Source organism: Pleurodeles waltl, chromosome 5 (genome assembly GCF_031143425.1).
Source record: "Pleurodeles waltl isolate 20211129_DDA chromosome 5, aPleWal1.hap1.20221129, whole genome shotgun sequence".
In the NCBI taxonomy this organism is placed as follows: Eukaryota; Metazoa; Chordata; class Amphibia; order Caudata; family Salamandridae; genus Pleurodeles; species Pleurodeles waltl.
Genome location: NC_090444.1, coordinates 740,838,860 through 741,415,575, shown reverse-complemented (window position 1 = coordinate 741,415,575; position 576,716 = coordinate 740,838,860). Strand labels below are relative to the sequence as shown.

At 45.0% G+C, this 576,716-nt stretch overlaps 3 protein-coding genes across 6 annotated transcripts in view; 2 read left to right on the top strand and 1 right to left on the bottom strand.

Moving 5' to 3' along the window:
• Positions 1-33,601, bottom strand: part of ANAPC1 (anaphase promoting complex subunit 1) — a 614,893-nt gene extending 581,292 nt beyond the window's left edge. The window contains exons 1-2 of one of the 2 annotated variants that reach the window (XM_069234703.1): positions 33,196-33,601; positions 3,859-4,020 (exon numbers count right to left, since the gene is read on the bottom strand). In XM_069234703.1, the coding sequence (XP_069090804.1) occupies positions 3,859-4,020; positions 33,196-33,426 (393 nt within the window). In that variant the 5' untranslated portion in view covers positions 33,427-33,601. The remainder of the gene's footprint in view (positions 1-3,858; positions 4,021-33,195) is intronic. The other variant, XM_069234704.1, reaches the window with a different exon arrangement.
• Positions 33,602-34,038: 437 nt separating this feature from the next.
• SF3B5 (splicing factor 3b subunit 5) lies at positions 34,039-34,547 on the top strand. The gene has a single exon (XM_069234705.1). It carries the CDS (start codon positions 34,154-34,156, stop codon positions 34,412-34,414), a length of 261 nt encoding a protein of 86 aa, XP_069090806.1. The 5' UTR covers positions 34,039-34,153; the 3' UTR covers positions 34,415-34,547.
• Positions 34,548-223,889: 189,342 nt separating this feature from the next.
• On the top strand, positions 223,890-542,091 carry LOC138295999 (zinc finger protein PLAGL1-like). Of its 3 annotated transcripts, none has more exons than XM_069234701.1 (5): positions 223,890-224,103; positions 473,927-474,075; positions 479,684-479,806; positions 520,687-521,171; positions 525,490-542,091. In XM_069234701.1, the coding sequence occupies exons 3-5, from the start codon at positions 479,741-479,743 to the stop codon at positions 526,760-526,762; spliced, it is 1,824 nt and encodes a 607-aa protein (XP_069090802.1). In that variant the 5' UTR covers positions 223,890-224,103; positions 473,927-474,075; positions 479,684-479,740; the 3' UTR covers positions 526,763-542,091. The 3 variants fall into 3 exon arrangements, with proteins under 3 accessions (XP_069090802.1, XP_069090803.1, XP_069090801.1); XM_069234700.1 differs by lacking the exon at positions 223,890-224,103 and adding an exon at positions 419,852-419,985; XM_069234702.1 differs by lacking the exons at positions 473,927-474,075; positions 479,684-479,806; positions 520,687-521,171; positions 525,490-542,091 and adding exons at positions 419,839-419,985; positions 429,715-430,794.
• The last annotated feature ends 34,625 nt before the right edge of the window (positions 542,092-576,716 follow it).

Sequence of the window (576,716 nt, the reverse complement as noted above, 5' to 3'; positions counted from 1 at the left end):
AAAGTCCCAAAAGTGAACTGACTGGTGGGGTTTAGGGTCCAGTACTTATACCCAGTTGAGCCTTTGAAGTGGGGGAGACTTCAAAGAGAGGTCTTTGAAATGCACAAGGTCCCTGCCCTTCCTTTCCTAGCTACAGACACTCTACAGGAGGTTATGCAGCTCTTTGTTTGGAGGCAGGCAGAGCCCTATTTAGGTGTGTCAGTTCCTCCCTCCCATTTAGCCAGGAAGGCACATCAGCCGATTGATGGGCCATCAGAAAGTAAACGCCACACCCCAGCTCGCTTTGTGTGTGACTGTCGAGCAGGAATGCTTGAAGCCTAGCTGTCAGTCACTCCAGAAGTGTATTCAGAGACAGGCAGAGGCACAGAATGGTTGAAGCAGGAATATACCAACTTTCCAAAAGTGGCATTTTCAGACTTACAATTCAAAATCAGACTTCATCATAAGTTGTGATTTTAAACTTTGAGTCCAAAGACACCAAACTCCACATTTCCATCTTTTCCAAATTGGAAATTACACTTAAAGGCTGCTTCGAGGTAACCACAATGTTCATCTAAAGGAGAGGTAGGCCTTGCAGGAGTGAAGTTTTTTTTTTTTTTTTTTTAAACACTAGTATGCCCATGTGCTACCTTTGCAAACTACACCATGTACAGCCATCTAGCAGCCATTTCTACCTCTTGACCACAGGTCTGGCTGGTTTTATGTTACACTACTTCCACTGCATCACTTGCGGTCTGCCAAAACTGCCATTCAACAAGGCAAAATGTTTTCCTTTCGATTAATGACGAGATTTTAATTTTGCATTAGAAATGCCGGCATATCAACTGTAGATACTAGTGTCTGGGACGTGAGGAGTTCATTGTTTTGAGCCCAACAGCTATGAAATGCTGGTCTTACCTGAACTTTCCTCTACAACGCACTGGCCTAGACAGGGTAACCATTGAGTATGGAGGCAGGTCCTTTGAAGCTTCCACTTTTGCACAAGCAAGTTAGCATTAGCAAACAGAATTTGTTGTTTACCAGATCAAAAATGGGACAATTTTAAGTACTTGTCAGTTACATTTCAATCTTCAAGGTGCAGCGTTTTCACTGTGGTACACCTATATGCAATACATCTTCCAGGAGCAGGGTGTTCATTGCACCACACCTGTCTGTCCGAAGGAAGAGACAATTGAGAACACATGCAGAAAGCCTCCAATGCTGAGCACATGCACACATTGCTTGCTTCAGATGGACTTATGAATCATAGACAGCAACAATCAGTACTAACAAGGCACTGAAACATGGTTGTCACCCACATGAAAGCCAGGCGCAGTGTGCTTTTCATTTTGATTCAGGAACCAAGTATATAGCACTGAACACCTTTACAATGCTTATGTGCAGTGATCAACAAAAGAAACAATTGCCTTTGTCAGACCACGCTTACTTGACTGAAGACAGTGAACCAAACCTAGTTTTATTGGTTTATCACCTGTATTTTGTAGAACATCATTTGGAGTCCTGATGCATATTAACAATGCAGAAATAACAGGTTGAAGACTTAGGGCCTCATTTCGACCCTGGTGGTCCAAAGACCGCCAGAGCCGCGGCGGTGGTCGAACCACAGCTCATGTGGCAGTCTGACTGCCACATCACAACTGTGGAGGAGCCAGGGTCGGACCGCCGGCACCGCCAGGTTGCCACCAGCCAACGGCCTGGCTGTGCTGGCGATCTCAATCCACCAGAGCAGCGCTGCAAGCAGCACTGCTACCGAGATTACCAGTCTCCTTTCTGCTAGCCTTTGCATGGCAGTCTCATCGCCATGAAAAAGCTGCCGAAAAGGGGGTATCGGAGGCCCTAGGGGGGCCCTCACTGCCGATGCACTTGGCATGGGCTGTGTAGGGGCCCCCAATGGACAGCCCTGTCGTGCTTTTCACAGCCCAAACTATGGGCAGTGAAAAGTAGGACCACACTGCAACACTGCCGTCCGCTCGATTACGAGCCGGAGTCAATGTTGTCGTGTGTGTCCCACTGAGCCGGCAGGCGTAAACAACGACCTGCAGGCAGAAAACCAGAGTGGCTGTTTTCCAGCTCAATGTGTTTGGCGGGTGGCCTCCGTCATCCGCCAAGCACATTATGAGGCCCTATATGTGAGTGGATGGAAAATAAGAGGGGAATACAAAGGTCTAATGCACTAGTTTGAAATCAACTTCTGCTACAATAAGTATATTTTTTAACTATGTTTCCAGTGTTATGAAATGTCTACACTTGAAAATGAAGAGAAGACTAGCTGGGCTATGAAATAGTTCATTATAGAGCAATTTGGGGGAGTTGGTCTTACTCTAAGTACTGTTTACACATTAGGCTCTCCTCTTCTCACCTCAAAGGATTTTGTGAGGAGATCAACTTACAGCTTGCATTCAGTTATGCGATCCACAGTTAACCTACTATTGTTTATTTTTTTGCAGGTTGTTTACTTGACATTTCAATGCAACTTACTCAATGCCATCTTATTCTTGAATACTGCAACATTATATCAACACAAAAAAAATGCAATTAGGTAGGCAAAGCAAATTGTATTACTATTATTTGATGAATGTGACATAATTTGGGTTTGATGGACCACTTGATTTAGTATATTTCAAAATGTTACCACTTAATTTACTAAAATGCCAGTTCTGTAAAATGTGTGATTAATGAGAGATTTGAATACAAGCTATGCTAGAAGTGACTGATTTCTTCTAAGAGTCTTTTTCTGGACATTAGCACAAAGTAGGATGTGCAAGCGAAGGTCCCAAAGCCCAAGGTTGCCACTCCTCTAATTCTGTGACCAGGCCACAGCTTACGGAGAGCCATGTGGCAGGTGCTAGTCAGAAGTCAACCAGAAGAGGGGTCATGAGCAGAAGTCCCAAAGAGAACGGAAAATATGTTTTTTAAGGAAAGACATGGGAAGAGCATGAGAAGTACAGAAGGTTATGTGCAGAGAAAGATATAGGGGAAGGGGGAAGAATAGCAAAGCAGAAGAGGAAAGAGGGGGTGGTAAAGGAACACACTGACCAGCAGCAACAGAGTAAAGGATGAGCAGAAGATTGACGTGAGAAAAGGAGACAAAAAGAATGCAGTCAAAATGAGAAATGAGAGGAATAGCAATACCGATTATGAATATGGTCAATCTTTAAAAAAAATAGGAGAAAAGAAGATGAAAACCACACAAAGCGTTTGCCTTAACTATTCTTAACTACAAAAAGCTCTTGGGTTTTAGGGTGCAGGAATTACTTCCCTTGCTGAAACATTATGTACAATAACACAACCAACATTGATAGAGGAATTTTACTAGTGTGGCCCCAAATTGTTTCTGCATGAAAACCTGTTGTTACCTTGGAATAACATAATATGTGCCTGGCACACATCATTTTGGTGACTGCAGAGACGGCTGCATGCACATTGTTCTCTGGCTTGGGCCCCTGTGAAGGAAGATCTGACCAAGACAACAAATTTGATAGACAAGTGAAACAGCTTTTTGGAGGGTAAGACATTTAAAATTGTAAATTACAAAGATCTGTTTAAACAGGCGTAGCAGTTGTTGCTTAACCAAGTATGGGGGTCATGGTGTACTTTTTTTTTTTAATAGAGGTAGGTGGAAACAAAGTAGTGCTTTAGGGAGAACCGAGAAGCATTCAGCAACCATGGGAGTAGGGTTTTTACCACTGTCCGTTAAGAGATAACCATAGGGCACACACAGAGCTTTGGCATTTTTGAAATACATAGAGAAATGCTAGTGAACTCAGCAAATCCACTTTTTCTACTAAAAATGACTGTTGTAGTTAACCCCAATTTGTCAATGTGTTTCAGAAAAAGAATCACACAAATAACAAATACCTGTAAAACTGGGCTATCCACTGTGAAAGCTTTATGAACTGCAGCAGCATCGCTTCTACTTCCTTTACTCCAGATCACCATATTCCCGGTGATATAGAGCTCTTCATCATATTCCACTTCTTCTCCAGGGACACCAACACCTTTCCTCAATATCCAGCTCTCCTGTACATGATAACAAGCAAACATTACTTTTAAGAAATTAAGTACCTAAAAACAAAACATTTGGCCCCAGATAAGGATAACTGGGTTCCATCCGGTCTCATAATCCACATGGTCTCAAGCGTTATTATTATTTCCCAATTTCTATCCAGAGTCTTTAAGTATTTTACTGTTTTTGTCTCCAGCACTTCACCTGGATGCTCTCACTGCTTCTTGTGTGAACAAAACATTTTCTAATGTTACTCCTGAGCCTTACCTCCCTGCAATCTCATAACAGGTCTTCCAACCGTAGGAACCCTCTTCTACTAAAAATGCACCTGCTGCTTACAGTGGGTTTGTACCCACCATTACCGTACCCGATTTGTCTCCATAGTACATATAATACATTTCCAGGACCTCTTATAGGAGATCCAGATTGCACCATGCACCATTTTGGTAACTAATCTTTGAGAAATCTACAATTCTGTCTACACTTCTGAAGCTATGATCTTGAGAAATGGACAACGTTCTCATGATGACTAACCACTAAAAACCAAGGACAGTTATCATAACGACCCTTTTTCTGCAGTTAAGTCTCTCCCTATATTATACCCATCTACCATGTCCATTTAACAACTAATGTAACTAACACTAAATATATTAATGGACTACAAAAGAACTTTAAATAACGTGCAAAATGGCATTTAGTACCCCCAAGGGCCTCTGCAAAGTTACATTTTTAAAAAGGCACATAATTAGGGCAGATTTTGAATCCCTGGCCTCTGATGTAATATTTTCTATACGACATATTTGCGAAAGAGAGATCATTTTAGACTCAGACAAAAACTTCCTGGTGTGATACATTTTCTGAATTTCTTTCCAGGTGGAAATAGGTTTCATAGACCTTCTGGCACTAAATACTTATTCAATACAGCAACCTAAGACATAAAACCTTGTGGATTGCAATCCACTGAGCTTTATGTGAGTGATATGCATTCTACGTCATGTTCAGTCCTGTGAAATTTCAGATTTTAATGGAATCCAAACCTTCTTTTATTATGAAGGAGCACACTCAAGAACACCCGAAAACCATTAATATTTTGTCAAGATGTATTAAAATCCTATCTTACTGCACACAATATGAATATTAACTATTATAAAATTAACAGGATAGCAGCAATTACATTTGCCAGGAGTGAGAATAGTAAAAATATTGTAACTTTATGATGGTATTATAAAGTTCCTTTACATCAATATCCTCATCCCCGCTTTTATCTCAGCTGACTAAGCAAAAGAGATCAACTGAGTTTCATAGATGGCTCAGAGAGGCATACTTTTATGAACAACAGAACTTATGTTCAGCAAAGAAACAGCCACTGCTATCATCCGATGCAACAGCAAGCTGACAGATAACCTGTAAAGAGGCTATATGTGCCTTCCTTATAGCCTTCAGCAATGAAGAGGATTAGGGACCCATAGGGTCTCAGTCTCAAGTCATTGGTATGAACTTCCTCTCCATCCCATGAACTATTTTTCTTAGTTTATATATTCTGGATAAACATTGTTAAAAGTTTAATAGTAAGCCGTTCTAATGTTTCACTTCCTTACATTGTAAGAAATCTTGCTCATTCTTTAAAAACAGTGTGAGAAGTAGAGACTTGTTCCTTAATCATGGGGGTGAGTGCAACCAAGTCTCTGGCACTACTTTAAATAGTTCCGGGGATGGGGCCACGGCTATGTCTCTTAACATGGTGGACACTTTTTACTAGAGCTTTGCACCTGTGCAGGCCATCCGACCAGTGCCACCCAGATTGAGGACTTAGGTGGCTCAATCCTTGTATGTGCCCCACACAAAGCCTGAATCGGCCGCCGGGTGCATGGACCCATGTGGCAGCTGGCGGCTGTGACTGCTACCGAGAGACAGGGAGAGAGAGAGAGCGAGAAGTTCTGGAGACTGCCTGCACCCTGGAGCCAGGCGATGCCTCTCCCGTTGGCAGTTGCAGCTCCGGTTGAATACCCGCTGCTGCTTCTCGATGGTTAGGAGGTATGGAGACCATCATTAACACAAAAGGGGGAGAAGAGCAAGTGGTGACCCAGGCCTGAGGCGAGTGAAACCTAAAAGTAAAGTGAGCGTCCCAAAGTCCGTGAGTGGTGCGTGAAGGGGCATGACAGTGTGCTAACCAGAGTGCACACGAGGCTGTGAATCTGGGCAGACTCTACATTGCTGCAACTTGAAAGAGCGGTGCTCTCGGCATGGGAACTGCCCCCATAGACATGTGGCATCCCGGGTCTGTGGCAGGTAAAACCGGCAAGAAGAGTGAGTGTCCACCACTCAGCAGGTACCGTGTGGAGAGGCAATACAGAGTGCTTTCCCGAGTGTCCATGAGGCGGTGAACCTGGGTAGTCTTCATATTGTGCAACGTGTAAGTGGGGTAATCTCGGCCTATGAATTGCCCCTCTCACCCACATAACTGGCTGCAGTGATGATGGTATCCAAAAGGGGCATAGCAGCAATAAGTATGGTGCCAAGTGAGTGATCTTCTTGGGGTCATTTCAACCCTCTCTTCTTTCGTCCCTATTCACCCCTCGCTCTGACAAACACCACTACAGGGGCACGGACCCCAGAAGAGACCTAAAAGACTGGAACGGGAACCCGGCGAGGAACAACAGGGGCCCCTAAATGACGTGAGGGGCGGTGAGTAGTGGGGCGGGGGCTGCTCTTGAGTGGGTTCTGACAGTCTGGGAGGCCGATGTGAGGCTACTGGTCAGTGGATGCATTTACCGTCTTGGTGTCGGAGCCAGAATTCTGAAGTTTGGTGTTTTCCTTGGCACAACGCTGGGCATTGAAAACAACCGCAACACGGTGAGGGACAAATCCTCGTCCACAGCTGAGCAGCAGAAGATCGACAAATATGCCAAGCACAATGCTCCATCGGACGAGGTGGTGCAACTAGGGGTGGGATGGACCCGCAGTGGAAGAGATCGCCCAGACATCGAACAGGCTATTAAAGACCTCAAGGTCACTATAGAGGGCAAGATGGGAGAGCTCACGGTGGATGTGGCATTGATCCACCAAGACCTCCACAACACCACGCATAGTCACAGTAAGGCAGAGTTTCTGAAACAGAGGACATAGTCAAATGGCATGAAGAGTGCTTGGTGAAACTACTACAACTGGTGAGTCAACTTGAGGCCAGGGCTGGCAGAGAACGTGGAAGGGAGGTCCAGAGGTAACAATCTGAAAGAGGTGGGCATCCCCAAGGGAGCAGAGTGGGGCACCCCTACTAAGTTTATGTGGGACTGGTTGGCGAACTGGGTTCCGACGGAGGACATCTCGGCATATTTCACAGTGTAAGGCACACATAGGGCCTCAATGGCAAAGTCACCGGTGAGGGCCCCACCAAGGCCATTCATTGTAAGAGTGCTTATCTACCCTGACAGATGCGATCCTCAGAGTGGCACGATGAACAAAACCCTTGTTATTCCAATCCACACCTGTGATGGTCTTACCAGACTATATGCGAAAGTTCGACAGCAGTGTTGCTTGTTTTTGGAGGCCAAGACCAAATTAAGGACCATGGGCCTTACATAAATGCTCCTGTTTCCGGCCCACCTACAAGTTCTTTTTGAAGGGAAATCGTGATTTTTTGACACACCAGAGGCGGTATGGAACTGGATCGAAGAGCACCTGTCCAGAAATTTTCTTCAACCCTCGGAGGAAGGGGCCACGAACAATGGTAGGCAGAGGGAATGGCGGATGGCGCTGTGCCAAAGGCCCAGGAAAAGGAGGAAACAAGCGCATTCCTAAGGGCCTGAACTCTCTGGACAGAATAAAGATGTGGGGACCTCGCTTTTCGGCCCGGTACCCCGACAGGACGTCATGGAGCAGGGGCTGCTGCTAGCCGCATGGCAGGGAGACTGAATGCAATGGGGGGTATTTGCTACTGTTTACCTGCACGTGTGGGGATGGTTCAGAAGCAATTGCGTCAATAGCCAAGTTCCCAATCATGTTGGGGTTATGTTTAGTTGGTGAGGGAGGGTCAGGTGTAGGGGGTGATATTTGTCACAAGTTATCCCTGTGGGCTGAGTCCCTAGACACATTATGAAAGGTACTTCTAGTTAGCGAAGTGAGAAGGGGGTGAAGGAGGGGAATGGAATGTTGGGGAGATTAGTTGGGGGGGGTCTTTTTTTCCTTTTGTTTAGGTGTGAAAGTTTAGAATAGACAAAGTACATACCTACAAAGGTGGCGGGCGCAATGTTAAGACAAGTATTCTTATGGTAGATCCAATCCTTTCTGGGAATGACAGTCCAGCTTCCACTCGATTGGCCACCCTAAAGGTTTTGTCATGGAATGTGAATGGGTTACTGGAGAAGATTAAGAGGGGGGCAGTACTAAAGCTGGCAAGGAGAACAGAAGCAGATATTATCCTCCAGCAGGAAACCCACTTACTGGGTAACAACTGCCCCTTCCTGGCCCGCAGGGGGTACTCCCAGGACTATCACATAGGCTTTTATAGAGGTTCCAGGAGCACTGCCTTTCTGATTCGGAAGCACACCCTACTGGTGGTCTCCAAGGTGTGGCAAGACAGATTGGGGCGCTAAGTAGCAATCACTGGAACTTTACAGGGCCTGTCTAGATCTGTGCTACGTGTATGCTTCAAGAGTTGAATGGAAAGTGGACAGATGGTACATCCAAGAGGATGATTCTAGGGACATGTGCCAACAACAGAGCACACAATTTGTTACGGACAATCTGGTCTTGGTGCCCTCACCACGGGTACTCTGGGAGGCCCAAAAGGAGAAATTAAGAGGCCACATTTTTCGTTATGCCAAAGGGCATAAAGAGAGGGGTAGGCAGAGGATCCAGGATATGGACGAACTTATCTTTGACCTGGAGGACCAATTTGCTACCTCCAATCGGGAGGATTAATTGCACAACTCATTGGAACCAATGCAAGAAGTGTGAGCAGCTTGGAAAGCCACGCGCAGTACAATCTACCAATGGGGGGGGGGGGAGGGGACAAGGCTAGCAGGACGAAGCATTGGCGTTGCACCCCCAGGACAGTGCGGCCCCTGTGGCATATTTCCAACTACAGGATTGGTTGCAGGTGGTGGGTAGCGAATATATGGCAGGGAACTTTGCTGCCTACTATCAGAACTTATACCATGCGGCCTCATCGAGTTTGTTAGCGGACTTACATCAATTTGTTCCCCAGACTATATGGAATCCTTAGAAGCAGATGTTACCGGTGACGAACTGCAGGTTACTTAGGCTCGACTACAGTCAGGTAGGGTCCCTGGACCAAATGGATTTCCACCTGAATATTTGCGCCTGTTGTGGCCTCAGGCTGGTCAACCAATGCTGGATATGTCCCAGGAAGCACTAGAGAAGGGTATACTATCCCCAGACATTAGGGCGGTGCAAGGATTTCCAGCCTATCTCCCTATTAAATACTGAAGTGAAGGAGTGGGCCAAGGTACTGGCTAATCGCCCGGTGACGGTCATTAAACACTTGGTAGATCCGGATCAGTCCAGGTTTATACCACAACAAGCTACCTGGCATAACCTGAGACAAGTGCATAATGCAATACCTCTTAGCGAATCAGTGGAAGAGCACAGAGCCCTTATGTCAGTCAATATCCAAAAGGCCTTTGACTTGTTAGACTAGGCATACCGGTTCGCCCCACTTGGTTGGATAGGGTGATGCCCTAAATTCATCAGCTACATTAGTATCTTTTATGGAACTTAGGGCCAGGATATGTGTGTGGGGGAGTAGCCTCCAAGCGGTTTCCGGTGACAATGGGAGCATGTTAGGGGTGTCCCTTGTACCTGATGCTTTTCACGGTTGTAATTGACCTGCTGGGAAACTGGTTTCGAATTGATGCTTTGTTTCAGAGCTTTCAATGGGGGGAGGGGGGGGGGGGGGCGAGGTATAGGGTGTGTGGATGAAGTGAGTGACAGGATCTCCCTGTATGCGGACGACATGCTTCTGTACTTTAGGGGTCCAGCCTCGACCAGTCCTAGGGCGCTACAAATGCTAGAAGTGTTCGGTATGTACTCGGGCTCCGGGTTAACCACGCAATACAGTGATCTATCCCATAACCTCATGCTTGGTTAATATGCCATGGGCTTCAGGACTGAAGATACTTTCTTTGCAGCTGAAAAACAAACTTCCAGAATTTGTCCAGATCAGCTGTCTCCTTAAGGGCAAACTGGCCTCATTGCAGGATCTTGTGCCGTGGTGAAGGAGGAGTGGCCTTAATAAAGTGTGGTGTGCATTCATTAATGCCGGACAGCAGCATAGTAAATGTCTCCGTTTTATATCCGCAGAGCCTGCAATTTGTTATTTTGGAAAGTGAGTGCCATTTTGGGTTCAGTTCCTTTATCTTCAGGCCAAACAGCCTTATGCTGGCCAAGTATGGCTTAGGTGCCAAGCACTGTGAACCGTTCGTGTAAGATCCCGCCACTGCTTCTTGCACAGGGGTGTTGCTCAGTTTTTTCAGGTCAGTTGCCTGGGAAAATGTTTTTATCTGTCTTTTCATCACAGACTTGATAGAAATATGGGACTGTGCCAATTTAATTAGTTCTGCTTGATCTAGTCGATGGGCAGTTTATGCTGTAATTAAGTACTGTGACCAGGGATTCATTCTTGCTTAAAAATAGGGCGGAGAGCTGATTTCAGAGCGTTAGGTGGGGCCATGATTATCCTATGGCAGAATTTCAGGAAGATGCCCATGTGGGCCCAGTTCTGGCCTTCTAGGCCAAATTCTAGCCTTACCAGATGGCCCTTTATATACTGCAGTAACTTAAACACTCTTTTATAAGATTTGACTTGGAGCTTATCCGCCAGGTGAATTGACCTAGATAGGCTTCGTAGCCATAGTTTAGGGCTGGAAGAAGAGAGGTTCTGAGTACTTGGACAATTAGCCTTGGAGAAGGACATATGAGATTATTTAGCTGGCATAATCTGGTTATTTTGAATTCTGCCTTTACTTTCAGATGGTGTAGATGAACTTTGGGCTTTCCCTTCACCGATAGCCTCACGCCCAGATAGCTGTGCGTGTCTGTGCTGCATATAGTAAATGAACCCTTTGACAGGTATTAATGGATAACAGAAGGCATAACAGGCTGTTGTATGTGGTCTTTTATTTTATTTCTTCCATGCTTTTTTTCTAGATTATGTCTCAGTTTGTCTCTCTTTTCTCAGGTATTGTCTTTGTTGATTTGTGGTTTTTGTCTTATTTCTTCAGGTTCTTCCTTACTGGGTCTTCTTTCCTTCAGGTACTCATCTCGGAATTCCACCAATGACGAAACCGGAAGGGAGTGAAAGAAGAAGCCGGGCTTTAGAAGGCATGTTGGTTGGTAACTGACACCCCTATTCTCTTGTTTTCTTTCTTTTCTTTTTCTGTCTTTTTATTCTCCTTATTTCCCCTGTTTCTCTCCCAGTGTTGTTAGTGCAGCTTTTTTTATTTTCTCTCTCACAATAATCGAATCTTCTCTTTTCCAAAATCTCATGCCTCAATACTGTCCTCATCTGTTAGATCTCTCTTTTCCAAAATCTCATGCCTCAATACTGTCCGTATCTGTTAAACCTCTTTTTGTTCCTTTCTGGGGTTAGTAAAGTGCTGCCCTTTTCACCACGTGTCTTCTTTGGTTTTGGTTCTTACGGATTGTGTGTCTTTTACTGTGTTCTTTTCCCCCTTTTCAGAGTTATTTATCCTATGCAGTCAGGCTTGGTAAGTGGGTTTCTCCACCCTTCCACCCCATTCCCCAGTACACACCCTGTACCTGCTCTGGCCACATGGCCGGCCCCAGCGCGTCCTCTCCCTCCATCGTCTCTTCGGGCTGCTGCGTCTCACTGTGGCCAAGATGAAGCTCTCTCCTTCGACCCAGCGTCTCTGCGTCTCCTGGAAGCGCCTCTTCTGCTTGTCCCCGCGTTCCTCCGTCTCCTGGCTGTGCTTTTGTCTCCTGTTCGTTGCTTCCATCTCGTCTCACGTTACCGTCCTTCTTTCTTGTTCCGATGCTTCCCTCGTCTTCCCGGCATGGGGTGTTTGAAACCCGCCCGCCCTTTCCTCCACAGACTCTGGCCTTTGCGCAGTGCCCCCGGGGCCCTTCTTTCTCAGCCCGGCCCCCGGCGTCCTATCACAAACCTATTTTCCAACGGGAATGCTGATATTTAAGTGGCCCTCCAAAGATGGTTACTTTAGTCTTGGAAGCATTCGCCTTCATTTTGTTTGCCAGGTTATAACCATGCATGGCAGTTAATGCTTTTTGTAGCCCAATTCTTGAATGATCCAGTAACACAATGTCATCTGCATATTGTAGGAGGGTTAATTTAAGGTTCCCAGTTTTTGGTGGAATCAGATTTGCATGTCTTAGCGCCTGGGACATAACTGCTGTATAAAGGTTAAATAGAAGGGGTACTAGCACACATCCTTGATTTAACCTTTTGGTGGTGGGGCTCTCCTTGCTGACGACAGAGCTTGACAGCTTGACCGTTACCCGGGTGTAAAATTATTGTCCTTAATAGGTTGCTGGGGATTCTCCAGCTTTGGAGCTTTTGCCATAGCAGATTCCTGTCCACCTAATCGAAGGCTGCAGAATAATCTACAAAGCAGGCAAATAGTGGAGGTGACTTAGCGGCAGCCTGATGTATTAAGAAGGAGAGGGCCTCGATGTTGTGTGTGGTCACAGAATTCGCCCTGAAAGAAGTTTGGCAAACAGGGACTATTCCCTGAGGCTTCCACCCAGCTTTATAATTCTTTTAGGAGAACTGAGGCGAAGGCCTTTGTTTCTATATCCAATAGGGCAGTCAGTTGGTAATTATCTCGATCTTGCCTATCTCCTTTTCTTGTAGATTTTGTGTAATGTAGAACCCCTCCAGCTGGGTGGTACTTCCTGAGACTCTAGGCAGGAACGATAGGGGACAAAAAGAATTGGTGACTAAAGCTCCAGATCTTTCATGAAAACTTGTGCTGGAATACCATTGGGGCAGAGATCCCCAAACACCCTCATTCTAAGTAGGATGGTGGAGATTTCGCCCAGAGAAGGGGCAAATCCCGGATCCGGGTAAATATCATCATGTGTGCCGGGTTCATTCCTCAGTCGTTCGAAGGGGAATGAGTCGGGTACATACAGTTTTTTTTACGTTTTATCCAGGAGTCTTCATTTATCACATTAGTTCCTAAGTCTCCACGGCCCATCTTGTTTTTAATGAATCTCCATTGGGTGCTGTGATTATATTTCCTTAGCAGTGAGTAAATGTGGACAGACTCCCTTTCTGCCGGTTTGCGTTTTGAGGACCAGATCAGCTGCTTGTGCTGCTTAACATGAGCCCGTAGCTGTAAGGCTAGCTCAGTTTTTGTTGAAGGGTTCCTATTTTGACCGTATAGCCAGCCAAGTCTCCACTTGCTTTCCATTATGGGAGGGTGAGGAAGGCCCTTTCCGTGGCTCTGTTGTGGGGCGTTGGAGGATCCTGCTCATTGTAGAAGGTCCTTGGTGTTTTCTGGCCAATTGGTCCGAAGGGCTTTGAGTGTCATTATCAACAAAGTGGAGCCGTTAGAAGTTTTCCAGGAGTTACATATCTTGGATGCAATCTGTCCCCATTTTATTTGCCTTATTGTCTGTTGGTCTTCATCCCCCGAGAGGTTCCTATTGACTTTTGATATTCGTTTGTAAAATTTCAAAAGGTTACCAGACATTTAATGACTTCCTTTGAGGCAAAAATGTAGTCCAGGGTGCTCTTACCTTGAAAGGTTTTTGGAAACGTCTGTGCAGGGGAGCTTATTTCTAGAATATGCTGGATAGAAAAAAGGCCATGTTTGCTGAACAAATTTTGAAGTTGTTGGGCTGCTGGGCATACCGGCTGGTGAGTGCCTGCACCGGTTCCTAAGGATTTGAGGTCCCCGCAGATAATGGTATTGTAGCCAGCATGATCACAGAGCACTACATCCACGGTTTCGGCTGACATACTTTCTGCCCTAATTTGGCCGAAAGAGTTAAAGTAGAGGTTATTTATTAGAGATTTGAGCGTGGGGCCTTTTCAGCCTTATTGCTTGCAGAATTGGATCTTGGGTAAGAACCTGCCAGGCTTTAAAATCTAGACTTTTAGATATATCGAAAGGCCACTGGAAGGCCGCGCACAGACATTTCTTTTTGTCACGAGTTGTTGTGTTTCAGGACATCCAGGAATTACCAGGAGGAAGTTAGCCATGTTTCTTGAAGACATAATATGTTAGCATTCCTCAAGAGCTGTTGAGCTGCATCAGGTTTCAAAAGTCTCATCAGGCCCGCCACATTCCAGGAGAAAACTGACGTTCCGTCGTCCGCGCCTGGTTGTCCTTGCTAGGAGTATTGATAAGTATTACTGTAGGAAGTAGCTGGCCTTCAAATTGTGCTGTTTTTGTTTCCAGGGTCGAGGGACACCTTTCTAATACAATTTGTTGAAGTCAGGTAAGTACAAGATATGGAAAAATTATTGTTTGACCCCGCTGGCTTGCGATAGTCCACCTCTTTTAAAATACTATAAATGCTGGATTTTTGATGTGAGATTTCACTTCATTTTTTTGAGGGGATGGAATATTTAGGCCGGCCAATCATCTGTCATTATACCCCATTCTTCGAGGGTTCGCTTGTTTGTCAATATCCGATCGGCCAGTGCCGAGAAGCTTAAAGGTCAATATAGTCGATTCACAGTATTTACTGTGTTCGAGTAGCACCTTGAAAGCTACTCTCAAGATGTCATCAGATGTTATACTAGTCGCCTCTGATAATACCTTCAAGAACCGTAGCACGTTTGAGTGATTCAAAACATTATGGCTGCCTTCTGAGCGGTATTGTGATGTGAGGACTAGCTTAGCAGGGGTTGTGTTGTTTTTTGGAACATTCGTTCCTTCCAGGTTATTTACCTCAGTAGCTTTTAATTTTCTCAATTTAAATTCAGCTGTATCCTCAGGTCGTAACATGGTGGGTACTGGGTCGGCTAGCCTTTGGGCTTCGAGTTTGTGGGGCAGGAAGTCAGCGCTGGCTGGAACTGGTGCAGCAGAGTGAGCAGAGGTGACAAATTTGGCATCCAGTGTAGCTTTTATTGAGGTCAGGTGGCCAGGCGGCTCACCGGGCTTCACACATGTGCTGTTGTTATTATGTGCGCAAGCTTGGGCCGGTGGCTGGTTGCTAAGAAAGCTCCACGTAGATTGATTGGCGGACAATTGCAGGGATTTCTGATTTTCCTGTTTTTTGTCCATATTCCTGCACTTAAAGATGGTTATGTGCTGGTTTCTTTAGGGGGACCCCACCCCCCCCGATTTGTTCCATGCTTTGCTGAGCCTACAGTTTTTCCTTTGCTGCTTTATTTTTTTCCTTTAATCTCTTTTTGGCTCTCTTTGATAGCACCTTTGACCGGTGTAAGTCTCTGTTATTTGCAGGTTCAGTGGGAGCAGCTGTATCTCTCTTCAACTCCTGCTGGAGCGGAGAGGAAGATTGTTGTGGAGTAGTATGAAGCCGTGTTTGCACATTCGCTCTAGTGTTTGAGGAGTTGGGCAAGTTGTCCGGCTGAGGCGGAAGGAGTCTGATTCACTAATTCAGTTCGCATTAGGTCAGACACTGATGGCCTAGCAAAGCCTGAGTTTTGCAGGGCTATTTTACATTCTGAAATCACCTTCTGGCAAGGTGGATAATTTGTCTACTATTGGCGTGCCAGCGCATGCAGATGTAATAATGCTGGGTGCTTTAGTGCCAATGCCATGCCCCCTTTATTCCAGGACTGAACTTCACCTCGTGCGTATTGATGGATTTGGCTTGCGTATGCATGAGGTCCAATTGCATCTCTAGTTTGCACGACTGCCAAGTGAGATCTTTTATTGTGGCAGTCAAGGTTGTATTAATCGATGCCAGTAAATCGCTCTGGTCTTCATCCATTTGGAGTACCAGTGAGGATACCCTTTTCTGGGTGCTTGGTAAGTCCATCTGGCTAAGACTGTAGGACGAGCAGTGCTGGATTTCTACAGAGTCACTTTACTTTCCTTCACTGCTAACCCCATGTCTGCCTTCCGGGGTGACATATGGGTCTTTCATGAGAGCCAGCGGCCCTGTTGGTTCCACTGAGGTGAGTGCAAGCTCTCTCTGATGATGGGCTTCTAGTCAGTGGACTGGGTGCTGTGGGGTTTGCTGCTGCAGGGTCCCTGAGATCCCGCTTGTATGAAGCCCACGGGGAGCCGAGGGGTTTAGAAGACTGGTCGTGATGATATTTCTAATACCGTGTTGAATCCATTCATCATAGTTTGTATGATTTGAGTCTGCTGTTATTATGTTGTCTATAATACTATTTGATGATATTTCTATAATTGTGTCGGCCCTCGGCTGGACTGAGCATTTCTATGCCTGATCCAAGGGCTTTGCTGAGTGTTGCCTAGCAGTGTTCTTGGCGCTTGGAGTAACCCCAGGGGGAGCCTGACCTGAGAGTGCTTTCAGTGCATTCTTAAAGAAGTCCAGAACTGTTCTTTGTGCTGGCCAGCTCTGTTTTATTTTTATAGCTTTAGCGCTGTTCCTGTTTGGGTGTCTATCTGTTAGTAAGTCAGAGATTTGCGCTGGACTAAAGAGTGTCGCTTTGGTGAGGTCATTGTCCTGGTGCAGCCTCTGGGTGTTGGTTGGCCGCAGGGGTCTGGGCTTTCAGGGCGGAAACAGAACTGGGCATGAGCCTCCCGCCATTGCTGTCAGTGGATTTTTCTGGAGATTTTTCAGTGATGTTCTCAATGGTCCTGCGTCAAAGGCCCGTCTGGTCATGAGACACCTTGCCACTAGTATAAATTGGCGGCGGAAAGACAGTAAGTACGATAATTTCAAGGCTGGCGGGTGTGGGTTTGATCTGTTTAATAGGGCTGAGCGCTTTCTTATGCGTTTCTCCTTGGCCTTGCATGGTTTAAACGCCGCTTGTGTTGGATCTGAATTTGAGGACGGGTGTCCATGAATGAGAAAGCATTGGAGGACAATGAAGGCAGGAAGGCAGTGTTGGCTGCGTTGAATTGCATTGCAGGCTGTGTTGCAGACATCTGTGTCTGCATCTCTATCACAAAAGTGGGAAGGGATAAACAGGAGTGGATAAAGAGGGACAAAGATGTAATTGTGGTTGAATTAAGGTCTCAGTAATAGCAAGTCGGTGACAGAGCAAGTGGAAAAAGCAGAGCCTGAGTGGGATCTGGGCAGAAACATGCTAAGCACTCAGGAGGGTGAAGGGTTGGAGCAAGGCTCGCCAAAGCCTTGCAGGCCGCACCCAGCACTAGCCGGGCCACAACTGCGAGGCTCTGGGGAACACTCTTGGCAGCGGTTGCCTACAGCCACCGCACTTCGCCCTTCCCTGTCCACCCTTGGCCTCCCTGCTCTCTTTGGTCTCGGCTTGTCTTGGTAGGCAGTCAGCCTTGAATAAAGTAGTTGAGTAAATTGGTTGGTCAGGACCATAGTTTTAAGCCAAGGGGTCCAGTTTTGGCACAGATGTCAGGAGTGGTGTCAGGCGCGCTTGGTCACTCACCGTGTGCCCTCTCCGCTCACCACAGTAAAGTGGACGGGTTCACTTCCCTGCTCCTTACTCAGGTCCAGGTGCCAAGTGCTCCGGACTTCTGATCTTCCCGATTCCCCTTGGATTCCCGCTATTCACAGACCCCTGTCCACAGGCCCCTCACCACTGCAGCATTTCCGATGTCGAGGTCCCCCGGTCACTCTCTCAGAAACTTTACATTATACAATTCTCAGCACGCAGATAGTAAGTAATACACCATTTACCCTAAAAGCGTGCGCAGTAGACTATACTTTGGGGTGACTGTTAAGGGGAATGCACAAGATTCATTTGACAGGAATCTGACACCACAATTGAAGCAGTTAGCGAGAGATGTTAGGTTCTAGACAACTCTTCCGCTGTCCCTGTTAGGATAGTAGGTCATCTTAAAGATGGTTGCTCTGCTGTGGCTACTCTACCAACTGCAGAATCACCCCTTCCCAATCACCAAATCCTTCCTCATGACAGTAAATGTGCATCTATGGGTGCTGCTTGGAGGGGGGCAGGAGGGTGCCACGCATCTCCCTGGAAAAATGCTGCTGGCTGACATTTGAGGGTGGCATAGCTACACCAGATATTCGCCTATCCTACTGGGCAGCCCATCTTTTCATTATCAACGATTAGTGGTTCGGGGTGGTTGCAGATCCGGTTTACACCCTTGAAGTGAGGGCCATGGGACAGCAAGGCCTGCGGCGTCTGTTGTATGGGGGAAGGGAGGGGGGGGAGGACATGCAGGAATATTGACCAGTGGCTACTCGGGTGGTCCTGGAGGTTTGGTTAACAGCCAAAAAAGTCCTCTCTTGTTTGGGTGGGAAAGTGGATGCTGGAGACCCTGCTCAGGAAAGGCACTTACCTCCCAAGTGTGACAGCCATGAAGGGCTTTGCAGCATGGGACAGCATTGGCATAGACCTTAGATGATGTTGTACAAACTGGAATATTGAAATCATTCCAGGAGATGCAGGAGGAGTATGATCTACATTGCACGCAATTCTTCTGGTAACTGCAACTCCAACGTGTGCTGAACCAGGTGCTCAGGGAGAATACAGAGATTCCAAAATTATCTCTATTAGAGGCTAAACTTCTTCTGACAAACGTTAGCGAACATAAACTGTCACAGACATAAAAGATGCTTCTGCGAAACATGCCAGGCCCAATGATTGTGGCACGTAAGGCTTGGGAGACAGAGCTTGAAGAATTTGAGGATGAGGACTGGAGAGAGGCACGGGAGGCACCCAGGGAGGCAGTCACAGCGTCACAATTCAGACATACATAACTTAAAATACTTCACCTAATATTTTATACTAAGGCCCAACTTTATCATATAGAACTGATTTCTAATGATGAGTGCTTGCGGTGCAGGGCTTCACCTGGGAACTTGTCTCACACGTTTTGCCACTGTTCAGCTCTCTCCCATTTTTGGGAGGGGGTTCTGGGGGGAATTGAAGGAAGTGTTAGGATGAAATATACAGAGAGCTAGTGCTAGTGCTGTTGCATGTCACAAATGATTTGGGGACGGCACGTGTTATCAAAAAGCACTCTTATGGTTGGGCCTCGTGGCAGCAAAGAGATACTGCAAAAGCATAGAAGGATGTCGTTGCACCGTCAGTTGAGGAGTGGGCTAGGAGCATGGACTACTGTATGGGTTTGGAGTGCCACATCTACAAGGCACAAGGTTGCCCCTTGGAAACATTCTAAGATATAGGGGGGGTTGCATGGGGAATAAGCTTGGAACCATGCTTCTATGTAATATGGTCACTGCAGAGGTCGAGGGGAGCATCAGAGGTTCCTGATGCCATTAGGAATTAGGGGCATCACAATGCTGAGAGTGGAAGGGGATGGTGATAAGGATTTGACATTTATTCTGAATGTTGTCTGCATGATTCAAATAGATGTAATGTTGATATGTACTGACAATATATGCATTGCCACAGGGTACATCTGTAACAAGAGATACTACCACACCATGGTTGAAAAACTAATAAAAAAAATCATTTAAAACAAAATGGTTACAGCATGATAGGGGCTGTAGTTCCAGACAGTGATATAGTGGACATGTGAAGACAAATGCACAACAGGGAACAAGACTCTTTATCTCATGTGCATAGGTTGGACTCCCATGCTGATTACTTTTTTAGGGGGACTGGAAAGGGTGCCGATATGGAGTATTTTATTTTTCTGACAAAGATTATGTTGACTTCGGCTGGGGACACAGCAGGTAGGGAATGCAACACTGGTGGAAGTGTTCAAGGACCCAGTTCAGAAAGCGGAGATCAGGTGTACTATAATCTCTTCTGAAAGTCAATGACAAAGATCCTAATTACTATCTATGAAGAAGAATGCTCAAAAGGCAAGCATACAGAGTAGCCGTTCAGGAAACTAACTAAGGCAACTGCTGCTGGAACTGGGAACACTACACAAACAATGGTAGTTCTTTAAGATACAACTACCGATTAATAGTCAAAAGACAGATCCACATGCTGCAGACCGATAATGCAGCGCACACACATCTCAGCTTGGTGGAAAACCCTTTATGACGCTCAGGATATATTGTTTGGGGTCAAGGACACATTCAGCTTATTTATTTGTCCACACGACAAGTAGGTTTAATCTCTACCCATGCAAAGTACTCAGGTATGGTAGCTGGAAAGAGGAGCATCTGCCACAAAGACAAGATCTGAATCAACATGTATAAGATGGTCAAAACGGTATTTGTGATTAACACAAATCTTTTATTGTCAGGTTGAGCACTCTAAGCAAATACAGTGACTTTAAGTTCAGCTTTCAATGACAGTGGTTCCAATATAAAAATGTGCACACATTTGTAAAACTGAACAATGTGTCACTATTTACAATCCTCCCGGAGTGTTCCTTCGTTGTATACAGATACATGCCATTGAATGGAAGCACATCTTAATTTTATTTTGAAGTAAACACACCCAAAAAAAAAAAAAAAAAAAAAAAAACTTGTAACTTTCAAAACAAAAAAAACAAAAAATGGACAGAGGTCACAAACAGTCTTACTAAACTACCAACAGAGATAGTCTTATATGCTCCAGGAAATATCTGATCCAGTCAAGGGCTAGGCCACCAACCCCAAGAAATCTATTGCGTTGTAAAAGAAGCACATGTGACACTGTGTCAAACGCAGCAGAAAGATCCAGTTAAATCAACACTAATTTCTCTTCCTGGTCTAGGGCCTTGGTTTCAAGCTTTTGGGCTTTCATCTGTCAAAATGAAATATGAGAAAATGGGGGCTAACTGGTGCATTTTGTAGCACGGTTTCCCTTAGAGGTAGCCACAAAAATAAAAACACACCAATGATATTGTTAGTTCAGAAAATTACATTTTATTTGGTCTAGCTTTCTTCACTTCTATATTTCAATTACTTTCATTTTTCCACTCTCCCACCTCTCATTAAATTCTCATTTATCCATTATGACCAAGAAACCCTGTGGAAATATCAGATGAAGAATAATTTAAAATAAAAAATTTTAAACAAAAAAAAAAAATATATATATATATATATATATATATATATATATATATATATATATATATATATATATATATATATATATTTTAACAATTATACAAATCTAACAATGCCAGTCCAGAGACAAAAGAGGAAATGATTTTAAGGTGTCAAACAGTACTGCTTTTTCTCTAGTTAAGAATAACTAAAGAGCAGACAGTTTGCCAAAATCTTATACTCATGGGACTTGGATTACAGTTGTTATTTTGCTTACATAAGCTTTAACTGACGCGGAAGAAACTTAACCATTCTGTGCAAGCACATCAGCTTGTCAGTTATGAAAATTCACACATTTTGCAATCAATTACAAACTTCTCGCTATGGAAAAATAAACTCAATCCCCAATGATTATTATTATTTATTTTTTATGAAAGAAACCACCAGTGTTAAGATATACCATGCATGTGAACTGACCAGGTGCCATTCGCAATCATATTACATAGAGGCAAGCCATTTCCTTTCATACCTGAGGATTCATCCCTAAAACATAAAATGCACCCCATTTTCTTTTAAAAGAAAGTTCACACTTTTTTCCAAAAACTACACCACCAAAAACCCATTCAAAAATCCTCCTTTTTAAAAGAATGCACACTTTTTCAAATTCTTGGTATTTGCAAAAGGGATAAAATTGTAACATCTGAAACAGCCGCCTTTATTTTTCATCGACTATTATTTCCAAATCTACCTTTGTCCCTGCATTCCTCCTCCTCATTATTCCTTTTATTGTATCACTCATTTCCCTCTGAAATTCTGGATATTTCTCAGCTGAATCTACACACCTGACAATACTTATCCTTGTGGTATGTCATTGTTCTTATCTCAAGCCCCTCTTGAACTTTCTTGGGCTATGGGCCCAAAGTCACAAGTGAATGCCACAATCTTTATTACTGCGATGCATTGCTCTATCAGCACTTCCTCTCTCTGGTTCCTCAAATAAAATGTATAGGGTTCAAGTACAGTATTTACTTTTCTCCCATGTATTCCCTGCAACTGTTTTATAGGTACTTGGTAACATACAAATCCACTTGCCTCCGCCTACTTTTCTCAAACTGAGACAAATGCTTGAGTTCTCTAAAACCTCTTGCTATTAAACAATGTTTTGACATAAACAGTTTCATAGACCCCCACCCCCATTTGTCTAGTGCATCAACAGATGCTTGCAGCAGGACAACTTATATTTTGCAATCACACATATTCCTAAGAACACATATTGCTTACGCCCAGATTATGCTGCTCTATCCGGGCAGGCGCAATCTGATGATCTGTTTTCCTGCCAGCATAAGTGCGGGCAGGGACACAGATCAATAGATTAAAATGTTCCCGCTGGCTGGGACCAAAGTTCCTGCTCACTGGGATCAGACTATGTATTTGCTCCCGCTTGGCAGTATTTTTGAAAATGCACCTGCCAGGCAGGAGCAAACACAAGTTTTCCTGCCCATTCTGTAGCAGGAAGGGTACATGCTGTATCGTGGGAGTGTGCTCCCAGGACACAGCAAGTGAGCCAGCCACAGGGGCCACCTAGGCCATTAACCCCATTGGTGCGGCCAACACCTACACTACCTCCCTGGTGCGGATCACAAGGCTGGCATATTTTTTTAAAAAATTACGTTTACCCATGGGGGGGGAGTGCATCCCCCACAGAGGTTTAAAAATGAAGATAAATATATATTTAAAAAAAAAAAAAATGACAGGGGGTTGCCCGTGGGGGTATTTTTTTTTGTATTTGTGGCCCCCAGGGAAAGCATTCAGCTTTTTAAAAAATATAGATCGATCAGCCCCCAGGAAAACCACACCCACATATAAAAGTGATATATTTACACACACACACACACACACACACACACACACACACACACATATTCGCCACCACTTCTCTTGCAATTGGCAGCTTGTGTCTCCGAAATAATGCACATACTTTAACTAACGTATTTCCACTGCAGCTTTTAGGCAGCAATAAAAAAAGTCAAGTAACTCTTGTGGTTAGGTTTCTGCTACAAAAGGATCTGACTTTTATCTAGTGGCAGTCTTGATGCCATAAAGTAGCGCAGAAGGTTTATATGCCTACTGCAAAGATCAAATCTGTATTGTATGTAAATAGCTGAGTGAATTAGTAAAGCCACCCATTACTTGCGCTATCATACAAATGAAATGTATGTGCGAGGGGGGCTATAGAGAGATGAAGGGCACTTTTGCTGGGTGGTAGTGAGGGAATCCGGGGAGGAGGTCATGGGGGTGGGAGCACCAATAATGATTGTTGGACTGGGCGCCAGAGGCGCTAAAGACTGTGGCCACTGGTATGTGACAAGATGAGCAATAGTGTGTCTTTTTTGTTTTTTTGAGTGTCTTGAGAGAACGTGCTGATTGAGAGAAGAAGCGATGGTAAGGTCACTGACCTTTACTGTTGCACGCATCACACATACACCCACCAGCCATTTTGTGACGGTCTACGTAGGCTAGTGTTTTAGAGCAAACATTTAGCCAATAGCAGAGATGGCGCCTCATTGGATGACTGCTGCTCAAGCCCTAACTCGGGTTATAGAGGACATCTCTGACGTAGGAGAGACTGAGACCAAAGACCACAGCTAGGCATTTGCAAACAACGCAAATTTTCTTTGGGAAAACGTGATGTGTTCACATTGTGTTGTGGGGCATTTCCTATCCCGGGCAGTAGGCCAACCCACACAAGTGAGGTCTCATTTTTAATTGGGGGACTTGGGGAAATACTGGGTGGAAGAAAGTTTGTAGCGCCTCTCAGATTCCAGAATTTTGCAGCACTGAAATCTGAAGGAAAAGTGAAGTTATTTTGCCAAATTTTGAGGTTTGCAAAGGATTCTGGGTAACAGAACCTGGTGAAAGCACCACAGGTGTCTAGTTTTTTTTTTTTTTAAATGCACAGGTTTGGTAGGTTTCCCCAGGTGCCGGCTGAGCTAAAGGCCAAAATCCACAGCTAGGCACTTTCCAAAAAAACAAGTCAGATTTCAACATAAAAATGTAATGTGTCCATGTTGCGATTCCTGTCGCAGGCAATAGGCCTACCCACATAAGTGAGGTACTATTTTTATCAGGAGACTTGGGGAAACACAGAATAGTAGCACAAGTGTTATTGCCCCTTGTCTTTCTCTACATTTTATCCTTCCAAATGTAAGACAGTGTATAAAAAAATACATCTATTTGAGAAATGCCCTGTAATTCACATGCTAGTATGGGGACCCCGGAATTCAGAGATGTGCAAATAACCACTGCTTCTCAACACCTTATCTTGTGCCCGTTTTGGAAATACAAAGGCTTCCTTTATACCTATTTTTCACTCTTTATATTTCACCAAATGAATTGCTGTATACCCAGTATACAATAAAAACCCATTGCAGGGTGCAGCTCATTTATTGGCTCTGGACACCGAGGGTTTTTGATGAATGTACAAGCCCTATATATCTCCCCAAGCAAAAGAGTCCAGCAGACGTAACAGTATATTGCTTTCAAAAATCTGCCATTGCTAGAAAAAGTTATAGAAGAAAATGTGGACAGCAATTACAATGTTAAATTTCAAGATTTTTTTTATTTTATTTATTTTAGCTGTTATTTTCTGTAGGAAAACCTTGAAGGATCTACACACATGACCCCTTGCTGAATTCAGAATTTTGTCAATTTTTCAGAAATGTTTAGCGGTCAGTGATCCAGCATTGATTTCCCACCCATTTCTGTCACTAACTGGATGGAGGCTGAAAGCACAAAAAGTGGCAAAAATGGGGTATGTCTGCCTGTTTTGAAAGCTGAGAAGATGGTGATTTTAGCACCGGAAACCCTTTGTTGATGCCATTTTCAGGGGGAAAAAACACATGCTTTCTTCTGCAGCCCTTTTACCCATTTTTCTCGAAAAAACAAAGGTTTAGCTGTATTTTGACTAATTTCTTGGTTTCCTCCAAGGGAACCCACAAACTCTGGGTACCTTTAGAATCCCTAGGATGCTGTAAAAAAAGGATGCAAATTTATCGTGGCTAGCTTATGTGGACAAAATGTTATGAAGGCCTAAGTACGAACTACCCCTAACAGCCAAAAAAGGGCACGGTGTACCAGCAGCTAAGGGGTTAATGGCTCAGGGAGGGGGGCAGGTGCTCCCCCTTCCTTTTTGTAGACTTAGTGGACCTGGGGGTGGGGTCTTAATGGCCTTTCCAGGTTTGGGGACACCCTCCTCCCCTTTTTTGGTAGATTTCAGTCCCGAGGGTGGGCTCCCCGTGCCTATAATGGCTCGGGAGGGAGGCCAAGTGCCCCCTCCCCTTGTGCCTCTAATGCTATACATGTTTATAAAGCAACATGTGCAAAAGAACTTTGGATTATCTCAGTGATGTCATCGGAGATGTCATGAGTTGTGCCATAGAACATGTCGTGTGATGTAATATGTGATGTCATAAGTATTGCATGGTGGGGCGCAAGTTATAGTAAACTCTGCTAACTACAACTGGGGAATTTCTGTGTTTTTTAAGTTGAAATAGTTAATGTCACTGACATATACACATAACTATAAGCTTTGTTTTTTTCAGTGAACATGCACAAAAAAAAAATGATCATGCCTTTATTTCTTCAAATAGTACCGTAGTACGGGGGGGGTCTGTAAATCTCACTAGGACTGCAACAATTGTCTGCACCCGCAACAGATCAGAAGGTGGTTGCGTGAATAGGACAAAAAGAAAACTGTAACCATCCACAAGGAAAATGGTGCCAGCAGTAACATGATGCAGACCGCACAGTGATAAGTATCTGATCAATGCTCTGAGGAAGAAAGTTTGTTTCAAATTCAAAATGCTATTGTGTGACATATATGTTAGGCTTAGTGAGTGAAAAGTTTATTGTTGCTTCATTAAAAATCAAAGAATGCAAAAAAGAGTCCACAATCAATCTAATGAAATAAGACAATAAAAGGATTTCCTTACTGTAAATATATAAAACCATTTTGATTGACAAACAGCAATGTTTCAGAAGTAAAGCGTTAATTTCATCATATAATTAGTTGGTTGAATAGCTTAAAATTCTTTGTACAATAAGGTAAAACCAACAGGCATGACTGTGAGATACAATTTCTACAAAACCACAGGATTGCCATAGATAGCAAAAACTAATAGCTAGCTTGATTTTCCGAAGTAAAATACAGCTATTTATCTATGATTTTTACATCATTAGCAATCATTATAAGACCAACAGCATTTAAACCAAATCTGTGAGCCTCTTATGTTTGACAGCTTCCCTATATAATGAAGAGGCGCATGAACCTCTTCAGGGTTCAGCTAGTGAAGATGGGCAAACACATAAAATACACATTAGTGACTCAAATACCCATCGCATCAGAACCATGGCTATGGTTGGTTGCTAAACAGTGGGCCTTCTGTGCAAGTTCCATTAGTGGGGTTTATAAAAATTGCTTTCTCATAAAATGACGTCTGGCCACCATTGCCAGATGAACAGATTATTTGCTGGCCTATTCCCAAAATAACTACAAATATTGTCGTTTGAGATGTTGTTTTTGGTGGGCCTCAGTATCCCTAAAGAAAAGACAACCCATGCTATATATGAAGTAAACTCATGCTGCATCACGACATAGCAGGCGCCTTGATTCTCTGTCCGTGACTGTGGCTTTATCAACATTCCAGACAGAATGAGATTAACACAGACCAACTAATATGCATCAAAAATCTATCACCCCATATGTGGCCAACGAGCCAGAGTAACAGGATATGTTGCAACATCACAATGTGGTTCCAATGTTGCGGTTTCTTATACTAAAGTATTGGAGCCTTGCAGCAAAAAGAAGACATGACTTCAGCATCTAGAGGACGTAAAGATTCAGTTTAATAGAGAAATAAGGACCCACAACTGCGCTCATATGGACAGCGATTCTGAGTGAACCAGAAACTATCAATGATAGAACAGCGAGAAAGCTGTAGAATTCCTGACATCCTGGATGAAACAAGAGTAGTACATAGTGTAACACAAAAATGAAAAGCACATTTTACAAACCATGAAAGGCATACACTAAACCGTTGTCACTGTCATGTTGTATTGTGGGACCACTCCAAGGATGGAGGGGCGAAGTCCCACTGAATTAGGTGCCACACTCCCTAGTGGGGACAGCACAATGGTATGCCCCTGACACAAAGGGCTCAGTTAATAAAAGGGCTGGCGACTTGGCGCCAAAGGCCAGTTACAACTACCAACCTGTGTGTGTGTGTATTCATTACTAATGCAGCGCTGCGGGAAGGGCCTAACGTAGGCCGGAACACACAACAAACTGGCGACGAGTGCCACGATGACGACCCACGTCTGCTCTCCTTTGAGTGGAGGCTTGGAGCGTCTGCTCCGGCGACTTTCTCCTCAAGAGAGCTCGGGTTTGCCAGCTCGCTGCTGCACCACCAATCGGGCGCGCTGGCCCCTGCACTCCCAGCAGCCCACGGCCCGGACTGATGGTGTTTTCCACGTCCTGGGTGGCGACGAGAGGCGGTTACAGTGGAGTGCCTGACCACACGCCAGCACATTGCAGGAGATGCTCGGACCGCACGCCTCACGACGAGGCTGTAGCCCCGCCCCCAGCGGGCTAAAAGCATGCAGAGGAGCATCTGCCCATCAAAGCAAATCGCAGCGGTGTAGTGCAGCTCTGAGACTCCTGCTGGCTCATCGCAGCAGCTAATCCTGCATGTTGAGCAGGCCCAGTGTACACGCCCTGCAGAGTACCTAAGCATAGACTGTCTCCAATTACACTACCCATAGTATCCACAAGAAAAGGAGGGGTGCCCTGTGTTACTATGGCCACAAGTGAGCTGGGAAAGCGTACTTTTCACAGAATTAAAAGGAAAAAAGGAGTATAAGCAGCAGCTCTATGCCAGACCTGCACCACCAGGCATCTAGCTCTGCGTGCCATGACGTCCATCCTGGCGCTAAAGCAGTTTGTGGTCGAAGGACCTCCTTCAGCTCAAGCCGCGAGATGAAAACGTGGGTCAAGAGGTTGGAAACTTAATTCGCAGCTGTGGCACTGGACCATGAACAGCGACGACCCATGCTCCTCCATCTCTCAGGCACCGCAATCCACAAAATCAGGAAGGCAGTGGTGGAAGAAGGCCCACCTTACTTCTATCAATCCCTGAAGCGGGCCCTCACTGCCTACTTTGAACCCCTTGCCAACCCAGACTATGAGAGGTTCCTTCTTTGTCAGGCCCGGCAACTCCCGGAGGAGTCCGTGGATACCTTCCATGCCCGCCTCAAGGACCTAGTCAGCACCTGCACTCTGCCCAACACAGATGACGAGGTACAAGCGCAATTTATTCAAGGGTGCCACTCAACCAAGCTGAAAGAACACATCCTGCCGGTCCCGGGCATGTCCATGGCAGACAATCACCATGGGTCGATCGAAGGAGTTGTCCCGGATGCATGTGGCACACACAGAGTCTGCGCTGCAGAAACCGGAGCCGGTGACCGTGGTCGACCCAGGTACTGTGACAAAGAAAAAGGACAGACTCAAACCGAACACTGCCAGCACCTGCTATACATGCGGAGGCCCGTACCCACACCAGGGCAAGTGTCCTGCCCATGGAAAGCAATACATGAATTGCCAAAAGCTCAACCATTTCGCCAAAATATGCCGATCCATGTCGGTGCCAAATCCCAACAAGACTGAAAGAGTACATACTGCTCCACTGCTCCCTCATCAGGAGGAGGAAAGCGACAGGGACGAGGATGATGACATGTAAGGGGCCATTCATGTCATCCATACCACGCAAACTGGTGACCCTCCACGGAAAAGGATTCTGAGATGCAATGTCAGACTCGCGGGTCAGCAGGTCTCGGCCCTTATCAACACAGAGGCCTCCATCAACATTCTGGAACAATCGGTGCTCCAAACGCTGTTCATTTGCCCAACACTTTGCCCCACCACCTTGCAGGTATATGCGTTTGAGTCCTCAACACCGCTCCCATTGGTAGGAGTCTTCACGATGGACATCTCCCACGACACCAAAAGCATCCGGGCCAAGGTCTACGTCACCAAGGCCTGGTCAGGAAAGCTATTCAGCTGCCGTACTACGGAGGAACACAACCTGGTGTCGTTCGCCTTCAGTGTTCACCTAGGGGGTCTCAAAGAACTGGTAAACGAGTACTCATCGCTGTTTGAGGGCACTGGGTGTCTCAAGGGATGGCTGATAAATCTGCACATTGACACCTCCATTCAACCTGTGGCTCTAAAGCATCGGCGCATCGCTTTCCACCTACGGCCTAAGAGGGAGGATGAGCTGCGCAAGCTGGAAGAAGCAGACATAATTGAGCGAGTGTAGGGACCAACACCATGGATCTCACCCACTGTCGAGACTCGTAAGACAAAACAACCCAGCGAGGTGAGAATCTGCGTGGACATGCGTCTGCCCAATCTGGCTATCCGGCGGGAGCGTCACCTCACCCTGACTGTGGATGACATTGTGACAGAGGTTAGTGGGTCCCGCTGGTTCTCTAGGGTGGACCTCTGAGCGGGGTATCACCAGCTGCTTTTAGTTCCAGGAGTCGAGAGCCAGCGTGCTCAAAACACTGGTCACGTACCATTTTGAGAATCTTTTTAGTTGACAAAATGCCCATGGCTGGCATAGAGGAACATGTGCAGTCTAACATAGATGTGCAATTGTAACAGTGTAATAATTATGAATATTCAGCTTCAAAATATCAGTAATAAGACTGTATGATGGCAGTAGGTATACACTTTTCAAGGTTTAACTGTTGATTTTTTTTATTTTCCTACATGAGAATACTCACACACACAGAATGTGGTTGGGAGCTCTGCGGCAAGCATGCATTTGTAACCGTCAGTTGCTTAACTCCTCTTGGACTTGCTGGTTGTGTTCCTGCTCTGGGAGTCTTTTCCCTAGCATAAAGGTCCTTTCCTCCATCAGATACTGTGGCCTATTTTTTATTTAGACACCACAATTTGTCAATGAGGGTCCCTGAATAGTGTCTTCCTTCAGGGAACTCACCGGCACCGATCAGCATATTTACATGAACATCTATCTGTCTTTCTACAAACTGGTTAAAAGGAGGAAAAGGTCCTTCCGTTGCCAAGGAAGTACATGGGGAGCTTCACTGTCAACAGAGAAAATTAACACAGGTAGAGCCTTTACTGCTTTCTCAAGGCGGGCTGAGTGCACTCATCAATGGCTTCAGGAAGTCCCATGACTTGTGTCCTGATCCATGTACCAACTGCTTCTGGTGGCCCCGTACAGTTCATACACTGCACAGCAAGTGACATGACTTCACACGTTTTATAACATCTTGGATTAGCCTGAATTGTGAGGAAGCGCCATGTAGATCGAGAAGCAACTGAGAGGCTCATCGGAGCACTTTGAGACTCAAATTAGAGTTTTTAGCAGCCAGAGGTCATGGATGGTACTGTCTGTGTCTTAGACACATCTACAAAATACTTTATTCTTGCTTGCAAGACATCTCCAACCTAATCTATTGTGCTCTGTACTGGACAGACTCAAAACACATTATTGGCTCCTTGCATTAAGGTCACATTACTATTGGTACACCCAATTTATTTAATCTGCTGAATACATAAAAGAGATACACTTCAACTTTTTTGACATCAACATTGTACAAAAACTGATGGCTTCTAACTATGTGGCTATTATATATTTGGCATGGTATCTACTCAGCATTCTGAAAACTATGTGACAGTTCTCCTATTCAACGTTTAGGCCAAGGGGACCAAAGATTATTTGATAGTTTACCAGAAGTAGGGGAGCCACAACTCAGTTCATAGTATGGGATGAATATACTGAAGCAAAGGAAAGAATGAGAAACAGTATGTCGAAGATCCAAGTATTTTATTGGAACAACACTAGTTCTTTAAATACAAACGGAACAGTGATTAAAGTGTTAAAAATATATAGCTGTGCTTCGTATATTAGCAGCTTCTTGTGGCTTTGAAAATTGTTTAGATGTTTATAAAAACGGCCCTTTTTTTTAAACTCTTTTTCATGTGAAGTACAGGAAAAAGACTATTAACTTACAGAAACCAAGACTGATTACAATTGATATAGTTTAAACGTAATGAGTTGGCTATGCTCCCATCAAAAGCTTTAGAATGCTCTGAAGGGTCTTCTCAGTGAACAGTGCGTTTGAATTGGCACCCATTTGATCCATCTACCCTAAAGATAAAGTTTATAAAAGAAATATGAGATTTGTTCCTAATTTCTACAGATGTGGTTAGAAAAATCACCTAGGCAACAACCCCACTTGTCATGCAATATGTAAAATGTGGTTGCTATTGGATGGTAAAGCAAGAAATGGGAGCTTGAAATTCAGTAGTAAGGATGTTTGGCTCAAGATTGTGAAGAAAGATTTAACAATGTGGGAAACAATAACTATTTTATCAGATAAGAAATGTTACCCATATTAGACAACTAAGAAAGTATTGCCATACACAGGTATTACCCCTAAGGCTTTTGGAGATCATGATATAGATGTGTTAGGCTATTCTGGCAACTCATTGGAATGTTTGGGGAGGAAAACTGAAATGAAAGTATGTGTAGCTGTAAAGGGGTGAGACATTAGGCTGGAGGAATTTAGCTAAAAGTGGTTTGCTTTTAAAGCCTACTTTTGAAAATCCCATTGTTTTAGGGGATAATCGTTTTCTCATTTATGATAAGATGATAGTCAGGTACACTAAAGCATTGAATAATTGTGTTTGCAAAATAAAAGGGTTTGAACACTGCAATAAGTTAAATTATGTTTTTTTAAGTAATGCATGTGTAAGAAATTATTTTTAAAAATTGCTGAATAAGTTTTATTCTGAAGGTATCACAAAGCCCACTGACTCTTCGGAATGGGTTTCTCTAGTAGTTTTGGCAAAAAACTGACTATGGATTTGTGTTTTTGCGTGGATCTTTGTATACTCAAGAAAATAAAATAAGTGGCTGTCATCCTCTGTCTTACATCCAATATATGCTTGCTAACCTTGGTAATGCTAAGTATTTATCCATTACAGCCATGTGTTCTGCATATCAGTAGATTCTACTGTCTCCATCTCAGGATCTCACAACTTTCTTAACATTGTTTAGAATCCATAAGTATTTACACCTGCCTTTGAACTTGCTTTGACAGAGCGCATTTCAAAAAATGATGGATTATTTGTTTGACAATGTTAGTAATATGCATGCCTCCCAAGACAAAATTTTAATTTCTACAGAATATCCCCATGAGCATGTGAAGGTTGTTGAATGTGTTTTAAGATGCTCCCTGAGAGGGACATGACAATCAGCCCGGAGAAATGAAAATGATTCACCCAAGAGTAGGACTACCACGGCCATTTGGGGGGGGGGGTGGGGCACAGCTTGCGTGTGGATAGTTCAAAAGTTTTAAACATATTTATGTGGTTCTATCTATGAAGTTTTTATTAATTACAAATCCATATTTCATCTCCTTAAGTGGTGATGGGTTAACCAAAGAGTCATCTCGTTCAGTGGGCTTACCATGCAAATTACAGTAGTCTAACCGGACTACTAAATATGTTCAAGGTGGTACGAACTATACACAATTGGTAGACTTTGGATAGGGGTTCTACAACTCTTGAGGCTTTTACTTGCTGATGGTGCATCGAATGGGCTCCTTCCAATTTAGAAGGGAACTATAGAGATGAGTGCCTGTGCATAATGCCACTAGACTACTTAGACTCAAATGAACTAAATGATCAGAAGTGCGTTGTAGCAGCAACAGATGCAGTACAAGGGTAATAAGGTGTATTTAGGGTCTGGGTCAATACCTGCAAAGAAGGCTCACTGTTGCATAAGTCACTCTGCATTCACTGCTGTATAGTTACACTCCATTCTGCATGACAACCAGACACATAAACAATAGTACTACTAAACTACTCCAAACACGGGTAACGGACCACTTTGAGGATCTTTCAGTTGCCAAGCTGCCCATGGCTAGCGTAGAGGAATCTGTGAGTCATAAAGTAGTGACGCTATACTGACAGTGTATGAATCACGTGCATTCGACTCCAGGCTATCAAAAACGAGTCTGCGTGATCTTAGGCAAGCAGGACCTCTGTCAGCGCTTTATTTGATCTTGAGCACCATGGAAACCAGTACCTTGCGCTTGTCGTGGATGGTGACTTCCTGCAGGGATCCCACCAGCCCAGCGGCTGCGCCCCCTCCGTCTGAAGATTGGCAAAGCTCAGAGGCTGGCTGAAGGCGGCGCGGCTGCAGAGTCAGAGCATTTGGGTGCTGCCGACTATGCTCTCGACCGGAGGGGAGGAACTCCTGCGGAGCACGCGCTGCGATCATGCTGTCCCTGCCGCACTCATACAGGCTGCTCGACATGGGGCTCCGAGGAGGCGAGACACCGCGCCCCGCAACACACCCGCTACCGCTGCAAGGAACTGTCGCGCAACATTCCTATCCGCGCCAAGCGGGACAGAACAGCCAGGAGGCGCGGAGGCAGTCACGACAGGAGCTGCATCAAGACAGCGACAGCACAGGCAGCCGCGGGAAATACGGATTGCACGAGCAACATAGAAAGCGAAAACAGACTAAAGAGCAGTGCGCACTATTTCACAGTGATCGGACGCGTCTCATCCTAGTCTGATGGATAAGGGTTGATCGCTCGTATGTCTGCACAGTAAAGCGGTTTTCTGGAAAGCGCATTAACAGTTCCATGTGACTAAAAAAAGTATTGCAGCCATAGAAAGTTTTTATACCGTTACAGAACATTAAAAAAGCGACAACTCGTCAACTTTTTTCTAATTACAGAGGAGACATCTGCCGGAATATTTTGTGTACATTAGTTAACTACAGAGGTGTTGCTGTAGTTTAGTGTCCAGTGACACACAAGGCCCTTACTTCCCAATCAAAGATGGCCTCTCATTATGCAGTCGAAGTTCTCGGAGCGGCCCAATCACAGTTTGAGTCACCCGGATGTGCGCGTAGACTCCCGGCAATACCTTTTGTTTTACAAAGCTAACGTGAAATCACGCGTTTTGAACATTTCCGGTTGACAGTGTGTTTGGTGATTCTTGCTGCTGACCGTTTTTCGGCTTCTTTCGCCGCAATGACTGACCGCTACACCATCCACAGCCAGCTGGAGCATCTGCAGTCCAAGTACATCGGCACGGGACATGCCGATACTACCAAGTGGGAATGGTTAGTGAACCAGCACCGGGACTCGTACTGCTCCTACATGGGTCACTTCGACTTGCTCAATTATTTCGCAGTGGCCGAGAACGAGAGCAAGGCTCGAGTACGTTTCAACCTTATGGAGAAGATGCTCCAACCCTGCGGGCCGCCCACTGACAAGCCCGAGGAGGCCTAGAATGAAGGAGCCGCCGGACAGCACGAAGGACCGATAACGGCAGGACTGTTGGGACTAAGGTGGAACCTGTGTGCCCTAAAAAATGGAGAGCCTGGGGGAAATCGCACGAGGTTCTCTGTCCTCTGGGGTGGTAGGACTGGGAGCAGTAAGGGCTTCGACGGACTCTTTCAAAACTGCGACTGGAAAGAGGGCTGTTGTAGTGCCGTCGATGGCGTTTGGTGAATGGACCATCTAAAAAAATCACAATGCCGGGCCCTGACTCCCCCACAGTCTGCCTTCCTTTGAACATCGTCACCGCGTCAAGCTTGTCTGCCCCAAATCACCTAAGAGTTTCCTCCATGGAGTATGATTTTGTTTATCTGACTTTGAGCTCAACTCGCTATATAAAAGTAATAACCAATAAATTCATCTTATATCTAAAGTCCCATGGTGTGTATTCCATCTTTAACGTGGAAACCGAAAGGCTCGGTAAATTCTTTTGACACGATTTACACTAGATAGGCTTTCTCTTAAAATGAAGCGCACTTGTGCATGCATCGCAGGTGTGCTGCTAATTTAATTTGCTAATGATCGCAGACGCTGCTGTGTCTTTTCCTAGCATCTCACTGCAACCACGTATCGTATTTTACGATTGCTTCCGCGTCGGTTCCCCGCTACCCTATCGCATTGACCCTTACTATAAAGTCAATTGAACGGGATGGCAAGGGTAAATGTAATTTTCAAGAACGTTTAGAATAGGACTTATTTTGCACGCCTATGTATATCTATAATTTATGAGCATGATGTGCATACGTGCATCGGTTAGTTCTAGAGGAAGTGCACATTTCGTAATAGTGTTGAAATATTTGAGCAAAGAGGATATTTTTGGCAAAAATGGGTTGGTGGTGTTTGAGTGGTAATATACTTACATGAGAAACACCATATTTCCTTTGAACACTACAGTGCGGTGCCATTGAACTAATTGATAATTAGGTGTGGCCATTTTGAGTTTTCAAATAAATAATTTTTAAGAGCATCATTGGAAGTGAAATAAAACTGTTGTCGCCAACCAAGAGCAACAAAAAATATAATGAGGTACTAATATTTTGAATGTGGAAAAAGTGATCACTTTAGACAAGATTGCATTAGTGGGCACATCACGCATTATGACCTACAGTGATCACCGCAGTACATCAGGCAGAGTTGCCATCGCTAATGTGAAAAAGACTTCATAAATTTGCACTGCCTCTACATGGTTAATGCATGAGAGCCATAGTTGCCTTGGCACCAAAATAATATTAGAAATACGTCTCCCTTCCCAATGGCTTATTACTTAAATATCACCTTTATTTATATTGGTGTATGTTTGACACATAATTTTGGAAACCCAACCATTTTAATTCACACATCAGGTTGTAAGTCATAAAAAAGACACTTACTTTCATCCCAAATACACACATTTAAAATTTTGGGGTCTATATAATAACTCAACCAAGCAGAAGATTTTTATTTAGTAGGTTGAGTTGTGCACAGGAGAATTACTTACAGGTAGCCGGAGAGCTACCAGTTTCCCACAATCTACCCAGAGATGCATGAGAGAGAGCAGAATGCGACTGGGATCTAGTTTCAGTGGTGTGGTCTGAATTGATGGACAGGGAATAGAAGACAGCACTGCATATCGTTGTAATGGCAGTCAAGTTTACTTTAAGTAAAGTGTGTGGAACACTGATCTGGTTAACATTTAGATAAGTTATACAGTGAGGAGTTGCTTATGGCATTGAAAAAACAATTGGTAGTTTGTCGCTCTGCTTTTGCTGACAACCACAATGTTAGGATATGCTTGGGCACTATATAAATGGTGGTTGTGGTAAAATTCAGAACCTTGACTAGTGGTGTAGGAACGAGTAATGAAGGAGGCCCACCAGTCAGCTTTTGCGTCCCTCCAACTTGCTCGAGACAGATGTGGATGGTGATGTTTCCGGTTGTATTTGGGGATGTGTTTTGTATGTTGAACTTGATCTCTAACTCCACTTACAGGATTTTCAAACAGGTGGACATTCAGAATAATGTTTTTGTGAATGTCCAATATTCTCACTGTTGTCGGGGCTATAGCAAATGCCTTTTCCAGATAGTGGTGGTGGGGGACTGCTGTGGTGGTTAGGTACATCTTTATTTTGTGCATGCTGTTGTACTCCGTGTATGCTGTGTGTCCTGCTTGGAAGATTCCATCTCCTGTTGATGCTGATGTGGTCTGTGATACGTGGGTGCCTATATCTGTATCTGTTTCAGTAATTCTTGAGCATTGTACTAGGGCCTATCAATACCTATTTGTGATGAACTAAAGAATAAATGACAAGTCTCTAATTTCACCTACCCCCCAAAAATCACCTCTTCAGTCTTCAGAGGGACTCCTCAGCAGCCCTGGCACATAGAATTAAAGGCACTACTACTGGTCGTACAGGGAGTGAACTGGGCGGTGACAGGCCTTCACACCAGATATATTATTTTCATATGTTGGCTTGTGCATATAGATAAGCTTCACTGTATTGTCTGTTTATGGGCATACCTTTGTTTCAAAATTGGGGGTATTGTGCGCTGATTTTACAGTATTTTGATAGGTTGTTATAATAAACACAAACATGGTATGTAAGTGAGATATACACTGAATACAAATTTAGCACAACAGTCCAAGCAGCATCTGGCAGAGCCAGTATCATGAACACCAATGCCCAGCAGCTTTAACAGTTATTAGAAATGTTGGCCATTCAGTGCACAAGCTTAACACAGTCACCAATAAAATGGAGCTGGAAAGGAAGAAATCATTTGGAAGGAGCTAGGGAGAGATATGACAACTTTGTCTTCAAGACGAGTATGTTATGTGAGTTTGGGAGTGGTTCTAGACACATTTCTATAAGTTCAGCTTTTCATACCAGACTCCTAACTGTCAGGGTTGCTCACTGATGACATAGTGGAAATGGAAATCTGAAGCTATGGACTAGCTACACTTCTGGAGGTCGGGGTCTCAAGCACGCCTCTCTGCCAGGTTAGGCCTTCATATATGGTTTCTTTTGTCTTGAATGCACCAAAATCAAAAGTAGGTCAATCAAGGCCGGGATCCTGAGCCTAACCAAGTGATTGCTATCAGGTCTGTAACTGCAAGACTTGCAATACACCTCCTTATGCTTCATTCCCAGCAAGAAGCTTTGCATCCACTTTTCTTAATGTTCAGAACAGCTATGTTACACCAACAGTATTCTTTACAAACAACCCAATGTTCCATGATGTGTACAAGCGTGCTTCAAGCCATATAGTTGATTGACCGTTTTCCACCTCAACAGAAAATCAGCATTGTTATTTTCCTGCTTTATCGTACACAACAATACCCATTAGAAACTTCCCCTGAAAATTAATGTGCCCGGCACTGCTCCAAGCCAAATAGTCAGTTAATCCTGGTATAGAGGAGGGAAGAATCCAGGACTGTTATTTGGGAGATTCTAGTAGCAAGATGAGTGATGGAGGTGGGAAGAGTCTGTAGAAAGAGATTAGGGAGATCATAGTAGTAAAAGGGGGGGTTTGGATGGGTTAAAGGAGAGCTAAATGAGGGAGAATTTAGTTGGGTTGTTTGGGGGACCATAGTATTAAACAGGTTTGTAGTGAGACACGAGGGAGGAGTCTAAGAAGGGTTATTTTGGAGATCATAGTAGTAGGATGGATTTGGGATGAGTCAGAGTAGATATAGAGATAGAGGTACAGGGTGATGGTTAGACAGTAAAGCTTTTGAAATAGGGTTTTTTTCTTTTCCTTTTGTACAGTAGCACTAAAGTAAGTATATCAATACATGATTACATAGTAAGGGAATATACGTGTGACTAATGTAATCTATTGAGATTTAGGTCCTATACTATGAACCGACTTGTAAGAGTTGCAGTATTTGAAGTTAATTTGTGTACTTCTATAACATTTTCCTTCCTCAGTATTTCAATAGCGAAATGCGTGTAAACAAATAGTTAAGATAACATTTACCTATTGCAGTAGATAAAATAAGAACCGAGACTCTTAAGCATCCAATCAAACGGCTTACATAGAAATTATGCAATTACCTATGAACATGTTAGGCATACAAAATGCACACATATACATATTTACATTACATTATTATATATATATATATACATCTACACATACATAAATACATTTAGCCGTAAGTAAAATATACAGTTTTTAAAACGGACATAAAGATGTGTGTATATATATTTTAAGATAAAACTGTTATTATCCCTATTTCTATAAAGAAGTACACATATCTAGATACATACATATAATGAAATTATAAATGTTTAAATATACATGGGCATGTAGTCCATTGCTGTTTGAGTGTGGTGGTTCTTATATTTGGGGGGGTAATGAACTCCATAGTTTGGCTGCCTGAACAGAGAAAGATGTGCCACCTATTTTCTTTTTCTTGTATAGTGATGTTTTGAGGTGGGTTGCCACTCTTGAGTGGAGGTTTCCTTTTTAAATGTATTGTGTGATTTTATTCAGACTGAAAAGCAGTCATGTTCCATGTACTGCTTTGTGGGTGATACAAAGCCGCTTGAAAGTGGATCTTCTGGCAACCGGTAACCAATGTAGGGCCCTCAAGGCAGGGGAGATGTGGGTTTGTGGTTTACGTGTAGTAGTAGTCTGGCAGCCTAGTTCTGAATGCGTTGTAGTTTTTTCATAGTAGATAGAGATGATCCATGGTAGAGGCAGCTGGCGTAATCCAGTTTAGATAGTACAAGAGAAATAGTAGCCTGCTCCTGCATGTTACATTCATATGGCTTTTTGCCCCTATTTTGCTGTATATCAAGCATACATGTTAGACAATGCCTGGCACTGTCATAGAAACAAATCATGTTACCGTGTTGTGCACAATATGGCTTCAAGCCGTCTTAAGAAGTTAACTTAAACCTAAACTCACATACACAGAACGACATCAAAGCTAGAAGTAGCAAAAGATGCCTCGAAACATAACAACCACATGCAGCTGACAGTGGACAACCGTACATCCCAGCAGAACTAAACAGTATTATTCATTGGCACTCACATCCACACATATAAAACTCAACACAAATCTACAGCAGGCCTAAGATTCTGATCCTTAAGTTCCTTACCTTGATGCCCCATAACTCACTTCACAATAAGCAAACACCTTCTCTGTCAAAAAGACTGCCCGTAAAACACACCTACCAATAGAGAAATATTTGTTACTTGCATTTTTATTTTATGCTATCCTGTTCCCTCCCCCCCCCCCCTTCTTTTTCCATTTACAAATTACTGCCTCTGAGACCACTCATTCTGGTCTTCTGTACCTTTGCTTATTAAGTTTTTCATCGTAGAGCTGCTACTTGTCAGTATATAAGTCTGAGTGCAGGCGCTTGCCATAAGGAGCAAGGGGTGGTGTGTAGGTCTGACCTTGCCTACCTGATTGAATGCTATGGGGGTATAAGTTACACAGGCATTTAGGGTGCAGCCATATGTCCTTGTACAAGGCAAATTATTTTGAATTCGACTCTCTGCTTGGCTAGTAGCCTGCTAAAAGGTTTCAATTCTGGCAGGAAGTATCTTGATCCTTTTAGGCCAAGTGGCCTCATGGCAAGTCCATGTTAGTTTGCCGTGGTTGGAATCCCTAACTCCCTCTGCCTCACCAGAGTGTGAGATTATAGGCTGATACAGGAGAAATAAGGTCTCTTTAGAAGATTATTTCACCTAAAAATGAGCTATAGCGCCGGATCCTCTCACGCTATATTAATACAATACTAAATGACCAGGATTGGAGGTCTATAAGTTATTTCATGGATGTCACTTTATTTCTGACAGATTTCGTAAACGGTCATTTTCCTGTCATAGACGTTTTATTCTCATCACCAATAATTGAGAAAGGAAACAGGCCAGCACATGTTTCATGACTATACAATATTACGTGTAGCTTCATCAAGTCCGGACTATTTTATCATGGTCATAAAATATTCACAGGCCATGTGTCACAACAAATAAACACTAATTAACAATAAAAAGCGTTTTTAGAACAAAGACTAAAATAAATTGAGAAGTGAAATAAAAATATGGATTACTACCAGTTCTCTGTATTTCATTCTGTCAAGATTTTTGCTAAAGGAATAAAATAACATGCAGAAAGAAACAAACATTGGCAAAGTTAATAGGTTCTTAAATTTGTGAGCTATTGTCTTTGGCAAAATTTTATACCAGTGCAGATGCTTTGCCTAGTGTCTAAAACTAATTTAACAAACATTGGCAACGTCAATAAGTTTCCCCCATGCAAGATCTATGGTTTTGCCAATGTTTTTTCCCCCATATTGCACAGCACCCCTCAGGTAGTCTCTCAGAAGAGGCAGTGAGAAGACAGACGAGCAGGTGTGATATCACTTCTGAGACAGTCTCTCTATTTTGTAACCGGCATCAGGTTAGTCTATAGCTCTTGACAGATTGTAGTCCCAGATTGCTTACCCCGGGCAGAAAGGTGGAAAGATTTGACATTAAGATTTTGACTCAAGTCCTAGAGAGTATGCAGAACCAATTGAATAGCACCATAGAAGAGAATAAAGTACACAAGGAGGACATTTAAGAGATCACAACAAGAGACTAGGCCTTATTTTCAACAGAGAGATGAGAGTTGCCGGTGGCTCGCCCTTGCTTAGAGAGCGCAGAGCTTAAAGACAATCTAACACATCAGACATTTCCACTCAAGTAATTCACACAGTTTCCCCCATCATTCCTTTGACCCCCCCCCTCGAAAGATTTAGTGGTGATCCTCACAAGGCACAATTTTATTTTGTTCCGTACATTTTTATTGCAGACCCATAATGTTCTCAGAGAACCAATCCAAGGTATCGTTCATATTATCTTATTTGAGTGGAGATGCAGCAGAAAGAGCTATGCCATTGGTGTCTTGCAATGACTCGATTCTGTATGACTTTTAAAGATTTGAAAATATAATTACTTCATATTTTCCAACAGAAGATTAGTATCTCAAGCAACAGATAATGAACTCTTAAGAGTTGAAAGAAGGCAACAGGGATTTGATGTCGTCTTTAGCAAAAATTTAACAAGTTAATTGTGTAGACTAAATGGCCAGAAGCAAAGAGAGCTGCAGCCTTCTTTAGAGGGTTAAGAGAGGGTTTGAAGGATGCCATGGCGCATATTCCCGAGAGACCCACCAAAATTTCAGGTTTGATTGATTTAGTCCTTCAGATTGACCAGAGATTGATTGAGCAAAGGTCAGAGAAGAGGAGACATTTTTGCCCATTCCCCCCACATTATGCTAAAATTTAGATTCAGACTCACAAGAGCACAGAATAACCTCTACCAAAGAACCCATGAAAATAGGATCCATTAGAGGTCCCTTAAAGCGAAGGCAAGGGAATTTGTGCATGTATTGTGGCAGTGCAGGTCATTTTGTGAAGGATTGTCCATAGAAGCCCAAATCTTAAGAAGGGAAAGAGAAGCCCCATCAGTAAGAGGAGGGTCTCAGATGGGTGACAAGGACAGGACAACCAATGTGCAACAATTTGTAAAACACTTCAATCAGCAACCCCCCACCTAACAGTATAGTTCACTGCAGAATGTAGGGATGCCGTGAGTCCACAAGTTTCAAACATGGTCAATTCGTGAGCCACTGGAAATGATTGAAATATTAAGTAGGCCTGTAAAATTGATCTGGCACCCGGCCCAAATAACTACTCAATATCAATAACTACTGTAAAATAGACAATCTCAAACTGTGAGCCTTCCTCCTAACCACACCACCCTAACACACAAGGTCCCCCACAGAGATGCTTAGTTTAGTTTATAATTAAAGTTTTTTAAAAAACACAAGCAATTGCAGTCCTCTCCCCATAATTGTCACTCGCAAAGGAAGACCTATGGGTTAGACATGTCCGATCCACACAGACCAATAGTGCAGTGGGCAACCAAATCCCCACACATATCCTGCCCTGTTTAGGTAGCCGGAATTAAACCTCACTAACACGAAACTCTACCATTTAACACTTCATATAGCTGACATATTAGAGGATACACATTTTAAGGGGAGACATCTAACGAAGGCACTGCCACAGAAAACTATTTCAGAATGTTATTTGTTCAATACTTGTAATTTAAGCTGTACAAAATGTATCCATGAACAGTAAAGATATCTTTAAAAATAAAAAGGATGCCCCTAAAATTAGATTACCTTTCATCAAAAAGAGTCGACGAAATTGTTTCAGCCGTGGATGAAACAAATCTGTCTTCAGGACCGATCACAGCTGAAACTGAATGTGCTTTTGAAAGGGTTAAATGATCACCAGGAGGTGATAGAATTCAATTTAATCAATGTGCCTCAATTCCAAGTAGTTCTGGGTCTGCCCAGCTTTTACGGAACAATCAAACCATTAATTGGGAAGAAAGAACAGTGAAGGTGAATTCAAGATATTGGGCAGAAAATTTCTTTCAGGTGAATAAGGACATGAGACGAGAAACTTCATCTGCCTCAATGTTAATGCAGCAGTACCAAATGATATGCGCTCTGGAAGCTGTTGAAATTCCAGCTGAATATGAATATTTGTCTGTAGTTTTTGATGAGCAAGATGCAGAAAAGTTACCTCCTCACAGATCCTATGGCTGTGCAATCGAATTTGAACCAGTTTGCCCCGTCATCGTATCTATGTATTAACGGAAGCGGAAAACCTTTATCTCAAGAAATATTTGGATAAGCATTTTGGAAAACAGTTTCCTACGTCCATCTCAATCTGCAGTTTCACAATTTTTTTATTCTAAAGAAAGATGGGGAACTGAGTTACTGTCAAGAATCAATACCCTTACCATTAATTTCCATGCTATTGGATCAAGGAGGATGGGCTAAAATATATAGAAAATTGGATTAGCAGCAAACGTACCATTTGATTTGAGTTGCTGAACGAGATGAGTGAGAAACTGTATTTCGCACCCGATATGAACTTTTTGAGTACCAAGTCACCCCTTATGGCTTGTACAGTGTCCCAGCAGCGTTTCAACATTTTGTGAGAAAATTCTTGGACTGATTGGCAGTAGTGTATATTGTTGATATCTTGATTTTCTCTGATGCAGTGGAAGAACACCTTCAACATGTAAAATCAATCTTGCAAAGATTATCGCATAACCATATATATGTGAAGTTAGAAATTGTGTCCTTTTCCCATGAGGAATATTTATGGATCAGGGCAAGGCAATCTATGATGGCCCAAATCCCAGCTGTGTAAAGGAGGTGCAAATCTTTATTGGATTTGCAAACTTTTATAGACAATTCATAAATGGATTCTTTCAGAAAGTCAGTCAAGTTATATAAATACTAAAGAAAAGAGAGAACTTTCGAAAGGTGTATTAAGGGAAAAGTAAATTGGCAAGTTCCTCAAGGGCAGCTACTTCCGTTTACAACTGCTCCCTGTCCCTGGCACACCAGCACAATGGATCTGATTGTAGATTTGCCACCTGGTCAAAGGAATAACACCATCTTATTTCTTGAAGACACTTTCTTCCAGATGAGTCATTTTGTACCCTTAAAAAACACTCCTCGGGCAAAACGGTTGGTGCAATTATTTATTCAACATGTAGTAAGAGCCCATGGAATTCCAATAATGATAATCTTCGATTGTGGAATCCAGGTTCTGTCTCACTGTTGGAGAGCCTTTTTTAAAGAATTGGGAGTTGATACCACGAATTCCACCAGTCATCTAGAAACGGATGGGCAAACCGAAAGACTAAATGAAGAACTAGAACAGTATTTACTTTTATACTTATTAGATCAAGAAGGAGACTAGCCAGATTTATTATAGACAATAGAATTTGCATATAACAAAGCTGCACATCCTCCACTGAGAATTGCCTTTTTATTCGAATAGTGGAGGCATCCAAATTTATTCTTAGGAGGTAAGGGTGGGTCAGTGCCCACTGCATAATCAGTGCCTACAGGTCTAGTGAAGGCTTATCAGCATGCTAAGGAGAAATTGTCCCTAGCTGAAGGTTTATACAAACGCCATGAAGATAAGAAGAGGAGAAGGAATCCACATAATATGAAAGGAGATAAGGCTTGGCTATCCACACTGCACATTTGTTTATAATTCAGTCAAAAGTACCAACCTAGATATTTGGGCCATTTGAAGTCCTTTACATAATCAATCCAGCGACTGTGAAATTGAGACTGCCCTAACAGTTGACAATCCACCCAGTTTTTTCATGTTTCTCTCACCTAAAAAAAGTGTCCTCCAAAATTGAGAATACATTCACCACCAGCTTCAACCAGAGTAGATTATGTAGGTTTGTTTGAAGTCAGCAGAATACTGGATTAAAAAATAGAGGAAGACAGTATTATTTAGTTAGGGTGAGAGCAGCCGCACTTCCGTTGAGTAACAACACAAGTAAATAAGAGAATCAATGAGAATTAGACATTTGGTGCTCGATGGGTCGGATGCCTAACTCCCCTAGTAGGCACAGAAATGCGTAACAGGTACACAATGGAAATAACAGCAGAATGACCCCGGCACACAGAATCGGTGTAATCACAGTTCAAAATGTAGGACACTTGTCCTACATTTTGAACTGTGATTACACCGATTCTGTGTGCCGGGGTCATTCTGCTAGTATTATTTAGTTGACTGGAAAGGGGTATGGCCTTGAAGAAAGATCCTGGAAGCCAATGTCTAACCTCCATGCCCCTAGATTTATCAATTAATTCCATAAACAATTTTCAAACAAACCTAGATGGTCAGGTGGTGCTTTGGAGGGAGGCACTGTCAGGAACTTTGTAGCCTGCATTAACTATAAAACCAACTTTAAAGAAAGAGGTCAACGCCCTGGGAAGCAAAGAAAAATAATATATGTCCTGTTACCAATAACTCACTGGAGAAAGAACCAAGCTTGTGGACTCCCTATGCTTGAGTGCTTTTTGACGCTACGTTTGCTAAAGGGTGCTCTGCGGTCTAGAGTTTCATCTATCAGCTCAAGCAACTTTGGAAGAGCCATTGCACATACGCAGAGTCCTCACTGCACACATCAACTGTTGTCTGAGAAGACTCAGTGTTCCTTCTGCATGCACGTTGAATAACATAAGTACCATAGCATTTGTAGTTTGGGTTTTGGTGTGAAAACTGAGGCATTACTAATTTTTGTAAGCTTCATTTGTAGTTCTATATCTACAGTCTATTAAATGAGGGACATTTTCTGGTGAACGTTTGTATGAGAGGAAAAGGCAAGCAGATTATTCTAGAGAACTAAATTTGAGTAATATGAAGAGCTATTGAACGAGACAACAAGACTATTGTATTTCAAGTTGTTTACCCATTTCCCAGAACTCTCATACTCCAGTTTTCAGGGAAGATAGTCAAATAAGTAGAAATTCAGATAAATAAAATGTGTCCAGAGCAGCAAGTAAGAACGCTCAACAGTTATAAATATTAGTTCATATTGCATTATGTGAATGCAAAGAAACCCAAGAGATAACTTGAGGAGATAAAAGAATAGTCTTCACACAATCATTAGATGAGAGAAGCTATACCTCATAAGTATATATAAAAGAGAATAGATAATGACCAGAAGGGCATTTACATGAATAGTTGTGCTTTGTTTTTCAGACGTAAAACCACCCATCAGGTAGTCTTTCAGAAGATGCAATGAGAGAAGAACATTCATCAACCAGAGAGAATAAGGTTGACAGACCATAGCAGGTGTGACAACATTATCGGGAGGCAGTCTGTCTTTCCTCCATTTCCCCTTTCGCCTTGCTGGTATACCAGGTCAGAACTGCCATCTTGAGCATGTAGCTTGAGCATGTAGCTTGTGAAATTTGCTTACGCTACTGTGGATTTCGTAACTGGCATCAGGTTAGTCAATAGCTCTTGACACCAACCAGTGCTAACTAATGGGTGAGTTCTAAGTCCATTTTAAGCTCTTTTTTTTGTTTGTTTTTGTTTTTAAACAAGAAATTTCACAAGCGATTTGCATGCAAAACCTAAAAAAAGCGATATTACACAGCCAGGCCCAATGTGCTTTTTTAAAGTGCATTAGGGCTGGATGCATCAAGGTTCTTTATTATTGTTATTTTTAGCCTGCTGCTATACAGCCTGACTACAAATCATTGCCAAATGTGCCATTGCCCATGGTGTACAGCTTGAATAAAAGCAATGGCAGCACCAGCATTCTCAAAGGCGGGACCTATTGGCTTTGCTAATGCTCGTTAGGTCTCGGCACAACACCCCTGTGATTCTGGGCAAATCACTTAGGGCTATAGGTATGAAGGCATTTTGCATCTCCTAATGGAGCGATTCACAATTTTAGGCCATTTAAAAAAAGCAAAATGCCATTTCAGAATATACGAAATGTTTTTTTGGTGGTGCAAAATGCGATTTCTATCCCGGAGATGTCACATTTTGGAAATCGCTAAATAGGAAATTGCAAATAGGGATTTTCCAAATAGTGATTCAATAACAGCATGTACAAAAGATTTCCTAATTGCGAATAGACGTAAAAGGGCCATTTAGTAATTGTATTTACCATTAATCTTGATCAGGTGACCAGGTGAAAACTATAACAAGTATTAGCAAAGCCAATAGGTCCTGCCTGTACAAGAGCTAGTGGCTTGTCAATGTGTTTCTGCCATGTTGTATAGCAGTGCAGCGCCTGTTCAGTATGGCTAAAGGTTAGTGGCATGGAGTGTCATAGAGTGGAGTGGGGGAGTAGTATAAAGTGGATTTGTTGGTGTAGAGTGTCATAGACTTGAGTAAAGGGGAGAAAAGTTCATTCAGTGACAGACGGTTTCGTAGAGTGGTGTTGAGTGGGGTGGAATAGGGCAGAGTAGGTTAGAATGGATTGAGGTAGTCTGGTGGATTGGACTGGAGTAGAGTGGGGTTGATTGGGTGGAGTTGGGTGGATTGGAGTGGGTGGGCTGGATGGGGTGATTGGAAAGGGGTGGATTGAAATGGGGTGAGGTGGATTGGATTTGGGTGGATTGGAGTGGGGTAAATTAGATTAAATCGGAGTTGGTGGATTGAATTAGAATGATAGGATTGGGGTGGGTGGGTGTATTGGATTGGGCGAGGTAGATTGGGGTCAAGTGGGTTAGATTGGACTAGAGTGGATTAGATTGGATTAGAGTGAGGTAGATCTGACAACTGCAGTGAGGTGGATTGGACTGGAGTGGGGTGGATTAGACTGGAGTGGGTGAACTATATTCATTGGATTGGAGCAGGTGGATTGGAGAGGATGGATTGGAGTGGGTTGGACTGGAGCGGGTGATTGGAAAGCGGTGAATTGAAATGGGGTGAGGTGGATTGGATTGGAGCTGAATGGATTGGGTTGCAGTGGATTGGAATGGAGTGTGGTTGATTGGATTTGAGCATGATCGGTTGGGATGGGGTGCATTGGACTGATGTGAGATAGACTGGATTTGAAAGGGTTAGATTAAATTGGGCTGCATTGGATTGGGGTGGGTGAAATGGGATGAGGTGGAGTGGATTGTAGTGGGGCAGATTGTTTTGGATTGAGTGGGCAGATTGGAGTGGGGCAGATTGTTTTAAATTGGAGTGGGGCGGATTGCAGTTGGGCAGATTGGAGTGCAGCAGATTGTTTTGGATCGGAGTGGGGCAGATTGGATTCGAGTGGGGCAGATTGTTTTGGACAGGAGGGGACAGATTTTTGGACTGGAGTGAGGCACAGTGTTTTGGAATAGAGTGGGTCACATTGTTTTGAATAGAGTGGGTCAGATTGTTTTGGATTGGAGTAGATTGGATTGTTTAGGATTGGAAGGGGCATATTTCTTGGGCTGGAGTGGGGTAGATTGTAGTGGAGCAGATTTGAGTAGATCCGATTGTTTTAGATTGCAGTACTGCAGATTGGAGTAGGGCAGATTGTTTTGGATTGGAGCAGGGCATATTGTTTGGCTTTGCGTGGGGCAGATTGTTTTGGAGTGGAATGGGGCAGATTGTTTTGGATTGGAGTGGGGGGAAATTGTTTTGGATTGAAGTGGCGCAGATTGGAGTGGGGCAGATTGTTTTGGACTGGAGTATGGTCAGATTGTTTTGGACTGGAGTGGGGGAGATTTCTTTAGATTGGAGTGAGGCAGATTTTTTTGATTGACCTGGTGAGATTGGAGTGGGGCAGGTTGTTTCAGATTGGAGTATTGCGGATTGGAGTGGGGCACATTGCTTTGGATTGGAGTGGGGCAGGCTGGGGTGTGGCAGATATTTTGGGATTGGTGTGGGGCAGATTGGAGTGGGGTGAATGGAACTGGTATGGATTGGATTGGAGTGGGGTGGATCGGACTGGGGTGGGTGAATTAAGGTGATTTGGGGTGGAGTGGAGTGGATTCAGGAGGAATGAATTGGACTGCAGTGGAGTGGATTAAGGTGAATAGGATTGGAGCGGAATGGATTGGGTTGCAGGGGATTGGAATGGAGTGTGCTGAATTGGATTTGAGCGTGATGGATTGGATTTGAGCGTGATGGATTGGGATGGGGTGCATTGGACTGGTGTGAAGTGGACTGGATTTGAGAGAGTTAGATTAAATTGAGCTGCATTGGATTGGTATGGGGTGGATTAGGGTGGGGTGAAATGGGATAGGATGAGGTGGATTGGAGTGGGGCAGATTGTTTTGGATTGAGTGGGCAGATTGGAGTGGGGCAGATTGTTTTGGATTGGAGTGGGGCAGATTGGAGTGCGGCAGATTGTTTTGGATTGGAGAGGGGCAGATTGCAGTGGTACAGATTGGTTTGGACAGGAGTGGGTTGCATTGTTTTGGATTGGAGGGGACAGATCTTTTGGACTGGAGTGGGGCACATCGTTTTGAAATAGAGTGAGGTAGATTGTTTTGCATTGGAGTGGGCAGATTGTTTTGGATTGGAGTGTATTGGATTGTTTAGGATTGGAAGGGGCAGATTTCTGGGACTGGAGTGGGGCAGATTGTAGTGTAGCAGATTTGAATGGAGCCAATTGTTTTAGATTGCAGTACTGCAGATTGGAGTGGGGCAGATTGTTTTGTACTGGAGTAGGGCATATTGTTTGGATTGGCATGGGGCAGATTGTTTTGGATTGAAATGAGGCAGATTGGAGTGGGGCAGATTGTTTTGGATTGGAGTGGGGAAACTGTTTTGGATTGAAGTGGCGCAGTTGAGAGTAGGCAGATTGTTTTGGACTGGAGAGGGGCAGATTGTTTTGGACTGGAGTGGGGCAGATTGCTTTAGATTGGAGTGGGCCAGATTTTTTGGATTGACCCGGGCAGATTGGAGTGGGGCAGATTGTTTCAGATTAGAGTGTGGAGGATTGGAGTGGGGCAGATTGTTTTGGATTGGAGTGGGGAAAATTGTTTTGGATTGAAGTGGCGCAGTTGAGAGTGGGCAGATTGTTTTGGACTGGAGTGGGGCAGATTGTTTTGGACTGGAGTGGGGCAGATTGCTTTAGATTGGAGTGGGCCAGATGTTTGGATTGACCCGGGCAGATTGGAGTGGGGCAGATTGTTTCAGATTGGAGTGTGGCGGATTGGAGTGGGGCACATTGTTTTGGATTGGAGTGGGGCAGACTGGGGTGTGACAGATATTTTGGGATTGGTGTGGGGCAGATTGTTTTGGATTGGAGTGGGGCAGATTGTTTTGGATTAGTGTGAGGCACATTGTTTTGGATTGGAGTGGGGTTGATTGCAGTGATGCAGATTGACAGACCTGCCGACCTTTGAAACTTTTCTACAGTGTGAGGAGGGGGGGGGTGTTGCCTTGGAGGCACCTGGCTTAGTGCAGAGCACAGCCTAAGGCACTTTTAAATTCACTGCCTTTAAGCACACAACCACTATATGAGCACCTCTAACCCCATTTCGGCCCTGCAACAACAAAAACAGAGCTGTTGAGTCTGCCACCGATGTCCTTGAGAGGTTTCACACAATTTCATGGACATTGGCTATACAGAACCTCAAAACAATTAGATGGAGCCTGCTCTCTGCACCCGGTGACTGTGTGAAGGGATATAGTGAAACACATGGTGGCACCATGTGAGTTAGCAGGTCTGATTTCAAGTGGGGTAGATTGTTTTGTGTTGGAGTGGTGCAGATTTGAATGGGGCAGATTGTTTTGGATTAGAGTGGGGCAGATTGTTTTGGATTGGAGTGGGGCAGATTTTTTTGGAATGGAGTGGGGGATGGGAGTGGGGCAGATTGTTTTAGATTGGGGTGGGGCAGACTAATTCAGATGGGAAAGGCAGATTGTTTTAGATTTGTCTGGGTTCAAGTGGGGTAGATTGTTTTGGGTTAGAGTGGTGCAGATTGGAGTGGGGCAGGTTGTTTTGGATTTGCGTGGGGCATATTGTTTGGGATTGGAGTGTAGCAGAGTGTTTTAGATTGTAGCGGGAAGATTAGAATGAGGCAGATTGTTTTGGATTGGAGTAGGCAGATTGGAGTGGGGAAGATTGTTTTGGATTGGAGTTGGGGGGATTGGAGTTGGGCAGAGTGTTTTAGATTGTAACGGGGCAGATTGGAATGAGGCAGATTGTTTTGGATTGGAGTGAGACAGATTGGAGTGGGGAAGATTGGAGTGGGGCAGATTGTTTTGGATTGAGTGGGGAGGATTGTTATGGATTTTTGTGGGGCAGATTGGAGTTGGGCAGATTGGATTGGGGCAGATTGTTTTGGATTGGAGTGTGGCAGATTACTTTAAATTGGAGTGGGGCAGATTGTTTTAGATTGGAGTGGGGCAGACTGTTTTGGATTGTCGCGGGCAGATTGTTTGGGATTGGAGTGGGGCAGATTGTTTGGGATTGTAGCAATCAGATTGATATGAGACAAATTGTTTTGGATTGGAGAGGGCAGATTGGAGTGGGGAAGATTTTGTTGGATTGGAGTTGGACAGATTGGAGTTGGGCAGAGTGTTTTAGATTGTAGCTGGGCAGATTGTTTTGGATTTGAGTGGGGAAGATTGTTTTGGATTGGAGTGGGGTAAATGGGAGTGTGGCAGATTGAAGTGGGGCAGATTGTTTTAGATTGAGTGGGGAGGATTGTTAAGGATTTTAGTAGGGCAGATTGGAGTGGGCCAGATTGTTTTGGATTGGAGTAAGGCAAATTGTTTTGGATTGGAGTAGGGTAGATTGTTTTAGATTGGAGGGCGCAGATTGTTTTAGACTGGAGTGGGGCAGATTGTTTTGGATTGTTGTGAGGCAGATTGTTTTGGATTGTCCCGAGGCAGATTGTTTGGGATTGGAGTGGGGCATTCTGGAGTGGGGGAGATGAGGCAGATTGACGTGGGCTGGTTTAGGAGGATTGGAGTGTAGTGGATTGGAGTGGATTTAGGTGAATGGTTTGGAGTGGGGTGGATTTAATTGGTCTGGGGTCAACTGGACTGAGTGGGGTGGCTTGGTTTGGACTAGGGTGGGGCAGATTGGACTGGAACAGTGTGGACTCGGGTGTACTGCACAAATATATGTTAAATCGAATTTCAGAAATAACGCATAAGAACGAAAAAATGTTGCCTTGCAATATTCAGATAAACGTCATCTTTTGAGAAGAGCACCCACAAGCAAAAGCAAAACATGAGTACACAGTGAGAATAGAAGATATGGCAAAATAAAAGAGCAAACTATAGAAAATAAAACTTTGCAATTTTGTTTGTCCTGCTGGGCACGGTTTTGCTAGCCACACAACCTCTGTTTGCAGAGCCCTAGGAGTTAAATCAAAGTACCTAAATCATATCGGGAGCAGCAGACAGGCACTGATTAGGGTGAATCAATCAGTGCATGATCTCTGCTCCACAGAGAGGAAGGCAAATGATGCTTGGCCTGCAGTGACCAATTACGAGGCTTAAAAAAGTGTGCTATGCAAGCCAACCAATGGTGAAGAACAGGCGGGCTCTAAGCCCTCTTTAGATAACAACAGAGACTCACTAGCGATATGCATGCGCTAGCGTATGCTCTCACAGGCTTGACCCTAAAAGGGCAACCAAAGTGCATTTGACTCTGTCAGAATGGCAGCCCTGTACGTTTTGGCAAGGAGGATGAGGACTTTGGTTGGCATGCAGAGAAGGAGGAGGAGGAGACAGGAGAGGATATTTGAGGTGAGGGTCACCCTGTTTGCATAGACAGAGGAGATATATAAGAAGCACAGACTCAATAGTGAGGTAATCCTGGAATTAATTGTTGAGTTACAACCTCAGCTTCAGACCCTAACACTCAGAAGAAATACAATCCCACAGCAGATATTGTGTTGTTTGCATCTATTAGCTTCAGGCAGTTACCTGGGGGTCATAACAGTGGAAAGGGGAACAGGTGTCACAAAGTGTTTTTCCAGGTTCTTTCACATGTTTCTGGACATCATGGTTAGCAAAGTTAGCCAATACATATATTTCCCAAATACCTTCCAATATTTGCATCAGACCAAAATATTTTTTTTACCGGGTAGCACAGTTCCCTAATGTAAATGGCTGTGTTGTTGACACACATTTTGCCATATGTCCCCCCTCAGCGATTTAATTTGTCTATAGAACCAGGAAAAGCTCACACTCTGTCAATGTAAAGGAGTGTGTGATGCCGCATGTCTCGAACAGACCTTGTGGCCATATTCCCGGGAGGCACCCATGACTCCTTCATGTTGCTCCATAATGGAATACATATCCAACTATCCCAGGATGAATTTCGCAGTGGTTTTCTACTAGGTAAGAAATTTGCAGAGTCAATTAATATAGTGGCCAAAACTGTTTGTGTAATGTGACCTAATGGTTTATCTTTCTCATGTTCATTAAGGTGACAGTTGATATGCTGTGCGTCCTTGGATACTCACTCCATTCCTGACACCAAGAAAAAGATTTGAAAGGCAGTACAACAGGGCACACAAGACAACATATTCCATCATTTTCATTCTTTTGGTATACTGACGTCCAGGTTCCGCTGCCTTCACAAGACTATTGGAGCACCACTGTACAGACCTGAGACGTGCTGTAAGATCATCACCACATGTGCCATACTACAAAATATCGCCATGAGGAAGGCTCGGCAGAACATCACCATAGAGCACAAATCTTAATCAGATGAAGAATTACCACCATTACAGATGCAGCAGGACCGGGCACGTGCAACAGAGGGTCATGAATGACGCACAGAGATCACTAACAACTATTTTTCAGGGAAGAGTGATTACAAATTCTAAGAAATGGACATCACACATGATGGTAATGTATGGTGTATAACTGAAAGATTACCTTTTGTTCAGGTTGTGACAAATAAGTATCTCCTAAATCAACTGTATCCATTGCGGACATAACATTGCGTCAACAAGGTACGGTATTACAAACAAAAAAAGTAGACTCATGACTGATTTTTCAGAATATTAATTTTTTTCAGCATCTGGGGTTGGGTGCCTTGTCAGATCCGGAAGTGTTTTGACCTGTACGCCTGGTTCAGCATCCCTCTTGCATAGATGTGGCACTGATGCTAGAGTCGTCTTCACTCTCAGGTGGAGGCAGAATGTCAGGGACATAGAGGTTGTATGTTTTCAAGTGCACTGGTCACTTGAACTAGCCTACGTGCAATATCTTGACAACAGTGGCTCATGTCATTTTGTATATTTACAATTCTCCTTGCAAGAGTTATTAGGGCTACTTCTTATTGATTAATGGAACGAGTGAAGACATCAAAGTGTGCCAGGTACTGCCTGCACCTGCATCTTTGCAGACGTTGCTCCTAATCCATGGCAGCAATCCAGTGGTACTGCCCTTTCTGCGATTGCTGCATAGAACTTGACATCCTTTGCAGATGCCTATAACAGTCTTGATTTGTTTAGTCTGCAGACACTATACAGAGATGATGGACTTCTCCAGGCCATCATGCACAGGAGAACTGTCTGTATTGTTGTCTGACACATTATCATTGGAGACTGTTGCTGGTAGGCCTCTTCAGTGTCTGTGTGACCCACCCACAGATGTAGTTGTGTCCCTGCTTTGGGATTGTCACTCATCACTATCCACAAACTCTGGTAGTGGTGCAACAGTTGCTGCCCTAGCACCTGAAGTAATGGGCATAGGAGTTGGTAATGTGCTGTCCTCTATTTCCAAGCTTGTGTCAGTAGCTTCTTCAGCCTTAATTGTTTCTGACACGTCCTGGGTGTGATCTGAGGAAACGCATGTATATAGTTAGTGTAAATAAATGGTTAATCTCTGTTCACAATATTATTGTAACTGAGCTTCTTGTGGTTGTGACATGTTTATGATGTACAGTGTAGTCATCGGCACAATGTACAGCATGCAACTTTGGTGTACTACAACTCTCATGATGCACTGCCAAAGTAGAGCAGGCATCTCAATAGAGTATTTTTTTTTTGCTGTGATGTTTTATTTGAGGAATCATAAACATTACGTTATGTTAAGTAAGTAAAGGTGGGTTGACTTACCCTGGCTGGTGGCTGCAGGATTGGAGGTGTCTGTGTCTGACACTCGCACCACACTTTCTGGTTCAAGTGCCCCCTCGATGAGTGTCTCAATGGGAGTGGGTTGCTTGGAGGGTCCTCCACCTGTTCCATGGCCCTCAGCCATCCTGCTGGCCACCTTTATGTGAGATCTCAGGTCATACAAGCGTTTTCTGACCTTTGGTATGGTCCTCTGTGTGACACCAAGTGAGTTCACCTTCTACAAGATGCTATTCCATTTCGTGATCTTCTGGCTCTCAGGAACAGTATATGAGGCCTTCCCAAAAACTCAGTCCATATCTGTCACACATTCATCTGTGAGAAGCTCCAGCTCCTTTTCAGAAACCTTGACCTTGCGCTCCCTGCTCCCAGAATCCATGGCCCCATTTGCCCTGGGCATGGTGTGGTTCGAGCACAGGTATTCAACAGGCAGTGGTGAGTCAGGTGCCCTCCTTCCTTCCAACACCTTCCTCAGCTTCTGGGCTGTGGTCATACACTGTATTTCTTAACCTCTTGGTCTGACATCATCATTCTGAATCCAAAAGGCAACTTTTGCTATTTTGCGATTTCCTATTAGGAAATCAAAATTTTGCAATTTCCAAAATTGCAATTTCCTAATTGCAATTGCAAATCCGTAGAAATCGCTATCAGTGGAGCCCGTGGTTACATACATCTCATTTTGCAATTCCCTAATAGCATTTTCTACAAATTTGCTATTAAGAAGTTGCAAATCCTAACCTTTATGTATATAAGCCCTTAATTTACTATGCATGATAAAGAAAAAAAAGATGACATTTTGCAAAAAAACTCCTGACACACAAAGAAAACAATGGCACCCATTTCGTAGTGTTGTGATATGCAGATTTGTAGAGCACACTATGACCCTGGAGGGTATCCTAGCACTCAGCAGGTGTGAGTTTAGGCACACCTCGGGCCTAGAACTACTAAAAAAGGCAGGTCTTGTGGAATTCAAGAAGTGAAGAGCAGGCTCTTATGTGTAGCTGCAGTCCATTCCATGCTTTAGGAGCAATGGAGGTGAATGCTCACTTTGCCAGTTCTGTTTTTTCATAAGCGAGTCCAGACAAGCAGAGGTGTCTGGAAGGTTTGTGAAAGCAGATACGATTGTTGAGTTATGCTGAGCCAGTGTTATGTAGTGCCTTCAAAGTGTGAGTGAGGAATATGAGTTGTGGTTGTATGTGAACTGGGAGCCAGTGGAGTGGAGTGAAAAAACATTAAGAAGCAGATAACACATGTTGTCACAATAAACTTCCATTTCAAAGGTGATTAGGGCTTTTTTTATTTGTGTGTGGCATAATAAAACAGCTACAAATGACAAGAGGTTCACCAAGGATGACTGGGAAAAATAAAAAATAAAGGTAGTACCACAATCATGATCGTAGAAGGACAGCAATCAAGCAAAAGCAATCAATACTTGGTCCATGCTTCTGCCAAAGGAAGAAGAAGTTAAGCCAGCATGCGCTGGCCAATTAGAAGGCAACAAAAGAGTGACAACAAAGCCAACACATGGTAGGCATTGGGCAGGCTGCAAGCCCCTTGTTATATACAGTATCTCTCGCAAGTGAAACATAAACATGTGATTTAGACAAAGGAGGTGAAAGGAGAGGCAAAAAGGCCTGTGAGAGGTTAGTTATATCCACCTAGTGACTGAAATCACCTGTATCAAACACCACAAAAGGGCTACATGCTGAATGTTAGATACAATGCTTGAAAGTACAACAGAGTGATAGCCTGACCGATGTGTACTAAATCACCACATGAGCTCGCATAAACAAGAATTCTGAAAGCTAATTTCTCATTTAATTACACCTCGTGAAAAATTCTGATATCTCAGAAGGTTAGATGTGACTTTACTATGATCTTCATATCTATAAGTATAATGTAGTATTTGGCGGCAGGCGTAGCTCACTTGCTCTACCACTAGAGCACTCCGTGCTCCACCCTGCCCCCCAGAAGCACAAGCTGTAGCGTCATGAACGCCAGGCGGAGTAGCAACAGGCATTGATTTAGGCATTTGTGTGGAGCTGTCTGGTGCCAATTGAAATGGAGCAGGGCCGGCAAAATCAAAATGTAGATGGTCCCTTCCCTCAAGACTGCAGCAGTGGATTTTTGGATGGGATGAGAACACGCCCAGCAGCCTCTTAGCAGATGTGGGCTAGCGTAGTTCCTATGGGCAGGAGGTGAGTCAGGTCGGCCAAGAGAAGTCGGGGTGGGTGAGGAATCACTGCCAGGAATTTATTGCAGCTGAAGACAGGAGGCTTTGCCAGGGTTGCGTAACTGGGAAGATCGAGGCGCCAACAGTTAGAGGAGGTTACGGAGTGGCAAGGAAGGCCAGGGAAATGGTCAGACTCAGCCTATGATCAACAGGGGGTCAGTGTCTCCTTTCAGAATGTAGCTGAGGCTGGTTGGGTTCCCCCCTGTGTAGCGGTAGATCTCCTTTCCAGTATTCCCCCAATGACATACTACTGTTCAGCTGTTCTTAGGCCAGAGATTATCTGCAAGTAGTTTTATCTGGTGCAAGCAGCAGGCCTTTTATCGGTGTTTGCAGCTTGCTGGCTCCTTGGCTTGAGGCCTTCCTTCTGTGACTGCTTTTTTGGAAGAATGCTGGTTAGCTAAGGGAGGCTCCTGCATGAATTAAGGGCACTTATAAAGTACGCGTAGAGGAATCAGGTGCAGCAAGAGGACAGCAGGAGAGAAGTGTTGCACTTTCCTCTGCAAGACTGTTATACAGTATGCGAAAACAACATTTGAAAACAGTGAATGCCTCTGGCAATGTAAATATTCAGTCTACTCCAGCCCGGTGTTTGAAGCGTCAGGGGTCCCAGTTAAAGTAGAGGCAGCAGGATGAGTTGCAATGCACAGTTAAGGATGGAGTCTAATACCAGAGAGGTGCTTGATGCTGAGAGGATTGAGAGGTCCAATAGTCAAAGGGAGGGCAAGTAAGGGTCTGAAGGGGAGAACTGGGGACAGTCTTCAGACCCCCCAGTTGATGGAGCCGACTTGGTCTCTTGTCTCTGATAACAGCGGGGAAGCAGTCTCAAGCCTAGCTAAGTCTAAAAAATATCTACTGTTCTCAAAACATTGAAATCTAACTGGGTGATGTCATCAGCATTCAGTGAACTAGGGGCCAAGCCAGCAGGTTCGACAGAGCTTCTAAACCTTCCAGGGTAGCAGGCGGATACACAGGCAAGGCCCCAAGCAGCCGACAGGGATAGACAGCAGCCCCTTTCACAATAGCCGGAAGCCCCACAAGCAACTCCAGAACTGATCACAGAAGCCACAGTAGGAAGGTCTCCCTTCCTGCACAACAACACTCAGCGCTGAAATGCATGCATCCTTGCACCCATGCTGCAAGAAGACCTGCATTGCAAGGATGAGTGTTGGTGTGCAGGAAGGCATGCCTTCCTCTACACACAGATACACAAGAGGAAGTTGATCCTTGCAGTGGTTGGTGCAAGATGCAGACCACATGACTCAAGGTGACAAGGAGGATGCAGGTGGACAGCTCACCCACTTCCATCACTCTTACAGCACATCTGGGCTTGCAGAGGAATCTGACACTTAATCAAGAATCATGAACTGCCAGTGCAACAGATTTGATATGCTCCCATTGCTGTTGCATGGAAAAATCCCAAACAACAGCTATGGCATGCAAAAGGGTACATATGCAGAAGCTTTTGAAAAGTCATGCACGGTGGGTTTAACTGACTGGGTAATGGGACTAGCAGGTTGTGCCAATGGAGCGTTACAAAAACTGACGCTATGGTGGCACAGTGTACCACTAGGGGCCCATAAATGAGGGCCTTTATGTGTGGCTCTGCACCATGTAACTAAGGCACCAGGATCAAGAACCTGATAACTCATGTGAACAGCTACTACAGCCCAACAGTGAATTGTCACTATGCCATTGCAGACAATGATTCCTTACCTCCCGCTGAGCTACCTGCCCTGGATTTCTCTGATGAAGTGAATGACCAGCTCAGGCCGACACTCTACAGGACGTCTTGAGTGCCATCCAGACACCATCTCCAGTCACAGGAAAGACACACAGCATTGTGGTGTTTCCATATGACTCACCCAGTGGGGCAACACACACCACTTGCCAGGCACAGCCCTGGACTCCCAGGACCCATACATTATCTTCCAAAAAAACAGCAGTAGGTGTCCAGTGGTAGCTGACACAGCAGGTTCGGGTAGTGATGGAGACCATGGCGGACATCTTAGCTTGAGTTCATAGGTGCCTCAGTCCAAATAAGGACCACTCTCCAGCTGTCATCAGAGTCACCCATTCTCTGCTACGTGGACTCCAGCAGTCTCAGGCCAGCATAGCTGGTGTCCTGAGGCAGAGGGTCAAACAAATCCCCCCCCAAAGTGGTACCAGCATGATTACCAACAGGCTGGGGGCTATCCAAACTGTCCTGGCGTCCATGTACTGCCTGCCTACCCCTATGACATTGCTGCTGTGTTGCGAAACCAGCAGTACCTCCTTGCTGCAGTGATGCCTTTCATCTTTGAGATGACAGCTGCCAGGACCTTTGAATCCACATCTCTAGCTAGCCCCTGAGTTGTGTGTGTGCTGCCCTCAACTTTAACACCAGCACCACTCATGGCATGGGAGGCACCTTCAGAGGATGAAGGTGTGAAAGGAGAACATCATTCACCTGAAAAAAACACCCCGTAGCTACAGTCTGTGGCACATGGACAGTTTCTCCTTAGTTTTGTGTGTAAGATCGTGCCAGTGTTGTCACAACTGGCAACGTACATTCTTCACTGGCCCACTGTTGACCTATCACACATGGACTGTCACTGTGAATAATCCTACCTAATGGCAATGTGATCACCTCCTCACTGATGTACTCCTCTTCTACACATGTCTCATCGCATGACCCCCTCCCCCCCAACACCACCAGCCTCTGTCTGGACATCCAATGGCTTGGGATCTCTAATGGGGTCAAACTTCTGTACAATGTACATTATCACAAACATAACCTGCACATGTACAAAAACACACTAAATATGTGTTGAATTTGTGCCTGAGGCAGTAACTGTTTTAACTGAATGCATTTTATGAAGCCAGTACTTTGAGTACTTCCCAAAAGGAAATGCGTGGATTTGTGTCAGACTCCAAGCCACACAAAATGACTGAAACATGATTGAGGTGACTGGTTGCTATGTGGACTGGCAAATAGTTCCTGAGTCTCTCAAGCATGTCATGTAACAGGTAGCATGCATCTATTGCAATGGCTGTTGTGAAATACTACACAAGTGGCTGGGTAAAGCAAGGATGGTAGCACCAGTACAACATTGATGTAGCAATCAAATGACGTGTAAGACTGTGAAGGACAGCCATGAGTGTGTCAGTAGCAATTCCAAGATTTAGGGGGAGCGCAATGACAACAACTTCATAACAATGCAATTCCCGTTACATACCAACACAGAGAAATGGTGTAAGATATCCTGTTTTGAGATGTGTATCCATGCACATCCAGAGTGTCACATACATTGCTGAAGAATGTCTTGATTTGCTGATGTGATACCATTGCAAACCTGACAGGTGCTTATCCGTAGGGGATAAACATAATCACACATGTAAACAATTACTGGTTGCAAAGCCAAAGGCATGCGTCTAACCTGGCCTGTGCAGACATACTACCAACCAGACAGTAAATCATGAGAGAGACCATATAGTATTAAATAATTAGATTTAATAATACTATAAATATTAACCTAAAAAACCCTAAACTAACTTACCTACCTTAACCTAACCTACACTATCTTATCATAACTTATCCCTACAGCTAACTTATCTTATCTTAACTCATCCAATACATTTAATGCCACATGATAAACATCAACCACCCAACCCCTTTAAGACACATCTGTATACATGGACAACAGTAACTACAGCTAAACATTGACTAACTAAACATATAGCCTAAACAAAGATATATATTTTGTATTTTTTTAAACATTTTAGTTTTATTGTTTTTTTAACACATATGCCGAAAACATAACCCCCTTCGCCCCCCACAAAACCACCCAAGATTAATAGATAACCAAAAACCCGCTCCTAAGAATAAACACTGTGGCCTATATTATGAGTTTGGCGGTAATTACCGCCGGCAGTTGTGCTGTGCCTGCCAAAAGACCTCTGGTGGCGCCGGTAACTGCCGTATTATGAGTACAAAAACACAACCTGCCAAATAAAACAGCCAATTTCATGAAACCACCAGGGCCAATGACGGCGGAAAGCCGGAGGTCAGCAACCCGCCACGCCAACAACAGACCGCCCACCAAATTATGACCCACAAAGCAGCACCTCTGTCATTCAACGGCGGTCCTCCAATGTCGGTACGGACCGCCACAGTCAATAACGGCACCCACCAACAACAACTGCACACATAGGACATTAAGAAACCCTCACACCTGAGACACATACACACACTCAACACACCCACACACACATTACCATAAAACACACACACATCCCACCATCCTTTGCAACAGCAATTTGACGGCAGCCAACTACCGGACACTCACTACGCCCACAGACCATAAACCCATCACACACAAGTGCATACCAAACACGTATCACACAAGTCTCACACACAAATCAACGCGCACTACACAACAACCAAACACCCACAATCCATAACCACACGTACACACACACACACTGCACAAACTCCACTAAATCCCCTTCACCACACCACTCACATCACACACCATGGCAATCCCTAAGCACCCCCGCTTCACTGACAGGGAGCTGCAGACCATGGTGGACGAAATACTCAGGGTCAAGCCACAGCTGTTTGGAGCACAGGTACAGCAGACGTCCATCACCCAGAAAATGGATCTATGGCAGAGGATTGTCAGTAAGGTCAATGCAGTGGCAAACCATCCACACAAAAGGGACGACATAAGGAAGAGGTGTAACAACTTGCGTTGGAAGGTATGTTCCATGGAATCATGACATCAACTTGCAGTACGGAAGACTGGTGGTGGCCCCCCCTCGTCCACCTGAATACAGCAACTGGGAGGAGAAGGTCTTGGCTATCCTGCACACAGAGGGCCTCACGGGACTCTGGTAAGTCATATATACTCCCCTACCATTTGCTACACCTGTAATGCATGTCTCACCCTACCCCGGTCACTACCACTAAACACCCTATCCTGTACATATCCCCCATACACCCATACCCATTTCCCCTGCATGCCCACACCTTCCCACTAACCCCAAAACCATCCCTGTATGCACAATGAACATCCCCAGCATGTAATGTAGGCCACACTACAATGCACCACCAAACCCTCAACTAACAATGCATGACACCCATCCCTAAGGGCCCCTGCATGCAGAATGTTGGGGATGTAAGGACACCAAACAGGTGGCAAGTGCTAGAAGGGATATGGCAATGACAGGATAGGGTATAGAAGACAAGAGATTTACATGCCATTGGCAATAACCATTACATAAATACATATACCACGTCTATGATACAAAGGGACAATACTATCAATGCCATATCCCGTCTAGCACTACTACAACACTATCATCCACTAGCCACAATGCCCATACATTGCAGGAGTCACAAAACAATATTTTTACTACCACACAGGTACCATTGCCCATGCCACCCGGCCGGAGGTGCCAAGAAGTGCCAATTCACCAGCAGAAGAAGGCCCCAGTGACAACAGTCCAGCTGGATGTCTGGACCAAGATGACTACCCTGGCCCATCCCACAGTCCTGGACAATCACCCTCCAGAAGCCACACCCAGGACACCACTGACACCTGCACGACTCAGCCACCACCATCAGCTGTGGCCCAACACTTCCACACCAGTGTCTCCAGGCCACTGATTGCCCACCTGTACAGGGACCAGATTCACCACCCACCGCCAGGCAGGATGATGAAGGTCTCAGTGCAAGTGGGACTAGGCGACCTGTGCTGGGGACACAGGCACAGAGGGCTAGGGCCACTGGGGGGGTATCAGTGGCCCAGGGGGGTGGTTCAAGGAGGGACTCGGCTGCCCATGAGGCCATCTCAGAGGTCCTGGGGGCATACCACCACCACTCCCAGGACAGAATGAGCCAGATCCTGGTCACATTTCAGGAGAACCAGAGGCTGCAGGTAGCACACCAGCAGGAGGCCATGGAGCAATGGAAACAACTGAATGCCAGCATGGCCTCCATTGCAGGGGTGCTTCTGAGGATGCCCAACATCATGCCTAAGTCCTCCACTCACCAGCAAGCCCCTTCCTCTAGCCAGGATACAGCCCAGCCCTCAACATCAGCAGCAGCTAGTGAAATGGTGGCCCTGCCAGAGGACTCACAGGCTACCAGCACCCCTTCCCCTGTAGCCCAGGAACCCCATTGCAAATGTGGCCAGAGAGCCAGACAGCACAGTGACACTGTAGCCAAGACCAAGCCCACCGCCAGGAAGTGACTTTGCCCTGAACTGTCTCCATTGTGTGCCACTGAGCGACCTTGTTGACTATCCACTGCCATATCTCCATTTTCTTATTCTTATTAAACTGAGTATATCATTCACCATCTGCCCACTCCATTGCACTGTCCCATCCCTTTTGTTTCACTCCTTTAACACTGTTTGATCACACCAACAGATGTCATTTATTCAAATGCATGCAATTGTAAAGTATCATTCTTTAAGAAATATGTACATATGCAGGGAAATGTTGCAGGGATCCAATATTCATAGAGGGGTATGGTAAGTTCTTGTCACAGCTTTGGCCAGGAGTGTCTACACACATCACCTTTTCCTCCATGTTGTAGCCATAGCAAAGGGGTAGGCACCACTGTAACACTTGTCAGCAACAGACATGTAACTCATATTTACTGCACTATACTCATACAACATAAGCCACATATGTAGAACGAAATAAACACATAGCCCATTGTAGCATCTGATGTTAGAAGATATGTTGTAATACTCACAATTGTGCCCTAATCGCTACTCAAACCTGTTACATTACTCTTTGTCCAACATAATCAGGTACAAAGAGCAGTAGAACATGAAACATATGTTTCATTTTCTACTGCCCTTTGTACATGATTAAGTTGGACAAAGAGTAATGTAACAGGTTTCACCACAATACTGTCTAGCCATTCTAGTAAGTGAATATTACTGTTACCCATTGCTCGACCACAAGTATTGTATCCATAGAAACTATATACATAATACCTCCGCGCAAAACCCTTGTCGTAAATACATGGTAAAATAATACATACTGTCTCATGCAGCAATTGGTGGTGTGGAAAACAACAGTAACCAGTCTGAATATCATTCAGCAGATGGCCAACAGTGGGTCCCCACAGAATCTGACATACATACACTCCTGCCCACACACCACAGTGTAGGTACAATGTCCACAAGCAAATGAAATCCTGCCCAGTGTAGTCAGATTCACAGTGCAACATTTACCTGAGACTCATTGGAAGTAAAGCTGAATCAGCCGATTAATGGAGTCCACATCATCCCCCTATCTTTCTCCATCACTCTCCTCCATCCCCTGGGGTCTCACGGATGGCAGTGCTCCATCCGCCACTTCTAGTAGTGGTACATGTCTCCTTAGGGCCAAATTGTGCAGCATACAGCAGGCTACTATGATCTGGCACACCTTGTTTGGGGAGTAGCACAGGGATCCTCCAGACATGTGCAGGCACCTGACTTTGGCCTTCAGGAGCCCAACAGTCCTCTAAATCACTCTTCTAGTATGACCATTGGCATCATTGTACCGGTTTCCCCCGTTCTTTGATGTCTCAAAAGTGACAGCAGCCACTGCATGTTAGGATAGCCAGAATCACCTGGTAAGAGGGGAGAAAGATAGCACATGACACAGTTGTACAATGCCAAACATAAGAAAGTCAGGTATCACTGCAAATCTGTCACATGTACACTCACCTACTAGCCAGGCTCTCTCTCCCTGTAGTTGTGCCATGAGTTGTGGGACACTGCTGTTCCTCAAAATGTAGGTGTCATGGACTGATCCAGGGAATCTTGCTGCCACCTGTGAATTGTATTGATCTGCAAGACACACCACCTGCATGTTTATAGAATGGAAGTTTTTGCATTCTGATACACTTGCTCAGTGGCTCTGGGGGGCATAAGGGGAATATGTGTGCCATCAATGGCACCAATCACATGAGGGATGTTGGCTATAGCATAAAAATCAGACTTAACAGTGGTCAAATCTGCCCTTTGTGGAAATTGTTTGTAACTCTGGAGGTGTTGCAACAAGGCAGTCTGGGCATTTCCCAAGATGTTGCTGGACATTGGTTGAGGCACACCGGATGCAAAGCCCACAGTCACCTGAAAGGACCCAGTAGCCAAAAAATGTAGGACAGATAGTACCTGTACTGTGGGAATTATAGCATAGGGATGTCGTTTGGCAGGCAGTAGATCAGACTCCAATTGGGAACACAGCTCACAAATTGTGGCACGGATAAGCCAATAGCTGATGATAATATAGCGCTCTTCCAGGGTAACCAGGTCAACAAGGGGTCTGTACACTGGTGTAGCCCTCCGTCTCAACATGGGTTGATGGCTATGGAGGAGCAAAACACAATGATGTATAGAGGTCAACTGTCTGAATACATGTATCACATACATTCATGCACAACACTGCACACATATTACTGTTGAATGTTGAGGGCAGCCATTGTCCACATATATGACGTGTAGAGATTGGTGTGCCAGGGACATATACACCTGTAGGCATACATGCTACCATTATATTGGTCATGGCATGTGTAATTTCACCTTTTGGACACGCATAGGTTTTACTGTGCACCCATTAACACTGTCCCTTACTGTATATCCACAAGTTGTCCTCTTAAAATGGCAGCTGCCTGTCCAACATGTGGAGGACAGTTGGAAGTGAAATAATTCCGCTACTGTTAGTCGTCATGGCAGTAGGCGGTCAGAACCGCTGTGCGACTCCTCATTGGTTAACATTGGTGTCTATGGGGAACAAGGGCTAACCATGATCACCGCCGGCGGTGACGGTGCACACCGCTGCGGTCCTCACCGCCATTTTGTGTTGCTCTTACCACTTGACTCCTGCACTTACAGACGGCTACTACTCCTCTGCGTGTGCTGCTGTGTCCTACCTCTGGTTGAAGTAATGGCACGTGCTACAGAGGAACAGGCTCTGGCCTTAAGCTCAGAGGAGTTGGAGAAGCTTGTGGACGGGGTCCTACCCCTGTAGGCCAAGATGTATGGGCAACCAGAGGACCAGGTGAATGGCATTATAGCGTCCTAGGAGTGTGTGCCAATGCAGCAGGTGCACGTGCGTGTGACTGTTGGATGTCCAAATGGGTATGTATAGTGTGACAGGCCATATGTGTGTAGGGGCATGATTGGGAGTCATTGTTTGCGGTACAAATACAAGTTGTGTTGTGTCCCAAGTGTTAATGCGGCAGCTAAACCTACAGGAATTGTCTTCTATGTGTCTCCCATGCAGGTAAGCGCACATCAGAACAGGGGGATGTGGCGAGCCATCTCCAAGAAAGTGCGGACCCTGGGAGTCCACAGCCGGCGGAGCACCCACTGCAGGAAGCGGTGGGAGGACCTGAGACGCTGGGCACGGAAGACCGCAGAGGCCCAGCTGGGGATGGCCTCTGAACGAAGAAGGGATGCACGTCGGACCCTGACTCCCCTAATGGCCCGCATTCTGGCAGTGGCCAGTCCAGAGTTGGATGGGCACTTGTAGGCAGGACAGCAGCGACTAGGGGGTGAGTACCACCACTGTTCTGATTGCTCTTTGTGCACTGTAGCTGGGTGCAGTAGGGTGGGCAGCGGGTAGTTTCAGGGTCATGGACAGGTGTGGGCTTCATGCACGCTGCCAGGATATTTAGCGAGGATATGAAAAATACTAGTGGAACACTCAATATATATATATATATATATATATATATATATATATATATATATATATATATATATATATATATATATATATATAAAATCAAAACAGACTTTATTCGGCTTTCAACCAGCCATAAAAGTATCAAATAATAACACATTTAATAATAAATAAATATGTGTAAAAGAAATAAATAATAAAAGAAGGGGAAGTACAAGCACATTCTAGATTCATTCAATACAGATATATAACCCCCTAATAAATTTACACCAATACCAAGTCAAATATCCATACAATTTTTGTTTTCTCTTTTGTGTTTCCCATAAGGTAGAAAATTCCAAACACTCCAATAAAATTAGTCCAAAACTCCCATAGACTTCCTTACAGTCAATACTGAGCATAAAAAGTTTGCTAAAATTCCACACATTTCAATTGAGGATAAAAGCTGTAAGCTAAAATGCGGCTCCAACGCAAATTAATCGATCTTAAAAGAGGCAGTAAAAACCGTTTTCTTTGTGAGTTATAAAATTTGCAGAAAAGGACCACGTGCATTGTGGATTGGGGGGCCTTCCCGTCACAAGGACAGACTCTTAAAATTGTACTCCAATAGTTCATGGTCGGGAAAGTTACTAGCCGGTGGAAGATGTCTAGACGGAGTCTTGTAAGAACAAAACGATGTCGGGGTTTACCACACTTACTAGGTAAGGCTGAATGGTATCCATAGACAAAATTAGTTGGTTAAACATTACAGTGGATTTTTTTGATTCCTCTTCCCATCTCTGATCTTCCAAATACTTCAGTGACAAGGCCCTCAGTTCTCTCATGGTTATTTTTTCCAGCGATTGTGGTTTTAAGTAATAATCTTTGTAACCCATTTTTTTGAAAAAAGTCATGACATAGTTCAACCAGGGAACTCTGAGCGAGTATGTTAGCCTTGTGCAATCAGATAGAATGGCCTTGTTTAGTCCAGTATGTTCAGTGGTCCACACCTTGTACCATAATAATAATGGCTGGATTTTTATCAAATCGATCACGTGGTGGACCCCAAGTTCTGCATGACCAATGTATGATGATGTGCTATTTGGTATCATTAACAAATGTCTAAGGAAGTCGTTTTCCACTGTCTGAATCGCATTACAGTTAGTATACCCCAAATACATGCTCCGTAAGTGGCCGCCGGGATACACTTGGCCTTGTAGATCTTCACCATGTTTGTCGGGGTAATCCCCCCTATCTTTTTTGGAAAAGATCTTCAAGGCCACCGTTGTTTTAATAAGCTGATCTTTTTTTAACTTCACGCAGTGTACCCAAGTGGCCTGTTTGTCGAGCATTATGCCCAAATATGAAAAGGTAGGGGCTGTCTTCACCTTGTCCTCGTGGATATATGTATCAAAGAAGGAAACACTCCAGGACAGTTCCTAATAGGACCATTTGGGGAAACGTATTTCTAAGAGTCATTGTAAATATGCAGAAAGATGTAAGCACATAGATGAAAGTCATATGGGTGTGTAAATTTTATTCCATCAACCAATGATGGCTTTAATATTGGTATATTAACATAAATACAAGAAAAGACAAAAAATATATTACATATGCAAACCAAAATATATGCATAAACATGGGAAGTGAAAAACACATCCACTCAATCCAAAAACACAGTAAAAAGGTAAATGTCCATTCATATATACAAAATACTATTTGGCTCCATCCAAGAAAAAAATGGGAGGTTGAAGTTCACTCTTATAAATTTTTGTCTTTTCTTGTATTTATGTTAATTTACCAATATTAAAGCCATCATTGTTTGATGGAATAGAATTTACACACCCATATGACTTTCATCTACTTGCTTACATCTTTCTGCATATTTACAATGACTCTTAGAAATACGTTTCCCCAAATGGTTCTATTAGGAACGGTCCTGGAGTGTTTACTTCTTTGATATATATATATATATTGAGTGCTCCACTAGTATTTTTCATTTACTTCAACTGGGTTTTCCAGCTTGCACATGGTGGTAACAGATGTGTTATAGTGTATTAAGCACCCTTAACGATGACATAAAGGATGTGTGGCCATTCTAAAGTCATTGTTGCCTTGCTGTTCCCATTATATTTAGCGAGGATGTTGGTGAACATCCTGCGATGGTCCACAATGGCTTGCACTTTTATGGGGTGTGTGTGCTTCCTGTTCCTATAAAGGTGTTCAGTTGCAACAGGAGGGACAAGTTGGACATGTGTGTAATCCATTGCACCCATCACATGTGGGAACCCAGCAATCTGGTAGAATCCTTGTTTTATCCCCTGCTGTAGTTGCTGGGTTTTGGGGAACAGGATGTGGTGGGAAGTGAGGTGGCTGATGGCGTCCAATACTGTAGGGAAAAAGGCAGAAAAGTATGGTTTAGAGATACCACCCATCCGTGCTGCAGTGGTCTGAAAGGAACCAGAGGCCAGCATGTAAAGCACAGCCAGGAGCTTGGTCATGGGTGGTATGGTTGTTGGACTTTCCACTCTTGCTGTGATGTCAGGAGCAATTTGGTGGAGCAGGCGTGCTAAGGACTCCCCGCTTCAGACGGTAGTGTCTGATGACCTCTTGGTCCCTGAAGCCAAGGATGGATGTCCATTGGCAAAATATTCTGTCTCTCCTTATGTGCTGCCTTTGTGGCTGCTGTTGTGGTGGTTGAGGGTTCTGTGGTGGTGGCATGTGGCGTCATCGGTGTCATCATTTCCGGGTGCCACACTGTAGCAGTAACAGCTCCATGTTCTCCTGTTGTTTGCCAGAGTGCCTCCTGTGCGTGTTCCTTATATACTTATGGCCCTGCATCATTTTAACGCCTGGTCTGACCAGGCATTAAAATTTTGACGCAAATCACAGTTTGCGCCATTTTTCCTAGACGTGTGTCATTTTTCCTGGTATCTCAGGGTGCCCCTTCACAACGTTATATAGTTCCCTGTGGTGTTGGCACATTTTGAAGAGTGGTGCGCTTTCTGTGGTGCCTTTGTGAGGTTCCCATTGCATTTTGCTTAGGATGTGGAGATGCATTGTGGGTGGTGTAGTGCCTTTGTGATTCCTTGCAGGGGCGGGTGGCTGTGCACAGGGGGAGGTATGTGGGCCTGTTAGTGGGTTTGTGGGCATGCAGGGTGACTAGATGTAGTGATTGTGCCCTGTGTAGGGTAGTGATCCTGGTGGATGTTGGAGGGGTGGGGTGGTGCATGCATTACAGGTGTGGTGGATAAGGGGTAATTGTAGACGACCTACCCAAGTCCATTCCTCCAGTGAGTCCAGTGAGGCTCTCATGGTGCAGGATGGACAGTACCTTTTCCTCCCAGTCAGTGTAGTCGGGTGGTGTTGGTGTAGGTTCTCCCCCAGTCTTCTGGACTGCAATGTTGTGCTGGGATGCCATGGACCTCACCTTCCCACGCAGGTCTTTCCATCTCTTGCGGGTGTCATCCCTCATGCGTGGATGGTGTCCCACTGCATTGACCTTGTTGACAATGGTCTGCCATAACTCCATCTTCCTGGCAATGGGTGTGTGCTGGACCTGTGCCCTGAATAATTGTGGCTCGACCTTCAGTATCTCATCCACCAGGGTCCTTAGCTCCCTTTCTGTGAAGCGTGGGTGTTTGTGTGTGTTGTGAGTGGTGTGTTGTGTGGATCTAGGTGAGGGTGCAGTTGTGTGGTTGGAAGTGTGATTCGTCTGCTGTGGCGTTCAATGTCTGCTTGTGGAGTTCTCAATCTTAGTCGTCCTAATGGCGTTGCAAAGGATTGTGAGTGTTTTATAGTGTTGTGGATGTGTGTCAGGTGTGTGGGTTTCAAACTTGCCAATGTGTGCAATTCTTACTATTGGGTCCCATTGCTGGCCGTAGCGGTCTATACCGCCAATGGTCGACGGACTTCCACTGACCGCAGCGGTGATTTGTGCACCATTATTTGGAGGGCGGGGAGTTTGTGCGCTCGGCGGTGGCAGCGGTGGATGTCCTGCATTTTCGCTGACAAGGTCCTGACGGTGACTGGTGGCTGGACCATTTTTGACGGTTTCAGATTTTTGCATGTTTATGTGGCAGGTATCTGTTCACTGCCAATGGTGGGATTCTGTTCCGGGTCACCACGGCAGGAAACTGGGTTTACCGCCATGTCCATAATGACGGCCATAGTGCCTGGGTCTCGAGGCTCATTACTTGCTGATTCCTCACGCGCTCTCGCACCAGGCGAAGATGCCTGGCATGCCCTCGCAGGGTGGCCTTGCAGGCGGCCCATATTGTGCCCGTTGATTGCACGGAACCAATATTATGCGTGAAGTGGTGGGTGAGTTCCTCTCTCAGGGCTTGGACATAGATGGTGTCTTGGAGGTACCAAGCATTCAGCCGCCACAGGGGGTGTTGGGCCTTGCCAGGGTCATCTACCTGCACAAGGAGTGATGCATGATCAGAGATCCCGTAGGGGAGTAATTCTGCGCTTGTGCCCCGAAGGACATCTGGAGCTGGCATGAAAAGGAGGTTTATTCTATTGTGCGTGTGATGCACTCCCGATATGTGTCTGTACTGGCGTGTTATGGGGTGCCAAACCCGGCACACATCACAAAAGCCCTGCGCATCCACCCAGAGGTGTAGCTGCTTGGCTCGGGCATTCCGAACCTCTGATGGCGTGCCAGTGGCATCAGCCTATGGCTTCATGACGGTGTTAAAGTCACCCCCTAGGAGTGTCAAGCCCGGGGGAGTTTCGCTACAACCTTCTGGAGGGTCTCCAGGAATCGTTCAAGTGCACCAGTGGGGGAAGTACACACTCAGGAGGTTAACTGACTGGCCGTTTAGTGTGCCAGACACGGTGACATATCGGCCTTGCAGGTCAAGCTTAGTTGCGGTGATCACTATGGGTAACGAATGGTGCAATAGGATCGCCACTCCCCTAGAGCCTCTAGAGAAGCCCGCGTGGTATACCCTGTTATAGCCACCTCGTGATTCCTAGAGCAACACTATAGAGGGGACAAAGCGACGAACGGCGCCAAAAACCACGGATCGCTTAATCTCGTCTAGGAGTCCATTGACATTCCAAGAAGGGATCTTTTTAAGGAGCTCCAAAGTGTGCGGGGGAACATTGTTTGAGTGCATTTAGGACTTTGTGTGTGTCAATTTTCCCAAGGGAAGAGGTCTGTGGGTAGAAAGCCCCTCCAGGAGGGTTGTGTGTATGATATAGATCTAGGGGTATGATGTGACCACCTGAAAGAAAAGTGTTAATACATATGAAACACACCCGTAACCTGACTTTAAAACTTACTGCAGTTACGTCCCCAAACTCCCAACTGCCTCCTCGCCATACCTCCACCCCTGAAGCATCTGTCACCCAAGAACGCAACTGAAAACCCAAAACCAAGCTGTCTGTAACAGGTGTGGAGTGGTAGACCCCTCCACATAGTCGGAATTCTGCAATAATAAGGCCCCTGTCCTGCCTCCATTGGCGGTCAGGACATCTCCCCTCTGCCACTGTTACATCTGCGGGGAATCAGTGGTGTATCTGTGCCCTATGAAAGGGAGGGAGTCTGGCTAAGGCAATCGTACGCTTGGTCGGACAAGGGGAGCTCCTCTTCCGGGTGGCCGGACGCAGCCTGTCCCCCAAAAGCTTATGGTCCTGCTGAGTCCACCCCAGAAACCGGGATACATCTCTTCGCCTTATGCGGTGGGACCGGGTACGCCCCTGTTTGTGTCTCAGCCCCAGCAAGTCATTTCACCCGGGTCTCGGGGAACCTTCCTAGTGGGATGGGGGGTCCCTTTCAGGCAACACTGTACTCCTCAGTGAGTCAGTCAGTCCTCAGTGAGTCAGTCCCAAGTCAAAAAAGAAGGATTGCCCATCCATTAGGAATTTGAGGCATGCGGGGAACAGCAGCGTATTGGACAGCCGCATCGCCCTAAGTTTTTCCTTAACTCCTTCATAAGAGCAGCGTTTATTTTGCACCTCGCATGTGTAGTCTGGAAAACTGAGGATTTTATGATTGTCCCATCGAAGATCCCATTGCGCTCCCGCTTCCTTGAGGATGGTCTTGATCTTTAAAATTAAGGAATCTAGCTATCATTGGTCTTCTGGGGGCTTGGGCTCCAGTGCTCTGTGAGCCCGATCGATTGTGAACCAGGGGGACAACTTTTGCTCCGGTAACCAGGTTTGGATCCAGTGTTACAAAAACTCGGCAGCTAGGGTCTTCTCTGCTCCTTCTGGAACTCACCCGTACGGGTCAGCAGCTGAGCAACTATGGCCTTAAGGTTTCTGATCTCATCCTCTGCTACTGAAATACGGTCTTCTACCTCTTTAATGTGGCCCACTGCTGCCCGCAGGTCCTGTCGCAGCAGGCCCACGTCTTTGCGCACCTCGCAAATCTTGGTCTCGAAGGCTAGTTGTGAGGATTGAATAGCCTGCAGGATGGTGTTCTACCCCTCTACCACAGGGGTCCCTGGCACCGAGACGCCATCTCCCTTGGGATTCGGCTGGGTAGTGAACTGATCGGTGCGCTGCTGGGATGTGGGCGGTTGCCTGCTGATTTTGCCTTTCCCCAGGATGAGGACGGGGTGCACCACTCCACCAGTGCACAGTGCGCCTTCACCACCTTGAGGATATGGACTGCGTACTTGTCATTGCTTCATTAGGGGAAGTGCCCAGTGGCCTCATCCAGGGTAGCCAGGCTCCAGGGCAGAGGGTCCCGCAGCTGCCAGAGGACAAAAGGAGGGGTGGGGGTGAAGACCTCCCAATCTCCCTAGAATCGCAGTGAGCTCACCGCTGTGCCTGTGTAGTACAACTCTCCGACCTGCTGGCCTAGCTCGCGTCGTCACTCCCCAGCCATCGGCGCATGGCATCAGGTGGGGGTGAGGCACATGGCTTCCCTTCAGGCCCGTCAGGCCACTGCCCCTCAAGTCGCTACGGCCTCCGAGCTGCCTGTTCTCACGTGCTAGCCACTCAACCCTGCACCAGAGCGACGCCACGGCCTGCTGCTCCAGCACGGCTATCCTCTTGGCCCTGCTCGTGCATTTCTGACTTGCCGGGGTCTGGACCTCGACTTGTCAATTGCTGTAGTGCCACTGCCGGCTGAGTCACTCCCCCAGCCTCTTTCCTCTATGAGGTGCACACCGCAGGTGGCAGGACTACCAAGATACTCTATGAGCAGCCAGGCCTCCACCTGCCACCTCACCTGCCACCTCACCTCCCGGCCTGGCCACTCCTACCAGGCCTCAAGTTGGGCCTTTTTATTTCAATGCCCGGAATCCAGGCAGCACAGTCATAGAGCAACACAGCTCTCAATGACAGCCTCATTTGTGCTCCGGTGCTCCTCCAGGCCTCAGCCATGGCCCCACGGCACGGCTCACCTCTATCTTCGGACCAGGGAAGAGCTTTCGGGCCCGGGTCCCTGCATCACCCGATCTCCCTCTGCAGCGGATTCGCTATCGGCTGCCCAGCTGTCTGGCTTCCCCCTCCTCCAGAGTGTTGCGGTCATCCGGCCCAGCCACTACGCAGATGGTCAAAACTTTGACCACTGGGCCTGGCTGCTCCTTGTAGGCCCAATCCCCAGCCGGTCTCCACTGCTCCATCTTTGGACCTTTCCATCTACCCCAGGCCTCCCTCGGGCTGACAGAGGGAGGCCGAGATCGCGGCGGATGAGTTCTAGGTGCGGGACACTGGTGCTTCTAGCGGCAGATGACGGAGGGGCCATGAGCATTCTTAGAGTGCGACCACCATCGTGACGTCCAAAGCCACACTCCCCTGCTAAGTGTTTTAATATGTAATATTATCTGGGTTTTGCTTATAGCACATTGTAACATAATAATATTCACGCTGTTCTAGCTGCTCGCTTTCTACTGCATGTTGCACTTTACTCCATTAGACTTCCAATAGATCGGGTTTGATCTGTCCCTTTAGTAATTCCTGCTAAGTGTTTCAGTACGTAAAATTATTGTGCATACAGCACATCATACCCGAACTTTATTGATTCTGTTTCTAGTTCGGTTTCAATGTACATTGTACTTTATTCCAATAGATTTGAGTGTATTTAGGTGCATATGGCACTTTATTTCATCAGCACTTTAAGCTGTACTTGAAACGCCAACCGCATTCTTTAGCACTATATTGGCTATAAGGTTGTTGCACTTTATTCTAATTAATCACATGCTGCCTGTTCAAAAGTAGGTGTTGAGAGCTATTATTTGCACTTTATCGCAGGGCTTCTGCAGCTCCTCCTTCTGCATTTTATTTGCATTTTATCTCCCCATTTCTGTTTCTGTTTGTCTTCTTTACAAAATTTCGAAATGTGTATCATATTTAATTGCTTGAATTTGTCAAGTACTGTTTTTAGCTCTCGGGTAGGTTTACGCATGTTTCACTTTATGAAATTGATACTAGGCTGTTTTATAAGGAGGGGGTAGAGTTTGGTAGGTTTGGAATGTATATGCATACGTAAGTCCTGCATTATTTTATTTCAATGTATAATCTGTGTATTGATGGTTGTTTAGAAATTCACATCGTGATATTTGATATCGATCTTTATGCTATCCTCCTGCCCTATAATAAGATTTTAAAGTTAGAAATTTGTAATAATGCATAATTATTTTTATTTTCCTGGTTCCATGAGCTCAATAAAAATAATTAAAAAGTACAACGTCAACTTTTGCATCATTTAGAAATTGTTTGAAAAGAAACCAAGCTCTCTCACCAAGAATGGTTGAAGTTTATACAATGTAGATTGCAAGTCATAAAAATACTCCTGATACTTTTTGGATGTACACATAAAGTTTGGTAATTGTGTTGAAACTGAATATACATACCTACCCAACAAAATTATTTAATTGTTAGGGTTTTGAACATTGATGTGTTTTTTGACCCATACTACATACTAAAACCTAAAATAAAAAATATATTGAGTGCAGCAACTTTATTTCGTAACGGTTATTTGAAAAAATCAGTTAGTGTAAAAAAAATTCCAATTACTATGCCCATTACAAAATTAATTTGCATCTTTATTGAAACAGATATTAGCTACAATGCTGACTTGTCTCATCTCAGATTGATTGTTAAAACAAAATATTACTGGCATCCAGTGTAAATATAATAGCTTTATACGAGTGTTAGGCCAAAAAACACTGCCTGTTTTGGGGGTCTAAATACCAATTCATATGGATCAGGGTTAAAAATAAATTCTAGTCACTAAAGTTTACCTAAGGACATGCTTGACTGAAAGTTATTGCTTACAATAATACCAATTCTCATAAGTAAAACATTAATTCAGAATTACAGAGTCTCCTAAATATTGAACATCACGTAATCCAAATGAATTACACCGGCTACAAGGAATTTTACTAAATGAACTATAAATACTAAGAAACTTTTCTACCTTAACAACATGATAAGTGCCAACAATAATTCTGCGTTCGAACAACCTCACTAATCCAGCACCATTTTTTCTTGCTTATAAGAGAGCATTTGTACACAATGATGCTGGCTTCACTCCGGGACTGGGTGGCCAACTGTATCATTAATCTAAAGGCTGGCACACTAACTCAATTCAGTGTCATAAATATAAGTGGTGATGCACTTCCTCATTTTTCTGTTTTAGTTGATGACAATAAGAAAAATGTGCATTGTACCAACAAAGTTTGCCCAGTTCCAAAAAATATCATCCCTTAAACATTCTGAGGTGCACAACAATATACTACATGTGGTGGTATTTCAACAAAAAGGAAAAATCTCCCGGCTATTGGTTGGATGCACATTCGATCATCCAGGGTTATCAAGTTGCAGAAAAAACATACTAAGGATACTTTTCCAGGATGCACTACAATTTACAAATGAAAATGTTCTGATCCCTTAGATCTTATACCCTTTTTAACAAGTCATCTCCACATATTCCTTTTCTCTAGCTAAACAAATTAAAGCGCTCAGCGAAGCAGCACTAAAGGTGATGTAATGTCAGAAAGCAATGGCCAGCTGCACTCCATTATAGTTTAATTAAATAATGTAATTCTTTGTCTTTGTTAAAACCATATTTCAAAGATTCTAGTTTAGAAATCCAGGAACTCTCTTTCTCTTGACTTCTGTTCACAATTACCCCACCCTCTAAGCTTTTGTATGCTTTCTGTTGCTACAAACTTTAGCTCCTTTAGTTTAATTTAACATTCAGAATCCCTGAAATGTAATGCATGGGATAGTTCTTGTTAGAAATGAGGTCTCTAGTTGGAAGTAGGTTTGCACCCTTTCCAAGTAGGGACCCCCACTCTAGTCAGGATAAGGGAGATACCCAGCTCAGATAACCCCTGCTCGCCCCCTTTGTAGCTTGGCACGAACAGTCAGGCTTAACTCAGAAGCAATGTGTAAAGCATTTGCACATAACACACAATAATAAGTTAAAACACTACAAAAGTGCACCACACCGGTTTTAGAAAAGCAGCCAATATTTATCTATATAAAACAAGAAGAAAACAGTAATAAAGATATGAATTTTGCAAGAATTAACTTAAAAATACAGTTCATTGAAGTCTGTAGCTCCGTCTGGGGTTATCACGGCGTTGTGAACAACAAATCCAACAGTTCAGGCCAGCTGCAGCGTCGGGGGTCCAGCTGCTTTGTCGGGAAGACACGCAAACAGTACCATGGAATTGTAGGGCATCGCGATCCTCGCAATGAGATCGAGAGAGCGGTGTTGCTGGCGTTGGTTCTGGAAGTCGGTGTTGGGGTTGTCGGGCCCTCGAAGTCACACGTGTTGCGGATCGAACTCTGGGCTGATGAAGTCGGGAGCGCTGGCGTGGATGCGTCAGGCTGTGGTGTGAAGCAGGATGATGTGACGTGCAGTGGCCACAGGTCACGGTGCAGGCAGGTGCTCGGTAATGGCATCCAGGGCGTCGGTGAGACCAAGGCTGCGGTGTGAAGCGGGGCGGTGCGACGTGTGGTGTCGCCAAGTCACGGTGCAGGCAACGTTGTCGTGGTTGCTCAAGCGCTATCATCAATAGGCCCAAGTCGGCGATGCGGGATGGGCTCCATGCAGCATCCACGGGTCACGGTGCAGACAGGGACTCCTGGTGACAACGCTGGAGTCGATGGTGCTGGCTTTGGTGGACCAGGGCTGGGGTGCGGGACACGACAGTGCTTCGTATATCGGAGATGCCCAGGCTGCGGTGTGAGCAAGGTGATGCCGGAGTGCGGGCCCACAGGTCACGGTGCAAGTAGCGGGTCAGTGGTGGCGCCAGAAGGAGGCGTCAGTGAGACCAGGGTTGCAATGCGAAGCAGGGTGGTGTGTATCCGTGCGGCGTCAGCAGGTCACGGTGCATGCCAGTGGAGTCGTTGGTGGTGGCGGCACAGTGGTTTTTCTTCCTGAACAGCACAAAACACACAGTTCCGAGTGCTGTAGGCAGATGAAACTGAAGTCTTTGCTGTCCCTGAGACTTCCAACAGGAGGCAAGCTCTTCTCCAAGCCCTTGGAGAACTCTCTCAAGTAGGATACACAGCAAAGTTTACCCTTTGCTTGCTTTTAACCCAGCAAAGCAACACAGCAAAGGGGCAGTACTCCTCCTCCAGAACTTCAGCTCTTCTCCCTGGCAGAGGTTCTTCTTGATCCAGAAAGATTCTCAAAGTCTGGGGTTTGGGGTCCACTACTTATGCCCCTTTCTGCCTTTGAAGTAGGCATACTTCAAAGGAAAGTCTCTGTTGTTCACAAGACCCTGCCTTGCCCAGGCCTGGCCCTAGACACACTCCAGGGGTTTGGAGACTTCATTGTGTGAGGGCAGGCACAGCCCTTTCAGGTGTAAGTGACCACTCCTCTCTCCACTCTAGCCCAAATGTCACTGTTAGGACATGTAAAATACATCAGTACATGTCCCACCTTTAACATACACTGCACCCTGCCCTTGGGGCTACCTAGGGCCTAACTTAAGGGGCTTACGTGTGGTAAAAGGGAATGTTTGGGCCTGGCAAGTGGATAAACTTGCCAAGTCGACTTGGAGGTTTAAACTAAACACACAAACACTGCAGTGGCAGGTCTGAAAAATGTTTACAGGGCTACTCATGTGGGTGACACAATCAGTGCTGCAAGCCCACTAGTAGCATTTGATTTACAGGCCCTGGGCACCCCTGGTGCACTTTACTAGAGACTTACCAGTAAATCAAATATGCCAATCATGGATAAATCAATCACCAATACAATTTACATAGGAAGCACTTGCACTTTAGCACTGATCAGCAGTGGTAAAGTCTGCAGAGATAATAAACCAGCGAAAACAAATTATAAATGGAGGTAGAAGTCGAAACGTTTGGGGATAACCCTGAAAAATGGGCCTTTCCAACAGTTTCCATTCAGAGTTTTTCAACACCCTCAACTGTTCTTTCCACCGCTCCTGTATTGGTCTAACTGTGGAGTCAAAATATTTTTCAAACATGCATAAGTAATCATTTATGTACAGAACTTCTGTTACAATTCAATTTTTTTTATGTGATATCTCTTAGTCCTTTCACAGTCCCTGAAAGTTTTTTGGTTTCCTTCAGGATGTATACAACAAATGCAATTTGCACATTAGAAAAAAACAGGTAATCTATTATTCTTCAGTTCCCTGGCACATTTTGCGAAACGTTCACTGTTTCACTGGACAGAGTGTTTCTTTTAAAGACTTTTAACATCTAAACGTAAAATCTGCTTTTGATATGTTTAAATGTTTAACCAAATCATTATCCAAACAAATACAATGACAATGTTTTCCTGACAATTCGATATCTTGGGTACTCATCTAAATTCTTAGAAAACGTTTCATAAGTCTTCAGAACAGGCCAGAAATTCAGAAAGATATTTCTCATCCCACTAGTTTTACTGTGATAATTCGTAATAAACCTTATTGGTTCTCTCTCATCTTACTCTTTCTTCCTAGGTATCAACAAATATTGTCTCTTGACTTGACTAACCTTCAATAAGACCTTATCAGTAGTAGATTTAGAGTAACCCCTCTCCAGAAACCTCTTTGTCATTATTTCAGCTTCTTTTGAATAAGCCATATCTGAGCTGCAATTACGCTGAACTCACAATAATTCTCCAAACGGAATACTCTGTATTAAGTTCTTTGGATGGCTACTCCTGGAATGCAGCAAGCAGTTTCCTGCTGTTGTGGTTCTATACAGAACACTTTTAGGTTTAACATTTTCACTGTAAACTTTAACATCAAGAAATTCAATCATTTTGGAGTCAATCTGACAGGAGAATTTTAAGTTCCATGAATTACCATTCAGGACATTGACAAATGTGTATGCTGATTCAACCTCTCCTTTTCCATTGCAAAAAATGTCAGTATACCTGACCCAGAGGACAAACAAATCGATGTTACCGACCAATTGTTCCTCCCACCATCCAAGGTAAAGACACACATAACTGGGGGTGAAGCAAGTGCCCATCGCGGTCTCCTGAGTCTGCCAATCTATTACTTTTTTAACCCCTTCGCTGCCAGGCCTTTCCCCCCTCCTGTGCCAGGCCTTTTTTGCCTATTTGGGGCAGTTCGCGCTTCGGCCCTCATAACTTTTTGTCCACATAAGCTAACCAAGCCAAATTTGCGTCCTTTTTTCCCAACATCCTAGGGATTCTAGAGGTACCCAGACTTTGTGGGTTCCCCTGAAGGAGGCCAAGAAATTAGCCAAAATACAGTGAAAATTTCGTTTTTTTAAAAAAAAAATTGAAAAAGTGGCTGCAGAAGAAGGCTTGTGGTTTTTCCCCTCAAAATGGCATCAACAAAGCGTTTGCGGTGCTAAACTCAGCAGCTTCCCAGCTTTCAGGAACAGGCAGACTTGAATCAGAAAACCCAATTTTTCAACACAATTTTGGCATTTTACTGGGACATACCCCATTTTTGCAATTTTCTGTGCTTTCAGCCTCCTTCCAGTCAGTGACAGAAATGGGCATGAAACCAATGCTGGATCCCAGAAACCTAAATATTTCTGAAAAGTAGACAACATTCTGAATTCAGCAAGGGGTCATTTGTGTAGATCCTACAAGGGTTTCCTACAGAAAATAACAACTGAAAAAGAAAAATATTGAAATTGAGGTGAAAAAAACATCAATTTTTCTCTATGTTTTACTCTGTAACTTTTCCCTGCAATGTCAGATTATCGAAAGCAATATACCGTTACGTCTGCTGGACTCCTCTGGTTGCGGGGATATATAGGGCTTGTAGATTCATCAAGAACCCGAGGAACCCAGAGCCAATAAATGAGCTGCATCCTGCAGTGCGTTTTCATTCTATACCGGGTATACAGCAATTCATTTGCTGAAATATAAAGAGTAAAAAATTGCTATCAAGACAACCTTTGTATTCCCAAAAAAGGGCACAAGATAAGGTGTTGAGGAGCAGTGGTTATTTGCACATCTCTGAATTCCGGGGGGACCATACATGTGAATTACAGGGAATTTCTCAAATAGATGTCTTTTTTACACACTCTCCTATATTTGGAAGGAAAAAATGTAGAGAAAGACAAGGGGCAATAACACTTGTTTTGCTAATCTATGTTCCCCCAAGTCTCCCGATAAAAATGATACCTCACTTGTGTGGGTAGGCCTAGTGCCCGCAACAGGAAATGCCCCAAAGCGCAACGTGGACACATCCAATTTTTTGAAAGAAAACAGCTGTTTTTTGCAAAGTGCCTACCTGTAGATTTTGGCCTCTAGCTCAGCCGGCACCTAGGGAAACCTGCCAAACCTGTGCATTTTGTAAAACTCGAGACCTAGGGGAATCCAAGATGGGCTGACTTGTGGGGCTCTGCCCAGGTTCTGTTACCCAGAATCCTTTGCAAACCTCAAAATTTGGCTAAAAAAACACATGTTCTTCACATTTCTGTGGCAGAAAGTTCTGGAATCTGAGAGGAGACACAAATTTCCTTCCACCCAGCGTTCCCCCAAGTCTCCCGATAAAAATGATACCTCACTTGTGTGGGTAGGCCTAGCGCCTGCGACAGGAAACGCCCCAAAGCGCAACGTGGACACATCCAATTTTTTGAAAGAAAACAGAGATGTTTTTTGCGAAGTGCCTACCTGTAGATTTTGGCCTCTAGCTCAGCCGGCACCTAGGGAAACCTACCAAACCTGTGCATTTCTGAAAACTAGAGACCTAGGGGAATCCAAGATGGGGTGACTTGTGGGGCTCGGACCAGGTTCTGTTACCCAGAATCCTTTGCAAACCTCAAAATTTGGCTAAAAAAACACATGTTCCTCACATTTCTGTGGCAGAAAGCTTTGGAATCTGGGAGGAGCCACAAATTTCCTTCCACCCAGCGTTCCCCCAAGTCTCCCGATAAAAATGATACCTCACTTGTGTGGGTAGGCCTAGCGCCCGCGACAGGAAACGCCCCAAAGCGCAACTTGGACACATCCAATTTTTTTAAAGAAAACAGAGTTGATTTTTGCGAAGTGCCTACCTGTAGATTTTGGCCTCTAGCTCATCCGGCACCTAGGGAAACCTACCAAACCTGTGCATTTCTGAAAACTAGAGACCTAGGGGAATCCAAGATGGGGTGACTTGTGGGGCTCGGACCAGGTTCTGTTACCCAGAATCCTTTGCAAACCTCAAAATTTGGCTAAAAAAACACATGTTCCTCACATTTCTGTGGCAGAAAGTTCTGGAATCTGAGAGGAGCCACAAATTTCCTTCCACCCAGCGTTCCCCCAAGTCTCCCGATAAAAATGATACCTCACTTGTGTGGGTAGACCTAGCGCCCGCGACAGGAAATGCCCCAAAGTGCAACGTGGACACATCCAATTTTTTTAAAGAAAACAGAGCTGTTTTTTGCAAAGTGCCTACCTGTAGATTTTGGCCTCTAGCTCAGCCGTCACCTAGGGAACCCTGCCAAACCTGTGCATTTTGTAAAACCCGAGACCTAGGGGAATCCAAGATGGGCTGACTTGTGGGGCTCTGACCAGGTTCTGTTACCCAGAATCCTTTGCAAACCTCAAAATTTGGCTAAAAAAACACATGTTCCTCACATTTCTGTGGCAGAAAGTTCTGGAATCTGAGAGGAGACACAAATTTCCTTCCACCCAGCGTTCCCCCAAGTCTCCCGATACAAATGATACCTCACTTGTGTGGGTAGGCCTAGCGCCCGTGACAGGAAACGCCCCAAAGCGCAACGTGGACACATCCAATTTTTTGAAAGAAAACAGAGGTGATTTTTGCAAAGTGCCTACCTGTAGATTTTGGCCTCTAGCTCAGCCGGCACCTAGGGCAACCTACCAAACCTGTGCATTTCTGAAAACTAGAGACCTAGGGGAATCCAAGATGGGGTGACTTGTGGGGCTCGGACCAGGTTCTGTTACCCAGAATCCTTTGCAAACCTCAAAATTTGGCTAATAAAACACATGTTCCTCACATTTCTGTGGCAGAAAGTTCTGGAATCTGAGAGGAGCCACAAATTTCCTTCCACCCAGCGTTCCCCCAAGTCTCCCGATAAAAATGATACCTCACTTGTGTGGGTAGGCCTAGCGCCCGCGACAGGAAATGCCCCAAAGTGCAACGTGGACACATCCAATTTTTTGAAAGAAAACAGAGCTGTTTTTTGCAAAGTGCCTACCTGTAGATTTTGGCCTCTAGCTCAGCCGGCACCTAGGGAAACCTGCCAAACCTGTGCATTTTGTAAAACCCGAGACCTAGGGGAATCCAAGATGGGCTGACTTGTGGGGCTCTGACCAGGTTCTGTTACCCAGAATCCTTTGCAAACCTCAAAATTTGGCTAAAAAAACACATGTTCCTCACATTTCTGTGGCAGAAAGTTCTGGAATCTGAGAGGAGACACAAATTTCCTTCCACCCAGCGTTCCCCCAAGTCTCCCGATACAAATGATACCTCACTTGTGTGGGTAGGCCTAGCGCCCGTGACAGGAAACGCCCCAAAGCGCAACGTGGACACATCCAATTTTTTTAAAGAAAACGGAGGTGATTTTTGCAAAGTGCCTACCTGTAGATTTTGGCCTCTAGCTCAGCCGGCACCTAGGGCAACCTACCAAACCTGTGCATTTCTGAAAACTAGAGACCTAGGGGAATCCAAGATGGGGTGACTTGTGGGGATCGGACCAGGTTCTGTTACCCAGAATCCTTTGCAAGCCTCAAAATTTGGCTAAAAAAACACATGTTCCTCACATTTCTGTGGCAGAAAGTTCTGGAATCTGAGAGGAGCCACAAATTTCCTTCCACCCAGCGTTCCCCCAAGTCTCCCGATAAAAATGATACCTCACTTGTGTGGGTAGGCCTAGCGCCCGCGACAGGAAGTGCCCCAAAGCGCAACGTGGACACATCCAATTTTTTTAAAGAAAACAGAGCTGTTTTTTGCAAAGTGCCTACCTGTAGATTTTGGCCTCTAGCTCAGCCGGCACCTAGGGAAACCTGCCAAACCTGTGGATTTTTTAAAACTCGAGACCTAGGGGAATCCAAGATGGGCTGACTTGTGGGGCTCTGACCAGGTTCTGTTACCCAGAATCCTTTGCACACCTCAAAATTTGGCTAAAAAAACACATGTTCCTCACATTTCTGTGGCAGAAAGTTCTGGAATCTGAGAGGAGAAACAAATTTCCTTCCACCAAGCGTTCCCCCAAGTCTCCCGATAAAAATGATACCTCACTTGTGTGGGTAGAACTAGCGCCCACGAAAGAAAATGGCCCAAAACACAACGTGGACACATCACATTTTTTCATAGAAAACAGTGCCTACCTGTGGATTTTGGCCTGTAGCTCAGCCGGCACCTGGGGAAACCTAGCAAACCAGCGCATTTTTGAAAACTAGAAACCCAGGGGAATCCAAGATGGGGTGACTTGTGGGGCTCTGACCAGGTTATGTTACCCAGAATCCTTTGCAAACATCAAAATTTGGCCAAAAAAACACTTTTTCCTCTCATTTCGGTGACAGAAAGTTCTGGAATCTGAGAGGAGCTACAAATTTCCTTCCACCCAGCGTTCCCCTAAGTCTCTCGATAAAAATGGTACCTCACTTCTGTGGGTAGGCCTAGCGCCCACGAACGGAAATGGCCCAAAACACAACGTGGACACAACATATTTTTTCACAGAAAACAGAGGTGTTTTTTGCAAAGTGCCTACCTGTGGAGTTTGGTCTCTAGCTCAGCCGGCCAAGGGGGGGGGCAGAAATGCCCTAAAATAAATTTGACCCCACCCCCCCAAACCCCCCCTGCCCGGGAGCGACCCTTGCCTACGGGGTCGCTCCCCCTGCGTGACATTGGCGCCAAAAAACAAATCCCCGGTGCCTAGTGGTTTCTGCCCCCTTGGGGGCGGATTGACCTAAAATCGACCAATCTGCCCCCAAGGGGGGGCAGAAATGGTCTAAATACAATTTGCCCCCCAGGGGAGCGACCCTTGTCTGATGGGTCGCTCCCCATCTCTAAAAAAACAAACACAAAAAAAAAATTGTCCTGGCGCCTAGAGGTTTCTGCCCCCCCCCAGGGGGGGCAGAAATGGCCTAAAATAAATTTGCCCCCCCAACCCTCCCCCCCCTCCGGGAGCGACCCTTGCCTACGGGGTCGCTCCCCCTGCGTGACATTGGTGCCAAAAAACAAATCCCCGGTGCCTAGTGGTTTCTGCCACCTTGGGGGCAGATTGACCTAAAATCGGCCAATCTGCCCCCAGGGGGGCAGAAGTGGTCTAAATACAATTTGCCCCCCAGGGGAGCGACCCTTGCCTGATGGGTCGCTCCCCATCTCTAAAAAAACAAACAAACAAAAAAAGAAAAACACCCAAAAAAAAATTGCCCTAGAGCCTAGAGGTTTCTGCCCCCCCTGGGGGCAGATCGGCCTAATAATAGGCTGATCAGAAATGGCCTAAAATAAATTTGCCCCCCCAGGGAGCGACCCTTGCCTAAGGGGTCGCTCCCTTTGCGTGAAATTCACGCAAAGAAAAAACTCCCTGGTGTCTAGTGGTTTCTGCCACCCTTGGGGGCAGATTGGCCTCATCAAAATAGGCCAATCTGCCCCCAAGGGGGGCAGAAATGGCCTAAATATAATTTTCCCCCAAAGGGAGCGACCCTTGCCTAAGGGGTCGCTCCCCACCGAAAAAAATAAAATAAAACATTAAAAAAAATAAAATGATCCCTGGTGCCTAGAGGTTTCTGCCCCCCCTGGGGGCAGAAAAGGCCTTCCCTAAAAAATGCCCCCCCCTGGGAGCGACCCTTGCCCAAGGGGTCGCTCCCTTATGTCAATTTCACACAAAAAAAAAAAATCCCTGGTGTCTAGTGGGGTTTCAAAAGCCGGATTGCAAGCAATCCGGCTTTTGAAACCCTGGGAGAGACTTCAAAGGGAAGGAAATACATTTCCTTCCCTTTGAAGCCCCTCCGGGCCTCCCCCACGTGATTGAAAGAGAAATGCTCAGCATTTCTCTTTCAATCGCGCTGGAAGCTCTGCTTCCAGCGCGATGGGGGAGGCCCCTGTGACTAATCAGCGCGCGCTCGCGCGCTGACGTCACAGGGGGGGTGGGGTCGGGGGTGGAAGGGGAAGGTCTTACCCTTCCATCCCCGCCTTGGGGGGGAGGGGGGTGCACGGGGGGGCGCGCTAGCGTTCCCCCAAGTTCCCCTGTGCCTTGGACGAGGTGACCTCGTCCAAGGCACAGGGGAACTGTAGCCTTGGACGAGGTCACCTCGTCCAAGGCACAGAAGCGGTTAAAGATAAAGACATTGTTGGTAAGACAAGAAGAGATCATCTTTAAATGTGTAAAGGATATTGACATCTAAACCCATAAGTAGCATCATCTGTCCAGGTAGTGTCATTAATCAAACATAGAAAATCACTTGTATCTCTAATATAAGAAGGGAGTGTTTCAACAAAAGGATGCAAAAAGAAGTCCACATATTTGGATGTGTTTTCCAGTAAACTCCCTCTAGACAAAACAATTGGTCTACCAGGGTGATTTTGGGAATTTTTCTGCAGTGTAGGAAAAAATACACAGCAGGTATCTTGGAAAATTCTACCCTTAAAAATTAGTACTCTTCCCATTCCAACAAATCTTTATCCCTCCACTCTTCAAGTTTCACAAGGTATTCACTATTCGTTTGTACCATAACATTCTTATTAGAGATCTCATAACTTACATCATTGTTCAGCTGTCGCAAACCCTCATTTAAATACATATGTAGAGGTAACACCACAGTATTTCAACCCTTGATTTTTTTTTATCACAATCTTATTATTTTGTGATGTTCTGATTGCCTCTCTATGGCGGGGCTCAAGATTGTCCCAGCATCTAAAATCTCTGTGTGTTCACTTACTCATTTCTTTGATTACATCCTTTTCAAATACATTGATTGCATCATTAACCCCAGGGGGGAGAAATACAGATGTAGGCTTAAAGCCACGCAGACAGCTGAGGTCAATATCAATTTCAATATTAGTGTCTAAAAGATTGAAAAGAGGATCAGGTTCTGGGGTCACATTTTTATCCAACTCACAAAAAGTGTGCAGAAATTCAACATCACTAATTAGTAAATTAGATGGTCTGGTCACATTCAATTCATGTATAATACTAGGCTTAGTAGCAAACCACTTCATCAACCTAAGCTTCCAAATAAAGTGAAAAATATCAATCCTGTTTTGAATATAGTAAAATGGGCTGTGGGGCAAAATGATAGTCCTAGGGACAATACCTCAATCTCAGACTGAGTGAGATCAATATCTGAGAGATTGACAACTGTTAATTTGGCATTCATTTTTAAGTTGTCTGCCCCCTAGTTTGCACTCCCACTGGGCCTCTTGTGTTCTCCTTTTTTTCCACCTCTTTTGTAGGCCTTTTTCTCTGCAACCTTCGCGATTTCCTTTTCCTGGCTGTATCGCTAGCCTTTCCTGAGCCATGAGATCGAATTCCTTTATAATTCTCCAGCGCTGGTTTTTATGAAGCCCCTGGGGGGGCCAGGTCCTGGGGGCATATAATAAATAAGGAGTGGGTGCATGGCCTTCCTGGGCTTATTATTGCCCCGGGTATTGCCACCTCCCCAGGGTTTAGGTTTTGAAAGATGCAGGGCCGTGCATCCCGCCCCCCTGGGACCACCACCTTCCCAGAGCGAAGTGTATTTATTAAGTAGGTGAGGGCTCTATGGACGGCCCAGCCCCAGGGACCGTCACCAGAGATACTATACAATTATATGCGGGGGCAGCGGTCCTCTGCTGCAGTCCTGGGAACCGCCACCTCCCTGGTCTTTATTTAAATTGAATGCTGGGGGAAGGCACACAGCCCCCTTCAAAGAGCCTATGATGTCCCTGGGAACTGCCCGCCCACCTGCCCCCCCAGGCCCAGCACCTGCTATGTCCCAGGGTACCCACCCCCGTGACATAGCTGTTTGCTCTGACTTGGCTGCAGCTTTGACAGCTACTGCCCAGTTACAGCAAGCACTCCACTTCCACCAAGTGAGAGCTTTCAAACAGGTCTTGCTTGGTGGGAGCAGAGGTTTGCATGTTTGCGAGCAGGGGAACAGAGGAAACAATTGCTCTTGCACACAGGGAGCTGCATGTTTAGCAGCTCTCTGTGTGTAAAAGCAATGCTGGTTCCCGTAGGAGGCAGGGAGCAGGCTGGGACTGTGGAGGCCTTCAGGCTCCTCTGTGGTCTCCAACGCACACTGAGGGCCTTACAGGGCACCTACGATTGATGGCCAAGCCCCAGGGGATGGGGGACCAGGGGCCAAAATTGGCCTGGGAGAGGGACCGTGCGGCTCCCCTCCCCAAAATAATTATAAAAAATAAAAGGTTGGGGGATGGGGTTCGTTGTGTCAAAATCAGCCCCCTCCCCTAAAAAAAACCCCCAAAAACGATATGGTGAGTCCGGGTCCCAGGGGATGGGGTCCCCTGGGCCGAAATCAGCCAGGGGAGGGGGTGGTTTGCCCCCCCACCCAAAAAAATAAATAAAGTAGAAAATAAAAGGCCGGGCCCCATGGGTTTGGTAAGTGGATATATATAACAATGGTTATAGTGACATTTTAGATGGTGCGGTAAGAAGATCTCAGCTTATATAAAAAATAAAAAATAAAAGAAATTTGCTACAAAAAAGTTGACATTATTGTTAGATGCTGAAACAAGATTAAAAAAATGTTTAAAAACAAAGAGATTTGCAAGTTATAGTTTAGAGAGCTAACTATAACTTATGCTCGAACCAAGAACTGCTTATGACCATGCATAATAAATAAATGGTTATTAAGCTGTGGTAAGTGGACCCAGGAGGTTTGCGACAGCTTAGAAAATTAAATAATATTAGCAGCTTAATAAAGTGTATATAAGCAATAAATCACAGTGTAAAACTAAATATTTTAAAACATATGTAAATGCAAAGGAATTTGAAATTGTACACTAAAAATTAAGTGAGTATCTCAGATTGATTCATGGGAGCAAGGCAAGTTCAAACTGAATATAGTAAGAATGAAAAGTGGCCTCAACTGAATTTAGAAAAGCTCCATTAGTCCCATTAAAATTAAAATTTAGTTTCTTTATATTTGTTCATGAATTCAATAGAATATTTCACAATTTTTGCATCAGTTTGAAGAATGCTTTTTTCCATATTTTATGTCTTTTGTTTTGTGTTTCAAATAATCAAAATTCCTTACACTGGGGTCCCAGTATTCCAATAATGACTGTGTGGGCCCAATATTTCCAATAATGATTTAGTGGGTGTCCCCGGATTCCAGTAACAAATAAGCTGGGGTCTACGTAAGTCAAAAAGTTAAGGACCACGGTATAACATCACTCATGACTTATTACATGACATCATTGATGACATCTCAAAAGACATCATTGATGAAATCACTGATCACATCATCAAACTACTGCTCCTGAAATTACTCTATAAACCGCTAGTCAAAAGGTTAAGAACCACTGTATTCCATCACTCATGACATGTTACATGACATCATTAATGACATTACTTAATCACATTATCAAAACTACTGCTCCTGAAATTACTCTGTAAACCAATAGATCATTTTTTTAAACAAAATAAGTAGTAAAGCCCCCACAAACATAAACAGCTTAGATTTATTATATGTACATGTGTGCACTAGAGACAAGTCTGATTTGCTATGGTAAAGGTTATATGGTGCACAGTTTACCTACCAGTAAAGTTTTTAAGTGTAAACAGTACTTAATTTTGAGAAGATAGGGACTGAGCACAACTAGTGTGATTTGCAGACGTATTGTACACATAGGTTAAGGCTTAAATCGAAATCCTGTTGCAAAAATATGTCTTAATAACTAAAGCTTATTCTTACAATACGTTATTCAACTGTGAATTTTTGTGAATGTGCTGACGTTAAAGAGCTGTCATCTAGTGCTATTAACAATTTTCATACAAACTGGAGATTTACAAGGTGCAGATATTTATTTTCAGAAGGTTGGTGAAAATTCTGAGACATTATACATTGTTGAAGAATGTATAATGTATGGTTGACTCATAAACAGTTCAAGTCGCAGCATAATTAATTTAAGCAATGCTCTAATTGTGTATGCCATTCCGCTAATTTCAGGAATATTTGTACTTTTTTTTACACACTGCAGAGCTGTGCTTAGCACCTGGTTGGGCATTCTGTATCCATGGCTAGTAATGCAGCTGTGAGACCGCTGACCTAAAATTCTATTAGTATTTATCAATTACATCTCATTAAGATAAATAATGACCAAACAATCATTTGAATGGTATCCAGGGATGAATACATTGCTGATCACCTTAGTGTCTACAGAGACATTGTTTCTTATGCACCTACACACCAGTAAAAAAGCATAATATCTACTAAATGTGGAAGATTTGACAGATATGCTTCATGTCCGACATGTATTGAAAGGTTTTGTCCATTAACACTACAGAGGTGATACAAAATTGGGTCTACTTGTAGCTCACTGAATACCCTCTAGTAAGAAATACCTATAGCAAACTGTCACATTAATTGAATGATGTCTTCAATGTCATTTGAGGTGTCATCATGACTGATGTAATATATGATGAGGTCATAAGCAGTGCATGGCGGGGGAGAAAGGTATAGCTAACTGAATGAACTTTAATGGCAAATGTCAGTTTTTTTTTGCTTTTTAGAAATTATTTTTTACCTCATTTCCTCTCCTAACTATAATGTCGCTTTAATCTTTCTGTTTTTGTAATAAATTGCTGTGTTTTTTTGATCACCTTCACAGTGCATGGGCTTCAGCCATGCTCAGCTTGTGTTGACACAAGCCCAACCCCTGGTGGGATCTAGCCCGCTCTACACAGTGCCTTCAGCAGGGATTGTCTGCATGGTCTGGCCTCTGGCCGAGCCCTGCGCCTAACTCTACCATTGGAGCCCAACTTCCCGTTGCACAAAACCTTCACACATGCACAACAGAGGTTTACTGCTGGTCTTGGCCTCTGGCCAGGCCCTGCACCCAACTGTTCACACTGTGCATGGCATTTGGCCATGCGCAGAGAGGGGGGAGGGGAGGTGGCTACAAGCCTGCTCCTAATCACACCATGAGTGGACAGCCTCTCTATACATGGCCTTCAGCAGTGCTCAGCTGCTTGTTGGTCCTGTGCCCAAGAATCTGCACACCGTCTATGTCCTCCACAGTGCGGGTTGGCCACACTGTATGCTGCGCCAGACCCTCCTGCCCATCCTCCATTGGTAATGTGCTGCCCCAGCCCCTCCCACCTACCCTCCTTTGTCGTCTTGATGCCCCCACACCTCCAACCTACCATTAGTTGTTATCTTGCTGCCCCAGCCCCTTCCGTCTCCCCTCTGTTGTAAACTTGCTAGACCATCCCTCCTACCAACTCTCCGTTGCCAGCTTGCTGCACCTGCCATACCTGTCTACCCTCTATTGTCCTTTTGCTGCCCAAGGTGCTCCCACCTAACCTCCGCTCTAAGCTTGCTGCCCCTGCCTCTTCAGCCTTCCTTCCACTGTCAACTTGCTGACCCTCCACACCCCACCTCCCCCCACTGTGAATTTGCTGCCCTTTTCGCTTGCCGTCCATTGTTAACTTTCTGCTCCTGCCCCTTTCATTTACCCTTTGTTGTCAGTGTGCTGCCCAAGCCTCTCCCACCTACCTCCCATTGTCAGCTTGTTGCTGCTGCCCCTTCTGCCTACCCCCTGTTATCGGTGTGCTGCCTCAGCCTCTCCTGCCCACCCTCCATTGTCCGTGGTGCTGCCCACACCCTCCCACCTAATCTCCATTGTGAACTTGTTGCATCAATCCCTCCCGCCTACCCTCCATTGCCAGCTTGCTGCCCCTGTCCCTCTCGCCTACCCTCCATTGTCAGCGTGCTGCCCCTGCCCCTCTCGCCTAGCCTCCATTGTCAGCGTTCTGTCCCTGCCCCTCTCGCCCAGCCTCCATTGTCAGCGTGCTGCCCCTGCCCCTCTCGCCTAGCCTCCATTGCCAGCGTGCTGCCCCTGACCCTCCCGCCTAGCCTCCATTGCCAGCGTGCTGCCCCTGCCCCTCTCGCCTAGCCTCCATTGCCAGCGTGCTGCCCCTGCCCCTCCCGCCTAGCCTCCATTGTCAGCGTGCTGCCCCTGCCCCACCTGCCTACCCTCCATTGTCAGCGTGCTGCCCCTGCCCCTCCAGTCTAGCCTCCATTGTCAGCGTGCTGCCCCTGCCCCTCTCGCCTAGCCTCCATTGCCAGCGTGCTGCCCCTGCCCCTCCCGCCTAGCCTCCATTGTCAGCGTGCTGCCCCTGCCCCACCTGCCTACCCTCCATTGTCAGCGTGCTGCACCTCCCGTCTAGCCTCCATTGTCAGCGTGCTGCCCCTGCCCCTCTCGCCTACCCTCCATTGTCCACGTGGTGCACAAGCCCATCAAAGCTACCATCTCTTGTCAGTTTGCTCCCCTTGCCCCTCCTGCCTACCGTGCATTGTCAGTGTGCTGCTCAAGCCACCCCCCCCCCCCACCTCCACTCATTTATTACTTTAGTGCCCCGGCCGAATTCACGTGCCCTCTGTTGTAAGCTTGCTGCCCCTGCCCGTCCCACCTACCCTTGTATGTCTGTGTTGCTCAAGCCCCTTCAACGCATTCTCTTTTGTCATCCTCCTGCCTTTGCCCCTCCTGTGTATCCCCCTTGTCAGCTTGCTCCCCCTACCCCTCCTGCACCTTATGTTGTCCGCTTGCTGCCACTGCTGTGAGCCCTCCGTTGCCAGCATGCTGCCCCTGCCCCTCCCATCTGCCCTCTATTGCCGATGTGGTTCCCAAGCCCCTTGCAGCTACCCTCCTTTATCAGCCAGCTGCCCATGCCACTCCTGCTGCCCTCTGCTGTGAGCTTGCTGCACCTTTCCTCGTCTGTCTGCTGCCCAAGCTCCTCCCACCTAGCCTCAGTTGTCGGACTGCTGCTGCCTCTGACATTCTCCCCTATCCTCCATTGTCAGCGTGCTGCCCCTAACATTCCCAGCTACCCCCTGTTGTCATCTTACTGTGGTTCGAATTTGTTTTCCTGCAGGGAACTGTCTATATCAGTAGCGAGCGGTTAACTCACTGAGCTGTCCTGTCGGCAAGCTAATGGAAGGAGGGTGTCGGTTCTCTATGACAAGCCCCTAGATTACACAATGTAGAGCTCCGAAACGTTACATGCATATAAAGGAATGCCTCGCATTCTGAATCATGGCCTCTTAGTCTAAATGGGTCTATAAAAGTAAATGGTTTCTCTCCTATTGAATCCAGTATGTTTATGTCGAGTCTCAGTTAGTGCCCCAAACGCTGAATTAACACTGTCGGGACTCTTGCACAGGTGCCATTTCTGTTGAGAAATGCCATGTAACCACCACAGAGCGGAGTTTCAGATACAAGAAATGTGTGGACATTTGATGCCACATGATGTATGTAGGCACTCTAGAATGTCAGCAGCTACAAATTGTACCCTCTAATGTACCTGATGCTCAAGGAAATGCACCTAATTTCCTGGACCAGTGCTAGGGTTGCAAAGGAGCAAATGAAACAGGATTTTACTTGTCTGTCCTTGACACCTATCAATTTTGACTCAATGAAAACGTGATTGCGGTTTCTTTAGACCAATTTGTTTTGCTAATACGGCAGTTCTGAAACTGTGGTACTGAAGGATGGTGGTGGGGGCAGCCCGGTGCCCAGGGAGGAATAGTGAGACTGGGACGAGTCCAAGAGCAGCCAGAGAGATTGGTTCTACAACTAATGAGAGGAAAACTCATTTCCTTGGTGAGTGTCTGTGTGGATTTGTAGAACTTAAAAATGTAATGCAGTATATAGCACTATGTAGGACCTAATTGTAATGTGACAGCGGCACACCCTGTAGTGGAGGGCGCGCTTGGAGTGATGGTCGAGGGGCGGGGCGAGGCGAACCTGCAGGGCCACTTTTAATTTCTAACATGTTTACATGGCTATTGCTATTAATGGTGTAGCGAGTCCAGTGACGCTGGCGATTGCACCCAAATGTTTGCAGCTTTTTACTACAAAACCAGGGTACAGAGGCCGATTTGTCCTTGCTTTCCGTAAGGCACATGGCTCCATTGCTCTGCCATTGAGCAGGTGAATCATATTTTATGGGGACAACATTATTTCAAAATCTGTGCTTCAAAGCAAGGCCTGCTTGTGCGTCTCTGATTAATCTTCATGCTTATATATATAGCAGAGTTAGAGTGTGGATTTATTGTTGCCATCAGACACAAACATGATGCGATGATTGATTAGTGTTAGCAAAGCAAAATGGAAAACTTCAAGCAACACAGAACAAAATAAGCATTTGCATTGCAACAGGTCGCACATTTGTTTGAGGTAGAGCTATTGGCCTTGTAAATGCATAACTGGGCTTTTCTTGCCTCATAAATTGGTCACTCATGCCACTTAATTTGGTCACCTCTGCCACATAATTCCAGTGGCCCTGCCTATAACTACAGCACTTCGATTCACTGCAGTCTTGCCATGATGTCCTTGAGCATTGCTTAGATTGTTTTTAGTACCATTTTCTTTTGATTTATTTTTAATGTGGGTGATGTGTGGGGGAATATTACTGACATTTTCAGAGAAATGTGTTTGTTTCATGCAGCATCCATAAAAAAAAGGATTGAGAGAGTGTAGTTTAAACATTATTCCAACTTTGGAGGAGGTGGTAATCCGTCCCAAATGTGACGGATTTACCACCAGCCGTATTACGAGTTCCATAGGATATAATGGACTCGTAATACGGCTGGTGGTATATCCGTCACTTTACCGTCACTTTTGGGACGGATTACCACTTCCTCCAAAGTTGGAATAACCCCCTATATATTTAGATGTGAAATGCTTACAATTAACAATGCTGCATTAAAAATATTATTCATTGAAACATATTTAAACGTGGAGAATTATCATATGCATAAACTAATGTTGACTGTAAGAAATAATTGCTTGTATTATGATTAATTGAATATGTTAACACGTACGAAGATTTCATTTATTAGAATCCATAAGCCTAAGTTAGCATGAGTCGAAAACTAGCTGTGTAGCTCTCATATTAAAGCGTATTTTTCTGTTTCTTCAGTGTGCTGACTCGCAAAAGGCCATGACCCAGCATTTGTTCTTTTCTCCGCTTATTGTATCATTGACAGTTATATTCCCATCCGCATGCTAGCTGCTTTAGTATAAAAATTATAAGCTTTGCAACAAAATATGGACACTTTCAAGGACACTAAACCACGGAAAAGAGAACTCTTGACCCGAAGAACGTGCCAGAAAATGAAGTAACCCCGGATGTGCCACCTACGAAAAACGTCAATTATGAAGACCAATCAAAATTTTATAAATTATCATAAAATGACAAATGCATTACTTAATGTATAATTTGATAGGTTACAGATAGTGGGGTGTAGTGACTATCCAATAGAATTTTGGGGGAATGTATTATGAAAAAGGGATAAAAAAAAACATGACACAGGAGACTCAAGAGCATTAGGTAGGGAATGATATCGATTGCATCCAGAAACTCTGTCACTTTGTTTGGTGACTTGAGACTTAACCCCTTCGCTGCCAGGCCTTTTCCCCCTCCTGTGCCGAGCCTTTTTTTGGCTATTTGGAGCAGTTCGCGCTTAGGCCCTCATAACTTTTTGTTCACATAAGCTACCCATGCCAAATTTGCGTCCTTTTTTTCCAACATCCTAGGGATTCTAGAGGTACCCAGACTTTGTGGGTTCCCCAGAAGGAGGCCAAGAAATTAGCCAAAAAACAGTGAAAATTTCATTTTTTTAAAAAAAATTGGAAAAATGGGCTGCAGAAGAAGGCTTGTGGTTTTTTCCCTGAAAAGGGCATCAACAAAGGGTTTGCGGTGATAAAATCACCAGCTTCCCAGCTTTCAGGAACAGGCAGACTTGAATCAGAAAACCCAATTTTTCAACCCAATTTTGGCATTTTACTGGGACATACCCCATTTTTACGATTTTTTGTGCTTTCAGCCTCCTTCCAGTCAGTGACAGAAATGGGCATGAAACCAACGCTGGATCCCATAAACCGCAACATTTCTGAAAAGTAGACAAAATTCTGAATTCAGCAAGGGGTAATTTGTGTAGATCCTACAAGGGTTTCCTACAGAAAATAGCAACTGAAAAAGAAAAATATTGAAATTGAGGTGAAAAAAACATCAATTTTTCTCTAAGTTTTACTTTGTAACTTTTTCCTGCAATGTCAGATTTTCGAAAGCAATATACCGTTACGTCTGCTGGACTCTTCTGGTTGCGGGGATATATAGGGCTTGTAGGTTCATCAAGAACTCTAGGTACCCAGAGCCAATAAATGACCTGCACCCTGCAGTGGGTTTTCATTCTATGCCGGGTATACAGCAATTCATTTGCTGAAATATAAAGAGTAAAAAATAGCTATCAAGAAAACCTTTGTATTTCCAAAATGGGCACAAGATAAGGTGTTGAGAAGCAGTGGTTATTTGCACATCTCTGAATTCCGGGCTGCCCATACTAGCATGTGAATTACCGGGCATTTCTCAAATAGACGTCTTTTTTACACACTGTCTTACATTTGGAAGGGAAAAATGTAGAGAAAGACAAGGGGCAATAACACTTGTTTTGCTATTCTATGTTCCCCCAAGTCTCCCGATAAAAATGATACCTCACTTGTGTGGGTAGGCCTAGCGCCCGCGACAGGAAACGCACCAAAGCGCAACGTGGACACATCACAGAAAACAGACCTGTTTTTAGCAAAGTGCCTACCTGTAGATTTTGGCCTCTAGCTCAGCCGCCACCTAGGGAAACCTACCAAACCTGTGCATTTCTGAAAACTAGAGACCTAGGGGAATCCAAGATGGGGTGATTTGTGTGGCTCGGACCAGGTTCTGTTACCCAGAATCCTTTGCAAAGCTCAAAAATTGGCTAAAAAAACACATGTTCCTCACATTTCTGTGGCAGAAAGTTCTGGAATCTGAGAGGAGCCACAAATTTCCTTCCACCCAGCGTTCCCCCACGTCTCCCGATAAAAATGATACCTCACTTGTGTGGGTAGGCCTAGCGCCCGCGACAGGAAACGCCCCAAAGCGCAACGTGGACACATCACAGAAAACAGACCTGTTTTTAGCAAAGTGCCTACCTGTAGATTTTGGCCTGTAGCTCAGCCGCCACCTAGGGAAACCTACCAAACCTGTGCATTTCTGAAAACTAGAGACCTAGGGGAATCCAAGGAGGGGTGACTGGCGGGGCTCGGACCAGGTTCTGTTACCCAGAATCCTTTGCAAAGCTCAAAAATTGGCTAAAAAAACACATGTTCCTCACATTTCTGTGGCAGAAAGTTCTGGAATCTGGGAGGAGCCACAAATTTCCTTCCACCCAGCGTTCCCCCAAGTCTCCCGATAAAAATGATACCTCACTTGCGTGGGTAGGCCTAGCGCCCGCGACAGGAAACGCCCCAAAGCGCAACGTGGACACCACCAAAATTTTGGAAGAAAACAGACCTGTTTTTAGCGAAGTGCCTACCTGTAGATTTTGGCCTGTAGCTCAGCCGCCACCTAGGGAAACCTACCAAACCTGTGCATTTCTGAAAACTAGAGACCTAGGGGAATCCAAGGAGGGGTGACTGGCGGGGCTCGGACCAGGTTCTGTTACCCAGAATCCTTTGCAAAGCTCAAAAATTGGCTAAAAAAACACATGTTCCTCACATTTCTGTGGCAGAAAGTTCTGGAATCTGAGAGGAGCCACAAATTTCCTTCCACCCAGCGTTCCCCCACGTCTCCCGATAAAAATGATACCTCACTTGTGTGGGTAGGCCTAGCGCCCGCGACAGGAAACGCCCCAAAGCGCAACGTGGACACATCACAGAAAACAGACCTGTTTTTAGCAAAGTGCCTACCTGTAGATTTTGGCCTGTAGCTCAGCCGCCACCTAGGGAAACCTACCAAACCTGTGCATTTCTGAAAACTAGAGACCTAGGGGAATCCAAGGAGGGGTGACTGGCGGGGCTCGGACCAGGTTCTGTTACCCAGAATCCTTTGCAAAGCTCAAAAATTGGCTAAAAAAACACATGTTCCTCACATTTCTGTGGCAGAAAGTTCTGGAATCTGGGAGGAGCCACAAATTTCCTTCCACCCAGCGTTCCCCCAAGTCTCCCGATAAAAATGATACCTCACTTGCGTGGGTAGGCCTAGCGCCCGCGACAGGAAACGCCCCAAAGCGCAACGTGGACACCACCAAAATTTTGGAAGAAAACAGACCTGTTTTTAGCGAAGTGCCTACCTGTAGATTTTGGCCTGTAGTTCAGCCGCCACCTAGGGAAACCTACCAAACCTGTGCATTTCTGAAAACTAGAGACCTAGGGGAATCCAAGGAGGGGTGACTGGCGGGGCTCGGACCAGGTTCTGTTACCCAGAATCCTTTGCAAAGCTCAAAAATTGGCTAAAAAAACACATGTTCCTCACATTTCTGTGGCAGAAAGTTCTGGAATCTGAGAGGAGCCACAAATTTCCTTCCACCCAGCGTTCCCCCACGTCTCCCGATAAAAATGATACCTCACTTGTGTAGGTAGGCCTAGCGCCCGCGACAGGAAACGCCCCAAAGCGCAACGTGGACACATCACAGAAAACAGACCTGTTTTTAGCAAAGTGCCTACCTGTAGATTTTGGCCTGTAGCTCAGCCGCCACCTAGGGAAACCTACCAAACCTGTGCATTTCTGAAAACTAGAGACCTAGGGGAATCCAAGGAGGGGTGACTGGCGGGGCTCGGACCAGGTTCTGTTAACCAGAATCCTTTGCAAAGCTCAAAAATTGGCTAAAAAAACACATGTTCCTCACATTTCTGTGGCAGAAAGTTCTGGAATCTGGGAGGAGCCACAAATTTCCTTCCACCCAGCGTTCCCCCAAGTCTCCCGATAAAAATGATACCTCACTTGCGTGGGTAGGCCTAGCGCCCGCGACAGGAAACGCCCCAAAGCGCAACGTGGACACCACCAAAATTTTGGAAGAAAACAGACCTGTTTTTAGCGAAGTGCCTACCTGTAGATTTTGGCCTGTAGCTCAGCCGCCACCTAGGGAAACCTACCAAACCTGTGCATTTCTGAAAACTAGAGACCTAGGGGAATCCAAGGAGGGGTGACTGGCGGGGCTCGGACCAGGTTCTGTTACCCAGAATCCTTTGCAAATCTCAAAAATTGGCTAAAAAAACACATGTTCCTCACATTTCTGTGGCAGAAAGTTCTGGAATCTGAGAGGAGCCACAAATTTCCTTCCACCCAGCGTTCCCCCACGTCTCCCGATAAAAATGATACCTCACTTGTGTGGGTAGGCCTAGCGCCCGCGACAGGAAACGCCCCAAAGCGCAACGTGGACACATCACAGAAAACAGACCTGTTTTTAGCAAAGTGCCTACCTGTAGATTTTGGCCTGTAGCTCAGCCGCCACCTAGGGAAACCTACCAAACCTGTGCATTTCTGAAAACTAGAGACCTAGGGGAATCCAAGGAGGGGTGACTGGCGGGGCTCGGACCAGGTTCTGTTACCCAGAATCCTTTGCAAAGCTCAAAAATTGGCTAAAAAAACACATGTTCCTCACATTTCTGTGGCAGAAAGTTCTGGAATCTGGGAGGAGCCACAAATTTCCTTCCACCCAGCGTTCCCCCAAGTCTCCCGATAAAAATGATACCTCACTTGCGTGGGTAGGCCTAGCGCCCGCGACAGGAAACGCCCCAAAGCGCAACGTGGACACCACCAAAATTTTGGAAGAAAACAGACCTGTTTTTAGCGAAGTGCCTACCTGTAGATTTTGGCCTGTAGCTCAGCCGCCACCTAGGGAAACCTACCAAACCTGTGCATTTCTGAAAACTAGAGACCTAGGGGAATCCAAGGAGGGGTGACTGGCGGGGCTCGGACCAGGTTCTGTTACCCAGAATCCTTGGCAAAGCTCAAAAATTGGCTAAAAAAACACATGTTCCTCACATTTCTGTGGCAGAAAGTTCTGGAATCTGAGAGGAGCCACAAATTTGATTCCACCCAGCGTTCCCCCACGTCTCCCGATAAAAATGATACCTCACTTGTGTGGGTAGGCCTAGCGCCCGCGACAGGAAACGCCCCAAAGCGCAACGTGGACACATCACATTTTTTCATTGAAAACAGTGCCTACCTGTAGTTTTTGGCCTGCAGCTCAGCCAGCACCTAGGGAAACCTACCAAACCTGTGCATTTCTGAAAACTAGAGACCTAGGGGAATCCAAGATGGGGTGACTTGAGGGGCTCTGACCAGGTTCTGTTACCCAGAATCCTTTACAAACCTCAAATATTGGCTAAAAAAACGCATTTTTCACACATTTCGGTGACAGAAAGTTCTGGAATCTGAGTGGAGCCACAAATTTCCTTCCACCCAGCGTTCCCCCAAGTCTCCCGATAAAAATGATACCTCAGTTGTGTGGGTGGGCCAGGTGCCTCCAACAGAATAAGGCCCAAAACTTGTAGAGATACAGGGGATAGTACTGCGAGTTTATAAGGACATATTCTTTTATACATCTTTAGACTGACTCTGCTTTGGGGACCCACATATGTGAGGTGTCATTTTATTTGGGAGACTGAGGGGAACACTGGGGAGTAGGAATTTTGTGCTGGAGTGGTGATCGTACGAAGAAAAGTCAGGAAAATATGCTTTTTTTAAGCACATTTTGAGGTTTACAGAGGAGTCTGGGTAAGAAAATGTTGGGGGATCCACGCAAGCCACTCCTCCCTAGACTCCTTGGGGTGTCTAGTTTTAAAAAATGTCTGGGTTTGGTAGGTTTCCCTAGATGAAGGCCGCACACAGGACCAAAAACATAGGTGCCCTCTCCCCCCCCAAACACAGGTAGTTTTGTAATATATCGTTTTGATGTGCCCACATACGTCCGTGATGTGCCAAACACTAAAATTTTGAAAAGAAACACACTTAGGTTATGTGAAAAAGACCCCTCACCCACCAACCAAGTTGGTGGCATGCTTCATCATCGGGGTCCCACCTGAGGCACCTAGCGTGTCATGGGTGTGCTGCGACGCCTGATTACAGCGGAGCAGGTTTGGTCATTTTTACCACACATACTGGTTGGATTTGGCACGAGGGTGAGTGATGGTTCAGTGGATCAAATTTTACTAACAAGAGCTTTCACAAAAATGAAAAGCACTGTTAGTAACTGAAAGGCAAAAAACTGAACCAATGACTCACAGCTCGTGAGCTGTAAAGCCGCGACAAGGCACCAACCGCTTTACAGTCCATTCACACAACTTTCATACATGACACACACAAGGCCATTCACACCGCCAGCCACGGGCCCAGCACATTACAACACTCACATCGACAGACAGCGCCACTCAAGGGCCCATCACTTACATACGCCCACATGCCTGATACAACAATCACACCAGCTGATGGGAGTGTGTGGACTGGTGTTTGGCTTGCAGTGTGTTGCAGTAGCCAACATCAAGTCAATATGTACAGTCTCAGCCAAGCCCCACTCCACACACAATGGCATCATATATATTTTTTTTTTAACAGAGGAACCCCTAACTAAGTAGAAAGAATTACAAAACAACAAACACAAAAGCTCTAACTAACAACATGACAGAAATGCTAACCATGAAACTAAACACATGAAAATACAAAACAGACATGAGTTTACACTCATGGTTGTTCCCAGAAATTCTTCTGGGTGTGGTAATTCTTAAAACAAGCACCGACACACAGCCCAGGCTTTGAAGGACAATCTGGGCAGTACATTCGAGACTCCCTCCGGATACCTCTTCGAAAACACACTCTACATTTCTTAGCTGGAAAGTCTTTTTTGGGTGTGGGAGGAATGTGCTCAGCAAAGTGGCGATCTTTCAATCTAGCCACATCCTCCACCACTGCTTCTCTAGGAACTCTGGCCTGTTCCACCACAATAAGGCTCTCTATCACTGACTCCTGAAATTTCACAAATGTCATCTTTGAGTCTGGAGACCTATCCCTAAACACAATAAAAGCATTGAAGGTTGCTAAGTGGAAGAGGTGAAGTGCTAACTTCTTATACCAAACATAAGACTTACGAATAGCAGTATAAGGTTCCAACCTCTGGTCAACTCTATCTACACCTCCCATGTGCTTATTATAATCTAAAATGCACACAGGTTTGCGCACTTCAGCAACCTGGCCCCAAACAGTCACAGGGGAAGTACTCTCATCATGGATGGTACTTAGCATGTAGACATCCCTCTTGTCTGAAAATTTCAAAGCTAGCAGCTCCTCGTTCCGCAAGGCACAGCACTGTCCCCTCTCAAGTTTTTTACAGACAAGCTCCCTTGGATAGCCTTTCCGGTTAGAACGGATTGTGCCACAAGCAACTGTGTCCACTCTAAACAATTCCTTGAACAACTGCACACCAGTGTAGAAGTTATCTACATACAAATGGTGACCTTTGTTGAACAGTCGTCTACCAAGATCCCACACTATTTTCTCAGTAACTCCAAAAGTGGGAGGACAACCAGGGGGGTCAATATTGGAATCCCTACCAGTGTACACACGGAAACTATACACATATCCTGTCCTACTTTCAGACAGCATATACAATTTAATTCCATATCGTGCCCTTTTGCTAGGAATGTACTGCCTAAAAACCAAACGACCCTTGAAGAGGACCAAAGACTCGTCCACACTTATCTCTTTGCCTGGAACATAGACCTGCGAAAACCGATCTACAAAATGATCAAGGACAGGCCTAATCTTAAAAAGACGGTCAGAATCTGGGTGATCTCGTGGCAAGGCTAATGCATTGTCAACAAAATGCAGCATCCTAAGAAGAAGCAAATACCGATTACGACTCATGGTAGCTGGAAATATAGCTGTTGCCATCAAGGGACTAGTAGACCAATAAGAAGCCAGTGACGGCTTCCTTATCAACCCCATCAAAAAAGTCAAACCCAAAAACATTTTTAGCTCCTCCAAATTTGTGGGAATCCACTGGGCAGCTCTAGAGTGTGGCCTAAGTCTAGCAGCGTTGTCCCTCAAATGCTGCTCCGCATACAAATTAGTCTGCTCAACAATCTCTTCCAAAAACACATCATCCATGAATAACTCAAAGAAATTGATAGGCATAAAGTTCTCTGTATTGGCGTTACACCCCGGGAGACCAGTAAAGGCAGGCAATTCTGGCTGCTCCATGTTTGGGGCAACCCAGACATCAGGTCTTCTAACGGGAAACCTTTCAGCCCCAGGTTGCTGCACTATTGGCACATCAATGTCCTCCTCTAAAACAGAACCTTCATCTGCACTGAGTGTGGCTTCATCATCAGAAGATTCCCCTCCAACAGAAACATCACTGCCAGAATCTCTGACTTCCTCCTCTGCCTCAGATGCAGAGTCCGTCTCATAGTCATGATCAGACTGTGACTCAAAAAGCATACCAACCACCTGCTGAGCGGTCATCCTGCGGCTAGCCATGATCTCTCCTGCTAAAATTAACTGGACAAATTCACCACCAACAACCAGCACTGTGTAAGACAAGTAACAAAGTGTAGCTTTGTTAGTAAGAGTTACAAACTCAAAAACTATACCGCTCACTTGCCTGAAAAAGCTTGATTCACCAGCAACTACACAGCAATCACCAATGATATCCCACTAAAAAGAAAGAAAGAAAGGCAAATTAGAAATAAGACACAACAAATATCATTGTGCACAAACCTAAGGACAATTTCACACACAATCCTGCATTTAGTACACCCCCTACAAACATGTCATTCATGCATGGCAACAATACTCCTTTGGAGTAAATTGTTTTTACTTACCTAAAACATGCAACTGTGCAAACTGTAGGTCAACCACCGCCAAAACCGCAAGGAGCCACAGCAAATAAAGCAAAAGCTTTGAACTAGAACAAAAAGGAGGAAATTTGTTTTTATCACAAATGCAAAGACTTCTTCAGTTGACAAACACCCCACCATCAAACATTTTAGAAATTGGTGCCTAAGTGGATTCTGTTATAGGGGCAGATGGGCCTACTAAAAAAATAGGCCTGTCTGCCCCAAGGAAGCCAGAAAATACCTTTAGTACTGTGTCCCCATGGAGAGCGACCCTTGCCAAAGGGGACAGCCCTCAAACAAAAAAAAACAAAAAAAACACACACAACACTATCCCTGGTGCCTAAGTGGCTTCTGCCCCCTTGGGGGCAGGTGGGCCTAAGAAAATAGGCCCATCTGCCCCCAGGGGGTGTAGAAATGGCCAACAGGTCAATGCCCCCCTTGGGGGGGCGCCCCGTGACCAAGGGGACGCCCCCCCACAAAAATAAACACATAAAAAAAAATCCCTGGCGTTCTAGTGGTTTCTGCCCCCCTTGGGGGCAGATCAGCCTAAAAATAATAGGCTGATCTGTCTCCAAGGGGTGCAGAAATGGCCTGGGTACATGTGCCCCCAAAGTGGGGGGCGACCCTTGCCCAAGCCCCCCCCCATCCACTAACACACACACACACACACACTATCCCTGGTGTCTACGTGGCTTCTGCCCCCCTTGGGGGCAGGTGGGTCTAGAAAAATAGGCCCATCTGCCCCCAGGGGGGGCAGAAATGGCCAACAGGTCAATGCCCCCCTTGGGGGGGCGCCCCGTGCCCGAGGGGACGCCCCCCCACAAAAATAAACACATAAAAAAAAATCCCTGGCGTTCTAGTGGTTTCTGCCCCCCTTGGGGGCAGATCAGCCTAAAAATAATAGGCTGATCTGTCTCCAAGGGGTGCAGAAATGGCCTGGGTACATGTGCCCCCAAAGTGGGGGGCGACCCTTGCCCAAACCCCCCCCCATCCACTAACACACACACACACACACACTATCCCTGGTGTCTACGTGGCTTCTGCCCCCCTTGGGGGCAGGTGGGTCTAGAAAAATAGGCCCATCTGCCCCCAGGGGGGGCAGAAATGGCCAACAGGTCAATGCCCCCCTTGGGGGGGCGCCCCGTGCCCGAGGGGACGCCCCCCCACAAAAATAAACACATAAAAAAAAATCCCTGGCGTTCTAGTGGTTTCTGCCCCCCTTGGGGGCAGATCAGCCTAAAAATAATAGGCTGATCTGTCTCCAAGGGGTGCAGAAATGGCCTGGGTACATGTGCCCCCAAAGTGGGGGGCGACCCTTGCCCAAGCCCCCCCCCATCCACTAACACACACACACACACACACTATCCCTGGTGTCTACGTGGCTTCTGCCCCCCTTGGGGGCAGGTGGGTCTAGAAAAATAGGCCCATCTGCCCCCAGGGGGGGCAGAAATGGCCAACAGGTCAATGCCCCCCTTGGGGGGGCGCCCCGTGCCCAAGGGGACGCCCCCCCACAAAAATAAACATAAAAAAAAAAAACTGGCGTTCTAGTGGTTTCTGCCCCCCTTGGGGGCAGATCAGCCTAAAAATAATAGGCTGATCTGTCTCCAAGGGGTGCAGAAATGGCCTGGGTACATGTGCCCCCAAAGTGGGGGGCGACCCTTGCCCAAGCCCCCCCCCATCCACTAACACACACACACACACACACACACTATCCCTGGTGTCTACGTGGCTTCTGCCCCCCTTGGGGGCAGGTGGGTCTAGAAAAATAGGCCCATCTGCCCCCAGGGGGGGCAGAAATGGCCAACAGGTCAATGCCCCCCTTGGGGGGGCGCCCCGTGCCCGAGCGGACGCCCCCCCACAAAAATAAACACATAAAAAAAAATCCCTGGCGTTCTAGTGGTTTCTGCCCCCCTTGGGGGCAGATCAGCCTAAAAATAATAGGCTGATCTGTCTCCAAGGGGTGCAGAAATGGCCTGGGTACATGTGCCCCCAAAGTGGGGGGCGACCCTTGCCCAAGCCCCCCCCCATCCACTAACACACACACACACACACACTATCCCTGTTGTCTACGTGGCTTCTGCCCCCCTTGGGGGCAGGTGGGTCTAGAAAAATAGGCCCATCTGCCCCCAGGGGGGGCAGAAATGGCCAACAGGTCAATGCCCCCCTTGGGGGGGCGCCCCGTGCCCAAGGGGACGCCCCCCCACAAAAATAAACACATTAAAAAAAAACCCTGGCGTTCTAGTGGTTTCTGCCCCCCTTGGGGGCAGATCAGCCTAAAAATAATAGGCTGATCTGTCTCCAAGGGGTGCAGAAATGGCCTGGGTACATGTGCCCCCAAAGTGGGGGGCGACCCTTGCCCAAGCCCCCCCCCCATCCACTAACACACACACACACACACACTATCCCTGGTGTCTACGTGGCTTCTGCCCCCCTTGGGGGCAGGTGGGTCTAGAAAAATAGGCCCATCTGCCCCCAGGGGGGGCAGAAATGGCCAACAGGTCAATGCCCCCCTTGGGGGGGCGCCCCGTGCCCAAGGGGACACCCCCCCACAAAAATAAACACATAAAAAAAAATCCCTGGCGTTCTAGTGGTTTCTGCCCCCCTTGGGGGCAGATCAGCCTAAAAATAATAGGCTGATCTGTCTCCAAGGGGTGCAGAAATGGCCTGGGTACATGTGCCCCCAAAGTGGGGGGCGACCCTTGCCCAAGCCCCCCCCATCCACTAACACACACACACACACACACTATCCCTGGTGTCTACGTGGCTTCTGCCCCCCTTGGGGGCAGGTGGGTCTAGAAAAATAGGCCCATCTGCCCCCAGGGGGGGCAGAAATGGCCAACAGGTCAATGCCCCCCTTGGGGGGGCGCCCCGTGCCCATGGGGACGCCCCCCCCCACAAAAATAAACACATAAAAAAACATCCCTGGCGTTCTAGTGGTTTCTGCCCCCCTTGGGGCAGATCAACCTAAAAATAATAGGCTGATCTGCCCTCAAGGGGGGCAGAAATGGCCCTAAAAGACATGCCCCCCAAAGGGGAGCGACCCTTGCCCAAGGGGGCGCCCCCCCATCCACTACACACACAATCCCTGGTGCCTAAGTGGCTTCTGCCCCCCTTGGGGGCAGATGGACCTAAAAAAAAATAGGCCGATCTGCCCCCAAGGGGGGCAGAAATGGCCAACAGTTCTCTGCCCCCTTGGGGGGGGGCGCCCCTTGCCCAAGGGGGCACCCCCTCCCAACATACCTGCACAGAAAATATAATTCCCTGGTGATCCAGTGGTTTCTGCCCCCCTTGGGGGCAGATCCGCCTAAAAAGTAGGCCAATCTGCCCCCAAGGGGGGCAGAAATGGCCGTAACTAATTGCCCCCACAAGGGGAGCGACCCTTGCCCAAGGGGCCGCTCCCCGCCAGCAAGAAACACGAGCAAACAACAAAAAAAAAAAATCCCTGGTGTCTAGTGGGCATTCCTGCTGCCCGATCGCAATGCGATCGGGCAGCAGGAATGCTCAAAGAGACACCGGGGGAAAGGAAAAGCCTTTCCTTTCCCCCGGTGCCTCTTTAGCCCAAACCCCCCACCCACCGGGAAGAGGAACTCACCTCTTTCCTCGTCGCCGCACAGGAAGCAAATGGCTTCCTGTGCGGCGAAATCCCCATAATGAAGTCAGCGCGCGATCGCGCGCTGACGTCATTATGGGGGGGTGGGGGGGTCGGGGGTGGAAGGGGAAGGGCTCCCTCTGGGCTGTGTGCCGAGGACGTAGTGGTTACGTCCTCGGCACAGCAGCACTGTGCCGCGGGACGTAACCACTACGTCCGCGGCACAGAAGGGGTTAATAAAACCATCCTCACCCTTAGTCGCCCCATTACATTTTCCTCCTTATGAGGGAAGTGTCCCCTGCCCTTAGACTAGATAGACTGACGGCGATCTAAGTGATGTCCTGAAGACGGAGACTGATCCTGTATGCTGACCTATTCCGAGGAGGGTAATTATGCTGCTGTTATTAAAATTAATCTCTTTGCCTTTTCTTTCTAGGTACCAACTGCCGTGTATTTTTGATTAGAGACCTTAGTTAGATGTTTTTCCAAATTGATGTTCTAAATTGTTTTGCATGAAGTCCAACATGCTGATGCTAATTAGTGGTTAGATGAGGCATTCACCTTGACTGACGTAACTGACGTGACTGACGTGGTGCTATGCTGAACTAAGACATATATGAGGTTCTATGTATTTTGATTTGTTGACCTTCATATTACTATCTTATGTTTGTGATCTTTGCATTGTTGAAATTTTGTCATAGTCGCCGCATTGTGACTATGCTCTTTGCTTCTTAGTTTGAGAATAATATATCTGCTATTAGATTGTAATCAATAGGGAATAAAAATTCACAAAACTTCAATAAGGTGTGGTTATTCATGACTGAAAGGTCATGGTTGCGCCGAAGGTTTAACAAATGTCTAAAGTGAAATATATTGTGGTGATATATGTTGACAACATTATTGATGTATTGCTTGATATATTGATCAGTTACCTCATCTTACGGTGTCTCACCACTGGGTCCAAAGATTCATCGGCCTAAAACGAGTCCTAATGTGTATAAATTAACATAGAAGGACGCGTTATCAGGATCTGTAAGACCAAAACAGGACCTCACATATGAGAAATGGGAGGATGTCACAGAGAATCTTTACAGTAATTTTAGTGAGCTGCTGCTGTGTTACAAGTATTGAAAATAGACATTACTACCCCTGAATATTAGATGTAAACACATTAAGAATTTGGATGGGTGTGCATGTGCATTGTCAGTGACCTGGCCAAAGAGGGCAAGAAAGATCTGGAACTGGATCATAATTTCAATTCTGTTACACACAGGGGCCCCCAAAATATGTTTTGCCCACGGCCCCCAAAATTCTTAAAGTGCCCCAGGGGAGAAACTAGGGCAAAAGTATGATAAATGTAATCGCACAAGTAGGGAAGTGGATTAGGCTGCAGTTGTCAGTAGCTGGGAGAGTATACGTTATGAAGATAGTTCTTCTCCTGAAAAGCGTTCGCTAAGGAATTTACGACAGATGTGGAGCTTTACATGGAGCAAAATTGAATCATGATGGCTGACATCTTGCTGCTGTTACGAAGAAGAAATAGAACTGGAGGGGTAGCTTTTAATCAATGTGACAAGCGCTAATCTGTGTAAACACACTTTTTCAGAGAGGGGAACACAGCATAGGAGCCAGAGGGGCAGGAGCCCCCACCATACAAAAAAAAAGAAAAGAAAGGGGAACAGGGCAAGAAATCAAAACTGTGCCGAGGACAGAGGGCAGGAGGCCCTAGAAAAAAAAAAAAAAAAAAGGGACACAAATCGTCATACGCAGCTCCTGTAGAGAGAGAAAAAATATATATATAAAAGTGAGAAAACTAACATATAAAGAAATAGTGGCACAAGAAACGAAAGCACACCATGAGTGCCCCACAGCAGAAGAACCCCCAGGCACCTGTGCAAGTAGGCCCCAGTGCCCACCCGTCAGTAACCGCACTGCCACCATTTAACCAACTGATTGACCCGGCCACTGCGTCGCCAAGATGGCGGTTATGGCTGAACCGACTGGAGAATTACTGCGCCACGAGAGAGACAGATGGGGCCGTGCGCAGGTCTCTCATGCTGTTAATGGGAGGGGATGAGCTGCAAGAATTGTTTGATGCGCTCCCCAACACAGGAGATAAGTCAGACTTTAATGCGGCGGTCGAAGCTCTCAACAAGCACTTTGACCCACAACTAAATTCAGACTTTGAGCGTTTTAAACTTCGGCAGGCTCAACAAACTGATGTTGAATCAATGGACATGTTCTATGCCCGATTAAGAAAACTAGCAAGCTCATGCGTAGGCCTGAATCAGCAAGAGGAGATCAGGGCGCAGATCATTCAAGGATGTCGTTCAAATGCACTAAGGAAACTCATCCTGCGCCAGCAGGGTATGCCCCTTGATGACATTCTGGTGTTAGTGCGGTCACAAGAGTTATCAGCAGTGAGAGCAGATGCCATGGCAGCAGTGAGGGGATAGTCCCTGGCAGCTGCGTCGACTGCACTCCTGGTCCCGGTGAAGGAAGAGTAAGTGGAGGCCATCCAAATGCGTCAACCGTCAGGACGAAAGGTGAACGTTGGCGGACAAAATGCTTGCACCTGCCGAAGCTGTGGGTATGATCACAAACCACCCATGGCGTGCCCCGCCAAAGGGAAACAATGTGATAAGTGTGGCAAGGACAACCATTTTACGAGAGTATGCAGGTCTGGAAAAGGCTGGCCAGGGAACCGGAGAGGAAGAGACACCAAAGTCAGAAGTCTAACCACCGAGGCTGATAACCCTAGCGAGACGATGGCTCAGAAAACCCCCGTCTTCGAAGAGGATGAAGATGAAGACATCTTTGTCATCTCGTTCACTGGTGAGAGGCAACTGAAAAAGCGACCTCCACCCATGAGCAAGGTCCACATCAATGGCAAGCCAGCAACAGTGCTCATAGACACAGGCGCATCGGTGAACGTGATGGATGAGACTCTTTTCATACAGCTAACACCCGCACCAGTGCTCTCTCCAACCAACACCGAAATCTACAACTATGGGGCAGAGAACTGCTTCCTCTGAGGGGCACAGTGGAGGTGTCAGTGTCCAGCGAACTTGTGGCAGCACTGGCAAAGTTCTATGTGGTGGCTGGAGACCGAGGTACGCTGTTGGGGTGCCACACCGCAGAGCAGCTTGAACTAGTATTTTTTGCGCGACAAATATATGACTCTCACGCGGAACAGTTAGTTAATGAGTTTCCGCAGCTCTTCGAAGGCCTAGGGCGACTCAAAGGCAAAAGCGTTAAGCTACATATAGATCACAGCGTGACACCTGTTGCTCTCAGGCACAGACGAGTTCCGTTCCACCTACGCCCTGCAGTGGAAAAGGAACTACAATTACTCGAAGATCAAGGAGTGATCGAAAAAGTAGAAGGGCCCACACCGTGGGTGTTGCCGTTGGTAATAGCGCCGAAACCTAAGCAACCGGGTGCTATCCGTCTATGTGTCGACATGCGCCTACCCAACAAGGCGATCAAAAGGGAGCGGCACATAACACCTGCAATGGATGACATCATAGCAGATCTGAATGGTGCACAGTGGTTCTCGAAGCTGGACCTCAATGCTGGGTATCATCAGCTGGAACTGGAGCCAGACAGTAGAAATATCACTACTTTTTCAACGCATGTAGGACTCAGGCGATACAAAAGACTAAGATTTGGGGTATCCTTGGCCGCCGAAGTATTTCAAAACGTGATAAGGGAGACGCTCTCGGGATTGCAAGGAGTAATCAACTTGAGTGATGACATCCTCATATACTCCAAAACCCGAGAAGAACATCATCGACACCTAAGAGCCACACTGCAAAGGTTATCAGAGGCAGGTCTAACACTCCATAAAAAGAAATATGCGTTCTATCAGACGTCAGTAGAGTTTTTCGGCTATGTCTTTTCAAAGAACAGTCTGCAAGTTGACCCCAGTAAAGCAGATGCTATCCGTCAGGCACCGATTCCGAAGAACACAACAGAAGTCAGAAGCTTCCTGGGCATGGCAACATATTGTGGTAGGTTCATCCCGCAGCTGGCGACTATGGCTGAACCCCTCAGACAACTCACAAAGACTGGGCATAGGTGGGAATGGAGTCCAAGGGCAGACAAAGCGTTTGCCGACATCAAGACAGCGCTACTGGACAAGTCAACAATGGTGTACTTTAACCCTCACTGGCGAACGGAGGTAGTCGTAGATGCTAGTCCAGTAGGGCTATGTGCCGTTCTTCTGCAGGAGCAAAACCCACAGGAGTGGGTTCCGGTTGCATATGCCAGCAGAGCTTTGTTGTCTGTAGAAACACGCTATGCCCAAATAGAACGGGAGGCTCTGGCGATCCGGTGGGCGTGTAAACATTTCCATTTATACCTGTATGGCCAAGAGTTCCGGGTGGTGACGGATCACAAGCCCTTGGTCGCATTGTTTGCTGGCTGCCCTCGTCTGGCGCCCCCACGAATAGAACGGTGGACTGTTTTGTTGCAACCCTACAGATTTACAGTCATCTATCGGCCAGGAGTGAATAACCCTGCAGATTATTTGTCTCGTCACCCGTCCCTAGTCACGTCCAGTGATTCTCAGGAGAATAACGAGGAGAACACAGAGATATTCGTCAACATGGTGGTGCAATCGGCGTGCCCTAAGGCCCTGAGCGTAGGAGACATTGTAGACGCCTCCAAGGTGGATGCAACCCTCAACCAGGTTAAAGAAGCGCTTCAACACAAAGAGTGGAAGTTGTTCCTGGAAAGAACCAAAGCAGCCAATCAGGAGTGCAAAGCAGCCATGCAAGGAATGTGGTGGGTGCGAGATGACAAGGACTGGTCCTGAGAGGAAGGAGGATCGTGCTGCCCCAGAGCCTGTGGGCCAAAGTAGTGGAGTTAGCACATCAGGGCCATCAAGGCGCTGCAAAGACTAAGGCAAGATTGCGGGCCAAGGTATGGTTCCCCGGCATGGACAGCCAGGTGGATGAACTAGTAGGAAAGTGCCATTCCTGTATCATCACCTCAGGGGAGCCACCCTGCTGCCCCGTGGTCACTGAGCCGGCGAATGTGAAGCCATGGACAAAAGTGAGTATGGACTTCGGGAGCTTCCCGGATGGGCGGCTGACAGTCGTCATTACTGACTCGTGCACAAAGTTCCCTGTCGTGGACGTTGTGTCTTCCACGGCGTTTGAGAATGTGAGGCCGGTACTGCAGAAAACATTTGCCATGTTTGGCCTCCCCGACGAAGTCAGGACAGACAACGGCCCGCCCTTCCATGGACAAGAATTTCGGTCTTATCTTGAGGGCTTGGCCATACGTCATTGCAAAGTTATGCCCTACTGGCCACAGGCAAATGGGGATGTTGAAAGGTTTATGCGAACTTTAAACCGAGCCCTCAGAATAGGTGTGGAACAAAGAGAAGACAGTGAGAAATGTCTATACGAATTCTTGAGTGCTTATCGCCAGACCCCCCACAGCACGACAGGGTGCGCCCCGGCCACACTGATGTTCAAGGTCCCTCCCAGGGATTGCATTCCGTCTGGTCCCCAGTGGGTCGCACCCGAGCTCGATGTTGAAGCCACGCAACAACACAGGGAGTGTACTAATCGTAAAGCCACCGAGCGAAGGCGAAGTAAGTATCGAGGGTTTCAAAAGGGAGACCACGTAGTGGTGAAGAATTGCCGGCGAAAGGGAAAATTCCAAACTCCGTTTGAGCCCGAACCCTGGCAAGTTGTAAGTGTACGGGGTGCCATGGTGACAGCAGCTCGAGGCAGTAAGAGGGTCACCAGAAATGTATTGTACTTCAGGAGTGCTGGAACTCCAATCATAAATCGGGAGGATGAGGTCGATGACTCCACGTTGGAGTCTATTGCTGAGGAGGCTAGGGATGGGGACGCTCCGGTAGCGACGCCAAGCGCCCGATATCATCCCGGTGAAAACGACACTTCTGAGGGATCTCCAAGTAGGGGCGGACGTTATAATCTACGCCCCAATCCAGCCCCTAACAGTCGGCTCCGAGACTTTGCATGTGCGCTGAGTCCATAGGGAGCTGTGTGAGGTCCTGGCGGTTTTGTAATCAGAAGAGTTTCGTTCTCAGATGCTGCGTGCCTCCTATGGGTGTTTTTGACATTTTGCATGTTCTCATATACCCCTTTGTGTTTTGGATTGTTTTGGATTGTTTTGGATTGTTTTCCCCTTTTTCTGTGTGAAGTAAAACATGGGAGGGATGTAGAGAGCCACCCGGCCTCTTCTATAATTTGTAACTGTTTCCGCGTTCGGACGGAACGCGGAACCGAGGTGGTTCAATAAATGAGGTACTGCGCTGACGCAGTTTCCCTGCTAATCACTTACTGAGTGCACCCGTCTTCTTGGTGCTCCCGGCCGGTCGTGGCCTATACTGCAAACTTACATAAGTGAGACAAAGCGCATTACTTTGTGAAATGACCAACATTTTTTAAAGCTTTCCAAACAGAGAGATGTGCATGTGTTTTTGCCTGTGTGTAAAAATTCCTGGTGGAGTCCGACATACACCCGACTGAGAGCACCTTTCCATGCCACAAAGGATGACAGGGTATACCTTTTAAAGCAAATTTCAGGCTTGGCATCTATGTGAATTCTTGGCGCTGGATGATTTATGGCTTAAAATCCTCTCCAAAATCACTGCAGTTATTTTACAGATTTATATAGCGTGAACTTGACCAGCAGGCATCAAAGCACTTTACAGCAGCACCATTTATATTACACAAGTGCAGATTCATATTTTGGGGGCGCTCAGGGAGATTAAGTGAATTGCCCAGAATCACAAGATGGTGAACCAACACCAATACTCAAACCATGTTCCCCAGTTACAAAGGGAGCAGCTTTGGAGCTACACCACATTTGAGACATCTTTTGATGGAGAGTGTTAATTACAGTGGGAATGCTTTGGGTAGCATGGACCAAAAACAAGATTAAGTAAAGCATGTGGAAACCTAATCAGGAAAAACTTGGTTATGTTAATGCTTTTACACTTATAATATGCTGGCTGAAAAAACCTGTAACATTTACCATTCTACTGTTCTAATGTGCACAAAGCAGGGAAAGGGTGCAGTACCATAGGCTATCCCTAGGTGTCCCTAGGGACCTCTTTTGGCCACATAAGGTACAGCACCTTGCAATGTTGAATTAAACACATCCCCAATGACTCTTTGGTGCTGTGCTGGAAAAGGAAGCACAGCATCCGTTTTGAGAAGTTTTATGATGTACATTCAGGTTATGAGGGAGGAGAGACAAGAGTAATATGCTATTTGAAAATAAAAATAAGTATGAGGTCCGCGCTATATGTAACTTCACATAATGATGTAAAATGCTCTTCCGATTGAGTTCATGCTATATGGGTAGTCACGTAAAGCGATCTTTGGATCGAGTACGTGCTATATGAAATGCCACGTCCTCATGTAAAGCACTCAGACCCCACAAAACAGCGGCATACCCAAAACAGGGAAGAGGAAGAAACAACATATGGCCATGCAGCGCGAAGCAGTGAGGCAAAAGAAAAAAATACTTCACCACACTAAGCTATATGGATGACTGTGCAATCATTCATGTAACAGGGTCAGTCTGCAAGGTGGTAACAAAACAGCCTCAAGGCGGGGCAAATGTGAAGCACTTACCTACGAAATCAAAGGAATTTCAAAAGGCATGCCAAAGAACAGATGAAAGTGATAGACGTGAGATGGGCGTGGTTAAAGCCCACAAATGTAGATTACAACATGTCGAGAGACAGCTCTTGCGCACTGCCTAGGCTCGACCTAAAATGGGAACACTTAAAAAGAGAGTGCTCAGCTTTCTTTTTTTTAGCTTCTTCTGAACATGATCAGACGATTATTCATGTTAAACAGTTACAACATCTGCAATATCTGAGAACTTTAGCAAATTACGAGCCCTTCAAAATCAATGTGACCATCTAACTTTTAACTTCCACTTTTTAGACAAGGAAGCAGCCTGGCACGATGAATGAAAGCAGCAGGGGATGGGGGTAGGGACGGCCGTCCAAACTGTGCAAGTGTATTGCCTGCATCCTGTAGTTTGAGAATGCAAACTACTTAAAATTAATCAAGAACCTTGTTAGGAATGGGCCGCTGGTTACATGTGTTTCATGAGCAATGCAGTTGTGGTAGAGTAAAGTGTGAGATATGGGACTACATTTTCTATCTCTCAAGTAAGTGAGTTTCTAGACAGGACATTTGCTTTGTATCTCCGTTTACTGTTTCAGGAAGGCTGAATGACAGCACACTTCATTTTTCTTATGTTGTGGAGGCTCCATTTTGGACACAGTTCAGTGCTACCTGCCCTGAGAAGCATAATGTTACACAAACTCATCAAAACATATTATGTTCCCCTTTATCCTTCCCTGATCATCAGTGGGAAAGGGGGAACGAGATCTCTAACACAAGCATTTAAAATAAAAAAGTCCTATTTTTGTGTCTTCCTTGTAAGAACATGAACCCATATTTATCCATTAGTGCTGATGGTGTGTGTTTAGGCTTGGGTTCACATGGCGTACTGTGGTATTTTAACACAAGCATGATGTTGCTTTCCTTCTACAGTTTGTATGCTATCTCAATTAGCCTCCATAATATTCCACTAAACTCTATATGAAAACTGACCTTTACTTTCAACTTCTGAGTGTTGACTCAGCTTTTTCGGTCACAGGAATCATTCCTTTCCATTCACTGAATGCCTCCTCTCTATGGGAACTACTTTAATCACTTGCATTTTTGCCTTAACCTCTAGTACTCTATCTTTTCTAATTACCCACACCCCATTACAGAGATGACATTCTTTCCTTTAAAAGTCATACACTTACAACCCAATATACCTTATTTCCTGTAGCTCATCTACTAGTACCATCAGCCAAAGCATAAATTCTCATGCCACTCCAACTAAATATTGCCACTAACTCGTATTAAATTAATCTACCATAGACACTGGAGTAAATGCATGGAATTGTTTTCTTTAGAGTGCAAGACTGGTCCAAATAGGCAACAATAACCAAAATAAAACCCCCAACAACAGGTTCCAAAGGAGCATGCTGCTCAGCGTAAAGCCCAAAAACGCCTCATCAGGAGTAGTAAGTACTATAAAAGTGCAGTTACAATTCAATACATTATATAACTGAAACATAAATGCATGATGTAACACTCAGCAATCAGACGATTGTAGTTCATACTGGCTGCATAATAACCACATAAAACTGCTTGAAACTGCTGCGGGTTATGTCACTCACCCAGTACTGTACTAGTCGACAGCAATAAGCCACCTGTTACCATCGGACTAGACATTGAATAACTGAGGAGATCTACTATATGCCACTTGCCAATGGAGGACTTTAATTTAGATTACCACTGTAGGTCCCTACTAGCTACATGCTATGGACATTTCTGATATGGGAGAACAATAACAAAGTTCATCCCAGCCGATCTCTCCACTAATTCTCCCTTTATCTTATACCTACTCAGGACCAATTTTTTTTTTAACATATCTCTGAATGAGCAACCCAGTGGAGCAACCAGTTAAGTACAGTATGAACATAAGAAATACCACAAAAGGATAAACAGATCTGCTCCATGAATCAATTTAGAAAAATATAGGAACATTTAATACATTATTTGAGACCAAAATAACAAAAATCCAAACAGTTAAACCAGAGACATGTAATGTCAAAGATTTAAGTGAAAATAGTGCATAAAAGCACAAAGCAGCAACTGTGGGTTTCTGGTTGTGCAGGACTGGAACAAAGTCACAAGTTCAGGATCACCAAGATGAAGTGTGGGCCGGATACAGGGACAAGTCAGGCCAGTTGAACAAAGTAACTTAAATACTGGTTGCAAAGCATTGTGAGATCCCACGTTGAGGTGGAGCATCTTAAAGATGCTCCACATAAATCGCTCTTTCAGAGTTCTGAAGTCGCCATGCTCCTGGTGACAGATGACGGAGTGGAATAGGAGAGTGAACATCTCCCTGACTTCCTGTCTGCCAGGAGCATTGTGGGTCAATAGAGAGTGCTACCCGGTGGTTAATTTGAGTTGGTGGTTTCTGGTGCTTTACAACTGCCCTCAACTGTCAATACAGGCTCTTATGAAAATCTGCCACATCATGGCAATGTTTGTATAATTTAGAGATGAGCACAGCAACAGTTGTTTGTTAATTCATTATACCTTAAGATGACTAATATGTGCCTCACAAGCCAGTCTTAAAGCTTTGGGGGTCATGGAATAGTCTGAATTGTCACACTTGGAGAAGTGTGATGCATAGTAGATCTGTTGGGACTTTCATTGGCAGTGCTGGAGGGGCAATGGGTGGTGCAAGCAGCAGTGGCCTCCTAAGAAGGGCCTAAGCACTAATTGTTCACAAATTAAGTACTGATTTTAAACTCTCCCCTTCTCTAATCCTAGAGCAGTTACTGGGGCAGTTTTCCTCTCTGTTCTCCATCAGCCCTGGGCTCACACATTTGTGTACCCATGACATAGATAGTGGAGATAATATGGCTTTTAAAAACAAAATTTACAGGTTGTCTGGCAAGGTGAGAGCCAGTATCAAGAAGGAGGTCTCAAAGTCGCTAGCATTAGGGGTGACTGAGCCCTCCAGCAGTCCCTGCTTCAGCCCCGTTGTGCTGGTACCCAAGGCAACTCCACCAGGTGCCACCCCAGAATTCAGGTTACCCTAACTGAGAGGGCCATCTCCAGTTCACAACGATGCCCTTCAGATTAAAGCATGGCCCTGCTGCCTTCTAGAGATTGATGAACAGAGTTCTGGGTGAGAAGGAGACATTCTGTGCTGCCTACCTAGATGATATAGCTGTCTTCAGGTCCAGCTGGGGGGAACCTCTGTACCACTTCCAGGAGGTACTTCAGGCCCTGCAGCAGGTGGGCCTGACTATCAAGGCCAGAAAGTTCCAGATATGGCTGGGTACCGTGGTATATCTGGGCAACATGGTGGGTGGGGGCAAGGTGCAGCCCTCATGGCCAAGATTGCCATTATTCTGTCCCTCCAGTCTTCCAAAACTCACACTGCCACTTTGACGTGACAATCACAAAGCGTTTGCCAGGCCTAAACCTTTTAATACATATGCCACCCCTGGGGTAGACCCTAAACAACACATAGGGCAGAGTGTGTGCATTTAAAAAATGGGTCATATACTTTACATTTTGCATGCCCTTGCAGTGAAAAACTTACTACTGCAAGACCTACCTCTTCCATAGGATAACATTTGGTTACTTATTACATTTAATAAGTGCTAACCGAGACATATAAAAGTTTAAAGTACATATCCAACATTTTAAATACACTGCACCTTGCCCTATATGTTACTTAGGGCCTAACCTAGGAGTGACTTTATGTATTAAAAAGGAAGGTTTAGGCCTGGCAAAAGGTTTATTTTGCCAGGTCGAAGTGGCACTTTTTAACAGCACACACAGACTGCAATGGCAGGCCTAAGACATGTTTGAAATGGCTATGTAATTGGGTGACATAATCAGAACTGCAGGCCCGCTAATAGTATTCAATTTACAGGCCCTGGTACATGCAGTACCACTTTACCAGGGACTTATAAGTAATTTGGGTGCACCAATTGGGTGTAAGCCAATGTTATCATGTGTTAGGGAATGAGCACACACACTGTAGCACAGGTCAGTAGTGGCAAAGTGCACAGAATTCTAAGGCCAACAAACACGAGATCAGCAATAATGTAGAAGTAAGGTAAAAGGTTTTGGGGAGGCCCATCCTAAAACTGTATCTTACGTTTAAATACAAAACCTCTCTGTGAGATTACCCTGAAACTGGTCCTACAATGCTTGTTTCCCGTCCAGGGAGGACCGGGCCTGGTAGTTTGGGTTGAATGTTCCTCTGGGGAGCAGTGTCAAGACTGACTTGCATATGGATGGTTCCAAACTGGGGTAGCATGGTGACCAAAAGAATGATGGATTAAACCCAGGTCTGTGACTGGTTGTGAGTGTTTGAAAAGTGCAGCACTCCATCCATCATCCTTTTGTGTTGCTGTAATTGTAGTCAGTTGATTATTACTGCACTGCCAACACCATATCTGATCTTCCTTAAGAATTTGACAGGTTTCCTATTAGGAAGACATATTTATTTATTTAGTTTAATCTAATAATAATCTATTTGTCTGGTCTTTTAATGTCAGATGTACAATCTGAGGAAAGACTAGAAGTGAGATTGGAGTAAATGCTGTGTGGAGCAGTAGAGTGGCTGATGGGGTCGTGTATTGATATCTGTATTTGACCACTGACTCCATCTTGTGCTTAACTTAGCCAGTAGCACACTGTCACATTGGCAGCCACCAGCTACAGACTTCATTTTCCGTTCAGCTTAGCCTTAGCTTCGCCGCCACGTTAAGCATGCAAGCATTTTTCGGCGCAAATGGTTATGCAATGTGTTTTTCACTCATGTTTTCACTCTGCCTGTTCTCTTCTCGCCGAAGGCTAGGACATAACATGGGGGAGTTAGAGAGATAAGGATGTACCAGGATGATGTTTATGGTACATCAGGGAACGGTTTGGTTTTGGAGAAGCACCTTGGGATCTTGGCCACTTCCTACGTATTCCTGTGAAAACTGACCTTAAGTAGCAAGCATTTTTTAACAACAACTTACGGAGCAGGAGTTTTTTTTTTAGAATTCTCCTCTCTGGCTTGTTTAAGGTAGAAAAGAGATCGAAACTGGATTGACCAGGAAAGTGAATCAAACCTCTGGCAGTATCAGGATGCTGATGCATGTCATCTTTCCTGTGAGGGTATACCTCTTTTCACGGTCCACGGTCGATAAGGGGTCGACGGCCTGTTGCTGGCAGAAGAGATTATGCAAATTCAACTGTGCCCGATGGTGATTAATTTTTAATTCTTACTATCCGCTTTGCATAGTGCATGTATATATAGCTGTATATTTACATATATATATATATATATATATATATATATATATATATATATATATATATATTTATATATAGATATATATATATATATGGGCTGTTTTAAGATTGAAGCAGAATATTCTTTGTACATGTTCTTATTTCATTGCTGTGACTATTTTTAAACATGCTCTTTCAGTTGTACACTTTTGACCTTTCTTTGCAAGCCTCACAGAGTGGTTCAATAAATGTATTTCTTACACTAAGAGTTGCATACTAGAGATTCTTTTCAGTGTGTGTGTGTGTGTTTCATTTTGGTCCGTAGTGAAGCAAAACAGGTCGCTATCAGACTCCATACTACATAAAATCCCACTACATTAGAAGGAAATTTTTCACAGCCAGCAGAATATTCAGGCTGGGTATGTAAGGTTCAGAGAAAGAGAACCTCAGAGGCCGACGAACGTGGAAAAAATAAAAATAAGAAAGCCAAAATTACAGCAAAGGGTCCGATTAATGAAAGCAATAAAAACATGAGCTGTGTTTCAGGCACTGTGGATGGGCAAAATGAAGGCCTGGATGTTCCGGTATCACAAGACAGTGATGAGGCCTTGGAACAGGAAATTAACCTGTCATTCTTCTGATTTTGATTCAGAACAAGAAGTCATTTAAATAAAGAAACGAGGAACACCAGAGGAGGCAAAAAGGCCTCGAGATCTAAAATGGGCATACTACATCCTTTAGGAGATGAAGGGGGTCATTCCGACCCCGGCAGGCGGCGGGCACCGCCCGCCGGGCGGAAACCGCCAAAAGACCGCACCGCGGTCAAATGACCGTGGCGGTCATTCTAACTTTCCCGCTGGGCCGGCGGGCGATCTCCAAAAGATCGCCCGCCGGCCCAGCGGGAAAGCCCCTGCAAAGAGGAAGCCGGCTCCGAATGGAGCCGGTGGATTTGCAGGGGTGCGACGGGTGCAGTGGCACTCGTCGCGATTTTCAGTGTCTGCAAAGCAGACACTGAAAATCTTTGTGGGGCCCTGTTAGGGGGACCCTGCCAGTGGCATGGGCAGTGCAGGGGCCCCCAGGGGCCCCACGACACCCGTTCCCGCCAGCCTGGTTCTGGCGGTGTAAACCGCCAGAAACAGGCTGGTGGGAAGGGGGTCGGAATCCCCATGGCGGCGCTGCAAACAGCGCCGCCATGGAGGATTCCTTGGGCCAGGGGTAAACCGGCGGGAAACCGCTGGTTCCCCTTTTCTGACCGCGACTTTACCGCAGCGGTCAGAATGGCCCGGGAAGCACCGCCAGCCTGTTGGCGGTGCTTCCTCTGCCCTCCACCATGGCGGTTTCAAACCGTCAGGGTCGGAATGAGGGCCGAAATGTTTAATCCCCTTTTATTGAAAGATTCTTTATCCTCAGACTGGGTGCTGTCTCAGCACATGGCTGAATATATCTCCTTCTAGCTCAGAAAGGAAATACTAAAAGAAGTAAGATCTCGAATGAGATCCAAATGCCCTCGCCCATCTATCTCTGATAAAATAACTATGACCCCAGAATTAGATGCAAAGGTTGTGGCTTTTATCAATAGGAGTGGTAAGGACCCAAGAAAATTGTTAGGATCGCCTCTTGGATATTATCGAGCCTCTTACTGAGGTTTTTGAAATGGCTGAGGAAGCCTATCATAATATGAATCCGATTGATTCTAAAGAATTACGCCAATGGGTACAGAGGGCTATTTGCTTTTTTGGTAATGTCAACACAGTGCTTTCTATTGAGAGGGGTGAGAGTATTTTACAGAAAATCCCCCAAACGTTAATTAACTTGGCAAATAAAGAAGCAGGCGCCTCTTCTCAAGGTCAACTATTTGGTGAGGATTTTATAAAAGACGTGGGGAAATACGTTGGGTTCTTCAATTCTATTCAGAGGTCCCAGAAAGACATCAAAAAAGTCTTTTCAGACAGGGTTTTCAATAGGGCCAGGAGAACGAGGGGTTGGTTCCCCAGTCAAGGATAATATAGATCAAGACCCTTTTGCGGCTCGTGGTGTAAGATCCTCGCAGCAAAGCTTTGGATCCTAGCAATGATTTTATCCTCAGAGACGAGGTTTTGTGGAGTATCCACCACAATTGATAGGAGGAAGAGGCGTATGTCACCAGGTGAGTTTTTACAAGGACCTTTCAGATACCCTAATAAAAGTGAGTGGCAGGTTAGCCCACTTTTGTGGAAAATGAGAATTGGTGACACAAGACTCCAGGGTTTTGGAAACTGTCTAGGGTTACAGACTGGAGTTTACAGAGTCCTCTGTTCAAACAAATATACCTCAAGAAATATATTTCTCAGAGGAGAATATAAAGTTGGTCACCCAAGAGGTACAAGATTTACTGGTCAAGGCAGCAATAGAAGAAATCACAAATGGTGTGATAGGGTTTGTCAGCAAAAATGTTTTGGTCGAGAAAAAAGACAAGGGCATGTGACCAGTAATAAACTTAAAGGAGTTGAACAAGTGGGTGGTAAATCACTACTTCAAAATGGAGGGGATCTACCTATTACAGGATGTGTTAAGGAAGGGGGACTTGTTTACACGGTTAGATCTAAAGGATGCATGTTTACCAATCCCAGTCTGGGAACCTCATTGAAAACTCCGCTAGTTCAGATGGATGGCAAAATGATGGCAATACAAAAGTCTCCCTTTTGGTTTGTCTTCTGCACCCTGGTGCTTTACAAAGGTACTTTGCTCAGTAGCAGCTTGGTTATGGACAAGGGGTGTAAGATTGATTATTTACCTTGACAATATCCTGTTACTGGGTCAGCAGAAGGAAGTCGTTTTGAACCATAGAAAGTTGCCCATAGATTTAATGGAATTCTTAGGTTTTGTGATATTCAAAAATAAATCTTCCTTAATCCCAGGCCAGAAACTCAGTTCCTAGGTTTTATTGTGAACACAGTCCAGGGAGATTTGAAACTTACAAAGTAGAAGTTTAAAAGATTGCTGAAAAAGTTGAGGAAAGCCTTGGGGTTGAAACTGTGCCCCTGAATGTTTTAGCAAGGATTTTAGGCCTGTAATCCTCTTCAATTCAGGCAATTTTTCCATGGCCCCTATACTATTGGGCCTTTCAGAGACTGAAAATGAGGATTTTGCTACCAAGGTGGTCTTATTCTCGGATATTTTTGGATCAGGAATTGAGGAAGGGCATAGAGTGGTGGCTCAGGAATTCGGAAGCTTGGAATGGCAAGGCTATTTTCGGGAAGGACTTCGAAATTGTGATAAAGTTAGGTGTGAGCCTGGAAGACTGGGGTGCGGGTGTGGAGATTTGGCCACAGGTGAGCGTTGGACAACTCAGGAGAAGAGATTGCATATCAATTGCTTAGAGCTGTTAGCTGGTTCTTTCACAGTTTGTTGTTTTACCCAGGGTATGATGTAGTACTGCATGATGCTCCGCATGGACAATGTGTCAGCGGAGAGGTATGGCAACAAGATGGGCACCCCTCAATCGAAGGGTGTAGCACATTAACAAAAGGTTTTTGGAAATACTGTTTGGAGAAAAGATTTTCATTTGTGGCAGAGCATATACCTGGTTTTTCCACTGAAATTGCAGATTGATTCTCAAGGAATTTCAAAGACTCAAGCAATTGGAGACTGAACAGAGATTTATTTCTGGAGATTAAGGAGAAATGTTTTTTTTGGGGGTAGACCTTTTTGCAACAGGTTGAACACTCAATTGAAAAGGTTTTTCAGTTAGAGACGGGACCTATAATTCTTGGGGAATGGATGTCTTCCCGCAAGATTGGAGGTGTCTAACACCTAATGCTTTCTCTCCATTTGTAATGTTTCCAAGATTTCTTCTGCAGGCACGCAGGTCGAAGGAGACAGTGATGGTTGTCACTCCAGTTTGGAGGTCTCAAGCATGGTTCCTGATCATGATGGAAATGGTCATGGACTTACACGTCCTGATCTCAAATTTCAAATGATGAGGCCATCAAGGGGATCCCATCCTTTTATAGATTGATGGCTTGGAGGATTTCAGGAGACAGTAGAAAATGCCTGGAATTTTGGCAAAAGCTTTTAGATTAATTTCAGAGTCTTGGGCATCATGAACTAGAAAGGTATATAGATTGGCTTGGCAGAAGTGGGTTTATTGCTGTTTAGGAAGGGATTATGATACTGTTTCAACAGATATAGATCATATGGTAAACTATGTATCAGAATTGTTCGGATCTGGTTGGTCATATAGAACAGTGAATGTATATCGAGCAGCTATATCAGCGGGTCATTGTCTAGGGAATGGTTTCTCTGTCGATCAGAATGTACTCACACAGAAAGTTATGCATAGTATGTGAGTTTTGAACCCGCTTACAGCGAAATATACTTCTTTAAGGGACAGTGAGCAGGTTTTACAGGTCCTAGTAAATTTGAGCAATAATTCCACCTTGTCATTGGAACAGATCTGTGACAAGTTAACAGTTCTACTTTGCCTGGTGTCTTTTAGACAAGCCTCAGATGTAAGAGCTCTGGATGTTACATGTAGGACCTACCAATTCAAGGGGGTTTGCGTTTACATCAAAAGAACAAAACCTTTATTGAAAAAAAAATTATTTCCATATTTTTAATCAAATGAGAGACTGTGGCCCTCATTATGAGTTTGGCGGTATGTGGGCAAGATCGCTGTGCGAAATGGCGCCATTATACCGGCAGCAGTGGCGGAATAGCAACCACCGTATTACGAGTTATAAAGCATAATCTGCCAAGATACAGACACAAAACCCACACCGCCAGGCCAACCCACGGAGAATAACTGACTGATCAATTGTCGTGCCCGCCATGCTGACACCATTCCGACCGTCATATTATGAATCAACTTCCAGCACACGGACACCGTAGGCGGTTCGCACAGCGGCAGAACAACAAGGCACAGCGGAAAGTATCTAACACCACATCGCTAGTTCAAATATCCCACACCTGATAACCATACACACACCACGCACACCTGACCACACCACCATATAACCCCTCAACAATCAATAGTGACAAACATGAGCACCCACAGTCACACCTGAGACCAAGAAACACATGAAACACAGCAAACAAAGATCACACTGCACACATTGCACAAAGCAACACCGCATTTCACCTGCACACACAGCCATACACCCCCACATCACCACACACCCCGTACTCCACCCGACACACACAACGCATTCCCACCCTACAACATGTCACGCCAGAAGCACCCACGGTTCACTGACAATGAGTTGCAGGTCATGGTGGACGAGATCATCAGAGTAGAGCCATAGCTCATGGGAGTCCAGGTTCAACAGACATCAATAACCAAAAAGACAGAGTTATGGCAGAGGATCGTCGACAGGGTCAACGCAGTCGGCACATACCCACGCATAAGGGAAGACATCAGAAAGAGGTGGAACGACCTCGGGGGGAAGGTCCGGTCCATGGCCTCCAGGCAGAGGATAGCCAGTAACAAGACCGGCGGTGGGTCCTCACCACCTCCCCTCCAGCTGGCAACCTGGGAGGAGAAGGTTCTGGACATCATATATCCCGAGGGCCTGACTGGCATCAGCAGAGGGCTCGACACTGGTAAGTCAGCAATACCCCCCAAGCACCAACAACACATGCCCAGCATGCCACCTCACTACTCACCAACCCACTGTAACCCACCCCACTGACCCTTTCCCAAACACCCCATGCCCCTCCTCTGCATGCCACACCACCCCACTCCCACCATCCCTACTCACACACCTAAATGCATGGATGCCAACCACAATGTGAAGAACCACAGCTCCCACAATCCAATCCAAACCAATATCTGCATTGCAGCAGACGTTATTGCTAACACAGGGAAACATGTTGCGCCACTGCATGCTTACACAACAGGGACACTGTCAGCGAGGCCGGATCCTTGGGGTTTGCGCCTGATCCCAATATGTCCACCTCTTGGCAGCTCCAAACTCTACTAGCTATCATAGCACAGAGTTAAAGAATGGCCAAGTGGGGGATGGGGTTTAGGTTGGGAATAGCGGGGAAGGAGACCTGTGGAAGGAAGAGTTAGGAAGATAATAGCAAGGTCATCCACATTACTGTTCATGAACTTTGTTTTAATTCTTTATGCTATAATAACATGGGAGATCAAGAACTTTTCAATAACATTACCTTTTTATAATCATATACTCTGAACATTGAACCCTCTCAAGTTAATCCTTAGAATAGCAATCACGTCACAACAAGAGTCAATAAGTACATTTGTTCCCAAATAATTAACTGCTATAGGATTCATGAATGATACTGTAAAATTGGCAAACTGACTAAACTTGCTTTGTCTAGAAAGATCACACTCTGTTTGATCTAAGTTTCATGATTCAATTGCCCAGAAGTGATTGCGCACCTTATTGCCAGACTGCGCATCAAGACTCAAATACCTGGAATGATCACGCGCTCTGCCGATCTGAACTGCAAGGGTTAATTGCCAAGAATGAATAGCGATCAGTGTTGCTGATTCAACCATCAAAATTCAAATGCCTTGAAATGATCGTGCAATCTGCGGATCCGAACTGCAAGGGTTAATTGCCGAGAATGAATCGCGCACACTGTTGCAGATTCAGCCATCAAGATTCAAATGCCTTGAAATGATCGCGCACTCTGCCGATCCGAACTGCAAGGGTTTATTGCCAAGAATGAATTGCGCACACTGCTGCCGATTCAACCATCAAGATTCAAATGCCTTGAAATGATTGCGCACTCTGCCGATCCGAACTGCAAGGGTTAATTGCCAAGAATGAATCGCGTTCACTGTTGCCGATTCAACCATCAAGATTCAAATGCCTTGAAATGATTACGCACTCTGCCGATCCGAACTGCAAGGATTAAGTGCCAAGAGTAAATTGCACACACTGTAAATCACAAAGCCAAAAAATCAAATGTTTCTAGAAAACAGAGTCGAGGCCTATCCCAAACTCCGCCTTACTGCCCTGCTTGAAGATCAGCAAGATAATGAGGACAGGGCCAGGAAATGTCCAAGTAGGCATCCGGAACAGGAGCCATGGAAAATGCTGCTGCTCTGCACCGGGACCTCTGAACAGTGAGCATGTGGAGCTGGGCTGGGTTCCTTAAATAGACCCAAGCCCCGCCCACATGCCACACCCAGCCAGGCTGCAGGAAAGGCTTGAAAATGAACAAGCTTGAAAATAAACAATACATTACAAACAGCATTAATGACATTTCAAGATAAATACCTGCAGTGCAAAAAGTTAATATGCAATATCAGCACACAATTCATGAATTATTACATTGCATAAGGCTTGTCATTTTGCATTACGTTGCCCGTAGAGCGCACACTGTCCTGGTGTTGACAGACACAACAACAACAGTTACACAACTAACATCTACCGTATCTATCCACAGGGACCCCTGCCACTGACATCCTGCAGAGGATTTCAGGCTCAGACAGCCATCCCCAGGATGAAGGCCCCATAGAATGTCTGGATGAGGACGACTTGCCTGGGACATCATGGGCCACTGGGCAGTCCACCGATGGCACACCCGCCCTGGACATGCTTGAAGACCCTACCCATGTGGCAACAACACCACAACCAGACCCTGAACCCCAAACCTATGCCCCAGGGACCCAACAATCAGAGGTGTGCCCCGTAGTACAGCAGCCAGAGTCAAGGGCACCCACCCCAGACAATGATGGCCCAGCTGATACTGGTAGTGGGCACACTGTGCCAGGGGCACAAGCACAGGGGGCCAGGGTTAGTGGGAAGGGAACCGTGGCACAAGGGTCGGGACAGCCACACCAACTGACTGCCCAGGAGGGCCCCAACCAAGTCCCGGGTGTGTACCAGCACACCCAGGATACAGTGGCCCAGATCCTTGCCACAGTGCAGGAGACACAGCGGCTGCAGGGGCAATATCATCAGGAGGCCATGCAACAGTGGCAGGCCCACAATGCCACCATGGCCTCCATTGTAGGGGTGCTCAAGGACCTGACCACTGTCATGCATGAGTTAACCACCCATCAGCAGGCCCCTACCTCTGGACACATCCCATCACAGCCCTCCACATCAGCAGCAGCCAGTGGCATGGAGGTCCCGCCACAGGTATCACAGGACACCAGCATACCTACCCTTGTAGATGAGGAACCCCCACGCAAGCGAGGACATCCAAGTAGACAACCAGCCTGACATGATGCCCAGACCAAGACCACTGCCGGAAGTGACCCTCTCTTGAACATTCTCCCTTGTGTGTGACACCCTGTCGACTGTCCACTCCCATATCTCTGTCTACCCATGGTCAGAAGACTGGACCTGGACTAACTATAGCTGGCCGTAACATTCTGATCATCACAGCCACCATGACCGCAATCATCACCCCTTACAATGGTACATCATAAATAAACTACAACTGAGCACAGTCCATGTCTATGTGTTTATTTGCCATGAGTGTGTATGGAACTGCCAATACATGTACAAGTGGCAACCCATCGTCTAGTACATACATGGGAGGGTGACAGCAGGGGCAGCAAAATACTGTGAAGTTGATTGTAGAGCAGGCAGTGGCTGGACATATGTGTCAATGGAGGCTACCGGCCAGGTAGCGAGCACAGAACATCACAGCTTTGTCCTGAAAGGAGAGCAAGACAGGGACAACAATCACTGTAGGAGTCATAGATGCCAACTCCATACAAATGCACTGTAGGAACAGGTATACAGGGCAGATGTGCCTGGCAGGTCTACAACCATATGGCCAGTACCAACACACATACACAACACATACCAACCCAATGGTCCTACCATCACAACGCCCAGCGCCAGACCTGGCCCCGGACCCATTGCAACCAACGACAATGTTGCACTGCCAACCAATGTCGACTCCCAGGATGGATGCTGCACACATGCAACAACCCTGTGTGGCACACACATAGCACCTGCAGTGGGAACTCAGGGAACTTTCCACTTCCACGTTGATGACACTAGTGCACCAGCACAACACCTGTCTGACCGTGGGCCTTACTTGTACACTGTGACTACCTCAATCATTGGCACATGTGACGGCCCCCCCAAACCTACAGAGTGTCTGATCTTTAACCATCACCACCAGTGGTCACAGACAACAGGTGGTATCAGAGAGAAGGCAAACAGTTGTAGAGGACACATACCACACAGATTGCACATACCTGCATCTCAGCCGAAGTAATGTTGAATCAGCTTCGCCATGGAGTCAGCTGCATCCTCATCATCCTTGTAGGAAAGTACCATCTTTCTTTACATGTTACCCCCATTTTTTACCTGTATGTCAGTATGTTTTTGCCTGTCTCATTGGGATCCTCCTGGTCAGGACCCCAGTGCTCATAGTTTGTGGCCTAATGTGTGTGTTGTCAGCAGTGCAAACCAGACTCTGCAAACCAGAACCTAAGTGAGTATGCTCTCTCTACTTTTAAATTTGTCACTATAGGTTAGTGACTTCATTTACCAATTTCAATTGGCACACTGGACCCCCCTTATAAGTCCGTAGGATATAGTACCTAGGTACCCAGGGCACTGGGGTTCCAGGAGATCCTTATGGGCTGCAGCATATCTTTTGCCACCCATAAGGAGCTCAGACAAATCCTTTCACAGGACTGCCACTGCAGCCTGTGTGAAATAGTGCAAACACTATTTCACAGCCATTTTCACTGCACTTAAGTAACTTATAAATCACCTATATGTCTAAACTTCATTTACTGAAGGCTAGGTGCAAAGTTACTAAGTGTGAGGGCACCCTTCCTCTAGCAAAGGTGCCCCCACGCAGTCCAGGGCCAATTCCCCGGACTTTGTGAGTGAGGGGACGCCATTACACGTGTGCACTACATATAGGTCAATACCTATATGTAGCTTCAGAATGGTAACCCCGAATATGGCCATGTAAGGTGTCTAAGATCATGGAATTGTCCCCCCATTCCAAATCTGGTATTGGGGAGCCAGTTCCATGCATCCAGGGGGCTCCACCATGGACCCCCAGTACTGCCAAACCATCTCTCTGAGGCTTGCACTGCAGCTACAGCTGCTTCCACCTCACAGACAGGGTTCTGCCCTCCTGGGGTCTGAGCAGCTCAGTCCCAGGAAGGCAGAACAAAGCATTTCCTTTGGGAGGAGGATGTTACAACCTCTCCCTTTGGAAATAGGTGTTACAGGCTTGGGAGGGGTAGCCTCCCAGAGCCTCTGGAAATGCTTTGAAGGGCACAGATGGTGCCCTCCTTGCATAAGCCAGTCTGCACCAGTTCAGGGACCCCCAGTCCCTGCTCTGGTGTGAAACTAGACAAAGGAAAGGGGAGTGACCACTCCCCTGTCCATCACCACCCCAGGGGTGGTGCCCAGAGCTCCTCCAGTGTGTCCCAGATTTCAGCCATCTTCCAAGGTGTGGGGACACTCTGGAGGCTTCTGAGTGGCCAGTGCCAGCAGGTGACTTCTGAGACCCCTCCTGATAGGTCCATCCATACCTGATAAGGTAGCCAATCCCCCTCTCAGGGCTATTTAGGGTCTCTCCTGTGGGTTTCTCTTCAGATTGTGCTTGCAAGATTCCATCAGGAATCCTCTGCAACCACTGCTTCATCATCTGACCACGGATCAACCGAAGACTGCTCCAGGAACTGCTGTAACTGCAACAAAGTATCCAGAAGGGCTACTTCGACTCTGCAACTTCAGCTCCAGCCAGCAACTGCAACAGTTTCCATGGTGTGCACGCTCTGGGGACTCCCTGTCTTCACCCTGCACCAGAAGGACCGAAGAAATCTCTCATGGCGTGATGGAGTCACTTCCCTACTCCAGCAGACACCTTCAGAGACAATGACCGGTTCTCTTGTACTCTTCTCCTGGCAACGAGTGTGCTCCTTGGAACACAGGTGGTGGAACCCTTCGACACAGACTGTCCTAAGGGGTTGCTGTCCAAATTTGGAGGAGGTAAGAGCTTGCCTTTCCCGTTTGCGACAGTACCCCTCTTCACCTCCGGAGGCCTCTGTGCACTATTTGCAAGAATCATTCGTGCACAGCCTGGCCCAGGTCCCCAGCACTCTATCCTGCAACGCTAATTTCGCTGAGTTGTTGTCCACTGGCGTGGGACCTTCTTTTGTAGTGCTGCAGCAACCATAATTTGCACCTTCTTTGTTCCGGTGCCCTGGGACCTCCATGGGTGCTGCCTGGTCATCTTTGGGTTCCCTCCAGTGTTGGGAGCCCCCTCTGCTTCCTCAATCCGAGTTGAGGCCCCCAGGTGCCTCCTGGGTCCAGGCAGTGCCATTCTGACACAATTTCCGACACTGCTTGAACCAAGGCTTGTTGGATGAATCCAGTGCTGCAACACTCCTGCATCCAACATCTCCATGTGGGACATCCTTTGCATCATGCAGGAACCCACAGCCATCTTCTTTGGTGCCCTTCTGCAGACTTCTTCCAACCGGAGAATCCTCTTTTGCACCATCTTCTATGTTGACAGGGGCTCCTGTCCTCCATGGAATCTTCTGGGACTTCTGGACTTGTTCTCCTCTCTTCACAGGTCTCCAGGTCCAGGAATCCACCATTTGTGGCTTGCAGTCTTGTTTAGTTCTTGCAATGACTCTAATCACGACTTGTAGTGTGTCCTAAGGAAACTTTCAGTACTTTACTCCTACTTTCCTGGGCTCTGGGGTGGGGTATTTTACTCACCTTTGTGGTTTTCCTACTCTCCCAGCAATTCTCTACACACTACACTTGTCTAGGGGGGAATTCGTGATTTGCATTTCACTTTCTTAGTATATGGTTTGTGTTGCCCCTGGACCTATTTTCTCCTATTGCATTTTATAGCATTTCCTATTGTTTGCACTATCCTATGTCTAATTACTTACCTTATTTTGGTGTCTAGTGTATATATTGTGTATAATACTTACCTCCAGAAGTTGTATTGCCTCTAAGATATTTTTGGCCTTGTGTCACCCAAATAAACTACCTTTATTTTTGGTAACACTGAGTATTGTCTTTACTTGTGTATAAGTACTGTGTAACTATAGTGGTATTGCAGGAGCTTTGCATGTCTCTTAGTTTAGCCTAAGCTGCTCTGCTACAGTTACCTCTATCAGCCTAAGCTGCTAGAACACTACTACATTTCACTAATAAGGGATAACTGGACCTGGTATAAGGTGTGAGTACCCAGGGTACCCACTACAAACCAGGCCAGCCTCCTACAATCCTCCTCTTCATCACTCCCCATGTCCCCTTCACCGTTCACTGGTACAGATAACCCCTCCTCTGCATCCAGCAATGGGATGTGACGCCTCAGGGCCAGATTGTGCAGCATGCATCAGACCACAATGATCTGGCACACCTTCAGTGGGTTGTAGAGCAGGGAGGCCCCGGAGACATGCAAACACCAGAACCTGGCCTTCAGCAAACCAAAGCATCTCTCAATGACGCGTCTGGTATGACCGTGGGACTCATTGTAACTGTCCTCTGCAGCTGAGGTTGGACGCCTCACGGGTGTCAAGAACCAGGGCAGGTTGGTACAGCCGGAGTCACCTCTGTGCATAGAGGGAAGATGCATATCAGGACCAGGAGAGCAATAGAGCCGGGACACAAGGGTGCAGTGAGCTGAGAGGCACACACATGCAGGGGTACATACTGAGCCAGGCCCGGTCCTTCTGAAATAGTGCCATCATGTGTGGGACGCTACTGTTCCGCAGGATGTAGGAATCATGCACAGAGCCTGGATATTTGGCCGTCAACTGGGAGATGTACTGGTCCGTGAGACAAACCACCTGCACATTGACCGAATGAAAGTTTTAGCAGTTTCTGTACACCTGTTCATTCCTTGTGGGTGGCACAAGGGCAATATGGTTGCCATCAATTGCCCCAATAACATGAGGGATGTGTGCCACAGCGTAGAATGCAGCCTTGGCAGTGGGCAAATCTGCACGTCGGGGAAACCAGATGTAGTTGCACATATGTTTAATCAGGGCACACAGTGCATCCCTAAGGACGGAGCTGAACATGGGCTGCGACATTCCACTTGCGAGGCCCACTGTGACCTGGAAGGAGCCTGAGCCAAGGTAGTGGAGGACCAACAACACCTGCACTGTGGGAGGGATGGCATTGGGATTGTGTATGGCAGGCACCAGATCTGGCTCCAAGTGGGCCACTAGTTCCATTATGGTCACACGGTTCAGACGATCGGTCTGGATGATGTGTCACTCCTCCAGGGTGGCAAGGTCGACTAGGGGCCTGTACACCAGTGCATTCCTCATCCTCAATCATGCATAGTACCTGGGAGTAGGGGAGCAGTGTGAACATGTTGTGCAGCATAGATGTATAACGCATTACATTTCACACACATCACACATTCTAAATGTGAAATGGTTGCCGCCTGTCTGCATGCATGGGACAGGTGGAAGTGAGATCATTCTGCCGGCGTAACACGTCACAGCAGTAGACGGTTACGACCAGCATGCTACTCACCATTGGCTCACACTGTTGCCAGTGGGAGGGTGGAGCCAATGGTGTTCACCGCCGGCGGTGACAGTAATGTCCGTGGAGGACGTGACCCGCATTTCATGTGCTCATGCTCACTTGACTCCTGAACCTCTTGCACTGAAGACCTCCACCGCGTTTGCTGCTGTGTACTGACTCTGGTAGCCAAGGTGCCGCATCGAGCAGGAGACAGGGCCCCAGCGTTCACCCAGGAGGAGTTGGAGCAGCTTTTGGATGGGGTCCTGCCCCTGTACGGGCAGTTGTATGGGGCACCATAGCAGCAGGTGAGTCCATTGTCATTGTCCTGAGTGGGAGCTGTGTGCATGGGGATGGGGCCCTTGGTAGGTGGCAGTGTGACTGCAGCATGGACATTGGTGAGGGGCTGAGGGCTACGTTGGCTGACAACGTGTGGCTGTGGAAGTGTGATGTGTGCTGTCCACTGCTGTCCCAGGAACGCTACCCTACATGACTGTGTTCTTCTGTCTGTGTCATCCATGTAGGTCAGTGCCCATCAGAAGAAGAGGATTTGGCATGCCATCGCCAAGTGCCAAGTTAAGTGGGGACCCTGGGGGTCCATGCCAGGCAGAGCACCCACTGCAGAAAGCGATGGGAGGACCTGAGACGATGGGCACGGAAGACCGCGAAGGCCCAGCTCGGGACGTTCTCCCAAAGAGGCAGAGGTGCCCGTAGGACCCTGACCCCTCTAAAGGCCCGCATATTGGCGGTGGGCTACCCTGAGGTGGATGAGTGCTTGAGGGCAGCACAGCAGCCACATGGGGGTGAGTACTCACTGTCACACGTAACATGTGTTGACATGGTGGCACTGGGTGAGCACCATTGGTTAGCTGTGGCATGGATGCTAGGTACACTGATGTCCACCATGGGTTGTGTCCATCTGGGCAGTATTTACATCACAGGTGTAAGTGATGCCATGCTGTCAGTGGTAGCGGGCCAGACTGCTTAAATCAAAACTGTGTGGCCATCCACTTGCTCTACCTGCTTACCAGCACATGGCAACTGGATTTTCCAAGCTGGGGTGTCACAGCATTGTGATTGGTCCTGACCAACCACTGTGCCAGTGGTGTTTCCATGTCCACAATTAGCTGGCAGGCACTGCATGTATGGTGGGGTGGGTGCACAAAGTGGTGACAGTGCTTCTTGACATAAGCAAAGGGGGCCTGCCATTTAGCCATGCAGGATCCTCTTGGGTGTCCAGTCCTTTGCGTGCCTGTTTCAATGGCCATGGGTGTGGGCTGGTGCTGGACAGGTGTGGTGCGTATGACATTCCTCTTGTAGAGAATTGACTCAGTCAGACCATTAGCGGTTGACATGTGCATTCTTGCAGTTTCCCCCATTGTGTCACCGAGTAGTAGGATGTTTAGAGGTGGGCATCATGTATGATGTAATGGTATCAAATGCTGATGTTCTACCCTGTGTGGCAGTTGTGCTGCCACTCTTTCTCTCCCTCCCTGTCCTCTTCTGTCTTTGTGTGTATCAGCATCATCTGGCGAAGGAGAAGGGGTGATTGGGGTAGCTGCAGCCCACGGTACCCAGGAGGCTGACACCAGCGGAGCCAAGGGGACCAGTGGGACAGAGGGCGAGGGGAGTGCCACGGGAGAGACAGGATCGACCACTGCATCTTCAGATTCCTCCTCCGATGGCAGCTCCCTAGCAGTGGCGGACCCATCTGGGACCACCCCAGCACCATCCTTGTCTGCCACCCCCCATACCAGCACCGTCCTCCCTGTAGCTCCCGACCCAGTTGCCCATTCCCCCAAGAAGGTGGGTATCTCCTTTGCCACAGGCACCTCTGCCACTGCCCCAGTCAGCCCTGCTGCCCTCAATGAGGAGGCTATTGATCTCCTGAGGTCCATCTCTGTGGGGCAGACAACTATTGTGAATGCCATCCAGGGACTGCTATCCCAGATGCAACAGACAAATGCATTCCTGGAAGGCATTCACGGTGCCTTGTCTGGCCTACAGAGATCGTTTCAGGCTCTGGCCTCCTCATTGACGGCAGCCAGTGTCCCTTCTTCTGTCCTCCCTCCAGCTACCTGTTCCCAATCCCTCTCCCCTCACCCATCACACCTACTGACCCACATGCATCCACATCAACAGACATGGTATACATGGACAAATATAAGCACCACAGACGCCACCACTGCCATGCACACACTCAACATACCCATGCAGACATGCCAACATCCACACCCTGCACCGACTCCCAATCCACCTCCCCCTCACAGTCCCGGCTCACAGGGCCGGCAACTCCACTGCGGCGGTATGCTGACCGCCAAACTCGTAATGAGGGCCTGTGTGTGGTTAAATGTTTGTAGAAATATGAGAAAAGGACGGAAAGTTTGAGAAGTAATGTTGCTCAACTACTGCTGTTATACAGATGGCCTCATAAGGCAGTTTCGCCTCCAACTTTAGCAAGATGGGTAAAGGAGGTGATAAAAGAGGCTTGTTCTCATTCTCTTAGAGGTGGGTCTGCATCAAAAGCTTTTGTGAAGGGTGGTGGCTTGCAGAATATTTTTAGAGCTGCAGATGGGTCCAATGAAAGTATGTTCAGATATTACTATTTTAAGCCTTTTGAGAATGCAATTGATTATGTACTATCTACACTTCAAACTTGCAAAATGTAAGCCTGTGTGTCATGCCATAAAATGTAGATTTTCCATAGCCTGGTGGGCAGAAAATGTGGATTTTATTGAGGACACTATTATTATCCATTATAGAATTATTATCCCACTTCTGTGTAAACCTACCCTGATGATCTACTCTACATTGTGTTTTCTTTCAGAATAAGAAAACCTTGGGAGTTGGGGAGTATACTATGAATTGGGATTTTGCTTCTCCAGTTTATTTTGTGCGCAGCTTTGAACAAGGAAAATGGCTGCGTGAAGCTCAACTTTATAGACCACTGAAATGTCTTTAAAGTTCTAAGTTATTTCTACTGTTGCTGCTGTGAGCGGCAATAAAGGAGATTTGCATACCATTAGCCTCCGTGTGTTTGATAAAATCCAGATTTTCTGCCCACCATGTTGTGGAAAATCTAAATTTTGTAACCCAAAATGTAGTTTGGCTCCTAATATGATTTGTGCTTTTAAAGGCTTTGTTTTGTTTTCAACACTCATGCTCATTTTACACGAAGAGTGACTGCGCTCCTGAATGTGTCATCAGTAAAATGTGATGTCATACATATGCAGACTTGTTATACAAATAACATAGCATTTTAACACTGACACTGCACTTTCTCTCTGTATTTTAAATAGGCTTAATGTGATACCAGACTCCTTCAAACTGTTCACCAAGGATGATTTTCCCTCTACTGACTTTGTGCTTCTAAATTTGATTTTTTTCTACTAATGTTTTACTTGAGTGGTGTGGAAATTACATATTTTTTCATTACATTTTGCAAAATTACCTGAAAGGTTGATGAATTTTGTGTGCACTCATGCTTCCAGAGCGAAATGCGGTATACCAATATCTTGTGTGACTTTTTTTAAGTGACCCCACTCCTTTCGTAAAAATGTCACACACAATACTGATAGGAGAATGGTTTGAGTACACAATGTCTCTCAGTGAAATGCAACACTCACTTTGGAAAAGGACTGTAAAATTGCATAATGCAAAATTTCATGAATTTTGAATAATATAAACATTGGAAATTCTTACAAATTTTATTCCATAAATACATTTCTGTCCCCTATTTTACCCGATTTTACACCAAATGTGTTATACACCTAAATGCGTTAGTCACCTAAAAGTATTTTACACTCCTGTTGACGCAGCACTGAAAGTAATTTTACACCTGATTGTGCTTTTGCACCAAAACTCACCAATGGTGCAAGATCACTAGAAGTAGGAGGACATGTGCAAAACCACATCAAGAAGCAAAAATAACATTTACATGCACACTTATGTTTAGATGCAAAATCTCTTTCTTGGGACAGTTTACCTGTGACCAGTGGCTTCTTAATGGAAGCGAGGGCCACATGTACAAAAATGTTGTGACTCGCAAAACAGTTACAAAGGGGTGTGCGACCGCAAAAATGGCTGTCGGCGATGTACAAACACCATTCGCAAACCCCAAATTGCGATGCAACTGTTTTGCGTGTCTCAAAAATTTGCAAATGCAAATACTGAATTGCAAATAGAAAATCACAATTTGCGTCTCGCAAACAGTATGTTCAATGCATTTGCAAATAGCAAATGGTTGCAAAAATTTTGCACATGCAATTTAGCATGAATTGGGAAAAGGTGGTAAATGGGTGGAGAGTATATACACTGGCCCACAATGCATCAGAGATTACAGCAATGCCTGCTGTTTACCTTATTGAACAGAGGATGCGAATACTGGTTGTTCAGAGGAGGAAGAGGCAGAAACAAGAGTGGATTTTCAGAGTCAGGCCTATCCTCTTTCAACAAACTGAGAAAGAAATATATGAGTAATACAGGCTAAGTAGCACTGTCATATTAGAGATTATTTCACTCTTACACTCACATTTTGGAAGCAGGGGCCTGCACAGTCATGCAATCCCTACTAATAAACAGGTGTTGTGCTCATTGCACCTACTAGCCTCTGGCAGTTATCAGGGTTTGATTGCTGTAAGAGGAGGGCTGTCACAAAATATGGCTTCATGGTTCTTCATGGCATTCCTAGATGCAATGCTGATCGACATTCACCAACACGTATACCTACCCAAGAATGTCCAGGAAATGCATAATACCAATTAAGAGTTTTACAGGATTGCTCATTTTCCCCATGTCCTAGAGTGTATAGCTGGGACACATGTGCCCATATGTACCCCATCTCATCTGGAGTATATTTTTAGAAACAGGAAAAGTACACTTTGCCTGAATATTAAGGTGATATGCAGTGTATCACAACTGATACTGTGTTGCAATATCCAGGTAGAACCCATGAATCCTACATGCTAGACACAGTGGAACAAACAGACGGTTGGAAAGAGGGGAATGATGACACACATATATTGGATACAGAATACAAAGTTAAAAAGAGATATATGTGTACCTAAAAACAAAAAGTTCCAACTGAGGACATCTGGTCGTGCTTGAACGGGGCAAAGTCAAAAGTTGAGGCCGACGACAAAGGAACCCTGCTCGGATACACTGATCGGGAGGCCTCAGTCAAAGTTTTACCTTCATACTTAGAAATTGTTTTCTCTCTACATCATGCGGTCCTCTACAGCAAGCTGATTTCGAAGCAATGTTGTCAGATTGCCTTTCCTTGAGCCCTAGGAGTCTGGAGCTCCGGAGCTTTCAGCTGGATGAACCTGAAAGTCAGGCCGGGTCGTATTTGAAGGTAGCCGGCTTGAATCATGACATTGGATCGGTCCACTTAGGGAGCTTTTTTGCAAAGTTGCTCCAGACTTCTCCAAATTTCTGGATCATCTTCTACAAGTCCTTTTTTGGCTCCTTGAAGTGTCCACAAACTTGCTCCAAGGGTCCAGAAGTTCTGAGGTGCTCCTAAGTCTGGGACTACACGTCCCAGAATGCACCTGATGAGACTCCTCAAATGGACACTGGACACTGGTCAGCTGGGCTCTTCTTGCAGAACTTGATGCAGTGGACTCTGGTCAGCTCCTTTGTACCTGCAGCTTCCAGGGAGACCACTCCCGGAGTTGCAGAAGCAAGGCAAAGTCCTTCTCTTGGTGAATCCCAAAGTGTGCTGCTTGTGCAGTCTCTGTGGGTGCAGTCTTTCATATGCAGACCAGGGGTTCAGCAGGGGAGTCCTTCTTCTTCAATAGCTTCTACCAGCAGGGATCTGAATTGCTGGGCAGCTCTACCATATTTATCCTTGCTCCTGGGTTGGCAAGCAGGGGGGCACCCCTGACCAATGGGATGCAGGATGCCACCCTCTGAAGTGACCACTGTCTGTGAAGTGTGGCAAAAATCAATCCCAGAAAGCAACATTCTTTAAAAATCTAGCCTGGAGAAAATCTCTCCTTCAAGGTTACATCTGGCTAAACCCATCCACTAGTGTGACTACGTTTCCCTAACACATCCCTTCCAGCCCCTTTCATAATCTATTTATTAGGGCTCCCATCTGGCTGGGGGGACAGGAAATGGAGGAGGTCTAGTTTCTGTCCCAGGTGGCTTTCCTTCCATTGAAAAACAGTTAAGCCACTCTACCCCCATCCTGATCTGCCATCTGCCACAGCAGTTCTCCTCCTACCAGATGCTTCCTTTGTTTCAGCCCAGGCCACTTCACACCTCATTAGGGCTGCCTGGCTCAGGCTGCCAGAGACCGACCAATCAGGAAAGGGCACTACAGGGCTGATTTTGGTAACTTTCTGAAAAGTTCTAACACTCTTTCTCTGTACTAGTTATAATAAATCCAACCTTGGCAAGTGGTTAGATTCATTCTAACTTTTATCTGATACCAAACTTGACAGATTTAGATCTTTTCTTGTGGAAACAAAACTTTATTCATTTTAAATAAAGCCTTCCAATGTTTGCCTATGGAGCTAAAGTACTACACCGGGTCAAAACTAATTTAGCTGTTTTTGCCTCACCAGGGTTTTTGTAGAGTCCCTGCTTATATTTTCGTGGCACCCAACCCTTGGGGGGCCCAGGGCAGACCTTAGGGGTGATGTAAAAGTAAATAAAAGGTAGTTTGAGACTTTGAAAGTACTTTTAATTCCAGAGACAAATTTAGGGTTAACTTTAAAAGCTGCCAGCAAGGCAGACCTGCTTTTACAATGGTACCAGAGACCATAGCAGGGCACCTAGGGGTGCCCTAACTGCACTGCGGTCCCTAAACCTACATGCCTTACCATATACTAGGGACTTAAAGGTAGGTTATCAAGGACAATTATAATTATGCCTAATTTGCATATACCATTTTACACACAGCACTGGCCCTGGGACAGCCAGAGTCAGTAATTACCAGTATCAGTCAAAATGTTTGGGGAGGGGATCAAGGCCACAATAATGACTTTACCACACAGATGTTATCTGTTGAGTACTCCTTATGACATCACCACTAAAGTGGTCCATCTCTACCTGTACATTGATAGTCTGTAGGAGGCTGGCCTGGCTTGTAGTGGGTACCAGAGGTACTTACACCTTGTGCCAGGTCCAGTTATCCCTTATTAGTGTAGAAGAGGTGTTTCTAGCAGCTTAGGCTGATAGAAGGTAGCTATGGCAAAGCAGCTTAGGCTGAACTAGGAGACATGTAAAGCTCCTACTATACCATGGGTGTCATATGCACAATATCATAAGAGAACACAATACATAGATATACTAAAAATAAAGGTACTTTATTCTTACGACAATATGCCAAAAGTATCTCAGTGAGTACCCTCAGTATGAGGATGAGAAATATACACAAGATATATGTACACAAACCAAAATTATGCAAGTAATAGCAAAAGGAAGTAATGCAAGCAATGTAAAGTTACAGTAGATTGCAATAGGAGCACATAGGTATAGGGGCAACACAAACCATATATTCCAAAAGTGGAATGCGAAACACGAATGGACCCCAAACCTATGTGAGCTTCTAGAGGGTCGCTAGGACTGTCAGAAAACAGTGAGGGTTAGAAAAATAGCACACCCCAAGACCCTGTAAGGTAGGTGTAAAGTGCACCTACAACCCCCAGAGAGCACAGAAGTCGTGATAGGGGGATTCTGCAAGGAAAACCAACACCAGCAATGCAACAACAGTGGATTTCCGGACCTGAGTACCTGTAAGACAAGGGGACCAAGTCCAAGAGTCGCAACAGTGTCGAGAGTGGGCAGGAGCCCAGGAAATGCCAGCTGAGGGTGCAAGGAAGCTGCCACCGGTTGGAAGAAGCTTGGTGTTTTGCAAGAAGGAAGAGGACTAGGAACTTCCCCTTTGGAGGATGGATGGCCCACGTCGTGAAGAAGCTTGCAGAGGTGTTCCCACACAGAAAGACCACAAACAAGCCTTGCTAGCTGCAAGGGTCGCGGTTTCGGTTTTCGGATGCTGCTGTGGCCCAGGAGGGACCTGGATGTCGCCACTTGGATGAGGAGACAGAGGGGGCACCCAGCAAGTCAGGGAACCCTCACAGAAGCAGGCAGCATCCACAGAAGTACCTAAACAGGCACTTGGAAGAAGAGTGAACCGGAGTCCATGCGAAGTCACAAAAGGGAGTCCCACAACGCCGGAGGACAACTCAGAAGGTTGTGCACTGCAGGTTAGAGTGTCGGGGACCAAGGCTTGGCTGTGCACAAAGGAAATCCTGGAAAAGTGCACAGGAGCCGGAGCAGCTGCAAATCACGCGGTACCCAGCAATGCAGTCTAGCGTGGGGAGGCAAGGACTTACCTCCACCAAACTTGGAGTGAAGAGTCACTGGACTGTGGGAGTCACTTGGACAGAGTTGCTGAGTTCCAGGGACCACGCTCGTCGTGCTGAGAGGGGACCCAGAGGACCGGTGATGCAGTCTTTTGTTGCCTGCGGTTGCAGGGGGAAGATTCCGTCGACCCACGGGAGATTTCTTCAAAGCTCCTGGTGCAAGAAGGAGGCAGGCTACCCCCAGAGCATGCACCACCTGGAAACAGTCGAGAAAGCCGGCAGGATGAAGCGATACAAGGTTGCTAGTAGTCGTCTTGCTACTTTGTTGCGGTTTTGCAGGTGTCCTGAGCAGTCAGCGGTCGATTCTTTGGCAGAAGGTGAAGAGGGAGATGCAGAGGAACTCTGGTGAGCTCTTGCATTCGTTATCTGAAGAATTCCCCAAAGCAGAGACCCTAAATAGCCAGAAAAGGAGGTTTGGCTACCTAGGAAGGAGGATTGGCTACTAAGAGATGTAAGAACCTATCAGAAGGAGTCTCTGACGTCACCTGCTGGCACTGGCCATTCAGAGCAGTCCAGTGTGCCAGCAACACCTCTGTTCCCAAGATGGCAGAGGTCTGGGGCACACTGGAGGAGCTCTGGGCACTTCCCCTGGGAGGTACAGGTCAGGGGAGTGGTCACTCCCCTTTCCTTTGTCCAGTTTCACGCCAGAGCAGGGTTGGGGGATCCCTGAACCGGTGTAGACTGGCTTATGCAGAGATGGGCACCATCTGTGCCCATCAAAGCATTTTCAGAGGCTGGGGGAGGCTACTCCTCCCCAGCCATCACACCTATTTCGAAAGGGAGAGGGTGTTACACCCTCTCTCAGAGGAAATCCTTTGTTCTGCCTTCCTGGGCCAGGGCTGCCTGGACCCCAGGAGGGCAGAAACCTGTCTGAGGGTTTGGCAGGAGCAGCAGCTGGAGTGGAGACCCCGGAAAGGCAGGTTGGTAGTACCCGGGTTCTGTGCTAGAGACCCGGGGGATCATGGAATTGTCTCCCCAATGCTAGAATGGCATTGGGGTGACAATTCCATGATCTTAGACATGTTACGTGGCCATGTTCGGAGTTACCATTGTGACGCTATACATAGGTAGTGACCTATGTATAGTGCACGCGTGTAATGATGTCCCCGCACTCACAAAGTCCGGGGAATTTGCCCTGAACAATGTGGGGGCACCTTGGCTAGTGCCAGGGTGCCCACACACTAAGTAACTTTGCACCCAACCTTCACCAGGTGAAGGTTAGACATATAGGTGACTTATAAGTTACTTAAGTGCAGTGGTAAATGGCTGTGAAATAACGTGGACATTATTTCACTCAGGCTGCACTGGCAGGCCTGTGTAAGAATTGTCAGATCTTCCTATGGGTGGCAAAAGAAATGCTGCAGCCCATAGGGATCTCCTGGAACCCCAATACCCTGGGTACCTCAGTACCATATACTAGGGAATTATATGGGTGTTCCAGTATGCCAATGTGAATTGGTGAAATTGGTCACTAGCCTGTTAGTGACAATTTGGAAAGCAGAGAGAGCATAACCACTGAGGTTCTGGTTAGCAGAGCCTCAGTGAGACAGTTAGTCATCACACAGGGAACACATACAGGGCACATACTTATGAGCACTGGGGCCCAGGCTGGCAGGGTCCCAGTGACACATAGACTAAAACAACATATATACAGTGAAATATGGGGGTAACATGCCAGGCAAGATAGTACTTTCCTACACAACCCCCCCACCCCCAAACGAAGGACAATAAGACTAGCCATGACCCGTTGAGTCTTCATTGTCTAAGTGGAAATATCTGGAGAGTCCATCTGCATTGGAGTGGGTACTCCCAGGTCTATGTTCCACTGTATAGTCCATTCCCTGTAGAGATATGGACCACCTCAACAATTTAGGATTTTCACCTTTCATTTGTTTTAGCCAAAGTAGAGGTTTGTGGTCTGTCTGAACTATGAAGTGAGTGCCAAACAGGTATGGCGTTAACTTCTTCAGTGCCCAGACCACAGCAAAGGCCTCCCTCTCAATGGCAGACCAACGCTTTTCTCTAGGGGTCAACCTTCTGCTGATAAAAGCAACTGGTTGGTCCTGGCCCTCAGAATTAAGTTGTGATAAGACTGCCCCTACCCCTAATTCAGATGCATCAGTTTGAGCAATGAATTTCTTGGAGTAACATGGGCTTTTTAGGACAGGTGCAGTGCACATGGCCTATTTGAGCTCCTCAAAAGCTTTCTGCCAGCTAGATGTCCACAATACCTTTTTAGGCATCTTCTTGCTAGTGAGATCATTAAGTGGGGCTGCAATGGGGCCATAGTTTATAATGAATCTCCTGTAATACCCAGTGAGGCCTAGAAAGGCTCTCACCTGGGTCTGTGTTGTAGGGGGAACCCAATCCATGATTGTCTGGATTTTCCCCTGAAGTGGTGCAATCTGTTCTCCACCTACCAGGTGTCCCAGATAAACCACTTTTCCCTGCCCTATCTGGCACTTTGAAGCCTTGATAGTGAGGCCTGCCTTTTGCAGGGCCTCCAAAACTTTCCACAGGTGGACCAGGTGATCATCCCAGGGGGAGCTAAAGACAGCTATATCATTTAGATATGCTGCACTAAAAGCCTCCAACCTTTGCAGGACTGTATTCACCAACCTCTGAAAAGTGACAGGTGCATTTTTCAACCCAAAGGGCATCACTGTAAATTGGTAGTGCCCTCCTATAGTTGAAAATGCAGTTTTAGCTTTAGCATCCTCTGCCAATTTGATCTGCCAATACCCTGCAGTCAAATCAAAGGTGCTTAGATACTTGGCAGATGCCAGTGTATCTATGAGCTCATCTGCCCTGGGTATAGGGTGAGCATCAGTTTTTGTTACCTGGTTGAGACCTTTGTAATTTACACAGACCCTCATCTCCCTTTTTCCATCTTTTGAGTGAGGCTTTGGTACAAGCACCACAGGAGAGGCCCATGGGCTTTCAGAATGTTCAACCACTCCTAGATTAAGCATTTCCTGAACTTCTTGCTTTATGCAGTCCCTGACATAGCCAGGCTGCCTATAGATTTTACTTTTGACAGGCAAGCTGTCTCCAGTATCAATTCTGTGTTCACGCCAAGATGTGGTGCCTGGCACAGTTGAAAAGAGTTCAGAAAACTGTCCAAGGAGATTTATGCAATTGTCTTTCTGTTTTGCGGTAAGACAGTCTGCCAAAACTACTCCCTCCACTAAAGCATCACCTTCAGTGGGAGAGAAGAGATCAGGGAGAGGGTCACTCTCTTCTTCCTGTCCTTCATCTGTTGCCATGAGCAGGGTGAGATCAGCCCTGTCATAGTAGGGTTTTAGGCGGTTGACATGAATCACCCTAAGGGGACTCCTGGCAGTGCCCAGGTCAACCAAGTAGGTGACCTCGCCCTTCTTTTCAACAATAAGGTGGGGTCCACTCCATTTGTCTTGGAGTGCTCTTGGGGCCACAGGCTCCAATACCCACACCTTCTGTCCTGGTTGGTACTGAATCAGAACAGCCTTCTGGTCATGCCATTGCTTCTGGAGCTCTTCGCTGGCCTGAAGGTTTTTACTGGCCTTTTTCATGTACTCAGCCATTCTGGATCTTAGGCCAAGTACATAGTCCACTATATCCTGTTTGGGAGCTTTTAAAGGTTGTTCCCAGCCCTCCTTCACAAGTGTTAGTGGACCTCTTACAGGGTGCCCAAAGAGGAGTTCAAAGGGGCTGAAGCCCACTCCTTTCTAGGGTACCTCCCTGTAAGCAAAAAGGAGGCAAGGTAACAGGACATCCCATCTCCTCCTGAGTTTTTCAGGGAGTCCCATTATCATTCCTTTGAGAGTTTTATTAAACCTCTCTACCAGTCCATTAGTCTGTGGATGATAAGGTGTGGTGAATTTGTATGTTACACCACATTCCTTCCACATAGCCTTCAAGTATGCAGACATAAAGTTGCTACCCCTGTCTGATACAACCTCTTTTGGAAAACCCACCCTGGAAAAGATTCCCAGGAGGGCTTTTGCCACTGCAGGTGCTGTAGTGGTCCTTAGAGGAATTGCTTCAGGATATCTTGTGGCATGGTCGACAACCACCAAGATAAACCTATTGCCTGAAGCAATAGGAGGGTCAAGGGGGCCAACTATGTCAACCCCTACCCTTTCAAAGGGAACCCCAACCACAGGTTGTGGAATAAGGGGAGCCTTTGGTGTGCCACCAGTCTTGCCACTGGCTTGGCAGGTCACGCAAGACTTACAAAAATCTTTTGTGTCCTCTGACATCCTAGGCCAGTGAAACAGGGGGACAAGCCTTTCCCATGTTTTGATCTGGCCCAAATGCCCAGCCAAATGCTTTTTTACTTGATTTGAAGAGGATTTTGACCCAACACCCCCACCAGAGGATATATGTGGGCCTGATGAAGACTCATTTTTAGATTTGTCCCCACCCTTGTCAGAAGACTTACCATCCTTCTTCTTGCCATTCTTGTCACCCCCTGTATGAACTTTTCTGTTCACTCTTGTTCTGACCCATTTGTCTGCCTTCTTTCCCAATTCTTGGGGAGAGGTCAGATCTGAGTCCACTAAATAATGGTGTAACAAGTCAGACACACAGTTCTTCAGAATATGCTCTCTCAGAATAAGATTAGACAGGCTTTCATAGTCAGAAACTTTACTGCCATGTAACCACCCCTCCAAGGCCTTCACTGAACAGTCAACAAAGTCAACAAAGTCTATAAAGTCTTGTGAGAATTCTTTTCTGGTGTCTCTGAACTTAATCCTGTATTGTTCAGTGGTTAAGCCAAATCCATCCAAGAGTGCATCCTTCAAAACTGCAAAATTGTTAGCATCACTTTCTCTAACAGTAAGGAGCCTATCCCTACCCTTTCCATTGAAAGATAGCCACAATATAGCAGCCCACTGCCTTTGAGGGACCCCCTGTACCATACAGGCCCTCTCAAGTGCAGCAAACCACTTGTTAATGTCATCCCCCTCCTTGTAAGGGGGAACTATCTTATGCAGATTCCTGGAATCATGCTCTCTAACAGGATTACTATCAGGAATACTGCAGCTGCCACCATGGGGTCCAAACCCCAATCTCTGTCTCTCCTTCTCCAGGTCTAGGGATTCCCTGTCTAGAGCCAGCTGTTGCTGTTTAAGCTTCAGTCTGGTCTCTTCCACTCTCAACTTTTTGAGTTCCCTTTCTAACATGTTGTCTTCAGGGTGGGTGGGTTGGGAATGCTTGGACACTGAGGACAAATTGGAAATAACAGAGGGAGATCTGTCCCTAACAGCTTGGACTCTAACAACCTGGCCTCCAGGAACAAAAACATCCCTACTATGATGGGAGCTTCTATTACTACCAGCATTGCTCTGTGGTCTGCTGAGGGGAGGATTTGGAATAGAACCGTCCACACCTCCCTCAAGGGGTTCCCCTGAGTCAGAATGGGAGCTATCTACTAACTTCTCAGTTGAGCATATTATACAGTACAGAAATTCTCTTGAAGGGTTCTTTCCTATCACTAAACCTCTATCAATGCAGAGACTCCTTAGGCTCTTGAAGTTTAAATTGTCATAAGTAGTATTGACCAATTTCATTAAGAGCAGTTCCTACATCAGACATGATAAAAGAAGGTTTAGAGACAGTGAGAAGAGAGAAAAAGTTTCAGGACTTTTTAAAGAACAGAGAAAAAATACTTTTTCAAACTTTTTGGAAACTTTTAGAAGTTTAGGAGTACTTTTCAGCACTTAGTAGAAAGTGTAAGAGAAGAAAATCAAAACTTTTTGGTTAGGTGTACATACACTGAACTTGTTTTGTATATTATTCTCTTATGAAAAGTACACAATGACAAAGTGGTAAGTAGTTACAAGTACTTATCCCACCGCTGCACAACCAATGTAGGAGGCTGGTCTGGCTTGTAGTGGGTACCAGAGGTACTTACACCTTGTGCCAGGTCCAGTTATCCCTTATTAGTGTAGAAGAGGTGTTTCTAGCAGCTTAGGCTTGTAGAAGGTAGCTATGGCAAAGCATCTTAGGCTGAACTAGGAGACATGTAAAGCTTCTACTATACCACTGGTGTCATATGCACAATATCATAAGAAAACACAATACACAGATATACTAAAAATAAAGGTACTTTATTTTTATGACAATATGCCAAAAGTATCTCAGTGAGTACCCTGAGTATGAGGATGAGAAATATACACAAGATATATGTACACAAACAAAAAATATGCAAGTAATAGCAAAACGAAGTAATGCAAGCAATGTAAAGTTACAGTAGATTGCAATAGGAGCACATAGGTATAGGGGCAACACAAACCATATACTCCAAAAGTGGAATGCGAACCACGAATGGACCCCAAACCTATGTGAGCTTGTAGAGGGTCGCTGGGACTGTCAGAAAACAGTGAGGGTTAGAAAAATAGCCCACCCCAAGACCCTGTAAGGTAGGTGTAAAGTGCACCTACAACCGCCAGAGAGCACAGAAGTCGTGATAGGGGGATTCTGCAAGGAAAACCAACACCAGCAATGCAACAACAGTGGATTTCCGGACCTGAGTACCTGTAAGAAAAGGAAACCAAGTCCAAGAATCGCAACAGTGTCGAGAGTGGGCAGGAGCCCAGGAAATGCCAGCTGAGGGTGCCAGGAAGCTGCCACCGGTTGGAAGAAGCTTGGTGTTTTGCAAGAAGGAAGAGGACTAGGAACTTCCCCTTTGGAGGATGGATGTCCCACGTCGTGAAGAAGCTTGCAGAGGTGTTCCCACACAGAAAGACCACAAACAAGCCTTGCTAGCTGCAAGGGTTGCAGTTAGGGTTTTTGGATGCTGCTGTGGCCCAGGAGGGACCAGGATGTCGCCACTTGGATGAGGAGACAGAGGGGGTGTCCAGCAAGTCAGGGAGCCCTCACAGAAGCAGGCAGCACCCAAAGAAGTACCTGAACAGGTACTTGAAAGAAGAGTGAACTGGAGTCCACGCAAAGTCACAAAAGGGAGTCCCACGACGCTGGAGGACAACTCAGAAGGTTGTGCACTGCAGGTTAGAGTGTCGGGGACGCAGGCTTGGCTGTGCACAAAGAAAATCCTGGAAGAGTGCACAGGAGCCGGAGCAGCTGTAAATCACGCGGTACCCAGCAATGCAGTCTAGCGTGGGGAGGCAAGGACTTACCTCCACTAAACTTGGACTGAAGAGTCACTGGACTGTGGGAGTCACTTGGACGGAGTTGCTGAGTTCCACGGACCACGCTTGTCGTGCTGAGAGGGGACCCAGAAGACCGGTGATGCAGTCTTTTGTTGCCTACGGTTGCAGTGGGAAGATTCCGTCGACCCACGGGAGATTTCTTCAGAGCTCCTGGTGCAAGAAGGAGGCTGGCTACCCCCAGAGCATGCACCACCTGGAAACAGTCGAGAAAGCTGGCAGGATGAAGCGATACAAGGTTGCTAGTAGTCGTCTTGCTACTTTGTTGCGGTTTTGCAGGCATCTGGAGCAGTCAGCAGTCGATCCTTTGGCAGATGGTGAAGAGGGAGATGCAGAGGAACTCTGGTGAGCTCTTGCATTCGTTATCTGAAGAATTCCCCAAAGCAGAGACCCTAAATAGCCAGAAAAGGAGGTTTGGCTACCTAGGAAGGAGGATTGGCTACTAAGAGAGGTAAGAGCCTATAAGAAGGAGTCTCTGACGTCACCTGCTGGCACTGGCCACTCAGAGCAGTCCAGTGTGCCAGCAACACCTCTGTTTCCAAGATGGCAGAGGTCTGGGACACACTGGAGGAGCTCTGGGCACCTCCCCTGGGAGGTGCAGGTCAGGGGAGTGGTCACTCCCCTTTCCTTTGTCCAGTTTCGCGCAAGAGCAGGGCTGGGGGATCCCTGAACCGGTGTAGACTGGCTTATGCAGAGATGGGCACCATCTGTGCCCATCAAAGCATTTCCAGAGGCTGGGGGAGGCTACTCCTCCCCAGCCATCACACCTATTTCCAAAGGGAGAGGGTGTTACACCCTCTCCCAGAGGAAATCCTTTGTTCTGCCTTCCTGGGCCAGGGCTGCCTGGACCCCAGGAGGGCAGAAACCTGTCTGAGGGGTTGGCAGCAGCAGCAGCTGCAGTGGAGACCCCGGAAAGGCAGTTTGGCAGTACCCGGGTTCTGTGCTAGTGACCCGGGGGATCATGGAATTGTCTCCCCAATGCAAGGATGGCATTGGGATGACAATTCCATGATTCTAGACATGTTACATGGCCATGTTCGGAGTTACCATTGTGACTCTATACATAGGTAGTGACCTATGTATAGTGCACATGTGTAATGGTGTCCCCGCACTCATAAAGTCCGGGGTACCCACACACTAAGTAACTTTGCACCCAACCTTCACCAGGTGAAGGTTAGACATATAGGTGACTTATAAGTTACTTAAGTGCAGTGGTAAATGGCTGTGAAATAACGTGGACGTTATTTCACTCAGGCTGCACTGGCAGGCCTGTGTAAGAATGTCAGATCTCCCTATGGGTGGCAAAAGAAATGCTGCAGCCCATAGGGATCTCCTGGAACCCCAATACCCTGGGTACCTCAGTACCATATACTAGGGAATTATATGGGTGTTCCAGTATGCCAATGTGAATTGGTGAAATTGGTCACTAGCCTGTTAGTGACAATTTGGAAATCAGAGAGAGCATAAACACTGAGGTTCTGGCTAGCAGAGCCTCAGTGAGACAGTTAGTCATCAAACAGGGAACACATACAGGGCACATACTTATGAGCACTGGGGCCCTGCCTGGCAGGGTCCCAGTGACACATAGATTAAAACAACATATATACAGTGAAATATGGGGGTAACATGCCAGGCAAGATGGTACTTTCCTACATAGTCCTCCTGCACAGGGTTGCTGTACTATGTGCCAGTCGCCAGATTGACCGACTTAGGGTGTCCATCCTGGCTGCATTGTGTCTGTCCCTGCATGTTTGACCATGGTCTGTGTTGGAGAGTTGTAGACTCAGCTTCTCGAGGCAGCTGTCATGCTGTCCATTTTTTTTGGTCCAAGTGGCTTTGGTTCTCTGCTATTTGTCTGGCAACGTTTTGAAACTCCACTGCCATACAGCCATGCATCCTGTGCAACTTTCTGTTTATTAACTTCATCTGTTTATGTTACAGGCTTTGAATTTGCAACATTGACTTTTCCAGCCCTCCATACACCTGTGTGTCATTGGATGCCTGTGGGATTGGCGGAAGTGTTTGCGGCACAGGTTGTACCTTGCGTTGCTGTCAACCATGTCCCAATATAAGCGGCCTGGTCTCACTACAGAAGCCATAGTTTTACTTGTTTGTGGATGGCCCTCATCATCCTCTGGTGAAGCAGGCTGGATTTAAATGAGAGCACTGGTAGGGATGGAATGTGATGTGGTGGGGCCACGTTATGGTTGATTGGTGTTGTGCTCTTTGCCCATGTGAGTTGCCTCACCTGCCTCAGACTCTGCCCCTTCTGTGTGCTGTCCCGATACACCTGTGTTGCTGAAAATAATCCAGTTTTATCTGTTTATGTGACTATTACTCTTACCTTTGTTTTAGTTACCATAAACATTGATTAAGTTCACTGTGTGTCAGGTACTACATGCTCCATGATGCATTGGTATGGCACAGTAAGTGTTGCCTCAACATGTCTCTGTGTATGACCCATTTGCATTAACAGTACAATGCACATGTTGCACTTACTTTGGTTGGGTTCAGGAATTTAGCTGTCCAGTGTCTGAATCCAACAACTGCCTCAGGCTCAATGGTACCGTCCACCATTGTCTCTATGGTTGGAGACGCTGGTACTGTGGAGGGTCCTCCCCCCTGTCGCACGGCTCTCTGCAAGGCATCTGGCAACCTTCTTTGTCCTTGACCTGAGATCATACCACCTCTTGTTTATTTTCTCCACAGAGTGCTGATTGACCCCAAAAGCATTGATTTTTGCCTACATGCCAGTCCAGGTTTTCTTCTTTTGGGCCTCAGAGATGGTCATGGAGGCCTTGTCAAACAACAAATCATGGTGGGTGCCGCATTCATCTGACAGGGTTTCAATCTCCTTCTCACTGAGTTTAAATTTTCTCTTCCTGCCCCTGCCTTCTTCTCTCCTTCCTGGCTTGCAATGCTGTTTGAGTTAGTGACGTTATTTTCAGAGGCTCACAGTTTTAAGCAGTCCTTGTCAATAGAGTTTTAAGCAGTCAGAGCAGCCTGCCACACCTTATCCCTATGTCTCTTCCCCACTCTGGCAGCCACTGACGAGCACTTCCTGGTCCAGGTGATTTGGGTGTAGCCCTTGTTCCAGGAAGTGTTTTTTCTACTTTTTAATGTGCACTCGCAAAATGCAATTCCTAATATTGCGACTCACATGCTTTGTGAGTCGCAAATTTACCACACCAGACCTCCGTACATCCCTAATTGTGATTCCATATTTCTGAGTCTATATTTTTCAAAAATAGGGAATTACAACTTCTAGGCTTTGCACATGTGGTCCCAAGCTATTAAGGGGAATTAGTTGAGAGCTTCAACAGTTATGTCACAGATGCATATCACATGAAGACATGTGGAAAGAGTTCTCCATCCAAAACTCACGGACTTAAAGGGCACTGACAAAGAGTACATACAATCACAAATTAATACTGACACCATTATGTAGTTCCGTATGCAATTACTTTGTCAAAAACAGAATAAATGTGTAACTTGTTGCACTAATCTACAAAAGCCCAGTATCCCAATTACAGCAATATATTGACTATAACCAAAAGGCCACTGACACTCCCTTACAACTGCAGAATTTTCCCAAGCACCATAGATTGCTGGATGCATGAGTCAGAACCTCAGCTAAAGCCTGATAAATGAAGCACTAATCTCATGACAGGTACTGTTTACCACCTGGTAAGACCCTGTGCTATTTAGGATGAGCCTTCAATGGCGAATACGCTGCATGCACTCTCGCTTGTGAGGTGTACATTGTTTACAGTAAATGACCTGGAGCCCTCCCATTGCTCACTATTTTTTGGCTTCAGTCCCACACTTCTTTTCTGACTCCTAATTGGCCGTTGCAGGCCAAGCGTCACTTCCGGTTCTTTCAGTGGTGCACAGAGCAAGCACTGATTGATTTCACTTAATTAGTGCTCGGCCGCTGCTCGTGCTGTAATTGAGGAACTATTTCTTCTTTCTTCTTTTCACAATACTTTGATTGGAATTGTTAAAACTTCTTCACCCATGCTTAGTTTTGCAGAGATTAAGGAAGAGCCTGGAGAGTTTACAGGGTGAAATAGTAATTCAGCTCCAGTGTGCTTAATTCTGTGATCTTTTCCACAAGGCTGTCTTGAGAGGCCATCTGGGTGGGTAAAGCGCTTTCTTAGGTCACAGCCTACGCTAAAGACATCTTGGAAACATTCAGAAAGCAGACACAGGAATACATTCTGCCCATTGCCTGCCATTGGATTTGTGGTTTGTAACTCACATATTCTTGTGTTCCATTTGCTGTTTTCTTTTGTTTTAGGCTATCCAGCTTGAGTTTGCAACATGCCTTGCCAATACCTTTTTTATTCCGAGTGCTGTCTTTCTTCAAACAGGCTTGTAAATCTTGTTTGTATCTTGTCACATTTGCTTTGCATTCAAAAAGCCTAGGGTCAAATGGCAGGTGCTGTCTTCTGTGGGCCTTGTTTACTTTTTTTCTCTGACTTCAAAGTGCTGGACACTGGTGGTTGAAAATGGCTTTTTCTTCTACACAACATTTAAATGAACTGTATAAGTATTTCAGAATATATCAGAATTAGGAACACAAATGAAGCACATGTTTTGTTATTTCTGAAGTGTGTTTGAAACAAATACCTTAATATGATCAAACAAATCATTACACTAGGTATTGCAATTTCCACACATTTTCTTCTGTGCACTGTATAGTTTTATTAGTAAACCTGTATGTCTTTTGAACTGTAATGGTCATTTCAATTGAAAGGGTGTTGTCTGTAATGGCAGTGTGCTACCACTAGATCATCGACAATATCAGGCACTAAAATCCCTGCGGGCAGATAAAAGCATAATAATCAAAAGAGCAGATAAGGAGGGAAATGTGGTAATCCTAAATAGACATGAGTATGAAAACTAAATTTATACGCAATTAAAGAATGAGATGTATTATAAGAAAGTGAAAATGAATCCCATATATTATTTAACTAACTTGATTAATCAGAGACTTCGTGATTTGTTTGAGAACGGTATCATAGATATGGATGAATACAAATACTTACAGCTAAATCGTCTGAGATTCCCATGTATATATACTCTGCCAAAAATACACAAGAATCTTGCTTTTCCACCAGGGAGACCTATTTTATCCGGTATCGGAGGCCCTACTGAAAGACTAGCAGAATTTGTTGATGTATTTTTACAGCCCTTTGTATGTAATATGCCTTTGTTTATTAGAGACACAAAACATTTATTGGGGATGCTGAATGATATACTATGGGAACCTAATACATATATGGTGACTCTGGATGTGGAGGCTCTATATACAAATATTAGACATGATTCTGGATTACAAGCCATAACACATGTATTAAGTAAAAGATTAGCAAGTTTATCAGAACATACAAAGGTGCTAATTGAGGAGATGGATATAATTCTGAAACACAATTTATTTATTTAAAAAAATGAATGGTTTGGGCAAAAACCAGGTGTTGCCATTGGGTCTAAATTTTCCCCATCATATGCAAATTTATTCATGGGGTGGTTTGAGGAAACCTGGCTATGGGGACCTGGAGCAGCAGAATGGCACACACACATCCTCTACTGGGGGAGATATATAGACGATTGTCTTTTACTTTGGCCAGGAACTCTAGCAAGTCTACACTCATTCTGTGACTATTTGAATAGCAATACTGTCAATATGAGATTTACATACCATTATAGTGATATTAACATTGAATTTTTAGATGTAGAGTTATTCATAAAGGAGAATAAAATAGAGTAGACTGTATAGGAAATCGACGTCATGTAATTCATTGTTACACGCCACGAGTGCACACCTAGCAAGTCAAATAAGAGCAATACCATTTGGAGAAATGGTTCGAGCAAGGAGAAACTCTAGTTTGGATGAGCATTTTGAGTCATGCATAGAAGATATAAGAAAAAGGTTTATAAACAGAGGTTATCAAAATAAAATTGTTGATGATTCTGTACGTAGAATTGGGAAAGTAACCTGTGACAGTACACTTAAAGATACAAGGAGAGTAGAGTCCCAGGAACGACAAATACGGATAATTTTGAATTACACGGATAGCTCTACACTATTGCTGAAAAGTATGAAAAAGTATTGACATATCCTAACGCAAGATGCAATTCTCAGGAAATATCTGGACAAAAGGCCTACTGTTGTTTACCGTAAAGGCCAGACTCTCAGCAACATATTATGTCCCAGCTATCCAAGATTGCACACTACTATTAGTTGGTTAGACCAGGAACATAAAGGATTTTTTAAATGCGGTAATTGCAATGTTTGCAGATGGGCATGTCAGGGACAAAAATATTTTGCTGGAATGGGAGGCAATGTACTTTACTCTGTAACACTCAACTCTACATTCCTGCACTCTGTGCCACTTAACTCAACTCTGAAACAATCTACTCTATGCCACTGCAGTCTACACCATTCTACTCTACTCTTTGCCACCCCACTTTATGCCACTGCACTCTACACCACTCTGCTCTTAATCTCTTCACCCCTCACGGGTGAGTAGCCGCACTTTACAAATATTGATTGATTGACTGCACTCTGCACCTCTGCGCCAATGCATTCTACACAACTGCACTCTGTCACTGCACTGTACACCAATGCACTCTACTCTGCATCACTGTACTCTATGCCAGAGCTCTCTATGCCATTCTACTCCACTTTACACCACTGCACTCTGACTCTCTGCTCTGCAACACTCCAGTCTGTGCCACTGCACGCTATGCCACTTCACTCTATGACACTCTCCTGGACTCTGCACCACTCTATGCTACTCTACTCTATGCCACTCTACACTACTGCACTCTATGCCACTCTGTAGTGAATCCTACTTTGTTTTAATGGGATACAGGAGTTAGCTTAGCCTTTGGCTTGCAGACTCGTGCCCCGGTCACCCAGTGACCTTTACCCTACTTAGCTTGCTCTGTTTTAGCGCATTTATTTAATTAAATCTTTTAAAATGGCTGCCTTATTCTTAGTTAGACCCATGTTTTAGTTTGCATTATCAGTGCCACCGTGCTAAGGCGTCAATATCAAGCGACAAAGATAAACAAACTGTAGGTGTGACATATTTTATATCGCTCTTGGCAGCCGTTGTGCATTGCTGCCACGAACATAACGTGTGGCCTGAGAGGTACCTGGGGCCTTTGTATGAGACTCCAACGTGGGTCTACAGCGAGCTGCTGGGGCGGATTGGAGCATATTAAGACTGATGAACTGAACGCAGCCAAGGGATCCCTCATGGAGTTCTGTTGCCTTTTATGGTAGAAGTGATTACCCCACCCAGGGAATCCTCCTAGAGAGTGGGACATTGTAAAGACTGTGGTGACATGACAGGACTGGACAGTTACACACTTGCAGTCACTTGTTGGCCACCCTGCAACATGGACTTGTCTCTGCGGCATTGTGATTGGCATATCTAGGTGGACTGCCGCCTCTCATGCCCCGGGAGCCAGGTGGGACATCTTCAGTAATTTAGCGGAACTGCGAGACAGAGCTAACCCGTTGATGCAGTCACGACGAGCCATTTTGCTGACGACCTAGTATTGCAGGCTCAGACTCGCTCGCCTATTTCCTCCCCATAGAGAAATCACCCCCCCAAAACAGCAGGAGACACCATGCAAACAGGAGACGGCCTCCCATTGGACCCTCCGTCACAGGTGGACCACTTTCGACACCTCGAATCAACGCTTCACAGCCACTCAGAGAAATTTGAGAAGATCCTGCATGCTATACTGGACACCAAAACCTCATTGGAGGTTAAAATTGACTCGGTATCTCTAGAGGTAAACTTACTGAGAAAGGACCATCGCAAGTTGGCAGATAGGGTTACCCAGGCGTAAACTCTGCAGCTGACTCTTCAGGCCATGCAAACCAAAATAACGAACATGTAGGAAGAGATATCTGCTTTGCATCGTAGGGCAGAGGACGCAGAATGGCGATTGCAACGTAACAACATTCACTTCATTGGCTTCCCGGAACGCTCAGAGCTTCCTTGTGCTGAACTGTTCTTAGAGGAGTGGCTTCTGCACGCTGTGTTAAAAGATAAAACACCTCCTATGATCCCCATAGAAAGGGCCCACTGCCTCCCGGGACGACCTCCCAAAGTGGGGGCACAACCGTGTCCTCTCATCCCCCGCTTACTGAACTTTCACAACCATGAATTCATCCTTCAACTGTTCCGGGACCATGGCACTTTGACAACACCACGATCTCTGCCTACCCGGACTACACCATGGAGGTGCAACACAGATGTGGCTCTTACACGAAAGTTAACCAACAGTTACATGAACTACAGATCAAATATGCTCTCCTCTTCCCAACGAAGCTTAAAGCCATGGACAATGGGAAGACGCCCGTTTTTCAAACACCAGAAGATGTGTGGACTTGGCTGCACGCCAAGGGCCTCACTGTGACACTTGGGAAGGAGGAGGAAACGGACACGTGGGTGACCCCTAAACCACGACAACATCGCAGAAAACCCCCAAGGTCCCGTTCCGGTCGTGATCAAGCAGCTGCAGAACAGGATCAGGCAGTTGAAGCAGTGACACAACATCAATCCAACTCATTCACCGCTCTTCGATCAGGCCTTCTGAGAACTTCTGGATCCAAGACTTGTGAATCGGAGGCCTCTTTGGTCTGCAGCAATGGGGCAACCCACGTCACCCCCGGCTCAGTAGACGACATCATTTAATTTTGTGTTTCTAATATAACCTGTACTTATGACCAGCGGCTGTTACTTACAGGTACCTCTTGGCTGCGAATAGGGCTTCTTTGTTGATACTGACTTATTTAAGGATCTTTTCCACACTAAGCTCCGGGCTCTAGCATGGTGCACCAGAATGCACGTGCAAGTCACGCCCCTACGCTATGCCACCTTGGACACGTTATTAATTAAGTTATCATTGCAATTGTTATTTTACGCATGCTTATGTGTATTTGGCAGTATAACGCTTGGTTTCAGCCCTGGGGGGATTCTTGATGCAGTTGGGGTGTTCCTCGAATTACATGCTTGTTTTACAATATTTTGCACCGTATTGTTGTGTACAGAATTGTTGCTCTGCACGTGGGACACTAACTTGTGGATGATTGTGAGAGGTATCTATGATGTGGGATGGGGGACTATGAGTATCAGGGTACGACTGGTAGCCCAGCGGATATTTTCTTTCCCTTACTGCATTGGCTATGTCACCTACCACGCCTTCATTGACACACACACTCCGCAATATAGAGTGTTAACTTGGAATGTGCGGGGCAGGGCATCCCTCACTAAGCGCCATAGGGTGCAATCATATCTTAAGTACCGTCAGGTTCATATTGCCATGCTTCAGGAAACACATCTCACAGCCATAGAGCTGGATCGATTGTGATCTAGGTGGCGTGGACAAACAAATGGCACTATTACATCTGCCTATGCCAGGGGGGTTCTCATATGGGTGGCTCCGGGAGTCCCCTTTGCCCTAACTACTCAAAAAATAGATTCAAAAGGCCGGTATGTCATTCTGGAGGGTGGCTAGATGGGACCCCCATTAATCTAGCTGCAATATATATGCCCCTAATGTGACTTAAACACTCTTCCTAGACTCGCTAACACCTGCACTTTTTCGGTACCTACTAACTCCAGTGATATCGGGCAGAGACTTTAATTGCACCCTACACTTGCATTTAGACCGTTCCCACCCTCCACTTCCCTCTTCTACAAGCAACCGCATCTCCCACCACTTTAGGCGATGGAGCATCCATATGAGTCTTAGCGATGTATGGCGCCTGGGTCACCCGCAAGACTGTGATTACTTGTTCTACTCACCTGTTCATGACCTACACACCTGGATTGACATCCTTTTCAGCACCACTCACACTGGGCCCCTTCTAGACCGGTCGGAATACCTAGCACGGACATACTTGGACCATAATCCATTAGTAGAGGTTCTGTCCTGGGGATCATCACGACCCACCATCCCCAATTGGCACCTCCAAGTGGAGGCTCTTTTGGACCCTCAAATCCATGACGCACTAGCGCATCCAACAATTCTTTTAAATGAATGCTGGTTCAGCCTCTTCTTGTGCCATAGAGTGGGATGCCCACAAGGTGGTGATTCGGGGGCACTGTATGGCAACTACTTGGGGGATCTGACGACAATTGCCACGAGATCTCTGTGTGGTGTAACGACATCTACGTCAGGCATAAGTACAATCTGCAGGTGCTATGTCACCCTCACAGCTCTGACAGTTCTGTATCCACTGTGGTGTGGTGGGATCTGCCCTGAGTTATCGTGACTATCGCACACGTACGGCTCTACAACACGCACAGGGAAATTGCTCGGACAGGTTCCTTGCCTGGCTCCTCCGAGGTGAACACCGCAGTATACCGGCTATGTCGATTAGACTAGCTGATGGTTCAATAGCTACTTCACAATTAGCTATTAATGATGCCTTCTGCGATTATTACCGGAAGCTCTATGAGAAACCGACTGCCCCGAATCTGAGCGATGTGCAAGACTTCATAAGAGGAGTATCCCCACCTAGTCTCACTACTACCCAATGTGATGCTCTAGAGGAACCTATTCAGCTTGATGAGATTAAGGAAGCCATTTTGCAAATTGCTCATAACAAAACACCGGGTGCAGATGGCCTACCAATTGAATATTAAGCCACTTACTCAACTACTACCATGCTACGACTTTTGGAAATCTTTCGGGAGGCATTTCAACAGGGCTGCCTACCAGAATCCTTATGTGAAGCCCGTATAGTGGTGCTACCTAAACCGGAGCACGATCCACTAGACCTTAGGTCATACCGGCCCCTGTCCTTGCTCAATTTGGATTGCAAGATACTGGGAAAGGTATTGGCAAACCAATTACTCCCTATAATGCAAACATTAGTCCACCATAATCAATCAGGCTTCATTCTGGGCCGCACCACTTTTCTCAGTACACAACGCCTTTTGAATATCATTCATGCTACCCCACCTGATGACCCACACCAAGTGGCAGTTTCCTTAGACACAGAAAAAGCCTTTGACACCCTGCGATGGGAGTTCCTCTGTGCGAGTCTTGAGTGCATGGGATTTGGACCGCGACTTATTAGATTAATGAACCTGTTGTACACAGACCGCTGACCAGGGTGAAGACAGGCCAGGTGATTTCTAATTGTTTTGATATACAGAGGGGGGCGCATCAGGGATGCCCGCTCTCGCTGCTCCTCTTTGCCTTGGCCGTGGAACCTCTTGCCTGTTACCTGCAGGGTTTTGCTGAAGCCTGGGGTATACAAGATTAGCAGAGATTTCACACCATTTCTCTCTACGCCGACGACACTCTCATCTACGTTAAAGATGTACGAGCCACACTTCCGGAGCTTGAATAGCTCCTAGAGACCTTCGGTGGGATTTCGGGTCTCCGGGTTAACTGGCCCAAGTCATGCGTGTTCCCACTGGCCCCATGCCCTCCCGCCAACAGAGTGATTGCGGCTGATTCCTATTTGCAGTGGAATTATGACACCTTCAAGTACTTAGGAGTTAACGTTTATCATGAGATGCATGACCTCGTTCATGGTAACTTGCACAAGGCAGTTGCAAATATCTGTAATTCCCCCACTTTCTGGCCATCTTTACCACTATTGCTGATTGGCCATGTGGTGATATCCAAGGTGTGAATCCTACCCAAACTGCTGTATCTATTCTCAGCATTACCTGTAGTGGTACTGTGTGCCTGCTTCAGGACTCTTGATGGCCTGCTCCTGCACCTGATTTGAGGTAGCCTTGTCTAAACTCCAGAGGCCACTGACAGAGGGTGGGTTGGGTGCCCTGAACTTTGAGCTCTATTATGCAGCAGCACAGCTACGATGGCCCATGACCTGGTTGATCTCACCAGCACACCCGGAAACACAAGCTATACAAGCCCAAATAGGGGCTGTAGCATTGTACACTTGGCTAACGGACACTGGTAGCCCTCGCAACACTATGACACAACTAATGAAAGTAGCCCACACATGTTGCCATCGTTTTATACATCTCAAAGGCCTACACATACCTTATTCACCTGAGATCTCGGTTTAAGAGATACCCAGGATAGTACAGAAAACACGTGTCCATGATTGCACCCAATGGACTGAACAAGGTATTACCTGGCTGGTGCATTTTTTCTCAGAAGGTACACTTCGGCCGTCTCAGGACGTCATCACTGTGTACGATATTGCACCAGGACAATTTCTCACTTATTATGTTATACTACAGGTCATGCACAGCCTCTGGGGAGTAGTGGATACTGAACCACCACATCTCATGCATTACATGGTATCTTGTTACCCAGGAGCCTTCAACGCATTATTACCACTTTATATGCCACATTACATACACCTACAGTCAACCTCCTACAGACTGAAATTGAGAGATGGAACGTGGGGTGTTCGCAGCCACTCACTGATGCGGAATGGAATAGGGCTTTACAGACTGTAAAGGGGATATCCCAAAATGCTAGATTCAGACTTGCACAATTTAGTTATATATATCACGCATATTTGGACCCCGATCGCATCCACCACATGTATTCCATACACAACCTGGGTTGCCCCCGATGTGCTTTACCCTTAGCAGGATTTTATTATATGGTGTGGGAATGCCCGGTGTTACAAACCACTTGGCACACGATCACAGTGATAGTAAAGGACCTGACCACCCACCCCCTACCTGTAACACCTACCTCTTGTCTCTTGGGCATTCTTCCCTAGAAGAAAGGGGATAAATACCTTCATAGGTTTATTGATTTAGCCTTTGTACTATTTAAATGCAGGATTGCTATGGCATGGAAATCTGCTACCCTTCCGGCCATATCCGAATGGTTTAAAAGATCTGTTAACTTGGGCCAAAGAGGAAGCACATCATCTTCATTGGCTACGAACTTGAGGTTTCATCTGTACGGGTGGGGAATGTTGGGTTCCAGTAGTACTTAACGTGGAAGCAAAGAATGATTTACATCCGCCTTGAGCTGTGAGTCACACGCCAATATGTGTATTGCTATGTCCCATGTGTATATATCCAGATGTCTAAAATGTAGGTCTCCACTACATACCTCTGTCCCGGGATGATCAGCACTGCAATGAAAACAGCACTCACTCCATCCCAACGCAACATATATAGGCCCTCATTATGACATTGGCGGCAAATGCCGCCTACCGCCATGGCGATGGCCACCAACAAACCATCACCGTGGCTATCAGCCGCCAAACGCGTTATGACCGTCGGCAGAATTTCACCAGAAGGCTGGCGGAATTCCATCGAGGGTCATGGCGGCGGACAGCGGTAAGGTGGCATTGCTGCCAGCAGCAGCGCCATGCCAGCAAAACACCGCCTACCATATCATGAGCCATGATATGGCCTGGCAGTGTTTTTCTTACGGACGCTGCTGCTGGCAGCAGCGCCGCGTCCTGTCTCCTGCCGGAGGACACCCAGCAAGCAGGTAAGTCGGATTCTCCGACAGGAGAGAGGGGTGGGAGGTATTGTGTGCGTGTGTGGGGGTGTTGTGTGTGTGTGTGTCGGGGGCGGTGTCTGTTTTTGTATGCGTGCATGCGGGTGTGAGTCGCGTGGAATGGGTGCATGAAATGACTGAATGTGAGTGTACGTGTCTGTTATATGTTGTGAATGCGTGTGTGTGACAATGTATGTTCCTGTGTGTATGAATGTTTGAATGCGTGGGTGAATGTGTTTATGCTTGTGTGTATGTATGTGCGTGTATGTGTGTAAATGTGCGGAGGTCGTGAGAGGGAGGGGGAGGACTCTGGGGTTGGGGAGGGGGGCGGGGGAGACCCCTATCAGTGCCAGGGAAGGAATTCCCTGGCACTGATAGTGCCTACCGCCCTGGTTTCAGTGGCGGTACCAAAACCATTGAAATCATGGCAGTGGGTGGGGTCATAATGCCATGGTTAGTGATGGCCGCAGGGTTGGAGACTGAAGTCTCCAGCCCGGCGGTCATTACAGCCGTGGCAGTCGGTGTGGTACATTGGTGGTTTGGCTTTGGCCAAACCGCCAATGTCATAATAGTGGAAGTAGGTACCGCCAGCCTGTTGTTAGTAATACCTCCACTATTCCACCGACCGCCAGGGTTGTAATGAGGGCCATAGTCCCACAAATGCATTATTATGTTCTTTTTTCTTTTTTTCCCTTCGCTTAGTAGTTCTGTTGAAGATTGAGAAAAACAAAAAAAAATGTTTGCAAGCTTTTGTACTGAGACAATCTTTGGCGGACTAACCAGTATCTAATTATATGTGAATTGATACTGTCTGTTCAGATGACATTCTGTTCAGTGAAATGAAATATTGTACTGTCTTTCATAACACTGAAAACTAATAAACAAACATGGAAAAACAACATACGAAAATGAGCTCCACACAAAGCCACTCCACTCTAGACTTCATCACTCTACTCTCTGCCAGTCTATTCTATTGTACCTACTCCATGCCTCTTTACTCTGTACCAATCTACCTTACAGCATTCCACTCCACACCACTTTAACCCAGTCTACGCCACTCTACTCAATGCCACTCCACACCACACAATGCCACTTTGCGGCACTGTAGGCCACTCTTCTCAGTGCCACTCCACTCTACACCACTCCATTCCACTCTACATCACTCTAAGCCACTCTAGTCTATGCCACTCTACAGTATGCCACGCCACTCTAAGCACTTCCACTCTATGCCACTGTCCTCTATGCCACACCACTAACTTTTAGCAGTTACACTGCTGTACAATATGTATAAAGTACATTGGCAAAGCCAATAGCTCTAACATAGGTGAGACCTGTTGGCTTTGCCAATGATTGTTGTTTCTGCTGCAGCATATTTGTAATTCTCATGTTATTTGCTGAATTATGTTTAGATGACCAGGGATTGACCCACACAGTGTCCGGTTTTGACTAGAGCCTAGTATATTTCTTGTGGCACATTACTTCAGTTTGCTGTTTGTCACTAAAAAAGGTAGGGGGTAGCATGTTCTGCAAGACTGACGTTGGCAAATTGTATTCTGAGTTCTGTAAAGTATGCAGGTGTATTTCATCGAGCTTTCAAACATTTCACAACATACAGATATAACTGTTTTGCTTGGTATACCTCTATTCTATTCTTTTGATCTGATGTCTGACTCAAAAAACTAAACAAAAATTAATTGTATTGCAGCAATACATTTGAGGGTATATTTAATTAAATGTCTTATAACTCACTGCAGCAACCAAAGTTGTGTTGTGTTGCAGGACAGCAAGAGAGCAGAAAAGCACCATGTCTACAGAAATTCTGCACTGTCCTGCTTTCTCTCCAGTGCTGGTCCACAATCAGACTATCAGCAGCACACACATCCCTTCGCACCATAATGTAGTTGTCTGCATCACTTAGACCAGCTTTTCAAAAAATTCCACTTTGAGTGTATTCTATACAGTGCAGTACACCTGCAAAGTCAAGCAAGCATTGGCAAAGCCAATAGGTCTAGCTTTGACAGGCACGTGCAATAGTTATTTATTTTGTTACCAAAATTAATTCCACAAAGACACATAGAAATAGAAAACATGCAGCCACCTATACATGGCTGCCATATAGTTGCAATAACAACTTTAAAACAAAAAAAAAACACATTCACAGATATGGCCTTATTACTGGTATTTTCAATGTATTCATATTATTATTAGTGAAGTAGGCTAGAATAATTCATCACCTAACCAACCACTTGAACTGCAGGTTGCTACAAAAATGCAATACCACTTAAACAATTCATACTAGCATTTTTTAAAAGGAGACAGATAATCATCATTTAGCACTGCAGCCAAAGAGCACACAAAAATGCACTGTAGTTGTGTTCTATCTTTCAAAATGTGTGTGTTTACTGGTAAACAATAGCTGGTTCCTTTTTCAATATTCTCTATGAAGTGGAAATTAGAAAAGACGTCCTTCCTTAGTAACTGGTTGGGAATCTGCAGTGAAGATGGTTTGCTCAGTGTTCTGCTTTCGTTTAAACCACGAGGGAACCACAATGCTAAGGAATGCCGCACTCTTAGTTTGAGTAATAAATTTATTAAGGCTCTTCCCAGATATTAAATAAAAGCACACGAAACTATGAACATGAGCATTTAACTTGAATGCAGTAAATAGATACCAAAATACTCACAGCAGTTAAACAATGATAGACCAAAAATGTGCTATATATCCACAATGAATATAGGCAGTGATATATATATATACCGTCAATGCCTATATCCATTGTGGATGTATTGCACCTTTTCTTGGGCCAATCAGAAGTTCTTAACTTAGGGCCCGACAGCACCAATGCTTTAGATGGCGCTATCTGCACTTCCTCTGAGTCACAGTCTAATATAACATTAAGGGCCGGATTACAACTTTGGAGGAGGTGTTAATCCGTCCCAAAAGTGACGGTAAAGTGACGGATATACCACCATCCGTATTACGAGTTCCATAGGATATAATGGACTTGTAATGCGGCTGGTGGTATATCCGTCACTTTACCGTCACTTTTGGGACGGATTACACCTCCTCCAAAGTTGTAATCAGGCCCTTAGTCTGCATTTATTACTATGAGCAATACCAACAGTCCTCAAATGTGCACTTGATGTGCGAGGCCATTGCCCCCCCCCCCTTGCAGGAAACTATGACCTTTCAACAGCACAGACTTCTGCTTGCATTACCCCCTTTACACACTCCTCCTTTGTTCTAATGTGCACGCCCCCACCTGACACACCAGTCCTAGCTACTTTCCTAGCCTCAACCAGCCCATTGGAGTCCTTCGTTAATTAATCCTTTGTAGATAAATTTCCGTTATTTAAAGTTCTAAGTTATGTACTCACAATCACTCCTCTCTAGACATGCCAACATCCCTACCCCATTTCTAACCATAATCCTACAACCACTTCCATGCTGCAGTGAACATGCGATCACTGCCACAGCAACCTGACTTGAAGAGTCCATCCTAGGTCTCTTAAGTTCAACCAATGCCTATTCCAGTCCACCTTATCACAACATGTCTTTCCTGCCCTCCATCTACAAAACCCTGAAAGCTTTCATAACTTTACCTGGTCGTTCCATCTCTGCACCATAAAGAAAAACTGGCACTTTCTTCTACCAACAATAATGCCTAGTCACCATGCCCCAAACCTAGGCCTCAGCTCCTCTAGACTGGTCAAAAAACTGCTCTACTCCTTATATATGTGACAACGGCCAACATGGCCATTCCAGCTTCCAACGTGACCTAAAATGTATTCTTAACCCAATCCAAGACTACTCCGACTAATCCGGCAACTCTCACAGTCGAGTGGAGTGTAGACTTGGACAAAAAATCCAGGGGAGATTAGTCTACATCCTCATTGCCCACAGGCTCCAGAGCGTAGTGAGGATGTGGCCAATGAGGTAATGTGGACTACTCAACAGGAACAAGTGCAGTGTCTGAGAGGCACACAGCTCAGAACATGAAGGCGGAGGGTGGGCAACAGCAGCGGCTCCTCCACTATGGTGGAGGAGCGTCAACCCCCACCATTAGCAGCAAAACTTTAAAAAGAAAACAATAATAAACAGTATTGCTTTATTAAATGATGTTAATTATCATTTTATTTTTAAAGGGGCGGGCCATGGGGTGATGACAAACATGGAAGGGAGTGGTGTGCGCCCCCCTCAGTGTGCATGTGTGTTTGGCCGGCCAGCACAGGCCGGCCAAACACACATGGGCACTGAGTTCTCTTCAACCCAGCAATGTGTTGCCGGTTTGGAGAGAGCAGGCATAGGCTCCCAGTCTGCCAGGGAGCACAAAGTCAGGGCTCTTCTGCCAGTCCTAACGCTACTCTCATGCAGTGTTAGGATTGGGCGCAGGGCAGGCCGGGAGCCTCGGCCTGCCTGCAGTGCAGCTGAGCGGAGAAGAGTGGCGGTTTTGTTTTGTTTCACTTGCATTGGTTTTGTTTTGTTCCACGTTCCGCGTCCCCCCTACCACTCCAATTTGCACCGTCGCCAGCCACGATTTTTGGGCAATGAGAACCCTTCACAGTGGGGACCATGGAACCATTGGTAGAATTCAGCAAACTTTTCCACACAACATATAGTACACTCAACAGGGGAGAGCCAGTCACAGGAGGAGTTAGAACACCACTGGAAACAGTCTGGTGAGAGTGGATTAGCCTGACAGGTGCTTGAGTTCTTCTTACTTATGTCTGGTGAGTGATTGGACAAGATGTAATCTTCTTCCTTTCTCCCACTTATCTTTGTGATTGCAGAGAAGGAGAAACAAATGAGTAGCAAAGGTATAGTCAGGGTACAGGAGCAATCACAAGGTCCCTACTGTCTAATATGACAGCCCTCCTAAACAGAACTATAGACATTTGTGGAACTACAAGCCTGGTTAAACCCCCCACCCTTTATACTCCACAATCCCCCTAGGGAATGTGAGCCTTCCAAGTCTTCATAGATTAGACAGGTATATCCGCAATGGTAAGAATGCAGTCTAGATAAACTGGGTAATGGTAAAAAGACAGGTACACAATCCCACCTGAAAACCTGCATGCCCTATGAGCAGAGGAAGTGGTTGTCATGATAACATTAGTTTAATCAATGAGACTTGTTCTTTGGTTTTTATAGCTCGTATGTATAGGGCACAAATTCAACCTCATACAAGGTAGCATGATTCATTATAGAGTCCTCAGCCTGGGAGCAAGATGTGAGCCATACGAACCACAAAATAAGTCTCTTTGAGTGAACTTGTGCATCATCCCAGCTATTCACTCAGTCCTTAAGGTGTGGAGATTGTCAGCTTTGAAAATGTACGAGTAGGGAGGACAGACTTTCACACCTTTAAAACATACTTTGCCTCACTGCTGCCTATTGGTTTATAAAAGAGGCATGTATCTAATGACTATAATTCAGCCCTCTTCAGGCAGTTGACTTGTCATGGCCTTGGCATGGGCATAGTAGTCACCCATTTTAAAAGGAAGTTCACTAGGAGGTGTGGATGACTTGCACCTGGGGTGCAGGTGATCCTCCGAAGCTTATGAACATGGCCTGGTCTCACGCTGGTGGGTTTCCGTTCCCAGGGATCTTCATTGTCAGATCATGGAGGCAGCACCAGAGACGCTAATGCCTTCCTGGATTGAAGTGAGTTGCTTGTTAGACCTGGCAACTTTTTGGTGTGTCTCCCCTGTCTTTTTGCCTTCTGACCTCCTGGTTTTATGGTGTACTGGACTCTGTTTTTGCTGGTTTAATGTCTCTGCTTACTTTACCACTGCTAATCAGTACTAAAGTGTAAGTGCTCCCTATTGAAATTGTAGTGTTGATGGTTTATCCATGATTGTCATATTTGATCTACTGGTAAGTCGCCTGTAAAATGCACTAGAGGTGTCCAGGGCCTGTAAATCAAATGTTACTAGTGGACCTGCAGCACTGGTTGTGCCACCCACATTAGTAGCCCTGTAACCATGGCTCAGACCTGCCACTGCAGTGTCTGTGTGGACAGTTTTAAACTGCCAATCCGACTTGCCAAGTGCACCCACTTGCCAGGCCTAAACCTTCCCTTTTACTACATGTCAGGCACCCCTAAGGTGGGCCCTAGGTAGCCCCAGGGGCAGGATGCAGTGTATATTTAAGGTAGGACATATACTAGTGTGTTTTATATGTCCTAACAGTGAAATAGTGCCAAATTCGGTTTTCACTGTGCAAGGCCTATCTCTCTCATAGGTTAACATGGGGGATGCCTTTAAATATCCTTAAAGCGCAGATTCCCTTTGAGAGCAGATAAACATGTGGAGTTTAGGGTCTCTAAACTCACAATTTGAAAATACGTTTTTTAGTGAAGTTGGTTTTTAAATTGTCTGTTTGAAAATGTCACTTTTAGAAAGTAGGCCTTTTCTTGCTTAAACCATTCTGTGACTCTGCCTGTTTGTGGATTGTCTGTCTGGGTCAGTTTGACAGTTGGGCTGTTTTGCACCTCTCTAAACAGTGACACAAAAGGGGGCAGGGGTGTAGCCTGCATATCCTTATGAGCCATCTAAGCTAGAGGGGAGGGAGGAGTGGTCGTTCACACCTGAAAGGACTGTGCCTGCCCTCACACAATGCAGTCTCCGACCCCCAGGTGTGTGTCTGGGGCCTGGCCTGGACAAGGAAGGATCTGGCAAACACTTGAGACTTTGCTTTGAAGTTTGCCAACTTCAAAGGCAGAAAGGGGTATAAGAAGACCCAAACCCCCAGACTTTTAGAATCTTTTTGGAATCAAGAGGAACCTCTGCCCAGGAGAAGAGCTGAAGAGCTGAATGAGGAGTACTGTCCCTATGCTGTGTTGCTTTGCTGAACTGGCCTGCAGTTGCAGCTTCTGCCTGAAAAGAGTGCATAGGGTGAACTTTGCTGTATGTCCTGCTTGAGAAAGTTCTCCAAGGGCTTGGAGTAGAGCTTGCCTCCTGTTGGAAGCCTCAGGGACACCAAAGACTTCAGTTTCCTCGACCTGCATCACTGGGAATTGTGTGTTTTGTGCTGTTCAAGAGGAGAAACCACTGCAACGCCACCAAACGAAGCCGCTGGCCGCACCGTGTCCTGCTGATGCTGCATGGAGTTGCATTGCTCCGCTTCGCACTGCGACCCTGGTCTGACCGACGCCGTCATCAGACAACTTCACCGAGCCGCTGCTCGACCCGTAACGTGTGTGCCCCGCACTCTAACATCACCTGCTCACACTGCAGCCTGGGCCTCCCCGATGACGCCGCTCTTGCTGACACCGGTGCCCCTGCCTGGACTGTGGCCTGTGGACACCGCTCGTGAGGAGTACGAAGCACCGTCTGGCACCGCAGCCCTGGTCCACCGACTTTTGACTCCAGTGTCTTCACAAGGCATCCCTGCCGCACCGTGGTATGTGAACACTGCTCGTGGGGGTCACAAAGCACTGTCCCATCCTGCACCGCTGTCTTGGGCCTACCAACCACAGCGCATCCACAACGACGATGTTGCTGCCTGCACCGTGACCTATGGACACTGCACGTTGCACCGCCCCGCTTCACACCGCATCCCTGGTCTCACCAACGCCGCTGGATGCCGTCACCGAGCTGCTGCCTGCACCGTGACCTGTGGCCACCGCACGTCGCATCGTCTCGCTTCGCACCACAGCCCCAACGCCATCCACGCCAGCGCTCCTGACTTCATCAGCCGTGAATTCGATCTGCAACGTGTGTGACTTCAAGGGCTCGACGACTCCTGCACCGACTCTGGAACCGACACCGCGACGTCAGCAACACCACTCTCCGAAGCTCACTGCGAGAATCACAACGCCCTACAAATCTATGGTACTGTTTGCGGGCTTCCCGACACCATAGCTGGCCCGTGATGCGGCGGCCAGCCTGAACTATTGGCTTTATTGATCACGATGCTGTGATAGCCCCAGGCGGAGCTATTGACTTCAAGGAACTGTATTTTTGAGTAAATCTTGCATAATTCATATTTTTATTACTGTATGTTGGATTTTTATCGTATTTGGTCTTGTTTTAAATAAATACATATTGGCTATTTTTCTAAAACTGGTGTGGTGTCCTTTTTTAGTGTTTTCACTGTGTTACTCTGTGTTATGTGCAAATGCTTTATACATTGCTTCTGAGATAAGCATGACTGGTCGTGCCAAGCTACCAAGGGAGTGAGCAGGGGTTATCTGAGCAGGTATCTCCCTTATCCTGACTAGAGTGAGGGTCCCTACTTGGGCAGGGTGCAAACCGACTGCCAGCTAGAGACCCCATTTCTAACATTGCTATTCTGGCAGTGACGTACTCGGAGACCTCGCAGTGCATCACATCCAGCTTGGTAGCAGTGACGTCCTTCAGTGAGAGATTAATTATAGTAAGTTGCAGTTTAACAGAGGCTGTGGTGGTGTGAGTTGGCCCTTGGGAGATGATTGGTGCTGTATCATGACAGGAATTGGATCCCTCAAAGCCCAAGGAAGAGCTCGGGTTTTTGATACTCAGATGACCCTGGAGACCAGTAAACAGCAGGACTTTTTTTTTAAAACAGACGATGCAGTGATTTCTGCTTGCTCAGGGCCAGCTACGACAAGAGAGAAGAGCCACCGCATATGCTTTTGGACTCTTTGGAGTTCCCTCAACTCTGCTTATTGTTGCTATGAGGATTTCTTTATGCCAAATGTGAGATTGCATGGCAAAGGGAGGAGTGGCTCACCTGTGGGATCTAGTGAGGCGACGGAGCTAAATGCATGTGAGATAACTCTTTTAGCATTTTATAAAAGCCATGTATAGAAAGCAGAAAACATAGAGAGTACTGTGAAGACATTGAAAGATGAGATGGAGGGACTTGCAATTAGATTGGCGGGAGTGGAGAGGAAGCCTAACTCAGCAACAAAGAACCTTCAAAGTGTTGAGAACCAAGGAAGCACCAAATTCAGGCGACCAGATGACAGACTCATCTGCTGCTGTGCGAGAGATGGAGGCTTTAAACTCCAACCTAATCAAGGGTATTACATTGCTAGAGGTGAGGATCGAATGCCTGGATAACCTTCAGAAGGAAGCCAACAGAGAGTGCTTGGGCCCATTGATCAGGGTATTGATTGCAGGTCAGGTGACCTTTCCCTTGGAGGGGAACAAAGGGTAAGGGGCTGTTTTAGAAGAGAAGACATTTATATTCTGAACTTTTCTTAATACTCTGCTCCACTTCCTTGATACCCGCTTAAGTTGTACAAGTTCTGTTTTCAGACTAGATAGAGCATTGCCCAATTTCTGTTTAGATGGAGGATGGCTCTATGTGGTAGCGTTTTGGTGGCTTCACTGGGTAATTTATGTGTACTGTTATTGTTGACTTATTTGCTATATTTTGCAATGATTGAATGAAAAGATTCAAACCAAAAGGGGGTCCACTTTGGGAAATCACATCTCTAGCAGGGTATGTGTGCAAAAATATGCAAAATAATTTTCTGTGGACTCATGACAAAGGTAATGTTAAAATATGGAGTTGGGTGGCACAGGGCTACTATCTCTGAGTCTTTCAGTCCTGTTGCCAAGCATGAAAATTGTCATTTTGTGGTGCTTACAGGCAAGCAAGCTCAGTGAGTTATGCACTCAGTTCTGGCACAGTTGGGAAACCTGGTGAAACACGTCTGAAGTCGGTCTTTATTCATTCTGAAATGTATAACTTAAGTGAAGTTAAATTGGGTATAAATAACCATGATTGTCATTTATAGCGTTATGCACTGACAAAACTATAAAAGCAAAAGTTTTATTAACACAGTCTGGAATTTATATTACATTGTGTATAATTTAGAAGCCATAAAACTACTCTGAGGGGCAGAACTTTCAAAATGAGATTAAAAGTAACCCTGATCAAACTAAATAGTGCTGTAGAGCTCCATTGGTAGTGGGCTCAGACACAGAAAGCTTATGTGAAAGTGTAGGGTAGGGGTAAGCAGTCATCCATTTTCTGTTACAACAAAGATATACTTAGCCAAGTCTTTATTACTCTACGTAGTGCTCATTTATGAAGGTAAGTAAATTAATGTACAAATAAACTTGAAGTACAGTTATTTACCTTTGAAGGGTATTAGATTTGCTTTCCTTAAAAAAAAAAAAAGAGCATCCAACATGTATCACTTTAAAACTAAATGAATCATTTCCTAACTAAATAATACGTGTTTGGCTGTGGGATCAGTCCCGATGTGCCACTTTTTTTGTGTGCCCTTATCACAACCTAACGACACCATGGTTACGTATTTACAATAAGGTGCACCATAGCGCACGATAGGACAATAGCGTCAAGACTTCTGACACTATTGTGGCACTTTGCTGCACTATCCTCAAAAATGTTGACGCCAGTGCAGTAAAGTCCAAGGAGGCCCATTGATTATAATAGGTGCGTCACTTTAACGCCTGCATTAAGCAGGCATTAAAAATGACGCCAAAAATTGTGCAGAGAAATATTATAGATTTCACTAAGCCATTTTTGCAGGCCTCCTATTGTTGGAACGCCCTGTTGCATACATTATGCTTGACGCAATCATAATGTGGAGCAAGGAGGCACTAGGGCCTTGTAAATCTGGCCCTTAGTATCTTATTCTGACTCTAGCACGGGTGAAGCTGGCAAAATAGTTCAATACTCTGAGCATTACTGTTGAGATTTCTGTGTGATGTGAAAGTCACAAATGTGAATCCAGGCAAAGGCGACTCAATCTTTCATCCCCCTGACAAGGTTTAAAATGAGTACACAATGTAATTGAGTAATAACAATTGCCTAACAATATCAGTGTTCTAAGTAAAGGAATATTTAGATAAATGCTCTATTACATAATAGATTATATATTTCCAATGGGTTGACTAATGTGGCGCATCTCCCGTAAACCTCCTTCTCTTGCCAGCCAGAGGTCAGGCTAAGGTATTTCGCTTTTCTTTTGTCAAGCTGTTCAGCGAGTCTCTGATCAGCACAAAATCACACATTGCCACACAGGTGCTTGGTTCACTGTCAAGTTCAGAATTTCAAGAAGACACCATGAACCCAGCTATCCACCTCAGCTTGGGTAACCATCAACACCGCGGCCATCATCTACTGCTTTCCACAATACCATAGCCACAACACAGATCAAATCAGACGTGCTCATGACTGATCATGTCCCCCAAACACCATGTACTGCCTCACCAACATAAATGTCAGCAGCATCACAAAGAGCAACAGACCCTAAGCGCTCACACAAGGGCAACCTCACAAACTCCACTTCTGATTCTGCCTGAATAAATTAGTAGATCTTCAAATATCATATAACCATAATTATGGGCACACTAGGGGAAGGATATGCCCAGATACTGGTTCCATGCTCACTGTTCCACTAGATTGAAGCTAGCCTGGCTGATGAGGGGTGATACTCCGAAACCGGTCCCAGGATGCTTGTTTCTGGTCCAGGGAGGACCTCACCTGGCAGTTCTGGTTGGACTGTTCCCAAGGGGAGCAGGGTTAAGAATGATTTGCATATGGCTGCGTCCAAACTGGGGTGGCTTGGTGAGCAAAAAAACAAAGGATTAAACCCAGATCTGTGTCTGGGGTGAATGTTTGAATTGTTCAGCATTCCATCCATAATCTGTTCTTTTTGCTTTAGTCGCCCTAAGTAGGAAGGGTATGCCCAGACATGGGTCCTGTGCTCCCTGTTCCACTGGATTCAAGCTCGCCTGGTTGATGAGGGGTGCTACACCAAAACCGGTCCCAGAATGCTTGTTTCTGGCTCAGGGAGGATCTGCCTGGCGGTTCGGGCTGGACTGTTTCCATGGGGAGCAGGGTGTGATGGGATTCTGTTAGGGTACTTATGGAAGACACACAAATATTTTAGTGGTCCTTATTGGATTTTATTGTAAGTTTTGTATGCATCGATAAGTGGTTTTAATCTATTTTGTCCTTATTTCTTTTATAGTACTTATTCCTTTTATTGTTCTTATTGTGACGTGGGTTTTCCCTGTTTGTCGTCTCTGATGTCCTTTCGTAACCTTTTCTTCCTTTAGGTTTTGTCTCTTCCTAAGTCCTCCTCCAACGTCGGTGGGACCATGTGGGGAAAAACAGAACCAAAAACAAAATAAATTACTGGGTAGGGTGAAGCGGGCAAATGGTGTGGGGAATAATTCTGTGTGAGGATTGCTTTATGCTGTAATTCACCTTGTGGTGCGCGTGCACATCACACTCTCTCAAGACATAGCAATGTTATAGTGAACACCCAGGTGTACAGGGATCTATTCCCTCTTTACAAGTGCTTGTTTTTTTGTTTTTCCAAATTTCCCTTCCCGCCTCCCCACTTCCACCAATACCCTGTGGGGTTCTGAAAACGTGTACACACCTGCATGAGCCAGGTCCCTCCAGGGACATTGCTGGGATTTCCCCCTTGTCCCGTGTTGGAGTTTTCGTCACTCTCACTTGTCTCTTTTGGCCCATGGCGTCCTACTGCTCCGTCTCCTCTCTCGGTTCTCCGGCGTCCTCCAGCTCTGTCTCCTCTCTCGTCTCTCCGGCATCCTCCTGCTCCGTCTCCTGTGTCGTCTCTCTGGCGTCCTCCTGCTCCGTCTCCTCTCTCATCTCCTGTCAGGACCCCCGGGGTACAATAATATCGGCCCCATTCTCTTATTCCATAACAGTGTTACAGCAAACCCTGTGACACAAGATCACTACTGATTTTCATATTACTGGGTCCAAACTGGGGTGGCGAGGTGAGCAAAAAAACAATGGATTAAACCCAGATCTGTGTCTGGGGGTGAATGTTTGCATTGTTCACCATTCTGCCTATCATCTGTTCTTTTTGATTTCAGCAACATGAATGTCAGCAGCATCACAGAAACCAATACACCTTAAGTGCTCACACAAGGGCAACCTTACACACTCCACTCCTGATCCTTCCCGAATATATTAATATATCATATACATTATTATAGATATCATATAACCATAACTATGATCACACTAGGGTAAATAATTAGCAGCACTACTTACTTTACTTCCGTCAGTGAGGGTCCTGGGGCAGCAGGTTGTTGGACTTGGCCCTTGGCCTGAGGCTGCGGAGTCCAAACAAGGGAAAGGGGAGTTGGCTAGCAGTGCCAGTAGAACGTGCAACACTGAAAAGAGTTTCAATGACTTGACCTGAGTCCAAACCGGGGGCCCCAATCTCTCAGTCTGGCTAGGCCACCACAACAAAAGTCTGTAACTCCTCATCCGCCACCGACAAGCGTGCACCATTGAGGCTTTAAATTGCGCTGTGGGGTCAGGCCAATAAATTTTGGCAGGGCCGTTAATTGGTAGCACTTTGGCACTACTAGATTGATGGTCTTCAGCCTCAGCACCACTGCCACGCACGGATGGACGCACCGCCACCAACTTAGGGTGTGTGCTTGCATGGTGCACTGGTCCGTTCAACATGATGTCATGTTAGCAGTTCACACACATGCAGTGCTGCTGCTGGCTGCACGTGTTTCTAAAATTTATAATTTGTATCCATTTCATTCAGACTACATTTCATACAGGCAGCCCACACTGTCCAATCAATACTGACCCATTTAGATGAAATTACACCGGGCCATTTGGTTATCTTATCCCTGATGAAAGCTCTGGACCCTATGGCCTTTAATGTTGAGGGCTGAAACATATTGACTTTTGAGTAGGGTTTAGGACCATTATCTGGTAAGCACCTGTTTTTTAGTTTTTAATCATACCAGGAGCACCAAAAATGGGATACCTAGGTGTTCTGCAGTATTTTTATTGCAGGGTCCCGACAGGAAATTATATTAAGTGCTCCCTAGAATATGGTTAAGCCCATCATGGATTTTAGTGCCCAGGATGAGACCAGATGATGAAGTATGATACCAAGACGGTGCATGAGGGTCTACATAATAGACAACTACGATTATGGATTCGTGAAGATTTAGCCTAGAACATTGTAAAAATAGGATATTGTTTGGTGTTGATTGATTTATAGTGAGAGGACATATCTTATGGTTTTTTCTATCTTCCCCTAGATAGCATCTGATGACCCTTTGGTCACTCTTTGCTATTACATGTGATAAACTGGGTGTATGTGTGCTTGTGAATGGTACAATACAGGTATGATGCAGTGCTGGGCAGGGTGTTTGTGTCATATACATGTGCTAATGTATGTGTGCCTGTGAATGATCCAATAAATGGAAGATGTAGTGCTGCACATCGTGTGTATGTTAAAAGCATTTGCTGGGTGTGCAAGTGCCTGTGAATGGTACAATGCATGAAAGATTCTGGGTTCCATTTTGGGAGACACAGGGCTAACTGGAAGAGCATGCGGAGGCAGGGGAATCCCCCCAGACAGGTTTGTTGGTTGCTGCATTTCATTGAGCTATGTGGACCCACTAGAGGAAGGGAGATCCAGGCTCTTCATTGTACTTCAAAGGTTGCTCATTGGTTCACTGAGAGGTCACTGGAAAGAGGCATGGGCACACCTCAGAATGGAGATGGGGCAGATAAGAGAATTAGAGAGTATGGCTGAGACCCTGGGGTAACCTTTTGGTCACATATTATTGTTGGTTATATCTCGAAACTACGAGTGCTTCAAGCACCCATGGCTCAACAACGAATTCGGAACAAACTCGTTGGTATCATTAATGCCTTTACCACGAATGCCTTTACAACGATTTTTCATTGTAAACGTATTCCTGGTAAAGGCATTAGTGATCAGCATGCACGGTTCCAGCATGCTTCCCGCCATCCCCCCACCCCCAAAAATTACCGCGACCTCCCCACCCCCATAACCACCCCAACCCCACCCCCAAAATTACCACAACCCCAACCACCTGCCCTAAAACCTAAACCACCCCAACACCCCAACCCACCCCTTAAACCTAAACCCTCACCCCCTCCCCCTAAACCCTAACGACCCCAAGCCCCCCACTCCACCCCCAAAAACTAAAAATACCCTGAGTCCCCACCCGCCCCTAAAACCTAGGCACCCCAACCCCCAACGCACCCCTAAAACCTAAACCCTGAACCCCCCTACCCCCCAAACCCTAATCACCCCGAGCCCCCATCCCACCGCCAAAAACAAAAAATAACCAGAGTCCCCACCCCTGCCCCTAAAACCTAAACACCCCACCCCCAACCCACCCCTAAAACCTAAACCCTGACCCCCCTCCCCTCCTAAACCCTAATCACCCCGAGCGCCCCACCCAACCCCCCAAAAAAAACCAGCCCCAGTCCCTGCCTAACTTACCTTCTCCTTCACCGCGTCGACTCCGACTCCCTTCTTCTGTTCCTTAACCACGCATGTACGTGGTTCAGACATGCGTGGTTAACGTACGAAAACCAGGAAGTTGTGGAAAATGAAACCGTTGTTTCTCTTTCGTTTTCCACGACTTTGTGGTTTAGGAGTCATTGTTCCGGGTGTTTCCCATTACTGTGGCTCACAGGCTAATGTGAGTCTCTAACCACTCCCATGGTCTTTGTTCTGGGGCTTGGGAGTTTCTCTTGCTCTTACAGACTGCTTACTGAAAGAAGGGCAGGCCAAAGGAGATGGCAATTCAAAAGGAAGCAGACCCTCAACATAAACCTCAAAGACTCAGACACTTAATCAAATTTGGTGCGTGGGAATTGACTATCAGAAGGGGAGCTTGAGGCCCCTTAAAAGTGTCAATTGTCAAGCAGCCAGTCAGGCTGTGTGAGGATGAGAAGCTCTGCAAGACTTGGCCTCTGAAGTACTGCATTTGATAAAATTGAGGAAACCTGGCCATTGCCTCGGCCGGGCTGCATGTGAGGAGCTCACCAGAAACAGCCACTGTAACTTCAGCCCCCGTCAAGGGGTCACTCTTGGAAAACTGCGATCATGCAGGTCCTGCTGATATGAGTAAGACTGATTTACAGGCCAAACAGCCACGGGGAAACTTGCCTGCCATATAGTGCTTTGGCGCTAGAACACTTTTGACTTTAAGAGTTGGGGTGGGACTCCTGAGACTCAGACTACTAGTGGGACTTAAACTGAAATTCGCCTATAGTGAATGGGAATAACCACTAGCAAGAGGATAATGGAAGTCAGGCACCCACCTAGAAAACACTAGAGGGACGACCTTAGGGGATTCTATGTATTGACTGTGAATGCAGTATTTTATTTTGTGGTGAAATATAAAAGCAAGTATTTCACTGGACAATCAATTATTGCTACTGCTGAAATGTATTTTGAGTTGTAAGCCTGTGTTCACTCCGCTGTGTCTAACCCACTGAGAAGGTTTGGACAGCTCGAACTGTGCTACCACTGAGAGTCAAATAGTGAAAGTATACTTAGTCCAATTGTTCGGGATCCATAGTACGTTGTGCCCTGGGACTTGAGGAGTAAAATGCCTCATCCCCCACAATTGGATCCAGTAGCTCCTGATTGCCTAATGGCCCTCTTAACAGGGTTCTGACACCCTCACTTATTCTCACTCACTTGCAGTCACTCTTACTCTCACTCCCTTACTCACTCATACACAATCTGACTCATTCTCTGTATATATCACTGACTTTCTCTCACACAGTTACACATACATACAGACAAGCACACTCACATAAAATATATTCTCACCAGAAAGGAAGCATACAATATACATTTAAAAGAATTGTTTTTACTTAACTAAACTGGTAGAGAACATCCCACTTCAGCTTATTTAGGCTTATTGTGCTCCATTTTTTAAATTAATACTGCATAATAGAATATTATTCACTATTAATATAATAAAAACCAGGACACCCATGAGGGTGAGCCACCACTATGTTCCGCATATTGATTTTACCACCTCTAATACAAGGCGTTGAAAAGGAAGCACCATGGGTCACAACTGGCAAGGCAGAGGTTGCACCCTGGCATGCAATGGAAGTGAGAGAGATCAAGTATTATTAATAAATTAGTGGCCCAGAAGTAGCATATGGCAGCTAATAAATCTGCAGTTTTATACACTTTACAGAAGAAAATAACATAGAAATGAAAATGTTCATGTTCAAATTGTGGTGGAGATTTGTACCTACCAATCATATTTTGATATCACGTTTAACATGAAGACATGCAATTGTATTTTGAGTGAATTATTGATAGACATTAATAATAATGAAAGTATTTTTTTTAATTAGAAACAGTAGAAATAAAATGTATTATGAGTATTAACTGAATATGAATTAAATGCACTTACACTGAATAAATTAGATTTCATAACATGTAGAAATAAAGGTATGTTTAAAATTTGCTTTGACATAACATGAATGATGTTTTAGATAAATAATTGCACATTTGATTTTAATTTAAATTGTGCAATAAGTTTTATTCATGTATTAAATGTATTAATGTGTATTAAGGCTTTCTTAACATGACTAGGCCTGAAAGTTCATTTTGCAAACAGTCATGGAAAAATCCTTGTTTATTCTCTCTTTTCTGACCTGAATTATTTCTCTAGGCAGCAAATGTAATGTTGAATGTTCTATTATATTGCAGGAGAGGAGAATGTTTCACAAAAAGTTGATGTAACAATATTTGCTCTAACCGCTGAAACGCACAGGAAGATTTATGATGCTTCTGTGAAAGAATATTATTTTAGTTTATTGTGAATCGTGTGAAATGAACTGTATGTTACAAATAATTATAAAATGTAATATTTTGGTGGAACTGTATTAATTCCTAGTAGAAACAATGGACTATTGCTGAGAGAATTCCCAAATGTATTAGAAATTGATGATGCCATCTACAGTGAGTGGATGCTGAAATCAATGCCCAGAGTGTGCCCACCCGTGAAGAACTTTGAAGCTGAAGTTATTCTTTGATCAGTATAGGGAAAGGTGCGGAAGACATTGTGACGCAAAGGGTTAATTAGCTTGAGCAGTGTAGATGAGCGTGATGCCTGTTGAAACCCCCCCAAACAATGTGGAAAAGTTCATGATATTATTTTCAAGCTTGTTTGTGTAGAAGACACCGTCTCAACTTTGAGAACGAGAGTACAGGGAGAAGATGGAATGAAAACAAAGGCTGGAGAAGGGCAGAACAGCCAAGTACTGATAACATAGCTAGAAAATGCCAGAATCAGATAGAATCCAAGCTTCAAGTTATTTAAGCACTGAAGTGTGGGTGATGGATTTTGAAGCTCGCAGATAGAGTTGTGAAAGCTGCCATGGCCCAGCCTCCCTGTTCTGCTGACCGTAATGCTTGAGGGGGAGAGAGGTCCAAGCAGGCGGTAGAGGGCTTCCCAGCATTTCGTGGACTAAGTTAAGTTCCACACAGGGATGAAAGGCCTTTGTTTCTCTGCTCTATTATTATGACTGATTATTTATGCTTGCACTGTGTTTATAACCTGAAGTATTCAGCTTGTTTATATTTTGCTTTCTAAACCTCGTAGTGTGAACCTGCTACAGTAACTGAAAAATGCATTTGGGTGTGCAGTAAATCAAAGTTTATCTGAAGTATTCAGTTCATTTATATTTTGCCTTCTGAACATCGTAGTGTGAGCCTGCTGCAGTAATTGAAACATGCATTTTGGTGTGCAGTAAATCAAAGCTTATCTGAAGTATCCAACTCATTTATATTCTGCTTCCTGAACATCGTAGTGTGATACATTTTGGTATACAGTTAATCAAAACTTATATCTGTCAATGAACTCTTTGATTATATATATATGCATAGATGCTCTTTGTAGTGTACTTATATATAAATAAATAGATGCTTTTCATTGCTATTCTTATTCTACTATTGTTAATGTGCTAAATGCCTACATTTACCTGCAATTCTAGTAAGGCTAAATTGTATTTATAATTGGCGTGTGGTCCTTCATTGAGCGTCCTTATTGACTTATACCGAACAGGTGCCAACCAGTCACCTGGATAAGACATTTGGTACCAGAAGTGGGGTATAAGTCAATAATGGCTCTTTGGGGACGTAAGAAAAGTGAGGCAGAGAGCGGAAGGCAGCATGGGCCAGAAGCCAGATCCATTCCCGGGTGGTTAGCAACTGACCCATTCCCTGGTGTGGCAGGACTCCTGAACCGGTGGGCAGCGCCGGTGTTATGGGAGGCATTAGATGAGAAAGTGACTCCTCTCTTAGTGGAAGATGCGGTTGAGAGTGTGAAGCTAAGAGGGGCAAAGCTGGAGCTGAAAGCAGCAGGGCAAGTGGGATGGCTTTTCCTGTCTGCGCTCCATACGGTATACAGGAAAACATTAACACTAGATGCAGAGATAAGAAAACAGCGGGATGACGTTGCAGCCTTGCAGGAAAGGCAGTTACTTATGAAAGAGACCATAGAAAGTGCAGTGACTCAGGGTGATCAAATGAAGGCAAGGTGCACCGCATTTGCAGTACGAGTAGCAAAACAGAAGAGTAGGCAGAAGCCTAAAATGCCCTCAACTGTGCAAGTGAGGGCACTGATACGCATCAGAAGAGTAGGCAGAAGCCTAAAATGCCCTCAACTGTGCAAGTGAGGGCACTGGTACACAAACAGAAGAGTAGGCAGAAGCCTAAAATACCCTCAACTGTGCAAGTGAGGGCACTGGTACGCAAAGAAAATTGGGATCCATATACTTGGGATGGAACAGTTTCAGACAATGATGACTGGAGTTGGGAGGATGAGGTGGAAGTACGTGTAACAGAACTAGGTGGAGTTGAAAGTTAAGAAGGACGTGTAGGTGAAATTGAAGGTGAAAAGGGAGTGAATGGTGGGCAAATACAGAATTCTCTTTTGGTAAGAGATTATATGCAGAGTGAGTTGTTGGAAAGAACCCGTATGTTTAGGCAGATGCCTGCAGAGCCTTTGTTTAAATGGTTGGTGAGATCGTGGGACACTGGAGCAAAAGATGCACTACAGAATCCTTTTACGTTAGGTCCCATCACAGAAGGAGATCCATTTGAACTGGACATGATAGTACAGGATGATATAGATGATGTAGTGATGTGGAGCCTATGGCAGAGGCAGGGAAAAAAGAGGGTGCCACAAGATTGGGCCTTAGTGGAAATAGAACGCATAACTGATGATCGGCCGGTCACCTTAAAAACTTGGGTCCCCTTACTAGGTTGGAAAAGAGAAGGAGGGGTTGGCAATAAAGTAGGCAGAGCGCAGGAGTTTGCCATCGTGAAGTGGAAATGGTATCTGCAGCAGAGGGCAAAACCGGGACCAGCAGGAGTTTCGAAGTTACAAGAAGATAAGCTAAGGGCAGTGGACTTGCAGGCAATGGCCCCTGCGCCAGAGCCCCCTGAACTGGAATCCTCACCATTTAAGACAGCCCCGCCTTTTGAACAACTCACCGAAGAAGAACAGCAAATGCATGGTTCACAGATGGTACCGCCCGGTACTACCAAGGAAAAAGACAATGGCAAACAGTCGTATTCCAGCCTGCTACAGAAACAATGTTGCTGCGAGGAGGGGATAATGAATCAAACCAGCTGGCAGAACTGCAGGGGGTAGCAGCAGTGATTGAATAAGCCCCCATCGGAGAGAAAACATTTGTGTACACTGACAGTCGGGCCACTTACCAAGGACTAGTAAGCTGGGCCCTGACTTGGCGCAAGGATGGATGGAAAATTAACGACACCTCCATCTCGGGAGGCGAGCAGCTATGGGAAGAGATGTGGGAGAAAGGGCAAAAATGTCAAATCTATGTGGGACATGTGGATGCCCATTGCCCATCGGATACCTCACTTGCATCTCTATTCAACAACACCGCAGATCAAATGGCCAAAACATGAACGGTGGTCATCAAGGAGGAAGCTGAAGCTGCTTTAGCAAACAGGGCCCATGCAACATCCGGACATCTAGGAGAGAATGGCACTTATGCATGGGCACAGCAACGACAAATTCCAGTCACTAAAGAACACGTGCAAAAACAGTAAAGGAGTGCCCCACATACAACCAGATTAGACAAATGCCCTTGCAAAAGAAGCCTAGCTGCCATATCAGAAGAGGAACTGCAGCTACTACAGTGTGGCAATTGGACTATATCGGGCCGCTACCAAAAGAAGGAGGAAAAAGCTACGTATTGACCATGGTGGACACCTACTCTGGCCTTATGTTGGGTATGCCCTGTAAGTCTGCAGACCAAAAGTCCACTTTGCGAGGGCTAAACTACCTGATAAAACATTATGGGGCACCTGTTGAGATCCAAACAGATAGGAGCACACACTTTTTAGGGAAAACAGTGCTGGGCTGGGCGCAGGAACAGGGAATTCGGTGGATTGTGCACCTTAGTTATTATCCACAAGCTGTAGGCATGATTGAGAGATATAACGGATTGTTGAAAGAACAGCTAAAAAAGTTATCAGCACATGACAGACTTGCACAAGTGATTTGTGAACAAGCGTACACCCCCCATTGAAGAAAGATCTGCCCCGCCGATAACATCCAGTGAGTTGAGGGAGGATTTGGAAGCACAGGAAGAAAAGTATGGGTGAACCATCCAGGGAAAAAGCCAGAGGCAGGAGAGCTATTGAGTCAAGGGGTGGGTAGTACATATATTGTACTTTTAAAGAACTCTAATGTACCTGTATTTATACCTGCAGTGAGACTTACCCCACGGTCATAAACGATGACATCTGCGTTGATGATAGCAGAGAATGCCGTTACGGACCTTCATGTCACTTGTGCACCTCAAGCCGCTAACGTAACTGATGACCAGGGAAATGTTTCACTTTGCAACGTGGAGGTACCTGGAGGCAAGTGGATGGCTGCCAAAGCTGTGACCTGGAAGGTAACTGGACAGCAAATCCGACATGCCAACGGACTGAACGAGGTGCATGGGACGCCAGAAATAGTACAGGCTATGAGTTATATGCTAAACATGATATGTAAATATTGTGATACCAGGACACATGGTGGTTGTTACAATGACTAATAGTACCAAAGGAGTTCGATACTCCAAACCGCCCGCATTTATGTTTTAGGTAGCCGAAAGACGCATGGTCAGCAATTTAGGCAACGTTTCCATAGTTCGATATAGAATAGGATGTAAGCAAGCTTTGCATGCAAACATAATTAACCATATTGTGTTACAGATAACTATTGCCAAGGGGAATGTTTCAAAGTATGATCCATTATGTGCACCATGGACACCACAGTTATGGCCCTCGCCAAAGTTAGGCAATAGAAGAGATCTAGGGTCCTTGATAGCTGGGGCCACCGGAATCGGGGAGGGGCCCTGAATTCTTTTGATGTTGAAGCCATTCGGAATAAGCTATCTTCTACAGGATATAGTACAGGAGAGGCCATAAAAGTAATTTCTCAATGGGGGTCCACACACTCACATGAAGTATGGAAAGTCCTGCGTAGGTTGTATTGCGATTGGCAATGGCATAATTTCACTTATGAACAATTTAAAAAAAAAAAAAAAATTAAAACCGACAAGCAGTGTCCAAGGGCATCCAGTGCATTCTATGGCAAAGCATTGTTAATCTACAGTATGCTGACTTTAACGCAGAATGGGGACAGCCTCAGGGTGAATATTGGAGACAACAATTGCATTTGCCTGAAGAAATATGGGTAAAGCCCATACAGTTTCACAGTGAGGAAGAAATGTGTTATGCTCTTTTTGATATAGTAAGAAGTGATTTTCCTCCTGACATATGGTGCCCCTTTATATTGCTACCCGTAGTGATAAGTAAAAGAAAGGTGGATACCTCACACTGACAAAAAGTAGATTGATTAAACAAATCACACTGTAGATCCCACTAGATGTGCAGATTGGTCTAAGGGGTGGGTATGTACCCACACTGGACGGGTGCTAGATCCATGTCTTCACACAATACCGGGAGAATGTGAATGGTTACCTTATCCTATTAAATGGCACAGACTTATATCAGATAGGGACAGAGAGTATATGTTATGTCATTAATCATCCCTTACTTATTAACGGATTTATGCAAACCACTGGAAAGCAAGTAATGTGTATGCGCAATATTACCAGCATTATTGACATAAGCACTCACATCCTGTACCGACCGACTAAGTTCACCATAACCACATTACAGACGCAAAAGCGTGCGCAGTTAGAGTGGAACATCTCGTTTGTTGTTAAGCTACCCAGATTAGAGGCAATCAAGCACTACACACAAGTTACCTTTGCTAAATTTGATATGGTAGCTAAATACACCAAAGATACAGCCATACTGATGACCATAAACGCTAAACAGCTTATGCACACTGCTTCATGCATTCAGCAAATAACTGAGCATCATTGGTATGACATCTTCTTAGGCTGGGCACTAGGAGCTATAAAGACGCTAAATATAGTGTTACAACAGCTAATTTGGTTATTGATTGTTTGTGTTACGCTAATGACTCACATTACCGCTTCATACTAAAGATGCAGGCGCTTAGAATAACGCTGACCAGTATTAGTAGCAACCTAGCTAGCGGAATGTCAAAGTAAATGATATCCGTTTCAGCATGCATCACGCTCATCCAAGGCGTGGAGTGATCAGTATAGGGAAAGGTGCGGAAGACATTGTGACGCAAAGGGTTAATTAGCTTGAGCAGTGTAGATGAGTGTGATGCCTGTTAAAACCCCCCCCAAACAACGTAGAAAAGTTCATGATATTATTTTCAAGATTGTTTGTGTAGAAGACTCCGTCTCAACCTTGAGAACGAGAGTACAGGGAGAAGATGGAATGAAAACAAAGGCTGGAGAAGGGCAGAGCAGCTAGTACTGATAACATAGCTATAAAATGCCAGAATGAGATAGAATCCAAGCTTCGAGTTATTTAAGCACTGAAGCGTGGGTGAGGGATTTTGAAGCTCGCAGATGGAGTTGTGAAAGCTGCCATGGCCCAGCGCTGCCTCCCTGTTCTGCTGACCGTGATGCTTGAGGGGGAGAGAGGTCCAAGCAGGCGGTAGAGGGCTTCCCAGCATTTCGTGGACTATGTTAAGTTCCACACAGGGATGAAAGGCCTTTGTTTCTCTGCTCTATTATTATGACTGATTATTTATGCTTGCACTATGTTTATACCCTGAAGTATTCAGCTTGTTTATATTTTGCTTTCTAAACCTCGTAGTGTGAACCTGCTACAGTAACTGAAACATGCATTTTGGTGTGCAGTAAATCAAAGCTTATCTGAAGTATTCAACTCATTTATATTTTGCCTCCTGAACATCGTAGTGAGAGCCTGCTGCAGTAATTGAAACATGCATTTTGGTGTGCAGTAAATCAAAGCTTATCTGAAGTATCCAACTCATTTATATTCTGTTTCCTGAACATCGTATTGTGATGCATTTTGGTATACAGTTAATCAAAACTTATATCTGTCAATGAACTCTTTGCTTATATATATATGCATAGATGCTCTTTGTAGTGTACTTATATATAAATAGATGCTTTTCATTGCTATTCTTATTCTAATATTGTTAATGTGCTAAATGCCTACATTTACCTGCAATTCTAGTAAAGCTAAATTGTATTTATAATTTGCGTGTGGTCCTTCATTGAGCGTCCTTATTGACTTATACCGAACAGGTGTCAACCAGTCACCTGGATAAGACAGTCTTCTTCAGTCTTCTCCCCTACTTGGTACTGTTTAGAACTCTGTTAGAGTTTGTCTATTCTATTTAAGTCTGTTCTCTCACATTTCTACTCTGAGTTTCCTGATGAGTTTTCACATCATAGTCTTAACTGCCCTATTCTGTTATGTGATTCAGTACTAATAAGGCCAACTAATTCTGAACTACTGATCTGTCCTATGTGCAGCTAGTGTTCTACATCATCCTGGCGCTGCTGTCAACCAACGCCGGAACGTAGTGACCGGTGTCTTGATGAATCAACGTTGTTTGCTGTTCCATGAGGAGTGGTATAACTGATTGAAGTTTCTTTTTTCCTTTTTAGCTTAGTAACTTTTACCCACATATTTTTTTAGAGTTAGATATCCTAGTTAGATGTTTTCCAAATTATTCTTGGTTTTGCTCACATGTGTTAGCCCTTTCCCGCACATGCAAGTCCTAATTTTGGTTGGTATTAGGAATTGCCTAGCTCTGAAATCAATTGTTCAAACTGTATTTTGATGATTTTCTGAAGTCACCATCATCTGCTTTGAACTCTAATGATAATGTTCATTTTGTATTGCTGTTAATCTATATTATTCTCTTGGGGTGCTTAACAGTGTTGATGTTTAGTAGGTTAAATCTTTTTCAGACGTTTTGGTCAGCCTATGGTTTTCATGTATGTTTATAACTTAGTTCTGGGCACCATTTACATAACATTGATTTGGGGATTGTAATAAAGCTTTGAAACTTTATTCAATTTGGAGTCTGGTTTAGTGTTGAATTTGTTATGGTGTTTAATATTGTTTATGGTTTCATGTTAATGAACTGGAATTGTATAATTCTGACTACTAACTCTGTCATCAAGTCCAAAGATTCAGTCGACCTAGATCTCAGAGGGTGAGATCGGTGTTGGTGTTGTCTCACCCAAGTGCTTGCCGTTTCTGAACCCAAGGTGGGAAGAAGACTTCTGCTGGCACTCCAGCAGTAGTTATGAATGTAACTCCACAGGGTTTAACTGGGACTGAAAATAGGCCCGGCAACAAAATAAAGTGGCATCCATTAGCGAATCAGATAGAAAAAATGAGTTGCAGATTTGCAAATCGAGGCAGTTTTGAACTTGTAAAGGCACGCTGTACAAGTAGTTTGCAAGGTGTGGGAGACTGGATGTATTTGTGCTTGCTGCAGGCAACATTTATGGCAATAGTAAAAAAAAATCAACAGCAAAAAATGGCCGACGATAAGATAAAAGAGGCTCACAAACAGACGAAAAAAAGTCACACGCTAACCTGTCACATCAGCCTTTCTGTACTGCTAGATTACCATGTAGGCCAGTCAAATCCTTTAACTCCATAGAAATGCCTTGTCTTGAGGATGGCACATTTTCGGCCATGTCTGTGACAAATAATGCTTTTCTCAGACTGAATTCATAAATGTTGTCGAAGGGTGTCATTTATATTCATGAGTGTGAAGATGTATGATCAAAGTTGATTTTCATAAGTAAAATAATAGGACGTATTTGTAAATAACACCTTTGCACTACAGTGAATCAAAGCTGGTGTATTTGGCGCCTGGCTGTATGAGAAGTTTTGCTTAGCTCATGTTAACTCCACATAGATTATATAGAGAAGGGTTATATGACGGAACACCGAATCTTAAACTACTCCTAACCTTAACAACGAGGTCGGAACACCAACCTCGTCTTTACTACTAATGATTTTACCACGAATGCCTTAACAACAATATTTCGTTGTAAAGGCATTCCTGATAAAATCATTAGCAATAGGCACCATTCACCCTATATCCCTCACCCCACCCCCCCAACCCCACCCCAAAACCTAAAACCCCCTGACCCCCCACCCACTCCCCAAAACCAAAAACACCCCACCCCCCAACCCCACCCTAAAACCTAAAACCCCCTGACCCCCCCACCCACTCCCCAAAATCAAAAACGCCCCACCCCCCCAACCCCACCCTAAAACCTAAAATCCCCTGACCCCCCACCCACTCCCCAAAACCAAAAACGCCCCACCCCCCCAACCCCACCCTAAAACCCCCGACCCCCCACCCCCTCCCCAAAACCAAAAACGCCCCACCCCCCCAACCCCACCCCAAAACCTAAAATCCCCGACCCCCCACCCCCTCCCCAAAACCAAAAACGCCCCACCCCCCCAACCCCACCCCAAAACCTAAAACCCCCTGACCCCCACCCCCTCCCCAAAACCTAAAACCCCCCACTTACCTTATTCATCACCTTGTCATCTGCGTCGTCCTCTTCAGCCGACTCCCTTGTTTGTACCTTAACCATGCATGTTCGTTGTTCAGGACATGCGTGGTTAAGGCACAAAATAACGAAGTCGTGGTTAAAGAAAGCGTTGTTCCGCTTTCGTTAACCAGGACTTCGTTATAAAAAATTCGGCATAAAGGTTGTTTACCATAGAGAAGTGCTGAGTTTCCAGATATTGTTGTGAAGTTGTGTTTGTCAAGCTAATTTCTACCTAATGTTATGACTCCTCCCAATAGTACTCAACGTTCCAGCACCACGTAAAAGAGCCATAAGCACATGGAAAAAGAGACATGTCAGAGACATGGAGATCGCTGACAGTGACAACTAGGACTAAGATACATAAATCGGGTTGAATAGTGATAATTGGGGTTAAAATACTGGAATAGGGTCTTTTAGGTGCTAGCGCAGCAGTTTTAACAGAATTATTAATGAATATTCATGTACTCTGAGTAATGGATTTGCGTAGAAAATGTAATAATATAGAGAAAAATAATGCACGCATTTGAAAGTGTGATCATGATGACTGGCCACCAATGTTCATGAAGTGTACTTATTAATGGCTTATTAATATGAAATGTTGAGCATTTGTTTGATTAATGTAGTAATACATCATATTCAAGGTTATGCATTATGTAATTGATTAATTAATTGAAAGTTTTAGCGGAGGTCTTGGCCTAGTTGCACAGCCTCATGTCAGGCTGCATTTCTTAAATGTTTTATAAAATGGCTGTCTTAGGAATTAAGCTGTGATTTTCCACTGCACTGACCAAATGTTCTCGTAGTTAAAAGTCTTTCTCATGAGAACTTCTTACTAGGAGATGCTGTTCTTGCTAAATGTAACAAAATGTATGTTATGTATGTAAGACCGACTTCATCTGGAGAAACACAATAGAGACACAGAGTGGAGGGTAGGCTGCAACAATATTGTTACCTGATGAGCAGGATGATGAGGACATTACAAGAGAAGCCAATCGGCTACATGTGAACTGTGTACTAGTAAAAGTTATAGATTTGATGTTTTACTTTTACTGGACAAAGTGTGAACATGCGATCCGTTGACCAATAGGGACTGGGAAGTCGTTTTAAGAAATCTAACTTAATGGGACTGCACTTAGAGGAGACGTCGTCATTCTACCCATTCTTCTTGAGGGTCTCCCTCTAGACTTTCGAACTGCTTAAAAACTTTGCCCTTTCTGAACATTGATGCTGAATCCTGAATCCTTGCTGACCAGACTGATGTCCTGAGGATGAAGACTGTCACTGCTTGCTGATCCATATTGAGGATAGGTAGTATGAATAAGAATGTCAATTATATTGTCTATTTGCTTTTCTTTCTAGGTACCAACTGCAATATTTTGATAGAGCCATAGTTAGATGTTTTCCAAATTTGTGTTGACTAAACTGATTTGCATGAAGCCCAACATGCTAATTCTAATCAGGTGTTAGTTATGGTTCTCACTAATGAAATTCGATCTAGGGAATAACAACTGATGTTTCTCTTTACTAAAGCTAAATGTATGTAATATTGTTTGTGCAGTTATTCTTGCTATTAATTTGCACTGTGATATTAGAATTGGTAGTAGCTCAAGCCTTGATTAGACTGCATTTCTTTTGCAGATTCGGACAGCCAGTGTTGTTTTTGTATGTTTATCATTTGATTTTGAGATTAACTTACGTGACGTTAGCATTGTTAATATAGGGAAATAAACATTCCAACTTTTACTTAAAGGTGTGGTTATTCATGACTGCGTGGTCATGGTGCGTCAGTTACTGACTCCTATTAATTACTAATGTTATTGATTATTGTTGAAAATTGACAAATTGGTTATTGATCAGTATTAGTATTGGGTCTTTATGGTGGGAACATCACAAACGTTGGTCAATAGGTTCATCGACCTATTTGCGTCCCCTTGTAAGTTTACCTATTAAGGTCTGACGCGCTAACAAATATAATAGCAGACTGATGGTTCATCCCTTTGGGAGCCATCTTAAAGGCCGGTACATGGTGTTGAGAAAACAGTGGATGACCACAGAGATAAGCAGATTGATGGTTTGTCCCCGTGGGACCTCATTGTAGATGTCCGGTATGTGGTATTAAGAAATAACAGATGTTAACAGAGATAGTAGCAGACTGAAGATTTGGGAGGATTTATTTTTTCAATGATACAAATTGGAGAGAAAATGTTCCCTTAAGTCCTAAAATGACTTTCTCAGAATCTTGGAGCCTGCCAATGGCTGTCTGAGGATGTTCTCGGCATTCCAGTGATAGAGTGAATGGAATAGGTTTTGCGCTTGCACAGCTTATACAAATCGCAGGTGAATTTTGATGTTTGTGAGGGTTTAGGGAGTTTGAGTACTCCAAATGAAGTTGTAGAAGGAGTGTGCGTACTCCGCAGTGTGAGAGTAGGGAAGTCGTCGAACTTCACATGTGGTGTGGCGCTTTGTGCTAAAAAATTGTCCACATGGTTGTTGATGATATGGACCCTGCGTGGTCTAAGACTCCGGAGTATATTAAAAAGTGTATGAGACACTGGTTTTTGTTGTAATTTGTCTGGTTTAATAGGTCGATCGGGCGTGTTCGACAAGTCAGAGTATGAGTGAATGAAAATTTCGACTTAGAACTGGCGAGTCCTATGTGCACCAGGAGAGACCCACTGATCAGTTGAGAGTAAAATTTGCAGGTTGAATTTTGCTTGCGAGTCAGGGAAGCTGAGAAAGAGAGAGTAGCTGTAAGAGTGGGAAAAACCATCAGTGAAAAATCCATAAAGCTTCTGAAGCGATTGTGTTACCTTACCTGTAGTAAACCAGCAAATTTGTTTTTTGGTTTTGGTTAGTGCTCGCAATATATTGCATTCGTTTCGTGTGAATCTGAGTTTAGGAGGGCAAGCCTCAAGACTTTGTCAGATGCAGTACATGTAAGTGTGACGTAATTGGAGCCATGCTGTGATAGGTTAGTCAGTGAGAAGGGTCGTGCACGGATTAGCAGCCATCCGTGAAGCGCAATTGGTTGAGAAAGTGGGTGAAGAGAATTCTGGGATTAAAAGCCACTTCCTGATTTGATTTTGAAATAATAAAACGGTCAAAAAGATTACTTTTTTCAAAGCTTTAAAGAGTGCTTTAAGGGGAGATACGTACATTACAATGAGTATAGGGGAAATTACACCGCCAGAAGGTACTCCAACTTACATTGTAATGGAAGAAAAGGGTGTTGCGCTATGTCTTTGGCTAAAGCAATGGTGCAAAACGTCAGAGAAAGATGGGAGTTTAGAGTTTCTTACAAATGGGACATTTAATTTGAGGAGTTTAGAGAATCTGAGGAGGGTGCTGTATGTTCTAAAACCCCCTCCGAGGCCAGCACAGTTTGAGGCATTAGCGATCTGGGAGCTAGTAGCCAGACAGCAGCAGCGACAGATATTTGAGAGGAGAATGAGAAAGGCAGAAAAGACGCTAGCAGAGGCTAGATGGGATCATGAGCAGACATTTTGCAAAACTGATACATTGCAGGAAATTAAGCTATTTCCAGCAATCACCCAAGACAATGACAAAGAAGAAAGGAAAGCTACTAGAAAGACAAACAAAAGCCCTTCTGAGAGAAGAGAGGCTAGAAAATCTTCGAGAGTAGAGGAACAGTCAGATGATGATGAGTTTCTTACGCAGTTATTGAGAAATCGACCACCACCATAGGCAGCTCATGAGAGTGGTCCGAGTACTAGTGCTGATCCTTCAGCTCTGGCACAGATTAATGCGTCAGTGAGTCCGGCACAGGTTAATACTAGCCTGAAACAGAGTTCGATGCAGAGTAGTGTTAACACACCTATTACTCAAGTAGTACAGAGTCAGGTGTCACAGCCACAGGTCCAAGAATTTACCCTGATGTGCCCATTACGAAAACTGCCACAAACTTAATGGTGCCTACGGAACAGGTTTATCCGAGACCGATGTTGGTTCAGACAGAGCCAACTCCACTTTTACTGCCTCAAGTGCAGCCACAGGTGATGCTGAAATACACTCCAGGGACACATTCAAAGATGTCTCCAATGACGAACCAGAACATGAGAGTTACTCTCCCACAGAATTTAAGTACCAGACCAACCCTGGATGCTATATCTCTACCTATTACTGTTGGTCCAGCCGTACCCTTGAGTGGCGGCTGGTAATTTTAGGAGGGAGGTGGGCGGGCAGGACGCACACACATACACACACTCACACTCATTAATTCACACACACACACACACCCACACATATCCATTCACAACATTCATTATCAAACATTCAAACATACATGCACGCCCCATTCATTTAAAAACACACACTTACCTTCAGCTCAGCCTTTAAGGTCCCAGGAGGGTTAGGACTGCTGCCTCAATGAGGGAAGGCAGCAGTCCCAACTTCGTCACAGAGTGGGATGGCATCAGCGAGGCTGCTGGCCCCACCCCACTCTGTGACAAGGTGTCACTGATTGACACTCACCCTGGGCGCTTCAGGTCTTAAACCTGAAGTGCCCAGGACAGAGTCAATGGGTGATGCTTCCCTCATCACCGAGGGAGAGGGCCTCGAGGCACCTTTGCTGAGCTGAGGAGGTCATGCCCATAGGAGCTGTGACCTCTTCAGCCCAGCAAAATTCAGCTCATGCAGTCACAACCCTGAGCAAATCGCGAATGTCAAGCTCCTGGCTGTCTGATCTGAAAATAAAGAGTGTCTGTCAGGCTGACCTTTACTCAGCCTAACAGGCACTCTTCATGAGGGGCAAAAGGTGAGGGGGTGTGGCCCCTCAGCCTCAAAGGACGGGCCACGGATGGTACCCTTGTATGCACAACAGAAACCCAGTGTATGTAAGCAGGGTGTAATGACACGGAATGCAATAGGGAGAGGACATATCCAGAACACTCAAATAGTATCTCCTGTGAGACAGATTTTTGATGGTTCCAGATCACTGCTAGACCTTAGCCCATTCGGAGTTTCTTTGAATGCCATGATAGGGTCAAATGTTAGTCAGAGCTTGAATTTATTGACACCGCAGACCCCAAATACAGTTGTGCAACAGGTGCCACAGGCACAGGCTAATAACATTTCATTGCAAATCCTAGCAGCCCAGCAATTTACTGAATGGTCAGACAAGCTGAATACCACACAGGGGGCTCCTAAGGGAAAGGAGTACTTGAATTATGGTAGACTAAGCATGGAAGCGGGTGAGCTCACTGAAGGAATTATGGGAGTGAACGGGTTAGAATCCTACACAGAAGCAGAATTGAGATATCTGTGCCCGAAAATAACAAGGGAAGTGAGCAATGTGCATCAGAACCTAGCCAACCTGGCAGAGAAGTACGGCACATAAATAGAGAAAATGAAGCATTTGAAAAGGAGTTAAAGATTAGCCTTTGAGACTAAAGATTTTGAACACATGAGATCTGCCGGAATGAAAGCACGCCTTAGGGATTTGCTTCAAAGTGCCTAGCTTTGGGGAGCATTGGATACATTGGAAGGCAGATGGGTCAAGAAAAGAGATAAGAGAAAAAGAGATTCTGTGGAGCAGACTGCAAATGTGCAGCAGAATAGGGACCCAAATTTTTTTTTTAGCAATGAGAGAGACTCTGGGAGGGAATTTTCTTCATGTCCCATGGAGTAGAAGTGACATTCTGCCATTTAAAAATGATTATCCCAAATTGGGAGAGAAGCCAGTAGAATGGTACCAGCAGACAGACAGGTTTGTGACACTTGCAAAGTGCCTTTGGGAAATCTTGAACACTCTGTTAGAGATAGTAGTTCCAGCTGATTTGTGGATGGAGAGTAAAAGAAGTATAGATTGGCCGACGAGAGAGCCAGAGAGTGACAAAATTACAGGCTGTCCATCTCCTGAGGTAATGAAATATTATTACAATGCAATTGAATTGCTGAAGACGAGAATTTCGCCCAAAAACATTAATTGGCAGAGAATTGATAGGACAGCTCAGGAAGCCAAAGAGTCGATACATGCATACTATGAGAGATTGTTACAGGTGTTCAAGCATTACAGTGGTACAGAAACAATTGAGCCAAAAGATATGATTCATTTTGAATACAGATTTGTGGAAGGACTGAGACCTGAAATTAGCCAGATGATTAAGAGTAATTTGGTATGCTGGCAAGCAAAGCCAATTGATGAGGTGTTGCAGTATGCAAAACACTACAGTGATGAGATTGAATTGAAGCAGAGAAAGTTGAAAGAGAAGGCGATGGTGATGCAGATGAAAGCTGCACCAACAGGAATGCAGAGAAATTTTCCACAACAGCTACCGCAGCAACAGCAGGGAAACATGGTATTCCCAAATCAGATGGGAGGCAGATGTCGCAGAGGCAATATGAACCGTGGTCCAGACATGAATACTGTAGTGGTTCAGAATGATATACAGAGAATGAAGAAATTGTTGCCTTGTCATGCTTGCAGAGCCGTGGGAGATTGGAAGCGGGAGTGTCTGATGATGGCGCAGGAGGGTGTTCTCTAGCAAGTAATTACATCAATTTGTTTCAAAACATGAGAGGACTGAGAATGATAGGTCTTAACCTAATTTCCAGAATAATGTGAATCAAATGCAAGGTTTCCAAACCATGCAGCAGGTGCAAATGCCCCATGTACAAGTGTCACAGTTGCAGCCGATGCAGCAGCAAGTTCCCATGGTACCTAGACAGCAAATCCAAAAGCCCTAATGGAACAGCAGCAGGTGATGCTTCCTCAACAGGTCACAGGTCAAAGGCTTAACAAACCTAATAACACAGTACACCAATTCCCGTTACACAGTGAGATTGTAACAAACAATGACTGGGTGAATGAGAGTTCGGAGGAAGAGGAATGTATGCTTGCAGCTTCCTAAGAAGTAGATCAGAAAAGTCCCTATGCAAAGGGGAAGGTCATGGGTCACAGAGTTTCATTCTTGATTGACACAGGAGCTACACGCTCAACAGTGAGAAGTGCAGAAGTTCCAAATCTGCCCCTTTCAGGAGAAACAGTCAACGTTGTAGGGGTAGCAAATACTTTTTTGACCAACCAGATTACAGAACCAGTTCAGGTCGAGATTGGCAACTTCCAGGGAATGCACAAATTCGTAGTCTGCAATTCAAGTTCAGTATCCCTACTGGGAAGAGACTTGCTATGTAAAACAAGGTGCTCCAGTATCTGTTAAAATGGTGGAATCAAGATTCAGACCAATAGCGATGATGAAGAAGACTCGGCACCAGAGACAAAATGTGAGATAGTAGATAAGCAATACCCCCTGATTCATTTCTTTCCAATGTTCACAGTGAAGGAGCTTCACCCTGATTTACAGGGAACATTTAAGGAAAAAGTGTGGGTTCTGACAGGGAAAGAGATAGGTTTGATAAATGGAGGTGAGCCAGTTAGAGTTTCCGTAAAGCCAAATGCAGTTTTTCCTCAGATTCCTCAGTATCATAGGCCACAAGATGTTCTTATAAAGGTCGTCCAAATAATTGCAGACTTTGTGAAGCAAGGGGTTTTGAAAGAAGTGCTGAGCAGCCCATGTAATTCACCGATAATGGGATTGAAAAAGCCCTGTGGGAAAGTCCGGATTGTCCAGGATTTGAGAAAAATAAATGATATTGTGATCAAATGTTGCCCAGTTGTACCCATTTCAGCTGTGATAATGTTCCAGATTCCATGCGATGCTGAGTGGTTCACTGTTATTGACCTGTCACAAGCTTTCTTTTCTGTGCCTCTTCATGAGGACAGCCAATTTCTCTTTTGTTTCAAACTTTTGGACCAAGTTTACTGTTGGTGTCGAATTCCTCAAGGGTTTTCGGAATCACTTTCCATATTCAATCAGATCTTGAAAAATTGTTTGGAGTCGTTGGAAATGCCTTTCCAATCGACCTTGGTGCAGTACATCGACGACTTGCTGATTCCGTCCAAAACAAGGGACGAGTGCAAGTATGACATGATTGACCCGTTAAACCTTGTGGGAAAGAATGGTCATAAAGTGTCATCACTTAAATTGCAATATTGCCAGAAAGAAGTGAAATACTTGGTTCACCAGATTGAGAAGGGGTCGAGAAAGATATTCAGAGAAAGAGTTACAACTGTATTGCAAATTAATCCCCTGACTACACGGAGAGATGTCTGGATGTTTTTGGGGATGGTAGACTACTGTCACTAGTGGATTCTAAATGTTTGAGGAATTTCAAGGCCGTTGCAAAAGCTGACCCACAAAGAAGTCACTGATCCCATAGTGTTAGACCAGGCTGGTATGAAAGCGTTCACTGAATTAAGAGAGATTAGGTGCACAGCTCCAGCTTTGGGTATGCCTGATTACACACAAACCTTTCACATTGTTTTGTCATGAGTGTGATGACTGTTCTTTGTCTGTCTTGACACAGGGCCATGGAGGTGTAAACCGCCCAGCAGCATATTTTTCAGCTACTTTGGACCCAGTCGAAGCAGCCTTATCAGGTTGTTTATGTGCAGTTGCAGCGGTTTGACAGAGCCTCACACAGTGTGAAGGTATTGTGATGGGACATCCTTTAACAATGATGGTCCCTCACTCAATATTTAATCGGTGCAAGATTGACCAGATATGAGACAAGTATTTTAGGATCACCAAATGTGTCATTAAAAAGATGTACAGTGCAGAACCCAGCAACTTTGCTTCCAAATGAAAATGTTGAAATTGAGAAGTTAGAAGACATTGAGAATGGTTGCCTTGAGGTAACTGACTTGTGCACAAAACCGAGACCTGACATTAGAGTCACTTGGTTGGAAGTGAATGACCAGATGATCTTTATTGATGGTTCTTGCTGTGAGACAATACAGGGATACTAAGAGCAGGATATGCAGTGTGCACAATTTCTAGTATCCTGGAAGCATCTTGGCTTCAAAGAGTGTATTCTGCACAAGTAGCGGAACTGGTAACCCTTACAAGAGCGTGCCGTGTTTCTGCTTACCTGAAAATTACAATCTATACGGATAGCCAATATAGATTTGGAATAATCTATGATTTTGGCAGTTTTGGTCATACAGAGGTTTCATGACCTCTTCTGGTTCGTCAGTGAGAAATGGTGAAAGGATTAAAGAATTGTTGCATGTTATCCAAATGCCTGAAGAAACTGCCGTGGTGAAATGCAGTGCACATCTGAAGTCACAAGACTTTGGGGGTCATTCCTACCCTGGCGGTCCGAGACCGCCAGGGTAGGGGACGGAGGAAGCACCGCCAACAGGCTGGCGGTGCTTCTGGGGCTATTCTGACCGCGGCAGTAAAGCCGCGGTCAGAAAAGGGAAGCCGGCGGTTTCCCGCCGGCTTCCCGCTGCCCCTGTGAATCCTCCACGGCGGCGCTGCAAGCAGCGCCGCCATGGGGATTCTGACCCCCTTCCCGCCAGCCTGGTTCTGGCGGTTCTCACCGCCAGAACCTGGCTGGCGGGAACGGGTGTCGTGGGGCCCAACATTGATTTTCAGTGTCTGCTTGGCAGAGACTGAAAATCGCGACGGGTGCAACTGCACCCGTCGCACACCAGCAACTCCGCCGGCTCCATTCGGAGCCGGCTTCCTCGTTGCTGGTCCATTCCCGCTGGGCGGGCGGGCCACTTTTGGCGGTCGCCCGCCAGCCAAGCGGGAAAGACAGAATGACCGCCGCGGTCTTTTGACCGCGGTACGGTCTTTTGACCGCGGTACGGTCTTTTGACCGCGGTACGGTCTTCTGGCGGTTCCCGCCAGGCGGGCGGCGAACGCCGCCCGCCAAAGTAGGAATGACCGCCTTTGTGTCAATGGGAAATGGATATGCAGATCAAGTCGCAAGGTTTTGCGCATTGAACTGTATATCGTTCGAAGATAAGTGGGAACTGTTGCCTGAAGAAGATGAAACATTTTCTAGTTATGCATTCAAATTAATTGATACGATGGAAGAGTTGAAAATGTTACAGAGTAATGTTGGCAGGGAGGAAAAACGTTCATCGAACAAAATGAAATGTGTACAGCAACAGGATGAATTGTGGGTTTCAGAACAGGATCAGTTGATTTTGCCTAATAGTCTGTTGTCTCAAATGGCTAGGTATTATCATGGTGAAGCACATGTTAAGAGGGATGCCATGATTCATCTGTTAAAACATGATTGGTTCAACTCGAGGTTTAGACAAATTGCTGAAAGAGTTTGCCATCGTTGCATCATTTGCCAGCAAATGAACTCGGGGAAAGGGACAGTTATTAATTTAAGCCACATTGGAAGAGCAAGGGTCCATTCAGCAGAATGCAAATGGATTTTATTGAAATGCCTGTGTGTGGAGGTTTGAGATATGTGTTGGTGATTGTTTGCATTTTTAGACACTGGATTGAAGCGTACCCTACATGGAGAAATGAGTCTCACAGTAGAGAAACTACTCTTAGGGAACTGATACCACGTTTTGGGTTTCCGATCTCTTTAGAATCAGATAGGGGAAGTCACTTTAACAAAGGAGTAATTAAATTACTCTGTGCAGCATTGAACATTGAGCAGAAGTTGCATTGTAGTTACCGCCCTGAAGCATCAGGACTAGTGGAACAGATGAATGGTACCCTGAAGTCAAGAATTGAAAGATGTGTGCGCCCACAAATTTGAAATGGCCTGACGCATTGCCTTTAGTTCTGATGACAGTGAGAAACACACCCGACAGGAAGACAGGATTGCCGCCGCATGAGATCCTTATGGGTCGAGCCATGAGGTTGCCAGCGGTGCCTGCAAATGTACTTCTCAACATTACAGATAATATGGTGTTGTACTACTGCAAAGGTCTGGCTGATGTGGTTCGCTCTTTCTCTCAGCAGGTGGAAGCTACCACACTGCCACCGATCCGTGACCCGGGGCACAATCTGAAAGCTGGGGACTGGGTTGTGGTCCAGAGACAAGTGAGGAAAATGTTTGAAGCCTCGTTGGAAGGGTCCTTTCCCAGGTAGTTCTGATGACTACCACAGCTGTGAAGTGCGCTGGAGTTCCGACCTGGATCCACGCCAGCCACACGAAAAAAGTGGCATGTCCACTGGACCATGGAGAAGAGGTGCTGGGAGTACCAACAATGATAGAACCAATCTTAGGGCCGGCGGAAGAAGAACGGGGAACTGAGACCGGATCTGAGCTCATTGAGGACGGTTCAGTCACTCCTGTGAGAGACTAAGGAGAAAACATCCAAGGGGGTGACAGTGAGCCTATCTCAATTGAGGCAGCAGGAGAGCCTAGTCAGAGGACGGCTTTCCCAGAAGAAGACGATCTTGAGAAACAAACAGAGTAATTGCCAGACCCTGAGGGCGAAGGACTCGAGGTGGATCAAAGCCAATGTGATCTAACTCCACCTGAACCAGTTGCAGGTCCGTCAAGAGAAAACACCACAGAGCAAGTAGAAGTCACAAGTTCAACCCTGAAAAGAGCATTGACCAAGGGTCCACTGAAGGGAGATAAGTGGCCAGAGTCACCAGTAAAGAGAAAGGAAGTAGTTGTTAAAACAACACTTGAGGAAGAAGTAGATACACCAAGGAGAGAAGATCTGAGTGAAGGAGAGTTGAAAGGAGATCGAAAGTTGAAAAGAAAGAGAATAGCAAGTCGAAGATACGCCGGTCCTAAATGTGTGTATGCAACTACAAGTGAGTGGCAAAGGGAATTTTTGTCTTTTTGTTTTGATCAAGACATTCCAGGTCAATATTTTTGCACTTGAAGGAAGCTATGAGCTGAGTTGTTGAAACAATCTGAATTTGTTTTTGAGAAAGAGACTGTGGAAAGTAAGACTTTAATAACCTGATTTGACTTTCAAAACCTGTTTTTGACAAGCTGCTAACCCGATTTTGACAAGGGAATCCTGGAAGAGAGACTGAGAGCTGTAAATAACTGCTGAAAGAAAAATTTTGTTTTGATTTTGCTGCAGTTTTTCTAAATTTTTCTTCTGCTTTCTGATTCTTTACAGATCATGAGTAACATTAGCCAGCAGTGTAGGCTCTGCAAATACATGAGTACTGGTTTGGCGATTGTATGTGGGATATTGTTTGTAGTGTTAATTGTGACTGTTCTTGACAAGAGCAAAGCCAACCATACTTCTGAAACAACTATTGTGCTAATACTGATAGAGAAGTTTAGGTTAGATGAGAAATATATGCACGAAGGAACTTATGCAAATGGGGAACTTTCTTCTAATGTGTTCTAATGATTAGTGAGTATGTTGAGACGATGGATGTGAAGAATTTCTTTGTGTGTACGCAGATTCCTTCATAAAATCAAGAAGGAATTACTTATCATAGTCTTCCACTAACGTATGGGATAAGCTGTTGTCTGTTACTAACAAGATTCTATAACCAGGAATACATTCAGTACTTTTACTCCAATATGACATGGTGTTTTCGTTCGTCCCTATAATTAGGTATTTGAGTAGAGTAGCTAAGGATAATGACATAGTATTAGTTAGAGGATTCTTTTAACCTACATTAACATTTGGCACAGCTTATGCCCATGCAATAACCTATCATGCTTGCTTACACCTTTAGAGAAAAGCTTCTTACATCAAATAGATGACAGGAGAAAGGCCCTGAAAGAGAAGTTAGAAAAGGGTTTAGAGAAAGGGACTTACAAGAATGATTATGCTTTTAGTGCAATTACAAAAAAGGGAAATTAGCTTTAGATGCGCAACATGTAGGAAAACTTTGTGCATATCGGCCTAAATCTCGCACTGACACTTTATTTGTGCAAACGAGTGAGTGTAGATGTGTTTTTGTTTCAGACAATGGACATTTATGCTGAATGGGCAGGATCCAACAATTCCTGGTCCTAATGCTTATTACCGGCTTCCAAAGGGATGGTATGGGATATGTTATTTGGGAATAGTTTTCCCAAAGATTTTTCAAATGGATGATTTGAAGAAATTTCTGAAAGAGACCGAATTACATCATATGAGACAGAGGAGGAGTCTCCTTCTGGTATAGTGGGAGATATATTTGGAGCAATGATTTCTTCAGTGGGAGTTGTTCTGAATTCGATAAAGATTCAAAACGTGTCTACTATTGTGGAAAACATGCTGACAAATTTTTCAGGAGCCATACTCCTGATAGATACTAAATTAGCCGCTGAAAGAGCTTTGACTCTTCAGAATCATCTTGCGTTAGACATTCTTTTAGTGAAGGATGGCGGAGTTTGTAGAATGCTTAGTTCTAGGCATTGTTGTTCATTTATTCCTGGTAATAGTAAAGAAATTAGGAGCTTATTTACTAATCTGACTAATGAAAGTACTGACTTGAAAGATTTGAAAGAACAAGGAGTTTGGGGGAAAGTTGGCAAAGGTTTTGCTTCAGTGGGAAATTGGCTTAGCCATATTTGGAATGGGATGCTATTAAAAATAATACAGGGAACATTGATTATTGTGGTGTGCCTAATTGGAATATGGGGAATATGTAAATTGTGTAAAAGAGTTAAATTGAATAAGGTAAATAATAATAAGAGGAGGGAAAAAGAGAAAAGGGAAAATTGTTTAGGGAAAATTTGAAAAGGGAACAAAGATTTGAAGGGATTGGAATTACAGAATTTTAGCTGATGCAAAACTCTGTGAGGGAAGATTTAGTTTGATGACACATTTAGTCATCAGAAGAGGGATTGCTAGCGCAGGAGTTGTAACAGAATTATCAATGAATATTCATGTACTCTGAGTAATGGATTTGCGTAGAAAATGTAATAATATAGAGAAAAATAATGCACACATTTGAAAGTGTGATCATGATGAATGGTCACCAATGTTCACAAAGTGTACTTATTAATGGCTTATTGATATGAAATGTTGAGCATCTGTTTGATTAATGTAGTAATACATCATATGAAAGGTTATGCATTATTTAATTGCTTTAATAATTGAAAGTCTTAATTTAGCAAAGGTCTTGGCCTAGCTGCATGGCCTCAGGTCAAGCTACATTTCTTAAACGTTTAATAAAATGTCTGTCTTAGGAATTAAACTGTGATTTCCCACTGCACTGACCAAATGTGCTCGTAGTTAAAAGTCTTTCTCATGAGAACCGCTTGCTAGAAGTTGCTGTTCTTGCTAAATATAAGAAAATGTATGTAATGTGCGTAAGACTGACTTTCTCAGGGGAAGAACAATAGAGACACTGACTGGAGTATAAGCTGCAACAATATTGTTACCTGATGAGCTGGATGATGAGGACATTACAAGAGAAGCCAATCAGCTACATGTGAACTGTGCACTAGTAAAAGTTATAGATTTGATGATTTTGTTTTTATTGGACAAAGTGTGAACATGCGATCCCTTGACCAATATGGAACTGGGAAGTAGTTTTAGGAAATCTAACTTAACAGGTCTGCACTGAGAGGAGACGTCGTCATTCTCCCCATTCTTCTTTAGGGTCTCCCTCTAGACTTTCGAACTGCTAAAAGACTTTGCCCTTTCCGAACTTTGACGCTGAATCCTGAATCCTTGCTGACCAGACTGATGTCCTGAGGATGAAGACTGTCACTGTTTGCTGACCCATACTGAGGATAGGTAGTATGAATTAGAATGTCAATTATATTGTCTATTTGCTTTTCTTTCTAGGTACCAACCGCACTATTTTAATAGAACCATAGTTAGATGTTTTCCAAATTTGTGTTGACTAACTTGTTTTGCATGAAGCCCAACATGCTAATTCTAATCAGGTGTTAGTTAAGGTACTCACTAATGAAATTCGATCTAGGGAATAACAACTGATGTTTTTCTTTACTGAAGCTAAATGTATGTAATATTGTTTGTGCAGTTATTCTTGCTATTAATTTGCACTGTGATATTAGAATGGGTAGTAGCTTAAGCCTTGATTAGTTTGTGTTTCTTTCGCAGATTCGGACAGCCAGTGTTGTTTTGAATGTTTATCATTTGATTTTGAGATTAACCTACATGACATTAGCATTGTTAATATAGGGACATAAACATTCCAACTTTTACATAAAGGTATGGTTATTCATGACTGCGAGGTCATGGTGCGCCAATTACTGATTCCTATTAATTACTAATGTTATTGATTATTGTTGAAAATTGACATATTGGTTATTGATCAGTATTTGTATTGGGTCTTTATGGTGGGAACATCTCAAACGTTGGTCAAAAGGTTCATCGACCTATTTGTGTCCCCTTGTAAGTTTACTTATTAAGGTCTGACGCGCTAACATAGGTCAAGAAGAAACATCCATTTAATCAGATCAGCCGAAGGACTGAAGCCAGGACAATTTACTCAGCCAGGTAGTGAGAGCTAATTGCCTCTCAACTGAGTGGTTGTATGGTCGCATATGCTCAGCTCCCTTGCCATATTTGGCATTTCTTGCACCTTTTTTTTTGTTTTTCCAATTCCCCTCATGTATCTTTTCTTTGTGGTTCATACTTCATAGAATGCCTGTGCTGCAATATTGAGCTTCATTCCCCTGATTGCTGCTCAACACTAGTGCACTCCTGACCATCTATTCGTGTTCCCAAACTCGGTGCAAGTCTATTTGTACTTTTCTGGGCTCATTAACTGCTGTCACTTAATGATGTTTGGGTGAGTGACATTGCAATGAGGATTGTGCTTTGACAGTGTGCACTTGTATGACTCCCATGTCTAATCCAATACACTTGTCATTATAGTCAGTCTAGAAGTACCTGCGACAAATGTGGTCCCTTTAAGACCGCTAAGAGAAAGAAATGTATAACAACTAGAACCTCTGTGGATGGGTCATCCAACTCCAATCTGTTTCTCTTTTTTCTCCATTCTCATTTTCCCTCACAAGGCCATGTAGGGAGTAGATGATTCACTTCTCAGCCTGAAACTCTGATTTGGTAGACAGCTGTGGACTAGCATTGGAACCTGTTCCTTCCACTTTTTCTACGACCCTCCAGGGTTGTAACTCCAAATATAATGGTGGGTATTTTTTTAGATTTCCTACCATCCACTTACAGACATTTGAGGGGGACATTCAAACGAACTATGAAATATTAGTGACATAATTTTTTCGATTATAAATAATGTCACTATTTGTGATTCAAAGCACTTTTTACATGAAAAAACTGCTCACTATTCATTTTTCCACATAAATATGCATTGTGTGGAATGTGACACGTTAAGTGCTGGTCTTTTGTAGGTTGAGTTATGCTAAAATATTTTCCTTGTGGATATGAAAACTGTAGTCATAAATACTACGATTTGCCAGCCTAAATTTTCTTGCATCTGTGCAATTGTTTACTACTTTCTTAACCATAAAACTATGCTTTGAAATGCTAAATGTATATTGTTTCTTCAAAAGAAGTAATATAAATTGCTTTTTTGTAGTTTAGTGTTTGATTATTTGCATGTGTTTGAATACTTTATTGTTCAATTAATGGAATCATTACATGACAATAATTGGGAAGAAGTAGATCCAGATTTAGATAAATTTAGAAAATGAATTTAATGTCTCCATTAATTATTGTATGATACTATACTATATCGAGGTAAACAGTATCAACCTACAATAATATTGCATCCACTGTATATATATATATATATATATATATATATATCAAAACAAATTTCTTTCAGGGTTAGAGTGACGCATAAATTATGCAAAAAAGAATAGAGAACTCTGGGTATTTCCCAAGTTTAGGTGGAGAGCAGCTCTAGTAAGGAGCACTCTGCAACACCAGCGACACTCTAGATTAGCTCACCTCAAGGTAAACAGACATTAAACTGATACATCCCATGGCCAGTAACTGGCAGTTAATATTTCACTATATATATATATATATATATATATATATATATATATATATATATATATATATATATATATATATATATATATATATATATATAATCCAATCAAATTAGAGATTAATAATGCATGATAAGCAAATAAATAATGGTAGCCCACGTATCCCATAATCCCACATGGTGTCAGTTGGGGACTTTAAAGATTGAGAAATATATTAACTAAATAGCAGATATCTTTTTAATAAATAGAATGTTGTTGCTGAGCTAGCATGCTAAGAAAAATCACAAGTGTTGTCTCTTGAGCAAGTCTTGTATTACAAGATATCTGTCAAGGTACATTAGTTTAAGAAAGGTCATCCAAGTTTTTGCTTACATTTTGCAGGCCTGTTCATCACTGAGTATCACAAGATGAGGACAGGCCTGGGGAAATACAAACTGGATTCCTTGCCAGTTTCCACATCCTCTCCTCTGAAAATCAATGATGACAAGGTGTTCCCAATTCTCATGGCACTGTCTCACATCCTTCAGTGTTTAGGTCTAGATATGGTGTCTGGTATGTGTACTGTTACCACCTGGGGGAATAAGTACTATTGCTGTCTTACATCTTCCTTAGTACCTCTTGCTCAACCTTTGGTGGATACAAGATGTATCACTATCCGTGGTAGTTTGTGTAGGCAATGATGCACATGGGACATTAACAAACCATAGATAGTCATAAGCTACCTGTTTTGCATGGAATTGGGAACAAACATTTCACTCCTCCACTGTGAATCTGGGTTGCATAGTTGGCCACTACTTACTAATCTATTCTTAATCTAACAACAACCTCCTCCTCCTGTTATTATCCCTACACTTATACTTTCTATAATGCATTGTTATTAATGACAACTCTTATTTGACAGATAATGGAATGTTCATGTTGTTTTAGGTCTTTCACAGCTATAGTTGGTAAAGGTGATGTGCAATACTATTCTAATTTATTTTCCACGAGGCACTGTTGGAGTGGGTGTGCGCAAACATCAAATAAAATAATACATGTAATTTTATATCATACTTAATTTCTATTCAACATAGTTCTCTTTCCCTCAAAACATGTTTACTCATCCTCTTGATGTTTAGTTGTATTGTAAATCTGCGAAAGAAGTTCGAAGTCTCAAAGTTTAAAAGTCTCAGTGTCATTCAATGTTCCTATTTTGAAGTAAGTGGGATCAGTGTGAAATCAACAGACATCAAGATCAGTAGCACAAATAAAACCATTGCTACCCATAGCCATTTCTTGGTGGGCCTTGAAGTGGTGCTGGACATCGTTTTCTCAAGTAATTTAAAAACAGAACTTCCAAATGATCAATCTCCTGTTGTCAGACTCCGGGCGGAGCACCCCTTGATTTCACTGAATATCTCCCTATGGATGTAGTGTACCGAAGCAGAAGGGCAGAGAAAGGCATACACCAGGAAAGAACAGCTATAGGTTGAGCACAGGAACAGGATAGTACAGGCAGAGCAACCTTAGCACAAACAAACAGAGAACGAACATGGACAATACACTGGTTACCCCTAAGATTGTACACTGATATGGCACAGAACTTCCCACAGTAAAAGGGAATGTCAATGCCTCTATGCAGATTACTCTTACAGATAATCATCCCGCATGGGCCATAGAAGGGAGGCAGCAGAAGCGATTCTGTCTCTGAACCCTTAGTGCACAAACAAGGATTGTACTTATATACACAAGACAAGCCCTTGTGGGTCCAGCTGGAGACACAGTTGCAATTCCTGGAAAACAGCAATGACACATTGTCACAGCTAAAGCACTTAAGACTATATATAGCTATAGCACAAGACAAAGGATGGGCCGGAATTGACTCCTGGAAACCAGGATCCAACCCCTGTACAAAGGAAAACACTTATACACAGGTAAGGAGTAGTATTACACTTACCAGATACAATAGCCCAAGAGGAAAATATAGAGCAAGTGCTAGAAGAAGCCTAAGAACCATAGCTAATATTTCAGGAACAGGTTATGCAAGGAACAAAACTGGGGAACAGGCAAGCAATACAAGGATTCTAGGAAACTGTAACGGGCATGAGACTTGAACATCAAGATAACTAATGCAAGGCATACATGGATTCTAGGAAACTACCACAAGCACAAGACTTAAACTTCAAGAGAACTAATGCAAGGAAAAAACTGGAGAACAGGTAAGTCATACACAAGGATTCTAGGAAGTGTAACAATCAAGAGACTTAAACTCCAGGAGAACCAAAGACTGCATAAGAATTGCAGAGAAAGGGAACACAAACCAGAGACAAAATATAAGACACAAATGAGACATTATAGGAGTTTAAGGAAGAAGAAAAAGGAATAAGTAATTGGAAAATAGTAGCAGAAACAGAAGGAACATACCAGGAACAATTACAAAGGGAGCAGCTCAAAAGCTGCACCAAGAGCACAAAACGCCATACAAAAGAGAAAGCAAAAGTAAGCAGGGCTGTGGAAATCTGTAGCAGGCTGCACAGGAACAGGGCACAGCAAACAGGGCTAAAACAAGCAGGAACAGGAGAGGAAAACAATCCAACAAGAGGTCAGGAACACAAAGGAAATAAACTCCAATGCACAAACAGGGAGCTTCAGGAAACTGCAGTTTGTAAGCAGTTCCAAGCAGCAGCAAGAACAGGGCGGAATCACATGGCTGGGCTGCTCAAGACTGATCACAGGTTTGTGCGATTCCATTCTTTCACAAATCCTGGAGGAGATAATCCGGGACAGAGGAACAGCAGTACTTTTCCTATAGGAAGCAATGGATAGCAGGTTCCAAATCTTATGGAGGTAATGCATTACGGGTCTTGCAGTCCATGGACACAAATGTAGGTTTTCAGTAACAAACAATATCGAAATGGGAAGCAAGTAGGAGTCCGTAAGGGACTCCTGATGAGTTGTAATGATGATTCCCAGACTGCAGATGATCCATGTACAGCGTCCCCCAGAGGTGGAAAGGCAGAGTCATAACACCTTTACCCTATACTTTGCCTCAGAGGTCACCAGTACTTGAGGTAAAAAGGTCCCCTGGAATGGAGGCTCTGTGCTCTAGCAAGGAGGTCCTAGTGAGGTCTTTCAGCCAGAACTGCAGGCGATAAAATTGGTGAAGTTGACAGAGCCCCTAGCCCTCATTGTTGCTCCAGTTGAGGACACGTTCTTGGTGTGGGAGCTGTGGATCCAGGAGACCAGCTCTTCACACTTGACGTCTGTGGCAGTTGTATAACGATCTAGCTGGTCCCACTCTCCTGTTGGGGTGGGCTCCAGCATTGCTGGATCACAGTACAATGGAATGACAACTGATTTTCCTCTGTGGTTCCCCCCCCAATGTGGCATCAGAGGTTAACCACCATGTAGTGCTCAACCTGGGTACTTTGTGAGAGATTCAGAATAGGGCCACCATGAGCAGCCCTATCAGTGCCCACTTGCTGTTTTCTTTGCCGAGCGGAGACTGTAGCGCTGTTGCGATGGTGGGACTGCTGTGGTGGCACCATTGGTACTTGCTGCTAATTTTCCAGTTCCACTACCTTCTTGGTGTAAGAGCCATGCATCCAGGAAGTGTCAGCCCCTCACACTTCACAGGTGACCCAGGCCCAATCTCCAGTTTGGAGATCATGTCCAGCAGGTGTTGTTGAGTCAGGAAGGGCCTGGAGCACCTTACAATGAAGGTAACTCAAAACAACTCAGGTACTGACAGCAGAACAATGGACATGTGCATAGGCCAGTCAAACAGTATTTCAGTTGGTGCTCAGTTTGGCCACTCTGTCAGGGGAGCTTTTCCTAACCAATGAAGCAAGACATAGTGCATTAATCCAGAACAGCTCAGCAGAAGCACCAATCTTTCCAATTTCATTTTTAGTACACCAGTCCTGCAATCTACTGCACTCTTTGCTGAAGAATTGTAGGTGCAATGCAACTTTACGTTTTCCCAAGGCCGCTTGCAAAAGAAACTTTATCACTTTGGAAACCAACATTGTTCTATTGCCAGAGCTCCAGAAATCAAACATTTCGCCACAGTCATAGTTCACTGTTCTCTTCCATAGTATGTCTCTAGTTCATTGTGATTGTTGCAGAAATCTGAAAACAAAGCCTTATAAAGGGAAATGCTGATCCAATGGTGTTAATTAGTCATACTTTGTTGTAAACAGTTCCCAGTTTTATGAGTAAATTAATCAAATCATTAAATTCACCCCCTCCTCCTTGCACACACCTAATCCCCCAGGCTATTGAACCACATGTGAGTTGTGACCCATAGTAAAAGCATCAGAATCATAAAGCGTGGAACATAAACATCACCGTTAATGGGACAATTACTTTCAAATAAATGTGGACAGGACAGTACTATTCACATATCATTTATCAAAGGCACAATTGTTATAATTGCAAACCATACATGTACAGCATTGGAAACCTGTAACTAAACTAGGTGAGGCTGAAGTGGAGCTAGGGGGAATATGCATTTAAATCATTTTTAAATCAAGAAAAGAAAGCCCAGTCTAGGTATGTGGGGGAAAGGCTCCTTCCTTTGTCCACAACAGCATCACTTAGAATGAAAAAAAAAATATCTTCCTCCTGTGACTGCTCGACATTTGCATTACAAACATCTCCAATTATACTTGAACAGTAATAGGAAGTGATACATTTAGAAAACACATAACCATAAATGTAAATATCCAACAATTGATGCATAGTCCATGCACCAAGCACTCTTCTTATAGTGTATGTGTAACACAGGACACTCATTCAGAAACCACATTGTAAATCCTCTGATGAAGTTATACCAATATTTTGCTACCGTTCCTGTACCTAAAGTCTTTTTTTTTTCTTTTTTTTGAAAAGTTGTTATTGGATAGCTCTTCTGATCGCATATACTAGTACCATCTTAGATGGAAATCAGCATTCAAATAATAAATAAACAATGACAATAACAGTTGAATATTCACACAAACTATTTCACCAAGTGAATAGTAACCCCAAAGGTCAGGAGAGAACAGATGTGTATACAGCAAAAAAAATTGGAACACAGTACTGTATCCCACTATTTGTCGTCAAACACACATAATGGTTACATCAAAGCTAGAGGGGTTGGAAGCGCGGCAGGTATTACCAATGTCGGACGCGTCTTCCCCTTTCTTGCACAAGTATGATGTTTATTTTGTGAAAATCATGTATTTCCTAAAGAACAATACAGATGGGCCAGGGGCACACACCAGTCTTTACTCTGTACTCAGGGTCTGTAATTGTTGTTTGGCTATATTTTTGCATAGTGCCGAAACACAAAACAGGATGGATGGGGAATTCACATTTGGCAATTTTATCATCAGAAGTAGATGACTAATAGCTGAACTGTAGTACTTCATTGCATACCTTGAAGCAAGAACAATTCTATCTTTTATTAATTTCTCAAATAATGTATAGTGCCTGAATTCTGTGCCTAGTATCACAAGTGCCACACATCATTACATTTACACCTTTCCCAAACCCCAAATCTCAGCAGTGCAAGCACCGCAAGGCAGCTGATGGCAATAACACATGCAATTATATTTAGCATCATTGACACATTATGGCATACTATGTTCTATGGAACAAGAAAATAGAGAATAGACAAGAAAATAGAGAATAGAGAGAGAAAACATATTCTAATACAGGTATATTCAATACTTAAAGCCTGTGTGAAAAGTATAAAGTTGCAATCCATCAACATATGAAGACAATCCATGTCACTATACTTTATATATTAAGATATACCCCAAAAACTCCCATAAACCATAAAAACATAAACAGAACACAGACAGACATATACAGAAAACACATCTTCTCGTCCATGTTCTGAAATCTAGGAAAAACATGAACAGAAATATACTCTTGCACCAGCCAATTATAATAGTCATCAATATGTATATATGTATAAATCCCTGTGTCCAGGATGTGTGAAGAAATCATACAAACCTTCAAATTAATAGTGTCCAAATATTTATTAGACATCAATATTCAGTGTGCACATTTGTTGCTCATCCACCACTTCAAAGAATGCATCTTTAACCTGCTCTCTACTGTGTGCAGTACATTTCTATTCTATTTGTCCTGTAACATGATATTGCAACACTCTGTGGCTTTGCTCTTGGAGCCATGACCAGAGTCTGTGGTGAGCAGAAATGGGAAGTTAATCTTAACTGGCATAATTCTTGCAAGGGCCTCAGGAGCTTTTACTGATAATATCATTATTAATTTTAGATGGTGTGAACTGTCACTATTTTGTTTGCAAATAAATGGAAAACTTGTGCTCAGTGCTGGTTAGTAAATACCAAAGATAAAATTATAATTGTTGAAAAGTGGTAGGTCTTACGTGCAAAGTATCATCATGTTGGAAAACAAAAGAAACATTGGGTCAAAATACAGTGGTGGTGCATGTTGTGAATGGAAGTGCTGCCTTTGGGGCCTTCGGTCCCTTGGCCTGATATGCAGAAAAGGGCAGTCAGCTTTCCAGTGCCCGGGCTTGTTGCAGTGGAAGCATATTGTTTCAGGCGGGGGTTGAGGGGAATACTCTGCTGTTTGTTCCCTGATCCCGTAGCTTACAGGACCTCTCCCCCTACCTCTATTCTGTTATATTTCATCTATAGAACTTCTCCTGCATCACCATCAACTTCTCCTTTTCCTTCTCCACTTTCTCTGCCTCCATATCTTGCAAATGTACCTGACAGTCAGCACAGAACCTGGCAGGTGCGAGCACTTGCTCGATTGGCTCTTGTTGCCAGCAGACAAAGGATGTCTGCAGGTGTGTTTGAATTGGTTGCCTCAACCCATAGATGAAAGTAGTAACAAAAGCTAGCATGGCCTCACCAGGTGGGTTTCGCATGCCACTGCTCTTTTGGTAGACCTGCAAAAAACAAAGTAGCAATTCATGTTCTTATCTTTTTCCTGCTTGGTGTGTATTATTTTTGACCAATCTGCCTTGTCCTCTGGTACCTTTTTCTTTAAATATATTCACTACCTCCTTCATTCTTACCTCAACCCCGTCTCCTAGGAACCCCCCCCTTTCCTCTTTCTGGTTCCTCTATAGGCCACTCTGAAACTTTCTTACAGTCCTCCCATAAATCTTTTAGTACTATAATAGTAAACAATATATCTAGGTCCTTCCAAAGCAGCTCTCCCATCGCTAGTATCCTATTTAATTCTGCATACCACTTAAGTGGTTCTTCTCGCAGTTTGTGAAAATCCTTTGTGAATGACCTGTGGTCTGCTCTAATCCATGGGATGTGTATATATGTCGGGATGTTTGTGTTGCCCCGTGATGATGACGGTGCGGTGCGCACCTCCCGTAGGGGCATAGTCAGCACTGGCTTTGTTACTACTAGGAATGCACCAACGTTCATCTATTTTGCCATTTCTATGGTCTTCAGGGAGCTTAATAATTCTTTCCACTGCTGTAGCTTACTTATGGCATACTGTAATGTGCCCACTATTTTGGCATCTTCCCAGGACTGTAGGTCGGACTCAGGGAAATTAAACCTTGTTATGTCCCATTCATAGGTGTGTGGTAGGGATGGGAAATCTGGTGCTATTTTAGTAGCTATCACCTTAGCCTGCTGCGCATAGGAGGAATGCACTTTGGGGCCCTCTTCCATCAACCTAGCAAGCACAAAAGACAGGGCTGCATCCTGATACTGCCTATCCTGTGTTGCCATGAAGTGGCATAGCTGCATCTTGCCCTCCACCAGGTCTGTTAACATGGCGCGGCATTTGGAATATCACTCTTGAGAAATACCTGCCTATGAAACACTGGGGAGTTTCGTGGGGTGACCTGTCTGGAGCTGGACTGAGTAAAGCTATTTCTTCCACTTCCCTGTTTAGTATTCTGGTTGTCAAATGCTACTGCTAATGCCTTGATGTTATGTACTGTATGGTGTGCGTATATACATATATCCCATATCCCTGCACACATTTCCTCACTATTCCAGAGGTGGTCCTGAGAACCATCACTAAACCTTTGGTGCCACACTGTGTTAATCAACCGGGATTGCGTTCTCTTTTTTAACATTCCTTCAATAGCTTGTCACACTGTTTGTCAAGTTTATTAGCAGCGTGGGCCACTTCCTCTTTTATTTCTGCCAGAGAAGGCATGTCCAAAACCTTATCAAGCTCTATTTTTGTTACTTCCTACCTTACCAGGCACCGTGCCAGGGTGCGGCTCTCTGCCTGTTGTGCTGCAGTTAGCTCAGTGTGTTCAGTCCCTGGGGAAGGGCCTTTTCTTGAGTAATCTTTGTTTGGAATGGTGGTCTCCCGTGCATTCCTAATCCTATCCATTAATAAATCTTCTAGTAATGGTTCCTCCCCTTCATCCTAATCCTGTGCACTTGCCACAGGAAGAGACAGGAAACCCCCAATAACCTCCAATTTGTTTCTCCTCCTTTCAGTGGGAACTGTAAGTCTGATCTTTTGGCTGTCAGTGCATGCCACTATTGAAGGTAAAGAAGCCACCTGAAAAACAGGGGACTCCTTGCGTGGGGCTAGTTGGCTGCTGTCAAGGACATGTTTTGCGCAGTGGGTTACCCATGTGTGGAACTATTAGTGTAGATTCAAAGTTAGTGGCCCTCTGTAGAATTGTTTCCATCGCGGAGGAGCCCATGGACCAGCGTTAGTAGTACACTGTTTCCTGGTGTGAGTGGGTGGTGCTCTCTTTTGGTTTTCGCAGCTGGTGGTCTGGGGGTGCAGGTTGTGAACTTGTTCTAGTGTTTTCTTCCCAGTTTTGAGGTGGTAGGGGTCCGTCTGGTCCAGCAGGCAGGTGATGCGCTGCTGGTTTGCCTGTCCCTACCTCAACTTCGCTGATGTTCCGGACGTCTGATACCTTGGGGCGACCTCCAGTTGTCCCTAGGGGCCGTGGACCCTGGGTACAAAACATGCATCATGTTTAGGTACACGAGTTGATATACAGCACAACATGTAGTGTTTAAGGCAGTTTGGCACCATAATCGTTCTCATTGATGTCACCTTCACATTTGTTTTTACTTATTTGGGTCGCATAAATTGTCTGAACGAGTACACCAATCGATGTGTAAGTTACAGCATGTCCACTTGTGCTGAACTTAGACGTAAGAGCATGCGCAGCAAGCAATGTGCATAGTACGGTGAGCATTGAATCATAAATGCACATGGTAGTTTTCCGTTACCTCCATGGTTTACACCAGGGTTTAGAAGATAGTGTTCTGTGAGGGAATTAGTGAAGTTCTCGTTGGCAGTATCATTAGATTTATAGATCCCCTGATGAAGGGTTGTTTAACCTGAAATGCATTGGGAAGTGGCAAGGGATTGATGATTTTGGGCATTTATTTGAATGTTGTTGGATTATTTTCAACTGAATTGAATGAACACAAATTATCTTGGAGTATAACACCCTTGCATTTGAGGCATCTATTCTGAATCAAATTCAGTAAACGATTGGACGATGTTATACTAAAATACACCAGATGAACATTCTTTTATAATCAGTGAAGACCCCTTTGGGTTGAAGGTAGAGTGTGCCTGGGAGCTAGCAAGGGGAATTCCCCTGTCAGCACTGAGTTTTGCATGTGAACTTGTAAGTCGCACCACTCATCCAACATGGCTTTCAGATAGGCGGACATGAAATTTGTGCCTTAATCTGAGATTACCTCCCTAGGGAACCCAACCCTGGTAAAGATCCCAAGGAGGGTTCTAGTCATTGCATGACTTTCCTAAGGGGAATAGCTTCAGGGTATTTGGTGGGATGGTCCACTAGCACCAAGATGGATCAATTCCCTGAGGTGGTTTGGGGTATAGGGAACCAACAATGTCAATCCCCACCCTCTCAAAGGGAGTCCCTACCACTGCTAGTGGTATGAGGGGAGCCTTTGGTTTTCTCCATGCCTTGCCACCGGTTTGGTAGGTGGGACTAGAGTGACTGGTAGAAGTGGTTGACCAGCCGCTCCCAGATCTTGTCTGCCCCAGCTGTCCAATAAAGGGGATATCATGGCCCAGGTTAAAGAGGAACTCCCTGTACTGCTGGGGGACCATCAGTCTCCTGGATTCCCCTTGTGTGGATTTTCTTGTCTCGCTCTGCAGGAGCCCCTCCTCCCAGCACACTTTATGGGTACCACTGGAACACCCCTTGTTCCTATCTGACAGCTAACTCTCACAGGTCCACTATAGTGGGGCAGATCCTTTGTTTATTGCTTTGTTTATCCTTCATAGATGGACCTCTGGCTCCGTGGAGCTCTGCCAGCCCTGGTAGGTTTCCAAGAGCAGTCTCTTCTGCAGGCACCAGGTCTTCCCCCTGAGGGCTCGGCTCCTTCTGAGACTGTGGACTTTTTGGAGGCTGGGAAGGCAGCCTTCCTGCCTCTCTTCTTGGGTTTAGGGACATGGTCCATGGTTTCAGGCTCCAGAATCCGTTGACTCTCCTTCAAGGCCGTTTGTGCACTTGTGATAACACATACCCATTCAAGTCGACCCAGCATGGTTCCTCCTCTTTATTTCTTCCCAAGCAAAGGTTCTAAGTAATTCTTCAGCAAGCACTCTACGGGGATGGCAGGGGACACAGCTACTTTCTTTGAGCCAGTAACTCCTCACTCAAAGTCAACCACAGCCATAGGATGTAACTTTGTGATATTGTCAGCATTGACAGTCTCATGCACTTCCTCTGGTAGGATCTGGTCTGGGGAAACCAGTTTGGTCATGACCTTGGTTATACTTGCAACTGTGTCCCTCATAAACTTCACTTCCACCCCATTGATTTTTGGCCACTGGATCTGTAGGGGCAATTTCCCATGTCATCCCTACACTGGTCAACCCCTTGCAATGGTCACAGTTGGATGCCTTTTTGGTGTACACTGAATCTCCCCTCCTGTGTCCTGGAAAATACGGTCAAACACACCTCAGCCTTCAAGGGGTAATACTTCTTTTCCTGATATTCCTTCTCCTTGGAAAGGGAAGTGGGTCAGAGCTCCCCCAATTTGCCATATTCTGGGGTCTCTTTGGGGCTATCCTTTTTAACTTACCTCCCTCTTTACCCTGAAGGCGGGGTGCGGGGAGGGCTGACCACCTTTCTTCTGGTCAACACCCAGGGACTTTTGAGAGACCCTGGTAAGAACCCATTCATCAGCTGCCTTGCCCAAGTCCCTGAGGCTAGGCAGCTAAGAGTCCACCAGATGGTGCGACTCCTGCATGCCAATTTGTCAAAATGTGCTCCTTAACAATCAGATTTTAGAGCTTTTCAGATGTGTCTTCTTTGTTGTCTTTAATCTTACCATATTGTGCCTTAAATTAAGTTTCAACAAAGTCCACCCATGTCTTGCATCCTTTTGTGTTCTCCTAAGTTTCTGTCTATACACCTCAGGAGTGAGACCAAACAACTTGACAAGTGCTGCCTTCATGTGTGGGTAGGATTCTGCCACCTCATACTGAAGTGCAGGCTGTCTATCCCCACCAATTACTGGCACTGACCCTCAGAGTAGTGTCCCCCAGTGGTGTGTACCAACCTCCCTCATCTAGAGCGTTCTCTCATATGAGGTCAGCCACTTGTCTAGGTCATCCCCCTGGACATTCCTAGGGACAATCCCCTCGGGCTACCTTACATCAGGGGCACCCCTGTCAGCACCTCTAGCTACCACTTTGCTGCTACCACCTCCTTTTGGGATGTTGTCCCAGCCTGGCCCTTCTTTCCTCTATGGCCAGTCTTATCTCATCCAGGGCTATGGCTCTCTGCTCCAGGTCCATGGCTGCCATGGTCTCTTGCAAGGATCTCTGACTGGTGATACAGCTTGCTTGGCTGTTGCCTCTGGGGACTGTTCTTGGTCCAGTAAACGGGGGTAAGACCCCACCTACCCTGTTTGCTCCACGCAGGATACTGCTGTTATCCTTCATATCATCTTCTCTCCCACTACCTTGGGGCAATTAATTCTCCAGATGTGAAAGTACCATGTGGGCCACCTCCCAAGATCTGAGGGCCTTGATCAGCTAATTTTTCTGGCTTTAGGCCTCATATTGATCTTCCTGTCTCCACAAAACGCCCTCAACTCATCTCTCTTGGAGGAGGACAGGTTTGCCATGTTGAGCTCCATGTTCCTTTGCTGAAAAATGTGGCTCCCGAAGTTATTTGAAAACATTTGGAAAACTTTCACAAAATTTTGAACTTGTAGGAAACTTTGCCATAACTTTCTCAAACTTTTCTCAACTCCTTGAAAAGGTTTATGTAATCCACACACTCAACAATTACTTGGGAGGTAACAGACTTCTTTTCTAGGTGTCTATCTATGTGCATTCTCAGTGTCTCCACTTCAACAACTGTAAGGGACAGCTATACACAACATTTGGATCCTATTGTTAGGCACCAATGTGAGCAACGGGGTGTATTATATAGTGTGGTTGTGCAGCCTCACCATATAACACACTTACCAACCACTATTTGACCCTGAGGTTTAGTTTTTCAAACCTTCACCTCAACCCTGGGTAGGTGTGGTTCTGAGCAGCAAGGCTCACACAAAGGAGCAAGTGTAAAGCATTTCAACACCACCAAAACAATTCAAGAAGAAACTGACAAGACACCAAAGAAATCCGAAATCAATTTATAAAAATAAACTGTATTTTGTGTGTTTTTAGTCACCACAACAAAAAAGATCCACCTGAGGATTCCTGAGATATAGGATTTACATGGTGTCGTAAATCAAAGCATTTCACTTGACCGTGAAAAGACATTTGCAAATTTAATGAATTTGAAACTTAGGACCTGATTACGAGTTACTCGTAATTTTCTGACCCATGCGTAACGTATGGGTTGGAATTACAAGTGGGAAGGTATTTAACACATACAATAATTATCAGATGTGTTAAATAACTCAATCGTTATTAAACTTCGTGAAGTCAAACCTGATGAAATATAATGGGGGAAAACATATAGGCCTTCTTTACATCATTGGCGGTAAAAAGACCGTCACCGTGGCTACCAGCCGTCTGCCAAATTATGACCGTAGCTGGAATTCCGCCAGAAGGATGGCGGAATTCTGGCTGCAGCCATGGCGGCAGGTGGCGGTAAGGTGCAGCAGCGCCACACCAGTAGACCACTGCAGACTGTATCATGACACATGATACGGCCTGGCAGTGTTCTGCTGGCAGAAGCTGCTCCCCGTCCCATCTTCTGCTGGAGGACCCCCTGAAATCAGGTAAGTCGGGTGACCCGACAGGGGAGTGGGTATTGTGTGTGTGTGTGTGGGGGTGTGTGAATGTTTGTGTGTGCGTGTATGCGGGTGTGTGATGCTTGTTGTCTGTGTGTGCATATATGGATGCGTGAGTGCATGTATGTTGTGTTGTGTGTGCTTGTATGTATGTCAGTGTGTGTGGATGTGTGTGTGAATGGATGTATGCATGCGTGGGTGAATGTGGGTATGAGTGTGTATATGAGTGTGTACGATGGGGCGTGAAAGTGCATGTATGTTGGGGGGTGGGTCTGGAGTGGGAAGGGGGTGGGAGAAACCTGGGGAGGGGGCGGGGAAGACCCCAATCAGTGACAGGGAAGGGATTCCCTGCCACTGATAGTGCCTACCGCCATGGTTTTCGTGGCTATAAGGAAGTCACGAAAACCATGGCGGTAGGCGGGGTCATAATCCCACGGGCCGGCTAGTGACGGCTGCCTGGCTGGAGACTGAAGTCTCCAGCCCAGCGGCTGTTACCCCCGTGGTGGACGGAGTGGTACATTGATGGTTTGGCTCCAGCCAAACCGCCAATGTCATATTATGGGGAAAAGTACCGCCAGCCTGTTGGCAGTACTTTTCTCAATTTTACTGCCGTCCGCCAGGGTTGTAATGAGGGCCATAGTATTTACTGCATCATGCGGATTTGTGTGTGTTAAACGTTAAAAGTCACATGCTATCGCCCATGAACTTGTAATAGGTGTTATTGCACCCGATAAATTATGTACCCCGTGGTATCGTTGCTTGTCAGGGGTGATAATAACACCTTAGCTCGTAATCAGGGCCCTAGAAATGTTTTCACTAAAAAGTTTGGTTAGTTGTAATGTGGTCTCTTGGAGTCACTTTAGGTGACCAACTCCGAAAGGGAGCCAGTCAGGGGGACCAGCCAGATTATTCAGAAACAGTTATCTCACCAGGCAAGCAGCCTTCAGTAAGTTCCAGGCACTTTTATCCTTTGCAGGGATTTCCTATTGATGTGGGGTGATGCAAGAGATAAACGATGCTGGAAATACTCTTAAGATGCTGTGGATGCGATGCGGTCAATGTGGGGTTTTGCTGAGACTACTCCTTGGTCTACAAATGGGGTGAGGTGGTCCTGGTCACAGGGACGACGTCCCTTGAAGTTCTCTTGGTGCTGGCAGAATTCCAGTCGTCACTACTACAGGTCATCCAGTATCATGGTCACAGGCCAATCAATAAGTCATCCTCTGGGGTCTTAACTGCACTCCAACAGCACTCCTAAGCTCAGCGAATTCAGATGCAACTTTCTGAATTGGATCTTGGTCCCTGGTGCTACACAGCAGCGGTTGGAGACAGGTTGAAGAATTTGGACTACCAACCCCAGCAGGCTTCTTCATCTGTTGTCCCTGTGCTCCAAATATGTAAGTTAGCTTAGCCAATTGGGTATGAGCTAGTCCTCTATCCCTGTTTATTGGTAAGGGTTTGGTTAGCAGGCTTCAGTGTACTCGAAAAAACAGCTGCAGTAGTCCAAAAACCTGGGGTTGACCATACAAAAAGAGGCATTTCCTTATACATGTCTAAAAGCAAATGCGGGAGTTGTGGATAGCAGAACTGTGCCAGGCACAAAATGAAAAAGAGAACACTTAATGGCTGCTGTGAGGATTTTAAAGTACTATATGGGCAATGAGGTTCTAATCAGACCTGTGTTGCACTTGGCAGCAATCGGGTGAATAATTGCTATACTGGCAGATAATTAGAATGCTAAATTAAAGTGCTTCAAAATGCTGTTAGAATCCTATAACTGTCAACCCTGTGTCCCAGGGCTAATAAGATGGGATGCCTAACTACCACTCAGTCAAAAAAGTGCTTGTGGCCATTGCCCGTTCCCCTTGTATCACAGGCAATCTGGACTGCAAATGGATTTGAGACTCTTATGGAATGCAGTACTACTGGGGTGGCCAATAGGCCTTTTAGAAATTTCAAGTGGTAGATTCGCCTTTTAAACACTCAGGAAGTGACTAAGAATAGAAGATAGTTTACTTGTTTCTTCTTCTTCGACTGCTATGTAAAATGGCGTGAAACATCTGAGCATGACATATTTTTGTTGTTATTATAATTTGTTGCCATTAATTCTTCCTTCCCTCTTTCCAAAGAGGGTCATGCTTGTTTCTCTTGACTGAAGAAGGGGCGCTCTCTTGCCACCATTCAGGGGAGTAGCCAGAAAAATAAACTACCCACCAACTAAAGCTCTTATGACACCAAGCAAGTGAAACAAGTCAACGCAAGCCTCCCAGAAGGAGCTTGCTTTTCTCTGCTATCCAAACATCTATCCATTGATCTTTTCATTCTTCCACCCACCCACTATCACCATTTCAGCTTTACATTGTCATCCATTCAGTCTTACATCCAACATTCAGACTGTCACCATTCTGTCCATCTGTCCGCCCATCCAGATCCAAACCTATCCATCTATCTTCATACCTATCCATCCTTTCACTCAGTCATAAATCCTTTCGCTTATCCACTCATTCATCATCATCCTTTTGTTCGTCCATCCACCCATTCACTCATCCACCCTTTCTTTCCATCCATCATCCCTTTCACTCATCCATCTACCCTTTCACTTATCCATCCACCATTTTGACCCAACCATTCACTCATCCATCCACCTTTTTCACTCATCCATTCGTCCACCCTTTCATCCAGCAATCCATCTACCCCCCCTTCACTCTTTCATCCATTACCCACAAATATAAGATCCACAGATAACTATCTTGTCTTCAGAAGACTACTTAAGAGTTGGCTCTTTCCTTCATAACCACCATATTTCAAACAGCTATGGACTGCATATGCCTGTGTTGATAAATATTTTTTATCTGATTATATGCAGATTCTAGATATTTTAGAGTTCTTTAGGAAATATGTATTGCTACGTCATAACAATAAATTACACACATACTCTTTAAACCTGTTTAACTAAAGTATATTTACTCACGGTTTAAATATGTATATATATACATATATGTGCGTATATGTGTGTGTATTCATGTGTGTATGTATGTGTGTGTGTGTGTGTGTGTGTGTGTATATATATATATATATATATATATATATATATATATATATATATATATATCATTCTATGCATAACATGTTCATAGGTCATTGCATAGCTCCTAGATAAGTTTTTATATTAGATACTTATGAATCCCTGCTCTCATTTTATATCACACTGATCAAATGTTTATTATCATAGGCATTTGGCTATTCAAAAATTGAGTAGAGATAAATAAATGTTAGAAAAGTACATTTATTAATTAACTTCAAATATTACAAATCTTGAAAGTCTGTGTTTGTACAATACTACTTTTCTTCTCATATTATACCCATTATTATATTCCCTGGACATATATTCCCTTACTATGTATTTACATATCTATTTATTTATTAATCTAGCACTACTGTACTAGAGAAAATTTAAATAAAAATAAAATAAAATCTATAAATAAAATTCAAATTATAAATAAATCTAAAATAAAATATATTAATAATAGTGAATAAATAAATTAATAACAAATAATGATCACAAATGTGTGTGTGTGTATATATATATATATATATATGTATATAAAAAAATTATAAATAAAAAATATTATATTTTTACTCTCTTGTAAGCTTTACTTTGTCTACCCATCACCATATGTCATGTCTCTATCAATCTATCCTCCTTTCCCACTCCGACTCATCCCAAATCCATTCTACTACTTTTGTCTCCTAAATAACGCTGCCTAAACTCTTCCCTCCTCATCTAACTCACCCAAATCTCAGTTTACTACCATATTCTCCCAAACAACCCTACTAAATTCTCCCTCATTTATCTCACCTTTGACTCATCCAAACCCCCCTGCTACTATAATCCCCCTAACACTTTCCACAGACCCTTCCCTCCTCCATCTCTCCTTTACTCATCACAAGCCTCATCCTATTATTATAAACTCCCATTTAACACTTCCCATTTATCCTTTCACTCACTCACCCATCCTTCTCTTATCATCTATCAATCCATTCGTTCACACAAACGTCCATACTTACATCCATCCTTTCACCCATCCATCTTTTCATTCACTCACCTGCTCATCCTTTCCTGTTAATTATGAGCGCTTATCTTGTCGGCCGAGTTCCACACAAAAGCCCCAACCCCGCTGGAGTTGCTAGGGCAAAGGAGTCGACGACCCCCATGCCATCATGAATCCCTTTTCGGGTAAGGTGCGCAGTCTGAGACTGAAACTCCAGTGGACTATCAATGACTACAAATGCCCGCCCCCACTCTCCGCCAAGTGGGAGTAGATTTTGACGCATGCGCAGCTCCCAGTAAATCGGTAAAGAGCTATCGCAGAAAACAAGTAGGAAACTTCTGCAAGTTTACGTCCCCGCAGCCTGAGCCTGCCTGCGGTCATAGCCCCATGGACCCTCAGCTGCGGAGGAGGCTAGGCAGTGCTGCCGGACAGCGGTGAAGAATGGCGAGGAGAGTCCAGCCACGTGCCGCGCTCCCCCCTCAGCAGCCGCGAACCCGCAAACATGTCCACAGGGTCTCTGTGTAAGTGCAAGTGTGTGTGAGGGACCGTGCGATGGCCACATCCTGCTGGTCAGAGTGTAACCCGGCTGCTGCTCCCACAGTTGTTTCCACCGCCTGACCTTATTGCCCTCTTGGAATGCCCTGACCCCCACCCCCCTGTCTTTGAAGCTGCTGCCCTTTCGATCTTTTGCCCACATCCTGATTGTGGAGTCCCTTCGAAGCCGGCTGCCCATCAAATCATGTCACTCATCCTTTGATGCCGGTACTGCCCCGCACCCCCTTCCTATCCGCATACAAAGTAAAGTGCATTTATTATTAAGCTTTCTCTGCCTCATACCTTCAGCCGACCCAAAGCCACCACCGTTTGGAGAACCTGCATTTGTAAAAAAAAATATGCTAAATACTCGCAAAGGCACACTGTGCCTGCCGCTGTCACCCCTTGCTGTGCTGCCCCCCCCCCCCCATCTATGTACATGTCTTAGAGGTGGCTGCTGAATATAATTGAGTTTGTTTTAGATTTGAATATTATAATTTCTTTACTATTTACGAAATTCGTATCAATTGTAAAAATAATTATAAATTAAGCGTTGAGAATAAATGTCACTTGCATGAACCATTTTTATATATAGATCTGCATTGACTGTTGAAAATTAATTATAGTGAGTACAAATTATTTGACCACGCGTCAGAAACGAATATCGGTAAAATGTTGCTTTATAGTGCATTACAGTTTCGTATTGATTTTTCTGCTTAAAAAAGAAGTCTCGAGTAACGCACCTTTGAACCTCGACTGTTGATAAACGTATTTGCGAATCCTCGTGTAGAGGGAAGTGTGCGTGCGTTGCACAGTTCTCGATCCAAAACCATTCTCTGCGCATTGTGTAACGATGTTTTCTGCGTAAAGGATAACTGCCTCGCTGTGAATCTGAAACAAAATGATATCCCATTTGTTTTAGTTGGTATTAATGCATTTTGTTTCACCAACACAGCGAGTAGAAATTGTATAGGTCGATTGTTTCGACCCCACAAAGTTTCTGTGTGAACTGTTACAGCCTGGAGAATTTGATGAGTGGCGTTTAGAAAATCGTGTTTACGTGTTGAAAGCATGTTAACGCCGTTTTGGACACTGTGATATACATGGCAATTCTTTGCGAATACTTTCAAAATAACCCCGTTTTGGATAAGGCATGTCATAATGTGGAAAGCATTTTGCTTTCATGAAAAAAAGCTGAGTATACAAACATCGTTTGAAAAGCTTTTAGTTTGAAGTATCAACATTGTTATTAGTTGTAATCGCCCCTCCCCGCTGTTTGTATTACAGTCCTTTTCCGGTGTCTTTACTAGCCCCAAGCAGTCAGATTTTATTTGTAAAGTTTACTGGACAATCTTTGCAGTTAACTACAACTTAATTCGTTGCCTCTAAAATGGGTAGGCAGATTCATGAACGCACCACTTAAGAGATCTGAGTGTAATACGAAAGTCAGCGATTCACGCAGGATTTCGTTATATAGTGGTAGGTAAAAATGTATGGAGTAGCTTTCGTTATTTGTAGTCTTAAGATTTGGCATCCGCACTTGACAAAACAATAAGCAGCCTGTTGCTATCAAGTTTATGTTGTTTACTTCTGAATTTTCCGCTTCGAGGTGTACTTTGTTTTAAAGATTAATTGCACTATGGTAATGGTATGTCTAAATTTATTTTGTTGATCATTCCATAATCTACATTATTTCAGGGCACATGATAAAAGTGCACATTTAAAGCAGACTTGACCAATTCTGCATGAAATATAAGAATTATTTTCCGTTTGTTCTGTCAGGACATGTGCATTGGTAAATTAAAGAAATATGTCTTTAAGTACAATAAGTTTCGACTGTTGCTGAAGGATTGTAGGTATGCTTAGAAAACTCTCAGGCGCTGTAAAACATTTGAGAATTGCTTTGGAACAATTTTAAGGTCGCTATTTTAATTAATTAGGCATTTTTTTGGCAATTCCAAACACAATTTTGAAAGGCTTAACTGTGCGTGAGACCCAGTATTTGAGAGGCTTTAAAAGTCGACTTCTATATTTATGTTGGATTATAAATAATTCACAAAAATAGAAACACAATTGGAGTTATAGCATTAACTGCATATTATTACAAATATAGCGCATTCTTTTACTCATGGGGACATTTCGTTCCTAGCAAAGCTATTCTTTTAAATCCAGAAATGTATGACATGCTTTATTTATTGCAAATCTCCAACCAAAGGATGAAAAGTGGAAAAACTCTTTCATCCCCAGAATTGTTCACAGTTTCAGTTTTCAATGTTCCTATCATACGGGTACTACGTTCAAACATGGCAGAGCAGTAACAGCAATCGTGTAGATAAACGTCTCTTAATTTACAATTTCAACAAAGATGCAGTCAGTGCATTTTAGTTTCCTTTAGCTGGATGCAGCTAACATTATAACTCCTTTTGCAGAGCAGCCCATGCTCCTCCCATATTCAAAGCCAAGACTTGATTAAAGTGAAGCAACATAAAAAGTCGGCTTAGTTCTTAGCAGCAAATTCTCCTGAAGATCTGTCTCTTCAGATCTAGAGAATTGCATCCACGCCCCCCCAAAAAAATGTGTTTAACCACTCTGACCTTTTCAGCCGCACCAAGATATTTTTGTCTCTTGACGTTTTAAAAGCCAAATACCCTCCAGTGTAATCAACTTTAGCCTCCTTTGTGTGCTCGCACGCAGCAGCAAGAATAGCAGTTCATAATAATGTGAAGAATCATTAGCGTTTACTATTGAAAAAGGAAATAACCAAGCACATTGTCTGCCTTTTGCTGAACATAGACCCAGCTCCCATAATGTTGTCTCCCGCAGGTAGTAGCTTCTAGACCACCAGGCATTGGCAAAGCTAGTAAGTCTGGTATTTCAATTGTGGAATGGAAATCAGGATATCGGTGCTTGCTTAAAGCCTGTGATATAAGTGAAATATGTTTGAAGTATTATGTGAAATGGGTGCGTGGCATAGGGGGAAGGCAGCAGCTTCTTCACCTGGCAAATCTGGAAAATGTGCAACTTCTTTATTCATTTTGATTGCTTGCACTCCTCGATATTGTTATATTATGCAGATTTGTGGAGCACACTATCACCTGGGAGGGTATCCTGGTGCCGAGCAGGTATGAATCTAGCCACATTAAGGACCAGTGGGGCTACTCGAAAAGCCAGGTGTTCAGCTTCTTGCTGAATTCAAGAAGTGAGGAGGAAGCGCTCATGTGTAGCAGCACTTCCATGCTTTAAGGGTGATGTGGGCGAAGGCTTGACTGCTGACTCTGGTTTTCTGTATGAGTGGGATGTCTGTAAGTCGGATCCCGGATGAGCTGAGGTGTCTAGAAGTTTTATGGAAGCAGATGCAATTGTTGAGGTGTGCTCATTTGTGGATGGGGAGCCAGTGGAGCTCCTTTAAGTGTGGAGTGATGTGATGGGAGTGCAGCATGGGAGGTTGAGAGTGACTCTGGTTGACGAATTCTGAATAGTCTGCAGCCTTCTGGTGAGTTTTTTGTTTATCCACAACATAGAGCGTGTACCCCTAATTCAGCTTGCTTGTGACAAGGGCATGCATAATGAATTTCCAGGTGCTGATTGGAAGCGATTGATGGAGTGTTGGGGCGTCTTCCATAAATCCTTAGGTAATGGGTCTTTTTTGTCGAAAGGAAAGATGTAAGGAGTTAGCTCGTAAACAAATCATCATTAATTTACAGTGTAACCAATGGAGCCACACGATAAGCACCAAAATTGGAAATAAAGGAAAGGAATTTTATTACAAGTTAACACTCAGTTTAATATAAACAATTCCCTAAAACACACTATACAGATACAGGATAGCCAAATCTCCTGAAGAAGTGTAGGTGAATTAGCATAAGGCAAACCAGAAGTTCAGTTACGGCGATACAGAATATTAGCAATAATATTTGATGTTCAGAGAAAAATCTTCAGTCTTTTCTCCTATACATGGGTAAACTCTAAGGTCATCTACATAAATTAGTCAATAAAAATGGTGGGGAAAAGTCTCAAAAAGTTGAGAGACTTTGGCAAAAGAGCAAAAATATATGCCTAGGCATATAGAAAAAAGTAGAAAGTATCAGCAATCCAGAAGCTCGTTCAAGAGTTTTCTAGAGAGAGTTAAGTGTTAGCCTAAGCCACACTCAGCAAGCATAGGGAATGAGGAAAGAGCCAGAAGTCTCTAGCTCAATGTCTAAAGGGATAGTGTTTGAAATCAATCTATAAGAACACTAGTTAGTACCACACAAATCTATAGGTAACACCTATCATCACACCATCGGGAACTCTGATGTCTTCTCCAGTCTCACGTTGTAAACTGTAACATTTATGGAGTCTCCAAGACCAGTCCGGAGAACAATGCTGTCCTTGGTTCTCTACACATCGCTAGTAACAAACTTGAATAAGAGACTACCAGCTCACGCTCAGTTTATCTATGTTCTTCCACCAAGGTCTTCTTCCCAGATTCTCTATTACTAACACAATAGTACATCTATTCTTGAACTAACCGTTTATGTTAATGCTCCTGTAAAGAAAAAAAATCACAAGCAGATATGGGAAACAGTTTCTCATGTTGAAAGAAATACAGGCCTTCTTATGTCAACTTAGAGTATTATTCACTAATGCACATTTAATTGTGTTAATTGTGTTCATTTTTAACTTCAGATAAAATAAATGTCAGTTACTTAATCTCAAATAGACTTCATGTTGCAGTTAGAACAAAGGCAATACGTTTTGAATACATGAACATACATGCAACTGAGAACTACATTCTTGATTTGAACTGTAAAACATTAGTACACACTTCTACAGAAATTCCTCTTGTTTCTAAGGTAAATGAACATCATTATTGCTAGGCTGGTTTCTAATTCACTTCAAATGATTACATTTTATTTAATAAGGTTAAAGCACACAATGTATATGATTTCCTAGGTCTACAGTGAATGCACTTCATTACTGAATTAGAGTACAACACTTTACATTAATAACGATAGAACACACATTGTACTAAATGTTTTGTGTACAAGTAGGTTGAATTCGTGACGAGGGGGAGTCAGATTTTATGCTGCACCAATATTAAAGGGAATTCATGTAAATCCAATACAATCCTTTGTTTTATTCTTGCTGCAGATCATCAAACCTCAACTAATAAACACATGTTTTGTCACAGTAAGTGTGTGATTGTTGACTTCATCAGAGCTTGAACAGCGTGTAGTAATCATCTGGAAGTAATGAAACCCTATATAGTTTCAGTGTTTTGGAATTCATATCCCCCCTTAAATGGTCGGTTGTCAATACAGCATCAACGGCTGCCAGGCTACTGTGATGAAACTTCTTGACTGGTTGAGTTTTTATGATGATTTAGATGAATTATTGTCTTCATAGGGGAGTGTTGCAGTCAAAATGATTCAATACGTCTGGTGTTGGTTACCAATCTTTTTGCTTTGTCAATGCTTATTTTGTTTTATCATTGTGTTCACATATAAAAGAAGAGGTATGTGTTGTTCTCCCAACTTTTGTAGGGAAAAGTTAACAGTAATATTTTTCGGAAAGTGTTAGGGGTTATTAGATGCTTGAGGTGTTTTCAGAGCATCATACTTTGTTTAAATTATTCAGCAGTGATGAAGCTCGGTCCTGAGCAGGCCTATGGTTGAATCTATGAGGTGTACCGAGAGGGCCACATAGAAGCAGACAAATAGTGATATAAGATTATCTGGACAAAGTGACAAGTTAATGTCCCTAGTTTAATTTTTTTTTTAGATCTTTTGGATGACTAAATAACTTTTCGTTTTCAGATACATAATTTACGGATAGCTTACTGTATACGTAAGGTAACTTTCTAAGGGAAAGTTGACTCTGGATAAAGACACTGCTATTTGACAGCAAATAAACACATATGTGGTGGTATCTTAGCCTACATGTGTGCTGGGAGTAAAATATCTTAAGGTTCTGATGATGGAATTTGTTTCTAGCATTAGCAGTTAAAGGAAATACATCATTTGACTTCTCTATTCCGTATTGATGGGAGCTTTAAGAAAGTAAGACACTATTAACTTTCACGTCGAGGTCTGAAAGTAAATCAGCATCCCAGAAAACAATTAAAGCATGAGAATAAGAGTTGTTGATTCTTGATTGGTACTCTTCTATAAATGCATCAAAGGGGGTGAAGGATGAGAGATGGATATTGGACAGGACCTTCATAATTAAGTGCTTCTGCAGGTGCAACGTTTGCTGTGTAAATAAAAATTTCCAACATCTGCTACATAATCCATCATCTTCTGCAGAGTTTGCAGAGTTTACCAAAAAAAGTAGTTTCTAGCCCAAACAGATCACAAGTTACTACAAATGCTGCCACACATGTCACACAGAGGCAGACCCTTTACTGCTTAGTGACAGATCATCTTTATTTTTCTAATTGCTGCATTTAGGGTTTAAAGTGATACTAAAGAGGTGAAACCTCAGCCAAGACAGTGTTAACATTGTAATCATAATGGACCAATACTGCCACAAAATGTGCCACATTACGCCACATAATTTGCATTTTTCTTGCTGCATTGTATAGATAACTATACTGCAGAATTTGTTCCTCCCTTCTTTCATAATTCCAGTGGTCCTGGCTTTGAGGAGCCAGGGCAGTGGGATATACTGGTTGTTTAAGCAGTCTTAGAAGTGTAGAGACCGGAGATCAGGTGCTGCATAAGATTGTTCATTATCCTCAGGAATAATAAGGTTGGCAAGAATTTAAGGCTTGTTGCCTTTTGGTTCTTAGTACTCCAGCATTTCTTATAGTAAACATAATTGTGTATTATCTTGGGCATGAGAAGCATAAATCCTTGGTGATCAAAATCAGTGGATCGGGTATCAACTGACACAAATGTTCTAGATGTTGTAGTGCCATCAACTTCTGAACAGATACAGTCAACTCAAATCCAACTACAATCCTGGTTACAGGCCAGCATCATCCACTGAAGTCTAATACTCAGACTGGACATGCAGATCCTATGCCTTCCTGCAGCCAGATTGGTGAAGAATGTAGGTATCACCTAATGTCAAAATCTCATTAGTAGTCTAAGCTGTATTCTTCCCCCTCAGGAAATGGAATCATATTTTTTGTTAATTGCCTCACCATAAGAGGGCACATAAGATCTGTTACCTCCATACTACCAACAATTGGGGGATTTCTTTTTGCACAATTTTAGCACCTACAGAATGTCAGCCCAGATCCTTTCATGAGTTGCAGAGATTACATCAGTTGGGTACAGCATTCCTTGTATTTCTTGGCACTAACTTGTGGCTTGGACTTCACAGTTCTGTATGTGATGTGCAAGACCCTTCTTTCATCATAGACTCTAGATCCTGGGACAGACACTCCATGGGTGTGTGTTTGTGTATGACAGTTCCTTAACAGCTACTGACACCATCCTCCTCTGCGCTTCCATGCCTTTTGTGGATTCATCTAAGGGTTCTGTCTTTCGATTCCTGGTATCGTGCCTTTCAAATAAACTTCCTTACTGTCTCTTTGTATTTGAATATGCATGCATATTTTTCATACACCTGAAGATGTACTTGTTGTCTATCCACCATTCGCATGTTGGCGCTCACCTTTCATGGTAAATCACCTGACCAGTCCTTGTGAGCTCCAGAGAATATTTTATGGTGCAAGAACTGAACAAGACTATCTTCAGATGGCAAAACATAATTTCTTCTCAATTTATGAATAGATGATATTTTCTTTTTGAGCGGTCTATATGGGATGTTGTGCCACAGGCCCGCTCCCTTTAGTCACCTTCAGTGAGTAGCTTGTGGAGATTTATTACCTTGTAAAGGCACCTCACTTTGTCTCAATTTTGCCACCTTGTGTGGTGTACTGAGCAGGGGTGCAACACAAGCCGTGGCAGCCGCTTTGTCGCAGGTGGGCTGCCACCCATTCAGCAGCCCCCAGCACTTCAGCGTGCTCCATTCAGGCCAAGGTCAATGAATATCTCTAATATTTTGGAGACTCAAGGCTTTCTCATCACATTCTGCAGGGGGTGGGGGATGGGTCATAGTTTTGCATTATGTCACTGGTACTGCCTTCAGGCTATCCAGAACTGCAGCATCTAAATGAATCCAGGCATATTAGGGCTGAGCCCTGGCAATACAAAAAGCAAAGATTTTGAATTATTAGAACCCTAAGTGGCCCTGCATTTCTGTCCTTCATTGCCTGAAGAAAAAGTTGCACCTACTTGCCTCTTACTTGCACAAGATGCAACTTACTGTCCTCTGAAGCCTTCCTTGGCACGTAGGAACAAAGTGACACAATGGACATGTTGTTCACCATTGGTGTCCCAGAGCCCAAGACATTATTTAATTTCAGTTGAATTACATAATTATCCCCTTTGCACATTTGACGTTACATTTAATTTGCTGAGTAGTTATATTAGTTATAGCCCAGTGCAATAGTGTGGTGCGAACCGGTAAACAATAATTTTTTGCTGACTGATTTTTGGTTCTTCTTAAACCAATAAGACTCACTTTCTTAATTTGTCAAACACATTACTCTGTTTTGCATGTTTTATTTGTAGGCGAAGTTAACTATGCCTCACCTCTAGTGTAGAAGTCTTAGATATGTTTTTTGGGGGCACACACCTGTCATAGCTCCCTCACTTTTTTCATCCCACTTGGAATACTGAGATGGACATACTGACTCCTCTCACCAACAGCCATTGTCCCAGCCATTCTCTGTGTTTCTTATTTGCGCTGTTAGAAGCCTTAGAATAAGTATCTAAAAGTTGTGCATGCTCTGTTATGAACAGAGTTTCTCCGAAATCTTATTTTAGCCATTGCCATTTGTGTCATTTGTGCAGTTACCTTTCGTGTGGCCTACTAGCACTATGACTCAGTTGAATAGATTTTTAAGCCAGATCTTGCAAATGTGTCCTATATGGGAAGCGTTTGCTCTTGCATGTGAGGGCCAAGGATTTTCTCCAGTTTAGGCTGAGTGGGTGCTTCAGTCCCAGCCTTATGACAAAAGGTAAGATAACGGAGTGGAGGTTCCTAGAGTTTGTATGGATGAAGAAGCGCCTGTGTAAAGCTATCCTAGATGGAAAAAGCAGGTGTAATTCTTGAAGGTTCAAAATGGCATTGATCATATTGCTGCAAACTTCACACTGTAGCAAACCATGCTAGGTTTAGATAGTTGTGTTAGGTTGAAAGAAGCATTGGTGCCTACACAACCTCATAATTGTTGTGTTAAGATTTGAGACTTGCCTGCTCATTGATGCACCTTGGACATCGGGCTGGAGACAGAATAGTGTGCAAGGACACCTCTGTTGATCCCTTCTGGGTCACTGTAGGCCTGCCGCCACGCAGTTTGTGAAAATCAGCTGTGGTGATTCCAAGCCACATGCTTCAGGACGGAAGAAACTGCAAGGAAATATTTAATTTAATCAGTGTCCAGACAACTTTAGACCTCCGAAACAACATATGGTGGATAAGTACACCAGGATTTCTGAAAGCCAGCCTCCTGTAAAAGTGAGTGCATATTTATTATGAGTTCCTGGTGGTCCGGTGGGTAAAACTCCCATCAGTTGTTCCTCTGTCTACAGTTTGTCTGAACCTGTAGCTAATGCTGGTAATTCTCGAATGACAACATAACAATGGATTGATTCTATGAGAAGTAAATCGTTTTTTCCCCCAATTTGTTAACAGTCGTATATCCAAAGCAAGGAGTTAGGGGTTGACTGAAAAAGACAGGAACACAAGGCTATCGTCTTTCAGAGGACACCCTAGGCCTAGACTCGACAGCTTAACAAAGTAATAGTCTTAGAAGTTGGTAGTATTTTTACATCACAGGAGAAGGAATGTTGCAGGCCTTGTGGCTACTTGGATCATGTGAAACTTGAACTTCAGCTCTGGCGTCTGCATACCACGGCTCACATCTTGATCTGAAACCAGAGTGTTTGCAGGAGAAGAGGGGTTTATGACAGGGGATGGTTTGCATTCTTCGAATGTATGTTTAGGCGATGAGAGAATACAACTTTTCGGTGGCCTCAAATAGCCATGCTCTGTTGTTAGCGACAGTCTTTTAATACTTGTGACAACTAGCTGCGAATCACATGATCCTGAATAGACCCCAGTTTAAATATGGTTAACGCTGAACACTACTCCGTTTATTTTGTATTGGCTTGTAAAATGTATTTTTAAAGATTTGGTCTGTTTGACATTGTTTCAGCTAGTTTTTTTTGGACTATCTCAGTAATGTGTCAGTTTGGGTTACACATACAAATAGCCTCTCAATTCTAGGCACTCTTTTTTTAAGTTCAAATCACACCCAAAAACGTTATTGTTCACAGCACTGGAATGCTACTTTACAAAGTAAACCATTAACATAAATCAGTAGTAGCAATTACACAACATCGACTGTGAAGAAGAGGGCGTGGCAAACGTAAAAGTAATGCAGCAGGTGTTGATACCTGTCATTGGGTGCTCGGTCCCTCTGGTGTCCGTTCCTTGATCTTCAAAGGTGCCACGCCGACAGTACTGCTGCCCAGTGAACAACAACACGTGCACCGCCACTTGAACGAAAGGCCCAATCAAGGATATTTATAACATAAGGCAGAGCTCATCGAAAGGTACAGCCAAACCCTGGGCGAGACATATCAGCAGGCCGACCCCACCACGCTCCAGAGGCGCGCAGCACGTTCCAAAAACACCGTCAACAGTTGCCTGTCCTGAGCACCCCCAATAATTGGGGGTTGAAACTCTTAAAGAAAAATGGACATCCTGACGGTTAAACATGGACAGACTAACTGCCCTTTCCCTTAGAAACGACTGTCCGCGGTGGAACAAAAATAATATTTTTTTTAAAAAGGAATAAAAAGTGATTCCCACCCTGAATCCAAATGACTGAAATGGTGTTTACGGATTCAGTATTGAATCAAGAACATTTGTTTGTTTTAAGATTCTGTTTCACATTTGCTACACCACCGCACTGGTGATGAGTTGCTGTTTACCATTGATGATTTATGTTTTATTTGAACTCAAGTCACCTTCGTGATCGAATGAACTAATAGTGTTACGGAATGAATGTTTATGTAATCTAACGTTCCCGATGTAAGGTGCTCCTCGATTGGGAGTGATAACTAATCATTGCAGTTTTAAAAATTAAATAATTTCAGATGACTAAGGCATTTTTCATATTCAGATTGAAATTGAGTGTGCGCATTTTTGTTATAGATCCATAGCAGAGGTGGCATTTTATTGCTTCTTTATAAACTATAACAACAAAAAAAGACTCGTAAAAAAAAAAAAAATGTCCATCTTAATAAGTTGCGCCATGTGGATAAATTACTTACAGTAACACCTCCAAGTTGTCTTTAAGTCACCTATTATAGCCCGATTTTTCGAGGTTGGATGCAAGTGTAGGTATTTAGAGCAAAGGTCAAATACGCTGGGCATTGGAAAGTAACCAGCATGGAGAATGACTACTGTTGAATAGTCCAGACGTCCGTGGACCTACATCTGTGAGGAAGAGTGACATATGGAAATTATGTTTACCCTGGTTGAAGTTACTTCAGCTATCCCAGTGGCTTGCGACTGTTTATCAGATCCTTGTTGCCCATAACTATATTATCTCATACCCAAAAATAGATATGCACATTTACTGTGTACGTTTTGGGGTTATTTTATTCCTTTCTTTTGTGATATTATGGTTTTTGCAGCTAGTGGTAATTTAAGTTCAAGAGGGAGAAAATCGTTATGGTCATGATCCGAAGACTTAGAACTAATTTTTGTTCACAGGTGTGCTGCAGCAGGTTCCAACAGTAAGCTGAATGAGAAAGAATTGGTGACTGTGGTACAACCCCCTTCCCAAAATTCTTTGACTGATTTAAACCTCAGTGTAAGAAATCACTATGTTAGATACTGGGGTCCTATCTCTATTATTGGGGTCCGATTAATCTTTTCTTCTCAGTTCCGAGGGGTAGAGAGTAACAGTTATCAAATCATTTATACAATTTCTGTGCTACCCAAATGGCACACAATAATATTCGGAGTCAAGTCGGAGATTCACAGGGGTTTTATTACAGACTCAAAGTCAATGTTACATGAATGAGTCTCAAAACCATAGTATAGATATATAAAATCACCAAAGGAGAATTACATTATCATACAATATTAAACTAAGCCAGCATATACAAGACCAAGACTTCAATTACCACAATACAGAAAAAGCATGTGGTTCTTGGGTACCAGAACCAAGTTAGCCTGCCTAACCACTTAAACTGAACTCTAAACTATCCTAATTCTAAAAGAGTATTTGAGAAAGGGTCTGCAAACAGAAATTCTGTAGAATATTCTGTTAAGAGAGGTGCGGGTGCATAAAGCCACATAGAATATATGAGGTCTGTACCTTAGAAAGGTCGGTTCAGATCAAAGGGTGAAAATAATCTGCTTCGTTCACTAACTAAGCCTTCTTTAAATCACAGTTTCCCAAGATAGTGACATTACAATAGAAGCTTCTCGATTGAACCCCCAATTAATTTTAGATAGAAGTTACAACTTTCAGAGGCCTTGTTCATCCTATCTTCATACCCTTCGGTCTCAGTAATTTCCAAAGAGTTACGACTGCCAACTTCCAGACTACTCCTCTTTGTCCTTGCATAGCTCTCAGGCTTTCTTATCTCTCACACACCGTAAGCTTCTTGTTAACTCTATCTCCTAATACCTGCATCTCGGAGAAAAACAATCTCCACATTGAAGGTTAACTGTGAAAAGGAAAATGTGTGTAGGCCTTCCCTCCAGCCAAGTTAATAAAACACAAATATACTTCCAGATTAAATAAATTCTAAGCATTACATGCAAGAATATACAAAATAATACTTTCAAAGTGTTAGTTTCAAATAGATATACATGAAACGTTACTTAATTGTTATATCCAAATATACACTGGTGCACTCCACTAATACGCTTTGCAGTGCGTTAATTTTATAAAAACACTTCATCATGTTATACAAAATGTGACCCTCAAATTGTGACCACAAGAAAGGGCCCACTGTTTCACATTCTTGCTTCAGAGACATAGTTGCACAGCCAAGCTATACTGTTTGAACTGCATTTTGCTTAACAGGGTGGTGAAGAGAGGAGATACAAATCATTCAATTTAGGTTATGTCCAGCGCAACACGTGTGCAGTCCTTCAGTGTGTTTGTGTTATGGCAGCTGTGTCTTTAAAGGGAGATTGACAAGGGTTTGTACTCCGTGTCTCTGACGGGTGGGGATATTCAGATTCTTTAACTCTTGGTTCCAGATTTCTATATTTTTTGCTGTTTGAGAAGTTAGAAGTGTATACATTCTAGAAGCATTGCATTTTGAGAGAAGCAAAGTGTTTTATTTATATTTATTTATTATTATTTTTTGCATCCCCTTGATTAATGTCTTCAACTATCACTCCCATATGTGTGAAATTACTGCAAATAAGAGAAAATATTAGAATTTGGTATTTTAAGACAGAGACATGCTTGAAGTCAAATTCAAGCCTGATCAGTGCTTGTAGAGTGAATTACCTTTGGGTAACACCAGAAGGCGTGTGTTGGTTGTGGTGGGAGATACGCTGTGACAGGAAGCTCTCGTCATTCCCAGGAGAAGCAGGCACACTGTATCTTCACTCCTACATAAGTGGGAGCAGCACCAATAGATAAAGACATTTGATCCAAAGCACTTTGGCCCCTTTTTTTGATTTCTTAGCGGTGGAAATACTGCAGAGGAGTAATAAATACATTATGGTAGTCCAAGCTGGCAGGCCAAGCATACATGACCACAAACTCCTTTCCCTCACACTGCCCTTCCTGAAGCCTCTCGTTTTGCGGACCCTGTACACTTCTGTCTCTTTCTTGACAGCTACTTTAATTCATCCCTTCTTCTTTGCCTTGGCTGTTTGTGTTCTCTGGCCCCTGTTTCATAATCAGGATTTTAATTAAGGAAGATGTGGGGGCAGTTCCCCTGGACAGAAAGTTACCCACACACAAGCATGCGCAAACAAATTTCACCCCGAAATGTGCCTCAATGGGTCAAATATTATGTGCTTCAACTACCTTTTGATATTAGAGTAGCGTGCTGTGAAATCTTTAGAAGAGATCTAACAGAGGGGCAGACACAGAACCATTTAAAAAGACAACAGCATGAAGTAGCCAGGTGTCTGGATTTCATTGAAATTCAGTCCATGTCCTTCGATGCTAACCCCAGTTCTCCTTTCAAACAAATGTGATCTGTAATCAACTCCAGAATATGAAGTGACTGCGCATGGAGAATAAAGGGAAGGGTGATAGTGAGAAAAGTAATACTCCATAAATGTCTCAGCCCACTGATTTTTGAGAGCACGTGCTAATTGAAAGTGCACTACAGTGACCCTCTGTCTGCTGTGGACTAGCTGGTAACCTCCATAATCCTACAAGGTAAAGTACCATTAATCTAAATACATTTCAGTACAACAGGGTACAATGTCTTGAGAGTATCAGCAGAAGGGCTTACTAGAGTATGGAAGTAGTGAGGCCGTGATTAGGCCCCAGATGACCAGGATACTGGCCAGGGACCTAATACAAAGGTCTGCCTCCAATAGTAGAGCGGCCACAAACCAGGGTGGCTTGAAGTGTTAGAAGCTGGAGCAGGATTTCCAGGATGGCAGCAAGCAAAACTCAGTATCTGTGAAAGGAAGGATTAGCCTGAGCTATTCTAACCAGCTGAGGGAACCAATAGGGAGCAAAACAAAAGGTGCAGGGAACACACTCTTTTTGAAGTATGCAACTGGAACAGAGAACCCATCAACCTCTGTTTGCCAGGCAAAGTGTAATGCTCTGACTGGTGCTTAAATCTTCTCGGCTCCTACACATATGGAAGTGTCTGGAACCTTCAGACTCTTTCCAGAATGTTCCAGCTTTTCTGGAATGTTTCAGCTCTTCCAGAGTGTTCTATTTCTTTCCACCTTGCCCTAGAGGCGGTGATCTGTATTACTCTGTGACTCCACCTTGTTTCACCTCCCCATCCACCATGGGGTGTTTGCAAGGCTCACCCTTTACTAGCTTGTATCATGGATTCGGAGAAATGGTACTGCATCCCTGCAACACTGGACACGATCACCAGAGAGCACGTACTCCATGATTCCTGACACTAGTTAGAGTAAAATGAGAGCTTAGCATGGTTACATGAGAAACCCACATTGTTATGGCACCTAAAGGCAGAGCATCTTACAGAAAGGTATATTACCAAATATAATTAGCATTTTATAATTTACATCAATGTTTCTACTTTGCATGCATAATTGATAAATGTGATTAATAGCTTGTTTTTTAGACCATTATTTACAATATGGGTTGTTATTGCCCAATCAGTTGCACTCGTTTTATAGAATGTTTTTATATAACAAGTTGCGTTTGCTCATTGGAATTCAGGTTGCATTTTTGTCTTTTATGTTTCAGAGATTTATATACTGAGAAATATTTCTAATTTGCTGAAATGCAAAATATATTTTGTATGAATTTAACATTGTTTTACCAGTGAGCACATTTGACAGTAACCCTCCCCACTGTGTAAAATATCTCCAAATTGATCAAAGGCTTGATTAGAGAAAAAGGTAATTTCTTGGTTGACTCTTTTGCTGAAAATGCCACCACTGCTTTTGGAAGACAAATACCCTACCTCCTTCTCACAACAAGTTGTATTTTGGTTCTTGTTCCAGCATTCATCAGCTCCCCCCCCCACCCCCCCAAATATTGCTCTCCTCTTCCTCTTAGCCAAAAGCACTTGCAAGACACAAAAGATTGATCTTCAAATAGTGTGCACACCTAGATGAAGGTCAGCCTTGGGATGGTAACAAACCTAGATTTGCAGTGCATCATTTCAAAAACAAATTCGAAGAAATCTGGCATTTTAGTTGAGACAGTGGCAAATCGTTAGAGCACTCTTCTAACCCATTTGCTGTCGGTATCTCTCTTTTTGGCCTCACTACTGTTAAAGCAGACTACAACCCTGTTTTCCTTCTTTTAACGCAACAGACCTGAAGCATGCTGTGGCTGTCAAAGCTGTGAAATATTTAACACCATCCAAACAATTGTAGACATACCTTTATCTGACACTCTCCCTTACCTTAAGCAGTGATCTGCCAAGCATTCCGTACAGGCATGACTTAATCAGTTTCTGATGGATCTATACCTTGTTGTTGATGTTTCTTTCTTGTGTTTTCTGTGTTTTGGACAAGACATTTCTAGAAGTCATAGGATTTTTACTTTTAAGGTCAATTTGAAAATTGTTCTTACTTAAAATTTGGGGGTGGCTAGACAGATGAGAAGACTGGGGAAAAGTAAAGTCTAAATGATTTATATCCTACTTGTATTTAGATTTCCAGCTCGCTGTATGTTTGGTTGTACATGCTGCACACCACCACATTTGCAAATGCACCAGGTTAGATTTGGCTCACATAGGTGTCATATCTTGTTAAACTAGGCTCAATCTTCTCTTGAACTGAATTGAACAGGAAACTGAACTCAGCCAGAAGGTTGAGATGCTAGACACAAAAAGGGCATATAAGAAATTAATACATACTTAACCATCTCCTACTTTGCATCAGTAACTTTTAAGAGCTACACATCAATTTCTCAACAAAAGTAAAATTCTATGGCAGTTGGTCACTAAGGGTTTTAGAGTGAAGGAAGAGGACTGTTACTTTTTCTATCTAGTTATTATACTAAGAGGAACTAACAGACATTAAGCAAACTGACTAAGAGATAGCCATAGAGTGGATAGAAACCATGTAAATGATAACAAATTTGAAAAGGTAGAAATCAAGTAGACCATACAGGCACTCCACGAAATCATATTTGCCTATTGCTAATTATTCTAGATACATGCAGGAAAATGATGGCAAAAATGATCCTCAGTTGTTTAGAGAATGGAATAAAAATAAAAATAGAAATAAAAATTGCCTCAAACATGGTTAACATCAAACATGAATCACTGTTTTACTATTAAGTGGTTAATTCCATAATATGTTACAAAAGGGTTGTATGGACCATTTGTGGACAATAAGTCTACTTTTATTTCCTAGACAGTGACCACTATTGAAAGCTAAAAGACCAGTGTCTACAGCCCCACAGGAAAAAGTTAATTCTTGTGGTTGCCCGAAAGGAACAATATGTTGATAAACACAGGGATTTGGAGCAAAGTTGCCCTGACTCATTCACCCGGTTTGTCGCCTGTATGCCTAGATGTTTATATTAGCTTGCACATCACCTTCAAAGGTAGGGACCAAGCTTCCTAGAGTTGGTTCTGTAGCAAAGGAGAACCTGCTAATATGTCTGGCAGTGTTTTACATTTGGAAATGGATGTCCTTCTCTTACTGTTGCATTGTTGAGATTTGTCAAAGGGCTAGTTTTAAAGTTTGAGTCTGCAGATAGAAATAATGCATTGACAATGCTATATCCTGGCCCTCAGTGGATATTTGCAATCTGCTTATTCTATATTTAAATACACGAGAAGACTCTTGTTTGGGGAATCACTTCTGTGACTGTTTGTTTTACTTTTCTGTACAATATGGTAGACTTACCTCTGCACTCACATGACATTTTAAATGTTGCAAAATACTTTAATTAATCCAAACAAATAATACAAAAATAATAATAGAATCCCATTACAGAATATTAGTTTTGCTTTGGTCAGAAACCTTTACTGTTGTTCTCAGTTACCCTTGGATGAAAACCTAACCTTAGTTTTTTTGGATTTTTTGCCTTACTGAGGTCTATGCATATACTTCAGCCGCCAGGTAGCTGTGCTAAATTAATCAACTCCTTGAGCCATATGCAAATCACATTTGTGCAATGTGTATGGCCTGGCACTACCCATGCCAACTTGCTCGTATTGAGCGATTATTTTTTTGCTTAAAAAATTACCTTTCAAAAGTATCTTTAAGTATATGAGAACAAAGCGTGTGCAAGCATTTACTTTTAAAATGGTTGTAGGGATTAGGAGAGTTGTTTATTTTCCCACAGTGTGCTTTATCCTTGTCTGTTGGGCACTGCCATAACATGTTATACACTGTTGCGTGCAGGTCATGTTTCTTTTAAGTGCCTGTATAATATATACAAATGTCATCATTCATGTGATAGTGACTTTGTTTACCAAAATGTAAATGCATACCATTCTCTAACATCGTTTTAAAGAACCATGGGCCTGATTACAACCCTGACGGATGGAATACTCTGTCAAACGTATTACAAGTTCCTTTATATCCTATGGAACTTGTAAATCGGCGGGCGGGATATCTGTCACGTTTGTGACAGATTATCCCATCCGACAAGTTCGTAATCAGGTCCTATGTTTTTTCAAATATTTCTGACCTATAAACCCCTGTTATGACTTTAGACTAGCTTCTCTGTAGAAGATCTAGCTTTCCACACAATCCTTCATTAAAATGTTACCTTATTCACCTAGGTAGGTTATAGGTGGAATTAATTTCGAAGCTGCACTAATAATGCATGTAGCATTAGTTAACATTTTTATGTAAGTTCACAGCACCACAACCATTTTGAAGATAAGCCTGTATCTCGGGCCTGTGTCCCAGCTTGTCTTTATGCTCAGACTGACATCCAAGCTAGTGTCTTATTATGCCCTACAAAGATTAAAGGCTTTTCTGCTGTATAAATATTGAATCAGTGCTGTTCAATTGAAACAGCATAACTTGATTGTGCTATTATGCCTCTCAAACGTGAGAAGAAGGGGTGATAATTTTTCTTTTGTAATGTGTAAAACAAATTGTTAAATGTTGTGCGCTGAAATATATCAGTGAAAGTGCACAATGACTTTAATGTTTCATGTGTGGCACATTTAGTCCACGTTTGCACAAATGTTTATGATATAGTTTTTTAGAAATGTTATTCTTTATTATCATTTTATATTCGACAAGTATGACGTTTAAAACATATTGAACTAAAAGTATATTCACGTTCATTTTAGTTTGGTGTGAGTGAAGGCCGAATTATTTTTGTGTTTCTATTCTTCAACGTAAAAGCTTGTTTTTCTAAATCTGCAGGTGCTGACACTAACAAAGAGTTTGTTGTGTACGAGAGATAAAAGAGCCTGAGAGAGGCGCTACAGGATATAGGGAGTATGCTGGAATTAGCAGTAATAACTTTAGAAATTCTTGAACAGGCAAGGGTGTACCAAGATTGAATGCCGAAGGCTTCAGAAGACTAAAGTGTCAATTATAATTGATCTTCGGTTTTGTTTTTCAAATGAGAGTTTTTGTTATGAAGTCATCACACCTGGAACAATCAAGATTTAAGTGTGGTTTAGTTGGTGAGAGATTCAGATTCTCTTTGCCCCTTGCTCAGAGCAGACCTTTTTGAGGTATAGACCTCATATTTTAATTTGTATTTGGCTTTATGCCACTGCACCTCTCTTGAACAGAATCTTTTACAGAAGTTCTGTTTGCTAACCTTTCTCAGATAGTCATTTTGTATTAGAATAGCTTAGGAGCTAGATCCAATGGTTAGGCAAGATAACTTAATTTTAGGATCCAGAAATCACATACTTTTCCTGATTTTCTGCATTGTTTCTATTGAAGTATTGGTCTTTTATGTGTTGCTTACATTTTTATTTTCTCCATTAGTGATATTGTTTATCTATACTATGGTTTTGAGACTAACTTATGTAACTTTGGCTTCAAATCTGTGTTAAAGCCCTTTGAAATTTTAATTTGGACGCTGAGGATTAATATGTGACTATTACATTGCACTGTAATTGATTTGAATATTCAGGTAAAGCTTTCTCATCCCAAGATAAAGAGATGAGGCCCTGTGCTGGGTCACAGTGATGGTGGAGCTTATCCCATCATTAGTAAAGGACACATTTCTCTTTACGGTTTCTTGGTGATAATGTGGTGTAATTCCACATTTGTCATGCTGTATGTTGTTTGTTAAATCAAAACATCTGGTGTCCAGCTAAATGGTATTTCTGTGCCAAAATCTCTATACTCTTAATATTGTTCAAACTTTGATCAGTTTATTCTGATTCCAGCTGCTGGTCTAAAGTCTTGTAAAATGTGCAGTACTTGGCATGGTGCATCGCTGGGTTTTGTGGGAGTGGGGAATGTATCAACTTCATACATTGCATAACTCTCCCCACTTATCGCCTACTCCCTGTGTCAGTTTGTAATCACTCTTGCTATAGATTCAGTCCCCTAAGGCAAACAGCATTGAGGAGAGGAGGAAGCCATGTGCATCTCTATTAGGTGCTTGAAGATCATTTGAAAGGTCAGTGTTTGTCCAAAATGTATAAATTAGCTTGATACTCAATAGGCAGTGTTCTCCAAGCACAAATGCTGCATTACCGTTAAAAACCAACTCAAACTAAGGGACTTAGGGGGTCATTCTTGCCGCCCGCCAAAGTAACCCCGTCAGAACACCGCACCGCGGTCGAAAGACCGCTGCGGTGATTCTGAGATTTGCCCTGGGCTGGCGGGCAGCCGCCAAAAGGCCGCCCGCCAGCCCAGGGCAAATCAACCTTCCCACGAGGACGCCGGCTCAGAATTGAGCCGGCGTAGTGGGAAGGTGCGACGGGTGCAGTGGCACCCGTCGCGTATTTCAGTGTCTGCATAGCAGACACTGAAATACTTTGCAGGGCCCTCTTACGGGGGCCCCTGCAGTGCCCATGCCATTGGCCCCGCGGCACCCCCTACCGCCATCCTGTTCATGGCGGGTTTCCCGCCATGAACAGGATGGCGGTAGGGGGTGTCTGAATCCCCATGGCGGCGGAGCGCGCTCCGCCGCCATGGAGGATTCAGAAGGGCACCGGTAAACCGGCGGGTGACCGCCGGTTTACCCTTTCTGACCGCGGCTGAACCGCCGCGGTCAGAATGCCCTTCGGAGCACCGCCGGTCTGTCGGCGGTGCTCTCGTGGCCGGTGACCCTGGCGGTCACCGGCCGCCAGGGTCAGAATCAGGCCCTTAATTTCTTTCTTGACACCAAGGGCCATATTTATGTTTTCTTATTAATCTCGTGTTCCTTCTTCCATGATTATGTTTAGTCACTATAAATTATGTTGAATATTCTGGACTAGAATATATTATGTCTGAGGAAGATCCACCATTCCAAGTATAACTGACCCTGTCTTTCAGGTGGACTTAGTGCTAATATTTTCATATGTTTCAGTTGGGTGGTGAATAGACTAAACTATCTATTCAGATCCCAGTTGGTCTACTGAGCTGGGTAAAACAAAAATGTGTTATCTGTTAGTAGCACTGCGACCTCCCCCGAGGGTGAGCATCATACACTTTGCAAATACACCTGTTTCATTAACAGGAAATTCCTCTGTATGACTTTCATATTGACAAATCCTACAATTCAGATTGATTTATTTATTTGGGAAACCCAATTTGTTTTGTTTACATCACTGGATTATTACTTTTGTTTGCTTTGGGTTTCGTCTCACTTAGGACACTATACATTTTGGCACATTTATATGTAACACTATACATTGATTAAAGATCCAATCAGCTGTGTTTGTGATTATTATTTGTGGTGAATTTGGTGGTTTGGCTTACTCTATCTACATCCTACTACAGTTGTATTTGTGCAATTGTGCCCGTGTTACATTGAGTATATATAAATTCTAATAACAACTGTTGTTTTTTTTATAATATTGCCATTTTAGAGATCACCTTGATTTACTACAATTTAGGAAGCAGCTGAAGACATGTTTTTTTCCCTCCTTAGTTAAATAGTTCTTTGTTTTGAAGGGCTCCTTCTGGCCACTGGCCCAAAGACGCTGACAGACAGTGCACTCTATAAACCTTTTAGCAACTTACTTACATTTTAAGTCTTTCTTCACTGAAATGTACTCTTGAAATCTTTCAAATGAGGGTAGGGTCCTCTTTTTTGTCTGTCATCTCAAGCATCAATTGGTGGAAGAAATCAAGTGCATCACAGTTTGAATCAAATATATTGAACACTTCGACTCTCCTACAAAGTAGTTTATTTAATAGTAATTCACCTTGCATGTTCATCAATGCAAGGTGCCTACATAGTAGGGCACACACCTGTTGCTTTTTTGGTAAAATAGCTAAAGGAAATTGGCCCCATCTAGCATTTCCCACATTCTGCAAGTTCTCTTCATGGGTCTCCTAAAGATAAGCAACCCACGTGTTAAGTGTTTTAGTGACTGTACAATAGACTGCATTTTAATTGGATAATTCACTCCTAAGATGGTAATAGCCCTTATTTTTATACATAGCATCGTCTCTTGGTGCTGATTTTTGTAAGTACTGCAACTCATAGGCATAACTTTCACTGAATGTAGTGGTATCAATTTATCACATTTGGAATTCTTCAAACAGTGACCCATGGATCACATAGGTTGTCACATGGCTATCTTTACTAAACAAGCATTGGTGGAGCTATTAGGTATGGCTCTAATGTGCCAACCCTTGTAAACATAGGCATTCACAAATGCTGTTTACATGCATTTCATACAGAAATGCTTGCTTATTACATTAAAGGCTGTTGTATTGGCTTTGCCAGTGCTGGTGCAAACGTAGCAACAAAAATACTGCTTTCTTTGTAGAATATATATAGAAGATAAGGAATGTAATGTGACAAATAATGTAATGACTGAGTGTACTTTTCAGATGAAACGCAGTCCCTCTTGCTTTCCAATGGAAGCCTTTCCTGGAGGTATAACACTACATCAAATAGCCCATAGCACAAGATGAGAGGGTAATAATCTAGGTGAAGCCAACACCACTAAATTTGTAATTTATATTTTAAAGACTTGGTAACAGTACATCTTCCTGTCAGTTGCACCGTTAAATGAGGCCTAAAAAAGCATGCACATTTGAGAGCCTGCATTGCCACCTATTTATCAGCGTGTTTAGAGACACCAAAACAGGCATGGGATCTTACTGACACGAACAACCTTCCTAATTTGAACACGCTTTTCTTCATTCTTATCGACGTTAGGACTTGCTGCCTTTGAGACCTACTCATTCCTTCACCCCATAGCCCAGTTTTGGAATTGTTTATCATAGAAAAATCTCTTGGGGCTCTATAGCTGCTGGCACCAAATTGGGTGTGGAATAATGAAGGTACAGTGTGTCACACAAGGGCTTATGGCTCTTTAATTTGCATTTCTTTGCAGCAGAAAGGAGGTGATGTTGCCTTGTCACACATATTTTGCAGCTTCGTTTTTAGCCTTGGAGCACATAATCAAACAGGATGCCCTCTCTTGAAGTCTTTAATTTGTTGGTAGTTCTTTATGTTAGGCCCTTATTCTAAAGGCAGTTGCAAGTAGTGTGACTTTGTTACATCTACGTATATTAATACTTCAGTTAAATTTGTCATGCGTTTATGAAATTATTCAGCCCAGTACCTCATTATTGGTGTATTATATACCTTCTGCCTGGCTAATGAAGAATTTTGTGCTAGCCTTGGGCAACTCATGGGCATGTGTAGCATGCATGTATGTTTAGGTATTTGTAGAGCGTGAGTCTAGCTACAGCACAAGATACCGCTGAATAAGGGGAGGGTCCCTGAGCTACAATCCAGGATTCTTTACATTAAAGCAGAATGCCTTTGTATGGTGGTGAATCCTATTGTGTGGAGATGCAGTGTTCTCTCTCTAGTTTAAAGTTGGGTGCTGGCCACCTATTGTACTTAATGTCTTTGTCATGTTTGTGGGATGGCAGGTGAGGCTGCCATGTATGGGATGCAGCGTATTTTGAGGATGATACAGGCTTATGGGGTAGCCATTCTAATTCCACGAGGGTGGTATTATTGTTTATAGCAACATAGTCTTGGGGCACCCGTTACTAAAAGAAATCACTTGCTCATTTTCAGTAGCACAACAATCTACATTAATATTCAGATATATAAATATCATGTAATTGTGAAAAATTCGGAAAAGTCCATTCTTTCCGTTGCTTATGGGGATCAGATGTCATGGTTGAGTGCAATTTTGAATGCTTCTAATTATTGCAACTTGTCACCCAGATGACCACCAGAAAAAGAAGAATAGCTAAAGACTGTGACCTGTACTGTTGTAAAGCTTACGTCAATCCCCTTGGATACTTCTCAAAGTATCCTCAGCACACCCTCTAGTAGCAAAGGCTGAACTCAGCATATACTCATAGAGGTGTGCTAGGGCAGGTGGCATCTAAGGAAACAACGGAAAAAAAATTATATAGCTAAAAAAATGCAAAACTTTGAGGTTCCAATCAAATTCATAAAAAGAAAAATGTATTACCTAAGTACTAGGAAAAATCTGAAGAGTATAGATGAAGGCAAGATGGGCAATGGTGGATGTAAAGGTTTCAGTGTTAGTCAACAGGAACAGCTTTCAACATGGATCCATAGGGAAGTTATTGTCCATATCAAGCCCCAGCATCGTGGTGCACACATGCAGTAAACATGTTGCTTCCTTGCACATGGGTAAACCTTATGCGGAATCTAAAGTCTAACTGAAGACTGGATTAAATGTGTTTGTGGAGGTAACTGAAGTCTAGAGGCTCAGTTGCGCTTTGGCAGATTTGCTGCCATTGAGTGTGTGGGGGAGAATAGGGGTAGGGTGGGGGCTGGGAGTGGCAGAGGTGATGACCTCTGCCAGTGGTGTAGAGCCGCTGTGTTTTGAGATCCCCACCTGACTGGTGGGGATTGCTGTGCTGTGAGAGGGAGAAGCTACTAAGGTGACCCCCTTTATCGCAGTGAGGTTTGCAGCACAGGTACGATGTCTAAAGTTCCCACTTGGTAAACTTTCTTTCTTCAAAGAAACTGCTGTGTAAAAGGGCTACTGCGGCAGAGGCTCCGCTGATGATAACCCAATGGTTTCCTCAACTCTCTAAACACAGCAGGGAAATCACAGGTTTGTCGGAGTTGGGAGGAAGACTGGTTTAGACCATTCCTTCTACCCCGCCAAACCCCACATAAGGTCCTAAGTGGGTTATTTAGAATTTCCTGGATATGGGACATCTGCCAAAAATTGGCATTTGTCTGGTCTGCTCTGTTTAGAGCGTATATGTTGGTTTACACTCTAAATTGGTGGGCACGATGTTTACCAATTTTTTGCAGAAGCCCCTGTCTGTTGGTTTGTCTCTGGGAGTAACGTGGGAATGTTTTCTTGTGTTGCTGTGGTTGGTTTCCCATGAAGACTCTGATTGTGTTCTAATTATGAGGGCTCTGATTATGTATTGATGGTGATATTAAAGATGCAATTGTTTGTTAGGTGTAACTGTTTTAAGTTATCAAACTGAATATAATAGGTTTTCGGTTTTGCATTCACAATACTTAATAGCTTATGATGTCCAATTTTGTGTCTTGAGCGCTGGCGGGTCGGATAATTTTGTAAGCTTTTATTTAAGGAGACGTTGAGGTGTAAATAACTGAGCCCTATTGTCCAAATGTTTAAAGTTTTTGTCTGCCAAAAGCTTTGCACTCTTTAAAATCGTTTTTGCACGCTCCTGCTATTTAAATGCTAGGCACAGTGCATTCCCATATTAAAAATATACATTTATGGGTTGGAGGGTTGGCCAGCCTTCATGGTAATTGAGTTGGAATGAAATGCTTGTGTTTTAGTTTCCGTGTGCCCGGGTCACTCAAATTTGAAAGGGTTTTTTAAAGCTGGAACACATTACTTTAGATGCCCGGCAGGAAATCATTTAGGGTGGCCCTGCTTTGGAAAATTGATCAATCCAGAGCTTGTGTTGTGTTATGTGATATTCTCCCCAGAACATGACGTTTTCTTGGGTTTTCTCCAATGTTTCTTTTTAAGGCTTGAAGGGGAAATCACATTAGCATTTTGCTCTCTAAACTCGGTAACCCCGACTCCTGCTGGGAGCGGGAGGGCAGCCATCCCGCTCCAGCCTTTAGAGCAGCTCAACTACTAGAAAAGTTGAAAGTGCTCACCTTCAGTTTAGAAACTACGGCCCCTTTCACTGAAAATGTGCAACTTTATAAATCGTAGCCATGTTAACGTTGTTTTACTAAGAACCATAGGGTCCAATAAGAATATGCACCTAAGTTTAAGAAACAACATTTCCAGCCTAACATTCACTCCCCCATGCATACTTCACCGAGCATGCAGGGTGTAAACAATCAAAATTCAGTGTTTTCTTTCCGAAATAACATACAGGAAAACATCTTCCTTTCTACTCACATAAAACGAGGAGGTATATCCTCACCTTCTCCCTCACTGGAAAGCAATAGCCCCAGCTTTTTACATGAACAATTCTGCATAACTTTCAAGGGTGAAAATGACTCAGAAGTTATTTGTGAGAGTGCAAGTGTGCCTTCTGCATATTTTTCATAGTCATCCTCTGCGGCGGCTGCTGCAAATGTCAAGGGGGGTGTGTGTAGAGGGTGGCTATGAAGGGGAAACACATAAAACAAAAAAACACATACACTTACTGTTCCCGCTGCCGCCTTCTGTCCCTTGCTCCTCTGCTCTTCTGATGTCCCACCATTCACTGGGACACCAGCACAGGCTCCCCAGCAATCCTGGTGCTGCTCTCATGCTAAACCTATCATGACAGCAGCGTCAGGATTGGTCTGAGCATCTTGGTTTGCCGCTCAGACACTGCATTGGGAGTCTGTGCAGTTTCTCCAACCCCGCTGTGTAACACAGCTGGTTTGGAGAAACCTAAGTGCGCATGTGTGTTTGGCCGGCCTACTGCGGCCAGCCAAACATACATGTGCACTTAGGTGCACTCTCTCCTCTTCCCTCTCATTTCCCCTCCCATGTCCTAGCCCCGCCCCTTCCTTCACATGCTGCCTAAGTCAGCAGCAGAAAAATAAAACAATAATGAAATATGGTTTTATTTTTCTGCTATCCGCTAAGCCAGTAGGGCGACGCTTCTCCACCATTACTGCGGAGCCTCCCCTGGGCATCTTTCCTTGATGTATTGGCAGATTATCTTCAGCAGTAAGTCTACTGTGTTCATGATTCTGTGGAACAGGGATTTGGTGTTTGAGGATTAGTTCTTTGTGCACTTAAGTTCTGTGTACGTACACAAACTTTCTGGATTGGACCTTGTGTACTTCTTTTACATCTCCCAGTCCAACTATCCACTCTTTTCTTGCTGTGTAAACCTTACATTTTGGCAAAAGGAAATGTATGCATTCTAAGACTGTAGTGTTGTAGCCATGTGCCTTGCTGCTTTTATTTCCTCATTTTAACTAACAGAATATGGTTTAATGGGCTGCAGACTCATTTTACAAGTCCCATGATGGCTAATCCACATCTTGTGGATGTTTGCACACCAGCAGTGTCATACTCATTTAGGTGATAAGGGCACACCCAAATCTGTACTTTTTAGGTCTCAATTGAGACCGCGCATGCCCTGTCCCTTGCAGAACATCTTGTTTACATACAGGGGGCTTAAAGACCACCCATTACTTACCATTTCTTGGCTTATTTGTCAGTCATATTTGCTGGCTTCTGTTTGCTCAGCACGTGTTGACTTCAGTTTGGCTTCACTTTTTGCTTGTGTGTTTCTCCCATCCCTCGAGCATGGACCAAGTACTGTTTTTTTTTTGGAAGTGTTCTTCCGCTGCTCCCGCTCACTTTCACTTGCAGCACTTCATAAGAGTGTGTGTTTTTAAGCGGTCTTGCTCCTGGTTTTGCCCTGCACTGGTGCGTCGCCACTTTATTCCTGTGTTCATGTTCGTTCCATTTTACTTTTAATTTATACCCTCTTTACTTTTCCTTGCAGCATAACCACACTGGCAAGCCACAGGTTGGTAGTGTTGCTTTTTACTATGATTTCAAAATACATTAATGGCTTTTTGCTATTGCTTTTAAGTAATCATTGATTTAGTTTGGAACATTGTGCTCTTTTGCATGTGCTTCATGATTTATAGTATGTCTTGGGCATGAATAAAATATTTTATGCAAAAGACAGGTTTGAGATTTAAATTGGCTTATGTTTTGTTATGATTACGGGTTGACTACAACATTCTAGTGTGAAAATCGCATTATATTATAAAGTGCTATTTTGCTTGTTTGGCTGCTCCAATTTTGCTTCCTCCCATACTTTAATGTGTGTATTGTAGCAAAGATTACCATACTATACAATAAGTTCCCATACTGTACCATATTATACAATGATAGGCTATACCATACAATTGTAGGTCATACCATATGACAGGCCTATCATACTGTACTATACAGTGACAAGCCATATCATATCATACTATACAATGATAGGACATACTATACTATAAGTGACAGATCATAACCATAGCTGCAACGTTTTCAGTTCACTTGTGTGGCATTCCTATGTTTTCAGTGTGCTTATGTGTGACACTTCGAGTCTTGTGTGTGACACTGGGTGACACTTTATTGTGAGCAGAAAATGCTGCTATGTCCAAGTAATGAGGAACATGCCAGAAACGACACCCTTTGGTGCAGTGGGTGTGGTCTAGAAATAATCTACAAATAACTGCAACACTCCTAAAAGTGCTTTTGCATGAAGGCAATAACTTGTGCTCACTACGTAGCCTGTGTGCTCAAAAGTGTGATCATCTTTTCAAGCCTACTGGATAGCCTTTAGTGAGGGTTGCAAATGGAGAGGAGATCCAGAATCTGCCATCCTCGATAAAAATGTCCAGTGATCTAACCAGTTTCTGTTCAGAAAATCATTATATGTTTGTAAGTGAAAATATGATGTTGGTCGTGGACAGTTGAAAAGTAAGCAGTATTGTTGGTGAAACATTGAGCAGTACATTTAAACCATTGTAATTATCGTGCCAGAGACTGAGTGGTTGAGGTGTGCACAAGAGGCAGTCAAGCTCTGCAGACTTCCTCCCCAAACTCCCCATTGTCTCCCACGCATAGGAACCACAATTTATTTTCAGCATAGTAAAAATTCATACACGTTAACACGTGAAAAGGAGACACTGCACATGGCGTGCCCGCAAAGGGTAGGTTCTTTAAAACCTACAACCCACCATGGTCTTTCTTTGTAACACACTGAGAGGTGGCTGGGGAGTCTCTGTGGGCCTTTGATTGAGAATTTCTTTTGATGTGTCTTTGCTTTTTAGACCCTGGGAGTTGCCTCTAGTGTGTGCCTATGGTATGGTAGTTTACATCAGAGCCATCTCTCTAGTGTCATTCTTTGCGAGGCAGCTCTGTACCACCCAGGTTTCTCTTGTGGTTATCTCTCCTACACTATTCTGTTCCAGAAAGGTCCCTCTGATGTCTGTCTCTACTATATTACTCTGGGTTAGACAGATAAGGGGCAGAGGAGCGTCACCCCCCCCCCCCGCCAGCGTCAGAAGCTGCAACGCTTTCACCACGAAGGAATAATAAACTAGGTTTATTATTCCTTCCTGGTGAAAGGGGCGGGGCATAGGGAATGACAGCCTCAGAGGGGAGTGCACAGAGCACTCCCCTCAGAGTGCATGTGTGTTTGGCCAGCCGTCTCAGACTGTCCAAACACACATGCGCTGTAGACTCTCTCTGGGCTGGAGAGAGCCAACACAGGCTCCCAGTCTGCCTGGGAGCACCCTGGCTGGGTGCTCCCAGCCAATCCCAATCCTGCTCTGAGCAGCATCAAGATTGGCGCAGGGCAGGCTGGTAGCCTGTTCCTGAAAGCGACGATGAGGGAAAGAGGAGCAGCGAGTCGCGGTGGCAACGGATGAGGTAATTGTTTTTTTTTCTTTATTATTATTAAATGTCCCACTCCACCCCCTTCCCCATGCACCGCACCCGCCCCGCTCCTCCCTTTTACATAGGAGCGAGCCACGACTGCCCTTAACCATGTCTCAGGCTTGCTATTGCAAGGCCTGTGCGTGCAGTTCCACTGCATTTATTCTTGGCATTTAAAACTACTTGCCAAGCCTTATATTCTGCTTTTATTACATATAAGTTATCCCTGAGGTAGGCCCTAGGTAACCCATAGGGAAGGGTGCTATGTAAGTAAAAGGCAGGACATGTACTTATAAGTTTTACATGTCCTGGTAGTGAAAAACTCCTGAAGTCGTTTTTCACTATTTTGAAGCCTGCTTCTATCATTGCCCAGCATTGGAAATTCAATTCCCTTATATAATTTTGTTTTAATTTTTGATCAGAGAGGAGTAGCTTTGTCATGTTTGGTATGGTTGGAATGGTAGTGAGAAATCCTACTTACTGGTGAAGTTGAATTTGACATCACTATTTCAGAAAGGCCACTTTTAGAAAGTGTCAGAGTCACCAGATCCTCGGGGTCTGTGCACGTTCCCAACACTTCCACCACAAGACAGCTCCAATACTCTGATTAGATTTGGCACAGAGTCTAAGAGAGAGTCCAAGTGGGGAAAAGGGGATTAGGAAGGAAACAGCTGGGAAGGAGACCTGTAGGAAGCAAAAGTTAAAACACACAACATCAAAATTACATCTCATGAAATCAGTACTAGGCTATGACTCTAAGCATCGTCATTCTGAAAAGATGAACAATATAAGCATAGACTTAAAATGATAGGTTTCAAGATGACTGGATACCTGTGAGGGAATCAAGAAAGGGTAAATGAAAACTTTCAAATTCAAGTACTTTCCTTTGAATGAGAATCAGGAAACAATGTGAATAATTTCTAAACCATCATATGAATCTTTTTTTTTGAGAAAACATATTAGGAACACACAACATTACATCTAGAACTCTGGTCTTTTTTGTTCTCTCAAATTGTCGGAACATGAATTGCGCACATTGCATATTTTCACATAGGTAGTAAACACCATAGAAGGATTGTGCACCATGAATAACACAACGTAGATTCGAGGAATAAATGACACGACTTGTCAACTCGAAAACTACCAAGTAAATGCCTTTGAATGGTAGTGCGTAATGAATGCCATGAATTAAGCACGAGGAAAGAATTGCTCGTCTTGCCGATTCGAATGCCACCATGTAACTGCCAAGGAATGGTAGCGCACAATGAATAACATGAATTAAGCACGAGGAAAGAATCGCGCATCTTGACGATTCGAATGCCACCATGTAACTGCCAAGGAATGGTAGCGCACAATGAATAACATGAATTAAGCACGAGGAAAGAATTGCGCGTCTTGCCGATTCGAATGCCTCCATGTAACTGCCCAGGATTGGTAGCGCACAATGAATATCAAGGGTTAAATAACAAGAACATGAACCACAAGTCTTGCCGATTCGAATGCCACTATGTAACTGTCAAGGAATGGTAGTGCACAATGAATAACATAAATTAAGCACGAGGAAAGAATTGCACGTCTTGCCGAGTCGAATGCCACCATGTAACTGCCCAGGATTGGTAGCGCACAATGAATATCAAGGGTTAAATCACAAGAACATGAATCGTGCGTCTTGCCGATTCGAATGCCACCATGTAACTGTCAAGGAATGGTAGCGCACAATGAATATCAAGGGTTAAACCACAAGAACATGAATTGCGTGTCTTGCCAATTCAAATGCCACCATGTAACTGTCAAGGAATGGTAGCGAACAATGAACATCAAGGGTTTGAATCGTGCGTCTTGCCGATTTGAATGCCACCATGTAACTGTCAAGGAATGGTAGCGCACAATGAATATCAAGGGTTAAATCATAAGAACATGAATCGCGCGTCTTGCCAATTCGAATGTCAGCATGCAAATGCCACGAAACGCCCAAGCGCACATTCACACGCGCAAGAGTAAAATTGTTTATCATGCAAGAATTAGGCCCAAGAACTCGAGCGTCCTCGATAACGGGGTCAGAGGCCCAGCCCAACCTCCGTCTTACCGCCCTGATTAAGGATCACCAATGTAAATGAAGGGCAGAGGCCTGAAAGATCAAAGTAGGCCACCGGAACAGGAGCTCAGGAAGTTGCTGCTGCTCTGCACCGGGACCTCTGAATAGTGAGCACGTGGAGCTGGGCTGGCTCCCTTATATAGAGTCTTGGCCCAGCCCACAAACCACACCGAGGCATGCTGCAGGGAGAGCTTCTAGAAGGCCCTGGAAGGGGACCACACCTTGACACAGTCTGGAAACCTGCAGCAGTACATAGCATGTGAACAGTATTTATATGCATGCTGAGCATAAGTCTTCAGGATTAAACTCTGTAATGCAAAAGGTTAAACAACATATCATCTCCACTGGCTGGGATGCCCTGGGGTGCTGTAACAAAAGACATGAGCCTTTGAGGCTCACCGCCAGGTGTTACAGTTCCTGCAGGGGGAGGTGAGAAACACCTCCACCCAGTACAGGCTTTGCTCCTGGCCACAGAGTGACAAAGGCACTCTCCCCATGTGGCCAGCAGAAACTGGTCAGCCTAGCACTAGGAGTCGGACTGGTATTCAGGGGGCATAAGATGCCCTCTGGGTGTATTTTACAATATATTCCACACTGGCATCAGTGTGCATTTATTTTGCTGAGAAGTTTGATACCAAACATCCCAGATTTCAGTGTAGCCATTATGTAACTGTGGAGTTCGTATTTGACAAACTCCCAGACCATATAGTCTTATGGCTATCCTGCACTTACAATGTCTAAGGTTTTGCTTAGACACTGTAGGGGCATAGTGCTCATGCACATATGTCCTCACCTGTGGCCGTAGGGCTGTAAGGCCTGCAAAGGGGTGACTTACCCATGCCACAGGCAGTGTGAGGTTGGCATGGCAATCTGAGGGGAGTGCATGTCGACTTAGTCCTTTGCTCCCCACCAGCACACACAAGCTGTGAGGCAATGTGCATGTGCTGAGTGAGGGGTTCCCAGGGTGGCATAAGAAATGCAGCAGCCCTTAGAGACCTTCCCTGGCCTCAGGGCCCTTGGTACCAGGGGTACCATTTACAAGGGACTTATCTGAGTGCCAGGTCTGTGCCAATTGTGGAAGCAAAGGTACAGTTTAGGGAAAGAACACTGGTGCTGGGCCCTGGTTAGCAGGGTCCGAGCACACTTTCAATCCTAACTGGCATCAGCAAAAGGCAAAAAGTCAGGGGGTAACCATGCCAAGGAGGCATTTCCTTGCACCCCCTCCCCCCCAAACGAAAGAGGATGTGACTAGCCTTTCCCAAGAGAGTCTTCATTTTCTAAGTGGAAGAACATGGAAAGGCCATCAGCATTGGCATGGGCAGTCCCAGGTATGTGTTCTACTACAAAGTCCATTCCCTGTAGGGAGATGGACCACCTCAATAGTTTAGAGTTTTCTCCTTTCATTTGCATTAGCCATCTGAGAGGTCTGTGGTCAGTTTGAACTATGAAATGCGTACCAAAAAGATATGGTCTCAACCTCTTCAGGGACCAAACCACAGCAAAGGCCTCCCTCTCAATGGCAGTCCAACGCTGCTCCCTGGGGAGTAACCTCCTGCTAATAAAAGTAACAGGCTGGTCAAGGCCATCATCATTTGTTGGGGACAGGACTGCTCCTATCCCATGCTCAGAGGCATCTTTCTGCACAATGAACTGCTTAGAGTAATCTGGAGATTTCAAAACTGGTGCTGTACACATTGCTTGCTTCAGGGTGTCAAAGGCCTTTTCACAGTCCATGTCCAGTTTACTTTCTTGTGCATTTTCTTGGAGGTCAATTCTGTGAGAGGTGTCACTATGGATCCACATCCCTTCACAAACCTCCTATTGTACCCAGTCAAGCCAAGGAATGCCTTGACTTGAGTCTGGGTTTTTGGAGCTACCCAGTCCAGAATAGTCTGGATCTTGGGTTGGAGTGGCTGAACCTGTCCTCCACCACCAAGGTGACCCAAGTAAACCACAGTACCCTGCCCTCCTATCTGACATTTAGATGCCTTGATAGAGAGGCCTGCTGCTTGCAGAGCCTGCAAAACCTTCTTCAAGTGGACCAGGTGATCCTGCCAGTTGGAACCAAAGACAGCAATATCATCAAGGTAAGCTGCACTAAAGGACTCCAAGCCAGCAAGGACTTGATTCACCAACCTTTGGAAGGTGGCAGGGGCATCATTTAAGCCAAAGGGCATCATAGTAAACTGGTAGTGCCCATCAGGTGTAGAGAATGCTGTTTTCTCTTTTGCTCCAGGTGCCATTTTTATTTGCCAGTACCCTGCTGTTAAGTCAAAGGTACTTAAGTATTTGGCAGCACCTAATTTATCTATGAGCTCATCTGCCCTTGGAATGGGATGAGCATCTGTCTTGGTGACAGAGTTGAGCCGCCCTCTGTAGTCCACACAAATCCTCATCTCTCTCTTGCCATCTGGCATAATGTCTCCTGTGTCCACATCATGGGTACACAGGTGTGTCTGACCAGGGGTTAAAGAAAAGAGCTCAGCAAACTGCTGGAGGACTTGCCTGCAGTCAGCCTGCTGTAGGCCAGAGAGGGTGTCTGAATAGATCACTCCATCTACTGAGCCATCTTTAGGGTCAGTGGAGAGGAGATCAGGGAGAGGTTCATTCTCAGCTTCCTGGTCCTCATCTGTAACCATTAACATGTTTACATCTGCCCTATCAAGATAGAGTTAGAGGCGGTTCACATGGATCACCCTCTTGGGGGTCCCGCTAGTGCCTACGTCCACCAGGTAGGTGACCTGACTCTTTTTCTCATGAACTGGGTACGGGCCACTCCATCTGTCCTGAAGTGCCCTTGGAGCCACAGGCTCCAGAACCCAGACTTTCTGCCCTGGCTGAAACTCAACCATAGCAGCCTTTTGGTCATACCACATCTTCTGGAGCTGTTGGCTGGCCTCAAGGTTTTTGCTTGCCTTTTCCATGTAGTCTGCCATCCTTGAACGTAGGCCTAGTACATAGTCCACCACATCTTGTTTAGGCTCTTGGAGAGGTCTCTCCCAGCCTTCTTTTACAAGTGCTAGTGGTCCCCTAATAGGGTGGACAAACAGAAGTTCAAAGGGGGAAAACCCTACTCTCTTCTGTGGCACCTCTCTGTAGGCGAAAGGCAGGCATGGAAAGAGGACATCCCATCTCCTTTTGAGTTTTTCAGGGAGCCCCATGATCATGCCCTTCAATGTCTTATTGAATCTCTCAACAAGACCATTGGTTTGTGGATGGTATGGTGTGGTGAATTTATAAGTCATCCCACACTCATTCCACATGTGTTTCAGGTAAGCTGACATGAAGTTGGTACCTCTGTCAGAAACCACCTCCTTAGGAAATCCCACTCTGGTAAAAATACCTATGAGTGCTTTGACTACTGCAGGGGCAGTAGTGGACCTAAGGGGAATTGCCTCAGGGTACCTAGTAACATGATCCACTACTACTAGGATATATTAATTCCCTGGTGCTGTGGGAGGTTCAAGTGGACCAACTATGTCCACTCCCACTCTCTCAAAGGGGATCCCCACCACTGAAAGTGGAATGAGGAGGGCCTTTGAATGGCCACCTGCCTTACCCCTGGCTTGACAGGTGACACAGGAGGTGCAAAACTCATTTACCTTCTGGGACATGTTGGGCCAGTAGAAATGGTTGACTATCCTCTCCCATGTCTTGGTTTGTCCCAAATGCCCAGCAAGGGGAATGTCATGGGCTGAGGTCAGAATGAACTCCCTAAGCTCCTGAGGCACTACCACTCTCCTAGTGACACCAGGTTTGGGATCTCTTGCCTCAATGTAAAGGAGTCCATCTTCCCAATAGACCCTGTGAGTTCCTCTGACATTTCCTTTTTCTTGCTCAGCTGCTTTCTGTCTTAGGCCTTCAACAGAGGGACACATTGCTTGCCCCTTACACAGCTGTTCCCTTGAGGGTCCCCTGGGCCCAGGAGCTCAACCTGGTAAGGCTCCAGCTCCATTGACTCAGTTCCCTCAGGGGATAGAACTTCTTCCTGGGAAGAGAGGTTCTGTTTCTTTTGTTCTGTTGAAGCTGGATCCCCAGTCTTTTTTCCTTTTCTCTTGGAAGGTTGGGCCATTATTCCAGACTCCAACACTTCTTTTTCACCCTGAGCCCTGCACTGTGCCCTTGTCTTGACACACACCAGTCCAGGGGTACCCAGCATGGCTGCATGGGTCTTGAGGTCTACCTCAGCCCATGCTGAGGACTCCATATCATTTCCTAGCAGACATTCTACTGGCATTGCAGAAGAGACTACCACCTGTTTCAGGCCAGTGACTCCTCCCAATTGTAAAGTTACCATTGCCATGGGATGGACTTTAGTCTGATTGTCAGCGTTTGTGACTGGATATGTCTGTCCAGCCAGGTACTGTCCTGGGAAAACCAGTTTGTCTGTCACCATAGTGACACTGGCACCTGTATCCCTCAGGGCTTATACTCTAGTTCCATTGATTAAGAGCTGCTGCCTGTATTTTTGCATGTTAGGCGGGCAGGCAGCAAGTGTGGCTAGGTCCACCCCACCCTCAGAGACTAATGTAGCTTCAGTGTGAACCCTGATTTACTCTGGGCACACTGTTGATCCCACTTGGAGACTGGCTATTCCAGTGTTAACTGGAGTAGTAGTTGTGGGACTTCTCTTGGGACAGGCCTTGTCTCCAGTTTGGTGACCATGCTGAGTACAGATACGACACCAGGCCTACTTGGGATCAAAGTTTTTACCCTTATACCCATTTGAGGATTGTGAAGAGGCTCTGGGCCCACCCTCATAAGCAGGTTTTTGGGGCCTTGTAGAAGAGACTTTACTTTTTTCCTTGGATGTCTCAACACTCTTCCCCTGGGGAGGCTTTATGACCCCTTTCTTTTGGTCACCCCCTGTGGGAAGTCTTGGTCACCCTAGTCTTGACCCAATGGTCTGCCTTCTTTCCCAATTCTTAGGGAGAAATTGGACCTAGGGCTACCAGATGCTGATGCAGTTTGTCATTGAAACAATTACATAAACATATGTTCTTTCATAAACAAGTTATACAGCCCATCATAATCATTTACACCACTTCCAGTTATCCAACCATCTAGTGTTTTGACTGAGAAGTCAACAAAATCCACCCAGGTCTGGCTTGAGGATTTTTGAGCCCCCCTGAACCTAATCCTGTACTCCTCAGTTGAGAATCCAAAACCCTCAATCAGTGTAGCCTTCATGAGATCATAGGATTCTGCATCTTAACCAGAGAGTGTGAGGAGTCTATCCCTACACTTTCCAGTGAACATTTCCTAAAGGAGAGTACCCCAGTGAGATTTGTTTACTTTTCTGGTTGCACAAGCCCTCTCAAAAGCTGTGAACCATTTGGTGATGTCATCACCATCTTCATATTTTGTTACAATCCCTTTAGGGATTTTAGGATGTCAGTATCTTCTCTGACCCCAGTTATGTTGCTGTCACCATTGATGGGAGCTAACCCCATCTCTTTTCTTTCACTCTCTATGGCTAGGAGCTGTCTCTCAAAAGCCAATCTTTTGGCCATCCTGGCTAGCAGGAGGTCATCTTCATTGAGGCTGCCCTCAATGCTCCCAGAGTTAGTGGTCTCCCCGTGAAAGGACCAGTTTCTCTGACTATTACTTGTGGAGACAGGGTTTGAGGGACCATGTTCTCCCTAATTAGGACAGAAGGGAGGGAATCATCCTCCTGGTCACTAATTTCCCCATCTGTAGGGTTATCCTCAGAGGGTTGGTCCTTTGCAAACTCTGCCAAAAGATCCTGGAGCTTTACTTTGGTAGGGTTGGACCCAGTCTATTTTTTAGCTTACAGAGAGTCCTTAACTCTGACATCCCTAGATGCAGGTAAGGGGTGAGGTTGAGTTCCACCACCATCTCATCTGTGCTAGACGTTATTTCTCTAAAAGTTGAGATTACTTTTTATTTTATTTTTAAATCTGTTTTTATTTTCCAATGAAAACATTACAAATGTGTATGATAATTCAACACAGTGCAGGTGTAACAGAGCAATATTGTACCAACAGAGAATGATGTCCGAAGAGTGAACACAGCATTTTATCCTCAGGGGAAACAGAGCCACATCTCTGACCCGCCCTGAATCCCAAAAGCCCCCGTCCTACATCCCAATGAGACCAGAGGTTTCATAGCTTAACCAAACCAGGTAACTAAAGTCCACATTTGGTCATCAAGAGTGAGAAGAGGAAGATCATGTGTCCCCGTTCCCCACCGTCCCGCTGCTATTCACAGAACCTAAGCACCCCTCTTCAGTGAACCTTCCCAGCAGAGCGCCCCAAGCAGCCACATCAATGAGTGCCCTATCATCGCTGCGTGTCATACGCATATGTTGCTCCTCCGCCGCCCCCCATTCCAGCAAATCCCGCAACCAATCAGATGTTGCAGGGGTCCGTACACTCATCCAGTTAATCGCTACTCTACGCTTAGCCAAGACTAACGCTAACTGTACCAATCTATAGGTCACCCCTCTGCCCCGCGGCCTGCACACCACTCCCAGGAGACAAGAAAAAGGAGTAACCTCCAACTCTATCTCCGTAGCCTCGGAAATCACCTCTACCACCTCCTGCCAGCACGTACCAACAACACTACAGGACCAGGCCATATGCAGAAATGAAACATTAAGCTCACCACACTGAGGACAACAAGCCCCTCGACCGGGTCTATATTATTTAGCTTGCTGGGAGTAATATACGTTCTGTGGATAAAGTTAAAATGCAAAAGTTTGAACCTGTGATTGCAGGAGACTGTTCGAACCAGAGACAGTGCTGCATCCCAATCATCGTCCTTAATAGGCATCTCCAAGTGAACTTCCAATGCCTTACGTCCCACGCTAGGCACCCCCGGTCGGTCCTCCCGTAAAGCCTTATAGAACCGAGCGATCAAGTGCTTATCTTCACCCCAGTTAAGAAGACCGTTCAATAACGAAGAAGCCCTGGGGGCCAACGGGAACCCATCCCAGATTTCACGGGTCACACTTTCAAGTTTGGCATATTGCAAAAACTGTCCAGGGCCCAATTCAAAGAGTTCCTGGGCATCGGAGAATGAAATGAATTCACCATTAGGGTACAAATTACTGACCACCTCACATCCACCTGACCGCCAGGCCTCCATTGACATTGTCCTTACTATATCCCGAAACGGAGACAGGTTCCATATCCTTAATTCCCCGTCAAAAGGGGCCCGTTTAAGCACCTGTTTAACCACCTGTTCCCAGATCCCGGCAGTAGTTCTCACCAGATAAGGTGCAGAGGGGTCAGATCTGCCCCCAAACATGAGAACATGTGCCAATGCCCTTCCGTCACACATACCAGTATACAACCTCTTTTCCCAATGTTCCGCCTCTGACATCCATTGCGCGGCACACTAGCTGCGCTGCAAAATAATAATATCTTATGTTAGGGATTGCCAGTCCCCCCCCAGATCATTCTGCAGAACGGACACCGCCACCCTACTTCGCCTGCCCGCCCGTACTAGAGAGCCCAAGAGGCTATCCAAGCGTCGAAAAAGCTGAGTAGGCAGTGGATACAATGAGTTCTGTACCAAATAAAGGCACCGGGGCAAAAACACCATCTTTGCTACTGCTGCCTGACCCATAACAGAAAGGGGCAACTTGTTCCAAAAAGCTACTGAGCACTCCAACCCGGCAACCACCTGCTCAACATTGTTTTCATTATACACGTCCACGGAACTGGCGACCCAGATACCCAGGTAACGAAAGATGGATCCACAACCGCCCCAGCTTGATTAACAAACACACTATGCCTTGACGCATGGTGTCTGGCAACTTTCCACACCCCCACGCTTCCTCAAGCACCTCCAACAATCTCTCCCCGAGTGTGGAGGAAAAAGCCTGATACATCTTCACAGGAAATCCATCACTACCATGAGATTTAGATCTCGCCATTGCCGTCACAGCCTTTCCCACCTCCTCTACCGTAATCGGAAGTTCGAGCGCGTCTCTGCTCTCAGGGTCCAACCTCGGCAATCGCAACTACCGCATAAACTACTCCACCCCCCCTCCCAATGGTACCATGCCAGCACCTGACACCCTTTGAAATTGGGTTGCCAAGTCCATGAGAATGTTCCTAAGCCCCATGAGGAGCACTACCTCAGTATTACTTATGTTCAGAATCGGCGGGGCCTCCACCTCCTGTTTCAGAATCCAGGCTAAGAGTTTATCTGACTTATTACCTTTGCGGTGCAACCGCTGCCTATACCCTTTTGAGAGTTGTTCTACTTAGTGTTTACCAACATGCATTCACCTCCTTTATACAACCTGAGCTCCTACCGCCTGGCTGCGCTCAACTCAGATGACTGCCGCTGCACCAACCGCAATGCCCCCACCAGAGCCGTAAGGTCCTGCTCCAACTGTCTACGCACCCCTCCCACCATGCTTATACATTCTCCACTGATGACAGCCTTCATAGCCTCCCATTCCATACCACGAGACGCAGTCGTGTTCCAATTTAAGTCCAGATACTGTTTAATGGCAGCGCCTATCCATTCTCGACATCCCTGATCAGACAACAAGTCCGTGGGCATACACCAACCTCGTGCCTCACAGGGAAGAGTCTCACCCCACCGCAACTGAAGCCGAACCGGCGCATGATCTGATAAAAAACGACCCAGATGAGTAACTTCCTGAACCTGCGAACCATCAATGCCCCTCAACAGAGACCTGTCCAGTCGAGAATAAGTATCATGTGTTCTTGAATGGCAAGTGTACTCCTTACCCTCCGGGCGTCGTCCCCTCCAACCGTCTCAGAGACCCAATTGTACTATCACATCCCTGAAAGATTGTACCATTAGGGGTTTTGTTCCCAACTTTGGCGGGTGACGATCAAGCCCTCCATCTATCACACAATTATAGTCCCCTCCCCAGACCAAGGGCTTATCTAGGGTATCCCCTAAGATCTCAGGTATCCTAGAGTAAAATACAGAATCATCCGTATTAGGAGCATAAATATTAAGGATAACAATGGGTAGTCCATCCAATATGCCCTCAACCATTACATAACGACCTTCCACCTCACTGTACACATGGGTAAACGGAACCCCGGGGGCAACCCACACAGAAACCCCCATGCATAGGAAGAAAAGGAGGATGAAAACATCTGCCCTGCCACTTCTTAGCCAATTTATGTGCTTCCTCATTCGTCATATGAGCCTCCTGAAGACAAGCAATATGAACCTTGTGTCTACGAACGAACGAGTGCACCCTGTAGCTTTTTGTGTAACTTTATAGGCCACGGGCATTCCAAGTCAGCATATTAATAAGATGATCCATGTCAGTAAGACGTAAAACCCCCCACCCACAGGATACCACCCACTGTGTATTACCCTCCCCAGGACAACACAGAGAAGGACAACCTACATACCCCGCTTCACCACCCGCACTGTTGAATAAACTGTAAACTTGAACATGAGCATACCCCCACCCCAGAAATACAGTAAAACAACCAAAATATACCATACTGTAAGTCCAGTCCATGAGTGCTGCCAGGACAGCAGCCTAAACCCCACCCTACCACAACAAATGGCCTACCACGACTGTGGAGTGACTACCCCCCTGGCATCAAATCAAGACATAACCAGTACCCCCCTGAACCCGAGGACTAAAACACCAAGAGCGGCCAGAGGCCAATCCCACATCCGCCCTCCAAGGCCTCCAGCAGACAGCAAGAATAACAGTCAAGTCATCTCGGCATCCCCACCCACCTCCAAGATCTGCTCTGAATCTATGCCCCATCCGGCTCTGCAGGCACCACTGCCATTGTTCCATCTCACTGTATCTCCACCCTGTGGCCAGATTCATCCAACCGCCCTGAACCATGTAATCTCCAGTCCGGACTACCGGAGCCTGATGCCCGTCTGGCGGCGCCTCCAGATCACTCCGGTCTACTGGGGGCAACCTTGTCCCACAATTCCAGCCAGTGCCACACTTCCTCAGGTCGCTCAAAAAAGTGAGATTTGCCCCCGACAACACCTTCATGGCTTTTAGCTTCGCCTTAACCTCCATAAAGCCTTTACAAGAGTTCTGCACCTTATTGGTGTAATCAGGATAAATTGAGATCTTGCAATTCTTGTATGTCGCCTTATCTGACTCCCGCACTGCACGCAGAATACAGCCCGATCCTTATAATTGAGCAAGTGTGTGATAATGGCCCTAGGAGGAGCACCAGGCCGCGGCGGCGCCAAAAGGGCCCGATGAGCAAGCTCCACCACAAACACTCTGGATAGGCCCACTGGCGAAACACGTCATTGATCCAGCTCTCCACAAAGGATTCCACAGTCGAGTCCTCCGCACGCTCCGGGAAGCCCATCAACCTGACATTGTTCAGTCGGGATCTACCCTCCGAGTCCTTCAACCTCTCCTCCAGCCGACCTACAGTAGATGTAGCCTGCGCCACATGCGACCTCAGTGTCCCCACCTCAGACTGGATCTCCGCAAATGGAACCCTCCGCCACCTTCACCTTGTCTGCCACCTTCCGAAGATCCGCTGTCAGCAAGTTGACCTCCACCGCGACTGTCTCAATCTTACCCTCCAGTGCCACCCGGGAGCCCTGAATGGCCACCAATAGCTCAGTTTGCGAGGGCTCACCAGCACTCAGAGGTGCTCCAGCTGCATCTCCACTCACCTCCAATCCTGCCGGCCGCCGCAGGGGAGCCACAGGGGTAGTATACTGTTCCATAGTATTGCCCTGTGAGGCATCTGTCCGCTTATGTCCACACAGCAGATCCCCCAAAGCTGTTGTTGCAATACTCCACTCCTTAGGGACACAGTGTCCAGGCAGAAGGATCAGTTGGCCGCCAGCCTCACCTGCAGATGCGAAGCCAGCTGGCAACACACACCAGCAAAGTCAACGCAGGAACTACAGAGCGGGGGAGGCCAAAAAGAGCGAGGAGATAACAAGGCTGTCAGCAAAAGCCTCCACGAGGATCTCCCCCCCACACAATAAAGTTCCAAAAGGCCAGAAAGGGCAGTCCACACCTCAGGGCCCAAAAGGAACACAGCCGCTCACCTCCCCGCTCGAAGCGCCGTCTCCAGGCCTGCAACGTCCAAGTCCAGCAGGCTCAGCTACAATACATGACGCTCAAAGCACAGGCCAGCTCCAGAGGCGATCCAGATATCAGGCCTCTCACCTTGGGCCCGATTCAAAAGGCAACTTCATTGCCTATGGGCCGCACACCAGCCGCGGGAGCTCAGAACCTCCGGGGACGGCCACTGGTGCAGCTTCACACATATTTTAGGGAAGGGAGGGGTGCACACCTCTCTAACTCCCCCCGCACGACCGCTCGAAACACTCCCGGCTGCACGGCCCAAAAAGCTCCGCTGCGGCCAGCAGGATCGTGCGTGCGCCGCCTTCGTTTTGGATCCGGCGGTCTCCAAAAATGGGTTCCCAGAGCACCGGGACCCTCCAGCTGTCCTCCCGATCACTGAAGGATTTCGCCGAGGCGGGAGCGCACTAGAAGCGCGTCATTTCGGCCATGTTACTTGGACACCCGTTTCCCCCCCAGGTATTGGCTGAGTAATCCAGCAAATGCAAAGTCTTAGACCCCACCGCTGATCCATCAATGTAGGAAGTCGGCTCTGTATATACTATCTCAAAGTAAGAGATAGTGTGCACCGAGTCCAAGGGTTCCCCTTAGAGGTAAGATAGTGGCAAAATTAGATAATTTGAATGCTCTATTTTGTGGTAGTGTGGTCGAGCAGTAGGCTTATCAGAGGGTAGTGTTAAACATTTGTTGTACACACACAGGCAATAAATGAGGAGCACACACTCAAAGACTTAACTCCAGGCCAATAGTTTTTATATAGAAAAATATATTTTCTTAATTTATTTTTAGAACCACAAGTTCAAGATTTGAAGTAAATACATAAAATGCAAGGTACTCCGCATAGGTAAGTTAGAAACTTTGAATTAGAGCAGTAACATACACAGTTTTAGTTAAAATGGCAATGAGCTATTTTAAAAGTGGACACAGTGCAAAAATCAACAGTTCCTGGGGGAGGTAAGTAATGGTTAGTTTATCAGGTAAGTAAGACATTTACAAGTCCCAGTTCCTGTGCATATGCAGCTCACCGTGGGGGGTTCAAGGCAACCCCAAAGTTACACCAGCAGCACAGGGCCGGTCAGGTGCAGAGGCCAAAGGAGGGCCCAAAACACAATGGCGCCTATGAAGAACAGGGGTGCTCCAGTTCCAGTCTGCTAGCAGGTACGTACCCGCGTCCTCGGGGGGCAGACCAGAGGGGTTTTGTAGAGCACTGGGGGGGGGACACAAGTAGGCGCACAAAAACACCCTCAGCGGCACAGGGGCGGCCGGGTGCAGTGTGCAAAGCAGGCGTTGGGTTTTGTATAGGATTCAGTGGAGGGACCTGGGAGTCACTCTAGCTGTGCAGGCAGGGCACAGGGGGGCTTCTCGGACCAGCCACCAACTGGGCAGGCAGAGGATTGCCTGGGGGTCACTCCTGCACTGCAGTTCAGTTCCTTTTGGTCCTGGGGGCTGCGGGTTCAGTGCCTGGTCCAGGCGTCAGGTTCCTTGTTACAGGCAGTTGCGGTCAGGGGGAACCTCTGGATTCTCTCTGCATGCATTGCTGTGGGAGTCCAGGGGGGTCGTCTCGGGCTACTCACGAGGTTGCAGTCGCCTGGGAGTCCTCCCTGTGGTGTTGGTTCTCTGGAGCTCGAGTCGGGGGTGTCGGGTGCAGAGGGTGAAGTCTCACGCATCTGGCGGGAAGAGTGAGTTCTTTAAAAGTTGTTTCTTTGTTGCAAAAGATGTTGCTGTTGTTGATCAGAGCCGCTGCTCATGGGAGTTTCTTGGTCCTTTGGTTCAGGGCAGTCCTCTGAGGCTTCAGAGGTCGCTCGTCCCTGTCGGATGCATCGCTGTTTGCAGTTTTCTTCGAGTCAGGAGACAGGCCGGTATGGCTGGGGCCAAAGCAGTTGTCGTCTCTGTCGTCTCTGCAGGGCTTTCAGGTCAGCAGTCCTTCTTCTTGTTTCAGGTTGCAGGAATCTGATTTCCTGGGCTCTGGGGTGCCCCTAAATACTGAATTTAGTTTTGGTCAGGAGGGCAGTAGCCAATGGATACTGTCCTGGAGGGTGGCTACACCCTCTTTTTGCCTCCTTCCTGAGGGTAGGGGGGCACATCCCTAATCCTATTGGGAGAATCCTCCAATCTCAAGATGGAGGATTTCTAAAGGCAGGGGTCAGCTCAGGACACCTTAGGGGCTGTCCTGACTGGTGGGTGACTCCTCCTTGTTTTTCTCATTATCTCCTCCAGCCTTGCCACCAAAAGTGGGGGCAGTGGCCGGAGGGGTGGGCATCTCCACTAGCTGGGATGCCCTGGAGTGCTGTAACAAAAGTCATGAGCCTTTGAGGCTCACCGCCAGGTGTTACAGTTCCTGCAGGGGGAGGTGAGAAACACCTCCACCAAGTACAGGCTTTGTTCCTGGCCACAGAGTGACAAAGGCACTCTTCCCATGTGGCCAGCAACTCGTCTGGTTGTGGCAGGCTGGCAGAAACTGGTCAGCCTAGCACTAGGATTCGGACTGGTATTCAGGGGCATCTCTAAGATGCCCTCTGGGTGCATTTTACAATACATTCCACACTGGCATCAGTGTGCATTTATTGTGCTGAGACGTTTGATAACAAACTTCCCAGATTTCAGTGTAGCCATTATGGAACTGTGGAGTACGTATTTGACAAACTCCCAGACCGTATACTTTTATGGCTACCCTGCACCTACAATGTCTAAGGTTTTGCTTAGACACTGTAGGGGCATAGTGCTCATGCACATATGTCCTCACCTGTGGTATAGTGCACCCTGCCTTAGGGCTGTAAGGCCTGCTAGAGGGGTTACTTACCTATGCCACAGGCAGTGTGAGGTTGGCATGGCACTCTGAAGGGAGTGCCATGTCGACTTAGTCATTTTCTCCCACCAGCACACACAAGCTGTGAGGCAATGTGCATGTGCTGAGTGAGGGGTCCCCAGGGTGGCATAAGAAATGCTGCAGCCCTTATAGACCTTCCCTGGCCTCAGGGCCCTTGGTACCAGGGGTACCATTTACAAGGGACTTATCTGAGTTCCAGGTCTGTGCCAATTGTGGAAGCAAAGATACAGTTTAGGGAAAGAACACTGGTGCTGGGGCCTGGTTAGCAGGGTCCCAGCACACTTTCAATCATAACTGGCATCAGGAAATGGCAAAAAATCAGGGGGTAACCATGCCAAGGAGGCATTTCCTTACAAGAGTACTTAATGATTACCTTCTCTGGGCCAAAACAGTTCCAACATATCATCCCAAAGCTTGATAAATGCAACACCTGAAAAAAGATTGAGGGCAAGGTCAGAAGTTCCACCCCTGCACAAACTACATCCAGTGTCCTGCTCTGGCCTTGAATCCAGGAGAAGTTTGTGATAAAACAAAGGTTGACTGGTTGCAAATGGCAATTCCATAGTGTCAGCCCCCTTGGGTTTTTGTAATGGAGCTGTATCATACCTGAATGAAATGCCCTTTTGAAGGAAGGATTAGTTCAAACCCGACATTTGGCAACAACTTTAAATTGGAGCAGTCTGGTTTCTGGAACTTAACTCCCACTGTTTCTGAATTTAAGCTGACAATTTTTGCTTATTCAGAATTCACCTTTTTTAGTTGCAAGGGATCTGAACACTTGTTCAGTGAAAGAGGGAGACTAGAGGCAAGAAACTTTGGCTGTTTGGAGATAGAATACATGTTCACTGTAGAAGATGCAAACTCTATTCAGTCTCAAGTCAATGGCCGCTCTAACGTTCAAAACATGCAGTGAAACAAGTTCAGATGAAATTTGTCACAGCACAGACTTTGGCAGGAAATACTTGTAGGGAACGATGCACGAGGAGAATGCTAGGATGAGACACAGGCAGGGAAGGTAAAAGGCAAGGAACATGCAACACATAAAACAACTTGAATAAATGTAACATGTATCTTCCTCCTTGGTAAACAGTGTGAACAAGAATAACTAGCTTCATAAAGTCTTTGAGGTGTGAAGATCTTCTGCTTGGTCTAGAACTTTGTTTTGACCTACAAAAAAATATTAGACAAATCCAAATCATCAGTTTGGAAGATAACATTTTGTTAGCCAGCATGTGCTTCTTAGTTTTCCATGTTAGGTCCCTGAACATCCTGTCTAACCTCCTTCAACCCATCAGGCTCCATTCAGGTATTGTCAAATCATTATGCCCCATACTGTGAGAGGACTTGGCAACCCTCTGAAGACTCCATGAGTTGACACATTAAAGTTTGACAGTGGAATTGGTTTTGACTAAAACTTTCTTGGGAGCGGAAAACTTTGACAAACTATTAGCTGTGCGTTTAGAGTTCTTAACCTTAACTAAGTCACCAACTGTGACATTACTTTCCCTAATACTCGATTTGCTTCGTACCAGAACTTGATCCTCCTTTACAGACGTTCTCACTTGCAGCCTCATGCATATCACATCTTCCTTTCCCTTCCTTAACCTTGAACAATTATACTGAAATCAAATCTGAAAAGGAATCTGATTCCTAAGTAATTCAAAAAAGAAAAGCCAGTAGAAATGTGTGGGAGGTGGTGATATGACCTAAACCTTTCTTCTAAGACTATTTTAACATCTCATTTGTTGGTAATGGTTAATTGTACTCTTCCATAAGTATTCCATTGATTCTTTCCATCAAACCATTACTTTGTGATATATAAAGTGGCATACCTTTGAGAAAGACACCTTAGGAACACAAAAGTTACTTAATTTTGTGTGAAACAAATTGTACACCATTGTATGTGGAGACAGAGATTGGAAAATACTCTCTAAAACAAACATCTCTAAGAAAATGTAACACTTCTTCAGTATTGGTTGAACTTGCAAACCTCGGTTCAATCTACTTCAAGTAGTAATCTACAGGTGTGATAATGAACTTATATGAACAATATGAATATGAACAATAACAATAATGAACAATTATGAACAATAATGAACTAGGATATGGCTTTGAAAACACTAAAGATTTCCGACAAAGACAGCACAGTTTTTAACATAATTAGCAATCATTTCATCCATGGACGGCCACAAATATATAAATAAGTAATCAATTTCTTGGTGGACCTTTGGGGAGTCTTTATGATTTTACCTTTCAGATTCTCGGATGGAACAAGTTTATCACCTGGGAAAAAAACTCCATTTTCAAAAGTCAAATCATCTTTGACAGTCCAAAATGCCTGAAAAGTCTTGGATAACAACCCTTCTTTGTAGCCATTTAGTTATGAATTCATTTACTTTTAGAAACTTTACATCCTCCTCGATGTCCTTGATCCATACCTCTTTGTTCAAACTTCACCAAAATACGAGTTGCATCACCAGTTAATACAACCACACGGTATTTCTAAAATAAGGCTTCGAGCAAAACTTTGCGGTCATTCACTAGACAAGGTAATCTTGACAAACAACTCTAAAGTTGCTCTTTTTCCTGTTATATACTGATGTCAAAATTGAACTTGTAGAGTTTAGTTAAAATTCTCACCAACCACAAACAGGCATTCCAAGTACCATTTCCTGTTGATAGGAACAAAAGTGGTTTGTGATTTGTTCTAAGAATAAAATATTTTCCCCAAAGAAATGTTTTAAAGTGTTCATTTGCCCATGTACTTCACAAGGCCTATTTCTCGAGTGTAGAATACTTCTTCTTGGTATCAGTTCATAATCTTGGGGCAACAGCAATGGTATGACATTCCATCCTTGTCCCAGTTCCTGAGTCTGTTGTGTAAATACTGCGCGTAAGGCCTCACCTCTAGCATCCACTGTAACTGTGCACTTCCTATTTCAATCAAAAGGTATGAGGGCAGCGACTTTACAATTCTCTCTTCAATTCTATGAAAATCTGATATCCTATGTTGAGACCAAATAAACTAGGCATTTCGTTTCATCAGGGTTCTCATACATGAGGTTAGAAAAAATAAACCCTCAGCAAACCTAGAGTAATACACAGATGAACCCAGGAATGATGATAGTTATTCCAGAGCTTTAGGTACCTGAGAGTTTTTGATGGCCCTAATGAGTGATTCTTTAGGTTTGCTTCCCTCTGCGGTTATGCAGTGACCTAGGTATTCTATGTCCTCCCAAAAAAACCTAGATTTATGTCGCCGTAACGTCATACATTTGCTTTAAATCATACTTAAGACCTTGAATAAGATTTTGTACCGTTCCTGGAGGTACTTTGCAAATATCAAAATCTCATCTTGGAACGCTTGAATTCCGTCCGATTTCCAGAACAACATATCCACGAGTCTTTGAAACCCTGATTCAACTGAAGCTAACCCAAGTGGCATCCAGCTGTAACATATAGCTCCATCGGGAATTGTAAAAGTAATAGGGTGTTTGTACGTGTCTGACGAACAAATTGCAAAGTTTGGTGGGCAGTGAAAGCCAGCAACTTTCCCTCGAAACTTGTGACTAACCTCGGGTGATCCGGCGCATGTCATTGCTTCAGAATGTGCCCAGGTTTGTCATGGTTAACCTTCGGGCTGTCACTGGAATGTTGAGTGGAGGAACTTGAATGAAGCGGGGTGATGTGCAGCGCCCCCCCCCCCCTTGAAGAATCCTGTCTCTCTTCACCCCTGCAGGGCGGAATGAAAGCCTTCAAGGAGGCTGGGCCTTTGGAGCTTTTGTGAGTGGCTGCCTTGCAAGCGCTATGAAAAGGGCTCGCAGGAGTGAATGGCCATGGAGAACTCGCATTGCATAGCAGCGTGAAATTCACTGCCTCGATATAATGACGGATTAAGAGGCGCACATGGCGCCTCTCGCGGGAAGTAGCCAGTGCTTTTTATTTTATTTTAACAGCGAAGTGCAAGGTCTGCAAAGAGGAGATGAAGATTTGCAGATGGTGGCAGGACTCAGTCACTCAGGTCTCTAACCATCACCAGTTTGTGGCGGCTCGCTACATTCTAGTAGCTTTTGCCTATTTCAATGCGTCGTATCGTGCATGTTTACACACAAGCATTGTAGAAATTTGTACAGAGTTTTTTTTCTTTTTGTGTGTGCTTGTGTGCAGTTTATTGTTGGGACTTCTATAATTCCCGCTGTGCCCAGCGTAGGCCAGGGGGGTCTGGATACATGCCACATTTTCAGTCTAACCCTGAATTTAGTTCCGATTAGAATTGGAGAGTGGAATTTTACTTTGCTCAGACATTGCACGAAATCGGTTTATTTTCTTTTTTCTTTACTGTCATATGTGCTACTTTGCAGATTTCCCTTCCATGCTTAATTTAACAAGCATTAGCAAATCCAGTAGGTTTCGCCTATCTAAGATCTATTGGCTTTGCCAAAGTGTTTTAGCCATGCTGTACACCAGTGTGGCTGCTGTTCAGCATGGCTAAAAGCTAGTGTTGTATAGAAGAGTGGTGTGGAGTGTTGTAGAGTGCAATGGCGAAGAGTGGAGTAGAGTGGCAGAGAGTGTTGTGTACTGGAGTTGCATAGTGTGTAGTCAAGTAGAGTGGCATGGCATCAAGTGCAGTGGCACTGAATTCAGTGACCTTCAATGCAGTATTGTAGAATGCAGTGGTCTAGATTAGAGTGGTGCATAGTAGAGTGGCGTGGCGCAGAGTGATGTGAAGTGATGTGGAGTGGCATAGAGTTGTGATGCAGAGGGCAGTTGCGCAGAATAAAGCTGAGTGGCATAAAATGCAGTGGCATAGAATGGTGCAGAGTAGAGTGGCATAGAGATCAGTTGCGGAGAGTGCAGTTTTGCAGAGTAGAAGAGTACAGTGGTGTAGAGTAGAGTGGCACAGAGAGCAGCAGAATAGAGTGATGCAGAGTAGAGTGCAGTGGCTAAGAGTAGAGTGGTGTAGAGTGCAGTGGCATAGAGTGCAGTAAAGTGCAGTGGTGAAGAGTGCAATGGTGGAGAGTAGAGTGGCAAAGAGTGCATGAGCATAGAGTAGAATGGTACAGGGTAGAGTAGAGAGGTGTAGTGTGAAGTGGCATAGAGTGCAGTGGAGTGGTGCAGAGTGAATGGCATAGAGTGGTGTAAAGTGGAGTGGTGCAGAGTAGAGTGCAGTGGTGTGGAGTGGTGCAAAGTAGAGTGAAGTGGCGCAGATTGGAGTGTTCATGGTGTGGTAGCAGACTGCCAATACAGGCAACACATTTTCAATTGACATGACCATTACATTTGCACAGACATACAGTTTTACTAATAATACTAATGTACAGATGTGATTGTGTGGAAATTGCATCACCTAGAATAATGATTTGTTTTGTTCATATTAAAGTATTTGTTTCCAACACACTTCAGAAATAATAAAAAGTGTGCTTCATTTGTGTTCCTAATTCTCGTATACTTACCCAGTTCATTTGAATGTCGTTTGCTAGAAAAAACTCTTTCCTACCTCCAGTATCCAGCAAGATTGTCACATAAATCCTCTCACCTAGGGGATACTTTTAGAAGTAGATGAACAATATTGTTCCTTCGGGGATGGCTGATGATCCTTCTGTTCATCTACTTCTAAAAGCATCCCCTAGGTTCTAAACCTAACAGGGGTTTCCCCTGTGTCCCATAATGCTAGTACAGACTTGTACCCCAGGTGAGCTTTTTTAAGAGGCTCAGTGGATCTGACTGAGGCAAATAGTGAAAGTTAGTGAATCGGTTACTCTTTCAATTTGATATGAATACGTGTTTTGTTCACATACATCTGGTTGTGAAATTGGTAGGTACAAGGAAGAAGCAATGGGGGCTGGAGTACGCAGCCATGGCTCTTTATATATATATATATATATATATATATATATCTCCTACCGGGAATAGCCAGTAGGTAGTTATAGTTAGGACCAACGAACGTTTTCCACAGTTGGAGCGTTTTCTGTTTCGCAAATAACTTTACTTTCATTTGACAAATCTTTCCACAAAATTTCAAAACTAATACAATAGTCAGTTTAGCTGCTGTGTTGAAAATTTTGGAGCGATTCATCAAGCGGGGGCTGAAAGAATGAGGGGTCTCAAAACACTTCCCCCCCCAGTCTATACCTATGGGATTTTGTAAAATTTTTAACACGACTACAGCCAGAACTGCTGAATGGATTTACACCAAATTTGGCAGGTAGCTAGATCTTGGTCCAGAAAACGTGCTTTTTATAATTTGGAGTAAATCCGATCAGTAGTTTTTGAGTTATTTAGGGTTAAAAAATATACATCTCTAGGGACGCAGATCCTTTGCGGATTCACCCACGGTGGATTCGCAGATCTGGGGGAAAACCAAGGCCCTGATTGGCTAGCTGCAACCTGAAAGGAAAGTTGCAGCTGCCATTTTGTTTCCTTCATCGGCCCGGTGGAGGTGAAAATATAGTGCAAAAACATATAAGGGGCCAGGATACAGGTATCCTGGCCCCAAAGGAGAGATGAAGGGCTCCATAGGCAAAAAAATTGGCCAACTTTTTTTTTTGTTTTCGTCCGTTCTGTGGGTCCACCGTGGGGTGCAGTGCGGCCCTTCTGTGTAAACTCGCAAAGGAGCCCTGCATCTAACCCCATGCTGCACACGGCCAAAGCCTATGTGCAGCTTGAGTTTAGGTGCATGCGGAAGGGTTGGCTGTGCTGTGGCCAACCCCTGCCGCGCACAGCCTTCGATAGTTAGAATAACACATGTGTTTAAAAAAAAAAAAACACAGACATTCACTAAAAAAAGCAAAGGTTACAAGGACGTTATCGTTAGGTTGACATTATACCCGTACAAAACCATAGAAATTCTGCAGTCATAGTTATCCCTGTAGTCATAATAATCTGAAGAAACTATAACTTGTGCCGGAAAGTAACTTTAGGCAACAAGTTATAGTTTCTTAACATAAGTAGAAGTATAACTATAACTGCTGAATTTCTATGGTTTTGTACGGGATAACCCTGAACCTAACTATAACATCCCTGTAACCTTTGTTTTTTTCAGTGTGTGTGTGTATATATATATATATATATATATATGTGTGTGTATATATATCATTTATTTTTTCCCTCCTTTCCAATCCACCTGAAGATGGTCAGAGCCACTCACTGCAGTTACTCAGTACACTGGAACAGCTGTTCTTAACCTGTGGTCCAATTGTGGTAAAATTGAAAAATGTAAAACATTCTGTATATGTGAAGGAATTAGATAATTGAGGCTAAAAAAGAAGTTGGTATCCTCTGATTAATTTGTGGGACCAGTGCAAGTGCATCAAACAGAATATAGTATGGACGATGTGTGGCCTCAAACATATTCATAAAAGCTCTAACCTACCCCTTAAAATGAATTGATTTGGTTAATTTGTTTGAATATTTTTTCTGTATTGCTGTGCATTATTTACAAGTTCAAATCATTGAAAGTGCTTAGGGCAGGGTCCCTTGCTTCCAATAATGACTCAGTAGTAATCTCGGGATTGCAATAATAAATTAGTGGGGGGTCCCTGGATTGCAGTAATGATTAAGTGGGATCCACAGAAGTGAAAAGGTTAAGGACCACTGCATTAGGAATCCGATATGAACACATTTCCTAGGAATGCTTTCCGGTTCCAATCCACCACTGCTGGTGAAATTGGTGTAGAACCTGCACAGAATAAGTCTCAGTCCAAAAGTTAATTCAGTGAGCATGACTGGAGTCATTTAAGGAACTCTGATCCCTGCTCTCACTAATCTGTTAGGCCTGCCACTCAGGCTCATGGGGACCCTGCCAGAAAACAACAGCTGAGCCCTGTGCATGCACAGATTGTAGTTGGGTCTGGTCTTTCAAACTGTGTCACACCACAGTGGATCATGGCTGTCCCACAAACGAAAGTGGTTCATCACAGATCTCCTTAGACCTGATCATCCATCCACACTCTCTTCAAGCACACCACTCAGTACCAGAGGGCTCACCAGCCTCTGCTCAGGGAACACGACCTGTGCTAAGAAGGACTACTGTCTCCAATCTCCATAGACAGCATACAGAATGGGGGCTCTCTCTGCATGGTACTGCTGCCCCACAGAGTTTAAATTCTGAACATCAGGGTCATTTCATGCTTTGCCATTTACACCGACAGCACTGTGGCTGGGGAAGCATCTAAGCCTCATGCTCAGAGTGAAGGTACCACATAAGCTGCTAAAAAACAAGTCCTCTTCAAAGCCTGCTTCATTTTGCCACTCTCTCTGCGAAATGGCACAAGTAATTGTTTAACAATATCAATCATCATCCTTTTCTTAAAGAGACTGGCTGGGTTTTAGACCTTAAAAGCACCAGGCACTCATTAAAAATCTTACATGTCACTACGACTCTATATTACACCTCCTTCTGTGTGCTTAATAAATGCACATAAAATATGAGACACTTAGTGGATGTTAATCTGTCATTAGCTCTACTTGGGCAAGGTGGAGACGGATGTTCTTCCTTAAAATGAGTTTGAGGACTGGAGCAGTTTGTTTTAAATTAGTTTGATCAATAGTTTGTGACTTGCTTTGGGGATTTACTTGTTTTCTCCACCACAATAGTGATTTTTACAAAATGTGCAAGTTTTAAAATTAATTTATTTTTTGGGAAGTGATGGAGTGGGGACCCTTACATCTCAATCTCTTAGTGGAGTCATCAAATAGAATCCTCCACTGGTAGTATGGACCTTTGATTATCGACCTGAAGTGTAAGAAAGAAGATCGCATCATCAGTATGTCTTTTTCAGTGAAACCAATGTGGTTCCACAAGAGCAACCGAGAAGATTGTGTCAATCAGTAATGAGCAAATTAGTCAAATTATAATGTCAGCATTTATAGGCAAATGATCATGGAATCTGTATATTATCAAGAAAACGATGCAGAATATGAGAAAATATAGCAGCCAGAATATTGAGTGCAGAATCCTTAAAGGAACTTCCTAATTCTGAATAAGTGTTGAAAGGGAAACAGGATTTCTAAAAGGAAAGTTTGCTTTTTGCGCTCTGTTTCCTATTAACTGGTCCTCCCCAAGAAGGGAATTGGCTTCATGGAGTTAGAATTGCTTCCCTTTCCCCATAGCTCCCGCCCACATGAGGGTTTCATTGTATGATATGCTAATTTCTGCTTCCTTTGTGCGTATATGTAAAGAGATAGTTTAGATCAGTAGATCTTTTCCAATCGAAGCATACTCTCTCCAGCTCCCACCCACATTTTGTTTCCCACTTGTCTTAGCTATGTGTAAAGTGGTGGGTTAAGCTCTTAACCTTCACTCTTCTTTGCTTCAGATCCTTGGCTAGGAGATTGATTGTGAAGAATCAGGAGCTGCCCCTGGTTCGTACTGACTCATGCTCAGTTGCTTAAAATGAGTGATGAGGATGAGAGGTGATTCCATGATTGTAGCTTAAAGATGCTTGGGGGTGCAAATCTTTATAATTCCAATTTCATTGCAGGATTCTTGTCATAGTGGAAGAGTAGAACCTTTACTGGAAATTTCCATTTAGAGTCGGCAGGCAACGTCTTTGTCCCAGCAACTAACAAAGCAAAGTTTCTAAAGCAGCTGTCCTTACCCCAGGGTCTGTGGAGCTCTCTGAGTCCACAACACCTACTCAAGGTGTCCACGACTGTTTAGAAAAGTAAATAATTTTAGCAGAATAATAAAGTATCTATACATATAAACTTTTCAATTTTATATTTCACTTTTATAACTCTTTGTAAATGAGAAGGGATTTGAAATTGGAGGCTAAAAGTTGTGTTGAGATTGGTCGCTTGATTTGTGAGAGTAGCACAAGTACAGGAGAGAGAATCCAGTGTGCATGATTGGTGGCCTCAACCGATGCACTGGTATGCATCAACAAAAAGAGGAAATGCATTGGGATTTGCTGAAGCATAGCATATCACGTCATCTTTTAGAAATAAAACCACAATGTAAAAAGATCCAGAATTCACATTTTTGTTTTTTGTGTGTGTGTTCTTTTAATTGTGTGTTGTAGAGAATGTTTCATAATTCGCTCATTTGTCTGATGTACACTTGTTTCTGTATTTTTGTGTGTATTGTTTTGAGGTTCAAATAGTGGAAACTGCTTAGGGTAGGGCCCTTGCCATCTAGTAATGATTCTGCAGGTTCAGTAGTCACAAATTTGAGAATGACTACTATAAAGAAAATGTGCCCAGGGCAACCGACCCAGCAGCCAAAATATACATTTCTCCAAGACAACGCAAGGAAAATACTTGACTTGCTCAGAGGCATAAGCTCATTTCTGAGTGGGGTCTGTGCTTTAGTATATTTTTGATTGCTAAATGTGATTCTTTTTGATTGGGATTTTCAAAAGCCATATTTTTTGGACGTGGCTTTCTCAGCGCTAACATCGAGACATTTATTATAAAGTGGTGCTTGTCATCACAATACTAAACTTCGATGAAAAAATAAGCATTTACCTAATACTCTAATACTGTAAACAGTAGTTAATAGAAGACTATCTAAATAATTTCAAAATGTTTATTTGTGACCCAATGTTCGATGCACATTTTATTCACAATAGAAAATGTAGTTATATGTAGCTTGTCTGATTGTGGCCAATCTATTCCTTACAGCTTTTTAAGATTGAGAGCTCAAGGTGCTCTGTCCCTAGTGTAATCTCTCTTTGGGCTTTTAACCATGCCCATGTCACACCCATCAGTTTGGTTGGTTCGTCAGCTTGTCTTTTAAAATGTGCTTGATTTCATTAGTGAAAGGCATACACACGTCATGCCTTTTCTGGTGTTTAGCCCTCCTTGAGCGCACCGGCCAACTACTGAAAACATACGAGGCTCAATGCTTAATGTGTGGTTTCTGGAAAACTTTGTATTTTTATTATCTACGCAGCGCGATCTCGCTTGGCAATAATCGAGTGCTTTCCATGACATCAACTCTGTTACATGGATAATTGCACTTTTGCTGGTTACATGGATAATTGTAATTGTAATAGTATTTATATTGCGCTTACTACCCCTGATGAGGTGTCAAAGCGCTTTTCGACGAGTAGCCAGAAGAATTAGTGGTGAATTAGTATAGGGAAATATGAGTACAGTATTAGTATTATTATGAGTTAATTTGAGCAGAGGCTATGTGAGTTTGTTAGATTGGATTGACTAGAGTAATGGATGGATAGAGGAGGGAAGAATCCAGAAGTGTTAATTGGTAGTTTATAGTAATAGGATGAGGCTTGGGATGAGTAGAGGAGAGATGGAGGAGGGAAGAGTCTGTGGAAAGGTTTAGGGGGATTATAGTATCAGGAGGGGTTTTGGATGAGTCAAAGGTGAGATAAATGAGGGAGAATTTAGTAGGGTTGTTTGGGAGATCATGATAGTAAACTGAGGTTTGGGGTGAGCTATATGTGGAAGAGGAGGGAAGAGCTTAGACAGAATTATTTTGGAGATGACAGTAGTACAATGGGTTTGGGATGAGTCAGAGTGGGGATGGAGGATAGATTGATAGAGACATGACATAGGGTGATGGGGAGACAAAGTAAAGCTTACAAGAAAGTAAATGTATATTATTTTTTTATTTATTATTTTATTTATTTATATATATATATTTTTTATCATTATTTTAATTTGTCTTTCATGTATTCATTATTATTTTTTTAACTTTAATTTAATTATTTATCATTTCAATTGTATTTATAGATTTTATTTTATTTATTTTTATTTGATTTTGCACTTTGGCCAATACATTTCACTGCGAGCGAACTTCTGTTTCCTTTTGTATGTCTGCTTCGCACTCATTGCGGCCGTCAGCTTGCTTATGTGAAACTGTTTTACTTTTTAGTTTGTTGTGAGAAAAGTCTGGTTAGGAGTTTAAAACGGTAATAGTTCTAACTAGAGCAAATGTGAGACCCATTGCATTGCAAATGCTTGTTAAGTAATTGCCTTGGTGCCTCCCCGTGGTGGTTAATATTGGTGTGAGCATTGTTATTCCTTTAGTGAGTGGGGTCCTATTTCTCATATGGCGTTGTTTTGCTTCTTGGTACTGGGGCTGAATCATTGCGAGAGGAAATTACAGCCATAGCCCACATACTGCTCAGCATCTCTTTGTGATAATGTCAGAAATGGGGAGGGAGGGTCTGAGAGGATTTGTAACCAATAGAAATAAAAGCTTGAACGTGAACAGGTTGTTTTAGGACTTAGATCAGCTCCAAAAAAAACATGGTGATGGTGCAATATTGCGTTTAGACAATAAAAAGTCACTTGACTTCATACATTGGGTGTATATGATAGTGGCTTTATGATAACTTGGTCTTGTATCTAAGTTAATAAACTTGCTGAAAGTGCTCTACACTATACAGGTTACATTTGGCTGTGTTTTTTGAGTGCTTGGTCTACAGAATGAAGAATTCAACCGGGCTGCACTCTTTCTCCCTTATTGTTTGGTAATGGGACTGCTGGCCGCCATGATGAGGGTGTGATTCTCAGATGGTGAGATAAATGTGGTAGAGTCCCATAATGTTCAATCCATCTGTTTGAATGACACTATCTTGCTTTGTGTGGAAGACCTAGTGACAGTATCCAGAATGAGATAGTACTCATTGAGGATTTTGGTATTTCATCTGTGTTCTGAGTAATTTCTTAGGAGGTATTATTTTTTGTCATTAGAATAAAGGGAAGCAGCTTCTGAACCATACGTCGCTACATCCAGGAAATCATGTAAAAACCTGGAGCACCGGTGCTCATGGGTACAGTAATGATTTCCAACTTAAATGTGGATGGTCTGCACTCAAGCTTGTATTCACTGATAGAATTTTGGAACAGCCTACCCATGTCACTGGCAAGAAGGTCAGTGTTGCGTAAAATACTTAAGCTATTTACGCAGCCCCATGTGTTTCAAGAAAGAAGTTGTGGCCTAGTGGCTAGAGTTGCTGACTTAAGAACAAGGGAAAACAAATTCGAGCCTTGCTTTGGATAAACAGCCTGTGCTTCTGGGTGAATCGCTTACCCTCCCTTTACCTAAAATGGCTGCGTAGTGCGAGCTGGTTCTGTCTTATTATGCATTGTAAAGTGTTCCAATGCCCTCAGGCCTAGTTTGTAAAGTTGCTGTAACGAAACCGCAAAGAAATTAAAAAAAAGGTGCTCAAGTTCATTGGGTCCTGATGCTTTAAGTCACTGGATTCCTTTATGATTTGTTCTGAAGCAGTCTATCACCAAGTGGTTCTGTCAAACATTCTAGGCTTCTAATGGAAGAGAAAGTTTATCAAACCAATATTTTAGGAGAATATATCATACATCACAGCTGCAATGCATACTAGGTCTCCTACAAAGGGCGAGATTTACGTTGGTTGATCTTGAGTAATATGGTAGCAACTAACAATTTAACTATTTGTAGGAAAACAAATAAAAGTAAAACATTTGTGAAATTGTACTTGGCTGTGAATTTATTGATCCTAAAAGTCATTTATAGAAAAAAGAAACTTGCAAATATCATGTGCGCAAACAAAAAATCTTGCAAATTTCATACACGCCAAACTCTAGCAAATGGCCTTGACAGGATAACAAGACATCCTTGCAGTGGTGAAGGGTAAAACGTTTACTGACTGGCTGGTGGATAGGAGACAAAGGCGGTGCAAAGAGGTGTAGAGGAGAGTGGAGGGGCAAAGTTGTGTAAAAAGCAAAGAACATGAATGATGTCAGGAAGAGGAGAAGTAGATTTACGGGGAAAGTAATAGGAGTATGAATGTGGGGCGAAAAGAGGCGATTTCATGGGCTGTAGTGTCGTATCTGGGGTTAAAAATGTATGAGGCGCACAGCAGAGCAAGGGGGTTTGGAGCGGCAGAGGAGCTGAAGTTGGGTGTTCTCAGGAAAATCAAGGGGTATTTCTTCTGAAAACAGGATTGACAAGCAAATAGAAGAATCATTATTATAAATTTTGCCCCAAATAACATGACAGTTTTATATGAGTTCCATATGAAGGCTTTTTCCTTACGAATGCAACCTTTTTTCATATCCACAACCCTCTTAAACTTGTTGAATCCAGATTATGCAATGCTGCCGGCTAGAACCACAGTACTATGTAGTAGCACTTGGGAAGATTTGTCTGAGCCTAAGCAGTCAAGACAGTTACTCTGTAGCTATTCTTCCAAGTAGGATTAAGTTTTCTACAGGAATATGTCAGTCGCCCAAAACGTAAACACAGACAAGTGTGGCATGATGTAATAGAAATTAATGGGGTATGCAGCATTATGTTATCCTTGGAACGTGGGAAGGGCAGAATCTTGTGTGTTAGCACCGGAGCAATAGTAAGGACCAAGCGGATGGGCTTTCTAAAACAGCCTGACAGACCATCTCTAATGACAACTTTGAAGGATATGAGGAACTATAGAGATCACTTTGTTGTACTTGGCATTTCTCTACTTGGGAGGACAAAGTGATGGACACGTGGGAAGTATATTTGGGCCATGTGTCCAAGGACACTGGCTCAACTAGAGCTTGTATGCAAATTGGGGACCTACAATGGTCACTGCTGCATTTCAGGTTTGTAAATTAAATCTTCTGCAGCAGGGTAGTTTTGCAGGTGTGACTCCAGGGTGGCACTATTTCTACACATGAGGGTAATTTCAAATTTTGTGGCCTGGCCACTCAATGCCTTGGGTGGTGGAAGACATTTACACCTGATGGGTCTTATGCATACATAACAATAGTTTCTGTGGGAAAAGAAGATGGTGGCAGAACCGCAATGCCATGCATGGCTGATCTACCAGCACTTATATTTTTTTCTGACAACAGACGCCCCATAGTGGGGGCCAGTCATAGCATAACTAATCTCTGTCCTCTGGCAGTGTGCTGCCAGTGGACATGTCAGACCTTTTTTGAACAGAGCCTACCTAGTTGGTATGGTGATCCCAGCCAGAAAGGATCCGCCAGAAATAATCTTGACTTACCTGCTCCAAAACGGACCCGCCATTTGACACCACTTCCACACTATTAGGTTCTCTGCAGGGGAGTTCCCTAGTGCATCAGAGCAGCTTTACCATCAGTCCTTCTTTTCTCTTACTGTAAATGAGGCAGGAGAACTGCAAGAAAGGTAGATAGGATATTCTCACTATTTTGGTAGATGCCCTGTTATTAGCCTTTTCTAAGTTGGGTTCTTCGCCTGTTCATGTCTTGCCTTTTTCCCATTTTGGATGATGGTATTGAGTTGATTTGAGACAGTCATGTCCTGACATATGGGAGGGACGCAAAAACATTTTGTAGCTGAGAATTAGGAAGGCATAAAGAATGGCAGGCTATGTATTGATGGATTTGGTCCTTGTTAAATAGCTAATTGGTTTGAATCACAATTCTACTTGGAAGTCTAAAGTGCTGGCTTACTGAACATGATCTAGATATCTGTTTAAAAGTGACACATTGAAATACAAACTGAGATAAATAATATAAGAAATATTCAGATGACTCATTTGTGAAAGTATGGAAATGACTTGTGCATTGCCTACAGTACCCTTCAATGTCTTATGCTTCTAGATATTCTGGCATAACCTTTTTATCCCGGGGTTGCAAGTGATAAGAGCTACTCAGGTGTGTGAGTTTCTTCATTTCATACAGTCTTCATTTAAATCCCACGCCCGCATAGTAAATGTTTATGCTATACTGATGATATTTTCATTACAGTGGTGGCTATAGGTTGACCATGAGTTTCTTCTATACAGTGTGACGTATTAATGACTCTTTGCAGTGGGAATAGAGGTAGGCATCTTGGAATTGCTAATGACCCGGTGCTACGCTTTGAGTCAACTGGGTGTTTTGTGGATTATGTGTAGCAATAATATACACATTTAAAAACAGTCCAATATCTTTCAGTTCAATACTACAAAAAAACCATCAATGCTATGGTCATGAGCAAGTTTCACCACTGCAAGACCTCTTTATGAGTCTTCCTAAATATGCTGTCTCTCTCCCATTAACAGTTATCAACTTTCTAATCCAATTAACCTTCTCCCTCCAGTTCTATTAACCCAGCTACCTCCACCACATTAAAGTAATTTGATGTTTAACCAACAGAAGTAATCCACAGACTAACACGGGATTTCACATCCTACCTCGACCATTAATCTCCTGTATTTAGATACCATTAAGATGGTTCCAGTTTAAAATGGGGTGTCTTTTGTCACCATGCCCTTCCAACCCAACAATTTAATCACTGCCTCCCATGCTTTATTTTCTCAATCTGTTGCTTGGATCTGGGAATCAGCTTCCTCGCTCTTCATACAGGAAGTGAAGATGGTTATTTTCCCCATAGAATTACGGTGTAGGGCAGGCTCTCCAGGATCCTGTAAGTAGCTCACCTATGTGCAACCCAGCCTCCTAAATTAAAAGCTTTTGCTTTCTCGAATTAATATATGTATACCAAACTAAATTAAGTGTGTATCCAAGACGAAAATGAATGTATTTTAGGAGCTCATTAGCTGATGTTTGAAGAAAAATGGCTGATTTTCCATAATATATTTAAAGCTGATATGTGAGTGATACATCATGTGGGTTTGGGGAGACGTATTGTTAATAAAATATCCTTAGTGCCAGAGGCATTGCAGCTATTACCTTTATGTGCCTTGCCTGATACACGGAGGGGATCACTGCTAGTAAATATTGCATGTGGTGGCAACTAATATAATTGAGTCTGATGCAATCACTTTTACATCACTAACAATATTAGTAGCTTGGGATGATTTTCATTGAACATAATAAGCTATAATTACCAAAAATGTGAGGCGGTTGCTTTGCCAAGGGTAAGCCACCTGTCCTCCAATTTCAAGGCAGTTGTGGAGGAAGGAGTGGAATAGCATCAACCAGAAGGAGTTTTCCCTGCCCCTACACTGCTAGTTGCTCACCATTCTGCTCCTATCATCAGGGAAAGGTGGTGGCATTCACTACATGATTCTGTGGGGAGCAGTGACAGGGCTGGTCAGCGTATAGGTGGTGGCTGCCACTTTTGCCACAATCTTGGGGCTCAGGAAATCTCTGGGGTTTGCCTTTCCACCTGCAATATATGTGTGATAGACTGGGGGCGGGGGATCATTGAAGATTCTTTGAGCCCCTGAAAACCGCAGACCACTCACATCACCTCTGTACATCCGAATGTGCTGCAAGTCCTAAAGAATACCTTCCCAGGGGTGGGTGCCCACCCCCTAACAAAAAGGGAATGTCAGAAAGTTAGAATTTTTACAGACGGTATGGGACCTCATCCAGAATGTTAGGAGACCTGCTATTCCTGGGTTTTGATGCTTCAGAGTGTCAGCTTTGTTTACATGTTCACATTTATCTCAGTTCACTCTTGTACACCCACTGAAATACACTTAAAGTTGAGGTGAGTCAAAGTAATTTATTGATGCGACATACACATACACCAGGAGTGTAATGCCCCTCTGTCAGTCATGGAGCAACTGATATCTTTGGAATCCAAGCTCCCCATTTAGTACATGGAGTGTAGACAAGCTCCACATTCCTTTTACCTCCTTATATCAGTATGTAACATATCTTCCCCCTTTCCAACACATCACAATAAACATAATAGCTAAAGATGTATAAAATAACATGATACAAAAACAAATAAGAAAAGCAATCTTAAAACCACAAAGCAACTAAAACACTATTGAACATAATCTCCCAAGAATGCAGGCGATCGTTAACTCCTGACACTTCCCTGTGACTAAGATTTGCTTCTGACTCTTACTCCACTGCACCCCCTCTTCTTTGGAAAGCTTTGAAGTGTTCCTTAGATCACTAGCTAAGTTGCACAAATCCTCATCTGTCATTAGCATAAAAGTATTTTGATTTTGTATTTCAATGCTTTTACCAAGGCCCCCCTTTGATATAGGACCACTTGTCTGTTGTTCCACCATTCTGCATTGTCGAACACAACTGAGAAGGGATGGACCTGCTTGACTTTGAAAGGTCCTCTGAACTTTGCCAAACCTCCACTTCTTTGCCTCCGCTTCTTTGACAATGAAGTTTCACCCAATCACCCACTTGAACTCATAAGGAACCTTTTATCTTATCACTCCATTCCACTGCTGGTTTATTTCATTTAATTCTTTATTTATTCCAAGCCAGCACTAACTTAGTACCTGGCAACCTTCCTTGCATTATCTAAAATGGAATTTTATGAATAACATCATATCTACAACCATCTTTTTCACATTCTGACCTCTAGATAGTGCCATTCGAATTGTCCCTTTGTCAATCTGTTTCCAAAATTCCATTACTTTGTGGGTTATAAAATGAGGTGCAGTTGTGTATGACTCCAGGAGTTGGTGCATTTCTACTAAAACTAACTGTGTCCCAATGTCTGTTATAATCATAGAAGGGACACTCTCCTCAATGAAGATCTCCCCCAATATCCTTATAGTAACCCTAGTAGTAATTCCTCTCATGAATTTGACAAATCAAATGTTTGGAGTGAACATCAACCACTACCATGGCATACCACCATTCACTTATTAACTCATAAATAGGCAAAAAAAGTCCAAGCTCAAAGTGTGCCAGGGTTTATGGGGATCACTTATGTACACCATGCCTGAATGTACTCCCGCCTTCAACCTCTTCTCACACCTTACACATAGTACTCTTCTCTACCCACCTGTTCACTTGCTCAGCCATACCAGACCACCACCAGTTCCCTCTCAATCTTTTCTTTGTCTTGGACTGTCTCAGGTGCCTCTCATGGGCTATTTCAATCAACTTTGACCACAGCACCTTTTATGGTTATGGAACAATCTTCTCACCCCTTATTTATGACAGCATCATCTTCTACAGATAACTCATTTAAAATGTTAAGATAAGGTCTAAATGAAGAAGTTCCTGTAGTCTCCCTCCTGCCCCCAATCACAATCAACCGCTTTACTTCTTTAATGACAGGGTCGGATTCCATCTCACTACTCCATTCCTCAACCGTGATTGCCTGCATCCCACCAATCTAAATTACATCTTGACACCTTCCTTCTCCATGGCTTCTACAGCAATTCCATCCACCTAATGCCAGTCCAACAACAACCTAGATATCCTAAAATATTCTGACCATGCTGCTGCTAAAGCTTCTCGTTCAATGAGTGAGTAACTTCTCTCAGTGGCGGCCAGGGTTTTTGAGGCAAAGGCAACAGTTCTTTTGCACTTACCATGGACTTGCAACAGAATTGCTCCTGTGCGTGTGGAACTAGCATCCACAGTGAGTACAGATTTCAATCTAGTATTAATAGATGTTAAAATGCCAGCTTCACAAATCTTTTTATTGATCAACTCAAAGCACTTCCGTTCCCCCCCCACAGTTAAATCAACTCCTTTCTTGAGTAGTCGCCTAAGACATTCAGTCTAATCTGAAATTTTTTCCACAAATTTGGCATAAGACTAAACAAGCCCTAGGACTTCTCAACATCTCCTTATCTGTGGTGGATGTAGTTAGTTTTATGACCATAACAAATCCTGTTCGGGTTTAACAAAATTTGCAACAGTGCTGTACTCAATAGTTTACTTGTTCCTGTAAGAACTTGCATTTGTCACAGTGAAGAGTTCAACTTTCTTCTTTAACGCTGTGCAAAGCCTGACTTAGAGCCATGTTATGTTGATCAACTGTGTCGCCAAAAATTAAAATATCTTGAAAATACAGAATGTTACTCATGCCTCCCTCCTCATTTGCTGAAACATGCTGGCTGCCGAACATAGTCCAAAGGGCATGTCCGTGAACCGGAACGTGCCCTCCCTGGTAATAAAGCAGTTAGTGGTTTAGAATCATCATGCAATTTGATTTGATGGTAAGCATTTTTCAAATCCAATTTGGAACAATTCCTACCGCCCCTAAAGACAAGATCAATTAATTTATTTGGTAAGGGATACGTGCCGACCACCACGTTTTGGTTGAGAGATCTAAGATAAACACCAAACCTATGCTGACCATCAGATTTTTTTCGGTGATCACTACTGGTGACATCCAGCTTGAGGTTTCCACTGGTTCAGTCACCCCACTCAACAGCATTTCATCTAGCATCTCTTTAACTGCAGTCCAAGGAACCAAAGGGACTCTTCTGACTTTGTGTTCAGTTGGGATGGCATCAGGTTATAGAACAATCCTTGAGACTTACCCCATCAAGAGTGCCAATTCTCCCTTAAAAATATCACATGCTTCATTTAAAATGTATGAAAGTGAGATTTTCTCAACTAAAATTACTTTATTAGGAGCTCTAGTGTTAATAATGATGTTGAGATCATACTGATGCATCCAACCTAAGATAGATGGCCATCCTTTGCTAAGTACACTTTCCTTTTAATTTCTCTTCCATTGAATCTTATGGATCCCTCCAAATCTAAGGTTTCTCCATCTCTTTATAGAGCACTATGCCATCTGGGTCCTCCAATCGGCAGTCTACATCATAGTGGCCTCCAGTGATCACCTGAAACTCCAGAGTGCACTTGGTGCCTTGAGCGATATGCTCATAGAAGCACTGCTTGGCATTGTCAGGCAGCTCAAAGATGATCTCCGAGGCAAGAGCGTAACCTAGAAAAAGAAGGAAAGAGCAAAGGAACTTCCATGGGGGCTATATAGCAGGTATGGCAGAGGTTAATTGATTGATGATACACAGTTATTTCTCATTAAATCAAGATATGAATTGCTACCCTCACCAAACAAAGTGTTAAACTAACTGTAAGTGAGTGCTACCCCTGCAATTGGATACTCTCAAAGCACCATTATAAACTCAGGACAAAAAGTTGAATATGACATGAATAAAATATGTTGATAATAAAACATGTTAATAAAATGCATAAGTCACCAGTTACTAGGTGTGCATGTCACAGTAATTTGTGTACCTTCGTGACACACAGTGGTGTGCGTGTCACATAGTCATACACTTGAATAATTATAGTATATTTAACATGCAAGTGTTATTAGCCAATGGGTATGTGTGTGAATCTACTCACTGTAATCTCTGTCTTTTTAATGCAAGCATTGGTGTGCGTATCACCATTACTGCACTGTAATCTGTGTGAAATTACTACCAACTGCCATCTGACATGCAGTCTCTGGTATGCGTATTACCAAAGCAATCCAAAATTGGTGCCTACGTGACTGACGTCAAGGCGTGTCTAGAAAATCTGATCCCTAAACAAAGTTGGCGCTCACTTTGCTGATGTCAGGGTGTAGTCAGCGGGCCTCTCGAACATTTTGTGTTGCTTTTGCATCTGAGCTCGTGCTTCCCTGACTAGGGCTGAGCAACTGTCAGTCTTGGAATCTCAGCTCCCCATTTAGAACATGGAGTGTAGGCAAGCTCCGCATTCCTTTGAACTCATTGCATCAGTCTATGACATCTTAAATTGATTTTGTGGAAAGGGTTTAAGCTAATTTTTTTAAAACAGGTCTAGCCATCATCAGGAGCATTTGTTCCTTGATCCTATTTTATCTAATTATTTTCTCATTTTATTTCTGTGTTTGGTATTGTTTTAGTGTAATACTGGGTGTATTTAAGGGAAATGTTATTTTTTTGTTACATTTTGTATAGTGGGGTAAGCATTATTGGGCTATAATAAAATATTTGAATCGTAAAGAAAAATAAATAATAAAAGGGCAAATATATGTGTGAACGTATGGTTGATAGCAGAAGGTAAATCTATCATTTTGTGAGAGATTTATATTTTTGTTGACAGAACCTTAATTGAAATATTTGTCAGAATGATGCTTAGGCTGGTAAAGAATTAGTTCCTAACAAGGTTGATCTTTATTCCATGTAAATATCATCACGGTTTCAAAGTTCATGAACCGCGATAGCAGGCATATTGTCAAGGACAGGCACTGCCAACCACAAAGTATGCATTCATTGCTGTATGGGTTTTTATCTCGTTTCCAATTTTGTTCCTCAAGTTTTTTTCTTTTTCGCCACTTAAAGCTTTGGAGTATTAAGAGCCAAAACATGTTCACATAGAATGGTTGACTCTTTGTCTTTGTATTTTGTCATGGTAAATTGGGTTGCCATAACTTGTTTGTTACATCTCTTGGTTGATGAGGTATTGTGTGACTTCCAGTAAAAATAAATATTCACTGACAGATGAGTACAGTATAAGTCAGTGAAAAACCTTTGAAGGGAGCAGTATAACTGTTTGGAGAATTATGTTGGGCTTGACGACGCAATCATGACAGACACTATAATAGAGTGAAAAAGCCACTTAATGAAATAGGTGTTTGTTAAGAATAATAATACCCTGGCAATGCCTTACAGACTAATCCAAAAGCTTCACTAATACTAGATGAAACCGAATAAATGGCCTTAAACATCTGTTTCCCAGAACCAACCCTGTCCAATAAACCTGTAAATTGCTCACTGTCTCCTTATCAAATAGCTGTCTAATTGTCTATTGTCTTTTCCTTTTAGTACTGAGCCCCATGTGTGCCCCACTTACCACCCCTACTCTTCTTGATCTTTAGTAGAAGTCATCTTCATCTCCAACCCACAACTCAAGTGTTGGGTTAGTTCAGGGTCTTAGCCAAACCACTTGTAATCCGACAATCAAAGAAAATTACCTCCAAGGAAAAATCGTTCTTGAAACATTTTCCTTTGGCATCTTTGTTTTAATTCCTTTTCTTGCCCTCTCTTGGCTCTTTCGAGACTGCCTCTTCAGCCCCTTCAGTGCCACATTTACACTCCACTGATATATTGTAGAAACAGTTTGCTTTCCCATTCCTGTCAAGACCCCCCCAAAATTGGACAGCTCCTCAACCCTACCTTCTCCCGCTACTGTCACCAGGCCTCTCTTTTTTGTGTCATCATCTCACAAAAGCTCTTCCACCCCTTAATATGTCTACCAAATTGTACTAATCAGTAAGGGTTGCACCTCAGGAAAGAACAACCTCTTTCTGAATTCGTCTGTCAATGCCTCTACTACCTTGCGACCAGCAACCATACACAGATCTGCCTTGAGGATTTCTGGGGCCCCCGATCAACACAAGTTTTGGGGGTTTCTGTTCCGAACAGCATTGAATGGTTACTTATTTCAGCTAATTCAACTCCTCATGTTGTAATCTACTAAAACATTTGTTAAACTTCCAGAAAGTGTTGAAATCCAAACAGCCGAAAAATCCAGCTGCCTTGCATTTTTCAGCCAAACAGCACTAAATGCTTAAGCAAGCATTGATAAAGTTACTCAGTTTTTCACTTGGATGTAGACTTCTTGTCTTACAGCAGTAACATTTCGGAGAAAAGGAGGAGGGTACTGAAGGCTTGGTGGCTCTTTAATAGACTAGTGGATAATATTCAAATAAGGCTTATACACAGTACAATCAGTCATAAACAAATCTCCCTTCACAACTGAAAAATTGTGAGATCCCAGGAAGGTCCATGGGACTCTCTGAAGGTCTCTATGGTCACCTCCCCACCTAGGCCTGCAGCTGAACATAGGCTTACTCTGTCCTCCTCTCCTCTTTGTTTTTATTTATCCCAACATAGCATTCTGTGCTCTATGTAGGGTAATGGTGGCCACAACAGAAGTTTGTTCAAAAATCAGCAACAGACAACAGCAGAAAAAGCTACCTAGTCCAATAGTGTGTCTTTATTTTTTAGCTAGATTTGGGAAGCCTGTGTAGATTTATGAATCAACAGAAGAACTGCAGATTAACAGTCAAGATATATCTAAAATGTAATCTTTTCTCATCTAAATTGGAACAGTTTTTAAATGATAATTTCTTGAATACAACAGAACGGATTTACACCAAACCAAGCAAAGCCACTTCCTTGAGTAAAGTTTGGTGTAATTGTGTTTCACCTTTTTTTTGGTATTGCGAAGCAAGTAATCCAATGGGAGTTAAAATGGGAAATGCCACTAATTTGGTGTGCAAGGTATGGCGTTCATGTTATGGATTGTTGTCCTTACCATAAGAAGTGAATTTCAGTGTTTTAGAAGTTTTTTAATTTGCCCTGTTAACACCGCATTGACTGTGTTTTTCAGTGGATTTTAACGTTTTTAAAACATATTTTAACATGTTATAACAAAACTGAGGCATACATTTGTATACATCTTAGTGTTTTTTAAGTTATATTTTTAATAGTTTTCTTATCATATACCATATGCAGCATGTCCCAGTGCCCAACAATGGGCAGCCAGTTTACACAGATTCACAAATTCTTTTTTTTTTTAATTGGTGCACTACAGCTGTCTTAGGCAAATAACACCCTAGCCCCATTGTAAGGCCTTCAGGTGTGCGCAGCTGGGGGGGCCTTCTCATAGTGGTTTTGAATCAGTGATCTGTTGGATGTGGTATATGATCAAACATATCCACCAATAGAATAACTGAAAAAACAAAGGTTAATTTCAAATTATAGTTTGCTTTCGTCAAAACACCTCTATGTTATGTTTAAATGAATCCCAGAAATTCACTGCAGAACACAGCTAAAGTGGATTAATGGTTATGAATTAAAACAAAAAAATAATTAAGCCTTGCATTTGGTGTGCTTGGTGTGCAAGTGATGAGTTGCATGACTGTTGTGCTAGTGGATTATGTTTTAGATGAGCAGATTTAGATTGTCAGTGGTGCTGTGGGGTGCTCCATATAAAACAGCTGCTCTTAATCTAAAACTTGGGAACTAACCAGTGTTCCCCACTTCCTTTTTTGCATAATTTATGTGGCACTCTAAACCTGAAAAGCATTGTTTTGACATATAATTTAACTTATATGTAACTTAAACAACTGAAATTACAAAAACATCCTTTCAATTTCTGAACCCCTGCTCTCTTATACTTCAGCACAATCTTGAGTCAGTCCTTTACCTTTGAAAATTCTTTATCATCGACTGTTCCTCTCTCCGAACAGTCTTTATCAAACTCTTCATTTTTGTGGAATCTTTCTAGCCATAGCTCTTCCTCAATTTCTATTTTAAATTCATCTCAGAGACCAGGAAATCTCCACTCATTCTCATAATTTGGGTAACATTTTTCCCCCAAGCTGCCACATGCTGTCTGTTTTTTGTGGCCTCTCACGCTCTGTATACAAAATGCTGTCCTTTCACCTTTTCCTCCACTTCTGTTTTTACAAAACTGCATTAATACTTCTTGAATAATGTGCCTCACCATTCGGGGTCACTCCCACACTATGCCCAAATATTTAAAACTGCAAGTGCCCCAGCTCTTCCTATCTCTGTTCCCAACTTCTTACAATTTACTCTAAAGATGACTGCACATCACAGTGCTTAATTTGTGTTGCTGTTGCAGCTGGTGAGATTTGGGGTTTATTGTAATGTGCATCTGCGCAACTAGCAATCCCAATTAGGCTGGTATCTCTTATATCCCTATGTATCTCCTAACTCCTGATCTGCGTTTTAAGGTTTGGTTGAATGGCAAATTTGCATTCCTCATGTTTGGAGGGGCATAACCAAAGCTGTGACGTCCACTCTTGCTGGCCCTCCCAAGAGAATCTACCTTAAGTTGTTTTTAGGAGTGGTCCACAAGGCAAATAAGAGAAACATTGCACAAGTCTATTTTAGATTTCACTGGTCCACCATAAATTGAGAAAATAACGCTCATGATCTTGTAAATTATACTCAAAGTAAAGTTGATGTTTCTGTTAATTACAATTAAACTGTTACTTGCTATCAGATAGCGTCTTTGAAGCTTTTAGATTAAAATAAACATATCATTATAATTCATAATCTACTTAGCTATTCTGTTACGACAGCCTGGGGGAACAGTCTCAGGATGCTTTCAGTTCTTTGAAGGTGACCATCTCATGCTGCAAACTGCAGTAGGTAAAAGTACTTAAGGCGAACACTCCTGAATCTGGCAGTCACCTACTGTTCCCTGTGACCCCACTGTTCTTCAGACTGTTCTGGAATGCCAAGAACATGCATCACTTCCAACAGTTTTGGGAATGGGGACAGTTGTGCCCAATCATAGAGGCCCTGGGAATGCAATCAGTGTATACAAATTGGTACTATTGTTTCTCCTCCCGCTAGGCCACAACTCTCTGTGCAGGAACAGGGCTGTCAGGAAGGACTCAGAGTCAATTCTGCCCCTTCTATCTTGGTAACTCTTTCATAACCAATTTGACTGATTGCCTTGAAAATGGTTACTTCATTTAAAACATGTGCCAATGTTTATTGCACATTTTATTAGCTTTTAATACCAACAGGAGAAGTTACTAGCATTAAGTCATGTCTACAATGGGCTTATTGAAACCCTCAAAGAAATCAAATTTTACTTAGTGGCTAGAGCTGCCATCTTTGGAACCAGGTTTGAATCCCAGTGTCAGCCCAACATCCTGTGATTCTGTGGAAATCATTTAATGTTCCTGTGACTTACAAAATGTGTAACATAGTTTGGCTCTCTTGAAAGGTGCTCAATGCTCTCATGCCAAGTTTGCTGTATATAAAACTGCACAAAGAAAGCCTGAGCCGTTTCTATGAGGAGACTCCACGATCACATGGAGTTTCTGTTCTGCAAGCAGTTCGACTAGCTAGCCAATCCCGTTTAAAAAAAATAAAGCACTAACTCTTCACAATGTCCTGTGTGTTATCGATGGCTGTTGTTGTTTGGGTGGTATCTGGAAAAGAGGAAATGAAAAAGGAGCAAAATGAGGGAGTGACAATAAAATGAGGGAGAGAGACGCAGCTGGAAAGCAATGAAATGAAGGTCTGGGTGTCCAAAGAAGGAACTATAGTAGATAAAGGTGAAGGATGTGGTTAAAGAATTAGTGCCAAAAGCATGAAAGGGACCAAGAAGGGATAAAGGAGGGGTGAAGAAATGGATAGTCGAAGAGAGAGAAGGATGAAGAAAGGAACAATGATGAAGGAATGGAGGGATGCAATGAGAGGTTGTAAAAGTAAGAAAGCAGTAGGGTGTGTGTAAGAAAATACCTCTTTTTATATGCTCAGCCCCATTTTTGCCAGATTGATGCAGCTGATTGTTTGACTATGTGCAGTGGGGACTGCTAACTGGGCCCAAGTTCACGTACTATTTTTGAAAAAGACACTTTTATAACATTGTAATTTTTCATTCCTGAGCCAAATGTGCCTTTCTTCCAGTGGTCACTGTCATGCAGAAGCTGAACGGCTCCTTGATTAGCTGTGAAGTGTCTCCCAGGGTAGAAACAGAGGGAGAGGGGCTAACCTGTCCCTCACAGGATGGCCCTCTTAGCTCTGCCCAGGAACTTAATTAACTTCAAATGATCCATGCATTTTTTACTGGTAGGTTTAGCTCACCCTTGGGCCTACCCTCTCTGTTGTCCTGCTAGGAAGCTAGGCACCACTCCCAGTGGGAAGGGGAGCTGGCCCCTGAACTGATTTTGAATGACAACAAGGAATGGTTTGCCTACACCTCTCGACAGACACAGGAAGCTCTGCACAGGCAGAGAGAGGTTATGCCATGTTGGTTTTAAATTGTGCTGGATAGTGTGGGAAATTTTACATTAAAACTTACTGAAAGTGCTGTAAAAGTAGGGAGCCTTTTAGCCCATTAGTTAGGGAGTAGTCAGGAAGATTCCACCCACAGGCTGCCACTGGGCATAAATGTAGCACCCCCAGTATCGTTGACAAAACAGTGCTGTACATGTGGAAGACAGACTAAGGACTGCACCTGCTGGTGTAATCTGTGAGGAGACCCCTAATGATTGGACCTGCCCCCACTTATACCCAGGACTTAAACGTTGACTCCATGGGCCAGTTAGCTGGCATTGTGTTAAGCTACAGGGACAAAAAACCTGCATGAAGCCTCCTTTTCTGAAGTCCAGCTGACCAGTTCAACCTGGACTTGCCCAGGTGGCTTCTTCTAGAGTGACTCCAGACCCCTAAGTTGTGCCTCTAAGGTCCTGTAGCCCTTCAATAATAGTACACAATAAACTTCTCCTGCCCAAACTGCAAAACGTGGAAGTTGTAAACTTTTTGCCAGCTTTGTCCCTGAGAACTGGCAGGAGACCAGGACCCCCATTGAGCCAAAGCTGACGACACACCAGTCGGATTCAACTTGCTGGGCTGCCCTCCTGAAGGAAATCGGACTTCAGAAGGATTTCTAAGTCTGAATGTAGAAAGCTTCACCAAAAGTGACATGGAGACTTACCTGGGCACCAGGACTTCACCTGCTGAGAGCTTTCCTGCTTTTGTGGACTGCATGTAGAGAAAGGCAAGGTGTACAGTAAATAGTGATACTGATAATAAGAAAACTGAGAATATAGCTGGTGATTTTAATGCAGTAAAGCGGAAAAGAGATAAAGAATATGATACTGATATGGCTAGTTTTTTAACTTGTGTGTGTTAGACTTTAGACTTCCCTCTTAAACAGATGGTTCCCAGACTCCGAGACCACCACCACATGATAGGGGTGCAGGAGAGCCAGGTATGGATATGCATGAAATAACAACAATTGATATTGCAAGTGCTCCTCCTCCTCCTCTTGTGAGTCTAGTGCCAGCTTTACCTGGTCCTAGTGGAATTAGAACCACTGTTTGTACCATGGTCTCTGTTATTGCAGCTATTACTACTTCTCCACCTGAGAGGAGAATTAATATGGGCAATTTGAAAATTGAATTTGGAGACATTTTACAGGGTACAATTGACACGGGTAGGCTGCTTATGTACAATTGACATGAACTGAGATATTTGATTAGAGAAGCAGCTTGGTGTGCGTGTGAAGCATAAGCCAGGCGTGAGGATGTAGCAGAAGAATGTGACATTAATTTGTAGAGAAATAGGAGCTTGCATAAAAACTTTAACATGAAGTTGAATGAAGGAGAAATAGAGTCTAGTGACTCTTCAAGCTTATATCAAAGCTGCAAAAAACTGGACAGATTTGAGAAAGAAAAGAGACAAGTGGAAGAATCAGGCTAATTCGAAAACGAAAAACGTTGAAACTAAGAAAAAAGGGATGATGTTCACGTGTGAGCCAAGAAATGAAAATGGTTTTAACTGAGTATCCATTGCAACAAGTTTTTGGAGGGAGTTATGTGATGTTCCTTGGACTAGGTCTGATTTGTCCTTTAGCAACATATTTATCAAAACTGAGAGAGGAACGAGATAAGTGGTGCATAAAAGTTGAAAGACTAGTGACTATTTCAAAGGTGCTTTGGATAGTTTTGAATATACTGTTTTATATTATCGTTTCTAAAGGTTTGTGGGCTGAGTGCAAAGCTGCTGTTGGTTGTCCAACAGATAAACCTCAAAGAGTACAGCCTAATAATGGCCCAAATGCTCAGGCAATAGGAAAATACAAGATAGTAATAGTTCATTTGAATCAGAAGGTGCCAGAGAAGGGTGAATTGGGTAAAAATCATGAGCGCCACAAGAGTTCCCAAAGGTGCCGGAGAAAGATGAATTTGGCAAAGATAATGAGCGTCATGAGAGATCCTAAAGAATCATTGCATACATACTACATGAGTCTTATGCAGATCTATAGAAAGTACATAGAGTTGAAGATCCAGCGAAAGGTAACATTAGAGCATTCATATGAGCTTTCATTTTGTGTTTGCGTCTGATATTTAGCTTGTATATTCAGTAGGGTGTGATGTGTTGGCAGATTAAGAGTATTGATAAGATATTTGGGTATGCCAACTCTTACAGTGATTGCTTTGACGTCAAGCAGAGAAAGAATAAGGTAAAGTTGATGGTTGCACAGTGAATGCAGCTTCAGAGAGCTGGTAAAAAACAGATATGTAATTCGGATGCAGATTTTGTGCCATCTGCAAATTTTGATTTTAATGCAAATTTGAGTTTTGGGATGCAGGGAATGCAAGGAGTTGGCATGCAAGGAAATAACATGTTCTCTTCACAGGTTGGCAATGTGGCTGCGCAGGGCAGAGGTATAGAATTTTGAATTGCTTAAAAAGAGCCCTGCTTCTCATCTCTACAGGAAACGTGAGCGTTGGAAATGCAAATGTAGACAGAATTCAGATAAAATTCAAAATGAATTTGTTCCGCAGTCACAATACAATGTGAATAAGATGACACAGTTTGCTGCTCAGCCCAGCATGCACAGATGCAAAATGAGCTAAATAAGGGGCAATTCCACACAACTATGTCTCTAGCTCCTGGGTTATAGCATAACTTGAGAAAAAAAGCCACAGAATATAGGTTTTCAGCATAGTCCTCTGGCTTTGAATAATGATTTTACCAAGTTTACACCACATGCAACAAATTTGCAATGATGGTGGCTGAGAGGGGGAAGAGTATGTCATGCTTGATGTAGTTCTAGTGGTATAGTGAGAAGACAATAGGTAGATGGTGAGGTGAGTGGCTATCCTGTATCATTTTTCATTGGTACTGGTCCTACCTGCTCCATGGTTCATTCCAGGAGGGGGGTCCCAAACCTACCCCTCCCGGGAAAAGAAGTCCAAGTTGTAGTAGTTAGCAATACACAGAATACCAATCAAGTTTCAGCAAATGTCCCAGTTAAAACTGGGTTGATGGAAAATGAACACCAATTCATATTGTGTTATTAGAGTCCTGTTAATTTATTTGGCAGGGATTTGCTCTGCAAAATTAATTGCATGATTTTCTGAGCACCGGGTGATTTCCCATTTCAGAATCCAGATGAGGATTTGTTATTTAAAAGGAAATTGCAAGACTCAAGTTCAGTCATTACCATTTCTTACAGAGCATAACATGCCTCCTGATCTAAAACACACTGTGAAATAAGAGGAATGGGACTTCACAGGGAAAGAGACTGGATTGATAGAGTGCAGGGCCTGTAAAACATATGGTTAAACCAGATGCAGTTTACCCCAGGACTCAAAAGTAGACACTTTCACAAGAAACAGAGGAAGGAATGAAACCTGTCATAGAAAAATGATAGAACAAGCTATCCCATGAGGGATTCTTGGTAGTCTTTGCAACTCACTAGTGATGGGCATTAAAAAATAAAAACAGAAAATAGAGGGTGGCCCAAGATCTTTGTAAAATAAATACATTTATATTTAGTTTCATGTTGTCCGGTGGGACCGATCCTATTGTGATTTTGTTTCAGATTCCTGCAGATACAAAAGTGTACCCAGTCATTGGCTTGTGCCAAGTGTTCTTCTTCATTCCTTCTCCATTATGATAGCCAACATTGTTTTGCATGTCTGGTCTTGAATCCCACATTTGTGTACCAAGGGTACTTCAATCTTTAGTGAGATCTTAAACAAAGATTTGTAAAGTCTGAAGATGTATCTGTGACTGGTTGGCTATTGTCATCAGTGAATTCCAAACTCATTCCTGATTGCAAAGGCTTTAGTAAGGCTTCCTCATAGTATCATTGTGGATCTGGTGCCATTTGAGGACGAGTGCATGACTGCCTTCCTAGAACTTAGTGACAACCATAGCAGCACACCACCTCTAGAAATGAACAATTATGATAGCATTTCTATTAAACTATAAAGGAAGAGACTGATGTGAGCTGTCTGTTCATACTCAAAAGCAAGTTGAGTTAGAGACCTGTCAAGTATATTTCGGCTTCATTAGATCCAGTAGCCCCAGCTCTTCCCGATTGCCTGAAAACTGTTGCAGCTGTTCGCTTTGCAATTGTGGAAAATGGGTGAATTGTAATGGATTATACAATTATTGTGTTTGTCCTTCACTCAGTTGAGATTTTCTTGACTAACACATTCAAGTCAACACATGACAAACACCACCTGACAGAATAAGAGCACACAGTATTGGCAGCTGATAACTTCTCAATAAGGAGTAATACCTTAAATCCTCAACTCTACTATTCCAGACCATGATGAAGATGACGAAGACTCCGACCACAATTGCATTGATGTAACTGAGTTGTGTAACAAGCCAAGGCCAGACATCAAGAATATTCATCTTGAAAGGGCAGATCTGACTTTGTTTGTGGGTGGGTCTTTTCAGAGAGACCATCAGTAGATACTGATAGCAGCTTACACAGTCTGTTCTACTTCTGAAATTGTTGAAGCATCGTACTTGTGTAATATAACTTCAGCAGAAGTAGCAGTTCCAATTGTCCTGACAAGGGCATGTTGTCTGGCTAATGAACGGAGTATGCAAATTTATGCAGACAGCAAGTATAGGTTGGGAGTGGTAAATGATTTTAGCAATTATGGTCACAAGAATGTTTCATGACATCCTCTTGTACTCTTATCCAGAATAGGACTTACATTTTGAATTAGTTAGAGGCTACACAACAACCTAAAGAGATATTGGTTGTAGAGTGTATTGCCCACAAGTTTGTTGATGACATGGTCACCATGGAAAATTACTGTGCTGATGAGGTTGCTAGGTATTTTGCTCTTAAAACTGTAACAGTCAAACCAAAAGAGCAAGAACAACAATAAGAACAGAAACTGATAATAATGACAATGTAAATTGTTTTTGTTGAATCCAGTACAAATAACACTGAGTGAATTGAGAGCGCTCCAGAAGGAAACACCAGAAGATGAAAAGAAAAGGTGTGAATCAGCGGGCTGTAAAACGGATTAATTCAGATACTCAGTATGTTCATTCAGATTCATTGCTGTCAAGTAAGTCCCGGTTCATTCACGGTCAGAATCACATTGGGAAAGACAGTATTTAAAGCTATTTAGGAAATGTTAGCACAGCACAACATTTCGAGGTGTTGCAGAATATTTGTCAAAGGTACATTACCTAAGTTATCAGATAAAGCGGACAATAATAACCATTAGTCACTTAGGCAAGTCTGAGGGAACATTCAGTAGGTTTGAAGCAGATTCTATAGAAAGATCTGTTATAATAAGCTCAAATACATCTGTTTGTTTTCTAAGTGGCTTGAGGCCTATCCAACTGGTCTGGCATGCCTATTTCTGTTGAGACCGACAGAGCAGCCCAATTCAAGAATGATATTTTGAAATTAATATGTAAAGCTTTGCAAACTGAGCAAAGGTTCTACTGCAGTTACCAACCTGAAATGTCTAGTGTGGTCAAGAAAATGAATAGAACAATTAAGTCCAAACTAGCGACAATATATGCATCCACAACCTTGAAATGACCTGATACACTCCCGCTTGCAATGATGAGCATTAGAAATACTCCAAATAAGACCTGTGTCTCTCCAGATGATGTCCTCATGAGGACGGCTATGATAATCTCATGTGTTCCTTTAGCAGCATTTGCATTGATAAGTGATGGCATTGTATTTGGACAAATGTAAACGTCTGGCTGATGTGGTTAACTTTCTATGTCATCAGGGAAATTTGCCAAATCCTTCAGCGAAAGAAGGCCAATGCCACCACTGCAGCCTGGTGACTGGGTGCCAGTAAAGAGAAACATGTTTGCAAGAATTATCTGCAGCCACGGTGGAAAGGACCACATCAGATATTACTTGTCACTAACAATGCTGTGAAGTATGCTGGCATCCCACAGAGGATTCATGCTGCTTACTCAAAGAGAGTAATGACTGCAGGTGAAGAAGTGCTGACCACAACCACCTATTGTAGGAACGTACCATCTTTCTTGGCATGTTACCCCCAGTTTCTGCCTGTTTGTCCGTGTGTTTTGCCTGTCTCACTGGGATCCTGTTAACCAGGACCCCAATGCTCATAGTTTTTTGCCTATATGTGTTGTCACTATGCTTGACTGTGTCACCGAAGTTCTGCTAACCAGAACTCCAGTGCTTATTCTTTCTCCACTTACCAAATTTGTCACTACACTTTAGTGACTCCATATTCCAATTCTTATTGGCACACTGGACCCCCCTTATAAGTCCCTAGTCTATGGTACCTAGGTACCCAGGGCATTGGAGCTCCAGGAGATCCTTATGGGCTGCAGCATTTCTTTTGCCACCCATAAGGAGCTCATACAAACATTTCATCAGGACTGCCACCGCAGCCTGCGTGAAATAGTGCACCCACTATTTCACAGCCATTTTACACTGCACTAAGTAACTTATAAGTCACCTATATGTTTTACCTTCTTTTACTGAAGGCTAGGTGCAAAGTAACTGCGTGTGAGGGCACCCTTGCAGCTCAATCCCAAGAAGGCAGAACAATGCATTTCCTTTAGGAGAGGGGTATTACACCGTCTTCCATTGGAAATATGTGTTACAGGCTGGGGATGGGGAGCCTCCCCCAGCCTCTGGAAAGGCTTTGAAGGGCACAAACGGCGCCTTCCTTGCATAATCCAGTCTACACTGGTTCAGGGACCCCTAGTCCCTGCTCTGGCGCAAAACTGGACAAATGAAAGGGGAGTGACTACTCCCCTGTTCATCACCATCCAATAGGTGCCGCTCAGAGCTTCTCCAGAGTGGCCTTGGCATTAGCTATCTTGGATTCCAAGGTGTGGAGACCCTCTCGAGACCTCTGTGTGGCCAGTGCCAGCAGGTGATGTCAGAGACCCCTCCTGATAGGTGCATACCTGGGTAGGTAGCCAATCCCCCTCTTAGGGCAATTTAGGGTCTCTCCTCTGTTTTTTTTTTCAGATTCGGTTTGCAAGATTCCTCCAGGACTCCTCTGCTTCAGCGTCTGACCATCGGATCAACCGCAGACTGCTCCAGGAACCGCTGTAACTGCAACAAAGTATCCAGGACGACTTCTGTGACCTGCAACTTTGAGCTCCAGCCAGCATTTGCAACAGTTTCCAAGGTGTGCACGCTCTGAGGACTAACTGTCTTCACCCTGCCCAAGAAGAACTTAAGAATCTCCTGTGGAGTGACAGAGTCACTTCCCTGTTTCTGCAGGCACCCTCCTGTGACGACAACCGGTACTCTGGGACTCCTCTCCTGACAACGAGCGTGCTCCCTGGAACACAGGTGGTAGACGGGAGTGACACAGACTGTCCAAAGGTCCAGCTGTCCAAATTTGGTGGATGTAAGAGCTTGCCTCCCCATGCTGTGATAGTACCCCTGTGCACCACGTCTTCTGCAGCTTCTTGGACTTCTGTGCACTTCTTCCAAACGTTCTTCGTGCACAGCGTAGGCCAGGTCCCCAGCACTCCATCCTGCGACGCACAGCTCCCTGAGTTGTTCTCTGGCGGTTGGGACCTTCCAGTGCAGTGCTGCGACAACTGCACTTTGCATCATCTTTGTCCCAGTGTTCTGGGACTCCCGTGGGTGCTGCCTGTCTCCTCAGTCTGGGTTGAGACCTCACGATCCCTCCTGGGTCCAGGCAGCTCTTTTTTGATGCAAACCGCTTACTTGGTTGAACCAAGGCTTGTTGGCGGAATCCAGCAACGCAGGCAGCTTGCATCCAACAACTCGACGTGGGACAACTCCTGCACCAAACAGGAACCCAGAGCCATCTTTTTTGGTGCACTTCTGAACTTTTCTTCTGACCGGAGAATCCACTTTCGCACCTTCTTCTCGGTTGGCAGTGGGTCTCCTGTCCTTCCTGGACTCTTCTTCGACTTCTGGACTTGGTCTCCTCTCTCCACAGGTCTTCAGGTCCAGGAATCCATTGTTTGTTGCTTGCAGTCTTGCTTGGTTCTTGAATAATCTTTATTATGACTTGTAGTCTGTCCTGAGGAAACTTGCTGTACATTACTTCTGCTTTCCTGGGCTCTGGGGTAGGGTACTTTACTTACCTTTGGTGTTCTCTTACACTCGCTGCACCCCTGTACACACTACACTTGCCTAGAGGGGAATTTGACATTCACATTCCACTATTTTAGTATATGGTTTGTGTTGCCCCTAGGCCCATTGCAATCTTTTGTATTTTCTACTGTTTGCACTATTCTATGACTGTTTACTTACCTGATTTTGGTTACTAATTTTGGCCTTGTGTCACTAAAATAAAGTACCTTTAGTATTGTCTTTTATTGTGTATAAGTACTGTGCTACTATAGTGGTATTGCAGGAGCTTTGCATGTCTTCTAGTTCAACCTAAGCTGCTCTGCTACAGCTACTTTTAGACAGCCTAACCTGCTAGAACACTGCCTACATTTCACTAATAAGGGATAACTGGACCTGGTATAAGGTGTAAGTACCTTTGTACCCACTACAAACCAGGCCAGCCTCCTACACTTATTCACAGTGTCAAGCTCGAGTTCACTGAGTAGATTCAAAGGAGGCGGAGAAGAAGAACATGCTCCAGACGCTGGTAAAGAAAACAAAATCAAGAATCAAGTAGAAAAAGTTGCAGTCATAAGCAACAAGAAGAATTTAAAACTGAAAATCCAGCTTGGAACAAAGTGAAGCTGAAACTTCGAGTCTCAAGAACACCTAAAGATTTGCAATGAGGCAACCTGTTGATTCAGGTGGAAGCACACATTTTGGTTTGAATGAAGATGATTCAGCATAAGAAGCAGAAGACTAGAGTGTACATCAAGGAGACCTGTCAATGAAAAGAAGCAAATGACTACACTGGAAAACTCGGACACCAGAAACAATTGAGGAAGAGCCAGTGCCAACTGAAGTTGATTTTGAATACAGTGAAACTAAGTCCGCTGTAGCCAAAATTCTGATGAGAATGTCATACAGAAAATACACCTATCCTGAGTAGACTTAGCTAGCATCAGTCTCTTAGCTGAAAAATCCTCAGATGTGTGAACTATATTATGTGGCAAATTGCTGTCAGTTCATATTTGATGACAGGTTAGAAGAACCACCTTGAATTTAGTAAAGAGTTCTGATGAATGTTTTAGCTGACTTTTTAAAAATATTACAAGAATTGAATTTGATATTTTGTTTGTTTCCATACCTTAGGTATCCAGGTGAAGATAATAGGGTGTCCTGAATTGGATGAGCTGGACATTTTAGAAAAGAGTTCCTGGTTTTGCACCTTTTTAAAAGCTGGGTTTCCTGTTGCATTTTCTTTTACTTAGTAGATGAATTTTGCTAATTGTAGACAACAATCCTGCAAAAGCTTTAATATATTCTTGTTGATAATTATATTATTTATTTCTAGAGCTAGATTTGTAAGTAATTATACAGAGACCTTCTATTTTAATTTATTAGAGGAAAATGTAGAAATTATGGAAGTGACAAGTTATTTCGTATGTATATACTTGCCTTCTTCAGTTGAAGAGGGGGCAGCATGTTTGCCATTGCCTCCCTCTTACGCTTCTTCCTGTGATGTTTTTGTTAACTTATTTACAATAGAGAGTTTTTGCGGATATCTTTCGGACTTCAGTGGAAACATTTTCTGCAACTGAAGACTGAAGTATGTAACTTTTACTAAACACTTGAAAGCAGTTTCACAACCTAAATTGATGGTCAACAAGACTAAAAATGTGTTTGTAGTTTGAGTGAAGAAGAGAAAGAGTTTACGAGGGTGTGTAATTGAGAAGCCGTGATTGAGATTAGGATACAGATAGAGGCTGAAGAGAATTTTAGGAGCTGGACATTTTGGAAAAGAGTTCCTGGTTTTGCACCTTTTTAAAAGCTGGGTTTCCTGTTGCATTTTCTTTTTACTTAGTAGATGAATTTTGCTAATTGTAGACAACTATCCTGCAAAAGCTTTAATATATTCTTGTTGATAATGATATTATTTATTTCTAGAGCTAGATTTGTAAGTAATTATTCAGAGACCTTGTATTTTAATTTATTAGAGGAAAATGTAGAAATTATGAAAGTGACAAGTTATTTCGTATGTATATACTTGCCTTCTTCAGTTGAAGAGGGGGCAGCATGTTTGCCATTGCCTCCCTCTTACGCTTCTTCCTGTGATGTTTTTGTTAACTTATTTACAATAGAGAGTTTTTGCGGATATCATTCAGACTTCAGTGGAAACATTTTCTGCAACTGAAGACTGAAGTATGTAACTTTTACTAAACACTTGAAAGCAGTTTCACAACCTAAGTTGATGGTTAACAAGACTAAAAATGTGTTTGTAGTTTGAGTGAAGAAGAGAAAGAGTTTACGAGGGTGTGTAATTGAGAAGCTGTGATTGAGATTAGGATACAGATTGAGGCTGAAGAGAAATTTAGGATCTGAAACGTGCATCAGAGCCTGAAAATGGAGCATGATAGAAAAGTGGGTGGTGCGTCAAATTTTCTGAGGTATTAGCTCAGTGGAATTTGTTGGATAGACTGCATGTGAAAAGAGTTAAGTTGCTGATATAGGTTGTTTTTTTATTTGCAAAGAGCCAATATTTAGTGGAATTTATTATGTTTGTGATAAGATCTCTTATTTTAATGTGCCCTGTAATTTGGTAGTGAGTTGCTATCTTGATCCTTGGTTTTACCAAGGTTTTATCATGTGGGTGAAATGAGTGATGTTATTTGTAGGAAATTGGGTTACTGGTTGAGAGGAGTGAAACCCTACCAGAGTAGCATCTTCAATTTCTGTCAGGGTGAACTTACCAGAAAACCCCATATTAATCTGTGCCTAACCCTCTGGAAGCTTGGTATAAATTCATCGAGAATAGCTTAGAGGCAATGTGTAACATATGGGCTGTGTGGTCAGACACACCTTCTCAGGCAACCCTAACATCTCCAGGTGGGACCGAAGCTCCACTTCTTTCCAGATGCTGTGCTCCACATCATTACCGAGCAGTCAATCCTCTGGCATGGATGGACTCACACCTACCAGGACATGTAAAGGTTAAAAGTACATGTTGAACTCTTTTAGTGCCCTTTACCCTGCCCTATGGGCTGTTTAAGGCCTACCCTAGGGGTGACTAATGTGTATTAAGAAGGAAGGTTTAGGCCTCTCAAAAGGTTTACTTTGCCAGATCGAAATGGCAGTTTAAAAAGGTACACACAAGCGGCAATGGCAGGCCTGGGACATGTTCAAAAGGCTACGTAAGTGGCTAGTACAATGGCACAATCAGTGCTTTGGCCTGCTAGGAGCTTTTAATTTACAGGCCGTGGGTAGATGTAGTACCACTTTACTAGGGATTTACAAGTAACTTAAATGTGGCAATTCCATGTAAGCCAATTTCACCATCTTTAAAGGAGGTTGTAGAAGCACTTTAACACTGGTTAGGTATGGTAAAGTGCACAGAGTCCTACTATATTTGTTTGAAAATAGTGAGATGAGGATTTTGACAAATTGTATCCGATGTGCTATGAGGTTTGATTCCATCCATTGTTGTTGCAATGAATGATGTCAAGTTTAAAAAATGGTCAACTTCTGTGGATCATCTGACTTCTAACACTGCTGGATCGCTAACTAAAATTAATGTGGAGATAATGGTTATGAGGGCCATGATTTTGCAAAACTGCCTTATATTAGATATCTTTCTTGCAACGGAGGATGGAGTCTGTCCAGTGCTGAAGTTACAACACTGTTGTGCCTTCATCAGATATAACAGTAAGCTTATTAACACTTTTATAACAAATGTAACTAATATTTCTTGTGAAGCAAAAGCTCTTGAGGAGTATGGTTTGTCAAAATCAGTTGGCTCTTGTTTTAATAAAATTAGAATGGGATTTAGAAAGCTTGGTGGGTTGAAGTGAGTGATATGCATTCAATACTAGCCCCATAACTATTATAATAATGTGTGCAGTTGTTCTTAATCTTTTGTAAAATGGGACTAAATTGTTAATGTTAGAAGAAGGTCTTAGCAATGTCTAAGAAGAAACGCAACCTGAGAGTTAGAAGGTATCAGACCATACTTTTACAATGACATTGAAATGTTGGACAAATCCAGACACCAAAGACAGAAGATGACGCAGAGTGTACTATGAATATAGCATTTGGATGTTGATCAAATAATCATTGGATGGGGTCTTTCGAGCTATATCCTATTAGAATAATTTGTGCATATTAACATGAATCAGTTGCAGTTGAAAGAAAGTCATCGAAATAGGTGAACCTTCACTTCTGGTTGATGTGCTTTAACGTTTGCCATTTTACAGAAGCCATATTTAATTACCTTCAGTCAATCAGGCGAACCTGGTGGCTGTCCACTTCTTGTAGCCCTTTCGCGGATGGTCATGCTTCAATGGTCACATTCTTACTACAGGCATGTTTAATTTGCCTTCGGACAGTCGGGCATGCTGAGCAGACCTCCACTACTAGTGGTTGTGTTTCACTCGAAGAAACAACAAAAGGAGGGGCAAAAAGTGGGATATTCGGAGTGCAAACTCCTGGTCCCGTGCGTAAGGTTCCCAATAGTCAATGAATCAAAAAAGATTACACACGGTTCCAAACAATACAGAGGGTTTCTTTCAAGGGGATGGTTCAATCAGTAGATGAAAACCGAAATTTTCGAAGCAAGAGCCCTCACTCACCTTCCGGTGACATGCTTCATCATAGGGCCCAGCTCCCCGTCAGGCCGGTGCTGCAATGCCTGACGGGCCCCACAAGAGGGCTCTTTGCCGGAGATCTTTTAAGAATCGTGTATAGCCGGTCAAAAACAATAAAGTGAAGGATTGGTATATGGGAAAATGTTAAAAATGACTAGAGGTAACTACTAATGATTTTTATTCTCATGCTGATACCTCTGATATGATTAAAACCAGTATGTGGGGAATTAGTGGGATGATGTCCACATACCCCATGAAAAACAGGTAGGTATAGTTGCTGTGTCTCTTAATAGGGAATAGTAAGAAAGAGACAGTGCACACAGGATCCCCTGTGTCACTCTATGTAGTTGGTCAACATGTTTCTCGCTTTTTTCTCGTCAAAAAATGATCTTATGCGATTCGTCAGGACCTAATTACATACCTAATCCTTTAAACCATGGATATTCCCAAAAATAAGGAAATCAAAACCTAAGGGAATTTGGAAAGAAAGAAACCAAGGTTAGAACATGGCATAATTTGTATGGACAATGTGTTTACAGTATCCTATGTTGTGAAACCCCATACGTAAGTGAGGGATCCCTACAGTGCCATGTGACGCAGAAAAGTGATGATAACACTTATTGGAAAGAAAATGTGCAAAACCCAATTAGGCAACGAAACGTCCTCATTGCTTACCCTCCAAACACTAATGGTAGGGCCTCATCGGGGTAGTACCAGGCTCTAAAAATCCACTCTGATCTACATATACACACAGAGAACACAAACGTTACTATTACGAATGGTAGTCAACAGATTCGATTGTACAGCACATTGATCATGACTCCAACAGATAGAGTGAGTCATTCAATAGAAGACTCCTTTTTTTCTGAAAAATAATAGTATCAGACCTCATATTATGTCCGGTCAAAAATGTAACAGGTTGAACAAATCATACAGGAAGAGATCACATTATAGAGGTAATAACCATCTTATTGGTGACATAAGGATTCATTAAAACACAGAACTATGTGATATTACACAGGCATTATATGTGAAAAGAAAGTGCCCTATTGGGACACACTGCAAAGAAAGACAGGAGGAAAATACAGAAGTGGCACCAGACAAAACTATCAACAGTATAATGAGAAAAGAGCTCAATAGTGCGTCATAATCATAGAAATCACGAAGGATCGATGCAGGTAGAACGGTAGTATGGATGTCAGGAGGACTTTGATCAATTACAATTGCGCAGACAACATAAATCTAAGAAACTAGCGCCATTCTCGGCGCGTTCATAGCCACAAAAATGGTTTCGCTGCAAAGGAGTGAACGTGTGAGCGTTCACATACGTCTCCCTCATTTGCCAGGGAGAAATAGGAGAGCGCGCGGAGTCAAAGGCGCGTCTCTCCTGGTATTATGGCGCCAAAGCGCCCAAATGCATTTTGCCCGGTGTCTGCGAACAAACGCGGGCACATATGTCCACCTTTTTGAAGGACACAAAAGGCACTTTGGTTTTATTGAATGACACTTTGGTTTTATTGAATGACATCAATGAAACAGGTACTACAGATATATTAATATGTCTAGATGTAGAGGCTCTATACACTAATATTCCGCAAGAGGCCACACTCGCTGCTGTAGAGGAAATACACCTAGCGGATACTTGGACTTACAACACCCCAGTTAGCTTTATTATGCAATGTGCAGGTGTGGCTCTCCAAGAGAACTTTTTTCAATTTGAGAAAAGTCTCTTCCATCAGATACAAGGTACGTCTATGGGGAGCACTTTCGCACCTAGCCTGGCCTGCTTATATATGTTTACCTTCGAGCAACGCCACATCCTGACTCCTGACCAACCATTCTTTTCCAACATTAAACTGTGGCGCCGGTATATAGATGATATCCTAGTGATTTGGAAGGGCGATATGGATCGTTCTATAGCTTTCACCCAGTGGGTCAATACTTTGGATACCCACCTTCGTTTCAGCTCCACCATCTCTGACAAAGAAGTATCCTTTCTTGACCTACAAATCACACTCAGAGATGGATTTCTTAACTCATCCGTATATCATAAACCTACGGATCGTAACAGTCTTTTACTTTACAACAGTCACCACCCAAAAGCCCTACGAGATAATTTACCTTTTGGTCAATTCTTGAGGATACGACGTAACTGTTCAGATAAAAATGACTTCCACACACAAGCTAATACTTTATGTCGGAAACTTTGTGAACGTAACTATCCTATACCTAATATTCGACAGGCAAAGAAAAGGGCCAGTAACATCCCTAGGGAAATATTATTGACTGACAATATCCGTACACAACAATCGAGATTAACCTGTGTAACCACGTTCACTCCCCTTAGTAACCAAATAAAAGGCATTGTCCGGAGGCTCTGGCCCATCCTCACTTGTGCAGGCGCTACATTAGAACGCCCTCTATTTGCCTTTAAAAGAACCTCTAACATTAAGGACCTAGTTGTCCATACAAGACCTACAACAAACCGGCCCCTTGACAATTCTGGCCCTAGCCAATGGCTTAAAGTGAAGGGGCATTACCCTTGTGGCTGCTGTAATGTTTGTCCCTTGACTGACAGTATCCAAGAAGTGGAAATAGGTGAACAAAAGACCTGGCGATTGAGATCCCATACCAATTGCCGTACTAAGAGCTGTATTTATATGATTACTTGTCCATGCAACTTAAAATACATCGGCATGACGACCAGAATAGTGAAAATTCGTATTAACGAACACCGTAGTACCATTAGATGTAAGAGATCCTCCACCAAATTGACCAACCATTTTATTGAGAAACAGCACACTCCTAATGATATCAAATGGATTGTTCTAGAAACCGTGAGAGATAATATAGACTGCACAAAGAAACTCCTAGTAAAAGAACAACGGTGGGTCTTTAGACTCAAGACCCATTTATTCGGTCTTAATGATGACATCCAGTGGACCAGCTTTATTCATTGACAACAACACTTTTTGTGTTTACAGTTACCATTACTGATTTTTCCATACAACAGTTCACACATTTTTAGTCTTTTAGAATGGCTACATGGTGAATACTTATGTTTGGAGGACTAGTGGTAACATTTTAACCTTTTTACCCTTCTTCACTTATTTGACTTTTTCAGAAGGTATTACTTTTGATGACTTTGTGATCAGACCACTTTAAAATGGCCGACACCTTTTCTGGGTTCATCTTCTACTATACCGACCTTTTCGGTAGTCCGTTTTCAGTTTCAATTTTCCTTCCCTCTTTTAAAAACCTCTCGGTACCAGTTGTTTCCTGAATACCGGGGGATAGGAACAGGCGTAGGTGGTCCGGCAGTGCCCGCCATCTGTTAAAGTAAGTGCCCCATTTATAATTCATTGTTAAACTCTCGACTGGTATCTCTCGTATCCCGGCACTGCATGGTCGAGTAATCCTAGCCATGCAGTTTCGGCGCTTACACATGTGTGCCCGCGTTTGTTCGCGGACACTGGGCAAAATGCATTTGGCGCTTTGGCGCCGTAATACCAGGAGAGACGCGCCTTTGACTCCGCGCGCCTCTCCTATTTCTCCCTGGCAAATGAAGGAGACGTATGTGAACGCTCACGCGTTCACTCCTTTGCAGCGAAACCATTTTTGTGGCTATGAACGCGCCGAGAATGGCGCTAGTTTCTTAGATTTATGTTGTCTGCACAATTGTAATTGATCAAAGTCCTCCTAACATCCATACTACCGTTCTACCTGCATCGATCCTTCGTGATTTCTATGATTATGACGCACTATTGAGCTCTTTTCTCATTATACTGTTGATAGTTTTGTCTGGTGCCACTTCTGTATTTTCCTCCTGTCTTTCTTTGCAGTGTGTCCCAATAGGGCACTTTCTTTTCACATATAATGCCTGTGTAATATCACATAGTTCTGTGTTTTAATGAATCCTTATGTCACCAATAAGATGGTTATTACCTCTATAATGTGATCTCTTCCTGTATGATTTGTTCAACCTGTTACATTTTTGACCGGACATAATATGAGGTCTGATACTATTATTTTTCAGAAAAAAGGAGTCTTCTATTGAATGACTCACTCTATCTATTGGAGTCATGATCAATGTGTTGTACAATCGAATCTGTTGACTACCATTCGTAATAGTAACGTTTGTGTTCTCTGTGTGTATATGTAGATCAGAGTGGATTTTTAGAGCCTGGTACTACCCCGATGAGGCCCTACCATTAGTCTTTGGTGGGTAAGCAATGTGGATGTTTCGTTGCCTAATTGGCTTTCGCACATTTTCTTTCTAATAAGTGTTATCATCACTTTTCTGCGTCACATGGCACTGTAGGGATCCCTCACTTACGTATGGGGTTTCACAACATAGGATACTGTAAACACATTGTCCTTACAAATTATGCCATGTTCTAACCTTGGTTTCTTTCTTTCCAAATTCCCTTAGGTTTTGATTTCCTTATTTTTGGGAATATCCATGGTTTAAAGGATTAGGTATGTAATTAGGTCCTGACGAATCGCATAAGATCATTTTTTGATGAGAAAAAAGCGAGAAACATGTTGACCAACTACATAGAGTGACACAGGGGATCCTGTGTGCACTGTCTCTTTCTTACTATTCCGTATTAAGAGACACAGCAACCATACCTACCTGTTTTTCATGGGGTATGTGGACATCATCCCACTAATTCCCTACATACTGGTTTTAATCATGTCAGAGGTATCAGCATGAAAATAAAAATCATTAGTAGTTACCTCTAGTCATTTTTAACATTTTCCCATATACCAATCCTTCACTTTATTGTTTTTGACCGGCTATACACGATTCTTAAAAGATATCCGGCAAAGAGCCCTCTTGTGGGGCCCGTCAGGCATTGCAGCACCGGCCTGACGAGGAGCTGGGCCCTATGATGAAGCATGTCACCGGAAGGTGAGTAAGGGCTCTTGCTTCGAAAATTTCGGTTTTCATCTACTGATGGAACCATCCCCTTGAAAGAAACCCTCTGTATTGTTTGGAGCCGTGTGTAATCTTTTTTGATTCATTGACTATTGGGAACCTTACGCACGGGACCAGGAGTTTGCACTCCGAATATCCCACTTTTTGCCCCTCCTTTTGTTGTTTCTTCGATGATTTAGTGTAGCCTTTTGGCTACGGGGCGATTTCTCTTTTTCTCTTTCTTTTTGCACTCCGACAGACTTTATCCGGTGGTGAAATATGTCGGACCTACAGGGTCTCAGTTTTGACGACAGTATGGTGCAGGCTATTCTACAAACTCCCTCTATTCTAGGGGACGACAGTAACGGTCCCTCGAGTGGCACTAAAGAAGACTGGACAAAATTATCGGCTCTTAAGAAAGAACTCATCAAGACCGTTCTACACGGTACAATTATGACTGAATACCTCAGGGCCAATATATCTCCAAACGGCCTTATTGTCACCAATGTGCCCAGGATCTTCCTACAAGATCTTCAATTTCATTTGGATTGGTCGCAGATATCGTGGAAATGCACTCGTGATTGGTTGATCCTCATTATCAATACCTCTAAACGTTTGGCGGACTCCATCACCATCCAGATCTCCATTACTGAAACAGCCATGAAAACTACTGTCCAACTTGCTCAATTTAAGTCTCGTCTAGCCGAGATTAATATGGAACTGAATGAGACCAAGGAATACCTAACACGTCAAAAAGTTAACAAACTACAGAAAGACATCAAACGCTTCAGTAGAGAGAAAGTTTATCCTTATACTAAAGATGACTATCAATGCGAGGGTGCTTCTGAAACTTCAGATGACTCGGACACCCCACAACAGAGGCCCCGCACACCACAGAATAGTTCCAGTTCAGATGACTGGAGCGGAGATGAGGGACAGAGAAGGAATCAGAATCGCTACGTTCCACCTACCCATTTCAACTCTCCTTTTTCATTTCAGTCGATGCCACCCTGGCAATCGATGCCTATGCCTTTATTCCAACCACAGCCACAATACAACTTCAATCCTTTTTTAGGAAGAGGCCGGGGCAGAGGCAGAGGCAGAAACTGAAGGAGAGGAAGAAACGTCCATTGGGCACAGGAAGAGCCACAGATGATCACCAGAAGTCGCAGTGTGACGAACCAAAAGAGACCCTAGTGGTCAATCTCTCAAGTTCCATCTTGACCCCTCCGGAGCTGGCAGTCCTAGAGAAAGGCCTAGGCTTCGTACCCACCCCAAAGGAGGATCAATTTAGACTACATTGCTAGATGGCAGCTTTGTTTCGCAAGGTTAGGCTGCACTTTTTCTTTAAGGATCGTCCACAATTGGAGACGAGGGGTCATACCAATTTAAGGAATCCTTCAACTTTCATGCCCCCTACCACCACGGTCCCTTTGGAGGTGCTTACCTTTGAAAAGGTGGTCCGCCATGAAATCCAACGTCTGAACTCTCCAAAAGTTTTCCAGAATGTCTCTAAATTAGAACGGGCAGCTATTCACTCTCTATCTTCCAATCCTGATATCACGCTTAAACCAGCAGGCAAAGGTGGAGCTATTGTGGTTATGGATACAACTTATTACCAACAGGAATGTTTAAGATTACTCAGCGATACATCTTACTATCGCCCTATCTCTATCGATCCGACTCCGCGTCTACAACGCAAGATTCGCGGTATGATAATGGAAGCAGAAGCAGCCGGTTGGATTACCCAACAAGAAGCGGAATTCCTTGATACAAAAAATCCTAGGGTTCCATATTTTTATTGTCTTCCTAAAATCCATAAGGGTCTCCCTCCCCCAGGACGCCCCATAGTGTCCGGGATTGGTTCTCTTTTAGAGCCCTTGTCTAAATTTTGCGACTTTCTTCCTGCAACCCATTGTTCAGAAAACGTCCACCTTTTTGAAGGACACAAAAGACACTTTGGTTTTATTGAATGACATCAATGAAACAGGTACTACAGATATATTAATATGTCTAGATGTAGAGGCTCTATACACTAATATTCCCCAAGAGGCCACACTCGCTGCTGTAGAGGAAATACTCCTAGCGGATACTTGGACTTACAACACCCCAGTGAGCTTTATTATGCAATGTGCAGGTGTGGCTCTCCAAGAGAACTTTTTTCAATTTGAGAAAAGTCTCTTCCATCAGATACAAGGTACGTCTATGGGGAGCCCTTTCGCACCTAGCCTGGCCTGCTTATATATGTTTACCTTCGAGCAACGCCACATCCTGACTCCTGACCAACCATTCTTTTCCAACATTAAACTGTGGCGCCGGTATATAGATGATATCCTAGTGAATTGGAAGGGCGATATGGATCGTGCTATAGCTTTCACCCAGTGGGTCAATACTTTGGATACCCACCTTCGTTTCAGCTCCACCATCTCTGACAAAGAAGTATCCTTTCTTGACCTACAAATCACACTCAGAGATGGATTTCTTAACTCATCCGTATATCATAAACCTACGGATCGTAACAGTCTTTTACTTTACAACAGTCACCACCCAAAAGCCCTACGAGATAATTTACCTTTTGGTCAATTCTTGAGGATACGACGTAACTGTTCAGATAAAAATGACTTCCACACACAAGCTAATATTTTATGTCGGAAACTTTGTGAACGTAACTATCCTATACCTAATATTCGACAGGCAAAGAAAAGGGCCAGTAACATCCCTAGGGAAATATTATTGACTGACAATATCCGTACGCAACAATCGAGATTAACCTGTGTAACCACGTTCACTCCCCTTAGTAACCAAATAAAAGGCATTGTCCGGAGGCTCTGGCCCATCCTCACTAGTGCAGGCGCTCCATTAGAACGCCCTCTATTTGCCTTTAAAAGAACCTCTAACATTAAGGACCTAGTTGTCCATACAAGACCTACAACAAACCGGCCCCTTGACAATTCTGGCCCTAGCCAATGGCTTAAAGTAAAGAGGCATTACCCTTGTGGCTGCTGTAATGTTTGTCCCTTGACTGACAGCATCCAAGAAGTGGAAATAGGTGAACAAAAGACCTGGCGATTGAGATCCCATACCAATTGCCGTACTAAGAGCTGTATTTATATGATTACTTGTCCATGCAACTTAAAATACATCGGCATGACGACCAGAATGGTGAAAATTCGTATTAACGAACACCGTAGTACCATTAGATGTAAGAGATCCTCCACCAAATTGACCAACCATTTTATTGAGAAACAGCACACTCCTAATGATATCAAATGGATTGTTCTAGAAACCGTGAGACATAATATGGACTGCACAAAGAAACTCCTAGAAAAAGAACAACGGTGGGTCTTTAGACTCAAGACCCATTTATTTGGTCTTAATGATGACATCCAGTGGACCAGCTTTATTAATTGACAACAACACTTTTTGTGTTTACAGTTACCATTACTGATTTTTCCATACAACAGTTCACACATTTTTAGTCTTTTAGAATGGCTACATGGTGAATACTTATGTTTGGAGGACTAGTGGTAACATTTTCACCTTTTTACCCTTCTTCACTTATTTGACTTTTTCAGAGGGTATTACTTTTGATGACTTTGTGATCAGACCACTTTAAAATGGCCGACACCTTTTCTGGGTCCATCTTCTACTATACCGACCTTTTTGGTAGTCCGTTTTCAGTTTCAATTTTCCTTCCCTCTTTTAAAAACCTCTCGGTACCAGTTGTTTCCTGAATACCGGGGGATAGGAACAGGCGTAGGTGGTCTGGCAGTGCCCGCCATCTGTTAAAGTAAGTGCCCCATTTATAATTCATTGTTAAACTCTCGACCGGTATCTCTCGTATCCCGGCACTGCATGGTCGAGTAATCCTAGCCATGCAGTTTCGGCGCTTACACATGTGTGCCCGCGTTTGTTCGCGGACACCGGGCAAAATGCATTTGGGCGCTTTGGCGCCGTAATACCAGGAGAGACGCGCCTTTGACTCCGCGCGCCTCTCCTATTTCTCCCTGGCAAATGAAGGAGACGTATGTGAACGCTCACGCGTTCACTCCTTTGCAGCGAAACCATTTTTGTGGCTATGAACGCGCCGAGAATGGCGCTAGTTTCTTAGATTTATGTTGTCTGCGCAATTGTAATTGATCAAAGTCCTCCTGACATCCATACTACCGTTCTACCTGCATCGATCCTTCGTGATTTCTATGATTATGACGCACTATTGAGCTCTTTTCTCATTATACTGTTGATAGTTTTGTCTGGTGCCACTTCTGTATTTTCCTCCTGTCTTTCTTTGCAGTGTGTCCCAATAGGGCACTTTCTTTTCACATATAATGCCTGTGTAATATCACATAGTTCTGTGTTTTAATGAATCCTTATGTCACCAATAAGATGGTTATTACCTCTATAATGTGATCTCTTCCTGTATGATTTGTTCAACCTGTTACATTTTTGACCGGACATAATATGAGGTCTGATACTATTATTTTTCAGAAAAAAGGAGTCTTCTATTGAATGACTCACTCTATCTATTGGAGTCATGATCAATGTGTTGTACAATCGAATCTGTTGACTACCATTCGTAATAGTAACGTTTGTGTTCTCTGTGTGTATATGTAGATCAGAGTGGATTTTTAGAGCCTGGTACTACCCCGATGAGGCCCTACCATTAGTCTTTGGAGGGTAAGCAATGTGGACGTTTCGTTGCCTAATTGGCTTTCGCACATTTTCTTTCTAATAAGTGCTATCATCACTTTTCTGCGTCACATGGCACTGTAGGGATCCCTCACTTACGTATGGGGTTTCACAACATAGGATACTGTAAACACATTGGCCCTCATTCCAACCCTGGCGGTCTATGACCGCCAGGGTGGAGGGCAACGGAAGCACCGCCAACAGGCTGGCGGTGCTTCCAGGGCCATTCTGACCGCGGCGGTAAAGCCGCGGTCAGAAAAGGGGAACCGGCGGTTTCCTGCCAGTTTTCCCCTGGCCCAGGGAATCCTCCATCAGCGCCGCCATGGGGATTCCGACCCTCTTCCCGCCAGCATGTTTCTGGCGGTTTACACCGCCAGAAACAGGATGGCGGGAACGGGTGTCGTGGGGCCCCTGGGGGCCCCTGCACTGCCCATGCCACTGGCATTTGCAGTGCAGGGGCCCCCTAACAGGGCCCCATGAAGATTTTCACTGTCTGCTTTGCAGACAGTGAAAATCGCGACGGGTGCTACTGCACCCGTCGCACCCCTGCAACACCGCCGGCTCCATTCGGAGCCGGCTTCTATGTTGCAGGGGCTTTCCCGCTGGGCCGGCGGGCGGCCTTATGGCGGTCGCCCGCCGGCCCAGCGGGAAAGCCAGAATGGCATCTGCGGTATCCTGACCGCGGAGCGGCCATTTGGCGGTGACCGCATGGCGGGCGGCGACCGCCGCCCGCCACGGTCAGAATGACCGCCATTGTCCTTACAAATTATGCCATGTTCTAACCTTGGTTTCTTTCTTTCCAAATTTCCTTAGGTTTTGATTTCCTTATTTTTGGGAATATCCATGGTTTAAAGGATTAGGTATGTAATTAGGTCCTGACAAATCGCATAAGATCATTTTTTGACGAGAAAAAAGCGAGAAACATGTTGACCAACTACATAGAGTGACACAGGGGATCCTGTGTGCACTGTCTCTTTCTTACTATTCCCTATTAAGAGACACAGCAACTATACCTACCTGTTTTTCATGGGGTATGTGGACATCATCCCACTAATTCCCCACATACTGGTTTTAATCATGTCAGAGGTATCAGCATGAGAATAAAAATCATTAGTAGTTACCTCTAGTCATTTTTTACATTTTCCCATATACCAATCCTTCACTTTATTGTTTTTTACCGGCTATACACGATTCTTAAAAGATCTCTGGCAAAGAGCCCTCTTGTGGGGCCCGTCAGGCATTGCAGCGCCGGCCTGACGAGGAGCTGGGCCCTATGATGAAGCATGTCACCGGAAGGTGAGTGAGGGTGCTTCGAAAATTTCCTATGACCTATGATGAAGCATGTCACCGGAAGGTGAGTGAGGGTGCTTCGAAAATTTCGGGTTTCATCTACTGATTGAACCATCCCCTTGAAAGAAACCCTTTGTATTGTTTGGAACCGTGTGTAATCTTTTTTGATTTGTTGTGTTTCACTCACCTACACTTTGACCAACTATATGACCATACACACTCCCTACCAGCACACAGGCTTACGGCTGAATGCTCCATCGTATAACTGATTCATCCCACCATCGTTTCTAGGTTCCCCCCTTGACTGTGTCATCATGGCTTTTTTCCATGGCTTTCCACCTCTGTGACTTCTTTTCCATCTTGACTGGCAGCTGACCTTGTGGCTGCAGTGGATGGGCTTGTAAGTTGCGCCAAGTCTAGCTCGTGGCTTCTGTTACCAGCCAGACCTCTATGCCCAACGGGAAACACGGAAGCATGTGTATCGGCCTTTAATGTCACTAGGACATCAAACAATGAGAATAGTGAACAGATTTGGCCTATGAAGCACATGTGACAACAGAAACTGAGGGATGCCTGGTTAACCTCTGGTATTTGGAGACTCCAGCTCCTCACGCAATACAGCAGAAATTGAATGAGACTGGGTAAAGCAATTGCAAACATTATTCATGGCTGCCAAGAAGTGCATTGAGGCCACTGATTACTCATGAACAGGAAAGACGTGAATTAAAATACTCAAACCTACGAGTGGAAGGGGGTAATGTATACTAGGTAAAAGCAGATTTTGTAATTAATCACCTAATGCATAAGCTACCAAGTGCTCCAACTCTAAAGCTAAGGACATTTTCCACCAATTGCTATATGGCTACTTCTGTATACACAGTACGTCTCAATGTATATGCACAAACATCTTATTAGAAACTGTAAACATTGCTTGCAAGTTGTTTTGCCAGCCATCCTTCAGCCACGAAAACCAAAAGAAATCTGTCTATGGAACATGCTGCTTGGATTCAGTCCAGGATATAAATGAATGGGTTAACCGGGTGGCTCCAGGCGGATTAAAATCCACCACTCAACTGCTTCACACCCACATTATTGTTGTCATGCATGTTGGTCCACTTGGCCCAATTATAGTGAACCTAGACTGCAACTCCCAGAACATACCAAAAAACGTTACATAGAGGTGATTGGTACCTTGCTAATTATGCTAACTCAAATACTCTCACTCTTTATAAGCTGAATTTAGAAGTCTTTGAAATCGGATCACACAGTTGTTTTGTTTAATCTGAAGTGGACCTTTCATCACCTCCAATAGCCTGATTGGACCAGTCCTCTGCACTTCACGGTAGTCTGAGACCATGTGGTGCTCATTTCAGACGAGTGCGCCTGTGTTAGATTGGGAACATTTGTCGTATTTCGGAGGGGTGGGGAGTGAGACCAGTCCTGCCACGGCATAGCATTTTGTGTGGAAAGGCTGGTGCAATAACCACATTTCGCCACACGAAGATGAACTATGTTTTAAATGATGATGGCACCTGGTGCTTGACAAGGCTGTTCGTAATGTGTGGCTGTGACATCGTCCGTTTTTGTTTTTTAAACATGTGGCACAGTAATTTTGTTTTGTGGTATTGTTTCATGGTTCAGCTGAAGGTCATAAGGTACTTAAAGGGAGTAGCTAGAAAATGAAATACCCCCCACTTCGAAACAAATCTCTTATGGCACCAAGCAAGCAAAGTAAATGAGCCTGAACCTCCCTAGAAGAGTTCCTTTTTCTCTTCCATCCAAGCATCTATCCATTCACCCTTCCATCTAGCCGTCGATATCCACAAGTTCATCTTTACTTTCTTTCATTCATTCTTTCTTCCATCATTATTTTTCACCATTCCATCCATCCATTGACCATTTTATCGATCCATTCACACATCCATCACCTATTCATGCATGCATCTATTTACCCATACATCCATCATTTGCCTAACCCATCCATCAGTAAAACCATTCACCCATCGGTCGATCCTTTTGTCCACCCTTTCATCCAACCTCTCAGATTTTTATTTACTTTGCATACATCCATCCTCTCAGATTTTAAATTACTTTTCCTGCCATCCATCTTCAGATTTTCATTTACTCTGCCATCCATTCATCCTTCCATCTTCAGAGTGTTCCATTATTCTGCAATCTTTCACCCCATCCATCCATTCTCTAAGATCCACATTTACTCAGCCATCTTTTCACTCAGCCACCCACCTCTCCATCCATTCATCCTTCCTCTCAGATTTCCATTTACTGTGCCATCCTTTTATCCACTCATCTACTCATCATCTCACCCACTCATCCATCCTTTCACCCACTCATCCACCCATCTTTTCAATCATGTTTCCATTTACCCACCCATCCATCCCTTCATCATCCATCCTTTTACCTACATATTCTGTCACCCACTAACAACTTTTTGCCTACCCATCCTTAGCTGCTAAATCAAGGTGGGGATGAGTGGGGTTGTTCCAGGACGCCCCCGAGGTCGATCATAAAAATGCTCCTCTGGTTTTTTATTTGCTTTATTTTTTCTAGACTTTTAGTTGTCTAAAATGCAGTTGTTGTTTAGTAGTCTTTGATGAATCAATATGCAATCAGTTTTTCTTATGTTGGATGACTGATTCATATGTTAATTGAGATGTAATTTCATATATTTCTTAAACCTGAGGGCCTAATTTAGATCTTGGCGTAGGGGAATACTCTGTCACAATCCTGATGGATATCTCGTCCGCCGTATAACGATCCCATTATATCCTATTGGGATCGTGTAGGAAGTTGGCTCTGTATGTGCTATTTCAAAGTAAGGAATAGCATGCACAGAGTCCAAGGGTTCCCCTTAGAGGTAAAATAGTGGTAAAAATAGATAATACTAATGCTCTATTTTGTGGTAGTGTGGTCGAGCAGTAGGCTTATCCAAGGAGTAGTGTTAAGCATTTGTTGTACATACACATAGACAATAAATGAGGTACACACACTCAGAGACAAATCCAGCCAATAAGTTTTTATATAGAAAAATATATTTTCTTAGTTTATTTTAAGAACCACAGGTTCAAATTCTACATGTAATATCTCATTCGAAAGGTATTGCAGGTAAGTACTTTAGGAACTTTAAATCATAAAAATTGCATGTATACTTTTCAAGTTATTGACAAATAGCTGTTTTAAAAGTGGACACTTAGTGCAATTTTCACAGTTCCTAGGGGAGGTAAGTTTTTGTTAGTTTTACCAGGTAAGTAAGACACTTACAGGGTTCAGTTCTTGGTCCAAGGTAGCCCACCGTTGGAGGTTCAGAGCAACCCCAAAGTCACCACACCAGCAGCTCAGGGCCGGTCAGGTGCAGAGTTCAAAGTGGTGCCCAAAACACATAGGCTAGAATGGAGAGAAGGGGGTGCCCCGGTTCCGGTCTACTTGCAGGTAAGTACCCGCGTCTTCGGAGGGCAGACCAGGGGGGTTTTGTAGGGCACCGGGGGGGACACAAGCCCACACAGAAATTTCACCCTCAGCAGCGCGGGGGCGGCCGGGTGCAGTGTAGAAACAAGCGTCGGGTTTGTAATGGAAGTCAATGGGAGATCTAGGGATCTCTTCAGCGCTGCTGGCAGGCAAGGGGGGGGTTCCTCGGGGAAACCTCCACTTGGGCAAGGGAGAGGGACTCCTGGGGGTCACTCCTCCAGTGAAAGTCCGGTCCTTCAGGTCCTGGGGGCTGCGGGTGCAGGGTCTCTCCCAGGTGTCGGGACTTTGGATTCAAAGAGTCGCGGTCAGGGGAAGCCTCGGGATTCCCTCTGCAGGCGGCGCTGTGGGGGCTCAGGGGGGACAGGTTTTTGTACTCACAGTCTTAGAGTAGTCCTGGGGTCCCTCCTGAGGTGTTGGATCGCCACCAGCCGAGTCGGGGCCGCCGGGTGCAGTGTTGCAAGTCTCACGCTTCTTGCGGGGAGCTTGCAGGGTTCTTTAAAGCTGCTGGAAACAAAGTTGCATCTTTTCTTGGAGCAGGTCCGCTGTCCTCGGGAGTTTCTTGTCTTTTCGAAGCAGGGGCAGTCCTCAGAGGATGTCGAGGTCGCTGGTCCCTTTGGAAGGCGTCGCTGGAGCAGGATCTTTGGAAGGCAGGAGACAGGCCGGTGAGTTTCTGGAGCCAAGGCAGTTGTCGTCTTCTGGTCTTCCTCTGCAGGGGTTTTTCAGCTAGGCAGTCCTTCTTCTTGTAGTTGCAGGAATCTGATTTTCTAGGGTTCAGGGTAGCCCTTAAATACTAAATTTAAGGGCGTGTTTAGGTCTGGGGGGTTAGTAGCCAATGGCTACTAGCCCTGAGGGTGGGTACACCCTCTTTGTGCCTCCTCCCAAGGGGAGGGGGTCACAATCCTAACCCTATTGGGGGAATCCTCCATCTGCAAGATGGAGGATTTCTAAAAGTTAGAGTCACTTCAGCTCAGGACACCTTAGGGGCTGTCCTGACTGGCCAGTGACTCCTCCTTGTTTTTCTCATTATTTTCTCCGGCCTTGCCGCCAAAAGTGGGGCCTGGCCGGAGGGGGCGGGCAACTCCACTAGCTGGAGTGTCCTGCTGGGTTGGCACAAAGGAGGTGAGCCTTTGAGGCTCACCGCCAGGTGTGATAATTCCTGCCTGGGGGAGGTGTTAGCATCTCCACCCAGTGCAGGCTTTGTTACTGGCCTCAGAGTGACAAAGGCACTCTCCCCATGGGGCCAGCAACATGTCTCGGTTTGTGGCAGGCTGCTAAAACTAGTTAGCCTACACAGATAGTCGGTTAAGTTTCAGGGGGCACCTCTAAGGTGCCCTCTGTGGTGTATTTTACAATAAAATGTACACTGGCATCAGTGTGCATTTATTGTGCTGAGAAGTTTGATACCAAACTTCACAGTTTTCAGTGTAGCCATTATGGTGCTGTGGAGTTCGTGTTTGACAGACTCCCAGACCATATACTCTTATGGCTACCCTGCACTTACAATGTCTAAGGTTTTGTTTAGACACTGTAGGGGTACCATGCTCATGCACTGGTACCCTCACCTATGGTATAGTGCACCCTGCCTTAGGGCTGTAAGGCCTGCTAGAGGGGTGTCTTACCTATACTGCATAGGCAGTGAGAGGCTGGCATGGCACCCTGAGGGGAGTGCCATGTCGACTTACTCGTTTTGTCCTCACTAGCACACACAAGCTGGCAAGCAGTGTGTCTGTGCTGAGTGAGAGGTCTCCAGGGTGGCATAAGACATGCTGCAGCCCTTAGAGACCTTCCTTGGCATCAGGGCCCTTGGTACTAGAAGTACCAGTTACAAGGGACTTATCTGAATGCCAGGGTGTGCCAATTGTGGATACAATGGTACATTTTAGGTGAAGGAACACTGGTGCTGGGGCCTGGTTAGCAGGGTCCCAGCACACTTCTCAGTCAAGTCAGCATAAGTATCAGGCAAAAAGTGGGGGGTAACTGCAACAGGGAGCCATTTCTTTACACAAGCCCCCCCCAGCCCACAGGCCAGGAGACTCAGCCCAAGCTGGGAGAGTCTTCCTAGTCTGTCAGGCGAGGAAGAGTAGGAGAAATAGGCTGGTTAGTTGCAGGGCCTACTCTGCCTTACATCCTTCTGTTCAGGTCATTCCCTTTGGGGAACTGACCTACTTCCACAGTGATAGGACCTAGTCTGAATTGCCTCTTGTCTGCCTCTTCAATGTCTCCACCCATTCTTTCTATTTTGGTCTTAGAGGTATCCACCTCTGCTGACCTTATCTTGGCCAGGGTTACCCCTAGCTTACCCAGAGAGGTTACCCAGAGCTGGAGTAACCCCACCATGACCAATAGGGTCAGGGGGCCTAACTTGCTATTTGGCATGGGGTCAGACCACCATGCTAAGGATAGTGCAGCCATAAAGGCTAACACCCAGCAGAGGCCACTGACAGCTGTCAGTGCCCAGAACCACACCTTTAGCTCTTCACCTAAAAGGGAAGGGGCTAAGTTACAGGCCTCTTTGGGTTCAGGTTGCCTGTCTGCTGTATTAGAGTGGGGGGTTACCACATCTTGTAGTAAACACCCTTCTTCCACTCTTTCTTCTGTTAGCTGAGGAGCCACCCACTCAGGTTTAACAGTTGCCTGTCTAGCCAGGACTTCTTGTGGGTCAGGTTGGACTTTATCAGGGCCATTTTTGGAGTTCTCCCCTACTGGAGCAGAATCTCCTTGGCTTGCTGTAACCTTGGCTAAAGGTTGTCCACCCTTCCTACTCTGTTTTCTTTTCTTCTTCTTCTGGGGCCTGCTTGCATTTACTGCAGAGGCAGGACTTCCAGAATCCTTGGGAGAGGACTGGCACTGGACCAGTTCCTCTCTTGGGCTCTGACTAACCTCTGGGTAGTCATTTCCAAGGAGACAATCAAGGGGGAGGTCTGTACTGACTACTACCCTTCTCCAGCTAAGAGTGCCACCCACTTCTATGGGCACTAAAGCCACAGGCCTCTTAGTGACCCTGTCTAGGCTAACTCTTACCCTGGCAGTCTCACCTGGGATGTACTGGTTTGAGAGCACCAGCCTGTCATGCACAATAGTGTGACTGGCACAAGTGTCTCTCAGGGCAGTGGTTGGGATTCCATTCACCAGTAGGTGGTGGAAGTGTCTACTTCCCTCTGGAATCTCCAACTCACCTGTTGGGCCCTGTTTCCAGTTGAAGGCTATGAAGACCTCCTCATCTGAGGAGTCATCTCCCATGGCTACACTGGTTACCCCTGGAATTTTGTTCTGGGGTTTGTTTTTGGGACAAGAAGTGTCCTTGGTGTGGTGCCCATACTGTTTACAGTTGTGGCACCATGCCTTAGTGGCATCCCAGTTCTTACCCTGGTACCCACCTTTGTTTTGGGTTGTGTCTTGGGGCCCACCCACCTGTTCTGGTTTTTGGGGGCCTACAGAGGACTCTTTTTCTTTGTTTCTAGTGTCACCCACTTTCTCCTGGGGAGTTTTTGTAACCCCTTTCTTTTGGTCACCCCCAGTGGAAGTTTTGGTTACCCTAGTCTTGACCCAGTGGTCTGCCTTCTTTCCCAATTCTTGGGGAGAAATTGGACCTAGGTCTACCAGATACTGATGCAACTTTTCATTGAAGCAGTTACTTAAAATGTGTTCTTTCATAAACAAATTATAAAGCCCAACATAGTCACACACTTCATTTCCAGTTAACCAACCATCTAGTGTTTTTACTGAGTAGTCTACAAAATCAACCCAGGTCTGGCTCGAGGATTTTTGAGCCCCCCTGAATCTAATTCTATACTCCTCAGTGGAGAATCCAAAGCCCTCAATCAGGGTACCCTTCATGAGGTCATAAGATTCTGCATCTTTTCCAGAGAGTGTGAGGAGTCTATCCCTACACTTTCCAGTGAACATTTCCCAAAGGAGAGCACCCCAGTGAGATCTGTTTACTTTTCTGGTTACACAAGCCCTCTCAAAAGCTGTGAACCATTTGGTGATGTCATCACCATCTTCATATTTTGTTACAATCCCTTTGGGGATTTTTAGGATGTCAGGAGAATCTCTGACCCTATTTAAGTTGCTGCCACCATCGATGGGACCTAGGCCCATCTCTTTTCTTTCCCTTTCTATGGCTAGGAGCTGCTTTTCCAAAGCCAATCTTTTGACCATCCTGGCTAACAGGGGGTCATCCTCACTGAGAGCATCCTCAGTGATTTCAGAAATGCTGGACCCTCCTGTGAGGGAAGCAACATTTCTGACTATCATTTTTGGAGACAGGGCTTGAGAGGCCCTGGTCTCCCTATTTAGGACTGGAAGGGGGGAATTGCCCTCCAAGTCACTAATTTCTTCCTCTGTGAAGTCATCCTCAGAGGGGTTGGCTTTTTCAAACTCTGCCAACAGCTCCTGGAGCTGAATTTTGGTAGGTCTGGAGCCAATGGTTATTTTCTTTATATTACAGAGAGACCTTAGCTCCCTCATCTTAAGATGGAGGTAAGGTGTGGTGTCGAGTTCCACCACATTCATCTCTGTATCAGACATTATTTTGCTAAAAGTTGGAAGACTTTTTAAAGAATCTAAAACTGTTTCTAGAATCTAATTTCAAACCTTTAACAAACTTTTAAACTCTAAAAGACAATGCTAAACAGGGACTTAACACACAAGGCCCTAGCAGGACTTTTAAGAATTTAGAAAAATTTCAAATTGCAAAAATGAATTTCTAATGACAATTTTGGAATTTGTCGTGTGATCAGGTATTGGCTGAGTAGTCCAGCAAATGCAAAGTCTTGTACCCCACCGCTGATCCACCAATGTAGGAAGTTGGCTCTGTATGTGCTATTTCAAAGTAAGGAATAGCATGCACAGAGTCCAAGGGTTCCCCTTAGAGGTAAAATAGTGGTAAAAATAGATAATACTAATGCTCTATTTTGTGGTAGTGTGGTCGAGCAGTAGGCTTATCCAAGGAGTAGTGTTAAGCATTTGTTGTACATACACATAGACAATAAATGAGGTACACACACTCAGAGACAAATCCAGCCAATAGGTTTTTATATAGAAAAATATCTTTTCTTAGTTTATTTTAAGAACCACAGGTTCAAATTCTACATGTAATATCTCATTCGAAAGGTATTGCAGGTAAGTACTTTAGGAACTTTAAATCATAAAAATTGCATGTATACTTTTCAAGTTATTGACAAATAGCTGTTTTAAAAGTGGACACAGTGCAATTTTCACAGTTCCTAGGGGAGGTAAGTTTTTGTTAGTTTTACCAGGTAAGTAAGACACTTACAGGGTTCAGTTCTTGGTCCAAGGTAGCCCACCGTTGGGGGTTCAGAGCAACCCCAAAGTCACCACACCAGCAGCTCAGGGCCGGTCAGGTGCAGAGTTCAAAGTGGTGCCCAAAACACATAGGCTAGAATGGAGAGAAGGGGGTGCCCCGGTTCCGGTCTACTTGCAGGTAAGTACCCGCGTCTTCGGAGGGCAGACCAGGGGGGTTTTGTAGGGCACCGGGGGGGACACAAGCCCACACAGAAATTTCACCCTCAGCAGCGCGGGGGCGGCCGGGTGCAGTGTAGAAACAAGCGTTGGGTTTGTAATGGAAGTCAATGGGAGATCTAGGGATCTCTTCAGCGCTGCTGGCAGGCAAGGGGGGGGTTCCTCGGGGAAACCTCCACTTGGGCAAGGGAGAGGGACTCCTGGGGGTCACTCCTCCAGTGAAAGTCCGGTCCTTCAGGTCCTGGGGGCTGCGGGTGCAGGGTCTCTCCCAGGTGTCGGGACTTTGGATTCAAAGAGTCGCGGTCAGGGGAAGCCTCGGGATTCCCTCTGCAGGCGGCGCTGTGGGGGCTCAGGGGGGACAGGTTTTTGTACTCACAGTCTTAGAGTAGTCCTGGGGTCCCTCCTGAGGTGTTGGATCGCCACCAGCCGAGTCGGGGCCGCCGGGTGCAGTGTTGCAAGTCTCACGCTTCTTGCGGGGAGCTTGCAGGGTTCTTTAAAGCTGCTGGAAACAAAGTTGCAGCTTTTCTTGGAGCAGGTCCGCTGTCCTCGGGAGTTTCTTGTCTTTTCGAAGCAGGGGCAGTCCTCAGAGGATGTCGAGGTCGCTGGTCCCTTTGGAAGGCGTCGCTGGAGCAGGATCTTTGGAAGGCAGGAGACAGGCCGGTGAGTTTCTGGAGCCAAGGCAGTTGTCGTCTTCTGGTCTTCCTCTGCAGGGGTTTTTCAGCTAGGCAGTCCTTCTTCTTGTAGTTGCAGGAATCTGATTTTCTAGGGTTCAGGGTAGCCCTTAAATACTAAATTTAAGGGCGTGTTTAGGTCTGGGGGGTTAGTAGCCAATGGCTACTAGCCCTGAGGGTGGGTACACCCTCTTTGTGCCTCCTCCCAAGGGGAGGGGGTCACAATCCTAACCCTATTGGGGGAATCCTCCATCTGCAAGATGGAGGATTTCTAAAAGTTAGAGTCACTTCAGCTCAGGACACCTTAGGGGCTGTCCTGACTGGCCAGTGACTCCTCCTTGTTTTTCTCATTATTTTCTCCGGCCTTGCCGCCAAAAGTGGGGCCTGGCCGGAGGGGGCGGGCAACTCCACTAGCTGGAGTGTCCTGCTGGGTTGGCACAAAGGAGGTGAGCCTTTGAGGCTCACCGCCAGGTGTGATAATTCCTGCCTGGGGGAGGTGTTAGCATCTCCACCCAGTGCAGGCTTTGTTACTGGCCTCAGAGTGACAAAGGCACTCTCCCCATGGGGCCAGCAACATGTCTCGGTTTGTGGCAGGCTGCTAAAACTAGTTAGCCTACACAGATAGTCGGTTAAGTTTCAGGGGGCACCTCTAAGGTGCCCTCTGTGGTGTATTTTACAATAAAATGTACACTGGCATCAGTGTGCATTTATTGTGCTGAGAAGTTTGATACCAAACTTCACAGTTTTCAGTGTAGCCATTATGGTGCTGTGGAGTTCGTGTTTGACAGACTCCCAGACCATATACTCTTATGGCTACCCTGCACTTACAATGTCTAAGGTTTTGTTTAGACACTGTAGGGGTACCATGCTCATGCACTGGTACCCTCACCTATGGTATAGTGCACCCTGCCTTAGGGCTGTAAGGCCTGCTAGAGGGGTGTCTTACCTATACTGCATAGGCAGTGAGAGGCTGGCATGGCACCCTGAGGGGAGTGCCATGTCGACTTACTCGTTTTGTCCTCACTAGCACACACAAGCTGGCAAGCAGTGTGTCTGTGCTGAGTGAGAGGTCTCCAGGGTGGCATAAGACATGCTGCAGCCCTTAGAGACCTTCCTTGGCATCAGGGCCCTTGGTACTAGAAGTACCAGTTACAAGGGACTTATCTGAATGCCAGGGTGTGCCAATTGTGGATACAATGGTACATTTTAGGTGAAGGAACACTGGTGCTGGGGCCTGGTTAGCAGGGTCCCAGCACACTTCTCAGTCAAGTCAGCATCAGTATCAGGCAAAAAGTGGGGGGTAACTGCAACAGGGAGCCATTTCTTTACAGATCGTAATACGTTGAACGGGATATCCGTCACGTTTGTGACGGAGTATTGCATCCACCAAACTCTGAATGAGGCCCTGGGTGTTGGTGACTCAGTATACTACCTTTTTTACAGCACCCCAGTTGTTAGTGTTGTCTGATGAACTGCTGGCTTTATCAACATGTATGTTCTCCTGGGCTCCTCATTTCATCTGTGCATTAGTGGTACCAGTGCTTGATGTGTGTAAAAAAAAAAAAAAAAAAACCCTAAGTGCAGGTAGTCTCTTTATCTCACTCTTGCAGGTTATTTTTCATCTGTGCCTGCTCCTTCTGTAACAGTTTTCCTGTCTTAAACCTCCTTTGTGTTTTTGCCTATTGTTTATTACGTACTTTTTTTCAAAGTCTGATGATAACAAATAGGTCCTGATCCCTAAAACAAATGGTCGACAGTGACCACTACCTGCAATCTCCTGTACAGATTAAGTACTAGTTGGTGCCTTCTCCGTTTAAAGAGGAAATCTATTAAATCAGGAAATATTTTAACGGATTGCAGGATGTAATTTTATATAATAACACATTGTGCTTTCTCTAAGATGTTTTGGAATTCATAGAACAATACCTCTCTTTATACCATGGAACAGTTTGCCTGATGGATGATGTCCGGATATTTAGTTAGTAGGAATTGATAAACACATTTTTGTTTCATATATACTCTTTTTGTTAAAGGTTTTATTTTTTACAGATGTGGGATGTTTCAAATGTATTTTTCCGTTCGTAAAAGGGTGAGGCAAGTTAAAAGAGTAGTGCGAGAAGTCTAAGGAGTGGACAAAGCTCCTTTCAGTTAACAAAATAATTTCTTTCTGGCAGCCTAGTTCTGTGAAGGTATTGGTATGTGGAATTTTAAATAACCGACCAGTTGGCAGAATTACAAGTACATACTAGGGGATTTATAGACTTGACTTAGGCTGGAATTTTAATTTTGAGCTCTCCTACCAGTAGTGCTGTATATTGCATTTGAAAACAACCTCCAAGACAGTGCATTAATATAGTTGTGTGTGTGGAAAAGACTAACTTCCAGGTTTGGAGCCTCAGAAGTATTTATAAACTGAAATGTCAATTTTTCCCTTTCATGATATCCCTTAAAAATCTTGCTCTGAAATAGGAACTCTACTATTCTTATTAGCACCTCTGTCTCCCATTTTGCTCCTATTTTTTATTTTTTTTAAAGCGGGATGTTTCTACCTTACGTTCCACCTAACCATTGATATCAACTGACTGCTGCTGCTAATGCTGCCCTTTAATAACTTATCTGGGATATCGAAAACCCTGATGTTCCATTCAAATTCTGCAGTTACCACAGATGGAGGGAAGTCTGGCTCTGCAGTCACTATTGGCCTCATTAGGAGTTTGAGGTTGTTTACGACGTTCCTGCCGGTTAGCATGGCGAGAACAGTGTTATGGTATTGGTCCCAGCTCCCTTAAGGGAGATGAGGTCAATACCGTAGTACTACAGCATCCTTGGAATGCACACTATCTGCAAAGCGGTATGATGGTTGTTCAATCACCAGGGTCGTAGGGCGGCGTGACCGCCTGGAGTGCAGCAGTCCAACCGCCATCGAGGCATTGGCGCTCCTTGGACCGTCGATGTCGTAATGAGGCCCTAAGACTTTACTATCTAGCATCTTTCACCTTAGGTTTATACACTGTTATGGGAGGCACAGAGTGGTTGCTAGGGGCAATATTTGAGACATATAAAGGAAAGGATCGAATCACAAAGTATTTAAGGGCCTGATGTATGTAGTTTGGCGTTTACGATTCCCTAATAGTGAATTTGTGTGGTTCGCTATTAAGAAATGGCTAAGAGCTATGTACAACAGTGGTTTTAACACTGTATGTGATTCCCAAATGGGTCGCAAGAGACCCGCCTCATTAATATTCATGAGGCAGGTCGCAATTTGTGACCAATTTAGCAATTGCCACAATCACAGGGATGATGGCCTGCTGGGGTCAGCAGACCACCATGTCTATGATATGCTTTTTCAATAAAGCAATCTTTTATTTATTTTTGGAATGCGGCCCATATTCCTTAGTGTAAAACGGGATACTTTACAAAAAGAAAAATGAAAAGTTTGCTTTTCATTTTTTTAAGAGTGGGTAGTGGTACATGGGACCACCGCCTGCTCTTAAGAAATATGCTTGCACTCTCATTTGCAAAGGGGAAGGAGTCCCTTTGGGACCCCCTTTCTGTTTGCGGATGGCTTACCACCAACTTGAAGAGAGGTTGTGTATTGTTCTACCAACTATTGTTTTATACATAATTGTAATTGTAGAAAGGTAATCGTGATGGTTGTCAGTTTATGTGCATTTTAGTAGACCTGTGTTATATTTAGTGTCAAGCCATTGGTAAACCTAGAAGCCTTAATGGTTCACTGAGAAGAGCTGTTGGATTCCTCATGTGTGATCAGTTCATAATGAAAAGTTAAGACAAAGAGAGTAAGTCTTCCATACTTACTGTGAAAGGCATGCGTTAAACGCAATGAGCTTAAAAGGGTGTATTGTCATTACACTGCGCTGAAGCCAGCAGGCAGGAATTTGGTTTCATGGAATCTTGCAGATTACTGCAATAAGCAAGGGTTTAGGTGTTGGTGACCTACTAAAAAAACGCAGGGCTAGACCATCTCCATCAGTGTAACTCTTATTAGGCTCTATTGGTTGGGATTTTATATTGTTTTGACAACTGTATTTTGTATATATTTGTACTGCTACTACGATAGACCTACTGTGTAGGTCACAACAGGTTCCCACAAGACAACCATCAGGTATAAGTTGGTTATTGTGACCAGCCAGTGATAAGGGTGATAGGCTCAAATGTTTATAATGAAGGGTTACAATAAAGGCAGTGTAGGAGGCTGGACTGGCTTGTAGTGAGTACCAAGGGGTACTTGCACCTTGCACCAGGCCCAGTTATCCCTTATTAGTGTATAGGGTGTCTAGCAGCTTAGGCTGATAGATAATGGTAGCTTAGCAGAGCAGCTTAGGCTGAACTAGGAGACGTGTGAAGCTACTACAGTACCACTTAGTGTCATATGCACAATATCATAAGAAAACACAATACACAGTTATACTAAAAATAAAGGTACTTTATTTTTATGACAATATGCCAAAGTATCTTAGAGTGTACCCTCAGTGAGAGGATAGGAAATATACACAAGATATATATACACAATAGCAAAAATATGCAGTATAGTCTTAGAAAACAGTGCAAACAATGTATAGTTACAATAGGATGCAATGGGGAAACATAGGGATAGGGGCAACACAAACCATATACTCCAGAAGTGGAATGCGAACCACAAATGGACCCCAAACCTATGTGACCTTGTAGAGGGTCGCTGGGACTATTAGAAAATAGTGAGAGTTAGAAAAATAACCCTCCCCAAGACCCTGAAAAGTGAGTGCAAAGTGCACTAAAGTTCCCCTAAGGACAAAATAGTCGTGTTAGAGGGAAAATGCAAGGAAAACACAAATCAGCAGTGCAACAACGATGGATTCCTGACTGAGGGTACCTGTGGAACAAGGGGACCAAGTCCAAAAGTCACAAGCAACTCGGAGATGGGCAGATGCCCAAGAAATGCCAGCGGTTGGTGCAAAGAAGCTCTTACTAGGCTGAAGAACTGTGAATACTGCAGGAACGACAAGGGCTAGAGACTTCCCCTTTGGAGGATGGATCCCCCACGCCTTGGAGAGTCGTGCAGAAGTGTTTTCCCGCCGGATGGACGCCAACAAGCCTTGCTACACGCAAATCGTGCGTTTGGCGTTTTTGGACGCTGCTGGGGCCCAGGAGGGACCAGAAGGTCGCAAATTGGACCTGCAGAGAGAGGGGACGTCGAGCAAGACAAAGAGCCCTCACTGAAGCAGGTAGCACCCGGAGAAGTGCCAGAAACAGGCACTACGAGGATGCGTGAAACGGTGCTCGCCGAAGTTGCACAAAGGAGTCCCACGTCGCCGGAGACCAACTTAGAAAGTCGTGCAATGCAGGTTAGAGTGCCGTGGACCCAGGCTTGGCTGTGCATGAAGGATTTCCGCCGGAAGTGCACAGGGGCCGGAGTAGCTTGCAAAGTCGCGGTTCCCAGCAATGCAGCCCAGCGAGGTGAGGCAAGGACTTACCTCCACCAAACTTGGGCTGAAGAGTCACTGGACTGTGGGGGTCACTTGGACGGTGTCGCTGGATTCGAGGGACCTCGCTCGTCGTGCTGAGAGGAGACCCAAGGGACCGGTAATGCAGCTTTTTGGTGCCTGCGGTTGCAGGGGGACGATTCCGTCGACCCACGGGAGATTTCTTTGGAGCTTCTGGTGCAGAGAGGAGGCAGACTACCCCCACAGCATGCACAAGCAGGAAAACAGTTGAGAAGGCGGCAGGATCAGCGTTACAGAGTTGCAGTAGTCGTCTTTGCTACTATGTTGCAGGTTTGCAGGCTTCCAGCGCGGTCAGCGGTCGATTCCTTATCAGAAGGTGAAGAGGGAGATGCAGAGGAACTCGGCTGAGCTCATGCATTCGTTATCTAAAGTTTCCCCAGAGACAGAGACCCTAAATAGCCAGAAAAGAGGGTTTGGCTACCTAGGAGAGAGGAAAGGCTACTAACACCTGAAGGAGCCTATCACAAGGAGTCTCTGACGTCACCTGGTGGCACTGGCCACTCAGAGCAGTCCAGTGTGCCAGCAGCACCTCTGTTTCCAAGATGGCAGAGGTCTGGAGCACACTGGAGGAGCTCTGGACACCTCCCAGGGGAGGTGCAGGTCAGGGGAGTGGTCACTCCCCTTTCCTTTGTCCAGTTTCGCGCCAGAGCAGGGGCTAAGGGGTCCCTGAACCGGTGTAGACTGGCTTATGCAGAATTGGGCACCTCTGTGCCCAACAAAGCATTTCCAGAGGCTGGGGGAGGCTACTCCTCCCCTGCCTTCACACCATTTTCCAAAGGGAGAGGGTGTCACACCCTCTCTCAGAGGAAGTTCTTTGTTCTGCCATCCTGGGCCAGGCCTGGCTGGACCCCAGGAGGGCAGCTGCCTGTCTGAGGGGTTGGCAGCAGCAGCAGCTGCAGTGAAACCCCAGGAAGGGCAGTCTGGCAGTGCCAGGGTCTGTGCTACAGACCACTGGGATCATGGGATTGTGCCAACTATGCCAGGATGGCATAGAGGGGGCAATTCCATGATCATAGACATGTTACATGGCCATATTCGGAGTTACCATGGTGAAGCTACATATAGGTAGTGACCTATATGTAGTGCACGCGTGTAATGGTGTCCCCGCACTCACAAAGTTCAGTGAATTGGCTCTGAACAATGTGGGGGCACCTTGGCTAGTGCCAGGGTGCCCTCACACTAAGTAACTTTGCACCTAACCTTTACCAGGTAAAGGTTAGACATATAGGTGACTTATAAGTTACTTAAGTGCAGTGTAAAATGGCTGTGAAATAACGTGGACGTTATTTCACTCAGGCTGCAGTGGCAGGCCTGTGTAAGAATTGTCAGAGCTCCCTATGGGTGGCAAAAGAAATGCTGCAGCCCATAGGGATCTCCTGGAACCCCAATACCCTGGGTACCTCAGTACCATATACTAGGGAATTATAAGGGTGTTCCAGTAAGCCAATGTAAATTGGTAAAAATGGTCACTAGCCTGTCAGTGACAATTTGAAAGTAATGAGAGAGCATAACCACTGAGGTTCTGGTTAGCAGAGCCTCAGTGAGACAGTTAGGCACCACACAGGGAACATATACATGCACACCTATGAGCACTGGGGCCCTGTGTGACAGGGTCCCAGTGACACATACATATAGGCCACAAACCTATGAGCACTGGGGTCCTGACTAGCAGGATCCCAGTGACACATAACAACCATACTGAAAACATGGTGTTTTCACTATGAGCACTGAGGCCTGGCTATCAGGATCCCAGTGAGACAGTGAAAACAGTGACAAACACCCTGACATACACTCACAAACAGGCCAAAAGTGGGGGTAACAAGGCTAGAAAGAGGCTACCTTCTCACACAACCCCCCCCCCAAACGAAGGACAATAAGGCTAACCTTGGCCAGTTGAGACTTTATTGTCTAAGTGGTGATAAGTAGAGAGTAGCTCTGCAATAGACTGGTTACTCCCTTTATCATCCACTATATGGTTACTTCCCTGTGGGGATGTAAACCACCCTGTTTGAAGTTTTTTAGCTAAGCAACAATGTGAAGATGTATTTTCAGAGTTTCTATCAGTAAGTTTTAGTTTAGAGCAGTGGGAATTGTCCACTGAACCTATTTGTAGTGATGGAAATGCCAGACAGGGATGCTGTCTCAGAAAAGCCATAGCTGGGCAAAAACTTTGTCCATCTGGCTGGAAGAGAGAACAGGGATGCTGTTTCTCTTGAGTTGGAGCAGGGCAGGGATGCTGTCCTATGAGCTCCACACTAGGGCAGGGATGCTGTCCTAAGTGTTGTGAGGTAGTGCAGGGTTTCTGCACTAAAGTTTCTCTGGGAGGGTTGGAGGGATGCTCCATGTTAACTAAAATGGTGCTGTTTTTCTCACCAATGTTAGTTATCCCACAGAGAGGTACTTCCACCTCAGGGAGTCCAGCTTTGCCAGCTGATGATTCCCTTGGAACAGGTGCCACCCCAGGAGAGGTTTCTCCCACCACAGGAATAGTATCCTGAATGGTAGGGTGGTTAGGGGATACTGTGATACCCTTTTTACCTGTTGATGGAGAGGGATCCTGAGTTTTCAGGCCTTCTCTCCTTTGCTTTTTCATTTCCTTTGAAATGAGAGGGAACAATTCCTCAGGGATGCCCAGCATGGCTGCATGGGCATAAAACTCTACATCAGCCCAACCTGAGGCCTCTAGGTCATTACCTAAGAGACAGTCTACAGGTAAGCTAGGTGATACCACCACCTGCTTAGGGCCAGTAACTCCACCCCAACTAAACTGAATTATAGCTAAGGGAAGAAACTTAGTGGAGTTATGGACATCAATAATCTTATACTGTTGTCCAATGATGTGTTGTTCAGGAGGCACTAGGTTTTCAGTCACCAAAGTGAAACTGGCACCTGTGTCCCTGTAGGCCAAGGCCTCAACACCATTTATTGAAACTGTCTGCCTGTACTTATCCATTGTAAGGGGACAAGCAGCCAGTGTGGCAAGGCCAATGCCACTAGGTGTGACAGAAACTGTCTTGGGACTGATGACATCAGTTTCCACTATGGACCCATAAGTGAACCCAACTACACCCTTTGCTTGACTGTTGCCAGCAGTCCCACCACTAGTACTACTACTGCTAGGGGCACTAGAGCTTGATGTATTAGTGGTGGTAGGCTCAGGGGGTTTACCTGGACAGGACTTATCCCCTGGCCTATGGCCTCTGTTTTTACACACAAAGCACCAGGGCTTTTTAATGTGTGCAGGTTGGGAAGAAGAGGAAGAATTTGTTTTATCCCCACCCTCTGAAGAGTGTTTAAGATTTGAAGTGGGATCTTTGGTTTTACCCTTATCCCCATGCTTATCTTGAGATTTTTCACCATCTTTCTTCTTATTGCCATCTTTGTCACCCCCTGTATGAACTTTTCTGTTCACCCTTGTTCTGACCCATTTGTCTGCCTTCTTTCCCAATTCTTGGGGAGAGGTCAGATCAGAGTCTACCAGGTACTGGTGCAACAAATCAGACACACAATTATTAAGTATATGCTCTCTCAGGATTGTGTTATACAGGCTTTCATAATCATTAACTTTACTGCCATGTAACCACCCCTCCAAGGCCTTCACTGAATGGTCAATGAAATCAACCCAGTCTTGTGAAGACTCCTTTTTGGTCTCTCTGAACTTTATCCTGTACTGTTCAGTGGTTAAGCCATAACCATCCAGGAGTGCATTCTTAAGAACTTGGAAATTATTGGCATCATTTTCTTTTACAGTAAGGAGCCTATCCCTACCTTTTCCACTAAATGATAGCCATAGGATAGCAGCCCACTGCTTTTGAGGGACATCCTGTACAGCACAGGCCCTCTCAAGTGCAGCAAACCACTTGTTAATGTCATCCCCCTCCTTATAAGGGGGAACTATCTTGTGCAGATTCCTGGAATCATGCCCTTTTGCAGGATGACTATGGGGAATACTGCTGCTGCCACCATGGGTATCTAAACCCAACTTCTGTCTTTCCTTCTCTAATTCTAAAGACTGTCTATCCAAATCCAGCTGTTGCTTCTTGAGCTTCAGTCTGGTTTGTTCCACTCTCAATCTATTGAGCTCCCTTTCTAACAATCTGTCATCAGGGTGGGTGGGAGGGACACTTCTAGATACAGAGGTATGATGGGAATGAACAGAAGGAGACCTGTCCCTTACAGAGGGCACCCTAACAGCTTGGCTACCAGTATAATGTGAGAGCACACCATCAGTATGGTGTGATTCAACCTCTGTACCAACTATGCTAGACTGTCTAGTAATGGGCAGGCTGAGAAGTTTCTTTCCTGAACCTTTTCCTGGGGGAGTCCCTGGATCAGATTGAGAACCATTAGCTACTTTTTCACCAGATTTGGCACTCATGGCCTTATCCTGTACTCTAAGCATATTAATTAACAGTTCTAAGGAAGGATTCTTCCCTACACTCAAACCTCTCTCTATGCAGAGACTCCTTGCTCCTTTCCAGCTAAGGTGATCATATGCAAGTTTGGACAGTTCAACTTTTTGGCCTGTGCCAGACATTTTTTAGAGAGAGTTAAAGTGATAGACAAAGAGAAAAAAGTTTTCAGAACTTTTTGGAAAGACAGAAAAAACTTTTTAAACTTTTAAGAACTTTTTGAAAGTTTTAGAAGTACTTTTCAGCACTTAGAAAAGAGTGAAAAGAGGAAATGCAAAACTTTTTGGCTATGTGTATATACACTGACCTTGTTTTGTATATTTTTCTCTTATGAAAAGTACAATGACAAGAGTGGTAAGTAGTCTCAAAGCACTTATCCCACCGCTGCACAACCAATGTAGGAGGCTGGACTGGCTTGTAGTGAGTACCAAGGGGTACTTGCACCTTGCACCAGGCCCAGTTATCCCTTATTAGTGTATAGGGTGTCTAGCAGCTTAGGCTGATAGATAATGGTAGCTTAGCAGAGCAGCTTAGGCTGAACTAGGAGACGTGTGAAGCTACTACAGTACCACTTAGTGTCATATGCACAATATCATAAGAAAACACAATACACAGTTATACTAAAAATAAAGGTACTTTATTTTTATGACAATATGCCAAAGTATCTTAGAGTGTACCCTCAGTGAGAGGATAGGAAATATACACAAGATATATATACACAATAGCAAAAATATGCAGTATAGTCTTAGAAAACAGTGCAAACAATGTATAGTTACAATAGGATGCAATGGGGAAACATAGGGATAGGGGCAACACAAACCATATACTCCAGAAGTGGAATGCGAACCACGAATGGACCCCAAACCTATGTGACCTTGTAGAGGGTCGCTGGGACTATTAGAAAATAGTGAGAGTTAGAAAAATAACCCTCCCCAAGACCCTGAAAAGTGAGTGCAAAGTGCACTAAAGTTCCCCTAAGGACAAAATAGTCGTGTTAGAGGGAAAATGCAAGGAAAACACAAATCAGCAGTGCAACAACGATGGATTCCTGACTGAGGGTACCTGTGGAACAAGGGGACCAAGTCCAAAAGTCACAAGCAACTCGGAGATGGGCAGATGCCCAAGAAATGCCAGCGGTTGGTGCAAAGAAGCTCTTACTAGGCTGAAGAACTGTGAATACTGCAGGAACGACAAGGGCTAGAGACTTCCCCTTTGGAGGATGGATCCCCCACGCCTTGGAGAGTCGTGCAGAAGTGTTTTCCCGCCGGATGGACGCCAACAAGCCTTGCTACACGCAAATCGTGCGTTTGGCGTTTTTGGACGCTGCTGGGGCCCAGGAGGGACCAGAAGGTCGCAAATTGGACCTGCAGAGAGAGGGGACGTCGAGCAAGACAAAGAGCCCTCACTGTAGCAGGTAGCACCCGGAGAAGTGCCAGAAACAGGCACTACGAGGATGCGTGAAACGGTGCTCGCCGAAGTTGCACAAAGGAGTCCCACGTCGCCGGAGACCAACTTAGAAAGTCGTGCAATGCAGGTTAGAGTGCCGTGGACCCAGGCTTGGCTGTGCACGAAGGATTTCCGCCGGAAGTGCACAGGGGCCGGAGTAGCTTGCAAAGTCGCGGTTCCCAGCAATGCAGCCCAGCGAGGTGAGGCAAGGACTTACCTCCACCAAACTTGGGCTGAAGAGTCACTGGACTGTGGGGGTCACTTGGACGGTGTCGCTGGATTCGAGGGACCTCGCTCGTCGTGCTGAGAGGAGACCCAAGGGACCGGTAATGCAGCTTTTTGGTGCCTGCGGTTGCAGGGGGACGATTCCGTCGACCCACGGGAGATTTCTTCGGAGCTTCTGGTGCAGAGAGGAGGCAGACTACCCCCACAGCATGCACAAGCAGGAAAACAGTCGAGAAGGCGGCAGGATCAGCGTTACAGAGTTGCAGTAGTCGTCTTTGCTACTATGTTGCAGGTTTGCAGGCTTCCAGCGCGGTCAGCGGTCGATTCCTTATCAGAAGGTGAAGAGGGAGATGCAGAGGAACTCGGCTGAGCTCATGCATTCGTTATCTAAAGTTTCCCCAGAGACAGAGACCCTAAATAGCCAGAAAAGAGGGTTTGGCTACCTAGGAGAGAGGAAAGGCTACTAACACCTGAAGGAGCCTATCACAAGGAGTCTCTGACGTCACCTGGTGGCACTGGCCACTCAGAGCAGTCCAGTGTGCCAGCAGCACCTCTGTTTCCAAGATGGCAGAGGTCTGGAGCACACTGGAGGAGCTCTGGACACCTCCCAGGGGAGGTGCAGGTCAGGGGAGTGGTCACTCCCCTTTCCTTTGTCCAGTTTCGCGCCAGAGCAGGGGCTAAGGGGTCCCTGAACCGGTGTAGACTGGCTTATGCAGAATTGGGCACCTCTGTGCCCAACAAAGCATTTCCAGAGGCTGGGGGAGGCTACTCCTCCCCTGCCTTCACACCATTTTCCAAAGGGAGAGGGTGTCACACCCTCTCTCAGAGGAAGTTCTTTGTTCTGCCATCCTGGGCCAGGCCTGGCTGGACCCCAGGAGGGCAGCTGCCTGTCTGAGGGGTTGGCAGCAGCAGCAGCTGCAGTGAAACCCCAGGAAGGGCAGTCTGGCAGTGCCAGGGTCTGTGCTACAGACCACTGGGATCATGGGATTGTGCCAACTATGCCAGGATGGCATAGAGGGGGCAATTCCATGATCATAGACATGTTACATGGCCATATTCGGAGTTACCATGGTGAAGCTACATATAGGTAGTGACCTATATGTAGTGCACGCGTGTAATGGTGTCCCCGCACTCACAAAGTTCAGTGAATTGGCTCTGAACAATGTGGGGGCACCTTGGCTAGTGCCAGGGTGCCCTCACACTAAGTAACTTTGCACCTAACCTTTACCAGGTAAAGGTTAGACATATAGGTGACTTATAAGTTACTTAAGTGCAGTGTAAAATGGCTGTGAAATAACGTGGACGTTATTTCACTCAGGCTGCAGTGGCAGGCCTGTGTAAGAATTGTCAGAGCTCCCTATGGGTGGCAAAAGAAATGCTGCAGCCCATAGGGATCTCCTGGAACCCCAATACCCTGGGTACCTCAGTACCATATACTAGGGAATTATAAGGGTGTTCCAGTAAGCCAATGTAAATTGGTAAAAATGGTCACTAGCCTGTCAGTGACAATTTGAAAGTAATGAGAGAGCATAACCACTGAGGTTCTGGTTAGCAGAGCCTCAGTGAGACAGTTAGGCACCACACAGGGAACATATACATGCACACCTATGAGCACTGGGGCCCTGTGTGACAGGGTCCCAGTGACACATACATATAGGCCACAAACCTATGAGCACTGGGGTCCTGACTAGCAGGATCCCAGTGACACATAACAACCATACTGAAAACATGGTGTTTTCACTATGAGCACTGAGGCCTGGCTATCAGGATCCCAGTGAGACAGTGAAAACAGTGACAAACACCCTGACATACACTCACAAACAGGCCAAAAGTGGGGGTAACAAGGCTAGAAAGAGGCTACCTTCTCACAGGCAGTAGACCTGACAGATTGTGAAAAGCATATGTTAAAGTCAGTTTAAGGGCAGATTGTTATTACTGGCATTAAAGCCTACAGATAGGTGTTTTGTTGCATGGGATCTGGCAAATTTGCTTAGATCTGAGTTTTGGTGCTGGTTTCCCTGTCTGACAAACTCTGGGTGTAGAATAATTGCTTCAGAATCCTTGTTAGGCCCTATTAGGAGATATTGGTGGTCATTACAACCCTGGCGGTCGGTGTTAAAGCGGTGGTAAAACCGCCAGCAGGCTGGCGGTAAAAAAATTGAATTATGACCATGGCGGAAACCACCAACATAGACAGCCACTTTAACACTCCGACCGCCACGGCGGTACAAACAAACAGCATGGCGGTCATCGCCAACAGACAGGTGGAACACAATGTACGGCCCACAGTATTACAACAGGCCAATCCGCCACCTTTTCCGGGGCGGATTCACCGCGGACAAAAACACAGCGGAAACAGGACTTGGAAGGGAAAACGCTCACCTCTACACAACCCACGAGGAACCAGGACGCCATGGAACCGGAACTCCAAATTCTCCCTGCCTTTGTCTTCCTGCTCCTCTACCAGGAGCACGAACGCCGCCAGCGACGACCACGGGGAGTACTGCACCTACGACACAGGGGAGGGGGGAGGGAAAAAAGAGTGACACACACACGCAACGCCCCCACCCACACCCCCTCCCTCACCCACTACAACACACACACTGATCCATATTGATACATTACAGTTAGACCACCCAACCCCCAGACATAAGGAAATGATTTGAACGTTTGTAATCTATTAAAATCGTGTACTCAAAAATATATATACACTACAAACAAATATATACACCAAGAAAACAATTCCAGGTATTGCACCATTAAAGTCCGTGGACCACTGGGCCCAAAATGCATGGGCGAGGCCCACACTCAATACCCAATCAAAACGGAGAGAACACTGCAGGGCCATCAGATAGAAATACAACAGGCACCTCAGGGGTAAGGGAAGGGGGGGCACCTCAGCCGGATGAGTGCACAACGCCAGATCCATGAGGGGGCTCCATGCCCACTGCTGTATCCTGGGGAGTGCAAAGCCACAGTCTCATGAGTCTCTCCAGTGGGTGGGTTGCCCACTGCTTTATCCTGGGGAGTGCAAAGCCACAGTCTCACAAGTCTTTTCAGTGGGTGGGTTGCCCACTGCTTTATCCTGGGGAGTGCAAAGCCAGTCTCGCAAGTCTCTCCAGTTGGTGGGTTGCCCACTGCTTTATCCCGGGGAGTGCAAAGCCACAGTCTCACAAGTCTTTTCAGTGGGTGGGTTGCCCACTGCTTTATCCTGGGGAGTGCAAAGCCACAGTCTCATAAGTCTTTTCAGTGGGTGGGTTGCCCACTGCTTTATCCTGGGGAGTGCAAAGCCACAGTCTCACAAGTCTCTCAAGTGGGTGGGTTGCCCACGGCTTTATCCTGGGGAGTGCAAAGTCACAGTCTCTCAAGTGGACACCAGTCTCCACTGGTTCTGGAGGGGGCTTTGTGCCCAGTGTGTTTCATTCTGCCAAGGACAGAGGTAGTGGATGTCTTTCTCCACTGGTTCTGGAGGGGGCTTTGTGCCCAGAGTGCTTCATCCTGCCAAGGACAGAGGTAGTGGATGTCTTTCTCCACTGGTTCTGGAGGGGGCTGTGTACCCAGAGTGCTTCATCCTGCCAAGGACTGAGGAAGTGGATGTCATTCTCCACTGGTTCTGGAGGGGGCTTTGTGCCCAGTGTGTTTCATTCTGCCAAGGACAGAGGTAGTGGATGTCTTTCTCCACTGGTTCTGGAGGGGGCTTTGTGCCAAGAGTGATTCATCCTGCCAAGGACAGAGGTAGTGGATGTCTTTCTCCACTGGTTCTGGAGGGGGCTGTGTGCCCAGAGTGCTTCATCCTGCCAAGGACTGAGGTAGTGGATGTCATTCTCCACTGGTTCTGGAGGGGGCTTTGTGCCCAGAGTGCTTCATCCTGCCAAGGACTGAGGTAGTGGATGTCTTTCTCCACTGGTTCTGGAGGGGGCTTTGTGCCCAGAGTGCTTCATCCTGCCAAGGACAGAGGTAGTGGATGTCTTTCTCCACTGGTTCTGAAGGGGGCTTTTTGCCCAGTGTGCTTCATTCTGCCAAGGACAGAGGTAGTGGATGTCTTTCTCCACTGGTTCTGGAGGGGGCTTTGTGCCCAGAGTGCTTCATCCTGCCACGGACAGAGGTAGTGGATGTCTTTATCCACTGGTTCTGGAGGGTGCTTTGTGCCCAGAGTGCTACAACCTGTTCGTGGTGGACTCAGTAGCATCAGAGCTTTCTGCGCTCATTGACCTGCGGTGCTGGTGGCAGCGGTATCCTGTGAAGCGGTGCTGGTGGCAGCGGTGTCCTGTGAAGCGGTGCTGGTGGCAGCGGTGTCCTGTGAAGTGGTGCTGGTGGTGGCGTTGCCCTTGGCAGCGGTGCTGGTGGGAGCGGTGTCCTTGGCAGCGGTGCTGGTGGCGGCGGTGTCCTGTGAAGCGGTGCTGGTGGCGGCGGTGTCCTTGGCAGCAGTGCTGGTGGCGGCAGTTTCCTTGGCAGCGATGCTGGTGACGGTCTTGTCTGCTGTTCGGGTTTGCGGCGACTTGCCTTTCTTTCTGTGCCCCTTCCCCACTTTGGATGGTGGCGCAGCTGTGTTCCCACTTCCAAATGTACTCCTGAGAGAGCCTTTGGTGCCAGATGTGTTGCTTTTCTCCCGCCAGGCAGTGGCCAACTTTTTATGCTTCTGAGGTGGGGGACTGTCCGTGGTCTGGCTCCTTGGCACACTGGCTGCCCTGCTGCTTGGCGCACTTCAGATGCCGGTTACTGCTGGCACCACTGTTCCCGGTCATGTGGTGGCTGAGGTGCTGGGTTGGGACCTGGAAAGGCGGGCCCTAGGGGACTGAAGGGGTGGGGGAGGTGAGGGGAAGAGGTCAAGGTTGGACAGGAAAAGTTTTTTGGACACACTGGGATGGGTAGATGGAGGGGGTTTGGGAGTGGAGGAAGAGGTAGTGGTTGTAGGAGGTGTACGTTTGGTGACTTTGGGTGAAGGTGCATGGGCTGGAGGCTGTCGAGAGGTGGATGGCTGTTGGGTGGGTGTGTGCCTGCGTTTGTGTAGTTTGGGAGGAGGGCTCACAGACACACTGGGAGAGGACACAGGGGATGTGTGAATGGTAGTGGGGGTGGTGAGTGCATGTGAGCAGGGTGTGGTGATGGGTGTGCTGGTGATGGACGTAGTGGCTGAAGATGTAGTGCATGCAGGTGTGAGTGGAGACGAGGGAGGAGGGAGACGAGGAGGAGGGGGACACAGTGGAGGCAGTGGATGTTGGAATGTCTGCATGGGTATGATGCTTCTGTGAGTGCCTCTGGGATGTGTGGTGCTTATGTTTGCCAGAGCTTCCCTTGTGTGATGAGGTGTGTGCATGCTGGTCTGATGGTCTGCTTGGGATAGGCTGAGGTACTGGGGATTGGGGCTGGGTGGAGGAAGTTGGAGGGGGGAGGCTGGACACAGGGACAAAGGCTGCCATCAGTGCTGAGGCCAGGGTCTGAAAAGCTTGCTGTTGGGCTGCCTGACCAGAAAGAATGCCCTCCAGGTATGCATTGGTCTGTTGCAACTGCCTCTCTACACCCTGGATGGCATTCAAAATGGAAGACTGCCCAACAGTGAGGGATCTGAGGAGGTCAATGGCCTCCTCACTGAGGGCAGCAGGGCTGACAGGGGCAGGGGCTGAGGTGCCAGGGGCGAAGGAGATGCCCACCCTCCTGGGTGAGCGACCACGGGGCACACGCTGAGGGACTGCTGGGATGGCGGTGCTGGTAAGTGGGGTGGCGGCTGTACCTGTAGATGCGGGGGGCACAGAGGAGCCCGCCACCACAAGGGAGCTCCCATCAGAGGAGGAGTCTGTGTCGCTGGTCTCAGCTCCCCTCCCCGCCGTGGAGCTCCCCTCGCCCTCCGTCCCACTGGTGGCTTCAGACTCCGTTGTGTCGCCCTCCAGGGCCATGTGGGATGCTGCTCCCTCCTGCTCCGGTGGCACAGGTCCTCCGCCTGATGATGCTAATGCACACAAGAACAGGGATACCACAAAAACGGGGGGGAAGACAGAAGAAAGACATGTTTAGTGCATGCAATACTGCTACCGTCAGCGGACGCTACAGACACAGAAGCCCCCTGCACTACGCCGTGCACTTTGAGTACCCTAATTAACCACAGGGACATGGGTTACAAGGCCTATGCCCGATTGCTGCACACATGGAAGTCACAGGAGCCTGACTAGGTGTATTTGCCTCTGAAACACAGGTGGGGGGGCGTTGCCACATGGCCTGCCTTACGAAGGAACCTTACCTACTAAAGACGCCCTGGCCTAAGGGAACCCACAGCCCACCTCCCCCACCCAGACACCTCCAATGCGCGCTGAATCAGCTGAATGAGAGTGTACTCACCCCCTTGTGGCTGCTGTGATGCCCTCAAGCGCCCATCCAACTACGGATACACCACCGCCAGGATCCGTAACATTAGGGGGCTCATGGTGCGACGGGCACCCCTCCCACGTTGGGAGGCCATCCCCAGCTGGGCCTCCGCCATCTTCTTGCTCCAGCGGCGAATGTCCTCCCATCTTTTCCGGCAGTGTGTGCTTTGTCTGTGGTGGACCCCCAGGGTCCGGACTTCCTTGACGATGGCACGCCAAATATCCTTCTCCTGGTGGGCGCTGACCTAAAGGTATAGTACAGGGGAAAAGGAGAAGATATAATCGTCCGCACCGTCGCAGTCATTGGCACGCATCCCTACCCTTGCCATGACGCGCATCCACTCACCGTCGTTTCATGCACACCTCATTCTCCCCCCCCCCATCTTCCCTCCACACCACTCCACACAGGCATTGCCCATACAGTGTACTTACCTGTTTGTCTGGAGGACCATAGAGTAGCGTATAGTGGGGTAGGACCCCATCCACTAGTTTCTCCAACTCCTCTGTGCTGATGGCAGGGGCCCTTTCCCGAGACACATGAGCCATTGTCTCTTCCAGACTGAGGTCACAGCAGCACTTGCAGAGTAGGTCCTCTCCTGTCGAAAATCAGGTATCAAGTGAGTGAACGGAGAGAAAATGGCGGTCACGTCCACGGCGGTGCGTACCGTCACCGCCGGCGTACATCGTCATTGGCTCCTCGGACCCATAGGGTCCAATGTTAACCAATGCAGGATTGCCCCGCGGTCTTCGACTGCCTACCACGACGGTGTACAACGCCAGCGCAGTTACCTCATATCCCCTTGTCCCACATTACAGGTCAGGCAGTACCATTTCAGGGGGCCACATGGCATTAATTTTAAATGCGTCACACATATCTAGGCCTTGCAGACACACTAAGACAGGCACATAGCGGATTAAAAAATTTGTGGAATAAAGTTGTGTTTTCGTACCTGAGTGTTGGCTGACTCTGCTCGCTGTTCTCCTCCATAGAGCACGTCCGCTTGGGCAGGTGAGGAGATGGCGGCATCCTCCGGTGTACAGACCGCTGGTGGACCTGTCGACAATGGAAGAGAGACATGTAATTGTCACCTACAGACTGGACCGTGCCACAATCCAGGAAATTTGTGCCCAGTTGGAGCCAGACCTGATGTCAGCTATCCGCCATCCCACAGGGATACACCCTCTAGTGCAGGTGTTGTCAGTACTCCATTTCCTGGCAAGTGGGTCTTTTCAAACAACAGTGGCCATAGCATCAGGGATGTCCCAGCCTATGTTCTCCAACGTGTTGTCCAGAGTGTTGCCTGCCCTGCTGAAACACATGTGCAGCTACATCGTTTTCCCTCAGGTGGAGGATTTGCCTACAGTGAAAGGTGACTTCTATGCCCTGGGACATATCCCCATCATCATTGGTGCCGTTGATGGGACACATGTGGCGTTGGTCCCCCCCGCAGGAGTGAACAGGTGTACAGAAACTGGAAGAGTTACCATTTAATGAATGTGCAGATGGTGTGTTTGTCCGACCAGTACATCTCCCATGTGAATGCCAAGTTTCCAGGCTCAGTGCATGACGCTTACCTTCTGAGGAATAGCAGCATCCCTTATGTGATGGGGCAACTCCAGAGGCACCGTTTGTGGCTATTAGGTGAGGACATGGACCCTATACAGTGTGACTAGGTGTCTGGGTCTGGGGATATCCCTAAGAGTTAGTGTGTGTCTAACAGATTTCCCTCGACATTTGCAGGTGACTCTGGTTACCCCAACCTGTCATGGCTACTGACCCCAGTGAGGAATCCCAAGACAAGGGCAGAGGAACGCTACAATGAGGCCCATGGGTGAACTAGGAGGGTTATAGAGAGGACCTTCGGCCTCCTGAAGGCCAGGTTCAGGTGCCTCCATCTGACAGGTGGTTCCCTATTCTACTCACCAAAGAAGGTGTGCCAAATCATCGTGGCCTGCTGTATGCTTCACAACTTGGCTTTGCGACGACATGTGCCTTTTCTGCAGGAGGATGGTCCAGATGGAGGTCTTGTGGCAGCTGTGGAGCCTGTGGACAATGAAGACGAGGAAGCAGAAGAAGAGGATATCGACAACAGAAACACAGTGATTCATCAATACTTCCAGTGAGACACAGGTAAGAAGACATCACTGCCTGCTACATCTGATACCCTTGTTCTACCTCTCATCTGTCTGTCACTTTCACCCAGTGTATGGACCCTGAGTTGTCACTTTCCCTTTCAATTTCACAGATGTGGGTCCCACTGTGTGACATCTGCTTTAACTAGAGCTGCGTGACATAGGTATGTTGACAATACAATGGATATAGCAGATTTCCACAGTTATTGCAAATACACATTTTTGAAAGCACAGACTGACTCCAGATAATTGTGTGATTTAAGGGTGTTTATTTAAGTGCTAAATAGTGGGGGGGGGTTGTAAAATGGACAGGGGTGATGGTGGAGGAATGTCCATGGCAGAGTCCAGTCTATTAGTCTCACAGGTGCATTGTCCAAAGGGGCATAGGAAGTGGAGCTGGGGCAGTTTAAGGATGGACAGGGTGACAACGTGGGACAGAAGGATGACAATCAGGGTGGTCTCATTTTTTGGCGGGGGTCTTGGTATTGTTCTCTGTCTTTGTCCTGGATCTGAGGGACCGTTTGCGGGGTGGTTCTCCATCTGCAGGGGTGGGGTGCTAGTGTCGTGGTCCTGTGGCTGTGCCTCCTGTCCACTAGCGCCGGCGGAGGTGGTGGGCAGTTCATCGTCCAGGCTGGTGCCAGGGGCCCCTTGTTGTACTACAGTGTCCCTCCTGGTGTTGACGAGTTCCTTCAGCACCCCTACAATGGTGCCCAGGGTGGTATTGATGGATTTGAGTTCCTCCCTGAACCCCAAATACTGTTCCTCCTGCAGCCGCTGGGTCTCCTGAAACTTGGCCAGTACCGTTGCCATCGTCTCCTGGGAATGGTGGTAGGCTCCCATGATGTTGGAGAGGGCCTCGTGGAGAGTGGGTTCACTGGACCTGTCCTCCCCCTGTCGCACAGCAGCCCTCCCTGTTCCCCTGTGTTCCTGGGCCTCTGTCCCCTGAACCGTGTTCCCACTGCCCCCAGGTCCCTGGTGTTGTTGGGATGGTGGGTTAGCCTGGGTTCCCTGTAGTGGTGGACACACTGCTGCTTGACGTGTCCTGGGGACAGAGGTATGGGCCCGCTGGGTGGGTGCTGTGCTGGTGTTTCCAGAGGGGGAGGCTTTGTGGTGGCTGTGCCAGTGTGAGGGGAACCGACTGTCCTGAGGTCCCAGATGGGCCAGGCTGGTCATCTAGATCCAGTTGGACAGAGCTGCTGTCATCACTGTGGGCCTCTTCTGTGGGTGGAGTGGACATGTCTGGAACCTCCTGTCCGGTGACGTTGGGTAGGGGTCCTGCAGGGGTGTAATGGCATGATTATTGCATCTGTGTGTGCCATGGTGTGCAATGGATGGGTGACCCTGTACCCCAATGCTTGCATTCTTGTGTAGGACCTTATGTGCTAAATGTTTAGGGGTGTGTGTGGGTATGTGCAGTGGCCATGCATTGGTGATGGGTGTCCATGCTTTGTTGTTGCATGCAGGGCTTGGTGTTGGGATGTGTGGTTTGTGATAGTGGGACATGTGTGAGGAGTTGGAGTGATGAGGGTGAGGGCGAGGGTGGTGGTTTGTGGTAGCATGCAGGTAGGGTGGGGGATGAAGTAGTTAAAGATTTGCCTTACCAGAGTCCATTCCTCCAGCTACTCCTGCGAGGCCCTCAGGATGCAGTATAGACAAGACCTGCTCCTCCCATGTTGTTAGTTGTGGGGGAGGAGGTGGGGGTCCGCCGCCAGTCCTCTGAACTGCAATGTGGTGTCTTGAGACCACGGAACGTACCTTCCCCCGTAGGTCGTTCCACCTCTTCCTGATGCCATCCCGTGTTCTTGGGTGCTGTCCCACTGCGTTGACCCTGTCCACGATTCTGCGCCATAGCTCCATCTTCCTAGCTATGGTGGTGTGCTGCATCTGTGATCCAAATAGCTGTGGCTCTGCCCGGATGATTTCCTCCACCATGACCCTGAGCTCCTCCTCAGAAAACCTGGGGTGTCTTTGCGGTGCCATGGGGTGGTGTGGGTGATGTGTGAGGTGATGTTTAGGGGTGTGTGGTGTTTTGTGCATGGATGTTGTGTGAGTGATGGTGTTGAGTGCCTGTGGATGCTAGTTTGTAGATGGTGGTGTCTCCCTCTGGCCTTCAGTCGCAATTGTGGTCGTAAGGATTTGTGGGTTATGTGGGTGTGTGTTTTATATTGTATTGAATGTGTGGGAGTGGTGTGTGTATGTGTATCAGGTGTGTGTATTTCGAATTATCCAATGTGGTTGTGTTTTGGAAATGTATGTGTATTTTGAGCGCAGCGGTGTGTACCGCCAATGGAATACCACGGTTGAAAGACCGCCGTGTGGATTCATGGGTCGTGATAGTGTGGGCGTATTCCTGTTGGCGTGACGGTAAAGGTTTTGTTATCGCCAGTTTATCACTGACCTTTGGTGTGGCGGACTTGTGTGAGTGTCTGGATTTTGGCGGATCCCGGGCTGTGGGTCGTAATAGCTGTGGTGGAATTCCACAGCTGCGGCGGTGTGTTGGCGGTCTTCTGCACGGCGGTAAGTGGCATTTACCTCCAATGTTGTAATGACCCCCATTGTGTTTTGCTTTGCATACTGTGATTATGTATACCTTGTAATTTTATGAATAATGCTTGATGGTTGTCAGTATAGGAGGCCTTCGTTGGTTACATTGACAATCGTGTGATAACAGCTGGAGGGCTAATCGGTTCACTAGAAAAAAATGTTTTCAATATCAAAGATATGATCTGTTTATACGTAAAGGTAGCAACACAAAAGGATGATGGGCGGAGTGCTGAACAATGCAAACACTCACCCCACAGTCACAGATCTGGGTTTAATCCATTGTTCTTTTGCTCAGCATGCCACCCCAGTATGGACCTAGCCATATGCAAATCAGTCTTGACCATGTTCCTCATGGGAACAGTCCAGCCCGAACTGCCAAGCCAGGTCCTCCCTGGACCGGAAACAAGCATCCTGGGACCGGTTTTAGGGTATCAGCCTTCATCAGCCAGGCTAGCTTGAATCCAGTGGCACAATGAGCACGGGACCCATGTCTGGGCATACCCTTCCCACTTAGGGCAACTTTAGCAACAGAAAAAGATGATGGACGGAGTGCTGAACAATGCAAACTCTCACCCCCAGTCACAGATCTGGGTTTAATCCATCGTCCTTTATACGTAAAGGTATGACAAAGGCAGTTGGCCTGACTTACTGAATGTGAAAAGCATATGCTAAAGTCAATAGGCATTTAAGGGCAGATTGATATTTCTCTGTACTAAACCATACAATAGATATTTTATTACATGACATGTTATATATTGCTCTTGTGGGGATAGATTTTGGTGTTGGTCACAGAGTCTGACAAACGCTAGTTGAAGAAGATTTGCGCTGTAATAATTCTTCCTAAAATCTTTTTCTAGATGTCTGTCAGAATTTTTGTAATACAAATAATTACAAAATATACACACCCATTTATATAAATATATGTCCACACAGATACATAGAGGGCATTTTCGTCAGCTCTGTCCTGGGCTCATTTGTCCTGTGAACAACTGTGTTTTCTGATCGCATGTACATCCACCTGAAAATTAGTGTGCTTCATTTTCAGGGCTGGTTGGCCAGAGCTTCAGTTTTCCGCTATCTCCTTTTATGGTTCCCCTTTCATTTTTTGCTTCTGTTTTTATTGAATTGTTGTTTAAGAGGCGACTACAGCTATGTATTATCCACAGTATGAAATAGTTTTACCATTCCAAGATAGCCAACACATTGGTTCTAAATGTAGATGCCATTCTGAAGCTTTAAACTGTTACTGCAAGCATTTGCCTGCGTTGTTCATATTGCACCACGTGTTCTTTTTTTCTACTTGTGCTCTTTTAATTTATTTTGGGTATATAGTTGAGTTTGTGTGTGTTACATTGCAGTTGCGAAAGAGGGTGAATGGATGAGTGAGTTAGTGGATGCATGAATGGATGCAAGTGCAGACATGAGTGACAGAGGGCGTGTATGATGAATTTTTAAGTGCCAAAACCAATCAGTGAATCAAAAGGCACTTTCTTTCATAAGTCAGACGTATTGGCATTTTGTTGCTTCTGTTTTTATTAAAAGTTTGCTTCAGAAGCTACTACAGCTGTGTTGTCCTCTGTGTGTAATAGTTTTACCATTCCAAGATGGCCAACACATTGGTTCCAAATGTGGCAGCCATTCTGAAGCTTTAAACTGATGATTATCAATTTACAGTACCTCTGAAAGACAGAAATCCTCTGCAATGTTTAGTTTTGTTGTTGCAAGCATATGCCTGCGGTGTTCAGATAGCAGCACGTAGTCTTTTTAGGTTGAGCGTACAAGCACTTTTCGACCTTTTGTAAGTATTCTGTGGGATTTTAGCCACACCCATTTAAGACCTATCACTTTCACTCGCTCGTGGGCTTGCTTTTCAAAAATCCCTTGATGTCGTTGGTAAATGCTTTACGTTTGTCCCGCCTTGGGGCGGTTTTGTTACCCCCTTGCAGACCGACCCTGTTACATGGATTATTGTACGACTGCTGATATACTTCAATGTGGGCAAACTATTTTCTTCTTTTGACTCTCCCCTTTGTGCTCCATGGCGGTCATGGCGCTCACAGTGCGAACCTCCGCACAAACTCCTCCAACAGTATTGAAGCACTGGGCACAACAAGTTTACTACAATGTGCTCTTTCTGTCTAGATCATCTCTGGGTCTCCACGCTAGGTTAGTGGGTACCACAAAATTTTAACTCCTCCCACCATTCACTGTCTTCCTAAGCTGTCTCATGGCTGGAACTTTTGTTTTACAGCTGAGAGCAGTTTGTGTTTCCGGTGCTTTCTTTGTAATATCACTGATGTAAGCTTGCCAACCTTGAAACTGTGTAATGCACTACTTCCTCTGGGGGCTAAATATATGGTGGCGCTGCATTATTTTCAGCCATTCTGTTCTCATATGGTTATGTTCTCTAGGCTAACTATATTTTTACAGGACCATGTTTCTTATAAATTATTTTTTTATTGTGGTCTCCTCTAGGGCTTGTTCCAAGCATTACAGTCAACATACTACAATATTTGCAGCACTTGGAAACTTGCCCCATAATGCTTTTCAGGGCATTTTTCTTTAAATACATTTTTCCCATTACTCAGCATGTGGTGGTCCTATGACAATGGGACCACCACCAAACATTCAGCATGACACACTCTTCTGTCAACTCTGGGTCCCCACACTGGGTTAGTGGGGACCCCAAAATATTAACCCCTCCCACCATTCAATGTATTTTTAAGCTCTCTCATGGCTGGAACTTGTGTTTGTTAACTGAGAGTAGTTTGTGTTTTAAGGGTCTTGTTTGTAATATCATCATAGTAGGCCTGCTAGTCTTGAAAATGTGTAATGCACTACACCGTCTAGGAGCTAATAACACATTGATGTCATACTGCTTCAGCTGCTTGTCTGAACTTGTGTTAAGCCAGTCAATTATGAACAGACGAACCATAGCATCCCTCCCAATGTGTGCCTGACCATGGTAGTACCTCGCCATCTGAGACAACAAAACAAACTATTTGGCATTACCATTTAATCCTCTTCGGATACCCACAGCTCATCCTGTCTCTGAAAACATTTTAATTTGAGCCATAACCTCTTTTCTTCCTTGTCAACATTACTTTGCAACGTTTTCAATTCTTCTAATGTACCGATCACCCTTAATGCAAAACTCGTACATGTAGTGTCTTCTTCGGATATCAATTCCCATTTGTCTTTGAACGATATACAGTTCAGTGCGCAAAATCTTGCGACTTAATCCGCATATCCATTTCCTAGTGACACGTAGTCCTGTGATTTTAGATGTGCACTGCATTTCACCACGGTAATTTCTTCTGGCAATTGTATTGCATTTGGCAACTCTTTTATTCTTTCACCATTTCTCACTGGTGAGCCAGTAGAAGTCAAGAAACCTCTTTGTGACCACAATTGACCAAAATCATGGACTATTCCAAATATGTATTGGCTACCTGTATAGAAAGTGACTCTTAGTCTAGCAGATACATGGCACACCCTAGTAAGAGCTACCAATTCTGCTACTTGTGCAGAACATACTCCTCTAAGCCAGGAAGCTTCTAAAGTACCTGTGCACACAGCATATTCTGCTCTCAACGTCCCTGTACCATCTTGGAGACAAGAACCATCGATGAAGACAATTTGGTAATTTTCTTCCAATCGGGTATCTCTAATGTCAGGTCTTGATTTTGTGCACAACACAGTCACCTCGAGACAAACATGCTCAATATCTTCCTCTTTTTCAATTTCAGCAGTGTAGATTGGAAGTGAAGTTGCCAGGTTCAGAACTGTACATCTTTTCAGTGTCATGTTAGGAGCGCCTAAAATGCTCGTCTCGTACCTTGTCAGCCTGGCATCAGTCAAATATTGTGTTTTCGTCCTTGTCAGTAAAATCTCAATCGAGTGAGGGACCATTACAGTCAGGGGATATCCCATCACTACTCCTTGCCACTGTGAAAGGCTCTGACCAACTGCGAGAAACTGCCCGCAGGCAACCTGGTAAGGCTCCTGTAACTGGGTCCAAGGAAGCTGAAAAATATGCTACTGGGCGATGAGCACCTCATTGGACCTGAGTCAAGACAGGTAATGAACATGCATCTCACTTGTGACAAAACAATGTGAAAGGTTTCATGTAATCAGGCATACCTAACGCTGGAGCTTTGCACAAACTCTCTCTCAACTCAGTGAACGCTTTCATCTATTCCTGGTCTAATGCTATGGGATCGGTAACATCCTCATGTGTCAGCTTCTGCAATGGTTTTGAAATCTCAGTAAAATTCGGAATCCATGGACGACAATAACCTACAATTTTCAGGAACATCCTGACATCTCTCTGTGAAGTCGGAGGATTTCTCTGCAATATTATTGTGATCCTTTCTCTGGAAATTCTCCTTGATCCTTTCTCAGTTTGGTGACCCAAATATCTCACTTCCTTCTGACAGTACTGCAACTTCAATGGTGACACTTTATGACCAAATTTCCCCAAATGATTCAACAGGGCAATCGAGTCGTACTTACACTCTTCCCTTGTTTTGGATGCAATCAACAAATCATCAATGTAGTGTACCAAGGTCAATTGAAACGGCAATTCCAATGATTCCAAATTCTTTTTCAAGATCTGATTAAACAAGGATGGTGACTCTGTGTACCCTTGAGGAAGTCTGCACCAGCTGTAGACTCTGTCTAGAAACTTGAAACTGAAGAGAAACTGACTCTCCTCATGAAGAGGCACAGAAAAGATAGCTTGTGACAAATCAACCACTGTGAACCATTCTGCATCACATGGAATCTGGAACATTGTTACTGCTGGATTGGGCACTACAGGACAACACTTGACCACTATGGGCCAGATGTAGAAACCTTTTCGCAAGTCCAAACAGCGATTTTCGCTGTTTGCGACGTGCAAAAAGCACATCGCGATGCCCAATCCCTGTTTTGCGAGTCGGTAACCTGGTTACCGACACGCAAAACGGTACTGCGAGACGCAATTAGGAAGGGGTGTCCCCCTTCCTAATTGCGAGTCGCATCGCCATGCTGTATTGTTTTGTGACCACGAACGCGGTCGCAAAGCAATCGCAGTTACCACCAGTGTCACACTGGTGGTAATCCATTCGCAAAAGGGAAGGGGTCCCCACGGGACCCCTTCCCCTTTGTGAATGGCATGAAAAACATTTTTTCAGAGCAGGCAGTGGTCCTATGGACCACTGTCTGCTCTGAAAAAATGAAACGAAAATGTTTCATTTTTTAGTTTTGTAATGCATCTCATTTTCCTTTAAGGAATACGGGCTGCATTACAAAAAAATAAACTGCTTTATTTAAAAGCAGTCACAGACATGGTGGTCTGCTGTCTCCAGTAGGCCACCATCCCTGTGAGTGCATCACCATCACTTTCTCCTTCATTTTATCTGTTTCAACTCAATCGCATCAAATTGCGACCCACCTCATTAATATTAATGAGGTGGGCCTTTGCGACCCCCTTGCAAGTTGCAGATGGTGTCAGGGATACCATCCTACATTCTGGATTACGATTCGCAAATTGCGAGTCGGTCTGACTCGCAATTTGCGAGTCACATTCCAGATTTTTGCTACATCTGGCACTTAGTCATTTACTTTTCTCAAATCCTGAACAATTTGCACCTTCCCACATGAATTTTTCAAACCCATTATCAGTGAATTACATGGGCTGCCCAGGACTTCTTTCAAAACTTCCTGCTTCACAACGTCTCCAATTATCTGTGCCACTTTCATCAAAACATCTTGTGGCATATTGTACTGTGGATGCTGCGGAAACACTGCATTTGGCTTCAAGGTAACCTTAATTGGTTCCACTGCTTTGATCAAACCCACTTCCTTACCTGGCAGATCCCACACGTTTTCCTGTACCGTTCCCTGTAAATCAGAATGGAGCTCTTTCATTGTGAACATGCGGAAAAACTCATTCAAGGGATACTCCTCATTTGTAGTCTCACACTCGGGTTCTGGAGCTGGGTCTTCCTCATCATCACTATTTGTCTGTATCTCAATTCCATTGACTGAACAAGTAATTGAACACCTTGTCCTACATAATAAGTCCTTTCCCAGTAGGGATACTGTACTTGAATCACAGACCGTCAACTTTCAGGGACTGTATACGTTCGTAATCTCGACTTGCACTGGATTCATCAAATGCTTATTCGCTATCCCCACAACCTGAACTGTCCTTCCTGAGAGGGGCAAATTTGGAACTTCTGCACTTCTTACTGTAGAGCGTGTAGCTCCTGTATCTACCACAAATGAGACCTCGTGATCCACCACCTTTCCTCTCACATAGGGTCCTCTCTGATCTACTTCTAAGGAGGCTGCAGGCACACATGGCTCCTCATCGGAACTATCACTCATCCAATCACCATTTTTTTCATTCTCATTGTGTAACAGGAATTGGTGCACAGTGTTACTACTTCTGTCTTGTCTCTGACCCGTGACCTGTTGAGTAAGCGTCACCTGTTGCTGCTCCATCAGGGCTTGAGGTATCTGCATTTGCTGTCTAGGTACCATAGGAATCTGCTGCTGCATTGGTTGCAACTGTTTCAACTGTGCATGAGGCATCTGTACCTGCTGCATGGACTGAAAATGTTGCATCTGATTCATGTTATTTTGGAAATTTGGATTAGGACTTCTCATTCTCGGTATTCTTACATTTTGAAATGTATTGACATCACCATTTTGCTGAACAACACCTTCCTGCACCATCATCAGACACTCCTGCTTCCAATGTCCCACGGCTCCGCAAATGTGACACGGCAATAGCTTCTTCATCCCTTGACATCATTCTGAACCACTATAGTAATCAGATCCGGACCACGAGTCATATTGACTCCACGACCCCTACCTCTCATCTGAGGTTGAAACATGACAGTTCCCTGCTGCTGTGGTACCTGTTAAACAAAAGTTCCCTGCACTCCTGTTTGAGCTGCCTTAATTTGCATCACCATCACTTTCTCCTTCATCTTTTTCTGTTTCAACTCAATCTCATTACTACAGTATTTCGCATACTACAACACCTCATCGATCGGCTTCGCTTGCCAGCAAAATGAAGTGACTCTTAATCATCTGACCTATTTCAGGTCTCAGTCCTTCCACAAACCTGAACACAAAATGCAACATGTCTTTCGGCTCAATAGTGTCCTTGCCACTGTATTCCTTGAATGCTTTCAATAATATTTCGTAATATGCATGTATCGACTCCTTCACCTCCTGTACTGTCCTGCCAATCCTTTGCCAACCAATATTTTTAGGTGAAGCTTTCATCTTCAGGAACTCAATCACCTTATAATAATGCTTCATTTCTTCAGGAGATGGTGCACCTGTGGTTTTATCCCTTTCTGGTTTACTTGTCAGCCAATCCACTGCTCTCTTGCACTGAACCCACAAATCAGCTGGAACCACTATTTTCAATAAAGCATTCAGGTCTCCCCATAGGCATTTCTAAAGATTCACAAACCTGTCTGTCAGTTGATACCATTCAACCGGTTTCTCCCTCAGTTTTGGATAATCATTTGTAAATGACAAAATATCACTCCTGTGCCAAGGAACGTGAACGAACTGCCCTCCTGGGATCCCTCTCATTGGCAAAATGTTTACTGGATCTTTATCCTTTTGTACACTTGCAGGCCCTTCTTGTGAATCTCGTTTCCTTTTATCCTTCTTCCTTGCCCATCTGCCTTCCCACTTTTCTAATGCTCCCCAAATTTGAGCACTCTGTAATTATTCTTTAAGATGTGCCTTCATTCCAGCTGACCTCATGTGTTCAAGATCCTTTGCCACTAAATCTAACCTGTAACTCCTTTTCAGATGTTTTGTCTTCCCAATTTCGATCGTGTTTGTCTGCCAAATCTGCCAATCTCTGGTGTATCTTGCCCGCCTCTCATGTGATTCTCGGACATAGATATCTAAATTCTGCTTCCGTATAAGATTCTAACCTGTTCACCACCATTGTTCCCTCGACTATTTAAGTGTTTTCCGTACTCAATCTAACATGATCAATCTGCTCTTCACTCTTGGACGCATTCTGTGGGGTGTTCAAACTATCTAACCACTCATTCAACTGCTGTGCTGTCAATCCCTGTAACGTAACTTTATTTGCATTCGGTGATGGCACCTGTTGTACCACTACACTTGAGTGTTGCGGGGTCATAAGCTCTGAGTTCTGACCTGTACTCTGGTTATCTACGGCATCAGGAAGTGCGACAAGTGGGCTGAGATCCAACAATGACCTCGATCCATCAAAGGTCTGACCCATGGATGAGACTGCTTGAACTTGCTCACTTACTCCTGTCCTCACTAGACTCTGACACATCTCACCCTGTTCTCATGTAATTGGTTTCTTCTGCGCAAACAATGGAACTGCTGGACCAACAGTAATCGGCAGCGATATTGCATCTGGGGCTGCTCTGGCACCTGCGCTCTGTGGAAGAGTAACTCCCATACACTGATTCATTACTGGAGTCAAATCTGACTGTGTTCCTATCGTCGGTGTAAACCTCAGCATATCTTGTGGCTGTGCCTGGAGCATCAATATCAGCCTGGACCAGTAATGGTCTTGGAACCACTTGTTCCGTAGGCATCACTAAGTTTGAAGTTGTCTCAAGAATCGGCACTTTAGGATAAACACTTGTTATCGGTGGCGGATGCAACTGTGCCTGGACTACAGAAGCAGTTAGCATGTTAGGATTACTCTGCACCACACCTTGTACCTGTCCATTATTAACTTGTACGGGACTCCCTGTTCCCATTGTCTGTGCCGGGGCTGTTGGATCAGCACTAGTACTCGGACCATCATCATTTACCGCATAAGGTGGTGGTCGATCTCTCAGTATCTGCGTGAAAAGGTCCTCAGTATCAGAATCCTCCTCCACTATGAAAGACTTTCTTGTTTCCTCCCTTTCTGACAAACCCTTATCTGACTGTCTAGTCGACTTCTTTCCTTCCGTCTCATCTTCCTGCAAAATTGCTGGAAACAACTTAACATCCTGTAATGTCACTGCTCTCCATTTCTTCTGTTCCCAATCCCATCTTGCCTCTGCTTATGATTTTTCTACCTTTCTCACTCCGCTCAACTTTCATCTGTTGTTGCTGTCTGGCTACCATTTCCCAGACCAATAATGCTTCAAACTGTGCTTGTCTCGGAAGGGGCTTAGATTCACATATCGCCATCCGCAATTGCTCCAGAATTCTCAAATTCAAAGTCCCATTCTCGGGAAACGCTAAGCTCCCATTTTTTGCTGTCAACTTGCACCAGTGCTTTAGAACGTGCCAAATCTCGGTCGAAAATTTCTCTCACCCACTTAACTGACATACTGACTTGTTGACCACGCCAGAGCAACCTACTAACCCAAACAGATTCCAACATATACCCAAGTGTCTCCTACACTTGTTAATATACTCCGGAGTCTTAGACCACGCAGGGTCCGTACATCAACAACCACGTGGACAATTTTTGAGCACAAAGTGCCACACGCATATGAAGTTCGACGACTTCCGTACTCTCATACTGCGGAGAACGCACAATCATACTAAAATTTGACTTGGAGTACGCAGACTCCCTAACTTTCCTCACATATGTCACAATTCACCTGCGATTTGCATAAACTGTGCAAGCTCAACCTATCTTTCTCACACTATCACTAAAACGCCGAGAACATACCCAACATTACTAGCAGGATCCAGGATCTGGGAAAGTAATTTCTGGGCTTAAAGGAACATTATTTTTACTACAATTGCCATTTCGAAAAACAAAATCCAAATCTCAATAATGAATAACTAACCAATCTTAAACTACCACCATAACCACCGGTCACCACATAATTAGTTCTCTAAGGAAACTAACCATCCTCTGCTACCAAAAACTGCTAGTGCGTCAGTCCTTAATAAGTAAACTTATAAGGTGACGCATATAGGTCGATGAACCTTTTGATTCGCATAGAGTATCTTAGTTATGATGTGACCAATGTTCTTAGTAATCAATGCACGATATTTATGACTATGAATCAAATCATCAATCGATAGTCAATGAAAACACAGATTCATCATACATGAATAACCACACCTCAGCATACGTTTTAGTAATTTTATTTCACTACTGATTATAATTCTAAGTCATGAGATTGATTCAAATAAAAACCAGCATCAAATTGTTAGAAGACGCCAAAGACATAAACTAATCAAAGCTTGTATCAGAGTATATTCTAAAGCATTAACATAGGTCAATAAGAGAATCAGACAAAAAGTCATTCTTGGTCTTGAAGTTCAGCAAAACAGTCCGTCCCCATTTATCTCTGTAATCTGTCAACGTCATGTAAGGAAACCCTCACCTAACCCAGATTAGCATAAGCATGTGGAGCTTCATGCAAAACAATTTAGTAAACAAGAATTTAGAAAAAACATTTAGCTAAGATCAGTATTTAGACAGCGCAGTTGGTACCTAGAAAGGAAAGGCACAATAATGCATTTCAGTCACATTATCATATCTACCTATCCACGGTATGGGTCAGCAACAGAGTCAGTCTTCGTCCTCAGGTCATCCGTCGATCAGCATCACATCAGGCTCTCAATCACAGAGTATGAGCCAATGACATAATCTCGAATCACCTCTACAACCTCCCAGTCTCACTCCCTAACATCGTCTTCTGAATTTTCTTCTCTCTATCATGTTGTTATATCAAAGTCACCTTGACTATCCCCCAATTTCCAATTAGTCGTACGTTGTTATCCTAACCAATAGTGTCAGTGTACTATATCTATGAATTCTAATATTTCACAGTTCATATGTTGTTGATTGGTCCGCTTTATGATATTCTCATCATCCGGCTTGTCAGGTATCAAAAATGTTGCATCTTCTTCTCCAGTCAGTGTCTTCATTGTTTGAGTCCTGGGAAAGCACATCTCATGCACGTTACACATTTATTAGTTACATTACTAGAGACATCATCTCCTGTCCGTCGGTTTTTACAGAAGCTCTAGTTCTTTGTCTTTTTTTAATCTCTTTATTAATGTGGAAAACACAGTATCACATACATCGGAGCACTTGCCGCTGCTCTTATCATTATTTATAATACCTAATCCAATTTTGTGACAAACAGAAAGTGAAAAATAAGAGAAGAACGAAGAGAGAAGACAGAACTATACTGTACAACGGTGTGAGATAATCGAATAGGCATTCCGAGAGACTGTAACTAACCCTAAAATATCTGATATCTCGCGGAAATTAGCCTAATTGGTAAGCTACATGGTGAGGGGACTGAGACAGAGGGGGGAGAGAGGCAAGAGGGGGGGCGGGCAAAAGGAGAGCACCCAGAAAAAGGATCAGCAACTTGGGGGGAGAGGTTATTTCTCTAGCTATAGTAGCTGAATGCTCCACAGCGCCTAACTTGGTGGTCCGCCAGGGGCATGCGGGGGGAACTCCAGTACAGGCCTCCCATGACCAATAGTCATTGTGAAATCAGCTCTTGTCCCACCTTTCATCAGTGTATCATGATCGAAGCCCCCCTGGTCTTGTCGCTTTTGTCCACTGTGTGTCATCCTAAGTGCATTGATATATGCTATGCGTACTGTGTGGCATGTTGCAAATGACGTAAGAATTAGGATAGGATCATGGCGTATGTCTCCAGGTCACAGGGTCCAGTTAGAACCTAATCTATTTCAGATAGGGGTGTATGTTGGTTGGTACTATCCATGTGATCATGGTGGGCGGGTATCGTCTTTAGTTTCCAGTGAGGCAACCAAAGCGTCCCATTCATCTATCCCCTTGATCTGCATCCCTCTATCCCGAAGTGAGTGTAACGCTTGAGCCTCCGCCCTCGCCCACTTCAGCATATCTCTTATCCAATGTCGGGCATGTGGTACAGTCAGCACTTTCCATTGCATTGCTATTAGGTGCTTGAATAATATAAACACTAACTCGATGCATCTTTTTACTCGTTTCTTTCCTTTCGGGTGTGGTCGGATACCCAATAAACATGAAGCAGGTGTGGGAGAGAGCAGATGCCCAACCAGCTCAGCAGTCAGAGCAGTTATGTCTTGCCAGGCACGTAACAGCAGTGGACATTCCCAGGTCATGTGAAAAAAGGTTGCATCTGCATCCCCACATCGTGGACATTCCTGAGGAGACCGAGGAAACATACGTTGTAGCCGGTGCGGGAACAGATAGGTCTGGTGCAAGTAGTTAAATTGAGTGAAGCGGAATCTAGGATTGTGACACACGGATCGCACCAAGCCAAGTGCCGTGCCCCATTCTCGTTGGTCCAACGGGGTTGGAAGAACCCCGTCCCACCTTGCCTTCGCCTTGGGTTGAGCTACCTCTGGGTTATCTAATAAAACTTTATTTATCTGGGATATACTGCAATGCCCTCCCAGGCTGGACAGCAGTTTATGCAGTGTAGGCGATGTTGGAGGTACCTCCTCTCCACATTGCCAAGTCCGACGCGTGAGTTATTGTAGGGCATAATATGTCAGAAACCATCCCCTGCCCATGACATATCTTGAAGAAAGTTCAGCAAATTACATCATATGGCTCTCTAAAAATATGTCCCCAATCATTTGAATGCCCCTCTCGGGCCACTGTTACAACTTATGCTGTCTAGTCAATTTAGAGATCCCTGGGATGGATAGTAGTGCAATCCGGGGTGAGTATGGGGGGGTGCGATTCCCATCGATTATATAGCGGCGCCAACACCAGTGATCTATGTGCGTCAGAGTATTGTGCAGGCCGGCTGGACTACCACGATCCAACAACCATTGCAATACGTCTGTGCGTCCTAGGATGGCGTGCACTAGTTTTGCCTCTGAATTCGGGGGGTCTTGCAACCAATGCCAGGCCCACTGTATTTGCGATGCAGCATAGTATAGTTTGTAAAGCGGGGTGCCCAGTCCACCTAAATCTAGTGGTAGCTGCATGGCTGTCAACGCCACCCACCGGCTGCCTCCTCCCCATATTAAGTCAGTTGTGAGGCTATTTAGTGATGTGAAAAAATCACGGGGTATCAGTAGCGGTAGAGCTGCGAAGTGATAGAGCATGCGTGGTAGAATTATTATTTTGGCGATTGCTACTCTGCCCATGGGCGAGAGCAGGAGTGATCTCCAGAAAGGCAGGGATCCTCTAATTGAACGGCGCGTGCGTCCCAGGTTGCCCTCCCTCAGATCAGCGACACCATGGTATATTTGTATGCCTAGATATTTGAAGGTTGTGTATGCCCATGGTAATGCATGTGTCGGCGCATTGGATCGCAATTCCTCTGGTGTCAGCGCTAACGGAAACAGACAAGACTTGGACCAATTTACCCGCAGGCCTGATATATCTCTGAATTGGTCTAGTAGTTGCAACATACCCGGAAGCGAGGCTGTACAGCCACGCAAATATATCAGCGCATCATCCGCGTATAGTGAGATAATCTAATTGCCGCCCCTGTATGGTATGCCCCACTCTTGCGCCGTCCTTCTGAATTGCGCAGCAAGTGGTTCTATCGCCAGGGCGAACAAGAGCGGGGACAGTGGACATCCTTGCCTCCTGCCCCCTGCCTATTGGAAACTCGTCCAATATTATCCCGCCTGTTTCAACCCGAACGACAGGATCGGCGTACAGGATTTCTATCCACTTCAGAAAAACACTCCCAACCCCTAGCTGGGACAGCGTTTCCAACAAGAAGGGCCAGTCCAACGTATCAAACGCCTCCTCAATGACTAGAGAAACAGCTACTCGATCGTAATCAGACTAGTGCGTTTCTCCTATGATCTGCAGTAAACGTCTAATGTTCATGAAAGTATTGCGTCCCGGGATAAAGCCCGATTGGTCTTCATGGACCAGCCGTGGCATCAGCGGGAGTAGGCGATTCCCCAGGATCTTACCTATCAACTTGCAATCCAGGTTCAGTAGAGAAGGGGGTCGGTATGAGCGGACATCCAGGGGATCCCGCCCTGGTTTCGGGAGGACCCCTATTGCTGCCTCCCGCTGTGATCTAGATAACATACCCTTCTCAAGCGCCTCGTGTACCATCTCTAAATACGGTTTGATTAGTTGTCCCGAGCATGGGCGGTAGTACTCTGCTGGGAGTCCATCACTGCCCGGCGCTTTATTGCCCGCTAGTTGTTGTAGTGCTAACTGAACCTCTGCCGCATCAATAGGTGCTTCTAATTCACTTTGCTGCGCCACAGATGAACGAGTCAATGGGAGTGCATCGAAAAATTCTGTTGGTTGCTGTGTGGATGGTGGGGCCGTGCTGCGTAAAAGGTGCTATAGTGCTATAGTATTGTTGAAATGCATCACTTATTCCCACTTGGGTATTGGTCACTATGTCTGAGCTTAATCTTATCGCTCCTATTGGTCTGTGTTGCTGTTCCCCCCGCAGCAGCCATGCCAGCAGTCTACCTGAATGGTCTCCCTCAGAGTGTGCCCTGGCTACATAGTGGCGGTAATCGTATCTACGCAGGTGCATGTCAACCTCGTTCGTCCGCAATCGGAAAGCCCGTAAGTCCTCTGGGGCCACAGCACCTGACACCATCCCCTTCTCCGCGTCACGGAGCTCACTCTCCACTCTCCTCAACTCGCCTGTCAGTATATGCTGCGTCCCTCCCGCTGCCGACATACAGAGACCTCTAACCACCACCTTATGGGCATCCCACTCCAGAGCATGTGACAACGCTGTCCCATTATTGAGTTTGAAATACATTGAAACATGTTCTGAGAGCTTGTGACGGAATGGTAGATCTAACAGTAAGCTTGGCTACAGCCGCCAGGTGGGAATACTCGTCCTCATTCTACCCCATGGAGTGGTGCCTAGCAGCGGGCAGTGGTCCGATATTGTTTTAGCGAGATAGGAAGCCCCTGTGAAGTTGCTAACTAGTTCAGTCTAGCAGAGCAGCAGGTCTATACGTGTGTGAAGGTGATGAACCAGGGAAAAAAAGGAATATTCCCTTTCCAGGTAATATAGCGTGCGCCTCATGTCCACCAGTCTGTGCTCTGAGATCCAGGTTTGGAACACTTGGGAAGTTTTTCTACAGGTAGCACCGTCCAACAGGGGGTGATACCTATCCTTGAATATATCAGGTACGCAGTTCCAGTCTCCGCCCCATATATATTGCGAGTTAGGATCCTGAAACAGCTGGGGAGTGAGCGACTGGAGAAATTCTCCCTGTTTTGTGTTGGGAGCATATAGACCAGTTATAATAAGCGGTTTACCATCCAGGAAACCCTCTAACTGTACATACCGGCCATCTGCATCCATTTTATGATGTTCTACTGTGTAGGGTACTTCTGGAGCAATCCATACTAATACTACCTTAGCATATGCAGAAAACGAGGTGCCATAAGCTAGGCCCCGCCATTTATTCTTAAGGCTACGTAGTTCATCTACTGTTAAATGTGTTTCCTGTAGTATAGCAATATGTATTTTGTGTCTTTTAAGGTATGTATAGATCCTGCAGTGCTTATTGGGGCTAGTCATGCCTCGCACATTCCAGGTTATTATGTTATAGGTGGACATTATCATATGTACGAGAGGTTATGCAAATCCAGATACCCAGCCAGGGAGAGGGTCTTGAACTAAGTATTTCTGTTCCCCCCCGCTCCCACCCCATCCCCCTCCCCATCCCAGGACTACACTGTCTAACATGAATGAAAAGGGATAGAAAAAGAGGTTGGAAATGAACTAAGAGAAGACATCGTAGGTGAAGCCCAACTTGTAACACTAAGGCACAACAGGTGTCAAGTGTAGTAACTGTCATGAAAGGTCCCTCAGGTGTCCCCTTGGGGTGTGGGAGGCGTGGGCGCGGCTCCAGCAAGTCCATTTGTGACGGTCCCACCCGGATGCTCATCACCCCCCGCCACACCCCATGCGCCACATCGCCTTCTTCGTCCCGAGCATCCTTATTCCTGTTCAGGAGGGAGCTCCCGAACCACACGACACCCGTCTGGTAATGATGTCCCACTGGAGCATCCGATGGGTCCCAGTGCCATGTTCCGTTAATATGCACTTCAGCTTGGGGTTTAAATGTCATCCACCATGCGTGGTGTTAGTTCCGGGCTGAGTACCGAAGGAGAAGTGGAGCCACTGGATTGATCTGCTGAAAGGTCCGAGTTCGCCCTCTCGTGATCCCGTTAAGTCTGGCGCCGTGGTGATGTGAACAGATTGTCTTCCCGTAAGGCCTGTTCCTGGCTTTCCACAACTTGTGCCTTGGATGGGCATGTCCCCGGCTTTGATTTTTTTCCTTCATCGGGGTTGGGGAGTGAGCCATGCTCCCTGTTTGACGTCATCCTGTTTGAACTGGGCCATTCCTTTGGCGTGAAGCCATGTCCAGGCATCCTAGGGAGATGGGAAAATATGTGTCTTCTCCCCGTCTATTACCCAGAGCCGTGCTGGAAACAACATGGAGTAGGAGAGATTATTGTTGCGTAGTAACTGTTTCACTCTCGTAAAGGATGCCCTCCTGCGTTGTACTTCGACGGTGTAGTCTGGATACGCCGGTATCACATTGTTGTCCATCTGTATGGGGCCCGGAGTTCTGAATCTTTGGAGGTTCTGATCTCTGTCTCAAAAATTTAGGAGGTGTGCTATCAAGGGCCGAGGGGGGACACCCGGCCGTGGTGGTCCGCTTGGGATTCGGTGGGCGCGTTCTACCGCGAACATAGGTGATGCTGTGGTCATCATTACCTTATCCAGAAGCCACTTTTCCAGAAATAGTTTAGCATTCGGTGACTCTGCTCGCTCCAGAAACCCTATGAATCTGACGTTGTTTCTCCTATGCATCCTCCACCCTCCACTCTCCTCTGCAGTTGACTGACCTCTGTTTCCATACGCTGTACCTGGTCGCTTAGATCTTTGATTTCTGGTTGAGTTACCGCAAGCACTCGTTAATTTTCATTGACCCTATCTGTCAATTTGCGGTTGTCCCCCCTGAGCAGATTCACTTCGATTACTACTGAGTCTATCTTTCCCTCCAAGCTAGTTTTCGTGTCTAGCACTGCTTCCAACAGCTTGCCGAACTGCGCTGAGTGCGCTTGTAGTGTCAGATTCATTTGTTGTAGTGCAGCAGCTTGTGTCCCTGCTAGGTCAGCAGGGTTCAGTTCTTCTGAGTCTGCCATTAGCTGCGGCTTGGGTGGTTTTGGTTTGACCATATTTGGTGAAGTCGTTTGTGTCGTGGGTGAGGACACCAGCCAATCCGTGTCTCTGGAGCTGTCAAGCGAGCTTCTGGTCCAGAAGTGGGGTGAGGGAGATCACGCAAGTTGATTCTGTCCCCTAACGCAGCGCAGATGCGAGAAAGAGGTTGTTTTATTGATCCTGTGCACCAGCGTCATGAGTGGGGCTACAATGAGTGTATCTCCGCGTGCTATTCAGCTATGCTAGTTGTGGCCAGCTTAAAACCCCACTGCCATCTTGGTGCATCTAATGCCTCCCCAAGTGAGTTACTGTTAGCTCAGTAGAAAGGTGTGCGGTAGCTGCAGTGGGGCTGGATCTTGATAGGCCCTCCTCAGTTATAACCCCACGTCAGGGTTAGTGAATCACAGGTGTTGGTGAGCAATTGTAACCCCTGCGGACCCAGACATGCACGGCAATCTGATGTGGGCTGTGAGTAACAGAAGGACAATCCAGAGCCCTGCAGAACAACTCAGACCATAATCGGGGGGCTTATCTCTTCAAGGGGTGTCTGCGCCATTGTACATATGCCCACTCCGCTCTGCCAAAGTGAGCCACGATCCAGTCTTCTAGTCCCAAAAAGCTGAGACTTACTGTCAGTGCGCTCACCTGCCCATCCGCCAAACACAGCAGGCCTTACTGTTGCGGCAGCCTCACGTGCAGTCCTCTCTCCGCCTCGTATTATTCACGTTGGCTCCCCCTAGTCCCGGCCGCCCTCTGCAGGTCACCTTTGCATTCCAGCGCGCCGCGGTGTTATTCTTACTCGTATTCCGATGCTCTGCTGCCAGGTTTCCCCGGCTTTCAGCGTATTGCCGTCCACACCTTCCGGGCCGCTGGGCCACGCCGCCCGCAGATAGCTCCCAGCAGCGGCTCCGCGCTCTCAGGTCTCGCCACCAGGGCCAGGACGAGCCAGGTATGTTCTCTGGCACGGTCTCCCGATCCCGCTGATCGCTACTCACTGATTAATGTGGGGCTTGGTAACAGCCACGTGCCCACGGCCCAGTCAGTCGGTCCTGCTGGGCTTAGCCTCCTCTCCAGGGAGGTCCATCTGTCTGGCGGCACCTCCATGTAGGCACGGTGTACGATGTGCCTCCTCTACTTCAGCGGTTCAGGCGAGGCCCTAGCTTAGAGCGTTACCGCGACGCCGTCAGGGAGAGACATGGCTCCTTCCTTCGTCTCCGCTGCTCTGCTTCCGGGGCCTCAACTGCCCCGTGTCACGCCTGGCCTGGTCCCGTGCACTCTGCACCGTCCGACCGAGGCTACCTGAACAGACAGTCAACTCTCCCGCTCCTCGTAGCCACTCACAGCTATGAGGTAGGCACCGGGGACGTGCGGGAGGGAGGAATTGAAGAATTAATTTTAGGGCCACGAGCAGAGCTCTTAGAAAGCGTCTGCACTAGCCGCCATCTTGGACACCCACAGAAGCTCTAGTTAAGCATTTTATTAAAACAATGTGCAGTTCACGGTCAGTTCATTTTGTCTGCATTTTTCCATTAGATGTTAAGAAATTCAGCTTTCTGCATGAGGCCTTGCAAGACTAGACCAAGACACTCGCTAAGTTAAGGCCTACAATAATACAGAACATAGGTATTAACTCTCAATATGACATATTACTACATTTATCTAATACGGTTTCAATATTTCATGTATATTAATCACTCATTTAGTATAATTGGTAAACACTGGTGGCCATTCTTCGAGGTCACAATTTCAAACATGCACATTTATTTTCTACGTTATTCATTTTCTATCAAATTCATCATTGAGAACACATAAACATTCATTAATTTATTTTTAATTAAGGCATTTGTGTTAACATCCTCTAGGGGCTTTGATGAGCATTACAGTCCACCTACTACAATATTCACAGCACTACGAAACTTGCCCCATAATGCTTTGCTGGGCATTTCTTTTACAGAACATTTTTGTTCACACATTAGCCTGTGATGGTCCTAGAACAATGGGACCACCTTCAAAATGTGTTCACCACAATGTACTCTTTCTCTCTACATCATCTCTAGGTTCACACACTTGGTTAGTGGGGACCCCAAAATAGTAACTCATCCCACCATATCAGTGTATTTGATAGCTCTGGTATGGTGAAAGGTTTTGTTTAGCAACTGGGAGTTTGTTAAGGGCTTTGTTTGAAAAGAATATTCCAGTAGGCTTACTAGTCCTTTAGTTACAGACAGGACCACTGGAATTATGTTTTTTTTTTAAAACATATGTGGCAGGGTTGACCAAATAATGTGGCAAAAGAAGTCCAGTTATTCATTTACAATGCCAATAGATCCACCTCAAATAAATGTGAGACCTATTCCATTGCAAATGTTTGTATCTATTTGTGCTCTTTTAATTTATCTTCGGAATATTGTTGAGTTTGTGTGTGTTTTATTGTAGTTTCGAAAGAAGGTGAATGGATGAGTGAGACAGTGGATGGATGAATGGATGTGAGTGCAGTGGTGAGTGACCGTGCATGTATGATGACTTTTTGGTGCCTAAAACAATCAGTGAAACTAAAGGCACTTTCGTTCATAAGTCAGACCTATTGGTATGGTCGATACCAGGTATGTTTCTTTTAAATAAACAGAGCACTTAATTTAAGAGTAAACACACATTCTTTACAAAACTCTGCGGAAATAAAGCTGCAGTGTTTGCGTCTGGGGTGGGTAGTTTGATGGATTATTGTGGGAACGGCAAAGATTGACGGGGTTAGTGACTCTTTGATTGGAAACATCCTGCCCTATAACAGCCATTCTTTGTCTCCATTTTGCCTCTGGCAGTGTTGTTTTGCACACGAGAGTGAATACGGTCAATGCTCGTTTTTGTCTACGTCAGGGCATCAGACCAATGCCACACACACTTCCTCAAAGAACACACACGATATGTGACAATTATAGCACTATAATGTTAAACCAAATCTCCCCATCGCAGCTAGTACTGCAGAATTCGCCTGGAAATCTCCATGTGTTTGGAATGGAGATAAACAGAACCAGATTTCCAGACTTTCGTCTGGCTGCTTGTTGTCCTCGTCCAAAGGAAAAGTACCACGAAAAATGGGCAAACTTAAAGACGGCTCAGAAGTTGACGGATCACTTTCGTCTGTGCGGTCTGTTCGAGCGTCATTTACTCTTGACGGAGCTCAGCGTGCTGAGATTCCAGGATGGTAACTTAATGCCTGCGTGTCAACTTAATGACCCTTAAAACCGAAACGCTTCGCTCTGCAGTTCAACTTCCTGAGCTGTGCTTGAGGCAAAACTAATGAGCTCACGTGATCTCAGTAGTTTATCGGTGAGTTATGCTGCTGTCGAGCCCAGGAGACAATGATCTGTGTGAAATAACTAATGTTTGAGTGCAGCTACCTTGAAAAAACAAGTATTTACCCTAGTCGAGCTTTTAGCAATGCTCGCATGCAACCTGTTCAGGGCCCTCTAGCACAAGAATTTGAAAAACTTCAACAAGTGCGTATCCTCCTATGATTTTCTTAGATTTCTGACTTAATGGGATTCACAAACATCCCCAGGAGTATGCATGGACATCTACACAAATTTGCTTTAGTACTTGCACCTGTCCACTTTGCTCCAAAATTCTACAATGCTCCCTCATTGAAATGTTACAGGCGTTCCATTCATAAATTGTGACTGCAGAAAATTTACCATATTTTATTTTAGACAAAAAAAAAATAGAAAATCCTGATTCTATTAAGATAAAAAGAGATAAATGTCTGTATATTTTAGCTATTCGTGCTTGATGACGCAGAAATGAAGGTTTTACATTTATTAGCGCATAAACGTAGTATTGCAATAATCAAGTGTGACTTTAACCGAACTAATAAAGATTGTACGGGGACAAATGTGCCCTCAGAGTAGTTCGCCAAAATTTATAAGCGTGCTTTATATAACGTGATGTATTAGAATTGTACTAATCTGACATAACCGTAAACGTGTGCCATGATTTGCTTGTTTGAAATGTTTTAGCTTAGCATAACTTTAGTGGAGGCTTCGGCCTAGTTGCCTTGTCTCACGGTTTAGATGCTCGTGTTTTTCTGATGTGCTAATAAACGTGCATTTCTGCTTGGAGCTGTACTTTTCCAGCGAGATCGGTTCACATGCTTATCTTTAAGGTTTCGTGCCAGCCTGGCATCTTCTTCTTTGCTCCAAGGTCAATCTGCAGGTGCGGACAATGGAAGCTCTGAAAGTGAGTTAATTGGTAAAATATGTTGCAACTTACGTTCCCGACTCCAAGGATAATGTATGCCTAGGTAGAAGCTTGAGAACTGTTGTTTTTGATTGGACAATTTGAAGCCAACCTATGAACCCTCCAATGGAAGACCCTACTGGATTTGAACTGTTGTTTATTTAAACCTGGTGCACGAGAAGAAAGCAGCCATTTTTAGCCATTACCCATCGGACATTACAGCTATTAGCCAATTTTATCCATTACCCATTGCACCTATTGAGGACATTAGACATTGCAGCCATTATGGCCCATCTTGCCGACTTCGTCATTTTGCCATCTTCTACGATGCCAATTGATGTTCGACGCCATTTTGAATGAGACTTTGATGCTTTCTCTAATCGAGAGAAAGAGACTTTAAGTAATTCTTGCGCTAGAAACTTTAACTTTGAACTGCCCCTTTGCATGAAGTAGTAGTTTATCTTGCCGCCGTGAGGCAATTGCCCCGTCCACCCTGCCCCTTGCCCCGTCCTATGCTGATCGAGAAAACGGTACCTGTGAGACGAAGACTTCCTTGAATGCTGATTGAATTTGGTAAATATGAAAAAGGAAATTGTACAATTGCATTGTGTTTCTTTTTAGGTAACCAACTGCTGATGTTTGATAAGAGCCCTAGTTAGGAGTTTTCCAAATTAATGTTGCTAAATTGTTTTTGCATGAAGTCCCACATGCAGATGCTAATTTGAGGTTAGATGAGGAATCATTGTTGCACGATGCAATTTGAGACCTTGTTATGCTGACTAATGTATGCAATTAGCTCATTACAGATTATAGTTTTAGTGGTTTGCGTTGCTATTATCGAATGCATTGTTATTCAAATGCTGCATAGATTGCATCTTTTCCGCCGTTATGGACAGCTATTAATGTTCATTTACATATATCATTTGGTGTTGAGACACATTTATATTGTGCTAGCTTTGTTAATATAGGGAAATAAATTCATTAACTTTGAATAAACTGGTGTGGTTATTCATGGCCGAAAGGTCATGGTTCGCCGAAATGTTTTCTGGATTAATTGTTAAGTGTTATGTTGATCAGGGTATTGCTTATGTTTGTTATTGATTATTGATTTAATTAAATTGATTGATCTCGGGTGAAGAGAGTCCCACTTGGTCAAAAGATTCATCGACCCAAGAGCGTCCAAATACAGGTAAATTATTAGTACGGAACGCTCTATCAGTAGATGGTAGCAGAGGACGGTTCCGACTTTTGGGACCCCGCTCGAGAGGTATATGGTGTTGAATTAGATTTTTCTTGGGTAAAACAGATTGAGAGAATGATGATGCCCTAAGTCCCCCCGCGACTTTCCCGGGATCTCGGAGCTTGCGAATGGAGAGAATGGAGGTGTGAAATCGGCGTTGGCGGTACTAGTGACGGTATGAGTGAAGTTAGGGTTTTGCGCTTGCACAGCTTATTGCCGCAGATTGTTTGAAAAGGTTGCGAGGATTTTTAGAGAATAGCGGAGGTGCGACTCCGAGTGTGAGAGTAGGGAAGTCGTCGAACTTCATGTGCATGTGGCGCTTTGTGCAGAAAAAGGTCCACGTGGTTGTTGTTGTTGAGACGGGCCCTGCGAGGTCAAGAGACTCCGGAGTATGTTGAAAAGTGTATGAAACACTTGTTTTATGTTGTGGTCTGGTCGGTTTAATAGGTTGACCGGGCGTGGTCAACGAGTTGGTACGTGTGTTAAGGGAGTGAAAGAAAACTTCGACTTCGGGCTTTGACAAATTCTAAGTGCACTAGAATAGATCTTTGACAAGTTGAGAGCAGAGTCTGCGGGTCAGATTTGCTTGCGAAAGTGGGGACCGAGAAAGATGGAATAACTGCCGAGGCTAGTGAAAAATCCCTGAGGTCCTGAAGCGATTGTGTTACCCTTCCTGTAGTAAACCGACAGATCTGTTTTATTATTATTTGGTTGCTCGCGATACATGCCAGAAGTTGTTATGAGAGGAGCTGAGTGAAGGAGGACAAGCCGCGAGGCTTTGTCAGCCGCAGTGTGTGTGAGTGTGACGTCACTAGGAGCCGCGCTGGGATAGGTTGGTTGCAAAGAAGGGCCGCGCACGGATTGGACGCAGTCCGTGGGGCTCGATTGGAAGGGGAAAGGCAAGCGAAGAGTATTCCGGGAATTAAAGTCACTTATTGATTACAAACTTTGTGAAATAAAAGACGAGAAAATGAAATTTTTTAAAGCATTAAAGAGTGCGATGAAGGGGGAGTCTTACATTAAAGCGAGCGTAGGAGAGGAGACGCCACCCGAAGGTACACCAGCTTACATTGTAATGGAGGAAAAAGGGGTAGCTCCGTGCCTGTGGCTAAAGCAATGGCACAAGCTGACAGAGAAACATGGGAGCGTAGCGTTCCCGATCCATGGGACATTCAATATAAGGATCCTAGAGAATTTGAGATTTGCGATGTACGACATGAAGGTACCTCCAAGGCCAGCACAGTTTGAGGCTCTAGCGATTTGGGAACTAATGGCTAGACAGCAACAGCAAAATAAGTTCGAGACCAGGATAAGAAAGGTAGAAAAGACACTAGCGGACGCTAGGTGGGATAATGCACAGAAGGTGTGGAGGTCAGATGTATTGCAGGGGATAAAATTGTTTCCCGCAATTGCTAAGGAAGAAGAGGCGACAGGCAAGAAAGTTACCTGTAAGACAAACAGGAGGTGTTCCAAAGATAGAGAGGACGAGGAAAAGTTAAGGAGAGAAGAGGAGTTAGAGGATGAGGAGTTAATAATGCAATTGCTGAACGATCGTCCACCACCTTATGCAGAGAGTGGACAAGGTCCAAGTACCAGTTCTGCCCCTCCGGCACCGGTACAGAATAATGAAACTCCGAGTTCAGAAACGCCATCGAGATCTAAGGACCCGAGTTTACTGTTCACCCTGCAGATACCGCAGGTTAGGAGAATATATCCAGATGTGCCTATATTGAAAACAGCAGAAAATTATCAGCCGCCGGATCCCAACGTACTACAGCAGTGATAACAGTACGGGAATGACCCTAGATCCAACCGTAATGGGAGTACAGAATGGTCGCAACCCAACATTGGCACAAGCTGAATCAACCCAGTTTTTGATGCCTCAAAAGCAGATGCAGGGGGGAACCGCACATGCTCAGATGACGGGGAGTCAGACGGGCATGCCGGCAATGATGACCCATAGTGTGGGAATGAACATGTCTCAGAACATGGGGAATGGACAGAACCCAGATGCGATATCCCTACCCATTACTGTAGGTCCACCGGTACCTTTGTACATTCAGCCTAACTCAGGTATGAGCGGTCAAGGATCAATGGTGCAGAGTGGGATGGAAAGGAGGTGCATTCAAAACACTCCAGAGACAACTCCGATAGCGGCTCTGCCAACTGGATCTGGGTCCTTGATGGAGTTTAGTCCCATATGTGGTCAGTCAACAATGGTGAGGTCGAGTCCCCCACTGATGATACCGCTATCATCGAACACTGAAAAGTTGCCGCAACCATCAATGGCAGTCGATGTGAATGCTACACTGATGGGGTTGAATGAGCAACAGCTGACACAGTGGTTCAACAGTCTGAATTCCACACAAAGCTCAGCCAGTGGGAAGGGAGAAGACTATCTGAATAGGGTCAGGTTGAACATGGAAGCAGAAGAATTGGTGGAAGGGACTATGGGTGTGAATAGGTTAGAGTCCTACTCGGAAGAAGAACTGAGGTATCTATGTCCTAGGATTACGAGAGAAGTGAACAAGGTACATAGAAGGTTGCAAGAAATAGCTGACAAAAACGGGGTTGAGATAGACAAGACAAAACACTTGAGCAGGAGCTATAGATTGGATTTCGGGACCACAGACTTTGAACACATGAGGTCAGCAGGCATGAAAACGCACCTTAGAGAATTGCTGCAGAGTGCACAAGTGTGGAGGTGCTTAGACAAATGGGAAAGCAGATGGGTAAAGAAAAAGGAAAAGAGGAAAGACAGTGTCCCCGAGCACAACGAGAAAAGACCACAGAGTAGTGACGCAATAACCATGTTACCAATGAGGGAGACAGCAGGGGGAAAATTAGTACATGTACCGTGGCACAGAAGCGACATTCAGTCTTTTACGGATGATTTTCCCAAACTGAGAGAGAAACCGATTGAATGGTATCAACAGACTGATAGGTTTGTGAAGCTTGCAAAATGTCTTTGGGAAGACCTGAACACCCTCTTTGAGATTGTGGTTCCGGCAGATTTGTGGGAGGATTGTAAAAGGGCTGTAGGTTGGCCGACAAGTGAACCAGAGAGAGACAGGGATACGGGTGCACCATCACCTATGGTGATGAGCTTGTACTATAAGGTGATTGAGCATTTGAAGACGAAGGTTGCCGCGAAAAATGTGGATTGGCAGAAGATTGATCGAACTGCCCAAGAGGCTAAAGAGTCGATTCATGGTTACTATGAGAGGTTGTTGAAGGCGTTCAAAAATTACAGTGGCACGGAAACAATAGAGGCGAAGGACATGCTTCATTTTGTGTTTAGATTTGTGGAAGGGCTGAGACCAGAGATAAGTCAGATGATAAAGACGCATTTGATTTGTTGGCAGTCGAAACCTATTGATGAGGTGTTGAATTACGCGAAATACTGTAGCGACGAAATTGAAGTGAAACAGAAAAGGTTGAAAGAGAAATTGATGATGATGCAACTTAAAGCAGCTCAGACAGGTCTGCAAGGGTTGCAAGGGTTCCAACAGCAGATACCGCAGCCGCAGGGAAATATGGTGTTTCAGCCACAGGCGAGAGGCAGAGGCAGAGGAGGTTTTGGGAGTAATGGTCCGGATTTGAACACTGTTTCAATTCCGAATGGTGTGCAGGCAATGAAAAGGGTGATGCCGTGTCACGTGTGCGGAATCGTCGGTCATTGGAAACGCGAGTGCCCGATGGCGGTGCAGGAAGGTGCAGGTGTTGGTCAGCAAAACAATGATGTCAATGCATTCCAGACAATGAGGGGACCGAAAATGAGAGGTCCAAACCCAAATTTTCAGACCATAAATCAGCTGCAGGGATTACAGCCCATGCAGCCGCAGCAGATGCAGATGCCCCGTATGCAGATGACGCAAATGCAGCCAATGCAACAGCAGTTTCCCATGGTACCTAATCAGCAAATGCAAATACCTTTGGCACCAGTGAGTCAGCAGCAAGTGATGGTTCCTCCACAGGTCTCGGGTCAGGTGTTGAATACAAACGGCACCGTACAACAGTTCCCATTACACAGTGAGAATGGAATAAACAATGTATGGGAGAGTGAAAGTTCAGATGAGGAGGGAAATTGTGTGCTTGCAGCATCCTTGGAAGTTGATCAAAAGGGTCCATATGTGGAGGGAAGAGTTATGGGTCATAGTGTTTCATTCCTGGTTGACACAGGAGCCACACGTTCAACTGTTAGGAGCACTGAAGTACCAAATTTGCCACTCTCAGGGAGAACAGTCCAAGTGGTGGGAGTAGCAAACAGGCACCTGACGAACCCAATCACAGATCCAGTACCAGTCGGAATCGGTAACTATCAAGGGTCGCATAAATTTGTGGTATGTGACTCAAGCCCGATAGCACTGTTAGGGAGAGACCTATTGTGCAAATTGTGATGTTCGATTATGTGTTCGAACGATGGAATTAGAATTCAGACGAGCAGTGATGGGGAAGAAGAGGACAGTGTAGAAGGGGATGAGATGGAAACTGTCGATGAAGAATATCCTCTGATTAACCTTTTCCCGATGATAACTGAAGAAGATATTCCAGCTGAATTACGGGAAACAGTCGGAAAGGAAGTGTGGGATATGACAGGAAAAGAGGTGGGATTGATGAAAGGAGTGGAACCAGTGAAAGTGACCGTAAAACCCAATGTAACTTTTCCCCAGACCCCACAATACCACATGGCACAAGACACCCTCATGAAAGTCGCCCAACTCATTGACGAGTTTGTAAAACAGGGAGTACTGAAAGAAGTGTTGAGCAGTCCATGTAATTCACCAATCATGGGACTAATAAAGCCGAGTGGAAAGGTCCGAATAGTGCAGGACTTGAGGAAAATAAATGACATCATAATTAAATGTTGCCCTGTCGTACCGAATCCAGCTGTGATAATGTTTCAAGTCCCTTGCGATGCCGAGTGGTTCTCAGTCATTGATTTGTCACAAGCATTCTTTTCGGTGCCTCTTCATGAGGATAGCCAATTTCTCTTTTGTTTCAAATTCTTAGACAGAGTTTACAGTTGGTGTCGAATTCCTCAAGGGTTTTCGGAGTCACCGTCAATTTTCAATCAGATTCTAAAGAAAGACTTGGAAGTGTTAGAATTGCCATTCGAGTCAACCCTAGTACAGTACATCGATGACTTACTGATTGCATCCAAGACAGAAAGTGGCTGCACAGCCGATACCATTGCTCTACTGAACCATTTGGGAAGGAATGGACACAAGGTGTCTCCTTCAAAGTTGCAGTTCTGTCAGAAGAAAGTAAAATACTTGGGTCATCAAATAGAGAAAGGGTCACGGAGAATAATGAAGGAAAGAATAACAAGTGTACTTCAAATGAGTCCACCAAAGACGAGGAGGGAGGTGAGGAAGTTTTTGGGGATGGTGAGCTACTGTCGCCAGTGGATTCCCAACTTTTCAACTCTAGCAAAGCCTTTACTGAAACTGACCCAGAAGGATGCCTTGGATCAAATTGAGCTGAAAGGAGATGAGATGGATGCTTTTATTGAATTGAAAGAATGCATGTGCAGGGCTCCAGCTTTAGGTATGCCTGATTACACAAAGCCTTTCACATTGTTTTGTCATGAACGTGATGCATGTTCTTTGTCTGTCTTGACCCAAGCCCATGGTGGCATAAACAGACCAGTAGCGTATTTTTCAGCTACTTTGGATCCGGTCGCAGCAGCACTGCCAGGGTGTTTGCGCGCCGTAGCAGCAGTTGGTATCAGCCTCACTCAGAGTGAAGGAATAGTGATGGGACACCCATTAACAGTCATGGTCCCTCACTCAGTTGAGATACTTTTGACCCGCTCCCGAACGCAACACATGACTGGAGCAAGACTCACAAGGTATGAAACAATAATTCTGGGCTCACCGAATGTGCAGCTGAAAAGGTGCACTACGTTGAATCCAGCAACCTTGCTTCCCGGTGAAAATGCTGAAATTGAGAACGCTGAAGACGTCGAGCATGACTGCCTTCAGGTGACTGAATTTTGCACAAAACCCCGACCTGACATTAAGGATACTAAGCTTGATGAAAATGACCAAATTGTTTTTGTTGATGGATCATGTTTAAGAGATGCATTGGGAATTTTGAAAGCAGGATATGCTGTATGTACTGTAACAGGTGTCTTGGAAGCATCCTGGCTCCAAGGAGTCTATTCCGCACAAGTAGCAGAGCTTGTAGCACTTACAAGAGCATGCCAACTGTCTACATCGATGAAAGTTACCATTTACACTGATAGTCAGTACGGGTTTGGAATTGTACACGATTTTGGGCAACTATGGTCACAGAGAGGTTTCCTGACCTCTTCAGGGTCCCCAGTGAAAAACGGGGAGAGAATAAGGGAATTGTTACACGCCATTCAGATGCCAGCCGAAATTGCAGTGGTAAAGTGTAGTGCTCATACAAAAGGACAGGACTATGTTTCTCTGGGAAATGCATATGCGGATCAAGTCGCAAGATTTTGTGCCTTGAACTGTATATTGCTCAGGGATGAATGGAATTTGATAAGTGAACCAGAACTAGAACCAGCTGAAGCATTTGCCTTGAAGGTCGTAGATACAATGGATGAACTAAAAGCATTACAGAATAGCGTCGGGGAGGATGAAAGAGTTTCCTGGATTAAGTCACAATGTACAAAGAGACCAGATGAGTTATGGGTTTCAAATGAAGGAAAATTAGTTTTACCAAATAGTCTCTTATCGCAGCTAGCGCGGTTCTATCATGGGCAGGCTCACCTAGGGAGAGATGCCATGATAAGATTGTTCAAAACTGATTGGTTTAACCCCAGATTCCGTCAAGTTGCAGAAGCAATTTGCCATCGATGTGTCATTTGTCAGCAGATGAACCCAGGAAAGGGAACGGTTGTGAACATGAGCCACATTGGTAGGGCGGGAGGCCCGTTCAGCAGAATGCAGATGGACTTTATTGAGATGCCTGTGCATGGAGGTCTGAAGTATGTGTTGGTGATTGTGTGCATTTTTAGTCACTGGATTGAAGCATACCCCACACGTAGAAATGACAGCCTTACAGTTGCAAAACTCTTGTTGAGGGAGTTGATACCACGTTTCGGATTCCCGATCTCTTTAGAATCAGATAGAGGAAGTCACTTCAATAACGAGGTGATAAAGTTACTTTGCGCAGCGCTGAACATTGAGCAAAAACTGCATTGTAGCTATCGCCCAGAGGCCTCAGGACTGGTGGAGCAGATGAATGGTACACTGAAATCAAGAATGGCGAAAATATGTGCATCGACAAATTTGAAATGGCCTGACGCATTGCCTTTGGTGTTAATGTCAATGAGAAAAACCCCTGACAGAAAGACTGGATTGTCCCCGCACGAAATTCTCATGGGCAGGGCCATGAGACTTCCTGCAGTTCCCGCAAATGCGCTTTTGAATATTACAGATGATATGGTGTTAGACTACTGCAAGGGTCTGGCTGACGTGGTTCGCTCTTTCTCTCACCAGGTGGAAGCAACCACCTTGCCACCGATCCAAGGTCCAGGACACACACTGAAAGCAGGTGACTGGGTCGTGATAAAGAAGCACGTGAGGAAGTCGTGTCTGGAACCCCGTTGGAAAGGCCCTTTCCAAGTGGTCCTGACGACCACTACCGCTGTGAAGTGTGCGGGAGTTCCCAACTGGATTCACGCCAGTCACACAAAGAAGGTGTTGTGTCCCACAGATGAGGAAGTTGAAGCGCTGAAACTGCCAGTGCCTGATAACACAGTGCCGAGCGCTGAGACAGAGCAAAACAGAACTAGAAGCGAACAGGCAGAAACAGGAGAGAGAGAAATATTCTCTGAGGACGAAACTACTGATTCACTTGGGAAAGACCAAGGAGAAACCTCAGACAGCGACGAAGCAGCTGAGGGTGACAAAGAGCCTGAAGCAGCTGAGGGTGACAAAGAGCCTGAAGCAGCTGAAGGTGACAAAGAGCCTGAAGCAGCTGAAAGTGACAAAGAGCCTGAAGAAAGTAACGGTGACGAAGGGCTCGAAAGAGGTGAAGAAGCAGGAGAGCCTGATCAGAGGAGGGCTTTCCCAGAAGCAGACGGTACAGAAAAAGAAAATAAAAACCTGATTGACTCCCCAGAAGAAGGGGACAAGGCAGAACAGAACGAAACTGTTCAAACTTCCACAGAAGAGATCGCAGGTCCATCAAGTGGACACAGTGCAAAGAGGAGACCAAGTATATCACCAGTAAAACTAAGAACTAGAGAAAAGTTGAATGACAGTGAAAGGCCAAGAGTGAAAGAGAAAAGAAAGGAAGTGTCTGTCGTGGTACCAACAACAAGTGAAGAAAAAGACATGGCCAAAGAGGAAAGTACCAGTGAGGCAGAATCAAAGAGAGATGCAAAATTGAAAAGGAAAAGGATACCAAACAGGAGATATTCCGGTCCAGAATAGGCATATGCAGTCAATGACGATTGGACTGACGAATTTGTATCTCTTAGCCTCGAGAACGAAGAAGAAGAGATACCAATAGAAAAGAAAAGTTTTATGGACACTGTTGATTGATAAATGACATTGCTTGCTATAATCTAACGTGATACAACCAGCTGAGACATTGCTAAACCGGATGAGACATTTGCTAATTTGATAAGACTTTGATAACCTGATTGACTCTTAAACACGATTTGAGACAACGTTGCCAACTTGAAGAAAAAAAAAAAAAAAAAAGACTGAGTTATTGCCGAATTGAGACAAATGCTGCTGACCGATAAGTGACTGGGCTCCTGAAGAAAACTGTGTGAACATTGCGCTCGTTCAGCTTTGTAACTAATTGCTAAACCGTTTCTTTATAAGTGCTTCTAGCTCTCTGATTCTATACAGATCATGGCTACACAAAACAGTAGAGTGAAATATTGTAAATATGCATGTATAGGCTTGATAACTGCATGTATACTAATAATAATGGCAATAGTGCTTGCTACTCGTGGAAAGGGTGAGAATGAGAAAATTGATGCTTCTACTTCTGCTCCTGTTACTGTCACTGAACTAACCGCATTGAAAAGATTAGAATTAGACGAAAGACACTTGCATGATAAGAAGGAACTTTCGTATAATGTTTTCTATCGCCTACTAACAGAATATGTTGAGACTATGGATGCGAAAGATTGTTATGTGTGTACACAGATACCGACATCGGTAAAGGAAGGGGTGACTTATCACCACATGCCTCTTACATATGGGATTACATGTAGTATAGTAACTTCTAGATTTTATGGTCAAACTAACATACAGTATTTTTATTCAAATTATGATGTTACCTTTGCATATGTTCCTATAATAACGCAACTAAGCCAGATTGCTAAAGATTGGGATGCAAAAATAATGAGGGAATTTTTCGAGCCAATGCAACCTTTTGAAACAGCTCACGCACATAGGGAAAACCTTACATGCTCACTCACTGCAGTAGAAATAAGCTTTTTAGATCGCACAGATGATAGAAGGGCACAAATGAATGCGAAATTAGAAAAAGAGCTAAGTAAGAGAACTTCAGTAGATAATTATGCTTTTGCCGCAATAAAAACACAAGGGAGAATAGCTTTAGACGCTTGGCATGTAGGGAAATTTTGTATATATCGTGGTGAATCTTATTATGATAACATTTTGTGGGAGCGAGTGAATGTAAACATACGTTTATTTTTAAGGCCAAATGGACATTCATGCTGAACGGACTTGACCCTGTCATACCTGGTGTATATTACATTTGTGGGCATAATGCCTATTATCGTCTTCCAAAAGGGTGGTGGGGGAGATGTTATTTGGGTATAGTGTTCCCAAAGGTTTATCAACTGGATGACTTATCGGTGATTCCAAAGACGTCTGGATCTCATTGTATCCAGAAAAGAGAGACCGCAGCTGCTGTGGTAGGAGATATATTTGGAGCCATGATTCCTTCATTGGGAGATGTGTTGAATTCCATCAAAATAAGAAAGTTGTCTACTATAGTGGATAACATGTTGACAAAGTTTTCAGGTGCTATAATCCTGATGGATGCTGAACTTGCAGCAGAAAGAGCTATGACTCTTCAAAACAGGCTTGCCTTAGACATTCTTTTAGCAAAGGATGGCGGCGTTTGCAAAATGCTTGGTGCGCGTCACTGTTGCACATATATACCAGACAACAGTGTGAAGATTAAAACAATGCTTGCTAATCTAACAAAAGAGAGTGCAGACTTGAAGGAATTGAAAGAACCAGGAGTTTGGGAGAAGGTTGGAAAGGGAATTGCTTCAGTGGGAAATTGGCTTGGTGGCATTTGGAATGGAATATTACTCAAAATAATACAGGGAATACTAATAGTACTAATTTGCATCTTTGGGATTTGGGGAATAAAAAGGGGAATATTAATGATAATGGAAAGAATTAAGAGAAGGAAGGAAGAGAAAATGATGAAAAGAATGGCAGAAGAATACAAGGCTAGAACAAGGGGAACTAAAAGGAAAAGAGAACTGACAGAATTTTAGTGGAATAAAATTTGTGGGAATAGTTTTGTGTGATGACAAGTAGTCATCAGAGGAGGGATTGATGACGCAGAAATTAAGGTTTTACATTTATTAGCGCATAAACGTAGTATTGCAATAATCAAGTGTGACTTTAACCGAACTAATAAAGATTGTACGGGGACAAATGTGCCCTCAGAGTAGTTCGCCAACATTTATAAGCGTGCTTTATATAACGTGATGTATTAGAATTGTACTAATCTGACATAACCGTAAACGTGTGCTATGATTTGCTTGTTTGAAATGTTTTAGCTTAGCATTACTTTAGTGGAGGCTTCGGCCTAGTTGCCTTGTCTCACGGTTTAGATGCTCGTGTTTTTCTGATGTGCTAATAAACGTGCATTTCTGCTTGGAGCTGTACTTTTCCAGTGAGATCGGTTCACATGCTTATCTTTAAGGTTTCGTGCCAGCCTGGCATCTTCTTCTTTGCTCCAAGGTCAATCTGCAGGTGCGGACAATGGAAGCTCTGAAAGTGAGTTAATTGGTAAAATATGTTGCAACTTACGTTCCCGACTCCAAGGATAATGTATGTGTTAGACCTGACAGCCTTAGGGTAGTCACCCCTAACTTTTTGCCTGCCTCCCTCCTCATTTTTTGATACTGTTTTTGCTGGTTTTTAGACTCTGCGCACTTTACCACTGCTAACCAGTGATAAAGTGTATATGCTCTCTCTCTGTAAACATGGTAACTTTGGATCATACCTGATTGAACTATTTAATCTACTTATAAGTCCCCAGTCATGTGCACTCCAGGTGCCTAGGGCATATAGATTAAATGCTACTAGTGGACCCGCAGCACGGATTGTGCCACCCACTTAAGTAGCTCCTTTTCCTTGTCCCAGGCCTACCATTGCTAGGCCTGTGTGTGCAGTTTCACTGCCACCTCGACTTGGCATTTAAAAGTACTTGCCAAGCCTAGAACTCCCCTTTTTCTGCATATAAGTCACCCTTAATGTGTGCCCTGGGTATCCCCTAGAGCAGGGTGCTGTGTAGGTAAAAGACAGGACATGTACCTGTGTAGTTATATGTCCTGGTAGTGTAAAACTCCTAAATTCGCTTTTGCACTACTGGGAGACCTGCTCCCTTCATAGGCTAACATTGGGGCTGCCCTCATACACTGTTGAAGTGGCAGCTGCTGATCTGAAAGGAGCAGGGAGGTCATATTTAGTATGGCCAGAATGGTAATACAAAATCCTACTGACTGGTGAAGTCGGATTTAATATTACTATTCTAGAAATGCCACTTTTAGAAAGTGAGCATTTCTTTGCACTTAAATCCTTCTGTGCCTTACAATCCACGTCTGGCTAGGTTTAGTTGACAGCTCCTTGTGCATTCACTCAGACACACCCCAAACACAGGGTACTCAGCCTCACTTGCATACATCTGCATTTTGAATGGGTCTTCCTGGGCTGGGAGGGTGGAGGGCCTGCCCTCACACAAAGGACTGCCACACCCCCTACTGGGACCCTGGCAGACAGGATTGAACTGAAAGGGGACCTGGTGCACTTCTTAGCCACTCTTTGAAGTCTCCCCCACTTCAAAGGCACATTTGGGTATAAAACAGGGCCTCTGCCCTACCTCATCAGACACTTGCTGGAGAAGAAACCGGAACCAGAAACTACATCCTGCCAAGAAGAACTGCCTGGCTGCTCAAAGGACTCACCTGTCTGCTTTCTACAAAGGACTGCTGTCTTGCTGTTGCCCTGCTGCCTTGCTGAACTCTTGTCTGGCTGTGAAAGTGCTCTCCAAGGGCTTGGATAGAGCTTGCCTCCTGTTCCTTGAAGTCTCAGGACCAAAAAGACTTCTTCCTTTCACTTGGACGCTCCGTGCGCCGAAACTTTCGACGCACAGCTTGTTTCGCGGCGAGAAAAACGCCGCACACCGACGCTGATCGACGCGACGCCCTCGGGGCGATCGAGACTTCGACGCACAACCTCGCAAGGACAAAGCCGCTCGACTTTCCAGGAGAAATCGACGCGACACCCACCGTGAGTGCGAAACTTTGACGCACGGCCTCGCAAGGACAACGCCGCCCGACTTCCAAGGAGAAATCGACGCGACGCCTGCCGTGAAACCAAACTTTCGACGCACGGCCTCGCAAGGACAACGCCGCCCGACTTCCAAGGTGAAATCGACGCGACGCTTACCGTGAGATCGAAACTTCGACGCGCAGCCCCGCAGAACGACGCGCAGCCGGAGAACAAGCAGGAGAATCCACGCACAGACCCGGGACATCTGGTAATCCCCGCGATCCACAAAAAGAGACTGTCTGCGCGCTGGAAAACGACGCCCGACTTCCCCGCGTGGAAAAGACCGACGCAAGTCTGTGTGTGCTGAGGAGAAATCGACGCACACACCCCTTTTTCCACGCATCTCTTCTCCTGTGGCCCTCTAAGGAGATTTTCCACCAGAAACCAGGTACTTTGTGCTTGAAAGACACTGTATTGCATTCTAAAGACTTAAGACACTCTATATCACTTCCCTGTGATATTTCTACAATTTTCCATTGCAACTTTATTCTTTTTGACCTACAATTATCCTGATAAATATTATATATTTTTCTAAACACTGTGTGGTGTATTTTTGTGGTGCTATATGGTGGTATTGTATGATTTATTGCACAAATACTTTACACATTGCCTTCTAAGTTAAGCCTGACTGCTCGTGCCAAGCTACCAGAGGGTGGGCACAGGATAATCTTGGATAGTGTGTGACTTACCCTGACTAGAGTGAGGGCTTTTGCTTGGACAGGAAGTAACCTGACTGCCAACCAAAAACCCCATTTCTAACATTGGTGATCAGCGGTGAGGATAGGACTTGTATTTGTGCAGTGACATACAGTAGCTAAGTATTTCACTACATACCCACAGTTGAAGGTCAACTTGGTGTTTATCTCTTTTTGAAAATCCGTTTTTTCCTGACAATTTTCAAAAACTAAATCCTCACTCAACATGTCTCTGACTGGGTCTCAGACAGGGGACTTTGACCTAGTCCAGTTGGATACATACACGGTCAAACAACTAAGAGGATTCTGCAGGGCATTAAGGGTACCCACCCAAGGGGCCTCCAGAAAGGAGGACTTTCAAGTGGCGCTGAGGGCCTGGGCAGAAGCCCATTTAGAGGATGATGAGGAAGAGGAGCCAGAAAATGGCCCCTCAGAAGGATTTCCACTATCTATGGATGGTGGTACCACTGCAATTGTGCACCCTTCCAGACCAGGGAGCAGTGTCTCCATGCAAAGCCTGACCGCAGAGGAAAGGAGAGAAGAAAGGGAGTTCCAATTGCAAATGGCGAAACTGAAAATTGAGGCACAACAGGAGGAGAAGAGGGCAGAAAGAGAAGCCAAACAAGCTGAGGCTGAAAGAGCAGCCAAACAGATTGAAGCTGAAAGAACAGCCAAACAAGTGGAAGCTGAAAGAGCGTTGGCTGAAAAGAAACTATTGTTGGCTCATGAACTGAGTCTCAAGGAGCTGGAGATCAAGGCAAGACAGTCTGAATCCAGCAATAATGGTGGCAGCATACAGACAGGACCTGCTGGAGAAAAGAAGGTTCGTATACCCAAAAATGTGGTGCCCAGTTTTGTGGTGGGAGATGACATAGATAAATGGTTAGCTGCTTATGAAGTTGCACTAAGGGCTCATGAGGTTCCTGAAGGGCAATGGGGGGTAGCTATGTGGGGTTATGTGCCGCCATTGGGGAGGGACACACTTCTCACATTGGATCCACCGGATCAAAACACATACCCACTCCAGAAAGCCACTTTAATTGCCAAGTTTGGGCTGACCCCTGAGGGATACCGTCAGAGGTTCAGGGACAGCACCAAACAATCCACACAAACATGGGTAGATTTCTTTGATTTCTCTAGTAAGGCACTGAATGGATGGGTGCGGGGCAACAAAGTAGCAGATTATAAAGGTTTATATGACTTGATCCTGAGAGAGCATATGCTTAATGTTACTTATACCGATTTGCGCCAGCACCTACTGGATAGTAAGCTGACTGATCCCAGGAAGCTTGCTGAGGAGGCGGACCTCTGGGTTAGCACCAGAGTGTCCAAAAAGGTACCTGGGGGGGACTCCCACAAAGGTGGTCAGGGTTCCCAACAGAAGAAAGAGGGGGGAGATAAACTTACAGATAAGGAACTCTCTAAAGGCCCCCAAAAGAATTCCCAGGGAGGGGGTGGCAACCCTTCCTTTTCCAAATTTGGGAAGAAACCAGGGACATTTGACAGGTCAGGAAAATCTAGCCCCAAATGCATGGAGTGTTACCAATATGGTCACTACAAAGGCGACCCACAGTGCCCCAAGAGGGCACCGTCCACTACCGGACAGGCGCCTGGGTTGACTAGTGTAGCACTCGGGGGGAGATGGACCCCACTAGCTTTGGGGAGCAGGTAGAGATTTCCCTAGTGTCCCTGGGGGAAGGAGAAATGATGTCCAAGGTCCACATGCCTAAAAATACTTCCAAGTACCGGCAGTGGGTCCTCATTGATGGGCAGAAGGTGGAGGCTCTGCGTGACACAGGAGCCAGTATGACTACTATCAAGAGTCAGCTGGTGTCCACAGAGCAGATAATCCCGAATACATTCCACCAGGTCATAGTCGCTGACAACCGCGAGAGTCACCTACCGGTGGCTCGGGTTCCCTTTGAGTGGGGGGGGGTCTCTGGTACTCTGAAAGTAGCTGTGAGTCCTGCCATGCCTGTAGATTGTCTGTTAGGCAATGATCTAGAGCATACTGCTTGGAAAGAAGTAGAGCTCAGATCTCACCTGGAAATGTTAGGGTTACCTGAGTGGGTCTGCATGACCACCCGGTCCATGGCTGACCGAGAGGGAAGTCAAGGGCCCCTGGAGCCTGGAACGATGGCCCAGGGAGCTGCCAAGAGGAGGGACGAGGGGCGCGGGAAACCGGCCCCAGAAGTTCCCACCGTGGCTGACGGGGCTCCTGAGGAGGAGACTCCCGAGCCAACTGGGGAAGACATTGCCACCCTAGGTGACTTACCGGAGCTTGCTGGCTGGCAAGTTGAGGGTGGACCCACCAGGGAGGAATTCTGCCAGGCGCAGAAAGAGTGTCCCACTCTAGAAGGGTTGAGGAAACAAGCCTTAAACCAGGCAGCAGGTGACGCCTCTGGCAATCACCACCTATATTGGGAGAATGATCTCCTCTACAGTGAGCCTAGGGTTCCGGTCTTTGGGGCAGCACGTGTGCTGGTGGTCCCCCAATGTTACCGAGCCTTCCTACTGGGTCTGGCTCACGACATTCCCCTGGCAGGACATTTGGGACAAGACAAGACCTTCAACAGGCTTGTCAACCACTTTCACTGGCCCAAAATGAGGACACACTCAGACAAATTCTGCAGGGCTTGTCCTACCTGCCAGGCTAGTGGTAAAGCAGGAAAGAGGGTTAAAATCCCCCTGATTCCACTTCCTGTCGTTGGCACCCCCTTTGAAAGGGTGGGCGTCGACATTGTTGGCCCCTTGGACCCCAAAACTGCCTTAGGCAACAGGTTTATCCTGGTTTTGGTGGACCATGCCACCCGGTACCCAGAGGCAATCCCTCTGAGGACCGTAACTGCATCGGTGGTAGCCAGAACCCTGATGGGGATATTTACCCGTGTGGGGTTCCCCAAGGAGATAGTGTCTGACAGAGGCACTAACTTCATGTCCGCGTACATGAAGCATCTGTGGGATGCGTGTGGTGTAACCTACAAGTTCACCACACCCTATCACCCCCAGTCTAATGGGCTTGTGGAGAGATTCAACAAGACCCTGAAAGGCATGATTGGTGGCCTCCCTGAGGCCATGAGGCGTAAATGGGACGTCCTCTTACCATGCCTTCTCTTTGCTTACAGAGAGGTCCCCCAGAGGGGGGTAGGGTTCAGTCCCTTTGAGCTTCTCTATGGGTACCCCGTCAGGGGACCCTTAAGCATTGTCAAGGAGGGATTGGAGAACGCTCCAAAGACACCCCCTCAGGACGTGGTCAGCTACATGTTGGCCCTCCGCAATCAGATGACCCGCTTCTGGAAAGAGGCCCAAAGTAACCTGGAGGCCAGTCAAGAGGTGATGAAACAATGGTATGACCAGAAGGCCACTCTGGTAGAGTTTCAACCTGGAGACAAAGTGTGGGTAATGGAGCCAGTAGAGCCCAGAGCTCTCCAAGACCGCTGGTCTGGCCCATTTGAAATAAAGGAGCGGAAAGGGGAGGCCACTTACCTAGTGGACCTCCAAACCCCTAGGAACCCCCTAAGGGTGCTCCACGTGAACCGACTAAAAGCTCATTTTGAGAGGTCGGAGATCAACATGCTTCTGGTCACAGATGAAGGAATGGAAGAGGAGAGTGAACCTCTCCCTGACCTCCTCTCTGCCCAAGAAGGTGATGGGTCCGTAAGCGGGGTCATTCTGTCTGACTCCCTGACTCTAAACCAGAAAGGAGACTGCTATGAGCTGTTGGAGCAGTTCTCCCCCCTCTTCTCCCTTACTCCGGGACTGACCCACCTCTGTGTTCATGATATTGACACCGGTGACAGTCTCCCTGTGAAAAACAAAATTTACAGGTTGTCAGATAAGGTGAAGGCCAGCATCAAGGAGGAGGTCTCCAAGATGTTGACGCTAGGGGTTATTGAGAAGTCCAGTAGTCCCTGGGCCAGCCCAGTGGTGTTGGTCCCCAAGGCTACTGCCCCAGGCGCGAAGCCAGAACTCCGGTTCTGCGTGGACTACCGGGGTCTCAACTCAGTCACACGGACTGATGCTCACCCCATCCCCCGAGCTGATGAGCTCGTGGACAGGCTAGGCGCTGCCCAGTTCCTGAGTACGTTTGATCTTACTTCAGGGTACTGGCAGATCGCCCTGACTGAGGGGGCTAAGGAAAGGTCCGCCTTTTCCACCCCTGACGGCCATTACCAGTTCCGGGTGATGCCGTTTGGATTGAAAAATGCCCCCGCTACCTTCCAACGGTTGGTTAACGGGGTCCTGGCTGGCAAGGATGCCTTCTGTGCAGCCTACCTGGATGACATAGCTGTCTACAGTTCCAGCTGGGAGGAACACCTGCTCCACCTCAAGGAGGTGCTTCAGGCCCTGCAACAGGCAGGCCTGACCATCAAGGCTAGTAAGTGCCAGATTGGGCAGGGTTCCGTGGTGTACTTGGGACACCTAGTAGGTGGTGGCAAGGTGCAGCCACTCCAGGCCAAGATCGAAACTATCAAGGCCTGGCAACCACCTCGAACCCAGACTGAGGTGAGGGCCTTCTTAGGCCTCACCGGCTACTACCGCAGGTTCGTCAAGGGCTATGGTACCATTGTGTCCCCCTTGACCCAACTCACGTCCAAGAAGCAACCTAGGTTGGTGAATTGGACAGAGGCTTGTCAGAAAGCCTTTGACGCCCTAAAGGAAGCCATGTGCACGGCCCCCGTGCTCAAGGCCCCTGACTACTCCCAGGAATTTATCGTGCAGACAGACGCTTCAGAGCATGGCATAGGGGCAGTCCTAGCACAGCTAAATGAGGAGGGCCAAGATCAACCGGTAGTCTTTATTAGCAGAAGGCTATTACCACGGGAACAGAGGTGGAGTGCTATTGAAAGAGAAGCTTTTGCTGTGGTCTGGGCACTGAAGAAGCTGAGGCCCTACCTGTTTGGGACTCACTTCCTAGTTCAGACAGACCACAGGCCCCTCAGATGGCTCATGCAGATGAGGGGTGAGAATCCAAAACTTCTGAGGTGGTCCATTTCCCTACAGGGGATGGACTTTACGGTGGAACATCGCCCAGGGGTTGACCACGCCAATGCTGATGGTCTCTCCAGGTACTTCCGCCTTAGCGATGAGAGCTCCCAGGAGGTCGGGTAGCTCTCCCCACTTTCAGCTGGGGGGGACACATGTTAGACCTGACAGCCTTAGGGTAGTCACCCCTAACTTTTTGCCTGCCTCCCTCCTCATTTTTTGATACTGTTTTTGCTGGTTTTTAGACTCTGCGCACTTTACCACTGCTAACCAGTGATAAAGTGTATATGCTCTCTCTCTGTAAACATGGTAACTTTGGATCATACCTGATTGAACTATTTAATCTACTTATAAGTCCCCAGTCATGTGCACTCCAGGTGCCTAGGGCATATAGATTAAATGCTACTAGTGGACCCGCAGCACGGATTGTGCCACCCACTTAAGTAGCTCCTTTTCCTTGTCCCAGGCCTACCATTGCTAGGCCTGTGTGTGCAGTTTCACTGCCACCTCGACTTGGCATTTAAAAGTACTTGCCAAGCCTAGAACTCCCCTTTTTCTGCATATAAGTCACCCTTAATGTGTGCCCTGGGTATCCCCTAGAGCAGGGTGCTGTGTAGGTAAAAGACAGGACATGTACCTGTGTAGTTATATGTCCTGGTAGTGTAAAACTCCTAAATTCGCTTTTGCACTACTGGGAGACCTGCTCCCTTCATAGGCTAACATTGGGGCTGCCCTCATACACTGTTGAAGTGGCAGCTGCTGATCTGAAAGGAGCAGGGAGGTCATATTTAGTATGGCCAGAATGGTAATACAAAATCCTACTGACTGGTGAAGTCGGATTTAATATTACTATTCTAGAAATGCCACTTTTAGAAAGTGAGCATTTCTTTGCACTTAAATCCTTCTGTGCCTTACAATCCACGTCTGGCTAGGTTTAGTTGACAGCTCCTTGTGCATTCACTCAGACACACCCCAAACACAGGGTACTCAGCCTCACTTGCATACATCTGCATTTTGAATGGGTCTTCCTGGGCTGGGAGGGTGGAGGGCCTGCCCTCACACAAAGGACTGCCACACCCCCTACTGGGACCCTGGCAGACAGGATTGAACTGAAAGGGGACCTGGTGCACTTCTTAGCCACTCTTTGAAGTCTCCCCCACTTCAAAGGCACATTTGGGTATAAAACAGGGCCTCTGCCCTACCTCATCAGACACTTGCTGGAGAAGAAACCGGAACCAGAAACTACATCCTGCCAAGAAGAACTGCCTGGCTGCTCAAAGGACTCACCTGTCTGCTTTCTACAAAGGACTGCTGTCTTGCTGTTGCCCTGCTGCCTTGCTGAACTCTTGTCTGGCTGTGAAAGTGCTCTCCAAGGGCTTGGATAGAGCTTGCCTCCTGTTCCTTGAAGTCTCAGGACCAAAAAGACTTCTTCCTTTCACTTGGACGCTCCGTGCGCCGAAACTTTCGACGCACAGCTTGTTTCGCGGCGAGAAAAACGCCGCACACCGACGCTGATCGACGCGACGCCCTCGGGGCGATCGAGACTTCGACGCACAACCTCGCAAGGACAAAGCCGCTCGACTTTCCAGGAGAAATCGACGCGACACCCACCGTGAGTGCGAAACTTTGACGCACGGCCTCGCAAGGACAACGCCGCCCGACTTCCAAGGAGAAATCGACGCGACGCCTGCCGTGAAACCAAACTTTCGACGCACGGCCTCGCAAGGACAACGCCGCCCGACTTCCAAGGTGAAATCGACGCGACGCTTACCGTGAGATCGAAACTTCGACGCGCAGCCCCGCAGAACGACGCGCAGCCGGAGAACAAGCAGGAGAATCCACGCACAGACCCGGGACATCTGGTAATCCCCGCGATCCACAAAAAGAGACTGTCTGCGCGCCGGAAAACGACGCCCGACTTCCCCGCGTGGAAAAGACCGACGCAAGTCTGTGTGTGCTGAGGAGAAATCGACGCACACACCCCTTTTTCCACGCATCTCTTCTCCTGTGGCCCTCTAAGGAGATTTTCCACCAGAAACCAGGTACTTTGTGCTTGAAAGACACTGTATTGCATTCTAAAGACTTAAGACACTCTATATCACTTCCCTGTGATATTTCTACAATTTTCCATTGCAACTTTATTCTTTTTGACCTACAATTATCCTGATAAATATTATATATTTTTCTAAACACTGTGTGGTGTATTTTTGTGGTGCTATATGGTGGTATTGTATGATTTATTGCACAAATACTTTACACATTGCCTTCTAAGTTAAGCCTGACTGCTCGTGCCAAGCTACCAGAGGGTGGGCACAGGATAATCTTGGATAGTGTGTGACTTACCCTGACTAGAGTGAGGGCTTTTGCTTGGACAGGAAGTAACCTGACTGCCAACCAAAAACCCCATTTCTAACAGTATGCCTAGGTAGAAGCTTGAGAACTGTTGTTTTTGATTGGACAATTTGAAGCCAACCTATGAACCCTCCAATGGAAGACCCTACTGGATTTGAACTGTTGTTTATTTAAACCTGGTGCACGAGAAGAAAGCAGCCATTTTTAGCCATTACCCATCGGACATTACAGCTATTAGCCAATTTTATCCATTACCCATTGCACCTATTTAGGACATTAGCCATTGCAGCCATTATGGCCCATCTTGCCGACTTCGTCATTTTGCCATCTTCTACGATGCCAATTGATGTTCGCCGCCATTTTGAATGAGACTTTGATGCTTTCTCTAATCGAGAGAAAGAGACTTTAAGTAATTCTTGCCCTAGAAACTTTAACTTTGAACTGCCCCTTTGCATGAAGTAGTAGTTTATCTTGCCGCCGTGAGGCAATTGCCCCGTCCACCCTGCCCCTTGCCCCGTCCTATGCTGATCGAGAAAACGGTACCTGTGAGACAAAGACTTCCTTGAATGCTGATTGAATTTGGTAAATATGAAAAAGGAAATTGTACAATTGCATTGTGTTTCTTTTTAGGTAACCAACTGCTGATGTTTGATAAGAGCCCTAGTTAGGAGTTTTCCAAATTAATGTTGCTAAATTGTTTTTGCATGAAGTCCCACATGCAGATGCTAATTTGAGGTTAGATGAGGAATCATTGTTGCACGATGCAATTTGAGACCTTGTTATGCTGACTAATGTATGCAATTAGCTCATTACAGATTATAGTTTTAGTGGTTTGCGTTGCTATTATCGAATGCATTGTTATTCAAATGCTGCATAGATTGCATCTTTTCCGCCGTTATGGACAGCTATTAATGTTCATTTACATATATCATTTGGTGTTGAGACACATTTATATTGTGCTAGCTTTGTTAATATAGGGAAATAAATTCATTAACTTTGAATAAACTGGTGTGGTTATTCATGGCCGAAAGGTCATGGTTCGCCGAAATGTTTTCTGGATTAATTGTTAAGTGTTATGTTGATCAGGGTATTGCTTATGTTCGTTATTGATTATTGATTTAATTAAATTGATTGATCTCGGGTGAAGAGAGTCCCACTTGGTCAAAAGATTCATCGACCCAAGAGCGTCCAAATACAGGTAAATTATTAGTACGGAACGCTCTATCATGCTCATAAGTTTGTATAGAGTTTTCTTGAAGTTATGTGTCTACTTTGAAATCAGTTTTTATTGTCAGCCTTTTACAGTTACGCTTGGTTGTGGGGCACTTGAGTTTCTGTTACACTATTGTCTTCCATGGAGTTATCAACGATCCCGAACTTCTTTCCTTTCCCTTTTCTTGTCAGATACACATAAAAACTAACTCATGCCAAGATAAAGACACTTGATGCGCACATTGGTGTAAGGCAGAGTTTCCTATAGGTTCTCTTCCCTGTGGTAATTATATCGAGTCAGGGCCTTCTCGTAGAGTTCAGTGAATGCATTTTTTTGGGAGGAGAAGAAAATTATCCCCTCAGGTATGAATGACATTGTCTGAATGTGCATACTAGCTGTGGTGGAGGGAATTTCTGCAAGGCAGCTCAGACTGAAGGCTGACAATCGCATACTATCTCACCTTCCTCCAAACCCTCCCTGCCCCCAGGGTTGCTGTTGGTGAAATCCTGGGCTTTCATTCCCACCCAGTGGGTCTGGGGTCCTTCAGGGCTCATGTTGAAACCTTAAAATAGTCCTTTTGTGGACAAAGCTATTGACTTATGGACAATCAAGACAAGGCAGAAGAGCATTATGATGTATATAGCCCTAATAAGACTGACCCATCAGTGATTTCTCAGGTTTGCAGGCATGAGCCATCATTATGAGTTACTGATCCTTCCGCTCAGCCTCAAATTGGCACCATGCACGTCTGCCATAGTCTTAGCATGGATAATGCAGCTTCTGCATGCAAAGAGGATCCAAGGCCATCCTTATTTTGACGACTAGTTCATCCATGCCAGTGTACCATCAAGCATTGAAGCACATCAGAACAGTATGCATAGTACTGCTGAGTTTCAGATGAATGATCAGTCTGAAAAAATTCACATGTACAACTGCCAAACATTGTGTAGGAGGCAGGATCGCAAATGGAAACTGGACCAAGAATTGATAGAGAAAGACAAGCTTAGGGAACTACTGTGAAAATGCGAAATGGCTATCAGAGACACCAATTTTTTTTTTTTCAGAAGATCAGGTCTCCTATAAATATCCCTAAAGAAGTTTTTAAAGTAGTTTGCACCCTAACTCCTTTCTCAGGAAATTGAGAATTCACACATTTTTCTGCGATAAGGTTGCAGGGTTTTTAAAGGAAAAATCTTAAAGATCTTTTCAGATTTGTCTGCCCTTCTCATGGAGCCTGTTAAGCTGGTGTCTGCAGCAGCTGGAGGGGAAGATAGTGAACCGATCCTTGCCAGGTACGCACCGCTGCCTGCCGATAAGATTAAGTCCCTTCTTACTGGAATCAGATCTGGTTCTCTGGAGGATCCATGTTCGCCAAGGGTGCTATATTTGGCCCTGTATCTTATTTCTGAGGTGCTTGAGATGATTTTTGCAGAGGTGATGGAGTTGGGGGTATTTCTTTTGATTTAGGAGAGACAATCGTCATACCACTGACAAAGAAACCCGGGAGTGATCCCAGAGACTTTAAAAACCTCCACCCTATTTCTCTCCTGCCTGCCACTGCCAAGATCTTTGAAAAGTACATCAACCTAGAATTAGCCAATAACCTTCTTGCCAGTGGCTGTCTGGATCCCTCAGAGCATGGGTTTAGGAAGGATTATAGTACTGAATCTGCGCTCATCGCTACCTTGACACCATACGCAGGGAGGTGGGCCGGGGAGAGCTACTATTTTGGTATTATTGGATCTATCTGCAGCCTTCAACACCATCTTTCCCCAGTTAATGGCGCAGCGGCTGCATCAGGCAGGGCTGAGAGATACTGCTCTAGGGATGCTGGAGTTTTTTTGTGTGTGATAGATCTATTACACTCAGTTGTGGTGACTACAGAGCAACCCTGTTTCAGCTACCATGCGGTGTCCCCCAGGGGTCTTCCTTCAGCCCGAACCTTTTTAACTTGTATGTGGCTCATCTGGCAAAACTGGTTTGCTTTTGTGGGTTACAGCTCTCTTCGTATGAGGACGACTCCCAGCTCATCGTTTCTATTGGGGATGACTGGGAAGATGTATTAGATAGACGCCATGGCTGCATGAGAAAAGTCAGCCTGTGGGTGAGTCAGAACTGGCTGAAAATTAGTGGAGATAAGACAGAGATCTTGGTATTTGGGGTGGATAGGTTCATTTGGAGCAATCACTGGTGGCCTGAGTCCTGTGGGTGGGACTCTACCTACCCCCATTACAGTGGCTAAAAACCTGGGGGTTATGTTTGACAATTCCTTGACATTTGACACTCCGGTCAACAGAACAGCGAGCGTCTGTTTTTGGATGGTTACAATTTTAACAAAGGTTCTGCCTTTGGTACCCAAAAAACTTAGAGGATCTGTGGTCCTAGCTCTGATTATTTCAAGATTGGACTATTGCAACAGACTGTATTTGAATATTAATCAATCATCTCTGAATAAGCTTTGGCTTATTCAGAATGCGCAGCCCTGTTGGTGCTAGGGCTGCCAAAGCTTTATTCGGTCATGGAGGACCTAAAACAGCTTTACTGGCTAACCGTAAGGAAGCGCAGATCTTTCAGTGCTCTTTGCCTGACCTATAAGGCCCTCCATTCTCAGGGGTCAGGGTACCTTCAATCTGTCCTTAAGTGGTATATTTCCAGTTTCCATTAAGATCTGCAGGCCTCCGGATGGCATTGGAACCTCACTGTAAGAAAGTTAGATGGGGTGAGTGGGCCTTTTCGGTGGCTGCGGCCAACCTTTGGAATTCCCTTCCAGTTCAGATTAGAGGACTGAACTCATACTTACCTTTCCACAAGCAACTCAAAACTTGGCTCTTTTCACAGTAGCTCTCTGCCTTGCTGCAACTGAACTTCTCCCGCTGCTTAGCGCTTCGATGCATTTGGTCTGAATTCGCTTTAGAAATACCACAAATTAAAATTCTTCCTCACCACACTCACAGAAGACTTGCAGTATACAAGCTGAAAGTCAACTGTTGACGTAAAGATGTAGGTGGGTAGAGATCCCATATGGAGTCTATTGAGCCTATTCACAAACTGCATCTTGTAGTAAGTTTAAAAGTACTCCAGTAGTACTACTTGTGTATTATAAAATGTTATTCACTAACCTTCGTGCAGAGGTCTGGGGCTCCACCTTTCCTATCTTTTGTATATCGAGATCTGTGTCTCGACTGTAGAGCTCTTTGCACACGTTCGTATACATTTTAATAGTAAATGTGGAAAGGAATGGGGGGAGTTGTTGGAAAAAGCAGAATATTTATGACCCAAATGGGAGGGGTAAGAATAAGGAGCAGTTTAGTCAGGACTGAAGAGGGGTTTAAGTAGCAATGTGCATCCACCCACAAAAGGGAAAGCCCCTTCTTATTCACAAACTGCACTACAACCATCACAACTCTTTTGTGTACAGTGAAGGAATTGGAGGCAGCCGGTTGATTACCCTTTGTTGGCTCGGGTGGCACTCTTCATTACAGCCTCGTAATTTGTCACTGCAGGCTAAGCATCATTTGCGTTTCTCTGTGTGGAGCAGAGACCAAGCACTGATTGATTCAACTTAATCAATGCCTGCTACTGCTCCCAACGTGCTTGAGGTACTATTTTGTTCTTTTTAACTTCTAGAGCCGTACAAACAGGTACAAACAGAAGGCTTGTGACTGGCAAAAATGTGCCCAGCAGGACAAACAAAACTACAGTTTTATTTTTTATAGCTAACTTATTTTTATTTTGCTAAATTGTCTTTTATCACTTTGCCCTTCTACTTTGGTTTTCTTTTGTTTTTGCTTGTGGGCGCTGTTCTCAAAAGAGGATGATTATCTTTTTCTAAATATTGCATAACAATATTGTTTCTTTGATTATGTGTAATTTCTGAAATGATAATTTAACACATAATAGTGCAGTACACCCCAATTCACCCCACTACAGTCTGCCCCACTACAATCCACCCCACCTCACCCCACACAATCCACCACACCACAATCTAAACCACTCACCCCAATCCAATCCACTCCAACCCAGCCCACACCCCTTCAGTCCTCCCAAATCACCCCATTCTAATCTGCCCCAATCCAGTTGGCCCCACTCCAATCCAAAACAATCTGACCCACTCCAATTCAAAACAATTTACCTCACTCCCATCTACCCCACTCCAATCTGCCCCACTCCAATCCATTACAATTTTCCCCACTCCATTCTGTCCCAATTCAAAACCATCTGCCCCACTGCAATCTCCTGCACTCCAATCCAAAACAATTTGCTCCACTGCAATCCAAAACAATATGCCCCACCCCAATCCAAAACAATGTGCCTCGCTCCCATCTACCCCACTCTTATCTGCCCCACACCTATCGAAAACAATCTGCCCCAATCAAAACAATATGCCCGCTCCAATGCAAAACAGTCTACCCCAATCCAATCTGCCTCACTGCAATTCAGAATAATCTGACCCACTCCATTCCAAAACAATCTGCCATACTCCTATTTCCCTTACTACAATCTGCCTCACTTTAATCGAAAACAAACTGCCCTCCTCCAGTCCAAAACAATTTGGACCACTCAAATCAGCCCCTCTTGAACCTGTCTGCTCCAAACCAAAACAATCTGCCCCACTCAATCCAAAGCTATCTGTCCCAGCCCAATACGCCCCACTCCAATCCAATCCACCTCACCCTAATCCAATTCACCCCACTACAATCCACCTCACACCAACCCAATCCACCCCTCTCCAATTCATTTTAATACAATCTACCCATTTTCAATCCAAAATAATCTTCCCCACTCCACTCCACTCCACTCCAAACAATCTGCCCCAGCTGCACACCAAAACAGCCAGCCCCACTCTAACCTGTCCCACCCCAATCTGCCCCACTCCACCCGGCCCCACTCCAATCCCAAACAACCCTCTCCAATCTGCCCCAATTCCAATTCACCCCACTCCAATCTAGCGCAGCCCAATCCAATCCACCGCACTTCATCCTGATTCACCCTACTACAATCCACCCCCTTCAATCCAATTCACCCCTCACCAGTCCACTCCACCCCAATCCAGTCTACCCACCTCAATCCAATCACCTCACCCCAATCCAATTCACCACACTCCACCCCACCCCAATCCAGTCCACTCCACCCCATTTCAGTCTGATCCATACCACTCCAATCCATCCCCCCTCCCCACCCCACTCCAATCCATCCCACCCCAACCTACTCCAGTACAACCCACCCCTCTCCAATTCAACCTTTCCACCCCACTCCAATCCAACACAGTCCACCCTCTCCAATCTACCCCTTTCCAATCAAGTCCACTGCTACCCAATCCACCTCACTTCCATCCACCCACACCACCACAATCCATCCCACTCCAAAACAACCCACTTCAATCCAAAACAATCTACCCCACACTAATTCGCCCCACTCCAATCCACCACAGCCCAATCCAATCCACCCCACACCAGTCCAATCCATCCCAATCCAGCCCAGTCCAATCTACCTCTCTCCAATTCAATCCACCTCACCCCAGTCAATCCCCCTCACCCAATCCAATTCACCCCACCCAAGTCCAATCCACCCCACTCTGATCCATTCAACCCCACCTTACCCCACTACTGTCCATCCCACCCTACTCCAATCCAACCCACTCCAGTTTAACCTTCCCACCCCACTCCAATCCAGTCCAACTCAATCCACCCACTCCAATGTACCCCTTTCGAATCAAGTCCACTGCTGACCAATCCACCTCGCTCCAGTCCACCCACACCACCCCTATCAATCCCACTTCAATACAATGAACTTTAATCCACCCACTCCAATCCAGTCCACATTAATCCACCCTCCTGTAGCCCAATCCACTCCACCCCAAACCACCTCAGTCTGCCCACTCCAATCAAGTACACCCCTCTCCAATCCAGTCCACCCCTCTCCAATCAATCCATCCCACACCAATCCAGTCAACCCACTCCAATCCACTCCAGTATAATCCAACCCACTCCAATCCACCCCACTCATATCCACCCACCCAACCCCAATTCAATCCACCCTATCCCAATTCAATCCAACCCAATCTAATCCACCCTACTTAATCCAATCCACCCCACTTAATCCAATCCAGTCCACCACAGTCCGATTACCCTCACTCCATCCCACCCAAGTTCACCCCACTACGCCAATCCAGTTCACCCTGTGCCAATCCAATCCACCCCAATACAATCCACCCACCCCAATTTAATCCAGCCCACCCCACCCCAATTCAATCCACTTCACCCCACTCCAATCCACTCTGCTCTACTCCAGTCCACCCCAGTCTATCCCAGTTCAGTCCACCACACCACACTCTAATCCAATCCATCCAGCCTACCCCACTCCAGTCACCACTCTCCAACCCAACCCCCAATCCAATCCACCCCACGTCAATCGAATCCACTACAATCCATCCCTCCCTGTCTGGTCCAATCCAATCCACCCCACTCCAATCCACCCCAATCCAATGTAACACGTGCCACCCCACTCCAATTGACCCCACTCCAGTACAGTCCACCCCACTAAAGTCTGCCCCACCACGCCAAACCAATTCACCCCACGCCAATCCAATCCACCTCACCTCAATGCAATATACTCTAATCCAATCCACCCCACCCCACCCCAATCACCACTCCAGTCAATCCCACCCCATTTCAATCCCCTCCACCCACCGCCAGTCCACCCCACTCTACTCTAACCCACCCCACTCTACCCAATCCAGTCCATCCCACCACAATTCAGTCCACCACACTCCAATCCATTCTGCCTACCCAAACTCCAATCCACCCTACCTCACTCCAGTCAAATCCACTCCACCCCAATCAATCCACTTCAATCCAATTCACCCCAATCCAATCCAACCCATTACAATCCAATGCACCCCACTCCCACCCCCACTCCATTCCACACCAATCCAATCTAACATACATCACCCCAATCCAATCAACCCCACTAATCCCAGTTCACCCCACTCCAATCCATCCCACACCACCCCAATCCCCCCACACCATTTCAATCCTCCCCACTCCAATCTAATCCACCCCACTCACTCCAATCCACCACATTATCCCAATCCAACCTACCCACTCCTATTCAGTGAGTCCAATCCACCCCCCTCCATTCAACTCCACTCCAGTCCAAACTAATCCACCCCACCCCACTCCAATCCAATCCTCAGCCCTAGTACCCCAATCCAAACCATCCCACCCAATCCAATCTAATCCACTCCACTCCACTCTAATCCACCCCACTCCAATTTAATCCAACTCACTCAAATCCACCCCAATCCACCTCACCCCATTTCAATCCACCGTACTTCAATCCAATCCACCCCACTCTACCCCAGTCAGGTCCACCCCACGCTACTCCAATCCCATCCCACTACGTCAATCCATTCCAACCCACTCCACTCCACCCTATTTCACCCTAATCCACTCTGCTGCTGAACCACTGAACTCTACTCTCCTCTACTCAAACTTAAAACACTCTATACCCTCACTTCACTCTATGACACTCCAACAAATCCGCTCTTTGACATTCTACTCCCCCACTCCCCTCTGACATTCCACAACACTAACCCTTAGCCATGCTGAACAGCTGCCACACTGGTGTACAACATGGCAAAACACATTGTCAAAGCCAACAGGTCTTACATAGGGGAGATGTATTGGTTTTCCAATGCTTGTTAACCCTTGTCTATTAAATTGTCTTTCTTTCAAAACACTCCTCTTAGTCGCAACCACTAATTTCTCCTTGATACTCTGGTTCTTTGCCAGTAACTGGATTTTAACTCCAAGATGATGTCAGACTTGCACTGTGATCATGAAGTATTCCTTCGGGGCCTAGAGCAGTAAAGTGATGAACACCTCACAGAAACTGCTTTTCATTATCTGGACAGACTGCATCTTATAGGCATTTTGTTTGGCACATTTGTGGCACACCACAAGAGGCATTGGGCCTTGTACTGTAAGCAAGAGCCAGCCATTGGATCAGTCAAACCACTTAAGAAGCATTTAAACAGGATCAAAACCTTTCTACCCTTTGATATCAGCAAAGGGTGTGGATTGCCCATTTGCTTGATCTGTGGAACAGCCATGTAGTCCACCCATCACAGATGTCTAACACTACTGCTTCAGGGTAAGTGGCGTTAAGAGGCTAGAAGTTACTCGTCATGGTTTCACATTCATCATGTGGTCTAAAGTCCCTATGCTTGCCTGTCTCTGATTTTGTAACTGGGACACTTAACTTTCCACCAAGTGTGAGAGTTGAATGTGGAGTGTGGTTGTGGTATACTAGATATGAAAGCCTAGTCCAGTCTGGGGCTGTCACTGACTTACTAGCCTACAGTAGGTAGAATGCTATATTAGCTAAGGTAGGCTTTCTCTAACTGGCCACAACAGAACTCCTGTATATCCTACTCTTACTCACCTCTTCTTTACACCGGTCATTGCAACCAATTTGTTGTGTGTCTGGAGTGAATAAACAAACTCATTAATGGAGAGCTTGGGGCTGTTTGTGTTCAAACTTCAAGTCCAAGAAAGGTTGAAAAGGGTGGCTTCTGGAATGCAGGAAGCTGCATTTGCATGGAGGTGTTAGCGCGTCGGACCTTAATAAGTAAACTTAGAAGGGAACGCGTATAGGTCGTTGAACCTTTTGACTCGTTCAGGATGTTCTTAGCATAACTCCAGAACAGAAACAATAATCAATACGCAATAATCAATCATTAGATAATCAGTGGAGTCAGTAATTGTCACACACCATGACTTTTCAGCCATGAATAACCACACCTTTTAGTGTAAGTTTTTGGCCTATATTAACAATGCTAAAATCATGTAGATTAATTTCAAGATCAAATCAAACGCAAATAATAATGTTGGTTAACCAAAAAGATGCAAGAAACATAACCTAATCAAAGCTTGAATCACAATGCTTTCTAAAGCATCAGTACAAATCATTAGTAATTTCAATAGTACTACATAATCCATAGAGTTCAGCAAGGTAATCGTCCACCATTTGTCTCTGCAAATTGTCAGTCGTCATGTAGATAACCTCAGCTAAACCCAGATTAGCATCAGCATGTGGGGCTTCATGCAAAAACAATTTAGAACACAAATTTGGAAACATCTAGCTAAAGAAAACTTTAAGACAGCGCAGCTGGTACCTTGAGAGAAAAGGCACACAAATTCAATTCAGTCACATTTTCATATCTTCCTATCCACGATATGAGTCAGCAAGCAGAATCAGTCTTCGTCCTCAGGTCATCAGTCAATCAGCAAAACATCAGGCGCTCAGTCACCGAGTATGAGCCCAATGACAGAAACTCGAATCTCTACTTCTCAATATCGCATCTCATAACGGAGTAAGATCTGAACTCTTTTTCCACCTGTCACGTTGTTATATCAAAGTCACCCAAACTATCCCCTAATTCCCAATTGGTTAATTAATTGTACATTATTACTCTGTCCAGTGAAAATTCTATACCAAATCTTTGAATTCTAATAATTTACACTTCACACGTTGTTGATTGGTCTGTTTTACTATGTTCTCATCATCTGGCTCGTCAGGTATCAAATTTGTTGCATCTTCTTCACCAGTCAGTGTCTTCATTGTTTGCGTCCTGGGAAAGAACCTCTTGCACATATTACACACATCTCGATACATTTTAAGGACACTGTCTCCTGTTAGTTGGTTCTCATGCCAAGCTTCAGCTAAGCATTTTAGGAAGACAATGAGCATTTCACAGTTCACTCTGTCAGCATTTTTATTAAACACTAAGAAATACAGCTTCTGCAAGAGGCCTGGCAAAACTAGGCCAAGACACTTGCTAACTTAAGGCCTACAATTAATAAGCTAGAACATAATCCATAACCCTTAATATGACATATTACTACATTAATCTAATACATTTTCAATATTTCATAAGTATTAATAATCATTTAGTACATTTCGTGAACATTGGTCGCCATTCTTCGAGGTCACAATTTCAAACGTGCACATTATTTTTCTCTACGTTATTCATTTTCTACATAAGTCATTATTCAAAATACACAAACACTCATTAATAATTTCTAATTAAGACATCTGCTTCAGCAGAGGTAGTGGCCAAGTGTGTGCCAATCTGGTTTCTTCTGTGACAGATGGATGTGCTATTTCTGCACCTTATGTGCACATGACTGTTGAATCGCATGCTAATCCTGTATCCTAAGTATGGTATGTACTAGAAAAGACACTGCTGGTTACAGAGCAAGAGTAATACTTAAGGATATAGACCTGCCAATTAAAAAGAAAAAACACAGTTTGAGGAGAGGGCGGGTCCTGTGAACTTCTCCCCCTTCACCTATTTTCCCTCACCCATTCCCTTAGAAAAATAATAAAACATAAGCTTGCCAAGGCTGTTGCCAGTGTCTTTGGTGTTTTCAAAACACCTAATGCATATCGGCTGCTCAAAGTCTCCAAAGGCAAACTAGAAACCCATTCAGGTCAGGGCTTCTAGCTCTCCAGCTCGCCTTCCTTTCCACTATGTGAATTCACCTCTTCATCAGGTGACCGTGTGAAGGGAGCGGATATTGAGTGGCACCATGTGAGTTGGCAGGTCTGAGGATAGAGATTATGCCATAGAATTTCTGAAGCTATGCTATATATTATATTAATGCTAAGTAATTAATTTATCATTTATTAAAAGAATAGCACTACTTTGACAACATATTAATTGTGAGAGATGCATATTCTGGCTCAACTCAGCAGTGTCCCCCACGCCACTTTCCAGGAATAAACCTCCACTGTGCAACTTCACTACTTTCTGAACATCAAAGTCAAAAGAGTAGGTGCTTCACTGTTCAGTGACTTTGGAGTTGCATTCTGCTTTTAAAATTTCAAGGACAGCCACAATGCTTGTCACAAGAACTCAAATTCTCTTCCACTTAGCAGTCAATGCACCTGCCCAGATTTGATGATATGCCAGAGTTCTTCATTCGTACCTAATGTAAATGTGACCAAGCTCCACTGTTACTTTGCAAAAGCCAGGTTGTCTGCAGTCATAGAGCTGAAGCCATTTACTGTGAACCTTAACTCTGCTTAAAGTCTTCTACGTTTTAAAAAGACATAAAATGTTACGAGCAGTGTTATGAGAGGAGGTGTCCTGACCAGCATACTTATTGTGTATCACTTACACCTAATCTCTGCCAAATTACTATATCCCACAGCATCGGTCTAAAGTAAATCTTGAGTGCTCACCCGTGCAGTCTCCTGAAAATCAAAACCTAAAAAGTAAATGCTTTGCTGTTGGTGATCTCTCAGTAGTTTCTGGTTCTTGAGGTTTCAGGGATCTTTATATAAGGTCCTGGAACATGGATTGCCCCATTGTCCAGTTGCCTAATACCCAGAGACTTGGTTTGACACATTCTTCCCTTGGCGGGAATTTTTATAGAGAAAATGTGTTGTAAAAGCAAATACAGGGGGTTATTCTAACTTTGGAGGAGTGTTAATCCGTCCCAAAAGTGACGGTAAAGTGACGGATATACCACCAGCCGTATTACGAGTTCCATAGGATATAATGGACTCGTAATACGGCTGGTGGTAAATCCGTCACTTTTCCATCACTTTTGGGACGGATTAACACCTCCTCCAAAGTTAGAATAACCCCCACAGTGTCTGCGTGAGCACCCTCCATCCATAATCAAGGACAGGGACATCAAAGAAATCATGCAGTATAATAAGTATTATCATTTATTAATCCAGGCATTTTCTATAGAATTGTGTTGCATCTTTAATTGCTATGATAGTCAAGGAACACCTTCTGTTGAGACATAGGGGGTCATTCTGACCTTGGCGATAAAAGGGCCATACCGCCGGTCAGAACTCCGCCATACTACCGCCGCGGCCGCGGTAAACCGCCACGGTCATTCTGACCACCAACTGTGAATCCGCCAAAAACCCGACATCCAAGGAAGGCCGCCTCATCAGCGGGCCGCGGAAAACTGGAGATGACCAAACCTCCACCGCCACGCCAACACAAACACGCCCATGCCATTCTGACCCACCAATCCACGCGGCGGTCTTTCAACCGCGGTATTCCATTGGCGGTACACACCGCTGCGCTCAAAATACACACACAGCTCCAAAACACTGCCACATTGGGCAATTTGAAATACACACACCTGACACACATACCAACAACACTCCCACACATCCATACAACTATAAAACACACACCCACATCACCCACAAACCCCTACGACTGAAGATCAGAGACGAAGGAGAGAGAGACACATCACAGAATAGAGAGCTACATCACACAGAGGCACACTACACCATCACACACACCACATAGAAGCACAAAGCTCCACACACCAACACACTCATCACCATATACACCACCCCACACCTCATCCACACCACCCCATGGCACCCCAAAGGCACCCACGCTTTTCGGACCAAGAACTCCGGGTCATGGTGGAGGAAATCATAAGAGTTGAACCGCAGCTCTTCGGCTCACAGGTGCAGCACACCACTATAGCCAGGAAGGCAGAGCTATGGCAGCGGATCGTGGACAGGGTCAACGCGGTGGGACAGCATCCCAGAAATCGAGACGACATCCGCAAACGCTGGAACGACTTAAGGGGAAAGGTGCGCTCGATGGTCTCGCGACACAACATCGCAGTGCAGAAGACTGGCGGGGGACCCCCACCCACTCCACCCGAATTCACAGCATGGGAGCAAGAAGTACTAAACATCCTGCATCCTGATGGCCTCGCTGGAGTACACGGAGGAATGGACTCTGGTAAGTACAATCTCAACTACTTCACCCCCCCCCCCAGCATGCTAACCCCCACCCCCACCCTCACCCCCAACCCCCCATCACACATCCTCCCTGAGAATGTCTCTCCAGCACAACCCACCCAACACCAACCCCTGCATGCCCCCACAAACTATGGACACCCATCACCCAAGCATGACCACTGCACATACCCCCCCCCAAACACCCCCACAACACCTCCCCCAAGGGAATGGCAGCACTGGGGGACAAGGGCACCAATCAATGGCACGCAATAGCACACACAGAAACAATAACCATACTCTCTTACCCCATGCAGGACCCGAACGCCAACACACCGGCCAGGAGGGTCCAGAAATGTCCATCCCCCCCCGGAAGAGGCCCCCAGTGATGACAGCAGCTCTGTCGACCTGGAACCTGATGACCAGCACGGACCATCGGGGACCTCTGGACAGTCGGTTCCCCACACACAGGCCACAGCAGACCCAACCCCCTCTGGGACCAACAGCACAGCTCCCACCCAGCAGGCCCATGCCTCTGTCTCTAGGACAGGTCAATCAGCGGTGTGTCTGCCACTACAGGGCACCCAGGCTAACCCACCACCCCAACAACAACAGGGACCTGGGGGCAGTGGTAGTGGGCACACCGTCCAGGGGACAGAGGCCGGGGGAAACAGGGCAACTCGGAGAGCTGCTGTGCGACAGGGGGGGGAGGAGAGGCCCAGGGAACCCACTCTCCAAGAGGCCCTCACCACCATCATGGCAGCCTACCACCACTCCCAAGAGACGATGGCGACGGTACTGGCCAGGTTCCAGGAGATCCAGGCACAGCAGGAGGAACGCTACATGGGGTTCACCAATCAACTCACCAACATCTCTACCGCTATGGGGAGCATAGTCCAGGCCCTCAACCGGATAGAAGACACGTTGCGGGACCGTGTGGCACCACACAGGGCCCCTGTCACTAGCCAGGAACAGCCTACCACCTCCGCCGGCGCTAGTGGACAGGAGGCCCCACCACAACGACAGGCCACCAGAACCCCACCTCCTGCTGAAGAACAACCACCCCGCAAGAGGAGCCTGAGATCAAAAAAATCGACAGAGTAGGATGTCAAGACCCCCGCCAGCATGAGACACCCACTGAAGTCATCCCACTGTCCCACATTGCCACCCTGTCCAACCTTGAACTGCCCCTGCTCCATCCTTCCACAGGCATATGGACAATGCACCTGTGAGACTGAGAACTGGACTCTGCCATGGCCATTACTCCACCCCCACCCATCACCGTGTTTATATCATGTACCATTATCTAGCACAAAAAATAAATCACTCAATGCACTGAAATCAAACAGGAGTCAGGCTGTATTATTTACAAATGTATAACACATTACCGATCAATTATGTTCTGTTAACTTTGTGCTGAACACATACCGAGATCAATAAGCATTAGTCCATGGTCTAACCAAGCAGTAGTCACGGAGTGGGTCATACAGCACTGAAAAGGGAAGGGAAAATCAAACATCAGTTTAAAAGAACTGGGGGGTCATAGACAAAGTTGAGAAGCAGGAGGCTTGCAGGAAAAGTAAAATGGCGTGGTTGATTCTTACCTGTGTGCTACTGAAAATACTGTTGGATAACTCTGTCCCTGTTGTCTGTGTCGTCCTCTGAGTCTTCCTCCTCTTCACTCTCCGCAGGCTCCACAGCTGCTTCAACACCACCATCTGGACCATCCTCCTGCAGGAAAGGCACCTGACGTTGCAATGCCAGATTGTGAAGCATACAGCAGGCCATGATGATCTGGCACACCTTCTTTGGTGAGTACATCAGGGATCCCCCTGTCATATGCAGGCGCCTAAATCTGGCCTTCAGGAGCCCAAAGGTCCTTTCTATGATCCTCCTAGTTCGCCCATGGGCCTCATTGTACCGTTCCTCAGCCCTGGTCCGGGGATTCCTCACTGGGGTCAATAGCCAAGGCAGGTTGGGGTAACCAGAGTCACCTATTAGCCACACACGTTGTCTCTGTAGCTGTTCCATCACATAAGGGATGCTGCTATTACGCATCACATACGCGTCATGCACTGACCCAGGGAACATGGCATTCACATGGGAGATGTACTGGTCAGCCAAACAGACCACCTGGACGTTCATAGAATGGTAACTTTTCCTGTTTCTGTACACCTGCTCATCGTCTTTTGGGGGGACTAAGGCTACATGGGTCCCATCAATGGCACCAATGATGTTGGGAATATGTCCAAGGGCATAAAAATCACTCTTCACAGTGGCCAAATCAACCTCCTCAGGGAATATAATGTAACTCCGCATGTGTTTCGTCAGGGCAGACAACACTCTAGACAAAACTTTGGAAAACATAGGCTGAGACATTCCAGATGACATGGCCACTGTTGTCTGGAATGAGCCACTTGCAAGAAAATGGAGGGCTGACAGAACCTGCACCAGAGGGGGAATTCCTGTGAGTTGGCGGATGGGGGACATCAGGGCTGGCTCCAGCTGGGCACACAGTTCATGGATAGTGGCACGGTCAAGTCGGTATCGTAGTATGATGTGGCGTTCTTCCATTGTCGACAGGTCCACCAGCGGTCGGTACACGCGAGGATTCATCCTTCTCCTCGCAAGTCCCAGCGGACGGTGCCTAGGAATGACAACATGGAGCACAGAGTCAAGCCAATCACTGGTACGTTCACCACAGCTTGCATAGCACACGGTTATCTATGTTTTGAAAGGCGTGTATGTGTGGCAATGCAAGGCCTAGGCCTGCGTGTCGCAGTAGAAATTATGCCATGTGGGCCCTTGAAATGGCGGCTGCCTGACCTGTGAAGTGGGACAATGGGATGTGAGGTCAATGCGCAGGCGGAGCACACCGTGGCGGTAGGCGGTCGAAGACCGCTACACGGAGCCGCATTGGTTAACATTGAATGCTATGGGTTTCAGGAGCCAATGACGATGTGCGCCGGCGGTAGCGGTACGCACCGCCGCGGTACGCACCGCCGCGGGCGTGACCGCCATTTTCTATCTGCCTAATCACTCGAGACCTGATCATCCACAGGAGAGGACCTATACTGCAAGTGCTGCTGTGACCTCGGTCTGGAAGTGACAATGGCTGCTGCGACTGGGGAAAGGGCCCCTGCCTTCACGTCTGAAGAGTTGGAGAAGCTCGTGGATGGGGTCCTCCCTTAGTATGCGTTACTCTACGGTCCTCCAGACCAACAGGTAAGTACACCGGGTGCACATGGAATGGGCGATGCCTGTGTGGAGTGGGGTGGATGTAAGTTGGTGGGGTGGGGGGCGAATGAGGAGTGCAACGCACGACAGATGAGAGCATGTGCCATATGGCAAGGTTGGGGAGGGGGGGCCAATCACATCTAACATGCAGTAAGTTGATGAATGTTTCCTTCCCACCCTGTACATGTCACATAGGTCAGCGCCCATCAGAAAGTCGAGATTTGGCGTGCCATCGCCAAGGAAGTCCGGGCCCTGGGGGTCCACGTCAGACGGGGCACCCACTGCCGCAAGAGGTGGGAGGACATCCGCCGCGGAACCAGGAAGACCGCCGAGTCACTGCTGGGGATGGCCTCCCAACCTAGGAGGGGTGCCAGTCGTACCCTGACCCCCCTGATGTCCCGGATCCTGGCGGTGGCCTACCCTGATTTGGATGGGCGCTTGAGAGCATCACAGCAGACACAAGGCGGTGAGTATCAGCACATTCTGCTATCTTTCTGCGCAGTGGAGGCGTCTGGGTGGGGGAGGAGGGTTGTGGGTGACATTAGGCCAGGGCGCTTTCTGTAGTGTAGTCCTCTCCCTTAGGCATGGGCCTGTGCTCCCGGCCCCCACCTCTGTAGGGTGACAAGTACAGCTATTGATGGTCCAGCCTCACACATCTGCGCGTTTGTCCTCTCTTGACCTGTTGTCTTAGTCAGAAGTACTGAGTAGTGTACCCCGAATGCGCGGCTTAGTGCATGAGGCTCCTGTGTCTGTCCTCTCCGCCAACGGTGTTGACATTGCATGCACTCAACCTGGTCTTCTTTTTTCTCCCCCCCCTTCTTCTTCATCTTCTTGTGCATGTGTGCATTAGCATCATCAGGCGGAGGAGATTTGGCATCGGAGCACGAGGGTGCTGCAAGTCACAAGGCCCCGGTGGGCCCAGGAACAGACACCGAGGGCACCAGTGATCCGGAGGGCGAGAGGAGCACCACAACGGGGACCGGTGGTGAGAGCAGCGACACAGACACGTCCTCGGATGGGTGCTCCCTATCAGTGGCGGAAACATCCGGGACCCCCGTCTCTACAGGTACAGCCGCCACCCAGCGCACCAGCCCCGCCCTCCGTGCAGCCCCTCAGCCTACGCTCCGTCCCCGCTCGCCCAGGAAGGCGGGCGTCTCCTTCGCCCCAGGCACCTCAGCCCCTGCCCCTGTCACCCCTGCTGCCCTCAGTGCGGAGCTCATTGACCTTGTGAGGACGCTCATTGTTGGGCAGACTACCCTTTTGAATGCCATCCAGGGGGTAGAAAGGGAGGTGCATCGGAGCAATGCCTACCTGGAGGGCATTCATTCGGGTCAGGCTGCCCATCAACGATCGTTCACTGCTCTGGCCTCAGCACTGACGGCAGCCATTGTCCCTGTTTCCAGCCTCCCTCTTCTGACTGCCTCCAGCCTGTCTCTGTCTCCTGTTCCTCAGCCTATCCCATCCACACCATCTGACCAGCCTGCACACACCTCAACACCCAAGGGCAGCTCATCCAGACACAAGCACCACAGATCCCACAAACACTCACCCAAGCAACACCCAGATGCAGACATTCCAACAGTCACTGCCACCCCTGTGTCCCCCTCCTCCTCGTCTCCCTCCTCCCTCCCTGTGACGTCTACACTCACACCTGCATGCACACCAACATCAGCCAGTGCTTCCATCACCACCACACCCTCCTGTACAGTCCGCACGCATGCAGTCACCACCCCCACTGCCATTTACACGTCCCCTGTGTCCTCTCCCACTGTGTCTGTCACCCCCTCTTCCAAGACACACAAACGCAGGCAGCCACCCACCCAACAGCCATCCACCTCACGACAGCCTACAGCACCAGCACCTTCACCCAATGACAGCACACCTGACTCTCCTACAACCACATCCTCTTCCTCCACTCCCATCACCACTTCTCCTACCCTTTACCTTGGCCCTAAAAAAGTTTTCCTGGCTAATCTTGACCTCTTTCCCTCCGATGACCTACCCCCTCCATCTGCAAAGAGTCCCAAGAGCACCACAGCCACCACCAGCCCAGCTTCGGGTGTCACTGTTGTGCATGGGTTCTGGAGTCCACCCTTTGCCAGCAGTGACACCTCCATCAGCAGCAAGGACACATCCAGCCCCCCCCCCGGCAAGAGGACCAGGAAACACAAGGGCCGCCGTGCGAGGACTGACACGGCTGCCCCCAAGGAGCAAACTTCGCCCACTTCACCAGCCACATCATCTAGGGGAGGCAAGGGCCCGAGAGCCCCATCTAAGGAGCGTAAGGGCAGCAGGGCGGAGAAGTCAGGCAGCAGGAGCGCGGAGCAGGTGGGCCCCACATGCCACATCCCAGCTGGAAAGGAGGACACCAAAGGGCCCAGGACTCCGTCCCCGAAGGGTCCAGAAGCATCACGGTCGGAGGGCGACTGAGCAGGGAGTCCAGGCCAGGTCTGGCTCCCTTGACCTACTGGATGTGCACCGCTGAACAGGGCCCGCCGTGGAGAAGAGCACCGCTGAACAGGGCCCGCCGTGAAGATAGGCACCGCTGAACAGGGCCCGACGTGGAGAAGAGCACCGCTGAACAGGGCCCGCCGTGGAGAAGAGCACCGCTGAACAGGGCCCGCCGTGAAGATAGGCACCGCTGAACAGGGCCCGCCGTGGAGAAGAGCACCGCTGAACAGGGCCCGCCGTGAAGATAGGCACCGCTGAACAGGGCCCGCCGTGGAGAAGAGCACCGCTGAACAGGGCCCGCCGTGAAGATAGGCACCGCTGAACAGGGCCCGCCGTGGAGAAGAGCACCGCTGAACAGGGCCCGCCGTGGAGAAGAGCACCGCTGAACAGGGCCCGCCGTGAAGATAGGCACCGCTGAACAGGGCCCGCCGTGGAGAAGAGCACCGCTGAACAGGGCCCGCCGTGAAGATAGGCACCGCTGAACAGGGCCCGCCGTGGAGAAGAGCACCGCTGAACAGGGCCCGCCGTGGAGAAGAGCACCGCTGAACAGGGCCCGCCGTGCAGAAGAGCACCGCTGAACAGGGCCCGCCGTGAAGATAGGCACCGCTGAACAGGGCCCCGCTGTGCAGATGAGCACCGCTGAACAGGACCCCGCCGTGAAGATAGGCACCGCTGAACAGGGCCCCGCCGTGCAGAAGAGCACCGCTGAACAGGGCCCGCCGTGAAGATAGGCACCGCTGAACAGGGCCCCGCCGTGCAGACGAGCACCGCTGAACAGGGCCCGCCGTGAAGATAGGCACCGCTGAACAGGGCCCCGCCGTGCAGAAGAGCACCGCTGAACAGGGCCCGCCGTGAAGATAGGCACCGCTGAACAGGGCCCCGCCGTGCAGAAGAGCACCGCTGAACAGGGCCCCGCCGTGCAGAAGAGCACCGCTCCGCTGGGCCCCGCCGTCTCAAGCACCGCTCCGCTGGGCCCCGCCGTCTCAAGCACCGCTCCGCTGGGCCCTTCCTGTCAAGCACCGCTCCGCTGGGCCCCGCCGTCTCAAGCACCGCTCCGCTGGGCCCTTCCTGTCAAGCACCGCTCCGCTGGGCCCTTCCTGTCAAGCACCGCTCCGCTGGGCCCCGCCGTCTCAAGCACCGCTCCGCTGGGCCCTTCCTCTCAAGCAACGCTCCGCTGGGCCCCGCCGTCTCAAGCACCGCTCCGCTGGGCCCCGCCGTCTCAAGCACCACTCCGCTGGGCCCTTCCTCTCAAGCACCGCTCCGCTGGGCCCCGCCGTCTCAAGCACCGCTCCGCTGGACCCCGCCGTCTCAAGCACCGCTCCGCTGGGCCCTTCCTCTCAAGCACCGCTCCGCTGGGCCCCGCCGTCTCAAGCACCGCTCCGCTGGGCCCTTCCTGTCAAGCACCGCTCCGCTGGGCCCCGCCGTCTCAAGCACCGCTCCGCTGGGCCCTTCCTGTCAAGCACCGCTCCGCTGGGCCCCGCCGTCTCAAGCACCGCTCCGCTGGGCCCTTCCTCTCAAGCACCGCTCCGCTGGGCCCCGCCGTCTCAAGCCCCGCTCCGCTGGGCCCCGCCGTCTCAAGCACCGCTCCGCTGGGCCCTTCCTCTCAAGCACCGCTCCGCTGGGCACCGCCGTCTCAAGCACCGCTCCGCTGGGCCCTTCCTCTCAAGCACCGCTCCGCTGGGCCCCGCCATCTCAAGCACCGCTCCGCTGGGCCCCGCCGTCTCAAGCACCGCTCCGCTGGGCCCTTCCTGTCAAGCACCGCTCCGCTGGGCTCCGCCGTCTCAAGCACCGCTCCGCTGGGCCCTTCCTCTCAAGCACCGCTCCGCTGGGCCCCGCCGTCTCAAGCACCGCTCCGCTGGGCCCTTCCTCTCAAGCACCGCTCCGCTGGGCCCCGCCGTCTCAAGCACCGCTCCGCTGGGCCCTTCCTGTCAAGCACCGCTCCGCTGGGCCCTTCCTGTCAAGCACTGTTTATGGTTCACTGTGCCCACCATGCCTCCTCCTTGAGCAGTGGACACTGTCATCCACCAGATGGACTGTGGCTTTGCACTCCCCAGGATGGTGAAGTGGGCAACCCACCCACTGTAGAGACTTGAGAGACTGTGGCTTTGCACTCCCCAGGATGGTGAAGTGGGCAACCCACCCACTGTGGAGACTTGAGAGACTGTGGCTTTGCACTCCCCAGGATGGTGAAGTGGGCAACCCACCCACTGTAGAGACTTGAGAGACTGTGGCTTTGCACTCCCCAGGATGGTGAAGTGGGCAACCCACCCACTGGAGAGACTTGAGAGACTGTGGCTTTGCACTCCCCAGGATGGTGAAGTGGGCAACCCACCCACTGTAGAGACTTGAGAGACTGTGGCTTTGCACTCCCCAGGATACATCAATGGGCATGGTGGCCCCTTCGTGGATCTGGCGTCGTGGACTCATGTGGCTGTGGTGCCTCCCCCTTCCCTTCCCCCTGAGGTGCCTGTAATTTTTTCATCAGATGCCCCTGCAGTGTTCTCTCCAAAGGACTCAGGTCTCCTGTGTGGGCTTTGCCCTTGTGTCGCTACACTGTAGCCCACGGACTGTTCCATTTAACTTTCATGTACAGGACTAATTGCCTCGGTTCTCCATGGCAGTGTATATAGTATCATTTTGTTATGGATATTTTGCGTAGTTGACCGCTCCATATCAGAGTCTATTTTTTATATAAATTTTTCGTCCCAATTTATTTCTGTCTTTGCATTCTTAAGGGGGGTTTGGGTGGTGTCACTGTGCATTGTTGCTCTGCATTAGTGTGTACATAGTTTGGGGGGGGGGTCGCATATGTGTGTGCCATAAGCTTCCCTCCTCCCCCCTCCCGTGTGTCGTAGGTGCAGTACTCACCGTTGTCGTCTGCGCCGGAGTTCGTACTCGTGGTAGATGAGAAGGTAGACGAGAGCAGGTAGGATGTTTAATTCGGGTTCCATGCTGTCCTCCTTCCTCGTGGAGTGTGTTTTGGTGCGCGTTTTCCCGTTCGTAGTCTGTTTCCGCCGTGTTTTTATCGGCGGGGCTCCCGCCCCGGAAAAGGTGGCGGATTGGTGAGTTGTGATAGTGTGGGCGGTACATTGTCTGCCGCCTGCCTGTTGGCGGTGACCGCCACGCTGTTTGTCTGCACCGCCGCGGCGGTCGGAGTGTTAATGTGGCGGGCTGTGTTGGCGGTTCCCGCCAGGGTCAGAATTCCATTTTTTCGACCGCCGGCCTGTTGGCGGGTTGGCCGCCGCTTTATCACCGACCGCCAGGGTTAGAATCACCCCCATAATGCCTAAAGCCGAAGTGAAAAATTGATTTCCTGCTTCCAGCCCTATGTCTTAAATGTAGTTGTTGTTTAGCCACCAGAGCTCCTGTACACGTATACTGTATGTGTTAATCCCAAATATCCAGACCGACCACAGACGCCTGTTTCCTAAATAGATAACAAGGCACTGATCTTGTAATTTAGCTAGTAACACTTGGACTACAACATTACCTCGCCTTGGCTTTCTCTGCTTGGTAATCTATTTCCAAAATTAGATAGTGTAGATTGCCGGAGTAAAGAAGTCACTAGTGGGTGCCCTTTCCCCATGTTTTGCATTTTTTACTCTTGTCCACCCATCAACTCCACATGTGTTACAGCCCCTCGTTTGTTTCTGGCTTACTACATTACTCACTGAACGGTGATTAAAGTGGCAGGTCGGCAAATCAGTTACATAAGCATTGGCAATCTGGTCTTTAAGTGTTGCAAACATGAAGGGCATTATTTTCTGGCACTGCCCCCACGATGGTGTTGATGTCTACAGATTGTAATCCAGTTGGTCTGTGAACAGAATCGAATTTCCCTTTCGTCTCAAACGTTTCTTTTTGCCAAGTAATTTCGTAATCTGCCAATTTGTGTACAATGACCATCAACACGGGTATTCCGTCTAATGAATGCTGACAGTTGTCTTGATTTACAGGGTGTGAAGACTGTGGAAAAAGCCTCCAGAGGGGATGTGAACTGCATGGCCTGCTCATTAGCGTTAAAGACAAGATCATTCCCAGCCGTGCTCGATTTACTCTACCTCACTTTACGTGTATTGGAGATACGAGCAGTAATAATCACGGTAAGTTGACTGTCAAGTCATTTCCATGTGGTATCCGGTATATGTTGAAGTGTAACATGTTACCTTATTCTCTGCTTTATTAATTTCTTGTTTACAATCAGTGTGTGCCAGAATAGGGCAGAGAGTCTGGGACCAAGAGAAGAATGTGAGTATCATAGAACTGGAATCTCACATACATTTTACTATCTTTAAAAAAAAATACAAAATGTATACAAAAATTAGCGTCAAAAGATTACAAGATATGTTGACCATCATAATACATGCAGATCACCATGATTTCGTCAAAGGTCGAAAGATTGCCAAAAGTATCCCTGAATTGCTTGAGTGAATAGATATTGCGAATGCCCCAGTTCATCCGTTATAAACAATTCTGTCTGGTGGACAAAAAGCTTTCGACTTGGTATGCTTGGAGTATTTTTGTGATGTTATTCTATTATTTCGTTACCCAGAGGAATTTATAAATGTAGTCGAAGCACTGTTGATGAAGCAGAAAATGAAGGTTTTGATTTATTAACGCATAAACGTAGTGTGAAATAATCATGTGTGACTTTAACCGAACTAATAAAGACTGTACGGAGACAAAATGTGCCCTCAGAGTAGTTTGCCAACATTTATAAGCGTGCTTTATATAACGTGGTGTATTAGAATTGCACTAATCCGACATAATTATAAACGTGTGCTATGATTTGCTTGCTTGAAATGTTTTAGCTTAGCATTACTTTAGCGGAGGCTTTGGCCTAGTTGCCTGGTCTCGCGGTTTAGATGCTCGTATTTTTCCACTGTGCTATTAAACGTGTATTTTTGCTTGAAGCTGTACTTTTCCACTGAGATCGTTCACATGCTTATCGTAAGGTTTCGTGCCAGCCTGGCATATTTTCTCTTTACTCCAAGGTCGATCTGCAGGTGCGGACAATGGAAGCTCTGAAAGTGAGTTAATTGGCATAAAATGTTGCAACTTGCGTACCCATCTCCAAGGATAATGTATGCTTAAGTAAAAGCTTGAGAGCTGTCGTTTTTGATTGGACAATTTGAAGCTAACCTATGAACCCTCCAATGGAAGACCCTACTGGATTTGAACTGTTGTCTATAAAAAGCAGGTGCACGAGAAGAAGGAAGCCATTACGCGCTATGATTGCCTTATAGCCATTGCGCTATCATTGGCCATTACCCGGACACTACGCCATTTTGCAGACTTCGTAGCTATTATGGCCCACTTCGATGCGACGCCATTTTGAGAGACTTTGATGCTTTCTCTAATCGAGAGAAAGAGACTTTAATGATTCTGGCCCTAGAGACTTTAACTTTGATTTGATCCCTTTGCATGAAGTAGTAGTTTTACTTTGCCGCCGTGAGGCAACTGCCCCGTCCACCCCTGCCCCTTTGCCCCGTCCCATGCTGATCGAAACGGTACCCATGCTGACCGAAGAACGGTACCTGTGAGACGAAGACTTCCTTGATTGCTGATCGTAATTGGTAAATATGAAAGGAAATTGTAAAATTGCATTGTGTTTCCTTTAGGTAACCAACTGCTGATTTTGATAAGAGCCCTAGTTAGGAGTTTTTCTAAATTAATGTTGCTAAATTGTTTTCGCATGAAGCCCCACATGCCGATGCTAATTTGAGGTTAGGTGAGGATTCCATATGTCGCACGATGCAATTTGAGATCTTGTTATGCTGACTAAATGTATGCAATTAGTTCATTACAGATTATCGTATTAGTGATTTGCATTGCTATTATCGAATGCCTTGTGATTCAAATGCTACATAGATTGCACCTGTTTCGCCGCTATGGACAGCTATTAATGTTCATCTACGTTTATCATTTGGTGTTGAGACACATTTATATTGTGCTAGCTTTGTTAATATAGGGAAATAAAATTCACTAACTTTGAATAAACTGGTGTGGTTATTCCTGACTGAAAGGTCAGGGTTCGCCGAAATGTATTCTGGATTAATTGTTAAGTGTTATGTTGATCAAGGTATTGCTTATGTTCGTTATTGATTATTGATTTGACGCAATTGATCGATTAAGAGTACAGAGAGTTCCCACTTAGTCAAAAGATTCATCGGCCTAAAGAGCGTCCGAAACTAGGTAAAATTATTAGTACGGACCGCTCTATCAGTAGATGGTAGCAGAGGATGGTTTCGTCTTTTGGGACCCTGTACTCTTAGAGTACATGGTGTTGAATTAACGGTTACGCATTTTGAGACCCCACTCGAGAAGTTGAATTAAATTTTTCTTGGGTAAAACGATTGACAAAAGGATGATGGGCTAGGTCCACCGCGACTTTCCCGGGATCTCGGAGCTTGCGAATGGAGAGAACGGAGGTGTGGAAACAGCGTTGGCGGTACTAGTGATGGTATGAGTGAAGTTAGGGTTTTGCGCTTGCACAGCTTATTGCCGCAGATTGTGTGAGAAGGTTGCGAGGATTTTTTTTCTTTTTTAAGGATAGCGGAGGTGCGACTCCGAGTGTAGAAGTAGTGAAGTCGTCGAACTTCATAGAGATAGCGGAGGTGCGGCTCCGAGTGTGAGAGTAGGGAAGTCGTCGAACTTCATGTGCGTGTGGCGCTTTGTGCATAAAAAGGTCCACGTGGTTGTTGTTGTTGAGACGGGCCCTGCGAGGTCAAGAGACTCCGGAGTATGTTGATCTATGTTGTGGTCTGGGCGGTTTAGTAGGTTGATCGGGCGTGGTCAACAAGTCGGCACGTGTGTTAGGGAGTGAAAGAAACTTCGACTTCGGGCTTTGACAAGATTCTAAGTGCACTAGAATAGATCATTGACAAGTTGAGAGTAGGTCTGCGGGTCAGATTTGCTTGCGAACGTGGGGACCGAGAAAGACGGAATAGCGGCCGAGGCTAGTGAAAGGTCCCTAAGGTCCTGAAGCGACTGTGTTACCCTTCCTGTAGTAAACCGACAGATCTGTTTTATTTTTGGTAGCTCGCGATACATGCAAAAAGTTGTTACGGGAGGAGGTGAGTGAAGGAGGACTAGCCGCGAGGCTTTGTCAGCCGCAGTGTGTGTGAGTGTGACGTCACTAGGAGCCGCGCTGGGATAGGTTGGTTGCAGAGAAGGGTCGCGCACGGATTGGACGCAGTCCGTGGGGCTCGATTGGAAGGGGAAAGGCAAGCGAAGAGTATTTCGGGAATTAAAGTCACCTATTGATTACAAACTTTGTGAAATAAAAGACGAGAAAATGAAATTCTTTAAAGCATTCAGGAGTGCGATGAAGGGGGAGTCTTACATTAAAGCGAGCGTAGGAGAGGAGACGCCACCCGAGGGCACACCAGCTTACATTGTAATGGAAGAGAAGGGGGTAGCTCCGTGTCTTTGGCTAAAGCAATGGCACAAGTTGACAGAGAAACATGGGAGCGTAGCGTTCCCGATACATGGGACATTCAATATAAGGATCCTAGAGAATTTGAGATTCACGATGTACGACATGAAGGTGCCTCCAAGGCCAGCCCAGTTTGATGCTCTAGCGATTTGGGAACTAATGGCCAGACAGCAACAGCAGAAGAAGTTTGAGACCAGGATGAGAAAGGTAGAAAAGACACTAGCGGATGCTAGGTGGGATAATGCACAAAAGGTGTGGAGGTCAGATGTATTGCAGGGGATAAAATTGTTTCCCGCAATTACTAAGGAAGAAGAGGAGATAGGTAAGAAAGCTACCTGTAAGACAGACAGGAAGTGTTCCAAGGATAGAGAGGATGAGGAAAAGTTGAGAAGAGAAGAGGAGTTAGAAGATGAGGAGTTAATAATGCAATTGCTGAACGACCGTCCACCACCTTATGCGGAGAATGGACAAGGTCCAAGTACCAGTTCTGCCCCTCCGGCACCGGTACAGAACAGTGAAACCCAGAGTTCAGGAGCGTCATCGGACTCTAAGGACCCGAGTTTATTGTTTACCCCACAGATACCGCAGTTTAGGGGAATATATCCAGATGTGCCCATGCTGAAACCAGCAGAAAATTATCAGCCACAGATGCCAGGGTACTACAGCAGTGACAACAGTGCAGGAATGATTATAGATCCAACCGTAAGGGGAGGACAGAATGGTCACAACCAGACATTGACACAAGCTGAATCAACTCAGTTTTTGATGCCTCAAAAGCAGATGCAGGGAGGAAACGCACATGCTCAGATGACGGGGAGTCAGATGGGCATGCCGGCAATGATGACCCATGGTGTGGGAATGAACATGCCTCAGAACATGGGAAATGGACAGAACCCAGACGCGATATCACTACCCATTACTGTAGGTCCACCGGTACCTTTGTATAGTCAGCCTAACCTAGGTATGAGCGGTCAGGGATCAATACTGCAGAATGGGACAGAAAGGAGGTGCATAGAGAACACTCCAGGGATAACTCCGATAGCGGCTCAGCCAACTGGATCTGGGTCCTTGATGGAGTTTAGTCCCATATGTGCTCAGTCAACACTGGTGAGGTCGAGCCCCCCACTGATAATACCTCTAACATCGAATACTGAAAAGTTGCCACAACCATCAATGGCAGTCGATGTAAATGCTACACTTATGGGGTTGAATGCGCAACAGCTGACACAGTGGTTCAACAGTTTAAATTCCACACAAAGTTCAGCCAGTGGGAAAGGAGAAGACTATATGAATAGGGTCAGGTTGAACATGGAAGCACAAGAATTGGTGGAAGGGACTATGGGTGTGAATAGGTTAGAGTCCTACACGGAAGAAGAGCTGAGGTATCTATGTCCCAGGATTACGAAGGAAGTGAACAAGGTACATAAGAGCTTGCAGGAAGCAGCTGACAGAAACGGGGTTGACATAGACAAGATGAAACACTTGAGCAGAAGTTACAGGTTGGATTTTGGGACCACAGATTTTGAACACATGAGGTCAGCAGGCATGAAGGCACACCTTAGAGAATTGCTGCAGAGTGCCCAAGTGTGGAGGTGTCTAGACAAGTGGGAAAGCAGGTGGGTAAAGAGAAAGGAAAAGAGGAGGGACAGTGCTACAGAGCACAATGAGAAAAGACCACAGAGTAGCGAGGCAGTAACCATGTTACCAATGAGGGAAACAGCAGGGAGAAAATTAATACATGTACCATGGCACAGAAGTGACATTCAGTCTTTTACGGACGATTTTCCCAAACTGAGAGAGAAACCGATTGAATGGTATCAGCAGACTGATAGGTTTGTGAAGCTTGCAAAATGTCTCTGGGAAGACCTGAATACTCTCTTTGAGATTGTGGTTCCAGCAGATTTGTGGGAGGATTGCAAAAGAGCGGTAGGTTGGCCGACAAGTGAACCAGAGAGAGACAGGGAGACGGGTGCACCATCACCTATGGTGATGAGCTTGTACTATAAGGTGATTGAGCATTTGAAGACGAAGGTACCCGCGAAAAATGTGGATTGGCAGAAGATCGATCGAACTGCCCAAGAGACTAAAGAATCGATTCATAGTTACTATGAGAGGTTGTTGAAGGCGTTCAAGAATTACAGTGGCACGGAAACAATAGAGGCGAAGGACATGCTTCATTTTGTGTTCAGATTTGTGGAAGGGCTGAGACCGGAGATAAGTCAGATGATAAAGTCGCATTTGATTTGTTGGCAGTCGAAACCGATTGATGAGGTGTTGAATTATGCGAAATACTGTAGCGACGAAATTGAAGTGAAGCAGAAGAGGTTGAAAGAGAAGGTGATGATGATGCAGCTTAAAGCAGCTCAGACAGGTTTGCAAGGTTTGCAAGGGATGCAAGGGTTCCAACAGCAGGTGCCGCAACAGCAGCCGCATATGCAGGGAAACATGGCGTTTCAGACACAGGCCATAGGCAGAGGCAGAGGAGGTTTTGTGAATAATGGTCCGGATTTGAACACTGTTGTGACTGGTGTGCAGGCAATGAAGAAGGTGATGCCATGTCACGTGTGCGGAATCGTCGGTCATTGGAAACGCGAGTGCCCGATGGTGGTGCAGGAAGGTGCAGGTGCAGGTGCAGGTGTTGGTCAGCAAAACAATGATGTCAATGCATTTCAGACAATGAGGGGACCGAAAATGAGAGGTCCAAGCCCAAATTTTCAGACCATAAATCAGTTGCAGGGATTGCAACCTATGCAGCCGCAGCAGATGCAGATGCCCCGTATGCAGATGACGCAAATGCAGCCAATGCAACAGCAGTTACCTGTGGTACCTAATCAGCAAATGCAAATACCCTTGGCACCAATGAGTCAGTAGCAAGTGATGGTTCCTCCACAGGTCTCGGGTCAGGTAATGAGTACAAATGGCACCGTACAACAGTTCCCATTACACAGTGAGAGTGGAATAAACAATGTATGGGAGAGTGAAAGTTCAGAAGAAGAAGGAGATTGTGTGCTTGCAGCATCCTTGGAAGTTGATCAAAGGGGTCCGTACGTAGAGGGAAAAGTAATGGGTCATCGTGTCTCATTCTTGGTTGACACGGGAGCCACACGTTCAACTGTTAAGAGTAGTGAAGTACCAAATTTGCCACTCTCAGGGAGGACAGTTCAAGTGGTGGGAGTAGCAAACAGGCACCTGACGAACCCAATTACAGATCCGGTACCAGTCAGCATCGGTAACTATCAAGGGGTACATCAGTTTGTGGTATGTGACTCAAGCCCGATAGCACTGTTAGGGAGAGACCTATTGTGCAAATTGGGTTGTTCGATCATGTGTTCGAACGAAGGAATAACAATACAGACGAGCAGTGATGGGGAAGAAGAGGACAGTGTAGAGGGGGACGAGATGGAAAACTGTAGATGAAGAGTATCCTCTGATTTGTCTTTTCCCGATGATAACTGAAGAAGATATTCCAGCCGAATTACGGGAGACAGTCGGAAAGGAAGTGTGGGACATGACAGGGAAAGAGGTGGGATTGATGAAAGGAGTGGAACCAGTGAAAGTGACTGTAAAGCCCAATGCAATCTTTCCCCAGACCCCACAATACCACATGGCATAAGACACCCTCATGAAAGTTGCTCAACTTATTGACGAATTTGTAAAACAGGGGGTACTGAAAGAAGTGTTAAGCAGTCCATGTAATTCACCAATAATGGGACTAATAAAGCCAAGTGGAAAGGTTCGACTTGTGCAGGACTTGAGGAAAATAAATGACATCATAGTCAAGTGTTGCCCTGTCGTACCAAATCCAGCTGTGATAATGTTTCAAATTCCTTGCGATGCCGAGTGGTTCTCAGTCATCGACTTGTCACAAGCGTTCTTCTCGGTGCCTCTTCATGAGGACAGCCTATTTCTCTTTTGTTTCAAATTCTTAGACAGAGTGTACAGTTGGTGTCGAATTCCTCAAGGGTTTTCTGAGTCACCGTCAATCTTCAATCAGATCCTAAAGAAAGACCTGGAAGCATTAGAATTGCCATTCGAGTCAACCCTAGTACAGTACATTGATGACTTACTGGTTGCATCAAAGACAGAAAGTGGCTGCACAGCCGATACCATTGCTCTGTTGAACCATTTGGGAAGGAATGGACACAAGGTGTCTCCTTCCAAATTACAGTTCTGTCAGAAGAAAGTGAAATACTTGGGTCACCAAATAGAGAAAGGGTCACGGAGAATAATGAAGGAAAGAATTACAAGCGTACTTCAAATGAGTCCACCCAAGACGAGGAGGGAGGTGAGGAAGTTTTTGGGAATGGTGGGCTACTGTCGCCAGTGGATTCCCAACTTCTCGACTCTAGCAAAGCCTTTACTGAAACTGACCCAGAAGGATGCCCTGGATCAAATTGAGCTGAAAGGAGATGAGATGGATGCTTTTGTTGAATTGAAAGAATGCATGTGTAGGGCTCCAGCTTTAGGTATGCCTGATTACACAAAGCCTTTCACATTGTTTTGTCATGAACGTGATGCATGTTCTTTGTCTGTCTTGACTCAAGCCCATAGTGGCGTAAACAGACCAGTAGCGTATTTTTCAGCTACTTTGGATCCGGTCGCAGCAGCACTCCCAGGGTGTTTGCGCGCCGTAGCAGCAGTTGGTATCAGCCTCACTCAGAGTGAAGGAATAGTGATGGGACACCCAGTAACAGTCATGGTCCCTCACTCAGTTGAGATACTTTTGACCCGCTCCCGAACGCAGCACATGACTGGAGCAAGACTCACAAGGTATGAAACGATAATTCTGGGCTCACCGAATGTGCAGCTGAAAAGGTGCACTACGTTGAATCCAGCAACCTTGCTCCCTGGAGAAAATGCTGAAATTGAGAACGCTGGAGACGTCGAGCATGACTGCCTTCAGGTGACTGAATTTTGCACAAAACCTCGACCGGACATTAAGGATACCAAGCTTGATGAAAATGATCAAATTCTTTTTGTTGATGGTTCATGTCTAAGAGACGGGATGGGGATTTTGAAAGCAGGATATGCTGTATGTACTGTAACAGGTGTCTTGGAAGCGGGATGGCTTCAAGGAGTCTATTCTGCACAAGTAGCAGAACTTGTAGCCCTTACCAGAGCATGTCAACTGTCTGCATTGATGAAAGTCACCATTTACACTGATAGTCAATACGGGTTTGGGATTGTGCATGACTTTGGACAACTATGGTCCCAGAGAGGTTTCCTGACTTCTTCAGGATCCCCAGTGAAGAACGGGGAGAGGATAAGGGAATTGTTACACGCCATTCAAGTGCCAGCCGAAGTTGCAGTGGTAAAGTGTAGTGCTCATACGAAAGGACAGGACTATGTTTCTCTGGGAAATGCGTATGCGGATCAAGTCGCAAGATTTTGTGCCTTGAACTGTATATTACTCAGAGATGAATGGAATTCGATAAGTGAACCAGAACTCGAACCAGCTGAAGCATTTGCCTTGAAGGTCGTAGATACAATAGATGAATTAAAAGCATTACAAAATAATGTCAGGGAGGATGAAAGAGATTCCTGGATTAAATCACAATGTATAAAGAGACAAGATGAGTTATGGGTTTCAAATGAGGGAAAATTTGTTTTGCCAAATAGTCTCTTATCACAGCTTGCGCGGTTCTATCATGGGCAAGCTCACCTAGGGAGAGATGCCATGATAAGATTGTTCAAAACTGATTGGTTTAACCCCAGATTTCGTCAAGCTGCAGAAACAGTTTGCCATCGATGTGTCACTTGCCAGCAGATGAACCCAGGAAAGGGAACAGTTGTGAACGCGAGCCACATTGGTAGGGCAAGCGGGCCTTTTAGTCGTATGCAGATGGACTTCATTGAGATGCCTGTGCATGGAGGTCTGAAGTATGTGTTGGTGATTGTGTGCATTTTTAGTCACTGGATTGAGGCATACCCCACACGTAGAAATGACAGCCTTACAGTTGCGAAGCTGTTGTTGAGGGAGTTGATACCACGTTTCGGATTCCCGATCTCTTTAGAATCAGATAGGGGAAGTCACTTCAATAACGAGGTGATAAAGTTACTTTGCGAAGCGCTGAACATTGAGCAAAAGCTGCACTGTAGCTATCGCCCTGAAGCCTCAGGACTGGTGGAGCAGATGAATGATACACTGAAATCGAGAATGGCGAAAATATGTGCATCGACAAATTTGAAATGGCCTGACGCATTGCCCTTGGTGCTAATGTCAATGAGAAACACTCCTGATAGAAAGACTGGATTGTCTCCGCATGAAATTCTCATGGGCAGGGCTATGAGACTTCCTGCAGTTCCCGCAAACGCGCTTTTGAATATTACAGATGATATGGTGTTAGACTACTGCAAGGGTCTGGCTGACGTGGTTCGCTCTTTCTCTCACCAGGTGGAAGCGACCACCTTGCCACCGATCCAAGGTCCAGGACACGCACTGAAAGCAGGTGACTGGGTCGTGGTAAAGAAGCACGGGAGGAAGTCGTGTCTGGAACCCCGTTGGAAAGGCCCTTTCCAAGTGATCCTGACGACAACTACCGCTGTGAAGTGTGCGGGGGTTCCCAACTGGATCCACGCCAGTCACACAAAGAAGGTGTTGTGTCCCACAGATGAGGAAGTTGAAGCGCTGAAACTACCAATGCCTGATAAAACAGTGCTGAGTGCTGAGACAGAACAAAACCGAACTGAAAGCGAACAGGCAGAAGCAGGAGAGAGAGAGATATTATTGGAGGGCGAAGAGTCCGACTCACTTGGGGAAGACCAAGGAGAAAGTTCAGACAGCGACGAAGAAGCTGAAGGTGACAAAGAGCCTGAAGCAGCTGAGGGTAGCAAAGAACCTGAAGCAGCTGAGGGTAGCAAAGAGCCTGAAGCAGCTGAGGGTGACAAAGAACCTGAAGCAGCTGAAAGTGACAAAGAGCCTGAAGAAAGTAACGGTGACGAAGGGCTCGAAAAAGGTGAAAAAGCAGGAGAGCCTGATCAGAGGAGGGCTTTCCCAGAAGCAGACGATCCCGAAAAAGAAAAGGAGAACGTGATTGATTCCCCAGAAAGAGGGGACAAGGCAGAACAGAACGAAACAGTTCAAACTTCTACAGAAAAGGTCGCAGGTCCGTCAAATGGACACGGTGCAAAGAGGAGACTAAGTATATCACCAGTAAAACAAAGGACTGGAGAAGGTTTGAACGACGGAGAAAGGCCAAAAGTGAAAGAGAAAAGAAAGGAAGTGTCTGTCGTGGTACCAACCTCGAGTGAAGAAAAAGACTTGACAAAAGAGGAAAGTACCAGCGAAGCAGAATCGAAAAGAGAAGCAAAATTGAAAAGGAAAAGGATACCGAACAGAAGATATTCCGGTCCTGAATGGGCATATGTAGTCAATGATGATTGGACTGACGAGTTTGTATCTCTAAGCATCGAGAACGAAGAAGAAGAAGAGATACCAATAGAAAAGAAAAGTTTTATGGACTCTGTCGATTGAAAGAGTAATAAATGATATTGCTTGCTACAATCTAACGTGAAACAAACAACCAGCTGAAACATTGCTAAACCGGATGAGACTTGCTGAACTGATAAAGACTGAGTTATTGCCGAATTGAGACAAATGCTGCTAACCGATAAGTGACTGGCCTTTTGAAGAAGACGGTGTGAACATTGTGCTCGCTCAGCTTTGTAACTGAATTGCTAAATAGTTTCTTTTACAGGTGCTTCTAGCTCTCTGATTCTATACAGATCATGACGCAAAACAATAGAAAGAAATATTGTAAATATGTGTGTATAGGCTTGATAATTGCATGCGTACTAATAATAATGGCAATAGTCCTTGGAATGCATGGAAAGGGTGAGGATGAGAGAATAGATGCTTCTACTTTTGCTCCTGTTACTGTCACTGAACTAACCGCATTGAAAAGACTAGAAATAGATGAGAGACTCTTGCATGATAAGAAAGAGCTTTCGTATAACGTTTTCTATCGCTTGCTAACAGAATATGTTGAGACTATGGATGCGAAAGATTGTTATGTGTGTACACAGATACCGACATCAGTAAAGGAAGGGGTGACATATCACCACATGCCTCTTACATACGGGATTACATGTAGTATAGTAATGTCTAGATTTTATGGTCAAACTAACATACAGTATTTTTACTCAAATTATGATGTTACTTTTGCTTATGTTCCTATAATAGCGCAGCTAAGCCAGATTGCTAAAGATTGGGATGCTAAAATAATGAGAGAATTTTTCGAGCCAATGCAACCTTTTGAAACGGCTCACGCTCATAGGGAAAATCTTACCTGCTCGCTCTCTGCAGTAGAAATAAGCTTTTTAGATCGCACAGATGATAGAAGGGCACAAATGAAGGCGAAATTAGAAAAAGAGCTACATAAGAGGACTTCAGTAGATAATTATGATTTTGCTGCAATAAAGACACAAGGGAAAATAGCTTTAGATGCTTGGCATGTAGGGAAATTTTGTATATATCGAGGTGAATCTTATTATGACAAAATTTTTGTAGGAGCGAGTGAGTGTAAACATACGTTTATCTTTAAGGCCAAATGGACATTCATGATGAACGGACTTGACCCTGTCATTCCAGGTGTATATTACATTTGTGGGTATAATGCCTATTATCGTCTTCCAAAGGGATGGTGGGGGAGATGTTATTTGGGTATAGTGTTCCCAAAGGTTTATCAACTGGATGACCTATCGATGATTCAAAAGACATCTGGATCCCATCGTATCCAGAAAAGAGAGACCGCAGCTGCTGTGGTAGGAGATATATTTGGAGCCATGATTCCTTCATTGGGAGTTGTGCTGAATTCCATCAAAATAAGAAAGTTGTCTACTATAGTGGATAACATGTTGACAAAGTTTTCAGGTGCTATAATCCTGATAGATGCTGAACTTGCAGCGGAAAGAGCTATGACTCTTCAAAATAGGCTTGCTTTAGACATTCTTTTAGCAAAGGATGGTGGCGTTTGCAAAATGCTTGGTGCACGACACTGTTGTACATATATTCCTGACAATAGTGTGAAAATTAAAACAATGCTTGCTAATCTAACAAAAGAAAGTGCAGACTTGAAGGAACTGAAAGAACCAGGAGTGTGGGAGAAGGTTGGAAAAGGACTTGCTTCAGTGGGACATTGGATTGGGGGAATTTGGAATGGAATATTGCTAAAAATAATAGAGGGAATTTTAATAGTTATAATTTGCGTAGTTGGAATTTGGGGAATAAAAAGGGGAATAATAATGATTATGGAAAGAATTAAGAGAAGAAAGAAAGAGAAAATTATGAAAAGAATGGCAGAAGAATACAAAGCGCAAACTAGGGGAATTAAAAGGAAAAGAGAACTGACAGAATTTTAATGGAATAAAATTTGTGGGCATGATTTGTGTGATGACTAGTAGTCATCAGAGGAGGGATTGATGAAGCAGAAAATGAAGGTTTTGATTTATTAACGCATAAACGTAGTGTGAAATAATCATGTGTGACTTTAACCGAACTAATAAAGACTGTACGGGGACAAAATGTGCCCTCAGAGTAGTTTGCCAACATTTATAAGCGTGCTTTATATAACGTGGTGTATTAGAATTGCACTAATCCGACATAATTATAAACGTGTGCTATGATTTGCTTGCTTGAAATGTTTTAGCTTAGCATTACTTTAGCGGAGGCTTTGGCCTAGTTGCCTGGTCTCGCGGTTTAGATGCTCGTATTTTTCCACTGTGCTATTAAACGTGTATTTTTGCTTGAAGCTGTACTTTTCCACTGAGATCGTTCACATGCTTATCTTAAGGTTTCGTGCCAGCCTGGCATATTTTCTCTTTACTCCAAGGTCGATCTGCAGGTGCGGACAATGGAAGCTCTGAAAGTGAGTTAATTGGCATAAAATGTTGCAACTTGCGTACCCATCTCCAAGGATAATGTATGCTTAAGTAAAAGCTTGAGAACTGTTGTTTTTGATTGGGCAATTTGAAGCTAACCTATGAACCCTCCAATGGAAGACCCTACTGGATTTGAACTGTTGTCTATAAAAACCAGGTGCACGAGAAGAAGGAAGCCATTACGCGCTATGATTGCCTTATAGCCATTGCGCTATCATTGGCCATTACCCGGACACTACGCCATTTTGCAGACTTCGTAGCTATTATGGCCCACTTCGCTGCGACGCCATTTTGAGAGACTTTGATGCTTTCTATAATCGAGAGAAAGAGACTTTAATGATTCTGGCCCTAGAGACTTTAACTTTGATGTGATCCCTTTGCATGAAGTAGTAGTTTTACTTTGCCGCCGTGAGGCAACTGCCCCGTCCACCCCTGCCCCTTTGCCCCGTCCCATGCTGATCGAAACGGTACCCATGCTGACCGAAGAACGGTACCTGTGAGACGAAGACTTCCTTGATTGCTGATCGTAATTGGTAAATATGAAAGGAAATTGTAAAATTGCATTGTGTTTCCTTTAGGTAACCAACTGCTGATTTTGATAAGAGCCCTAGTTAGGAGTTTTTCTAAATTAATGTTGCTAAATTGTTTTCGCATGAAGCCCCACATGCCGATGCTAATTTGAGGTTAGGTGAGGATTCCATATGTTCCACGATGCAATTTGAGATCTTGTTATGCTGACTAAATGTATGCAATTAGTTCATTACAGATTATCGTATTAGTGATTTGCATTGCTATTATCGAATGCCTTGTGATTCAAATGCTACATAGATTGCACCTGTTTCGCCGCTATGGACAGCTATTAATGTTCATCTACGTTTATCATTTGGTGTTGAGACACATTTATATTGTGCTAGCTTTGTTAATATAGGGAAATAAAATTCACTAACTTTGAATAAACTGGTGTGGTTATTCCTGACTGAAAGGTCAGGGTTCGCCGAAATGTATTCTGGATTAATTGTTAAGTGTTATGTTGATCAAGGTATTGCTTATGTTCGTTATTGATTATTGATTTGACGCAATTGATCGATTAAGAGTACAGAGAGTTCCCACTTAGTCAAAAGATTCATCGGCCTAAAGAGCGTCCGAAACTAGGTAAAATTATTAGTACGGACCGCTCTATCACTGTAAAAACAAAATCCTAATGCATCTGTAATTGTAAATGGTTTGTGTATCAAGCATTTTCAAATACATAGAAGAAGAGAGGGTTGTCCTCTATCTCTGTTGTTTTCTCTTTTAATTGAACCATTTGTTGGTCACTAAAAACAATCTACAGTTCCAGGATTTTGACGGGGTTTATCTCCCCTGAAAGTCACATTTTATGTTGATACTTTGCTAGCTATTACAACTGATCATGTGGTTGTGAGAAGAGTTATGGAAACTATTGAAGACTTTCAGAACATTTCAGGGTATGAAATCAATTATATTAAAGTATAATTTATGACATAATAATACAGAGGACGTAAATGGACAACCATTGACCATGTTGAAGATCTGAGCTCAAGTCAGATGTTTAGGGGGACGACTCCACAGAACACAATACATTTATCCAACAAATATTTTTTATTAAACTAATGAAAATCAAGAAATTGTTAGACCAAAATCAAAATTTTCCTATTTCTTCGCAGAAGAACTATGTTAAAATGATCATATTGCTAAAGTATTATTTTTTTTGTTGAAGAAATATATTTGAATATGTGTTGCAGAGTAGTTATGATTAGGACAGACTTTCCATTGGAAGAATGGTTTTTATTTTGGTAATAATTTTGGTGCTGTTTGATGAATTATCCCCAAAGCTTCCTTAAAAAAAGTTAACTCTCTGTTCTCCTTCCACAAAAGATTAAGGGTGATCTGTGTGTGTGTGTCTGTGGGGTGGGGGAGAGGGTGAATGGGGGTGAGGTGGCTTTGGGGGGGGGGAGCAAAAAAGGAGTAGTCCCAAATGAAGTTTCCCCATGCAGTTTCCAACAATGCTACAGTCCAAATGGCTGAACAGAATTACACCAAATTTGAAAAACATGTTTGGGGATCGCCTGTTTATCAGTCACAGCTTGAAACCTTCCAGGAAGGAGCTGAGGTGAATGTTTTTTTTGGGGGGGAACGTTTCACAAAGATTGAGTAAGATTTCACCAAAGTTGTAAACAAAACAAGAAATCTATTTCCTATCCTGCGGAAACATGGAACATGGTCCTATTTAAACACTGAAAAAAACAAAGGTTACAGGGACGTTATAGTTAGGCTGAGATTTCACATGAATAAAACCATTGACGTTCAGCAGTTACAGATACCTGAGCTAACTATAAATTATGCCCCTGCAATACACTGCTTATGAAGTCATATATTACATCACTCATGACATGATAAGTGACATCATTGATGAAATCACCGAGATCTCAAATTACATCATCCGCAGAACCACTCACAGATCCATACAACCACTTACACACCCATCCACACATCCATAAAATCACTCATACACCCACTCACACACCCACAAAACCACTCATGCACCCACTCACACCCCACAGAGCCATTCACACACCCATAGAACTACTCACACACCCACACTGCTACTCAGACACCTACTCACACACACCCATACAACTCCTCATACAACCATACTAGTCACACACCCATATAACCACTCACACATCCACTCACCCATATAACCACTCACCTACCCACTGAAAGGCCTACACAGCCACCCCCATACCCAAATCCTGCTGTGTGGGACTTATTAGTGGTAACAGGAGGGGTTCTTGGCCCCCAAAGACCCTCAGCATCCAAGGGGACTTCATCTCACAACGAGTAGTGTGCCAGGGGAGGTGTTTGCAGAGTGGTGCAGAAAGGGGACAGGGCCTCCGATGAGCTCTCAGCAGTACTGTTGTGTGGGACTTACTGATGGTAACAGGAGGGGTTCTTGGCCCCCACCGACCCTCAGCAGCCAAGGGGAATTCATCCCTGTGACGGGCCGCTGCTACAGCAAGCGGGCCCGTCGTGCCGAAAGGAAACTGACACTGACTCTTCCGACCCGGAAGAGCTTGCAGCGCCGTCCAATCCCTTGTCACTTCCGCGGGACGGAGGGCAAGAGCAGGTGATGCGCGCCTTTCGTAGGTGTAAAAGGGAGGACACTGAATGGAATGGTGGCGGCGGGGAGTCCGGAAAAGAAAAGGCGACGAGAGGGGTTACCGGAGGCGAACACGGAGTAGAAGGCTTCATGGTGACTGGCTGGCATTCTGAAGACCTTTCCAGTGAGGCCGAGGCGCGGGAGGCACCCAGCGCAAGGTCCGGCCACACTTGAGGGAAAGCATGGGCACCTCAGGTGCGTGAACGTACGGAAAGGAGGGGGAGGGGGGTGGAAAAGAGAATTGGATGCGGGAACAGTACAGGACTCAGGGAGAGCCTGAATAAATTATTTTGTTGATTATTTGTTTTTCTTGTTTTGTTTTGTTTTCGGTATTATTTTCCTTTTGGCTACTGGGATGGGGTTGTGGAACAGGCAGATCAATTAAAACAGGGGGGCTCTCATAACATGATTGCAGGTTATTGACGGGCACCCTAGCCGCCTCAGGGCAAAGAGGCAAATAAAAGAGAGGGGCAGCTCAAGAGGCAAGGAACACAGGATGGAATACAGGCCCAGATAGAAGCTATAAGAAAAGAAGAGCGGGGAAAAGGTATAAGGAAAAGAAGGGCAGTATTGAAAAGCTCGAGAAAGGAAAACCCAAAGCGCCCCACCAGAGAAGAAACGTACAGAGAGGACACCCTTCTTCTGGGCACAATGCCTGTATGGAATCTAAAGCAATTTGTGGACAAACCCACTCATTCAGCAGGTCATATATTGGACCCAATTTTTTCAGATGGTTGTATTAAAGTGGTAGAGGTCCTGAGTAACACCTGCTCAGAATACTCTATAGTGTACTTTTGGTGGGCATGGGAGCAAGGCCCAAAATACAGAGGACGCAATTCATCACGTCCAAACAATAATTGGGTTGAAACTAAGACAGAGGAAATAACGGCCATTCGTAATAACAGCGTCCATAGGCCTTCTGACGATATTGAAGCATATGCATTGGAAGTTAATACCTGGTTAGATAATGTGGCTGAGCAGGTAGCACCCATTAGATCAAGCACAGGCAGTCTGAGACGACATTCAGTCCCTTGGTTTGTTGAGGAAATTAGATCTATGCAACAGCACTGTAAGAAGCTTGAAAGATCCTGGCGCAAGTTATATTTACCAAAGGACAAAGGACAATAAACCTGAAAAGGTTTTTAAAATTGCTAAGAAGTTTATTAATCCATCTGCTTTTTCTCAGCCCCTGGAAGTGTCCCAGGAACTCTGTTCTTAACTTCCTGATTTTTTTTTCAGAACAAGATTGTGGGCATTGTTGAGACTTTAAAGGCAGCAGGACCAAATATCACAGACTCTTATGGGACAGATAGCTTATTGACAGAGTTTTCCACTATTTCATTGAAAGACTCAGAGCAAGCCTTTTGAGCTTGTAATTTTGGCCCTCTTGATGATCCTCGCGCGCCTGAGATTCTGGTTGCTAATGCTGAAGCCATCAATCCTTCCCTGAGTTAGCTGTTAACTCTTTGTACCAGGCTACTGTTCCCAGTTGCTGGAAGACCGCCAGATTGATTTCACTGCTGAAAACAACATTTGGCAGATAAGTCTTTTCTGTCCATTTACAGGGCCATCCCCTTGTTGCCAGCATTGTCTAAGATTCTTGAAAAATTAGTTAACATCCACCTTTCTAGATATCTTGTTACTAATGAGTTGCTTCACCCCTCACAGTCTGACTTTTGCCCGGGAAGTAGTACAGAATCTGCTCTGGTGGAAGTTTCAGATGTTATCAAATTGGCCATGGATAACAGGAAGAAAGTGGCCTTGCTGATGCCGGATCTATTGGCGACATTTGATAGGTTTCCCATCCTATTTTGATGCAACGCTTGTGTGACATCGGAATAGGTGGGACAGGACTGGTTGGTGGAATCCTTTGGAGTACAGATCATCTCTTACACTGACGACAAGCAGATTGTTTTAACTTGGGACGGGAACATCTCTAGTGCCCAAGACACATTTAAGACATGTTTGTCAGCAGTGTTTCAGTGGATGCATGGCAGTAATCTCCAGTGTCAAACAAGTAAGGTGGAGGTTTTGGTCTTCAGGTCCCTTGCCCCTGTGTGGGGTGGGGAGGTATGGGCTAGTTTTGCCCCTTCTCCGCTGCCTTCTCCACAGTGGTTAGGAATCTTGGAGTAAAATTCAACAACAATCTGCCTCTCAAGCCACAAGTGGAGAGTGTAGTTAGAACCTGCTTTGCCTTCTTCAATTGCTGAGGAAGTTCCTGTTTTTGCTTCTGGTCTCTTGCCAGAAGATGATAGACCATGTCCTTATAACTTCCCAGCTGGATTATGCTAATGCGCTAAACTGGGGTCTCCCGGGGTACCTACTAAAGGGACTCCAGCTGGTGCAGAATGCGACAACCTGGCTTTTGCATAATATTTCAAGGAACATTACTATTCAGGTTCTATTCAGTAATTGCATTGACTGCTGATAAGGGGCGATGGTGAATTTGAAGGGATTGGTACTAGCCCACAGAGTTTTCTACAGAGTAGGCCCTAGTTATTTAAGTAGGACACTTTCGCACTACTGTCCCTTCAGAAGTTTATGCTCTGCGGATTCATTGTTGGCTGTGGTGCCTAAGACAAAGAGGATATGCTACCTCTTTTTCTGTGCTTGTGGCTCTGGGTTGGAATTCTCTCCCCCTGCATCTTCGTGACATCAAGGACACTGGATCCTTTAAATGTAGTCTGAAGACATGGTTTTTTAATTAAGCTTTTTAGTTCTGTTCTGCCTCCGAGATCAGAGGTCAATGTTCCATTAGCACCAGGACACTCTGTAGAGTAGCCCTGCGCTTTATAAGATCCTTTATTATCATTATTATTATTATTATTACTTGTGTTAACAAGTTATTTTGTTTTATATTTACTGTAACCTGAAGCTTAAATGAGATTTTTTTACTGACAATTTTATGATGGAAAAGTTTTTATGTCTGACTAATTTGAATAAAGTGTGCCATTTTAATTCTTAGTTTAGTCATGTTAGACCTGCTAGGTCCAGTCTCATAAAATGTGGGGAACTGTTTTTTCTTCTTTGCTATACTATATCAAAACGAGATATAGTGTGCACAGAGTCCAACGGTTCCCCAAGAGGCTTGACAGAGGCAATAATAGATAATACTAATGCTCTGTTTGTGGTGTGTGGTTGAGCAGTTAGGCTTATCAGAGGGTGGTGTTAAGCATTTGTACACACACAAGCAATAGGTGAGAACACAGAGCCAGGCCCTCATTATAACAGTGGAGGTAAGTGCTGCTTACCGCCATGCTGACTGCTGCCAACATACCGCGACCACGGTGGTGTACCACTACGGGTATTATGACCCACACATAGAAATCCACCACTATACAGACACACATAAGTCCGCCAGCCCAAATGTCAGTGATAAACTGGCGGTACCAAAACCCACACCGCTCCGCCAACAGAAATACGCCCACAGCATCATGACACACGAATCACTGCGGCGGACATTCAACCATGGTAAACCATTGGCGGTACATACCGCTGCGCTCAAAATACACATACACTAACAAAACAACACCACATTGGACAATTCAAACTACACACACCTGACACACACACCACACCCACAACACTATAAAACACACGCCCACAATACCCACAACCCCTTACAACAAAATAAATATTGTCAACTGAGAGGGAGACAAGCCAGGAGCACCCACTGAATCAGAGCCACAAAACACCATCACCCATACATCATCCACGCACCTCACAGCACACACCCCAACACGTCACCCCACACACCCACATACACACCACTCACACTACACCCATGGCACCACAACAACACCCCAGATTCTCTGAGGAGGTGCTAAGGGTCATGGTGGAGGAAATCCTCCGGTAAGAACCACAGCTATTTGGATCACAGGTGCAGCAATCGTCCATTGCTAGGAAGATGGAGCTATAGCGGAAAGTCGAGGACAGGGTCAACACCGTGGGACTGCACCCAAGAACAAGGGATGACATCAGGAAGAGGTGGAATGACGTAAGGGTGAAGGTGCATTCCGTGGTTGCAAGACACCAGATAGCAGAACAGAGGACTGGTGGTGGACCCCCACCTCCTCCCTCACAACTAACAACATGGGAGGAGCAAGTCTTGGTGATCATGCATCCTGAGGGCCTGGCAGGAGCAGCAGGAGGAGTGGACTCTGGTAAGTCAAATCTTAACTACTTTCACCCCCTACCTGCATGCCATCACAAACTCTTACCTCTACCCTAACCCCCATCACTCCACTACCTCACATATACCCCACCATCACAACCCACCCATCCCAATTCCAAGCCCTGCATGCTACACCAATGCATGGACCCCCATCACAGACCTGCATGGACACCCATCACCACAGCATGCACACTAGTGACAATCACTTAGCCAACCAAATCACAAATCACACAAGCCAAAGCTGCCTTGCTAATAACAACCATAGAGGGAAACATACCCATGCACAAGATGGCACACGCAGAAACAATAACACTGCATTTACATCCCCACAGGACCCCCACACAACGTCACCGGAGAGGAGGTGCCAGCAACATCCAGCCTCCCCCAGAAGAGGCCCACAGTGATGACAGCAGCTTTGCACGCCTGGATCTGAATGACCAGCCTGGCCCATCAGGGACCGCTGGACAGTCGGTGACCCAGGCACGGTCCCAAACCACCACAGAGCCTCCCCCTCAGGAAACACTAGCACAGCACCCACCCAGCAGGCCCATACCTCTGTCCCTAGGACACATCAATCAGCAGTGTGTTCACCACTACAGGGACCCCAGGCAACCCCACAAACACAGGATGAACAGGGACCTAGGGTCAGAGGAAGTGGGCACACGGTTCAGGGGACAGAGGCACAGGACAACAGGGAAGCTGGGAGGACTGCTGTGCGACAGAGGGAGGACGGGCCAAGGGAACCGACTCTCCACGAGGCACTCACCAACATCCTGGGAGCATACCACCATTCCCAGGAGACCATGGGCCAGATACTGGCCAAGTTGCAGGAGACCCAGCGACTGCAGGAGGGACTGTACCTGGGGATCAGGGAGGACCTGAGAGACATCCACAAAACCCTGGTCACTATTGCAGGGGTGCTGGCAGACATGACCAATACCATGAGGGAGGCAGTGGCACACCAACGGGCCCCTGACACTAGCCACACCGAAGAACAGCCCTCCGCTAGTGGACAGGAGGCCCCGCCACTGGAACAACAGGCCACCAGCATCCCACCCCCTGCAGAAGGAGAACCACCACGCAAAAGGTCCCTACGATCCAGGCAGAAGTCAGAGAACATTGCCAGGACCCCCGCCAGGAAATAGGACTCACCTGATTGTCACCCTTCTGTCCCACTCTGTCACCCTGTCCACCTTGAACTGACATTGCCCCACTTCCCATGCCCACTTGGACAATGCACCTGTGATACCAATAGACTGGACTCTATCTTGGACATTTCTCCATCAACCCAGCCCATTGAAATACCCCCTACACTTATTATCACATAAATAAACACCCTTGGAACAAATACAAGTATGGAGTCTGACAATTGATTGAAATATGTATTACTTAAGCTGTAGACATTGCAATTCAAATGTACAGTTATATTTACATAGGTATGACCTGTAGTGGGCAGCAGTAAACACACCAGGATCCAGAGTGGGGCACAGACATCTGAAAATAGAGATGCCAAAGGGTACAGTAAGTGGCCATAGAAATAGGGAAATCAGGCTGCCATGTACATTGTTCAACACAAAACTGCAATGGAAGGTGGAGTTACAGTGTCTTACCTGTGTGTCACTGGAAGTACTGTTGGATTATTGTAGTTTGGTTGTCCACATCCTCTTCCTCTGCCTCCTCTTCGTCACTGTCCACAGGCTCCACCACTGGCACACGACCATCCGAAGGCTCATCCTCCTGCAGAAAAGGCACCTGGCGTCTCAAGGCCAGGTTGTGCAACATGCAACATGCAGCGATGATCTGGCACACCTTCTTGGGTGAGTAGTACAGAGGTCCACCTGTCAGATGGAGGCACCGGAATCTGGCCTTCAGGAGGCCAAAGGTGTGCTCAATGATCCTCCTTATTCACCCACGTGCCTCATTGTAACGTTCCTCTGCCCTTGTCCTGGCATTCCTCACTGGGGTCAGTAACCATGAGAGGTTGGAGTAACCAGAGTCACCTGTAAATATCAAGGGATACCTGTTAGCCACACACTCACCGTTAGGGACAACCCCACGGCCAGATACCTACATCAACTGGGTGGGGACAATGGGCTCACCTATTAGCCACACCCGGTGCTTCTGGAGTTGAGACATCACATATGGGTTGCTGCTATTCCTGAAGATAAAGACATCATGCACAGAGCCAGGATACTTTGCATTGACATGGGAGATGAAGTGGTCTGCCAAACACACCATCTGCACATTCAGAGAGTGAAAGCTCTTTCGATTTCTGAACACCTGTTCATTTCTCCGGGGGGAAGGTGGGACGCAGGCAGTATGTGTACCATCAACAGCACCAATGATGTTGGTGATATCTCCTAGTGCACAGAAGTCAGCCTTCACTGTGGGCAAATCCTCCACCTGGGGTAATACGATGTAGCTGCGCATGTGTTTCAGCAGGGCAGACAACACTCTGGTCAGCACGTTTGAGAACATAGGCTGTGACATCCCTGATGCCATGGCCACTGTCGCTTGGAAGGACCCACTTGCCAAGAAATGGAGCACTGACAGGACCGGCACTAGGGGGGGGGGGGATGCCTGTGGGGTGGCGGATAGCTGAAATCAGGTCTGGCTCCAATTGGGCACACAGCTCTTGGATTGTGGCCCTATCAGGTCTGTAGGTTAGGATTCCGTGCCTGTCCTCCATTGTCGCCAGCTCCACCAGGGGTCTGTACACAGAGGTATGTCTCCATCTCCTATTCATCCTCAGTGGTTGAACTCTAGAGTGAAAAACGGTGAGCAGAATGTCATAATCAAACATATACTCAGATGAATATACAATTTTTGTTATACAGAAACAGTATGTCCACTGATAAGTCAGTTGATGTGCCTATTTCTGCTGTGACGCAGTTAGGTGCCATGGCCTGTGCCCCCCTGAAATGGCGGCTGCCTCACCTGTGAGGAAGGACAAGTGAAAATCAGGTAATTCCGCTGGTGTTGTGCGGCGTTGCAGGCGGTGACCGCCGTACAACACCTCATCGGTTAACATTGGGGCCTACGGGTTCCAGGAGCCAATGGTGATGTACGCCGGCTGTGATGGTACACACATCGTGGACGTGACCACCATTTTCTATCTGTTCACTCACTTGCTACCTGACCTTCAACAGGAGAGGACCTACACTTCAAGTGCTGCTGTGACGTGTGTCCGGTAGCGACCTTGGCTTGAGTGTCTGAGGAAAGGGACCCTGCCTTCACTTCGGAGGAGTTGGAGAGACTGGTGGATGGGGTCCTACCCCAGTACCCTTTACTATATGGTCCTCCAGACCAACAGGTGAGTACACTGTGAGCATGATGCGTGGGGCATGAATGTATGGAGTGCTGCGTGTGTAAGCCTCATTGGGGGGTGTTGAGGGGTCTTGGGTAGAGTGATGCATGTATGGTGGACAATGCATGTGCGTAAGGGGATGGGAGGGATATGGTGGGCCAAGAGTATAACAGTCTGGACGGTATGACTAATACCTTTTCTGCTGTATTTATCCTGCAGGTCAGGGCCCATCAGAAAAAGGGTATTTGGCGTGCCATCGCCAAGGAGGTGCAGACCCCGGGAATCTTTGACAGGCAGAGCACCCACTGCCACAAACAGTGGGAGGACCTGCGCCGCTGGGTGAGGAATATGGGGGAGGGCGAGCTGGGACTGGCCTCCTACCGAGGACCCGGTGCCCAACGTACCCTGACCACCCTGATGTTCCGCATCCTGGTGGTGGCCTATCGGGAGTTGGATGGGCGCTTGAAGGCATCACAACAGCCATAAGGGGGTGAGTACAGATTCAGATTCTTGACTTTGTGCGCGTTAAGGTGTTACCTGTTTGGGGGATGTGGGCTGTGGGTGCCCCTAGGCCAGGGTGAACATGGCAGGGTAGGTTCCATGATGGGCAAGCTCTGATGCACTCCAACCACATTAATGTTGGTGGGCATCTACTACTGGGCAGGGTCCTGTGGGTTTCAGGTGTGCAGCTAACGGCGTTAGGCATTGTACCCCATGGGCTAGTGACTAGCATTGTAACAGGTAGTGCATGGCCTAGTGCATAGGGCTGTTCCCTGTGAGTTGTGTACGCCAACGGTACTGTTGTTGCTGGCATTGACCAAGTGTATCCTCTGTCTCTTCCCCCCCTTTTTGTTTTGTCCCCCTGTTCTTGTGTGCATTAGCATCATCTGGCGGAGGTGCAGAGGCACCGGCAAAAGAGGGAGCTGCATCCCACATTGGCCTGGAGGCCGAACCAACTGACGGTGAGGGCACCAGGGGACGGAGGTGAAGGGGAGCACTATGACGGAGACAGGAGGGGACATTACCGACAGCGACTCCTCCGACGATGGGAGCTCCCTGGCGGTGGCGGACATCTCTATGCCCACCCCAACTACAGGTACAGCCTCCACCCCCGGTACCAGCACCGCCCTCCCAGTAGCCTCTCAGCATGTTTCCCGTGCCCGCTCATCCAGGAGGATGTGCATCTCCTTTGCCCCAGGCACCTCAGGCCCTGCCCCAACTCCCTGATGGCAGCTATTGTCCCTCTCTCCAGCCTCCCCCTCCATCTTCCTCTACCCAGTCACAATCCCCTCAACCCCAGCCTATCCCAAGCACACCTTCAGACCAGCAATCACCCAAATCAACACACAGAAGTGGCTCAGGAAAACACAAGCACCACACTTTATCTCACAGGCACTCACACAAGCACCATCCAGGTGCAGACACATTAACATCCACTGCCTCACTGCGTCCCCCCTCCTCCTCGTCGTCCACCTCCTTCCTAGTAGCGTCTCCACTCACACCTGCATGCACTACATCCTCACACACTACCTCCATCACCAGCACACCTATCACTACACGCCCCTCACTGGCAGTCACCACCCCCATATCCATGCACACGTCCCCTGTCTCCTCTCCCACTGTGTCTGTGACCACTCCTCCCAAAGTACACAGAGGCAAGCACACAGACACCCAAAAGCCATCCACCTCACAACAGCATCCAGCCCATGCACCTGCACCCAAACACAGCAGACTGACACCTCCTACAGCCAGTCCCTCTTCCTCCACTCCCAAACCTTCACCCTCTTCCCACCCCAGTGTCCCTAAGAAGCTTTTCCTCGCCACCATTGACCTATTCCCTACCCCCCAATCCTTCACTTCGAGCCAGGGTGGCCAGAACCCAGCCCATCACCTCAGGCACCCAGTCCACGGCCACTGTGGTTTCTGCAGCTACTGCAGGTGTGAGAGGCTCCAAGGAGGCACCCGTCAGCACAGCCAGTGTACCAGCACCACCTTCCGAGACCAAGAAGGGTCCGCCACCTTGCAAGGCCAAGAAGGGGACATCAGCCAGCAAGGGGAAGGAGGCACCACCAGCCAGCAAGGGGAAGGAAGCACCACCAGCCAGCAAGGGGAAGGAAGCACCACCAGCCAGCAAGGGCAACAAAAAAACACCAGCTGGCAGAAGCAAGGAGGCACCACAATCTGCCAAGGGCAGGAAGGGTTACACAACACCAACCATGGCACTTCAGCCGTCCGACGCTGCTGGTGAAGGCCTGGAGGCTACGACCACCGCAGCCAGCACCGCCACCTGCACCGCCGCCAGTAGCACCACTGCCAGCAGCAGCAACCCCAGTGGGCAGCCGTCCGAGGCTGCTGGTGAAGGCCTTCAGGCTACCACCACCGTGGCCAGCACCGCTATCTGCACCGCCGCCAGCACCGCCACATGCACCGCTACCAGCAGCAGCAACCCCAGTGGGCAGCCGTCCGAGGCTGCTGGTGAAGGCCTGGAGGCTACCACCACCGCAGCCAGCACTGCTACCTGCACCGCGGGCAGCACCACCACCTGCACCGCCGCCAGCAGCACCAAAGCCAGAAGCAGCAGCCCCAGTGGGCAGCCGTCCGAGGCTGCTGGTGAAGGCCTGGATGCTATCACCACCACTGACAGCACCACCACCTGCAGTGCAACTGACATCCACTGAGCAACCATCACTGCCGGCGAGCAGTGTGTAGTAGTGACTACATGGGCTGGGGTGCGTCCTGGCGCCTGCAACGCCTGTCGGTGTGACACCCAGGTGAGAGACTGTGACCTTGCCCCATCCAGGATGAAGCACAGTGGGCACAAAGCCCCCTACAGAACCAGTGGAAGAAGGCATCCACTCACCCCCTCCTCAGCAGGATGAAGCACACTGGGCACTAAGCCCCCTCCAGAATCAGTGGAAGAAGGCATCCACTCACCCCCTCCTTGGCAGGATGAGGCACACTGGGCACAAAGCCCCCTCCAGAACCAGTGGAGAAGCCATCCACTTGAGAGACTGTGGCTTTGCACTCCCCAGGAGCAAGCAGTGGGCAAACCATCCACTTGAGAGACTGTGGCTTTGCACTCCCCAGGACCAGGCAGTGGGCAAACCACCCACTTGAGAGACTGTGGCTTTGCACTCCAGAGGGCCAGGCAGTGGGCATGGAGCCCCTTCCAGGCCAGTGGCGTTGTACCATCTTCCGGCTGAGGTGCCCCCCAATTCCCTGTCCCCTTGAGGTGCCTGTGTTTTTTCAACCTCATGCCCCTGCAGTGTTCTTTCCGTATTGAGGCAGGAGTCAAGTGTGGCCTTGGCCTATGTGTTATGGCCCCGCTAGCCACAGATATTTGGAGTGGGCATTGTCCCTCCTTTTATATATATTGTATATATTGTACATACTGTTTATTGATTTAAGTACGTATTTTTTATACAATTGTACTATTACACTCATTTTAATCCATTCCTTTTGTTCTTGCGTTATTCCTGAGGGTTACGGGGTATATATGTAATGTTGTTGCATCTGCTTCTGTGTATGGTGGTGGGGGTGGGAGGGTGGGGGTGGGTGCTGCGTGTTACATGTGTGTGTCACTCTCTTTTTCCTCCCCCCTCCCTTGTGTGCTAGGTGCAGTACTCACCGTGGTCGTCATCGCCGGCGTTCATGTTCCTGGTGTATGAGAAGGTACACCAGCATTGGAAAAAAGTGCAGCTCGGGCTCCATGGCATCGTGGTTCTTCCTTGAGTGTCGAGAGGTGAGTCGTTTCCCTTTGGTGTACTGTTTCCGCCGTGCTTTTGATGGCGTTGGTAACGCCCCGGAAAAGGTGGCAGATAGGCGTGTTGTAATGCTGTGGGCGGTACATTGTCTTCAGCCTGGCCTTTGGCAGTTAGTGCTGCGGTGTTTGTTGATACCGCCGTGGCGGTCGGTGTGTTAAAGTGGCTTTCTGTGTTGGCGGTTTCTGCCCTGGTCATGATTCAATTTTTTTTACTGCCGGCCTGTTGGCGGTGTTACTGCCGCTTTATCACCGACCGCCAGGGTTGTAATGATGGCCTCAAGGAGCCAAAATAACATGGGCGCCTATGGAGAAAGGGGGTGTTCCGGTCCCGGTCTAGCAGGTAAGTACCTGCGTCCTTGGGGGACTGACCAGGGGAGTTTAGTAGAGCACTGGGGGGGGCACAATTAGGCACACAAAACACACCCTCAGCAGCACAGGAGCTGCTGGATGCCGTGGGCAAACAGGGCGTCAAGTTTTCAATGGGAGGGACCCTGGAGTCACTCAGACGTTGCAGGCAGGGCACAGGGGGGCTCCTTTGGCCAGCCACTGACTGGGCAAGGGTGAGGGCCGCCTTCTTGTCACGGCTGCACTGGTGGTCGGTTTCTCACGGGCCTGGGGACTGCAGGTGCAGTGCTTCTCCAGGCATCGGATATCTTCGACCCAGGTAGTCATGGTCAGGGGGGTCCTCGGGATTCCCTCTGCAGGCGTCGTTATAGGGGTGCAGGGAGGTCAGCCCAGGGTGGATATGTCATTGGTGTCGCCTGAGGATCCTCTCAGGGTCGTTGGTTTCTTTGGACACAGGCATCAGGTGCAGAGTGATGGGGACTCACGCTTCTGGAATGAGGTGGGAGTCCCTTTAAAGATGGTTTCTTCTTTCTTGGTTGGATAGTCCTCTGAGTCGGCAGAGGTCACTGGGTCTGCAGGATGCATCGCTGGGGTGCAGGTTCTCTGAAGGAGGAGACAGGCCGGTAGGGCTGGGGCCAAAGCAGTTGTTGCCTTGCTTCTTCTCTGCTGGGGTTTTCAGCTAAGCAGTCCTTCTTCTTTGTAGGTCATCAGGAATCTAAAATCCTGGGTTCAGGGTTGCCCCTAAATACTGAATTTAGGGGTGTGTTAGGGTCACAGGGCAGTAGCCATTGGCTTCTGTCCTTGAGGGTGGCTACATCCTCCTTGTGCTCCCTCCCTAGTGGAGCACATCCCTAGCCCTATTGGACTAAATCCTCCAAAACAAGATGGATTTTCCAAGGAGATAGTCACTTCAGCTCTGGTCACCTTAGGGGTGGACCTGGCTGAGGGGGTAACTCCTCCATGTTTTTCTCATTATCTCCCTGGACTTGCTGCCAAAAGTGTGGGCTGTGTCCAGGGGGCAGGCATCTTTACTAGTTAGAGTGCCCTGGGGCGCTGTAACACCAGGCTTGAGCCTTTGAGGATCACCTCCAGGTGTTACAGTTCCTGCAGGGGGAAGTGTGAAACACCTCCACCCACAACAGGCTTTGTTTCTGACCACAGAGTGGACAAAAGCACTCACCCCATGTGGTCAGAAACTCATCTGGAAGTGGCAGGGTTGCACAGACCGGTCAGTCACACACTAACAGTAGAGCTGGCATACAGGGGGCATCTCTAAGATGCCCTCTGTGTGCATTTCTCAATAAATCCCACTCTGCATCAGTGTGGGTTTATTGTGCTGAGAAGTTTATACCAAACTTCTCAGTATTCAGTGTAGCCATTATGGAACTGTGGAGTTTGTTTTTGACCATATACTCAGTAAGGCTACCCTGCACTTAAAGGCCCATATTTATACTTTTTGACGCAAAACTGCGCTAACGCAGTTTTGCGTCAAAAACATTAGCGCCATTCTGAAGCGCCATGCGGGCGCCGTATTTATTGAATGACGTTAGCCGGCGTTATCCGCCGGCGCCGTCTGGTGTGCGTTAAAAAAAACGACGTACACCAGGCAGCGCCGGCGTAGGGGGATATGGGGCTTAGGCGTCAAGATATGGGGCAAGTCAGGTTGAGGCAATTTTTTCGCCTCAACCCGATTTGCGCCATTTTTTTCCGCTCCCAACCCCCATAGAAATGACTCCTGTCTTAGCAAAGACAGGAGTCATGCCCCCTTGCCCAATGGCCATGCCCAGGGGACTTCTGTCCCCTGGGCATGGTCATTGGGCATAGTGGCATGTAGGGGGGCACAAATCAGGCCCCCCTATGCCACAAAAAAAAAAAAAAAAAAACTTACCTAAACTTACCTTAATGTCCCTGGGATGGGTCCCTCCAGCCTTGGGTGTCCTCCTGGGGTGGGCAAGGGTGACAGGGGGTGTCCCTGGGGGCATGGGAGGGCACCTCTGGGCTCCTTCAGAGCCCACAGGTCCCTTAACGCCTGCCTTTTGCAGGCGCTAAAAAAATGGCGCAAAAGCGGCCGTACGTCATTTTTTTTGACCCGCCCACTCCCGGGAGTGAATTTTGCCCGGGAGTATAAATCCGACGCACATGCCTCGGAGTCGATTTTTTAGACGGGAACACCTACCTTGCATATAATTAACGCAAAGTAGGTGTCCACGCTAAAAAATGACGCTAACTCAATGGACTTTGGCGCTAGACGCGTCTAACGCCAAAGTATAAATATGGAGTTAGTTTTGCGTCGGAATTGCGGGAAAAAAAACGACGCAATTCCGGCGCAGACGGAGTATAAATATGCCCCACAATGTCTAAGAATTGACTTAGACACTGTAGGGGCATAGTACTCATTTAGCTATGCCCTCACCTGTGGTATAGCGCATCCTGCTCTAGGGCTGTTACGCCTGCTAGAGGGGTGACTTACTTATGCCACAGGCAGTGGGTTGTGGGCATGGCACTCTGAGGGGAGGGCCATGTCGACTTAGTCTTTTTCTCCCCACCCTCACTCACAAGCTGTGAGGCAGTGTGCATGTGCTGAGTGAGGGGTCCCCAGGGTGGCATAATACATGCTGCAGCCCTTAGAGACCTTCCTAGGTACTTAACTGTGTGCCAGGGATGTGCCAATTGTGTATACAAAGGTACAGTTTTAGGGAAAGAACACTGGTGCTGGGGCCTGGTTAGCAGGGTCCCAGCACACTTCCAATCAAAGTTGGCATCAACACAAGGCAAAAAGTTAGGGGGAACCATGCCAACACTGGCATTTTTCTACACTTTGCTAATGTGTCATTTCTTTGCAGATGTCGTTCACATGAAACATTAGTCTGGAAATGGATGTTCTATTGCTTTACTCATAGAGAGTCTGAGAAATTAACCTTGAGGATGGTATTCTCAGAAAGTGAGAACATCAAGACTAGCCCTACTCATTATGTTGCAAAGACATACAGGACACCAAGGACAGACACCTACCCAAGACTGTCTTGGGAACCCACAAGCATTTTGCAGATGTCTGTCGTATGATGTGAGTGGACTGGACAATGAAATCTTCCAATCCATAGGCATTGCCAGTGGGCAAATCACCATTTACTTTGGACTTTAATCGATTTCAGTTGGTTGGAGTCAGGAGATTCCTTTGGACTTTGAGAGGTTCAGACCTCTTTAGCCTTGCCCGCACTTTTCCAAATGGTTGCTGAGAGAACTTAGATTTTATTTGATCTATAAGAAGACTATTGACCAAGCTTCTGATATGTGGACACCTTCCCTATTTACTTACCCTTTGGCTACTTTGGTTAGTCTCCTTTTGCTCAGATGTCCTTTTTTACAGGTTCTTTTTGTCATTTATTTCCTTTTTACTTTTGTCCCCATCTTTTGTAGCCCAGCCAACATCAATTAGCGACATTCTGATTTTGGAAGATTCCTTTCGTCTTAGCTGACTATTTAGATGATTCTAGTTTACACTAATGCTCAGACGAGTTGGTCAATGCTTATTTTCTGAACACGAAAGTGTTGTTGTTGTTGTTCTGTATAGCAGTAATTGAGTGTGTAGTATGTTTAATGTTAATTAGATTGCGCTCCTTCCAGAGGTTCAGACACCGGTTGTGTTACTGTCCCTCTACAGCCAGTTTTGGGGAATTGTTTACATTAACCTGAGTATTAATTTGTAATAAATCCCTTAAACTTTAAGTCCAATTTGGATTCTCATTGTGTGCCCAAACTAGTCATGCTGTAAATTAAATGTTGATTGATATAATGTTAAATTGTTCTTACCCCCTGGTAGAGTGAAAAGATTTATCAGCCTCAATTAGAGCATACCGAAATGCTCCATCAAATCTGCTAGCAGAGATTTGGTTTCTCCCAGAAGGCGAGAGACAGTAATAGGGAGTTAGAAACAGGGAATTGTACTGTCTTATTATGAAATTGTTCAAACCCATCTCAAATTCTGATCCCATGCTGCGTTTGGAGGATTAAAGGAGTTTCAGCGTTGTTTCTTTGCAGCGGATATGTATTAATAGGGTTGCGCTTTGTGTTGCTCTGGCTTAAGATTGCAGTGAAGTGTGATGTTATTGCATTTTTTGCAGAGTTTTCGAAGCTGTTGTGTGAATGTGGTGCTTTTTGATAAGAAGTTGAGTTGGTTAACATGTCTGTCGTGGCCTAAGATTCTGGGATACCATATAAGTGTAGAAGACAATTGGTTAATTTATTTTTGTCTGCTGTGTATGAGGTGCTGGTTGTGATAAGTTGTCAACAGTCCCAGTAGTATTCCTTGTGTGAGTGTGAGAGGTTGGTATTAGTGAAGTTGAAATGCACAGAGAGGAACTGTATCCATGCGATTGAGATCCGCTGGTGGAGTCTTATTCGCAGTATAACTGTGAAAGCATAGTCAGAAAGTGTAGTTCCATACTGCTTTTGAAGTGTTTGATTGCCTGATCCTTTAGTGAAGCATACAGGGTTGTTGTTGAATTTTCGCTTGCATTATTTTGCATCTAGGTTTGCTTGAAAGAGTGATTGTGAGAGAAATTGTAAAGGAGGGTGAGCTGCTGCAAGGAGTGAGATTGACGTCACGTTGTGTCATGCTGGTATAGGTCAGTTGGTGTGAAGTCACGCTGGCATTATTGGACTACATCACAGAATGTTGCGCTGCTATTGGTTGTGAACGCTGAAAAAAGAATTGTTCGAAAAGCATTACTTCCTGATTTCAAGCAAAAAGTTTATTGTGATTCATTGCAGTTTTACTGAAAAAGGAAGCCCTTTAAAGCATTGAAAAGTTTGATTAAAGGTGATGTATTTATCCCCATTAGAGAGGGAATAGAGACTCCACACGAAGATACTCCAGGTCATCATGTATTGTCCACTGTAGGTCTTCATGCATCTCTTTGGCTTGAAGAGTGGCATAAGATAACCGAGAAAAAATGTGCATTAGCATTTCCACACTGTGGAAGACACAATTTGAGGATTATTGAGAATCTGAGGCAAATATTATATGAGATGAAACCGTCTCTAAGACCTCCACAATTTGCAGCACTTACTACTTGGGAACAAGTAGCTCATCAGAAACAGAAACAGAAAGAGAAGTATGAGGGCAGAGTAAGGAAAGCAATAAGGACTTGCGCAGAAGCAGCATGGGATAATCAACAGAAAGCTTTAGAGCACACATAATAGGGGGAAGTAGATTATATCCCGCCTTAACAAGTGATGAAGGGGAAAGCACTAAGCCAAAAGGAAAAAAAGGCAGAACAGACACAGAGAACAAGGCTGAAATTTATGAGAGTGATTTGGATGATGAATTTCTAAGTCAGTTACTGTTGAGTCGTCCACCTATATACAACATTATACAGACAGGACAGTCAAGTGAGACACCAACCAATATGACTTTTGATACACCTACCGCACCCATAGTACAAATTTCAAATCAGACAGGACATACTTCAAATCTGACAGGACAGAAATGTAATTCAAATCACACAGGACAGAGTTTAGGGATGACCGTTTCACAGAATCCAACTAATTTCACTACTTCAGATATATTAGCAGTTCTAGTGACTACAGGCACAGTTATTCCGTTATATGGTCCAGGTATGATATAACACACATGCATTGACTGTTTCAAAAGGTCCAATTGTTCTTAATGTTCCAACCGTTCCATTTGTCCCTTTACAGACAACTGTCCAGAGCAATGTCAGTCCAAGTGGTTCAGAATTGGAAAGATTTCTTTCACTTCCGAGAACATTGGCCCCTACCTGCATTTCGGACCCAACTCCGAGAACAAGTCAGACAGGGTTCACACCTGATGGCGAGATTTCCTCAGAGATCCTCACCATATTACATCACCATATTATGATCCTCACCATAATATGTGTGTCGTGTCAGAATGTGGGATATGTGAAGATGCTTCCCATGAGAGAAGTTCCTGCTGGAGGATATGTCCATGTACCCTGGAGTAGAAGTGACATATTGTCATTCACACATGATTTTCCGAACTTGAGAGAGAAACCTTCAGAATGATATAGGCAGACTGAACGATTTATGAAACTCTCAAAAAGTTTGTAGGTAGATTTGAACACATTGTTTGACATTATGGTTCCGAGTGATTTGTGGAGTGAATGATTAGTGGCTGTTGATTGGCCTGATAAGGAACCTCCAAGAGACCCATAAACTAATGCTCCATCTGATATTGTGATGCAGGGATGTGGAATTCCTATCACCTGACGCCCAGGACATCTTGTTTGGGGTCAAGGGCAACAAGCTTTTATGTTTACTTTGTCCTTGGGACAAGTAGGCCCAACCCTCTGCAGCACAAACCCTTTGGCTGCCTGTTTACAGAGAGTGGAACTCTCTGCAGTTGAGGTAATGTGTTTCCAAAAGATAATGCTGTTCGAACTTGTATTTATGGTTCATTATTTGAAATCCTTCATTATTAGGGTGAGTGCTGTAAATTAATGTTTTAAGGTCACACTTCACTACTGACGTTGGTTCCAGTGCAAAAAAAAAACGTGTATACAAATGTATGAAAAGTTTAGGCTATGAGGATAAGTATAATGCTCCCAGAATGCTCTCTGATTAGATGCAAATGAAGTGTCATTTAGTAAAATGTGTTGGTGCATGCTAGTATTTCCCAAAAATATTTCTAATGGAAACTCAGTGTAATCATTTTCAACACTATTATGGGAAGCATGAAAATAAACAAACACTGACAAAGCCAACTGATCTGACACATTTTTATAAGTCTTTTAGTTTCATCAATGCGTGTCTTGTTTTGACATGGCTTTTGTAACACTTTATTGTTGTGGGAGCTATCAGGCCCTCAACACTGTAACAAACACTGGCAAAAAAAAAACCAAAACATTTTTGAACTCTAAAAGCACAAGTTGCCACCAGTGGCATAACAAAGGCCCCGCAGCCGCCCTCCTGGGGGCCCCTTCAGCACAGCACCTGGCCTGAGTGAGTCTGGATAGGGGGCTCCTCCATGTTCTTTTCAAAGGGGCACCCTCCAGTTTCGTTACGTCACTGATTGCCACTGTAGTTCCTGACACTGAACAAAACTACTTTGTGTGCCAATATGCTCCTTGTGGAAGAGCAGAATGCGATCGCTCACAGTAAAGCCAGCCGAAAGAGAGAGAAATAGAAGTTTAATAAAAAACAAAATGTTTTGATAACACCAGACCTAATTAGGTACCAAGACCCACATGTAGGTAGCTTTTTGCATGTGGCAAACAGCGACTTTCGCTGTTTGTGGCGTGCAAAAAGCACATTGCGATGCACAAACCCAGTTTTGCGATTCGGTAACCTGGTTACCGAATCGCAAAACAGGTTTGCGACTCGCAGGGGTGTTCCCTTCCTAATTGTGACTCGCAGTGCAATGCAACGCGGGCGCAAACCAATCGCAGTTTGCACCCATTTCAAATGGGTGCTAACACTTTCGCTAAAGGGAAGGGGTCCCCATGGGACCCCTTCCCCATTGTGAATGTCACTGTAAACATTTTTTCAGAGCAGGCAGTGGTCCTGCGGAACACTGCCTGCTCTGAAAAAATGAAACGAAAACATTTCATTTTTCGTTTTTGTAATGCATCTCGTTTTCCTTTAAGGAAAACGGACTGCATTACATAAAAAACAAAAAAACTGCTTTATTAAAAAGCAGTCACAGACATGGTGGTCTGCTGTCTCCAGCAGGCCACCATCCCTGTGAGGGCCGCCATTCGCAAGGGGGTCGCAAATTGCGACCCACCTCATGATTACTCATGAGGTGGGCATTTGCGAAGCCCTTGCGAATCACAGATGGTGTCAGGGACACCATCCTACATTCGGATTTGCGACTCGCAAATTGCGAGTCTCTCTGACTCGCAATTTGCGGGTCGCAAATCTGAACCTACTGACATGTGGCTCCAAATTCTTAAAGAAAGTCACAAAAGTGCACCCATGGTATATGTCCTACCCCTATAAAATATTTGTGAACTGTATTTTAGCATGGGTAAATACGATGTGTAGAGTTGCTCATGTGAAAATCTATTGAGCATTTGCAAGTTCATTTTCCCTCCAGCCACTTTCTTCCCAACCCTGGAAGAAGTTCTAATTCTGCCATTGTCAGGAGTAAATGTCCAACCTTTCTTATTATGGGAAAATATTAGAGAGAAGCTGGTGAAAATCTTTACAACATGCAGGTTAGTAGGTTTGCAGACTCAAAGGCATTCCAGCCCTGGAACTATTGCTTACTGCTTCCTCCAGCCCCAGTATGCAGATCTGCAGAAAGGTGGAAAAATAAGGAAATTGCTACAGTAGGGATTGAAACTGCAAGTATTCAAGCCCTACTAAGGTAGTAGCCCTGGCATAATCAGAGACGCTATTATCAGAGCTCTTACATAATGAGATTGCTGCCATAATTTGTCGCCACACTACATGGCACCAAAGGGACAAGTAGATCTTTTTACAGGACAAGTAGATTTGAGAAGCAACCTGTCCCCTGGACAAGTAGATATTTTAATAAATTCCACACCCCTGTGATGAAAACGTATCAGTAAGTAATTGCATTTTTGAACAAAAAGGTGTCCCCTAAAGATACTGATTGGCTGAGGATTGACAGAACGACTCAGTAGTTAATACGTTTCTATCATGAGAGATTGTTGCAGGCTTTCAAGTATTTCAGTGATACTGAGACTATTGAAGCAAAAAATATGGGTCATTTTGTGTTCCGGTTTGTACAGGGATTGATGCCAGAAGTAAATACCATGATTCAGCAACATTTGATTCGTTGGCAGAACAAATCAATTGATGAGCTTCTGTAGTGTGCAAAGAACTGCAGTAACTAATTGGATTTAAAGCAGAAAAAGTTAAGAGAAGCTGATAATGCAATTGAAGGCTGAAAAGAGAGAGCGGTATCCACAGTTTACAGGGAATATTGGCGAATGCAGAGAGTGTATCAACAGGGAGCGCTGATGATACAAAGAGGCAATGGTTTTCAGCCACAAGATCGAGTCTGAGGCATTCCTTTTGATCCGAATACAGGTGTGGATGTAGTGACTTTGAACCACGTCACATGTGTGGCAAATTAGGCCATTGGGAGAAGGAGTGTCCCCGTATTGTGAATAATAATCAGATGCAGAATGGTGAATTTGTGTAAACGCAGAGAAACAATCAGGCTTAGATGCAGCAAGTGCAGTGAAACCGAATGTGAAATTCTGACGTATCCCAGAGACAACAGATGCAGGTTCCACAAGACCTGATGCCCCAGCAACTGTCAAATGTTCCCTGACAAAATTTGAACCAAGTCACAAATGTAAATTCCAGTCAACTGGCAAGTCAGTTCCCCTTGATTCCTTTTGATGATGAGCACCTCTCAGATACTTCCTAATGACGGTGCCCGGGGGTGGGGAGGTAGGAGGAATGTATGCTTGGCGCATCCTTAGAGGTAGACCAGAGTGGCCCATACATTGATGGTAACATGAATGGCCACCATGTGCTCTTTCTTGTTGACTCTGGTGCTACCTGCTCTGTGAGAACAGCACAGCTTCCCAACCTCCCCCTCTTAAGAAAGACGATCCAAGTTGTAGGAGTTGCAAACCAGCAATTGACAAGCCCCATAATTAAAACTGTCCCTGTAAACATAGGATCCTTTAAAGATGAGCACCCATTTTTGGTGTCAAGTCCTGTGAGTTTGCTTGCACGCAACTTAGTGTGTACATTGAATTGTTCCATCTACTGTACATCAAAAGACTTTGAGATTCAAACCCATGATGAGGATGTGGCATTTAAAATTGCAAATCAAACCCCAGGTGTCACATTGTTCTATGTGTTGACATGCAATATTTTACTCACAGATTTGAGAGCTACTGCGTCCCCTGAAGTCTAGGTCTTTTCAGGAAAAGAAATGGGACTCATCAGAGGTGTTGAGTCTGTCAAGATAATTGATTGAGTCCATGATGGAACAAGGAATTTTGAAGAAGATGATGGAAGTCCATTTAAATCTCCCATTATGGTACTGCGGAAGCCCAATAAAAAATACTGCATAGCCCAGGATCTTAGAAAGGTAAAGAAAGTAGTAGTGTCTTGCTGTCCCATGGTACCAAATCCAGCAGTGATTTTGTTTCATACTCCATGTGAAGCCAAGTGCCAAGCATTTTTCTCCATACCATTGCATAAAGAGAGACAGTTTTTCTTTGCGTTTTGGTTTGGCAGTCATATTTTGGCATGGTGCTGAGTCCCACAAGAGTATACCGAAAGCAATTCCATCTTTAGCCTGCTCTTGAAAAAGAATCTGGAGTCCCTTAAAATGCCCTTTCAGTCAGTCCTGATCCAATACATTGACTACCTGTTAATGGTGTAAAATACACAGGAAGCATATAAGTATGACACAGTTGCCCTCTTGAACCACCTAGCAGAGAATGGACATATAGACCCTCATTATGACATTGGCGGTAAATCCCGCTTACTGCCATGCCGACAGCCGCCAACATAACGCGGCAGCGGCCGTTAACCGCCAATCATATTATGACACACACATTGAATCCGTCACTATACAGCCACACACACAAGTCCGCCAGCCCAAAGGTCAGTGAGAAACTGGTGGTAGCAAAACCCACACCATTACGCCAACAGAAACAAGCCCACAGCATTATGACCCACGGATCACCGCAGCAGACATTCAGTGGCGGTAAACCATTGGCGGTACATACCACCGCGCTCAAAATACACACACTCAAACAAAACCACACCACATTAGACAATTCAAACTACACACACCTGACACACATACCACATCCACACCACTATAAAACACACACCCACATTACCCACGACCCTTTAAGGAGACAAACCATTGCCAACAGAGAGAGAGACAGCAAGAGCACCCACACAACCAGAGCTAAATCACATCATCACCTATACACCATCCACGCACCTTACATCACACACCCCAACACATCACCCCACACACCCTCATCCACACCCCTCACACTACACCCCTGGCACCACAACAACACTCCAGATTCTCTGAGGAGGAGCTAATGGTCATGGTGGAGGAAATCATCCGGGTAGATGGAGCTATGGCGGAGAATCGTGGGCAGGGTCAGCGCCGTGGGACAGCACCCAAGAACAAGGGACGGCATCAGGAAGAGGTGGAACGACCTACGGGGGAAGGTGCATTCCACAGCAGCAAGACACCAACTAGCTGTACAGAGGACTGGCGGTGGACCCCCACCTCCTCCCCCACAACTAACAACATAGGAGGAGCAAGTGTTGGCAATCATGCATCCTGAGGGCCTGCCAGGAGTTGGAGGAGGACTGGACTCTGGTAAGTCAAATCTCTATTACTATCTCCCCCCCTACCTGCATGTAATCACAAACCTCCACCCTTGCTCTCACTCCCATCACTTCACCACCTCTCACATACCCCACCATCACAACCCACTCATTCAATACCAAGCCCTGAATGTAACACCAATGCATGTACACCCCTCACAGACCTACATGGGCACCTATCACCACTGCATGCACACTGGAGAGAATCACCTGGCTCACCAAATAGTAACTCACACAAAGGCAAATCTGCAAGGGCAACAACAGCCATAGATGCCAACACACCCATGCACATGATGTTACACGCAGAAACAATAACACTGCTTTTACATCCCCACAGGACCCCCACCCAATGTCACCGGTGAAGCGGTACCAGCAACATCCAGTCCCCCCACAGAAGAGGGGCACAGTGATGACAGCAGCTCTGCTCGCCTGGATCTGGGTGACCAACCTGGCACATCTGGGATCTCCGGACAGTCGGTTACCTAGACACCCTTTACAAAAATAGAAGTATAGAGTATGTTAAATAATTTAAGCATGTATTTGTTTAACAAGATTTAAACATTGAAAATCAACTGTACAGTAATGTATACATAGGAATGACCTGTAGTTGGCTGCAGTCAACACACCATGAGTGATAGTGGGCCACAAATATCTGCAAACAGAGATTCCAAAGGGTACAGTGAGTGGTCATAGATGTGTGAAAATCAGCCTGCCAGTGACAATGTCAAACACAAAACAGTCATTTAAATGTAAAGTTACACTTTCTTACTTGTGTGTCATTGGAAGCAGTGTCAAATTATTGCACTTCTGTTGTCCTCATCCTCATCCTCTGCCTCCTCATCTTCACTGTCCACAGGGTCCACTGCTGCCACACGGCCATCTCCAGCCTCATCCTCCTGCAGAAAAGGCACCTGGCGATGTAAGGCAAGGTTATTCAACATACAGCATGCCACGATGATCTGGCAGACCTTCTTGGGTGAGTAGTACAGGGATCCACCTGTTAGATGGGGGCAATGAAACCTGGTCTCCAGGAGGCCAAATGTCCTCTTTATAATTCTTCTTGTTTGCCCATGTGTCTTTGCCCTTGTCCTGGGAATCCTCACAGGGGTCAGTACCCATGAGAGGTTGGGGTACCCAGAGTCACCTGCAAATATTGAGCGACAACTGCTAGCCACACACCAACCCTTAGGGCCCACACCATACCCATACACCAATATATACTGGGTGGGAACCAGGGCTCCCCTATTAGCCACGACCTGTGCCTCTGGAGTTGAGCCATCACATATGGGATGCTGCTATTCCTCAGGATAAAGGCATCATGCACAGACCCAGTATATTTTGCAATTGACGTGAGATGTACTGGTCAGCCAGGCACACCATCTTCACATTCATGGAGGTAAAGCTCTTTCGATTTCTGAACACCTGTTCTATCCGCCGGGGGCGACAAAAGCAATATGTATACCATCAATTGCCCCAATAATGTTGGGGATATGTCCTATTGCATAGAAATCATCTTTCACTGTGGCCAAATCCTCCACCTGGGGGAAAACAATGTAGCTGCACATGTGTTTAATCAGGGCAGGCAACACTCTGGTCAGCGCTATTGAGAACATTGGCTGAGACAGTCCAGCTGCAAGCCCACTGTCACTTGGAAGGAGCTAGTTGCTAGGAAATGGAGCACAGATAGCACTTGCACAAGAGGGGGGATCCCGGTGGGGTGACGGATACCAGAGATTAGGTCAGGCTCCAATTGGGCACACAGCTCTGTGATTGTGGCCCTGTCCAGTCTATAGGTGAGGATAATGTCACTGTCCTCCATTGTTGCTAAGTTTACCAGGGGTCTGTACACGGGGGATGTCTCCATCTCCTATTCATACGCAGCGATTACAATCTATGGGGCAAAATGGTGAGCAACTGGTCAGTATCTCTTATTTCCAAACACTACACTTCACTGCATATTGCGATTGTAACAGTATTTTGTTGGAGATGTCCAAATGGTGCATATGTGTACTGTGACACAGTTAGGAGCCGTGAAATGGCGGCTGTCTGTCCTGTTTGGAGGGACAGGTGGAAATGAGGTAATTCCGCTGACATTGTGCGCCGTTGTGGGAGACGGTTGAAAACCGCCGTGCATCTCCTCATGGGTTAATATTGGGCCCTATGGGGTACACTGGCCAATGGTGATGTACACCAGCGGTGACGATATGCACCACCGTGGACGTTACCTCCATTTTCTATCTGTTCACTCGCTTGCTACCTGACCTTCAACAGGAGAGGACCTACACTGCATGTGCTGCTGTGACCTGTGTCTGGAACTGACCATGGCTCGTGTCACTGGGGAAAGGGCCCCTGCCTTCACCTCGGCGAAGTTGGAGAGACTGGTGTATGAGGTTCTACCCCAGTACCGAATGCTGTATGGGCCTCCAGACCAACAGGTGAGTACACCGTGAGTACGATGCATGGGGCGTGAATGCTTGGAGTGCTGTGTGTGAAGGCCTCATGTAGGGGGGGGTGGATGGGCCCTGGGCAGCGTCAGCATGTATGGTGGGCTATGTCTGTGCTAATGGGTATGGGAAGGGGCAAGGTGGGCCATGAGTGTAACAGGCAGGACGGTCAGACTAATACCTTTCCCTGTGTCAGAGCCCATCAGAAAAAGGGTATATGGCGTGCCATCGCCAAGGACGTGTGGACCCTGGGGTTCTACGGCAGGTGGAGCACCCACTGTCGCAAAGGGTGGGAGGACCTGAGACGCTTGGCACGGAAGACGGCAGAGACCCAGCTGGTGATGGCCTCCCAATGAGAAAGGGGTGCCCGTTGAACCCTGACCCCCCTGGTCGCCCGCATACTGGCGGTGGCCTATTGGGAGCTGGATGGGCGCTTGGGGGCATCACAGCAGCCACAAGGGGGTGAGTACAGTGCCCCAGCATATAACTTGCGCCTGGTGGGGTGGTATCCGGTGGGGAATGTGGGCCTGTGGGTGCCCCTAGGCCAGGCCTGACATTGCAGAGTAAGTCCCATGTTGGGCAGGGTTCTGATGTAAAATACTTCCAACCAAGCTAGTAGGCATCCACTACTGGGCAGGGGTCTGTGGGACTCAGGTATGCTGCAATTGGCATTAGGTGTCCCTATCCATGGCCTGGTGACTAGCATTGTGACTGGTAGTGCATTGCCTAGTGCGTAGGGCTGTTCCTTGTGTTTGTGTGTTGTGTACGCCAACAGTGGTGTTGTTGCCGCCATTGACCATTGACCTGGCGGAGGAGCAGAGGCACTGGTGACAGAGGGCGCTGCATCCCACAGGACCCAGGAGGCTGAATCCACCGATGGTGAGGGCACCAGTGGGAGAAGGGCGAAGAGAGCACCACGGCTGAGACAGGAGGGGACAGTTCGGACACGGATTCCTCCTCTGATGGAAGCTCCCTGGTGGTGGTGTACACCTCTGTGCCCACCCCAGCTACAGGTACAGCCACCACCCCCGTACCAGCACCACCCTCCCAGCAGCCCCTCAGCGAGTTTCCCATGCTCGCTCACCCAGGAGGGTGGGCATCTCTTCACCTCAGGCCCCTCAGGCCCTGCCCCAGTTAGCCCTGCTGCCCTGAGTGAGGAGGCTATTGACCTCCTGCGATCCATCTCTGTTGGGCAGTCAGCCATTGTGAATGCCATCCAGGGGCTGGCAGCCCAAATGCAACAGACAAATGCATTCCTGGAGGGCATTCACACTGGCATGGCGGCCCAACATAGATCAATCCAGGCTCTGGCCTCCTCTTTGATGGAAGTCATTGCCCCTGTTTCTAGCCACACCCTCCAACTTCCTCTACCCAATCCCATTCCCCTGAACCCCCAACCTATCCCAAGCACACAGTCAGACGAGCATGCACCCAGGACAACACACAAGAGTGGACAAGGCAAACACAAGCACCACACTTCATCCCACAGGCACTCACACAAACACCATCCAGCACACACCCCTCACTGGCAGTCACCACCCCTTCTTCCATGCACACGTCCTCTGTGTCCTCTCCCACTGTGTCTGTGGCCTCTCCTCCCAAAGTACACAAACGCAAGCACTCGGACATCCAACAGCCAGCCGCCACACAACAGCATCCAGCCCATGCACCTGCACCCACACACAGCAGACCAACACCTCCTACAACCACTCCCTCTTCCTCCACTCCCAAACCATCTCCCTGTTCCCGCCCCAATGCCCCTAAGAAGATTTTCCTCGCCAACATTGACCTCCTCCCTAGCCCTTCCCCACCCCGTCCCTCACGTCAGACCAAGGTGGCCAAAACCCAGGCAAACACCTCAGCCACCCAGTCCAGGGGCACAGTAGTGTCCACAGCTACACCAGGTGGGAGAGGATCCCGGGCACCAGGCAGCCACACTGTTGCAAGGAAGAGCAAGGAGGCACCCCCAGCTGCTGCAGGGAATGGCAAGGAGGCACCCCCAGCTGCGAAAAGGAAGGGCAAGGAGGCCCCCCCAGCTGGTAAAAGGAAGGGCAGGGAGCAATCCCCGGCTGCTGAGAGGAAGGGCAAGGAGCAGTCCCCTGCTGCTGCCAAAAGGAGCAAGGAGCCATCCCCAGCTGCTGGCAGGAAGGGCAAGGGGCCTGCACCAGCAGGCAAAAAGGACAAGAGGCCTGGTGCTGGGACTCTGTTGGAGCCCCCACCACCAACCATGGTGGCTCAGTCGTCCGAGGCTGCAGGGGAAGGGCTGGAGCCTCCCCCCACCACTGCGAGCACCGCCCCCAGCACCACTGCCAGCAGCAGCAGCCCCAGTGGGCAGCTGTCTGAGGCTGCAGGGAAAGGGCTGGAGCCTCCACCCACCACTGTCAGCACCACCACCAGCACCACCACTGCCACCACTGAGCAGCCATCACAGCTGGCGGACAGTGTGTAGTCCTGCATCCATGGGCTGTAGTGCGGCCTGGCCCCAGCAAATCCTGTGGGTCTGACACCCAGGTGAAGGACTGTAACCTTGCACTCCCCAAGATCTGCATCACAGGGCATGTTGCCCCCACCAGAGGCAGTGGGCAAATCACCCACTTGAGAGACTGTGGACTTGCACTCCCCAGGACCAAGCAGGGGGCAAGTCACCCACTTGAGAGACTGTGACCTTGCACTCCCCAGGACCAAGCAGTGGGCATATCACCCACTTGAAAGACTGTGGTCTTGCACTCCCTAGGACCAAGCAGTGGGCAAATCACCCACGTGAGAGACTGTGGCCTTGCACTCCCCAGGACCAAGCAGTGGGCAAGTCACCCACTTGAGAGACTGTGGCCTTGCAATCCCCAGGACCAAGCAGTGGGTAAATCACCCTTTGAGAGACTGTGGCCTTGCACTCCCCAGGACCAAGCACAGGGCATGTTGCCAGTGGTGTTGTACCATCTTCCGGCTTAGGTGCCGCCCCATCCCCATCCCCTTGAGATGCCTGTCTTTTTTCACCCTGATGCCCCTGAAGTGTTCTCTCCGTGTTGTTGCAGGATTAAGGTTGGGCCTTGGACTTTGTAATGTGGCCCTGTGGCACCACGGACATTGAGGCTTGGGCAGCGTCCCTTGCATTGTAAATGTGTATGTACTTTTTGATTTGGATGCACGTATTTCACCTATATTTATCTCATTACAGCCTTTTTACACTATAGTAGTTGTCCTTGCATTATTCCTGAGGGGTACGGTGTGTATGTTATGTTACTGAATCTGGTTGTGTGTGTGGTGTTGGGGGTGGGGGTGTTGCGTGTTGCGTGTGTGTGTGTGTGTCACTCTCTTTTTCCTCCCCTCCTCCCTGTGGGCTAGGCGGCAGTACTCACCTTGGTCGTCTTCGCCGGCGTTGGTGTTCGTAATGAAGCAGAAGGTAGAAGATCATGGGGAAGACATGCATCTCGGGCTCCATGGTGGCATGGTTCTTCCCTGAGTCTCCAGAGGTGAGTCGTTTCCCTTCTGTGCAGTGTTTCCGCCAGGCTTTTGAAGTCGTTGGTACCGCCCCTGAAAAGGTGGTGGCTAGATGTGTCATATTACCGTGGGCTGTACATTGTCTTCCGCCTGGCTGTTGGCGGTTACCGCCGTGGTGCCTGTTGGTTTCGCCCTGGCGGACGGTGTGTTAAAGTCGCTGTCTGTCTGAACGGCTTCCACCGTGGTCATAATTTCATATTTATTACCGCCGGCCTGTTGGCGGTATTACCGCCGCTTTATCGCCGACCGCCAGGGTTGTAATGAGGGCCATAGTTTGCCTGACTAAATTCAAGTACTGTCTGTTTGCAGCGCTGCCCTGGCAGATTACAACCGCCGGGACCTCTAGGCTGCAGGCTGGCTGCAGCCCAGCGGTGTTGGCGATATGACTGTGGTGAATCAGCCAGAGTCATATTGGGGCGGTCGGACCGCCCTGTCTGCGGCGGTCCGACTGCCATTGCGAGGCTAGTGTTCTTAAGACCGCCAGCCTCATAATGAGGGCCCAAGCGTTGTTAATGTTAATCTCTATAGCAGTCATTGAGTGCTTAGTTTGTTTAATGTTAATTAGATTGCGCTTCTTTCAATGGTTCATGCACCCAGTGGTGTTACTGTACCTTTATTACCTGTTTTGGGGAATTCTCTCTCTCTTGCCTCCTGCTAGAGTGAAAAGATTTATCAACCTGGTTTAGACCATACCGAAATTCTCCATTACACTCAAGGTAAAGTTTTTGATAAATCATCTTGAAATAGAAGGAGGTAAAGTCCACCTTTGTGAATTTCCCAGCCATTAACTTTTTTTTTGTATCTTGTCCATGGAATGCGCAAGTCAAAAAACAGTTTCAGATTGAAATTCAGAATTATGTTTAATAGTTATGTTTGAGCAGTCTACAACTAAAGCTGTTTGTTTTTGCAAGCAGGTGACAAATTGGTTAAAGCCCATAATGCAGAAAGACAGAAGTTGAATGTGCACTAAGCTAAATGCAGCCCTCTTATCAAAAATCGCAAATCCTTTGGTTTAGCATTAACATTAGTCTTATAATAAAAGAGAGCAACTTGAGCTCTTCATGAAATAGTAACCAGCAGCAACAGATCAGGGATCGATTCTATGATAAAAGCTGTTACCTCATCTGAATGAACTCAAGAATACTTTATGTTTTTGAAAAGTGTTCCTCCCATTAGTTGTGGCTTTTTGAAGAGCAAAAGTTGAAGGATGAAGCTCAGTTTTGAACTTGGGAAGTAAGGCATTTTTGGAGCTTTTCTATGCCCACCCAAATCCAACGTTTACCCTGCAGCGAGGCAAGCCTCGTCCGAAGGCTGAAATGTTCTAGCAGGCTTATTTTGCTAAAACCTAAGATGCCATATGCTGGTCCCACACCTGTCTGAATCTTGTGGCAGATGCTGGCATTAAATTCTTTCCAGCTCTCCGCTGGAAGCCATGTTAGCCAACAAAGATTAGCCAAGATATGGGTGAAATTAGGCAAGCTAGATGTAATTTTGGCCTCCATACTATTAGTCAGCTGAAGGTGACAGATGAGTTATCTGGGCAAAATAATGTATAAGGTTTTACCCTAAATCAAATAGGCTGTAATGATTGCCTGACCATAGTATGACTATGCCAGATAGTGTAGTGGGAGAATTTTCCTTGGTAAGTTGACAAGAATAAACATGTCAATGTCACTTAATTATCCTAGAACCAAGGACAACTCACTTTACCTCAAAGACCAAATTCTTAAAAGGTTCCACTGGTTTGGTAAGGCTACCCCTGCAGAGTGGACCACAAATTGATGATGAATCTCTCAGAGCTGTCACCTCCATTTTATTTTAGTTAAGCTTGATGGAATGTTCTCACATCCACTCCTCCATTGCTATAAGACAGTTGTGTGAAACAACAATATCCATCTTATTTTAGCATCTAAGTGCAGGGGGGTTTGTGTTTTTTCAGTGCAGCTGTAGAATATATAGTTATGATTTCAACACATTTATTGAATAATGTAGAAGTTGGGTCTGAGTCTTGACAGACTCTGCAGGCTAAAATACCAAAGGTAGATTCCTAATGAAACAGAGAGACTGCCTGAGTCCAGTTATACATAAAGGACAGTAACCATTAATAAACAGGTATTGGGATGGGAATGTCTGCGGTATGACAAACAGGCAAACCTCTACCCTAAGTGCCCAACTTTATGTGATTCACTTGTGTCATGATTTTCTTTAATTTTAGCCTAGGCTGGCACGTGTCAATGCTAGAGTGAGGGCCTGTGACCTAGAGGGGGTACCAAGTGTACAAATGTAGTAGGCAACAGTCTACTCCTGCCCTGAGGACATCATATAGAGGCGTGGTGGTAGTGTACTATGTATTCAGAACTGATAATGTGACCAGACCTTTTTTCATCTGTAAGTGAGATCAGTCTACTGATCTGTCCTGTGTAAAAGTACCACTGTTATTTAAAACCCAGAACTTTGTGCTGACATTCCATGTGTGTGTTTTTGTGTGTGTGTGTATACGTGCAATATGTGTATAGCACTTTTTATGGTGTGGTGTTTGAGTCCGAGTACTGGTGCCAGTGATATCCTTTTTGAATGCCCCTGGTTTAGTATGGCACAAGATGCAAGATGGAGGTTTGTGTTTGCTGACAGTGAAAGTGAATTGCTCACATTTCTGAAAGAAAAGGAAGGAGATCAGACACTTAAGTGAGGGGTCTGGAGATAGGACTTCTTTATATATTCTATTAAGCCTTTTGCTTATAAAGGAGCTGCTGATTAGTCTTCTTGTACACTGCCATTTTTTGGATGTTAGGGGTGAGTGTGGGACTGTAGACACTGTTGTGCAAGGGGTGGAAACTGTTAGGTCAGCCTGGCCTTTTGGGTTTTATGAATTACTCCTCAAGTTTAGTTGATAACAGCAAGGTACAGAAGCATCACACCTATTTGTCCCTCTGTTTTCGGTACTCTAGGTTGGAGAGTATCTTGCTGTCAGAAGCATCACTCTACTCTACACAAAGGCTGTTTTTGACAGATACTTCTAATTACAGATTCCTTACCTTAGGATAGCCCCCTGGTGCCAGACTGGATCTGGAGATTTTTTATAGCAGTGCTTGGGCTACTTCTTAGTGGCACCCTGAGACTGCTCTCTAACTCCATACCACCCTGGAAGTGATAAAGCAGAGCTGCATGCAATCACCACCCGTGCACACTGAAATAAGTTATCTTTTCTTAACACACCTTCCGGTGCATATTTGGAGGCCGCTTCTGACTTTGTCATATTACTGCTGACTCATAAACCTTTGCACAGTGCTCTAGGGATCAATGCTTTGGCAAAAATGGCATGATTCAAGCCATGCCATGTCTGCAGAAAGCAGATGTCAGCCTTGACCCCCACGAGGTGTGCCTTTGGTTCCTGGGCCCAGGAAATCACTCCAGGTTGTATGATAGGGTTGTGCTTATGCACCAAAAGACGATTCATGACCGGGAGGTGAAGTTGAGAATTTGCCCTCTTTGTGTAGATTTTGCTCCCACCCCAAGTCATGGGCCCAATCTAGGTCTGTCATGAGACCATTCCCACGACTGCTGCACTCTACGCCCAAAGACCTCAGCCTCTGGTAAGTCCAAATTCAAGCACATGTATAAAAAAGCTAATTGGGACTTAACTTCATCCCACCACTCTTACTACAAAGAGAAGGGAAGAGGACATCAAGATGTCAGTCTCACTCAATTGAGGTCACTGGCTAATGTTGCCTGAGTTTCATGGTCTGATATCGATCCTTGCTGCGGATTGAGGCCTTCTAAGAGGCCATGCCGCAAATTTTCAATGTGCTTTCAGCTGCCTCTGGTGTGCCTTTGGGCACCACAGACCCGCAGGTGCCACCATTTGGGTTACCGCTGGTGCATCCGTCTCTAGCATGTCGGTCCACTCAGGACCTGTTACTAGGCCTGTATTAACTGTGATGCAGACTGGCTCCCAGCCCCGAGATCTGCTCCTGTTCCCCCCACCTCAGTGCTGGCACTGACACAACCGATGTCAGTGGATGATCTGCTGTGGACACTAATGCTTGATCCACAGCTGATGTTGGCTCAAGCTTGACCGATGTTGGGCTGTGAGATTACAAAAGAACAACTTGTTGTCAGGCACCCTGACTCAAACTCTACGTCCCTCCCACATCACAGTTATCAGTAGAGTTTCAGTTTTGTTTTGGGCTCTGATTCTACTCCTGTGCCAGATCAGGGTACAACCCAGAACATTATTATTATTTTTTCAGAAATATATATTTATTCAAATTTATACAAACAAGCTATCATTTTCCTGTAGAAAGGATGTAGGCACGGCATTATGTGGGATCAGTACATGCTAAACAGCAGCAAACCTCTCCTCAGAGCCGACCTAGATACGTAGACCTAGAACATAAACTGTAACCCGTGGTAGTGGCAATACAATATGAATACATAACAAATAATGAAAATGAGACCCAATAACCAGCATGTCACCTTCACCCAGTATTAGTAAATGACATACAAGCAGTACAGATAGGCTTCACCTATGCTGGTACCTGCCAGTGAGATCAAATCCATAGCAAATATTAAATCCTTTTGCATCCACAATATATTGTTTTACAATATTGCATTGGTCGCCTTCAGAAGAAAATGCGTCATTTGCTATGATGGATCAGAGGGCAGAAGAGGTACTACAATAACTGCTGTCTTCCATTAAGACCAAAACACTTTTTGAAGGAAATTCTACAGCCTTGATTGGAAACATCTGAGCCCTTACTCCCATTTTATTGATGCCTTTAAAGATTCTTTGATGACTACCTGGTCGAAACTATATTATTGAACATCTGTTAGCAGACGGGTGGGCTGATGTCATACACCAGTGCCTGGAGATCTAGTTTTTCTCACCAAGCTCTCCACTCCAGAAAGCCTTATTGTACATTTATCAACCAGTAATGTGAACCATAACTAATTTCTGACCAAACCTCCAGACAGAATCCAAAAGAATTGCTGCCTGTGGCACAATATATTTTCCTCTTCCATCTTGACACTGTTATCCGTGACACTGTAATTCATAAACGCAGTCTGTCAGGTGGACTGATAGCCACATGTACTTTGGGACATGGTAAACGAGATCTTGCATGCAGTCCAGGAGGATCTTAGGCCATCTCTGGTTCAGACGATACATGATAGGCAGGACTTGACCAGGTATGTTATAAAAGCTGGTTTGGATAGCACAGATTTTCACTGATACCGCAATAGTACCAGTGTTGTAGACATATCTGGATGAGGTGCACCTGGTTCCCCAATGAAGTACAGGCTTCGCTAACGGACATGTCCTTTTTTGGGTCTCACCCCTTAGGAGGGAAGGCGGACACTGCTTTTGAAAAGTTAAAGGGTAGCATAGGTACAATGCTTTCATTAGGGTTGTTCACACCTGCCAAACAATTTCTGTACCAGTTCCGGAAACGTGTGTCATTCCAACGGGCTGGCAAATAGGCAGAGGCTGCCATCACAGCCATTGATACAGTAGACAGTCTAGTTCTTTCCGGCCGCAGCAGCAGATCCAGCAGTCAGAGTATGGACCTCTAGCTCCTTGTCCTCTCAGCCAACAAACTGCTTTAGTTTGTTCTCAGTAGCACACCCCAACCGGTTGGGGCATGATTTAGCACTTTTTTTTTGTTTGAATGACTCATCTGTCAGTTGTGATTGATCATCAGATTGTTCAAACAAGCTATGGGTGTTCACAAAAGTGATGGCAGTGGTGTATGTCTCATTTTTATAGGGCGGGAGTTCCTGTATTTGTGTACCTTGATATCTGAGTGCTAAAGACAAGCTTGCTGCAATCAGTCATAGGTCACATCGGAACGGCGTAACCTTTGACATTGTTGGGTTTCACCACAAACAAGCTGAATTTCTACCTAATTCTCTCACAGAGGCTTCCATTTATTGGGGTGACTGCACATGATGAAGTTCAGGGCTTTTCCTCCGCATGATCCAGTTCAGGACAGTTGGGCTATGATCCAGATACTTCATGTTTGATCCTGGATGCAGGTGATGATTGGTCTGACGCTTCTTGGTCTCTTAGCCTTATTCATCCTTCTTATCAACCACATAAGGTGGCACATATGTACCCTGCAGTGGAACCTGAAATTCCAGTAGTCCGAGTAGTAAGCCGCTTCTCTGACACCATCCAGGGCTGGGAGGAGATAGCTAAAAATGTCAGTGGTGGCTGACCAATTGTAGTTTTGTCCTGCAGCAGGCCACCAACTCTTCCCCACCCAGAGCTGACAGTAGTGGATGATTCATCAATATTGGTTAGAGGGGGTGTCATGTGGACTTGCAGATTCCAGCAGTTGATACCAGCAGTTTTAGTTTTTCACAATAGTCCTTTCTGTTCTTTTTCTTTTTAAACTATATATATACTTACAATGTATAAGTGCTTAGTAATTTTAAGGAGTCCTGATGTTTACATGCTGTATATGTTTTATACCATTCCTGGGATTCAATGGTAGGTGTGTATATTTCTGAGGGTGGGACAACAGCCACTCTTTTACCTATGTGTGCCATGCAAGGAAAAGTGGAAACAGACATGTTGAATGTCCACCATGTGTAGGGTAAACATGCCATGTACTTCATGTAATTTTGTTTTTGTTAAGATTAAATAAACTCCCAATGTGGTTGTTAGTTTTCTCTAAACAAAAATGTTGGGGTGTGCGAGCTTTAAACGTAGTGCAGGCTCGGCACACTTTCAGTGTTGTAAAGACCTGCCCTAGTAGTGGCTCCCTTTACAGCAGGGAGATCCATTCAGGCATGCAGGGATCTCTAAATAGAGGCAGAGGGTCTTGTGTCATGGTGGTGGGTTTCATGACCTCCACTACAAAAGTGACAAGTGAGCCACTTGCTGGGGTCTAAATTATGTGTTTGAGAAGTTGAACATAATGCGTCACAGGATCATGTATAATGATATAATTTCAACATTGAACCCTTCTAATTCACATTCTAGATTGTGTTCCAACACCGTCCCTGCTATATGGAGGCAATACTGTCCTAATTGCTAAAACAAAATGAGTTCTTCATAAACTATTTCTGGCTTTTGAAGTGTATTATATCCAAAAGAAACTGAAGATCAAAGAAGCTAGGTAACTGATACCATTTGCTATGTAACACCTGGTTTACATAGGCATGATCACAATCCAATTGATAACTATATCTCATCTGAAGGTGCCCTTGTATGATACTGGGAAAGGGAAGAATACAACTCTGCATTGAATACTGCATTGGGGCATCCCTATGTGTTGCAAAATAACCACACTGGGGATGTAGTATATTTGCATTGAGTTCCGCATCACCTTTGATATCGGTTTATGTGAAATTAGCCTGGGTATCTTTCCATTAAGAAGCTGTAGTGCAGAGTGGAACAAATATTGCCCTAGGTCCTCTGACTGCTAAATACTGGATTTTATTACCTAGGCACTCACTACAAGAATTTGAGTACTTACTCACATAACCCACTGTTATCATGTGTGTGGTGTGGACTATAAAGCAAACTCTTAACATATATACGGATTGTACAGATGTGTTAGTCCAGTACTCTATAACAGGTTTCATATGGAAGGTTTGGAGGTAGAGGAAAAACATTATGTTACTTCAATAATGATGATCAAACTGAAACCTTTATGAATTATTTTCTGAAAATAAAGCAATGAAATGGCTTCTTGTGAACATTGATCTACAATGTGAATGGTTAGAAATCAGCAGGCACAGGTGAGGGAACGTTTTAAAAACTTTTAAAGAGAAAAAGATGGCCAAGAAAAGAGGGCTCCAAAATTAAGAAGATAGTGCAATAAAGACAACCGTTGAATAATTTATGTGTGATAAACTTTCCAATGGAAAGGCATTATTTTAGAAATTTAGAACACTCGAATAAATTGTCTTTAGACGTTTCACACTCTATATTTAATCATTTCCTTGTTGAAATTGGAAAGTGTTTAATGAAAAGAAATAAAATAGCTACCTATTCTAGTTCATTTTTTGGTTTTGTTTAATGACTTTGATGTATCAAGGCCAAAATATATTAAAGATATTAAATTATAAAGAGGAGATCTGCATAGAATGATCAAAGCATTTTTTTAAAAGAGGACTGGGTAAACTATCGTACAATCAATGTGCATCTTAGTTATTTACTTAAAAGACCTACTAGATAATAACACATGCATACCTTGATAGAAAATGAATCCTGCCATTAGTTATTCTTTAGCTGTGAATGGGTTCCAAATATTATCAACAAGGTTTTCATGATTCTTGGCCTTCAATAAGAATGTTTCCAATCTTCTTTTGTCAGTGATTTTGCATATGTTTACAATTCAAGATCATACATCTTATCCATGAGATTAAGGCTTTCTTAATGTTCATATTGATGAAAATAAAATACATAACCTTGTAAACAAGATTGTTGCATTTCACAGACACAAGCATTTTCTCTCCCATGCCTTTTCAACATGCCCAAAATGTCAAAATAACAAATATATATTGAAAATGTTATAGGGCACAACAGAGGCTTCAAAGGCACACATATGTACTGATAATGTGATCTGAAGGGCAAGACATGTTCGTGCAATTTAGTAAGACAACAAATATTATCAGTCTTTGATTTGGGATACAGTTTAAAGCATCATGTGTTTACTTTAATTTCTTCCTTGCAGGTTATGAAAGATGGAAGAAAGTAATTTCTGAACACTGCGGATGAAGTGATTGGAAACTGGATGATGTTTGTACGGCCGGCACGAAATGAACAAAAACAAAACTTGTGGCTCATTATTATCAAGAAGAAGTCTTCTTCACTACAGAAAAGGTAGCCGAAAACCGTAAAATTGAAAACTATCATAGGCCTATTTAGAAGGAAGTGTGCATGACTTGTCGTTTTACTTTGATACAGAAGACATCATTTGGATTGATAGAGGACAGAGTGTAAAAAGAACAAAAACTACCACATTAATGTACACCCTGAGCTAGCTCTCAATTTTACCTACTGGATGGACTCTAGACAAATCAAATGAAAAAAGGTTTAGTTTCACCAGTGCAATATTATGAAATTGCATGAATGTGTACTTGGATTTCCTCTAGATAAAATATATTCGGAGGTTTTAGTTAAATAATATAGCCTTATAGCCCGCCGTAGCGGGCTATACCCGCCATTAAAGGCCTGCTCCAGTGTTTAAGGTCTGAGCCAAAGTTGAGGGCCTTTAACAAGGAAGCTGGCCTTTAATGGATAGTATAGCCCAGCTACAGAGGGTTATAAGGCTATTAGAACATTCCACCACTAGAGGGCAGAATGTTCCAATAAATAATTCAAAGTCCTCACGGAGCCAGAGGAGATTCGAGCAAAATCCCTTCAGGCCCCATGAGGAGTTTGTGAGACAAACATTGGAATGTTGACACTTTGGGCTTTTACCAGCCATTAGAAGCCTGTAGCACTCAATTGTCTTCAATGGAGCTCCCAATATTCCAGTGTACCAATATGGAATCCAGGACTAAGCAACATGAAAAGGATCTGAAGCACCTTATTGGGGACAGATAAAAGGAGACAAAAGTTCAAAGGTATCACATCCGTCCTTCCATTGCTTCCACCAGACCTTTGATGACCCACGGGAGATAGGAATATAGGCAGTGGTGCTGGATGTGTGAATATATATGTTTTATGTTCATAATAATCCTGAAGTGCACTACAGAGCAACAGAGCTCTGTACAGAGTGGGCTGATCGAAAAAGGAGTGTGAAGCAAGTGCATCATGCCCATTATAATTGTGGAGTTACTCTTTGTGACATGTCTGATGGCATGCAGGAAGTCTCATCTGCAGGAAAGTTGTCCCTTCAAGAGGTTTGTCTTGAATTGTAGAAAAAAACAGAGCCTGTAAAATCTATGTTGCAGTGGAGCTCCTTTTCTTACATTCCATGGCTTTGAGTTTGATAATGCCCCTGCTATGGATGTTGCTTCTCAGATTTAGCCGTATGTTGAAGGTCACAGCCATCAGTGTGACAGCATATATTAAATATGATGTGGATAGGCAGAGGGAGTTAGTGAATTTACTTGAATGTAAGGATGATCTGTTCAGACCCTATCAGATCCTTACTGAGTTGTATAACTGTTCAAGGGCCCAGTTGACAGCAGTGGGAGTCTCTAATGCCTCTATGCAGATTTTACCATCAATAAGTAAAATGTGTGCTTATGCAGCTATTTTTAACACATGGAAATGCTCAAACCTCATGAAGAAAGACACCCCTTTTGTACTATTTTTAATAGTGAAGACAAACATGTTAATGTGATCAATGAAGAAGTGGATGATTGGCTACTTAAGATGTTAGCCCCCATTAAGACAAGGGCCTTTCACCATCCTTAGCCCTCTGATACTTAGCTTTGGCAGATTTAAAGTGTCTTAAAAAGGAATTAAAAGATTTGAGTGATTATGGAGGCGTAATTACTGTACAAACTAAGCCATCCAAGGCACTATAAACATAAGAGTAGACATTAAGTTGTTGAGTAGTTTATTGTACAGGTAATATAATCCCATACAGTTAAAACAAAATAAAAGAAACAATTGATAATACATATGCAATCAGACGTTAAATACATACTAAAAAAATGCTCAATAATTTAAATACACATACCACAATGAGAAGCATTCCCACATAATATTATAAAACCTATAGTTAAAATAACCGGACCGCCACAATCCAGAACCCCAGGTGATGCATGATAAACAGGAGGGCCCACGGTGCTCAAAGCCCTACAGTGCATAAGTGCATTAAATGATCGTTAAGCGAGCTGCCAACAAGATCAAAACCCATGGTGCAACATTAAAGCTCAGCAAATTGACGAAGTTAATGCAAACCCAAATGTAGCAAGAGCGTGTGAGAATTTCATAACATAATTACCCACTACTCGCAGCGCCCCGAAATGTGGTCTGAGCAATTTTAATAAATTTGACATTAAGTTCAACTATCTCTCATGGAAGATGCAAGTTTCTACTAAATCTTCAAAAGTGATTTTATAATTGTTCATATTTTACTCACCTGTGCTACAAAATACTTAACAGACCTCAAGAAATGTCACCAAACCTGTAGATCTAATGACTTGAGTAGTCTACTCGACCTAACTGTAAATGTACTTAAACTATTCTCAAGGTGTGTTATTCCTAGGCAATTATTTTACTAACCTCCTTTTTCTTCATTATCACAAGAGCATCTTCAAGTATGCTGCTGCATAAAAAACTTTTGATTTAATAAACTAAACTTTTTCTTCATGTGTAATGAGAATCTAGCCCATAGAGGGTATACATGACTTGCCTCTTAGTTCATTTATCGCATTGTCATCAGGGCGGGGGCAGCAGTTACTGTTTAAAAACTCACTTTTAGTAGATATATTACTAAAGCATGATATGGGTTTGCACTGCCATTTACAAACATCACTTTTTCCATTGAAATGGCCACAAACCTTCCTTTCCACTAACATGAAATTTTACTGATAAAACCATATAGTGTTTAACCAATAATCTGTGGAAATTCGGTTCCAGCAAAACTATTTATCATTTGCACATCACCAAGTAGAGTTATGATTTCTTTTCATCCTATTCATTCTTTGGTCTCATCAGAGAGACTTCCAAAAATGTGCTTGCTTAAGTTCTGAAATATATTTTGAAATGTTTGTACAGTTAATTTACAAGATATTTAAAAGTTGTGTGTTAGGAAAAAATCCTGAAATCCTAAAGTCTTTCAGTTCACACTCTTTGCACAGCACAATTGTCAGATAGTTCACTTTACAAAATCCTCTAACTTTGCAGTTTGTAAAGGTATACACCAACTTACAGGATAAAACAAGCAGCAAATTGTAAGAAGACATAAACTGACATATTACCTCTGTCGCTGAACCAGAGCAAATGTTACAAGATAAAAACAAACTTTAAAGGCACCTTTATTGTTCATTCACTTTCTCAGTGAACAGAATGTCACTTTCTGAGTGAACAAAACACCTGTTATTTGTCAGCTTGCCAGAACGGCCAATAGGCCCTAAAATTAGCTCGCCCTGATAAAGTCTGACCACCATAGCGAGTGGGTGAGTAGATTTCTTGAGGTCGCCAAACCTATTGCAGTGAGCCATAAAGTAACTAATATTTCTTTGAGAAAATGAATACATTGTGCCTAAATTTGAGCAAAACTTCAGCTACCTGAAAATGATGGTAACACTCTGAAATATTAAAATTCTAAGCTTTTAAACCAAGTACTGGCTAACTTTTCTTCTCTGACCCTTGACCGCTGCTTCTCTGAGGTCAGGCGCTCTATTAAATCTGGGTCGCTTTAGGAAGCCTGCCCTGTCTGTATTCTCAATCTAAACACTAAAAAGCATATCCCAGCTCTGACAATTGTTTGTAATTCTTCTCTTTATACTGCTATGCTTCTACCTTTTAGTTGGAAACTTGTCATGATTCCACCAATGCTTTAAAAAATATTTTCTGCCCCTCATTGTTCCAAGCAACTATTGTCCTATCACATTGCTTCTAATTTCTATCAAAACAATTGATCAACTGTTCTTTCTTTGAATTGAATTTCACCTTGAGTTCCATTCAGTTAGGTTTTCAATCATCTTATAGCCCAGAGTGGAAACTTGTAACAGTGGTTCATGAGATGCAGTGGTTTAAGAGCAAGTTGGCTGAGCAGCATTAATCCTTCTGGATTAGGCTGCAGCCTTTGACCCATTTTACATGAAGCACTTATAAATTGACTGCACTGAATTGGTATAAGAGCTCAGCTGTGAACTGGTTTCCACCTCTCTAAATAATAGGTCAGCAGTAGTTAAACGTGTGTTCTCCATGTCTGCCACCAATTAAGATAATCAGGGGGTTCTGCAGTGCTCCTTTTTGAGACTTGCGTTGTTAAACTTCAATATGGCCCCATTGCCTCACAATGATTAGGTCATCCTGCATTTTTTTACTTTATTATGATGTATGCTGATGACTCAACTCATCCGCTGAATTAAATCAACCCAACTTTAAGTGTTGTCTCAGGAGTAGGAAGATGGCTACTATGCAGCTCTGGCAAAACAGACGTGTTGGCTTGCGGACACTTCATACTATTTGATGAGAAGATTGGTGACCTTTGGACCTTGATGCTCTACCTTCATTTAGTACCACTGTTAGAAATCTTTGCTTTTACCTTAGGTCAACAAGATTACCTCCACCTGCTTCCTTGTTTAAAAAAAATTGAAAAAATATTTTTCTGTAACAATGCCACAGATTCGATTTTCAGGCTTTCATTATTTCAAGACATGACTACTGGACCAGCCTGAAAATCGGAGGTTCCCGAAAATTGGTTGCAAAATTTAAACTGATCCAAAATACTGTGTGCTTGATGTTCAGCCCCAGTTTTCCACAACAGATGGCAATTGCATTGGCTTCCTGTGGGGAAAAATACTTTTAATACATTATGACTCACTGTCTGTGCAGTCAACACTTAAGGAACTCCATAACTTAAGGGCAAATTTCAGAAATACACCCCTTTCCGACCCCTTCATTTGTCTTATAACCATATCCTGGTGATTCCTCAGTTTAGAAAAGTGAGAATGGTTTACCATGATTTTCACTTTCTTGCAGCTAAGCACTCGAATTTTCTTCCTCAATTTTTTAAGGGAACTCATAATCACCTTCAGTTTGTAAAATCATTAAAAACATGTAATTTTAAGTAAATTTGTGGATTAGTCTAGCTTGATTCTTGTTTAGCTAGCTAGTCTGCAAAAGGATTCCCTTCAGGGTAACAGTTCCCCTTTATAAAACTTAATAAAATAACAAAACAGAAGTCTCTTACTGTTGCAGACAGTCCCAGATAATGGGCTGAGTAAAATGTGAGCAACATTATTGCAGGTACTGTAACACAAAGAGGACAGACCAGAACTACTATTGGAGGTTAGGGAACTGAATCTCACTACGTCAAGTGGATGCCATATTTGTTTGCTTAGAAAGTTTGGCTTTTGGGATACCTTCCAGCCAAGAGTTTGTTTCAGAAAAAGAAAATGAATACTTTTCCTGGCGCACAGGGAGTTTACTTCCTGTATGTGAGCAGCACAGAGTTATTTTTCTGCCGCATGGCAGCCTTCTCAAGCAGGAAGAAATTAGTGAGAGTTTCCGTGCCCTAAAAAAGACCTGATGATTGGCATTATGAATTAACAACCCCATGGCAGATTGTTAGTTTAGATGTTTCACCTTTTGGAAACCAGTGCTTCCCCCAACTTTATACATTGTGTGAAGTCACAAGTTTGGTGGATCAGGATCACTACTAATTTACACAGGCCCACCTGCTTTGCCACACTCTGAATGACCCCACAGGTCTATTAAACATGTTTAAATTACACTTCCAGTCTTCTAGATAAAATTCATAATCTTATGGTTAAAACGTACCCTTTTTTGTCCATAGCCAGTTGATCCACATACAGAGCTGAAGGCCTGGTACGCTGCAGATTATTTGAACTTCATGGAAATTTCCACAGTTGTCATCAAAGAAGAAACAGATGTTTGTGTGTTACCACCGCCCTTCACAGTAAGTTTCAATTGAATATATTTTCTTCTTCAGTCCTAGGCCCTTATTACATATAGCACACAGTGCACCCTTAACTAGATGTACTGGGCACAGAGCAAGATAGTGCGGCCTGTCACGGTAAATGTCCTCTTTGAATGCAGGTGTGAACCCACGATTGCATTGAGAACAGTGCATTTGCGAAATTCCTGTCTGCCTTTCACTGTGAAGACAGCTGGCCTGGCAAGCGTATCTAAGGGAGACAGATCCCTTTTCAGGTGGGTGCACAGTCCATGCACCCTTCTGACGGTTTCTTTGCATCTGCATTCACATCTGTAATATGCAAACAAAAACAGGTGATGGATGTAATGCTTGAATTACTCTCAGCCACTGGCAATTGATCAGGGCTGCATCCCAATCCATCGTTTGTTTTGCCCACAATGCCACCCCAATTTGGACTCACCCATATGCATCTCAGTCTTGACCTTGCTCCCCATGGGAACAGTCCAGCCTGAACTTCCAGACCTCCCTGGACCGGATACAAGCATCCTGGGACCGGTTTGGGGTATCACCCCCTCATCAGCCAGGCTATCTGGAATGACAGGGCGAGGAAAAAAACGATGGATATAGGCCCAGATCTGTGACTGGGGGTGAATGTTTGACATGGTTTGAACATTCCGTCCATAATCTGTTCTTTTTGCATTTGTCACCATAAGTGGGAGCAGTATGCTCAGACGTCGGTCCAGTGATCGCCATGCCACTGGATTTAAGCTAGTCTGGCTGATGCGGGGTGATACCCAGAAACCAGTCCCAGGATGCTTGTTTCCAGTCCAGGGAAGACCTGGCCTGGCAGTAAGGGCTGGTCTGTTCCTATCTGGAGCAGGTTCAAGACTGATTTGCATATGGCTGGGTCCATACTGAAATGGCGTGGCGAGCAAAAAAACAATGGATTTAGGCCCAGATGGGTGAATGTTTGACATTCTTCAGCATTCCGTCCATCATCTGTTCTTTTTACATCTGTGATATAGCACAGCCATAAAGGCAATGAGTTCCCAAGTTTGTCTGAGGCATGCCCTGTGGAATTGTGCCAGTGCACGTTTAGCATTAGCACGATCTGTATTACAGAAGGGGCTGCGCAAGCACCTCTTCATTAATACCATGTGCCTGTGGGTGCTGAAAGCAAGTGCGAAAGCCTATGGTCTCCTGGGGCACTTTCTGCGAGGCAGCCGATGGTGTATAGAGCCTAACATTTTTATTTAAATCATCTTGTTTACTGCAGACTGTGTGTACATAAAAAATAGAAGCAGAAGTCCCCCTGAAACTATGCAACAATACTTTAGATATAGCCTTTGGATGCTAGAAGGTACACAAACCAAATACAATGAAACCATTGTATGAGAACTACTTAAACAAACTCAGTTACTTAAATAGGTCTGAAAAAGTCCTCTAGATGAGTGTGAAAGGTATGAGGGAAACACTCCTAATGCAAAAGTAAACATTTTAGCTTCATTAAAATATTTTTGTTCATTTTTCTTTGGTGGTTGTATAACCCTGATTCTAAAGTAAGGACTAGGGCTCATGCTCACTTGTGAAATCAGCTGCAAAATGTGTTAGATCTCACCATTACTGCTAGGACTACTTTTGGTTGCACATTGGATTTGATATCCCTCAACATTAAAGATGGTACTGAGGCAGGCTTTTTTCGCATTAAAACTCTTTTTCAAGGATACCTTTTCAGACATTCCAGTCTATAGACCTCCTGGCACAAGGGCCAGTTTTTTTTAATCATGGGGACAGATTATTGAAGCCTACCTTAATTATAGGTACACCACTATATTAGGGTATTTTAACTTTCATTTTGATAATTCCCCTAGTGAGGACATTGCCTCTTTGCTTGAGTTAATGACTAACCCAGAATTGACCCAGAGAGTTAGGATGCCTACTCACTCCTCGGCGCACACCTTTGATGGTATTTCTTCTAATCACCCTGACCTAATTATTAATGGAATTTGCCCTTTGAGCTGGACGGACCACAATATTATTCTCTTCAGTCTTCCCTTGCACCATTTTACAGTCAATAGAACCCCCACAAAGTTTACTACCATAGAAACAGAAGTAAGTTCACAACAGCTAATTTTGAACTAGCCCTTTGTGCATCTAAACACAACACAGAGCTCTCTCTGGACTTCTTTGCTGACAGTTTCGACACCTGGGTTTCTCTCTTCCTTAGATTCCATCACTCCTTTAAGAACCAAAATTATGTCCTGGACTAAACTATCTGCACCCTGGTTTTCAGCTGAACTTAAGGAGTTGCGTTTGAAATGCCGTCGGCTAGAGTGCAGATGGTTGTTTACTGCCAATGCTGAGGGAAAGCTCGCTGAAAAAGCTAAGCACAAGACTATGCTGTCACAATATAAAATGGTTATCAAATAAGCAAAAATTGCCTTCTTCACAGATAAAATCAGGATAGCAAGCAACACTTCCAAACTTTTGTTCAAGGCTATTGAAGACTTGGCCTCTCCCCCTGCTCAGAACCAGGTTTCTACCTCCCACGTTTTCTGTGATGGCATGGCACTTTTATTCAAAAATAAAATTCTGTACCTATACTCCTCCTTTGACCTTCTATCAGATGCAGGCTCCTCCTCCCCTGTTGTGGGCTCCTCTGGACAAAAACTGCTGGATTTTTCTATAATTTCTCTTCAACAGACTAAGAAGTTACTCCTGAGTATTAAATCCGGGTCTCTGTTAGATCCCTGCTCTGCCAAAAGTTTTCACTTGGCTTCAGAACCTGTTGCTGATTTTCTACAAAATACTTTCAGGTGTATTCTAAAATCTGGCATTTTTCCCATTTCTAGGAAACAAGCATTGGTTACTCCCTTATTGAAGAAGCCCAATGCAGATCTGGACGATTTTAAGAACTATCGCCTGATCTCTTTGCTCCCATTGCCAGCTAAAGCTTTAGAAAAATTCCTAAATAAGGAACTTGTAAATTTTATGGAAACACAGAGTTTCCTGGATCCCTCACAAACTAGCTTTGGGTCAGATCATAACACTGAGGCCGCACTTGTGGCAATAACTGACAACATATTTCTATTGCTTGACTTGACCGCAGCATTTGATATGATATGGCTAGCACGGATGATTCAATGGCTGCAGAAGATTGGGGTTGATGGCCCTGCCCTCCGTCTACTATCTTCCTTCCTCACAGACAGAGTCCATGTGGTCAGCTGTGTTGACTTTAAACCGGAGGCCTTCAGTCTTCCTTATGGCGTCCGCCAGGGCTTCACGCTGATTCTAACTCTTTTTAACATCCTCTGGTGCCTCTGGTGTGGTTTTTTGTCTTTGAAATTCAGTCATACGCTGACGACACTCAAATCATTGTGTCTGTCTCCAGTAATGTGACCTCTGTTGCCCAGGCCTTTAGGCACTGTATGTCCAGCATTGAGAAATGGATGAACAGCAACGCGCTCAAACTCAATTCTGAAAAAACAGAAGTTCTAGTTTTCAGTGGCCAGGACTCAATTTGGTCTAAAATCTGGTGGCCTGAGGAGTGTGGGCCTCTTCTGACCACTGTGAAATCCATCAAAAACCTGGGTATTTTGTTTGACAACTCCTTGAGCTTCAATAACCAGGCTAGTCACACTTCCAGGACTTATTTTCATATTATTAGAGTCCTGAGGAAGATCTTTCCTTTCATCCCTAAGGAATTACATCAGGCGGCTGTCATTGCGCTTATCACTTCTCGATTACATCATTGTAACTTCTTATACCTGATTACTAATATAATAGGCGTCAACAAGTTGCAGGTTGTGGAGAATGCTGCTTCCCAGCTCATTCTGAACATCTCTAAACGGTGAGGGAAGGTCTGTGTTCTATCCCCTGGCTTGCTATCAGAAAGAGAATTGTTCTCAAAGCCTTGTGGGTGTTTCACAGGGATTCACCTCCAGACCACTGAACAGCTCAATGCTTGGTTTCATTCATATGTACTAGCAAGACCTCTTAGATCTTCCTCTTGTAGACTGGCAACTGTTCCAAGTTTTCACAAAGCCAGATGGGGAGGAAAGGCTTTCTCTGTGGTAGCAGCCAAGCTGTGGAACACCCTGCCATCCCACATTGCTCATATAGCAACTTTTTTCCCTTTAAAAAACATTGAAAACATGGATCTTCACTCAGCATGGCTCTGAATGAGTGTTCATTTGTCCTGACGGGTCTCTGCTAGTGCTTTGATGCCGTCTGGTTTACTGGGCTCAACAAATGCTTATAACATAAAATCTATCCGCAGTGTTATAAATGACACTGCATCTCTGTGTTCTGGACATTGGAGGGGACTCAAAGTCCCAACTTTCACAGGCCCAAGGAGGAGGGGCCGGATACCTCCATCACCCCCGAATTACGCTCTAAAGCGCCTGGTGTTATCTTGCAGTGCAGGATGCGCCAGGAAAAGCCCGGGAAAAAGTCAGGCCCATCTGCACCCATCAGCAGCCGGTCGAGGCTGGGCTGGGTCACCCCCCACCCCCCCAACAACTACTTCCTGGGGTGAGTAACTTCTTTGTGTTTGATTTACTCAGTGGCCCACTGGCAAGGTGTTTCCGGCCTTCAATAAGTATTTTTCCTCTTGGGCTGTCATTTGCAAGAGGATGGGTAAGAGAGAAGGAGATGTTGTAAATATGGTGGAAAAAACGCCCAGAAGTAAGAAAATCATTCTGACTTTGCTCAGTAATGCAGTTAGGGCTCTGTTGGACGAAATAATGCAGGTGGAAGATCAAATGCCCTCTTTTTTGTCGCACATTAATGCTGTTGAGTCTGGTATTGAGACCCTGTCCTTGACTGTGTCTTTCCAAACTCTCCCTACTGTTCCTGGTAATAGTTTGCCCCAGGAGAAGTTGTCTTTACCAGAGCCAAATCTTAAGATTCTCTCTTCCTCTTGTGCTACTCTGCCTGTCGATTTGAAGACAACTGTCAAACTGAAGACCAAAACCACTGTGCCCTTGTCTCGGACCCCATTGGTAAAGAACTGGGGAGGAAATGCAAGAAGTAAACTCCTTGAGAGGCAGCCTCTGTGGCTCTGGTAGCCTTCAAACTTTTCCACAGGACATTGCATTAAAATGTTTGGACGCTGTTGAGCCTCTTCTTGCTCATTTGTCCAATCTGGAGGACAGACTGGGGAAAGTGGAAGGGGGCTTGGGTGATATAGTTAGCTTGTTGAAGAAGCTGGATCATAGAACTTTTCCAACTGACCACTCCCCCTAGTGCCCCACCCCATTGCCTATGCTCCCAATACTTTGCAGACAGGGCCTTCCCACATACAAATCCCCAGAGCACCTCTATCCCCCAGAGATGAGGCTAGTCACCCTGTTGCTCCCCTACAGAGCTTCCAGGAGGATGCACATTGTTCAAATAACAGGCCTACCACAGGGAGCAGGAAACCCACTTGTATTCATAATACCTCGGCCCATGAATCTGTAACCCTTAATGCCTCTGAAGCTAATTGAAGAGGTCTGACATACAACTCTACAGGTAACTCCTCATGGAACCGCTTCCCCTATATTACCTCTTCAACCAACTTAATTCCTTCAAAGGTGTCCTTCGATTGCCCCCTGCTTCGACACCCTATGTCTGTGTGATGGTCAACATGCTGCCTCTTAGTGGACGGGGTGGTAGAGAGCTTTAGCCAGATTAAAAATAGTGATTCACTGGCTCTCAACCCGGAGGGCCCCTCTCCTAACCCCTCTATTATTTAACAAGATCATCATGGTGCTCAGGGTGGCATCGATTGGGGACACCCACAAATTTGCCCCTGGTGATTGTGTCATGGCTAATTTTAGGAACCCCAGGATGGTGGAGAAGTTCTGATTTAATATTAGGCCCAATTCCCTTTTGAAAATTGATATCTTACTGCACTCCCTCGGTTCCTTGTACCCCCTCAAGAAAAATAAGTTTTCACCCCGAGGCGTCGTCCAGTATGCCTCGGTGGGTACCTGACTCTTCGTCATGTAGACTCAATCCCAATTTTCAGCCCAAATATAGATTCATCTCCTTAACCAAACTAGATGAGCAAGATTTACTTCCAGCTCATATCGCTGCTATCCAAGGGGTGGCTGATGTACTTACGACCTGTAACTTGTAACCTTCACAGGAATTTTCTGCTGGAATGTTGGGGATGCTAGAGTATTATCGGATGGTGCATAGGAGAAATGTTTGCTGAAACCTTATGGGATTATTTGTCTCCAAGAGATTTGGGATGTTTCGGGGTTTCTGTACTTGGATGGAAATGCTGCTTTTGTTTGTTAACACTACACCCTTGTCACATGGTAGAGCAAAGGGGGACTGGTGACTTTTGTAAGTTTAGGCATAGGCTGTGAAATTGAAAGAGTTACTTATAACTCACTAAATATTTTAGGTGTCCTTTTGACCTTTCCGACTAAGACAACTGTGGGAGTGATACATGTTTATTATTCGGTTTGGTCGAGCGAACCCCTCGAAGAAGAATTACAAATCTTTCCGGAAGGCAATTTTTTTGGACCGGCCAAATTCACCATTGATTTTATTACTAGGAAATTTTTACATACATCCGTTTGTCATGTGGTTCTAACGTAGAGAATGCTGACACCCATGACAGTACTGAGCAGGCACATTTTATCCACTCCCTCCAGGGAGATGCTTTAAATAATTTAAAGTTTAAGGGAAGATGCTTTCGCTTAACTATTGATTGTATCTTTGTGTCGGCTTGTATCGTTCCCCTTTTCAATGTAAAATGGTCTGAAACACCCATAGAGACCATAACCTGCTAACCGCTGAGTTCAGATGGTATGACTGGGCGTAAGGAAACCCCGCTACACAAAGAAACTCTCATAACTAAGGAGCAGGGTTCGCAGAATAAGCTGGGCAAAAGTTATCCCCGCGACTTCTTAAGAAACGTGGTACCAATTTGAGGAAACTATTTTGAAACCTGTCTACAGTAGAGGGCTCCGATAAGTTAATTATGGACTTGTTTACTAATATTTTCTTAGAAGTCCAGGCAGCCCTTACTAGGAAGGTGAGTGTTAGGAATTACACAGATATTACGGCGGCCTCTACAGTGCTCATATAAATAAACACACCGCATGCGATAGTTTGGTGAAAAAGCCCTTGGTGCCAAGCCGCGGGTTCTTTTATTTACTTGCGCTCCTTAAGTCAGGAGCAGACCAACTTCCCCGTCACGGCAGGGGTAGTGATATTTCAGTGCAGAGAGCGGAACACCCCTGCACGCCAAAACCACATCGGCGCAACATACATTCCTCCTTAACCTTAAATAAAACATTAACCACACAATAAGGCATATATATCGGGAACATGCCAAATAGGCTTAAACCCTTATATAATGAAAAACATGACCGAAGAAAAAAACAAGCACCCTTGCTATGAGTGCGAATAACTGTTAAGGTCTATTTACATACATAGTCCTTCAGTTTCAAATTGGCAGAGGACGGAGATTGTATTGGTCCGTGCCTCTCCTGGGTACAAGGTCCATTACAGGGTTGCTTGATGGGAGACTAGTGGTCACCACTTCATCCCAGATCCACTCCCTCAATTCTGAACGGGGTCCTCAACGGTATCTGTGACCCACTGGGAAATACCGCTGAGTCAGAGGGTAGGTGTCCAGTTTCAGAAAAACATCTCTCACCATCTTCTTTGTCAATTCCTGACAACACAGGCACCCCAGAAGATGCTGGCTCCCCTGCCGGTTGATAATATCGCTTAAAGAAAGACACATTACTAGTCAGCATTTCAGTACCTTTTTTGACTGTACCTTTTTTACCTTGACAATTGTCCACAGAGCAGCCTCAAACAGGAGTTTGAACTTAACCCCTGGATGCCGATTCTTCACCAATACCAACTCTCCTACTCGTAGATCACGGATGTGTGCTTGCCTCTTCTGAGACATTCGATCATTCTGCACCTGGCGGGAGTGTAGCTGGGTGGCGACTTGGTCATTAAGCCAGTTGGGAGCAGTTACATGGGGAATGGTGTCTCTCACTCCTCTTAGCATGCACACCATGCTGGGAGCCACACCAGCTCTGACATGAGTTAACCTATGTTCCCACAAGAATTCAAATAGGGCACATTCCAGGTTCTTGCCTTGAGCCACCGCAATTCTCAAAACTTTATTCAAAGTTCTCATAAACCGTTCAGCTTCCCCGCTGGCTTGAGGCCAATGAGGAGTAATTTTCCGATGACAGATGGCATAGGAAGCCAGATATGATGCAAACTCATGACTAGAAAATGGAGGACCATTATCTGTTCTCAGTTCCTGCACGATCCCGTGGGTGGCCATAATCTTCTCCAGGCAGGGTACGGTTTGTTCAGTGGTGGTGGAATCCAATACCTCCACCTCAGGGTATTTTGAAAAGTCATCTATGACCACCAACATGTGGCGACCATCAGGGAAACTGCCCAAATCTGCGCTGGCCCTATGCCAAGGAGTTGACGGAATGTGCTCTGCAAGAATAGGTGCCAGAGGGTCAGCTGGACCAAGCGTTTGGCACATAGGACATTGTTATATGGTTTGTTCAAACCTGGCATCCAGCCCGGGGAACCATACCTTACTCCTCAACCTTGCTTTTGTTTTTACCTCGCCTTGATGAGCAGCGTGAGCCAGGTCAATGGTCCTCTGTTGCAGTGTCTCTGGGAGGACCAAACAACTGCCCCGCAATAGGCATTCTTCTGATGATACTGCCAGCTCCTGTCTAACGCAGTACAATGACGATAAAGTGGCACTCGCCTCTGCTGTCCTGCGAGATAAATTTTGCTTTAACAGATGCCATCTCCCGTCTCAAACACAAGACATCACCAGCTGTAGAGCTGCATCTGCTTGTGTAGCTTCTTGAATGTCTTTGATGAACATGGGAAGGGGTCTTGACCGCTCCACTACTAGTCTCACATACTCTTCCCCATCATCCACCTCCTCTTCCTCTTTGGCCGTCAGAGGTTTAGCATGCATTGAAAGGTAACCAGCTGGATTTTGTGCACCAGGTGGATATACCTCTGATAATTGATACTCCTGCAATTGGAGAATCCACTTCTCTATCCGGGGTGGTGCATGGGAGACAGATTTGTTAAACAGAGGCATAAGTGGCTTATGGTCTGTGTGCTCTACAAATGAATGACCATATATGTACGAATGAAAATGGCGACAGCTCCAATGTACAGCTAGTGCTACTTTTTCTTTGTGCGAATAACGCTGCTCTGTACCTGTTAAAGCCCTGCTAGCATAAGCCACTGGTGCCCACTCTCCGTCATCACCATTTTGAGATAGAACAGCTCCCAGCCCTACTGGGCTGGCATCTACCAATATTTCAGTGTCTTTGGATGGGTCCAAATATACCAGGGTGGTTTCAGCTGACAATGCTTGTTTCGTAGCCTGAAAAGCAGCCTCATGAGTTGAGTTCTATCCCCAAGTGATGTGAGCTTTCGTAAGTTCCTTCAGCGGAGCTGTGAGGGATGTTAAGTTTTAAATGAACCTACCGCAGTAGGTGACCATCCCTACAAAACTGTGAACACCAGTCACAGACGTGGGAGCGGATGCTGATTGAATGTCTGCCACTTTCTCCGGATCAGGCTGCACCCCTTTCTCGGAGAAATGGTATCCAAAGAACGCAACGTCCTGTTTGAGAAACTCACATTTCTCCCTGTGTAGTGTCAGCTCACTGTGGTGCAGTCTTTGGAAAGTGGCGCGGAGTCTTTCGAAGTGTACTTCTATTGTGGGAGCAGGCACCAATATATCATCGCTCACATTAATGACGCCTTCAAGTCATGACAGTACCCCTCGTATTGTGTCCTGGAATACTTCAGCCGCATTGGCAATGCCAAAACTCAGGCGCTTGTATCGTCTGAGCCCCACGTGTGTAGAGAAAGTTGTTATCACTCTGGATTCAGGTGCCAGCATCAGTTGGTGATATCCGGCACAAAGGTCCGTTTTAGAAAACCACCCCGATCCGCTGACCTCCACTTCAATGTCGTCCACTGTGGGCGTGAGATGACGTTCCCTCCGAATGGCCACGTTTGGTAGCCGCTCAATGATGTCTGCCTCTTCTAACTTTTTTAGTTCAACTTCCACTTGAGGGGTAGGTGAAATGCTACGCGCTTGTGTTTCAGCGCCACTGGTTGAATGGACTTGTCAATGTGTAACTTCATGAAACGTTCCTTCAAGCACGCTATGCCCTTGAACAAATCTGCGTATTCCTCTTCCAAGTTCTCAAGAGCCCCCAGGTGTATGCTGAAAGCGAACACCACAAGTTGAAGTTCTTCTGTTGTACGACACCTTAATAGCATTCCTGTGCCCACTTTTGCAACATATATTTTGGCACGGGTAGTGATCGCTTCATGCGTGATGTCTGTCGCGATCACCCCCGCTAATGGATTCGGTGTTGCCGACCCAAATGCAAATACTTATACGGTGGTTGGGCGCAAAGGGGGGCGAGTCGGTAGCTATTGGAACGCGGATTGAGCCAAAATGTTTATTGAGGCTTCCGTGTCAATGAGGGCCACTACTTGATGACCAGCAACCTTCACTCGGCACTTTGGGATTCTCTTCTTCGATGGGTTGCCTGGTTGGCTGGTGTGAATTACATATACAGTCCCCTTGGGTTCATCATCATCAATATCTGGTGCATTGTGGATTGTTTTTGCTGCATGCACTGTCTTTGGTCCCTTGGACTTTTGCCTGGTTGTCGAACTGCAAACTTTTGCAAAATGATTTAGTCGTTGGCAGTTAGTGCACTGTTTTCCCACTGCTGGACACTTGCCTTGGTGCGGATACGCCCCACCACACATGTAACAGGTACTACTGGTGCTTGAAAGCTTATTTCTGTCTCTCTTTTTGGTAGTTACTCCGGCGGTGATTGCATTTATGGGCTTTGCCTTGATTGTTTTTGCGAGTGCTGATACCATGTGTGCCGCCCGCACACGGGACAATTCCTTAGATCGCACCATTGTTAACATATCAGCCACTGACATGCCAGGGACTTGCAAAATGTGTTCCCTCAGTTTGGTGGAGTGACACCTTTGAATGAACTGCGCACAAATCTCATCTCCTGGGTCTGGTAGTGTGTATGTGCTGGCCAAATCCCTAAGTCTGGCATAAAATGCGTCAACCGACTCTTCTGGGAGTTGCCTCGCCTACCTGAGGAGGATCTGTTCATAGTCAGGATTCGCTAATGGTTCAAAATACGCTGTGATTGCACGTTTTAAAGACTGGAAAGGAGGGCCCTCTTCAACTACTGACTTACTGATTTTATGGATTGTGGGCCCACCCAAATGTAGAAGCATGGGTCGTTTTCTGTCCGGGTCCAATGCCATGGCATCAAAATAATTTTCCAGACGCTCCACCCACAATTTCCATTTAGCCGCATGGGCAGACTATGAAAGGTTCCAATGCCGGGAAGAAGGCCATATTGCTGTAGAGCCAGTGTCAGTGATTGATTGATCAAAACCAGAAAAATCAAGACACCCTTTCAAGATTGAGGTCCACCCTTCAACGCCTGACTGCCACATGAGTATTTTCTTTTTTCTTTTTTCTTTGTGAGTCTTTAATGAAAATAATATATTTCCAAATTTTTTTTTTTTTTTTTTTCTTTTTTTTGGTGTGGTGTCTCTGACATTAATTCACAACAGACCTCCTGGAAATTGTCCTCCTCACCTCGCTGTCCGACTGGTTCTGGGGACTCTTGCACCACTTCAAATACATATGCCGTTCGAGTCAATGGCAATTACCGACTCACCGTGTTATAAAGTCTTTGTTGGCTCTCATTGACCCTTTTTCGCGCTCCTCACGCTATATAAGTTAGAAGCGGGCGGGGCCACTGCCAGGAGTTTCAACTTCTCTTCCCATGATACCGTGACCACCGAGCGTGTCTTCCTGGCTCAGCAGCCGTGCCGCGTGCCTTGCCAGTGGAGGACCTCCAGCATGCAGACGTGGCAGCGCACAGGACAGAACGGAGTTCTTGCTACCGTTCTGACAGCCGACCCAGCTGCCCAACAAACACCGCCTGCATTCAGCAACTGCACCTCGGACACTATGGCAGCAAAAGAAGGTGCAAGGTTTGTTTCCGTACATCGTCGCCAGTTTTGTTAGGTATTACACAGATATTACGGCGGCCTCTACAGTGCTCATATAAATAAACACACCGCGTTCGATAGTTTGGTGAAACAGCCCTTGGCGTCAAGCCGCAGGTTCTTTTATTTACTTGCGCTCCTTACATCAGGAGCAGACCAATTTCCCCTTCACAGCAGGGGTCGTGATATTTCAGTCCGTGCCGCGCAAAGAGCGTAACACCCCCACAATACCTCATGGGCGCAACATAACAGGGAGAAGGCCGGACATCTCTGGCCCCAAATGGTTCGCTAAAAAATGTTCCAAGGCCCATAAAACCTTGCTGATTGCCTTACGTCAAAAGCAGGGATCTAAAGTAGTGAAAGAGGTCAGGAGACTGTATCACACCACCTGCTTGTCCTGGAAGAATGCTCTAAAAAGGGAGACCTGGGAACAGTGAGTAACCTCTTGTTCTCTCAGCAATAGCTCAGCTTTCTGGAGAGTGGTGAACGAGCTCTTTTTTCATGAGGCTACTCTGCCTGACATGGCCCAAACCATCCCGGCGCTAGCCTGGTTTTCCCATTTTGAGTCATTTTATTATATTGAAAGCTCACCCTCGTTTAATTCACTCCATTTTAGGGGGGAGCACTTCATTTTACTTGGGAAGAAGTGAAAAAAATTATAGTGGCCCTTCGGCCCGGGATAGCTCCTGCCCCAGATGGAGTGCCTGTAGATCTCTTTAAATCTTGTGTGATCTTTGTGCACCTTTAATTACCCTACACTTAAATGTGGCAGCTCGAGGGCATATTCCGCCTTCCTGGGAAAAATTGGTTATAGTTCCGATATTCAAAAAAGGAAACAGCCAATCCAGCTTGTTACAGGCCCATCTCATTAGTAGATGCAGAAGTGAAAATCATTGGTCGACTCCTGCTGAATCGTCTGGCAGAGTAGGCAGAGGAGTGTAACATTTGTCAGATATTCAATATGGTTTTAGACCAGGACGGGGATTGAACAGAATCAGAACCTTTGTTGATTAATAAATACTCCCCTCTTAAAAGAGGATTTTTCTGTCTTGCCTTAATTGACCTCTGTATGGCCTTTGACACGGGCAGTAGACCAAAGCTCTGGGCTGTGCTGGAGTCCTTGGGGGTAGTTAGAGCACTTGTCACATTCTTGAATGATTTGCTTGCCAGGTTTGAGGGATCTGTAAGATGTGGCTCTAAAGAGGAGTGTATCCTACATTTTAAGCTATGGAGAGGTGTCAATCAAGGCTGCATACTAGCACCCTTGCTATTTATTATATATAGCAATCAGCTAGAGCTGTTTTTAGGGGAACAATGCATGGATGTCCCGAAGGTTGGTGATAGGTTGGTTCCAGCACTGCTATACGTGGACAATACTGTCCTTGTCTTGCATACAGCCATCGGTCTTCAGCACCTGTTATATCGCTTTCATGAACTTATGGTCTGTTTGTGACTGAAAACCATTTTAGCTAAGTCATATACTATGGCTTTAGGCCCTAAGAGAGCCAAAATTAAAACCCATTCGATTATCGGGCATCTTACTGGCAAAACCAACAAATTCTGCTATCTGTTGTTAGATTCTAAATTGAACTGGCACCCCTTTACTAACTCCCACTTAGTCTTTTAACAGAGTAGCCCATAGTATAGATGCCTTTCCCAGGCAGCTCGGTCGCACCCGCATTAAATCTATTATTGACCTTTAAAAGCCAAATGCATCCCATCAGTGTCTTTTGGCTGCGAGATTTGGGAATATAAGGCCTGCAACCCTATTCAAGTTGCAGAAAACAAATTACTTAGGAGGGTGCTGAGGATTCCTCAGAGTGTATCCTCCGAGATTGTGCATGAGGAACTAGGTGTGCGTTACATTTCTGACTATATACTAATTTGTCTCTTGTTATTGTGGTTTTCTGTTTAGCTAAAAGGGGACCTCGCTTTTAATAGAAGGATTTTAAGAGGTTGCTTGGGTCTGCATCATTGGCATCTTAACCCTTGGCTGCATTGCATTAAAAGCATTCCGAGTGGTCTAGGGAGACCCGATCTTATCTCTAAAGCGGATATCATGTGGGTTAAACAGGCATTCTTTTCTAATGCACATGAAAAATGGGTTGAACGTGCGCTAACCATGGTCAGATCCTTGTGTATTACCGAATTGTATATGGCGCTTGATATGCCCGTTCATCATAGACAGCTTTTGACCTATTTCCATCTGAACCTGCTCCCCCAGCTTATATCTGGCTGGTATATACACACTGAGCCTCAGATCTGCACTTGTGAAATTGCTGTGCATTGGATACCTTACACATTGTTTTTATCTGCCCTAGATTTACCAGTTTACATCATACATTTGTACGTCCCCTTCTTTTGCCAATTAATTTTACTCCAGCAAGACAAGCCCTACTATATCTCTAATTTTTATCTACCTATGTCTGTTTTTCATGTATCTTGGTTTTTAGCTGGGGTATCATTCTTTATTCTTGAGATGTGATTTTTTAGATGCTTTAGCTGTATCACCTTCAGGTAATGTTATTGAACTATTTCTATTTTTTGCTAGGGTGTTCCATTCTTTCTCTCGAGATGCAATGTTTTAGATGTTTTATCTGTATCATTAAGCAATTTTATTGAACTGCTTGTATTTATTTACTTTTATGATTTGCTACGTCCAGATCGAATAAAGTGATTACTGACTGACTTCTTACATGTAAGGCACCCCTAAGGTAGGCCCTAGGTAGCCCCAATGGCAGGGTGCAGTGTATGGTTAAGGTAGGACATATAGGGGGTCATTCCGACCCGGCGGAGACCGCCAAAAGACCGCACCGCGTTCAAATGACTGCGGCGGTCATTCTGACTTTCCCGCTGGGCCGGCGGGCGATCTCCAAAAGATCGCCCGCCGGCCCAGCGGGAAAGCCCCTGCAAGGAGGAAGCCAGCTCCGAAAGGAGCCGGCGGATTTGCAGCGGTGTGACGGGTGCAGTGGCACCCGTCGCGATTTTCAGTGTCTGCAAAGCAGACACTGAAAATCTTTGTGGGGCCCTGTTAGGGGGCCCCTGCACTGCCCATGCCAGTGGCATGGGCAGTGCAGGGGCCCCCAGGTGCCCCACAACACCCGTTCCCGCCATCCTGTTCCTGGCGGTAAAAACCGCCAGGAACAGGATGGCGGGAAGGGGTTCGGAATCCCCATGGCGGATTCCCTGGGCCAGGGGTAAACCGCCGGGAAACCGCCGGTTCCCCTTTTCTGACCGCGGCTTTACCGCCACGGTCAGAATGGCCCAGGAAGCACCGCCAGCCTGTTGGCGGTTCTTCCGCGGTCGTTGGCCCTGGTGGTCGGTGACCGCCAGGGTCAGAATGACCCCCATAGTAATGTGTTTTATATGTCCTGACAGTGAAATATTGCTAAATTTGTTTTTCACTGTTGCAAGGCCTGTCCCTCTCATAAGTTAACATGGGGGCTACCTTTAAATCTGATTAAAGTGTAGATTCCCTTTGGAAGCGGACTGACATGTGGAGTTTGGGGTCTCTGAGCTCACAATTTAAAAATACATCTTTTAGTAAAGCTGATTTTAAGATTGTGCGTTTGAAAAATGCCACTTTTAGAAAGTAGGCATTTTCTTGCTTAATCCATTCTGTGACTCTACCTGTTTGTGGATTCCCTGTCTGGGTCAGTTTGACAGTTGGGCTGTTCACACCTCTCCTCTAGACAGTGACACAAAGGGGGCTGGGGTGTAGCCTGCATATCTTGATTAGCCATCTGTGCTGGAGGAGAAGGGAGGAGTAGTCACTCCCACCTGAAAGGACTGTGCCTGCCCTCACACAATGCCGTCTCTGACCCCCTAGTGAGTGTCTGGGGCCTGGCCTGGACAAGGAAGGATCTTGCAAACACTTGAGACTTTGCTTTGAAGTTTGCAAACTTCAAAGGCAGAACTGGGTATAAGAAGCAGACCCAAAACCCCAGACTTTTACAATCTTTTGAGAATCAAGAGGAACCTCTGCCCAGGATAAGAGCTGAAGGAGGAGTACTGTCCCTTTGCTGTGTTGCTTTGCTGGACTTGCCTGCAGTTGCTGCTTCTGCATGAAAAGAGTGCAAAGGGTGAGCTTTGCTGTGTGTCCTGCTTGAGAAAATTCTCCAAGGGCTTGGAGTAGAGCTTGCCTCCTGTTGGAAGTCTCAGGGACACCAAAGACTTCAGTTTCCTCGACCTGCAGCACTGGGAACTGTGTGTTTTGTGCTCTCCAAGAGGAGAAACCACTACGACGCCGCCAATGACGTCGCTGGCCTGCACCGTGACCTGCCGATGCCGCACAGAGTTGCATTGCCCCGCTTCGCACCGTAACCCTGGTCTCACCGACGCCGTCATCAGACGACTTCACCTAGCCGCTGCTCACACCGTGACCAGTGGGCCCCGCACTCTGGTGTCACCTGCTCACACCTCAGCCTGGGCCTCCCCGATGATGTCGCTCCTGCTGACACCGGCGCCGTTGCCTGCACCGTGGCCTGTGGACACCGCTCGTGAGGAGCACGAAGCACCGTTCCGCCCTGCGCCGCAGCCCCAGTCCACCGACGCCAGCACCATCGACTCCAGTGTCGTCACCAGGCATCCTTGCCTGCATCGTGGCCTGTGGACACCGCTCGTGAGGGTCACAAAGCAACGTCCCATCTCACACCGCTAGCTTGGGCCTACAGACGACAGCGCTTCCACAACGATGCCGCCGCTGCCTGCACCGTGACCTGTGGACACCGCACATTGCACCGCCCTGCCCCGCTTCACACCGCAGCCCTGGTCTCACCGACACCGCTGGACGCCGTCACCGAGCCGTTGCCTGCACCGTGGCATGTGGGCACCGCACGTCGCATCGTCCCGCTTTGCACCGCAGCCCCGACGCCATCCCCGCCAGTGCACCTGATTTCATCAGCCCGGAGTTCGATCCCCGAGGTGCGTGACTTCAAGGGCCCGACGACTCCTGCACCGACTCTGGAACCGACGCCAGCGACAGCGCTCTCCGGAGCTCACCGCGAGGATCACGACGCCCTGCGAATCCAAGGTTCTGTTTGTGGGTCTTCCCGACACCGCAGCTGGCCTGCGACACCGAGGCCAGCCTGAACTTTTGGTTTTGTTGTTCACAACGCCGTGATAGTCCCAGGTGGAGTTGTCGACTTCAAGGAACTGTATTGTTAAGTACATCTTGCAGCATTAAGATTTTTATTACTGTATGTTGGATTTTTTTATCGTATTTGGTCTTGTTTTATAGGGATAAATATTGGCTATTTTTCTAAAACTGGTGTGGTGTCCTTTTGTAGTGTTTTCACTTATTAATGTGTGCTAGGTGCAAATGCTTTACACATTGCTTCTGAGATAAGCCTGACTGCTTGTGCCAAGCTACCAAGGGGGTGAGCAGGGGTTATCTGAGCGGGTATCTCCCTTATCCTGACTAGAGTGAGGGTCCCTACTTGGACAGGGTGCAAACCGACTGCCAACTAGAGACCCCATTTCTAACAGTACCCATTTGTTGTACTCATTCACTGTTTACATTTGTTACCCTCTCCAGAGATTAAATACTTGTAAGTACTAAGATCACTAAACACTCTGTTATTTATATCAGGTTGCCTCTAGTTGCCCTGCTACTGTGCAAAAAAAGCTCAAAATTGTCCTCCTGTGGGGTGTCATCTTTTGTCCTCAACTTAAAACTTCTAAGTGTGCCCCTACACATTGTCTCCCATTGCACTCCATTGATTGTTCTCCCAATATGTCTATCCTTTGTTGCCCCTAACAAGCACATCAGTATCGATCTCACTTCATCATTATCCCATAAATGTTTTGCAGCGTAAATCTATTTTATTTTCACACACAGAACATTATCTTGTTATCTATTGGTTGCATCACAGCATAAGGCAAAGATTAAACCAAATAAAATACAAAATTATTAATCAAATAAATGTACCTTGATGTTTTCTGAAAATCACATTTTCACATGTCTTGTAAACATCTTCACAGCAGGAGTTCCAAAAATTATTTGCTGCCAAAATAAGACTATGCAGAAGAACAGAGAGCAGCCATGTATTCCTGTCAGGAAATCTTGATGATTAAAAATAGAAAGAATAACAATGCTTCATTGGGCTTCATTAAATCAGTAAGTCAGTTCAAATGACTTCCCTTAGAATGCCTTGTCCACAAGTGCAACAATCTAATTTAGCTGTTCATAGAAACCATTCAAAAGTATGTTGACATTAGATGCCATGCGTGATCACAAGAACATTTTTCAAGTAAAAGGAACAACTTGATGCATACATTTACTATACATCCAGAGTGCGCAGTTTTATAATAGTATGGTGCAAGTGGTACATTGTGTTCAGTGCGATGTTAAAAGAATTCATAAATTTGTGGAATAATAACAAAGATATCTGATGTAAACATTTCGAAATAAAAAAAACTCAAGAACACTGCTGACGTCATCATAAAAGTCAGTGATAACGCCATGCCACTCTATCTATGCTGGCACTTTCAAGGACACAAGAGCAGAGTAAATGAATTTGTCCTGAAAATACCATGCTGAAATGCCATGCTGTATATTAATTGAACATAATTTACAAACGCAAAATGAAAGCCAACACCACTTCCACACTTACAAGTTGTTCCAAATCCTTAAAATTGTTCAACACCTCAGCACGCTTGTCCTCAATTCGAGGCTGTTTCAAGAAAAATCCATGGAAATAAAAGGTTGCAGATTGCTGCCTCCCACACTTTTCCCTCAGCCAATACCAACCATTCGGAAGACCAGAGGAGCCTAAGAGTAGAGAAGAGTAGTTATGGACCAAAACATCCAATACTACTATAAATGTCGATATTACAAGTGTGACTGGAATTACACTTGACAAACTCCAAAAGATAACCACTTTCTTTGCTGTATGTTTATGAATTTGAGCATGGCTGGTCAGAGTTGCCGACTTTGGAACCTTGGAACCCAGGTTCCAATCCCATCCTCAGCAGTTAACTCAATATCATGCGAGTCTGACAAATCAGTTTATCTATGACTCAAATATGAAATGTCATGTTTGAAATGAATTTGTGTATTCCTCTTTTGATGCACTTAATCTTATAGATCATCTCCCCATTCCTCCTGTAATGTACAGTCTTCTGTTGCTTCCTAGCTAGGTTTGTAATATATAAACGCCAGCCTTTATACATGAAACCTACATTTTGGCTGAAAGAAAAGGTTTGTCCAGGAGTGATTTAGTCAAGTAATTTAAAAATAGCTGGAGAAGGTTCACGTCATGACATGGGTGCAAAAGATACCCTTTAGCTCACTGAAGAAATGGCCGGAAAACCTTTGAGCTTCCACCTTATTTGACATTCTCTATGTAATGCTGTTGTCAAGAAGATGAAAGAAATTGATAAATTTTCTCATTAATAGGCTTCTTTCAAATTGGCTGGAAAATTTCCAAGTCTCTTACAAAGAATCATATTCTTGAGCTCAATTCACTTGATTTCCTCTCAATACCTTGAACTTCTTTATCGCCATCCCCATGCCCATGTTCAAATGGCAAATCACACTAGTCTCTGTAAAATTCTGTCCTTTGTTTTAAACAGTAATTATTTGTCACGACCTGAATGCTTCTTACCGCTGTAATCTGCCAGTCTCTGGGCACCACCAGGTTTCTTGCTTGTTCTGGATTAACCAAGGTAGGGGCGACCCTTTTCAGTAGCCACAGTGCTGCTGATAATAGAACACCAAGCAGGCCGTAACCTCCAGAAGGAGTTCCAGAGGAAAAAACCCAAACTTGGGAAAAACCTCAGATCAAGGAACTCCTGAAAAAGATAAAAAGAAAAGAAAAAGTAAGGCATAAAAAGTCTGGAACAAAAACTGCAGACAGGGAAGAGCTGGAGAAGTCCAAACTCAGAGGATACAGGAGCGAGGAGCACAACGGAAGTGTTTGCAACGCAAGGAACAGAAGACGAACTGTGCTATTATACTGACAAACAGGAAGTGACATGCAGGAAGTAATGAAGACACCATCTTGGATTGGGAAAAGCCATTAAAGTAAATGGAAAAATATCCGTAGTATGAAAAGTAGGGAGTAAGGCATGCAGGAAAGGAAACAGATTCCTGGGAAAGAGAAAATATGGCCAAGAAAAAAAGAAAAAGAGAAAAAAGAAGAAAAGAAGAAAAACAGTGAAAAACAGGTAAGAAAAATTAGGGGGTAAAAGGTGGGCGCAGCGAGAAACAGAGCCCAAAGGGAAAGTTTCAAGTCGCGCTGGGGCTCAAAAAACAGGTCGCGACCCGAAAAGTGGCCCGGGGCAGAAATGCCCATCCGAGACATAGATCGCCAATCTGACCGCGGCCCGCAAGTTCGACGCCGCCGGGCTTCGAGGCGTCACAGTTATTATGCTTTACAACATTTCCTGTTCTTAGTTTTGCATACAACCTGTAATGCCTAGTGCTCCAAAGAGCAAGTGTTAAATGGAGCAGTTGACAAATGATTTGGCATCATAATATGGAGGGATCCACAAAACTCCGGTACATGTTACATACAGATGGAAGATGAACCAATGGGGGAGAAGGATGTCTGCTGAAGAACTTCTAAATAAGAACTCATTTTTGCAGAAGCTCACATAAATATGGCACTAAAAAGAGGACATTCAATTCAGGGGCAAACAAAAACTGTAGACACACGGGGTTATTTAGAATTTGGCTAATGCTGGACATCTGCTAAAAACTGGCAGATGCCCCATCTGCCCACCAACCTAAATACAAAGTAACACAATTTCATAGTGTGTTTCCACTGCTGCACGAAGGCAACTCCCTAATAACTATAATACACACGTTCCTTCTTACCATTTGTAATTGATGAAAGGTCAGAAACATTACTTGATTATACTCTTGCTATTGAGAATGAAATGTGGCATCATTGTATCAGCTGTACTTATGATAGTATCAAAGGCACACATTACAAGAGTAAATGCAAACTCATTGGTGCATGTACTGTTGGCATTCCAACAAATTGGCTTAATTCACTTAGGACATCAATGAGGTTTTGGTGAAACAGGAGCCCTTCTGTAAACCAGCACTTTTCCAAAGTTGTGGTACCTGCCCGCCATATAGAAGTGGGGAGAAATAACCAGTCTGGCTTAAAACTCTGACCTTTCTACTGGGGTGCTGACCATGTCACCTAGATAACCCTACCTGGAACACCCCTTCAATCCAAAGTGATCCCAGAAATGGAATCAAATAATGACCATAGAGAGCAGGGAGAAATCCTCCTGCACTACATTTCTATGATTGTTTTTCAAAGAAACAAACTCCTCCTTTTGGTATTTAATTCTTGCACATATGAAACTTTTACTGAGCGGGCACAACCAAGATGGCAGTATGGTTAGTCTCATGTAGAAAATATTAACCAAACCTTCAAACTCTTACTTTATTCAAAACATGTTGTCCTTCTGTTACCCTCATGAATGCCAGCACATCAAAATCAGTTGTTCATCATTCTCTCTCCATAAGCCCCTCAATCGTGTCAGTGGTAACATGTCACACATTTCTTTTATTCTCTAATATCCTCTTTTAAATACTGGCCAATCATTATCCATTATGCAAAAACTGTGTAAGTGCACTTGACCTCTAGACGCAAATCTGAAGGACAGATGTCCAAAAGGTGCTATTCAGATAACAAACTAAACATGAGTTGTCTCCTTTTTCCCTATGTATGTATCCTTTCAGGTTCTTTGTAGCATAATGTGTCATGCCCTGTTCCTCATGCTTATTTGTAGTCCTCTTGAATTCTTCTTAAACTTTAAATGGTAATGGAAAGGGCTCAGCCTGGTGATCCGTATCTCTTTCATACTCCATTCATCCGTCCTTCACCTACATCAAGTTACATGATCACTTCCATTCCCCTGAAAGAGAAAATGCTAAGCATACCTGCTGCTCTTTTGCGGACTAAGTTGGTTCACAACACACGCAAGCTTGTATGTTGCAATTTATTCAAAAACAACGTTTCTTTGCCGCACAGTGCAATTCCGACAAGTCAATAAGGATGTGGGAGAGAGTAGTGGATGATTTTGCAGGAGCATACTCAGCTCTAAGAGCAGTTGGTGCCGGGGAGATTTGTTTCTTACATCATTTGTCAAGAATGTGATCCCTATCTTTCTCCTTTTTTTCCTTTTCCACGGACAGCTTATATATTTGAAACTCCCTCTTCCTGTCTCGTGTAGATAACATGTGAAACTCTCTCTCCCTGCTTTGGTTAACATGCCTCCACCACCTCAACATTAATCTTCCTAATGAGTATGGTAGATGAATTGCATGTGCTGAACTGGGGGATTTGGGAAGTGTCACGGACCTGTAATGAGTCTGCTGTGCTGGGTGCACAAGATATCAGGGGCTGGGTTTGTCTCAGGGAGCCATGCCCCTGTGCACGGCCTTATCCCTTAGTTGCATCACAGTAACGTGTTCCCTTGGGATCCGACTCAGATCACATCAATAGCCACCAATGTTTTGCTTTTCCTTCAATTCTTTAAGGTGCAGAGACATTTGAGAAATATAATTGGTGAGATTTCTGGTTTTCCACGCTATCTTGTTATGGATTCATGAACCATACCATTTGTTGTGAACACTGAAAACATGATGAAAGAAGGAACTACAGTAGCAAATGATAAGAACTGAAACAGTAACTACAGAGAAGTATAAAATGTCTTAGAGTTCTGGTAAGTTTAGTCCTTTGACTGGGAAGATATGATGACCTCAGAGTTTAGCCAATGAGTTGTCCTTTAAAATGTGAATGTCTCACAGTCTGAGGGTCATAGTTGTTCTGCATGAGTGACTCCAGATTTAGTCGGATTGACCTCAATAACGAAGGGTAGTAGTCCAGTCTGACCCACATGGAAAACAATATGTAAGCCCAAAAGGACAAAACAGCAGACAATGGGACAGCTGATGCACATCTTGACATGTCTAGTGAACTAGGTGCTGTATCTGAAAAACAAAAGGTGGTGAGGTGAGAAGAATGTCTCCACAAACCTCACCTGTTCTTGTAGGAAGTAATACTTGATGTATCTTTCTCTGGTCTCTGGTGAAGGGTAGAAAGGGGTTCTGGTTTTCTTCACTAGTATGTGTGTCTAAGCGCTCCATGAGACAGCTGGGTGCGTTGCTGCAGGCAAGGTTAGTAGAGGCGGGCTTTCAGACATTTTCCTATCCTTCAGGAAATAGGTACCACTAAGCACCACATTCTGGAAGGATCAAAACCTGTTTTGTTGAAGAAAGTGTTCCTCGAGTTGGAGTGGACTACCAAAATATGTCAGTTTCCTGGCAGGTGGGCAGCAGCTCACTGCCAATCAGAGTCAGAACATTTTCTCTGTAAAGCAAGTCAGCCATCTTGTGGCAGGAGTCTACTTTTGCCAAAAGCCTTGTGTATCTCCCTCGCACAAATCCTGTAGATCTGTCATTCTTAACTCATGGTTTGAGGTCCTTTAATTGTCAATGATGCCTTCTCAAGGGGTCTGTGACTGATTTACAAAATTAAATAATATTACATTGAATAACGTACAATTAATAAAGTATATACTAATAAAGAAACAACATTGAATATTTGAAAACTCATATTTGATTGTGAATTTCACAGAGTATTTCAATAGCTGAGTATATGTTTGTTTTTGTAATTGTATGTATTGTTTTGAGGTTCAAATCATAGAAATTGCATAGGCCAGGGGTCGCCAGCTTCCAATAATGACTGTGGGGGATCCCGGGAATCCAGTAATGATTTAGTGGGGGTCCACAGAAGGTTAAGAACCGCTGCTGTAGATAAAGCAACAGAAGAAGTGGGGAAAGGATGTCCTTGTTCTTCTTGGGCAGTAGTTGCCCCCCATCTAGTAAACACCATATTCGCAAATAAAAATATGTTTGCCATCATCTAAGGGTAACTGTAACACCAGGTACACCATTAGTCATCGTGAAGTATGTCTCATGTGCACATTTCCCAATAATTACAATCACTGTTGCATAGTAGGAACATCAGTGGCAGATGCTTCTGGCCTCAGTAAACATGTTGACATATTTACCTAGTTGAATCCCAATTACAATTTGCATGTCTCACTGGCAACACAAGGCAGTGGTCTTGTTTGATAATTGTTTGGGACTTGAATTTTCAGCTAACCCATCTATTCTGAGGAATACTAACGTTTTTCTGATTTTATGTTGTTACTTTCCTACTGGCTGCCTTTGCGTGCTGCCTCTGTATATTTTGACTTTTAAGGTAAGCTCGCCAGTTTTCAAAACAAGATGGACCAGAAGTTGAAGTCAATGCAACCATCTCTGTACTGAAGTTAATCACTCATTGTACTCGAAGTTAGTTTGCAGTATTGAATTCTGCCTTTATTACAGAGAGGACATATTTGGAATAGGAAAGCAAAGAAATAATTATCTAACTCTTTCAAGGAATCTATATTGCCTAGAACAACCTAATGCAAATGTAAGGGTTATATGTCTGATTGTTGTTAGGACAAATGTGTGGTAGAAATAGGGTATCCTAAGCATCTCTATGAAAATAATGCTCCACTGGGTGTAGGTTTTCTATTATTGACTTCCATGGAGTGATAGTTTTATGAACATTATGTAGGACATTTTATTTGTGTCAGGAAATATTTTGGGTCGGATCGCCTGGCACTATATTGATCAGAGACAAAATTGAGAAGTATGAGAGCAGATGAGAGATCGCTTTTCGAAATAGCTTTTCAGATTTCCTTGCCCTTACAACAATGCCATTAGTGAACCAAGAGGCAAGTCGGTTGTCAAGTGCACCCTCTTTGCGATCTAGTTCATTATTTTACCTGGATCAACATGTATTAAATCAAAAACAAGTGATTTTGTAAAGTGAAAATTTAGATCTTCTGAATTTGAAGGTGTTCACATATGTGATAATGAAGAGAAAAGGAGGCTGAGTGAAAAAAAATATTTTCCTAGAATCATACAATTCGGTAGCTGGATTGGATCCCAGGTTTTTTGATTTCAGATTGTGTAATACAGTTACTACATGGAAATTTTCCCTCTCACATTTCACATCAAAAGTTAATGTTTATCTTTAGCGATGTAATTTCAGATGTTGCAGTGATATCGCCAATTACATAGAACATGTCATGAGTGTTGTAATATGTGAGGTTATAAGCACCTATTGTGATGCTGGTGGGAGCCAGCACTATTGTGCTTTGCTCCAGGCTGGGTGGGAGCAGCTATTTTCACTGCTTCCACCTGGGAGCAAAGTTGTGTTTTCTTCCCGAGAGAATGCAAGCAGGGTATGCATGTAGCTGCATGCAGAAAAAAGCAGTGTCCCAGGGGATGGGGTCCCTGGGATAGTCCTTGGATTTGGCTCTGGGGAATGGGGTCCCTAGGGCTGATTTAGGCTGGGGAAGGGGTGCTGCATGAACTTCCTCCTCTGTTTATACAAAACAGCCCCGGGCGATCCATCTCCAGTTCACGGGTCCTCACAGAGGCATGGTGAGGGGACCCCTTGCCCCACTCCCTTTTAAAAGTAGGCTAGCCCCAGGATCTTTGAGACTGAGGCTCAGGGTGGGGTGCCCAAGCTCCCTCCCTTTCTAAATATGTGCCAGGACCCAGGGATGGGTTCTCTGAGGCCGAAATGGGCTCAGGTAGGAGGTGCCACATGCATGCACCCCCCCCACATTATTTATTACCTTTTTTTAATGTGGCTTGACTCCAGGGCACCATCCCACCCTTGGGCCATTTATTATCCCCACACTGCCCTTATCTAATTTTTCTAAAAAAAAAAAGATTCATCACAGGAAACCACATCTGAAAGTCCTGTAACGATTACTGCAACATTTCTTTTAATGTTTTGGCAAGCCAATCAGAGCACAAGCTCCCATGGGAGGTATCACTGCCGCAGGAGTGAGGTGATTAAAGGGGAAAAAGGCCCTCTCAATCAATCAGATCTCTGGATTTTTTTTAAGTTGCGTGATTGCAGGACCCTTGCAAGAGTCCTGCGAACCCAACTGGCCAGGTATACAAAGTGTTTAGACCTTCATTTCTGAAAGACTAACTGAACAGACTTACCCTAAATCACAAAACGTTTTTTGGACTAAGATCTAACTTTCTGACAAATTTGGTGTAATTCTGTTTAGCTTTTTGTGTTGTATCCCTGTACAAATATCCTATGGAAAATTGCATGGAGAAATTACATTTTGAGACCAACTCAGCGCCATCGTGCTGAATACAACTCAGCTTTCCTCCAGCCTTTCCATGGCTGTCACCCGCCATGGAAAGGCTGGTGGAAAGCCAGTGCGGGGGCCCCTGCACTGCCCATACCCATGGCATGGGCAGTGCAGGGGCCCCTCTGTCCAGCACCCTCTCAATGCACACTGTCTGCTTTGCAGACGGTGAGCATTCCAAGGGTGCTGTGTACAACAGTGTTGGCCTCGGCTCCCTTAAAGGAGCCGAGAGCAATACTGTAGCACTGTTCCTGCCAGGCTGATCGGCGGTAACGGCATAATACAATGTTCCCACAGGTCAGCCCGGCGGGAACATTGTAATATGGGAGGGGGGGGACCCACTGGCAATGGATGAGGCATCCTCCCCACGGCATTCGCAGTCACGTAGTGGGACCGCCAATGTCACAATGAGCCCCAGAGTCTCTTCTTTGGGGTTGTTTAAAACACAAAATAAAAATAGTGTATACAAACGAGTGCAAAGAAACATCCTTCACAAGTCAATACATGTAAGTACAAAATCCACCTAAAAACGATAAGTGTAAAACAAGATGTCATGTAGCAATTCAATATTACAACAAAAGCGTGTGCTGTTTTTATTTACAATGATTGATATGCTTAAGTGTGGAAAGCATACGAACAGGCACATAACCTCAAATGACATATACCGGGGACTAATTAATAGAAATACAGCATCACCATTGTGGTTAAGGGCCCCAAAAAGGGTAGCTATAAATCAGTGTTAGGTTGGTAAAGGAAATAAGAGACCCGAAGGTTGTCACATCTCAACATCACACTCACAAAATAACAAGTGTCGTCCAGAAGATAGCTTCATTTGGACCAAATGAGCTTGATAAATTTGAAAGTTTGACCAAAATAGCCTCAACTTATAATTAAAATATGTAAACTAAATAATCGGCTTTCGTGAATGTAAAGATAAAATATCAACGTCTGTCCTAATTCAGGATCAAACCCTTCATGAGTAGATCCCAAATCCAGTAGCAGTGTGCTACCTGAAATTAGCTATGAAATAGAATAAACAGAACTTGTATATATGGTTCGCTCTTTCTCCTATGTGTGCATTTGGGATGAATCCTTCCCAGCATCTGGGGATACAAAGTAGTCAAATACACTAATCTCTTCAGTGCTGCACTGTGTCAATGTTATGCAAGTTTGGTAGGCTGTAACAATAACATAGAATAAACTCTATTGTATTTATTTGAGTGATTTTTATAACATCTTAATAGGCTGAGTACGTTTATAATTTTTTAAAAATGTGTTTGCTCTCTCTTAACAGCAAGAGGTAATGCTGCTCTATTAATGGTTTCGCAATTTCAGTAAATTTATGCATCATGCAGGACAATGTACCCAAAAGTCTGAAACCAAAAGACATACAGGCACTTTAATACTCCTATTTGACAGTCTAAAAATGGTGAAGCCACGCAGACACCATAACCCCCTTCGCAGCATAGTGCGCCATTAAGCAGAAACATAAGAAACCACGCAATTGGCTAGTTCAAAACATAATCCAAAATAATGGCCCCAATGACCTTCACGGTTGACTTAAAAAAAGTACAGAGTAATACCAGACACTTTGGACCCTATTATGAGCTTGGCAGATGGGAATACCCGTCCACCAACCTCCCAGTGGGGTTGGTGGACCCTCCCTCCAGCCCCATTAACACTTTCCCATTGGGCTTTTCCGCCGATCAGCCAAGCTGGAAAGTGACAGCAGCATTGTCACTGGCTCATAACTGAAAAAGTAAAATAGAAAGTAATTTTGTAAGTGGATAAGTTACTCACACACAATCTAATTCCTTATGCAATAACAATGGGCTACCTCCTAAAAATCAAGAGGAGAAGAACACCTTCACGTCATGAATCACCACAAAAAGCCGATATATATTCTCACCTGATATATACTCTTACTAATTGGCTACACACGGAAAAGGAGACACTACTAAACAAGAGAGAAAAAACCTCTTGATATGAATTCTAATAAATCTGAAAATCTTTACAACGGTAGTCTTAAACCTGTGGCACTGAAGAAGAAAACAATGAAACGAGCATACACTATTTAAAGTGGACAGTCTTTGAGAAAGCGTCTTTTTGATTGTGGCCTAAACAAACAAAAGTATGCCACTACTAACTATAAAAGATGTGAACCCTGTGATGTTGTGGTTTTCTACTGCATTCATGTATGCTACTTGACCTGGTGGGGACTATACAAACAATTTGTCTCTTATACCAAAACAATTTGTATCACCAGCAACAGGGTGCAGGTTTCTTCCTCTTATGCCAACCTATTTTTAGGTTTGTATGAGAGGGAACATGCCTGGACTGGGCCATGGATTGATGGTACCAAGCTCATTTATTAGTGGTGTTATGTAGATTATATTTTTATCATCTGGAAGGGTGATATTAAAGATCTTAAGGTCTATCATGGCTTTTTGACTGACAATCATTTTCATATTTCTTTGAGTCTGGAATACAGCCCATCCCCTGGGGCCAGTTGCAGTAAAAAGTGGAGGAGGCGATTTGCCCCCTCCCTTTAAAGTTGAGTTATAGCCCCAGGGTTGGGGTCCCCAAGGCCGTTTTAAGGCTCAGGTTGTTGGGCACCCAACCTTCCTCCCCTTAATAAATACATTGAGCCCCAGGGGATGGGGCCCCTGGGTCTGAAAATGGCTTGGGGAAGGGAGTTGCTTGTACCTCTCCTAAATAGTTACATTGGGCCCTGGGGTATAGGGTCCCCAGGGTCAAAAACAGTTCAGGGAGGAGGGGCTGTTTGCCAACCTTCCTTTAAATAGAAACAGACCTCAGGGATGGCATCCCTGGGCCATTAACTGGGCTGACTAGGGGGCCCAAAACAAAGGTTACATGGACTTAATAGTTAGGCTCACATTTTAACCGTCAAAACCATAGAAATTCACCAGTTATAGTTATCGTGCTTTCATGAAACTATAACTCGTGCCCTAAGGTTACTATAACTCGCGCCCCTGCCATGCACTTTTTTCAATTTACATTACTCTACATGAATCCAACACCGTCACCCCTACTCAGCGGAGGTTGCCCGCAAGACCTAGCCTGCAGCCATAACCTGTGGCCAACCCCTTCAACCCCATGCTGTGCACGGCCTTTTGGCCGTGCACGGCAGAAGTTGGCCCCAGCCTCTCTTGGTGCCCGAAAAAGTGTGAGAGGATGTATCTGGGGGTGGGAATGGTGCATTAGTGTTTTAGTGGGTGCATCAGTGTCTGTGCGGGTCTGTGATTGGGTGTATGAGGCTCTCAGTGGGTCTGTGAGTGGGTGTGTGAGAATCTGAATGGGTCTGTGAGTGGGTGTGTGAGAGTCTGAATGGGGTTGTGAGTGGGTGCGTGAGCGTTTGACTGGGACTGTGTGTGTCTGTGCACGATGCTCTGAGTGGGTCTGTTAGTGGGTGTATGAGTGTCTGAGTGGGCCTGTGACTGAGTGAGTAAGGGACTGAGTGTGTGTGTGAGTAGGAGAAAGTGAAAACGAAACAGAGAAAGAAAGAAAGTGAGAGGGCAAGAGATAGAGTTTTTTAGGCTTTGATGTATGATATACTTAGAAAGATATTTCTGTACATTATTTTTTTTATAATGTATCTGTCAATTTTAAATATTTTAATATTTTGTACTCTTTAAAAAAAAAAAAAAGAGGGAAGCGAGTCCAGCTGGATTCAAACCCTGAGTGCTCAGTCTTATTGTGAGGATTCCGTCTGGGCCTGAAAATCCTTGTTCAGCAATTATGAGGCCGAGTCTCTTTTCGGCCTGTTTCTCTTGCTCCTGCATTTTCGTATTTCAAGAACATGAAGTCTGAAGTAGCACAAGATAATGTCTATCAGCAGCATCTTCAGTGTTGATTTATGTGGGTTTTGCTGTTTGGGCTTGTTTTATAGTTTTTTGACTTCGACAGTTTGTATTAATTTATGGAATGCCCTCGTGTTAGGAATGGGTCGTTTGCTGTTAATTACGCCTATGTTATGACGTTGTTGTGTGATTTATTATGACAGCAAGTCGTTGCATTGTTGTACACACATATATACTGGGTAACTGATTGTCTGTGCTTTCAGTTTAATAGGTGTATGTTGGTTTGGGTTTGGCTAATATTATGCCAGGGTTTGATCCCTTCCATCCACTTTGGTGTGATTGAGATTAATCCTCTGCATGCTAGTATCTGTGACTTCTAATTGTGCTGCCTTTGGGCACATTTTTTAATTCGCCGTTTCACCACCTGCGACACTTGTGCCCCTGTGAAAGATCTAATGTAAAACCTAATCACTGATAGAATTTGTACAGCTGTTAGCTTTGTTCTGTAGATGAGTACCTTTGCAGTTGTGGGTATTCTTCCCGTTGGTACCCCCGTTCGAGAGTATTTCCAGGGGCTCAGATTGAGGGTGAGCATGTGCTGGATGCCCTAGTGAAGGATCCCTGCTGCTGGTGTGGGCTATTAGTGGTTGCCCATACATTCTGTATAGTTAATTAGTAAATGGTCAGTTGAACAGGTGATGTATCCGTGTGAAGTATTGTAAAATCTGAGTACGAGCCCACCGATAGAAGGAAAGGTTGCACTGATTTATTGATACATAGGTATTCAAATCAGATTAGCACCCTTAGGCATATCTAGCCTTTTCGTTTCCACATCTGCTTTTACGCTGTAGACACCACTCAGTTTTCAGTCCTCCTACCTTTGTTTTTACACTTTGCTTACATCTGTGCGTCTATTTTATTGATTAATTTTGCCCCATAAAAATCTGTTAAAAGGTGGTCCTTTCATTACCACCTTTTCAGTAAGGATGAAAATGTCCTTCTGTTACCCTGAAACCCCGAACATTGGTTCCACGAGTGTCGAGAGTACATGCATATACAAAGGATGTAAAAGCAGTTGATTGACATAGTGGTCATCTCAGGCCAACCCTGGACACTTTTAAGGCGCTCCTCTGCTGAAATTGCCACATATTCCCTAGAGTATTTATATCCTGAGGTACTTAATTGCGTTTCGATCTCCCTTCATCCATCTCTCTTTCAGGAAATAGAGATTTAAATGTTTGCATTTCTCTCCGTGAGATATCTGATGCAGAATTTGCACCATCTTCTCTGGACTGTCTCTCGTCTAGTTGCATGGATTTGGAGAAAGGGCCTGGAGAATCGGAAACAACACTCTAGGTGAGGCCTCCCAAATGATTTAAACAGTGTTAATATAATTTCTTCCTTTCTCTTGCTTTTAACTTTTCACTGTGCATCTACATCAGCTTTGTCTAGGGTTTTCCCTCTGCCTCCCTACTGTTTGGAATCCGTGGGCCTAATTCACACAGTGGGTTTTCTGTGAGTAAGTGTGACTTACTTCAGACTTTAGGCGTTGCTTGGTGTGCAGAATACTCTGTCAAAAAATGATGACAATCCTGTTCGCCGTTTTGAAAGTGCCTCGGTTATGAAGCACTTTTAATATGGCAGACAGGTTGTTATCCGCCACATTTGTTATCGAGTTTACCATCTGTCAATCTCAAAATAAAATCTCTAGTTGTCACTTCCTTTGGAATTTCGAGAGTAAGACACACTTACTCAGTGGGAGTACCCCACCGGAGTACTGTTCCCGCCAGGCTGACCGGCAGGAACATTGTAATATGATGTTCCCGCCGGTCAGCCCAGTGGGAGCATCGTAATACAACTGGTGGTGAGGCAGCCGGGTTGACGTCCGCCTCGTCCCCGCAAGTGTGGCAGTCGGCTTGTCCGACCAGCAAATTCATAATGAGCCCCTTAATATGTCCCACTTTCCCTTGGTATCAACTCTGTTTCAGATTTTACTGTCCTCTGCAAAGAAGCTTCTCTTCCTTTCATGCAATCTGCTTGCCATTTATTATGAAATTAGAAATTATGCCCCATAGCGCTTTTCTTTGCTATCTAATGTTCACTGCATTCCATAGAATAATCTTCATATATCAGCCCACTACGAGCCTGATTATGACTGCTGAAGTGGTGGTCAGACCGCTGCGGTTGTGGTGGTCCCACCGCCACATTACGAGGTTGGCGGGCAGACCCGCCAACCTACTGCCATCCCTGACAGGATTTTCAATCCCAGCGGGCTGATGGCGGGTGCAGGTTGCAATCAGCCAGGGCGGCGCTGAATGCAGTGCTGCTCTGCTGATTACAACCTTGTTCTCAGCCAGGCGGTACCACTGTCATGAAAAGGCTGGTAGAGAACAGGTGCAGGGGCCCGCAGGGGGGCCCCTTCACTGCCCATGCCTGTGGCACCTTCGAAATGCACATTGTCATGCAAAGCAGACTGTGCATTTCCTAGGGTGCTATTGCCGCTTACGTGCAGCAGCATTGCGGCTGGCTCAATTAAGAGCCAGCAGCAATGATGCCGCTACTTTCCCGCTGGCTGACCGGTCAACCCAGCGGGAAAGTCCTAACGGGTCCGGCAGGGAGATCGCCAGCATGGCGGTGACCACCCCATCAATAGTTTGGCAGATGGGTTTCCCGTCCAACAAACTCGTAATAGGATCCTACATCTCCTCGCCGAGCAAGATCCTCCATCCATTTCTTACCTGTATGACTCACACCAGCCATTACATGAGGGGCTGCTGGTCTTCTTGTTATAGGTAAAGTTTAAAGGTTTCAGATTTTTTGTATGCCTCCCTTTCTCTTCCCCCGTGAAAAACATTTGATTGGGCTCTTCCGAAAATAAGAAAAGTTCTCACACTTCTTCAACAAAACGCTAAGTACAGCAAGCAAATTTTAAGAGAATTTTGTTGCAGCATGAGTACATCATCTTTAACTGACGTAGATAAAACTTAATCTCAGTTATGCATTTTATGGTTTCACAATAAATAGCATGCAGTGTAAATATAGCAATCAAGCCACACACTTCAACTAAGATCGAGTGGGAGAGGGGCATTTCTATTTTATAACTGCCTAAAAATAATCTCCTATGTGAAACTAAAAATATATCAGCAGCAAAAGAGATAAAGGACCTGATTACGAGTGTGGCAGTCCTCGCACCACAACACTTGCCGTGACTGTCGGACTTCTGTGGTTGTGGTGGTCTGACCGCCACTTTGAGGTTGGAGGGCAGCACTGCCAACCCACTGCCGTCTCCACTGGAATCTTGGATTCCGACTGGCTGACGGTGGCAGGGGACGGAATCAGCCAGGGCAGTGCTGAAGTCAGCGCCACCCTGTTGATTAGGATCTGGTTCTCCACCAGCCTAGCACCCTTGCAATGCTCACTGTATGCTGTGCAGACAGCGAGCATTACGAGGGTGCTGGAACACCCTGCGGGTGGCGACAATTCTGCTGCCACTTTCCTTCTGGGCTGATGGGTGGAAACTTTGCGGGAAAGTCGTAATGGGCCTGGTGGGAGGTAGCCTGTACGTCGACATCAGACCCAAAATGTCTGAGTGACATACATGGACATAAATTATTTTTTTTACAATAAATGTGTTTATATTTGCCTTTTAATTTTTCACATTATTATAATCTAGCCAGTAGCTAGTATCATGTTATGTCTCAGAGCTTCAGACAGTTTTTAGCCAAGAGCACTTTGCATGATGTGTGTGTTTTTGGGCATATACTAAGCAAAACTACGAATTGCAAAATGGAGAGCATCATGGCTGGCTGATGTGGTTGCATTGGGTTTGAGTCACGTGGCAGCTCCAAAAATATTTAACATTTCAAACATTGCAGTTAAGTCTTTTTAAAAGTGAGCTAGCAGGTAGATTGTACCCAGTGACTTTTATTGATGATTTTTTCACCTTTCTCATTGATTACTATGTGGGTAACTTGTTCGAGCTGGGCCTGATTGCTCAGTAGATGAGTACATTGATGACAGAGATCAGTGCTTAAGCCCAGGCTTTCAAATTTCAAATATATTTTTGTTGCCTCTTCGGTTTCTTCCCAGAGACCACTGAATGTTCACTGTTGACAGTTTCTTTGTAACGTAATGCTTGCTTATGTCCAGGACCTCTATGCTATGATTTGGCTTTAGCACAATCTGTTTTTTATTGAATAGTTTATAGACTTCTACATGAGCCTTGAGTCACTTAGCTACTGCCCCTTCTTTGATCTTACAGAGTAAGGGTTGCCAGCTTACTGCATCAACAAAGTCCATCTTTGGCTTCTTTTGGTTTGTTGGTGTGGTGGCCATGTGGAAACCATGTCAGTAACCTTGTGGAAATCAAAGTTGATGACATTCATAATTTTTTATTGAGTCACCTAAAAATATAAACTGTGGATTCTTTAATACCAAAGCTTTAAGGCATTCGACAAATCCCGTTCTCTTACTGTTTTCCTGCTTCATATGTATCTTGAAACATTAGTGCCTTGCACACTTTATTTTTCAGCGTGATCCCGAACTTTATGAATTTCTGTTCCCTACATTTTTTAAATAAATACTTTTCAACTCTGATGATTACTTAACTAATTAATGGAAGACTGACCTTTTGCCTATTTTGGTAATGTAGATTGTCATGCATTGTTCACAAAGTCAGTCTCTGCTTTGGTTTAGAACCTGTGCTGACCAGGTTATAGCACCAAGCACCACTCCCACCAAGCTGTACTGCCCTAGAAATAGGCTACAATTCTGCCTCACCTGGGCAGCATAAGCCACCAATGCGGCGGTCCGAACTGCCACATTACAAGCCTGGTGGTCGGGCCGTGGTGGGACTGCCAGCTCTGCCAGGATCAGGGATCCCGGCGGTCTGGCAGTAAGTGGTGGTCCCAATCCGCCAGTGCAGCACTGTTAGCAGCGCTGCACTGGGGATTATGACCTCGTTCTCCGCCAGCCATTTAGTGATGGTAGCACTGCCATGAAAAAGCTGGTGAAGAACGGGTGCAGGGGCCCCTGCACTGCCCATGCCAGTTGCACTTGGCATGGGCAGTGCAGGGCGCCCCCGGCCCAGCACACTTGCAATGTTCACTGACAGTGTTGCAGTCAGCCCGATTACGAGCCAGAGACAATGCTGTAGGCTGTTTCCTGCTAGGCCAGCGGGCAGAAACTCAGGTTTTCGCCCGCTGACTTAGCGGGAAACTCTTAATGGGCCCAACGGAGAGGTAGTCAGTATGGTGGCAACCTCCCCGTCGGAAGTTCGGTGGGCGGTCTAAACCGTCCGCTGATCTCGTAATGAGGCCCTTAGTTTTGCAGAAAAATTATTAGAAAGATTTTGCATTCATGAGGAAAATGTATCTACAAATATAAATTTACACTTTGCTTGTATATTTATTTGACACAAGCTGCATGACGTTTCCAGTGGAAGTACTGCATAATTAGACAAAGATACCATGTTACATAATATGCGGATTGGATGAGAAACAGAATACTGAGTGGGTATTTGAGATATTTACGAAGATGCAGTTCTGTGATAAGTGAACAGAGAAAACAAATACAACATGCATTGGCATATTTTTATGATGCACCTTTTTGCAATTTAGATATGATGTGTATTCTTAATCATGCTTCCCTTCTGACCGCATACAATGGCTATTCTGGATGTTTTTGAACTCTCAACAAGTTCATATCTCAGGTCACAGGGCCACATCACATACGGTGAGCACTGAGAGTGCATCCTTAAGCCTCAGTCTCTGCCACACTTTAGAGATGACAAGTGTATTGTAGTTAAAGAGCAGGTGCAGTGCTATTTTACCACCTTAGGCAGTGGTAACTTGTTGCTGTCACAGGACCTTCGAAGGCATGTGCCGTTTTTTGGCGAGAAATACAGCAGCACTGGTTGAATAACTAAAGTAAACAACTCACCATAACAAAATACCACACACAAACCACCATAAAACGTCAGTCAAAACATAATATGGCATATCACAACAAAACAGAACACAACACAAAACCTACAGTGCAGCACAACAAAATGACATTATGATGATGCAGCACAGATGCGCAGAAGCACAGAAACAGCACAACGTATGACTACCACAAAATATGCCATACAATGAACAAGCACAAATGTTCTTGCCACACATTACTAACTCCAGAACCCTGTTTTCATAATATGGTAGTAAAACATGTTTTCAACAAGCAGTGCCTTAACTCATCAGAAAGCACAGGAAATATCAACCAGTCATAAATGTTTTGTGATCTCGCCCCATTGCGTTCCAGTGGTGGTAACTGAAGAGATCAGAATCTGGTTGGTGTGTGTGGTGGTTTTAGACATGGTTGCACATGTAGTGAAACCCAAGGAGGCCTAGGCATTCACATATCTGTCGTAAGAAAGGGAACAGGGCACCAGTCTACTCTTATTTTCTATTTTCTCTTTGGAAAAACTCATCAATAGTTTTACTGTTTCCTCTCAAGTTTCCTAGTGTCTTCACACTCTTGGCTGGTCATTACGACCCTGGCGGTTTTCTGCCAATGTGGCCGTCCAGCAGTGCCACTTTATGGCTGCCCGGTGGTCTGGTGGTGCTGGCAGTCCTGATCCACCAGGGTAATGTTGCAAGCAGCACTGCTCTGGGGATTATGAGTCCCCTCTCCGCCAGCTTTTACATGGCAGTAGGCGGTAGCACCGCCATGTAAAGGCTGCGGAGACGTGCGGGGGGCACCCATGGCCAGCCGTGTCACTCATTTACTGAAAAGCACGATGGGTGCTGATGCACCCTATGCACCGCAACATTGCTGTCGGCTCAATTATGAGCCGGCGTCTGTGTTGTGGGCTGCTTCCCGCTGGGCCAGCCGGTGGAAACTCTGTTTCCGCCCGCTGACCCAGTGGGAAACTCTTAATAGGGGCCACGGGAAGGGGACCACACTGGCGGTAATCCAACTGTGGGAGTTTGGAGTGCGGCCTTTTCAAGGCGGTTCGATTTCTAAAGTTAGTGCCGTCACTCTTAAATTGGCATAGGTTCAAATATATGTTCCCTGTTAAATGTATAATTTCAGAGAGAGTGTAATCATGAAACCAGTCATTTTTGAGACATCATTCTAGGATGTAGCTAAAAAGAAAGGACCTTTTGACTTAGAATAAAGTTACTCTGGAAAGCCCTATACAGAGTGTTTTAACCCTGGTCGATTATGCTTAAAACTTCAACATACCTTCATTAAGGAAGTGGATGCTGTTTGCTTAATGAAGGTACCAGTTTGTTTATCAGCAGATTCACTAAAGCATGCATAGGAATAAATTGGGGATGCGCTTCTCTGCTTCATGTTGCTGAATATCCACAAAGTGGCCCTGGAGATGGTATCTTACAGTCTTGTGTGCATGACTGTTAATTTTGCAGGTAAACATAATTAATCAGACTTCTATTGAATGTCTTACCAATTGGCTAATTCTTCAAGGGAGCATGTTGTCAATGACTGGAGGAATGAAAACACAGGTTCATCTCCATTTCCAGCAAATGTTCCTCTTAATTTCGCTGTAATTCCTGTATTTAGCATTACCTAGCCATCTGTTCTGATTGTCTGACAAACTATTGTGGCACAAATATTGTGTCAAAAAATATTGTGTACCATAATATTGTGTTCCAATACTGATAATAGGAAAAGCACAAATAGTGTGGAAGGGAATAATACCAAAAAGTAGGAATATAGTTTTTTGATGAGCACTTTATATTTATGTATTTAAAATATTAAAATAGTGTAACCCTGGATGGGTTACATTTACCATTCCCACTCCAGTCTAAATAACAATAAGGAAAGTGTTGGACTGCAGAGGGGTTCTCCAGTCTAAATAGTTGGTGAACTATTGGATTCCAAAGGATTTAAATTTACTAAGCCCACTCCATTACTCCATTCTAAGCAACAGAAGGGAAAGTGTTGGATTGTAGAGGGTGCAGATTTACTATTACCACTCCAATCTAGGCAACAGTAGGGAAAGTTTTGGACTCCGGAGAGGTTACATTTTCTATTGCCACTCTAGTCTAAGGACCAATTGGGAAGGTGTTGGACTTCGGAGGGGATGACTTTTACTAATCCAACAACAGTCTAAGCAATAGTAGAGAAAGTATTAGGCTATAGAGTATTTAGATTTACTTTTCCCACTCCAATATACACCGTATAAGGAAAAGGGTTGGACTCCAGAGGTTACATTTACCATTGCCAGTGAAGTCTAAGCAAGGGAAGGTGTTGGACTTCGGATGGTAACATTAATCCAACAGTAGGAAAAGTGTTGGACTTTGGAGGGTTTACACATAACATTCCAGCTCCTAATTATTTTTCACAAAGCAATTACAACCATAACAGAAAATTATTAAATCATATTATATATAAAGAATTAATACTATATAATTTAAGAACAAACTAAAAAACAAAAAAGAAATTATATTAACAAAAATAAAAATCACTTCTCAGCCTACGAAGGATACACAAAAATGAATAAATACAAACATATTTAATTTAAAATATTACTTAAACACAACAAATAAAATTAAAAGGTATTTTATAACAATTATTAAAAAGCAATAAGTTAATGAATCAAATAAGACACAAGCTTAACATATTAAGTGATCTATTAAATTATTCATAATTCTCAATTACTCAATTAAAAACTATTATGACCAATTACTTCCCACCCTTCAAATTCAACAATCTGCTAATAAAACATAAACAGCTAAAAGCAATTGTAAAAATTAAAATATTCATAAAAAATAAGGAATTAAAGTTAAAAACATAAAATAACAATTAAACAGTGTACATAATTTAATGTTTAATGTGCAATAACAAATGTCACATAATATTGAAAGTATTTATAATTTAATTAACTTCCTATACAAACCCAATAACTCTTTACTAACATATTAAATATTAACATAAATGTAAAAATTAATATACATGTAAAGGTTACACTTCGTTATATATAATAAACATGAAATACATAATTGTTATTCTGTTAAATATTTAATTTACAATAATATATTTATCAACATTATGTAAATTAAAATTAATATAAATTTGCACTCTATTCCACTAAAAACTAAATAATGTGCTACTACATTATAAAGGACTAATTAAATGTAGAAAAATAAAAATAAACCCTTATAATTTCAATGAATACCAATTATACTAACTCCTAAAATGAATATATTAATTAAAACATATTAAATGAATACAAAAAAATGGATTACTGCTATATTAATGTAAATGATAAAAAAAATATTTTTGACAACAATGTTATATGTAAAAAAAATCTTGACTTTGATATTCTGTTCCATGATATCTTTAACACAATATATTAATGCCATAAAATATTTGTAATCTGATATTTGGGTCATTCACAATTTATTCCATCGTCAAGTTTTTGTTAAATGTAAAAGCCTGCTACCCTAAGGGCCCGATTACGGACTTGGCGGTCCGACCGTCGGACCCCCAAAATGACAGTCAGGAGGGTGTCACCAAGCAGGCGGCCCCAGACTGCATATTACGATGTTCCAGCAGGGCCATACTGCAGAGGCAGTGTGGCGACATTGGCTTTGGCTCTAAGTGAGAGCTGAGGACTGTGCTGCCACACTGTTGATGCCACCAGCACAGTCAGAATGCATACTGTTGCCATTGCTGTCAGTGCGCATTCCAACTGTGCTGACAGAGGGGCCTTTGCATTGCCCACGGAATGGGTGGTGCAGGGGCCCCCCTGTGGCCCATCTCTGCCTTTCTGCCGGCCATTTCATGGTGGTGTCCTTGCCACAAAAAAGCCGGCGGAAAGGCAAGTCGTGATCAGCATGGCTGTGCCTACATTGGCAGCGCCGTTCTTCTCCACAGCTTTCTGCATCGCCACAACTGTGGGATCTCGGATCCTGGTGGTTGCGACGGTCCGACTACCAGCATCCAAATCTGAGGATGTGGCAGTGAGACTGCCACCGCGAGTACAGCAGTCCTAAATGATTTAGAAGTTATAAGTATATTTTTGATTCATATGGCCAAAGGGAAGTCTTCTCACTCTAGGCATCAGCAACCATGTGCCTACATGCATCCAAGTGAATATTCCCAAAACAAAATGTAAAGCATTTTTTCACATATTGGTTTGACTGACCACCAGTATAAAAAGCCCAATCCCCACACATCTTCCTTGACACGAAAGAGCTGCATTGGCTCACTCTGCCTGCCAAGCTCCACTTCAAAGTCTGAAGTTTGTTGGGAGGTGGATAAGGGGCTACACTTCAGCAAACCTAAGTATCTTATCACTAATTCCAACAATTCTAGTAGTTGGCACACTGCTAGAACCACATCCCTGGTGATGCTGGATATCAAAAAGGTTCACAGAGGAAGCACAACGTGCACACCCAGGAGCTTTCTCAGCACATGGATTAGGCATCCACAATTACTTTTTGCATCTTAGAACTGCTGTTTTTGGTAGGAATATCTCAAAACCCATGTCTTCCCATTTTTTAACCATCCTAGACTGCCATCCTTAGTCCTCTGCCTCATCTTACCTTGTCAATGAATTTAATATATATTTGTATGTATTTCATTTCCTTAGTTCTCACTGTAAAGGTATCAGGCTGTCTCCCTCATCGTCATGTTGGCTACATATTTGTTAAACATGTTCAGGGCTCAGTAGCCCTCTCAGGCTAGGTTTGATATAATAAAATAAAAATGCATTTATTGTTATTTCTGAATATTTTGATTATGGGAAAATGTATGATCTATTTCCTCTTGCATTTACAGACCACACCTACTGATGAGTGGGAATGTCCCAGCCGTTCCATCCTTTTCAGCAGCACTGCCTCACTGGAATCTCATCAATGTGTTAATGAAGGAAAAATCAGCTTCATGTCACCAAAATTATTGGGGCCAATGAAAGCAAAGGTGAAAAACAAAGTGAAACTAAAGGAGGCCGAATTGGTAACACTCGTTGCGCATCATCAAGGGGGCGTTTCAAGTTCTTCCAGTATAAAGTTGAGCCCTTCCAGCTCAGCAAGTGAACCTACTCCTTCTCCCAAGGTTGCAGAGAGAGGAAGTGCCAAGTCTTCAATGCCCAGAAAGAGATTTTCCACCCATTTAGAGGCTTATCCCTGTAATTTCTGTGGAAAGATATTCAGCAGCTTTGAAAAGCTAACCGTTCACAGTTACTTCCACACGGGAGAACGTCCGTGCAGGTGCCCGCAACAGGGCTGTGCCAAAGCTTTCATTTGTAAATACAAGTTAATGAGGTAAAGCATTTTTTAATATAGTAGGATTTGTGGATTTTCAGATTGTACTTCAGCAGTGTCCTGTTCTGTTTAAGACATACCTACTATGCCTTTTCCTACGAATGTTGCAAGGTGTTAAAAATGAACTAAATCATGTTCAAAAGCTCAGTGAAGAGGGATGAAGAGATTTAATAGAGCAAATCCCTTTCTTAAAAAATATGTTTGGTTTAGGCCTTTATTGTGACCTACTCATATTTACTGTGTGGTTGAAATCACTTCAGGAGTAAAAATCCATTACTACACCATGTGCAGGTCTCCCACCCCCCACCACATGCTCCCCTCCACTTGTTCTCCGCCAGCTTGTTCATGTTGGTCATACTGCCATGGAAAGGCTGTCGGAGAACAAGGTTGTAATCAGCAGGGCGCTGCTGACTTCAGCACCGCCCTGGTTGATTACAATCAAGACTGCGTTGCCTAGGACTTTGCACAGCCCACAATTGGCATACTGTTGCCCCCTTATAAGTCCATAGTATATGGTACTTAGGTACCCAGGGCATTGGGGCACCAGGCGTTCCCCATGGGCTGCAGCATGTTTTATGCCACCCATGGGAGCCCACGCAAAGTGTGTCTGCAGGCCTGCCATTGCAGCCTGTGATAAAGGGGAATGCACCTTTTCACCACAGGTCAATGCACCAGGTCACTGTAAGTCACTCCTATGGTAGGCCCTCCTAGCCCAGTGGGCAGGGTGCAGGTCCCTGTGTGTGAAAGCACCCCTGCACGAACAGAGGTGCCCCTACAAACTCTAATTCCATAACACTGGACTTCTTAAGTGCGGGCAAGCAATTTTACCTGTGTACTGGTGACACTACTTGTGTCCAGCTACATAATGGTAACTCTGAATCTGGGCAGTTTGGTATCAAACATGTCGGAATTATACCCCAATACTGTTGAAAGTATTAGTTGTATGATTCCATGCACTTTGGGGGGGCCTTAGAGGACCCCCTGTATTGCTCCTACCAATCTTCTGGGGTTTTCCTGGCAGCCCGGGCTACTGCCACCCCTCAGACAGGTTTCTGCCCTCCTGCTGCTTGACCAGCTCGGGCAGAGGAAAGCAGGACAAACGATTTCCTGTGGAAGAGGGAGGAAACACCCTATCCCTTGAAAATAGGTGTTACAAGGTTTGGGAGGGGTAGCCTTCCCTAGCCACTGGTTTGCTTTGAAGGGCATATTTGGTGCCCTCCTTGCATAAACCGGTTTGCACCAGTCCAGGGACCCCACCCCCCAGTCCCTGCTCTGGCGTGAAACCGGACAAAGGAAATCGGAGTGACCATTTCCCTGTCCATCACCACCTCAGGGGTGGTGCCCAGAGCTCCTCCAGGTGGCCACTTGATTCTGCCAGGTCAGATAGGTGACATCACAGACCCCTCCTTGATAGGTGGTCACCTTACTAGGTGACCAAACTCCCTTTTAGGGCTATTTAAGGACTCCCTTGAGGGTGGGTCCCCAGATTTGACGTTCAAGACTGCACCAGGACTCCTCTACATCGTTTACTTCATCTCCTGGCCACTGGAACTGTAGTTGGACTCTTTAGGAACCAACTATCTCCAGCGACGACTCTGATTTCCAACACTGCTTCTCCGGCTCTTTCCAGCAACTGCGACATTTCCCCAGCTGGGTGTCCTCTCTGGTTGACAATACTCCAGCCTGCACCAAGAAGCAAGAAGGAATCTCGCTGGGAGTGAAGGAGTCACTCCCCTGTATCTGCAAGCACCAACTGCATCGATGACCAGCTGCGTGGATCTGCTCTCCTCCAGAACTGCGTGGATCGTGCATATTGAGAGACACTAAGCCATTGTTTCTCCTTGCAGAACAGTACCCCTGTGCACCACGACTCTTGCAGCTACCAAGGCTTGTTTGCTTCTGCTCTGAGGGATATTCAGACTCTGTGTAGCCCTAGCCCCCAGCACTCCATCCTGCCAAGCACAGTCTCCTCTCTGCTACTTCAACGACGTGGGACTCCTCTGCTGACTAGGCCTCACTGCGACTTACTGTGCGTGCTGCCAGGGGGTTGCCTGTGGGGACTGCGGCTGCTTCCATTGGCTTTCTCGACTGCTGAAGGTCACTGCGGACTCCGCTCCTTGGGTCGAGTCCCCTGGACCTTGCTGGTCGACTTCAGCCTTGCAAATCTTCTTTGTCTACTTTTGCATTTGCCAAGGCTTGTTGGTGGTTCTCTGGCACCACTGATCCACTGCAAACCGACAGTCCACGTGAGACACCATCTGCATTGCTCCCGAGACTCCTCTTCATCTCCGGTGCTGCACAGATGATCCTCTTCCCCTGTCAACCTGGTCCTGTATCCACAGTAGGGTGGGTAGTGGCTCCTGCCATGACCAGACACTCCATCACAAACTGGACTTGGTCCCCTTCCTTTGCAGGTCCTCTTCTGCCAGAATCCACCCTTGGGTTCTTCTAGTCTGGTCTGGGTCTTGCACAATCCTTTTGCTAAGTCCTCCTGTAGGTTTTTGGGAAAACCAGGTACTTACCTCTGCTCTCCTGGTCGCTGGGGGTCACTCTGGTACTCACCTCTTGTGGTTCCTAGTTCCCCCAGCTCCCCTCTAATGACTCCACATCCTTGGGTGGGGGACAGTAACTCGCATTCTACCTTCTTAGTATATGGTTTGGCCCTCCCCTAGGGCCCTCACTATTTTCTAATACTTTTGCCAATGCTTGTTGTTTCTATGCTATTTCCCAATTGCTAACGTGTATGTAATTAGTGTGTGCTTACCTCCAGTTGGGAGAACTGGCAATAAGTATTCTAGTGTTGTGTTACTATAATAAGCTACCTTTATTTTTGTAACGCTGGGTGGTGCTTTCATGTGTGATAGTGCTGTGTGACAATAGCGGTATTGCATAAGCTTTGCATGTCTCCTAGATAGGTCTTGGCTGCTCATCCACAGCTACCTCTAGAGAGCCCTGGCTTCCTAGACACAGCCTACACTACACTAATAGGGGATACCTGGACCTGGTGTAAGGTGATAACACCATAGGTGTTCACCACACACCAGGCCAGCTTCCTACATGTACTTCTTTCAAGATTCTCCACATTCCGATTGTATCCGTTTTACAAATATTCCCATGTATGCTACATATTGAAACCAGCTTTCACTAAGAAGTTTCTTGGTTTTGCACTGCTGATTTTGAAAACAAATGGCCATTTTCCTCAACAAACATGCATTTGATCTGTTTTCTTTACCTCATGTTTTATCAAAGAAGTTGAAAAGGTGTGTGTAACTTTTGTCCCACTATAACCTTTCTTATATAGGTTTGCTACCCTATTGCAACTTCAGTCTGAGAAGAACTAACAAGATTAAGGGCCCTGATTTAGAGTTGGACAGACAGGTTACTTCATCACAAATGTGATGGCTATCCCGCCTGCCATATTACAAATCCATTATTTCCAATGACACTTGTAAAATGGTAGATGGGATATCCATCACGTTTGTGACAGAGTAACCCATCCCTCGAACTCCAAATCAGGCTACTAAGGGGCAGACTTATGGAAAGTGGCGCTGCACTCAGTGCAGCGGCACTTTCCCTGCACCCCTTAGCACCCCCCTACCGCCACCATGTGTGCGCCGTATTTAAAATACGGCGAACCATGGCGCAGGGTAAGGGGCAATAGCGTAATTTTTCATGACGCTATTGATGTACTCTGCAGGAGCAGCGCCCAGTACATGGGGCCCCATTCTAAAGAATGGAAGGCTCCTTTTAACGCCTGCTCTTGAGTAGGCGTTAAAAGTGCTGTAAAAATGGAGTAAGGAAATCTATGAGATTTCTTTATGCCATTTTTCCGGCTCCCCTAATGTGGACCGCACCCTTTGCATACATTATGCCTGGCGCAGGCATAATGTAGTGCAAAGGGTTACAGGGTGGCACAATGCATGTAAATAAGGCGCGGGGATTTCAGCCTTGTTGGGCCATATTAATGTAAAAAACAATTACGCTAATGTGGCGCAAGGTGGCGCTAGGGGCATATATATATGCCCTGACATGCTTTACTGTCCTTCCGTTGTCTTTTCTCAGAAGTGCACATTTGTAATCCTTATGCCCAGTTTTTAACGATTAGCGTATGATTTAAAGAAATATTTGTACATACGGACAGAACTGCAGAAACTTCCAAATAAAACCTATCATGGTTGTTAAGATGATCTCAGCTTGTGGCGCCCATAACTCTTAAATCAGTTAGCCGTGCTTGGTCTGATAGGGAAGTCTTGTAGGAAAAAAACCTTTTCTTCCTTGATGTCAGAATCACTTTAACTTCTTGTTTGTTTTGTTACAGGCACATGGATACCCACTCCCCACAGCAGTCCCATTCATGTTCTTATTGTGATAAAACCTTCCACAGAAAAGACCACCTAAAAAATCATCTGCAGACTCATGATCCCAACAAGATGTCCTTAAGTTGTGAAGAGTGTGGCAAGAAATACAACACCAAGTTGGGCTACAAAAGGCACTTGGCCCTTCATGCAGCCACCAGTGGAGACCTGACTTGCCGTGTTTGCACTAAGGATTTCGAAAATACGGTGATCCTACTAGAACACCTCAAAACCCATGCAGGAAAACCATCTGGAGGCATTAAAGAAAAGAAACATAAATGTGACCACTGTGACCGCCATTTTTACACACGCAAGGATGTGCGCCGTCACATGGTGGTCCATACAGGCTGCAAGGATTTTTTTTGCCAATTTTGTGACCAGAGGTTTGGGCGCAAAGATCACTTGACTCGACACACCAAGAAAACCCATTCTCAGGAATTACTAAAGGGAAGGTTAGAGAATAGAGATTTTCAAGTATTCATGGATCCCATATCTACGTTTCGACTCAAGGAAGATGATACTATGCTGCATTCCTTCCATGATCTTAATCCTGTACAAAGTGACATAATGGAGTACAGTACAGTAGAGTACAGTGGTGCACATTTTAATGGAAAGCTTAGCGTGGAATCCACACATTCCTTGCAGTCTGCAGCTTTTACATCAAGGATACATCCTTTAGATAAGCATTTGTCAAATCATTCCACATCATCTACACTTCCCATCAATAGTCAGAAACTCCTGCTCAATCAGTATGAATCAATTGCTACCTCACTTACCTCAAAGCCTACCAAGGAGCAGCCAGTCATTCTGGATTCCAAGGCTTATAATGTGAATATGATTGAAGAACTGCCTTTGCCACTGACATGCTCGCCTCACAAAACCAACTTGGAGGTTAGTATGCAAGCTTCCTCCACATCCACCGATGATTCTGGTGAGTACACGATGCAGAAAGATGAAGGCCCTGTTTCGGAAACTGTTGCCATGTCTTCCCAGGAGATCGCTCATATTCTGGGATTGTGGCAGCTCCCCACCGGAGGTAATCAGAATGTCTGTGTGGCCTTGCCCTTGCCTATTGAAAATGAGCAAGCTCTCCATGCAGGGACCTTCCCTGGGCCACAACCACTGGACCTGCAAATACCCTTGGATGGAGCACGTCTCCACCAGCTTCAGTGCTATCCTCACTCTTTCTCCTCTTCTTCACCAGCCCTGCCTCATTTTCATCATGCCTTTAAGTGACTTTGTTTTTTTCTGATCAACCAGTGTACAAAAGGTTTGACCATTTGCTGAACAATTTTAAAATAGGAAATTCTATAGAATTACATAACTTAAGTCTTATATTTGAAATAATGTTCATTTGTGTGGATTTATAGTTTTTTGTTATATTATAGTTTTCCACATATTGTGTATCCAAACCCTGTTCTTAAGATCTGTACTTTTCATCCAGTGCAAATGCACGATCACAAATGTTTGAATCGTACATTTCTACTCAGTCCGTTATAGCTGCTACAGAAATGAAAATGCAACAGTTTGAGCCATGCGTTATCATAGCAATTTTGCCGGACTGACTTTAGCATTGTAAGTTTATTTGTAGGGACTTGAAGTCAGTCCAGTATGTTTATTCTGAAAGCACTTAAGTTAAAGGGCCTTATATAAATATCCAGGTTATCAATATGGGTTTTTATTTATTTAATAAGTTGTTCAGATTTCTGTGACGTCATTGTTCTATGCGTTTTATGTAGTTCTAACTTTTTTGGGAATAGCAGCCCTTTCTTAAAGGCGAAGGAGCCCCGCCTCCCACTTTTTTGCTAACATGAAGAGTGTCTGTCCTGCTGAGCACATGTCAGCCTGACAGACACCCTTCATGTTCAGGTGAGGCAGCCAGGCATTATGCATAAAGTAAACGCACAGGGGCCTGGATGCATTAGCTGAACTTTGCCAAGCTGAAGATTTCACAGTCCTGTGGTTGTGACCTTCCCAGCCTGGCAAAGCGCTTGGCGGTCCACCCCTTCATGATGAGCGGGGTGCATCACAGATAGACTCAGACCTGTGCCTTTAGTTTTAAGCCTTGAAGTGCCCAGGAATGACTGTCCATCAGCAACTGCACCCGTCGCACAGCCGCAACACGCCGGCTCCTGTGTTGCGGCCGAGATCCCTGCTGGTTTCCGCCCGCCGGCCCAGCGGGGATCTCATAATGGCTGTGGCGCGAGTGCCGCTGCATTGGCGGCCGCCCGCCAAGGTCGTAATGACCCCCTATGTTTTTTTTTTGTTTGGTACATCTGTTGTATGTATCAATAGAGGTGTAGTTATGCATGCATGCTGTGGATGGGTGTTTACATGTATATGTGCTTGTGAATGGTGGGTGTATATGTGCATGTAAGCGAATGGATGGGTATGAGTGTGTTTACATGTAGATGTGTGAGAATGTTTGTTCCCGCCAGCCTCCATGCTCAAATTTTGATCCGCCACTGCTTTTTGGTATGCGTTTCTTTGTCAAGACTTCTTGTATCCAGAAGTTATTACAGTCTTCAAGCCCAAGGGGAAGACTTGTAGTTGAGCTATACAATTCATTAAGTTTTTGAAGGGGAAGAACGCATTTTACATTTCTGAATTTGAAACCCAGTTGCACAGCCTTTATATATTTTGCTGCAAGTAGAAGAAGGGACTCCACAGCTAATTTTACAATTTGTCCCTTGATGTGACTTAAAACTGGGACGTCCCCGATCCCTGTATCCACTTGTTCCCACTCTAGCCTCAGAGGAAAGACAAATGACGGGCAGGTTTGTTCTCCTGTACTCCATTTCCTCTCCTCAATGCCCATCTTTGAGCAACACGACATATCCCTCACTACACCAGATTTTAACAACGTCATTTCTAATCAACCCGTAATATGCACGATTGTAGGAGCCCAAGCAGTAATGTTCAAGCTTTCAAATTCAATAAATTAGCCCAGTAGAGTCACGCCTGTGAGAAATGTCATGTTGACTACTTTTTTAAAAAAGTTTAAATAATTGACATGCGTGGTTAGGTATTTGTTCCCTTTGCAGTAACAGTCCAATATGCCCTTATTCTATATATTTAAATAAGAAGGTGGTAAACAGAACACTTTATATATGTTTGTAAACTTTGCACATGTGTACACAAACACAATATCGAGCAGAGGCAATAAGGTATTGGAGTATTTATTTTCCAAATAGGAAACTTGATTTAAAAGTATCCATAGGTCAAGAGATATGCATGAGCATAGAAGGTGTCTTTTTTTAGCCACCCTGATCAATTACTCACAGATGTACCTCGCCCTACACCTACAGGTGGTACCTATCTAACACATTTACATTGACTATTCTAAACACTGACTATTCTAAACACTGAAAGATCAAAAAGTAGGAGTGTGCCTCACTGAACTTCAGTAATATTTATTATTGAGTGTTAAAACGTTACTGATCTTATTATCCCAAAAATGATCTAAGACAGCGTTTCCCTGCTTTTTGACAGCTGTGGACCCTCACTTTATCATTACTGGAACCCAGGGACCCCCTTCTGAGTCATTACTGAACCCTCTGGGTTCCCTGGACCACAGGTTGGGAACCTTTGTAAAAAGAATACATGAATCAGTTCGTTAAAGACTGATAAATTTGACTTTGAACCAGGCTGACCAGGCTGTCTTGTCGGGTCACCCTGCAGGAGAAATTCCATAAATCTACCTCTAAAATATAGTGAAAAGGCATCGCTCTCACAAAATCTTGCTTGTAAAATAAAACCACAGAACAACTTAGGATTTTTTTTTTTTATAAACGATTTTGTTGAATTTTTCACAGTAGGACACTCAGATAGTACTACAATACACATAGTAGTAAACCACATCATGAACAAAGAAGACCTCCTATGATGGCCAATCAAAGGAGGGATACTATTGTAAATACAATAAGGTCTGATGCTCAGTCCAGCTGTCCCAACCATTTTCCCCACATACGGCCATGTTTTTAGGGGCAGCCCCTACCTTCATATACATGTCTCTTTGCTGTGCACACCAGACCATCCCCTGTTGCCATTGCGTTGGGGGGGGAGCTTTTCCAGCGGGCTACTATGTTGCAATTAGCCACAATAGTGACCCTACCCAGAAGTCCCTGGTCAGCCCTCCATGATCCCTAACAGTAGCATCAGTGGCAAAAGGTTCATCTCCCAACCCAACACATCCATCAACTCCCAACCACAGCCGCCCAGAATTCCTGAATTTTTGGCATAGCCACACCACGTGGTAGAAGCCAGCAGGTACATGAGCGCATAGCTCATACCTCAGTTTTAAGTATTTGTAAAATTGAGTGGAGTTGAGTGCATACGCAAATGGGTACCAGACCAAGCATCGCCCAATTGTGTTATGTCAATAAGGTCCCACTTCCCAAAGCCCTCCACCGCAACTACTTCACACAACCAAGTGCCATGCCAAAGAGTGGGTTCGGTGAGTGAGCTTCACATCCCAATTCGTGTGTCAGAGTGCAGCCCTCCAGCCAAGGAAAGCCATTTTGGTCACTGGGGGGTGGTGCAGGGAACCGGAGGTCATTAGAGCATGGCCATAAGCTGAGTAAATCCCAGGAGTGTTAGTTCCAACCGGTAGGCAGGGTCAGACCATCCCTCCGTAAGCCAATCGTTGACCACCAGGAGTTGGGAGGCAAGGTAATAAAGGTACAGGTTGGACATTCCCAAGCCTCAATCCTATGGGGCTCACTTGTAATGGGCATGGGCTAGGGGAGGCCTTGAGGTATGCCATAAAAATGAGGATGACACTCTATCCATGGCTCGGAACCAGCTCCGAGGTAGGAGTATTGGCAGATTCTGGAAGGCGTAGAAGAACCGCAGCAAAATCATCATTTTTTATAGGGCGATCTTGCCCATCACATTCAGCAGAAAGGAATGTAATTTATTGAGGTCCTCCTTGGTCTTCCGTGACAGGGATTCAAGATTGAGGTAACAGATGAGTTTGGGTAGAGCACCACCCAGATCCCCAGGTAATGAGAGCAAAGACACCACACTGGGATTTCGTACTGCCAATCATTACAGTCCAGAGCCTGGGTCCGAGGCACCAAGACCGACTTAGCAGGGTTGATGTAGAGATCCGAGGCCTCCCCAAAAAGCTGGAGGAGCCCAAGGCAGTGGGGTCTGCTCACCGCAGGGTCTGCCAAGTAAAGTAGGATGTCGTCCACATAAAGTGCAATTCGGTCCTCATGTCTCTCTCACCAGCATCATGCAAGGGCCTGAGCATTACACTGGATAAAGCGCGCCAATGGTTCAGTCGCCAACGAAAAGAGGAGGGGAGACGGGGACATCTCTGCAGAGTCCCCCGCCTGTTGGGGAAGACAGCAGAAACCACATTGTTCACCTGGACCCGCGAGGTGGGATTGGTGTAAATCACACAAACTAAACTACGGAAACAGGCCTGAAGCCAGCTCTCAACTGTACATGCCCCAAGTAGGCTTACTCTGCTGTCACAATAGAGTTAATAAGTCTGGATCAGGCGAAGTCTGGAGGAGATTGTGATAACCCTTGGTGCCATGACTGCATTTTGCCAGTTGCCATTGTCAAGGGGAGCCAGCCAACCCTCCCAACAAATCCTGAGATAATCTAGAGTACCGTTAATAATTAATACGCGGTAGCTTTGAGAAATGCCTCCCTTGGCCAATGTGCCCATAAGGAGCTTGGCTTTCATCGGACTGAACTCTGGAAGAGGGGTGGTGGGAGGTACATGAGCACAAAGCTTGTACCTCAGTTGTAAGTTTTTGTAAAAATAAAAGAGAGGGTAGTTGAGTGCATAAGCATTTAGGTCACAGAACACACTTCGCCTGTGAGGTGGGATTGTTGTAAAGCGCACACACTAACCTACAGAAACAGGGCCTGAATCCAGCTCTCAGCAGTACACAATCCAAGTAGGCTCAATCCACCATATCAAAATCCTTCTCAAAATCTATCAGGAGCAAGGCGAGATTGGGAGGGGCAGGGGGCAGATGATGGTGGGCCAAGACCAGATACAGTCGCCTTAGGCAGTGTTGTTTACTGCGGGTTGGCATGAAACCACAATGCTCTGGGTGCATGAGTGTGCGGACAACCTTTTTAAGACGGGTGGCTAAGATTGTGGCAAATATCTTGACCTCACCATTAATAAGCGAGATAAGTCGATAGTCAGCGCAGAAGTCCCAAGGTGGCTGCATCTTCAGGATTACCACGATGGTCGCAGCGTGTTTCTCGGGTGGAAAAGCGGCCTTCTTTGATACTTCATTATAGAGGGCTAAAAGCTAGGGAATCAATGTCTCCCAGAAGACTGCGTGGTACTCTGCTCTGCAGGGAACCCATCAGGCCCGGGGGTCTTTCCAGAGGTTCTGCAGCCCCAATTTCTTCATCTGACATTGGGTTGTCCATCATCTGAGCCTCGGAGTGGGACAGATGAGGAAGAGGCACCTCATTGAGGAAGTGGGGGTCTGGTTAGGGCTCTGCCTGAGGGGATGCCGCATATAGGCAGCTGTAGTAGTTAGCTAACGTTTGTGTTATATTGCAAAGGCTGTCGTGGGAATGACAAAGCTCATCCTTGATTTCTGGCATGATTCTGTTCACTTGAGGACGGCAGGTCAGCCAATAGAAAAGTTTTCCATTTTTATCCCCCCAACCATAAACCCTGGCATTCGAGGTGCACCACAAATATTTTGCAGCCTCTAGAAATTGGAGATGAATCTCCTCACGTAGAGGCAGGAGGCCCAACTGCTGGGATACCTCGCCCTGGAGATCAACAGCAAGGCTTGCCTCCAGTTGGCGAGCCTGGGCCTCCAGCAGGATGATGTCCATCGCTCGAATACAACTCTTGGCATACCCTCCAATGATTTCTTTACTGGCTACTAAGAGGGATACCAACTGAGCTGACCGAACATTTGTTGATTTGGAAATAAGCTTTCAGCTTAACCACAAGGGCCCGGTGTAGGACTCATCTTGGAGATACCATGCGTTGAGATGCCACATTTGGCGCTAGTCGTTCATGGATGGGCCGAGGTTAAGGAGAATACGAGCGTGGTCTGATATACGCAGCAGAAGCATCCGAATACACCGTCTGGCAATCTTGGTCCGACAAGAAGGTAAGAGCAATGAGGGAGTGGGTGTGTTGCGCCGCTGAATTGTGGTTGTAGTGATGCTGTCTTGGGTTCCATAGCCTCCCAGCATCATAGAGAGTCAGCGCTGTGGTCCAGTCTGAGAGATGATGAGCATCAGCTCTGCACGAGACTGAGGGAGGACCTGTGGCATTGCGTTGAAGTCACCTCCAACCATTGTCAGCCATTAGGGAAGGGCAAGGAGTATTTCAGACTCTTCACAGAGGAGTGCCTCCAGAGACGTGGGAGGTGTGTAGATAAACACAGGGTTGATGGTTAGCCCTTCTGCTGCTGCGGTGAGAGAGATATATCTGAGCTGTATGTCTCTCATTTCTTGGGTAACAACCATAGAAAAGGAACTACGCAATAAAATCTCCACCCCTCAGGAGCCTCAGACAAAACCAGAGTAGAAGACTGCTGTAGCCTTGATGCACCAGGAAGAGATATCGATTCACCATCAGATGGGTCTCCTGAAGCACCAGTACATCCGGGAGGAAGCGGTGTGTGTACCTCAACACCCCAGTTTGCTTCACTCATTCCAGCAGCCTGTTAACGTTCAAAGACAACGGGCACAAAGATGCCATGTCAGAGGGAGGTGTTATGCTTGGGCTGAGGGGATGAAAGGCGCAACATCTAGTGGTCGATCAGCCAGAGTGTGACCATTGTGCATGCTGGGTGACCATGTGACTGGATCATACTGCTTGGATTGCCACAGAGAAGTGCATCTGAGTGCTGCAAAGAACAAGCTGGTACATAAACCAACCAAAGTTCTCCCTGAAAACACAACTTTGCCTAATCCCAACCCACACCCCATACTTCCATCCCAGAAGCATCTGTCACCCACTTCTCAGTAACTAATACTCAGCCCAACTTGAAACTTGTAATGGAGTGTTGGACCCCTCCTTGATAAAGGATCACTTAGAGCCACCAGGAATGACTCATTTAACAGTGCTGTTTGACATCAGTACGTTTGGAAAGTGGAGAGGTATAGCTGAGAACTTTGTGATAGATCAGTGTCTGCCAGCTGCCCAGCAGGATGTGAGGAGATTGCTGGAAGGAGGGCATCCTGATGAGGACACATTTCCACCACGGCGGCGAACAGGGATGCATGCACTGGGGATGATGACAGGTCCCACAGATGAGGAAATGGAGAAGTTAATTTGGACCTTTTTTTGCTGCGTCCTCCGTGAGCAGGTGCGGTTTCTTTTCAGTTTATGATCCACAGCTGTCCAGGCAGCCCAGAAGGCCCATTCCCCCGAGGGAAGGTCTGCTTGTCCCAACCAAAGAGCACTCTTAAGTCAGTCGTGTCCAAGCGAATTGTGGGGTATCAAAGAAGTGGGACCTGTTATTGTGGACAGCTCAAAGTTTGGCTGGAAAGAGGAGTCTGTAGGAGGGGCCAAGAGTACAGAGCTTCTGCTTGACAGCTTTGTATTAACAGTGCTGGTGTTGTATCCCCCCTTGGAGTAATCAGGAAAAAGGAGCACCTTTGCGCAGCTCCGTCTGAGGTCGGCACAAGAGCAGGCTTCCGTCAAGAGTGCCTCCCTATCTTTGAAAATGAGGATTTGGGAATTCATGGGCCTATGCGCTGCACTTGCGTTGGCTTGGTAGTCAAGATCCTGCGTGCTTACTCCATCGTGAACCAGGGAGACAGCTGGACTGACGGCATCCATGACTTGATCCAGGTGTCTAGGAATTCTGCGACCTACGGGGCTCAGTGTCCTCTGGGATTCCAACAAAGTGCAAATTGTTTTTCCGAGACCTGTTTTCAATGTCCTCTGCACGGTGATGGAGCTCTGCTGTGCATGCAAGAAGGCCAGAGACCTGGGCTTTCAAGCTGGTGACATAGTCCTCCATTGTGGACAGGTGTGCTTCAGCCTCGGTAATCCAGGTCTTGGCACAAATGAGCAACATCTTCTCGCACCTCTCCAATTTTGGTTTCCATTGCAGCCTGGGATGTCTGGATGGCTTGGAGAACCGTGGCTAAATCACCCCCAGAAACTTCAGCTTCTCCAGGTTGCCGCCCCCTGCCTGGTCATGTCTAGTTGCATACTGGCCTTGTGGGATTGCGAGGCAGCAGGGCAGGCAGGCTGATCTTTGCCCATAGCGGGGAGGGGAGCCAGAGGTATGGCAGGCCCTCGGAGGAGGCCCAGGTGCTTGCCCCAGACCATGGCAGCTCAAGCAGCCAGGGCATAGGGAGGAAGTACACCTCAGTTACAGTGCAACAGGCAGCATGGACATCACCAGGGTAGCGAGCAGCGTCCGTCAGGGGCCAGCATCTCCACTCCTTATGTACGGGCAGGAGACCGTAATTGTGGCAGTTGGTGAGTGTTCGTTGGGAACTCCCGCTGGGCGCAAAGCATGACGGTAGGCAACACCAAAGCAGCCAGTCCATGTTAATCTGGCCCAAGGCTCACCCGCACGGAACAGCTCCACCAAGAAGCCCTAAGGCCCAGCCTAGAGGCCGGGGCAAATGTCGATCCAGCTGGGTCAATGGGCGAAGAGCAGGCACCTTGTCCAATGGATAGTAAATAGCACGTGTTTTGTCCACGGGATGCGCAAATAAGTGGGCCATAGGCGTGCGGTAGTAGGGATGATGCAATGAGCCACCAGTCCCCATCCACAAGGTGAGTAACTCCATTAGTGTGTTTGCGGAAAGGGTTGGGAGCAATAAGGAGCCCACATAGGACCCAGCAGCCATGAGCGGCCCCCCCAACCAGCCCTCCTTCACAGGCCCAATGCTCTTTGCAAACGCAGGATGTCCGTCACCAGCGTAGCTGCTTCTGCAGTCCGCGGGGTGGCCCCAAACCCCAAAAAAGACTGCACCGGTCTCCCTCAGCAGGCCCGGGGTCAACACCCAGGCATCTGCAACTCCACCCCAGATGCAGCGGTAAATGGGGGAGTTGCTAAGGTACTGTAATGGCACCCCAGCAGTGGAATCAAGTGATGCTGCAGTCTTCCCAGGATGAGGTTAGAAGCACCTGGGTACCCCATGAGGATCTTCCTCTCCCTTCCCCCTCCCTCCCCAAGGTGATCAGCAGGCAGCCTGGGCAATCATGGGGTGTGGCAGCAGGTGGGTTCTAGACAGCCCAGGCAATCATGGGGTGTGGCGGCCAGTGGGGTCTTGGCAGTCCGGGCAATCACGAGGTGTAGCGGCAGATGGGGTCTAGCAGGGTGAAGCAGCAGCACAAAGAGGGCAGGGAGGCCCACGTAGATGTGCGGCAGCACTCCCGCAGAGACGGGTAAGCCAAATTGACCTTTTGTTTGGGGCATCGGGCCAGAGTCTATTAACCCCCAAAGTGGGACCCGAGGAAAGGGTGACCCCCAGGCAAACTACAACTTCGGTCCCGGGGCACCAGTTCCCAGGAAAGTGCTGGTCAGATCAGGGTCGCATCTCTCTCAGGCCCTTTGGGGTGACTGCAGCAGTCCCGCGTGGACTGCCACCTTGAGAGGAGTGGAGCGCCATGATAGAGCAGAGAAATTGAGCCCAAGCGTCTCTCCGAAAAAGGGCTGCAGGCAGAACAGGCTGAGGGCACTGGCTGTGGTGTTTTACTTGGTTGCAGGCATCCCGATGGCTGGAAGATTGGAGCAGATAACGGAGAGGTCCGGAGCACTCTAGAGTGTGACCGCCATCTTGACGCTCCAAGCCTCACCCACCAGTTAGGTATTTAATATAGGGATTGATTGCCAGCCCTCAGTGGCTGAAAGTACCTTTTGTAAGTTTGATTTATCCATGTAAAGGGTCGGCCTGACTAAAGAAAACTGGCAATCTACACTTTTCCTAGGTAACTTGAGATTATAGCACCTTTTGTACATGGTGGTAACTTGTCTACACTGCTTCTCACAGCTGAGAACATATTCCTTAGTTTCCTTTACAAATTTTCATTTGATGATAGTTTAAACATTAAGCCATTGGTTAGGCCTTCTTTTGTAGATAATTTGACTCACTGTTGTACTCTCACCGAACTAGGTCAAGCTTAAACGAACATTAAATGGAAAACCTCTTTCACACAGATTCTCAGCACTTTCTCATGATGGCTTTGTGTCCTTTAGTGGCTCAAACGAGATGTCAACAATTATATGAAGCTAGTCAGTGTTGGTTTTTAGCACTAGGCTTGCACTTCAATCTAGGCCTCTCCGAAAATGTTCAACTGTCTCTGAGATTTGAATAAGGTTGGGAAGCTGTAATTTGTATCATTGTATAGATTAGCTTTGTCTTTTTACCCTTGATCAGAACGAGCAGTGGGAACACAGAAACAAAACGTGTCCACTGATGCACAAAAAAAAAAAGGAAATTTTTGTTTGGACCCTCACCACAAAGTCCAGACACTTACTTTTTTCCTACGCATGAAAACTATCTTCCTGAAGACGAGTTGTGTCCAGGAGGTAAACTACTTGTTACAGTGCTGCTTTTTGAAGCCAGAGGCGGCCTCCTGCTTGTGGTGTCATGCCTATGCCCATTCTAAAGGTGTGTACGGTCTAAGTGGTATGTGGAGTGCATGCTGGTGTCTTCGGCAGGCCAGGGCCGCATCTAAAAATAATATTGAGGTATGTACAGCTCACTTGAAGTAACACTGAGCTGTGGGTCGAGTGTGAGTGTTTGCTCTCCTCCCCTTGGCAGGCCATATACATTCAGTGAGCATTGTTTTTTTCTTATCAAAGGGACATAGCATACTCCGAAGGTAGTTGAATGGTTCTACAGCTTACAACAAATTTGATTCCCCATCAGTAACTTTTCCCTCCTGCTTATGGCATCTGTCTACTTTCTCTGAGATTTGTAGGAGAGAAATATTGTGTTTGTGTGTGTGTGTGATGTTTACCCTTTTAGGTGAAGTCTTGTAAAAGCCTTCATTGAGAGCTCTATTACTGCCACTTCCACTGATAATCAACAGTTCTTGAGGCATAGGGTTTAATCCAAATTGATGCAGTGACGAATCAAGAGAGGGGAGCAGAGTTACATATTACAAGGGGGTTAGATAGTGTTTAACTCCGTTTTTTGTTGCCAATAGCCCATTTCTGTTCTTCGGTTATGCTTCGGTAGTTCACATGCAGTATTACATTTCTAAAATGTTATTTCTTTTTTAACAATTATAAATCCAAAATGATGTTGCTGAATGTCAGTCAGTGTGAGAGTGGTCAGTATAGGTAACTGTGGCTATGGCAATTTGAGCTATAAATTGCCTTGTATATTGCGATTTAAATGTAAGCTAAATATATGGCCTTTCCCAAGAACTCCACACTACTCTTATATTGCCCAGTGTCCAACAGACCACATGCAATTTGTTATTTATAAAGTTGTGCAAAGCTGAGTTTGTTTTATTACAAATTTCACAAAGCGCTGTGAAACTGTGCACTGGAGAAGGTGAATGAAAACTACGACAATTCACAAACACAAACTGGGAAAATTGGGTACTGTCTCGCTCAAAAAAAACTTTGCACACTTGTACATATTACCTCATATAACTCTTTTATTGGAACATTTCCAGAAGTAGGAGGTGTTCCTGTCTGCATTGTTAATGCTGATGTTTGCCGTTGCATTCATTGTTTTGTCTTTATTTTGTTTACAATCATCTCAGATGCATTAAGTGAAGTAATTTAGGGACTGGCTTACGCATGTGACTCGTGGTCAGTTTCTGCATTCATCATTTGAATTGTTTTGTCCTTAACCAGTGTTGAATTTTATTTTTGAGATGAAATCGACTCAGTTGTGGTGTTTACTAAAAATATATATATAGCCATTATTAACGTGTTTTTGCCCGGGTTCGCACCTTCTGAAAACGCTCTGTGCTAAGCTTAAAGAAATAAATATGTTGTTTCTATCATATCATATTTTTAAATACAGCCAATGGATACCTCTTCAGCAGCTAACAGGTCAAGAAAAATTCAGGAAGCTGTGCTCCGCCGCCCCTTTTACTTACTGCATCCTCTTTCATTTAGAACCTACCTCTAATCTATTCATTATGTAGGTCTGTGTTTTTTTTATTTTTAGATGAAAAGGCATTGCCATGCTATGTTACTAGCATTTTGATATGACAGATTTACTCAGACTAATAGGCTGATTTAAGGATGAGTTGCAAATCTTCAAATTTGTAGAGTCAATGATAAATTCTGATTTGGAGGATTCACTGCAGACTGCTTGTGAAATTAATTTCTGATGTGTTATCACCACAGTGGTGAAAATTCTGCAGCAGAATTATTACTGGTAGAGACTCCTCAGCAGAAAATTTAGAATTTTCTCTACAAAGTGTAGGATTTTATGTTGGCACCCAGCACTAAATAAGGTTCTGAGGTAATTGCGCAGTGTCTTTGTGCACATTTGCCCATGGGAGAACACAATTGCCCACTGTCTGAATATAATTTTTATTTGTGTGTTGCTTGGTCAACCCAAAGGACATATTTGTGCTAAATAAGAAAAGTTTATTGTTACCCAAATTTCTGGTGGATGAAAGGTCAAGTGAACCTACCACAATTTAAAGTTGTCACCATGAGGTAAAAGACAAATCCACAGGGTGGATACATAAGTCTACTGAGCCACTAGTCCTACACCCTTTTTAAGCTGGCGACTTGCTTGTTTATCTTTAAGTGCCAAGTACAGAGGAAGAGGTTTCACTGAGCCAGTGCTTAATTTGTGCTTGTTTTTTCCAGTGCTGAGTACCGGCACTTATTTGTGAGGGCCGGGGCTTAGTCTTCTGCCTCAAGCATTTGTTGCGAGCAAAAGACACATATGAAAAAGACGGAAGAAGGAAAAACGAAAAAGCGTCATAAAGGGAGAAAGTAGAAAGTTGCAGGATGAGCTGAAGGGGCAGGGGGTGACCGTAAATGGATTGCAGAGGCCCGAGGTGGCTTCAGGATTACACTGCCTCAGTATTCAGTGCTGGCAGATTTAGTTACAGCAGCCTCGTGTTTAAGAGAAGGGCTTTGAGCACCGGCACCTCTTTATTTACAAATTAAGCACTGGACTGAGCCATTAGTTGAACTGAGTGAGCATCCTCTCTGGGGTACGAAATCTGCATCATAGTATGTCAGTGCATGAATGTGAGGAATAGTTCAGCTGGATCTGCCGGTTTTGATACCATGTGGGAAAACAGCTGATTGCAAAGGTTGTTGTAACTTGAGCAGAAAACAGGTCACTAAGATCTCTTTGTGATATTTCCCTATGCAAGGCATTCTAGTTTTAGCTCATTTGTTTTGAAAGCCTTTGGTAGAGATTTTAAGGTCTGGGGCATTGATTCTTTTTTGTAACGTTTAAAACACAATTTTGACAGAAATATTACATCTTGGTTTCTCCTCATTGAAATGAGATGGAAGTAGTTTCTATGCATGGATTTAGGCTTATGTCATTGTCACTACCAGGAAGCACACCTCTGCGGTATATATTAACATATACATTGGTCCCTGAGATATCTGTGAAAATGGAAAAATAAAGTTCTTCCTTCAAGTTGAAGCAACACTACCATAATTAATAACAGAAATGTGTGTGGCACTCAGTAATACAAATTTCCATTTCAGCCAGAAGTTCTGAAATAACACGCTAATATTAAATAACTGAGAAGTGCAAATTTTTGTCGAATTGTAAAGGATGTATCTGTACATTTATGTGGTATCTGTACAGCACCTACCTATCCAAAAGGCAAGAACTACAGGGCCCAAAGCAGAGATACAGTCAAAGAGTGAGTAAAAGGGGTAGCTGAGAGCAGAAGTGTACTATTACTATTTCGTGATGTAGTGTTAAATAAAGAGGTGTTTCTTTAGCTCTTTCTTAAATTGGAGCAAGGGTTGGTGTGGTCCTAAAGGAAACGGGGCTGCCATTGCAGGCGAATGTGCGTTGTCTGGGACTTTTTCACTTCATCCCCAGGCTTATGCTGTTCTGGCTGCATATTTGGCGAGAGCCGCTGAAGCCCAGTGGCGTAGCGTGGGGGGTGGAGGGGGGGCCGGCCGCACCGGGCGCAACATCTTGGAAGAGACTAAATCCACGGGTTAGGGGGCGCAAATTACTTGCCTTGCCCCGGGTGCTGACAACCCACGCTACGCCACTGCTGGAGCCAGATAAGCGAGGGTGGTGAAATGAGTCGCCTTGGTGGCATTCAAACCAGTAGCTCCGGTAATACACACCAACATAAAGTGTATCTCCTGAATTAGTTTACCAGGTGTTTAGAGGCTGGCAGATGCAGGGCCTCACCACAAAATTATGACTGACTCCTCCTTTATTTGCGGCTTCCCTGCCCCGTTTATGCTTTTGACATCGGGGCATCATTTATCTGTGCTGTCAAAAACCTCTAACCTGACAGCCAGTCACACGGTACCAGGTCATGGTGCCATTCACCTTGTGTTATATATAGAGTGGAGCCACCATCACTAGATTTTCATACGTGTTATCACCATGTGGGTGGGCCATGGCGTTTGGAGGCAGTAAAATCGGTCAGTGGCTCTCAAAACGCACGGGAAAAACTCCCTGTGTGTCAGAGCCATTTGTTTGTTTTTCAAAATAAATTCCCGCTTTGGAAGTTTATTTCTGAGAACTATAAAATATTTTTTGAGTGGATGCAACAACCATGGCACTTTCTCACCAATCCCCTTATCCTTCAGTGCAACTGTTGCAGCAGCAGTTGCTCTGATAGCTTAGAGATCCATACCAGGCAGGTGGGAATCTTTAAATAGGGGAGGTAGGCGTTCCTGCCTCAGAGGGGCAGAGGCAAAATCATTTGCTGAGCTCACTGGCCAGGGAGCCATATGCAAGCGTCTATGTGATCACGCAAATATTTCTTGATTACATTTGGTGTACAAAACGTGCCTTTGAAATACAAAGGCATGTAAGGATAATTTGTGTGTATGGATGTCTGTGTATGTACATGACAGAAAACATCACGGCTGTAAATAAATAATACTTTAAATCGGTCTGTATGTGTGGTGCGAGTGGACTGATGTACCCCGTCCATCCCGTGCTACAGGGGTATTGATAATATGTGTATCTCGGATTCTGTCTGTGGGTTGTCCCCTTTGAGCAATCAGGATGGACCCCTTTATATTCACGCTATATGCTTTCCATTTATAGAATTATATTATTTCTCTCTGCCACACAATGCTGCTTATTCTCTAAGGATTTTCAAGCTAGTATGAAAATGCACACGTGCTGCTCGGTCAGTCTCCTGATTATCAGGGAACTCGTTCACCTTGGTTACCTCAAATCGATGTAATATGTGCTTTTTTGCAAATGCTCTCCTTGAGATAACTTATGTTTTGTAAACATACAATATAACACTGAAACATGTAAGCCTGAAAGATTTATATAATTGTTATATTTACTGAATAAGTAACGTGTGAAAGCAATAAAACAATATTCTCTACTGATGTTCTTCAAATGAAGTTTTAACTCAAATGTGATGTGATAGTAGTGATAAAATTAAAGGATTGCCTATATCTTTGGAATAAACGTTAACAATGTCTAAGAAAGGATGTCGTGTCATATTTTTGTGGTGCATTTTGTAACCAAATTAAAAAATGAAGTTGTTTTGTTCCTTGGAGACAACTAACTTTCTATATCTTTGTGGGAGAAAGTATATTTATCTCATTTGGTTCATCAAATTAGTGGGTGTCTATATGTACTAGCTCACCTCTCTAACCCTTTTATGTATTTCTACTGAAGCATGCATTACCTTTTGTGAAGTGGTGAATGAGATGCTTGTGTGAAAGACTGCTGCTGCTGCTAACCCTTTCTATAATGTTTCATCATGTATTACATTTTTCATTTTTTTCTTTAAGTGTTCATTGTTCACTACCACACACGCCACTGAATGATGTTTTTTGTCAGTAAAGGGCAGGCTGAATAGTTACTGCAGTGTCTTCCCTCACCCTATTTTGAGGAAGATGCTGAACTTGCTGACACTATGAAATCACTGCTCCTGTGTGAAGTACAGTTCTGCCCTACACAAACAAAGTTTGTCCCTCTATCACAGACGCACGTCTTATGAATTAGTGTTCTATTTCTCTTTGTTGATCAGTTCAGATCAGGGTGACTGCTTTGCTTTGTAAAACATGGGGGGGCGTCTTGAGTTGTTTATAGTTTGTCTGATATATCAATTTTTCTGGGTTGATTTGTATGTGAATCCTAATAACAAACTAGTACATACATATTACCCGCCACTTCCAGTTTGCTGCTACATTTGTTAAAGTATTGTTTGAGATTCATATATCTTCCTACAGATTCCTCACCTTCCTGCAGATTCCTCACCTTCCTGCAGATTCCTCACCTTATCAATATCCACACAGGTATCAGATAGGTCTAGAAACTTAGTTCCAGCAATAGCTCGTCATTGTTGCCAGGTACCACCATGCAGCTGTTTTTCCATTTCTTATTGCTGTGGGTCAAGAGCTCAGTGCTTTACTGAAGGAATTCCTCAGGTTTTGAACAACATGTAAGTCAAATGTCTCCTTTGCCAGTTTCAGGGTTTAAACTCTGTCAGGTGCTCACAAAACGGCCTTGTTTCCAAATGCTATGTATGTGTGGTGTATAGGGTAGGACTGTGACTCTGGGGCATGCATCCCCTGTTTACTACTGCACCAAAAATCAATCAGGGAGTGGGATGCCAAGCTGTTTTTTTTACAAGACCAGCATTGATCGGCCAGATGTACTCTTTTTCTTCAGTCAAGACTCCTTTCATAAAATGATCTTCCAACCAAAACACTAAAAGTGTCACAGAATGGAAAAATTCTCTGATTCCTAGAGGAAATGGTCCCACTTTCGGTACCACTCTTTTTCTTGACACCGTTGAATGATTTCAGGATTATTCTTTGCAGAATAAACCCAGACATTAAAGAATATGAAGATGTGGTTCCTGGCTTAATTGACCAGGGTTGTGGAGGTCAGTAGAGCTGACTCAGACACCTTCCAACTCTGTGCCCCTATGGGCTCCAGCCCAGTGCCTAAAAAAAGTTGACACCCACCAAGGTGCCAACCATTAATTTGGCAATGCTTTAATATGCCTGCACTGATGCCACCCTCTGAACCATCTATAGTGCTGCCATCATATACAGCTGAATTCATGCAAGTAGCGAAGGAAGAAGTCAAATCATGTTTTGATATGCGCTGGAAAGACCGCACCTTTGCTTATCTCAAAGGTTTGCCCCGATGGAAGCTTGGCTCCCTCTTGAAGGACCTTACAAGCCTGCTAAAGGTTTTGACTGCACAGAAGATGACCCGGAAGCAAGCAACCTTCTCCTAACCCTCCCTCCACCCAGTAATACTGATGCTGCCTGGATCTTCTTCAGAAATGGATATTGCTAACACGGCTGGATTTTTTTTCAGAAGAAGTCCCTCATTCACTATGGTAGTAAACAAAGCAGCAGAAACTTTGGAGCTAAGCCTGCACTCTGTGGAGGCAAATCGAGCATTTTAACATAATTCTTGCAGCCATCCTCTACAGTTAAGGGTACCCTATTTCCCTTTAATGAGCCTTTTCTGGGACCTTTTTATGGCTGGGTGGGAGAAACCCTTTGTCGGACAGTAGTTCATTTGGATTTGCCAAAATACTTAAACCTGCCCTGGCTGACTCAAAATGTACGTTTTCTCACCCTTCACTGGAATATCAAGTGGTCTAAGCTTCTACCTCAAAACCGAACTCAAATATCTTGAATTTGGTATCCCTGGATATTCTGAGTAGCTGAACTTTATAGACCAAAAAGTCTTTGCCTGTGGCAGTCACACCCTGTGGCCATTCTTTCTCTCTGGGTGAAACCTACAGCTCCAGCCTGCGAACTTTGGCTCCACAAGATTTGGTACCTTTTGGGGCATGACAAAATAATTTATGACTTGGTTAACAAATCTCCGATCTTTTGCAAATTATGGGGTCCTGTCCTCTCATACTTGAACGTGGAATTCATGGATAGGACATGCCCACAAACTCACTGAGCCCTGGGACTGCTCTATACAGTTCTACTTCAACGGTTTGGATCTTCTGAAGCTCTAGAAACAGATGTGTAATATATTGCTTACTTTGCAACTGGTCCGGTGTGGGGACGGGATTATGTGTTGAGGGGCCTGGGAGGTTTTTGTTTTGGTTGCTCTTTAATGAATGCTGTATTACCGGTTTATTTTTTAAATGCATCAAAAATGGCCATTGAAAGGTAAAACACATGAAAAAGCCTTTTTCTAATTCAGTCAGTGACAGTTGGGATATCTTCAAACAGATTCAGTGTGGCTTGGATTCCAGCATGGTTCTGTTCAAGGGCATAGCCATCTCACAGAATACCCATGTTTAGATGCTTTCCTCTGCCGTCTCAGGAGATGCTCAGGCACCTCTTATGTACTTGCTCTTCAATGGTGAGCCACTATTCAGAGAGGATGCAAGTCACTGGAACTATTACATAGTAGAGCTATGTCTTACACTCTGGGCTTTTCCTTCTTAGTGAGGGTATTTCACCAACGGTATTGAGGCTGCTCCAGGACAAACACCTCACTGCAGTGGCAACCATAACAGGCACTCCAAACATCCCGAAAGATGTACTGCTCCTTACCGAGTAGGGTTGATCTAGGGGACACCATCAGTAGGAGCAGAAGCACTCCACTTCATCTTCTGCCTGTCTCTGTCTCAAAATCCCCGCATCACGTCACCACCTTCTAATGATTGGGAGAGTACTCCTACTTTTCTACCAATTGTGAAACGTTCTTGGCAGACCATTCAGCTAATCCACAGGGGCTTAGCCCTACCCTTTCTCTCTTTCCCTCTGTTATCATTCAAGTTGCACTCAGATGTGCTTTCCAGAACACACCTTGATTTTCGAGCTGGAAGTCCTCATTCTGCTGAAGAAATGGGCCATAGAGGCACAGGATTTTACTGCCTTTCATTCGTGGTCCCCAAGAAGGACAGGGATGAGGGCCCATCCTTGACATTCACCTCTTGAATCTATTCATTCAACAGGACAGATTCAAGATGCTGTTTCTTAGTCACGTTTTGCTGGCCTTCGATATGAGAGTTTGGCTGGTATCCTTGGAACATCCGGATGCTTATTGCCTCCTACCAATCGTCCTTGCTCACACGTGTTACCAGAGGTTCAAAATGTTGGGGGCATCTTCTTTTCAATGGCCAGAGGTCCTTGTTTGTATTTCCACTTTCTTGGATGTTTGGGTAGTGAAAACAGAGTCCAGAGTGCTGGTCAAAGAACTCCTTCAGTGCACTGAAACTCCTCCTTAACTTGGGATTCACAATGCTGAAATATTGAGTCCTATCCCACTCCCATGCACAGGCTGATCTTCAAAGCAGTAGTGGGCATAACCTGCCTCAGGACATTTCTTCTTCTGCTCATTTGAGCTATAGAGACATATTGGAATAGTTCACCATACCAAACACAGGAATTGCAAACAGATCAATACATTATTTACAAAATTCTTTTTAGCGCAATGTCTTCGGGTCAAGGGTCAGGCAATGACCCAGTTTCTGGATCAGAGATATTTAGTAAATGATTCGGATGTCCTGTGTGTGTTGGGCCTCTTGGGCTCATGTATCTTGTTGATGACACATGCCAGATAGCAGAAGAGGGCCCTTCAGTGGTACCTGAAAAAAAAGTCTCCAGCCTCAAAAATTCCCTCAGCTTAGGTAGAGATCATTAGGTCCGTTCATGTAAATCTGTACTGGTGGATGGATTCCTCCAGCCTTTCGGTGAGTCATCCCTATGGCCCTTGCAGGTTGTGCTGCCTATCTGTGTGACTCAATTGCTTGTGGACTTTGGTCTGCATTGGAGCAGCGCCTGCACATAACAATGCTTGTGCTGCAGGCAGACTACCTTGCTATGACAGCCCTCCTCTCTTCCATTTTATGGAGTAGCATACAGATTCTGTTAGACAACACCATCAACGTCCATTATATTAAGAAATGTGGCAATGTGGTGTTGTGAACCCTGTTTTGAGAGGTAGTTTGCCTGTGACAGCCACTTGAATGCCCCCTCAGCGTGAGACTGAATTCTCTCAATGGCCTATCACTCAAGAACTAAGAGTGTGAACTACACCCTGAAGTGAGCTGATCTTTTCCAGAAAGTGGTTTCTATATGTGGGTCTCTTTGCCCTGGCACGGAAAAGAAAGTCTCCTCTGTTGTGTGCCATACTCTTTCTTCTGAAGGTTTCCAATAGATATTCCTTCTGGTTCAGTTGATCTCAGGGCTGGTTGTTAATCATTTTCACTTATTCTGCTTCTATTGACGAGCCTAAGAAAGCTGTGGGTGTCTCAAGCACAACTGATGTCATTTGCCCCAGATTGAGCCAGAAGGATCTGGTCTGCAGATGGTTTGGCAGTCAGCATTTGGCCACCTCTTCCTCTCCCGCTCAGGATTGCAGCAGGGTGATTAGGCCTTCCACACCAATCGATATGGCTGCATGCATGAAGATTAAATGATGTTAGAATGCTTTTGTCTTCCTGCTGAGTTTGCATTTGCAACCTTGGCAGCCAGGTGAGCTACTACGGGCTACTGAAGTAAGTTTGCTCAATGTTGTAATTCACACCATTCTGCAGTTTACACTGTTCCTTACTCAACATAGTCTAGCTGTGGCTACACTTGTTATCATGCTGCCCTAGTCACTTTCATGTGTCTTAGTGACCAGCCATCTTTGTTTAAATCACCACTAGTGGGACATTCTATAAATGGGTTACTTTCTTTTTTCTTGCCGTTATGTTTATAGTTCCTTAGTGGGATTTGAATCTTGTGTTGTCTTTCTAAATGGCATCCCCATTCATGCTGATTCACAATTGCGTGGTTTAATTTCTCACTCTGGCAATACCATCATCTAGTGGTGTTGGAGAGCTTCAGGCCCTTTCAGTTCATCGGCCATCTTTCTTCCATCAAATCATGTTAGAGGGACATTTGCATAGACTGGGCCCCAGGTGTGTACCTAACTGCATTGATAGCACAGGACAAGACAGAGTTGATGATCAGCACGTTAGGGACTGTTCTGGACCTAAGAAGGGCAAAATGCTGACCAGGTGCACGATTTCACTTGGGTTATCCTATGTATCAATGTCTAGTATGCCTTAGCCAAGATATATCCTCTAGGCGGCATTTGTGCCCACACCACCTGTGTCTTGGCTGCTTTCATGGCTCTCCAGAGGCATTCCGGTGTATGTTATGTGTTGAGCAGCCATATGGTCATACTTGAATACATTTGCTAAACATTACTGTCTCTCTGCCGAAGAGTAAAGGAGCAGATACTTTGCTAGGATACTCCTACATAAGATCCTTGGTTAATCAGGACTTTTTAATCGCACCTCCTATTTGGGACTCATTGATAAGGAGGTGAATTTGCAAAAGATGTATCCATCAGCCAAAAAACTTAATTACCTTTTATAACCATGTTTCTAGTTGCTTTACAGTAGTTAGGTCAGCTGTTCCATAGGAAAAGTGTTTTTTATGTTGCCAATAACTTTGAGCCCTTGTGATGAATCTTCACAAAACTTTCTAAAAAGTTGCTACTTTGTGACTTGTTTGTGTATTGAAGGTTTGGGGGTGATCAGTGGGGCTGAGAAAAAAGGAGAGGTCCTAAAATGCAAAGTCCCCATGCATTTTCCCCTAGACTTCTTTTGGCAAGACTACAGCAAAAACTGCTGCAAGGAATCGTACCAAATTTGGGAGGAAGCTAGATCTTGATCCTCAAATTGTGCTTTTTGTGCTTTAGTGTAAATCCATTCAGTAGTTTTTGAGACATTAAGGTTTCAAAATAATTGTGTATCTGGACAGTTGAGTCTGCAAGAGGTTCGAGAGACTCTTGCAGGAGTACCCGTTTAGAAACAGAGTGTTCTGATTGGCCTATGGAGCTTTATTTCCCCTGGGCCATCTCCCTCCTGTGAGAGTCCGACTACCACAGGAGCGCACACTCTGATTGGCTGCCAGAAGGGAGCCTTCCCCCAGGGCTGAAATGCTGAAAATGCACAGGGGGGCCACAAGGCCCTCCTCCTCTGCACCATTATTGGACCCAGAGAGCCCATTCCCTGTGGCTGGCTCACATGCTATGTCCTGGGGAGCCCACCCTCAGGCTAGCAGTTTCCTGCAATGGTGCGGGCAGGGAAACTGGAGCAAAATCAGTCTGCTCCCAGTGGGCAGGAGATTACAAAATGCTTCTGCCAGCTGGGAGCAGACTTTTGATCTTTTTCCCTGCCCGCAGTGATGAGCAGTAAAAAATGGCTCAGAATAATATGAAGCATCATTACTTCTGTCATACATACAACCCCTATATGTAAAGCAGCTTGTGGTATTTGCATCATTTGCAGCATTGACCCTTTACCATACAATTCATGGTTAGCCAAGTAATGTTGACCACAGATGAAAGGATTAGCTATCCTGCGCACGGTGTTCAATCTGTGTACAGCTGTTTATGGGAAACCAAATTCCTCCGGATACTGAAGCCCTGTTACATAACTAATGCCCTACTATGGAGAGTATTTACATGTATCAAACCCCTGATGGTCACTTAACCTACATTTAGAAAAGAATTGGATATAAGTAGAAAAGTGGTTACTGTTAACACTGTTTACTCCATGGATAGAGTTTACTCTGTACCACACTGTGTGCAGACAGTGAAACACTGATGAGAAATATACCACAGAGTATTAAAAGTAAAACATAGTGTACACTCTATGCAAAAGTTGTCCAGTGAGTTGGTGACTATTCACTTAAAATAACCAAGGTCTGAACGTGCTGAAGATCATACTACCTGCAGCCTTCATACTGTGGTGAAAGCTTTACAGATAGCCCATTTGCTGAAGCAAAACAAGCACATGTACATAGGTTGATACCTGGTGTACACAGCATTCTATGTTAAGTAGAAACATTCATACTGAGATGATTCTGTCTTATAATTCAAGGTTGCTTACAATATTTATAGTTACACATATGTCAAGAAACTGTAACTCGTGGCCTAAAGTTACTTAACGACATGAGTTATATTTTCTTCCTATAACTATAACCACTGAATTTCTATGGTTTTGTGTGGGTAAAACGTGAACGTAACTATAACGTCCCTGTAACCTTTTTTCAGTGATTCTTTTTTTTTTTTTTTTTTTACATTAATAATATATAATTACAATGCATTAATACAACCACTGCTGCCCAGGGCAGCAGGGCCTTGCCTGTATCCAGGTCCTTTGACCAACCACCCCCACATGCACCGAACACCATCAATGCACAAGGCCTTTGGCCATGTGCGGCAGGGGTTTGGTGTGTGAGTAGGGTTTTTTTCTTTCTTTAACGGATCCACTGATCCATCGTGATTTTACCCTCAGGGTCACGCTGAGCGCCGCTGTGGATCCACGGATTGGCCAAAAAAAAAAGATTTTGGTTAATTTTGGCCATGAGAGGTCCCTCAAGCACCCCTCCACGTGAGCTAAGGGCCTGGGTACCCGTATCCTGCCTTCTTCTATGTGTTTCATGTTATTTTTCCCTTCCCCCAGGGCAAGTGACAAACAAAATGGGCAATTCAGGGCCTTGCTTGTCCCCCAGATGTGTGGATCCCTCGCTTAACGAATCACCCCAAAACTTTCCACACACCAGCTAAAGTGAGTGGCAAACTGTTTTTGAAAATGTCATGAAGATTAATCAAACAGCGCTTTGTACAGTCTTTTCTGGAGCTTGGCTGTGGTTCCTGCGTAGAGGGCGTTGCTGTAGTACAGTCTGCTGCTTACGAGGGCTTGGGTGACCGTCCTTCTGGTTCCGGGGGGGATCCATCTGTAGATCTTCTGGAGCATGCGGAGGGTGTTAAAGCAGGAGGAAGAGACGATGTTGACTTGCTGGGTCATTGATAGCGATGAGTCCAGGATGAACACCAGGTTGCTTCCGTGGTCGGTGGGTGTTGGTGCGGTTCCTAGTGCGGCATGCTACCAGGAGTCGTCCCAGGCAGAGGGGGTGGAGCCGAAGATGAGCACCTCAGTCTTGTCAGAGTTCAGTTTCAGGCAGCTGTTCTTCGTCCATTCGGCGATGGCCTTCATTCCTTTGTGGAGGTTGGTTTTGGCGGTGGCAGGGTCCTTGCTGTGGGAGAGGATGAGCTGAGTGTCGTCGTACGAGACGATGTTGAAGTCATGTGATCGGACGATGTTTACAAGCAGTGTTATGTAGACGTTAAAGAGGGTCGGGCTGAGGGATGACCCTTGGGGTACGCCGCAGATGATCTTGGTGGTTTCAGAGCGGAATGGAGGGAGGCGGACTCTCTGGGTTCTGCCGGTGAGCAAGGAGGTGATCCAGGGCTCTGTTGCGGATCCCTACGTCATTGTGCGTAAAGTGTGGTGGCAGATGGTGTCGAAGGTGGCCGAGAGGTCCAGGAGGATGAGGGCCGCGGTTTCGCCGTTGTCAAGTAGGGTCCCTATGTAGTCAGTGGCGGCAATGAGGGTGGTTTCAGTGCTGTGGTTGCTGCAGAATCCGGATTGGGACGAGTCCAGAGTATTGTTCTCCTCAAGGAAGCAGGTCAGTTGTCTGTTGACAATCTTCTCAATGACCTTTGCTGGGAAGGGGAGCAGGGAGATGGTCCGGAATTTCTTGAGGTCCTTTGGGTCTGCCTTGGGTTTCTTGAGGAGAGCGTTGATCATGGTGTGTTTCCAGCTCTCAGGGAAGGTGGTAGTCTCGAAGGAGCTGTTGATGATCTTCTGAAGTTGGGGTGCGATGACGGAGCTTGCTTTTTTTAAGATGTGGTGAGGGCAGGGGTCGGATGGTGAGCCTGAGTGGATGGTGTTCATGCTTTTGATGGTGTCGTCATCGTTGACGTGGGTCCAGGAGAGTAGGAGGTTGGTGTGGCTGGGGGGCGGTGAGTATGTGGTGTCGGTGGTTGACGGGGGTCTGGGTATTGCAGCTGTCATGGACATCTGCAATCTTGCGGTAGAGGAAGTTGGCTAGGGAGTCGCAGAGGTCTTGCGATGGCGGGATGTCATTGGCATTGGAACCGGTGTTGGAGAGTTCCTTCACGATGTTGAAGAGCTGCTTACAGGTGTTCCGTTGTTGTCGATGCGTTCTTTGAAGGAGGTTTTTTTTGGCGGTTTGGATGGTTTGGTGGTGTCTGCCAATGGTGTTCTTGAGGGCTGTGTGGTTGTCCGGTGTCTGTTCTTGGCACCACTTCTTCTCAAGTTTTCGGCATGTTTGCTTGGATTCTTGGAGGTTGGCGGTGAACCAGATGGCCTTTTTGTCAGTGGATCTGTTTGAAGGTTTCTTGATCGGGGCGAGAGTGTTGGCACAGTCGTGGTTCCATTGCCTGAGGTTGAGGGCGGCTGTGTCGGTGGTGTCGATTGGTGGGTTCCGGGAGAGGGTAGTGATCAGCTGGTCTTTGGTGACCTTGTTCCAGCTGCGGCGGGGAATCCACTGCGGGTGGTGGTGCACTGTGGGTTTCTTGAAGGTGAAGCGGATGCAGTGGTGGTCGGTCTAGTGGAGTTAGGTGGTGTGGCTGAAGGAGACGTGTTTGCCGTCGGAGAAGATGGGGTTGAGCGTGTGTCCTGCGGAGTGGGTGAGTGTCGTGACGAGCTGCTTGAGTCTGAGTTTGGCGAGGTTGGCGAGCAGGGTGGTGGAGTTGTTGTTGTTGATGTTTTCGAGGTGGAATAAAGTAAATTAAAATGTTACTGAAAGATGAACTATGGGCAAAAAAGGCAGCTAGTTTTGATCAGGGAGTTTCTTTGATTTGAACAATGGCTTAGTTGACAGTGATAATCTTGGATGTATTTAAAAGTGCATTATGGGCGATGGCAGCTTCCCAACACAGTCTTGCCATCTGTGAGGCCCCACATATAACCCTTTGCCTCTCACTGCAGTGCTCGTTATTTAATTTAGCAGTGTTCAGTAAAATACAGCTTTCTTGTTTTCATAAACACTTCCTGTGTCAAGGTGAGCCCACTAGGCCTCTCCAGGCTTATGATGACCGGAGGAGTAGGAAGGGGGCTGAGTAAAGATCCATTTCCAGAGTGCTGTTTAAGAAAAATGCACTTTGTAGGTGAATGTCTGGACTGTGCCTGTCTGGATTGTGTAATTCAACTACAGTCCTCTCTCACAAGCACAATCCATTTTACTTGGCAGACATACTGCACATGCCTAAGGACCTACAGCATAGCTGCTAAAATGTGGCTGTCAAGGCACACATCAGTGCATCTTTGAGGCCAATAAGGGGTGAATTACATAAATATTGATTCAAAAATATTGTGTGACATGAATATTGTGGCAAAAATATTGTCACACTATAGTTTTTAAGAATATCATTTTATTTCACATTGTTTACTTTAATATAGTTGTAATCCATATTACGCCTATAATGATTTATCTAGCTAAAGCACAAACTGCTGCTACTTATGGCGCTGAGGTGTGGGACTTTTGTAAAACCTCTAAATTATTGGTGGGTGAGAATAACTTTGCTAGAGCACTACTCGCATGCCCAGGTATCACTCCCCTGATTCCCATCTTTTTGGACCTTGGTCTTAATCGTATCTCTGATATGATATCTTTAAGACCGTTACTTTTCTGGGTAAGAATTTGGACGACTCCCCAGCTTGTTGTTTATAGGGGCTCTCTCCTTGACCTCTTAAAAAGACCTAATGTAGCCTCTATTCCATGGTTTAGGAATGTGTCCAACTGATGTCACACCCTGGGGCTTGGGAATTACTGGGAGAATCCACAGGATTTAGAGAAGCCCATGAATTGCCTTTGAAAATAGCTTACTGGTCCTATGTTAGGAATAACTATCTCCTTGGCTTATCGCATGGACGATTGACCAGTGCTTTTCTCGGTTTTAAATGGTATCCCGAGTTTGAGCCTTATTTAGATCTTATTCACGACACTCTGCGGAAGAGTTTGTATACCCGTTTCCGCTATGGTTGCTTACCGTTACTGTCTTTAGTTGGTAGTTGGAGGTCATCGCTGGCACCTAATTTATGTCGATGCTGCAATACTGTTCTGGAATCAGTTGAACATTTCATGTTCTTCTGTACACCGTATGTCCTCCCCCGACAAAAGTGGATTCGTCCAGTTTGTCAGATGCTGGGCTTTAGGCAATTTGCTATTGCCCTTAGGATTTTAAAGAGCGATACCTCTGTTATTTTGATCCATGCAGTTAGCAAGTTTCTTGTGGATGCATGGTATATACGGACTTGTTTTTTAAAAACATTGTAATTTATAAATATGTATGCCTTGGGACACGTATTGAAAGATTTTACTGGTCTTATTGCTAACAATGAATGATGCTTTTATTGTTTTATTATTTATTTTTTTCTACTAATTTTTACTTGTATATTGTAATTATATGAAATATGTTTTTTTCTGTTTTGATGGTTTATGACCGAATAAAGCTTTTGTTATGATGATATTGTTTGTTAATTAATTTAAGATATTAGCAAATCAATTTTAGGTATTAGCATTATTGTTATAATTTATTTTTCTGTAGTTTCTAATTTTGAGTGTGCAGTTTAATTTTTTTAAATATAGTTAGCAATTTTTAATTTAGTACCAAGTTGATGGGTGTCTAGGGGATTAGGGTTGGAAAATAATTAAAACAAAAATATTGTTTAGTGATGTTAATTTTTTAATGTAAATTACATTTTCAATTGGTTATTAATTATGTGAATTGTTAAATTGATTAAATGCTATTGTATTTATTCAAGTGTAATTTGAGATTCTTATTTTTGTTATTTTTGTATAGTTTAGTTAGTAATTTATAGTTTAATAGTGGTTTGCTGACTTTGTAGGGAATAGAGTAGGAAGTTATTTTAATTGTTATTGTTTATGATACTGCAAGAACTGAGGGACTTGAAGGCCAGAGATAATTTTTTCAGGACCATTGTAACCATTTTACACCTCTGAATGTTTCAGATTTGTTGTCTTGAATAGTGAACATCCCGTATTACTGCAGCACTACACAGCCAATCAAGGACTCATCGCCCTTCCAGTTCGTCAGTCTGCCAGCCTTCCCCTTTTTGCCACGACCTACTGAGGCCGTCTTGGTAGTCTCAGCCCGTTCACCCTCAGTCCTCATTCCTGGCTCCAGCTGTAACGCTTAGCTACCTCATGTATTCGTGAGCAAAAAGAGCAACAAGAAAGAAAAGCCAGAGATGAGTGGAGGGGAGGTGGCAGGGGGTATTCAAGTGGGGGGGTTTAACTGCAAGTGAGGCATTGGACAACAGGGGAAGCAGCAGCGTTAGAGCCCTGTACTGTTCTGATGAAGCCCATAGTCCGTGGAAGCGGCCCGACCAGGGCTGGGTGTGGCTTGTGGATAAAATAGACCCCACGCCTAATAACCCTCACTAAACTCTCCCAGCCCCCCAATACCCTGCTGCAAAGTGCCTCCACCCCAATGGCCTCAACAAGAAACTCAGCACTACTAAATAGAATTATATCAGCAGTCAGTGCAGGAGACTTGCTGACAGAAAGCTGTCACACATCTTAAAAATAGTATTGGCATACCAACACACGGGAGGGGGGGAGCTATTACCCCTGTGGGAATTTTACTGCATGCTCGTGCCCCTCAATTGCCCCCAATGGAAGGAGATGTGGTGGTGCAGTTTCATAACATCAAGCAAACTCCCAGTGAAAAAGGTTGAAGAGATTCCACTCCGAAGCTCATCAGAGAAGCAATCAGAAGGTTAACTGGGAAAAAATATGTTTACCAACGCACTGCACCGCAAAGGTTAATTCGAAAGTTGTCCACAGAGAACCAACTAAGGCCACAACTATTTTGAGGAAAGGCAGTGTTAAATCCTCCAAACTTGACAAATGTAATGAACACTGTGAATTCCAAAAATAACTTGGGAAAATAAGTGCTTAATTCATCTGAAAATAAGCCCTTGAGGAAACAAATATCATGAAATCAGGAAAAGATCACCATTGCCACATAAGCCCAAATAGAAGCATTGCCCAATGAAGCTAATTGGTCCCTCAAAAAACTTAGGGCCCTAAAAGGTCAACTGGTAGTAACATCTACACTGGAAGCAATAGCATCATACTTTGGTAATCCAAATCTATTGCAAAAGTTTACCTTCCTGAAAGATCCTCTGGCTACAATATACGCCACACTGGAGAAAGTTCCTAGGCTCCCTTGTCCAAATACCCCTCAAAAAAGCAGGAAAAGACACAGCGCTAGACTTTTCTAGAAGCTTAAAAGACAAATATCAGGCGATGAGACCTCAAGTCAGCTCACCACTGCTGCTGACACCACAACTAGAGTCCACAATGGAGGCGCACAATCAACAGGGACTTGGCTCTAATGGTAAATGTCTCCAGGTAAGGGCTGAAGTCCACGAGTGGAGGCAGACTTTTACCTCAAACAAACGAGCAATTGCAACAGACGCAAAGCAAAAAAATTATTGTGTTATGATCAGCGATTCGTCCGTGAATGCCCATGGGTTGGATACCGAAAGAGAGGATTCATGGTTCTGCTCACTTTTGATATCAAACAATGCAGATCTTGTCCAGGTTCTTTAAATCAAAACAATATGTTTAGATGACAACCAACTCTCAGGGCAGCCCCAAGGTTTAACAGTCTCAACCTCCTCTGTCATTGACTTGCAACCCACAGGAAAGGACAACAGAGTGGATGCATTATGAACCTCAAAAATGAGCAGAGAGCAGGATACAGCATCAATGAATAAGGCATGTATAACATCCTCTCGGAGGGCCGATCTATTGAACAGTCCAAAGCTAATTTCATCTTCAATTTCACCAACAGGTAGCTCTGGCGGAGAGATCGGATTACCCTCCAATATATGACAAGCTTGTGTATTATCCCACGCAGCTCTATTATCAAGCAGAAGACAGTCTCTGTCAGAAGCAGCCAAGCAATTACGACCTTCACCCCAATGGTGGGAAATATTACTAAGAACACTGCAATCATCAATTGAGGTTCCGCATTTCCAATCGGATAAGCTTGATGTGAAAATTGATCTAAGGAACTTGATGGCAACTTACATCTCAGGCATAAACTTAAAACTGGAGTCCTTAACAGCTAAATTACAAGGGCACAAGCTGCCCATCCATTGTCTCCAGCAGATTGCTCTTGTTGCCTGATTATAGACAAGTTGTGTTCCCTCCCAGAAATTTTGTCAACTATTTTAGATTCTGACCGAGTCGGCTCCAGTAAAGACATACCCAATAAATGAATAAACGGTCCAAATTTCGAACTACTAAAAACACATACAGACCACAAATGGTAGCGACCTTAAGAGATAAACCTACCAACAGGCCGTCTTACAATCAGCATGTAAGCACAGTTCTTGGAAACCCAGACAAAAGGACACTCCATTAGAACAACAAGCTCCACTGCTCACAGTCCTAGCAGTCCAAAGTTTACTTTGTTTAAATTCTCCTATTCTACAGGAAGCCTCAGTTGTAACGAAGGGGAGTCAATCCAACCTTTTATTTCAACCTGAATATCATACACAGGGCATACAAGCCACCCTCCAAAGGGAAAATATTTTAATATTGATCAAAGAGATTCCAGAATTAAGAGGCATAACATCCTCAGATCTATTAGGAGTTGAAAGCCAACCAACAGATAACTATCTTCAAACTGGATAGACCCTCACAATCTAGAAATCAATTGAAATCTCAGATCTGATTTACTTGTTCACTTTGTCGTTTGAAAGTTGGGGAATCTCCTTGAAAAAAAAGTATTTTCTAAGTATCCCTTTCCATTGTTGCAACAATCCAGTCAGTCCCTGGAACCAAATGCATCAGTACAGGCTGTTAAATCAGTCCTGAGGGGTGCAAGAAGTTCCACACCAGGCTCCCTGGAGCCCCCATGCGCTGGAATGTCCAGCCTAAAGGAAACCGAGCCTAGGTGGGATTGGCTCCCCCGGTGCTTTAAATGTTTCCCAGTCCTCATGCAGGATTCGACCATCTAAGCAAGATGCTTTACATCTGCTATTGTGAAGCAGAGCTTCAGGTTGGCACCCCACCAAAGGCCTGGGCAAAGATGGACATTATCACCCTTCAAGAAACTTGGCCACTGGTAGATCTCCCGATACATGTTTTGTTGTCTCACCAAATTCGGCTACTAAATTAAACAAATATAGAAGACCCAAAGGCGACCTTGCTGTCTATATCTCTTTTCAGCTAAATTCAACAGCCCAATACCCAATGTAGACCCAGACCTTCAGATCATTAAGTTGAGAAATACATCGCAGAACAGCAGGCCCGCTATTATTGATTAACGTATATCTCCATCCCAATAGTGGCAAGAAGAAACGGTTAACAGAGAAGTATTAGCTACAATATCCAGGTAGAAGCAACGTAACCACGCATAGGATGTAATATTTGACCGGTGATTTTGACTCCAATCTAATGAGTACATCAGAAGACGAAAACCTACTCAATTATGAAAATAAATTCTGGAACAGCCTGACACATGCTGTCATCAACCCCAGGCATCACAATCTAAGAGGCGAGAAGTTTGTTCGGTCACTGGAGTTGCTTAGAATGCGGGTCGTAACTGGAAGGTTCATGGTGGTATCTCGCCAAACTTTACTTATTATGGTCCTACTTCATGATCACTAATTGACTATACAATAATGTCAATGCCCTTATTTTCGCTGGTTAAACACTTCTCAATAAAATATACTACAAGCAATGGTCACACAACAACAACAAATCTGAAAAAAGTGCATTGGTCGACAAACCCTCGCTTTACAAGCTAAATCATTAATGATCAACTTTATTAGTACTTCAGTACACTATTCAGCTGACTGGTTAGGCTTCTGAGAAGCCTTACTTAGGCAATCCTCCACATCTCCAACAGGAAAGCACCAAGACTCCCAGCCCTGGAAAAGACCAAAAGTTCAGCTTTCACAACAGTGTTTACACCCAAAAAGGGAGCAAAGCAAATTAGCCAGGTTAGCGAACAAGCATTCTTCCTGCAGTCTGCTATTGACATGTCTACAAGGGCTCAAGAAAGCATACAAAAAGCAGCTGTGGGAAGATAAAAGACCAGAGGATGACTTTTGGGCAACAATGATATTCAGCGCTAAACAATGTAATGGAAGAAAGGTTTGGGAAACCATAAACGGGCTACAGGTAGCATAAAGAATTTTACACAACTCGAACATTCCAAAACTGACATGGGTCTCCTTCATTGCCACTACTTTTACAATACATCATCATCCTCCAAGTGTAGACGATGATGCAAGTAACATCATGCCATCCCTTCCATTTTCAACTCATCTCAAAGAGCAAATGGGAGTCAGAAGCTGATTTTTACCATCATCAATAAGCAAAATCCTGTGTAAGGGGTGTAAAGAAGGTGCCCCGGTTCAAACGGCCTGCCACAGGCAGATTTCAAAGAGGACATAGATTTCTGGTCTAAAACATTGGCTTCATTATTTCTAGAAGTTCCACTTAATGGTAATATCTTGGCACAGTCAATTGGGGATAGACAAACCCAGCCACTTATAGACTTATTACCCTCCTTGACTCGGAAGCCAAGTACTTCACACCTCTGCTGTTAAAGAATGTAATGGCTTGGTCTAGCAGCAACAACATTATTCCACAAAACCAGACCGGCTTCAGAAAGGGAGTGGGAACAAGCACAAACAAACTAATTACAGCTATTGTGTCAGACCAATGCAAGCAGGACAAAACCAAGGGCCAGATTTATCAAATGTTTTTGCATTCGCAAACGGTGCGAATGCAAAAACGTGGTCTGCGATGCATGAAAGGCATTCACAGACCAAAAATACGAAATCGCAAAAATTTCGATTTTTTGCGTTGCAACCTGGTTTTGCGAGTCGCAATTTGCGTCTCGCAATTTGCGACATGAAATACCGAATCACAATTAGCGATTCGGTATTTCAAGTAGGAAATTGCGAGACGCAAAATGCGACTCGCAAAACCAAGTTGCAATTCGATGCACCCAAAAATAGCAAATTGTGATTTTTCGCAGAATGGCATTTTGCACTTGCAAAATACCACTAAGTGAAACCAGGTGGTAACCAGGTGCAACCTATATAAAGAGGCCCAAAATGCCTCAGACCCTTTTCCACAATGGCTGCACTCTACGTCATGGCGAGGAGAATGGCATTTTCAGAGTGCGCATTACACTTTTTGACCAGACTGAGGAGGAAATATTTGAGAAGTTCAGGTTGAACTCAGCCATGATACTTGACCTGATAGCTGAGCTACAACCCATACTGCAGCGCACAACACATAGGACTCATAGCATACCCACCCATGTGCAGGTATTATGCTCCCTCCACCTACTTACCTCAGGGAGCTATCAAGGGGTCATAGCAGCAGCTGGAGGGGTCTCACAGAGTACCCTCTCCAGATTTTTCAATGCATTTATCAACACCATGCTGAGCAGAATACACCAGTACATCCGATTCCCCCACACCCCACAGGAAATACAGCAGACAAAAATTGAGTTCTAACAGATAGCACAGTCCCCCCACGTCCTAGGTGCCATAGATGGGACACATGTTGCAATATGTCCACCATCAGCCACAGAGTATGTGTAACGAAACCGTAAATACCAACATTCCATGAATATACAGGGGATATGCAATGCCTCCTATATCATAACTGATCTCGTGGCCAGGTACCCAGGGAGCACACATGATTTGTACATCTTTCGCCACAGCGGGATTCACACAAGACTGCTAGCTGGGGAGTTTGGTGAAGGATATCTACTAGGTATTGACCCTCTGTACACTAGCGCATTGATGGCGTGCTGATGTCAGATGGCTCAGTTACTCATTATACCCTCTGTTCCTTCCAGGAGACAGTGCCTATGCAGTGCGCACCTACATGATGATGCCCTACCTCAATCCTACAACACCTGCTGAACGGAGATACAATGAAGCACACAGGGAAAGCCGCAATGTGGTGGAGCGCCCCAGTGGGCTGCCAAAAAGTCGCTTCCGGTGCCTCCACAAAAGTGGAGTGGCACTACAGTACAGCCCAGAGACATCATGTAGAATAGTGGCTACTTGTGCAATCTTGCACAATAGAGCTACCACCCGGGGCATACCTGTGGAAATATGTGATTCTTAATCTGATGAGGATGATGATCCCATACCACCCCTACAGCCAGCAGACAGGACCAGTGCAGCAGAGGGCAGGCAAAGGCGTGCAGACATTACGCACAACCATTTCAGATGTAAGTATGAACACCACAAATCCACTGACATTTGTACTTGTAGTAAGTAAATGTATTACCTTAATGTCAGGTAATATCAATTTCACTAACAGCAACAATAATCAAATTAAACAATAAACAAAAGCAGATAACAGAATTTCACTATTCCTTCATAGTTTCCTGTATGGCACAAACATTAACAGTCCCCTGTGGCCAATGCTCTCATTTCCTCCGGCCACGCAAGCCACTCGAGTGCGTAGTTGCCTCACTGGCACCTCTGTGTTCTGCCTCAGTGACAGTGCTGTGCCTGGCACTGCGACATCTAGCATCAGTTGTGGGCACAGCTACGCTGCTGAGGCTAGATGTGTCCTCAGTGTCCCCCAGTCCCAGTTCACTAGGTGTAGCGGAGAGGTTACCCATCATATTGTCTATCACATTTGTGATCTGCACCAGTCCTTGTGCCACATCCCTACTGCTGTGCGCTGCCTCCACCTGTGCGGCCACAGCACGCCGCGATATGAGGGCTGTTGAATTTGCCAGCCGATTGACAGAGCAGCAAAAAACGCCACACATCCCCATAAAACGTCTCTCCTGCCTGCGGTGGCTAACTCTGTCCTGGCGTAGCTCATGACACAGTTCCCTCACTGCACTAGTCAGCTCCCTGGTGTTCTCCGATGCGTGGATCTGTCCCTCATGCAGTTTATTGAGATTCCCATTGAGGCACTCCAGCTGGCGATGCAGCCCCCCCATGTTAGTACTGTGTGCCTGCATCTGCCTTTGTAAAGCAGAGATTTTTTTGTTTTTCAGGCGCTGCTGCTTTAACATAGCAGATTCCAGGCCACCGAACACTGATGGTCTTTCACCTGCTTCGAAAGCCTGTGCGCCTGCATATGTAGGCATTCTGCGGGGTGTTGTGCTACGCTGTGGCCGGGTCTCCTGCATACCAGTGCATCTGCCACTTGGGGAAGGTGTGTGGGAGTCATCCTGCAGGTCATCAGAGTCCTGGCTAAGTTCCAGTAGCGGTACTGCCCTAGACCTGCGTCGGATGGGCGCTATATATTCTGTGACTCGCTTGTGTTAGAGTCAGATGCAGGGTGGGTTTCTGTAGCAGAAGCTGCTACGACTGGGCCACCTGCAACGACAATATGCAGCATGTCAGTAATGTATGTATCACCAAAGGTCACACAATGGTAATAAATGTACAGTTACTTCTCATCACAATGTTGTGGGTGTTGTGTTCTTCTGGGTGTCGCTCTGCCTAATTACAATCTATGTGCTACTTTCAGCTCTGGGTTGTGGACTACCACTCCCATAAGGCATTGTTGTGCTGCATCTAAGATGTGGAGTGGACTAAATATCACAAGGCTTTGCACTAATTGTTAATTCCTAAGGGGCTTTTGTACATACACATATGGGGTTACATTTCAGTATTGCACTTACCTTTACTGGTACTTGGTGTGCCGGATGTGCTGATGTCAGTGACCCCACTGACTGCTTCTGGGAGGAGTGTCGACTCCACTAGGTCTTCCATCGGGGTGGAGGGTGTCTCTGTGGGTGGGCCACCTCCTGTGCTCCTGCAGTCGTCTTGCCACCCTCTCCTTGGCACGGGACCGCAGGTCATACCACCTCTTCTTTATCTCCTCCACAGAGTGCTGCGCTACTCCAACAGTGCAGATTTTGGTCTGAATGTCTGCCCAGAGTCGGTACTTTTCACTCTCAGGCACCTGGAGTGAGCTTTTCCCAAACAAACGGTCATCACTCCTCACAACCTCCTCTGTGAGCACCTCCAGTTCTCGCTCACTAAACTTTAGTTTTCTTTTCCTTTCTCCCTTCTCCTTTCCCAATGCAGAGATGTCCATGGTGGTTCTGCAGTCCTGCCTTCTTCACAGAGTTGCTCACTGTGGCTAGGCTGTCTCTCTCTGTGTGCTACTTTGGGTGTGGCACCTGCAAACTGCCTGGGATGACTCACTTCCTGCTTGTGATGTCATCAGGCTCCTCCAGGTGAGCGTTCTCGCAATTTGCGATTTTCAATTACCGAATCGCAATTTGCGTTCTCGCAAATTGCGAATCGGTATTTGGGCCTCACAAACCACAAATAGCGATTTTTAAGAAATCGCTAATTCCGATTCGCAATATTGATACATGGCCTATTGCGACTCGAAAATAGCGATTTCTTAAAAATCGCTATTTGCGATTCGCAATGCCCTATCATGATACATATGGCCCCAAATTACACCTTGCTTTAACAACTTTAAAGCTGCTTTCAGTTGCATAAACCGGCAGTTGCTATGGCACAAAATGAAGAAATGGGGAGTCCCAGACTCCTTGTTACAGGCAATTACCTACTATACTTGGATACGTGGGCACAAATCAAAATTGGAGATAGCATGTCTAAAAAGATTTCAACAAATGAAAAAATGCCTTTCAGTATTTATGAAAGACATTCACAACGCAAATTTAAGGAATCGCTAAATTTGCGAGCCTGTTTAGAGAATCGCATATTGCGATTCTCTAAATAAGAAATCGCAAATAAGGAATCCTTATTTGCGATTTCTAATCCACATGAAACAAGAAATTCCTTAATGCGAATTGGGCATTAAGGAATCGGTATTACCACCAAGTTGGACTTGGTGGTAACCATGTGCATATTTTAAAAATGCATTAAAAATGCATTTTTAAAATTGACATGTAACGCACACATGCCCCTATGGCATGTGTGCGCCTTGCATGTCCTGAAATATTTTTTTGGGGTGCAGCAGAGGGGGCCTCAGGCCCCCAGCACCTTGGGGTTTTGCATTTCCTAAATTGTGAATTCCAGTTAGGAATTCTCAATTTGGGAAACGCAACAAATTCACAAATATGGGCCTACAGGCTCATAGGTGCGAATGGGGTCTGTATCTCAATTTGCGATTCGGTAATAGTACTTGCGATTTTTAAGAAATCGCTATTACCGAATCGCAATTCTGATTCATTGCATTTTGCGAATCAGAAACAGCGATTTCTTAAAAATCGCTATTTCCGAATCGCAAATGCCTTTTTTGTTACATCTGGCCCAAAAACAATACATCAAGTTGAAGGGATCCGTGCTTATCCGCGCCTTCATTGTCCTGGCTAACACACTAACTGGGCCAACATTGCAGCCACTTATATCAATCATTGCTGCTAAGTTGCTGCCAACAATCTTTGACGCAAGTTCTGCAAGGAGAGGCTGGGATACAGACACAGTGAATAAATGCAGACTAACACCATTAGGCAAGTGTTCAATCTACCACGGAATGCGTCCCCAGCCCAAATGAATCTAGAATTTGGGCTCACCAAACAAGATCTAGCCAGAAAAGCAACAGTGATAAAAGATTGGTACAAGATCAGCTGTGCTCAAGACTATTTAAATCCAGCCCTAGGGTCTGTAGTGCAAAGCAACAGCTAGTCAGAACATCATAAATATCTGTTTTCCTCAATCAAGTTACTGAGTCTCTCTGATCTATGGGTGCAACTCCATCATATAATGCGTTGAAAAGAAGAGTTAATAGAACCACAAAATTGATATCCCTGCGGTAGGGCAAAAGTAAATTCAGCTCTCGCTCTCCTGCTTGGATGCTATTGAAACATTATAATACTCTCTCGATTGCCACGTGTATGTCTATTCCGTTCTCAGCGCATATTGAACGTAACTTTTTTTCTCCACATGGGTGGCATCCCAGCTTTGGCATCTAAACCAGAATTGAAACGCACTGGTTCGACACTGTGCAGGCACTGTAAAGTCAAAGAGTAAGACGTAATTCATCTGATGTGTACCTGCCCATGCCTCACACCTTGCAGTCTCAGGGGCATATTTATACTCTGCGCCAGATTTGCACCATTTTTTTTTTTACGTAAATCCAGCGCAAACCTAACTCCATATTTATACTTTGGCGCTAGACCCGTCTAGCGCCAAATTTATGGAGTTTGAGTCATTTTTTTACTGTGGAAACTTACCTTGCCTTAATGAGATGCAAGGTAGGCGTTCCAGGGCAAAAAATGACTCTAAGGCCTTTGCGCCTTATTTATACTCCCGTGCAAAAATGACACACGGGAGGGAGAGGGCCTCAACAAATTACTCTAAAGCAGTTTAGAGTCATTTTTTAACACCTGGGTCAGGGCAGGCGTTAAGGGACCTGTGGGCTTATTTCCATGGTCTCCGACCAGGAAGCAGTCCACAGGTGCCCTTCCCTGCCCCCAATGACACCCCCTGCCACCCTCGCCCACCCCTGGAGGACACCCACGGATGAGGGGTACCATCTACGGTAAGTAGAGGTAAGTATTTTTTTAATTTTTTTAAGTGACATAGGGGGGCCTGACTTGGACCCCCTTACATGCCACTGTGCCCAATGGCCATGCGCCCCAATGGCCATAAGTCCCCTGGGCATGGCCATTGGGCAGGGGGGCATGCCTCCTGTCTTTGTTAAGACAGGAGTCATTTCCATGGGGGTTGTGCGTCATAAAATGATGCTAGTCAGGTTAGAGTCAATATTTTTTACTCTAACCTGACTTGCACCATTCTTTGACGCACAACCCCGATTCTTCCCTACGCCTCCGCTGCCCGGTTAGAGTCATTTATTTTGACGCTAACCAGGTCGCAGCACCGGCTAACGTCATTCCATAAATAAGGCGCCGACTGGCTCGTTGGAATGGCGTTAGCCAGCGGTAAACTTTTTGACGCAAATCTGCCCAAGCGCTGATTTGCATCAAAAAGTATAAATATGGGCCTCAGTATTTAAAGCGCACCTCCAATACCAGCAACATTAGATCTTGCAAGGAAGCTAAAATTGTGTGCTTTGACCTGGTGACCCAGAATTAATCTGTAAATTTGTCAAATTCCTGTAGATAGCTCGTTGTGAAGATCTAGGTTGGTGATAATTTTATCAATCTAGCCACGACATGATAAAGGTGGTCTTAAGCCGTAACCAAGTGCCCCCATACGTTTACTTGGAGAAAGCACTAAATCATGTCATTGATCACCTCCCATGCACAGACTATGAATGCTTTAACGCAGCACCCAATGGAAGTACGAGTTGCCACGTGATCAATAGCAACCAGAAAGACCTTGTATGTATTTTGATAGCCCTCATCACTATCGGTGATTGGAAGGAAAAACATACCCTGCCTTATGAACCATTACACAGATTCACTATATTTATTGTCAGAAGGCTGGTCGGTGGGAGGAACTACAATGTTTGCCTACCAGTAGAAATCTGTGTTAGGATGTACAAATCTCCGTGAACCGAGTAGGCATCATGACACTTCAGTCTCTTTTAGGACATCTCATAGAATCCAATAAGTTGGAAGAGTAGACTAAAGAGGTTGGTTGCTTTTATAATCACAACGTTAAATTAGCACTTTTGTGGTCCCCTTGATATTTGCATAATATATAGCCTCTCAACAATGTTTTATCCCGGTTCTACGTATAAGTATTAAAATATTCTTCCCTCCTTTAAGAGTAAAGGAATTTTAGCCCTATTTTACTGTGATTAATTAATACATGCTTATGGAATGTAATGTTTAAATGATTTCAATAACATTGCCATGGTTTTAGGTAATGTCCAAATATTATTTGCAAAATTGTTACGGTTTTAATTAACTACAACAAAAAAATGAAACTTGATAATTAAATATTTTATCAGTATCAAATTATGGCCCAGATTTAAGAGGGCCTAGCACTTCCTTGCTCCACATTAGGGTAATTTTTGTTGCACTAATATGGCCCAACGAGGCCAAAATTGCCATGCCAGATTTACAAAGTGGTGCAATGCATGCGCTAGACTTTAGAAGGGTTACTTACAGCATTGCATTGCCTAATCTATTACATATATACACATATATCTTAATTTCAGAATGGCAGCAGTTATAGTTAATATTCCCTGGTATAGGAATTCCTCAAATTTTTGCTTGCTAATATCTTTGCCCCGGTTTGAGGAATCTTCACAAACCTTTACAGACCTATATCTTTTTCTACGTTGGCAGAGAATGGAAAGTTTTGCGTCCATTAGTCATGGGAGTGCAAAGACAAAAAGAGGGGGGTCCCATAACGAGTTTTTCCACCAATGAATTTTCCGTAGACTTATAGACTTTTGTATCAGACCTAGCACAAAAATGGCTCAATAGATTTCCATGAAATTTGTCAGGGTTATACATTTTGGTGACCAGATGATCCTTATGGATACTACAGGTGAGTAAATTATGTACTTTTTAAGTTATAAGAAATTTAAGTATAGTGAAATCTGTAGTTGCTGTAGTTTTACCAAATAGCGTGAAACTACTGTGGTACATCGCGAAAACAAGGAATTATGTGATTGGCTAATGACTGCCTTTATAAAAGTTAAACAATGCAATCCAAAAACTATGGTTCACTTGGGGGAGCATCTACTTTAAGTGTGATGCTGAAGAGGAAAAAGGAAACAATATATGACGTCAGGTAAGCCTATCACAAGGCAACCTACTGAAACAAGTGATAGTGATCCCTTATAGAATAATTTATCACACTCAAGAAAATGTTACAAAATATTAATTGAATTGTACAAAGGACATAAAGCATTAAAATAAAAAATACACGAAATAATCAAGCATAAATCTGCAACACAGAAGAACAGATATATAATATACAGAGTAATAGACTGCAGGTATGTAACTAAAGCATCAAAAGTGATCTTTCATATCCGTAAACATCACATGTTTATATAAACCAAACAGAGATGAGATCAATTTACAGCAGCCCATATTATATAAACAAAAGTCAACATTTCAGTCAAAAGGTAAACTTGACCAGGGCTATCATCAGGACAAGGTAACCCAAAGGCGTTATTGAAAAGCAACCTAAAACAATCCAAGAAGAATAGAATGTAGGCAGTGGAGTCACATGTACACAAATCATCTAGGTACTTGCATAAATGGAGACCAAACACGAAACAAGTGTTGAAAAGACACAATTTTAGTTAACTAGTACTCCAAAAAAGAAGAAGAAAAAGCCGCCAGACACCAGGGGTCCCCCAAATTTCAAAATGCACCACCGACAAGCTGTCACATAATGTTGTGTGGGACTCTATGAATGCTTTCGCCATATAATGCAGCATGTGCACAGCCTGGAGAAGTGAGGACAAGTGGCTGTATACTTCCAATCATCAGTATGCCATAGGTAGGAGGGATTATGAACGAAAGGCGCTTGATAAGTAAGGGCTAGGGACCTATAGTACCACCTACGATATTTGAGATATAGTAATACTGCCATATGTAACTTATAGATCGCTGCCTTCACCGTGTACTATGCGGCGGTCTGTAAGCATAGTTTTTGGATTACATATTTGCCCTGGTTCTTAGGGTTACTGGGTTGACCCCGTTATTTGATGCTCCTTACAAAAGTTAAAGGCAGCCATATTGCTTTAAACTTAGGCTGTGTTCTTCATTACACCCTTAGATATAGGTAAGTATAAGGTTTTATATTGTTTCCCTATCTGTTACCTCTTCATTAAAGTGGTACTAGCTGGGGAAAATTATTTTTATGTTTCTGTATATTTAAAAGAAAAACTGTACAAAGTAATGCAGTACTTCATAGGAAGCACTGCTGTACCTAAAAAATATAATAAATAAATATGTTAAAGCATTGAAAATACACTGTACTATACTGTACTTTACAAATATAGTGTAGCACAGTGTATTTTCAGGTGTTGAAACTTACAACTTACTTGCATATAAGGCCCTAACCCAGAACACAACAAAAGTGTGCTAAAAATGACTTGGCTTCCTTTTACGTTTGGTAAAGACAGCCATTAGCCAATCAAATACTGCCTTCTCATTGCCATCTATCATGGTATACCACTATGTTACTGCAGCAGAATATGTAACTAAAGGCCTAATTACGAGTCTGGTGGTCACTAGACCTCCAGACTCATGGTGAAAGTCTGGACCACTGCAGCTTTGATGATCCGATGGTCAAATTGAGAGTTTGGTGGTCGGACCTCCAAAAGACCGCCGTCATTGCCAGGATCAGCAATCTCGACAAGATGACGGCGGTCATGGTTGTAATCGGCCACGGCAGCGCTGAAGTCAGCACCGCCATGCTGATTACAACCTTGTTCTCTGCCAGCCTTTTCATGGTGGTCAGAACACCTTGAAAAGGCTTGCGGAGAACAAGTGCAGGGGGCCACGGGGCCAATGCCATGGGCAGGGGTCCCCCTGCCCAGCACCCTTGAAATGCACACTGTTTGGTGCACCCTGCATGCAGCAGCATTGCCGCTGGCTCAATCATGAGCCATGAACAATGCTACTGCTCCTTTTCCACTGGGCTGACAGGGGGAAACCTTGGTTTTCCGGACAGTCCAGTGGGAAAGTTTTGATGGAGCCAGTGGGGAAACCACCAGCACGGTGGCGGTCTCCTCGTCTGTAGTTTGGCAGATGGATGTTTCCATCTGCCAAACTCCTAAAGACCGCCTAAGTATTTTAACACTTATAACTTTAACACTACTTACACTATTTACACCTACTACTAAATATTACCATTTACACCTCATAATTTATGTTGCTGCCACATTACATCTACAGACGTTCACTCACTTTCATGTTAAGTATGTTTCAATTACCACACTCTACTCAATGCTACTCCACTCTTCGGCACCCCACTCTACGCTATTACACGCTCCTCCATTCCACTATAGGTCACTCCACTATGCGCCACACCACTATACGCTAATCCACTGTAAGCCACCCCACTCTATGCCACTTTATTGTACGCTATTACACTCTACACTACTCCATTCTGTGACACTCCAGTCTACAGCATTCGACTAGATATAACTCCACTAAGACACTACACTTTATGCTATTCCACTCTAAGCCAACCCACTCTAATCTATTACACTGTACACCCCTCCACTCTACGTCACTCCAATGTAAGCCACATCACTCAATGCTACTACACTCTATGCCACTCAACTCCATGCTATTCCAGCATCTGGCATTCCATTCTATGTCATTCCACTGTATACCACCACACTCACCGCTATTCTACACTACACCACTCCACTAAATGCCACTCCACTCTGTCACAATACTATGCTATTCCACTCTATGCCACTCCACTCCCCAACATCCCACTATATGCCACTCCACTCTACCACACCTTAATGTATGCTATTCCACTGTATGCCACTCCACTCTAGGCTATTCCACTGTGCACCACTATACCGTATCTCACTCAACTCTACATTACTCCACACAACTCCAGTATATATGCCACTCATCTTTACGCTACTCCACTCTAGGCCACTCCACTGTACACTACTCAACTGTATGTCACTGCACTCTACACCAGTCCAATGCATGCTATACGCTGTACTCCACTACACTCTACGCCACTCCATGCTCTTCTAGTTTACAAAACTTCACACAATGCCACCCTACTGTATGCTGTTCCACTGTACCCCACTCAACTCTGCATTATTCCACTCCACTATACTCATTCCCACTCTATGGCACTCCATTGTACGTTATTACACACTACCTCACTCTCTCTATAACACTCTACTGTGCGCTAATCCAGTCTATGCTTCTCCACTGTATGCCACTCCACTCTCAGTACTCATTGTACAACAATTCACTCTAGGCCTATATACACTATATGCTATTCTGCTGTAAGCAACTACACTCTATGTCACTCAACTCTACAGTATTCGATCTTACACCACTCCACTCTACCCCACTCCACTGTACACCACTCCACTACATGCTATTCCACTGTACATCTCTCCACTGTACATACTCCTCTCAACTCTGCTGTATACTATTCCAGTGTACGCCACTCCAGTCTGTGCTATTCCACTGTACTTCCTTCCACTCTATGCTACTCCACTGAACACCATGCCACTCCTTTCTACACTATTCCACTCCAGTATATGCCACTCTTCTGTATGCCATTCAACTCTATGCCACTCTCTCCACTCTACAACACTCCGCTCCACGTCACTCCAGTGTCTACTATTCCACTGCTCCCCCTCCACTCTACATCACTACTCTCTACACTACTCCACTGTACGTTATTACACTGTACACCGTACACTCTATAACTCCATTCTATGCCTTTCCACTGTATACCACTCCACACTATTCCACTTTATGCCACTCCTCTCTACGCTATTCGAGTATATGCAACTCGACTGTATGCCACTCCACTCTACTCAGTTCCACTCAATGCTGCTCCATTCTGTGCCACTCCGCTGAAGGGCACTTCATTATATCCTTTTCCACTCTACACCATTCCACTCTACAACACTCTACAGTACGCTGTTCTAATCTACGCCTCTCGACTCCACTCTTGGCACTCCGCTCTAACACACTCCACAGCAACTCCACTATACGCTATTTCACCGTAAGCAACTACACTGTACTCCACTCAACTCTACACTTTTGGACTCTAACCCACTCTACCTCACTCAACTATATGCTATTCCACGGTACACAACTCCACTGTGTGCCTCTCCACTTTGCTCTACTGCATGCTATTCCAGTGTATGCCACTCCAGTCTATGCTATTCCACTGTTCGGCATTCCATTCTTATGCTATTCCACTGTACATCACACCACTTTACGTCACTCCACTCCACATTACACCACTCCACTGTTCAGCACGCCACTGTATGCCATTCCATGGTACACCACTTCACACTATTCTACTATACGCCACTACACTGCCCCTCACTCCCCTCTATACCAGTCCAGTATAATCTACTCTTCTGTATGCTATTCTACCCTGTCACTTCACTCTACAACACTTCAGTGTACGCCACTCCACTGTATGCTATTCCACTATAAGCCACTTCACAGTACCAGACCACTCCTCACCACTGCATTCTACACCATTTCATGCTACTACACTCTATGACATTCCACGGCATGCTATTCTACTGTATGCCACTCCACTGTACCACACTCCACTCTAAGTCACTGCCTTCTACATCACTCCACTGTATGCCACTCTACTGTATGTCACAATACTCTATGCTACTCCATTATGTGCTACTCCACTCTGCTACTCTACTTTATGCTATTCCACTCTGTTACACTATTGTATGCCGCTCCACTATATGCCGCTCTACTCCACTCTACCAACTCATATCTATCCCATCCAGCCCACTCCATACCACTCCACTACATGCTATTACACTATACTCCACTCCGCTGTATGCAACTCCACTGTCCTTCACTCCTCTCTATTCCAATCTATGCACTCCACTTAATGCCACTCACTGTATGCTAGTCCACTCTATGCTATTCAAGTGTATGTCCCTCCACTCTATCCAAATTCACTCTACTATACTCCCCTCAACAAAATTGTGCTCAACTCATACTCTATACTTCAGTCTAGCACTACACTGTACAGCACTCTACATTACTCTATAACACTATATAAAAATCTACTCCACTCTACATAACTCCCTCTATGCCACTTCACCCCACTTTACTGTATTTTTCTTTATTAGACACTACTCCGCTCTTCTCCACTGTATTCCAATACTGCACTCTACACAAGTCCACTGTATGCTTCTCTGTGCCACTCACATCTATGACATTCTATGCCTCTCCACTCTACCATACTGTATCACACTCTACCCTACTCCACACCGCTCCACTGCAAAACACTATAATCCACTCTGTGGCACTCTAAGAACGTTTCCAACACTCTACAACACTCCAGTCCACTCTACTCACCAACAGTGTACTTTACAACACGCTATCCCACTCTAGGCTACACTCCTCCACTGAACCTCACATTGCTCTATTCTAGTACACAACACTATGCCCCAGTCTATGGCACTCTTCACTCTACTCTGCTCTACTCTACCACTCTTTAGTTCACTCTATGCAACTCCACTCTACAAGACTTTACTACACTCTATGCCACCATACCACACTGTACTCCACTCCATGCCCCTATGTTATACTGCACAACCATCTACTCCACTCTATGCCACTACGCTACACTTTATAGCACCCTACTACCCTCTACAAAACTTTCTAACACTGAACAACACACCACTCCACTGTACAGTATGTTGCTCCAATTTATAAAACTTTACCCAACTCTACGCTACACCTGTCCACTCTAGTGCACTCCATGCCACTGTATTATACAACACACCACTGCACTCTATGACACTTTAGTCCACTACACACTATGCCCCTCTACTCGACAACACTACACAATACTCTCCTCCACCCTATTGTACAAACCTCCACTTGACAACACTGGGCTCTACGATCTGAAACACATTTTTATAAAAAAAAAAAAAAAAAACTTAAATAAAAAAACAAAGGTTTTAAAGGTATTGCTATACCTCGTATTTATAATTTATGCAACTCCTTTATATTACTGTAACTTTACTTTCTATGCAAACAAAATTTGAATGACACATATTTTAGAAATTAAAAACTTATGCCTTATATTTATATTTACACAACACCATAGGTGAGTGGGAATAGTAAATCTACCTCTCTGAAATCCAACACTTTCCCCTACTATTGCTTCAATTTTAGTGGGAGCAGTAAATCTATCCCCTCCAAAGTCCAACACTTCCCCTTCTTTTGTTTAGATTGGAGTAGGAATTGTAAATATAACACCTTCAAAATCCAACACTTTCCCAACTGCTGCTTTCATTGGGGTGGGAATATTAAATCACACCCCTCCGAAGTCCAACCCTCTCCTACTCTTGCTTACATTGGAGTAGGGATAGTAAACTATACCCCCTGAAGCCTCAAACTTTCCCTACTGTTGTTTAGATTGGTGTAGCAATAGTAAATCTAACTCACTGAAGTACAACACGTTCCCTGTTTTTTTTGTTGGTGAATACAACACTTACCCTACTATTGCTTAGATTGGAGTGGGAATATTAAATGGAACCTATCCAATGTCCAGTACCTTCTCTACTGTTGTATATATTGGTGTGGGATTAGTAAATCTAAATCTTGGGAAGTCTAGCAGTCTCCATTTTGTGATTCAGTTTGGAGTGGGAATAGTAAATCTAACCCCTCTTAAATCCAACACATTTCCTACTGTTGCTTGGATGGGTCTGGGAATGGCAAACTCAAACCCTCCTGAGTCCAACACTTGCCCTACTGTTGCTTAAATTAGAGTGGGAATAGTAAATTAATCCCCTTCAAAGTCCAGCACCCTAATTACTATTTAATTTATTTTTTATTATTTTTTTAAATTACATTTTATTTTTATTTATGTGGTACATATACTTATTTTGAATATGTATTATCACTCGAATTTAGGGGTTGATTACAACCTTGGCGAATGGGATACTCCGTCACAAATGTGACAGATATCTCGTCCGCCATATTACAAGTTCCTTTATATTCTGTGGAACTTGTAAAATGACGGGTGGGATACCCGCCACATTTGTGACGGAGTATCCCATCGGCCAAGCTCGTAATCAGGCCCTTAATTTCTTAAAACAAATATTAAGAGTTGGAATAATGCATGTAAACCTTCCAAAATTTTCCCTGATTTTGCTTACATTGGAGTAGAAATAGTAAATCAAACTTCTCAGAAGTCCAACAGTTTCCCAACTGTTACGCTGAATGGATAGGGAATAGTAAATCTAACCTTGCTGAAGTCCAACAATTTCTCTGCTTTTAGTTATGCTGGTTATGTAGTTGTTATTTTTTCAGTATTGTCTATTTTGTAATGTTATTTTGAAAAAATATATTTTTCATGTTCCTCTTTCATTAATTAATGAATTGTGATGTATCTTTATAGTGATATGCTTTTAATTGTTTAGTTAATATCAGTGTATTTTTTGTAATTATTTAAATATTATGTCAATATATTTGTAATATATAATGAACATACTTAATCCTATTGATTAAAATTACATATGTAGATATATAGTTAGTTATATCTTGCACATTAATAATGTTTTAAATTTATTATATCTAAAAACAGTTTCATTATTGTTTTGATGTTGTACATTTATTAGTTATATTTTGATACATATTAAAAAAATACTTATAATGTTGACATATTTCTTGCCTTTGGTAGCCTCAATAGATCTGTGGTAATTCCTCAAGACCATCTGTTAACATAATCTACACAATATGCATACTTCTTTAGAGAAATGCTACATACCCACTGTGACTTCATCCAGTGCGCAATCTTTTTCCGATAAAAGTTATGTAACTCTCAGATTCAAGAAGTGGAAATTTTCCATGAATACTAAAATAACCTACACCATACTAGAACTAGGCCCCTTGGGACATGTGGTATAATAGACCACCTGGAGGTTCTGTGCCCCTCCTGTGGTCACTACTGTGATCCTACCAGTCTCCATGGTCTGGAACATAGGGAACATTGCTCTCCCAGATGTTCCTTTATGATTTAAACCCTAAACAGGGCCCATAGAATAAGCTAATGTTTGTGGGAAACCCTAGTTAATTTAAACCGTCACACTTCTCAGTCTACCCTCCTGATTCGGAAAACATTTATGGAGACTTAGGAATGGCTGAATCAAAAAGCTGTCCAACAAAGAGGCCAATGGGCATTCCATGGCCAGCCCCATAAGGAGCTAAGCCCAGATGAAACAACCCACCATAGGGTGGGTGAGGGCTCTTGGTCTTTAAAGTGAAGACTTCCCATGACCGGGTTTGTTGTGAATACCCATTTTGATCCCTGACATAGTAAATGAACTGCACACTTTATTATATGGTCATTCTTGGTGTTGTTTATGTTTATGTGCACTCACTTTAAAGATGGTTGTATTTTCTTTGACTGCTAACCACGAACAAGCCTACAGCCGAAACGAGTTGGTGAAGCCAGCACATTAAAACACTCATTCGCACCCTGCACTCTGGAGTCTGTGTTGTCTCTTTTTAATTTGAGGGACTTGCCTTTGAGATATGTAGATATATATGTGTGTATATATATTTATATATACATGTATATATATATATATATATATATGTGTATATATATATATATATATATATATATATATATATATATATATATATACATACACACCACCACTAGTTAATTATAGTTACAATCTAGTTTCTATATAAAAAGTGTTTTTTTATTTGCCTATATCTTTGTCGCTGCTTGACAAATCTTCACGAAACTTATGATACAATAAAATTTGCCAGTTCCGCCATCCGCTGCCTGGAAAGTTTTGTGGTGATCTGTCCGGGGGCCAAGAAAAAAAGAGGGTTCCAAAACACATTTTCCCCATTCATTTTTCCATGGGGATTTTGAACATCAATAGCCCAAAAATTACTAGAACACCCTGACCTCTTAGCTCGGGGCTAAAAAATTTTTTTTTTTTTATGAACAGAGATATGGTAGATCCACAAATCCACTCATAAAATTAAAAAATAAACGAAGCGCGGTTTCCCATGCTTCGTTAGTTTAATGCCCCTGAGTGGGCCAAGTCCCAAGGTCTTTTTTTTTAAAACATAAAAAGACGGGGGGGGCCTCATGGCCCCCTCCTGATGCTCCAGGGACTGCCACCTCTCCGGGGCTCTTTTTTTTTTTTTTACGCGGGGGCCTGTGACCACCCTGCTGCCCTGGAGACCTCTAGCTTCATAGGGCTATAATATAATATGTGGGGGGAGGCGTCTGGCCCTCCCCGCTGCCCTGGGAACCACCACCCCCAGGACAACACTGTAGTTGGAGCGGGGAGCCGTGTGGCCCCAACACCCTTGGAGCCACCACCTCCTGGGGATAAGTTCTCATTGGAGGGGGGCCACACGGCCCCTCTCGTGGAGTCACTGATGGCCCTGTGGACAGCCACCCTCCAGGACAGGCTCTGCTATATCCCGGGTTGCTGCCTGGAAAGTTTTGCGGTGATCTGTCTGGGGATGTGGGAGAAAAAGGAGGGGTTCCAAAACACATTTTCCCCATTAATTTTTCCATAGGGATTTTGAACAGCGATAGCACAAAAACTACTGGATGGAATTACAGAGTGCTTTTCTTGTTTTGGTGTAATTC

What these genes read in the sequence shown, in the direction of transcription:
- SF3B5 (XM_069234705.1), top strand. Translation starts at nt 34,154, where the DNA reads ATGACTGACCGCTACACCATCCACAGCCAGCTGGAGCATCTGCAGTCC.
- LOC138295999 (XM_069234701.1), top strand. Translation starts at nt 479,741, where the DNA reads ATGGAAATTTCCACAGTTGTCATCAAAGAAGAAACAGATGTTTGTGTG. An exon ending in TGTTACCACCGCCCTTCACA is followed by an intron (nt 479,807 to 520,686) that starts GTAAGTTTCAAT and finishes TTGCATTTACAG; the next exon opens with ACCACACCTACTGATGAGTG. An exon ending in TGTAAATACAAGTTAATGAG is followed by an intron (nt 521,172 to 525,489) that starts GTAAAGCATTTT and finishes GTTTTGTTACAG; the next exon opens with GCACATGGATACCCACTCCC.